The following is a 492,676-nucleotide window of genomic DNA, read 5'->3' as shown; positions in this document are numbered from 1 at the left end:
ATGAATCATTTGCCCAAACAATATTGTACCCAGCATTTTTACCAAAAGCGAGTTAGAGTTGGGATAGCATTATATCTGACCTCCTTTATCTACTGGTTAAATTGTTTCTATCTTGCATTATTTTTGGTACTGTTGTCAAACCTCAAAACATTGTAACTTATCATTCTGGGATATGCACCAAATGTTGTCGTAATGAGTGGAGAGCAACAGTGTTTGAATAAAGGAAGGAAATTTAAGTTAATATTTATGAGGTAAAGGACAAAATATGCAAGGTGTTGAAAGATAGCAGGTGCCCTATACACTCTTAACCAATGCACCCCGAAGGAATTATCCAAATGAAATGGAAATCGCTAGATGTGATATACATTTACAGAAAAACAAATTATTACAATTTCAGAAAAATTGAATGATATATTCAAGAGAAGACTTTCGCAAATTGAGCAAGTCAGTAATGCATTGGTCCACCACTGCCTCTCATGCAAACAGTTATTTGCCATGGCATTGATTGATACCTGATGGATATGTGCCAAATCCTGTCCAATTGGTATTTTAGAACGTCAAAATCTTGAGCTGGTAGGAGGGCCCTGCCATTACCACTCCAAACTTTCTGTAAGCATGAAGACTAGTAGTAGAAAATCACCGTGTGTGGCAGACTGTATCTTGCTGAAATGTAAGCCCAGGGTGGATTGATATGAAGGGCAACAAAATGGCATAGAATATCGTCGACTAACTGCTGTGCTTTAAGGGTGTCACGGATGGCAACCATAGCAGTCCTGCTGAGAAATGAAGTGGCACTCCAGACCATCACTCCTGGTTGTTGGGCTGTATGATGGGTGACAGTCAGGTAGGTATCACACTGCTAGCCAGGGTGTCTCCAGACAAGTCTTTGCTGGTCGTCAGGGCTCAGTTCGAAGCAGGAGTCATCACCGAAGACAATTCTTGTCTGGAGACATCCCAGACAGTGGTGGGATACCTGCCTGACTGTTGCTTGCCATATGGCTCATGAACCAGGAGTCTAGGGTGCCATTGAATTTCTTATCAGGGCCCCTTTGGCTGTCATCCACAGCACTCTTACAGCACAGTGGTTGTTGTTGTTGTTGTTGTTGTTGTTGTGGTCTTCAGTCCTGAGACTGGTTTGATGCAGCTCTCCATGCTACTCTATCATGTGCAAGCTTCTTCATCTCCCAGTACCTACTGCAACCTACATCCTTCTGAATCTGCTTAGTGTATTCATCTCTTGGTCTCCCTCTACGATTTTTACCCTCCACGCTGCCCTCCAATGCTAAATTTGTGATCCCTTGATGCCTCAAAACATGTCCTACCAACCGATCCCTTCTTCTAGTCAAGTTGTGCCACAAACTTCTCTTCTCCCCAATCCTATTCAGTACCTCCTCATTAGTTACGTGATCTACCCACCTTATGTTCAGCATTCTTCTGTAGCACCACATTTCGAAAGCTTCTATTCTCTTCTTGTCCAAACTAGTTATCGTCCATGTTTCACTTCCATACATGGCTACACTCCATACAAATACTTTCAGAAACGACTTCCTGACACTTAAATCTATACTCGATGTTAACAAATTTCTCTTCTTCAGAAACGATTTCCTTGCCATTGCCAGTCTACATTTTATATCCTCTCTACTTCGACCATCATCAGTTATTTTACTCCCTAAATAGCAAAACTCCTTTATTACTTTAAGTGTGTCATTTCCTAATCTAATTCCCTCAGCATCACCAGATTTAATTTGACTACATTCCATTATCCTCATTTTGCTTTTGTTGATGTTATTCTTATATCCTCCTTTCAAGACACTGTCCATTCCGTTCAACTGCTCTTCCAAGTCCTTTGCTGTCTCTGATAGAATTACAATGTCATCGGTGAACCTCAAAGTTTTTACTTCTTCTCCATGAATTTTAATACCTACTCCGAATTTTTCTTTTGTTTCCTTTACTGCTAGCTCAATATACAGATTGAATAACATCGGGGAGAGGCTACAACCCTGTCTCACTCCTTTCCCAACCACTGCTTCCCTTTCATGCCCCTCGACTCTTATAACTGCCATCTGGTTTCTGTACAAATTGTAAATAGCCTTCCGCTCCCTGTATTTTACCCCTGCCACCTTCAGAATTTGAAAGAGAGTATTCCAGTTAACATTGTCAAAAGCTTTCTCTAAGTCTACAAATGCTAGAAACGTAGGTTTGCCTTTTCTTAATCTTTCTTCTAAGATAAGTCGTAAGGTTAATATTGCCTCACGTGTTCCAACCTTTCTACGGAATCCAAACTGATCTTCCCCGAGGTCCGCTTCTACCAGTTTTTCCATTCGTCTGTAAAGAATTCGCGTTAGTATTTTGCAACTGTGACTTATTAAACCGATAGTTCGGTAATTTTCACATCTGTCAACACCTGCTTTCTTTGGGATTGGAATTATTATATTCTTCTTGAAGTCTGAGGGTATTTCGCCAGTCTCATACATTTTGCTCACCAGATGGTATAGTTTTGTCATGACTGGCTCTCCCAAGGCCATCAGTAGTTCTAATGGAATGTTGTCAACTCCCGGGGCCTTGTTTCGACTCAAGTCTTTCAGTGCTGTGTCAAACTCTTCACGCAGTATCTTATCTCCCATTTCGTCTTCATCTACATCTGCTTAGCCATTTTGCACTTCCTGTCGATCTCATTTTTAAGACGTTTGTATTCCTTTTTGCCTGCTTCATTTACTGCATTTTTATATTTTCTCCTTTCATCAATTAAATTCAATATTTCTTCTGTTACCCAAGGATTTCTATTAGCCCTCGTCTTTTTACCTACTTGATCGTCTGCTGCCTTCACTACTTCATCCCTCAGAGCTACCCATTCTTCTTCTACTGTATTTCTTTCCCCCATTCCTGTCAATTGTTCCCTTATGCTCTCCCTGAAACTCTCTACACAGTTTATCCAGGTCCCATCTCCTTAAATTGTCACCTTTTTGCAGTTTCTTCAGTTTCAATCTGCAGTTCATAACCAATAGATTGTGGTCAGAATCCACATCTGCCCCTGGAAGTGTCTTACAATTTAAAACCTGGTTCCTAAATCTCTGTCTTACCATTATATAATCTATCTGATACCTTTTAGTATCTCCAGGATTCTTCCAGGTATACAACCTTCTTTTATGATTCTTGAGCCAAGTGTTAGCTATGATTAAGTTACGCTCTGTGCAAAATTCTACAAGGCGGCTTCCTCTTTCATTTCTTCCCCCCAATCCATATTCACCTACTATGTTTCCTTCTCTCCCTTTTCCTACTGACGAATTCCAGTCACCCATGACTATTAAATTTTCGTCTCCCTTCACTACCTGAATAATTTCTTTTATCTCGTCATACATATCATCAATTTCTTCATCATCTGCTGAGCTAGTTGGCATATAAACTTGTACTACTGTAGTAGGCATGGGCTTTGTGTCTATCTTGGCCACAATAATGCGTTCACTATGCTGTTTGTAGTAGCTAACCCGCACTCCTATTTTTTATTCATTATTAAACCTACTCCTGCATTACCCCTGTTTGATTTTGTGTTTATAACCCTGTAATCACCTGACCAAAAGTCTTGTTCCTCCTGCCACCGAACTTCACTAATTCCCACTCTATCTAACTTTAACCTATCCATTTCCCTTTTTAGATTTTCTAATCTACCTGCCAGATTAAGCGATCTGACATTCCACGCTCCGATCCGTAGAATGCCAGTTTTCTTTCTCCTGATAACGACGTCCTCTTGAGTAGTCCCCGCCCGGAGATCCGAATGGGGGACTATTTTACCTCCGGAATATTTTACCCAAGAGGACGCCATCATCATCTAATCATACAGTAAAGCTGCATGTCCTCGGGAAAAATTACGGCTGTAGTTTCCCCTTGCTTTCAGCCGTTCGCAGTACCAGCACAGCAAGGCCGTTTTGGTTAATGTTACAAGGCCAGATCAGTCAATCATCCAGACTGTTGCCCCTGCAACTACTGAAAAGGCTGCTGCCCCTCTTCAGGAACCACATGTTTGTCTGGCCTCTCAACAGACACCCCTCCGTTGTGGTTGCACCTACGGCACGGCCATCTGTATCGCTGAGGCACGCAAGCCTCCCCACCAACGGCAAGGTCCATGGTTCATGGGGGGAGCACAGTGGTACGTTGACAATATTTGGTCTGAGGTGCCACTGAATTTCATAACAAGACCCATTTGGTTGTCAACTGCAGTGCAGTTTCAGCACAGCCTGGTATGTCAGTGATATTCTGTGTCCCATTTTGTTGTCCATCATGGCAAGCCAGCTTGGATGTACATTTAAGCAAGATAATGCCCCCCTGCACACGTCAAGAGTTTCTACTGCTTGTCGTCGTGCTTGCGAACCCTACGTTGACCAGAAAGGTCACTGGATCTCTCCCCAATTGAGTATGTTTGAAGCACTATGGGCAGACCCATCCAACCAACTTGGGATATTGACGATCTAACATGCCAATTGGGCTCTTTCTCTTGAATAAATCATCCAGTTTTTCTGAAAAACTAGTCATTTGTTTGTCAGTATATGTACAGCACATCTATCAATTTCTATCCCACTGGAATACTTCCCCTAAATATAGCAGATTTTGTGAGAGATGTTCAAAGTTGAATTTTGTTCTTTTCTAGGAAAGAATTTGTCACTGTCAGTTTTCATGTGGAAATTTATCGGCAAATTATGAGGTGCAACCTATTTGGATATTTTATGCATTTGATTACGGCAGAAACATAATTTTTGGTTTTCCAGTGCACTGAGATAACTGGTGTGAAGAGATGAACAACAGAAGAAAGTGTGTCTTGTCACAGTTGTTCACTTACATATCATTTGCCTTTAGAAATCAGTAAGGTATGCATTTGCCGAAAGACACTGTGTAATGTTTTGTGTATTACACCTCAGAGTGTGCAAATTTTTATCAACACATTAAAGAGTAATCCACACCTTGAAGACAAAAGAGGAAAGCATTTGAACAGGCCTCACAGAATCCTGGATCATGACATAGATCTAATGAAGAAACAAACCGAATTGTTTCTAAACCAAGAAAGTCACTACTTTTGGGATAAAACTGTTAGTTGCCATTTCAGTCCAGATCTGTGAAGGCGTAATTGTATGTCTTTTTCTCCAGCAGAAGTACCCTGAACTAAATTAGCTACAGTAGGTTTAGAGATATTTTCAGAAGCGATTTTAAATTAAAATTGTGTTTGCCAAGTTCTTATTGCAATAAACTTTTTATGCAGGTGGTTAGTGCAGAGCCTGCTGAAGGAAGTAAGAAAGCTGAAAAGGAAGGTACATTTCATCATTCTAGGGCTGAAACAGCATACAAAACCCTTGCTGCTGATACCAGAAAAAGCAAACCAACAGGTAATAGTAACTTTGTTGCCAACAGTTAAATTATTTTTCTGTATTTTATCAATGGTATTACTCTTGCCACAATCTTCCAGTACGTAATACTGGTAGTAACACTGCTTTCATGGGTTTTTGGCATGAAAGCATTACCAAGAGAGGCTCAGTAAAGATATTTTCATGAATGCCGAAGTATATTCTTATACATTCCAATCCACTCTATGATGGGTTCAGAATCTGATCTGAACAGTGAGTTGGGCACAATTGGCAGATAATTTCCCTTTTACAGACTCTTGATCATCCATACATACTATAATAGAAATTCCTCATTATAGGGGATACTTTCCTACCATGTGGTAGAATCATGCCTTTATAGAAAGGAACAAGAGATTCTTTCTGTGTATCACGCTGACAATTGGATTCCACTGATTGCCTATATAGAGAAGGATAAGAGATCCTTTAATGTGTGTAACACTGCCAATTGGATTCCACTGATTACCAGTGACCTGTCTGCAGCTCGTGGTCGTGCGGTAGCGTTCTCGCTTCCCACGCCCGGGTTCGATTCCCGGCGGGGTCAGGGATTTTCTCTGCCTTGTGATGACTGGGTGTTGTGTGCTGTCCTTAGGTTAGTTAGGTTTAAGTAGTTCTAAGTTCTACAGGACTGATGACCATAGATGTTAAGTCCCATAGTGCTCAGAGCCATTTTTGATTACCAGTGACAAGGACAATGAATTCCTTGTCCGCAAGACGGAACAGAGGATTTCTGGCATCACCCCCTACTACACTAAGGTAGAAGAAACAGTTATAACATTGTGCATCTGTGTGTTTATCAAAGCATTGCAAAAAAAACTGGGAGGAGAAATAGGTTGCCATATAAAACATCACTTTCCCTGTCTTGTCTGATAAACTTTTGCCAATAAAAAGTTTCAGGAAGAAAGACGTAGTCTTTATGTCTCGATATTATTCCCAGCTAAGAAATGGGATTTCTGTCAGCAACTACCAAGTTAATAACAGATTTGCATATTCATCTAGCAAAACCCATTGATTAAGGACTGAGTGTACATGTTTAGCATAATTACAACACCAGTGGAGTTGAATTTTTCAGTGTCTTTTGCTGCAGCTTGTGTAGATTTATATTGCAATAAACACTGTGTGTTGACCTGTTTTATGGTATTTTTTCAAAATAAGCTTTCTGTTTCTGAAATAAGTAACACTGTGTTTTAGCAGTACAACATTGTTTGTCCAAGAATGTTAAAATAGTCTCAAAGATAACATAAGCAATTATATAGTAATTGTTACAAAAAGAAAGAGGCAGATTGGCATTTTATGTCATATATAAAGCCCAAATAGATAAACAAAACAAGTTTTTTTTCTGTAAAATGTAAAACATTGTTCGGGCAAATGATTCAAACATAGGTGAGTACTGTACTGACCGAGCATGTTCTTTTCTGACACTGAACTCTTATTCTAAACTTCCTGCATTTGTTCAATTGTTAAAATCTGCTGGTCACAGCATTTTCATTGCAAGTAGTAAACATAAGTGCAGAGCGAGTACAGTTGGCTTTATGCAAAGCCATCTTACACAGGGTATGAATGCAATTGTGAACTGGAATGGGATAAGTTTTACAATACTTTGATGTGGCCTTTGATGTTGGGTAGTATTTCAGAGTGTGAAAGATGTGAAAAGCAAGTCAGTGCAGTGTAAGATCGCATTCTGGGCCACAGGTCAAACTGCACAGAATTTATGTTGGAAAAGGGCACTGTGAAGCTAATGCGAGGTATTTGTTGGTTTTTGCATTAAAACGTACATGCTATGAGTGTATGCTCGTTTCAAAAACCCAGCGCCCATGCGCGCGCGCGCGCGCATACATACACACACACACACACACACACACACACACACACACACACACACACACACACACAATACTTAAAAAATACGTATTTTTTGGTACAAATTAAAAAAAAAAAGTTTTAGCAAATGATACATCAGTGGTTTAAATGCAAAGGTATAGAAGGGGGAAAAACCTCTCCAGAAGTTGTACTCAAGCATTCTCTTTCTATTTCGATCAGTTTCATTGAAACAAACATTTTGAGGTGAGCTTGGAAGGTGTGGAGACAAACAGCATAGAAATTTAAACTTTCAGAATGTTAATGATGCATGCATAAATAGTATATCTGATATCTTACTGATCTGTAAATTCTAGGAACTTTTTTAGTTGCCTTGCAGGGTGTACAATTTTAACTTCTCTCTACTGCTTGAAACTTCATTTACTTATTCAAATATCTTGTGACACTGTTTAGGAGGAAGAACAGTATCTTTAAACATCTTAAGAATTCTTGAAGCAGATGCCACCTTCAGAATTTTCTCCACCTGTCTCCTGCAAAATTTAATAAACTTAATGCAACTTTTCCAACTGTTTCGATTTTTTGAAACCAGCCTGTGGGTGCAGATGTAGCTGGCAACTGCTGCTGCATAGCAGTAGTCACAGATTCGCACATACAGGGAAATGTGCTTAATTTGCCATGTATAGTGGCTGTGAACGCTAGAAAGATGATTTCGTGTACAAAATGGGCAAAAACATTCAAACTACTTTGTGTGGTAAGTAGTAAGGCAATAGCAACCCCTCACAATTTCCCTCCCGTTATTGTAAATCGTGTTCTGCAAAAGATGAAAGCTATTCTTGGAGAATTCATTGCCTTTAAACTTTTGGCTGCTGCTGACGTGTTGCTACTCGTCTAGCTTAGTGCAGCCTCATAATTGCATAATGCATTAACCTGTGCTAAGCAGCATGCATCTGGGCTTCTACCGGGGCCGGGACTATCTGAGTGGCCTTAAGATTGGTCATCTCAGAGAGAATTATTAACATAGGCATAAAAAATATTCTGACTTTGAGGGTGTTTGTGTATTAACAGTTGTTACAAGTTCACAGAAATTTAAAGGTAGCTTTTTGTTGAATAGTATCTGATGTGATTTTGGTAAACCATTTCGATAGTTACGTGTCACTTTCCCTAAACGTCAGTAGGTCACTGTTTCTTCATAGCTACAGATCAGTAATACATACTGTTCAGCATGTATTCTTCACTACAGTAAATACAGAAATAAATACATTTTATTATAGATAAGTGAATATTTTTGGACATCACATCACACAGAAAATATGCTACTGCTATGTTGTCTCTTGCAGTACTATTTAAGGGGTGATATCTGTCATTTTGGTGTAATAGAATCAACAGACTATCAGTAATTCGAAAACTGACATGCAGTGCACTGTCAACACACAATACAATATGGTTTTCTTAATGTAGATAACTGTTTACAGATTTTAGGTCTTGATTAAAGCAAACGTTGGCACAACTGCTCTCGTCTCAGCTACTTTCTGCAGAGAAAATATAGTGACAGTACCAACAGGGGAGAATGAATTGCCAAGCTTGGAAGTGGCAGGAGAAGTAAAAAAAAATGCTGAAAAGAGGAAAGGAACCAGGAATAGATGGCATTCCTGCAGAAATGCTGAAAAAGGAAGAGATATCGTACAGGAGAGAGAGTACCACCAATCTGTTAAATTTGGAGGAGAAAAGATCCTGACAGAATGGAAGCAGTCTGTCTGCTTAAGAAAGGAGATCTAATGAGATGCAGCAACATAAGAGTAATTATGTTACTGTATACAGTTTACAAGATCCTGAACGGTGGTGGTGGTGGTTGTTGGGATGTTTAAGGGGGACTAAACAGCTAAGGTCATCAGTCCCCCATTCCAAAAACAGGCGAGACATAAATGCACTAAGCAGGTAAAACCCCAAGGGGAAGGAGACACCCACCCCCCCCCCCCCCCCCCCAGGCCCTAAAAGAACACAAATGCAGTAACGAACACTACAGACACGAAGAGTACAGATGAACACCAGACAAAAGGAAACAGAAGAAAAGAAGATGGCCGGAGACTGGTTGACTGACCACGACAACAAAAAAGGGAAAGAGTCAACCAACCGACTACACACTAAAATCTGCAACCAAATATGAGAGACTTGAGGACAAGAGACACACAAAGGGAAAGGAGCAGGACCTCCCTAATTGGAACCATAAAAAGGACTACCACGGATAAAATTTAAAACGTCATCAGCCATGGAGGCATTGTCGCTTAAAACCAAAGGCAAAGTGCCCGGGAGATTAAGACTGCCGGAGGGTGCGCAGTCGGGGACACTCCAATAAAATGTGGGCGACCGTCAGCCGGGACCCACACCGACACAGAGGGGGATCCCCCTGACGCAAAAGATGGCCGTGCGTCAGGTAGGTATGGCCGATGCGGAGCCGACACAGGATAACAGAGTCCCTGCGAGAAGCCCGCAGGGAGGAGCGCCACACATCGGTCGTCTCCTTGACAGCCCGCAGTTTATTCAGGGATGTCATGCCACACCACTCAGCAGTCCACATCCCAAGCACCTTACGGCGCAACACCAGCTGCTGATCGCGAGCCGTGAGGCCAATTTCCAAAGCTGGGGCGTCGATCGCCCCTTTGGCCAGCCTGTCGACACGTTCGTTTCCCGGGATGCCAACGTGACCTGGCGTCCAAAGAAAGACCACCAAACGCCCAGAGCGGGTAATGGCGGAAACAGACTCCTGAATAGAGGACACCAGAGGAGAAGAGGTATAGCAGCGGTCGATGGCCTGGAGGCTGCTCAGGGAGTCACTGCAGATGACGATGGACGTACCTGAGCAGGAACGCATATGCTCAAGAGTGCGCAATATGGCCACCAGCTCGGCAGTAAAAATACTGCAGCCAGCCGGCAAGGAGCGCTGTTCAACATGGGCAGCGTGAGCAAAAGCGTAGGCAGTGCGACCATCAACTAGGGAACCATCAGTGTAGACAGTCTCACAGCCCAAAAATGAGGCGAGGAACGCAAGAAAACGGCGACGGAGGGCCACAGGCAGAATCGAGTCCTTGGGTCCCTGTGCCAAGTCCAGACGGACGGACGGCCGGGGCAAACACCAGGGAGGCGTAGGTGCACGGACCTGGAAGGGAGGCAGAAGAGGGAATGACCCCAGTTCGGACAGCAGGGACTGGACGCGGACAGCTATGGAAAGCCCAGACCTAGGTCGCCGTTCGGGCAGATGGAGGACCACGGCAGGGAAAAGCAGGCGATGATTGGGATGGCCAGGCGAGCAATGCTCGTGGACAGCATAGTCGGCGAGCAGTCGAAGGCGGCGAATCCACAGCGGGGGAACCCCGGCCTCCACCAGTAGACTATCCACGGGGCTCGTACAGAAAGCGCCAGTTGCAAGCCGAACCCCACAGTGGTGTATGGGGTCTAACGACTTCAACACTGAGGGTGATGCAGACCTATAGGCCAGGCTCCCATAATCAAGCCGGGACTGCACAAGGGCTCTGTACAATCGCAGCAGCGTGCAGCGATCTGCACCCCAAGACGTGTGGCTAAGGCAGCGGAGGGTGTTGAGGTGCCGCCAGCATTTTTGCTTCAGCTGAGTAACATGAGGAACCCACGTGAGCCGGGCATCAAGCACGAGTCCTAAGAAGCGGCAAGTCTCCACCACTTCAAGCAGGTGGCCGTCGAGGTAAAGTTCAGGATGAGGGTGGACCGTCCGATGCCTGCAGAAGTGCATAACTCGAGTCTTTGCTGCAGAGAACTGAAAACCGTGAGTCAGAGCCCATGATGCTGCCTTGCAAATGGCTACTTGCAGCCTGCGTTCAGCGACTCCTGTAGTCGTGGAGCTAAAGGAGATGCGGAAGTCGTCGGCATACAAAGGAGGAGACACCGACGACCCCACGGCTGCAGCCAGACCATTAATGGCCACGAGAAATAAGGAGACGCTCAACACCGAGCCCTGCGGGACCCCATTTTCCTGTATATAAGATGAACTAGAGGCGGCACCCACTCGCACCCGGAAAGAGCGGCGCAATAAAAAGGTTTGAAGAAAAGCCGGGAGCTGACCACGAAGACCCCAGTCATGTAACGTAGCAAGGATGTGATGCCTCCATGTGGTGTCATACGCCTTCCGCAGATCAAAAAATACAGCAACGAGATGCTGACGTCGGGCAAAGGCCGTACGGACAGCAGATTCCAGCTGCACCAAATTGTCCGCTGCAGACCGGCCCCGACGGAGGCCACCCTGGGATGGAGCGCGGAGACCGCGCGACTCAAGGACCCAACACAAACGCCGCCCCACCATACGTTCGAGCAATTTGCACAAAACGTTGGTGAGGGTAATGGGGCTATAGCTGTCCACCGCCAGTGGGTCCGCACCAGGCTTCAAGATGGGGACAATAACACCCTCTCGCCATTGCGATGGGAACACGCCCTCGCTCCGAATGCGGTTAAAGATGGTGAGAATGTGTCTCTGGCAGTCCCTGGAGAGATGCTTCAGCATCTGTGTGTGGATGCAGTCTGGTCCTGGTGCTGTATCAGGGCAATCGGCGAGGGCAGCGAGGAATTCCCTCTCGCTGAAAGGAACATTGTATTTTTCAGAACGACGTGTGTGGAATGATAACGGCGTCTGCTCGGCTCGCTCATTTAGATGGCGGAAGGCGGGGGGATAAGTTGCAGTCGCAGAGCTCTCAGCAAAGTGCGCAGCAAGGTGTTCAGCAATGGCGGCAGCGTCCATGCAGACAGCGCCGTCCAAGGAGATCCCAGGGACACCCATAGGGGCCTGGTATCCATAAATCCGCGGGATCCGGGACCACACGAGCGAGGGGGAGACACGAGAGCCCAAGGAGGAGACATACCTCTCCCAGCACTCCTGCTTACACCGTGCAATAAGACGACGGGCCCCGACACGGAGCCTCTTAAATGCGATGAGGGTCTCGAGAGACGGGTACCGCCTATGACGCTGGAGAGCCCGCCGGCGGTCGCGAATAGCCTCAGCAATCTCCGGAGACCACCAGGGGACAGCCTTCCTCCGAGGGAGTCCAGAAAAGCGGGGCATGGCAGCCTCGGCCGCTGAAAAGATGGACGTGGTTAAGACACGGACCACCTCGTCAATGTCACCCTGTGGGGGAGACTCAACGGTGGCAGCGGAAGTAAAAGCCGGCCAGTCAGCCCTGTGGAGAGCCCAGCGGGGCAGGCGCCCAGAAGAACGACACTGGGGCAGTGACAAATAGATGGGAAAATGGTCACTACCACACAGGTCGTCATGCACTCGCCATTGGACAGACGGTAAGAGGCTAGGGCTGCAGATGGAAAGGTCAATGGCGGAGTATGTGCCATGCGCCACACTGAAGTGAGTGAAGGCACCATCATTTAACAGCGAGAGATCGAGCTGCGACAATAAATGCTCAACAATGGCGCCTCGACCTGTTGCCACTGACCCACCCCACAGAGGGTTATGGGCGTTGAAGTCGCCCAATAGCAAGAAAGGTGGGGGCAATTGGGCTACCAGTGCAGCCAGGACATGCTGCAAGACATCTCCATCCAGTGGAAGGTAAAGACTGCAGACAGTAACAGCATGTGGCGTCCACACCCGTACAGCGACAGCCTCTAAAGGTGTCTGGAGAGGGGCAGACTCGCTGTGCAGAGTGTGAAGGACATATATACAGACGCCACCAGACATAGAGGAGGTGCTTTGATTTAACAAGCAGGGTTCAGAAAGGAAAAAATCAACTACATATAAGGCAAGAGCTATCAAAGAGCTAGGAATTTTGCAAAAATGTTCATTGTTTTGTTGTGAACTACTTAAAGTGTTTGATAATGTGAATAGGCAAGTGATAATGACTAGAACTGAAAAGGATGCAGTTTCCCAGAAAACTACTAAAACTAACACAAGCATGTATAAAATGGACAACATGCAGAGTGAAGTGAGTTGGAAAGATATAAGGGAGGTTCCAGGTGAGGACTGGAGTGTGACAGAGAGCCTATCTGTCCTCCCATCTGGTTCTTGAAAGAGCACTAAGAAAGATGATAAGCCTAGAGACTGGAATTCAGCAGGGTAAGAGGCTCAACATCCTGGCGTATGTGGCTGATGTAGTTTTAACAGCGCAGAATGAGCGAGATCTGGTTCAGATGGCAAGAGTGTTAGTAGAAGAGTCAGAGAGAGGAGACTTGAATATAGATAAGACCAAATATCCCATAGTGAGCACAGAGAATGATGGCAGACTTTCATGTGGATGGTAAAATCTTTGAAATGGTAAAGAGTTCAAATATCTTGGGGCAGTACTCAGTGAAAGAAATGAGATGGACCAGGAAAAAATGACGAGAATACAAGCAGGGAACAAGTGAAGGTTTGCACTCACAAAACTACTCTTGTCTTGACCATGAAGGTTAGGATCTACAGGACTGTAATACAACCTGTGGTTCTATAAGAGCAGAGACTTGGACTATAACCTAAAAGATAGAAAGGAAATTCCTGAGATTTGAGAATAGTATTCTGAGACAGATTTTTGGGCCAGTGAAGGATGGCAACAACTGGAGAGGTAAGAAAACTGTGAATTGCAGGAGCTGTTCTTATTACTGAACATTGTGGCTGTGATTAAAGAAAGGAGGCTTAAGTGGTACAGGGATGTATGCATTACTGAGAGGCCCAGACCACCAGACAGATGGCAGAAGAAGACATCAGAGATAACAAAGGAGGAAGACCGCAGCTGAGATGGATTGACAGAATCAGAGAGGATATGAGTACGATGGAACTAGCTGGAGAACAACACATGGAGTGAAGAAGATAGAGGAGTGTGCGAGAGAACAAAGGCCTACTGTGGTTTGGGTGGCCAACCTAGTGAGTATGTATGTTTTATGTCTCATTTTCTACTGAAACATACCTCACAATGTTTGTACCTTCGGTGGTACAGTTTGTTGTCTACACAAGAAATTTAACTCACCTTCTGTGCATTCTTCTGCAGAGCTCATGCACCTGCCCTTGTGTGATGTACAGGGTTTAGAAAGAACAACTGCCCTGTTTTGGGAATTAACACCAACAAAACTGTATGAGATAGCAAGAAATACTTTTTACTGAAATAAAGTACACAAAACACCATTTACAGCAACAATTTACATTAACAGTTTTTTAATAGTATATCACTAAAATGGTGGTATCCATTGTTGATGCACTGAGTGAGCCTCTCTAAGAAGGTTTCCATTACTCTGTGGGTCATCTCAGGGAGAATGGAACCAACCTCATTTGCTATTGCTTCCTTAAGAGCTTCTAAGGTTTTGGGGCGATACTGGACACCTTGGATTTTGGTCAGGTGAGTGTGGAGGCCATCTAATATTGCCTTGTAAGGAAATATGTTTCTCATGATTTCAAGTGAGCCACGAGATGTGTGGTATGTTGCATCATCTTGTTGAAACCAAAATTTTTCTGCTCCGTGTTCGTTAATAATGTCGTTAACTTTTGGCCATAGAAAGTTTTGCAACATTGCACAATAACAATCACTATTTATTGTAAGTGTCACACTGTCTCCCTCCAAACTACAAAGACCTGACCCACAAACTGAAACACTGTCCGACAATCTACTGATGAAGTTCTCAGGGTCCCTCCCCCCAGACCAGTATCTGAAATTTTGTGTATTTCCTGCATCCAAAACATTAAAATTGGTTTCACCTGTAAAGAGAGTGACATTCGTGCAATGCTCGTTTCGAAGAATGTCTTGGCACAATCTTATACAGTTTCAAAGTCTCTGTCACTCAATTCTTGAGTCATTAGAACCTTATAAGGGCACATCTTTAGCTATCGGTAAAGAATTCTGTGAACGTTTTGGACCAGTAAGTGTAGGTCTGTCGCATCTTTTCATGCTGAGCATAGTGGAGACTGCTGGATTGAGTGCTTAATAAAGCCACATTTTATTGTTCCTGTTGCAGTGCAAAGTTGGCCCAAAATTCCCTTTTTGAAGCAGAACTAGTTTCTCTAAAATTCTGAGCCCATGTGTAAATCATTTTATTGTTGGGTACAGAATCATGTTGATGAAGTGTAAAGTGGATGCAGAAAGAACGTTATGTCGCTATTGCCACTCCACCATTTTTAATAAACTCACCATACCGAACCATAGCTGACACTGACAATGGCACATATACAGCAGTTAACTGGTGCTATTCCCATCACTCTACACCATTCCCTTATGTAGCCGTGTGGTCTCAAAACGGTGGAGCTCTTTTTGCCACACCCTGTACAATGTTTTTCAACTAAAAATGCTTTAGAAACGTTATCTGCACTGCTTGTGCCAACAGTTTGCATAAATTATTTTCAAGTTCTAGGCTTGGCTAACTAAAGTTAGGCCCAAAGCGAAACGACCTGCTACTGACCATTGCAATGATTGCAGCAAAGCAGAGCTACAAGCATGGAGAGTGAAGCTGTACTATATTTTAGACTGTGGTGTCACAAACAAGGCTATTTAACACAAAAAGTTTTGCTATTTACGCACTGTTTATAGCAGCTACTTAACCCATTAATATCCCTCCGACTGCTGAGGAGTGCCACTGACGAGATTTCCACTTGGTGGTGATGCTTTCTCTCTTTTCTGGTTCATATTGAGATAGCACACACTAATAAAAATTCAGATCCATAAGAATGTTTCTATTACCTCCAGTGTGACATGAGGATGTTCCTGTGAAGTCATGTTGGCAAAGCTCTTAGAATTTTCCTTCGACTGAGTGTCAGCTGCATTAGCCTCATTCAACAGGAGCTCAAGTTTTGAGATCTGTCACATGTGTTATCACATGTTACATCACAATATGCAATATAACTTGCCAGGTACATGAATCCTACTGCTGAGCATTCTACATCTTCTGTCACAGCAGATGGTGCACCTCTCTCACAACCATAACTTACGTCCTCTATCTCCGTTTCCTCACCTAGCAAGACCATTGTTACACACATGTTTCTGGTGGTCCTCTTCTAGTCCCAAAGATAAACTGTTCGACAGTGGAATGTCGCAAGCAGCCTTTCGCAGAAGCAGCAAACACAGATGGATGGATGTTGATAAAACCTGCAAATACCTCTAATCTGTGAAAACAAATTTTCAAGGCAATCCAGGTTCAGCTGTTCAGTTAAAATATATGTAATGCTGAGTGACAGAAGATCAGAATGAAGTCCACATAAAAAATTAACTGATATTAGCAGACTTTTTCTGAAATGACAATAGTTGTTTTCACATCAAAAATTATGGTGGTAAAAGTAATGGGAGTTGCAATGACATCAAAAACATGAAGCCACTGTCTGTCATCTTAGTTGCTCCAAAACATTACCTTCAGTTGTTCTGATTCATTTAGAGTCACCATATGATTTCCTAGAAGAAAGCAAATGAATATTGAATGAAGAAAATTGTTGCTGTCTGCAGCAATATGCTTCATTGATTGAAATATTTAGAAGCAGGAGCTTCTTCTGGTACCTAATCCATATAGACTTCTTTGTTAATCACAGATTTTCTAGACTTGAAACGTTCAGAACATTTAATCGTGTAAAACTTGTCTGCTTTCCTCTTATGTAGTTCATTTAAGTCTTTAGATGTTTCTGCTTATTCAAAGACTGTATCTGAGTTGCATCTTGCTTGTTGTTTATTTGTAAATCAAGATTGGAACAGTCTGCTCTAAATTTTTCACACAGTAAACATAAGTCAGTTCTGGGTCACCAAAAACTTATGCTGTAATTAGTCACAAGAAAATAATAATGTACAATCACCACTTGTAACATTACTCATGGTCCATAATCTTTTTGAAGACTCAGAAATATACCAACATATCTGATGCCTACATTTTCCTTAAGAAATAACTTTATGCACAATCTCGGTTACGCTAACACATGCAGGTATCTGTTCAACTAACTATGCACATTTACGTTCAGAATTGCATCTGCTTAATACATTATGCCAGATTTGATCTCCTGCATGACGGATGAATTAATAAATAGAAACTGTAGTTGCATGGCATCCTAGTACTGTAAGGCCTATTGGTTTTTCACAAAGCTTGGTGTAAACTTAAGTACTTTGAAAACTCAAACTGAAATTCAAAAGTAAAAATCAACAGTTTATTCCTAAAACATATATAAAGAGGTCCTGGGAAATGAGGCATATATGCTACTTCTGAAAAGGTACAATAATTTAGTGTGAAACTACATGCTATTAATTAAATCTTTATTACAATACCTGATACGTGTGGTCTAGGGGTAGTGTGTTTTATTAGTAATGAAAACGGCGTCAGTCCCGGGTTTGACTCCCATCACCGCTTAAATTTTGAATAAAAATCGTCAGCAATGGCGGCCATAAGACTTCTGGCATAAGAAGTCATCCTCATTCAATCAAAGGTCTCGTTAAAGAGGGCGCATGAGCGGACAAAAGTTCAGGACACTCAAGCTTGATGTGTAATTGAAAAGGTGTCATGATCTCTCCATTTGCAAAAGATTCCAGATTAGTCCCCCATTCGGATCTCTAGGAGGGACTGCCAAGAGGGAGGTGACCATAAGAAAAAGATTGAATAACCAACTAAAGGATAACTTTCTATGAGGCTGGGACATGGAATGTCAGACGTTTGAATGTGGTAAGGAAGTTAGAAAATCTGCAAAGGGAAATGCTAAGGTTCAATCTAGATGTAGTGGGGGCCAGTGAAGTGAAATGGAAAGACAAGGATTTTTGGTCAGATGAATATAGGGTAATATCAGCAGAAGATGGTAAAACAGGAGTAGGATTCATTAAGAATAGGAAGGTAGGGCAGAGAGTTAATGTGAACAGTGCTGTGATAGGGTTTTTCTCATCAGAATCGACAGCAAGCCAACACCGACAACAGTAGTTCAGGTATACAAGCTGACATCACGAAGCAAAGATAAAGAGACAGAATGTATATGGGGATATTAAATGTATGATTCAGTATCTGAAGGGACATGAAAATCTAATAGTCATGGGGGATTGGAATGCGGTAATAGGGACAGGTGTAGAAGAAAGGGTTACAGGAGGACTAATTGAGTTCTGCCATAAATTTCAGCTTGTAATACGGAATTCTCTGTTCAAGAATCACAAGGAGCCGTACTTTGAAAAGGCCAGGAGATTCAGGAAGATTTCTGAGAGATTACATGATGGTCAGGCAGAGGTTCTGAAACCAGATACTGGATTATAAGGTGTAAGCAGGAGCAGATATAGACTCAGATCTCAATTTAGTAGTGATAGAGTAGCCTGAAGTTTAAGAGACTATTCAAGAAGAATCAATGCACAAAGAGATGGGATCTGGAAGTACTGAGGAATGAGGATATAACACTAGCATGTATGTCACTCTTCCCTAAGAACCGAACTTTTAGTCCTGTCACAGGAAAAGCCACATATAACTCTAACGTGCCATGAAACACGCTAATGTTACCCTCTGAGAGAAGAATGCTGAAGATTAGATGGGTAGATCACATAACTAATGAGGAAGTATTGAATAGGATTGGGGAGAAGAGAAGTTTGTGGCACAACTTGACCAGAAGATGGGATCGGTTGGTAGGACATGTTCTGAGGCATCAAGGGATCACCAATTTAGTATTGGAGGGCAGCGTGGAGGGTAAAAATCGTAGAGGGACACCAAGAGATGAATACACTAAGCAGATTCAGAAGGATGTAGATTGCAGTAGGTACTGGGAGATGAAGAAGCTTGCACAGGATAGAGTAGCATGGAGAGCTGCATCAAATCAGTCTCAGGACTGAAGACCACAACAACAACAACAACAAAAACATGTGTCTGATGGACAAAGGTATCAGACTATAATTTTGAATATGGTGAAATTAACAGAAAAACCAAATGGACTTTAATCTTGGGAGTCAATGAAAGTAGTAAAATCATAAATGAATAAAAAAAAGAATGGTCGCCAGCCCAATTAGGCACATTAATTTGGAAATATATGTTTAAGTATATTGAATATTGGTTATTGAAGTTACTTTCGTTGAGATTTCCCTTTGAATAGCACACAGGATACAAACTGACACAGTGAACTCTGAACTGTGTGTAGCAGCAGTTACCAATAATGCACACACCAGTAAATTATAGGGAGTAGGTTTGCACCAAGCTCATACTAATGACGGCTACACTCAGAAGCATTACTTAATCAAATACTGAAATGTTACTGCATGAAGTGAGGAACTAAATTTGGACGTGAGGGGCTTTTATATTAACTGACATGACAAAAACAAATAAAGATGAATAATATACCAAATACAATGTTTAAGATCCTCTACAAATATCCGTTTTCCTTGGCAACAGTAATAGTTCAATTTTTTCCTAATAAATGGAGAATATGATGGGGGGGTCCCATACATACAAATTAACTGGTCCATGCCCATATACATTACTGAATGTATGAAGTTAGTGAAGCAGTGGCAAAGATTGATGGCAAGCGACATGGTGGCTAACTGTACTCGTGGCTCTTGATGTTCGAATGCTGTATAAAATCTCTTCTTGGCGTCGGATTTTCAACATATTAGAGCCATTCCTTTATACCGAGAATACCAGATAATAGCCAGATCCACATCCAAGGCAAATCCTGTGTAAAGCAGCTTCCAATTGCCTCTCTTACCATGCCACGGCTAGCCACATACCGCATACTGATCACACAAAGGAGCCGCTCAGTTCAATGGTCAAAAGCACCTTTTACATTGTGCCATTCCACTTCTGTTGTGGGGGGACTTCCCTACAGCTTTTACATGTTACAAATACAAGTGCCCTAAGCATGAACCAGATTTCAATAAACATTTTATTTTTATGAGTATACACATATTATAATAATTTATCATTTTAACATATCTTTTTGCTTTTTCCAACTCTAATTTTCTTGTCACATATCAATGAATTTAAATAAATCAGAATATACACTCCATAACCATAGATACACAGTTGCATAATATAAACCTACTTCTAATCGATATAAGTGTTACAAGAAGATATGGTTCAAGTTTTCTGAGGCTGTAGGTAGTGTGATAAGGGATAGCTCAGTGGGCTGGAGTTGAGTTGGGGAGCAATGGACACCAGTTGGTCAAAGAAGATTCATCCAACTGAATCTTTCCTTGAGTTTGTATGAATTAAAACAAAACAATTTCAGTAAGGTCATGAAAGTATTGACATGAAATAAATCAGAATTCACTGTTTTGACATTAATTTGTTGATGTTTTTAATGCGTTCATCATGAAGAGGAATGGACATCTCTAAAAAAAAGCAGTCAAAGAAATTGGAAAGAAAAACAAAGGAACTAGGAAGCTAACTGTGAAGTAACCATGGATAACACATGAAATACTTCAGCTGATCGATGAAAGACGGAAGTAAAAAATGTTCAGGGAAATTCAGGAATGCAGAAATACAAATCACTTAGAAATAAAATAAAAAGGAAGCACAGGGAAATGGCTGCATGAAAAATGTAAAGAAATGGAAAAAGACATGATTGTTGAAAGGACTGAGTCAGCATATAGAAAAGTCAAAACAACCATCGGTGAAATTAAAAGCAAGAATGGTAACATTAGAGAGAGGCCTCTGTGAGGAGGAAGACTTGTCTGATGACGTGATAGAAGAAGAAACAGGAGTTTGTATAGAAGAGGCAGGGGATCCAGTATTATATTCAGAATTTAAAAGAGCTCTGGAAGACTTAAAATCAAATAAGGCAGAAGGAATAGATAACGTTCTACAATTTCTGAAATCATTGGGTAAGTGGCAACAAAACGACTATTTATGTTGGTGTTTAGAATGTGTGAGACTGGCAGTATACCATCTGACTTTCAGAAAAACATCATACACACAATTCCAAAGATTGCAAGAGCCCAAAAGTGTGAGAATTATCCCACAATGAACTTAACAGCTCACGCATCCAATTTGTTGACAAGAATAATATACAGAAGAATGGACAAGAAAATTGAGGATCTGTTAGACAATGATCATTTTGGCTTTAGGATAGGTAAAGACACCACAGAGGCAATTCTGATGGTGCAATTAAAGAAAAATCAAGATACATTCATGCCTGCAGCTCATGGTTTAGTGGCTAGCATTGCCACCTCTGGATCACAGGCTCCCGCGTTCAATTCCCAGCTGGGTTGGGGATTTTCTCTGCCCGCGGACTTGGTGTTTGTGTTGTCCTCGTCATTTCATCATCATCATTCATGACAGTGGCTAGATTTGACTGTCAAAAGAATTGGACTGTGTAAAAATTGGGACTTTGTACAGGTACTGATGACCAAATACAGGATCATCATCATCAAGATACATTCATAGTATTTGTTATCTTGGAAATAGCATTTGACAATGCAGAATGGGGCAGGATGTTCGAAATTCTAAGAAGACTAGAGGTAAGCTACAGGGAAAGATAGGTAATATACAATATCTACAAGAACCAAGAGGGATCAGTAGTAGTGGAAAACTTAGAACGAAGTGTTCAGATTAAAAAGAGTGTAATACAGGGATGTAGTCTTTCACCCCTACTATTCAATCTATATGTTGAAGAAGCAATAACAGAAATAAATGAAAGGTTCAAGAGTGGAATTAAAATTCAAGGTGAAAGGATATCAATGATAAGATTCGCTGATGACATTGCTATCCTCAGCGAAAGTGAAGAAGAATTGCAGGGTGTGCTGAATGGTATGAACAGTCTAATGAATACAGAATATTGATTGAGAGTAAATTGAAGAAAAATGAAAGTAATGAGAAGTAGCAGAAAAGAGAACAGTGAGAAACTTAACATTGGGATTGATGATCACAAAGTCGATGAAGTTAAGGAAATCTGATACCAAGGCAGCAATATAACCCATTAGGACAGGGCAAGGAGGACGTAGCAAGCAGATTAGCTCTGGCTAAACAGGGAATTCCTGGCCAAGAGAAGTCTACTCATTTCAAGCATAGGCCTTAATTTGAGGAAGAAATTTCTGAGAATGTATGTTTGGAGTACAGCATTATATGTTAGTGAAGCATGGCTTGTGGGAAAACCAGAAAAGAAGAGAATCGAAGGATTTGATATGTGGTATTATAGACAAATGTTGGAAATTAAGTGGACTGATAAGGTACAGGATGAGGAGGTTCTCCACAGAATGGGCGAGGAGAGGAATTTATGGAAAATACTAACAAGAAGTAGGGACAGGATGGAAGAACATGTGTTAAGACTTCATGGAATAACTTCCATGGTACTAGACGGAGCTGTAGAGGGTCAAAACTATAGCGGAAAACAGAGATTGGAATACATTCATCAAATAATTGAGGATGTAAGTTACAAGTGCTACTCTGAGATGAAGAGCTTGGCACAGAGAAGGGAATTTGTAATGGGCCGCATCAAACCAGTCAGAAGACTAATGACTCAAACAAAAAGAAGCATGAAAATGTTACGGAGGTTAGGCTATCATTACCAAAAATAGTGGGTTACTTAGTCATTGACGCAAGATATTTATTTTACAGGGTCTACACCAGTGCACAAAGAGCAGCCCATGGGCCGCATGTGGCCCAAATCAACAATTCGTGTGGCCCACTGATCTAAGCCACAGTTTATAATGATATGCATCTAGTAACTAATAGCCACATCCAAAAATGTCAATTAATGGTAAGAGCTTCTTAAGACTGTAGTTTTCCTGCTCAGTAACAAACAAAAATATTTGAAGAGAAAGTAATATTTTAAGGTGTACTTATTTCAGTTGATGTTGGCGAATTTGGCCATGAGCTAAGTAAAGTTGGTCCCTTACCTCAGGGGAAGATGGGATAAGTAGTGCAGCCACTGTGGAATTAAAGGATGTGCGAGGGGGTATCTTTTATAATTCATATTCCAGCACTGATAACTTGTGGGTATGTGCGACTTGTACTGATCAGCTACTATGGTATAAATTTTGACACATAATATGGATTCGTGAATGTGTGTTAAGGAAACAGTCATCGTCAAATGTGGTACATATTTGTAGCAGGCTGTGGGGACGCAAGTTCTGTAGACTTCCATCCCCAAGAACATCACTGCAAAAACAGTATCTCTGGACCTTGGGCAGTGTGTTCTGAGACACTAAGTGTATAAATTGTATATGTCTGCATAATGTGTATAAATAAATATTGTATATGTGAATTGGTAATGTTGACAGTCATTACACATCATGAACATCATGTTTGTTACCAAATTCCTACATTGGTGACCCCGAGTTATTTGACAGCCGTGCCGTGGCATTTTCGTGTGACACATTGCTCCACCTTCACCCAATGTGAGAATGCATCATCTTGTCAACATGGATCCTACACACCACTGATGGTCAACCAGCTGCAGTCAACGATAGCAAGTGTTGCGGGTGTTTATCTAATGACTTTTCACTGCTACAAGTTGGAAATTGCAATATCTCTGTGTTTAATACTCGCACAACAATGCAACCACCGTCACATCAGCAAGCACATAAGTACTACAATATTGAACTTCAATTGACCACAGTGCCTTTAATGAACACTGGAATAGTGCTATGAGTTTTTATGTGAACACTAACCTTGTCAGACTACATAATGAAGGGACAAAGACGATGACGATCGGCGGTAATGAACTATGGCACTCCCATGCCGCCTCCACCTTTCTCAAGCGCAATATGCCAATTGATACACATTCAGCTAAAATTAATACTATTCACAAGTCTCCCTATCAACCGAGTGACTCTTCCATTTTTGAGATGTCAGGCATTGACAGGCTAATGACAGACACCAACCACAGTGAGGTAACTAATGCCGAACAATCAGTGACAACAAACAAACATCAGGTCAGTACATTTGGTGGTCTCAGGGACAGATAGTGCCAGTTAACAATAATTTTGAACAGAATAGCATATTTCCAAAAACTGCTTTCACTCTCATACATCATGTGAGTGATGTCACGGCAGCTGTGCTGCGTACCATGGTACACCTCGGGTGTGATGTCATAGCCCTGTCGGCCATACCATTCCCCACACCCCAGCTTGCACCAGGATACGCTAATGTCCATTGTGTGCTAGTACGGACACACGACACAACAGTTTCACCACAACCACACATCAACAGGTATCAGGATGCCACAACAGATGCATCAACAGCACTACAATCACAAGATGGATATCAGAATTACAACCTGACTGCTACACCACCCGCACCGACAATGGAGGGCATCAAGTTCGAGCCAGACATCACCACCAAGCCTACAGTGAAGCCCATACCGTATGGGTCGACAATGTACCACAAATTTATCCAGCTGACAATGGTTACATGACACGCTGCCGGCCCTAGGGGCACAGTGCACTGACATCCTGCACTGCGAGGGCCTCCGACCGACTGACTTCACCCCACCTACTGCAACACGCGTTATGACCAAGGTGTGTGACAACATTAACATGGACTTACTCGATACACCATCTACGCCGCGCGCTATATTTCATTACATTGACACCACCTTAGCAACCACGATGGCCGCGACTTGACTAACGGAACACTGTGTACAGTGGACATATGGACAACCACCACCAGAAAACTGTCATATCAAAAAGAACTATATTTCTCTGCAGAGCACCAAGCTTATATACATCACACAGGCGATGGCACAGAAATATCATCCGCACTGCGACACTTGCCACTCCATGGGCCTGACATCACTGCCTCACTGTCTGGCTATGCCACACTCTGGACCACAGCTCCACACCATGCTGATGGGTAGAACAAACAGTGGCCATACCTCATCAGACCACCACAGTCAGTCCAAGCAGCATCATGCAACCACTGCACGGCGACAATTCAGTGGGACAACACAAAACAACCACTATGGGAACCACCCACCATCTATCAAAACTCCACCTGCTGTCCTTTCACACAGACTCACCAGAAATGTGGTTTGCTTTATGCGAATGTATGATGAGGACAGTAGGGATCGATTGTGTCCAGAGCAAGCTGTTAATACTTCTCGGTGCACAAGCAGATCTCATCAGCGATCTACTGCTAAATACTGTGACTGCACGCAAGTATGAGACAGTGAAGTCACTAATACTGCAATGATTATCACACACGCCAGAGCAACAATTGCACCCCGCCATAAATGAGACGACACTGGGCGATGACACATCATCGGTGTTATGGCGCAAACGGCTCCTGAAAATTGATAACAACCTACTAGACTGGGCACTATGGTCATTAAGGTTATTCAACCTCCCAGAGCAAATAAAGACAGCACTTCTAGTACATGCAGAGACACCAATGGAAACGTGCCTACAACTGGCCAATAGGATGCTGGCACTGACATGCCATCAGACACTGATCAGTGCTAGGACAACTATCTATGATCGCCACACCAGAGACAGGCATGTTATACAACAGACAAGGATGGCAGACAGTGCAAAACACTGTGCACAGACCCCGGGCAATCTCCTCCTCCCCCCCCCCCCCACCCCACCCCACCCCACCCCACCCCACCCCACCCCACCCCACCCCCACAACTGGACCCCAACCACTTTGCAGGCTGCGACCGCTGCAGCGCCATAACAATCACGGCACACAGACCTAGCTCCTGCAGGAAATAAACAAGCAAGGGAGATGGCCGACGCCCTGGCCATCACAACACAGCCCAGCCAAAACAAAATGACAAGTGGCTACTGTTGGTTTCACGCGCGATTCGGCACCGACACATGCCACTGCCGACAGCCATGTGGTCACCCAAACAACACTGACGGACTGGCTTAGGTGCACCAGCCCATCTCCCTACAACAAGCCACCTTTCAACTGGAGATACTACAGCACATAACATGCCACACACACAGGCAAATGGCACACAACTGTTTGTTTACGACCGCTGGCTATACCAGTACCTGCTGGTCGACAAGTGCGAGGACGTCAGCACACTGTAACCTTACCCTCCCACACATCACCATTCAAGTTGTCATTCTTTGCACAAATTTTGAAAACTTCAAGAGGAATAAGATTAAAAAATAAGATCTTCTTTAATTATCTTGATTATCTCGTTGTTGTTGTTGCTGGCTCAAAATCTTGTTGTGTCTAGGAGTACATTCTTGCTGCTGAAAATTTTGATTCAACTTTACGGGTTCTTGTTGCACTAAACAACTGATGAAGATCTACCTGTTGCTGTAATTATCTTTTTATTTTATCCCACTCTTCTATACCACTCCGACTTAACAATCTCCTTTTTTATCACACCACAAATTACATTATTAGTTACAAGATAAGCAAAATATATGCATTACATTCTACGGTACTCACAATTTCCAAAGTTTACAAATCAAATAAGTTTACAAACTTTCTGGACAGGAGAAGAATCATTACCAAATTATATCATTATTTCATAAACAAATTCAGAAACAAATTTAACAGTTAGCGTTAGATTACACAACTAATAATATGAATTTTAAGTATGCCAGAAATTTTGCAATTTCAATTATTCTTAAAAGAAGGGTAATTTTAACTGTTAGTACATATTGATTGTAACACATTAATTTCTTTTTATTCATTTTAGCCTGAAATATAATACATATTAGCTGAGATAATTTTAACCTACGCAAGAATTGATAGTATACATGGTATCGGTTATTTCTATTAAAAAAAAAAAAAAAAGGTAATGTTCGAGGAGGATGACTCATTATATCATCCTCCTCACAAAATTTGGAAACAGAGTGTTTACAATATTTTGTGACAGACTATAATGTTTGCCAAACGGTGTAGAAAATGAGGCCCAGGATGGCAGATGGATGTATAGAAGTATCTGATACATAACATATTAACAGAGAATATAAGAAAAATATTTACTATACAAATCATAATCTACACATATTTCAGGATATAGCATTCAGATCTGTGGAACATACTGACGCAATATAAATAATACAAGGTCAAAACTACAACATCACACCACTATACTATAGAAATAATTACAGAGAGAATGCAAATTACTAGTATTACATTTTTTAAGTTAAGATCTATAAAACCATACCTTCAAAAGAGAAGAGAAAAAAATTTCAGAGCCTAAGTGTATGATGAGTGAGCTGACTCGAAAAACTCGTGATGACAGGTACAGACCAGCAAAAGTGTATTCAATCATGAGTAGGAATCAAACAGCCTTATAGATCATGGTATTTACAGATATGTTGACTCATGAAAGGAAAAAATAATGGAAAAATATTAGGGCTTAATTTTACAATGTGGGGATCAATACATGAATCCAAATCACTCTAGGTACAAACCAGCAAAAAGGTTTTGACACAACAAAATGAATAAAACTTGTAATCATATCAATAAGTCCAAGTATATGAAAAGAGTAATAGTGAGAAGCATCTAGCTTCAATCAATGGTTGTATGCTCTCCTTGAGTTCATACACAGTCACGCTGAACAGGGATACCCGAAATGGAGCTAAGCATAAGTCTGTCCGCAACTCAAGATCCATTCAGGTACAATATTGCAACACTCAGGATAAATCAAGGCACACATAATCGTAGTTATCTTTGAATGATGACACAATCCAGAAGCTTGAGAACTGAAACCATAGCATGAAAGCAAACATGTTTACATCTTGTTATATTGTCCATACTAGTAAATGTCTTCCATACTAACCTACGTACACAAAGACCTAGAAAATTCATTTACAATTGATAAAAAAATACCTACTGATTTAAAGTTATGTAATGATTGGAAAGTCAACCTACCTCCCTCCCCCCCCCCCCCCCCCCCCAAAAAAAAAAAAAAAAAAAAAAAAGAATATGCCGAATAACACTGTCCTTAGCAGTCTCGGTTAACAATTCACAAATATCAGACACTACACACATTACAGTCGACAAATGCTCGAGTACGTTACCCAGCACCCACAATCTCTTGCAAAATGACTGCAACTACAGATGGTCCAGCGCACCTAAGAGCCATAGGATAACTGTACAACCACTACCATGGATACACAAGTTAGTACAGTGCCTATTATACTTGGTCACGCAGCTCTTGCTAGCAGGTTGAACAGTGACAATGTTTATGCTCTTGCGAGCAAGTCAAATAGTGATAGTGTTTCTGCTCTCACGAGTGGGTTGCCCACTGCAAAGTCTACCACCCCTGCGGATAGATCAGACAACAGGATTCTGCCCCCTGGACCATCCCTACCAAACAAAATAGTTACCATAGTTACAGAAGGCACTGTTCACAGAATTAATAGGATCACCCATCCGCCCCTGCCTAGCCCCCCACAAACTCTAGACAGCCTTTCTGCGGCGACTATCGGTACCTCAACACCAGTATGAATACAGATAGTTACCCGGTCTCGAGTATCCAAGATTTCACACACGAGTTGGCAGCGGCAATCATCTTTAGCATACTGGACTGTAAAAGAGTGTACTCACAAATACCTATGGTCCCAGCAGATGTTCACAAAATGGCCGTTATCACTTCATTTGGTTTATATGAATTCTTATTCATGCTGCGACGAAGCAAGCTGGGATCTTTTTACTTCCTCTCTTGTTTTGCCATCAGCTTGCTCTAATTCATTTTATTTTCACATTTGACTAATTACCATTAACATACACTGAGTGTAATCTGCATTTTTACAAAAGAGAAAGGTTTCCCCTCACTCTTAAGAAATACACCACCAAGTCTAGCTCTGTCCTTAGTTTTGTGTATGTCATCAATTTCCTAATTTACTTTGACTATTTCCAGTTAATACTTTTGTTATAGGGTGAAATCAGTAATTGTTTCATGACTTAAATTCTATTGTTGACTTCTAAATAAATATAATTCTGTACTAATTCTAAAAATTTGGAAGACGAAATACTAGGATTCTTAACGTATTTATTTGGCTGCATCCGAAAAGATATTAGCAAAAACAGCCCTCATTTAATTCCAAAGTAATTACCAGGTTTGTCAAAAGTATTGTTTGTGTAACTACACTTGTTAATTTCATTATTTAAACAAATAATTCAGTCTAATCTTTAAAGTAGAAGGAACTGTTAAAAAGAAGAAATTTTCCTATATATTCAGTTAGCTGAATGAGTTATGTTTTAATTGTAATTTCTGTAACTTAAACATCAAATAATGTATAGTTTCAGTGCCTATTATTCTGAGGATATATAAAGGCCTGATTTTTTGTCCCGGGACAGTCAGTCCATGGCCGATTTTCAGATGAGAAACCTGTATTGGCTAGATCAACAACACTGCATCAACTTAAACGTGAAATAAGTTTAACACAAATAGTCCGCGTGTTAAAACAATGACAGTGTCTGTTCAATAGTGTCACACATACTGTATTATTCTGCAAAAACTGTGTGGTTAGGTTTTTTATTGCTCACAGATGTTCAACGGTAAACTATTGTAGCAGTATGCTGAGGTATGTGTGCAAACTATTAATGAGGCCTTTCAAAAGTTAACCAGTAGTGAACTGGCCATGTAACTGTGTAATATTGCGGGGTTGTGAACAGTGAAAGCAACTGTGCAACTGTCAGCTACATCATTTACCGTAGTCAGCGTTGAACTTCCACCCCCATTTTTCAACCAGTATAACAACGCAGTACATTGACACTAAGGACTATTAACGAAGAAATAAAGCAGGCATATGTCACAATGCCACTTGGCTTGAAAACTGCCACACAGACTTGGCAAAGAGTCATTGATAGGTTGTTTTTCAATGTGCTACACTGTTATAACCATAAAAATACATTAGGGAAGAGGCAGCTAACATGGGCAGCCGATATGCAAACCGCGTTAAACAACGTTAAATCTCAGCTAGCCCACACTGTCACACTCGCACTACCTTCACCAGATGCTCATCTTCTCACTGCACCAGACGCGAGCGAGTGAGTGATAGGTGCTGTATTACAGCAGGAAGTGCCTGGGATGACACAACTCTCAAAGGAAGTGGTCAGCCTTTGACCACAAACTACTGGCCATGTATGAAGCGGTGCGCTACTTCTGTGACACGATTGAAGAGAGACCACTTACTATCTATACAGACCATCGACCATTAGCTGATGCAGCAAAGAATCCATCTGCAAACGCCACACCATGCAGGTTTAGGCACTTGGCCCACATCTCATAGTCCACAACAGACATTCGCCATGTGTGCAGAGTGGACAATATGGTTGCGGACGCCTGTCCTGCCTAGCAGCCATGACCACTCAACTGGATTTTGATAACCTCGCAGACACACAGGCAACAGATACGGACCTGGAACAATTCCTGTCAGATGGCAGCATGGGATTACAACTACGACAATGTCCAGTACCCGGAACCAACAAACTAATTTGTTGCAAAGTATCAACAGCGAGGAATAACCTTTCATCCCTGCCAACTATCACCAAACAATATTCGACTTTCTCCATTACTTAGCTCACCCTGGAGTGCGCCCCACTACAAAACTAGTTTCAGAGCGTTATGTGTGGCTGAATATGAAGAGTGTTGTGCCACTTGGATATGAGTGTGTATTTATTGCCAGAGGGCGAAGACAGGATGACGCAACCAGCCGCCATTAGGGAGTTTCCCTGTCATGAAGGGTCGTTTTTGCCATGCACATGTAGGTTTCGTGGGGCCACTACCTGAATCTAACGGATTTTGTTTCATCCTATCAGTCATTGACCAAACAGCTCGGTGGGTGGAGGCCACTCCGCTCATGGACATATCAGTGGAGACAGTGTCGAGACTGTTCATCGACCTATGGATAGCGAGATTTGGCTGCCCTGAGTTGCTAACAACCGATCAGGGCAGACAATTTGAATCAACCCTGTTACGGAACTGTGCTGCCTCTGCGGCAATCACCAGTTTCTTAACTCAAACTACCATCCACTGTCAAATGGCCTAGTGGAATGGGGACACCGCATGCTGAAAACAGCACTCTTGTGCCACGATAACGAATGCTCAGGGGCCCTACCCTAGGTGCTGCTGGGTATCAGAACAGCCCACAAAGAGGACCTCGATGCCTTGCTAGTGGAGATCCTACATGGCAAAACAATTATCCTCCCAGCGGAATTTGTCACACAGACAAAAAAGGCAACAAGGACCTCCAAGACCTAATATGATGGATCAGAGAACAGATATGCAGCATCAGAGTCTCACCACCATCGCATCACGCAACACCCACTGTATTCTTATAATTAAATTTTCCCCCGAGACATTTAAGTCGCTAATTTTTATTTATGATAATGATGGAAGCAGAAGAAATGATTTAAAATTTGTGCCACAGCTAGGACTCGAACCCAGGTCTTCTTGATTACTAAGGCAGAACTGCTAACCATTACACCACCGCAGCATGACAGTCAACATTGTTGCACAAACTACCCAGGCCGAGTGCCCTCCCCAACACAAACTTCAATTCATATCTTCAGCTTATTTTTCCCCTTACATTGTCACTGTTTCCAGGGCTCTCTGGCATTGGAATAGCACCCTAGCATTGGACGTGATGGGGGAAGTCATGTACCATAGGTGATCTTATAGATCTTGTGCACAAAAATCTACAGACTTGCACTCGCGTAATGCTACACACAGGCACCATCAAACCAGTACTGCACCCAGTGTACACTGGACTGTATAAAGTACTAAGATGGGGACCCAACATATTCGAAATCATGCTAGATGGCAAACCCACTACTGTGTCCACCAACAGACAGGACTTGGCAGAGACGCTGGGGAACAAACTGCCCCCTTTGACACCATGCCACAACACAAACCCCTTTTCCATGACAGTCGATCTCAAGTACTACTTTCCAGAAGATATCACAGTGTCTCTACATGACACGACAATCATGATATCTGCCACATACAAAACTGACAGGTCGGCAACAGCAAGGTGTCGCTATCGTTGTACCACTCCACACCGATACGACAGTCAGTCGATACAGCTGCACTGTTATCTGTGCTATCCAGGGTTGCATCCTACATGTGTCAGCCCCACACCACAACTCAGAATACCAGACACTGGATCAGCCTACACCCCCACCACAGGATCACGTACAACCACCGGTGGATGATCTAACGATGGCACCTCCAGTACCAACTACTCAGTCAGTAACAACATCATGAACAGGTAGACCACTGTGCTGACCAAGATATCTCAGCACTCTATGCCTTGTGGGAGGGGGGGGGGGGGGGCACCCTGCGGGGAAACAAGCTGTATGGGCTTCCATAGAATATCACTGCAAAAACAGTATCTCTCGACTTTGCGGACAGTGTTCTGAGACAGCAATTGTTTAAGTTGTATCTGTCCGTATAATGTGTATAAATACGAGGGTTGGAACTCAAATAGTGGCAACTATTTATTCACAACCGATACAAAAGAGTTACGTGTTTGCATCTGTATTGTCCTTCAAAGTAGTCACCAGCATTGTGTAGAACCCGTTGCCAGTAATGTGGAAGGCATAGTATACCGTTAGCAGAGCCCATTCTGTTGATGGTGCGAATGGAGCAGTCTAAAGTTATGGTGATTCTCATGTACGACTGTGATGGTGTTATCCTAATGCATTACGTTCTTCCACAGCGGACCGTCAACGCATAGTATTACTGTTCGTTTTTGGAGCATCACCTGCAACCAGCTTTGCCAAAGAAGCGGCGACACTTTCTGCACAATCCGCCCATCGTTTTGCATGACAATGCAAGGGTGCATACAGTGCAAGCTCTGGCTGCTCTGTTCGGTCAATGGGACTGGGTAGTACTGTACCACCCACCATACTCCCCAGACTTAAGTCCTTGTGACTTTGATTTGATTCTGAAGATGAAGGAACCACTTCGTGGCATTCGCTTCTAACTATTCCAGAGATTCGACAGGCAGTAGACCGCTCCATTCACACCATCAACAGAACAGGCTCTGCTAACAGTATACTACGCCTTCCACATCGCTGGCAATGGGTTCTACACAATGCTGGCCTACTTTGAAGGACAGTAACAGGTGCAAACATGTAACTCTTTTGTGTCGGTTGTGAATAAATAGTTGTCATTATTTAAGTTCCAACCCTCATAAATATTGTGTATGTGAATCGGTAATGTTGACAGTCATTACACATCATGAACATCGTGTTCGTTACCAAATTCCTACAAGGGAATACGATGTTATTATATTAAGGCTGATACAACAGAATTAGTAGAAGAAAAATGAAAGTCAAAACATTTAGTAAACATTTATCATTGTGTCACGTATTGCAAAATGCGTTTAAGTCCACCAGACAAAAAATTAATCTGCGCACGTCCAGATGAATCATTAAACCTTTACAGATGGCACACCATATAGCCATGTGCTGACCCGCGTGTTCACTGCCTCTACTGTTTGACCACGGTAACTTGACGATTGCACTAGTGCTGCCAGAACCGAAGAAAATCAGCACCACTTGAAAGATATTCATTTGCCTCTGAGTGCTGCCAATGTCAGGCTGCCCCTAGCCACGAAGTATGGGTTGTGTTTACTCGCAAGTAACTTCTGTAACCACTTGCTAAAGTGTTTAAATTACAACACAGTCTTACTCAAACTCACTTGTTGAAGGCACTGGAGAAAGTTTATTTCAGGCATTTTCTGCAAGTACTTGGTGCAGAAATGCAGTCTTCACTGTTGTTGCATTATTATTAATGAATAAAAATTGTGACAAAAGAGAAAAATAGAAAAAAAATGTTAGAGGAGTACATATTGATGTTACCAAGAAACACTGTTCAATTAACTAAAATCAGAGCATTTCACTTTGATTAAAAACACTGAGGATGTCATATGCAATTTTGGACCATCTCTTCTCTATTGTGTAATAAAATACTCGATAGCAGGGAACAAAAATGCGGCGGGGTATCTCACAAAGAGACTTTTAATTACTGCTCGACTTCTGCAATCGCTGTCTACCACTTTTATCATAAAAGTAACGCATTTACGTTTACGATAAAATTAAAAAATCAACGAGAATTTAAAGACTCCTATACTGCCACTTTGCTTTCCCTTCTGGTGAAAGAATTGACTGGTAAGCTCACTTCGCACTTCCTTGATAGGTGATGGCAGTTATATGTGTTTAAGGGTTCTTTTGGTACATTTGCTTCAGCCCATCAGTCTCTCTCATTTTCAACAGTGACATTTTCACATCGGTGCTTAACACACACACAACTTCCGTAAGTTTGAGAAAAATTTCTGCAAATGACAAATTCGGTAAGTACTTACAGCAACATGCAAGAAACTAGAACGAATTTTGAATCTGCAGCGGAGTGTGCGCTAATTTGAAACGTCTTGACAAACTAGAACTGTGTGCCACATTGGGACTCGAACATGGGAACCCGATATGGCACGTAGTTTAGGTTTGTCAGGAAGTTTCATGCAAGAAACTGTTTTCACTAACTTGTGAAGTTCTTAAATTTGACTAAACTAGCGGATGTAGACGGGGTGTGGGGGGTTCAGATATGGTCATTCGTAATATTCCATCGAATTCTGTGACTGCATGTATAATACGTCACACCACAGCAGGAGTTTGACAGAATGCCAGATAAATATGATTTCAGGATTACAATGTTCGAGTGGTTGCGAGACAGGCAAATGAACTGTAACGACTCAATAAGGAAGACTGAACAGATATCTAAAAAGGAAAAACAAACCAGCTGTGAAAGTGTACGTCGTGGATAAAATCGGTGAGAGCAAAGGCTATAAAATAGTCCGTTTACTGCCCTACAAATGCGATCTAAATTCAATAGAATTGGTATGGGCCAAAATAGATCATAATTTCAGAGAGAACAATGTCAGCAGTGACATGCTGAAAGAAAGATTGCAGAATCTTGTTATTTCTGCTTTCCATTCAGTGACTGCACAGGACTGGCACGGTTACTGCAGGTAAGTGCAGCAGGTGGAGAAAGAGTATTGGATACAGATGGAATGATGGAAATGGTCGTCGATTAACTTGTCATCAATACCACGCCCTCAGGCTATGATGATGATATGATGATGATGATCTTGAATCAAACACAAATGACAATGATCTTTAGTGAACATGGTTTTCACAGTTCCTTCAGGTACAGTTAATTATACTTTGTAAACATTATTGCTGTGCTGCATTTAATACATGCAATGTGCAAACAGAATCCGAAAATCAGTTTTTTTACTTTCGGTTCATAGTGTCGTTAGCTGTGCATTAATCTACTAAAAGTGTGTAAATGTAATGAAATGACATAGTGGCAAAAAGGGCAACCATGTATGGCCATGCCCATGGCCGTATGGTATGTAGAGTTGCTGCATTTATTCATGTTTCACACCGGACTGTTCGACGAGTCTGGAAGTAATGGTGTGACACTCGTAGGCACAAAACACGATGTCAGAATTGTGGTCAGAAAAAGTTTATGACTGAGAGGGAACAGAAATGCATTTCACGGGATGTAAATCAAAATCTCCTCCAAATCTGATGGGAATTGCTGCAAGAAGTGAAAGAGGGACCAACCCTACCTGTTTGTGAGCAGCCGCTACGACAGGAATGGCATGCGATGAAGATTTGGAGCTGGTCACCTAGCAAACGGCCTTGCATAGGCACGTAAGGGCAACAAAAGCAAATTTCATTGGGGTCTAAGAATACGAGGTGTGTCAATAAAGTAATGGGACTGATTTTCTTTGCAAGATGTGGCAACCCTGCAGGCTTGCGTAGGCACAATATCTTTGACCTTGGTCAATAAGCTGCTTCTAGTCCAAGCGGCACATCGATGCAACAGCTCAGTCATGAGTCGTGCTGTAATAAGTTAACACATGTTTGCGTCTCTCGTCACGGAAATGGAACTGCATAATATTGCACAATGATATGCCATTTCTTTTTGCGTTAAACTGGGTGAAAACGCGACGACAACTTACAGTAAGCTTCAGAAGGCTTTTGGAGAGGAGAGTATGTCAAGAGCTCAAGTTTTTCATTGGAATAAAATGTTTAGTGAAGGCAGAACGAATGTTGAAGATGAAGACCACAGTGGACGACCATTAACCTCACGGACGGATGTCAACTTGGCTAAAGTGCATGAACTTGTACGATCTGATCGAAGATTATCCGTGAAAATGATTGCAGAAGAACTGAACATCAATTGAGGAATGGTTCGTGTAATGATAACTGAAGATCTTGGCTTGAGAAAGATTTGTGCAAAAATGGTCCCCAAAAATCTCACACCACAACAGTGAGAAACACGGAAAAATGTGGGAGCCGATCTGTTAAAGCAAACGGAAATCAATGCAGAATTGTTGAGTAGTGTTATCACTGGTGATGAAAGTTGGTTTTTTCAGTACGATCCAGAGACAAAATGCCAAAGTTCGCAATGGTGCTCAAAGGGATCACCCAGATCGAAAAAAGCTGGCATGTCAAAGTCAAAAGTAAAATGCATGCTTGTGTGCTTCTTTGATTCCAAGGGAATTGTTCATAAAGAGTGGGTGACTCCTGGACAAACAGTTAACCAATGTTACTACAAAGAAATTTTAGAAAGACTTCATAAAAGAGTTCTTCGTGTCCATGCCAACATTGCTGATAATTGGATTCTGCATCACGATAATACGCCATCCCATACTGCTCTGTCAGTACAGCAATTTTTAACCTCAAAACAAATTTCAGTACTACCACAGCAATGGTGTGGGTTCCTGTAGTCATGTCCTAGTTCATGAACCACGGGCAATGTATGAGTGGCCAAGTAAGTGGTCCCGACAGTCGGGATACCAGTTACTTTGGAATAAAACTGGCATCTCGGACATATTCTGAGTCGTGGTCACCTTTGTGCTCATACGGCAAAGACTACCAAATCCACCGGTTAGTCCCTCAACCGTTAGGGGTAAAACCCAATGGGACTCGGGGCAAGTAAGGCTAGCAACCTGCTTCCCTGGTACTTTAAATATGATGCTGGCAACAACCAGAGCAAAATGCCTCAGACCTTTAGAGGTGACGGAGTCCCACCTCTAACTGACAAACCAGGGACTCCTAAGATACGACTTGGCAAACAAATGGTAATGAGATGGGGAGCTATTAATATCAATGGGGGCTACTCTGGGAAGAAGGTAAAGCTGGCAGAGGCTGCAAATAAGATGGGGCTGGACGTTTTAGCTGTTAGTGACATTCGGGTAAGGGGTGAGAAAGTAGAGGAAGTGGGAGAATACAAGGTCTACCTGTCAGGAGTCAAAGCAGGAATAGCACAATGGGGTGTAGGGCTTTACATCAGGAAAGAAACGGAACCCAGCGTAGTTGCAATAAGGTATGTAAACGAACAACTGATGTGGATAGATTTGACAGTGTCTAGCAAGAAAATTAGGATTGTGTCAGTATATTCGCATTGTGAAGCGACAGATCAAGATAAGATGGATAGTTTTTATGAGGCACTCAGTGATGTAGTTGTTAGAGTAAAGGACAAGGACAGTGTTCTGCTCATGGGTGATTTTAACATCAGGATTGGAAATCGAACAGAAGGGTATGAAAAGGTTATGGGTAAATTTGGAGAGGATATGGAGGCCAACAGGAACGGGAAACAACTCTTGGATTTCTGTGCCAGTATGGGCTTAGTAATCACAAACTCCTTTTTTAAACATAAGAACATTCACCGGTATACTTGGGAAGACAGGGGAACCAGATCTGTCATTGACTATATAATAACAGATTAGGAATTTAGGAAGGCTGTGAGGGACACACGTGTATTCAGGGGATTCTTTGATAACACTGATCATTATTTAATCTGCAGTGAAATTGGGATTGTGAGGCCGAAAGTGCAGGAGGTCAGGTCCATATGTAGGAGGATGAGAGTGGAGAAACTTCAGGATAAGGAAATCAGGCACAAGTACATAACAGCGATCTCAGAAAGGTACCAGTTAGTTGAATGTAGTCAATTACAGTCATTGGAAAAGGAATGGACAAGGTACAGGGACACAGTACTAGAAGTGGCTAAAGAATGTCTTGGAACAGTAGTGTGTAAAAGTAGGATGAAGCAAACAGCTTGGTGGAATGACACAGTCAAGGCAGCCTGTAAAAGGAAAAAGAAGGCGTATCAAAAATGGTTACATACTCGAACTCAGGTAGACAGAGAAAGTTATGTTGAAGAAAGAAACAAAGCCAAACAGATAATTGCAGCATCCAAGAAGAAATCTTGGGAAGACTTTGGAAACAGGTTGGAGACTACGGGTCAAGCTGCTGGAAAACCATTCTGAAGTGTAATTAGCAGTCTTCGAAAGGGAGGTAAGAAGGAAATGACAAGTATTTTGGACAGGTCAGGAAAACTGCTGGTTAATCCTGTGGATGCCTTGGGCAGATGGAGGGAATATTTTGAAGAGTTGCTCAATGTAGGTGAAAATATGATCAGTAATTTTTCAGATTTCGAGGTAGAATGGGATAGGAATGATGATAGAAACAGCATCACATTTGAGGAAGTGGAGAAAATGGTCAATAGATTGCAGTGCAATAAAGCAGCTGGGGTGGATGAAATTAAGTCGGAACTCATCAAATACAGTGGAATGTCAGGTCTTAAATGGCTACACAGAATAATTGAAATGGCCTGGGAGTCGGGACAGGTTCCATCAGACTGGACAAAAGCAGTAATCACACCAATCTTTAATCATGGAAACAGAAAAGATTGTAACAACTACAGAGGTATCTCTTTAATCAGCGTTGTGGGTAAAATCTTCTCAGGTATTGTTGAAAGGAAAGTGTGAGCATTAGCTGAGGACCAATTGGGTGAAAATCAGTGTGGGTTTAGGCCTCTTAGAGGTTGTCAGGACCAGATCTTTAGCTTACGGCAAATAATGGAGAAGTGTTATGAGTGGAACAGGGAATTGTATCTATGCTTTATAGATCTAGAAAAGACATATGACCGGGTTCCTAGGAGGAAGTTATTGTCTGTTCTACGAGATTATGGAATAGGAAGCAAACTTTTGCAAGCAATTAAAGGTCTTTACATGGATAGTCAGGCAGCAGTTAGAGGTGACGGTAAATTGAGTTCATGGTTTAGAGTAGTTTCAGGGTAAGACAAGGCTGCAACCTCTCTCCACTGTTGTTCATATTATTTGTGGATCATATGTTGAAAACAATAGACTGGCTGGGTGAGATCAAGACATGTGAACACAAAATAAGCAGTCTTGCATACGCGGATGACTTAGTTGTGATGGCAGATTCGATTGAAAGTTTGCAAAGTAATATTTCAGTGCTAGATCAGAAATGTAAGGACTATGGTATGAAGATTAGCATCTCCAAAACGAAAGTAATGTCAGTGGGAAAGAAATATAAACGGATTGAGTGCCAAATAGGAGGAACAAAGTTAGAACAGGTGGACTGTTTCAAGTACTTAGGATGCATATTCTCACAGAATGGCAACATAGTGAAAGAACTGGAAGCAAGTTGTAGCAAAGCTAATGCAGTGAGCGCTCAGCTACGATCTACTCTCTTCTGCAAGAAGGAAGTCAGTACCAAGACTAAGTTATCTGTGCACCTTTCAATCTTTCGACCAACTTTGTTGTATAGGAGCGAAAGTTGTGTGGATTCAGGTTACCTTATCAACAAGGTTGAGGTTACGGATATGAAAGTAGCTAGGATGATTGCAGGTACTAGTAGATGGGAACAATGGCAGGAGGGTGTCTACAATGAGGAAATCAAAGAAAAACTGGGAATGAACTCTATAGATGTAGCAGTCAGGGCGAACAGGCTTAGATGGTGGGGTCATGTTACACGCATGGGAGAAGCAAGGTTACCCAAGAGACTCATGAGTTCAGCAGTAGAGGGTAGGAGGAGTCGGGGCAGACCAAGGAGAAGATACCTGGATTCGGTTAAGAATGATTTTGAAGTAATAGGTTTAACATCAGAAGAGGCACCAATGTTAGCACTGAATAGGGGATCATGGAGAAATTTTATAAGGGGGCTATGCTCCAGACTGAACACTGAAAGGCATAATCAGTCTTAAATGATGATGATGATGATGATGCTGATGATGACCACAGCAACCTTATTCACCAGTCGACTTTTTTCTATTTCCAAGAGTCAAAACAGCAGTCAAGGGACACCATTTTCAAATAACACAAGACGTCTACATCTACATTTATACTCCACAAGCTACCCAACGGTGTGTGGCGGAGGGCACTTTATGTGCCACTGTCATTACCTCCCTTTCCTGTTCCCCTCACGTATTGTTCGCGGGAAGAACAACTGCCAGAAAGCCCCCGTACGCGCTCAAATCTCTCTAATTTTACATTTGTGATCTCCTTGGGAGGTATAAGTAGGGGGAAGCAATATATTCGATACCTCATCCAGAAACACACCCTCTCGAAACCTGGACAGCAAGCTACACCACAATGCAGAGCGTCTCTCTTGAAGAGTCTGCCATTTGAGGTTGCTAGTCCACAGCTCGTGGTCGTGCGGTAGCATTCTCGCTTCCCATGCCCGGGTTCCCGGGTTCGATTCCTGGCGGGGTCAGGGATTTTCTCTGCCTCGTGATGACTGGGTGTTGTGTGATGTCCTTAGGTTAGTTAGGTTTAAGTAGTTCTAAGTTCTAGGGGACTGATGACCATAGACGTTAAGTCTCTTAGTGCTCAGAGCCATTTGAACCATTTTGAGTTTGCTAAACATCTCCGTAACGCTATCACGCTTACCAAATAACCCTGTGACCAAACGCGCTGCTCTTCTTTGGATCTTCTCTATCTCTTCCGTCAACCCGACCTGGTACGGATCCCACACTGATGAGCAATACTTAAGTATAGGCCGAACGAGTGTTTTGTAAGCCACCTCCTTTGTTGATGGACTACATTTTCTAAGGACTCTCCCAATGAATCTCAACCTGGCACCCACCTTACCAACAATTAATTTTATATGATCATTCCACTTCAAATCGTTCCGTACGCATACTCCCAGATATTTTACAGAAGTAACTGCTACCAGAGTTTGTTCCGCTATCATATAATCATACAATAAAGGATCCTTCTTTCTATGTATTCGCAATACATTGCATTTGTCTGTGTTAAAGGTCAGTTGCCACTCCCTGCACCAAGTGCCTATCCGCTGCAGATCTTCCTGCATTTCGCTGCAGTTTTCTAATGCTGCAACTTCTCTGTATACCACAGCATCATCCGCGGAAAGCCGCATGGAACTTCCGACACTATCTACTAGGTCATTTATATATATTGTGAAAAGCAATGGTCCCATAACACTCCTCTGTGGTACACCAGAGGTTACTTTAATGTCTGAAGACGTCTCTCCATTGAGAACAACAAGCTGTGTTTTGTTTGCTAAAAACTCTTCAATCCAGCCACACAGGTGGTCTGATATTCTGTAGGCTCTTACTTTATCAGGCGACAGTGCGGAACTGTATCGAAAGCCTTCCAGAAGTCAAGGAAAACGGCATCTACCTGGGAGCCTGTATCTAATATTTTCTGGGTCTCATGAACAAATAAAGCGAGTTGGGTCTCACACGATCGCTGTTTCCGGAATCCATATTGATTCCTACAGAGTAGATTCTGGGTTTCCAGAAATGACATGATATGCGAGCAAAAAACATGTTCTAAAATTCTACAACAGATCGATGTCAGAGATATAGGCCTATAGTTTTGAGCATCTGCTCGACGACCCTTCTTGAAAACTGGGACTATTTGTGCTCTTTTCCAATCATTTAGAACATTCCGTTCCTCAGTACACGGCTGTTAGAAGGGGGGCAAGTTCTTTCACGTACTCTGTGTAGAATCGAATTGGTATCCCGTCAGGTCCAGTGGACTTTCCTCTGTTGAGTGATTTCAGTTGCTTTTCTATTCCTGGGACACTTATTTCGATGTCCAAAAAGTTGTGACGAGGGTCTTGGAGGATATTATAGAAGATGAGTTCCAGAAATGTTACCATCAATGGCAGAATCGCTGGAAAAAGTGTCTGCAATCAGAAGGGAACTACTTTGAAGGAGACAACACTAAACTTGACTAAAACGGTAAGCAACATTTTTTTTCACATTAGTCTCATTACTTTATTGTCGCACCGCGTATGTGAGTGGTTTCCTGAACACTCCCCTACACTATTAGGCAGCAATATCACCTGACTTGAACCGCATGGAAAATCTATGGAACCTGTTGCAATAGCAGGTAAAAAGTCGACATCTGCATCCCTGAAATTTGATGGAATTGCGCGAACAGATACTCAGTGAGTGGCTTAACCTGGATGCGTGTACGTACACAACATTATGGACTCACTTCCCAACCGAATCCAGACGGTTATCAAGTCCAGGGGCGGAATTACACGGTGTTAAATGATGCTCGTAATGATTTCTCTAGGGCCTGACTAATTTTTGTCCGGTGAGATTGTACAATTACCGGTACTGTTAGTAATCAATTAATAATCTGCTCACACAGAATAGGCAACAACAGTTCCCCAGGCAATTTCTGTGTCACAAGTTTGCGGTTGCTGGGGGTAGCAGCAGTCTGAAACAGGCAATTGTCGATCTAGTGTATTCCGAATGGTGCTGACTTTCTAATGATCAGTACCTACTATAGGAAGTCTACGGGAGCTGATAACATACTTATTCACGTAGGTTACTTAGGAGTTATTAGTTTAAATGCTAATTAATATCACCAGAACTGCCTATTGGTGACATTTACTGAATTGCAAATTGCTGCAACAGGCATTCAACAATGAATTTACGTTATTTGCTATTATTGGTCACAAGCAAGAAGAAACTTCATAGGTAACATTTCAAAGCGAGAACATGCATAAACTACAATGATAGCGACACACTGACAGTCCAATAAAACAAGAAATTAGTTTTGCATGGGGGTATCCATCCATGTAGTTCTGTTGCTGCGACATTTCAAGAATATTTCACTTTGTTGAGATCCCGAAATCATGGGAGCATTCTTTGCTTACTTTTTTCGTTATAGTACGCAACTATGGGCTAATAAAGAACGTAGAACATTAAACTTGTTGTACGTATGATTTAAGGTTGAAATTGTAAGGAATAGGAATGGGGTTCCGATAAGCAAACAGTTATTGATTTCGGTGTTCTAGCTTCTCGGCTATCGACGTAAACACAGTAAAAGAGGCGTTAAATGGATTATACTTATCTTCATGGTTATTTCCAATTTACAAACAAAACGGAAGGAAGCTACATTTATGAGAGCAAATGCGTCTACATTTATGAGAGCAAATGCGTCGTATTATTACGCATTTAAGGCCAGAAAAACGTTCGTAAATGTCTTGCTTGCACCATGTTACTAGCGTAAGCTCTGTAATATTTATTATTTAAATCAACTGCCACGTACACATGACAGAAATTACGAACAAAAAGCGGTCGTAAACAATCAATCGTAAACACACAATGCAAACAATAGTCTGCTATTGTTTTGGGGTATCGAACACGGTGGCACCAGTCCCAAAACAACGTACAGCGTAAATTCTGTAGCGCCACCTCCCCTTATTTTTACCTACGTTGCAAAAATGTAGTTTGTTGAGAATCTTTTTCTGGAGTTGCTCGTTAGTTCCGAAGCGCTCGCTAATGTCTTTATGCCGACGTCTCTGCGAGAATGCATAGCGTCAAATAAGTCATTCACAAGCTGAAAGAAGTCTACCATTTGCACTTCTTGTGGCAACAGATAACGAATTTTGCGCAGTTGTATTCGAACAAAGCTGTAAGGCTCGGTATACTTGTTGGGACTTAACTTTAACAATGAGGTGAAGCTGTGACAGTTTGGGGGCCCATTTTAATTTGTGTGTTTTATGATCGCAGATTTTCAATTGTCAATTTGATAATAACTTTCCCATCGAAAAGCTTAATGCCGTTGTCATAAAATGATGCGAAGTGATTTATACAACTGGTGGTCATATGAAAATACACATTTTTCGCCGACTCCTGTGGATGCAGGAAACGTGAACTGACGTGATCAATATACAGTTCGTTCCAGACACGTTGATTTTTCGGTCCAAGATCAGAAACGACTACAGCAACACTATAACCTACATTATGAAACGAGAAAACTATTGATTTTAGCAACGCCGCTGTCATCTGAATATCGAAATCCTAAAATATCGGCTGTTTCCATCCTGAATAAAGGCGACGAAAGACAACAATAAGCGCGTTACCAAGTGGACCTCCAACATAATTTTTCACTTCAAATGTCATACTTCCATTCAAATTCATTTCGGCACACACACACACACACACACACACACATACACAAGCGAGCGCGCGCTCAACGTCAGAAAATGTCTGTCCCTTAGCTTTCATTAAATAATAAATACACTCCTGGAAATTGAAATAAGAACCCCGTGAATTCATTGTCCCAGGAAGGGGAAACTTTATTGACACATTCCTGGGGTCAGATACATCACATGATCACACTGACAGAACCACAGGCACATAGACACAGGCAACAGAGCACGCACAATGTCGGCACTAGTACAGTGTATATCCACCTTTCGCAGCAATGCAGGCTGCTATTCTCCCATGGAGACGATCGTAGAGATGCTGGATGTAGTCCTGTGGAACGGCTTGCCATGCCATTTCCACCTGGCGCCTCAGATGGACCAGCGTTCGTGCTGGACGTGCAGACCGCCTGAGACGACGCTTCATCCAGTCCCAAACATGCTGAGTGGGGGACAGATCTGGAGATCTTGCTGGGCAGGGTAGGTGACTTACACCTTCTAGAGCACGTTGGGTGGCACGGGATACATGCGGACGTGCATTGTCCTGTTGGAACAGCAAGTTCCCTTGCCGGTCTAGGAATGGTAGAACGATGGGTTCGATGACGGTTTGGATGTACCGTGCACTATTCAGTGTCCCCTCGACGATCACCAGTGGTGTATGGCCAGTGTAGGAGATCGCTCCCCACATCATGATGCCGGGTGTTGGCCCTGTGTGCCTCGGTCGTATGCAGTCCTGATTGTGGCGCTCACCTGCACGGCGCCAAACACGCATACGACCATCATTGGCACCAAGGCAGAAGCGACTCTCATCGCTGAAGACGACACGTCTCCATTCGTCCCTCCATTCACGCCTGTCACGACACCACTGGAGGCGGGCTGCACGATGTTGGGGCGTGAGCGGAAGACGGCCTAACGGGGTGCGGGACCGTAGCCCAGCTTCATGGAGACGGTTGCGAATGGTCCTCGCCGATACCCCAGGAGCAACAGTGTCCCTAATTTGCTGGGAAGTGGCGGTGCGGTCCCCTACGGCACTGCGTAGGATCCTTCGGTCTTGGCGTGCATCCGTGGTTCGCTGCGGTCCGGTCCCAGGTCGACGGGCACGTGCACCTTCCGCCGACCACTGGCGATAACATCGATGTACTGTGAAGACCTCACGCCCCACGTGTTGAGCAATTCGGCGGTACGTCCACCCGGCCTCCCGCATGCCCACTATACGCCCTCGCTCAAAGTCCGTCAACTGCACATACGGTTCACGTCCACGCTGTCGCGGCATGCTACCAGTGTTAAAGACTGCGATGGAGCTCCGTATGCCACGGCAAACTGGCTGACACTGACGGCGGCGGTGCACAAATGCTGCGCAGCTAGCGCCATTCGACGGCCAACACCGCGGTTCCTGGTGCGTCCGCTGTGCCGTGCGTGTGATCATTGCTTGTACAGCCCTCTCGCAGTGTCCGGAGCAAGTATGGTGGGTCTGAGACACCGGTGTCAATGTGTTCTTTTTTCCATTTCCAGGAGTGTATAACACAGGCCACCCAGCGTTGCCAACCATACGATCTGGATCGTACATGTGCGACATTTTAAGATGGTGCACGAACATACAATCCCCCCTTCGGATCGCACCTCTATTTTACGATCTTTTGAAACGCTTACTATTGTTAAGATTTCATCTCATTTATTATTTTAATTTTTGTCATTTATTTAATTTTTGTAAATTTATTTCACAAATACAATTTTGAGGTCCCTACATGCCATTATGACCAGCCGTGGGATGCTCCAATTCTTACGTTGCATTAGTCACCTTAGGTTATTCCCCGAGATGAATCCTCTGGGGAATTCACCGTATTGACTGCTTTGCATCCTGTGCGGTGATCATACATAAGTGAAAGCGATTACATTTAACTTGTTCGCTCAGGTAAGGGCAGTGAGCAATTTGTGAGGTGTAAAGTAGTGCAAAACTGTGTCAATGCAAAAAGAAGACCGTGATAGTGGTCGTAGTACTCCCAACAAATCTACAGAGGACATTTTTAAATCTAAAAGGCGTAAAAAAAATATAGAGAAGTCTGGGAAACTAATCCTGAATTTATGGAGTGGACCGACAATTTTTCTATTAAATTCATAAATATTTGTGAACAATTTTCTGTGTTCTTCAGGAAAAAATGTTTAATATGAATTGTGTAGAGACTTTAAACAAAAAACAGAGGCTGGAGTAAGAATCACCAGTTACTTGATATCTGAGCGTAAGTGCCAACTGCTCAGTAACTGCTATAGCTTCGCCAAATCTGCTGTCGGCCTTTACTGTCTTTGGTCCAACCAAATTTGTCAATTATGTGGCAAAAAGTTTTGAAATATATGTTTTCAATATCCAAGTCATCCATCAAATCCCTCCCACCATATCTGTTTTTGCTTCTGAAAGCTGTGGTCATCACACAACTACAGTTTCTTGGTTCTTCGTTGCGTCTTATTCTCTCTTGTTCCTGATCTAAAAGGGTGCATTAAAAGGAAGCTGGCAGTTGCTACAACCACTTCGTCCATTTTTAAATTAGGAAGCAGGCACTGGACACGACTGAATATGGTGTTGACACAAGTTGACACCAGGCAAGAAAGTGAGGCAGTTTAAAAAAAGAAGCTGCACGAGCACAAGTCTGGTGAGCACAAGTAGTGTGGAAGCACTTGTAGATTGATGTTAAAATTGGGGCAACAATTAAGTCTTCTTATAAACTGCAACATCTCTGTTGCATCTATTCTGAGTTTCACCAATGCTGAAAGCACTTTAGTTTCTTCCCTCAACTGCAGTGCATCAATGTCGCTTGACTTGTCTCGCAAAATCTCTGCGAGGCTTCCACATTTTTCGCCCAGGCTTTTGGGGGGCATATTCTTCAGCTTGTTGAAGACGTACAGAAATCAAAATGATTGAAATGAGACGTGAACTGATTGAATCTCTCATCCAAAGATGTGGTGACTTCGTCTAAAAGGTAATACTAGAAATCAATCTTATAACATTTCGTTGGAGCCTCTATTGTCTCGCCCCTTTCGTAGTAGGGTAGGTGTCTTGGCTTCTTGCTTTGTTATTGGGAGACACTTATCCGCAGCTACACTGGATCTCCTAGCTCTAATTCTGTGGTCAATTCTTTGAAATCCATCAATACGTTTATGCCAGCGCTTTGGAGGGTCTTACTGACTACACTGATGTGAATCACTACGTCGTACCGGATTACCAGAGAAGTCAGAAAGATGTACTTTTTTATTTAATTTGTGTCATGGCTTTGTGAGCGATCACGTACCGTCTAATTCTTCTCATATGTTAAGTGCATCGGCGTGACTTTCCCTCCTAGTATGGCTCAGTGGTTTCAGTACAAAGCTTTTCAGTGTTGAAAACATGGAAACAGCATACTGCGAAAACATAGCGGCAAGATTCCATTGAGTGACTGCCACATGGTACATAGAATGCTCTCTTGTTCAAATCTAAAGTTCTTTTCTGGAGACTAGAAAGCTTTCTCTTCATAAGGGATCCCCCCGCCCTCCAAGGGGCATGGCTGGCTGGTGCGTTTGTGCTTGGCTACCACAAGGCCCCAGCTTTTGCAGCATCTTTTCCCTTCCGTGCTGCATTTCTGTCCTCTTGCTATTTCTTTCCCTCTCCATTGGGGAACATGTCTGTGGTGTTGTTGGGGATGTATTCTGCATTTTTAGTAGCTGACATCAGAACAGTCTCACCACAGTTTTTCATTCATTTTTTCTTTCTTTGTTGACTTTTTCCTATCCTTTCTCCGCTTTGGCGTTTGAGGTTCCTCTCTTTCTTCTTCCTCCCTGTGCACTCCTGAAGGCTGGCCCACACGTCTGATGTGCAACAGGTGACTGGGTAATGCATAATTCCCAGCCCCAAGTAGACAGGTAGTGTCCGCATGTATCCCCTGGTACAGGCCAGGCCCATGGAGGGCTGATTGCCTGAGGTGCTACCTTCCCAAATTGCCAATTGGCCCCTCTGTCAGGTGTTCAAGTGGTGTGATCCGAGGTGTGGACAGTCACCTAATGCGAGTGAGCGCGCCATCAGAGGCGACGGATTTTCTCGCAATGAGCCAATCATCATCTTCGCAGTCAACATCTACCAAATGTTAACAGCATGAAGCTTTCAGGTGCACCATGGTTCCTCATAGTTTCACTATTGAAGACAGTCAGTCCTTTGCAACAGTAAATCCGTTTCTTATTCAGAAAGGTGTTAATGCAATTGCTGGCCCTGTGAAATACTGTTCTTGTCTACACAATGGCACTTTGCTTTTGGACACTACTTCTGATTCTCAAGCACAACAACTGATTGCCATTTCGCTTCTACGTTGCTACTCTGTATGTGTCAAGCCCTTTAGAACTCTGAATTCTTCCTGTGATGTTATTTACACTAGGCTGCTCAATGGCCTGACTGAGGCAGAAATCCAAACATACCTCTCTGATCAGGGTGTCAGTGCAGTCCATGGGGTGATGGAAAATGTAGATGCATCCTTAGTGGCCACACACCCTCTTTCTCTCACTTTTGGTAGAGTGTTCCTTCCGACCAAGATCAAAGCGGGCTATGAAGTTATCACAGCCTGACCGTACGTTCTGAACCCAATGCACTGCTACTAGTGTCATCATTTCAACCACACTCGAATGTCCTGTTGACATCTGGTCAAATGTCTAACCTGTGGATGGGATGCTCATTGGGGCGATTGCCTGCCTCCTTCTCCCTGCTGTGTCAACTGCAAAGGCGACCATGCTGCCACCTCTCAAAATTGTCCCATGGATCTCGATCTTGATAAGCGGGCTGTCCAGGATATCCAGGTATAGGAAAAAGTGCCTTACCCTGTCACTCGCAAGTTTTTGGATAGTTGCACACCCCGCGTTCCATCATCTGGCACTTACAGTACTGTTCTTGCTTCATTTTGCGTATGTCCCTCTAGCCAACAAACATCTGAATCTTCCTCTGCCATCCGGAAAGGCTCCAAGAAGTCAAACGAAGGCAAACGTTCTTCTCCTTCGCTGACTCGGAGACCCTCATCGACTGTGTCGCCATGAGATACCCTCACCCAGCCGACCTCCACGTTGCCAGAGCACACCGCCAAGCGTTTATCTGCCCTGTAGTCTGCAGATCGACAGAGGGAGAACGCTGACGCCTCTGTAGATCTCATGGAGCAGGATCCTCCAGCCTCTGTGTCCTGCAGTGGTGAGTCTTAGAAGTCTGTCACACAGCAGCTGCCGAGGTGACACCCCATCATTTTTGCCCTCCTCCCCTTTCATGGTTATGACTCTCCTTCAGTGGAACGTTCCTGGCCTTCAATCAAGCAAACAGGATTTACAGCTGCTCTTAGAATTGCGGCGTACCCTTGTACTCTGCCTCAGGAAACAAAATTGTGTTCTCAGGACCACTTCGAGCTCTCACATTTCTTCCCAGTCTTTTTCGACCTTCTCCCTGAGGATGTCATTCCATCTCATGGGGGACAAATTCTGCTCATACGGGATGATGTTCATAGTCAACCAATATCCCCGACTACCCATCTTCAAGCTGTTGCAGTTTGCCTTACCCTTCCACACTTGACCTTTTGCCTTTGTACCATTTACATTCCTCCATTATTCGACGACACCAGGGCAGACTTCCTCCAGCTGACTGGGTAACTGCCTCACCTCTTTATGCTGCTCAATGATTTTAATGCGACCAGCCCCTTTGGAGTTCTCCCAGAACCTGTCTGAGAGGTGCCCTCTTAGCTGACCCTCTCAGTCAACTTAACCTCTTTTGCCTTAACACTGGAGCACCCACATTCCTTTGTCTCCACGCACACCTATTCCCATTTGGACCTATCCTTCTGCACTGCCCAGCTTGCTCATCATCTCGAGTGGTCCATTCTCTCTGACATACTCGAGTGATTATTTCCCAAGTGCTATCATTTTGCTGAGTCCTACCCAATCTACATGCACACCAAATACATATATAACTGTCAAACTGATTATTTTGTTATGAAAACACGTGACGGAATGACTGTGAAACCTTGACGCAAAAATCTTTACCTGTCATACCAAAAATACCATTATCGTAAAAAATCGGTCGAGCCGTTCTCAAGTGATGATCTCTCACTACTGGTTTTAATTTACGACTTTTCCGGTGGATCATCCAAAAATTTTCTTTCATACTAACCTTGTCCTGACAATAACGAACACAAATATCAATGAAATCGGTCAAGTCACCCTCAGTTGATTATCTGTCATATATACTGCAATTGATTTTTATTCATGTAGATTATGATAAGTTGGAGTGTTGTGAGCATTGCCAAATGACAAAGCTGTTTCTGTGGAGTTACTTTCTTAGGTGTAGTTATTTTCAGGCAACCAAGAATATACCGGTGACTTGTTAGAGCGTTAGTATTTCTTTTAAAGTATTTAATTGAAGAACACAGCTCCTTGCGTGTTTGCGCATATTGTTTTCAACAAAAAATGTGATAAATTTAGAGTGAACAACCTAGTTGTTTCAGTAGAATTTTAAATTTAAATAGTCGTATCTACAAGTTATCTACTTTGTTGATTGTACTACAATCCGCTCATCGTATGATTTTTGTCAATATGACGTTCTACAATACTCTGATGCGGGTGTAAGGAATTTTAATCCAGAAAAAAATGATTTCTGAAAACTGCCAGAAACCCAGTCCACATGAAATCCCGACGGCTTAATTAGTAATTCAGAAAGAAAATTCTATGGGTTTAATGACATGTGAAATAACCTCAGTGAACTGCAGGACAAGAAAAGGATTCCTCAGCTCCACGAGACCAGTGCCGGAATCATTCCTTTATTTCGACTTTGGCCGCTTCTTTCACACTTTTCTTTAACTTTTTAGTCGAAAAATGGGTCATGCGGAGACGAAGACTGCCAAATGAAGATAAATATTTTAAAAAAAAGAAACACAGTTACATTCACGTAATCATTCTCTACAGGCCAGATCGAGACATGTCCGGTGGGAGAAAAAGACTGTCTGGCAGCGAATATAGGAAAAAACAGACGTTTAAGGAAGAAGAGGAAAAGAAGTAAAAGGATGGGTAATAACGATATTTCAAGCCAAAGAGAGAAGGACCTAGCAGCATCGAGGATGGAGAGATGGATGCTGAATCACACAGTGAAGAAACTAGTGGAACTACTGGAGCTATGTCTTCATAACCACAGTTCTGACGAGAACATACATGTGTCCACTGAAGAGAGCATCAATACTGACAGTGGGATGTCCACAAGATTATCAAAAGGCGGTCAATCTACTGAAGACCTGGTTTATGAGGGAAGCTCTGAGAACGACACGTCAAGCAGAACTGAAATTAGGCGACCCGACACGGAAGATCCCAGAGGAACATCAGCTGCGGTAGACACCACCACATATGGGACTGACGACGAGCCCAAACATGAACACACAATAGACTCAGATCCCGGAAGATGGCCGGAAATTATTAATGACTGCATTCGAACAACTTTGGTCACACGTGGTCCTCCCAAACGCATTTAAGAAGCTGAAGAATGTCCTAAAAATGCGAACAACTGGCGCTTCAATCCTGTGTATTACAGCTATTCGTTGAAGAATCTAGACCAAGCAGGTAGACACTGGTTGGTGTACCCAAAGAGCAAGGATGCTTGCTGTCTTTTGCTTTTGTTGCAAACTTTTTTTGTCACCTAAAATAAAACTTGCAAAGAAACGTATACGCAACTGGCGGCACCTTGCTTTTTGTCTCGAAAGTCATGGCAAGAATGTATTGTAAAATGTAAACTTTCACTACCTGAATTGTCACAATTAATAAAATTTTCCGGGCCATTATGCCGTAGTCGAATGGATTTCACCGTAAAACCCAACGTTTTAGCCCCATCTGCGGAAGACATTTTCAAGGGGCTCGTAGCTTCTTTTAATGTCCGATTCACATCCTGGCTCGCTGCTGACTACAACAAAATTCCGCTTCCGCGCTATGGCGTGACGTCAAATGTTTTGACTTCGAGGGCGCCATTGGCCGTAGTCGACTGCCGGCGTCCGCTGTTGCTATCACCCCATGATAAAAGACAGGCGCACATCATCTTTAGCACTGGTATCCAGATTCATTCAGTTTCACGTCCTCTTCCTTCCTGTTGAAATTTTTGGGGTGTTTTACAATCTCTGTGGCCTCTCTGCATAACCTTTCATGGTATCTGCTTGTGACTGCCAATGCTTAAATCCTATCAAAATCAATGTAGTGATCTCCTGGCTGCAGAGCAGAATCTGGATCGTTTTCACAAACATCTCAATGGGATCAATCCGAAGACTCAGTTTACCAAGGAGGAGGAGCCAGGCCAGTTTTCAAGAAATATGATGGTAGCTTGGTCGACACGGTTCACTGAAAACCCATGCACACAGACCGTTACCTACACTGGGATTCGAACCACCGCCCACAACAAAAGCGAGGCATCATAAAAACGTTAGAGGATGGAGCAAGGAAAATCTGCGAGCCAGAGCTGCTTGACGCACAATTAAAATATCTCAAGCATGCATTTTTCGAGAATTGTTATTCGTTCACTGAGGTGAAAAGAGCGGTAAGGCCACCGTGAAGAAATAATAGCGATGCTCAAGCACCGCTGAAATCGAAAGTCTTCCTGCATTTCATTAAGGACTTTACTGACTGCATACGAAAATTTTTGAAAGAGCGCAACTTCGCGGTAATCTACAAACCCACCAGGAAGATACAAGATAACTTAAAATCGGCCAAGGATGAGCGGATACGATGGAAGGTTATACAGAGAGGCCATAGAGATTGTAAAACATTCAAGTGGTGAAGAAGAGATGTACCAGTCTTCCCCCATGGGATGATAGCTACAGCGGACAACGGCAGTCGACAACGGCCAATTGCGGTTGCGTATTCAAAACATATGACGTCACGCCACTGCGCGGAAGCGGAATTTTGCTGTAGTCTGTAACGAGCCAGGGTGTGAATCGGGCATTCAAAGAAGCTACGATCCTACTTGAAAGTGGGACGAAACGTTGGGTTTTAAGGTGAAATCCATTAGACCACGCATAATAGCTCGTAACATTTTACTCGTATTAATTCATGGGAAGCTTACCGAGCATTTGAATTCGCACAAAATGTGGATCGTGTTTTCTGGAGGACTGAAAAATTCACAAACTGTCGACGCCCACCATCAGAGGCTACTGAATACTGAAAGCAAACATAGTAAAAATGTTCTTCAGCGTTTAATAACGATAATAGGACCAAATTTCCTGGGTCTGCATTGTCTGTCTTTGAGAGGAAGTACAGATACCCTCTTTCGGCGTGACAACGGAAACTTCTTGAAACACGTTGAATGATTTGGAATGTTCACCGCTGTGATGATGGAACACCTGTACAGAATAAAGGAAGGGGTGAACAAGGGTCATCATTCTCTTGAAAAAGACACACAGAACGAAATAATTCATCTTATTGGGTTATCTATAACAAACAACATTTTATTATAGATGAAATCTGCGAAGTATTACAGTGTCATTCTGGATTAGTCAACAGATATTTGAGAAGTTGAACAGATGAAGTTGTGGTAGGCTTTGTCCAGGGAACACGACTCGAAGGGGTAAGACGATATCCAAATTCGCGATAATTTCCTGGGATTTCTTCCAGTGTTTTATTCTACAAGCTCCAGTTTGTTACAGGTTGTACTAAAGTTCTTGTAAGACAAAAAAATCCCTTTGTTTTAGGGAGCAAAAACAACTAGGGCCATGCGCGCCCATGTCAGAACTGTAGAACAGGAAGACAACGAGAGGAGTTAAAAACGACTACACGTTAATCCCAGTCGACGGAAGAGAAGACATCTAAAAATGGGGACGTGGAGAAAGGCCTATAAAACAGGCCATAGAGAAACGGAGGTCCTGAAACACAAATTTAATGTCCTTCGCCAAACTGCTACGACGGATAAAAAGTAGCCGGTAACTCAGACGGCAAACACAAACGAGAACATGTTGTTGTTGTGGTCTTCAGTCCTGAGATTGGTTTGATGCAGCTCTCCATGCTACTCTATCCTGTGCAAGCTTCTTCATCTCCCAGTACGTACTTCAGCGTACATCCTTCTGAATCTGCTTAGTGTATTCATCTCTTGGTCTCCCTCTACGATTTTTACCCTCCACGCTGCCCTCCAATACTAAATTGGTGATCCCTTGATGCCTCAGTACATGTCCTACCAACCGATCCCTTCTTCTTGTCAAGTTGTGTCACAAACTTCTCTTCTCCCCAATCCTATTCAATACCTCCTCATTAGTTATATGATCTACCCATCTAATCTTCAGCGTTCTTTTGTAGCACCACATTTCGAAAGCTTCTATTCTTTTCTTGTCCAAACTATTTATCGTCCATGTTTCACTTCCATACAACATAAGTGGTTAAAAAGGGGCATTCCGTCAGGAAATGGCGGACCCTCAGAGGTTGAGGGCAATGAGCACATAGTACTAGGGGAGCATCACTTGACAAATGGCGATAGCTAAAAAGAGAGTGCCCTATACGCAACCTTGTTAAAATGATCTCCTCATGGCGAGAGGGCCGAGAGGAGGTCGTCCAAGCAGTTGGGAGAGGCGTAATAACCCTGAGCTTGTTCCCATGAAGGGAGGCCCAGTGGTGATTACAAAGCGACTCCACCTGCTCGCAGATGGCAACACAGAGATCATCAGAGGGAATGTAAGAACTAGTGGACTGAGGTACGCATACTGCAGCCTTGGCAGCAGCGTCAGCGGTCTCGTATGCTGTCACACCAAGATGACCAGGAACCCCCATAAACATCACAGTGGCTTCATCTAGAGTGAGCAAGTGATGGCTTTCCTGGATCCGTTGCACTAAGGGATGAACGGTGTATAGCATACAGAGGATCTGTAGGGCACTGAGAGAGTCAGAGCAGATGAAGCAATTGAAAAGCCTGTGTCCCCGGATGTACTGCATGACCTGATAGAGGGCTGCTGTAAATCCTGAGCAGTGTTCCGGAAGTCAATACCGAAAAACGTTGCTGCCTATGATGAAGGCACATCCGACACCACGATCAGTCCGAGAGCCATCAGTGAACACGAAAGGTACTATTTTGAAGTTCCTTTTCAAACTGATGGTGATAGAGCGAGACTGGAGTAGTGTTCTTAGGAAGCGAATGAAGGCCAAGGTGAACGCTGGCCGCCACAGAAAGCCAAGGTGGTGAAGGGCTCACACCAATTGGGAAACTGGTTGAAACTGGCAGGTAGCGTGAAGTTAAGCCACCGGAGCAAGAGCCAAAAGCAAACTCCAGGAGGTAACAGACAAGAAGGACGCGCCCCATACGGGTGATCAAAGGAGTCGTAGAAGAAAGAGGCATAGGATGTGTGGCCACCCACAGCAGACAAACAGCATGCATATCTTCTGAGGAGAAAGTCACGGCAGTAGGACAGCAGTAGTTCGGCAACTTCTGCATACAGACTCTCAACCAGGCTGTGTAAAAGGTGCCAGTGTCCAAACGGATGCCACGATCATATAGTAGTGAGATGGCGTAAGAGGGATGGATGTGCATATGCATAAACGAAGCACCAATAGTCTAGTTTCGAACGGACAAGGGATCGGTTGAAACAGAGGAAGGTGGTTCCACCTGCTCCCCAGGAAATACCCCTGAGGACACATAGGACAGTGAGGGACCGCATACAGTGGGCTGCCAGGTAAGACATGTGGGAGGACTAAGAAAGTTTCCTATCGAGCATGAGTCTCAGGAATTTCCAAGTTTCAATAAATGGAGGAGCGACAGGTCCAAGACAGTGGAAGAAACCAATTGCGGCGCCAGAAATTCATACAAACTGTATTGTCAGTGGAGAAACGAAAGCAATTGTCGATGCTCCTTGAGTAAAGACGATCGAGACATCGCTGAAGACGCCGCTCAGTGAACCAAGTCCGTGGAGAACTGAAGTGGGAGCATGATCTAGCTCCCTCATCGTAAAGGTGGCAATGTAGCACTTACGATTCTGAGAAGAGAAGGGTATCGCCTGAGCCTCCTTCACTCGTTTCCTGTAGAGAAAGGCAGGGTGATAGTGGGAGAAGCTCGAAATCTCCGCAAAATGGCGGCCCAAGGTGTTGGAGATAGCAATAGGGTCCACTATGACATCGTCTGCTACTGTCAGGCCGAAAATTGGGGTATGGATCTTGGTCCCAGAGAGAGGTCGGAGGTTGACCAATATGATGGAAGGGGGAGTGGAACTGTTAAAAGAAACAGTAAATGAAGTCCAGCTAGCTTTTTTGCTATCCCGAAGAATGCGACGACACTGTGCATGCAACAGTTTATAATGAATGCAGTTTGCCATTGTAGGATGAAGCTCAAAAACGTGGAAACACACCTCCACTCGTGAATTGCATCGCGGCACGCCAAAGTTCACCAAGGGACCAGGACACGGACTGGTAAAGAGGAAGTGCGAGCAATGGAACATTCTGTGGCAGTAAGGATAAAGTTTGTAAGATATTCTACCTGGTTAACACGACTAGGGAAATGTTGTTCGTCTAATGTCGCTAGGGAGAAGAACAGCCTCCAGTCAGCCTTGATAAGCTGCCATTTGGGTGTGCATATAGGTTGGTTAGGAGTCAGCAAATTGATAGCACATGGGAAATGGTCACTCGAGTATGTGTCAGAGACAATGGATCACTCGAGATAATGAGCAAACTGGGCAGTGCAGAAGGATAGGTCCAAATGAGAATAGGTGTGCGTGGAGACAAAGGAATGTGGGTGCTCCTATGTTCAGGAAAAGGAGGTTAAGTTGACTTAGAAGGACAGCTAAGAGGGTACATCTCAGACAGGTTCTGGGAGAACTCCAAGGGGGCTAGTCGCATTAAAATGACTGATCAGTAGAGAGAGGTGAGGCAGTTATCCAGTAAGCTGGAGGAAGTCTGCCCTGGTGTCGTCGAATAATGGAGGAATGTAAATGGTACAAAGGCAACTCTTCTACGAATTCGAGATCGTTTCCCCTCGGTACAAACGCATTACTGTTTCTGCTCCGAACAGAACGACCTGAGTTAGTGCAACAGGACTGTGTTTTGACAATTCGGTGGAAATGCGCGCAATGTGGTACGTCCCCAAACTAGATACAAGTACTACAGATCCACATCCATTCAAATAAATCAGCCCACCATGCTATCATCGTTATTCTTCCCCCCACCCCCAACATAGAAAAATTACGAACTATAAAAGCTCATCCGATTTAGAAGTCTCCTAGGCACCGATGCTGATGCAATGACGCAAAGCTGCAGTGGGCCTCCAGCGCAGAGATGGATATTCTACAATGCTTCCCAGAACAGCATGGCGTGCAGCCGTCCAAGCATTCCTAATGGTATACCTCGCCCCTCACCGAATTTACACCTCAAACTGTTTCTGCTACTGCTGCTTATTAAATATACAGGCACCGCAGAGGCCACTTTTAAAGTTTGATCACCTATACTCTAGGCGAATGATCGCAAGGTCAAGTGTGGAAGGGAAAGGCAAACTGCAACAGCTTGAAGATGGTTAGTCGGGGAGATTGGTTGACTATGAACATCATCCCGTGTGAGCAGCATTAGTCCTCCATGAGATGGAATGACGTCCTCAGGGAGAAGGTCGAAAAAGACTGGGAAGAAATGCGAGAGCTCAGAGTGGTCGTGAGGACGCAATTTTGTTTCCTGAGGCAGAGTACAAGGGTACGCCGCTGTCAGGTTCCAGTACATTACCAGAAAATTAGTGCAGAAATTCTTGTAACTACTGTTCTCGCAAATTGTAACGTCAAACCAGGCAGCCTCCTCCTAATCGAGCGTCTGGCGTACAACGAGTAAAGCATTACATTCCGCCACTCCTTTCACACGCAGATACGCGGCTAAATTCTTTAGGTATACCTTCGGGAGAGTACTGCGTGTTCGACCGAACTTGGACAGTGATACGTCCACTCCATACATCGGGAGTGCGGCCTGCAAATTCGTTGGCGTGACTTGTGTCACAAGGACATTACTTTGTCGCATTGCAGACATTTCTTGCTTGAGGACTGACACCCGTGTTTGTTTTTCCTTGGATGATTTACTTTCCTCATCTATGCGCACAGAGATATCAGTCAACTTCACGTTTAGCCGCGTTTCTAATTTTTCAACCTTCGTTTCACATTCTTTAATTACCTCGTCGGGCCGTTGGTGATCTCCATCCGTATCTTTTCGGTTTCGGTCTCCAATTCGTGCCTACTTTCAGTGATATGCCGGTCAAGCTTTTGATTGCAAAGTTTTAGTTCAGCTACCAGTCTTTCAAGCCACGCTTTATTCTCCTCCCTCATGGCTGTTAACTATCCGCCTGCTTAGCTGGGTGCTAACGTGCTTGCCTCCAATGCACTGGGCCTCGGTTCGATTCCCAGTCGGGTCGGAGATTTTCTCCGCTCGTGGACTGGGTGTTGCGTTGACATCACCATTTCATCCTCATCATCGGCCGCAAGTCGCCCAATGTAGCGCCGAATGAAATAAGACTTGCACTTGAACCCGAATGGGACTTTTCTCGTGCTCTTTGAAAGTTGCTTTCCGTTAGAACGTTTAAAACAGGGTACTAGCACAAACAGGCAGCCTGGGTGGCTGACTAAAGGGATAAGAATATCTTGTAGAACAAAGTGGCAATTATATCAAAACGTTAGAAACAGTCAAAATCTAAATGCAGCAGCCCATTACAAACAGTATTGTAAGGTGCTTAAAAAAGTTATTAGGAAGGCAAAAAGTATGTGGTATGCAGATAGAATAGCTAAGTCTCAGGATAAAATTAAAACCATATGGTCAGTCGTAAAGGAAGTGGCTGGTCTGCAGAGACAGGTCGAGGATATAGAATCAGTGCGTAGTGGGGATGTCCGTGTTGCTGATAAGTCGCATATATGTACAGTACTTAATAATCACTTTCTGAATATAGCAGGTGAACTAAATAGAAACCTAGTCCCAACAGGGAATCATATAGCGCTCTTAGAAAAAAGTGTTCCGAGACTGTTACCTGAAATGCTCCTCCATGATACTGACAAGAGGGAGATTGAGTTAATAATTAAATCACTAAAGACCAAGAACTCTCATGGATATGACGGGGTATCTAGCAGAATACTGAAGTATTGTTCCACGTATATTAGCTCAGTACTTAGCCATATCTGTAACTTTTCCTTTAGCAGTGGTCGGTTTCCTGACCGATTAAAGTACTCGGTAGTGAAGCCACTTTATAAAAAGGGAGACAGGGATAATGTTGACAATTATAGACCTATTTCTATGCCATCGGTGTTTGCTAAAGTTATCGAGAGGCTTGTATATACAAGGTTACTGCAGCATTTAAATTCACATAATTTGCTGTCAAATGTACAGTTTGGTTTTAGAAATGGCTTAACAACTGAAAATGCTATATTCTCTTTTCTCTGTGAGGTTTTGGACGGATTAAATAAAAGGTTGAGAGCGTTAGGTGTTTTCTTTGATTTAACGAAGGCTTTTGACTGTGTTGACCACAAAATATTACTGCAGAAGTTGGAACATTATGGAGTAAGGGGAGTAGCTTACAATTGGTTCGCCTCCTACTTTAAGAACAGAAAGCAGAAGGTAATCCTCCGCAATATTGAGAGTGGTAATGATGTTCAGTCCCAATGGGGCACTGTTAAATGGGGCGTTCCCCAAGGGTCGGTGCTGGGGCCACTGCTGTTCCTTATTTATGTAAATGATATGCCTTCTAGTATTACAGGTGATTCAAAAATATTTCTGTTTGCTGATGACACCACCTTGGTAGTGAAGGATCTTGTGTGTAATATTGAAACATTATCAAATAATGTAGTTCATGAAGTAAGTTCGTGGCTTGTGGAAAATAATTTGATGCTAAATCACAGTAAGACTCAGTTTTTACAGTTTCTAACCCACAATTCAACAAGAACTGACATTTTAATCAGACAGAATGGGCATGTTATAAGCGAGACGGAACAGTTCAAGTTCCTAGGCGTACGGATAGATAGTAAGCTGTTGTGGAAAGCCCATGTTCAGGATCTTGTTCAGAAACTAAATGCCGCTTTATTTACCATTAGAACAGTATCTGAAATAAGTGACATTTCAACACGAAAAGTAGTATACTTCGCATATTTTCATACGCTTATGTCATATGGTATTATTTTTTGGGGTAATTCTTCTGATTCAAAAAGGGTATTTTTGGCTCAAAAACGGGCTGTTCGAGCTATGTATGGTGTAAGTTCGAAAACCTCTTGTCGACCCCTATTCAATAGTCTGGGAATTTTGACATTGCCCTCACAGTATGTATTTTCTTTAATGTCGTTTGTTGTTAGCAATATTAGCTTATTCCCAAGAGTTAGCAGCTTTCACTCAGTTAATACTAGGCAGAAATCAAATCTGCATGTGGAATGCACTTCCTTGACTCTTGTGCAGAAAGGAGTGCAGTATTCTGCTGCATCCATTTTCAATAAGCTACCACAAGAACTCAAAAATCTTAGCAGTAGCCCAAACACTTTTAAGTCTAAACTGAAGAGTTTCCTCATGGCTCACTCCTTCTATTCTGTCGAGGAGCTCCTGGAAGAGATAAAAAATTAAGCAAATTCCAGTGTTACATTCTTGATTTTCTTTATTTAAACTAACGACTTGTTTCATTTTATGTGTTTCTACAATCGTGTTATAATTTCATGTATTGACTCGTTCCATGACCATGGAGACTTCTCCTAAATGTGGTCCCACGGAACAATAAATAAATAAATAAATAAATAAATAAATAAACATCCCAGCCAACAATGCCATACGATCATTTCATTTCATGGGTGTTAACTGTGATGTGTGGTTTTCTAATATCGCGAGAATTCAATCTTATGGACACTGACTTTGTGTATCCCCCCCACAAACGTGACTCGTGTTTCCTCCCTCCCCTCCGAACATTCCTTGATTGACTTGATTGTTTCCATTTTTATCAGTCTCCCAGACCTCAGCTGCATAGAAAACTGAACTAAAAACTAAAAGCACTCCACAGAACTAACAGAGACAGTACAACACTGATGGCAAAGCTGGTAACAGCGAATAGAACAGTGGAAATCGTGGAACAGAATATTCACAACAACAAACTACACGTTCTGAAACTACATCAAAAATTGCGAGGAGGCTGTGGGAACCAAAACTGACTACACTAGCTATCGCTATATCTACTTTATATGCTCATTTGCAACGCACTTAACACTCACCAACACAATATCCATGCGCCTGACATATCAATGAGGTTAACTTATGGTAATAATGGAATAGGGATTCGTCTTGAGTCCTGGCTCGAAACTTGGAAGTTCTCACACTAACAACAACGTGAGAATTAAGTCAAATCGAACCCCAAGTTGGTCGCCAAAAATGTAATGAACTCGAGAATTGTTCTCTCTGCTGTCGGACATTTGCGAGAACAGTAGTTACAAGGATTTCTGTTGACATCTGGCCAAATGTGTAACCTGTGGACGGGATGCTCATGGGGGCGATTGTCCGCCTCCTTCTCCCCGCTGTGTCAACTGCAATAGCGACCATGCTGCCTCGTCTCGAAATTGTCCCATGGATCTTGATTTTGATAAGCGGGCTGTCCAGGATATGCACGTATAGAAAAAACTGCCTTGCCCTGTCACTCGCAAGTTACTGGATAGTCGCAAACCCTGCGTTCTATCATTTGGCACTTACAGTACTGTTATTGCTACATCTTGTGTATGTCCCTCTCCAGCCAACAAACATCTGAATCTTCCTCTGCCATCCGGAAAGGCTCCAAGAAGTCAAACGAAGGCAAACGTTCTTCTCCTTCGCTGACTCGGAGATCTTCATCGACTGTGACGCCATGAGATACCCTCGCCCAGCCGACCTCCATGTCGCCAGAGCACACCACCAACCGTTTATCTGCCCTGTAGTCTGCAGATCGACAGAGGGAGAACGCTGACGCCTCTGTAGATCTCATGGAGCAGGTCCTCCAGCCTCTGCGAGTGAGTCTTAGAAGGCTGGCGCTCAGCAGCCGCCGAGGGGACACCCCATCATTTTTGCCCTCCTACCTTTTCATCGTTATGACTCTCGTTCAGTGGAACATTCCTGGCCTTCGATCAAGCAAACAAGATTTACGGCTGCTCTTAGAATTGCAGCATACCCTTGTACTCTGCCTCAGGAAACAAAATTGCGTCCTCACGACCACTCTGAGCTCTCGTATTTCTTCCCAGTCTTTTTCGACCATCTCCCTGAGGACGTCATTCCATCTCATGGAGGACTAATGCTGCTCACACGGGATGATGTTCATAGTCAACCAATCTCCCCGACTAACCATCTTCAAGCTGTTGCAGTTTGCCTTTCCCTTCCACACTTGACCTTGCGATCATTCGCCTAGAGTATAGGTGATCAAACTTTAAAAGTGGCCTCTGCGGTGCCTGTATATTTAATAAGCAGCAGTAGCAGAAACAGTTTGAGGTGTAAATTCGGTGAGGGGCGAGGTATACCATTAGGAATGCTTGGACGGCTGCACGCCATGCTGTTCTGGGAAGCATTGTAGAATATCCATCTCTGCGCTGGAGGCCCACTGCAGCTTTGCGTCATTGCATCAGCATCGGTGCCTAGGAGACTTCTAAATCGGATGAGCTTTTATAGTTCGTAATTTTTCTATGTTGGGGGTGGGGGGAAGAATAACGATGATAGCATGGTGGGCTGATTTATTTGAATGGATGTGGATCTGTAGTACTTGTATCTAGTTTGGGGACGTACCACATTGCGCGCATTTCCACCGAATTGTCAAAACACAGTCCTGTTGCACTAACTCAGGTCGTTCTGTTCGGAGCAGAAACAGTAATGCGTTTGTACCGAGGGGAAACGATCTCGAATTCGTAGAAGAGTTCTGAGAGCGACTTCGGTCCGCTGAGGGTGCTCTGATGTAAAAGGGATGATTTCGTATTGTGCTGCATGTCATGTCTGTAGAAAGAAAGAAAAGGCTGACGGTGTTTCCCTAGGACTGGGGAGCATCGTGACTTATAGCCTGTGTCAGTGTAGGTATACTATAATTTTTTCGGGTGCTGTACAGATATAAAAGTTAACTGCACTGTTTGTGTAAAATGTGTGTATATTGTATTGTAAAGTTAGTATGGTTTATGTTATGGCATGAGTAGAGAGGATGACTGTGCCTCCTATCGTAAGATGATGTGTATGGTAGTTTTTATGATTTAATTGTCACTACAATATGGCGATCTGTGTAAAATAACCGCTGAAAGTGTCATCTGCAGAAGAAAAAAAAGGCGAACTGTGCTTCGATATTGGCGGTATCAATAATTCGGCACGTAAATTCGATAAGAGCCAGTCATAATGCTCGATTCATTCACATCCTTTGTGCTGGGATATAGGAGCCTCTATATGTGGGAATGTTTGTGTGTGTTGAAAGCAGAAAGGGTAACACGTGATGGACTGGAGTATCACGTTAGGACCGCTGGGCAGAGTGCATTCAATGTTATTCTGCACTATTTTCGTAAACAGGTTGTGTTAGGGCAAGAATTTCCGTGCATACAAGCTGAGACATGACGTAAACGCCTACACAAGTGAACGTAAAGTATTTCTGGGACACTTTTCAATTTACTAAGAGTTCAACTTGGTTATTATTTTAGATAGCAATGTGGCTTGAGTATAACCAGGGCCGGCGCAAGCCCAAGTGCCGCCCAGTGCGAGCTGCTAAATTGCCACCCACCCCATTTTTTTTCTTTTTACAAAACATTTGTGGAATTTTATTTAAACAAATCTGTAGGAAATATCAGCAATCAATCGCAATTTTTGTTTTTATGTTTCAGATCTACCCAGGTTTCGGCCACTGAGTGGCCAGTCTCAAAGGTTTTAATATGTGCTTACATCTAAACCGTCACGTTGACAGTTACATTCAGCATGACGGTACAGATGTAACCATAACTCAGAGCATTGAGAATAGCCACACTGTCCCGAAATCTATGTAGATCTGGAAAATAAAAACAAAAATTGCGACTGATTGGTGACATTCTCTACAGATTTGTACAAAACAGTTGCTGGGCACCAGCTCAAAAATGGAGTCCAACCTGATTGAAGAAATCTAGCTAATTTTAATAAGCCTTGTGAATTTACAAAAATGTTCAAATGTGTGTTAAATCTTATGGGATTTAACTGCTAAGGTTATCAGTCCCTAAGCTTACACGCTACTTAACCTAAATTATCCTAAGGACAAACACACACACCCATGCCCGAGGGAGCACTCGAACCTCCGCCGGGATCAGCCGCAGAGTCCATGACTGCAGCACCTAAGACCGCTCGGCTAATCCCGCGCGACATGAACTTACAGTTAACGTAAATAAACATTTTTCAATGGTTGTGAACAGATAATGTATTCAACTGAAAACAAAATATATTTACAACTTAACAATAATTTGGTTTGAACAACAGTATTTACAATAAGAAACAACATAGTAAATAACCAAGCCACTGATCATTATACAAAAATTAAAAAAAAAAAAAAACTAGACAAATCTAACCTTCCTGACTTTTGCTTGTGCTAACTCTTTCACACGATCTGTGTAATTTAAGTCCTCTGCAAGCTCGTGCTCAATCGATATTGTTGCAAGATCATTCAAACGAGTTTGGCTCATTGTTGATCGGAGGTATGTCTTTATCAATTTCAGTTTTGAGAAACTTCTCTTTCCACTCGCAACTGTCACTGGTAGTGTTACGAGAATTCTCAGAGCAGTGTTAACATCAGGGCAAAAATTATGTCTTCCTATAAACTTCAGTTTATATTTTGGACCTATGCTAGGTTTCAACAATGTTGAAAGCACTTTTAGTTCTACCCTCAACTCCACTGCATCAATGTTGCTCGACTCATGATCTTGCAAAATCGGTGGGAGGTTTCTACACTTGTGTCCAGGCTGTCGGGAGATGCATTCTTCAGCTCGTCGATGTCGTAGAGAAAATCAACATAATCACAATGAGATTTCAGTTGACTGAATCTCTCATCCAAAGATGTGGTTTCTATATCTAAAAGATAATAGTAGAATTCAATCTTGTAATGTTTTGTTGTGTTATCTATTGTCTCATCCCTTCCTTCATAGATAAAGTGTATTGGCTTCTTACTTCGTCGCCGGGAAATGCTTATCCCTGGTAACGTTACACCTTCTAGCTCTAATTCTGTAGACAATTCTTTGGAATCCGTCAAGAAAGACACAAACTTTTCTTCTGTTCTGCAGGGCTCAAAATATGCTTTCGTTTTTTCAAGAATTTCCACGGCCTCAGAAACATTTGTCAGTGGTCTGGAGGATCTTACTGACTACACTGATGTGAAACAGAATGTCGTACCAGATTACCAGAGAAGTGAGAAAGGTGTAAATTTTTTTTTGTTTTGATTCGCAAGTGATGTTGCTTCGTGAGCGGTCATGCCGTCGAATTCTTCTGATATCTGAACCAGTGCATCATAAACTCCTCCAATTTGAAACCTCAGGGGAGTAAGGGCATCGATGCGACTTTCCCACCTTCTATCGATCAGTGGCTTCAGCGACATGTTAGGCAGATACTTCTTCAAGACATCCCAACGTCGAACGGAGGACGAGAAGAAGTCATACAAGCGTTTCACTGTCGAAAACATGGTAACAGCGCATTTAGAAGACATAGCGTCATCCTTTACAACAAGATTCAATGAGTGACTGCTACATGGTACATAAAATGCTCTCTTGTTCATAACTGAAATTCTTTTCTGGAGACGAGACTTCTTTCCTTTCATGTTTGCTCCAATGTCGTATCCTTGCCCTCACATATTACACAATAAGATATTTTTATCTTCCAAGAACTTGAGTACGACCAGCGTCAAAGTGGAGCTTGAAGAATCGGGCACTGGAAGAAATCTCACGAAGTGCTCCCGAATTCGGACATCGTATACCCCATCCAGTCTTGTCTCCTGGACGAAACATACCACAACTGTCATCTGCTCAACTTTTGAAATATCTGGTGTGCAGTCCAGAATTATACGGTAATAGTTTGCAGATTTCATCATTAATAGAATGTTGTTGGTTATAGATATGTAAGATGAGTTATTTCATTCTGTGTTTCTTTTCCAAGGTAATGATGACCTTTCTTCTCACCTTGCTTTGTTCTGTGCAGGTGCTCCATCATCACATTGTCGAACTATCCGAATAATTCAACGAGTTTCAAGAACTTTCCGTTGTGAGGCTGAAAGAGTGTATCTGTACTTCCTCTCAAAGGCAGACATTGCCGACACAGGAAATGAATTATTGCTATTAAGCGCTCAAGAACATTTTTCCAAAGTTCGCTTTAAGTGTTCAGAAGCCTTTGATGATCGGCGTCGACAGCTCGTGACTTTTTCAGTCCTTCGGAAAACACGATCCACTTTTTATGTGAATTTAAATGCTCGGTAGACTTCCCCTGACTTTCGAGATACGAAGCAGCCTGCCGCCAGTCGCTTATACTGTTCTTTACAATTTTTACTTTAGATGGCGAAAAACGATTGCAACAAAAGCAGAACACAGCGTCCTTGCTCTTTGAGTACACCAACCAGTGTCTATCTGCTTCTTGTAAATTCTTCAAAGAATAGCTGTAGTGCACAGGGCTGAAACGCCGGTTGTCGGCGTTTTTAGGGCATTATTCAGCTTCTTTAATGCACTCGGGAGGACCTCACATGACGAAAGTTGTTCGAATGCAGTCGGTAATAATTTCCGGCCATCTTCCGGGACCTGAGTCAATTGTGTCTTCCACTTTAGGCTCGCCTTCAATCCCTTTTCCGGTGGTGAGTACCTCGGCTGAAGTTCCTCCGGTATTTTGCGAATCGGGTCGCCTAATTTCAGTTCTGCCTGATGTTTCAGTCTCGGAGCTTTCGTCACAAAGCAGGTCTTGAGTCCCGACGAGGTCTGTTGAACATGTTGTGGATGGCCCACCGTCAGCTTTGCTACTGTATGCGGTCGTCGCGGTACTGTGTTCGTCAACTTTCTGGCCATGTCCTGAAGATAAAGATGTAGCTGCAGTAGCTCCACTAGTTTCTGTACTTTCAGGATCTATTTTTCCACCCTCGCCGCTGCTAAGTCGTTCTCTCTGTGGCTTGAAATCTCGTTGTAGTGCATCCTTCTGCTTCTTATCGTCATCTTCCTTCAGCGCCCGCCTTTTCCTATATTCACTGCCAGACAGTCTTTTTCTACCGTCGAACATGTTTCGATCCAGCCTGTAAAGAACGATTACGTGAAACTAACTGTTGATGTCGGTGTACTATTTGCAACACACTTCGCAGACAATTTCCTGATATTCCACTGCACTTAAACGGAAAATTATATTACTGTAGGATACACTGTTCAGGAGATAAAGTCATAAGAACTGAGCTGCGTGAAATTGAATTTCAGGCCGAATTTCACTACAGACGCAGGTGAAACGGTCAAGGAGTGGGGCAGAAGACAATGGAGAGAAGAAGAATAAGGGGATGGAGTGACATAACAATGCAATAAATACACACGCAGGTATCGACGGGTACTAATGCTAGCGGAAATATATTAACTCACAGCACTACGGTTGTTCATTTCAAAGAACTGTCACTCATCATCTGTCATAATTTCCACGTGTCACTTCTTTCGTGTCTGATTATGGAATAAAGGGTAACAAATTAGTCATCGCCGTATCACTTCACTTTTCTTCGCTTTATTTTCTTTCTAGCTTATTTGCCGACTTGCCAATTTTTGAAGTAACAGATCATAAGAAAAATAAATTTTCCTATTCTGCAATCTTGAAATAGAAAAGTTCCAACTTATGAGTAACGTGCACGCGCAATACTAATTGTACGTCATATGAAAACGGTCGCAGGTCCGAATCCTGCCTCGGGCATGGATGTGTGTGATGTCCTTAGGTTAGTTAGGTTTAAGTAGTTCTAAGTTCTAGGGAACTGATGACCTCAGATGTTAAGTCCCATAGTGCTCATAGCTATTTGAACCATTTTGTTTTGCGCGGACGAGAGGACATTGTTGCTAAAAGAGCATACTTTCTCAGGTTTTCATCAGAATCGAGGCGACCAGTAGTTTACTAAGTTGAAACATGGATTCACGTTCATTATACAGTAAATAAATGATGGCAAAGTGATAGTGTGCGAGTAGTATTGTCAAACAAAAGTGCCGATCAGAGTTTAATTGTTGTTCATGCAGGCGGAGACAGGTGTTTCATGACTCAAAAACCAAAGCGTCTGACTATCACTCAGAAATGGATGGTAAAAATTTTTAAAAATACGTCGAAACCCAACTTATACCAGGCTTATTAGCAATGTCTTTATCTCTTGTAATTACTCACAGCGTATTTACCCATTCAGAGTATTTCTAGCCATTGTAGGTGTTGGACATGTTTGACTGTAGTAATGTTCAACCATTTTTTTCCATAATGCGGGAAGAATAAAACATTCGGAAACTGCCATTCAAGGGCTTAGCAAAATTGCTTCAGGCTTAACATGTAACCTCAGTATCGAACATTGCATTCGAATTTCCAAATTAGATTTATCATCTTCTGCAAAATTAGCTGTGAGTAAATGCACGGCACGTAACAAGCTGGCAGCGCTCCACTCATAAGAATACTTGCGTGTACGCCAGACTGATTCCCCCTCTCTGTTCCTCCGGCGTAAACACGTCGGTGCTCCCACAGTGGCAAGGAAGAAATTAGTCCTCCTCCCTCCCCTTGCTCAACAGGGACGACCGGCAGGTAGTCGAGGCGCCATGCCACAGTTCCTGAAGCCGCTCCCTCTGAGGTTTATTTTCGAATCCCCTCTTGGGCATGAATGTTGAGTTTGAAGAAAAAAAAAAAAAGTGGGGGGCGGGTGGAGGGGGAGAGAGGCGGCAGATTTGCCGCCCCTCGGAAAGTACCGCCACGTGCGGCCGCACGTGCCTTGCACCAGCCCTCAGTATAACATTGGGAACGTTGCTAGGTGCACTTGCGATGGTAAGTAGCTACACGTGGCGATGCATCAGCCATACGTCACTCATAGTCCATTAGGAATCGCTAAGGAGAAAACAGCTTGTGCTATTCTGGAATGGATTTCTGCAGCGTCTTCGCCGGACCACAGTTAGCAGGAGGGTAGCGGCAAACCCTTGAGGGCAGCCCAGCTTGGAGCGTCTGTGCTCTGTAAATAAGTCTTTACCCCACTCAATCCTGTTATCAACGGCGCCTAGGTGATCATGTATTTCGACAGGAATTTCTCTGGAGTCATGTACAAAAGGGATGTCCCTGCTTCATGTGTGCAGGCATCTGTGCATGGTTTGACAGCTGACGACCATATCAATTTGCGCTCTAGTGGACAGGGTATGTGGGGAGGGGGGGGTTGGTGCTTGCACGTGTTGATTGCATTATTTTTGCGAGTGGGCCTGTAGGCTGTGCCATGCGCTATTTGGACAGTTTATGAGTACTGAGCATGTTTGCACATAACTGTGCTGCATTATTTAGGGGCAGTTTGCAGGTCTGTACTGAAATTATTTCGGAAAATTAGAAGTTGTTTGTGTATCTGCAGACTGTGTATTGCGACCCCAAGCACATCAGGGCGATTGTTTTCTGTCAGTGTGATAAATATACTCCATCCCTAAATAAAATATTCCAAAATAAATAGACTGCACTCCTTCCTTACTCTCCCCAGGAGCCCAGCGCAGCATGAGTCATTTTAGTGCCATTTTCCCCCTACAGACCACCATCTGGGATTAGGTCACAGGAGGGATGACAGTATCCTCTGGTGGCAGTAATGTGTACTAGGTCAGTTGGAGTCTAGATCTCATGGTGGAGAAACGCTTGCAAAATAAAAACTTATGTCCATCATAGGCAGAGTCGTTTTCCCACCATTTCGCCCCACCACCTTGGATTATGTCATGCCCTGTGCACGTTAGTACACTTTAGTACATGTTAGCCCGATAACATGGGCTGGTAAGGGGATGTGGCGGTCGTTTGAGGATCGTGGTGGAGACTTTAACTAATTCCTTCCAAGTCCAGGTGGGCGTGGTATTCGCGAAAACTGATTCCAAGTCCACAGTATCGCACTCTGGTGGTGTCAATATGTACTAGGCCTCGTGGTGAACACATTGTATGCCTCCATCTTGGATAACGGTTCTTGCATTATCACCTGATGTCACAGTAGCACCCTCTGGTGTCGGTACTGTGTACTAAGTCAGTTTGAGTCCAGACCTCATGGCGAACACAGTTTGCCGCCATCTTGGATTACGTCACATATGAGAGTGCCCTCTGGTGGTGGCGATGTGTACTAAGCCAGTTGGAGTCCGGAATTCGTGGTGAACACACCTGCATGAAATTCTTAAATAAAGACTTATACCCAAGTCCTTTTCCCATGAATCCGTAGGAGGAGGTGGCAGTTAGGCGACTGAGGTTACTACAAGTGTCTTTTTCTTTTTTTTTCGAACCATTTCCTTAGCTTAACAGCAAAATCCCAAGTGACCTTCGTTTACTGCCAAAATTCAAACTTGGCGCCAGTTCGTAGGAGGAAGTGGTGGTCGAGTGACTTACATTAGTGGAGGTAGCCCACAGAATCCATTAAAAGACGCATCATTCTGTATAGAGTGCGGTCCAAAACAGATATAACACATAACACAAACATAGAATCTGTTTATGGGGGAGGGGGGCGTGGGACTTTCCCCTCCAAAATTGAAACTTCCCCCCAAAATAAGCCATTTTGAATGACGTTACAGCCGCCATCTTAGCCACATCTGGCAACAATGCTCAGAACACAGGTTGTCTCAGTAGTATTGGTCCCTTGTTCCTCGAACACCAAGTCCACAAGGGGAACAATAAAACAAAAGACACATACAGCACAATACTGAAGGGAACAAAAAAAAGGCAACAAACACTAAAAGGAACAAAGGAGGATAAGGAAACAACAGAGAGACCTAAGAAACAGTTAGAAAAGAGTAAAACAAGATTACAGCGGCTGGCTGACCACGAGAATAAAAAAAGAGAAGACAGCCACTCTGCAACACATTAAAACTTCCACCCTAAAAGCACTAGGATGGAGGACACAAAGGGACAAAGGACATGCACTGAAACTCAGATCAAACGATAAAACTCACCCTCACAAATAAAACGTAAAATTGAAGGTGGTGTTGGAGCATTGTCGCCCAACACCACAGGTACAGTGCTGGGAAAATTAAAAGTCCACCGCAGATCGGCTAAAAGTGGGCAGTCCAGCAAGAGGTGGGCGACCGTCATTTAGGAGCCACAGCGACACTGAGGTGGGTCCTCACGACAGAGGAGGTAACCGTGTGTGAGCCACGCATGGCCAATGCGGAGTTGCAAAGGACAACTGATTCCGTGCGAGAAGCCTGCAGGGAAGACTTCCATACATTTGCAGTCTTCATAATGATATGAAGTTTATTGTGTGTACTGTTATGCCACTCCATCTCCCAAAGTCGAAAAACCTTGGGGCATATGACAGAACGCAGTCAGTTTCAGAGAGGGCCATCTCCAGAAGCGGTTTCCACGTAGCCTGTTTGGGCAGCCTGTCAGCAAGTTCAGTGCCTGGGATGCCGACGTGTTCTGGGGTCCAGACAAACACCATGGAATGACTGGACCGTTCCAGGACATATATGGACTCCTGGGTGGTCGCGACCAATGGATGGAGAGGGTAGCATAGGTCGATAGCTTGTAAGCTGTTCAGGGAGTCAGTACAGAGGAGATACAACTCGCCAGAGCAGCAATGTATGTACTCAAGTGTACGAGATAAGGCTACCACATCTGCAGTGAATAATCTGCAGCCATCAGGTAAGGAATACTGTTAAATACGGCCGACGTGAACGTAGGCGAAGCCAACACTACCATCAGCCATCGAGCCATTGGTGTAAACCACTTCATAGCCCTGGAACACTTCACTTCAAGAATCGAGAGGAATTGACAGAAGAGAGCGGCAGGGTTACCAGAGTCCTTAGGGCCACGTGAAAAGTCCAGGCAGAGCTTCGACCTAGGGCTACACCATGGAGGTGTACGTGAATGGACCTCGAGGAGAGGTGCTAAAGGCAAGGACTCCAGTGCAGACAGGGGCCATTGCACACGAACCACAATCATTATCCCTGACCTGGGCCGCCTATCCGGGAGGTGAACCGCTATGGCTGGGTAGAGAAGATGGTAATTATGATGTTCAGGAGAGCTATGAATGTGTGGAACGTAACTGGCGAGCAGTTGTGCACGTCTGATCTTCAATGGAGGGACTCCAGCCTCAACCAGTACGCTGTTCACCAGACTCGTCCTAAAAGCTCCTGTCACTAGTTGAGCTCCTCAATGGTGCAATGGGTCGAGCAAACGCAACGTTGACGGCGCCGCTGAACCATAAATCACACTCCCATAGTCAAGGCTCTGTAGAGGTGCAGCAGCATGGAGCAATCTGCACCACAGTTGATGTTGCCCAAGCAGCGGAGGGCTTTGAGGTGCTGCCAATACTTCTGTTTAAGCTGACGAAAATGAGGAAGCAAAGTCAAATGAGCGTCGAAAACCAGACCTAAGAATCGATATTTCTCCACTACAGTTAGTGGATAGTCATCAAGGTAAAATGCTGGTTCTGGATGAACGCTATGACGCCGACAGAAATGCATGACACGCGTCTTCACCACTGAACACTGGAAGCCAAGGGCCAGAGCCCATGACTGCGCCTTATGGATGGCTCCCTGTACGCGCTGCTCAGCAACACCAGTACTGGTGGAGCAGTATGAAATGCAGAGGTCGTCTGAATACAGAGAAGGTGAGATGGACGGCCCTACAGCTGCTGCTAGCCCATTAATGGCCACTAAAAATATAGATACACTCAATACAGAGCCCTGCGGGACACCATTCTCCTGGACATCGGAGGCACTAACTTCAACACGGAAAGTACGGAGCGACAGAAAATTTTGGATAAAAATCGGGTGTGGGCCTCAAAGCCTCCACTCGTATAATGTGGCAAGGATATGATGTCGCCAGGTGGTGTCATACAGTTTTCGTAAATCAAAAAACACGGCAACCAGGTGTTGGCATCTGGAAAATGCTGTTCGGATGGCAGACTCGAGGGACGCAAGACTATCAGTGGTAGAATGACATTGGCGCAAGTCGCCCTGACATGAAGCCAGTAGGCCACGTGACTCCAGGACCCAACCCAACTGCCAACACACCATACGTTCCAGCAGCTTACAACATTGGTGAGGCTGATGGGCCGATAGCTATCCACATCAAGCGGGTTTTTACCGGGTTTCACACCAGATCTGGTTGAAGATGAGGAGATGTCGCTTTTAGTCAGATGAGAGATGTTTAATTATCTGACTGTGGATCTGATCTGGCCCAGGAGCTGTGTCGGGTTAATGTGTAAGCGCATTGACGAGCTCCCACTCTGTGCATGGGGCGTTATAGCATTCACTGTGGCATGTAGTGAAAAAGACGACTTTCGCTTCCAGGTGGCGTTTAAGAATGCAAAAGTCTGGGGGGCAATTCACCGACACAGAGGCTTGAGCACAGTGGCTAGCAAAGTGCTCGGCAATCACGTTTGTGTCAGTAGATAACACACCATTTATGTTGACACCGGGAACACCTGTTGGGGTCAGGTACCTGAAAACATGATTGATCTTTGTCCAGACTTGGGAAGGTGACATAGCACACAATGGTCGAGACATATCTCTCCCAACACTGCTGCTTCCGTCGTTTGATAAGTTGACAAATGCGGGCACGGAGCGGTTTAAAGGCTATTAGGAGCTCCAGGGAAGGGTGCCGCTTATGCCGCTGTAGAGCTCGCTGACGCTACTGAATTGCTTCAGAGACTTCCTGCGGTCACTAAAGGACTGTCTTTCGCCAGGGGCATGCTAAAGAGAGAGGGATCGCGCTCTCCACTGCAGTAACGGTTGTTGTAGTCACCTGCTCAACCATTACATCGATGTTACCGTGTGGAAGAGATTCAACGGTGACTGCAGAGGTGAAAGTTTCTCAGTCCACTTTGTTTAACACGCATCTGGGAAGGAGTCCTTGGGACTGACGCCAGGGCAGTGGCGGGAAGATGTGGAAGTGGTCCCTGCCACACGGGTCGTCGTGTGCTCTCCAGTGGACAGATGGGACAAGTCCCAGGCTGCAAAGTGATAAATCAATGGCTGAGTAACTGCAATGAGCCACACTGAAGTGTGTGGCAGCCCCAGTGTTTAGAAGGTAGAGGTCGAACTGAGACAGTAAAGTTTCGACATCTCTGCCTCAGCCAGTAAGAATGGTGCCACCCCACAAGGGATTATGAGTGTTAAAATCACTCAGTGCAGCCAGTGCGTTCAGGGGTACTGCACCATCCGGAGGAAGATATACGTTGCAGACAGTTATTTCTTGTGTTGTCCTTACCCTGACAGCCACAGCTTCAAGAGGGGTTTGAACGGGCACAGTTCCACTACAGACTTAGTTTAGAACATAATCGCTAACTCCACCCGAAACTCAATTATAGTCACTACGGTTCCTGTAGTATCCCTTATAGCCGCGTAGGGCAGGGGTCCACAGTGCCAGGAACCAGTTTCTCTGGAGGGCAATGCAGAAAGCAGGTGTAACGCTTAAAAGTTGCCATAACTCAGCCAGGCGGTGCATAAAACCGCCGCAATTCCACTGGAGGATAGCATCATCGTGAGACTGGGAAGACATGGAACATTCAACGAGGGACGTTATGCCTCAGGGTCACCTGCTGCCACCGACTTATTGCCTGAGCAGTCTATATCCATTGTGTCTGAGCGTCTGGTGAGATCTAGGTCCTTAGCGGACGCCAGAATCTCCACCTCATCCTCAGACACAGAGCCTGTAGGTAGCGGTGGTTTGGGTGCCACTGGAGTTTCCTTGGTCTCGCGCTGTTCCTTGGGTTTCTCAAGCTGGGCTTCTTTCATTCAGTATCTAGAACTGAGGAGGACCACGAAGCCCTATGACCAGCTACCTATGGCCGCTTCATCCACTGTTGGGTGTCCACTTTCCCACTGGTAGGAACCGGGGGAGTGACCCAAGGGACCCCTTCCTAGCAAAAGGTGTCAAAGAAGATTTATGCTTCTCTGGCTTAGAAGTGGAGACTGATGGCCCCGATGGTTGGGGGGGGGGGGGGAGGCTGCTCCCGAAGTAGGTGGCATGGGAGCAACAGGGAGGGAAGTGCCCCCACCATCAAGCGGCAGGTGTAGTCTTACAGCTCTGAGAGCTGACTGGAATTGGTGCAACAGATGGGACTATAACAGTAGTTATAGCGGCAGCATAAGAGATCATGTGCACGGGATGGAGCCTTTCAAATTTTCTTTTAGCCTCAATGTAGGTTAGTCGTTCCAGGATCTTGTATTCCGTTATTTTCCTTTCCTTCTCTAGAATCCTACAGTCCAGCGAGCAAGGTAAATGGTGCTCTCCGCAGTTGACACAGATGGGAAGCGGGGCACATGGAGTATTGGGATGGGATGGATGACCACAGTCTTGACATATGCGGCTGGAAGTACAGAGGGAAGACATGTGGCCAAACTTCCAGCACTTATAGCACCACATCAGGGGAGGGATATATGGTTTGACATCACAGCAGTAGACCATCGCCTTGACATTCTCAGGTAATGTGTCAACCTCGAAGGCCAAGATGAAGGCATCGGTGGCAACCTGATTATCCCTTGGACCGCGGTGGACACGCCAGATGAAATAGACATCTCGTTGCTCTGAGTTGGTATGCAACTAGTCATCGGACTGTAAAGGAAGATCCCTGTAGAAGATAATACCCTGGACCATATTTAAGCTCTTATGGGGCGTGATAGTAACAGCTTGTCACAAGCAAGTAATGCCTGTGACTGGGCAGAGGAAGCCATTTTTATCAAGACTGACTGACCGCATTTTGGATGTGCCTTCTACCTCCCCAAACTTGTACTCCAAATGCTCCACAAAAAACTGAGGCATCGTGGACATGAATGATTCCCCGTCAACTCTTGTACATAAGAGGTACTGGGGTGAATAATCTTCATTGCCATCCTTAGCCTGACGTTCCTCCCGTGGTGTGCCCAGGAAGGGGAATGATTTGAGGTTGTACTTTTGTATGTTGAATTGAGTACATGAATGCTTAGAGACCGCTGGTGTTTGACCACCAGCAAGAGACGTACAACACTTCATTGCATGTCATCCGCGCTGATGCCACCCACTCCGACCAGGGGCCCTTGCCACGGGCGCCACCTCGCAGGATGGTCTTTGCCAGGAGTACCGATGCCCCAGGGTGATGGGAATCTACACCTTGGCATACATGGGGAGTTAATGGTGCAGGCATCAGCAGAGCGATCCCTGTGTCATCACAGGGCTACAACCAACTGTGTACATGGCGGCCCCACCACAATGGGATGGCTACCATGCTGGATATGTGGTGCAAAGAAGTCCATGGTCATCGTCGGCGCAGAAAGCGACATTGCATAGTGCATGATGTAAAACACACACAGGAAGGTGTCCTTGCCCAAGAGATGGAGAATGAGCAGGACTGCAATGCAATGATGAGAAAGTGGGCTAAAGATCTCAATGCGCGAAGGACACAATGCACCATGTAAGGCGCCCTTCCCCAATCAGCTAGCTCTTCGGGAAAATTTTGAAGAGTGGAGGTCAAAACCTACAGGGGGCCATAACAGTGGCCAAAATGTGAGAGACTCCTTTTAGTCGCCTCTTACAACAGGCAGGAATACCTCAGGCCTGTTCTTACCCCTGGACCCATAGAGGAGGGAGGGGGGGGGTGTCACAAAACGGGGTGTACAGAGCTGTAACAAAATTTTTTATCACTTACCAGTGATATAAAACGTCTGACAGACTGCAAAGTAAAATTTGCTAACAAACTGAGAAAGTTCCTCCTTGATAACTGCTTCTATACCGTAGAAGAATTTTTATTACTGTAAAGTGTAAAATACATGTGCGTGTGTGTTTAAAAACCCTTTAGAAATCTTCAGAATGTAAATCTTACATACAAATTAATTTGTGATGTGAATGTAAAATGACTTGATCCACAACATTATGAGCTATAGTGCAAAATGATCCTTGGAACATGGAGTTTTTGTGGCATACAATGCTCAAATAATTTACAGGAATGTAGCCAGACGACATAGTTGACAACTGCCAATATCCTGTTATTTTTAAGCAACACTACATCTAGAAAGCACTGTGCAAGGGAATTTAAAACCTTTGTTTGCAGATAAAGTAAGCACTGACACCATCACACGACCAAAGATGACCAAATTTAGAAGTCAGCAACATTGTTATCAGGTAGTGAAATTAATAACACATGGGGAAGGTAGCATATAACTCTGTCCCTCAGTTTCTGACAAGGTAGAGAGCAGGATTCCACACAGAATTTACAACAAAAACCTCCATCTTAATTTTTAAGCTTACTTTCCAATTTAATTCCAATTGCTTCCTTGATAACAGTATTTCAATAGCTAAAAGTGCTTCCTAGAAGCTCAGTGTTGTAGAGAAACATTGCAATGTACATCATTTTTGTGGAGTGCCGTGAACAAAATGTTTGTTCCAACATTAGCCAAAGTTGTGCATCATATTAATTCTCCTGCCATCAATTGTACCAAGCAGTGTGCTGGCCTAACACTTGTATGTGCAAGGATCCATTCCACTCATCGAAAATTGGATTTTTTTCCTCCATGGAACCGTTTTGTCTTCATTTAATGATTACTACAAAAATTTGAGCTTTTTCTTTGCTGGATGGTGCTTCATGGTTGCAGCCTGACTGGGAAATACATTCTGTAACTGCCCGACATTTGCCCAAGTTTGAATGTCTCCGTGGCTCGAAGCCTAATATTGTACTTGATATTTTGTGATTTAAATCTCATGGAGAGAGTTTTGATAACAATGGTAAATCCATAACATGGAAAGTTTTAAGTTTTGAACCAATGCCCATGCATCTGTCAATGTTGACGTTAGTTCCGTTGAATAGGCCCTTTTTAAACTACCTCCCGATGTTGCAGAGGAGGTTAGGAGAGAGGCAGGTCGTGTATTGTCTGATGCTTGTCCAGTCAATGATAATATAACAACAGCTGAGAGAGCTGCTTTACATTCACTTAGAGCTGATCTAGATATTGCCATTTTACCTATAGGCAAGGGAAATGCTGCTGTTGTTCTGGACAAGCATAATTACATTCAAAAGATGCAGTGTTTACTGTCCAATTCAGCATGTCACATGATTAGTGCTGACCCCATAAAAAAGTGTGGAGAGAAAGACTAACAGCCTCCCGAAGTAAAGTCCCTTGTCACAAGAGACTGTCAAGAGTCTTAATTCTCATTGTGCTGTTGCCAAAGGTTATATGGCCTTCCAAAGGTCCACAAGGAAGGTTTCATCTTAGGCCAATTGCGAGTAACATTGGTACTCCAACGTATCGTGTAGCAGAACATCTTACTACTCTCGAGCCCACTAGTAGGTCAGTGCGACACATTAAAGAACTCAGCAGATTTCTTACATTGATCAGAGGGAATGCATTTGAATGACTCATTTTTGAGTAAGTCTTGATGAGATGTCTCTTCACTCATTTCTGATTCATTATCATTAATTGAGGGTGGAGTTGGTATTACACAAACGAACCTATTTTGACCTGTGACTTCCACTTTTCTATTCAATGACCAGCACTATGAACAGATAGCTGAAGTTGTTAAGTGAAACCTGTTGTCACCTATGACTGCCAAATTGTTGTTAGAAGACATTGAGAAACATGCCTTAGAGTTAGTGGCTTTGGAACCTACATGTTTTTTCCGATATGTAGATGACATTTTTGTTTCTTAGCCTCATGGCAGTGAGAATTTGAATGACTTTTTTATAACATCTGAATTCAGACATTGAAATATTTGCTTCACGATGCAAATGGAAGTGTTGGTCAAGACGAAGGTTGATGCAATGTTGGGATATGCCATTTGCAGGAAGCCTACTCACAATGACTGGTTCTATACTTGTCACCATCTGGTTCAGCGTGAAGATGTAATTCTTACCTTGGTTCACAGGGCCCAGCCATCTTGCACCGTGACGGTCTGTCAACTAAGTTACCCCATCTTGAGCTCATCTTTCATCAGAATGGTTATAATGAAAGTCAGATCACATGTGCTTTGCGCTCTCAATCACTGTGCTCGGTGAGTGATGATACTACTCAGGCGGACTTTTTGCCTTCATGCAGGGAGCATTTCCAACAAGATTGGTTTCATTTTTCAGAAAAAGATGTGAAATGTGTTTTTCAATCACCGTCTTAAGATTAGGGTCTCTTCAGGTTCTGTAAAGGGTGATCTCTGTATGTGTACAGCGGGTGTCTACCGTATTTCTTGCAGGTGTGATGTTTCATGTAGTGGTCAGACTATCAGGACTGTGGAAGACTGATGTATTGAGCATAATTGTCACATGCTTACAACAGCCAAACAAATCTGCTATTGCAGAACACTGTCTCAGCACTGGTCATCCCATGGAACATAACAACACAGAGATTCTGGCATGCACTTCCAGCTATTGGGACATTGTTCTTAAAGAAGAAGTTGAAATAAATCACTAAGTTATCTCTTAAATACAATGCAGGTTTCTGCTAAATTCTGTGTGGAATCCTGCACAAGGTGTGCTTGCTTATGTGTATGACTGATGTGTGTTTCTCTTATGCTGATGAAGACTGTGGCTGAAAGCTTTATGCAAGTGTCTTAATTGTGCCTGTCTGCAACTTAACATGTCTTCTTTATGGTAAGTAGCAATTTATCTTTATCTACATTGTTGATATACCTACCTGGAGTTTCGATTGTTTGAAACTGTCTTATGTGCTTAAACTGGATCGGTGGTGTTGGGCTGATGAAGAGAGATGAGGGATAATAAACTGGCTACACAAAAAATGTGGTTAATTTTATTGACACATAATTTCAGAACACTTATCAAAATTAGTCACATACAGGACACAGTGCACGAATTGGTCTAGGTGCATGGTTCAGTTTAATTACCACCATTACCGTCGTCGTCGCCACCGCTGCTGCAAGTCATCGTGCACATGACCCCCAAACCCAAGTGTCTCACTACTAACGGTTACCTGCATCTCTTACAGCCTGCTGAAGAGGTAGACTGGAGAACTCCTTGATTTGATCCATCCAGCTGGTCCCTGCTCTTCTCCTCTGCTTGTGCCGTCAATGTTTCCTTTCATGATTATTTTCTCTAGATTTTCTCCATCTCCTCTCACAATATGGGCAAATAACTGGAGAATATTTTGGACGACACAAGACTAAAGGTGCTTGGAGATATGACACTCAATGGACACATTTGTTGTTCTTTCAGCCCATTTTATATGCAGCATCCCGTGCCAGCACCAAAGCTCAAATGCATCACTACGCTGCTTGTCTCAGTCCTTAAGATTCCGTGTTTTGCAAGTGTAAAAGAAGATGGAAATCAAGAGTGTTTCAACAATCATAGCTACTCAACCTACAGTCACATTATCTCATCTCATCTTTGCAGCTTCCTCCGTTGTAAACGGCTGACCCAAGATGAAAGAATGCACAGTTTCCAGTTTCTTTAATTGACCTGAGAGTTCAACTTGTGCTCCTTTATCAATTATGAGTTTGGACTTGCTGACAGTGATGTCTAATCCATATGGCAGACTAATATCCTTTACTTTTGTTACTATCCCAGTAACTTCATCTTTGCTGCTGGCTGAAAGTTAAAGCGTGGTGCCATCAGGAAATTAGAGGCTGTTAATAGATCTACACCCAATTGAAATGCCTTTAGTCCAACCCTAAAGAGCTTTCCTAATGACATGTTCTGACAGGTGTTGTACATTAGGGTGGGAGGCAGGAGTGGGGAGGGGGAAATATGACAACTCTGCCTGGCACCTTTTGATATGCTGAAGAAATCAGATGTGCCAGCACTTTGTTTCACAGCTGTGAGGTGATTATTGTGGAGACCTGCTGCTATCAAGTGTGAAGGGACACCAAATTCTGCAAGCTCTTGCCACAACTTTTCCGAGAAATCACAGTCAAAGGCCAAGTCAACAAAGCAGTCAATTTAATAACAATCTGAATATCTGATGTAAAAAAAAAAAAAAAAAAAAAACTTTTAATCGTCTGATTGAACACTTTACTTATTCAAAGAAGCAGATTGGGCGTGAAATGTTTACACACTAGAAAGAAAAGGGCAAATAAAACCCACAAAGAAAGGAAAGAACCAAGGCTAGAGTTTAACTTCCTGTTGACAGTGAGGTCAAAAGGTCACAAGCTTGAAAATACGAAAGCATGGGGAATGAAATCAGCCATGTCCCTCTTCAAAGGAACAATCTCAGCATTTGCCTGGCATGATTAAGAGAATTCATGGAAAACCTAAATATGAAACCTAAATATGGATGGCCAGATGGGAATTTGAACAGTGGTCCTCCTGAATGTGAGTCTGGTATGCTAAACGACTGTGCCATCACTCTCTGTAAACATCCAAGGAAGTTTACAAATGATCAATAACCAAGTGACGAACAGTGAGAGCACAAATGCCATAAATTTTAGTTTGAAGAAGAAAAATGACACTGATAATTAAATGTAGGCTACGTGTATAAACTGTGTAACAAACACAATTTTTTTTTTGGAATTAATGTTAATTCTCAGCAAAAAGAATATCAACTGCATGTTATGCCCTTTGACCCCTGTCATCAGTGTGTAATGTCTTTTAGTTACATGCTGTTCACACATTGTATTGTATTGTATGGAACTGGGGACCTAGAAACTACTGAGTGGCTTCGTCCCCGCCATAGCCCTCAGTGATTCACAACCCCACAACAGGCTACAGCAGTCTACTCGCCCCAATGCTGCCCCACTCCAGTCCCAGGGTTTCTGTGCGGTTTGGCCCGCAGTGGACCCCCCGGAAGCATCTTGCACCAGATGAGTGTAACCCTAATGTTTGCGTGGTAGAGTAATTATGTTTTACGCGTATGTGGAGAAAGTGTTTGCACAGCAATTGCCGACATAGTGCAACTGAGGCGGAATAAGGGGAACCAGCCCACATTCGCCAAGGCAGATGGAAAACTGCCTTAAAAACCATCCACAGACTGGCTGGCACACCAAACCTCAACACTAATCCACCGATCCAATTCGTGCCGGGAACCGGCACGCCTTCCCACCCGGAAGGCAGTGCATTACACCGCATTGCTAACCAGGCGGGCCTTTTCATACATACTCTTTATTTTTAGCTATGGAATTATTCTATGATGAAAAAAGGTACAAAATACAAACACAGTGATCCAACTACAGGAAAGGCCATAAGAATAATAATAAAAAATATAACCTGGATCACTATAAAAATCTGTTCAAAATATTGGAGATTTTAACTAAACTAACGTATCAATTATGTACATTTAACAGTGACGTTGATAATTACTGCATGAACAGCTCTATCTACGGCCACAGAAACTGAAGAAAGAATGAACACTTACATAAAACTTCGAAAAGTTTTCTCTACCCACTGAATAAAATTTTATGGTAAGAATCCCAAGGAGATTAAAGAGATTACTAATAAACAAACTTATTTAAAAAGGCAATTACAAGTACCTGTTAAGCAGTATATGCTGTATAGTGAAGGATTACTCAGACAATAAGGGTTTAATCAAAAAATGTTTCCTTCCACCATGGAAAACATTACGCAAAAGCACTGCAAAAGATAACACCAACATCGTATCCTAATTCTGACATTCACATTTCACACATTATGGAGGGACGCTGACTTAGTTTTTCAAGCACAAATGGGTAGTTGCAGTATTCAAAATGTAAATGAAATACCTCTGTCATGTTGCTGCTGTTAGCTAATAGTATGTATAGTGTGTGCAGTGATTCATGCTGAGAAACGAATGAATGGTATAGCACTAACTTTTTATAACATGAAATAACTTCTTTGGAAGAAAGTAAAAAGGAAACATTGTTTTACACTATGGATAGACTGAATCAGATATTTAAGAGGATGGAGGTTCTAATCAGCATCCCACCATTCTGATTTAGATTTTCCATGGTTTCCATAAATAGAACCCAGTACGTTGTCCTCGATGGTGAGTGTTCATCGGAGGTGAGGGTATCATCTGGAGTGCCCCAGGGAAGTGTGGTAGATCCGCTGTTGTTTTCTATCTACATAAATGATCTTTTGGACAGGGTGGATAGCAATGTGCGGCTGTTGGCTGATGATGCTGTGGTGTATGGGAAGGTGTTGTCGTTGAGCGACTGTAGGAGGATACAAGATGACTTGGACAGGATTTGTGATTGGTGTAAAGAATGGCAGTTAACTCTAAATATAGATAAATATATATTAATGCAGATGAATAGGAAAAAGAATCCTGTAATGTTTGAATACTCCATTAGTAGTGTAGCGCTTGACACAGTCACGTCGATTACATATTTGGGCGTAACATTGTAGAGCGATGTGAAGTGGGACAAGCATGTAATAGCAGTTGTGGGAAAGGCGGATGGTCGTCTTTGGTTCATTGGTAGAATTTTGGGAAGCTGTGGTTTATATACAAAGGAGACAGCTTATAAAACACTAATACGACCTATTCTTGAGTACTGCTCGAGTATTTGGGATCCCTATCAGGTCGGATTGAGGGAGGACATAGAAGCAATTCAGAGGCGGGCTGCTAGATTTGTTACTGGTAGGTTTGATCATCATGCGAGTGTTACGGAAATGCTTCAGGAACTCGGGTGGGAGTCTCTACAGGAAAGGAAGCATTCTTTTCGTGAATCGCTACTGGGGAAATTTAGAGAACCAGCATTTGAGGCTGACTGCAGTACAATTTTACTGCCGCCAACTTACATTTCGTGGAAAGACCATAAAGATAAGATAAGAGAGATTAGGGCTCGTACAGAGGCATATAGGCAGTCATTTTTCCCTCGTTCTGTTTGGGAGTGGAACAGGGAGTGAAAAGATGCTAGTTGTGGTACGAGGTACCCTCCGCCACGCACTGTATGGTGGATTGCGGAGTATGTATGTAGATGTAGAATTACTTATTTAAATCTGAAATGGTTCCTAATACAAGCCCACAGTACACTAGCTGTCCCATCCTTGTCCAGAAGAGCTGTAGGTATAAAGTCTATATACTTAAATTATGTTCTTATAAAAGTGATAAATGAGGTAACAAAGCAGCTCTTCCTCCTCCTCCTCTTACTACTACTACGAGTACTCCAATACTGCTTTCCCTCTGGGTGCTCATGACAGCGTCATTGAACAATGTTGAATGCACCTGCTTTCATTATGAACGCTAAAACATGCATCAGTTTTGACTCTGTCAGATGAACCCCATATAATTTCATAGGATTTTGTAGATTAAAATCTATTAACAGATCACCTTTGTACAAGCTTAATTTGCTTGCTCTTCGTAAACATTATAACACTTTATTGTGATAAATTTACAATTTAAATACAATGTGAAAAAGACTGCTAAGATGATAGAAATCAGAATGAAGATTTTTTTGTTTCCAGTGTTGTCTGTCTTTTGTTTAGCAAATATCATTTTAATATATTTCACCAGCACCCAAATATCATAGCAAAACGATTACAATAAGAGGGCAAAGTAAACTGTTTAGCCCACTTGCCAGTTGATTTCATTTGCATAAAACATTCACCTTGCAAAAAAACAAAAGTTGTGGAAGAATAACATGCTACAGAAATACATGATTACCAAACACAATATAAGCATTAGTCCTATTATAATATTTGTCCTCTGTGCAATTTCATTTCATAAAGTGGAATAGAATCAATGTGTGATATATGAAACAACAATAATATAGGCTGACACGTTTCTGCATTTTTGCAAGCAATTGTGAATACCTAAATAAATGAAAAACAAAAAGTCGGTAATGACAAAATACAATATATGCCACAAAAAAGGTATGCAATCAAATCCTATTTGAAAATCTTGTGAAAAATGTAACATGTCTTCATAATAATGTAAATAGATAAGCTAAGCATAATTAATAAAAGAGCTGTGGTAACATATCCAACACCGATATCTTCACAGTATTTTGCTTTTCTTTTCCATGGGATCAGTATAATGTTATGCTGAGTGTGAAATACCCCAGTCTTTTTCAAGTTTAACTCTGTTTAAAGCTGAAAATTACACTGAATCACTAATCCTGTATATGATGGTACTAATAGACACAGATTAAACATTATTATCATACACCGTCTAATATTTTTCAGAAATAAAAAGAAAGGATACTGTTCAAATTTGTAATCTAAGATACGATCCTACCTTAGTGCAAATATTTTGTTGTTGTAAAGAAAACTAACAAATAAAACAATATGCACCAATAAAGTATCTTCTGACAGATTCACAAGTAGCAGAAAAAATTCTAAAATATATTATTTTCACAACACTGATTCTAGTCAACTCATAGGTATTAAACAATACTCCACATTTACAGATTTCACAATTTGGAGTAATACTTATCCAGTCAGGGACATGCTTCATTGTGTAATATGTTCAGTGGCAAAGAAATTACATCCTCTGTCAAGCGTGTTATAAGAGCCTGACGTTGATCATTATCAACTTCTTCTCTCCAAATATTGTGCATCACATTTTCTGCCTGCTCCACCACATTCCTACTGTGCACATTTGGAACACGCAATGTAAAAAGAAATAGGGCCTTTCGAACTACAGGGTTTTCTACATCACATAAGAAATGAAAAGCCATGGCCATTCTGCCAGGAAAACTCTGCAAATTGTTAACTATTACTGAACGGTGTTTCTCAATAAGAGGTTTGTAATGTTCTATAATCCAGCCATAGTCCCTAGACATATTTTCATTCTGCAACAATTCATCCGGTTTCAAAATGAGAGGAAATTCTTCATCTGATTCTAAGTATTTCATTGCAAGATTACCAATAGTATTTGCCAGGCAAAAAGGGCCCTCACCAGTGTTATTGTGGAGGAGAACAAAAATTGAAGGTTTGGTGGGATCACTTTCCACTACGTTACGTATACCGGCAGAAAGCTGAAATTCAACATCCTCTGGAATATTTTCATATCGTAACAATGCATTTTTCACTGCTGCAGCCATATTTTCTATGCCTGTATAACTATTTTCTTCAGAAGAACTTTCAAAAAAAGTTCCGTAGACTAGACAGAAACCTATTACTAACGAAAAAGCTACAGTCAAAGGCATTTTTCGGTTTCTACTGTCTTTACCTTGCACTGACTCTTTTAAGGCATTGTTTTGTTCATATTTAAGTTTCCAATCATTCTGATATTCTGGATCATAAACTTTAGGATGAAATGAGTCATTGCTCTCTCTACAAATCCTGTATTCCTCCGTGACTGCAGCACGCTGATTTATGGGTCTTCTATTCAACACAGGACTTCTCGAGGATTCGCGGTATCGATTTCTGCCACCGACTCTACGAAGTTCATAATCAGCATATGGTTCCTCATCTTCAGCTTCATACTCCTGCTAAAAAAAAAAAAAATAAAGGAAAGACAAAAAATTACACAATACACTACAGAAACAGATCAATACCCAGTGCACGAAGAGTTAAGGAAATAGGATATGCATCTCTGTACCTGGTAAAAAACCTGAACTGATCTTGAAACTTATGGAGTGCCAAAAAGTGAAAGCTCACAAATAAACAGCAAAAGTGGTGGCTGGGATTGTGGAGTTTTAAGTAATGAAAGTATAGTCAAACTTAACTGTGCAGTTTTCCAACTATGCATGCTGCATTATTTCTAAGCTGGTAGAAATCTGAAACATTTTAAGGGCACAGTATATTTGCTTCAACATCTGCTAGCTCACCTTTGTGTTCAAACAATGCTGTAACAAAAAAGCAGCCATAGCTCCTTTGTTGAACAAGAGTGAATCATGTGGAATGCAGTGTTACAGAAGCATGTAATTACAGGCACAACTAACATCAAAAGCTTCTCTGCAGCAGTTATGGAAAAAGAAACAAGAGAGGTAAAAGAGCTGGTATTCCTCTTCTCTTGCTACTTCAGCTGCTCTGCATCTTCAAACTGATTGAAAAACTTCATCAAATCCCACCTCAAAAAGAGGAAGGAGAATGTAATTTTTGTCTCACACCCTATAATAACAATAGTGAAGAACAATACTGATAGATATTAATACAAAAATACAACTTTTCTAAACAGTGAAATAACATATAATATGGTAAGTGTTAACAGTTTTGGAAACTGTGATAAATCTATTACTCCAACATTTCCCCTATTTACACAGTTTATAGTATTTAGTCCTTTTAGTTTTTATTATAGTGTACCATCAGAACACTGTCACATGGCCATTGAGCATGTCATTACATTAGGTGACTAAAACACTGGAAGTCAGAATGTTGACATTTTCAAAAAGTAATCACTGGTGTGATTATTTCCAGCACATTACAAATGTGCAGCATATGTCACATGTCAAGATGATAATATTATGAGAAGGAACGTTGTTACTCACCATATAGCGGAAATGCTGAGTTGCAGATAGGCACAGCAAAAAGGCACAATTAAAGCTTTTGGCCACTGGCCTTCATCAGCAATAGACACACATAACACTTGACCACGCGCACACGCACGCGTGCACACGCGCACACACACCACGACTGTGGTTTCTGTTGCCCGAGACTGCAGTCGTGTGCGAGAGTTGCATTTGCGCGAGTGCATGTGAGCGCAGTTGCGTACGTGTGTCTATTGTTGACGAAGGACAATGGCCGAAAGCTTTAATTGTGTGCCTTTTTGTTGTGCCTCTCTGCAACTCCGCATCTCCACTGTTTGGTGAGTAGCAACTTTCCTACTCATAACGTTGTTACATTCCATCCTGGAGTCTCCATTGTTTGACATCAAGATAATACTCAGACTTGCTCATAAACTCTTCTCTGTCAATCTGTTAGAGAAGTTAAATACAAAAGATAACACTGTAGCCTCATACTCATGAAGGAATTGTTACCGGCAGTGTATTAAGACAGAACACAAGTTCAAAAGCATTGAAATAAGTGGGTTTTGTAGAGATTAGCACACAGACATGTGCACTTGTGAATTAATGCTGAAAAATATTCCACTTTTAATGGTTACTGTGTATAGATCCCTACTGGGACATTTTTAACTGTTTGTAATGCATGTTGAATCCTTACTGTGTTGTCTCTCAGAGAGCAATAAGCAGTTAACATTATATGGTGATTACAATGTAAATTTTTGAAAGGATTCCGATAGGGAAAATTATCTAAAACCCATATTTGGACCTTATTATTTGATCTCTGTGTTAACTTTCCAACACAGGCAGATAAAGACAGTAGAACTCAAATGTTTTATTTGATGAAGCTCAAAGCAAGAAAATAACTGTATACCCAGTAATAAATTCTCTCTGGTCATGATGCACAATTAGTTAGGATAAATAAGACAGTACTTTACAGGACATATTCCCCTCGGTGGAAATCAGAATAGTTAATGATTCCATGACAAATGTCCAAACAGTTTACAGGCTGTGTGTAACCTGCGATGAAATTTATAGTAAACCAAATGCTGATATAAAATTTAATGTACTCCATAATAAATTCATATCACCATTCGAAAACAGCTTTTCTAATCAGGAATTACATTAAACAACCTTATAAAAAAGCCTTGGATTACTAGAGGAATTAAAATATGTAGTGAAAAGAAAAGAAATATAGCTCTCTTGGCAAGAGCGAGTAAAAATTAAAAAATCAGTAATTCTGACAACAGACTTCAGTCTGTATGGAATGTAGTGAAACAAGAGACAGGGTAACAGGCTAGAGTAATGTAAGTTGTACTGAGAAGAAGTTGATGTTCTGATGACCTCATTTGTCACTGCATTACGCTTGGTGAAATTAACTTACTTCACTGACGAAAATATATTTCACATACATGAATTGGCCCGAGAAAATGAGTTTGCTTTAAGGGCGAGTTTCGGCTAGCTCCTATCTTGTGCCATGAATTCAAAAACAGGGCAGCACCTCTTTCTGTTTTGGACAGCATGAATAGATCATTTTGTAAACTGCACACTACTTCTTGAGGACCACTTAACACACTTCCGAGACTAATTTTCATTGTATTATTAAAGATTGTTCTCTCCCTCTCCTCTCCTCTCCCCCCTCCCCCGCTGGTTGTGCCTTCTTCATTTACCATAAGCCGACTAAAAATAATGACTATGCAACTCATTGGAGACTACTTCAACAACGGAAGTAAGTTTTGAACGTTTTCCGCCACATATTCTTGTTTCAGTTCACAGCAACTCGGGAAATGATTTCCCGTATTTAGTTGTTATATGAACAATATAAGTTTACACAAGAATCCATTAACATCCGTAAACCTATTAGAGATAGCGCATTTCTTCCCTTGCAAATGCAAATTCAATTCATTTAGACGATTTGTAAAGTCTGTTTGAAATTCTCCCTTTTCTTCTTTTTTCTTTTTCTTTAAAAAAAGAAGAGTGAATCCTTCAGTTTACTCCAAAATTCCGCAGTACCCCGTATTACTTGATTATTTCTTTATTTGTAATCTTTAAAAGTTCTTTTTTAAGGTGGGGTGGAGTGGGGATGGTTCCAGATGAATAATGCAAACATCAATACTCCACAAGCCACCTGACAGAGCAGAGGGTACATACCCAATGCACCATCAATACAAACTGCACAATATTCTTTAAAACCACCAATTTTGTCAACACAGTTTGTGAAAATACCCACACCTTTTGTTATGAGCAATGGAATTAAAGCGAGTAACACTTTATGCACAGAAAGTCATTTATTATTATGTGAATAAAATTAGCAGCTGACTAAGATCTGTACGATCAGTACTTCGTCCACACAAAGAATAATACCAACAATTTGCAAATTAAACTGTTCAGTTTCTTTTCTTTTCTTTCTTTTTTTCTTTTTTGGTAGATCCCATTAGACTTGTGTACAAAGCAGCTGTTTTAAAGTGTTCTTCGGCATAGTCTAAACCAAATGCTTTTGCCATTGTTAGCGCACTTTTTTTTTTATGTGAGTAATGCCTGTGTGTTGCTTCATGAAGAGAAATATCAAGAAAGATTGTTTTGATTTACGGTAAGCATTTTGTACATATAGTCATTGGAGTTTTTCGTCAGAATTATTTACAAACGAGTACTTAATCTCCACCTCGTACTGGAATAATGTTTTTCAGTATTCTTTCTTTTCGCGTTGCCTCACTAGATTGCTGGTGAACAAGTGAATCAAAATATTTGGTCAGGACGTACGACATAGTGTGAGTGGAGTTGGAGGGGGAAGTGCTCAGTGGAGGGGAATGCCTCACGGGCCACGCTTTGCAAGCATACTCTATGTTTGCCAAGCGTGAGGTAATAAAGATTACTACATGACTACAGCAGAAACTGAGGGATGGTATCCATACCCATTCGCAGGATATCTTTCTAATAGCGTCTTTATGGATAATAAATATTTGTTATCCAAAGTCCCTTATCCACAGTAAGAGATTGCCTGGTAAAAATGTTAAGAAACTTAAAGTTAATAAACATGGATAACTATTCATTGAAAATGATATATAATTACAATTGTACTGGTACACTATAAAGGCGAATGACACTGATGCTTGTAGTGAGCATGTTACGATGAGTTGGAACTTTAAATATTTGTTGTTTGGTTAGCATTTTGCAGTAGTGACAACATCATTCACCTAATGGGAGGAATCAGTAGTGCAACATATCAGTTTGATGAAGTGATGTGTTGCACAAGCATTTTTCGAACTGACAAATGATGATCGCCAATATGAAAAGTTTAGGATGGATGGCCGGGCGGGATATTGCCTATGACATCACGGGGACAGGAGGAAACTTGCTACATAGTTCACCTTCAAATCAATCCATCCATCCCTCCCTACACATTGGCCCTATCATAATTTTACACCTGTTTCTTTTTTCCTCATGCATGGCAACAGCTTCCGCGCAATCAAATATTCCCACGTCACAGAACTACCCTACGGTCATCACACATTAGCAAAAATTTCTTTCTGCCTTTTCACTCCCCAGAACCACTCCCTGTTATCCATAGTTCCCTTTACAACCATCAAACTTATTCAGTCTTCTGGTCCAGACAGTATACCAATTAGGTTCCTTTCAGAGTATCTTGATGCAATATCTCCATACTTAACAATCACATACTAGCACTTGCTCGATGAAAGATCCATACCCAAAAGCTGGAAAGTTGCACAGGTCGCACCAGTATTCAAGAAAGCTAGTACGAGTAATCCACTAAACTGCAGGCCCATATCATTAACGTTGATATGCAGCAGGATTTTGGAGCATATATTGTGTTCAAACATTAAGAATTACCTCAAAGACAATAGTCTATTGACACAGACACACAGTCAACACCGATTTATAAAACATTGTTCTTGTGTAACACAACTAGCTCTTTATACACACACACACACACACACACACACACACACACACACACACACACACACACACACACAAAGTGTTGAGTGCTATTGACAAGGCATTTCAAATTGATTCTGTGTTTCCAAATTTCCAAAAGGCTTTTCACACTGTACCACACAAGCAGCTTCTAGTGAAATGCATGCTTATGGAATATCGCCTCAGTTATGTGAGTGGATCCATGATTTCTTGTCAGAGGGGCCACAGTTCACAGTAACTGATGGAAAGTCATTGAGTAAAACAGAAGTGATTTCTGGTGTTCCCAATGTAGTGTTATAGGCTGTCTGCTGTTCCTTATAAATGATTTTGGAGACAATCTGAGCACCCATCTTGGGTTGATTGCAGAGGATGTGTTGTTTCGTCTACTGAACTCATCAGAAGATAAAAACATATTGCAAAATGATTTAGAAAAGATACCTGAATGGTGCGAAAATTGGCAACTGACCATGAATAGTGAAACAATAAATAATGAAAAGTGTGAGGTCATCCACATGAGTGCTAAAAGGAATCCATTAAACTTCAGTTACACGATAAATCAGTGTAATCTAAAGACAGTAAATTCAACTAAATAATTAAGAATTACAATCACGAACAATTTAAACTGGAAACAGCACACAGAAAATGTTATGGGGAAGGTAAACCAAAGACTGCATTTTACTAGCAGAACACTTAGAAAATGTGACAGATCTACTAAAAAGACTGGCTACACTACACTTGTCCGTCCTCTTTTGGAGTACTGCTGTGCAGTCTGGTATCTTTAGCAGATAGGATTAATTGAGTACATCGAGAAAGTTCAAAGAAGAGCATCACTTTTGTATTATCACAAAATATGGGAGAGAACGTCACAGACATGATACAGGATTTGGGATACACACCATTAAAACAAAGGCATTTTTCATTGTGACGGAATCTTCTCACGAAATTTCTATCGCCAACTTTCTCCTACGAATGCAAAAATATTTTGTTGATGCTGGCCTACATAGGGAGAAATGATCATCATGATAAAATAAGGGATATCAGATATAGTTGTTCCTTTCTCCATGCACTGATCAAGAGTGGAATAATAGAGAATTATTGTGAAGGTGGTTCGATGAACCCCCTGCCAGGCACTTAAGAATGATTTACAGAGTATCCATGAAGACATAGGTTTCCTGAGCCTACCTCACATTTTCTTATTCAGAAAAGTATCCCCATACCTAGCTAAAACCCAGTCCCACATCCTGTTCTCTAAATGCTGCCCCTGAGCTGGGGACCGAGTCTTCCTGCACCCCCCCCCCCCCCCCCGCCCTCCCCCTGCCCACCATTCCATTCCATGACCATACAACGAAAATACTCTTTCCCAGATACCACCCCTCCTTTTACAATGATTACTGTACTTCAAAATTCCAGCAATGCCTCTTCCTCTCAAATCCGGTACTACAGAAACAAATCTTCATGACACAGGGATGCTAAAACAATCTCTGCTCCCTCCCCAAGATACTTTTACTGTACACTTCTAACTCCCCACACCACATCTCCCAAAGAGAGATATTTGCCCTCCAACACCTGGAAGAGCACTTCAGGTACCACCTCCATAAATGATAAAACTTACTGACATCCTACTCCTGCCTTGAAGCACCAGTACCTGTCAACACCTATCCTAACCCCACCGAACCCACTTGTCAATCCCTCATAGAACACAGACTCTGTCTTATGGACATTTTCATTTACAACATGCCCCAGAACTATCTTTCAATGTTCTACCTAGCTCAGAACCTATACAATCCCAAAACAAGGCCAGAAATTTATTCACCAAAACCCGTGTCCTACAGAAGTTTCAGTGCTATCCAACGGCCTCACTTTCACTCCCATAACCATGGACCTTGCCGATGGTGGGGAGGCTTGCGTGCCTCAGCGATACAGATGGCCGTACCGTAGGTGCAACCACAACAGAGGGGTATCTGTTGAGAGGCCAGACAAACATGTGGTTCCTGAAGAGGGGCAGCAGCCTTTACAGTAGTTGCAAGGGCAACAGTCTGGATGATTGACTGATCTGGCCTTGTAACATTAACCAAAACGGCCTTGCTGTGCTGGTACTGCGAACGGCTGAAAGCAAGGGGAAACTACAGCCGTAATTTTTCCCGAGGACATGTAGCTTTACTGTATGATTAAATGATGATGGCGTCCTCTTGGGTAAAATATTCCGGAGGTAAAATAGTCCCCCATTCGGATCTCTGGGCGGGAACTACTCAAGAGGACGTCGTTATCAGGAGAAATAACTAGTTTGGACAAGAAGAGAATAGAAGCTTTCGAAATGTGGTGCTACAGAAGAATGCTGAAGATAAGGTGGGTAGATCACGTAACTAATGAGGAGGTATTGAATAGGATTGGGGAGAAGAGAAGTTTGTGGCACAACTTGACTAGAAGAAGGGATCGGTTGGTAGGACATGTTCAGAGGCATCAAGGGATCACCAATTTAGTATTGGAGGGCAGCGTGGAGGGTAAAAATCATAGAGGGAGACCGAGACATGAATACACTAAACAGATTCAGAAGGATGTAGGTTGCAGTAGGTACTGGGAGATGAAGAAGCTTGCACAGGATAGAGTAGCATGGAGAGCTGCATCAAACCAGTCTCCGGACTGAAGACCACAACAACAACAACAACAACAACAACAACTCAAGTTCATCCTTGTCAATGACATGCTTCTCCTGATCACTACAGTGGAAACTTTTGTTTGCTACCAAGCTCTCTAACCAAAGCAATCTTAATCCCAACATTTAACCTTGTCTTCCCCAGTTCATACGCTCAACCAACTGTTTTGTTTTAGCATGCAACCCCCCCCCCCCCCCCCCCTCATACCACCTATCTACTCTTTCGCCATCTTCCACAAATTCCTATCTCCACTTGGACTTGTCTTCCTTCCCCAGGTCCATTCCCAAGAACAGAAACCTCTCAGCAGAAGAAATAACAGCCATTCACTGCCTCATGACAGGCCCTGATTTAGTCATCCTCCCTGTAGATAAATGCTGCACCACTCTTGTAACGTGCCACAGTAACTACTTGACAGAAGGCTTCTGCCCACTGTTTGACTCCTTCACATACAAGGTCTGTCACAGCAATCCTATCCCAGAGGCCAACGTAACCCCCTGCTCAAATCCTTAGGCCCATCTCAGAAGCTCTCATTGGAATCCATCTCTCTCCTCACACCAATGATCCCTCATGCACCCAAATTCTGCATGCTTCCAAAAATCCTTAAACCTAACAATCTTGTACACCACTTTCTAGCTGGTTCTGCACTTCACTGAAAGAATCTCCCCTCTCATCGAGCGACACCTCCAACGACACCTCCAACCGATTGCCTGTAGCCTAGCCTCTCACATGAAAGATAGAAACCGCTTCCTTCACTGACTGTCAAACATTCCCACGCCACCTGAGCCCATTGATGCCACTTTCCTATACACAGAGGGTTGTGACTGAAACATAAAAGAATCCTGTTTTTAGTCTAAGTACATTGAAGAGCCAAAGAAACTGGTACACCTGCCTAATATTGTGTAGGGCGGACGCAAGCACATAGAAGTGCAGCAACATGACGTCGCATGGACTTGACTAATGTCTGAAGTAGTGCTGGAGGGAATTGACACCATGAATCCTGCATGGCTGTCCATAAATCTGTAAGACCATGAGGGAGTAAAGATCTCTTCTCAACAGCATGTTGCAATACATTTCAGATATGCTCAATAATGTTCATGTTTGGGGAGTTTGGTGGCCAGTGGAGGAGGTGTTTACACTAAGAGGAATGTTCCTGGAGCCACTCTGTAGCAATTCTGGATATGTGGGGTGAAGCATTGTCCTACCGAAATTGCACAAGTCCCTCGGAACGCACAATGGACATGAATGAATGCAGGTGATCAGACATGATGCTTACATGTGTGTCAGCTGTCAGTGTAGTATCTAGACATATCAAGGGTCCCATATCACTCTAACTACACCTGCCCCGCACCATTACAGAGCCTCCACCAGCTTGAGCAGTACCCTGGTGACATGCAGGGTCCAATGATTCATGATGATGTTTTCATACCCATACGCATCCATCCGCTCGAAACAATTTGAAACGAAATTCGTCTGACCAGGCAACATGTTTCCAGTCAGCAACACTCCAAAGTCAGTGCTGAAGGGCCCAGGTGAGGCATAAAGCTTTGTGTTGTGCAGCCATCAAGGGTACACAGGTGGGTCTTTGGCCCCGAAAGCCCACTGAATGGTTTGCACACTGACATTTGTTGATGGCCCAACATTGAAATCTGCAGCAATTTGCAGAACGGTTGCACTTCTGTCACAGTGAAGAACCCTCTTCAGTTCTTGTTGGTCCCATTCAAGCAGGATCTTTTTCCAGCAGCAGCGATGTTGGAGATTTTATGTTTTACCGGATTCCTGATATTCACGGTACACTCGTGAAATGGTCTTACGGGAAAATCCCACTTCATCGCTCCCTCAGAGATGCTGTGCCTCATCGCTCATGCACTGACTATAACATCATGTTCAAACTCACTTAAATCTTGATAACCTGCCATTCTAGCAGCAGTAATTGATCTAACAACTGTGCCAGACACTTTTTGTCTTATATAGGTGTTGCTGACCACAGCACCGTACTCTGCCTGTTTACGTATCTCTGTATTTGAATATGCATGCCTATATCAGTTTCTTTGGCGCTTGAGTGTATACTCCATTGCAATGATTTAGTTAGTTACTTTTTCTTCAAGTTACTTCAAATAAATTTATGCTGATATAGATAACAATATACATTTATCCCATGAATGTATGCAATATGCTGTCTGTGTGGATATCATTGTTACACTCAAAGTAACAACTTCTCTTTGATCTGTACATTATTTTTCAAATATATATTGTTCCTTTGCAATTATCATTGTTGCCTTTTCTACAAGGCCCCTTCAACATCTGTGTGGTATTGGAAACTCCATACTGCATTTGTTGTGGGTAAAGGAATCTGCTGGCAAACTGCAACTGCTCCACGCTAAATAAGGAATACCTCAAACAAATAACAATACAACACAAACAAATTATATATGAATGCTACAATTACTCACTTATATACGACAAAGAGGGTACAGAAAACTTTGTTCCTCTGATTCTGGAGGGAAAAGTCCAGAATTTAATTATGTAAAAACTCTGTACCCTCGAACATGCCACCCCATTAAATTAGGGTTGGGAAAAACTGACCGGTTAAATCCAGTATTGATATTTTAGTTCTGAATATCTGGTATTTTTGGGTATTTCTCTGACCTCACTTATAAGGGGTCTTTTTTTTTCATTTTTGCTAATAAACGGGCAAAAATACCAGCCTATCAATTTGCCATAGCACAGTTGCTGAAATTTTTTGGTTTTAAATAAAACTTTTTTTTGAAAATGAGTTATGTTTATTTGTAAAATTTCCATTGCTTTGAAAAGTTTGATTATTAAAGAAATTGGGAAAAGCAATCAGCACTATTTTAATAACTGCTACAGTTAGAAACCAGCAACAAATAAATGACATAAGAACTGGTATAGCATTGCAGAGCTGATGTACCTGCTGACATGTGGCAAGGCCTATTAAATGGTATACATGTATGTGCAGTGTGGTCTATGGCGTAGTTCTTCCACTTTCATTCTCGGACTTCACTTGTATTGCAGGATGGTCCATCCTTAGTTTGGAAGTATTTCATAAAGCACAGAAGCAGTGAAGTACAATACTTCCTTTGCTTTAAAAGATTAAAAAGTGGAGTATGCACAAACTTGCATCATCATATAAGGAGAAAACATCCACTATGGAGAAAACGTCCACAATGTTCCTTGGAAGAGAACATATATTTTACTGCTATATCTGTAATTCTTTTGAAATGCTATGAACTTGAGATAACAACTGATCCTTTAATTTTGTGGTTGCTTCATGGTGGAAAACTGATACCCTCTAAGAGTGATGATGCAGAGAAGTCATCAACTTTAAGACATCTCAGTTTTGCTGTCATTGTGCCCATCTCCTTCATTTCTGCAATCTTTGCTGGAGACAATTAGACCAGCATCAACCACCTATTCATTGTGATCTCCTACCCCTTCCCTCAGCCTTTGTTTGAAGTCCACATTTGTTACTGGAAGCAACAGCAACAAAAAAACTGAAAATCAGTTATTTCAGAAACCGGTTATTTTGAGCAGTTTTAACACTCAGGTTAAAATGGATATAAAAAGATCCGGTGTAACAGAAAACTGTCTGTTTCAGCAATAATCATCATCCCTATTGTAAATGAATAAGTGTGCTACTGTTTCTTAATTAATCTAATTCAAATACTATAATATGAAAATTATTTTCTATATTCATACATATGTACATAATTTATATTTTTATTTCTTCTTCACTAATTAATTATCCTTCTAGTTAATGATTTGCTTCTTATACACACACTGGATGTCCCTCCTGAGAGTCGTCAGGCACATTTTCTCTGATGTTCTGACAGATATTTGCAATTTTGTTTATGCAATGTGTAGCCAGAGACACCTCAAACAAATACTGCTTATTGTGTCTTTTGTGTGATGCCCAGCACTGACAGAAAGCATCATTTCTGTCACAAACAAAATTTTTAAGGTAGCCGTGTGTCACCCATTCATGGCCAATGTGGAGCCGACAAAGAACCACAGAGTCCCTGCGAGAGGCCCGCGGGGAGGTCTCCCACACGTTTGTAGTCTCCCTAATGGCACGCAGTTTGCCGTGCGTACTGAGGTTATGCCATTCCGTCTCCCGAAGCCGCAAAATCTTGACACGTAGTACTGAACGCAAATCAGTTGCAGAGAAGCCGGTCTCCATAAGCAATTTCCGCATAGCCTGTTCGGCCAGCCTGTCGGCAAGTTTGTTGCCTGGGATTCCGATGTGTCCTGAGGTCCAGACAAACACCACTGAATTACTGGACGGTTCCAGGGCATAGATGGACTCCTGGATGGTTGCTACCAAAGGATGACAAGTGTAGCACTGGTCGATAGCTTGTAGGCTGCTCAAGGAGTCAGTACACAGAAGAAACGACTCCCAGGGCATTAACGCATGTGCTCAAGAGCACGAGATATAGCCACCAGCTTGGCAGTGAAAACACTGCAGTCATCGGGCAAGGGATGCTGTTCAATATGTCCTCCACGGACATATGCGAAGCCGACGCGATCATCAGCCATCGAGCCATCGGTGTAAACCACTTCACGGCCTTGGTACATGTCAAGAACCAAGAGGAAGTGGCAGCAGAGAGTAGCAGGGTTATCCGAGTCCTTAGGGCCATGTGAAAAGTCCAAGTGAAGCCGCGGCCTAGGTGTACACCATGGAGGTGTACGTGAATGGACCTCAAGTATAGATGGTAAAGGCAAGGACTCCAGTCTGGAAAGAAGGGATCGGACACAAACTGCAATTGGAAGCCCTGACCTGGGCCACTGATGCAGTAAATGAACTGCTGTGGGTGGGAAAAGGAAACGGTAATTCAGATGCTCAGAACTATGAATGTGTGCAACGTGACTGGTCAGCAGTTGTGCACACTTTACCTGCAATGGAGGGACTCCAGCCTCCACCAGGATGCTGGTCACCAGACTTGTCCTAAAAGCTCCTGTCACTACGCAAATGCCACAGTGGTGCACTGGGTCGAGTAAATGCAATGTAGAGGGTGCCGCCGAACCATAAACCAGACTCCCATAGTCAAGGCGGGATTGAACAAGTGGTCTGTAGAGCTGCAGCAGAGTAGAGCAATCTGCACCCCAGTTGGTGGTGCTCAGGCAGTGGAGGGCATTGAGGTGCTGCCAGCACTTCTGCTTAAGCTGACAAAGGTGAGGAAGCCAAGTCAATCGGGTGTCAAAACCCAGTGCTAAGAATCGATATGTCTCCACTACAGTGAGTGGATCATCATTAAGGTAAAGTTCTGGTTCCGGATGAACACTACGATTCTGACAAAAGTATATAACACACAACTTTGCAGCCAAAAACTAGAAACCATGGGCTAGAGCCCACGACTGCACTTTGTGGATGGCTCCCTGTAGGCACCGCTCAGCAACACCAGTACTGGTGGAGCAGTACAATATGCAGAAGTCCTCTGCATACAGAGAAGGTGAGATGTACGGTCCTACAGTTGCTGCTAGACCATTAATGGCCACTAAAAATAAAGATACACTCAATACAGAGCCCTGCGGGACCCCATTCTCCTGGATATGGGGGAACTATGGAAGGCAACAACTTTGACATGGAAAGTACGAAGAGTCAGGGAATTTTGGATAAAAATTGGGAGCGGGCCTCTGAGACCCCACTCTTATAATGCGGCAAAGATATGTTGTTGCCAGGTCAGATCATATGCTTTTCATATATTAAAAAAGATAGCAACCAGGTGTTGGCACCTGGAAAAAGCTGTTCAGATGGCAGACTTAAGGGACACAATATTATCAGTGGTAGAGCAACCCTGGCGGAAGCTGCCCTGACGTGGAGCCAGTATGCTACGTGACGCAGGAGGTGGCTACACTGGTAGCAGGGGCTGTCTGGCAGGTACTGTGCAGTTTTTTTAGGTTGGAGGGTTTTGGGAAAACACAAGAAGGGTTTCAGTCACAAAGGGTGCAGGATGAACACAGGAAGAATGTAGATACAGCAACCATTGATATAACAGTTGTAAATTATCGTAGCTGTGTTGGGAAAGTACCAGAGCTCCAAGAGCTAATAGAACGCAGTGATGCTCAAATTGTTAAAGGCATTGAAAACTGTCTGAAGCCGGAAATAAGCTCAGCCGAAATTTTTGCGAAGAACCTAACGGTGTTCTGAAAGGATAGGCTAAACACGGTTGGCGGTGGCGTGTTTGTTGCTGTTAGAAGTAGTTTAACTTGTCGTGAAATTGAAATAGATACTTCCTGTGAGTTAGCATGGGCACAGGTCATTGTTGGCAACTGGAATAAAATAATAATAGGATCCTTTTACCAACCTCCCAATTCAGATGATACAGTTGCTTAAAGGTTCAAAGAAAACTAGAGTTTGATTTCAAACACGTACCTGACTCATATGACGATAGTTGGTGGTGACTTTAATTTACCCTTCATATGTTGGCGAAAATACATGTTTAATTCTGGAGGTATATATAAAATATCATCCGAAATCATGCTAAACGCATTTTCTGAAAATTATTTTGAGCAGTAAGTTCATGAGCCCACGCAAGTAGTAAACGGTTGTGAAAACACGCTTGACCTCTTTGCAGCAAATAATCCCGAGTTAATAATGAGCATCAAAATGGATACAGGGTTACCATAGCGAAACTGAATACTGTAATCTCCAAATCTTCCAAAAATAAACAAAAAGTAAACCTATTCACAAAAGCAGATAAAAATTCACTTGACACCTTCCTGAGAGAGAATCTCTACTCATTCCAGATTAATAAGTGTAGACCAGATTTGGCTTGAATTCAAAGAAAAAGTATCTGCAGCAATTGAGATATTTATACCAAATAAATTAACAAACAATAGAGCTGATCCTCCTTGGTACACAAAACAGGTTAGAACAGTGCTGCAGAAACAAAGATGCCAAATTTAAACAGGCGCAAAATCCCCAAGATTTGCGATCTTTTACAGAAGCTTGAGTTTTAGCGCAGACTTCAATGTGAGATGCATATAACAGTTTCCACAATGAAATTTTGTCTCGAAACCTGGCAGAAAATCCAAAGAAAATCTGCTCGTATGTGAAGTATGTTAGCGGCAAGAAACAATCAATGCCTTCTTTACGCGATAGCAATGGAGATACTATTGAAGACAGTACTGCCAAAGCAGAGTTACTACACACAGCCTTTTGAAATGCCTTCACAAAAGAAGACGAAGTAAATATTCCAGAATTCGAATCAAGGACAGCTGCCAACATAAGTAATGTAGACGTTAATATACTCGGAGTAGTGAAGCAACTTAAATTACTTAATAAAAGCAAGTCTTCTGGTCCACACTGTATACCAATTAGGTTCCTTTTGGAGTACAGTGATGCATTACCTCCATACTTAACAATCATATACAACCGTTTGCTCGACAAAAGAACCATACCCAAAGACTGGAAAGTAGCACAGGTCACACCAATATTCAAGAAAGGTAGTAGGAGTAGTCCACTAAATTACATTAATGTTGATATGCAGCACGATTTTGGAACATATATTGTGTTCAAACATTATGAATTATCTTGAAGAAAACTGTCTATTGACATACAGTCAACATGGGTTTAGAAAACATCGTTCCTGTGAAACACAACTAGCTGTTTATTCACATGAAGTGTTGAGTGCTACTGACAAGGGATTTCAGACCAATTCCGTATTTTTGGATTTTGGAAGGCTTTTGACACTCTACCACACAAGCAGCTTGTAGGGAAATTGAGTGCTTATGGAACGTAGTCTCAGTTATGTGACTGGGTTTGTGATTTCCTGTCGGAGAGGTCACGGTTTGTAGTAATTGACGGAAAGGCATCGAGTAAAACAGAAATGATTTCTGGCATTTCCCAAGGTAGTGTTATAGGCACTTTCCTCTTCCTTATCTATATAAACGATTTGGGAGACAATCTGAGCAGCCATCTTAGGTTGTTTGCAGATGATGCTGTCGTTTATCGACTAATAAAGTCATCAGAAGATCAAAACAAATTGTAACATGATTTCTAAAGATATCTGAATGGTGCGAAAATTGGCAGTTAACCCTAAATGACGAAAAGTGTGAAGCCATCCCCACGAGTGCTAAAAGGAATTCGTTAAACTTCAGTTACATGATAAATCAGTCTAATCTAAAAGCCATAAATTCAACTAAATGCCTAGGAATTACAATTACGAACAACTTAAATTGGAAGGAACACACAGAAAACATTGTGGGGAAGGCTAACCAAAGGCTGCGTTTTATTGGCAAGACACTTAGAAAATGTAACAGATCTACTAAGGAGACTGCCTACACTAAGCTTGTCCATCTGCTTTTAGAATACTGCTGCGCGGTGTGGGGCCCTTACCAGATAGAATTGATGGAGTACATCGAAAAAGTTCAAAGAAGGGCAGCACATTTTGTATTATCGGGAAATTTGGGAGAGAGTGTCACAGAAATGATAAAGGATTTGGGCTGGACATCATTAAAAGAAAGGTGTTTTTCGTTGTGACGGAATCTTCTCACGAATTTCCAATCACCAACTTTCTCCTCCCAATGTGAAAATATTTTGTTGACACTGACCTACATAGGGAGAAATGATCACCACGATAAAATAAGGGAAATCAGAGCTCGTATGGAAATATATATGTGTTCCTTCTTTCTGTGCGCTATACGAGATTGGAATAATAGAGAATTGTGAAGGTGGTTCGATGAACCCTCTGCCAGGCACTTAAATGTGATTTGCAGAGTATCCATGTAGATTGGTTGGTTGATTGGGGTTGAAGGGACCAAACAGCAAGGTCATCATCAGTCCCTTGTTTCAAATGTGGTCCATTCAGACAGTTTGACATCTCAGAAAAGTCAGAACGATAAAACGGAAAAGGCTAAAAAATGTAAAAGTGCAGTTGTGTCGTCAATGGTAAAAACAAAATGTGGGAAGTCAGCAAGAGAGCAACCCCAAGGCTATTCTAGAGGCAGGAAATATCCCACCTCTGAAGCAGTAGAGGCAAGACCACCTGCTATTTAAAAGCGTTCAACCGCTAGAATGTAGAAGTGCGTATGGGAAAAGGAGACTAACCAATTCTAAAAAGTGATAAAAACAGAGTAAAAGGAAAACAAAAGAGGATCTTGGCCACGGAGGGGAGTAGGGAATCTCCCGACACAGCTTACAATGGGAGACACCCCAACCTTCACCGTGTTGCCCCAACACCAGAGTGAGATTAAAGACCTTAAAACTGAGAATAAAAACCACTTTCACATAGGAAACTGAGAACCAGTTCGACCATCCGGGAATCGTCAGCCAACATTAAAGGTAAAGTGCAGGGAAGTCTGTACTTAGTACGCAGAGCCAAAAGAAGGGGGGCATTCCACCAAAATGTGGGCTACTGACTGGAAGGCTCCACAACCACAAAGTGGGGGTGGCTCATTGGGCAAAAGAAAACCATGGGTCAGCCTGGTATGGCCAATGCGGGGACGACACAGTGTGGTCGAGTCCTTTCGGGAGAGGCGGAAGGAAGAACGCCATGGGACTGGTGTCACCTTAATTTCACGAAGTTTATTAAACAGGGAGGTAGCCTCCCAAGAGATGGCCTATGATTGTGCGAAGTGGGATTTGATGTGAAGTTGTAAATCCACTGCAGGAGGGGTTACACAGAAAGGGGGGATAAGAGACTGCTCCCTCACCCAAACGATCAGCAAGCTCATTACCTGGGATACCCACATGGCCAGGGACCTAAAGGAAGCCAATGGAACAAGCAGCATGGTGAAGATCAGCGAGATGGTTATGGATGGCCGAGACCAAGGGATGGCGAGTAAAACACCAGTCAAAGGTCAGAAGGCCCCTCATTGAGTCCATACAAAACAAAACGCAGTTGACTTGCGACTGTTGAATAAAGGTATGAGCCTGGGAAATTGCCATTAATTCCGCAGTAAACACCCCACATGTAGGAGGCAAGAGATGATTTTCCGTGCCAACAGAGGACGCGAAGTTATATCCCATATGATCAGTAGATTTAGAGCCATCAGTATAAAAAACAACAACATCCCGAAACTCCCATAAAATCTGACGAAAAAAACAAATGGAACACCATCGGGGGAATGGAATCTTTCGGACCTCGGCAGAGATCCATCAGAATTCGGGGCCGAGGGGAAAAAAAAGAGGGGGGGGGGGGGGGGAGTGGGTGTTGGGGAGGGAGCATCGATGACAGGACAAAGAAGGAAGCTGAAAATCACAGCGAAGAGACGCAAGGCGGAGCCCAACCGGTAAAGCCACCTGAGGGCGGGAAACAGGTGGGTGACGTCCATGGTATGGGAACAGGATAGAATAGGAAGGATGAGTGGGGGAGGAATGGACAGTGATTGCATAGGACACCAGAAGCTGGGACTGCCAAACAGAAAGGGGGGGGGGGGGGGGGGATCCCAGCTTCAAACAGGAGACTATCAACAGGGCTAGTGGGTAAGGCACCGGTGGCCAAACTAATACCACAATGGTGGACCGGATCCAGCAGGTGCAGTGTGGAAGGAGCAGCCGAACCATAAACTTGACAACCATAGTCCAAGCAAGGCAGCACTAAAGCCCGATAAAGGCGGAGAAGGATGGAGTGGTCTGCACCCCAAGAGGTGTGGGCAAGGAAGCTGGTTGGTTTGGAGGGAGTAAAGGGACCAGACTGCTATGGTCATCGGTCCCTTGTTCCAAATACAAAGAACACCCACAGAGAATAACAAAGAGGAACAGAAGAGATCACAGACGATACAGGACAAGAGAAACTGAGACAAGGACAAGACAAAACGAACTAAAACCACACAGAGTGTGACGGTGGTTGGCCGACCATAGAAATAAATAAGGAAAAGCCAACCACTGAGAAACACATTAAAAAAAATCAGTGTAAAATCATAGGCCAAAGGCCAGAATCAACACAAAACGATAAAATAAAACAGAAACACTCGGAGTAAATGATAAAATCCCCCTGCCCGAATAAAACGTAAAACTAAGTCAGCCATAGTGGAGTCGTCTGTTAAAAGGGCAGGGAGCGTAGCAGGCAGCGCAAATGTCTGCCTGACCACAGCTAAAAGGGGGCAGGCCAGTAAAATGTGGGCCACTGTCAAAGCTGCCCCACAGCGACATAGAGGAGGGTCCTCCCGGCGCAGTAAATAACCGTGTGTCAGCCGGGAGTGGCCAATGCGGAGCCGGCAAAGAACTACTGAGTCCCTGCGAGGGGCCCGCAGGGACAACCGCCACACAGCCGTCGTCTCCTTGACAGCACGGAGTTTATTGCGCATTGGCAGTTCGCGCCATTCATCGTCCCATAGCGCCAAGATTTTGCGGCGGAAGACTGCCCGCAAATCAGGCTCTGGGAGGCCAACGTCCAGAGATGGCTTACTGGTGGCCTCTTTCGCCAGGCGGTCAACATGTTCGTTACCCGGGATACCGACATGACCGGGGGTCCACACAAAGACCACAGAGCGGCCGCAACAGGCGAGAGTATGCAGAGACTCGTGGATAGCCATCACCAAACGAGAACGAGGGAAACACTGGTCGAGAGCTCGTAAACCGCTCAGGGAATCGCTACAGATAACGAAGGACTCACCTGAGCAGGAGCGGATATACTCTAGGGCACGAAAGATGGCGACCAGTTCAGCAGTGTAAACGCTGCAGCCATCCGGCAAGGAACGTTGTTCGGAAAGGTCCCCTAGAGTGAGCGCATATCCGACACGACCAGCAACCATCGAACCGTCAGTGTAAACAACACCAGAGCCCTGATACGTGGCCAGGATGGAATAAAAGCGGCGGCGGAAGGCCTCTGGAGGGACTGAGTCCTTAGGGCCCTGTGCCAAGTCGAGCCGAAGGCTAGGGCGACGAACACACCATGGGGGTGTATGCAAAGTAGCCCAGAAAGGAGGTGGAACAGTGAAACCCTGGAGCCCAGAGAGAAGCTCTTTGACGCGGACCGCTATTGTACAACCAGACCGGGGCCGACGTTCTGGCATACGGACGACTGACCGCGGGAACAGGAGGCGATAGTTTGGATGCCCGGGCGAGCTTAGAACATGGGCAGCATAAGTGGCCAGCAAACGTTGGCGTCAGAACCGCAGTGGAGGTACACCTGCCTCCACTAGTACGCTGTCCACAGGGCTGGTGCGGAAAGCACCAGTGGCAAGGCGTATCCCGCTGTGGAGAATCGGGTCCAGCACCCGTAACGCAGATGGGGATGCTGAGCCATAAGCCAGGCTCCCATAATCCAGACGGGACTGGATTAACGCCTGGTAGAGCCGCAACAGTGTAGAGCGGTCGGCGCCCCAGCGGGTGTTGCTCAAGCATCTCAGAGCGTTTAGATGCCGCCAACACGTCTGTTTCAGCTGCCGGATATGAGGCAGCCAAGTCAACCGGGCATCGAAAACCACCCCCAAAAACCTGTGGGTCTCCACCACAGCAAGGAGTTCGTCGGCAAGATAAAGCCGCGGCTCAGGATGGACTGTTCGGCGCCGGCAGAAATGCATAACGCAGGTCTTGGCTGCCGAAAACTGAAATCCATGCGCTACAGCCCAAGACTGTGCCTTACGGATAGCGCCCTGTAGCTGACGTTCAACAGCTGCAATGCCAGTAGAGCTGTAATAAAGGCAGAAGTCGTCAGCATACAGGGAAGCGGAGACAGAATTTCCCACGGCTGCAGCAAGCCCGTTAATGGCTATTAAAAACAGACACACACTTAAAACAGAGCCCTGTGGCACACCGTTCTCCTGGACGTCGGAGGAACTATACGAGGCCGCGACTTGCACGCGGAAGGTACGACACGACAGAAAATTGCGGATAAAAATCGGCAGAGGACCCCGAAGACCCCATCCATGGAGCGTAGAAAGAATGTGATGACGCCACGTCGTATCGTACGCCTTCCGCATGTCGAAAAAGACAGCGACCAGGTGCTGACGGCGGGAAAAGGCAGTACGGATGGCCGACTCCAGGCTCACCAGATTGTCGGCGGCGGAGCGGCCTTTACGGAACCCACCCTGAGATGGAGCCAGAAGGCCCCGAGACTCCAGTACCCAATGCAAGCGCCGGCTCACCATCCGTTCAAGCAACTTGCAAAGAACGTTGGTGAGGCTAATGGGACGGTAGCTGTCCACCTCCAGAGGGTTCTTTCCAGGTTTCAAAACGGGGATGACAACGCCTGCCCGCCATTGCGACGGAAACTCCCCCTCGACCCAAAGACGGTTGTAAAGATCGAGAAGGCGCCGCTGGCAGTCCACTGAAAGGTGTTTCAGCATCTGACAGTGGATGCCATCTGGCCCAGGAGCGGTATCAGGGCAAGCAGCGAGGGCACTGCGAAATTCCCACTCACTAAATGGAGCATTGTAAGATTCTGGGTGGTTGGTGCGAAACGAAAGGCTCCGACTTTCCATCCGCTCTTTAATGGAGCGGAAGGCCTGGGGGTAATTCGCAGAAGCGGAACTCATAGCAAAATGCTCTGCTAAGCGATTGGCAATGACGTCGGAGGCAGTACAAACTGCTCCATTCAGTGAGAGCGCAGGGACGCTGGCAGGTGGCCGATAGCCGTAGACGCGTCGAATCTTGCCCCAGACCTGCGAGGGAGTGACATGGAGGCCAATGGTGGACACATACCGCTCCCAGCACTCCTTCTTGCCTTGGCGGATAAGGAGGCGGGCCCGCGCACGCAGCCGTTTGAAGGCGATAAGGTGGTCGAGGGAGGGGTGTCGCTTGTGACGCTGGAGCGCCCGCCGGCGATCTTTACTCGCTTCAGCGATCTCAGGCGACCACCAAGGCACAGCCTTCCGCCGAGGGGACCCACAGGAATGGGGAATGGCAGATTCGGCGGCAGTAACGATGCCGGTGGTGACCGATTGAACCACCGCATCAATGTCATCGGTAGAGAGAGGCTCAAAAGCGGCAGTGGAGGAGAACAAGTCCCAGTCAGCCTTATTCATAGCCCATCTGCTAGGGCGCCCAGAAGAGTGGCGCTGTGGTAGTGACAAAAAGATCGGAAAATGGTCACTACCACACAGGTCGTCATGCACACTCCATTGGACAGACGGTAAGAGGCTATGGCTACAGATTGAAAGGTCAATGGCGGAGTAGGTGCCATGCGCCACACTGAAGTGTGTGAAGGCACCATCATTTAACAGCGAGAGATCGAGCTGCGACAATAAATGCTCAACGATGGCGCCTCGACCTGTTGCCACTGACCCACCCCACAGAGGGTTATGAGCGTTGAAGTCGCCCAATAGCAAGAAAGGTGGCGGCAATTGGGCGACCAGTGCAGCCAGGACATGCTGCGAGACATCACCATCCGGTGGAATGTAAAGACTGCAGACGGTAACAGCCTGTGGTGTCCACACGCGTACAGCGACAGCCTCTAAAGGCGTCTGGAGAGGGACAGACTCGCTGTGCAGAGTGTGAAGGACATATATGCAGACGCCACCAGACACCCTTTCATAAGCTGCTCAGTTCTTGTAATAACCCCGATAGCCACGGAGGGCGGGGGTTCGCATCGCTGGAAACCAAGTTTCCTGGAGAGCAATGCAGAAGAAAGGGCGAAGGCTGAGAAGTTGGCGGAGCTCAGCTAAATGGTGGAAAAAACCGCCGCAGTTCCACTGGAGGATGGTATTGTCCATGGCTGAGAAAGGCGTGAAAGGACTGGGAAGGCAATTTACGCCGCTTGTTCACTCACTGCCACCGATTCAGTACCCGGACGAGAGGCATCCATGGCGTCTGAGGGACCAGCGAGATGAAGGTCCTCAGCGGACGCTAGAATCTCGACTTCATCCTCAGACGCAGAGCGCGAAAGGTGCGGTGGGGTTGGTGCCACCGCAAGTTCTTTGGCCTTAGAGGTCTTTCTCTTGGACTTCTCTCGCTGAACCTTGGGTTTCACCGGCTGGGAAGGCTTCACCGATTCAGTCTCCGGGACAGAGGAGGATCGTGAAGCCCTACGCCCGGCTGCTGGTGAGGACTTATGCCACTGGTGGCCGTCATCCTTCCCGCTGGGGGAACCCTGGGAAGGGAGGGTCCCAAGGGAACTCTTACGGGCGAGAGTAGCCGAAGAAGTTAGGCGCTTCTCCGGCTGAGAAGCGGGGACGGACGTCCCCGACGGGTGGGAGGAGGTTGCTCCTGAGGTAGGTGGTGCAGGAGCAACCGGTTGGGGAGAGCCCCCCACGGGCAAGGGGGCAGAAGGAGTCGTACTGCTTATCGAGCTGGCTGGAAGTCTCGAAACTGATGGAGCTAGCACAGTTGTTGTAGCAGCTGCATACGAAGATGTCATTCTCACAGGATGGAGTCTGTCATATTTCCGTTTGGCCTCAGTATAGGTCAGCCGGTCCAGGGTCTTATATTCCATGATTTTGCGCTCTTTCTGAAAGACTTTGCAGTCAGGCGAGCAAGGTGAATGGTGCTCCCCGCAGTTGACGCAGATGGGAGGCGGGGCACATGGAGTATCGGGATGAGACGGGCGTCCGCAATCTCGACATGTGAGGCTGGAAGTGCAGCGGGAAGACAGATGGCCGAACTTCCAGCACTTGAAGCACCGCATCGGGGGAGGGATATAGGGCTTGACGTCACATCGGTAGACCATCACCTTGACCTTTTCCGGTAACGTATCACCCTCGAAGGCCAAGATGAAGGCACCGGTAGCAACCTGATTGTCCTTCGGACCCCGATGAACGCGCCGGATGAAATGAACACCTCTACGTTCTAAGTTGGCGCGCAGCTCGTCATCAGACTGCAAAAGGAGATCCCTATGGAAAATAACACCCTGGACCATATTAAACTCTTATGTGGTGTAATAGAAACGTTAACATCCCCCAACTTGTCACAAGCAAGTAACCTGCGGGACTGGGCGGAGGATGCCGTTTGTATCAGTACTGACCCAGAGCGCATTTTAGACAAGCCCTCCACCTCCCCAAACTTGTCCTCTAAATGCTCGACGAAGAACTGAGGCTTTGTGGAGAGAAAAGACTCCCCATCAGCTCGCGTGCAAACTAAGAATCGGGGCGAATAACTGTTAACTCCATCCTGCGACTTACGCTCTTCCCACGGCGTGGCCAGGGAAGGGAACGTTTTCGGATCGTACTTCTGAGCATTAAATTGAGCCCGAGAACGCTTAGAGACTGCTGGCGGCTGGCCGCCAGCGAGAGATGATGTACCACGCTTCATTGCGGGTCATCCGCCCTGATGCCACCTACTCCGACCAAGGGCCCTCCCCACGGGCGCCACCCAGCCACAGCAATAGCCACCTGGCAGGATGGCCATTGCCGGGAGTCCTGATGCCCCAGGGAGATGGGCATCTACTCCTTGGCATACGTGGGGAGTGAACGGCGCAGGCATCAGTAGAGCGATCCCTGTGTTGTCAGGGGGCTACAACCAAGAGGGTACATGGCGGCCCCACCACAACGGACTGGCTACCGTGCTGGATGTTAGGTGACATGTGGTCCATGGGCGTCGTCAGTGCAGAAAATGGCCCTGCACAGTGCTTGGCAGAAAGTGCACGCAGGGGCGCATCGATGCCCAAGAGATGGAGAGCGGGCAAGACTGCAATGCAACGACGAATAAGATGGCGAAAGTTCTCAACACAACACGGACACAATGCACCAAGTAAGGCGCCCTTCCCCAATCGGCTCGCTCTTCGGAAAAATTTTGAGATATGGAGGTCAAACCCGACAGGGGACCATCACATAAGGCCGAAACGTTTGAGACTCCTTTTAGTCGCCTCTTACGACAGGCAGGAATACCGCGGGCCTATTCTTACCCCCGAACCCGCAGGGGGGCGGGCAAGGAAGCAAAGGACATCGAGTTTACGGAAACATCCTACCTTCAGAAGTCTGGTATGAGGCAGCCAAGTGAACTTGTTGTCGAAAAGAAGACCCAGGAAACGAAACTGTGGGATCACAGGTAATCGTTGTGCATCGAGATAGAGCTCCGGATCGGGGTGGATCGTAGTACAGCGACCAAAGTAGCAACCCATGGTTTTAAAGGAGAGAATTGAAACCCGTGTAATAGGGTCCATGCAGAGGCACGCTGTATAGCTCCCTGAAGCTGCCACTCTGCAGAGGCCATAGAAGAGGAACTAACCCAAATGCAGAAAACATCCACATACGGAGCAGGAGCGACCAAAGGACCCACAGAGGCCACAAGTCCATTGATAGCAATGAGGAAAATAAGTACACTCAATACCGAACCCTGTGGGATGCCACTCTCCTGGGTCCATGGAGAACTAAAAACAGTAGCAACCTGAACCCTGAATGACCGATTGAACAGGAACTGGCGGATAAAAATCGGGAGTGGGCCCCGAAGACCCCACTGATGAAGTGTAAGTAAGATGTGATGGCGCCAAGCCGTCATAGGCCCTGCAAAGATAAAAAATACTGCAACCAAATGGCAGCACTGGGAAAAAGCCTGCCAAACTGCGGATTCGAAGCTAAGTAAATGATCGATTGGAGATCGTCCCTCTTGGAAGCCACACTGGTAAGGGGACAATAGATCCCGAGATTTGAGGACCCAATTAAGCCGATGGGCTACCATCTGTTCAAGTAACTTGCAAACAACATTTGTCAGACTAATTGGGCAACAACTTTCAACAAACAGGGGGTTCTTACCAGGCTTAAAGACAGGAACGACGATGCTATCCCTCCACTGAGAAGGGAAGTCACCCTGGAGCCAAACACGGTTAAACTCTTGGAGAAGATGTTGCCATTGTGGAGCACTGAGATGTTGAAGCAGTTGGTTATGAATGGAGTCTGGGCCAGGGGCCGTATCATGAGAAAGAAGAAAGTGTGGAAAGAAATTCCCATTCAGTAAAAGGTTCGTTGTAAGATTCTGACTGACAAGGGGTAAAACGTAAGGCGTAAGCTTTGCCCTGCTGTTTCTGGTGAAGGAAAGCAGCCGGATAGGAGGCTGATGCTGTTGCAAAATGGGTCACAAGATGTTCTGCAAGAATCAACGGGTCCGTGCAAAGGACATCCGGGAGGTGAAGGCCTGGGAGGGTGGACTGCCGATGGCAACCTTGGAGAGAGCGAAGTGTAGCCCATACCTGTGACATAGGGACAGTAGAACCGAGGGAAGAAACAAAGCGTTCCCAACACATCCGTTTGCTCTGTTTGATTAAGTAATGGGCTTTAGCGCGAAGGCGTTTAAAGGTAATAAGGTTGGCAACAGATGGGTGCCTCTTAAGGTGTTGCAAAGCTCGACGGCAATCACAGATGGCAATGGAAATGGCTGTACTCCACCACGAGACTTGCCGGCGGCGAAATGGTCCAGATGAACGTGGTACAGCAAGGCTAGCAGCGCGAACAATTGCGTCAGACACTTCACGTAGGACGTCATCAATACAACCGGACAAAGAGGGAGAAAACACAACCTGTGCAGTATATAGAGGCCAATAGGCGCATTGGAAAGACCAACGAGGTAACCTGTCCATCGGGGAGTGGGAAGGGAGCCAGAGAATCAACGGGAAATGGTCACTATCATAAAGGTCGTCGTGTGGTAACCAGTGTAATGAAGGGACAAGGGAGGGAAAAGAAAGAGAAAGATCAAGGCAGAAAAGGTACCATGACCAGCACTAAAAAGAGTAGGGGAGCCATCATTAAGAAGGCACAAGTAGTGGTCTGCAAGAAGCTGGTGTATGAGAAGACCTCGTCTAGATGGAAATGCACTGCCCCACAAGGGATGATGAGCATTAAAATCCCCGAGAAGAAGCAACGGAGGAGGAAGTTGATGAAGAAGGGCAGTTAAGGCAGCAGGTGTCAGAGTCCTGTCAGGAGGAAGATAAAGATTGCAAACCGTGACCTCAGAGTCCAAGTGGACCCTAACAGCAACCACTTCCAATGTAGTTTGAAGAGGAATCTACACGCTAGCAACGTCTGTACAGACCAACGTACAAATGCCACCAGAGGCCAGCAGGGAGCCAACCTGATTTCGGCAGAAAACACGGAACACACAGAGGGTCGGTGAATGATCATCAGTAAAATGAGATTCCTGTATAACCACACAAGCTGCAGAGTAAGACGAAATAAGGGATTTCAACTCCAGAAGATGATGGTAATATCCATTGCAATTCCATTGGACAACCACAGAACAATGATTCAAATGGGGGTTGAACAGGCTAAAGCCAGTCATGCTGCCGTGTCACCACCCGTCACCGACAAGGAGGGGGCGACATCCATCGATAACAGGTCAGAATCAGGTTGCGAAGCCGGGGATGAGACCTATGGTGACACCAGTGGCTCCTTGTCCCAGGACTTATGTTTCTTCTTCTTTTCTGTTTAAGATTGAGGATGGCTGTGTGGCATAAAGGAGCCAGCTGCAGCAAGATAGGGAACAGAAAAAGATTGGGCGACCTGGGGGCCCTTAGACCGTGATTCTCGCGGTCATTGCGTGGCAGCAGACCTTTGGCCTGGAAGGTGCATCCCGGGAGGGGCACCCTTGACCGACGGATGCCGAAGAAGTGGGACACTTCTCCAGCTGGGGAGGGGGAGTGGCGGCCGGAGGAACGGGTGTGGGAGCCGCAGGGGAGGGGAGGAGGAGAGGGGTTTGGGACTGGGGTAAGGAAGGGGGAGGAAGGGGTGAAGATGAAACTAAAGCATAACTAGACGTCATGGACACAGGGTGAAGATGTGCATACTTCTTACGAGCCTCAGTGTAGGTTAAATGATCAAGGGACTTCTACTCCTGTATCTTCTTTTCCTTCTTATATACTGGGCCATCTGATGAATGTGGAGAATCATTGCCACAACAATTAACACACACAGGAGGGGGAACACAGGAACTCCCCTCATGGAGTGGACTTCCAGTCACCACAGAGTGGGGCCTGTGAACAGCGAGAAGACGTGTCCAAAACGCAAGCACTTACAACGCCTCATAGAGGTGGGATGTACGGCTTCACGTCTCATCGATAAACCATAATCTTTACTTTCTCAGGGAGGGTAACCCCTTCAAAGGCCAGGATAAAGGCACCAGTATCAATGCGATTGTCCTTCGGACCCTTCTGAACACACCGAACAAAGTGAACACCCCGCCGTCTGAGATTGTCCCGAAGTTCCTCATCAGTTTAAAGGATGGGGTCCCTGTGAAAAATCACACCTAGATTGTCCCGAAGTTCCTCATCAGTTTAAAGGATGAGGTCCCTGTGAAAAATCACACCTAGAACCATATTTAGAGACTGGTGGGGGGTAAAGGACACAGGAATTGTGCAAAGATGGTTACAGGCACGAAGGGCTGCAGACTGGGTAGCTGAAGCAGTTTTTATCAACAATGAACCCGACCGCATCTTGCTCAGAGAGTCCACTTCGCCAAACTTGTCTTCAATGTGTTCCCAAAAAATAAAGGTTTGGTATTGGTGAAAGTATCCCCATCAGACCTGGTGCAAACCAGATAGTGGGGGAAAGGTTTCGCCCCTAGCTGACAGGCCTGATCCTCCTCCCAGGGGTAGCCATGGAAGGGAAGGCCGAAGGGGCACAAGAAGCAGCACTAAAAGAATCATTTCCACACGGAGAGACGCCCGCAGAAGAACAGCCAGAGTTCTGGACCTGTATGCATTTCATTTGCATAGCATCCGCCCTGATACCACCCACTGCGATCAGGGGCTCTCCCCACGCGCGTCACTCAGCCACAGTAAGGGCCGTCTGGCACGGCGGCCATTGCCAGGAGTTCCGATGCTCCAGGATGACAAGCAACCACTCCTAGGCTCACATGAGGTGGTCACAGCTCAGGTATCAGAAGTGTGATCCCTGCGAGTTCAGGGGGCTAAACCAAAAGGGTACATAGCGATCCCACCACATGGGATGGTTACCATGCTGTCTATGCACCTTAGCATCAGACAACGACGTGAAAGAAAAGGTGGAATGAACTAGGAGGGCACATGTCGGAGACACTAGGTAAGGTGCTCTTTCCCAAATGGCTCAAACTACGGAATAGAAATTTAGTAAAGGAGGTCAAAACCCCAGAGGGGGGCCAGAGAATGCCAAAAGGATGAGGTGATTACACAACAAAACCAAACTGCAAAACCAACATAACGAGGAGGATAGCCGGGACAACATAAACAAGGACACCAAGAAAGGGAGAGGAGAGGGTGAAGGGGAAGGAGCAAGGAGAGGGAAGGAGGGGAAGGCCAAGGAAATGCAGCCCTGGAAAGGAAGGAAGGTTGCAATAGCCCGTGCTCACCATGCACCTACTCATGAAAGAACCGTGAGCCCCCTGGGGGGTATCCATGTAGATGCAGATGTAGATGTAGACTCCAGGATCCAACCCAACCGCCAACACACCATACATGCCAGCAGCTTACAAGGAACATTGGTGAGGCCGATGGGCTGATAGCTATCCACATAAAACGGATTTTTACCGGGTTTGAGCACCAGAATGATGGTATGCTCCTGCCATTGCGATGGCTGAAGATTACGAGGAGATGTCACTTGTAGTCAGATGAGAGATGTTTAATCATCTGACCATGGATTCGATCTGGTCCAGGAGCAGTGTCAGGGCAATGTGCAAGGGCACTGAGGATCTCCCACTCTGTAAATGAGGTGTTATAGGATTCACTGTGGTATGCAGTGAAAGAGACGACTTCCCCTTACAGCCACCATTTGAGAGTGAGAAAGGCTGGGGGGTAATTCTCCGATGCAGAGGCTCGAGCTTAGTGCTCGGCAATCGCGAGTGTGTCGGTAGATAACACACCATTTATGTTAACACCGGAAACACCTGTTGGGGTCTGGTACCCAAAAACACATTTGATCCTTGCCCAGACTGGAGAAGGTAACGTATGGCACCCAATGGTCGAGACGTATCTCTCCCAACACTCCTGCTTCCTATGTTTAATAAGCTGGCAAATATGGACAATGAGCCGTTTAAAGACTACGAGATGCTGCTGTAGATCATGGCGACACTCCTTAATTGCTTCAGCAACTTCCGACGACCACCAAGGGTCTGTCTTTCGCCGGGGGCACTCTAAAGAGCGAGGGATCATGTTTTCTGCCACAGAAACAATTGTTGTAATCACCTGCTCAACCATCACATCGATGTTCCTGTACGGGAGAGATTCAATGGTGACAGCAGAGGTGAAAGTTTCACAGTCCACCTTGTTTAAAGCCCATCTGGGCAGGCATCCATGGGCCTGATACCAGGGCAGTGACAGGAAGATAGGGAAGTGGTCACTACTACACAGGTCATCATGTGATCTCTAGTGGATAGATGGGAGAAGTCGTGGGTTGCAAATTGATAAATCAATGGCCGAGTTACTACCATGAGCCACACTGAAATGGGTGGTGACCACAGTATTTAAGAGACAGAGGTCGAACTGAGACAGTAAAGTTTCAACATCTCTGCCTCGGCCAATAAGCATGGTGCCGTCCCACAAGGGGTTATGGGCATTAAAATCTCCCAAAAGTAGGAAAGGTTTACAGAGTTGATCAATCAGTGCAAGCTAATACATTCAGGGGTACTGCACCATCTGGATAAAGATATACATTGCAGACAATTATTTCCTGTGTCATCCTTATTCTGGCAGCCACAGATTCAAGAGGCGTTTGAAGGGGCACAGTTCCACTACAGACTGAGTTTAAGACATAAACGCTAACTCCACCTGACACTCAATTATAGTTGCTACAGTTTCTGTAATATCTCTTATAGTCACGGAGGGCAGGGGTCCGCATTGCCGGGAACCAGGTTTCCTGGAGGGCAATGCAGAAAGCAGGTGTAAAGCTTAACAGTAGCTGTAGCTCAGCCAGGTGGTGGAAAAAACTGCCGCATTTCCACTAGAGGATGATGTCATCTTGAGACTGGGAAGGCATGGAACATTCAATGAGGCAGTTTATGCCTCACGGTCACCTGCTGCTACTGACTTATTGCCTGAGCAGTCTATATCCATTGTGTCTGAGGGTCCGGCAAGATATAGGGACTCAGCGGATGCCAGAATCTCTACCTCATCTGCAAATGCAGAGCTTGTAGGTAGCGGTGGTGTGGATGCCACTGCAATTCCCTAGGTCTTGGGGATCTTTTTGTATTGCTCTCTCTGCTCCTCGGCTTTTCCCTTGCTGGGAGGACTTCACTGATTCAGTCTCCGGGACCAAGGATGAGCGTGAAGCCGTACGACCAGCTGCTTGGGCTCTTCAGCCACTGGCAGGTGCCATCTTTCCTACTAGCAGAAACCTGGGAAGGAAGTGACCAAAGATACCCCTTCCTAGAGAGAGGAGCCGAAGAAGACTTATGCTTCTCCAGCGCAGAAGTAGGGACTGATATCCCCAATGGTTGGGGAGATTTTGCTCCTGAAGTAGGTGGTGCAGGAGCAACAGGGAGGAAGTGCCCCCCGCCATCAAGGGGGCAGATGTAGTCTTCCGGCTCTGAGAGGTGACTGGGGTTGGCAGAGCTGATGGGGCTAGAACTGCTGTAGCAGCGGCACTAGACGATGTAAGTGTTCAAATTTTCTCTTAGCCTCAGTGTAGGTCAGTTGGTCCAGGGTTTTGTACTCCATGATTTTCCCTTCTTTTGGCAAGATCCTGCAGTCAGACGAGCAAGGCAAATGGTGCTCTCCACAGTTGACACAGATGGGAGGTGGGGCACATGGAGTATTGGGGTGTGATGGGCGTCCGCAATCTCGACATGTGACGCTGGAAGTACAGCAGGAAGACATATGGTCAAACTTCCAGCATTTAAAGCATCACATTTGGGGAAGGATATAGGGCTTTACAGTGATGTAAAGTGGTAGACCATCACCTTGACCTTCTTGGGTAATGTATTAACCTCAAAGGCCAAGATGAAGGCAACAGTGGCAACCTTATTATCAGACCCCGGTGAACATGCCAAACGAAATGTACACCTCGCTGCTCTAAATTGGCGTGTGCTCATCGTCAGACTGCAAAAGAAGGTCCCTGTGAAATATGGGCCCCTGGACCATATTTAAACTCTTATGGGGTGCGATGGTTACAGCTTGTCACAAGCGAGTAACGCCCGTGACTGGGCAGAGGATGCTGTTTTGATCAAGACTGACCCAGATCTCATTTTGGACAAGCCCTCCCCACCTCCCCAAACTTGTCTCTAAATGCTCTATAAAAATCTGAGGCTTCATCATCATGAAAGATTCCCCATCATCTCTCGAACACACAAGGCACCGGGGCGAATAAGAGCTGCTGCCGTCCTTAGCCTGACGTTCCTCTCACGGTGTGGCGAGGAAGGGGACCATGAAAGCCTCAGTCATGGAGGGTAACTACAATGTGATGGCGCCAAGCCACGTCATACACCTTATGAAGGTCAAAGGAGACCGCAACAAGATGCTGGCAGTGAGTAAAAGCCTGTCAGATGGCTGATTCCAATAGGAGTAAATGGCCATTTGGAGATTGCCCAGCCTGGAAGGCACACTGATACGGGGACGAAAGGCAGTGAGAATTGAGTACCCAACATAATCTTAAGCTGACCATCTTTCAAGCAGTTTACAAAGTACATTCATCAGGCTAATTGGGTGGTAGCTGTTGAAAGACATTGGGTTTTTCCCAGGCTTAAGGATGGGAGTAACTATACTGTTTTGCCACTGTGACAGAAAAGCACCCATGAGCCAAATGAGGTTGAAGACCCTGTGGAGCCGTTGCCTCTGGGGATTGTCCAAGTGTTGGATCATCTGGTTGTAGATGGATCCCAGACCTGGGGCAGTGTGTCATGAAGAGACAAGAGCCTGCACCAGTTCCCATTCAATGAAGGGTGTATTATAGGGCTCAACATGGTGTGGGATGAAACAGAGGGGGGTCTGTACAACTTTGCATTCCTGCTGGAGAAAGGCAGCAGGGTAGGAAGAGGACGATGATGCCATCGCAAAGTGTGTCACGAGGTGTTCTGCGAGGACCAATGGATCAGTGCACAGAGCACCTTGGAGATTCAGACAGTGGACAGTTGACTGTCGCTAGTGGCCCAGAATGCTACGGAGCTTTGACCAAACTTGTTATGAAGAGACATACGTCCCCAGGGAGGAAACACAGTGCTCCCAGCATTCCTTTTTAGTCTCCTTAATAAGGTAATAAGCCTTAGCACAGAGACACTTAAAAGTGAGGAGGTTGGTCTGTGAAAGGTGTCGCTTAAATCACTGCAGCGATCGTTGGCAGTCCTAAATAGTGACTGCGACATCCTTGGTCCACCACGGTACCAGTCAACGACAAGGGGCACCTGTGGATAGATGGATAGCAGTACCAGCAGCATGAAGAATAGTGGCAGAGATGCCTTGCATGACTACATCAATGGAATTTGAGAGGGAGGTGTCAAAGTGCACAGCAGATGTATATAAAGGCCATTTGGCCCTGCCAAATGCCCAATGCTTGGCAACAGCAGGGGAATGATAGAATTTCTGGAAAGTGGTCACTGTCACAAAGGTCATCATGGGATGACCAACGTAGGGCAGCCACAAGGGCAGGGGAGGAGATTGTGAGATCAATAGCAGAGAAGGTGCCATGAATGGCACTGAAGTGCATAGGGAAACCATAATTGAGGAGACACAAATCAAGGTCCATAATTGAGGAGACACAAATCGAGGTCCATGATAAGTTGGTCAATTAGGATACCCCTACCCACTGAAGTGACACTCCCCCATGGTGGATGCTGGGCACTGAAGTCCCCAAGGAGAAGAAAGAGGGGGGGGGGGGGGGGGGAGTGGCTGGATTAACATAGACAGTGCAACGTAAGGAAGTGACCTGCCTACCTGGAGGGAGGTAGACATTGCAAATGGTGATTATCGGAGTCATTTGCACTTGAACCATCACTTCCTAGTTGGTACATAGGGGGATCCAGTCACTAATGACATCGGAGCGAACGAAAGTACAGGCACCACCAGATGCTACCCCAGGGCCAGTACGGTTCTGACAGAATGCCCAATAACCATGAAAAGTTGGAGAGTGGTCATCATGGAAATGCATTTCTTGAAGAACAAGACAGAATGCAGAATAGGAGGAGATGAGACATTGCATTTCCGGTAGGTGACAACAGTATCCATTGCAATTCCACTGGATGATTGTGTGGTGAAAGCCCAAGATAGACAAGAAGAAGCTGAGGAGGAGGTCAGGTCACTCGGTCAGCAGTCGTCACCAACAAGGATGGGGTGATATCCATAAATAAGATGTCAGACTCAGGTTGTGATAGGGAGATGGCACCTTCAGGGGCACCTTGTCTTGGGATTTATGTTTCTTCTCCTTCTCCTTCTTTTTCTCCTCCTCCTCCTCCTCTTTCTCTTTCTGAGGTGGAGCAAGTCAGGGCAAAGGGGGAGTACAGGCTTCTGCAAGATCTGTAACTGAAAGAGAACGGGCAAAATTGTGGCGCACAGATGGTGCACCTTGTGGCCGAGTGGCAGTACGAGTCTTCAGGCCTGAGAGACACCGGGGAGAGGGGTCCCGGGAGGGGGCACTTCTTTGGCCGGGGAGGGGAAACGGCTCCCTGATGGCAGGTTGTAGGAACTGTTGGGGAGGCGGAGGGGAGAGAGGGACGGGACTGGGGTAAGGATGAGGGGGAGGGGGAAATGAAGTAACAGTGGCAAAAGTTGAAGATAGTGGCACTGGATGGAGTCTCTCATACTTTTGGTGAGCCTCAGCATAGGACAGGTCATCCAGGGACTTGTATTCATGGATCTTCATTTCTCTCTTGCAAGCTGGGCAAGCTGGTGAGTGAGGGGACTGGTGGTCAGCACAATTGACACACACAGGTGGCGGAACACCGGGGCTTCCCTCATGGAGTGGGTTGCCACAGTCACCACACAAAGGATCCACCATACAGCGAAAAAACATATGTCCAAAATGCAAGCACCAAAAGTACCGCATAGGTGGAGGAAAGTACGGCTTCACATTACATCCGTAGCACATAACCTTAACTTTCTCTGGAAGAGTACCCCCTCAAAAGCCTGAATGAAGGCGCCAGTATCGGTGCAGTTGTCTTTGCAATGCTTCTGCACACATCTAACAAAATGATGCCACACTGCCCCAGGTTAGCCTAGAGTTCCTCATCAGCTTGCAGGATCAGGCCCCTATGAAAAACTACTCCCTGGACCATGCCCAGAGATTCATAAGGAGTGGTAGACATGGGGACATTCCCAAGATGATCACAGGCATGAAGAGTTGGGTGGCAGAAGAAGCTTTAATCAACAGGGAGCCCGACCGCATCTTACTAACTGTAAGAGACTCCACTTCACCAAACTTTTCCTCTATATTTTCCACAAAAAACAATGGCTTTGTGGTGGTGAATGTGTCCCCACCTGTCCTTGTACAAATGAGGTAACAGGGAAATGGTTTCATCCCAAGATGGCGAACCTGGCCCTCCTCCCATTGTGTAGCTATGGAAGGGAAGGTTGCCGGGACATATGAAGCAGCATTCAAGGACCAGTCATGATTCGAAGAGATGGCCATATTTTTGCAGTTCGATTCACTTCATGCACCAAGCATCTGCCCTGATACCACCCACTCTGACCAGGGGCTCTCCCCATGTGCACCACCCGGGCACAGCAAGAGCCGACTGGCATGGCAGCTGTTACCAAGAGTTTTGATGCTCCAAGAAGATAAGCAACTACTCCTTGGCATACATAGAGAGAGAACAGCTCAAGGATCAGTAGTGTGATCCCTGTGTTGTCATGGGGCTTAGCCATATGGGTACGTAACAGCCCCATCACAAGGACTGGCTACACGTGCTGGTGACCTAGCAGGGTTGAAGGGGGCTACAGTGGGTAAGGGAGAGGGGAAGGAGGGGGGAGAGGAATCCACACCACGGATGCTATGGAGAAAATTCTTTCCCATATGGCTCACACTAAAAACAGGAAATTTTGAAGTGGAGGTCAAACCTCAAGTGGGGACCTAAACACCAAAAAGGATGAAAGAACAGCAAAAGGAACAAAATTGCAACCAATACAAGAAACCAGGCGTATAGCCAGGTCAACATAAATCAGAACACAGAGAGGGGGGAAGGAGGCGGCAACAGGAAGGAGCCAGGATAGGGAGCGAGGGTGAAGGAAATGCAGCCAGGGAATGAAGAATGGGCCGCAACAGCTCAGGGCCCCATGTGTGCCACTCATGAACTCACAAAAGAACTGTGAGCCCTCTGGGGGGACACTAAACAGAATTGCAGACTGAAAGCGAAGTAAATTAATCTATGGTTAGACCAAACACCAGCCATATACCAGGAGGTACAAATACCACAATGAAGACCAATTCAATGGATATGATAAAACAATTATCATCTAAATTGTCATATGAAATGTCAATTATGTGTATGAAATGACCGCTAAACATAATTAAATGTCAGATCAGTTGTCATCTAAATTGTCATCATAATTATCAACTATATGTAATGAAAGTTGTTCTCAAATAACAAGCTTAATGAAAATTGTATCAAAGATAACTTCATAGCAAATGCTATGATGACTGACATAACAAATTCATCATTACAATGCGGCACATTAACTAACGAAATTAGAGCCTTAAAAACTGCCTATCAAGCCACGTGATGTAACAAAACAGTTGTCTGGCGAACAGTCACAGTGTCTGTCCATGAGGGAAACTCATATAAATGAAAGACTGAAGTCACAATTACTGTGTGTTGTTTAGTACGCAGTTACAGATGCATTATCTCAGGGAGGCACTTTGAGAGATGCAATCAACAGGGAGTTAAACCAAATTAAAATGGTGCAAGACAAAGACTTACCACAGTGGTGGGATAGTGTCCTCACAAATCAGTGACATCCAACAGGAAATAACATTGGATAAACAGAAAGTAATTGACTCACCACCCTCCGTTGTTAGAGTAATAGATGAAAATACTAGTCCTACTGTGTATGAGGAAAGGTATGGTAATGATCTAAGTCATGTAGGCACGTCATCTAACCCTGTATTGTATGACATTTAGGCAGAGCCTCAATTGTCACCTGTTCTGCTTGACAAAAGCTTACTAGAACATAGACAATTCCAAATGTTCACTCCAGATATAAAACATATTCACCCCATTGTCTTCATTATGTGCTTTAAAGGTGTATTACTGAGATAGTCAACTGATCAACATAGAATTCAGTTCATCACAGGTTTCATTCAGGGGGCTCCTGGTACTGCACAGAATTGTCAAAATTATGCACAAAGTATTCTTAGCTAAGACTGGTCTAGGGGTGTCCAGAAAAGACTCTTAAAGGAGGTCTTTATCCAGAACCTTTTAACAGTAGACAATGTAGCCTCCACAATTACTTTGTAAAGTACCTAAATAAAACAAGCTACTGGGAGGAGCCCATATGTGACTGAGAAGTTCTAAGGATATAGAAGGCTTTCCGGTTCCCCAATAACACTACACATGACTCTAAAATAAATAAAAAAATAGCAGGTAATAGAGCCATCTTTGGCTAAGAAGAAGTTTTAATACCAATTAGCATTAAAATTCCAATTATTCATGTTTTTCAATGTGCTCCTGCTGTGGTGACTGAAAAATTAATTTTTGGATGATTAGTGTTCAATCATTTTCTTACACATTCATTTTATGAGGGATACATTACACAAGGAATCTACAGTACAAACATTTATAATTGATTTTTTATTGCAGTTCTTTTCAAGCTGTGTGATGAAAACAGTTACAGATTATCTTTCTAAACCAGTACAGTTTTTAAGGCTGGCAGCCTTGTTCTACGCTACTGCCAGTGAAGTGCCTTAATTATTTGGAATAGATTTTGCTGCAATTGATCTGGGGTTTGCAATCAAGCCAGATCCTAACTCCTTAAAACCTTCAGACTGCAATATGACTTCAAATTTTACCTCATACTGAGTGCAGACAAAACTGTGAAGCACACTGCAACATTTTATGTTGTCTGTAAGCTTAAGTGAGACATTTAATTGTCAATGAAAAATCTGCCACTTGTTGGATAACTTTTCAAATGTACACTCAATAAGACATCTCGGTCTAGTCAGATGGTAATTAAATGTGCAGATTACTGAAGATAAAGTTCTTTCAGCAAAAGACCACATCACATTCTTGGACAATCTGAATCTGCAAATTCCACCGATATGTCTTTATGCTCCCTGACAGCGGAACATCATTTTTAAAAGTTAACACTCACTCTCCTCAATAGATTCCTGTGAGATGTTGGGAATACTCCTGGCATTGGTAGTAGAGCTGCTGGGATTAATGTTTAGTTGACAGCATAATAATGAAATGTGGAAACAGAAACAATATGCTAAAAATTTTGATAACAAAGTAGTTTACTTGTGACTCTACAGAAGGATGGGGACTGTCTTCCACTCCATCAACCTCGTCCTGGTCTCCGTCAGAGCTGTTGTCAGACTGCTCAGACCAGTGTAATGGACTGGCACGCACTCCCTGCAAAGGCCTGGCATGCACCTCCTGCAAAGGCCTGGCATGCACCTCCTGCATAGGCCTGGCATGCACCTCCTGCATAGGCCTGGCATGCACCTCCTGCATAGGCCTGGCATGCACCTCCTGCATAGGCCTGGCACGTACTTCCTGCAAAGGCCACAACAGTAACTGGAGTTAGCCATAAATATGGTGTGCTGCATACAAAAAAGTGCTTTCCTTCACATCAGATTCGATAAAAATAACTCAAATTTAATGCCTATCAAACATAAAATGTCAAACACTGGAAACTCCAGGTAGGAATATCAACAATGAAGGAAAAGGCAGATTGCTTCTTACCATAAAGAAGACACATTAAGTTTCACACAGGCACAATTAAAAGACATTTACACAAACCTTTTGGCCAGTGCTATCATCAGTGACACATACATCAGAAACATTAGCAAAGTCTTAACCATATTGTGGGATACCACACTTACTGTCATTGGATTTTTAAATTTGCACAACCTGTCAGTTAAGTTCTTTTAACAACAGTAGAGTAGAAAAACTGCTACATGAGTGCCGGTACCAATCTAGAGTATCTATGTTATTGGCCCAAATATTGGTACCCAACTATAAAGTTCTTTGTGCCTACATTTTACAATAGCTGAGTCCAATAGCTTGCAATCCCCATTCCTCCTCTCTCATTACAACCACTGTTACTGAGGGTGTAAGACAGAATATTAATAATAAAAAAACTGTTACATTAAAATAGTAAATAATTGCTACGTGTATCACCTGGGGGCGGGGGTGGGTGGGAGAGGAGAGAGAAAGAGAAAGGGGGAAAGGGGCGGAGAGGGAGATAATTCAGCAATTTATAAAAACAAAAAGCTGTAGAATCTCTGATTTACAGATTGTTTTAAAAAAAAATCTGCTTAATCACAAGGGAGACAGACATTCAGTAGAAAGGGTAAGGCTCACAGTGATGCTGGGAAGAAAAACCACATTCATTTTGTCTCTATTGGTGAACTATGATTTTTTACCTCTTTAACACTGTAACTAAACATCCAGCACAGTTATGATCTTAAACATTTGCATACAAAGAGAACGCACAGAGATACTGATTGAGTCAAAGGGTACATTTGGGAGAGGCAGCTATTACACACTGTTCCTCTACACTCCACTTCTCACTGCCAGTAATGATAGTTTTCTTATCTTATGAATCAATGGCAGTAGCACTGCTATAGCTACCGGCTGCAAATCAACAACTTACTCAGTACATGGGAAAGATGCACCTTTCAAAAACTATTTCAGTTGTAATATGCAGCAACACTTTAACTACTGTAGGACACACCATATTTATGTTTGTCAAAATTTACTTATCAAAAAAATTTCTTTCGCTGTTGATAAAATGCCCACACATCCAAACTTCAGGGTCCTCCACACTGCAGATTTCAGTGAGTAAAAAATTTAGAGGTATATGTTTCCCACCATAGCAATTTTCATAGATGCTGTATATAATAAGCAAAAATATATTCACCGGAGATTTATTTACTGCGCAATACCACATTTCTGAATTTACCTTGCAGTTTTAGTGCATTAAATATGGAGTGATCATAAACCCTCATCTTATCATGCCATTCCTTTTAAAGTCCTGTAAAGTTTCTTTGTAGAGAAGATTGCCTGGAATGTATGGAGTGTTGGCATTTGGGTTGGCTCTTGAGTCACGTTGCCTACTGGCTCCATGTGAGGGCGGCTTCTGCCAGGGTTGCTCTACCACTGATGATCTTGTGTCCCTCGAGTCTGCCATCTGAACAGCCTTTTCCAGGCGCCATCACCTGGTTGTCATCTTTTTTTGATATACAAAAAAAGCGTATGATCTGACCTAGCAACAACATATCTTTGCCACATTATACGAGTGAGGTCTCAGAGGCCCGCTTCCAATTTTTATCCAAAATTTCCTGATGCTTCGTACTTTCCGTGTCCAAGATGGTGCCTCCCATAGTTCCCCCCATATCCAGGAGAATGGGGTCTCTCAGGGATCTGTATTGAGTGTATCTCCATTTTTAGTGGCCATTAATGGTGTAGCAGCAACTGCACGGCCGTACGTCTCACCTTCTCTGTATGCAGACGACTTCTGCATTTCGTACTGCTCCACCAGTACTGGTGTTGCTGAGCAGTGCCTACAGGGAGCCATCCACAATGCACAGTTATGGGCTCTAGCCCACAGTTTCCAGTTTTCGGCCGCAAATTCGTGTGTTATGCACTTCTGTCCATGTCACGTTGTTCATCTGGAACCGAAGTTTTACCTTAATGATGATCCATTCACAGTAGTGGAGACATATTGATTCTTAGGACTGATTTTTGACACCCGATTGACTTGGCTTCCTCACCTTTGTCAGCTTAAGCAGAAGTGCTGGCAGCACCTTAATACCGTCCACTGCCTGAGTACCACCAACTGGGGTGCAGATCACTCTATGCTGCTGCAGCTCTACAGAGCCCTTGTTCAATCCTGCTTTGACTAGGGGTGTCTGGTTTATGGTTCGGCAGTGCCCTCAGCATTGCGTTTACTCGACCCAGTGCACCTCTGTGGCCTTTGTCTAGCGACAGGAGCTTTTAGGACGAGTCTGGTGACCAGTATCCTGGTGTCGGCTGGAGTTCCTCCATTGCAGGTTAGGCGTACACAACTGTGGGCCAGTTACGTTGCACACATTTGTAGGTCTCCTGAGAATTTGAATTACGGTCTCCTTTCTCCACTCGCGGCAGTTCATCTCCCACATCAGTGGCCAACGTCAGGACTAACAATTGTGGTTCACGTGCGATACTTTCTGTCTGAACTGGAATCCTTCCCTTTACCACCTCCGTGGTATACACTTAGGACGCAGCTTCGTCTGGACCTTTCCCATGACCCTAAGGACACGGTTACTCCTGCTGCTCTCCACTGTAACTTCCTCTCGATTCTTGACGTTTTCCAGGGCTCTGAAGTGGTTTAAACCAATGGCTCAATGGCTGATGGCCATGTTGGCTTGGCCTACATCCACAGAGGCCATTTTGAACAGCATTCCTTTGCCCGATGGCTGCAGTATATTCACTGCAGAGCTGATGGCCATCTCTCGTGCACTTCAGCATATCCGTTCATGCCCTGGGGAATTGTTTCTTTTGCGTACTGACTCCTTGAGCAGCCTACAAGCTATCAACCAGTGCTACCCTCACCATCCTCATGTAGCGTCCATCCAGGAGTCCATCGATGCCCTGGACCGGTCCCATTGTTCAGTGGTGTTTATGTGGCACCCCAGGACACGTCGGCATCCCCGGCAATGAACAAGCTGACACGCTGACCAAACAGGCTACGCTGAAACCTCTTCTGGAGATGGGCATCTCTGAACCTGACCTGCATTCTGATGCATGCCGTAGGGTTTTTCAGCTTTGGGAGACGGAATGGCATAACAGTACACACAACAAACTGTGTGTCATTAAGGAGACTACAAATGTGTGGAAGACTTCCATGCAGGCCTCTCGCAGTGAATCAGTTGTCCTCTGCTGGCTCCACATTGGCCACACTTGGGCAACCCACAGCTAGCTCCTGCACCGTGCAGACTCGCTGAGTGTCAGTGCAGTGCACGGTTGACAGTGGCCAATATTCTGGTGCACTGTCCCACTTTGACTGCCCAGTGATGAAATCTTGGGTTACCGGACTCATTGCCACTACTTTTATCTGACAACGCCTCATTGGCTGATTTGGTCAGAACTGCAGCTCAAACACAGTTACAGTGCTATCATTAATTATTAAAGATCATCCATTGTTCAAAGTTATTGTCTACAGCAGCTGTCGAAATGTGTATCACTCTTTAATTGAAAGCACACAGAAATGGTGCAAGGTTCCCATTTGTCCTTCTCAATGATTGGGTACAAACAAAGAAAAGGAAGCCTGTCAAATACCTTGAAATGAAGGGAAGATTTTTATACTTTTTCAGAACTTCTCACATGCCCATTACAAGTGAACAAATATGATGAGCATACCAAAAGATTTTTTGGAAAAATGTGAAATGGGCAATCTTCTCTACAAAGAAACTTTACAGGACTTTAAAAGGAATGGCATGATAAGATGAGGGTTTATGATCACTCCATATTTAATGCACTAAAACTGCAAGGTAAATTCAGAAATGTGGTATTGCGCAGTAAATAAATCTCCGGTGAATATATTTTTGCTTATTATATACAGCATCTATGAAAATTGCTATGGTGGGAAACATATACCTCTAATTTTTTTACTCACTGAAATCTGCAGTGTGGAGGACCCTGAAGTTTGGATGTGTGGGCATTTTATCAACAGCGAAAGAAATTTTTTTGATAAGTAAATTTTGACAAACATAAATATGGTGTGTCCTACAGTAGTTAAAGTGTTGCTGCATATTACAACTGAAATAGTTTTTGAAAGGTGCATCTTTCCCATGTACTGAGTAAGTTGTTGATTTGCAGCCGGTAGCTATAGCAGTGCTACTGCCATTGATTCATAAGATAAGAAAACTATCATTACTGGCAGTGAGAAGTGGAGTGTAGAGGAACAGTGTGTAATAGCTGCCTCTCCCAAATGTACCCTTTGACTCAATCAGTATCTCTGTGCGTTCTCTTTGTATGCGAATGTTTAAGATCATAACTGTGCTGGATGTTTAGTTACAGTATTAACACTTTGGGTCCTGAGCCATTGCGTGCGGGTGTCTACCATAAAGACTGGCTGATTTTAACATATTTTAAACTACTAGAACTCATGTAAGGTTTCAGTTATAGCAATAAAATTACTCGTATTGAAAAACCTAGACTTTCTTGTTTAAAACCATATATAATACCTTTCTTTTGAATGAATACATACTTTTGACAAACGTTATTATTATAACATCGTTTCTGAAAAAAGGAAACATTGGTCAAAGGTATAGTCACAGTATTTTCTAGAAGGAAATTTTTTTTACTCTTCACAAAAATTGTAATTATGATGGATACAGTATGTCTTATCTACAGTAACCTCCTGTAACTATTTTAGGATGCAGTTTTGCTCTTTGTGTGGTAAATTTTGGAGCACGGCGTTTTGCACAATGCTATTTTACATTCACTACACTGGTAGCTTGTGTCTTTTCGCCACACTTTTCCAGTCAGTTTTTTTCCTCTCAGAGAACACACTACACACTGTTTTTGTTTCTGTTTCTTACCTACTTCTGTCTCAATCTTTTCCAGGAAATGATTTCCAGCTGACAGTCCAGATGGACCAGGTCGGGGTTCAAGATCTTTGCTTTGTGCAAGATCTGCACAGATAACTGTCATGAAGTGAGATGTTGTGTGGCGTTTTCCAGTAACCTTATTGTATAATATGCAGGAATTTACAATCGCCATTAGTATAACATGGAATGCCAACTTTCTCCACCAGTTCACAGTCTGATGTTCAAATGCGCTGTATGACAATCGCTGATCTAATAAGTCAACACCAAACTTGTTTTTATTGTAGTCCACTACACAGGCTGGCTTTGACTTCTCTCTTCCTCTCTGATCAGTGAAAGTGACCATCTCAGCAGTGTGCCTTGTACTTATCATATGCACATTTCTTTTGTCCTTCCAACAAAGTGCTAACATATTTCCTTTACACCTGAAAATAAGTTCACCTCATTGAAGGTTCGGATCTTTTATGGCACGAGGCAATCCCTGCCGAGATTTTCTTGTTGTTCCCACAAGAGCAGTTTTTGCAGCTTCCAGTTCTGAAGCAAGCATTGGAACTGTGTAGAATCTGTCCGTAAACAAAGTTTAGCCTTTTCCTGACAGATTTGCAAGCAATGTCTTTATCAGAGTCACTGTGTCAGACCTTTCACCCGCGTAAACAGAGAAATTCCAGATGTAACCTGTGTCAGATTCGGATAACATGTACAGTTTCATACTGTATTTATTTGGTTTTTGTGGCATGTACTGTTTGAAATACACACGACCTCAAAATTTACACATGCCTTCATCTGTAATTTTTTTGAGATGGTGTATACACACGCTGGAAATTTACACACACATTATCTAGGAGGGGTCTCACCTTGTGCGGCGGGTCAAGGCCAGTTTCTCCTTTACTCTTAGCTAAGGAATTATCACTAATGTGGAAAGTTTCTCAAAATAGAAAGAAATCTGTCACGGCTCAAGATGTTTGGACAGAAATTACATGACACAACAGGGTTCTTGGACCAGTGCTCTCGTATACGTGGTGTCACACTTACACACACATTTGGACTACAATTGCCAGAAATGTCCTTATTTCCATAAGTGTAACTCCTTTCCACTTTGATAATGAGCAGGTGGGTGAAAGGGAATTTGTGCTTCGTAATTTCCTGATGCATTGTTGAGCATACAGATTAGTTTGTTCCTTTATATGTTTCATCATACTCTCTGTCAGGAAATATGAAAAAAATTCTAGAGGTGCACTGTTCTGGTCTAAACTGACAACATTGCATAATCTGGATTGTACTGAGAATAGATCGATATCTGGTGCACAATCAGTAGTCGTCCAACTTTCCTCAGAATCGGTGTGGCGTGCAGGTCTCTGCTTCCCCTTCGCTGTAAGTCTCGCTCATTTTTCAGGCACAATATCGACGGGATAACTTGCTGCTGAAGTGCTTGGACACCTGTTATCCTCTTCTGAATCTATTAGAAGAGTATTATTTGCAAAAAAAATCATAATTACGTACTGAGAGATTTTTCAGTGAAAATCTGAACAAAAATTATACATGTTTTGTTGTCAGAATTCTTTACCTGAACTGCCAGAAACTTCTTCTTGAACATAGTCCACATCATCAGAGTCATCTACAATATCTTCCTCTGACAAATCAACGTCACTTTCTTCTAATTCACGATATAACTCACGAGCAATTTCTTTGTCCGCCAAGCCACGCTTCGCCATGTCGACGCTACTGAGACCGCGCAGGGGGGGAATCGCCGCTAACAAAACAAGACAAATAAAAAGGAAAGCACACTCTTCCACAGCATGCCCGCACCATCTAGTGACCAATACTCAAACTACAGTCCATGTAGCGCCTCCCAGACAAGCGGGAGCCATAAGAACGCACAAAGGAAGGAAGGGGAAGAACGAGAACATGCGCCCGTAAAATTACGGGCACCGGACTTTCGGGCAGGCCGCACCCGCCCATATTTTTACGGGCGTCGGCGCCTAAGTGTTAAAGAGGTACAAAATCAGAGTCCACCAATAGAGACAAAATGAGTGTGTTTTTCTTCCCAGCATCACTGTGAGCCTTACCCTTTCTACTGCATGCCTGTCTCCCTTGTGATTAACTAATTTTTTAAAACAATCTGTAAATCAGAGATTCTACAGCTTTTTGTTTTTATAAATTTCTGAATTATATCTCCGTTCTTATGGGTAATGTATGATGGCATGGTCACCATACTGGGTAAGCTTGGAATACGTGTCTCTGCCATCTTGGTGATTTCACAGGTCAAAGTATAGTACCACACATTTTGGTTATTCTGATGAAGGCACCCTTTTAGACAGACAACACGACATATGAAATACATTTACAAGACACCCTACCGCTTCACATTCAGATGAAACATATGCCATATGAACTAGTTGGTAGGCTTAACTCATGAATCTGTTAAATTTTCACCTTATTATGCCATCATCTACCTACTTCCAAAAATAAATAAAGCTGACAATGCACATTATCCCGTCGCTACTGGCTTTTAATGCTGAAATGAACATATTTCTATGTGGAAAACCCTTTGTTTGAAAATTTCCATCATTTACCCAGGACATTAACCACTTACTTGAACTCTTATTCATACATACTCCTACTGTTGACACATCACAGCATACTAACACTCCACGAGTATAATAAATGACACGAGCAGTGTGAGGGCATGCATTATTCTGTTCCAGGATGATCTTTTCAGGACATCTATTGCTCAACGCACAATGGTGTGTGGATATACCACACAGCATTTGTGGTTTGTCCATGTTCTAGAAAATCGACCAGAATCTGTTGCTGTGTTCAGTGCAGGCAGTTCACGGGTGTCTGCTAAGAGGCTTATCATGGATACCTGTGTTTCCACCTCTGAAATGTTGACCCATGTTAACACCGCTGGCACCCATGTAGATATCTCACTAGGCATGTTGAAGTCTGAAGTGAATTTTAGCAGCACATTTTCCACCTTTAACAAAGAATTCAATGACATTATGCGGTCTTAACGAAATATTGATGCCTGCCATTTCTGAAGTACTGCTAGTGGTCTTTTTATGGACACTGACATCAGAATATGGGGACATGTGGTGTAGAATTTTTAGATTACAATCCTGCAGTCGTATTTTTTATGTTGATGGAATTGGAATTTTAACAATGGGTTCTTGTGAGTTTCAGTTGGTCCTTTTAATTAACAAAGCAATACCATCCTGATGGACTGATAATATAATTAATGTGACGCACACAAGCCTCATGAAACATCCTATGGGTGACATCACTAATCACACAAAAACATTAGGAGAGAAAAAGTAATGGAACTTCCACAGGAATAGAGAGCTTTCACTTGGGATTGTTTGCATTATGAATGTCTTCAATCAAATAGTTGTTAGCACCAGATCACAGTGTGAAAATAGGGATTTTAATCATGGATGAAAATTGAACTGTTGAGTGAGCAATGCATTACCAATTTGGTGGTTTTGCCAACCCACAACAAAATTGTCATCTACCTAATATGGGCGGTCAGTTATTCGACAGCTCAGTCTGTCACCATAACTTCCACAAAATGCGTCTGTATAGTGACGTAACTGGTCAAAGCAGAACAGCTGTATCATGGTCTACAATACACTTATGATCTCAACTAGACCTACACTGATGTAGTAAAGAAAACAAATCAAATTTTCGTTCTTCCTCAATGGACAGCCGTAAGTCTAGAGAACTACACGATCCAAATCAGTGACATTGATTTGCAGTAGGATTTTAGAACCTATACTGTGTTCAAAGATTGTGAATTACCTCGAAGAAAAGATCCATTGTCTGACAGCCAGCATAGGTTCAGAAAATATCATTCTTCTGCAACACAACTAGCTCTTTATTCTCGCGAGGTAATGAGTGCTGTCAACGGATGATCTCAAATTGCTCACGTATTTGTAGATTTCCAGAAGACTTTTGATAACATTCCTCACAAGCAGCTTCTAATCAAATTGCATGCCTATGGAGTATTGTCTCAGTTATATGACTGGATTCACGATTTCCTGTCAAAAGGTCACAGTTCATTGTAACTGATGGAAAGTCATTGAGTAAAACAGAAGTAATATCTGGTGTTCCCCAAGGAAGTGTTACAGAAGCTCTGCTGTTCCTAACCTATATAAATAATTTTGAGACAGTCTGAGGAGCCCTCTTACATTGTTTTCAGATGATGGTGTCATTTATGGAGTGGTCAATCCATAAGAAGATCAAAGCCCATTGCAAAATGATTTAGACAAAATATCTGTATGATGCGAAACATGGCAATTGACACTCAATAATGAAAAGTGTGAAGTCATCCACCTGAGTATGAAGAGGAATCCATTAAATTTCAGTTGTGCAATAAATTGCACAAATCCAAAGTCTGTAAATTCAACTAAATACTTAGCGATAACAGTTATGGACAACTTGGACCGGAACGATCTCACGGGTAATGTTGTGGGGAAGGCAACCCAAATGATTGCATTTTATTGGTACAACACTTTAGAAGATGCCCCAAGTCCACTAAAGGTATCCCCACACTACACTTGTCATCCTCTGCTACAGTACTGCCGTGTGGGGATTACAGAAGCGTCCGATTCCACCCATCAGCTTTGACCCATGACATCACCAATATGGTGGAAATGACCCTTCTCAACGTCTCCAATATGGCGCCTTTAAAGTCATTACATAAATGACAACAAACACGAAAATACATACAAAACCAACCAACACATCTCTCTCCAAAAACATAGTCACACTAACGGGACCAGTGCGGGAAATTGGGGATTTTTGGGTGGGGGACAAACTAAATATAAACACGTACAGACGCACACCATGATCCCAAACCACACAAAACGATGACATAAAAACACCACAAAAAATTCCGCTACACTTACAATATCGACAGGAATCGAGCAGTTCCCTTCACCTACATAGCTCAACCGCAATTGTCAATACCACAAATTATGAGACCAACTACTTCAAAAATTATAATCACACCACAACTGTTGATACAAAAAAACCAGCACCTAAACCAACGAAAATTGGAATCTGACACTTCCCTTGACCTATATAGGTCAACAGCAGCTCATGACACCAAAACACACACCGCTACGTCACATTGGAATCAGATACTTTCCTTGATCTATATAGGTCAACAGCAACTCACGATACCAAAACACATAACTATGACACATTGCAATCTAATGCTTCCCTTGAGCTATATAGGTCAACAACAGCTCAATACCAAAACACACATAGATACAATGACAAACTGGAATCAGTCACTTCCCATGAAATATACAGCTCCGATACAACTGACGATATCAAAAAAATTGAAATCGAGTACTTCCCCTAAGATACATACATCAACCACAAGTGCTGATACCAAAACATCAACCACCAATACATGCAGTAAATAACACCGATCCAACAACACATAAAAACCCCACCCAACATCGTAACACGAACAACAGACCCTAAAAAAACTACTACTTACCATAAAAAAGTTCCAGTGCTACACACTAATCCCCAACTCGCATATTCTGCTTGCATACGCTGCATTTCACTATCACCGTCACAAGCCCAAAAAGTTGCAGAAACTTAATGATGGACAACATGTCATCTCCCATTTCAGCCCACAGACGCACTATTATACTAAGAAGTCATATCCATAACTAACAAAATAAGCCACAAATTGAATTAAACGATTTACCACGTGACAAACAGCAAACCAATAACATCAAACGACACCGTAATAACATAAACACAACGGGAACCTAATTCTTAACTCACTGACACTTTCCATTCTTCTATAGCAGTCATGACCGATAAATGCACACTTCAGGCACCGACACCCAAATGAACCCAGTACATGACATAACATGCAGACCATGTACACACCACCATAGGACACCACCGACTGCAACAAGACGACATCTGCAATAACACAACTCACTCAAACTAAAGTCTACACCATCATGACGCCACATACCACAACATCCTTACGCCTCAGACCAAAGCAGACGGGTGGAATTGGACGCCTCCATTGACCCGCTGTGTGCTATGGTATCCTTACTATGTAGGATTCAGGGAGGACATCAAAAAGGTTCAAATAAGTGCAGCTCATTTCTTATTAAGACCAAAAGGGGAAAGAGCGTCACGGACATGACATGTGAGTTGGATTGGTTATCACTAAAACAAAGGTGTTTTTTGCTGCAACAAGACCTTTTCATGTAATTTCAATCTCCAAATTTCTCCTCTGAATGGGAAAATATTTTGTTCATGTTCACTTACAGAGGTGCAGGTAATCATTGTCATAAAATATAAGACATCCGTCATTGCATGGAAAGAGTTAAGTGTTCATTTTTCTCATGTGTTGTTTGAGAGTGGAACAGTAGAGAAATAGTGTGAAAATGGTTTAATGAACCCTCTGGGGTACTAAAGTGTGAACTGCAGACTAAATGTAGATCATGCTGCCACACAGACATCTAGATTGGCCAACCTCTGCTCCCTTCACCACCCCCCTCCCCTCCCCCACAAACACCCTAAAAAAATAAAACAAGCAAAATCTTCCACAACCTGTACAAATAACTGTAGGTACTTGATCATAGACAATATTTCTTGTCATTTCAACAAGAAATGTCCTACTCATATTAATCTCCAACCATAACAAGCAAACGGCACTAATAATTCCAAACACAACAGAGAATCCATCAGCTCCAGTACACAAAATCAAAGTAACTAACTAGCAATTTGGACCAAACGCTTCCAATAACATCTGACACACACAACTCACAATGTCAAATGACTCGCTAACATAAAAAACAACTTATAAACATATACATCCAACACAAAGAGTACCACCCAAAACTGCCACCTAGAAATATGACCTGACTCAAATTGCGATGAACGTGTACGATTATCTGTGATGTTTCTTCAAACTGATTTCGAGGAATACACGTATGCAATGAATCCTCGATGTCTCACTAGGAAATGACAGTCGATGGACAGTTCTGTACAGAAACAAGCCTTGACTTGGCAGGTCCCAAATCAGATTGATAGCAACATTTATTTGGGGTCCACAAAGGGCAGGGGTCGCTTACATAAACAAATACCGTTACCAAAGAATGTTATTGTCTACTATTGCACAAGTTGCAGCATATCCTAAACCCAGTAATGTAACACAATATACAATGGTTTAGAGCATTGGTCAATTGGGGTAGAGAGTGGTGCCACAACTCCTATACAACACTGGTCCAGCATATGGTCAATCATGGATGCTCTGCATCACAATCACCTCTGAAATGACAACAAGCTCAATATGTTCAAAAAAGTATTGTAGTGACTAACCTCAAAGGCTTTACGAATGTCTACTCATGCAACAGACACAAATATGGCTGCAGCAGAGTGGATGAAACTAATCTTAAATTGAGTTGCATTCCCATGGCATAAATGGGTCAATGTTTTTAACTAAGAAATTTAATTCCCCTAAACCACACTGAGTTACACACAATTATGGGTTACTTTCTAACTTGCAACCGTATTTGTACAGCACTCTGAAAGGTTCATGCAGTATAGTTACCATATCTGAGTTCCATCAATTATGTAAATTATATCACACATCATTTTGTAATAATACATGAACATACCACCCCATAACAGTTAGATATGTGGTAATCCACTGAGACATTCAAACCTATCACCACAGTTGACTGGAATAAAAGTGTATACTGCAAGAAGTTTATGAAGAGAATGAATTACTACTCAATCAATATAATACGTGAGGAACTGGACAGACAGCAGATTTTTTAAAAAAACAGGCCTACTTATCTACAGAAGAACCGACCCAATGCATTTCATCCACATAAATTTACATTACGAACGTACTTATCTCCATTACAATTCCAAAGTGGGTTTCCTATTATCATATTCATGTTACAGACTTATCGGCTACCTAGTAACGTTATAATAGTGTCCGTGAATAAATCCAAACCAGCAAATCAGCTGTCAAATGAAATAAACTGTTATTATAAGAATATATCAGAGAATGAAAACTCTTGCAGTTTCAACGTCACGCATCAACTGAAATAATCACTGGCATTTATTAGACAACCCAGTTTCAAAATAAAATGCATTTTCTTTTGCAACGATACAACCTAATCGAGGCATTTTTCTGAAGACAGAAGTTAATTAAATCATATCGTAGTCATCCAGCACATACATTTGGCTGCATCGCGCAGCGTCGTAGAAGGCCAAATAAATAAATAATAACACACATGTCAACTTACGCGCTCAAGCTGTTCCGTACGAAAGCGATTCCGTGACATTTTACTTCTACTACTTTATGTTTACTTTCACAGGTAACACCAATCTTTCACTATTTCAAGTTTCAACATGTCACAGCACTCCACATTACGACACCAGCGAGTGACAGCCGTGAGCCGGGGAAGCACACGAACAGCTGTGTACGCATTGTGCATGTATGGCTGCGTTCCTGATTGGCTGCTGTCCATAGCTGAGACTTATGTTTTGATTGTGGCGTCGTCTGTTAGTGACTCGACATTACTTTTTCTCGCTGCTCTGGTCTAGCTTATAGTCTGTAGTATCAAATTTTGTGCTGTTTTACCCTTCTTAATCTTCATTTCATTACGTAATTTGTTATTGTGAATCATTGTGCAGGCTGCACGAGGATTTTATATTTTCCCTCAGTGTACTACCCAAAGAGATACAGAATACGGATATTCCAAAAGATAGACCTAATCTACAGGGAAAGGCCTTACAATACGGAAACAAATATAAAGACCACAATATTAAAAATAAGGTTGCAAATAGTTCAGAATAGTTATATAACTAAAAACTGGTTCAACAGCAAAACAAGTCAGGCAGAAGAAATACTTTTTTTTACGTTGTTTGCCAACTAAAAAGAAAACAAGGTATAAGGATGTACATGAAAAAACAAATTTTTCGGCAGCTATTTCATTAATTATTTATTATTGCGGCATGTGTTTCGGATTGCCTAACATAACTGACAAAAATATCACCGAAACAAGTGCAAAAAGTTTTTTCCATATTACAATGTTTCAAAAAGTACCCACAGTGAATTTCATTACTATACACAAAACTATGCTCTAAAGTTTCATCTCCTGTAATCGGACACGATGATCTCCCAGCCCGGAAGTTATAACTACGCAAAGCACCGACCTGGAAAGTCTACATTGCGTAATTAATAAGCACATTTAAATCGATAGAAATTAGTTTCATGTCACTAGTCTTGTACTTGCAGATCTCAATGCTGTGTGGGCTTCACCTCCTATGAAATAGATCAAGAAAGTTCTTTATGAACTGTACTTTCACTATTAATAAACTCTACTAATATTCCGAGATTTTGAGAAGGGAGGTCCACACACAGTCTAACATAACAGTCACGACACTCACTGCTGTAAAAGTTGTTGCCGTTTGACAGATGGAGCGACACTAGCGCTCCAAGCGGCAGGTAAGGTGAACGTCAGACGCATCGTAAGCATAATGTTTGTTTGCATCCATTTCCTACGTAATTTCCGAATTATTCGAGCTATTTTCTTGCCTCCGAGAGTTTGTGTAGTATCAGAAGGCATATATGTTTCTAAAAATGATTCTAAAATAAGCCCAAGTATGGACAAAAACCATGAATAGAGTGGCAAGATACGACACATTCGTGAAGAAACACTTGTGACATTGGACAGAATTGCAGCTTATCACGTTGATATCAAAAGAATATAAACACACAGATTCACATGTAAGATGCACAGACATGTACCTCTACATGCAAAAGCGATCGACAGCTCGTTTATCGTTCTGTAGGCCTACTGTGTTTGTTATTGTCGCCTGTTGCCACAAGTGCGACCTTCATCTTTATATTATTCTAGGTGGGACAAGCAACTGCCAAATAGTGGGAGAAATATGCTGAAAATATTGTAATGAGTTGACTACATTACATTTCACGAAAAACCAAATATTTGAATAATTTTCAAACAATCTGTCTGTAGGCACTTTCCTTGTCTCGTAATAGTTTCGCTCGAAGTCTAGCGATCTGCACATTCTGACACTTTACACGCTTTTGTAAGACACGAACAGCTGCACTTATTCTAACCACTTAATCGTCAAAGCAAGTCTGTGTTGATGATTCACACGAATCTGACACTGATACATGGAGAGTTGAACTGGCTGCTTCTGTGTCATAGGACTGTTTTACAGCTTTACATTGACTGTCGAATCTTTGTGGCAGTTTCCTCTTCATCGTCAGTTGCGGTGGCTTATTTGGACCGTCAAACAGCGTGGGTACTGCATTCCACACGAGTTTGTTATTGTCTGCGTTCATGAACTGGTTTTGTACGAAATGTAGCGAACAAAACCTAATATTATTACATAAGTTAACTGGGTCTTTCTTCATAAGGTCTTCTCGTCTGCTATTAACTAGCCATTTCCTGCTCCTAAAACGAAACATTCATCATTCATACACATGTAGTTTGCAAGTGAATCCTGACGATACAGTTTAGTAACATGATGGTATATATCTCTCAGGATCCTCAGGAAACCTAAAAAAGACAGCTGTGGTGTCTTCTTCCTGTTGCTGCTGCAATTTATTGCGGTACAAACGCTCCCGATGGTAAAAACCATTGTATAAATCAAAATAAACGTTCACTATTCGCTTTCACGATCGCAGCGAACTCACAGTTCAACCTACCGGCCGCTTGGGGCACTGCTGGCGCTGTAGGCGACAAAATCGAGGCGAAGTGTCGCGACTGTTATGTTAGACTGTGGTCCACACGTGACGATCTGCCTCAGCAAATGTCTGTGCACATCACATCTGCGGAGAAAGATCATACTGTGCAGACAGGAGATTCGCGCAGACCTGAAAGTTAGAGTTCGAGGTTTGAGAAAATTGCTCAAATCTGTGAGCTCAAATCACATCGATCCGCACAAAGGACAACACGCCAACAGGAAATCGCTGACAGTCTGGTGCACGAAACGTGTCTCAATCAGCTGTTTTATTCAGTCTAGTGTTTCTTGTCTTTGCGTACACTGTAAACTCTAAAATAGTTTACCTACTTCGAGTTCCATATATCCATATGTAAACAGTTCACAGGACACAGAATGAGTCGGTTTTTACAAATTATTGTTTAGTGCAAAATTACATTGAATTTATGAAATGAAAGATGTAAATAATACGAGGAGTAGAAACTTGTGAGTTATTTAACATATGAGCTACCACACATTTCTCCCTAGGAATATACAGATATACATAAACTGGAGTTTAAGTTATGCTGTACATAGACTAGGAATGATATTATCCATGGTGGCTAATAAATTCATCCATACTATAACAAGAACCATTTAAAAGTAACAGCCTTAGTTTTTCTGTAAATTTGAGTATGTTTCCAACCAGATTTAATGTGTGATGGAAAGGCATTACACAATTTTTTTAGATCATACTGGGTAGTAAGCTTCCTCTGGGTGTTGTAATTACGGGATCAGCTATTGATATTGAGTCAGTTGCTGTTTTAGTAGCAAAGCACACCAGGGAAGAAATATATTGTGCAGTTGCTGTATAGATATGAATATCTCCAAACATATTTCTGCTTGAGTTCCTGGGATGGCTCCTCAAATAATTCTTACAGTTCATCTCCTTGTACAGAGCACTGTTTCGTTTGCTAATGTTTAATTTCCGCAAAATTTTATACCATAAGCCAAAAGCAGATGAAAATAGCTAATTATGTTGTTTTTATTGTGCCTGTCTCCGTATTGTCAGATATAATTCTTAGGACAAATGGTGTTGTGCTTAATCTTTTGCACGTGTCTTGAATATGGTATTGTCACTTCAGTTTGCTGTCTATATGCAGATCCAAATACCTGGAGGACTTCAACACATCATGCTTATACATTTTTAGATTTATTTCATCTGCAACATTAGTGTTGGAGGAAAATTAATGTAATATTTCTTTCTAAATTGACTACAAGGTCATTAATTTCAAACCACCTTACCTCATCTACAACTGTGTTATTTACTAATTCACTTAGTATATTTCTGGAAGGATTATTAATTGATACAGTAGCTTCGTCAGCAAACATGGTAACCTTTCCATGTTCTATACATAGCGGCAAAACATTTATAAATATCAGAAAAAGCAGTGTGCCTTATATTGAACCATGAGGCACTCCAAAGGCAGTGGTGCCCCAGTTTGAAGATTCACTGTCATTGTGCATTCCTTCCATGATTATTCTCTGCTTTCTATCTCACAGATAATATTCAAGCCACTTGCCTACTATTCCACTCATTGCTAAGGTTTTGGCTTTATTCTAGAGAACGTGGTGACCAACACTGCCAAAAACTTTGGATAGCTCACAAAGTACTCCAACTGTCATCAAATCGTCATTTTTGGATCCCAAAACACTGTCAGTAAATGCATTTGGTGCATCCTCTGTTGATACCCTTTCTGAAAATCAAACTAACTATCGCTGCACATGTATTTACTAAGATGCTCAATCACATAGTGATCATCGTCAGTGCTGTAGTATACTGGTGTCAAGTTATTATCAGTAACCAAAGCTATGAAACGATCACAGTAACTTGTGGTCGTTTCATAGCTTTGGTTACTGATAGTAACTTGAAACTAGTGCCTATGAGTTTAATAAATTGTGATCGTTTCATAGCTTTGGTTACTGATAATAACTTGACACCAGTGCCTATGACTGGACTCGCATTCGGGAGGACGACGGTTCAATCCCGCGTCCGGCCATCCTGATTTAGGTTTTCCGTGATTTCCCTAAATCACTCCAGGCAAATGCCGGGATGGTTCCTCTGAAAGGGCACGGCCGACTTCCTTCCCCATCCTTCCCTAATCCGATGAGACCGATGACCACGCTGTCTGGTCTCCTTCCCCAAACCAACCAACCAACCAGTGCCTATGAGTTGTACACTACAGCACTGAAGATGATCACTATGTGATTGAAAATCGATTTTGCTGTCAATAAACCATCAATATTACGGCCAGTGCTGACCTTCCTTCTAATTTCACGTATATGGCCGTTGTGCACACAGCACTCTATGGAGTCGCCAATCAGTTTCAGGATCATCCCGTTTATTGCATCTGTTGGTTAAAATAAACATTTCTTTGGCAGGTGAACTAGTCCCCATCTCATTTTTCACATTTTCCACATGGTCTTCGTTTTGTTATTAGAGTTATTAATTTCCTCTTTTTAAAACATACTTTTGCATTTTGTATCAACTTCCTTAATATCTAGACTACATACTATGTTGCCTCATCATTTGAGCATTGTGAGACATTCGAGCTGATGCAAACACTTTCCTTTTTGTTTTACATGAGATTTTTATGCCTTAATTAATTCATGGCTTAAACATAGTGTCATGCTGATTTTATCTAAATCTTTTCTTCGGAAATACTTCCTCAAAAAGACTTTTTGTTTGATTAATGAAACGATTAAATTATTATTTAACATCTGCTGTATCATATACTTCAGATGCATCAACTAGCTGTAGTTTCTGTCTGTATGTCTTCATTGTTTCTTCGTTTATTACTCTCACTGTTTTCCAAACAGATTTTAGATTTAGCTTAAGATTGAATGAAGGGGTAGTAAGAAATACAGTATTGTGGTCTGATAGACGATTTAAGACTTGATTGACTGTCAAGCTGTTGTGGCTAGGAAGATTAAAGAAGTGATATGCATCAGTGCGTTAGGAGTTCATTGCTGAATATATATGAATTATAGGTTTTTGTGGAATGTTAAGACCAAGCATTACAATGAGCGAAATAAGAAGGCAACTGATTATAATAGGTTAATAGAGAAAAGAAGAGCAGTTGACTCTACAGCAATCAGAGAAACCGTAATTATAAAAAAAATGTTGTGGATTCAACCAAAATAATTAATTTTGCCTACTTTGCACTTAGTAATCTCTCTTATTACATAGACCTGAATAAGAGATACTTTTACTCGATGCTCTCCTATCCCATAACCTTTTGCGGCAGTGTAGATAAAATAAAAAAAAGTATTTATTCTACAGAAGAGAGCAGTCGGTCTGTTATGTTCTTAAAGGAACGTCTTGAAGCAATGTCTTCAGGGATATACCTGTGTTCAATGCATTTACTCTTGAACGGAATGTGTAGTGCAGCTGTGGCCATTTGAGCACAGTCTCTGTTGTTGCCAGATGTTCTGCCTTCCCCCTATGGTGTCATCAATGACATATTTTGCTGTTGCCAGCTTTCTTCCCCCATGCCTATGATCTCAAAGGAAAATTGCCCTGTGTATAAACTGGTGTAAATTAAAAGAATTGGTGGGAAATCAAAATAGTCCAATTCCTATGACATCACTATGGGGGTGTAGTAGATGTCCTGAATCTAAAATGGTGAGAAATTTAAAAAATCCAAAATTAGGGACTGTCCTGATGGTGGAAAATCCAAGATGGCAGACTTGGGAATATGAATACAGCCCTACAACATCTCAATTCAAGATGACTGACCTGGGGACATGAGTACAGGCTCTATGATGTCATGATTCAAGATGGATGACTTGGGAATATGAGCACAGCTCTATGATGTCATGATCCAAGATGGCTAACCAAGTTAACTGATGGAATACAAGCGCAGCCCCATGATATTACAATTCAAGACTGGAGTAAGATTGTAGCCTACATGGTTGCCAGATCACTTGCGCTAAGTACAGAATTTAAGATGGTGGAGTTGAACATAAGAGCACAGCCTGAAATGTTGTAATTTCAGTTGGCCCAAGTTTAAAATGATAATAGCGCGAAGTTTAAGTGATACCCCCCACCCCTCTGATGTTACAGCTTTCACCCTAAGTTAGGAGCTGACTTTCCATAAGTTTAAGTCCACTTGCATTGCATAGGACAGAAAGAGCTGTCTTTATTTAAGTGTATACCACATAGGGAGGGCTTCTTCTGTGGACTCTTGACTCGCCAAATGTGAAGTCCATCGCTGCCATCGTCAGCGGGACCATTGCCATTGCCATTAGCTACCTGCATTCGTGCAGTGCCAGAGTACCAAGGCTGCAGCAGTCGCTGCTCCTATGCCTTGCCACCTGCATGCATGCAGTGCCAGAGTACCAGGGTTGCAGCTGTCGCTGCCCTATGCTGTGCTGCGCTGGAATGGAACACCAAGCTGCAGCAGATCATCACTATTCTCACTTCACTGGCGTTGCATGCAGCTACACTGTGCAGTGTGATATGACATATCTCCACCTGGTCTGAGTCGCCCACCTTCCACCCTCACTCCCTCTCCCCCACCCAACTGTAGGGATTGTCAGCAGACTCCAACATCTGTCAATGTGCGTGTGAAGGCCACCATGGTTGTGTGCTGTACACATTCTACAGTAGCAGAGCTAACATGCTGCAGCCTGACTCAGTGATAGCTTCCACAGACTGTGAGCCCATAGAGACACTACCTCCACTAGCATGTGACACTGGCAGACGCCGTAAGGTGCACCAGATACTTCTGTGCCATCTACTGAACAAAATGCATACTGTATTCACATTCCTATGCATTGACTGTCATTGTGCGAAGGCAGGTCAAGGCTGCAACATGCCAGGTCTGCAGTGCTGACATAATGATTGCATAGAAATGCGCTGTTGATAGATCCAAGCCGCAGCAGTGCAAACAAAACTATCAGACATCATCTGTGCTTGGAAGTGCCAGTTTATGGATCGGGAGATCTCAGTTTTCAGTCCCCTATCAGTCAGTTGTAGGCTTTGTGTCGGTCAGCAGTTCTTTCAGCTCTGTTAATGTTTGTTCCTGTAGAGTCATGCACTGTAGCTATAAATCCTAACTTAATGTCATTTTCTTCTTTAATTAGAGCACTTTATAAATTCTGTAAGATGACTACCGAATTGTAAATATTTTTAGAGTCTGTGTAATCGATTTCTCCATAGTCTACATCAGGGTTTTCCAAACTGTCTTCTGCTGAATAACATGGTGTTTCCGCTTATTATTTTTAAACTATACTATCTCTGCGTTACTCACTATGATTTGAAATTGAAGTAATCACTGTTTAAATAAGTTTTTCTCATTTTTCAAAAATTTTATTAATATTATTAACCTTCAAAGTAAGAGGTGTCCCATCAAAGTACCTGGATCCTGAAAGTGTTCCACCAGAGGAAACATTTGGGGACCCCGGTCTTTAACCACTATAACAAACAAATTGTGATTAATATAGATTTCCACCAGTTTTAAAGCTCTGCAAACTGCTTTCTAGCTTGTATATGCACACTGTGCTATACTTATAACTCAATGCACGCATTGAAGAGCTCTGTTACTCAGTCTGCATCACGTAGAAGTATAAAACATAGGATGCATTGCAAATCCTGTTTCTTGGTGTGAATAATACCTAACAGCAGTGAGGAATTACAGATAGCAGCTTAACACTATGCTCTTTAGCCACAACACTTTATGAATTTAGTAACATAGGTTCTGAATTGTAAACATAGTTGCAATCCAACTGTGAGCTCATAGGCCAGTTGCACTATTTTGTCAATATGTCTGTCAGAGGAAGGAAGGCTACCCCCTCCCCACCCCCAAGTGGAACCCTGAAACCCTACTCTGTACTGCATAATATTATAACGACGTTATTATGACGCTCAGATACCGCAATGTACTATCGTGTCTGTGTAAAGGACTGTACTGTCCTCTCCCTGAAACCAGTTCACTATAACACTCTGTTTGTGTACTATCTCCTTCAGGAAAGCATCCCACCATACTGCTCCATCTGGCTACTATCTTTTCCAATAACACATCATACTAACCTGCTCATGAACTATCACACTGTGCTATGCCACCCAGGTACTATCCTATCCACATAGTGGGTAACTATGACACTTGAGAGGACTGATAGCCTCCTGTCCTCCCACAGACGTCTTGATGCACACAAAATAGTGCAATTGGGTTGGGAGTTTACAACTGAATTGCGAGTACAAGAAAATTTAGAAAAAGTGACCGGAAATGATGTTTGATCACTTGACTGGAGGGTCGTCAACATGGATGTATAGAGTCTATAAGAAGTTTTGACAGCTGATGTAGATCAGTGTTCTGTGATAGTTTAAAATGTCAACATGTTCTAACCGAAATTGCTTAACAGCCTCAACTTCCTGGGAGGAAGACAAGGCCAACTCAAGAACAGTTTCGTTTGTGATTATTATTTGAGAACTTGGGGAGTCTTGTTACTGTCATCTGTATTATAAACTACATAAAAAATTGGACACTTCTTATCAAGAACATTTTAAATGTGCTTATGCCCATTACAGAAACATTTTGTGACAATATTATGGTGGTTAAAAATCTGTGATGATAGAACACCAGGAAAAGGAGAGGAGGAACATTCTGTAATGTTACAGGTCGAAGTGTTGCTTGGTTGATTTGGGGGAGGGGACAAAACAGCGAGGTCATTGGTCCCAATGGGTTAGGGAAGGATGGGGAAGGAAGTCAGCCATGCCCTTTAACAGGAACCATCCCAACATTTTCCTGAAGCGATTTAAGGAAATCACGGAAAACCTAAATCAGGATTGCCGAATGTACATGCGAATCATCATCATCCAGAATGAAAATCCAGTGTGCTAACCACTGCGCTACCTCGCTTGGTAGGAGGAAATGTTTGGGGCATTTAACAGTTATCTACTTGGTGAAATCTCCAAGTTCATGTCTGTGAACATGGTGTCAAGGCAAAAAACCCATTTCTCCTACACAAGAACGACAGTGTGACAGTGAAAGGAATACTGGGAAAAATTGGCAAGGAAGCATAGGAAAGCATTTTGAGGAGATATGTAAATCCTATTGCTATATGTATAAAGTGTAATTGGTTGACACCAAAATAGATATTCTGTTGGATTAACTGCCTGGTATATTGTAGCAGCTCCATTGAGACTACTGTTACCTTATGTATCTATATTTAATGCAAGATCTTGCTGGTATTATTAACAAAATGGATGTACATGATTACCTAACATCAAACTACGACTTCTGTGTGGAAAAAGACTATCAAGGAATCAGCACTGTGATTGTGAACAACGATAAGAAAGTAGACTGTTTAATGTGGATGAACAGCAACTGTAAGGTAGTATAAAAATTTATATGTCAAATCACAAGTCCTTGAGTGAACAAAGATTTTGGTAACAATTTTATCGATTTTATAAAGTGGCCTGTTAAGCATCTATGAAAAACATTTACATCTTACATGGTCAGAGAACATGGTATCACCCCAGATCATGTAAGAAACAGATTGACCGTCCTTACGGCGGAACAGGCAACCATCGATTAACAGATGTCGCAGGCGACGCTACAATGCTAACTGACTGTCCATGTCGCGGAATTGGCAACGCTGTATCTTCGGTGACGTGAATGACGCTGCTTTGTGTTCGGCTAGAGCGCTGCGCACGAAATGCATTCGTCACACAGCTGACTGTAGCTCATGATTGGCTGTGGTTTTTCCCGAGTTTTCAATCGAAGAATGTAGATTAGCTCCTGTAATTATACAAACCAAGTTTGTTTCTACTGTAGGGATATTTCTCACAATCATATGCGAAATGTAATAAATGAAAAGTGACACACAAACATTTCTCGCAAATTACTGTTTAAATGCAGACTGGACTGCAGTCGCATAGGTTTTACACTCGCCTTCCATGCCGTCTATTTCCTCTTTGTTATACAGCTCTTCTGATATGGATTATGGTGGTAAAAAAGATCTCCACATGCAGGTTAACACTAGAAAGTTTTAAAAATCTTATCAACGTCTTTGAAATATAATCAGTTAATTTACTGACAAATATTGCACTGAGCAGTGGGTTTCGCGTGCTGACATTACCGACATAATTATTTATTTTGCATAGAGTATCTGTAGGGATTAGGTGAGTTATAACGACAATATATTTTTCACATTGAGACTGTAAATAAGTTTAAGAAACAGATTTTGCATCCTTTCTAAGTATTTTTGTAAGAGTTCTTAAGCATAATCACATTTTGCATATGATTACTGTTAGTTGTAAAGGAATATAATTTCATGTACGTACTTAACAACGATATCTTCGAAAAAAATTAATATTATGAAACTTTAAATATCGTGAGTAAAAAAATTCTGTGATGGTAAACATCTTAACTTTGCGGTCAGCACATCTACTATTGTCACAAGCAGTACTGTTTTGCTCAGATTTAACTCATTACTTCTTTCTAGTTAGATGCGGTAGAGTGATCAAGGAAAGGCAACGAAACTTATTTGTGCAGCCTAGTGGAGAATCTTTATTTGGTAATTAAATACAATATGAATAAACTACATATTTTTTATAATTTTCAGTTTTGAGACAGTTCTATTACATTTTTAGTTCAGGATTTGTCGGTCTACTTCTTCCACAGTTGATATACTCGCAGGCCCTCAGCATTACCACTCGATCCACTACCACTGTTATGTCAGAAACGGCTGTACTTCGCAGACGTCAAATGGTGGAGAGCTGCACGCATTCGGACGATGTTGCCACATATTCCACAGAACGGAGTGCCATCTAGTGGTTGGTGCCACAAGTAAGGGTGTGACGCTGTTGCCGCCTGGTGGCCGTTCCCTGACAAGGGTTGCCTGCTAGACCAAGTGATCGGGCGATCTGTTTCTTACGTGATCTGGGGTATCACCAGATTGGAAGCTATAGTTTATAACTATAGAATTGGTGGCATGTTTAATTCTGTGGAAGACTGTATAGTGTATTAAATGACACCGAACATTATTTACATTTGTTCTTCTGTACCCTGTGCAATTGCTTCTATGTGGTGAAAAGTAGTGGATAGCTTACAGAATAGCTAACTGTCTCATGTTTAATAGTATTTTGCAGTTTTTCTATAGGGCCAATTAGAATACACAAAAACTGAATGGTGAACAAGTAAACTTTTCAGGCATCCAAAACCGAGAAAAGATTATAAAATGTGTTCTGTTTGACTGCAGTTTTAATTATTTCCCTGTAAACTACGTGAAGAGTGTTATCAGAGACTAACAAAGGCAGTATAAGCGATGTACACATATGCTACATCAAGGCTGGAAAAATATTTTTTCCCAATCTAGAGCATTTTCCCTAAAATACCATGTGATATCGTTACTGTTGAATTAGTATTGGTTCTCACAGATAATGTTATTCCACAGGTCATAAGAAAAGGAACTAAAGCATTTTAGTGGAATTCAGCAACGACTTGTAATACACATGACTATGACAGCAGTAAACATATTATTGTTTTACTCACTATACATAGAATACTCAAGTGCACACAATAGAAAACTCAACCCCATAGTCATTACCAAAGAACATACGAACATAAAATCATATCATCCAGTACAAAGAAAAATCTATATTTTATATCACAGCTATTCATAATGCTTGCACTCACTCCCTATCTACTGACCACTTCAGTCTGCCACATCAACCGACCCTCCCCACTTTTGAGGGCTGTTGCTTGTCAATTCATGTGTTTAGCGTATTTATTAACATGGTGTGTTGGTCCTCTCATCTGGACTGAACTGAAAATCCCGGCGCCTGCTGGACATGGGAAGTTGACAAAGTATTTATCTGCCAGACTGCATAAACACAATTCGCTTTTCAATCTGTTCAGGGAGATGAATGTCTCTATCCTTGTCCAACATGTCGTGAGGGGAACATATCAACTGTGATTCTTCATTTCATGGTTCATCAGGACAAGTTTCGGATTATTCTACCTTAAGGTGATCAACTGTGTTATGTTTGCCATTTCTTTTTACTTATTTATGTATTTACGCTTCAAGTTCCATACGATCAAAATGAGGAGAAATTTACAAGGTCAGGGAACGTGTCAGTACATGAAATTACAACATAAAATTAATAACAGATAAAAATAAAATGTTTATGAACTCGAAAAAGTCAAGCCATAAGTTTAAGTAAATGCAGTCAACAATATAACACAAGAATCAGCTTAATTTTTCAAGGAACTGCTCAACAGAATAGGAGGAGTGACCCCTGAGGAAACTCTTCAGCTTTGATTCGAAAACGCGTGAATTACTGCTAAGAGTTTTGAATTCTCGTGATAACTTATTGAAAATGGATGCAGCAGTATACTGCACACCTTTTTGCACAAGAGTTAAGGAAGTCCGATCTAAATGCAGGTACGATTTCTGCCGAGTATTAACCAAGTGAAAGCTGCTTATTCATGGGAATAAACTAATATTGGTAACAAGAAAAGACAATAAGGAATATACATATTGAGAGGTCAATGTCAAAATACCCAGACTCATGAACAGAGGTCGACAAGAGGTTCGTGAACCCACACCACTTATTGCCTGAACTGCTAGTTTCTGAGCAAAAAATATCCTTTTAGGATGGTAAGACTTACCCCAAAATATAATACCATATGACATAAGCAAATCAAAATAACCAAAGTAGACTAATTTTCGTGTCGAATGATCACTCACTTCTGATGCCATTCGAATAGTAAAAAAGGCAGTATTAAGTCTTTGAAGAAGATCCTGAATGTGGGCTTTCCACAACAGCTTACTATCTATCTGAACACCTAGAAATTTGAACTGTTCAGTTTCACTAATCATATGCCCATTCTGTGAAATCAAAATGTCAGGTTTTGTTGAATTGTGTGTTCGAAACTGTAAAAACTGAGTCTTACTGTGATTTAGCGTTAGTTTATTTTCTACAAGCCATGAACTGAGGTCATGCACTGCACTATTTGAAACGGAGCCAATGTTGCACACAACATCCTTTACTACCAAGCTAGTGTCATTAGCAAACAGAAATATTTTAGAGTTAACTGTAATACTAGAGGGCATATCATTTATATAAATAAGGAACAAGAGTGGCCCCAACGCTGATCTCTGGGGCACCTCCTATTTGACAGTAACCTACTCAGACCCCACATCACAGCTGTTATCAACATTATGAATAATAATCTTTTGCTGCCTGTTGCTAAAGTAAGAGGTGAACCAATTATGAGCTACTCCCGTATTCTGTAATGGTCCAACTTCTGGAGCAATATTTTGTAATCAACACAATCAACCACCTTAGTAAATCAGAAAAATATGCCTAACCTTCGAAACCTTTTGTTTAACCCATCCAGTACCCCACAGCGAAAAGAAAAGATAGCATTTTCAGTTGTTAAACGACTTCTAATGCCGACCTGTACATTTGATAGCAAATTATGTGATATAAAATGATCAGTTGTTCTTACTCACACAGCCTTTTCAATAACTTTAGCAAACACTGATGGCATAGAAATAGGTCTAAAGTTGTGTTCACTATCCGTTTCATCCTTTTTATAAAGCTGCTTTACTACTGAGCAGTTTAATCGTTCAGCAAACTGACCATTCCTAAAGGATAAATTTCAAATATGGCTAAGTATGGGATTAACAAATGCAGCACAGCACTTTAACATTCTGCTAGGCGCTCCGTCATATCAATCATAGTCTTTAATCTTCAGTGCTTAAATTATTGACTCAATCTCCCCCTTGTCTGTATCACAGAGGAGTATTTCAGACATCAATCTTGGAAAGGCATTTGCCAAGAGAGTTATATGATTCCCTGTAGAAACAAAATTTTTATTTAATTCACCTGCAATGCTTACAAAATGATTGTTAAATACTGTACATATATCTGACTTATCAGTAACATGGTCATGCTCTGAGGAAGGCTGTTGAAAGCCGAAACGTCAGCTTTAGTTCATTATTGTTGTTAGTTTTTAGCAATGAGGCGGCATAATACCCAGAAGAATTTTAATCACTAAGAAATATTTTTATTATGAACTGATTTTATATTGTCGATCTTGTGCTGCAGTCCAGACACTTCTTTCACAACTGACGATATAGTTTTAATTTTATCCTGTGAATTAGCAATTCTATTTGCATACACATATTCTTTGCCTTCCTAATAACATTTTAAGCACCTTACAATAGTGTTTGTAATGGGCTACTGTAGCTTGATTGTGGCCACTTCAAACATTTTCATATAGTTACCACTTTGTTCTACATGATATCCTTTCAACTACAAATGTTCTATCACCCCTGTCAGAGATCTTAAAGGGTGCTGTATATGGAGGGGAAAGAGAGGGTATAGCAGTGTCGTCTCTTGTCCATACAAACCCGCATTTGAACAAGTCATTATGGAAGAAAATTTACCTGCCGCTGTGTCGTAATGGATTGGTAGATTTGAGGAGTTGTATACGACTTTCTAGGTGTATAAAGATATGATATATTCCCTTACCGATAGATTGAAAGGGCAGAGAGAGTTGAAAAAAATTCAACCAGTATTTTCAGTTGCTCTCCATAGACTAGTTGGGCAGAATTACTGTGTAGAGGCTTAGAAGTACTACCAGTAGTGTTGTCGTCCAGGATTCTGCATGGCAAGTCAAAGCAGCTTTCAGGGTGTGTTACATAAGCTCTAACCTCCCGTTGCGTTGCTAGCGGGATTGTAGCTCATAATGAGTACATGTTTGCATCTGCATAATCTCAAGAGCTCCTCGAAAAGTTGGCATGCACTTGTCAGCACTGATAATCTGAGGAATGTCAAACCTGGAGAACAAAGCAGAAATCAAGACATGGGTGACAGACACTGCTGTAATATCTGGCACTGGAACAGCCTCAGACCACCGCCTGAATCTATCTACCATGGTAACTACAAAGCAAAAGCCTTCTAAAGGGGAAATATCCAAATGCAAGTGTGAGAATCTCCCTGAAGGGGACGAGAAGTCCTCTGCCAGACCAAAATTATGGCAAGAGATTTTACAACCTTGGCATTGTGTGTAAATCATGGGCAATCTTTCTGTATTCCCAGCCAAACAGTTCTGTGTGACACTAACTTAGCAGTAGTTCTTATCACTGGTGACGCGTTTTGCTCTGGTATGTGAATAAAGTAACAAAATTTGTAAAACAAAGTTGTCAAATGAATGTAATTTCTCTCTTATTGAGCAATGGAGCAACAGTCATTGTTGATGGTCCCACACGTTCCTCCTACTGCACATACACATCTAAAAAAAATTGCAATGTTTTCAGAATAAAACCGGATTATGAAGTTATTACTATTTACGATCCATAGTAATTTAACACCACTATCAGTTCAATGGGACCTGTATCTGACAGAAGCGCGAGCAGCGTAAACTGACGAATATGTCGTCAGGCAGAAAATCGTGGAACTTTACACCCACTTCGAAATTGACTAGTAAGTGAATGGGAAGCAGTGAGGTGGGGAGTTGCCATAGATCAACTTAAGTCCACACTGGTTTAAGCCGGTTCGTCGACACTGTTGTCTGTGTTTGGTATGTCTTCGTCTGCCATTGGAATTGACATGTATGCTGTTCTACAATCGATGATGCTGAAAAGTTTTGCTCCAGAAAGCCACTGGAGAAATCGTCCGCATTGAGGTAGTGACAGTGACTGCCTTGGCGCCAAGTACCGCTCTTTTTAGGAACTAGTTCAATTGGGGAGGCCCAAAGCACTGTCTAATGGCTTAACCATGCAAACTCGAAAAAGTTTGTCTACTGCAGCTTTAGTCATGTTAATTTTGTGGAGAGCTACATGACGGGGGTGGCAATGGATAGCAAGACTTGGTGTGGTTATAATGTCGTTGATCGTACTGTCCTACACAGCACAGTTTGTACATGATCTATTGAGGGAGCATGGAGAGAGTCCAGGAAGCAAGGCACGACGTGATTCACCATCGCTGTAACGTCACATGGTATTGTCTCAGGAGAGCACTTGATTGAGGGTTGTGACGCTTCACTAACCTGAGAAGTGTCCATAGTAATGGCACCAAGGTGGTGATTGCTGTTGTGATGATGAAGGTCATCGATATGTTGCTGAGCCATCTGTAATGATGCAGTGGCATCCACAATTCGTCTCCGTAGTTGTTCCTTGTTGAGGCCTGTGACCTCATTGGCATGATGTAATGATGAGTACTCGGCTGCCTGTAAGTGTAACTTTAGATCGGGTGGTGTGTCGAGTGGTTGCAGTATGACTGAGGCTGTTACTTGCCAGCAGGTAGTGTATCACTGACCACACAACAGATCGGTTGCTGGCTGTCCTGTCATACACTACTGAAATCTGGTAGCAGCTGGCAGTGCCAGACATATCGGCTCTCGGGACTGATTCAAATGCCCCTGCCATTAGGAATGTCCAGTGTATTTGTGTATTTGTGCCAAGGTCGAGCATGATGTGTGTGGTCCCAGTAACTGCAATTACAGTGTCATAGCCGCACACAGTAGCAGCAGCGAGGGCGACAGTGTAACAGGCGGTAGAGTGCTCACATAGGCTTCGGTATTGATGAGAAAACACGTGTGCAGTGCAGGCGCCTGTCATAGACGAATAGTTAGTGACCATCTGCCTGTTGAAACGCTGTATCAGAGCGCTTTCGTTGTGGTGTGCAAAGGCGTCTTGTTAATAAAGAGCAGCTCGATGCACCTATGTCAGGTCGCTGTACTTGTTTGGGCAGGTGCAAGATGTCTTCTGTGCTGTGCATACTGTCGAATCTAGTGTAAAAACCAGCAGTAGTGTAATTGTGTGTTGAACGTGGATACAGGTGGTCCACTTGGTTGGTGCGGCTTTTGTTTATAGACATCGGTGGCCAGCTGGGAGGGCGACAACCTTGGCTATAATGGTAGGCGACTGTTGTCTGCCAGAGCTGTGCTCTGGGTGGCAGAGGCCAGGGGCACAGCGTAGTTCAGGATGGACCGACCATCATTGGGTGGTCTGTGTTTGAATGGAATTTCGCCACAGTTCGGCCGGGATCGTGCAAAATCGGTTTTGGTGCAGGCATAGCGTTGTTTGTTGTTGATTACAATGCGGTATTATAATAGTGCCTGCATACTGTCAGCGAGTCGAAGTTTAAGCTGCAGCGTTGCCTCCTCAAGCACTAGCTGTTTGGATATTCTCTGGCAGTTTTAGTGGCGAAATTGACTATAGTGTGTAATAAGATCATATCTCCTAGGCGGCGCCAGAGCGAAGATGGCATGCTGTTGCCCAAAGTTAGTGTCTTGGCAGTTTCGTATTTGTGAGAAGCGGAAACATCCAAAAGCAAGTCACTAGTACGGTCCAAACTGTGTTCGAGTTGGTGGTGGACGGTATGATGGATGTCAGTAGTCTGATTGCAAGGCACCATCGCGAGATGGGCATGGAATGATGTGGGAGACAAGGGAGCATGGGTATGTGAGACAAGGATAGGAAATGTTGCTTGAGGTTGGGCGGCGAGTGATGAGGGAGATCATGATGCAGTGCAGGTGGCGTTAGCGTCACGTGGCAATGTGCATAGAATTTGGGCCACTATTTAAAGAGTGGTTGCATGTGTGAGTGAAGCTCCAGGGCTGACACGATAGATACAACTTTCCCAATGCAGAAGTCTGATATCGGGGAAATGGCATGTAAGAGTGCACATGAGATTATGGTAACATAAAGAAGGAAGGTGCAGTCCATTTATTATCGAGCGACATTGTCTGGTGGCGCAGCTAACACAGGTGTGACATCACTTGAACTGGGAGGCGTGTGTGAAATCTTATGGGACTTAACTGCTAAGGTCATCAGTCCCAAAGCTTACACACTACTTAACCTAAATTATCCTAAGGACAAACACACACACTCGAACCTCCGCCGGAACCAGCCGCACAGTCCATGACTGCAGCGCTTTAGACCGCTCGGCTAATCCCGCGCAGCGAACTGGAAGGCAGCAGTATCTGACATCACCAAGCCGAGGTCATGAAAAACACAAACTCGGAGTCCATAGTTGGTTTTGGTGCTGGGTGTGGATGATGCAAATGCGGAGCATGCACTGTGCCGGAAACGAGTCGTTTGTGATGCCTGGAGTGGACAGGATATGAGAGATGTCTGCTTTCTTGTGTGAAACTCACGTACAGTAGTAGTAATTTGCAGTGCCGTACAGGACTGAGTCAACTGTCTAGGAGTGTCCCGAGTATTTGTGTTTCTGTGCCAAAGTCAAGCATGATGGGTGCGGTCCCAGCAACTGTAATTACAGTGTCTTAACGGCACACAGCTGCAGGAGTGATGGCGACAGTGTAGCAGGCGGTATAAGTAGTAGAACAAAGTTCGTGCAGCCCCACTCTCCATTGTTGCCAAATTTATTCAAGATGGCGTATGAATGATGGCGGCGATAGATACGGCAATGTCACAATGACATCACTGAGAATTCCATCAGGACAATGCAACACACACCAGCTACCTCCACTAACCTAAGAAAATGATGGGAAAAAAGGTCAGTTGGGCTACCTCCACTAACCTAAGTCATCCGACGACCACTTCTTCCTTGGAAGTGGCGGGAAAAGGACTCAGCCTGCGCTGAATGGGATGGATGTAAGTCTTTATTTTCAGTCCTTATTTAAACAATTTGAGGCAGTAGCTCCATCCAATGTGTTCACCATGAGGTCTGAAGTCCAACTGACCTAGTACACAGTACCACCATCAGAGGGCAATGTGATCCCTTCTGTTAGTAATCCAAGATTGCGGTCTGGGGGTGGGGGGGGATGGCGGGAAAAGGCCTCAGCCTGTGCTGGGCTGCTGGATAGAATGGATGTAAGTCTTTATTTTGCAGGCAGCCTTTGTTTAAATATTTAGAGGTAGTACCTCCATCCAGTGTGTCCACCATGAGGTCCGGAGTCCAACTGACCTAGTACGCAGTACTACCATCAGAGGGCTCTGTCGTCCCTTGCGTGACGTAATTCAAGATGGTGGTCTGGGGGAAAATGGCGGTAAAGCACAAGGCCTGTGCTGGGCTGCTGGAGAGAGGAAGGCGTGTACTTTATTTTTTTTGGAACAATTTATTTAGGGATAGATTTGACATAGTGTATTTATTATGCTGATACAAAACACTCGTTCTGACGCACTTGGGGTCACACTACACAGCACACAGAGCTTCAGACTACTTGTGAATCACCGAAATAATGCAGTACACTGATGTACACACACACAAGAAACTCGAAAATTACCGAAATAATGCATTGCACACACTAAAGTACTGCAAACTACTCGTAGATATCCGAAATAATACATACCCTACAGACCTGCAAACTATTCGTAGATAATGCATGTAAAACGCTGCTGCTGACAGCACGTGAAAGTCGCTTCTACAGTCAGAATTTTTCGAGTGTTATACTGGTGTCACATCGCTATGCAAAGAAATGCCAAGTCACGCTCTAGACACGAGCACATGTTCACCGCTGCTGGCTCGATACCCCTTTCTACCTGCAGTCCAGTGAAGATCTAATTGGCGAGCGAGTCACCCTCGCAGATGCTGCAGACATCTGTTCCTTTGCTTCCCAGAATAGCACGGGCTGCTGCTTTCTTCCTAGTGATCCTAATGGGACATGCGAGCTGTGTCTGGCCGTGCACGCAAGCTTACCTGCCCATCGTGGCTGATGCATTGCCGCAAAATGCGTGCATGGTGACTCACCATCTACAAGGTTCTCAATGTTATACTGATGTCACATGGCTACGTAAAATAAGACCCAAATCCACCTCTTCGAAATTGTATAGTATTCCCATAAATAGTTAACGATCACTTCTGTAGGAGCCTTCGTGATGTCCCAGCCTGTCTGCTAGGAAATTCTTACCCTAACAGAAACTGCTCACGAAAAAATATCGCAGAATAACGCCAAATACATTCTTCCTCACAGTCCTAAAATGGCACCCTGTCCATCACGTGTTACCCTTCCTGCTTTCAACATACGCAAAAGTTCTCACCTATGTTCCGGCACAAAGGATGTCTTGCGAATGCATGGAGCATTATGATTGGCTCTTATTGAATTTATCCGCTGAATTACTGATGCTGCTGGTGTGTAAGCACTGTATTTTTTTTCTTTATGTAGATGAGACTTTCAGTGGCAAAAAAACTGTTTTGTACAGATCACTATATTGCAGCAATAATTAAATCCTGCAAAGTGGTCTATAGATCGTCAAATATGGAAAGACTCTTACTCAATTACACCGCTCTGCCACTGTGGACTCGAGTTGAATATTAGAGCGTGAAACCGATCTCCAATGCAGCAATGTACCACAATGTACTCTGTGTTGATGTAGAAAACATACAATTCGTATCCTGTGCCATACAAAATCGCCCCTCTTACATCATTTGTACAGCTACCAGGCGCCAGACACTTGTACATATACCGCGAAGACAGACAGCATAAGCACATTGACCATTGATACACTCCTCGCTGCACTAGCTATTTCCCTGCGAGATCGGGCGCTCATCCCCTCCCAAAGCATGACCAGAGCACCCTCAGTAGACCGAAGTCACTCTCAGAACTGTTGTGCAATGATCCGGACCTACTTGCTTGCCTGTTTTCTACACACATCTCCAGACTCTGGGATTACAAGAACATATGTAATTTCGAATGTTTTGCCAGAATATCATGCCATTTTCGCGGTACTTCTCGATATGAAGCACATAGAATATCGCTTGCATCATGGAACATAATTCCGAAGATATAGACTGGAAACTATTTCTCTAGAAATCCGAAACTTTAGTGAGGTGGAGCGTGGTTTAAACCACTGAGTAACTAGAAATTTGTCCCATTTGCGAAGACATTTACGTGAAAATTCGAAAAAAAAGAGGAAACTGATATTACCACTCGCGAATAGCAATGTCGGTGATATAACAGATTCCAAATCATTTCTTTAATTTACAAAGTCAACTAAAGTGTTTCTCATGTCTAGAGAGCCATCAAACGTGTCTTCCACCTGTCTTTCACCTGCTAGATGCACGCACCACAATCGATGTTCTCTCAAAAAATAAAGGCGCTAAATACGAAGAAGCAGATAACCAGACAATTTATATGTGAGAGAATAATGGTCCAGTGCAAACAAACTTCCATACTGAATCTTCACAAATTTCCACGCGATCACGAAAGCTGCCCAACATATACTAAGTATTAGTTCGCTATTCGGCCGTCTAGTGGACGACACAGTTAAGTCAGCTACATTCCTACTCTCCCACAGGCCTTTCCATTGGGACAGCTCCTGCCGTTAACGGGAAACGTGAATCATTTCCGCCACAGGTCACCAGCGCTGCATGTCAGGCAAGCATAGACAGAATCATCATTGTAGCAAAACCAGTCAGATATATGTTTGATAGCTATACTTACAATTAAACATTACAATTGCGATCTCAGTTGAATAGAATTCAACAATGACTGAAATAATGGAAATACACACTGCTGATGGCTGTGACTCTGGAAATAGAAATATCTGTACCATTCTTATGACTTGGCATACTCTTCCCTTTGCTATCACAGTTTCCCCATCAGATCCATACCTGCCTTATGACTGGCCATAGTCATTTCATTTGCACATGTTGGAATACAAACACATACTTTATAATCCTGATGCTCAAGGCGAACCTGTCACACATCCCCTACTACTAAGTATAATACTTCATCAATGACTGACTTCTGGCGATACAAAATAATACTGAGAGAAAATCAGCGATGGGTCTGCGACGACAAACTGCCACTCAAGCATGTGTCGTAGGCCTAAGTTTAACACTAATGTGGTACGACCTTATGTAGCTATTCTAGAACCTTTGGCTGCAAAGAGGTGGTAACCATCACACTTACGAGGTGGCACAAGGGCAGACGGGTAGACTGACACATCTGCGCCCGTGTTTACTAAGAACTGTAATTTCGTACCTTGGTCTGTGATAAACAATCGAGGGCTGCCGTTCAGAGCGTCAGTGGCCATCATCACTGAGCTCCTGTTGCATTACCCTGCTCACAAGGTGGGCTACACTTTCGTGCCTCGGATCCAAATCGGCAGTGGTACCAACATACTTTCGTAGCCGCAGGTGAGCGACTGTGTTTTCTGGGCGAGCGGTAGCGACGAAATCGGAGACTGTTGTTCTGAGTTCGCAGTGCAGCGACTTGTGTGGAAAGTTCAGTGATCTGAGCTTGTAGCACAGCAAAGTTGCTGTCCGTCTGTGGTTATGGGATAACTGTTGCAACGCACACAGATGGATACATTTCAGCTATTCTATCGGTAGTTTGCGCTAGTGCATCTAGATCGCTAGTGCACACAGAATCTTTTGCGTGTCAGGAGCTAGGCGTGATAGCCAAATGTTTCGGCGCTTATTGCGTTGTCAGCCAACATAAGTAATCGGCGCAGCAGGTGCGATGGTGTGCGATTGCCCAACTCTTCGGTACGAAGTAGTTTTTCCAGTCTTTTCTCCTCAGACTGCAAAAGTCGTGTGATTAGGGCGCTCTTAATCGCCGAATATCGGTCCACGCTCGGCGGTGACGAAAGAATACCCTGCACCTCCATTTCTTCGCTGAGTGCTACATAACTATATTTTGTATGGTCTGCGGTAACTTGTGCTAGGACCAATTGGCTTTCCAACTGCGCAAACCAGAGCATAGGGTTTTGCTGCCAGAACAGCGGTGGTTTTACTGTGACAGACTGTAGCGCACCAATCATACTCACGGCGCCCATCCTAGTGCAAAAGGTCTCTCCAGATGCATGCATGTAAAGGTGTTTAGCACACCGTATCGGTGTATAGTAGATATAAGAGTGTTGTGATGATATAACAGGTAGTTAAGAAGAAACATGTGTTTTTATGCATGATGGAGCTCCAGATGGACGTAGTTGAAGCATTTTACATATGGTAAATCAACTATGCTATCAGTTCTGAAGTATTGTTCTGGTACTTGGTGTCCATACCAGGATGATATCGGAAAGAGAGAAATGATTGTGGAACATAAACACATACCAAAGGTTATGCAGTTCTGCACTTAAACACGCTATAATGCTAGAGATGTGCGGTTTCCCACCTATTATTCGTGTGGAATGCAATGGTGTTAATATTCCAATATAAGAAATATATTTTCAGTAGACGACGTATATTCTCCCTGGAAGTTTCCCTACGATAAACTATGGTGACAAACTGAATTTGCACTCCAAATACAACGTCGATCCTTTGTAACACAAACATTATATAGGTATTGATAGGTGTATGACGCCTGCTGTTTACGAAGTTCAAGCCCGATTACGGTTCACAAATTGTGATGTGTTCAAAACAGTCCTATAAAATGATCATTGGCACCTGAAAATGCATGCGAAGAAATGGTGACATATGGGGAGGAAATAAACACCATGATCAGTAGCCAGAGGAGATGAAACAGTCTTATCACAATTTACCATGGCCTCTGGTAACTTCCACACAGCAGTCATCGTCCGACGTTCGGTTGTATTGCTCATATTCAGGATAATATTGCCGTATCACCGTGATGCCACATCTTTAGAATATCCCATCTTTCCACTATTAAGGTGCGTATATGTAACATAAGTCTACTATCCTCCTCCAGACACGCAATTTGACTGATTTCGCTCACTACTCGTTTCACGATATTTTTCACTTTTTTTGTATATTCTCAGTCAACGTCCGTAATTTTACGAGTTTTTCGCGACTTAACATATTTCATCATATTTCCCTCAATGTTTACGTATTTCATATCAGTTTTTCGTGATTAAGCCAGATTTTCCTCAAATTTCACCGATTTTATGTGATTTTTCATATTTTTCCACTGTTTTCCATATGCGTATGGCCATATTGCTGACACACATCTGCTGTTTGATTTTCTACGAGAATATTTGCGTATCTTGTATATGAACCTACTAAAAAATCCCAGACTTGACATCTCCCTAATGATCCACATTCCTGCGTTTTGGATAGGACAATCGAGAAAAGTATAGTAACAGCCGCTTCTTTCCTATGAAACCGAAAACTCGATTTATGTCTCAGATGTGACAGAGAAATGTAGTACTTCACACACATTTTCGTTCGTGTAGAGGAGGGTGTTGAAACAGGTTTTCCATCAATGAACATGATTCACCACACATACGTTGGAAGCCCTCTGCTAACAGTGGTGTGGAGACGTTTACTGTTGACGATTGCAGGTAGATAGCGCTCTAAGTCACACACAGAATACGCAATTGTATACAAATCGATTGCTAGTTATACCACAAAACTGGGTGCACCCCATGAGAAAACGGAAAAAATGGTTAATTGCGTGATAAATGACTTGCAGCAACATCTCCCTTTCTCTCTAGAATGCACTTCAATCTACCATTAAATCACACCTCATTACAACCCCCTTTCAACCGATCACTTCATCTACCTTCTGTCATCCTTCAACGCAGATCCATCTCAATTTAGCGACAGATGGTTTTCTTTTCCAGGAAAGCGTCAGAGACAGCAGTCAACTTGCATGTATCACTATTACCTCAGTAGACATACAGTAGAATGTTGTTAAACCATTTCTGCCTAGCGTAACATATATGTCACTATATGTCACAGAACAGCCTGTCATTGTTTTCTCTCGTTGCCAACAATGCCTGCGTTTGGAGTGGCTATTGTATGGCTTTCGTCCGCAGCTCGTGGTCGTGCGGTAGCGTTCTCGCTTCCCGCGACCGGGTTCTCGGGTTCGATTCCCGGCGGGGTCAGGGGTTTTCTCTGTCTCGTGATGACTGGGTGTTGTGTGATGTCCTTAGGTTAGTTAGGTTTAAGTAGTTCTAAGTTCTAGTGGACTGATGACCATAGATGTTAGGTCCCATAGTGCTCAGAGCCATTTTTTGTTGTTGTATGGCTTTCAGATAAGGAGGCTTTGTTGTTCATGTTTAGGTAGGTTTCAGTCAGTTGCAAGCATTAAGTGGTCACCGACTGGTGCTTCAATTACGGAAGACTTTTCTAAGTGAGATTATGTCTTGGAATGAGAAGTAAGTATCATTTTTTATCGCAAATTATAATACAATTTGTTTAAATTCTTATTTTTGTGGCTGCAAATACAGTTTTAATTTTGTGTTGTATATATGTCAGCCGGCCGAAGTGGCCGAGCGGTTAAAGGCGCTACAGTCTGGAACCGCACGACCGCGACGGTCGCAGGTTCGAATCCTGCCTCGGGTATGGATGTGTGTGATGTCTTTAGGTTAGTTAGGTTTAAGTAGTTCTAAGTTCTAGGGGACTTATGACCACAGCAGTTGAGTCCCATAGTGCTCAGAGCCATTTGAACCATATATATGTCACGCTAGGCAAAACAGTGCAAATAACGATTCGTTTTCTTTAGAGGTCTATCTCTCCATGAGATCCTGGCTATTCTTGAAGGAGAGGAAGAAGATGCAACAGATATATTTATTGAATCTCCTGAAGCTAATGTGGATTCGGGTGAAGATTCTGGGGAAGAAGATGGGTTAGGAAACGTCGATAATCTTGGACCAAGCCAACTCCAGGCTGGTGCAGAAATGGTTTTAGCAAGTAAAAACAGGTTAAGTAGTGAATCGGAGATTAATTTCTCTCCTGATGATAAACCAGATGAACAGGAAAAGTAACAGATCTTAAAAACTGTAATCAGAGATTGGAAAAAAGACGATCTGCGTAGTATTAGTTCTGTACTTCATGAGAGTGCTTATAGTAAATACAGGAACTTGTCTCCAGTTCATTGCTTCGAATTATTTTGGAACGACGAAGTAATTGAATTTCTTCTCACTGAATCAACGAAGTATGCATTGTTCAAGAACTGCTCAGATCCAAAAATAACATATAAAAAGATAAAAGGTTTTCTAGGAATCCTAATACTTTCTGGTTATAATCCTTTACCTAGCAGAAGACATTACTGGGATTCTGGATTGGACATGAGAAATGACATGGTCCACAGCACAATGAGAAGGGACAGGTTTGAAACAATTGTGAGATTCATTTACTCATGTGACAACACAAAAATAGATGCTAATAACAGAATGTGGAAACTTCGTCCATTAATAAATATGCTAAGAAAAAAGTTTGCTCTCCACTCTCAGCCTGAGCAAGATTTGTCTTACGATGAGAGCATGAGAAAGTATTTTGGCGGACATGGATGTCAACAGTATTTGAAAGGTAAGCCCATTAGATTTGGGTACAAAGCATGGTGTCTAAACACAACCATGGGTTATCTAGTGGACTTTCAAATATACCAAGGAGGTGATCCTCAGAGGAATGAAAAATATGAGAAAGTATTTGGAAAATGTGCTGCTCCTTTGATTCAGATGATCGATTCTCTTCCTGAAAAGAACAAACATCTTCCCTACAGGTTTTATTTTGACAACGTGTTTACATCACAAACATTGTTGATTTACCTGAAGCAACGAGATTTTGGTGCAACTGGGACTATTCGTGAAAATCGTCTGCCTAAAGTGTGTCATCTCATACTCTCTAACACTATGTCCAAAAGGAATATGAGAGGAGATTTTGATTACAAGAGCAGCAAGGAAAGTGGAATAATCGTTGCCAGATGGCTAGGTAATTGTACAGTAACAATTGCTTCCATAAGCTTTGGTATCAGTCCAGTCAGCACCGTTGCCCGATACTCTAGACAAGAGAAGTAAAGAATACTTGTACCTCGACCTAATGTAATTGGAGAAGACAACAAAAATATGGGAGGAACTGACCGAATGGATGAAAATGTAACGTTATATAGAGTGAGTGTCAGAGGAAAGAAATGGTGGTGGCCAATTTTTACATGGCTTCTAGATATCTATATACATAATGGGTGGCTTGTTCATAGAAAGACTGGTATAAATATGCCTCAGCTGCACTTCCGGCGCTACATTGTGAAATGTTAGCTGACTTCCAATGCTGCAGTACCAAGAGGTCCTGGACGCCCTGCAGGTTATTCAAACCAAGGCAGAGTGCTGCCTGATATTAGATATGATGAAACAAATCATCTGGTAGCCATGGTGCCACAGAAAAAAAGAAGACACTGTGCGGCGGAAAACTGCAAAGGAACCCCAAGACCAATGTGCTCCAAATGTGATATTGGTTTGTGCATAGAATGTTTTGTGTCATATCACAGAAAGTGAGTACTGTCGCCTGAACTTGTTGTAAATCACATACAGTGTATTATTTTACTTGCTGTCGTATATTCTGCCTAAAATGTATGTTCTGCCTAGTGTGACATATATGTTACGCCCTTTTTTGTTTCAATTATTGATTATTTTTTGTTTTGATTGTTGTATTGCTTTTCTTTGATGACAATAAGCACATAAATATCTAATTTGTAGAAATCAGAAGAAAAAAAATAGTTCAGGCAGAAATAGGTTAACAACGGTTCTGTAAGGTATTTGCTAGCTGACACCGCATGGTTGTCATTGATGGAGACTACAGAGAAGCACATTGTAAATACTGATTGTTAGGGTTTAAAACACCTAAACAGTCGTGCACAGGATCGAACACGCGGTCCATTCTGTACTTGTATACTGCAGTCACCAAAGCGGATAATAATTGAAGAGCCAAAGGAACTGGTACATCTGCCTAATATCGTGTAGGGTCCCCCACAAGCATGCAGAAGTGCCACAACACGACATGGCAAGGACTTGACTAATGTCCGAAGTACTGTTAGAGGGAATTGATGTCATGAATCCTGCAGGGCTGTCCACAAATCCGTAATAGTACGAGGGGGTAGAGATCTCCTCTGAACAGCATGTTGCAAGGCATCCCAGATACGCTCAATAACGTTCATGTCTGGGGAGTCTGGTGACCAGCGGAAGTTTTTGAGCTCAGAAGAGTGTTCCTGGAGCCACTCTGTAGCAATTCTGTGGGGCGTCGCATTGTCTGCTGGAATTGCCCAAGTCCGTCGGAATGCACAATTGACATGAATGGATGCAGGTGAACAAATAAGATGCTTACGTACAAGTCACCTGTCAGGGTCGTATCTAGATTTATCCGCAGATTAACCACAACAAAGAGGGCACCGACAGAGCGATTCAACGGGTAGATGGTCCCCGACTATTCGCCTATGACAGGCGCCTGCACTGCACACGTATTTTCTCATCAATACCAGAGCCTATGTAAGCACTCTACCGCCTGCTACACTGCCGCATCCCTGCTGCAGCTGTGGGCGGCTATGACACTGTAAGTGCAGTTGCTGGGACCGCACACATCGTGCTCGACCTTGGTACAGATACGCAAATCCCCTGGACATTCCTAGTGGCAGGGACACTTGAATCAGTCCTGGGAGCCGATATGTCCGGCACTACCAGCTGCTAACAGATTTCAATCGCGTGCTCCTATTACGACGGGACAGCCAGCAACCGATCTGTGGTGTCGTCAATGCTATACTACCTGCTGGCACAGTAACACCCTCGGTCAGACTACAACCACTCGGCACACCACTCGACCTAAAGCTACAAAGCGTAGCACTTTTCAACCAGCTACACGTACAGGCAGCCGAGTACTCATCATTACATCATGACAAGAAGTTCACGTGACTCAACAAGGAACAACTACGGAGACGAATTGTGAACGCCACCCCATCACTACAGGTACTTCAACAACATCTTGATGACCTTCATCAACACGTCAGCAATCACTACCTTGGTGCCATTGCTATACAATATGAGGATCCAATCGACATGGAACACCTAGACATCTGCTAGCGTGTCGCTGTGAAAGATGGGTTTAATGTAGACATCAGTCACCCTCAACAACAGTTTGGAAACGCCCTACAATGCCGCAAACTCTTCCAATTTCTGTAGTCGCGATGTCTTCCACATTTTGGTATTTTGTATATGGCGAGGCATTTGGTTACTTGAAGGGAGTTCGAAAGTAAGGAGGCATCCTGTGATAGAGGTAGATCTTAGCACTCCATCATGAGCCAAAAATGAGTCTAATATTTTAGTGATCTGATATGATCTAACAGATGTGAAGCTTATTAAAAGAGATTTTTTTCTACCTGACGAGAAAATACTTATATGAAATGAAGCCTTTGCCATACTTATGTAGGATTTTCACGACAATGATACTTTAGCGATTTGAAAACGTGTGTATGACCCTGTTTCTTCTGTCTTTGAAAATAACTTGTATCTAGGGGAGAAGTCTACACTTCGAATGACAAATTCGAGGTGTATTGTCAAGAACATCGCTGTCTCGCATTGAATAATGGCGATTTATTGAACTTATAAGGAGACGACATTCTTCAAGCAATCCTTCACCGGGTGTACTTGATTGTGAAAGGTGTCGAACACTGGGCGTCGTCACTTTAGTGGTTTAAGTGGATATAACTTGTTTCCTGAAGTGTAGCACCAAACCCTTGTTTTGTGTTGTGCAGTGACAGGTGCTCAAGGCGTAGGCCGGTCGATGCAGGATCAGCCCGACACTGCTGAAGGAAGTTGTCTGAATCTTATTCTGCTGCCACGTCAGCCCAGTTAACGACGGAAAATGACACACAGTTGCGCGACAAGCAGTCAGCCACGACGTTATCCTGTCCTGCGACGTGCCGCATGTCTGTGGAACACTGGACAATGAACTCTACTCACCGATTTTGATGTGGTGAGTTGAGTCGGTAACGTTTTGGATATGGAAGTCAGATGATAAACGGGCATTCCTAGGACAAATATATTATACTAGAACTGACATGTGACTACATTTTCATGCAATTTGGTTGCATAGATCCTGAGAAATCAGTACCCAGAACAACCACCTCTGGCCGTAATAACGGCCGTGATACGCCTGGGCATTGAGTCAAACAGAGCTTGAAGGCGTGTACAGGTACAGCTGCCCCTGCAGCTTCAACACTATACCACAGTTCATCAAGAGTAGTGACTGGCGTATTGTGACGAGCCACTTGCTCAGCCACCATTGACCAGACGTTTTCATTTGGTGAGAGATCTGGTGAATGTGCTGGCCAGGACAGCAGTCGAATATTTTCTGTATCCAGAAAGGCCCGTACAGGACCTGCAACATGCGGTCGTGCATTATCCTGCTGAAATGTAGAGTTTCGCAGGGATCGAATGAAGGGTAGAGCCACGGGTCGTAACACATCTGAAATGTAACGTCCACTGTTCAAAGTGCCGTCAATGCGAACAAGAGGTGACCGAGACGTGTAACCAATGGTACCCCATACCATCACGCTGGGTGATACGCCAGTATGGCGATGACGAATACACGCTTCCAATGTGCGTTCACCGCGATGTCGCCAAACACAGATGCGACCATCATGATGCTGCAAACAGACCCTGGATTCATCCGAAAAAATGACGTTTTCCCATTTGTGCTCCCAGGTTCGTCGTTGAGTACACCATCGCAGGCGCTCCTGTCTGTGATGCTGCGTCAAGGGTAACCGCAGCCATGGCCTCCGAGCTGATAGTCCATGCTGCTGCAAATGTTGTCGACCTGTTCGTGCAGATGGTTGTTGTCTTGCAAACGTCCCCATCTGTTCACTCAGGGATCGAGACGTGGCTGCACGATCCGTTACAGCCATGCGGATAAGATGCCTGTCTTCTCGACTGCTAGTGATACGAGGCCGTTGGGATGCAACACGGCGTTCCGTGTTACCCTCCTGAACCCACCGATTCCATATTCTGATAACAGTCATTGGATCTCGACCAATGCGAGCAGCAATGTCGCGATACGATAAACCGCAAACGCGATAGGCTACAATCCGACCTTTATCAAAGTCGGAAACGTGATGTTCCGCATTTCTGCTCCTTACACGAGACATCACAACAACGTTTCACCAGGCAACGCCGGTCAAATGCTGTTTGTGTATGAGAAATCGGTTGGAAACTTTCCTCATGTCAACACGTTGTAGGTGTCGCCACCGGCGTCAACCTTGTGTGAATGCTCTGAAAAGCTAATCATTTGCATACACAGCATCTTCTTCCTGTCGGTTAAATTTTGCGTCTGTAGCACGTCATCTTCGTGGTGTAGCAATTTAAATGGCCAGTAGTGTAGTTCTAAGTTCTTGGGGACTGATGAACTCAGATGTCACGTCCCATAGTGCTCAGAGCCTTTTGAACCATTTTTTTCGAACCTGCGACCGTAGCAGCAGCCGTTCAAGGGCTGAAGCGCCTAGAATCGCTCGGTCACAGCGGCCGGCTCACGTGTGCAGTCCAACACTTTTGGCAATACAGAAATTTTCTTTCGCGGTTTAGCATTTTCGTCATATAATTCCCGAGCAGTCGACATTTCCGCAGAACACAATCCTTATATCTAAGAAATTTTTGCTTCAAGTATCTTGCAGGTCTCTCGCAACTGTGAATGCTCGATTGTGTTAAGCGATTAAGTGTAATGCACATGTGTGTTCTTCGCATTGAGATGGTAGCGATCTCGAATAGCGTATAACTGGCGCAGAAGATGCGCGTAGCCCAGAAATCTTCGCGCAACCGATAGCAGCGGAGTCACGTAGTACAAGTTCCAACGCATTAGTGAGATGGGAGACCTCGTGATGACTGGGTGTTGTGTGATGTCCTTGGGTTAGTTAGGTTTAAGTAGTTCTAAGTTCTAGGAAACTGATGCCCATAGATGTTAAGTCCCATAGTGCTCAGAGCCATTTGAACCATTTTTTTGAGATGGGAGAGAGAAGTATTTGCACTAAGCAATGATGCACTAAATCTGGTACAGTTGAAAAATGTCGAAGAAAATCAGCTCCTAAAATTGGCCCAGTCACATCGGCAACGACAAACGTTAATGTAGGGCAGAAGTTGTCACCCAGTTGTAGATTCAAATGGCTCTGAGCACTATGGGACTTAACATCTGATGCCATCAGTCCTCTAGAACTTAGAACTACTTGAACCTAACTAACCTAATGTGATCACACACATCCATGCCCGAGACAGGATTCGAACCTGCGACCGCAGATGTCGCGCGGTTCCAGACTGAAGTGCCTAGAACCGCTCTGCCACGACGGCCGGCCCAGCTGTAGAGTCAGTGATTTGTTCCCATATGTTCTGATTGCAGAATTGTTGGCAGGACAAAGGAACTTATTCATTTTTGCAATAACCACTCACCATTCTCCGATAAACGCTGATTTCTGAACCAGTGTCTACTAGGAAAAGTGCACCAGACGTACTTTGGTAAGTAATCGAGTGGAGTCCGTAACAGATGATGCCATTGCATTCTTTCTGCCTTTTAGGCACTGTAAAGAATCCCGATAAGTGCATACGCGTGTGACGTCCTTAGGTTAGTTAGGTTTAAGTAGTTCTAAGTTCTAGGGGACTGATGACCATAGATGTTAAGTCCCATAGTGCTCAGAGCCATTTGAACCAAGTGCATACGCCTACTGGTATCCGTAGCTCCTATTTGTGTTCATGCAGGGTCTTGTGCACTGCCTCACTGCAATAGAAAAACTCCTGTTATACCAACACCACTGCCCCCATCACTGGTTGTTCTTGCCCCTCGTTATCTGCATTCCTCTATAGCCTAGTATTTAGTTTGGTTAGTTCGTTCATCAACTATCCCATAGATGGCTCTGTCTGTGGATCTTGCGTAAGTGTGTGCGTCGGGGCTCCCTGTTGTAGGCAAGTCTTCCGGTCCAGATGATGTACCAATCATGTTCCTTTCAGAGTATGCAGCCACAATAGCGTCTTTCTGCAATCATATACAACCGCTCACTTGACTAAAGGTCTGTTCCTAAAGACTGGAAAGTAGCTCAGGTCACGCCAATATTCATGAAAGGAAATAGGAGTAACCCATTGAATCACAGACCCATATCACTGACCTCAATTTGCAGCAGGTTTTTGGAGCATATACTGTACTCGAACATTATGAATCACCTTGAAGAAAATGACTTATTACTTATTGATAAATAACCAACACGGGTTCAGAAAATATCGTTCTTGTGCAACGCAGCTAGCTCTTTATTCCCATGAAGCAATGAGTGCTGTCGACAAGGGATCTCAGATCGATTCCATATTCCTAGATTACCAGAAGGCTTTTTATACCGTTCCTCACAAGCGACTATTAATCATATTGCGTGCGTATGGAGTATCGTCTCAGTTGTGTGACTGTGTTCGGGATTTCCTCTCAGAGAGGTCACAGTTCGTGGTGATAGACAGTAAATCATCGAGTAGAACAGAAGTGATATCTGGCGCTCCGCAAGGTAGTGTCATAGGCCCTCTGCTGTTCCTGATTTACATAAATGATCTAGATGATAATCTGAGCAGCTCCCTTATACTGTATGCAGATGACGCTGTAATTTACCGTGTAGTAAAATCATCAGACGATCAATTCCAGTTACAAAATGATCTAGAGAGAATTTCTGTATGGCGCGAAAAGTGGCAATTGGCACTAAACAAAGAAAAGTGCGAGGTTATCCACGTGCGTACTTACGGAAATCCAATAAATTTTGGGTATACGATAAATCGCATGAATCTAAGGGCTGTCAATTCGACTAAATACCTAGGAATTACAAGTATGAGCAACTTAAATTGGAAAGACCACATAGATAATATTGTGGGGAAGGCGAAACAAAGACTGCGCTTTGTTGGCAGAACACTTAGAAGATGCGACAAACCTACTAAAGAGACAGCCTACGTTACACTTGTCTGTCCTCTGCTGGAATATTGCTGCGCGGTGTGGGATCCTTACCGGGTAGGATAGACGGAGGACATAGAAAAAGTCCAAAGAAGGGCAGCTCGTTTCGTGTTATCGCGCAGTAGGGGTGAGTGTCACTAATATGATACGCGGGTTGGGGTGGCAGTCACTGAAAGAAAGGCGGTTTCCTTTGCGGCGAGATCTATTTATGAAATTTCAATCACCAACTTTCTCTTCCGAATTCGAAAATATTTTGTTGACACTCACCTATGTAGGGATAAATGATCATCATAATAAAAAAGGAGAAATTAGAGCTCGAACGGAAAGATATAGGTGTTTCTTTTTCCCACACGCCACTCGAGAGTGGAATGGTAGAGAAGTGCTATGAAAATGGTTCGATGAACCGTCTGCCAGGCACTTAAGTGTGAATTGCAGAGCAATCATATAGATGTAGATGTAGCTGTAGTAATAATGCGCTGCCTGGGGCCTCCCGCCATAACCTCATTCACAGCGGCGCAAGTTGTATTATCCATGCATGCAATTGTGATCCCATCTGCTCTGTGTGACAATTCGTCAAGGGAGAGATCCATAAAAGCACAAAGAGCAGCCCTCACGTTTTGTGGCAGTCTCTGAAGCCAGAAAAATTTTGAAGACTTCTGACAGCAGTTCGTTACCCACCATTGCATATAACGGTCAAAGTACTTGAGTTAGAGAATCACTGGCACGTGCTTTACTCTCAATGTTTTGTAACCTTGATTCCGGCAGTAGCACAAAATCCTGGAGTACAGCTTCTTTAAATTTTATGTATACAGGGTGGTCCATTGATCGTGACCGGGCCAAATATCTCACGAAATAAGCGTCAAACGAAAAAATAAAAAGGGCGAAACTTGTCTAGCTTGAAGGGGGGAACCAGATGGCGCTATGTTTGGCCCGCTAAATGGTGCTGCCATACGTCATACGGATACCAACAGCGTTTTTTAAAATAGGAACCCCCATTTTTACTACATATTCTTGTAGTACGTAAAGAAATATGAATGTTTTAGTTGAAGCACTTTTTTCGTTTTGTGATGGATGGCGCTTTAATAGACACAAACAATGGCTCACAAGTTTAGACGAACAGTTGGTAACAGGTAGGTTTTTAAATTAAAATACAGAACGTAGGTACGTTTGAACATTTTATTTCGGTTGTTCCAGTGTGATACATGTACCTTTGTGAACTTATAATTTCTGAGTATGCATGCTGTTACAGCGTGATTACCTGTAAATACCACATTAATGCAATAAATGCTCAAAATGATGTCCGTCAACCTCAATGCATTTGGCAATACGTGTAACGACATTTCTCTCAACAGCGAGTAGTTCGCCTTCGGTAATGTTCGCACATGCATTGACAATGCGCTGACGCATGTTGTCAGGCGTTGTCGGTGGATAATGATAGCAAATATCCTTCAACTTTCCCCACAAAAAGAAATCCGGGGACGTCAGATCCGGTGAACGTGCTTCGACGAGCAATCCACGTGTCGTCAAATATGCTATTCAATACCGCTTCAACCGCACGCGAGCTGTGCCGGACATCCATCATGTTGGAAGTACATCGCCATTCTGTCATGCAGTGAAACATCTTGTAGTAACATCGGTAGAACATTACGAAGGGAATCAGCATACATTGCACCATTTTGATTGTCATCGATAAAATGGGGGCCAATTATCCTTCCTCCCATAATGCCGCACCATACATTAACCCGCCAAGGTCGCTGATGTTCCACTCGTCGCAGCCATCGGTGATTTTCCGTTGCCCAATAGTGCATATTATGCCGGTTTACGTTACCGCTGTTGGTGAATGACGCTTCGTCGCTAAATAGAACACGTGCAAAAAATATGTCATCGTCCCGTAATTTCTCTTATGCCTAGTGGCCGAACTGTACACGACGTTCAAAGTCGTCGCCATGCAATTCCTGGTGCATAGAAATATGGTACGGGTGCAATCGATGTTGATATAGCATTCTCAACACCGACGTTTTTGAGATTCCCGATTCTGGCGCAATTTGTCTGCTACTGATGTGCGGATTAGCCGCGACAGCAGCTAAAACACCTACTTGGGCATCATCATTTGTTGCAGGTCGTGGTTGACGTTTCACATGTGGCTGAACACTTCCTGTATCCTTAAATAACGTAACTATCCGGCGAACGGTCCGGACACTTGGATGATGTCGTCCAGGATACCGAGCAGCATACATAGCACACGCCAGTTGGGCAATTTGATCACAATCGCCATACATTAACACGATATCGACCTTTTCCGCAATTGGTAAACGGTCCATTTTAACACGGGTAATGTATCACGAAGCAAATACCGTCCGCACTGGCGGAATGTTACGTGATACCACGTACTTATACGTTTGTGACTATTACAGCGCCATCTTTCACAAAACGAAAAAAGTGGTCCAACTAAAACATTCATATTTCTTTAAGTACTACACGAATATGTAATAAGAAATGGGGGTTCCTATTTAAAAAAACACAGTTGATATCCGTTTGACCCATGGCAGCGCCATCAAGCGGGCCAACCATAGCGCCATCTGGTTTCCCCCTTCAAGCTAGACGAGTTTCGTTCTTTGTAGTTTTTTCGTTTGCTGCTTATTTCATGAGATATTTGGCCCGGTCACTATCAATGGATCACCCTGTATAGATGAAGCAGCGTGTGAAAATCTGTACCAAGATCGGGACTCAAACCTGGGTCTTCTGCTTAATAAGCAGGAGCATTAGCCAATAAGCCACCTTGGCACAGCGGGTCACACAACTGCACGGATTACCCTGGCACAGCTCCCTCCTCGATCCAAATTCTCACCGCTGCCCCAGTCCCCTTTAAATTCCCCGTTACAGATGAACAGCTTTAAATACAGCATAAGCCTGTCAATGTAAAACCTCGTCTAATTGTTCTCTCAAATTTAACTTCAACTGTGATATAATCAATGTAAACTGTTCCTTATCAGATACGAGTCCATGTAACAGATAGCTGGCCTCTACTGGTGTTGGCTAAAGTTGCGCTCAGGTAGGCCAGAAAGGAGGAAATTTTATGGTGTAGTTGTTGTTGCCTTTGCTTAAGTCTGTGTTGATACACAGAGCAGTTGTCTGCAGCATAGTGTTGCTGGCAGATGGCGGGTTATGGCCATTGTTATGTTGGAATCCATGATGCTGCATGCCAAATTGAAGAGAATGATCCTTATTGCTCAGTATGAGGTCACCGCTTTAGGGGAATTTACCATCCACTTGTAACATACATGACTGTGGTAGTAGTCAACACTTCATTGAATTTATTCATTATATGTAGAACACTCGTCCAATGCGTACAACAGAGAACCCAACGCCACAGACATTACCAAAAAACATAAGAACCTGTCAGATCGACCAGTTCAAAGATAAATTTAGTTTTTATATCACAGCTATTCATGAATCAATGCTTGCACTCAGTCTATACCGACTGTTCCTTTTAGTCAGCCACAATACCAAACAGGCTTAATCTGGTCTCGTTAAAGAAATTACTCCTTCAAGTGCAGTTAATATGTTTTGTGCAGGAAAAGATAATGAAATGGAAGGGTTTGCGGCCAATAAACGAAAACGCGAATGTTGGACGAAAGCAACTGCCACTGGGAAAAGAACAAGCCATTGAAGATCTGCAAGCAAGACTTACAAATTACTTTAGACACCATAAATGAAAAAAAACCTGGATAAGGTAAGTTACTGAAAATGGCCACACACTGGTGTATTTGCAGAAAATGGTGGATTTGAGGGTGTTTTCTACTTTAGAGGATATACGAAAAATCTGTTTATAAACTTCCACTCGCATTTGGATCTGCTTAAAAAGGTTGATTATATTGTATCAAAAAATGGTAGACTGGACGAATCTAGAAACCGAAGAGGCTTTTGCAGCGTTTAAAACTGATGAAATAAATAAATCTGACGACTGTTCATTTGCTAAAGTGGTGAACTGAAAGTTCTGTATGTGAATTCCACAAAAATGTATAGGAGAAGAGCTTTCAATTGACACCTGAGAAGATGTGGAATGCTTAAACATTAGTGTAAAGCAGGGAATAAAACAGCCGAAATTAAAATTCCCAAAAGCTCTCGGTTAGAGGAATTGAAAGAAGGAATGGAGCTAACTGTTAAGGCCATACAAGAGGTAGTTTATAGGAACAAAATTGGGTATCTAAAAATTCGAGGCCTTCTTTGTTTTTATCGTATAACTGACTGTAGAAAGACTTAAATGATTTGGATGTAGACTTTAATAGTATGTTAAAAAGTAAGGTGGTTGCTGTTAAAGAATTGTTTTCTATGTGTAATGCATAAGTAAAAATTAATAAAGATTTTGCAGAGGAATGTTTGCTTTCTTCATTACCCTACGAAAATCCCAAAATGATATTTTACTTAGAATTCAGTAGCTACTTTATCAATTTTATAAAGTGCTCTGAGTGTGTCTTCTTGTCTAAAGAACATTGTTTTTCCAGACTGGAAGCTACAGTGCGAATTACAGCTATACATCTACAACCAGTACTTACAATGTACTGCATGTTAGATGATGTAGTGTGGTGTTAGCTATAGAACGGTGATTTTAAATGTGTCTTCCACCAGTGCCATGGTTTTAGGATGGCTTCAGTGTTCTAATGTGAAGTGGTTACTTAGATCTAAACTTAGAAAGCTAGAAATAGCGTTGCTTACTTATAGCTAGCCAGACCTATGCATTCCACCTCACGTGCAGTGGCTGAAGGCGATTACTCTGGTCGAGCAGCCTGTCCTGACATCAGCTTAGGCGGCTGTGGTTGATAGTTGAAAAGGTGACACATCTTGGCATGGTTGCACTTGTTACAGCACTTGGAGCACATGTTACAGTGATTGCGCTATCTACTTCTGACGTATGCGTATTTGAAATAAAACACCCAAATAAATAAAACAGTATCGCAATTCTCACCATCTCACCATCCAACAACACACAGTGGCGGTAACACTGTAAATTTTTAAATGAAAGCGATAACTAGCAGATAACTTAGCGTTTCCCAGGTATTTATTGATAGCTGTGCGTCAATGCCCATACCACCAACACCACTACTTAAAGAGAAGGCAGCGGCGCATTCAGTATCACGTCACCCCAAGGTACCAGGCATGATGAGGTGCTGCACTGACCAAATCGAGGCACACGTCTTGCAACCTTTCTCAAACGATTTTACAGGCTCTATTCGGTATGAAAACTTGATTTCTATGTCACTTGTAGCTTTACATGTCAACTTCATGGTGAAAGCCCCATCATTTCTTTAACGGTCATAGTTATTGTGATATTTCCTACATAAATAACAAATTCGAATACGTTACAGGGAAAGATAGTGGTCCACTGTCAGAGGTATCGGAGTGGTTCTCACATATAACTTTCGACTCTGTCGTCTCTGGACCAGGGTCCCTTACCTCAAAGTGATGTACAGGGCGATTACAAATGATTGAAGCGATTTCATAAATTCACTGTAGCTCCATTCATTGCCATATGGTCACGACACACTACAGATACGTAGAAAAACTCATAGTTTTGTTCGGCTGAAGCCGCACTTCAGGTTTCTGCCGCCAGAGCGCTCGAGAGCGCAGTGAAACAAAATGGCGACAGGAGCCGAGAAAGCGTATGTCGTACTTGAAATGCACTCACATCAGTCAGTCATAACAGTGCAACGACACTTCAGGACGAAGTTCAACAAAGATCCACCAACTGCTAACTCCATTCGGCGATGGTATGCGCAGTTTAAAGCTTCTGGATGCCTCTATAAGGCGAAATCAACGGGTCGGCCTGCAGTGAGCGAAGAAATGGTTGAACGCGTGCGGGCAAGTTTCACGCATAGTGATGTGAAAGATTCAGTGTTTAAACCTCCTCTACCAAGAAACGTGCCAGAACTGCGAGCTCGCATCAACGATGCTTTCGAACTCATCGATGGGGACATGCTGCGCCGAGTGTGGGAGGAACTTGATTATCGGCTTGATGTCTGCCGAATCACTAAAGGGGCACATATCGAACATTTGTGAATGCCTAAAAAAACTTTTTGAGTTTTTGTATGTGTGTGCAAAGCATTGTGAAAATATCTCAAATAATAAAGTTATTGTAGAGCTGTGAAATCGCTTCAATCATTTGTAATAACCCTGTATTTACCCTTCTCCACCATCCCTGAGTGTTTGTAAGTTTACCATGGAATCGCCCTGTATAACGATTACATTAAAAGAGAAAATTTTTTTTTAAAAATGTAGAGACATAATTTCACTTACTAGCCTGTGGCTTGAGATAGAAAAGTCAAAGATAAAACACAAAAATACAGTAACAGATTGCTCATAAAGAAACTAAATTATGAAATATTAGTCACAACAAAAGTTACTAGAAAATTTGCAAGCCGTTGCTTGCTTTAATCATAAATACATGTTGAAGTTAAGCTAAATGTTATTATCTTTACATAACGCAGTATATTACCTTAGCTGTAACCTTCAAATCGTGTGCTACTCACGTGAAGCGTCTAAGTGAATTAGTGAATTTACTCATAGCAATTTTTATTTATTTATTTATTTATTCATCTGTGGAAGAATATATATTGTATGGATGTCGTCAGTTTATAATACATTAGCATACATTTACATTTACAATGAAACAGATTTCTCATATATTGTGTAGTTTTTATAACTAGTCATACACACATTTATAATTACCTCATATTTTGGTGATGTCATATGTTGCTATTAATCTACGTCTATGTTAAATATTCTTTTACAGTATAACAACTTTTACTTACTAAGAAGGTTTTAAGCTTTTGTCTGAAAGTGAGGGGCTCATTTATTTCTTTAATTTCCTGTGGTAATTTGTTATACAGTTTTATCCCATTATAAAATATACAGTTTTTTGCGTCTTTGCCTTGTTCTTTCTATCTAGATGGAGGTGGTGACAAGATCTCGTTTCATGGTCATGTATTAGGCTGTTTGTGCTATACATGTTGAGATTTTTCTTAATGAACATTATGTTCTGAAAGATATACTCACAAGAAACAGTTAGAATGCCTAGCTTTCTAAATAATTCTAGACAGTGGGCCCTGTTGTTGCTGTTTGTTACTATCCATATGGCTCTTTTTTGTACTTTGAACACAGTTTGTATGTTACTGGCACTTGTTCCCTAAAACATGATCCCATAGCTGAGGACTGAATGTAGAATCCATAATATGTTATTTTAAGATAGGTATTATTGCATACCGGTGCAAGGATTCTAAGAGCATAGCATGCTGTGGACAATTTCTTTGCCAAAAGGTTGACATGGTTTGTCCATTTCAGTTGGCTGTCTACATTCATCCCTAAGAATTTGGTACTTGTTACACATTCTAATTCATTATTATTAACTTTTATTCTAGTGGCATTGTGTTTTTTGTTCAATTGGAAGTTAATATAGTTAGTTTCCTTTACATTTAGGGTTACTTTATTTTTTAATGACCAGTTGTGGACATCATTGAGAGCCTCGTTTGGTCTTTCTGACAGTTGTGTTGGATTTTCACCTGTTATTAGTATGTTGCTGTCATCAGCAAAAAGTATTTTTTCTCCATGTCTGATACTTTGAGGGAAGTCATTAATGTATATAAGAAACAATATTGGGCCTCGAACTTCCTGGCAGATTAAAACTGTGTGCCTGACCGAGACTCGAACTCGGGACCTTTGCCTTTCGTGGGCAAGTGCTCTACAAACTGAGCTACCCAAGCACGACTCACGCCCCGTCCTCACGGCTTTGCTTCTGCCAGTACCTCGTCTCCTACCTTCCAAACTTTACAGAAGCTCTCCTGCGAACCTAACAGAACTAGCACTCCTGAAAGAAAGGACATTGCGGAGACATGGCTTAGCCACAGCCTGGGGGATGTTTCCAGAATGAGATTTTCACTCTGCAGCGGAGTGTGCGCTGATATGAAACTTCCTGGCAGATTAAAACTGTGTGCCCGACCGAGACTCGAACTCGGGACCTTTGCCTTTCGCGGGCAAGTGCTCTACCAACTGAGCTACCGAAGCACGACTCACGCCCGGTACTCACAGCTTTACTTCTGCCAGTACCTCGTCTCCTACCTTCCAAACTTTACAGAAGCTCTCCTGCGAACCTAGCAGAACTAGCACTCCTGAAAGAAAGGATATTGCGGAGACATGGCTTAGTCACAGCCTGGGGGATGTTTCCAGAATGAGATTTTCACTCTGCAGCGGAGTGTGCACTGATATGAAACTTCCTGGCAGATTAAAACTGTGTGCCCGACCAGACTCGAACTCGGGACCTTTGCCTTTCGCGGGCAAGTGCTCTACCATTCGAGCTATCCAAGCACGACTCACGCCCTGTCCTCACAGCTCTACTTCTAGCAGAAAATGGTATTGATTACAGAATCGCTAGATAATGCCCAAGAACAAACAAGAGAACTTCAAAAACAAGCAGCCGAAGTAGCACTACAAATATCCTTTGAAAAAAGAAAGTTCATGACAAACGTCTGTGATGCTCCTCAAAATAATGCAGTTGACAACAATACAATACACAAAACAGATTCCATTAAATAACTAGGTGAGTTGATCACGTACAACGCAAAAGAAAAGACAGCTGTAGAAACTAGAGTGCAGAAAATGGAAAGCGTGTTTCATATGACCAAAAACGTTTATAACAAAAGAATCCTTGTTCTGGAAAACGAAATTAAGACACTACCAAACAGTGGCCAGACCTGAAGCTCCATATGCGGCAGAAACACTTAATCTAACAAGAAATGGAGATCTTGAGAAACTAGAGAAGGTCTAAAGCAGAATTTTAAGGAAAATTCTGGGAGCTAAAAGAAACGATACAGGTTAAGACCAAACAGAGAGTTATACTTGAAAACTGAAAAACTAACAGATGTAATGAGGAAGAGAAGACTACAGTTTATTGGGCATATATTCAGAATGGATAACAACAGACTAAGCAAGCGGATATTCACTTTACTACAAAATCAAACCCGCATGGCTCATAGAGACTGAAAAGGACATGGAAAACGCTGGAATTACAATTGACAATAGAAAACAGAACACATTTCAGAAAGGCAGTTCAAAAAGCAGAATTTCAGGAGAGAAAGAAAACATCTAGACAAAAGTGGATTCAAGAAGGAAGGGAACAGCACTCTAAAAGGATGAAGGAAATTTGTAAACTAAGGAAATCTAATACAGTGAAGAGTAGCCAAAGCTGTTTCATCGTACCCTCCAAATGGGTTATTTGAAATAAGAAGAAGACTAGGGAGGTGTAAGCACGGCCATGGTTTGGCAAAGAACATCTACCTAGGTGGGACCACAGCTGCCATTTACGGAGTGATCTAATCTTTCCAGACCGACCATTTCCAGTTTCCGGAAGAAGACTGTTAAGTTTCCCAGTCAGTCATGCCCATGAAATATATGCTTTTGCCACTCACTAAAAGAACCGGACGACTTCCTTGCGTCAGAGGGAGTTACAGTCCTACCTCCACTAGATGTTATGCCAGCCACTCTGAGTTTTATGACCTCCACACAGTTTGCACAAAAGCTCAGTTTGCAGCAGTATGACTTTCTCCACTCACTTTCAGCCATCTGGCCATCTTCCATGAGGAACTGGCACTTGACACAGGTAAAATGTTTTGTGAACCAGAGCCCTTCTGTCCAAGCCTAAGCGGAAGGAGGAGAGAACTTCAGCCAGAAGTCCCCCTGCAGGTAGGAACTACTGAATATTGTTTCCCAGAATCACTCACGCAGCCAGGTCACTGCGCTCAGCATTTATGGCACCCGATTCATCTCGCTCCCTGTTCTTGATCGATTCTGCTTTGGCCCCCTGGGTACAAGCTCTTTACAGGTTACACATGCAGTTATGAGAACATTCTGCCTGCAATTTTCTCATGTAAAGAAAGTCTTTAACCGCAAATAGCAAATGTTGTACTGGGGAACATCGATATCACGACATGAAATATGGAAGTCAATCCTGACTGACAATGTGGTCAAAGTGAGAGAGTGGCATGCCACCTCTCACTACCTCCTCGTTATTCAGTAATTTCTGCATGGGGAGTGTCACACTTCAAAGAAGAGGTTATGGGACATGGAGCAGTAGAAATTATGACACTTTCACTGATCTTCGAGAATGATATACTGCACCGTGACTGTTTTGCCAAACAAACATATATATATATATATATATATATATATATATATATATATATATATATATATATATATATATATATATCACCCTGTCTTGACCTCATTAAATCAGGTGTCAAACACACACACACACACACACACACACACACACACACACACACACTGCTGGCATGCCTGCAACTGCAAATGTTATGTGATTTTCTGGGTGTTAAAATTGTTCCTGTGGACTCTCAGGGCTTTACATACACCCCAGGTTCTAAATACAATGATTGAACGGTTAAAAGTTCGTACAGACATTTAACTAACCCATTCACACAGGGGCTGAGGTCAGAGATGATTGGTTTCCCTAACCACAGACAGTATCATTGAGCATTGAGCATTCTCTGCCTCAGAGATTTTGTTACACCTGCTCAAGCATTAACAGCGATTCAGTCCTCCATAGAGACAAATTCTGGCCAAGCATTCAGTAATTCTAGTCATATCAAGTGGATGCTCTTGTGACATGTGTCCTGTGTTAAACTTATTTCATAATAAGAGGTCTTTCTGTTCTTTTATTACAACAGTGTAAATCGTGTTAGCACAAAGAAGCAACATTTAAATGACATGTGAAACATAGTGATACTTTACACAAATGGCAAAGACAAAATAAAAACATGAGTCAACTTCAAAAAGTGGTTTGAATATTAGTGCATTCGTTGTGTGTGACCTTTTGTCAGTCTTAAATTGACATTGATCTTGTCCCCCATTACGTATCTGAAAATGGTGTTGTACCTCATGACAAACGTAACAGGATAGAAAAGTGAAAAATTGCATGTAACCTAATGAAATAAATACAGCAAGGCACACAAAAGTAAGAGTATAAAAACACATTTGATGTCTCATACTGCTCCCTTCTCAAGGGTCTTTAGGGATTCCAAAAATTAAATTTACATTAGTCACATGAATAAACACAGCACTACACTCATGAGGTGTGTAACAGGTTGAATATAGCATTTATGTGGGATGAACTGGTGCTAAGGAAAGAGTTACCCCTTTACTTAACACCATTAGAGGGACAGCAGCAACAGATAGGCATCTGGAATACTGACAGTGAAGAGATGGGGCAGCTGTTGACAGACTGTTGCTTTTTTTTGAGGACAGTCCTCCAGCAGTAGTTGTCAGTGTCGTGGCAAGTGTCTGGAGACATCAGTCGCTTGGTTCCATCCCGCCTTTCTTGTTGGCAGTGGCGTTACATTCAGGTCTGGCCCATCGAGACTCTTGTGTCAAACAGCGGTCACCCTACGTGGTCGTGTGATGTCAGGAGCAAGCCTCTGTTACCTGCTGGCTGCAGGTGAGGCTCCTCTGCTGATTCTTTCAGCCGCAGTGCTGTGAATATCTTTCCCCCTCTGTTGGCACTTGTGAAAGGGACGACCAAGATTCAGTGTGCGCCTCTATCGCCTGTGAGCCGCCCCAATGTCATCACTTCGGCTGGCTGCTTGTCCTGTCCCCTCGAGGGGGGGGGGGGGGGGGGTTGGGTCGCCTGTAACTGACAGCTGTCGGTGCGACCATGTGGTGACGTCATATCAGCTTGGCGCTCATCTCAGGTGGCAGCCATGCAGTGACGTCACACTGACAGCTGCCTGTGCTGTAGCTCGCCCGTCAGGCAAGGTCACACTACATCGTGCCAACAGTGCCATGTTTTCTACAATGAAGGCTTACAAAAATACTACATACATAGAAAATCATAAGAAAAATATGACCTGTCTGTAGTCGAAACTTTACAATACGATTAATGCAAAGAATTGTCATACCTTACTGCATCCTTTTATTTAAACAATGTTACTACTAAGGTTTCTTAAAAAAGTTGCAATCCTTTACAGAATTTTTTGATTTTAATAACATTCAATAATTAATTGTTTGTCTAAAAAAATAAATTAATCATTTTCTAGCGGTGGAGTCGAGTTACTGTCGTGTATGTAAAGTGTTTTGTTGGTTTCCCAACACCATTTGTGCATCCAAATGGGCTAAGCCAGCACAGCTTCCACATTCATACTTCAAGCACTCTCACACTATGCAGCACTTAATTCTTATTATATCCTACCCATTACCAAGCTAGATACCTCTAACCCTTTCTACTTTACGATAATCAGGACTTGAAGATTCTCCTGATGCCATCTTATTGGATGATGACGCTGATGTGGCCATCTGGCGTAGAATCTGGATCGAATACCGTTCACTGCCATCCGTACACTCCTTACTTTGCTGTCAGGATAGATCAGGCTGTGACGGGAACTCACTTTTTCCCTCGCAAACTGACCTACAACATTCAAAAATCGACGTACAGGTATTATCAAATAACACTTGCTGCAAAGACATAAAATACCGGCTTTTATAATTTGTAATGGATAAGGATATGTGATTATCTTCCGTGTTTATCTGGTCCCATTCACTATTTCCTTCCCATTCATCTAAAAACGTTGTAAGGTGGCATCATTCTGAGCCACATTACAACTACCACTCCGGAAAGAAGACCCTTTGATAGTATAAACATCGAGACAGGAAACCATTAACGATACTGACATCGGCTAGGGATCTTAATTTGTAGCAGAATATCTGCACGTTGGGCGATAGTGAAGCGGACGGAGACAGCAGGCTGGCAGGAGAACGGGAAAGACACAAGCGAGGCAGGCAGGCGTGAGAGCTGAAGACAACAGCGAACGTAAGCTCCTGGAAACCCCAGGCGGGTGGACCTCGGCTTAGCGGGAGCCACGTGGCCGAGGCCAAGGAGAAGACACAGGGGCTCCTCACTAAACGCGTGGCGGCGTGTAGGTGGTTTTCCCAACGGCCAGAGCGGAAGCTTCTGGAACAGTCTGGAAACTTCTAGAAGCTTTGGTCGATTGCGAAACTGAGATTGGTCAGCGCTCAGAAACGAACGCCTTCCAGCAACATGGTAGGCCACACACATTAAAGAGGGGAAGAAAAAAAGAACAGGAGCTCCGAAATAGCGTTGCGACTAGGAAACACTTGTTCCTGGAGCGTCGAGGAGAGAGGTTGGTCCTGGCGAGGTGTGCGACCTCGTTCTGGTACAGAGTTCTTGTAGCGAGAGCCTGAGGATCGTTTGGTGTTCCACGGCAGCCGTGGAGGTGTCTACGGAAGCTTTTGGTGAGGTAGAATTTATGTTATCTCGCTGAGGCGAGAACCTTTGCAGGTCCTTAGCAGGTCAGCAACTGGAAGTAGTTAATTCCATAAATTATCTGGGAGTACGCATAGGAGTGATTTAAAATGGAATGATCATACAAAGTTGATCGTCGGTAAAGCAGATGCCAGACTGCGATTCATTGGAAGAATCCTAAGGAAATGCAATCCGAAAACAAAGGAAGTAGGTTACAGTACGCTTGTTCGCCCACTGCTTGAATAATGCTCAACAGTGTGCGATCCGTACCAGATACGGTTGATAGAAGATATAGAGAAGATCCAACGGAGAGCAGCGCCCTTCATTACAGGATCATTTAGTAATTGTGAAAGCGTTACGGAGATGATAGATAAACTCCAGTGGAAGACTCTGCAGGAGAGACGCTCAATAGCTCGGTACGGGCTTTTGTTAAAGTTTCGAGAACATACCTCCACCGAAGAGTCAAGCAGTATATTGCTCCCTCCTACGTATATCTCGCGAAGAGACCATGAGGATAAAATCAGAGAGATTAGAGCCCACACAGAAGCATACCGACAATCCTTCTTTCCACGAACAATACGAGACTGGAATAGAAGGGAGAACCGATAGAGGTACTCAGGGTACCCTCCGCCACACACCGTCAGGTGGCTTGCGGAGTATGGATGTAGATGTAGATGTAGATAAGCGTTAGATCACTGTAGTGGTCGTGCATTCGCAACGGCGGTTAGGGAAGTAAAGTAAATTGCTCATCACGTGTCTTTTTCGTTCTATGCTGAGGCTTCAAGTTGCTAGTCGCGAGTGTAGTTCTAAATATAATTGCAATTGCCATAGCTGATGTCAGTATTCAGCGCTTGAATTAACGACCGCGAATATATCACAGGACAGTGCCAGACAGAGCGATTACCAAATGTGAATAGGCAGAACTAAAATGTTGCTCTCACTGTGTAATCTTGTATAGAGTAAATTGCAAAAGAGTAAAGAATTTAACACTACTGAGTGTATCATTTCATAGCTAGTACTTTCCTTTGTCATTTTATTGTCTCCTTATTTGTGTATTTCATGTTTGCAACCACCTGGTGGAGGCAGTGTTTGTAGGTCAGCACATCTGAACATTCTAGCATATACTGAGGATATGGTAAGAAACCAATCAGATTTGCATACGACTAGTTAACGTCACGTATAGAGCAAAGGATAAGCTTACCCTTCTGGAGAGCGTATAAGTGTCAAGGCGACAAATTAGCGTTATAAAATCCGTTGTGCAAAATTTTTCACTTATACGTTCGACTCGCAGGCATACCCATCAGCAGAAAAGAGCAAAACAGAAGCGGTAGCTTACAACGTACTACTGTACGACCGTGACTTGCACTCCATACGCTAACGCCACTTGATACAAAACTTCGCCGATGACACGCTTCTGTCGTTGGCGATCTGACATTGAAAAACCACAAGGCAAATATCATCGCACTACTGGTGACAATCAATAAATGATAACCACAGACGAAAAAGTACCACCAGCGAAAAATAACGCACCATAGGCGACTATCGATAAGTCTGACCACACTCAAAAACCACCAACTAGAACACATCGCTCCACTGGAGAAAAAAAAAAAAAAAAAAACGGCAACGTGCCTCTGGTAGGGACAACCCATACACACCTCGCAAGATATCACTCTCGGTATCTTTAGTCCGATCACAATCACTACAAAATCCACTAGCGGTTCAGAAAACAACTTCTGTGTCACCAATATCCCCTCCTCGCTATGAACTGTGAAACAGACCGGGTATTCGCCCGAATGGTAAAACCAAACCATTACTAAATTCCACATGAATTCTGAGAAGAATTTTGTCTCCAAGGTTTGTACAATTGTTTCTGAATCAAAAATGCAATTTTCATGCTGTTCCAACACATCCCTTTGCTGTGACGTGACAATCTACTAATACAGCAATGCTCAAGAGTTAAACGAACTAGTTTTATCATAAACCCAAGAGCTTTCCGCCGAGAAAGCGGCACATTCCTGTCCACAACATAATTTTCTGTCCGTGAAACATGAGAGGATATCAGTACGTCTCAAATTTGCGGTAAATTATGAAAGTGCAAATGATGTACGGACAACCACGAACGCCTAACTCATTTGTCAGATGCCATACGAGAAGATCTTATCCGCTAATTCTAATATTAAATCACCCAAAAAGCGTAAGGGCAAACAAATGAAGAACAATGCATTAAATGACTACGTAAATGAATGGAAACAAATGATTCTTATCACTAACTTAATGACCGATATTCTGTGCGGCTTCGTTTTGGCCTGAACCAGCAGCGGCTGACTGTCAGTTCTTACACGGACTACTGCTGCGGTTTCTGTTTGAGGGGTTAGGTGGTCTGATTTCTCCTACATCATTCTGGCGATCTCGTTGCAGACTTCGCCTCCCAATCCCTCCATTATTCCTTGTTTGCCCTGAGACCCAGACCGTCTGCATGAACTGGTTAGGATTTTACATTTCCCTCCTGTTGCTATTTCTGTTTTCTTGAAAGTTATCACCATACGTCCTCCGTCTGCTTCTGTCATTCCACTGAGACTCATTATTAAATCTTTGGCCTTGATAATGGTTTCTTGTCGCCCTGTTTCTATAAAAGTTTTGCCTGTCATTATTTCCATCAGATGCATGCACCTTGCGAATTTTGTTCATTATGTCTCCTTCGGTCCCTCGCGTTTTGTGATTCCTTGTCAAAGTCTACCTCTCTTAACATATGTCCACACGATGCCTCTTTCGTCATGCGCAAACGCAGATGCACACCTATGAAAGGGTAAGCAAAAAAATTGTGGAAAAAGCACATGTACGCATGGGCATTCTCGTGTCCACACGGTGCCACATTGCGGAACTAGTCTGCTATGAATCCCCTTCTCTGCTTGGGAGCTTGTGTTGCGTTTATTGCGATGAAAAGACTATGAGGTATATAAACAACAGAGGTACGGGAAATACAAAGTGATGACAACGTTTTGTGTGCAAATTTCAGAAGGAGGCCACAACGAGATTTTAGATTTTAGATTCTTGGGAAACTGTAGCGATAAGGTTGGCTGGTTGATTCTGGAGAGGGGACCAAACAGCGAGGTCATCGGTTCCATTAGATAAGGGAAGGATGGGGAAGGAAGTCGGCAGCGCCATTTCGAAGGAACCATCGCTGCATTTGCCTGAAGCAATTTAGGGAAATCACGGATAACCTAAACAAGGATGGAGGGATGTTTCCAGAATGAGATTTTCACTCTGCAGCGGAGTGTGCGCTGATATGAAACTTCCTGGCAGATTAAAACTGTGTGCCCGACCGAGACTCGAACTCGGGACCTTTGCCTTTCGCGGGCAAGTGCTCTACCAATTGAGCTACCGAAGCACGACTCACGGCCGGTACCCCCAGGCTATGGCTAAGCCATGTCTCCGCAATATCCTTTCTTTCAGGAGTGCTAGTTCTGCAAGGTTTGCAGGAGAGCTTCTGTAAAGGTTGGAAGGTAGGAGACGAGGTACTGGCAGAAGTAAAGCTGTGAGTTGGGGGCGTGAGTCGTGCTTCGGTAGCTCAGTTGGTAGAGCACTTGCCCGCGAAAGGCAAAGGTCCCGAGTTCGAGTCTCGGTCGGGCACACAGTTTTAATCTGCCAGGAAGTTTCAAGGATGGAGGGGTTTGAACCGTCGTCCTCCCGAATACGACAGCGATAAGGCAGGCAATAAAATTTTGTTAGCTAAGAACTGGCGACTTACATACTCATTCGAATTATTTATTTCTCATTTAAAAACAAAGTATTTCAGTTCTATCAAATTTGTAACTTGTGGTGAACCATGGACCTTGCCGTTGGTGGGGGGTCTTGCGTGCCTCAACGATACAGATAGCCATATTGTAGGTGTAACCACAATGGAGGGGTATCTTTTGAGAGGCCAAACAAACGTGTGGTTCCTGAAGAGGGGCAGCAGCCTTTTCAGTAGTTGCAGGGGCAACAGTCTGGATGATTGACTGATCTGGCCTTGTAACACTAACTAAAACGGCCTTGCTGTGCTGGTACTGCGAACGGCTGAAAGCAAGGGGAGACTACAGCCGTAATTTTTCTCGAGGGCATGCAGCTTTACTGTATGGATAATTGAAGATGGCGTCCTCTTGGGGAAAATATTCCGGAGGTAAAATAGTCCCCCATTCGGATCTCCGGGCAGGGACTACTCAGGAGGACGTCGTTATCAGGAGAAAGAAAACTGGCGTTCTGTGGATCGGATCGTGGAATGTCAGATCCCTTAATTGGGCATGTAGGTTAGAAAATTTAAAAAGAGAAATGGATTGGTTAAAGTTAGATATATTGGGAATTAGTGAAGTTCGGTGCCAGGAGGAACAATACGCCTGGTCAGGTGAATAAAGGCTTATAAATACAAAATCAAATAGGAGTAATGCAGGGGTAGGTTTCATAATGAATAAGAATGCGGATAAACTGCTATAAACAGCATAGTGAACGTTTTATTGTGGCCAAGATAGATACGACGCCCACGCCTACCACAGTAGTACAAATTTATGTGCCAACTAGCTCCGCAGATGTTGAAGATATTGATGAAATGTATAATGAGATAAAAGAAATTATTCAGATAGTAAAGGGAGACGAAAATTTAATAGTCATGGGTGACTGAAATTCGATAGTAGGAAAAGGAAGAGAAGGTAACGTAGTAGGTGAATATGGAATGGGGGTAAGGAATGAAAGAGGAAGCCGCCTGGTAGAATTATGCACAGAGCATAACTTAATCATAGCTAACACTTGGTTCAAGAACCATGAAAGAAGGTTGTATACATGGAAGAAGCCTGGAGATACTGACAGGTTTCAGGTAGATTATACAATGGAAAGACAGAGATTTACGAACCAGGTTTTAAATTGTAAGACATTTCCAGGGGCAGATGTGGACTCTGACCACAATCTATTGGTTATGAACTGTAGATTAAAACTGAAGAAACTGCAAAAAGGTGGGAATTTAAGGAGATGGAACGCGGATAAACTGACAGAACCAGAGGTTGTACAGAGTTTCAAGCAGAGCATTAGGGAACTATTGACAAGAATGGGGGAAGAAATGCAGTAGAAGAAGAATGGGTAGACTTGAGAGATGAAATAGTGAAGGCAGCAGAGGATAAAGTAGGTAAAAAGACGAGGCCTGGTAGAAGTACTTGGGTAACAGAAGAAATATTGAATATAATTGATGAAAGGAGAAAATATAAAAATGCAGTAAATGAAATAGGCAAAAAGGATTACAAACGTCCAAAAAAAAAAAAAAAAAAAAAAGATGGACAGGAAGTGTAAAATGGCTAAGCAGGGATGGCTAGAGGACAAATGTAAGGATGTAGAGGAATATATCACTAGAGGTAAGATAGATACTGCCTACAGGAAAATTAAAGAGACCTTTGGAGAAAAGAGAACCACTTGTATGAATATCAAGAGCTCAGATGGAAACCCAGTTCTAAGCAAAGAAGGGAAAGCAGAAAGGTGGAAGGAGTATATAGAGCGTCTATACAAGGGTGATGTACTTGACAACAATATTATGGAAATGGAATAGGATGTAGATGAAGATGAAATGGGAGATACGATACTGCGTGAAGAGTTCGACAGAGCACTGAAAGACCTGAGTCAAAACATTGCCTCGAGAGTAGACAACATTCCATTAGAACTACTGATAGCCTTGAGAGAGCCAGCCCTGACAAAACTCTACCATCTGGTGGGCAAGACGTATGGGATAGGTGAAATACCCTCAGACTTCAAGACGAACATAATAATTCCAATCCCAGAGAAAGCAGGTGTTGACAGATGTGAAAATTACCGAACTATCAGTTTAATAAGTCACGGCTGCGAAATACTAACATGAATTCTGTTATATCCTAGCCAGTAATGCCAACCGAGCCCGCTGCCAAAAGGTTGGCAGCATCAAAGTCCGGACGCCGTCCGCATAAGCAGCGCCAGCGATACAGGAAATCGCCGCAAGTCTGCGCGCGCCACCGCTGGCTTCTGGCTTCTTAAGCGCTGGAGTCGCGAGCGCTAGGACAGTTCTTTATTCGCCGCTCAGTTGTATACTCGCCACCGAATTGTGTACTTTCTAGTCAGTTGTGTGTTCATCGCAGCAGAGTTGTTGTTTGTCGTCAGCCGACGCTGACCTAGCCGCTCCGACTCGAACTAGACATATCTCTAGACACGGAGTTCACTATTGTTTCTGTATCTTCATCAATAAAGATAAGTACCGACTTTTATTTAATCAGAGTGTTTGGGTTTTCATCTTTCTGTTCACTGTTCCAGCGGACCGGTCGGCCCGCTATTAAAAGTGTGGCGGTGACTTCGTAAGCCGTTTCTACCGCGAATTGTTTGTCGCTACGAACACCGCCACAAAACTGGCGACGAGGACTTCCGAACTCGTGTGCAGGGCTGGTTCAACTTGTTTCTGGTTATACTAATTATAGCGATAAACTTTTGGGGGCTGGTTTAATTTGTGTTCACTATGTCTGCCGAATTACAACAGTTGATCTTGTTACAGAGTCAGCAAATACAAAGTCTGGTGGAAGCAATCGCCAAACAAGCGGCTAATCCTCAAACACAAAAGGAACAAGCACAGGCAGCACCACATTTCCGTGCTTTTGATGCATCAAGAGAAGAATGGCGAGAATATTTCGCGCAGTTGCAGGCGCACATGACAGTCTACAAAATCACAGGTACTGAGCGGCAGCTTTATTTAATTTCCACTGCAGGCGTGGAAATCTATCGACTACTTTGTAAGTTGTTCCCGGAATCCCAGCCAGAAGCTTTAGACTATGACGTTGTTGTTAACAAGCTTGCTGAGTATTTCGAGTCGCGAGTTCATGTGGCAGCAGCCAGATTCAAGTTCTTCAGATTAAAGAAACTGCCACATCAATCTAATAAACAGTGGTTAACAGATTTACGGGGCCTCACCCGTCAGTGCCGATTTAATTGTGTGTGTGGAGCTTCCTACAGTGATGTCATGCTACGAGACGCTATTACTCAAAACATTGCAGATTCTCGTATTCGTGCTGCTATCTTAAAGTTGCCTGGCCCGTCATTAGAGACTGTGATGAACATCATTGAAGCCCAAGATACTTTTGACTATGCTGAGTGTGAGTTAGATCAGCCATGTATTTCTCAAATTGCCTGTGCTAAGCAAGTTATGTCACGCCCGCGGCCCCACCGGCAGAGTCAGACTGTAAACACTAGCCGGCCGCGTCATGTTACACATTCGTCAGCCGCGTGTGCAAAATGCAAGAGTTAAGTCTTGCCCTAAGTGTGTTCTTGCTCATCCTCGTGAACGTTGCCCGTTAAGAAACGCGATTTGTCACTTTTGTCAAAGGAAAGGACACATCCAGACTGTTTGTTTGCGTAAACGCAAGAACAATTCTAGTGCTGCCCAGCCCATGGATATTCATGTTCTTCAAAGCCAGCCCGCCCAGAAGGTCGCGTTTAAAGACTCTTCCACGGTTCGTGTGGGTAATAAACTTGTTCGCAATAAGCCACCCACCCAGCCCTCTGCTATGCGACCCAAACGTAATTCAAACGCTGTAAAAAGTAATGTACAGACTGCAAGTGAAGCGGGAGTTGTTGTTCCACCTGCCCAACCCACGAGTTGTCGTAAGCAGCGAACACGCGCTAAACGCGCTGATTTTGTGTCTTCCGCCACCACTGCACCGATCCAGAGACAGTGTAATAAACTATTTGTGAAGCTACGCATCCAGGATAAGACCTTCAATTTTCAATTAGACACTGGTGCGTCTGTGACTCTCATAAATAGTGCTACGTATGCGGCTATCGGCCGCCCTAAACTTTCAGCGGCAAAACATTCTTTGGCTACTTATAGTGGAGAACAAATTCCTGTGTTAGGTGTATGTAGCGTGCCAGCCACATTCCGTGGCAATACAAAAACAGTTTCATTCACAGTGCTCCGCGCTACAGACAGTGTAAACATTTTCGGATTAGACTGTTTTGACTTGTTTGGCCTGTCTATCCAAGACAATGTGTTGCAAATTAATTCTGTTGTTGTTCCTCAAGACAGCATAACCGATTTGTGTAAACAATACAGTGACATATTTAAACACGAACTAGGTTGTGCTGCGAACTTTGCCGCTCATATTACGTTAAAAGATAATGCTCAGCCTCGATTTTGTCGTGCTCGTCCAGTGCCTCACGCCCTCCAGGCACCTGTAGAAGATGAACTTCGTCGTTGGCAAAACAACGGTGTTATTCAACCCGTTTCAGCGAGCCAGTGGGCTTCTCCCTTAGTTATTCTAAAGAAACCGTCTGGCAAGTTACGTTTGTGTGCTGATTTTAAGTCGACAGTTAATCCTCAGACTGTCTTTGATTCTTTTCCTTTGCCTAGACCGGACGAGCTGATGGATAAGTTAGGGGAAGCTCGTTTCTTTTCCAAAATTGATCTCCGTGAAGCATATTTGCAATTGCCCCTCGACGAGCAATCACAACAGTATTTTGTCATAAACACGTCGTTGGGGTTGTTCCGTTTTCTGCGTTTGCCTTTTGGTTGTGCGTCAGCTCCAGCTGTTTTTCAGCGTTTTTTGTCACAACTTCTGGCTAATGTGCCATCGTGTTCCAACTATTTAGACGACATTGTTGTGTCCGGTCGGACGCCTGCTGAACATTTCCGTAATTTGGAGTGTTTGTTTAAAGTGTTGTCTCAGGCAGGCCTACGTTGCAACATCGATAAATGTTCATTTTTCCTTACGGAGATGGAGTATCTGGGACATGTTATTAATGCTCAAGGCATTCATCCCTCCCAGTCACATTTAGCAGCTATTCGTGATTTGCCCGCCCCTCGCAATCTGCATGAATTGCAAGCAGTTCTTGGCAAATTGACGTATTATATTAGGGTTATACCTAATGCATCACAGATTGCTGCACCGTTGCATCGTCTCCGCTGTAAGAATGTTCCGTTTGTGTGGTCAGCTGATTGCCAATCAGCCTTTCAGCAGCTTAAAGAGGCTTTATTGAATGATCGTTGTCTGGTCCATTACGACCCTAACAAACCTCTGGTGTTAGCTTGTGATGCCTCTTCTTTCGGCCTCGGTGCTGTGTTGTCTCACCGAGTCGGTAACACCGAACGTCCTATTGCGTTCGCATCTAAATTGCTAAACAAAGCTCAGTGTAATTATAGCCAATTGGATAAGGAAGCGTTGGCTATTGTGTTCGGTGTCACAAAATTCCATCACTACCTCTATGGTAGACCATTCTATTAAGTAACAGATCACAAGCCGCTGACGTCACTGTTTCATCCGTCTAAACCAGTTCCTCAGCGGACAGCTCAGAGACTACAACGTTGGGCTCTTTTGTTATCACAATACCAGTATGAGATACTGTATCGCCCTACAGCTCAGCATGCAAACGCTGACGCGCTTTCTCGATTGCCGATTGCTGCGGATGATGTCTTCGATTCCTCTGAAGACTCTTGCCATCAGATTGACGCCGATGAGCATCAATCCCTCCGGGATTTTCCGATTGATTATCGTCAGGTGGCACGTGAGACAGCTACGGATCCTCATCTGAGTTTACTATTACGTTTTGTTCAACGTGGTTGGCCGTCCAAGGCAAAGGACATATCGGATCCTGTGGTTCGTCGCTATTATCCGCAACGTCATCTGTTGTCTGTTTCGCACGGAGTTTTGCTGTTACGCACCGAGAATGACCAGCTTCGTGTAGTGGTTCCCCAAGTGCTCCAATCCAAGGTCCTCGACTTGTTGCATCAAGGTCATTGGGGAGTGGTCCGCACCAAGCAGCTTGCCCGCCGTCATTGTACATGGATCGGCATTGATAAGCAGATTACGCAGATGTCTACAGATTGTTCGCCGTGTGCCGAACACCAAGCTGCTCCGCCTCAACGCTATTTTGAGTGGGCACGCCCTGCCGGTCCCTGGCAGCGAGTACATATTGATTTCGCTGGTCCATATTGGCTTTCTCGTTGGCTCATCGTGATAGATGCATTTAGTAATTTTCCGTTTGTTGTGCCCCTGCAGTCTACAACGTCTGCACAAACTATACAGGCGTTGACTTCAATTTTTTGTACTGCGGGTCTTCCAGAAGTTTTAGTGTCTGACAATGGTCCACAATTTACCTCTGCTGAATTTCAAAGTTTTTGTTGTGCCAATGGCATTCGCCATGTTCTTACTCCGCCGTTCCACCCTCAATCGAATGGTGCAGCGGAACGTTTTGTACGCACATTCAAGGATCATATGGACCGCCTTCGTGCTACGCACTCTCGTCAGCAGGCCCTCATCACGTTCCTGTCGTCGTACCGGACCACGCCACGCGACGGCCCTTCGCCTGCGGAGCTTCTCCACGGCCGTCGTCATCGCACCCTACTACGGTTGTTGCACCCCCCGGATCGACCCGCCGCTTCTGAGCATCGCACGCGTTTTCAGCGCAACGACGCCGTTTTTTTTTTCAGAGTTTATCACGGTCGCCGTCGTTGGGAACGTGGTACCGTGATAAGTGTCCAGGGTCGCGGTTTTTATACTGTTCAAGGTGCTACTGGGGTGCACAGGAGGCATCAGAACCAGTTGCGCCGCGCTGGCCGCCCGGATTCTGCCGCTCGTTCTTTGTCCACAGATTTGGTCCGCGGCGGGTTCCAGCCGCGCCTTCCGACTTCGCTGCCGCCCCCAGGGCAGCAGCAGCAGCCGTCGCCGCTACCACGCCGACAGCCCGTCCCGTTGATGCCTCCCGCGCAGCTTCATCCGGGAGTGCCCCAGGTGGTCGCTCCGGCGCCTGTGGTCCCTCTTCAGTCGCCACCGCCTTCGGAGCTGATGGACGTCGACCCCTCAGCCGGGCCGCCTTCCCAAGCGGTGGCTGTGCAGCCTGTCCTGCAGCCGCTTTCCTTGGGCACCCCCAAGGAGTCTGACACCGCAGCGCCTTGTCCGTCGCCCACTCAGCAGCCGTCGACGCAGCGTCAGGAGACGCTGCCTCTTTTCGTGGGTCCCGACGCCCCGTCGCGTCCAGTAGCAGAAGCTGCGCCCGTGGTCACAGGCGTGCACCCTGACCTCGGTTTTCAGTCGGTGTTTCCCGAGGCCCCGCGCGGCCAATGCTGGGGTGCGGACCGGGGACTGCCACCGACACCAGTCTCCGCCCCGGTCTCTTCTGCTACGCCTGCGGCCCGACCCCTCCCCCGCCGTCGACGCTCGCCACGTCATTATTCAACGACGGTGCGGCGATTTGGGGGGAGGAGTGTTATATCCTAGCCAGTAATGCCAACCGAGCCCGCTGCCAAAAGGTTGGCAGCATCAAAGTCCGGACGCCGTCCGCATAAGCAGCGCCAGCGATACAGGAAATCGCCGCAAGTCTGCGCGCGCCACCGCTGGCTTCTGGCTTCTTAAGCGCTGGAGTCGCGAGCGCTAGGAGAGTTCTGTATTCGCCGCTCAGTTGTATACTCGCCACCGAATTGTGTACTTTCTAGTCAGTTGTGTGTTCATCGCAGCAGAGTTGTTGTCGTCAGCCGACGCTGACCTAGCCGCTCCGATTTGAACTAGACATATCTCTAGACACGGAGTTCACTATTGTTACTGTATCTTCATCAATAAAGATAAGTACCGACTTTTATTTAATCAGAGTGTTTGGGTTTTCATCTTTCTGTTCACTGTTCCAGCGGACCGGTCGGCCCGCTATTAAAAGTGTGGCGGTGACTTCGTAAGCCGTTTCTACCGCGAATTGTTTGTCGCTACGAACACCGCCACAAAAAATTCTTTACAGACGAATGGAAAAATTGGTAGAAGCCGACCTCGGGGAAGATCAGTTTGGATTCCGTAGAAATGTTGGAACACGTGAGGCAATACAGATCCTACGACTTACATTAGAAGACAGATTAAGGAAAGGCATACCTACGTTTCTAGCATTTGTAGACTTAGAGAAAGCTTTTGACAATGTTGACTGAAATACTCTCTTTCAAATTTGAAGGTGGCAGGGGTAAAATACAGGGAGCGAAAGGTTATTTACAATTTGTACAGAAACCACATGGCAGTTATAAGAGTCGAGAGACATGAAAGGGAAGCAGTGGTTGGGAAGGGAGTGAGACAGGATTGTAGCCTGTCCCCGATGTTATTCAATCTGTATATTGTGCAAGCAGTAAAGGAATCAAAGAAAAATTCGGAATAGGAATTAAAATCCATGGAGAAGAAATAAAAACTTTGAGGTTCGCCGATGATATTGTAATTCTGTCAGAGACAGCACAGGACCTGGAAGAGCAGTTGAACGGAAAGGACAGTGTCTTGAAAGGAGGATATAAGATGAACATTAACAAAAGCCAAACGAGCATAATGGAATGTAGTCGAATGAAATCGGGTGATGCTGAGGGAATTAGATTAGGAAATGAGACACTTAAAGTAGTAAAGGAGTTTTGCTATTTGGGGAGCAAAATAACTGATGATGGTAGAAGTAGAGAGGATATAAAATGTAGACTGGCAATGGCAAGGAAAGCGTTTCTGAAGAAGAGAAATTTGTTAACATCGAGTATAGATTTAAGTGTCAGGAAGTCGTTTCTGAAAGTATTTGTATGGAGTGTAGCCATGTATGGAAGTGAAACTTGGACGATACATAATTTAGACAAGAAGAGAATAGAAGTTTTCGAAATGTGGTGCTACAGAAGAATGCTGAAGATTAGATGGGCAGATCACATAACTAATGAGGAGGTACTGAATAGAATTAGGGAGAAGAGAAATTTGTGGCACAACTTGACTAGAAGAAGGGATCGGTTGGTAGGACATGATCTGAGGCATCAAGGGATCACCAGTTTAATATTGGAAGGCAGAGTGGAGGGTAAAAATCGTAGAGGGAGACCAAGAGACGAATACACTAAGCAGATTCAGAAGGACGTAGGTTGCAGTAGGTACTGGGAGATGAAGAAGTTTGCACAGGATAGAGTAGCATGGAGAACTGCATCAAACCAGTCTCTGGACTGAAGACCATAACAACAACAACAATGTGGAATATTTGTAATTCATTATTTGCGTGTTTTATATCACTTTACAGTGGAGGTTGGTTGGTTGTTTGGGGAAGAGACCAAACAGCGAGGTCATCGGTCTCATCGGATTAGGGAAGGAAGTTGGCCGAGCCCTTTCAAATGCCATCCCGGCATTTGCCTGGAGCGATTTAGGGAAATCACGGAAAACCTAAATCAGGATGGCCGGACGCGGGATTGAACCGTCGTCCTCCCGAATGCGAGTCCAGTGTGATAACCACTGCGCCACCTCGCTCGGTACAGTGGAGGAAATGCTTGTAATTGTTAACATGATTTGTTCCTATATAATATTAAATTTGTATCTATTAGCATGTATAAGTACTGTTCTCATGTATAATTATAATTTGTTCCACATCCATGTAATTCTTTTGCCTACTGGATCAACGGAAGACGAATAAATAAATAAAAATAAATATCATTATTCCTGAAAGTGAGAAGTTTTGGGTGTTCTGTGACCAGTAGGTATTTAGGAGTGCTTCTCTGAATTCCTCGTAGCTGCGACAGTTTGGTGAAATGCTACGCAGGCACTCTGCTATTGAACCTTCCAGGTGTCCATAGACAAATTCATATTTGTATACTAGTGGCCATGACTCGGATAATTCCCTATTATACTCAGTAATCCATGATTTGGGGTGTAATGAATTTTGATTTTCTTTGTACACTTGAAATACTGAACTCAGAGAAAATGTCTTACGTAGAAGTATTCATAATTTTACGCCACTGGACTTTCTCTAACTTCTGGCGCGCGTGCGCTCAAGATTTCATGCCCGACCGATCCCTGAATGCTGTTGTACCCTCGCCTCGTGTCATCAGAATCATGCAGTAATGTTTCTGTACGGCTGAGATGCGCGCAATTGTGGTCGGCTAGGTACTTGCTGCACTACGTGCCACTGAATGCAAGTTCTCCACTGAGCGCCGTACCCAAGCGGGCGCTCCTGCCATACATCGGCCTGTGCAGGGGATGTGGCTACGGGTTGAGTTGCAAAATTTTGTCTTTGACATTCTTGGTGGTCGATGAACTCACACCGATGTGCTGTTGCTTCTGGCTGAATGTCTACACGAGCGACGCTTCCTCACATTTGCCTCATCTCATCCGCCAACTCATTCTGCTAGGTCGTGAGACGTGTTTGCTCGTCTTTGATTTATTTCTTCCTCCGTCTTTCCAACTATTCTCTGTCCCTGTTTTTTAAGAGCAGAAATAACCTCCTTGACTGCGCTCACTTCGACCTTTGCCAGCGCTGCCTAATCTCACGCAATTTGGTCAGTTTTTCGCTTATCTCGTGCCACTAATCTGGCTGTCCTAGCGTCACGTTTGGACTCTACCGCTATTTCTCGCGTCTCGTCTGACGTTTCTTTGATGTCTTCGACCTGTGATTTTCACTCTGAACTACAATCCTGACCTCATTTACGTTTTCGACAAGCTCACCAGCCCTCCTTTGAATTTCTTTAACTTCTTTCATGACTGCCTCCGGTCTCTTTTCCTCCTTGTCTTGTCGCTTCTGAATTTCCCTAATTTCATTAGTAAAGATCTCCTGTCTTTGGTCTTCTTCCTGTCGTTGTCTCTTCTCTGCCTCTTGAATAAACTGGATGATCGATACTAATTGCGTACTTCCAGTAACGTACCCTGGATTAGATGCACGCGACTCAAATGCTCTATGACGCCTTGCCCGCAGTATCGGACTGCTACTTTCCCTGACTGCACCTCTTTCCATATTTACGGAACCTACGTGAACTGACACCTCGCCATCGTTTTCGCTTTCATTTCCTGAGTGAACTAAACTATCATTATCGGAGTATTTTGCATCTGACATTTGTGTCCCGTTTGCTGAGTGATTTAAATGAGCTTTTTCCGCCGTCCTATCTTGTTCTGCTTCAATGACTGGCTCGTATTCCATTTTGGACGACGTTAGTGCGCAACCTTTCTCATTCTACAAAAGGGCTTTGCTTCTCGCAGGCATTCAAATCGATTCCTAATTCCGCAAGTTTCCGATTGTAAAGCATCACGAGCCACAGCTCTTCTCTGAACGTCTTTTAAATAATGTACACATTTATGCCTAAGCCCATGAAACGAAATCTTATCTACAATATCGTACACATCCTCATAGTGAAATTTCTTCCTCAGAAGCTTGCACAACGCTGTTAGTAACGATGCAACATCAGACAACAAGTGACACTGACAACACCATGAGAAAAAAATAAAATAAAATGACAATAACAGTACATGCAGTAAAATAAAATGGTTACAGCATACTACAAATTGCTGAGATATAACGCATAGCATCAAACTCGAGTCTAAATGTTCCCATTGCACCATAGTCTCACTCTGAAAAAAGAAAGACAAACATGCGCCTGTTTCGCAAGATAACGCATGTAGTGTCCCTTTTGCAATGTTCACCCTTATCGAGGTGAAACATAAATAAAAATGACTGTATGTGATCGAAAATGAACTGCAAACATCGATTTATCCGCGAAAGGTAATAACACTAACTGTAAAAATATACAATATAGATCGATAGATGCAGAAAAGACATTATTTTTTTTGTGTATGAGATTATAATGTGTAAGTAATTAAAAGAAGTATTATCATCTCTGTAAGAGTATAAAACACAATGCAATGTTCATTCTTCTGTCTAGTCTGTTTTGTTCTGTTCGTTCTGGTGTAAGCTGGAATAAGGTACGCAAGCTATTGTGCTGCGCTAGCATTTGTTTCTGTCGTAACGTAATTGCAAATATTTAATGGAGTAAACTGTGTCCTAGTGAGAATATATTAGTATAAAGTGATCTCCGTGTGTTATTTCAAGAACCTACGCCACATTTATCTTATGAAAAGAATATTTAATGAAAATTATTTAGCATGTTTCCAGCTGCTGCGGAGCGAGTAACAGTGATCTCTGATTGTTAACAATTAGCCGCCATTACGCGGTACATTTAAAAATATTTTTTCACAGCACAATGTCTGATAGCCGGAGCGGAAGAAATTATGTAAAAATATTCAGTGAGATTAATTGAAGTAATCCAGTGAAATAATTTTATTAAAACTTGTCTATTTTCTGTGATAGTGAACTGGAGCTGAGTAATACTACGCTATTGCATTTACAGTAATTTGTAGGGAGCCTGGCGCTCGATAAAACCAGATATAATACGTAATTGGCAACCTACGAAATTCATTATTTTGCTTATTATATCTCATTTGTATTTTTTTGAAAGCTAAAAGTAAAAACTAACTCCACTAAAAATCAGTAACAGATCACGATAAATCAAAGGACAAACAAATTTACTAGGAGAGTGTTTCCTCAAAATAAATAGTTACATTATTTTTTTAAGAGATATAATACGCACTAAATACCTCACAATAGTACCATGTTCAAGAACCTGGCCACGTGATGCCAATTGCAAGCCGTCCTTTGCTTTAATCATAAATATATGTCTGAGTGCAGCTAAATGTTATTATCTTTACGTACCGAAAACTATTACCTTGGCAGTAACTTTCAAACCGTGTGCAACTCATATGACTCTTCTAAGTGAATTAGTGAATTTACTCATAGCAATTTTGTTGCCCTATACGTGTAATCACAATCAGAAGTCGAATTAATAATCAAATTAACTAATTTAATAAACTTGAACCTTCAATTGCTGGTGTACCTATTTACCACCACAATCAAATAAAAGCCGGCGGGGGTGACCGAGCGGTTCTTGGCGCTGCAGTCTGGAACCGCGCGACCGATACGGTCGCAGGTTCGAATGCTGCCTCGGGCATGGATGTGTGTGATGTCCTTTGGTTAGTTAGGTTTAATTAGTTCTAAGTTCTAGGCAACTGATGACCTCAGAAGCTAAGGCGCACAGAGCTCAGAGCCATTTGAACCAATCAAATAAAAATAGTGAATAGCAGAGGGAGTTGAATCAGAACAATGACATATTTGAGTTTACAAAAAAAAAAGGGGTGCAGGTTTTATTAAACGTTTAGCAACTACAACTTTCTGCGGAACCGGCTGATAAATCTTACACAAAAATGACAAACACAAATCAGTTAAGGAATGTCGTTTCATTGGCAAAGCATACATTGGGCTGGAAGCGATACAAATTCTCCCGTGAATTAGTCCCTTTTACAACGCAATCTCACTTTGTTTACGTGAATCCACTGTAGGTGATGTTCAGATGTGTGTGAAATCTTACGGGACTTAACTGCTAAGGTCATCAGTACCTAAACTTACACACTACTTAACCTAAATTATCCTACGGACAAACACACACACCCATGCCCGCGGGAGGACTCGAACCTCCGCCGGGACCAGCCGCACAGTCCACGACTGCAGCGCCCCAGGCCGCTCGGCTAATCCCGCGCGGCAATCCACTGTAGGGTCCACCTCTATTCATATAGAATCAACTACGATCATCTATACCATAAACTATGGTTCACCTGAGGACAGGGAGCTGTGAATAACATTTTTTTAACAACCCTACACCGGTGTAGCAGTAGTTTACCCTTTCACCTTGATTCAGGCAGGAGCAGAAAACAGCGCACTGTGGGTGAGGAGCGGTATACTGCGTCAGCTGTAATGTCCTAACATGTCCACGATAATAAGCAAACTAAGTGGTCTGGCGTTCTGATTATCAGAACGCGGGAAACTTCCCTGTCAGAGGCCTGAAATACTGGGAGATTTCAGTGTGAGGTGCACCCCTTCGCTGGTCTGGCCATACCAGTTTGATTCACAGATAATAATACGCTGATTGCTACAACTGTCAGACGTCAGAGAGCCAACTCAAGATGAATAAGTTCACCCTCATTGCACATGATATGGCTGAAATGATATCCAGCTCTACTGCTGGTACACTTGGAAACTGCCACAGACTCGTAGTCCAGCAGAAGATACAGACCATAAGACTCACCCACTAAGGGAAGACCTGAAGTTCTCCACCAGGGGATGACCAGAAGACGAACTCGTCTGAATCCTCACAACCGCTTTCCACCAATTCTCGGCATGGGAGCCGAATTAGCAAAAAGAAACTGCCATCAAATTCCAGAAATCAACAGAACTATACTCAGCTCATTGAATCTCACCTCTTGACTGTTCTGTTGCCCTGGTACTAATCCAGACACTGCATTGGCATTTCCACACTTAGGAGCAAGCCTCTACCTTGTGTATACTGAGGAGCCAATTAGCACCCCCAATCGCTGTTGTATGAAAAAAGAAGTTGTTAGACTAGGGAAGTGTTGTTCTCACGGTAAGCATGGCCACGTCTTGGCAGAAAAAAACTACCTAGTCGGGGCCACAGCCCTCGTTTATGGAGTGATCTTTACGCGCCGACCATTTCCAATTTCTGAAAGAAGGCTTTTAAGTTTCCCAGACAGTCATCCCCATGAAATATATGTTTCTGTCGCTCATTAAAAGAACTTGACGACTTCTGAGCGCCAATGGGAGAGGGGGAGCTTACAGTCCTGCCTCCACTATACATGTACACCAGCCAGTCACTCTGTTTGTATCGTCCCAGCTTCTAACATGAGAATGCATGGAGTTTTATGACCTTCCCATCATTTGCACAAAAGGTCAGTTTACAGCTGTCTCTCTTAAACGGCTTTCTCCACCCAGTTTCAACCACCTGGCCGTCTTCCACGATGGACTGGTGCCTATCCCAGGTAGAATGTTTTGTGAGCCCACGCCCCTCTGTCTGGCCTTAAGCAGAGGGAAAAGAGAGCTTCGGTCAGAAGTCCCTCTGATGGTAAGAATCATTGAACACAGTTTCCCAGAATCATTCATACGCCCAGATCACTGCGCTCAGCATTTATGGCACCCAATTCATCTCGCTCTGTGTTCTTGATCGCTTCTGCTACTGCCCCCTGGGTACAAGCTTTCCACAGGTTGCATATGCAGTTACAAGCTCATTCTGCCCACAGTTCCCTCATGCAGAACTGGGGAAAACCGAGATCATTACATAAAATGTGGATGTTAATCTGACTGACAGTGTTGTTAAAGTAGAGAGTAGCATGCCACCTTTCACTTCATTAGGTAGGCAATACACTTTATTCCACAAGAATCGCACTTCCAGGGTGTGTCTTACGCTTCACTATCATCCCAGCCTGAGCGTGCAACATGTGCTCAAGATCTGCACATGAAGAACTGATACCACAATTCTTCCTCTCCATGCTCTCCTTAAATAATGCAGTCTTTGTCATCTTCTTCCAACATTATTCCACTATTGGAGCTGTCATCCTCCATAGAAGGAATCTCTTGTGACGACACATCAGATTATGAGCTGTCCAGTTGATGCTTTTTAATTTTCTTTACTTTTTTAGTTGTATTCGATATTTTAGAGCACTTGCATTTCTTTGAAGCTAATGTCTCGGCTGTCCTTTTCAATCTCTCCTGCCTTTCCAGTTCTCAAAATGGCTCTGAGCACTATGGGACTCAACTGCTGAGGTCATTAGTCCCCTACAACTTAGAATTAGTTAAACCTGACTAACCTAAGGACATCACAAACATCCATGCCCGAGGCAGGATTCGAACCTGCGACCGTAGCGGTCTTGCGGTTCCAGACTGCAGCGCCTTTAACCGCACGGCCACTTCGGCCGGCTCTTTCCAGTTCTAGCAATTAATTTTCTTACTTCGTTTTCTTAAGAATTTTTTTTTTACATGACGTCCAGAAATGTGGTAAGAAGGCAGTTTCTTCCAGGGTTCTTGGTTATTTTCTTGCTAGCCATCACAAGTGGAGGAAGGGCTGATCAAGTAGGGTGCTGAAGAGAAAGTGTCGAGGAATTTGATGACTGTGGAAGAATAGTTGAGGAAATGGTAGGTTATGTAGGCAGAGTTGCTGACTTGATGAGGTCTAGAGGAAGGGCTGAGGAAATGAGGTACTGACTAATGGCAAAAGAGTCCTCATGATTGTTTTCAAAATCAGTAGTGTATGAGGCTTGAAATTCATCTATAAAAATATTGCTGTCTAGAGGCTCAATGCCAGTAGTTCTGAACGTGTTCACAACAATCTGGCTAGTGTTCACTGTAAGGTATGCTTTGCCAAATAATCGAGTTACCTCTCAGATTTTAACCATGACTCGTGGGAAAGACACTAAATAATCTTGGCACCCTTGACTACAGGTAGTCCTCAGCGGACAACAGAAAGACATAACAAGTGGATGCAACCTTTGACTCGTATCTGGTGGAAATCCTAGTAGTTATAGCCCACTATTTCTTTCAAAGTCAGTGGACTATATAGTGCCATGTGACTGTCCATTGTAAGTAGGACTGGATTTTATTTGCTTGGGTGACCATGACTGGTAAATTGTTCTAAGCTCTTCAGAAAATTTTGAGCAATAATCCACCCCTATTCATAAGCCCCCAGTGGCACACGAAGTGCTTCATTTACAAAAATCAGGGTTCATCCTTACCCTGGGAAAGACGAGAAAAGGTGGAATTTAAGTCTCAGTTGGACTTATGTCGCATAAAGCCATGACTGTTACTCCTCATTTAGTAGAACCAACTTTAATGAAAGAATGGGAACCAATGGGTGAAAACTCTTTAGGAGTTTACGTTGACATGGTGGAAAACTCTGTTTCATCTTTGTTGCAGATATTCTGAGCTCTGGAAAAATGTTTCAATCGAAGTTCTTGTAGAGGTTCAAAAAATTTCCTGCATTAACTCTATTTGAAGACAATGGGTCGAGCTACCAAAGTTGTCTCTGAATTTCTCCGAGATAGTTCGCAGATGTTCCGAAAGTACTTCATGAAGTCTTTTCCGGCGTCTACCTTATCTTTACAGAACTGATGGCTCAATCATAGTTTTTCTGTGTGTGAAAAATACAATTTCCTAAACTGTTTATTTGTTATCCTGATGCTCCATATCAGTTACATATCGTCTCGGCTCTTCCGTTTGGTGGTCAGTAAAAGTGTGTTTAAATCTGCCTAAATTCCGAGAATACTTCTAAAAGAAATAAAAGTTTTATCCATATATTTAGGATGCATTACTTTTTGACGCATTTATTCAAAAATGTTTTACTAAAATAGTTCACTTACGACTTCCTTGCTGGATCCACATCTCTGTTTCAAATATCTCTGCAATGTTGGCTCTGGTACATAATGTTGCAGCATTTACACTTGAGATTTTACACAGACGAGCCAAAACATTATGACCACCTGCCTAATAGCTTGTTTGTGCGTCTTTTGAACGAAACACATCACTGATTCTGTGTATCAGATATCGGACAGTTTGTTGGTAAGTTAGATGTCCACGCAGAGGTCATGTAATTTGCGTAAATAACGGGCGCCGATTTGCGTACATGGCGATGACACTCGTTGGGGACCCAGATAGGTTCTATAGGTCAGGCGAATTTGGTCGCCGAGACATCAACGTGAGTTCACTATAATGCTCTCAAACGGCTGTAGCATGGTCCTGACTCCAAGACAAGAACAATTATACTGCTGAAACACGATATCGCCATCGGGGAAGACATTAAGTATGAAGGGATGCAGGTAGTTCACAGCTGTCAGTGTGGCTCCAATTGCTACCACAGGTAGTGCAAGATCATGAGAGTGTCTCCCATAGCGTTATACTGCTCCCACCAGCCTGCGTCCGTGGCGCGCTGCACATTTCGAGTCGCCGTTCACCCAATGACGGTGTTTGTGGAGACGACCAGCGACCTAGTGCAGCGAAAATGTTTTTCACCCAAAGAGCCGACACATTTCCACTGATCGACGGTCGAATCCAACAGCTGCAGTCATTGTCTCTTTATCCCCTGCTCCCTTGTCACATTTTCTGTTATGAGTGGTGGATGGATGAGTGTGAGAATGCAGTCGAGACCAGGAGGAAAGCATGGATGAAATGGCAATCCTGTAAAAAGCAAGAAGACTGGTCGAAATTCCAGAATGCAAGAAAAATTGCTAGTAAAATTATCAGAAATGCCAAGAGAGGTTGATGGAACGAGAAACTTGAAGAAACAAACACAGCCTTCAAGAAACACAGATCGCGTATCTTTTTCAGATAAATGAAGAGCAGAATTAAAAGGCTTCGAGGCAGAAGAACAATTCGTAATAGGACAAGACGGCACAATAAAAATTAGCGAGAATGAGGTGTGCGAGGAAATGGCTAGGTATTTTAGGGACTTGCTCAACGCAGAAGCACCGACAGTAACGTGGACACACTTACGCTCTAGGGACGAAAGTCAGGACAGTCTAGACAATGTACCCACCAGGGCAGAAGTAGCAGAGGCAATTAAAAACAACAAGGCATCCGGCAATGATGGTATCTGTGCTGAAGAGATCAAGTGGGGTGGGCCTGAGATAGAAAGAAGTATGTACAATATAATAATGGATATCTGGAGAAATAAGAAGTAATCCATACACTCTAAATAAGCCGTTATAATACCACTACACAAGAAAGGGGACAAGAAAGTACTGGATAACCAGAGGGGCATCTCTCTCTTAAACATAGGGTACAAGGTTTTGTCGAGAATCTTGCTGAACAGAGTTGAAGAACAACTGGGGTCGACAATAGGAGAGTACCAGTCTGGCTTTAAAAAATGGAGGAATTGTACAGAAAAGACATTTGGAATAAAAAGGATAATAGAACACATAGGAAAGGAAAAAAGACAATAGTGACGTTTGTGGACTTTCAAAAGGCCTACGATTCAGTTGACAGAAGTACTCTCTCTGGTTGATGTGTTAGAAGATAGAGAACTGGATGCTACAACACACGCAATAATAAAGTAAACGTTAAGCAGTACGCTGTCAGACAGCTTCGAAATAAAAACAGGAGTCCGCCAAGGGGCGGGCTGTCACCAATTTCATTTAACCTGGTTTTGGACGAAGTACTGAGACAATGGAGACAACTGAATAGCAACATGAAGATCAAAGGTGTGCAAGTAGGGTACAAGGTCAAACATAATGCAACAGTGGACTGCCTGGCATTCACAGACGATATGGCGCTCTTAAATGAGACAGAAGAAGAGGCAAAGAGAGCACCAAAAACTCTAGCCGAAACAGCAGGAAAGGTCGGACTGAAGACTGGATATAAGGAGACCAAGACATTGAACACTGAGTTTGACTGGAAGATAGATGACCAAGTGGTTGAGAAAGTCAACGGTATTCGCTATTTGGGGGGAAAAGATAACTGGTGGCATACAGAGCAACAGTAGCACAGTAGACAGGGCACAGCTTTTGCAGAAACTTCGGTATGCGGTGAAAACAACATATGGCAAGAAAAATGTCATGGAATGCCAAATTCAGACATTACACAGCAACTGTAACAAATGCTGCTTTGTATGCATCAGAAACGATCACACTCGGCAAGAGAGCTTGTATAGAGCTGGAGAAAGAGGAGCGGAAAATTCTGAGAGACATATGGAGCACCAAAAAACATGGGAATATCTGCATACACAGAACACGACAGGAACAGTTTGAAAATATTAAACACATATCGAGCGAGATATGGAGGAGGAGGTTACGATTTGTTGGGCACATCATGAGGATGGACGAGGAGAGATTGCCTAAGAAGATATGGAATGCAACATGTCATACGGAAAACAACTGAGTGAAGGAAGTCAGAGATGACTGGAAGGCTGTAGGAATAAAAGAAAGGAATCTGCAGGCAATAGTACAGGTCATGGAGAAGTATAAAGGGTTGGTGGTTGGTCACAGGTGGCCGGACACCAAAATCAAAGTTGTCATAACAGAAGAAGAAAGAAACAGAAGAAGCGAAAGAATGAAGAGGTACTGGGAAGAAAAAAGACGTGCAAAACAAGCCACACGTGATCCTGAAGGGTCCTAACGAAGCAAAAGAAGAAGAAGAAACCTAAAACGCCGCGCGGGATTAGTCATGGACCGTGCGGCTGATCCCGGCAGAGGTTCGAGTCCTCCCTCGGGCATGGGTAAAAATGGAAATGCCGTGTGGCTAGGGCCTCCCGTCGGGTAGACCGTTCGCCGGGTGCAAGTCTTTCGATTTGACGCCACTTCGGCGACTTGCGCGTCGATGGGGATGAAATGATGATGATTAGGACAACACAACACCCAGTCCCTCAGCGGAGAAAATCTCCGACCCAGCCGGGAATCGAACCCGGGCCCTTTGGATTGACAGTCTGTCGCGCTGACCACTCAGCTACCGGGGGCGGACTCGGGCATGGGTGTGTGTGTTCGTCCTTTGGATAATTTAGGTTAAGTAGTGTGTAAGCTTAGGGACTGATGACCTTAGCAGTTAAGTCCCATAAGATTTCACACACATTTGAACACTTTTGAAACCAAAAACATTAATAGAGGAACAGCCATACATTAGGATTTAAAATAAAAAGATAATAACTGCAACTAAAATTCAGTTTGAAAACCAATTCTTAAATAACAGCAAAAGCTATTAAGAAAAAATGGCAAGTAGAAAGTAATTCGGATAAGATGACGAACTAGCAAGCTTCTTGTCACCCCAGGTGTCAACCTACTTAGCTATGCCACTGCTGTAAAGGTACTACAAAGTTGAAGTACGCGGGCAACTACGTTTCTTGTGGGCAAAAAATTTAAATTGAACATCTATTCAGCGTGAAATCTGGCGATATATGGACCAAAATGCAATGTCGCGTCCATCCACTGTGAAATGGTGACAACTATTTGACTGAGGCCGCACAGACATGTGTGACGCTGCTTGCGAAGCTCAGATTTTGCACTATGAAATTTCTTTCTTTACGGCAAGCTGCAAGGAAATCTGTGGAGAAAGACATTTTTTAACGATGAGAATATTCACACAGCAGTTCTCGAATGGCAGATTTCTTTCGTTGAGTTATTGAACGATTGGTAGAACGTTCCGGGCGTTGCGTACAGATACTGTATTTAGTGACTACGTTGAAAGATAGTGTCATGAATCTGCTTCACTATGGCGTGTAGAGCAGCATTCGTTAAAAATAACTTGGAGTGCCATAATAATATGCAACTACATAAAGGAGGCCGCGTGAGAGAGAGAGAGAGAGAGAGAGAGAGAGAGAGAGAGAGAGAAAGATCACTGTTAACATATTTTTTCCTCTGTAATCTTCTTTGTCGGACTACATTCAGTAGGCCTAACCTTGAAATGTAGCATAAGTATCGAACAAATATTTGTCACAAATTTCTGATGCAAGAATGAATAGCCAATAGATTTCATTATCTTCAGAAAACTCGTTCTTCCGTTGCATAAAGTTTTTCGGCTGCAGCTCGAACCCACGTGGCCGAGAGAGGATGCAGGCGACTTGCATTTGGGAGTAGCGAGGCTCATTTCCTCCTCTAAGACAATGTGATATAGTTTTTGCTAAATCGCGTCAGACGAATGGTGGAATGGTTGCTCGTTCAACAATAGCTTCAACAGTGCGTCACCTGGTTCCTTCTCTTCTTCGCTTCTAATATTAGTAAAGAGTATGCAGTCTTATATGCTTGAGTACCTACTTCCCATTCCGGCAATAATCACAGGAATTGTGGCAACTAAGTTAATTTTTATACAATGGATCTTTCTGCTTCATAGTATTTCCGGAAGTGTTGCGCGTGATAAAAGTTTTCGCGATCAGCGGGTATTCTTATCCAGTGCTTTCGGCGATGTATCTAAAGATAAGACAAGTCTGTATCGACGTACCGCGTGGATTACAGCAACGCTTGCAACACAAATTACACCATGTGAAGTCACGGAAGAACACCTATATAAAAACGATTCTCACGTTGTGAAGGTCAGTTTACGTCCTGCCTCGCACACCGCTGGCGCTACAGGACAGACAACGACATCTGGTGAGTACTGCGGCAGGTTTGCAATGATTACTAGCTCTACGACAGATTTATTGGCATATCGGGGTCATAACGTTCACTTTGCTAGCTGCTGTACTTGGGAGCATATTGTAGTGTATCAAATTGTCGAAACCAGGACGAAAGTTTTACTTTTTAAGGCAAACCAGAAAATTTCGTAATGTTATGAAACTACGGTATATTAATTCATATGTATGTAACACATATATTTGTGGAATGATGCGTCTTGGGTCTTCAACATGGAACATAAAATATACTCTGCAGTCTTCAGTGACGAACACAGCTGTTCTTTTCTTTTAAAAAATCCGCGCATCACAAACAAATGAGTGGCCAGAATGTTCACAGTTCCAGAATTAATTCCATGTAATAAGTAAAATGACGCAATAATAAAAAGGTCTGAACTTTTCAGGAGGATCAAGCCAGTTTGCTTTTCCAGGCCTTTGTACAGCAAAGCCATCAGAGAGAGAATAAGCTCCATAAACAAATTGATTCTTTCTTTTTAAAGAGCCATTCTGACATTCGCATTTAGAGCGAGGTAAACCACAGAGAACCTAAGGCGTATTCATTACTTAAGAACCGTTGCCGGTAACGTACCGGTTATTTTTCTCATACCTTCGAGATCGACACACAGCGAGAGTAATAGCGGAATTGGGGAAATGAATAAGGTCGAATAACTGCCGTCACACTTTCAGGGATTATAGAGATCTTAACGCTTCTGTTCGCCACAGCTTCGACGGAGCGTTGAGTTTCTATAAAAAGAAAAGAGCTATTTTTACTGTTATCCATTATTATTCCGTGTAGTGAACGACGAATTCCAGCCTCCTCTGAAATTATTAGTGTTCATGTCCACTAAGAAAATCTTGTACTCCACCAGTAACTACCTAAAATCTTCTGAATTATTAGGTAGCTTCGTTCCTTTCAATATTCTCCTTATCAAAAATTCGTCTCTGTTGCAGGGATATTCATCATAACTACGTACCGGTAACACTATATTGTGTTCAAAGTCACTTTAGGTGACAGCAAATAGTGGGATGCAGTTCTCATCGAAGGTACTGCACGCATTCAACCAATACTACAAACAGTGGCGAATGTCGAGGGGGTGGGGAGTAGCTGTGGGATTGTAGCTGTCCCCCCCCCCCCCCCCCTCTCGCAGAATTACACCTGTTTTTTCTCTCTCTGTCTCAAACAAATTAACGCACATGCCATTGCGTACTTCAGAGAATTTGAAGCCCCAATGATACATACTTTCTTAGCCCAAGCCCCCCCCCCCCCCCTCCCCTCAAGATTCGACTCTAACCACGAGACCTGTAACTGTAGCTGCCAACACTCCTCTGCGACTAAACTGTCATCTGACACTTGTTCTTGCAGGGAGTTGTTGTGTAAGATCCATTCAGAGAAATGTTCATCCCTAGTTTGACAAAAGGAAGTTAACAAGTTAATAAAAAGAATTATTGCCTGCTTAGTTTGGTTTATTTTTGTTTGCACATAGATTGCAGTTTACTTTCATATTAGACATGCTCAATTACAATTGTTATACAGAATAAACAAAACTGCTTACAAATTTACCTTTTCCAAGACAAAACAACTTTTAAAAAAGTACTAATAGTGATAACAGATAATCAGCAGTTACCAGATATTGTAGATGTAGCAAAAACACATGTGAAACAAATTTTCTTGGTAACAAAATAGTGACAAACACTAATAGTCTACATTAATTTACCCCTGAGATTGCTGGCTGAAGGAAAATAGATGAAGTTATGCATGTATACAGTTCTGCTGAAAAAATACTAAGACATTTATACTTAATTGGAAAAACTATTTTTAAATCATATTTGCACTAATACGTAGCATAAGAAACACAGTTCCCCACTTGGTCTCTACACTATCTTCTGTATTTTCAGCATGCACTTGGTCTTTCATTTTTCTCTCCTCAGGAAGTTAGTTTTCACCTGAAGAAGAAGTGTTATACACTATTTCCAGCTTTAATTTTATGTTTATTCTGTGAATTACTTGCAAGTATTACTTCACCTTATAGCAACCCCTAGAGATAAGATGCTCCTTCAAAGTACTCATTGCCTTTATGCTCTTTATGCTATGTGACAGTCTGTCATAAAATAAGCTTCTTGCATTTGTAGGGTCCCTATCTTATCATTTTCAAACTTTTGCTGCAGATATGGAATTTTATCTAGTTCTTGTGTTGTGGTTATGAAAACTGCAGGATCCCTACGGTGGTAGTTTCACTGTGCCACTGATGACATTCTTTTGAAGTTTTAAAATTCTCTGAATATGTACATCTGCTCATCTGCTGCTTCTCCCCACAGCGCAATGTGTGTGGGAAATAAGACCATAGGACTTTTTAACTGAGATTTGTGTATCCACCATTTACAATATTTTCTTCATTAATATTTGTACTTATTTTAGAACATATTTCATCGATGTGGTTTCCACTGCCAGAGATTTGTCCACATTGCTCCTAGAAACTTATTAGAGTAACTTCTTCTAGATCTTCATACCAAATGTCCAGAATAAAATCCTCTAAGCAGACAGTTCCATTTGTTACAAATTTTGTAGATTTTGTTTTCTTCCTGTTGATCAACAGATTATTTTCTCAATGATATGTTTGTATTATTTACATATTCTCACTGGCTCTCTTCTCCAAATTCTTTACTAAGTCACTACATACTAGTAAGGTTGTGCCATTGATATACATAAATGCTTTTTGGTTTACCACTGTTGGCAAGCCATTTTCATAGAAGACATAGAGCAGAAGTCCTAGTGCTGAACCATGAGCTACTCTATGTTTTACCTACAGAAAATCAGAGCAGCCTTTTTTCTCAGTGTTTCCAGCTTAATGTTTTATTTCAACACACAACTATCTGTTTTCAACAAAGGATTTTGTATAGTATCCTTGGCTTATTCTCTTATGCCATAGAAGTGCTGTTTCTCTAGAAAAATTCTCTGACATACCCAATCAAAAGCTTAGGAAAGGTCTAAGTATGCACCATAAACTTTTTTCCTCTGATCATCCAGGGCCTTAATAACGACTGTCATGAACATTGCTGCTGCAATCTTCGTGGGCCTCCCCTTTCTGAACCCATGTTGTGCATTATTTAAGATATTTTGTCTCTTTATGAAGCTTATCTTTCACTAATTAATCACTGTTTATAGTACATATTAGACAGAACAATTGTGATAGTTACTGGCCTATGATTTCCTGGCTCTCATCTCTCCTCTCCTTTAAATACTGACACTACCTTGCTCCTTGTTAAATATTTTAGGAACACTTCTTTCATTTGCCAAATTTATCTAGAATGTCAAAGGCTCTGCAGGATATATAGCACATTGTTTAACCATTGCTGTTGATATGTCATCCAAATCCTCTCTATTTTTATTTCCAGTGCTTCAATTATTTTGATACATACAGTTCATCTGTAAGGGAAGCCACCGACTTGGGGTTTTCTGTGCTCATTGGTATTCTGTGCTCATTGGTACTGCTATGTTTTGTTTTAGAAGTTGCTCCCTTGTGACTATGATGCTGTCTGAAGCTACACTCTAAGAGAAAAAAAAAAAGATGATGCACCACAAAGAAATCATTCAAATGGTACACAATTGATAGATGTGATTTACATGTACAGACAGTCAAATGATTCCAATTTCAGAAAAAAATAGACGTTTTATCCAAGAGAAGGAGCTTCACAAACTGAGCAAATCACTAATATGTTGGTGCACCTCTGGCCCTAGTGCAAGCAGTTATTCAGTCTCTGGCCCAAATTCAAGCAGTTATTCAGCTTTGCACTGATTGACAGAGTTGTTGAATGTCCTCATGAGGGATATTGTGGCAAATTCTGTCCAATTGATGTGTTAGATAATCAAAATTCTGAGCTGGTTGGAGAGTCCTGCCCACAGTGATCCAAACATTCTAGCCAAGTAATAGAAACACTCACTGTGTGCAGGCGGGAATTATCTTGCTGAAATGTAACTCCAGGACGGCTTGCCATCATGGGCAACAAAAAGAGGCATAGAATATTGTCAACATACCACTGTGATGTAAGGGTGCTGCAGATGATGACTAAAGGGGGCCTGGTATGAAAAAAAAAAAAAAAAAAAAAAAATGGCACCCCAGGTCATCACTTCTGGTTGTCAGGCCATATGGCAGACAACAATCAGGTTGGTATCCCACCAGTGTCCACAGTGTCTCCAGACATGTCTTCAGCCTGTAATCTCATTGACTGAAGTAGTCCTGCTTCGAATTGAGCCCCAATGACAGGGAAGGCATGTGTGGCGAACAGCAGTGGGACACCATACGGTCCAACAACCATGAGTAATGGCCTGGCGTGCCATTTGTTTCATAGCAGAACCTCTTTAGTTGTCATCTGCGGCACCCTTTCAGAACAGTGGCACATCGATGGCACTCTGAGCCATCCTGAGCATACATTTCAGCAAGATAATGCCCTCCTGTAGAAAGCAATAGTTTCCATTGCTTGGCTTCATGTTTGCCAAACCTTACTGTGGCCAACAAGGTTCCTAGATCTCTCCCAAATTGAGAACATTTGGAGCATTATGGGGAGTACATCTCATCTACCAATTTTCATCCCATTTGGATAATTCCTTTGTAGTGTGTATGTATGATTTTTTTGTCGTAGAGTGTATCACACTCCTGTTATAGAGCTGTCACTTCTTGTCCATTGCATGTTAACATCATATTTATATCTTTTAAGACATATGGCTCTTTTCTGTTCTCATTTACATAATTCCAGACTGTTTTAGAGTTGTTAGAAGTTTGTATTTTTAGTTTTTGGTGGCTAGCCTTTGCCTCTCTTATCATCCAGGTGCATGCTTTCTTCTAGCACCTGTACGCCTCATGACTTGCATGTCCTTTACCTTTCTGGCGAATGTCGTAAAGCACAATCAGTTCGTCTCTTGCTTTTTCATTTTAATAGTCATAAATTTCTTGTTTGTTTTATCACCAGTAGTTCTGTGTACTTCAGGACTAGTTACATTTATGAGGCATCTTAATATGTCACAGAAAGTTTCCCAGCTGTGTCACAGAAAGTTTCCCAGCTCTTTTTTACACTGTCCTCTATAAAAGCATCATCTCATTTTTATGGTTTTAGCAAAATTTTCAGCCTTTTCTAATGTAAATGAAAATTCTGCTTGAAAATTCACAAGAAAATGTGTGAGAAAGAAGAGGAAGCTGGAAAGCAATTGAAAACAATGTATGGATAAGGGGAACATCATGATAGATTCATTTGCTGAGTTTCCAGTACATCATCATGTTTATGACTACTATTGCAAAGAGGATCATTCAGTATTCAACAAATAACCAGTTAGAATTAAGGAAGCAGATCTGTTTCTAGGTAGCTGCACATTGATATTTTCAGCTGTGCATAACCTGGATTTTCACTACGATTCTGTGGTTGTAAGCTGTTGTTGGAAAGAGAAACTGTAGCTGAATGGGTATGCCAATTTGTGAGGCAGATGTGAATGTTGATGAAGAAGTGTGACTATGAAATGTGGAACAGTTCTAACCATATTCTAAAGAAGAAACGGACAGATGATGCAACTAGAGGAACATGACAATATTTTCTGTCAAGGGAAGCAGACTTATCTTTTGCAGTCAGAAACCTCACAAATTTTCTGTAAAAGTGTCACACACAAGAGTCATACAGAGGTGATGAATGTGAGCAACCTGTGTAGATGGCAGCTAAATGAACCAAGCCCACTGTTCCCATGTAAACCATGTTGGCAATAAGCATATGTTCATTTATGATGGTTGGTCATGGGTTGAAGACAGGAAAAAGAGGGGTAGGTTAAACTATGTACCTCTCCTGGTTAATTCTTAAATCATCTTTCTTGTTTGTTTTTACAATCAGTTTTTCACCATCCTCTGTGCCTGCATTCTTGCTGGGGGCCCATCTTGTTGGCTCTTGGAAAGATGCTGCTGTTCCTGCTTTTTAAATAAAAAAAGATAGGAGATTATCATGAACAATCATGATATGTTTATTAAGAGGTTCTTATACACATTAATACCAAATATATGAGCACCGTCAATGATTATTGATGGTGCTCCTAACCATTCTGATGACAGGCCACCTCCCATGGTAAAGTGCTAGGGGAGGTGACTGATTTGCTTCAGATTCACAAGGTTGAACTATGTGACAATCTTAGAAAGGTGAAGCTTTTTGAATTAATACCTCTCCATAAACCATGGTTATGCAGATAGATTCTATTAACTGGCAAAAACATATGTGCATTTGAAAGCTCCTCAGTTGAATTAAGAGAACAAAATATTGTCATTATATCAATGTACAGAATTCCAGGTGTAGCAGTAACAAATTTATTTTTACCACAGTTAATGGGTCTTTTACAGAAAGTCAGTAGTGACAAAAAGAAAAGGGTTTTAATAGCCGTTGATTTCAATATAAATTTATCAAGTGAAACCAGTGACTCAATACAGTTTATGGACCTAATCCAAAAGTTTGGGTCCAGGTGAACTTCACAGAATTCACAAGAAAAAATGACAGTACAGAAACCTGTATTGATAATATTCTAACAAATTATAAATTCAATGACGCAAGGAAGCTATGTGTAATTTAGGATTTTTGGACCATTCTGCTTTGTTTACTGAAATTACTAATACAAATGAACAAAGTACTCGAAAAACTTGCAACAAAAGACATTTTGCTGTTAAAAATGTAAAATTGTTCTTCTCTAAATTAGAAGAGATGGAGTGACAAGCCCAAGATGAGATTCCAATCTCCGTACATTTCAACAAATTTTTTGAAAATTTTTTCCATGTATTTAATGAAATATTTCCACTTAGAGTGTGTCAGACGAAAGTGTTTACTAAGCTAAATTGGCTCACTGCTGGAATAAAAATATCCAGTAAAAAAAAAAAAAAAACTGCGGAAGGAACTGAAATACAACAAATACCCTGTTTTCATTAACTATGTTAAACAGTGTAAAAGCATAGTGAAATCAGCAACAGAAATTGTTAACAATAAAAACATCTCTGCTCATGGAAACAAATCAAACGCAGCATGGTCCATCGTAAAATCAGAACTGGGCATTAGAACTGGGTGGGGAGTAAAACTGTAACAAACCTTGATTAGATGGCAGAGTCATTCAAAATTTTTTTATATATGCATCTAAATCAGATGTAAATGTACAAGCTTACACAGAAAATGTACATTTAAGACACAAGGCAGAAGAATACTTTAACAAATTTCAGAAAATTTCGATTAAAGAAAACCATATTACAGCTAAAGAACAAACATTCCCAATCTCTATTCTCCTGATTTTTTCAAAAATATTTGAAAAAGTGGTGGTAACACAAATTAAAAAAGTTATTGAGAAATCAAACATAATTTCAGATAATCAATATGGCTTTCAAAAAGACAAGAGTACAATATAGGCCATTAATGAGTTTGTGAAAAAAATCAGCTCCACCTTAAACAAGTTGAGAAAAGTTGCAGGGCTATTCTGTGACTGCAAAAAAGCATTTGATTGTGTAAACCATCACTTGCTCCTGTATAAAATGGAAAGACACAGAATTGGGGGTTGTGTTTTAAAGTGGTTTAGGTCATACCTCATGAACAGAAAACAAAGGGTTGTTATATTGTCGAGTAAAGTAAATTCCTTCCCTGAATTGATGATTGTGTCACAAGGCATTCCACAAGGCTCAATTGTGGGCCCAATTTTGTTTTTACTTTGTGTAAATGATGTACCCCTGAACATAAATTCACACTGTTTCCTTCAGCTGTCACAAAACTATTAGACAGTTTGGAAAACTGGTTCCAACTAAATGGGCTAAAACTGAATATTGGGAAAACACATTTGCTGCAGTTTAAAACTAAAAACTCGAAGGTAAAAGAATTCCATATTAGTCGTAGAAACCAAGAACTGAAAGAAGCAGACTGTGTTAAATTTTTAACCCCACATTAGGACCAAAATCTGTACTGGTCTTCACACGTAAAGTATTTAGCAAGTAAATTTAACAGTCTGACATCTGCAATGAAGATTCTGTCATATTCAACTAGCATGGAGATAAGAAAAATAGTTTACCACAGCTACTTTGATTCAGTTATAAAGTAAGGCATTATTTTTTGGGGAGGAACAAGCAAAATGACTAGAATCTTAAAATTACAAAAATCAATTGTTAGAAATATTCCTAATAAAAAACCATAAGTATCCTTTCTCCCACTGTTAAGAAATTAAAAAATATTGAGTGCTCCATGTTTGTACATTTATAAATTGATTATTTTTGTATACAGTAACTCCAAGTTATTCATAGACAATAACTTTCAAACATCAATACAGTACTAGGAACAATGAGAATTTCATGCTTCCCACTCATAGATTAAAGCTGTTTGTACTGACCATAGAATACATGGGCATGAAAATTTACAACATACTTAAAAAGAAACAAATCCTCAGTATGGAGATGGGCAACTAAAGCAAAAACTACAACAATTGTTAGTACAGAAATGATATTATTCCCAAGAAGAATTTCTTAATGATAATATGACGATCTGAACATGAAGGCAAGTGGCTGTAATGTTTTGTTTATTAAACTTAGAAGTTTTATGTCTAATAAATGACTGTAATAATTATTCTCTCTTTTTACAGTAATACTGTTATTAGGCTACACACAATCTCTGTAAATTATAAATTAATTATTATTGTTTCTGTAATACGCATAAATTGTAATTGCAGTATTGACAAGCCCCCTGTAGAACTCTTGTGATTTAACTCTGTATGTTATGGGAGAATAAAAATTCTCATTCTGAGCCATTAGTCTGCCACCTTATCACTGCCACTTAAACCCAACTGAAATGATATGGACCTAAATCTAAGGTTACATTGCTAAGGGTAATACTAATAGAAAGGTAGTCTATCTACAGTCATATGACTCATCAATGAACCTGATGGGAAGTCATCTCTGCAGTTTGGAAGAAAGCCACGAGTAATAAGCAATGCATCATGGAAAAATAATGGCAGCATTAATCTATTTTAAGAATAAGTATGTAGGCTTCCATGGCCAGTGTAATTTTGAATAAAATAATTTTAGGTATTATGCCACATCTTTGTAAAACACTAAAGCAACTGAATTGCTGACATTTTGACTGACTTTGCAGCGGTCCTCTTCAACACAATTGACTGCTGGAGATTGGTGAATGTCTGCACCTGTATAGTCTATTTCAGTTATTTGATGGTTGCTAGCATCACATATTTGGGATTCATTGGACAATTTGAAGAAGGGATGGCCATGTTACATGCTTCTCTGGATGTGGAGATTTAAAAAACATCTAGGAACAAAGTAGGACACCATAGCTACAGGAAAATGATGCACACTGAAAGGTACCAGCATGCTGATCTGCACCACCATTCTGCACAGAAGATTGCTGCTTATGTGCACTGACAGCCCATGATTACCTGATTAGTGATGCTAACAAAATAGAACATGAACTCAGCAAGCTCAAGACAACATTCCTTGCAAACAGATATAGAAACAGAAACATAAAATGAGCTACAAGGTACAGCAAAGACAAAATAGACAAAGGTACGGAAGAAACTCTTCCTGTTGTGTGCTTACCTTATGTGAGAGGTGTGAGTGACCGCATAGGCAAGGTTGTGCCTCGTGGAGGAATCAGACTTGTATTTCAGAGTGGCTGCAAGATCTGGGATCTGTTGAGGCCCACAGATGATCCAACAGGTGCTCTGCATGTATCTACAAACTTCAGTGTGAATGTGGCGAAGTCTATGTTGGTGAAACTGGGACACCCATTAGCACTTGCATTTGAGAGCATGAGCATTATGTATGACTGGGGCAGAACAACAAGTTGACTATAGCAGAACACAACCAGGGATATGGCCATTCTATCGATTTTCAAGCTCGTGTGCTTGCTCATAACAGAAAATAAAAGAGGCTACTGAAACAATTAAATGCTCAAACAACATGAACAGGGAGGATGGTTACAAGTTACCTGCAGTCTGGCTTTCAGTGACTGCAGCCTGGCAGACTGAGTGAGTTCACCAACCAGTAGTACCACTTGGCCTGGGTTTAAGAGCATAAAAAGTGGCCATGAGAGATCTGCCGCGTGTCTTTAATGCTTTGCAGCAGGAAAACAATACCCCCTGCATACAAGCTGCCAGTTTGTTATTGCCAACCAGTCACCTATGAGAGTTGCCTACCAATCACCTACTAGAGTAGCACACACAGTATCCTGCTCATTTGCAGCTGCCTACCAGTTGTCTACTAGAGTGGTCTTCCAATCACCTACCAGAGTAACACAGGCAGTAGACTACTGTGCTGTTATGCCCCTCCACGACACCTCTCTTCAGATTGTCAAATGACATCCTGGATATTTGATGTCAGTAGCCATCAGATAACCAAAATAGACAGTCTGTAGGAGAAGACATTCACCAGTATCCAGCAGTTAACTGACCTCTAATACCCTAAATTATTTTTATTCAATCTTTTAGGAACATTTAGTAGAGAAAATGATCACATAATTAAACAACTTTTCATTGTGACTTAAAACATCTATTATAGGGATGAGAATAATGTCAATAGAGTTTCCATTGTCACAAAAAAAGTGTAGGTAAATCCAGCAGAATGTTTGGAAAGTGCGGCTTACATACCTGCATAGCAAAATTATATTTTCATAATCTCCTTTACTAGGTCCCTTCCAAATAATACAAATTTCTCAACAGAGGGAAGAATAACAAGAATAACCACCCAAGCCCTGAAGAAAGAACATGGTTTGATCACTCTCTGTGCAAGCAAAATCTTCAACATTGTTGTGATGAAACACAGTGAATACCTGATTGACATCATCTACCAACTGTCTAACTCTTCTACCCACAAACTTGCCCTGGTGATCCCATCTCAGAAGTCCAGCATAACCTCTAATTCCTCCTCAAATCCTTAGACCAACCTAGAACCTCTTTCCTGAATCCATTTCTATCCTCAGTTCATTACCCCTTCTCACCCATCTTCTACATACTTTACAAAATTCATAAACCTAACCATCCTGGTAACCCACAGTGTAGGTTTTTATTGCACTCCCATTGAAATAATAATGGCCTCCACTTACCAACACCTCCAAACTCATATCCTGCAAATTAATTAATATACCATATAAAATACCCAAACTACTTCCTTCATCATCTCTTAATCGTCTTCTTCCCACCATTACTACATGGATCCCTACTTTTCACATTTGATGCCATATCCCTATACACCAGCATCGTTATGAACATGACCATGTCATTGTTGAACATTGCCTCTGCTGACATCTTACTGACTTCAGATCCATCCTGTAATTCTTCACGCACCTGACCAACTACTTCCTTGCCCAAAACTGCTTCTCATTTCAGGAGAAGATAACGCACAAATCCCTGAACACTCATGTGATATCCTCCAACCTGATATGTGTATGTACTGTGTAGAGGAAACATTCATAGACACTCAAGATCCCAAACTCCTCAATTGATTCAGATTCATTGGTGGATTTGACCCTGAGCCAACACATTCTGTGCTTATTCCTTCACAGCCTTGACACTTTTCTCTAATATATTTTCTCTTGTCCTCCTCAGCCCAGCATGCCACCTTCCTGGTCACTGACCTCCACCTTCCTGATGGATCCATAAGAATCTCTGTTCAAAACAAGCCCAAAAAGCTTAACAATGTTTTCAGTCTTGTTTATGTGCCCATGCACTCAATGTCTCAACTGTATGGTGGGTTGTCTTTATTCCTTCTATTTCTTGTTTGAAATCAGAAAATATGTGTCTTCGTCACCAAATTAGATCTAATGGTAACAAACAGACCTGACCTCTTTGAGGATATCCATATCAAAACTGGTGTCAATGACCATAAGGCAGTTGTAGCAACAGTGATTACTTGATCCATAAAGGGCAGCTAAAATAAGTAGGAACATTTACATATTATGCTAAATATGCCATTGTGTCACATCTAGAAGAAGAACGCAAAAAATTAACAGTGAGCAGGAGCATGTAGATGAATTATGGCTCAATGTCAGTATTAAAATAATAGATAGGTACTTAGAAGAACAGTTCCTGATGGTAGGGACACTGTATGACATACATTCTCTCCAGAACATTTCTACAGAAACAGCAACTACTACACAACAGGTGTGATAGGTCTAAAGAGGTCCTTGACGTGCAGTGTGTGGAGGGTGTAGTTCAGAGGACAGAGGTGGTTTTGTGAAGTTTTGGTTTTGCCATTTCTTCTACATCTTCGTGACGAGTTTTTTGTGAACAGTTCCATCTTCCATGATGAGAACAACTGTATTAAAGATCTACATGTATATGTTCCTGAATCAAAAAATGGAAAATCCAAGATGTAATGTGACAATATTATGAAGAGGAAAGTTGCCACTCACCATAGACCTTACTGGCTGAAAGATTTATTTATTTGTGACAGTATTTTTGTTGTGCCTATCTGCAACTCAGCATCTCTTCCATATGGTGAGTGGCAACGTTCCTTTTCAGAATATTGTTCATACATTATTGGTTTGACAAATGCCTTGACTGGCTCACTAAATCATCCAATCTTCATTCCACAGGAAATTTTTGGGACTGTTTGCATCAGTGGGTAAATGTAGAAATCATCATCCTTGCAATGTGGTAGATCTTTGAGTTCTAATAATCATTGAATGCCAGAATGAATTTTTCACGCAGCAATGAAGGGTGTACTTATATGAAACATACTGCCAAATTAAAACTGTGTGCCAGACTGAGACTTGAACTGGGGATCCTTGCCCTTCACGGGAATGTGCTCTACTGATTGAGCTACCCAAGGACAACTCATGGCCCATCCTCACAGCTTTACTTTTGCTGATATCTCATCTCCTATCTTCAGAACTAAACTATGTCTCTGCATTATCCATTCTTTCAGGAATGCTAGTCCTGCAAATTATGCTGGGGAACTTCTGTGAAGTTTGTGGAAGATAGCAGATGAGATAATGGCAAAGTAAAGCTGTGAAGACAGGTCATGAGTCATACCTGGGTAGCTCAGTTGGTACAGCACTTTCTTGCCGAAGCCAAAAGTCATGAGTTCAAATAGCAGTCTGGTGCACAGTTTCAATCAGCCAGTAAGTTTCATACAGTGCTTACTTTGCTGCAAAGTGAAATTTCATTTTGGAAATATCCCCCAGGCTGTAGCTAAGCCATATACTACACTATCCCTTCTTCCAGGAGTGCTGATCCCACAAGCTACGCACGAGGATGTTTTGGAAGATAGGAGATGTACTGGTAGAATTAAAGCTGTGAAGATGGGTGATGAGTCAGCAGAGTACTTGCACGCAAAAGGCAAACATCCTGATTTCGAGTCTCAGTTTTAATCTGCCAGGAAGTTTCAATCAGTGAGTGGTCTGAGCTGGATATGGTGTATGTGGTATGCATTACTGTAAGACCTTCGGTACATACACCATCAGATTATTTGACTTGTTGCTCTAACGAAGTAGGCGAGTGTCAGCAATACATCTCGTGGTCTTATCGTGGCGTGTTTATCTTCTGCCGTTAGGTCAGACGATAGAAATGCCACTTGCACGCTTAGAGTAGCAGATTGACGGTGACCAACTTTAAACAGAACTTGATTAATTTTCACACACATTTATTAAAATAATAAAAATCATAACCCTTACTTAACTTGATTCAGGATGCTATTTACAATTGACAAGAAGTTCCTTTGGTCTTGGTACGTTAATCTTATTCCACATATCTCTGATACTTGACAAAGTGTCTGTACATTTATCTTCATGGCTATGTACAGGAATATGATAATCTTCTTAGGTGCAGACTGAAACTTGATTATAGACTGGTACAGTCTAATGCAGACTAATGTAGACTAATGGAGACTAATGCAGACTGACTAATCGGAGGTCTGTACACTCGTTATAATACCTCGCGCGTTTGTGTATCACTGCGTGAATGTGATCCGCAAAGAGAAAAGGTTCTACGTTAGCAGCAATCTTATTGGCTGCGTTACATATTAATATGCGGATTGGCGTAAGCAGAATTTGGTCCGTCTCTAAGACAGCGCCATCTCGTAGTGCGGAGACGGATGAGTGCTGCACCTGCGCTGTTGTGCTTAGCGGGGCGCGCTCTAGTGGGGAAGATGTGTACGCACTGACTACGCAGAACTATGTACACAACAGTGTAACAATAGATCCTCTAATACTCTTCCTCACCAAACCAAGGCTGTTATGACACAGTATGACCATGTTTCTCCTGGGGGTCACTATTTTGTTTGTTTGGTAAACTAGCATGATCTGTTCAAACAAAGATCATGTAACTCAAATAACATGGCTTGAGAATCCTATGCATGAGTGACATAGGGCTGTGCAAGATTTGGGATTTTAACATTATCACTACACTAGCATGCAAAGATTAGAGCTAAAAGAATAACAAACTGGAATTCTGCAACTGGCTATTGCATCAATGCAGTAAACAGCAATATTTACTGATGAGTGTACTTTGGACTGATGAAGCTATGTATACCAGGAAAGATATTGTGAACATGTACAAGACACATTTCTAGGCATCAGAAAACCATTCTTTAGACTGTGAATAAGGATTTCAAATCTGAAGATCCATTAAAATATGGGCTGGAATTTTGAAAGACTCAAAAACTGGTCCGGTTTGTATTTGCTTCACGAGACTGAATTATATTCACTTCTGTGTTCTCCTTAGAGATGATCTTTCTGTTCTATCATTTACCCTCATATCATGGATGTGTCATGTGACATTGTTTAAGTAATGGAAGGTGACTGAAGGATCAGTTGTGATATTGCTGTTTCTTGTTCAGCAAGATCTTATGATTTACCTCCATGGGAGTTCTTCTGTGGGATCCAATCTAACCTCAGGAACGCACAGACAAAATGAACACAACACATTGTTAATCTAGGAATAACTTGTACAAGACACTTGCCACAGAGTGGCTACACTATTAGTCCAATAATCCCACTCAAAAGTCAACATGTAACTGAGGACGAGGCTGGTCGGACCAGACTCTACAACCTGCTGGCTGGCCAGTAGAGTGCATGGAGGAGGGGCTCTGTGAACATCCATGAGTGGTGACCTCTGACTGGTCTATTACCTGCTCACTTCTGTGGTGTGCCTTACAATTGTGCACTCAGATCTCGGCTGTGGGATATATGTGGGTCACTATTCACCTCCTCCCTCGAGGAGAATAATGTCACTAATTTCACAGGCGAAGTGTGGATGGCTGCAATATTGAGTTGGTGTCCGCGCCCATGGAAGCCTTGGAGTTGAGAGGAGAGAACAACTCCTGGTCACCGGAGGCCTTAGAATGTGGGTGAAAGAGGCCTTTGCAAGGAGTGCACTGATGCCTCCCTGTCAGAGCCTGTAATGACAGGACTGTCAATGGACAGTCCAAGCCAGGATCCCTGGTGACGTTTGGTGGCAGTGTGGAAGGTGGAGGTGACTCCACTGCAGGATGAGGTTGCACAGGAGACATTGAACCAGTGAAGGGCTTCTCCAGTGGCTGGAGGGGCACTAGAGCTGTTGCCGGATGCTGTGAAGTCATAGGATCAACAAGTGAAGGTGCTTATGAGGGAGAAGAGGAGGCTGGAACACTGGTGGGTAGGTGGCACAAGTGACCAGGTCACTGATGAAGGTGGTTTTGTGGCCAGGGCAGGAGGGTGGGTGCCCACCTGGATTTGCAGCTGATTTTGATGGCACCGGACCTCCAGGTCTCCAGTCTGGAGGGTGTAGATGCGGCAGCAGTTCTGACACATGACAACTGCCAATAATCAGCAGGGGCACCAACTGAGACCACGCACCCAAATTATCATCGCTGGTGGAAAACTTAGTACAGCAGAACACCAGGATACAGGTTAGCTGGCTGTTTTTCAAGGAGTTCTATGCGGGATGGTGAAGTGGCCATGTACATAGAAAACAATATTCCATTTGAGTCCACAGACATATCACAGCACTGCACTGAACAGATACTTGAATGTTGTTGCAGGGGCAGTTGCATTTAATGAAACTAAACTTCTAATTTTTGTTGGTTATAGATCTACTAACTCTGACTTCAGAGCATTCCTGCTCAAACTAGAGAGGGTTCTTGATTCACTTTATAGGAAGTACCAGAAATTAGTTATATGTGGTGACTTCAGTATTAATTTTGTATATGATTGTGCAAGAAAAAGGATGTTGGTAGATCTCCTAAATTCATATGAACTGATGCAGATTGTGTTTTTTCCAAATAGGGTGCAGGGGAACAGTAGCACAGCCATGAACAATATTTTTATTCATTCTTCATTACTAGATGGGCATTCTGTTAATAAAAGGCTTTTGCACTCAAACAAGTGTCAGATACAATTACAAACTATGTAGGGAAATTAATCCAATGGCACTCGAGAGTTTTTGAAAACTTGTCAAGGAACAAGAGTGGCGGGATGTTTATAGCACTGATAACATAGATGACAAATACAATGTTTTTCTTAACACATTTCTCATGCTCTTTGAGAGTTGCTTTCCATTAGAACATTCTAAACAGGGTACTAACAGAAGAAAACAACCTGGGTGGCTGACTAGTGGGCTAAGGATATCATGTAGAACAAAGAGGGAATTATATCAAAATGTTAGAAGTAGTCACAATCAAGCTATGGTTGCCCATTACAAACAGTACTGTAAGGTGCTTAAAATGTTATTAGGAAGGCAAAGAGTATGTGGTGCACAAATATAATAGCTAATTCACAGGATAAAATTAAAACCATATGGTCAGTTGTAAAGGAAGAGTTTGGTCAGTAGCACAAAGTCGATGATATAAAGTCAGTTTGTAGTAAAAATATTTCTGTTACCGATAAATCAAATATATGTGCAGTATTTAACAATGATTTGCTGAGCATTGCTGCTGAATTAAATAAACATTTAGTTTCTACAGAGAATCATGTAACTCTCTTGGAAAATGCCTTTCCGAGACTGATGTATGAAATATTCCTCTGTGATACTGACAGGGGAGAGATTGAGTCAATAATTAAATCACTGAAGACTAAAGACTCTCACGAATATGGTGGAGTGCCTAGAAGATTATTAAAGTACTGTGCTGCACATGTTATCCCCGTACTCAGCCATATTTATAATTTTTCCTTTAGGAATGGTCAGTTTAAAGTACTCAGTAGTAAAGATGCTTTACAAATAGGGAGAAAGGGATAATGAAGGCAATTTCAGACCTGTTTCTATGCCATCAGTGTTTGCTAAAGTTTTTGAAATGGCTGTGTATGTAAGGATAATTGATCATTTTATATCACGTAATTTGCTATCAAATGTACAGTTCGGCTTTAGAAGTTATTTAACAACTGAAAATGCTATATTCTCTATTCTCTGTGGGGTTCTGGTAGGTTAAACAAAAGGTTTTGAACTCCAGGAATATTTTTTGATTTGACTAAGGCATTTGATCGTGTTGATTACAAAATATTGCTCCAGAAGTTGGACCATTATGGTATATGAGGAGTAGCTCACAATTGGTTCACCTCTTACTTTAACAGGCAGCAAGAGGTAATTATTCACAGTGTTGAGAGTGGCTGTAATGTGAGGTCTGAGTGGGGTATGGCCAAATAGGGGGTGCCCCAGGGATCAGTGTTGGAGCCACTACTGTTCCTTATTTATATACATGATATGCCCTCCAGTATTACGGCTAACTCTAAAATATATCTGTTTGCTGATGACGCTAGCTTGGTAGTAAAGGATGCTGTGCGCAACATTGGCTCAGTTTCAAACAGTGCAGTTCATGACATAAGTTCACAGATTGTAGAAAGTAAACTAATGCTAAATCACAGTAAGAGTCAGTTTTTATAGTTTATAACTCATAATTCAACAAAACCTGACGTTTTAATTTTGTAGAATGGGCATATGATTAGTGAAACTGAACAGTTCAGATTTCTAGGTGTTCATATAGATAGTAAACTGTTGTGGAAAGCCCACATTCAGGATCTTCTTCAAAGACTTTATGCTGCCTTTTTTACTATTTGAACTGTATCTGAAGTGAGTGATTGTTCAACAAGAAAATTAGTCTACTTCGCTCACTTTCATTCCCTTATGTTGCATGGTATTACATTTTGAGTAACTCTTCATCTTCTAAAAGGATATTTTTGGCTCAGAAATGGGCAGTTCAGGCAACAGGTGGTGTAAATTTGTGAACCTCTTGTCGACTCCTGTTCACATGTCTGGGTATTTTGACATTGGTCACTCAAAATTTACTGTCATTTCTTGTTAGCAATATCAGCTTATTCCCAAGAAGAGGCAGCTTTCACTCAGTTAATACTCGGCAGAAATCCAACCTGCATTTGGACTGGACTTCCTTAATTCCTGTGCAGAAAGATGTGCCATATATTGCTGCATCCATTTTCAATAAGCTACCACAAGAATTCAAAAATCTTAGCAGTAATCCACGCACTTTCAAATTGAAGCTGAAGAGTTTCCTCATGGGTCACTCCTTCTATTCTGTCAAGGATTCCTCAAAAAATTAAACTGATTCTTATATTATATTGTTGATTGCATTTACTGAAGCTTATGGCTTGACTTTTTTTGGGTTCATAAACATTTTATTTTCATCTGTTATTACTTTTATGTTGTAATTTCATGTACTGACACATTCTATGACCTTGGAGATTTGCTCCTCAATTTGGTCCTACAGAACTCGACATGTAAATAAATAAAAGATACGATAGTGCGTGAGATCCCTGACAGAAGAGATTGAACATTGTTCTCATGTAGCACTCATGAAGAAGCTCTGCAGGACTATCGAAACCACTAGGAGTCATCCGGGTGGCTGTTAGAAAAAACTGTTACACCTCTTTGGTGGGGAAGTCCTGCAAATATTTTTTCATCTGGGTCTTAAATATATGAATCATGCACTTGGCTTCCTCATTAGATTGGGGGCCAAAGGGAGGGGAGCGAACATGGCAAATGCCTGACCCTCACACAGAAATGATAAAACACCTGGGACAGTAACTAAGGTCTGTCGTCAGAAATGGGAGTAACCAGGAGACACTCCTCAGAAAATTTTTTTTTGAGAGAGCCTGAATAGTGACTTCAGTTTTGGCTGAGTAGCACATAACCATGTATGGAAAATCCAAAAATGCATCAATGATAATCAGCCAGAACACATTCAGAAACAGACCACAAAAATTCACATGGCTGCATTCCCAGAGCTGGATTGCTGGAGACCATGGGGAGAAGGAAGCCTTGGAAGCCACCTGTCAACTAGCACTTAGGCGACATGTTACAACCAAATACTTCACCTCCTGGTCAATGATGGGCTGATACACATCTTTGAGCCAAGGTTTCAATGTGACAAACCCCAGTGACTCTCAAGTAACAGCTGTAAGACCTCCGACTGCAAATTGCCAGGAATAACCACTGTGGGAGCTGTGTCATCTGTGGAGCAGAAGAGCACCCCTTCTAAGACTGAGAGATGGTGTAAGACAAAGTAGTTATGAAGTGTATCGGAAGTATTGCATGGAAAATGAGAAGACCAACCCTGCTGAACGAGGTGGACTGTCTGCTTGAGAACAGGCCATGGTGACTCAGGCACTATGATCAGAAACCCATTGACCACATGGTGGGAGAAGATATCAAAATGAAAACACATGAGCTCCTCTTGATCAAACTGAGGGTCTGGGCCAACAGGCAGCCAGGATAAAGTGTCCCCATTGGAATGGTGCCCAGTGTGGTGAAAATGAATGACATATTTATATTTGGGGAGGAACAATTCCCACCAATGCGGCCTTATCAGGGACCCAGGCAGATGGACTAAATAAGGAAACTAACAGCTTGTGGTCCATAATGAGTTGGAATTTGGTGCCATACAACAAAACCTGAAATTTGGTGACTGCTTACTCAATTGTCAGAGCCTCCTTCTCGATCTAAGAGTAGTGGACCTGTGCTGGACTGAGAGTTTTGGATTCAAACCCCGGTGGTCACTCCAAGACATCTGCATTCGAATGGGTGAGTACTGTTCCCATGCTGTACTGTGAGGTGTCTGTAGTCAGAACCAATGGTTTGTCAGGATCAAAAATAGCTAGACATGGTGCCGACCTGAGATGTACAGAAGGGTGAAGGCCTGGTCTCACACCAGAGACCAGACAAAGGAAGCACACTTGAGGACAAGGAGATAAAGAGGACATGTAATGTTGTATGCCCCAGGCATGAACCAATAGTAATAGGCAATTTTACTGATGAAAGCCTGCAGTTCTTACAATGACTAGGGACATAGCAGGTCTGCAATGGTCCTGACAGGACCCTCCATGGAGATGATGTTTTGCCACAATGTGGTGTGGTCCAGATGGTCAATAGATGGTTGGAAAAACTTGGACGTATGCACATTGCAATTCAGACTCATGGCCTAGAGTTCTTGAACAAAAGGGCCTGGAGATTGTGCATACAGTTGCTCATAGTAGGACTGGTAATGACAATGATCCAGATAGTTGAAACAGTATGGAATATTGGGCATGATCTGTTCCAGAGAGCACTGAAAAATTGTAAGAGCATTTTCCATCCCGAACATCAACTGCTGGTATTGATATACAAGATGAAAGGCATATTAAGAAACATGATATAGTTGGATTCCTCATCTGGGGGTAACTGGTGTTATGCTTGGGAAAGATCAAGTCTGGAGAAGAATTGACCCCTGCTATGCATGTGAACAGTTCATCTGGATTTTGCGATGGGCATGTGTCAACAACGGACTGTGAATTCACTGTGATCTTAAAATGGCCACAAATTTGCAATTTACCAGAAGGTTTCTTTATAATGACAAGGGGTGTGGCCCATTCACTAGAGGAAGACAAGCCAGTCCAGCTTCTCTTGAGTTGGGAATGTAGGGCTATAGGAATCTACCTAACAAAAAAAAAAAATCTAGTATGTGCTGACTGCTTCAAGGTCGTGTGTGCTAGGCCTTCTGCAAAGATACACTAAAATTCTGAGCACAGAGATTCCAATAATAAATAGGAGACTTCGGCAGAGACCAACGGCATGCAGTCCATGACTGAAAAGCCAAAAGCCTGAAAAGTGTCAAACCCCAAAGGGTTTGCTGAACTATCATCATGGATGTCAATAAAGGTAACAGACCAAGACACTGATTTATAAGTGGCCATCAAATGGGTAAGCATGGGGAGTTACTGTTTACCATATTCCTTGAGGCACCTGTTTACTGGTGACAGCGGTGGAGAGCTGAGATCTGAATATGTTTGGACATTAAGCAGGGAAACTACTGTGCCAGTGTCTACACACAGGTGCAGCTTTCATGAGAGAACCAAAACCTCAATAAAAAGATTGTTGGAAACCTGATTGGGAACTGGTCCTGACGACAAAAATTCTTGAATATCCAAGTCCATATGTTGCATTTTGAGCAGTTTAGTGGCAGACTACTGCAATGTGGCCTTTTTTTTTAATATTTACCACAGTTGGCCCAATAATGGGCACACAGTGATCAGTCATATTGGGAGTATCAAGACACATGTAATGGCAACAGGGAGTAGCAGCTGGAACGCTGTTTACAAATTGTGTGGAAGCTACTGGAATGGCTGGTTTACTTCTGGTATGTCGTCCTTGGTAAATGCAGTGGATGCAGCTGGTCCACCCTGTACTGCTACGACATTGCACCAGGCTTCCAGCTGCTGACTAGTGGCGTCTGAGACATCATACAGCAGGGCAGTTAACAAAACCTCATTGAGGGAAGGATTCTCTAATTGTAGGGCCCATTGCCAGACCTCCTTATCTGGGGCAGAGCACTGATGGCATCATGAACCATGACATTTACATATGAGACTTGGCCACGACAAAATGGCACTTGCTGGTAAGGCCACGGATGATGTCGCAGCTCAGGCATGATACAACTGATGGGGGTGCTTCTTGTATTGGAGAATTCAACCTTAGCTGCCATGACAGCAATAATAGGAAGACAACTACAAACATAAATTGTCAAACGACAATGAGGAAGGTTCCTGCAATGGGGCCAACTGCCGCAACACCTGATACGTGTTGGGAGAAATCCACAACAGAAACGGTGCACAACATATCTCCACAGCCATAATGTGCAAGGCATGGAAATGTTGCTGCAGGCAGTGTTTGCACACTTCCCAATCCAACCCCCACCTCAAACAGCGGGAGAGGAGGGGGAAACTGTTCGCACACTTCCCAATCTTCCCCCACCTCATACAGTGGGAGTGGAGGGGGAAACAAAGCCAGAGATGAAGCTTTAGGGAGCAATGCTGGCAAAGCCTGTTGCATGACTGTGATCAGATTCTTCTGTTATTGGACCAATGTCTGAAGCAGAGACTCCATGTCACAACATGATGCGAAAAGCAACCTCACAATGAAAAAGACATGAAAATACAACTCTCCTTGTCAACAGTGTGCTCTAACCACAAGAACTCACAGACAATAATGGACACAACACCTTGTACGAGAAGGCACAAGCCATGTGTTGCTACATTACAAGTCCAATAATCCTATTCAGAATGTCAACATGTAACTGACAGCAAGGCTGGCCAGGCCTAACTCCGTAAGCTGTCGGCCAGCCAATAGAGTGGACAGAGGAGAAGCTGTGTGTGCATCTATGAGTGGTGGTATCTGATGGTTCTAGCATTGTCAACTTCTGTGGTGTGCCTTACAACTGTGCACTCGGATCTCAGGTGTGGGATCTATGTGGGTCACTATAGGATCACAAGAAGCTATTGTATATGATGGAAAGCAGTTAACATGATGATTAAGTTGATGGGTCTCCTCCATGCAGCCATGACTACAAATGGCATTAACAAGTAGCAGAACGTCCACATTCAGAATACCAAAGCCAAACAGGCTTTGACAGGGAAACCATTTTGAAAAATGATCATGAATTTGAAGTAATTAAACAATGGAAACTCCTGGTAGGAATATCAACTGTGCAGGAAAAGATAGATTGCTACTTACCCTAAAGATATCACATTAAGTTTTAGACATTCCACATAAGCTTTCAGCCACAGCCTTCATCAAAAATAGAGAAACACACACCATTCATTCACACTAACAAGCATACCTCATGCACACTTGTCCGCCAACTCCGGCAGCTTGGGCCAGAATGCTACTATCAAGTGGGGTGGAAGCAGCAATCTGCAGGGGATGGGGCAAGAGAAGGGGAAGGGATAGTAGTGTGCAGGGACTAGAATGCCAACAGGCACAGCATCAGGAGGTTGCGGGGAAGGGAGGTGGGGAAACTGGAATGAAAAAGAAAAGCAAGGAAATATGGGCAGGTGTGTTGGTAGAGGGTGGCAAACGAAGAGCATGGGAGACGAGAATGGGAAGGAGGTGATAGCATAGTGGGAGAAGGAAACTGTTGGGCGGACAGTAGGTGGAGATGGTAAGTTACCATAGATTGGAAGCGGAGAATGTGTTGTAAGGATAACTTCCATCTGCACTGTTCAGAAAAGCTGGTGTGGAGGGGAGGATCAAGATGACTTGGGTAGCAATGCAGCCATTGAAATCGAGCATTCTATCTTGAGTTGCCTGTCGTGCCACAGGGTGTTCTACTGTGCTCTTGATCAATCACAGTTTGGCGGACAGTCATACCAATATAAAAAGCTGTGCAATGATTGCAATAGAGCTGGTAAATGACATGGCTACTTTCAGAGGTGGCACAGCCCCTGATGGGGTAGGGTAAATCTGTGACAGGACAGGAATAGGAAGTGCTGGGTGGGTGGATTGGGGAGTTCTTGCACATGGATCTTCCATGGGATAGAAGCCTTGCGGCAAGGGATTGGGATTGGGAGTGACATAGGGATGGACTAGGATGTGTGGAGAGTAGTTGTGGGTTAGGATAAACTTAGTAAAGTGTATGAGGATTGAGTTAGTGGGTTTGGAGTCTGAAGGACATTGGGAAAGGGAATGTTCCACAGTGGTAAGACCATAGGCACAATGTGTGTTGGTGGATAGGGAGGTGGTGGCAACAGTGATGAGCAGGGACTCAGGAGGTAAAGGGCTGGGGATGATGGAGTATTAGTGAAGGAAGTGGTTAGTATCTGTGATGTGGGAGGCTAGATTATGGGCAGTTTATTGGAGGTGTCAGTCAATGAGTTCAGAAATTCTTTCAGTGGGGATGCAATAATCAGTCACAGTGGGGCGTCCAGGATTGTTGGGTTTGTGGACTTTGGGAACCAGGCAGAAGGCGGGTATGTGGAGTATCATAGAGATGAGGAGAGAAATGGACACAACATCCTAGTCCATCCCTATGCCACTCCCAATTGCAACCCCTTGCAGCAAAGTTCATATTCCTGTGGGAGATCCCGCTAGATGGTGAGTGGCAACTTGCCTTTGTATAATATTATTGTAACGAAAATAAAATGAAGTTTTATTTCACATAGCTTGGTGAAGGGATAGTAAATGAAAGTATTTTTTGTATATCAAGAGCTAAAGAAAGACTCAGATGATGAGCTAATGATAGGTAGTTAAATGACATGACTATGTAAGCATAGATCAGATGTGGTTTAAATTCAAAGAAATAGTAATGACGGCAACCAACAGATATATATCAAATAAATTAATAAGAGATTGTGCTGGTCCTCCATGGTATGAAAACCAGGTCAGAGCACTATTACAGAAGCAACAAAGGAAGCATGCCAAATTTAAAAGAATGCAAAATCCCCAAGACTGGAAATGTTTTACAGAAGTTCAAAATTTAGTGCAAATTTCAGTGCAAGATGTTTTAATAGTTTCCACAGTGAAACTCTGTCTCAAAATCTGGTGAAAAATCCAAAGAGGTTCTGGTTGAATGTAAAGCACACTAGTGGCAAGACACAATCAATACCTTCACTGCATGATAACAATGGTCGTGTTATTGATGACAGTGCCAGTAAAGCAATATTATTAAACACAGTTTTATGAAATTCCTCCACAAAAGAAGACAAAGAAAATACTATAGAATTCAAATCCAGAACAACTGCCAATATGAGTAACGTAGAAGCATATATCCTTGGTGCAGCAAGTCTTCCAGTCCAGATTGTGTACCAGTCAGGTTCCTTTCGGAGTATGCTGATGCAATAGCTCCTTACTTAGCAACCATATAGAACCAGTCACCCATAGAAAGTTCCATACCCAAAGACTGGGAAGTTGTACAAGCCACACCAATATCCAAGAAAAGAAATAGGCGTAATCCGCTGAATTACAGACCCACGTCACTAATGTTGATTTTCAGTAAAATTTTGGAACTGATGCTATGCTCAAACATTATGAATCATCTCAAAGAAAACAATTTATTGCCAAGTAGCCAACACAGTTTGAGAAAATATTGTTCTTGTGAAACAGAACTATTCTCTATCGTCACGAAGTAATGAGAGCTATTGACAGAGAACATAAAATTGATTCCATATTTTTGGAGTATCATCTCAGTTGTGTGACTAAATTTGTGATTTCATCTCAGAAAGGTCACAGTTCATAATAAATGAAGGAAATTCATTGAGTTAAAGAGAAGTAATATCTGATGTTTCCCAAGAAAGCGTTATAGGACTTCTGTTGTCCTGATCTACTTAAATGATTTTGGTGACAGTCTGAGCAACCTTCTTAGACTGTTTGCAGATGATGCTGTCATTTACCATGTTGTAAAGTTATTTGATGATCAAAACGAATTGCAAAATGATTTAGACAAGATACCTGTATGGTGCAAGAAATGGCAATTGGCTCTAAATCATGAAAAGTGTGAAGTCATCCACATGACCACTAAAAAGAATCCACTAAATTTCAGTTACATGATAAGTCACATAAATCTAAAGTGTGTAAACACAACTAAATACTTAGGTATTACAATTATGAATAACTTAAATTGGAATGATCACGTTGATAATGTTGTGGGGAAATCAAATCAAAGACTGCAAATTATTGGTAGAACATTTAGAAACTGTAATGGGTGTGCTCAAGAGGCTGCTTATGCTATGCTTGTCTGCCCTTTTCTGGAGTCTTGGCATACAGTGTGGGATCCACATAAGATAAGACTGACAGAGTAAAGCAAAAAAGTTCAAAGAAAGGAAGCTCATTTTGTATTATCACAAAATAGGGGAGACAGTGCCACAGGTATGATATGTGAATTGGCAGTCATAAATTTCAATCACTAACTGTCTCCCCAGAGTATGAAAATGTTTTGTTAGCACACACCTACATAGGGAGAATTGGTCATCATAATAAAATAAGAGAAACAGAGAGCACACGGAAAGATTAAAGTGTTCTTTTTTCCAGTGCCCTGGTTGAGAGTGGGACGGTAGAGAAGTAGCTTGAAGGTGGTTCAATGAACCCTCTGCCAGGCACTTAATTGTGAACAGCAGAGTAATCATGTAGATGTGTATGTAGTTGTAGAAAATATGCAGGTGCAACAAGGATTACTATTGCTGAAAGAATGTAATGCAAAGGGAGGTTTGGAGAAAGTCTTTGTGCAACATTACTTTCTTTGCAGGTCACTCAGTCTTCTGCTGTCACTGGAATGCCCATGCAGGCCTTCTCATAAATCAGAAATTTTATTGCAGTTCTTTTGTTGTTGGTAGTAGGTTCCAAATGAAGGGTTTCATGTAATAGTCTTCCACAATTGCATTGCAGCTTTAATACTTATTCTAACAGTCAATAATAGTTGATGACAAATGTATAATGAAAATAACTAACAAGAATGTACTTGGGAAGCAAACTTGCTGAAGTTACTCAGCCATAGGAAGTGAAAATACCAATGTGGAATGTGACAGATGTAATCAGTATATTTGGAGCCTTTTGTTTGTGTTAATTTTTCTGACAGAAGACATGTGGAACATATCTTGAAGAAAATTAAAATGTGTTTGATAAGAGCAAAGCAGTCATTAATCTGTAAGTGGATTTGGTTACCACAGTGCTTTAGTTGACATGGTGTTATTAGCAATAGTGTGCCTTTGCCTTCCTCTGATCTGAGAAATAGTTGACCCTGCCACTTACAGATGGAATTACAGTATTGATTGACTGTTCTGTTGGTTCTTTGTAGAATATTTTATACATTATGAATTAATTGTAGATATTACATCAGTGTTGTGAGTGTTTTATTCATAATGGAATTGCAGTGTGCAGTAGAATTCAGATGTCAGTGCAGCTTGGTATTCTTGGCATACAGAAGCCATTTGTTGAGGTGAAAGTATGAAGAAGGCAGAAAATATGGAGCAAATGGAGGTTTAATCACAAAGGTTTTGATTTATAGTGTGATATTTAACCATTAAACACTAAGACTATTAAATCAGGATTACCTGATACACCATGTACTCAATAACACTCTATGCTTTCCTTCTTTCTATTTGCTGTCTTTTATCAGTAATCCACTATTACTACATTGGGCCATTCTTTCATCTGCATATTGGAGTAAACTAATGGATTTTACAAGCACTGTATTATTCTTTTACACCAGCAGAGGAGTAAATAGATAAAAATAATCTATAAAACTTTTTATATTTTTTAGTCTTCATTAGCAGTTTCCTTTGCTCAAAATATTATCAGAAATTTAGTTCCCATTTCTGTAAAAGACATGTAGAATTTTAGATATACATTCCTGGAAATTGAAATAAGAACACCGTGAATTCATTGTCCCAGGAAGGGGAAACTTTATTGACACATTCCTGGGGTCAGATACATCACATGATCACACTGACAGAACCACAGGCACATAGACACAGGCAACAGAGCATGCACAATGTCGGCACTAGTACAGTGTATATCCACCTTTCGCAGCAATGCAGGCTGCTATTCTCCCATGGAGACGATCGTAGAGATGCTGGATGTAGTCCTGTGGAACGGCTTGCCATGCCATTTCCACCTGGCGCCTCAGTTGGACCAGCATTCGTGCTGGACGTGCAGACCGTGTGAGACGATGCTTAATCCGGTCCCAAACATGCTCAATGGGGGACAGATCCGGAGATCTTGCTGGCCAGGGTAGTTGACTTACACCTGCTAGAGCACGTTGGGTGGCACGGGATACATGCGGACGTGCATTGTCCTGTTGGAACAGCAAGTTCCCTTGCCGGTCTAGGAATGGTAGAAGGATGGGTTCGATGACGGTTTGGATGTACTGTGCACTATTCAGTGTCCCCTCGACGATCACCAGTGGTGTACGGCCAGTGTAGGAGATCGCTCCCCACACCATGATGCCGGGTGTTGGCCCTGTGTGCCTCGGTCGTATGCAGTCCTGATTGTGGCGCTCACCTGCACGGCGCCAAACACACATACGACCATCATTGGCACCAAGGCAGAAGCGACTCTCATCGCTGAAGACGACACGTCTCCATTCGTCCCTCCATACACGCCTGTCGCGACACCACTGGAGGCGGGCTGCACGATGTTGGGGTGTGAGCGGAAGACGGCCTAACGGTGTGCGGGACCGTAGCCCAGCTTCATGGAGACGGTTGCGAATGGTCCTCGCCGATACCCCAGGAGCAACAGTGTCCCTAATTTGCTGGGAAGTGGTGGTGCGGTCCCCTACGGCACTGCGTAGGATCCTACGGTCTTGGCGTGCATCCGTGTGTTGCTGCGGTCCGGTCCCAGGTCGACGGGCACGTGCACCTTCCGCCGACCACTGGCGACAACATCGATGTACTGTGGAGACCTCACGCCCCACGTGTTGAGCAATTCGGCGGTACGTCCACCCGGCCTCCCGCATGCCCACTATACGCCCTCGCTCAAAGTCCGTCAACTGCACATACGGTTCACGTCCACGCTGTCGCGGCATGCTACCAGTGTTAAAGACTGCGATGGAGCTCCGTATGCCACGGCAAACTGGCTGACACTGACGGCGGCGGTGCACAAATGCTGCGCAGCTAGCGCCATTCGACGGCCAACACCGCGGTTCCTGGTGTGTCCGCTGTGCCGTGCGTGTGATCATTGCTTGTACAGCCCTCTGGCAGTGTCCAGAGCAAGTATGGTGGGTCTGACACACCGGTGTCAATGTGTTCTTTTTTCCATTTCCAGGAGTGTAGTTATCTGATATATTGTCTTCATTTTTTATTTTAATTTGTTACTGTATCAAGTGTGACAATTATTTATTTGAAGTGAGGACAAAGCATCTAAGAATGCATACCGTCCATTTGGATAGTTGACTGTAATCCAGTTTGTAGTATCGCTATGGTAAATGACCTTAATTTTATATTTAACATTGCAGCAAAACCATATAAACAGCTTTACAAATAGGAACTTCTACTATGGAGTTTGTAGAGGTTGTTATGCAGAAATAACTTTATTTTTTCAAATTAAATTTATTCCAATTTAGAATCTTTACATCACAGTGTAATAAAATCTGAAAATGTGTTAGTAAGTTTCTTAATGCAAAAATTTGTCTGTGTGAATTCAAACATGAAATGAAACTTTAATTATTTCAAAGTAAGCTGTTGGTCATTAAAAAGCAAAGGTAAGATGCTCTCATACTCATAATTATCATTGTCATTAAAGATAATGAACATCCAGCTAATTGTAGAAACCTGCAGAATATTGGTAGCATGAAATAAGTATTTTGCCATTTATCAGATGCAAACAAATAAAAATCACTGCAAGATAAGTAATTATTGACTAACTTCATTGTGAAAAGGAAAGTTGCTACTCACCATATAGAGAAGGCACTACAAAAGCACTGTCACAAAAAATAGCTTTAGGCCAGTAAGGCCTTCATCAGAACTAGACAGCCAACACACATATACACACTCACGCAAATGCAACTCACACACACATGACTGTAGTCTTGGCAACTGAGGCCACACTGCGAGCAGCAGCACTGGTGCATGATGTAAGTGGTGACTGGGTGGGAGTAAGGAGGAGGCTGGGGCGGGGAGGGGGAGGAATAATAGGGTAGGGTTGGCAGACAGTGACGTGCTGTTGGAGAGCACACAGGGACGAGGTGGAAAGAGGGCAGGACAGCTATGTCAGGAGGTTAGGTTGACGAAGGGAGCAGAGAGGTGGAGAGGGGGATAGCGGAAAGGGAGAGAATCAAAAGGACTGAGTGCGATGGAGGAATGAAGGCTGTGTAGTGCTGGAATGCTGGAATGGGAACAGAGAAGGGGCTGGATGGCAGAGGGCAATGACTAATGAAGGGAATATACAACATATTCTAAGGAAAGTTCCCACCTGCACAATTCAGAAAAGCTGGTGCTAGTGGGAAGGATCAATATCACAGCAGTCTGTGAAGCAGTTATTGAAATGAAGGATATCATGTTTGGCAGCATGTTCAGCAACAGGGTGGTCCACTTGTTTCTTGGCCACAGTTTGTCAGTGGCCATTCAAGTGAACAGACAGCTTGTTGGTTGTCATGCCCCATAGAATGCACAGTGGTTGCAGCTTAGCTTGTAGATCACATGACTGGTTTCACAGGTAGCCCTGCCTTTGATGGGATAGGTGATATTTGTGACCGGACTGGAGTAGGTGGTGGTGGGAGGATGTAGTGGGCGGGCCTTGTGTCTAGGTCTGTTCCAGGAGTATGAGACAAGAGGTAAGGGATTGTCTAGGGATGTATGAGTATATTGTGTAGATTCAGTGGATGGCAGAATAGCACTGTGGGTTGGGTGGAAAGGATAGTAGGTAGGAAATTTCTCAATTCGGGGCATGATGAGAGGTAGCCAAAACCATGGCAGAAAATGTAATTCAGTCGCTCCTTGCAATATATCCTACATTACCATAACCTTCCTGGCCTCAGCCTTTGTTAGTCAGTGTCCTCTCCCATCCAGCCCCTTCCCTGTTCCCTTTCCAGCACTACACGGCCCTCATTCCTCCATTGCACCCAGTCTTTTTAATTATCTCCTTTTCTGCTACCCCCCTCACCCCCTGCCCACCTCTCTGCCCCTCCATCAACCTCCTGATTGCATGTAGCTGCCCTACCCTCTTTCCACCTCGTCCCTGTGCTCTCCCCAACAGCACGTCACTGTCCACCACCCCTACACTATTATCCCTCCCCCTCCCCACCCCAGCCTCCTCCTTACCCCCACCCGGTCACCACACCCATCATGCACCAGTGCTGCTGCTCTCAGTGTGGCGTCAGTTGCCTGAGCCTGCAGTCATGTGTGTGTGTGTGTGAGTTGTGTTTGCGTGAGTGTGTATGTGTGTGTTTGCCATCTAATTCTGATGAAACCATTACTGGCCGAAAGCCATTATTTGTGACAGTGTTTTTTTTTTGTACCTATCTACAACACCATTATTTGTGACAGTGTTTTTTTTGTACCTATCTACGACTCAGCATCTCCGCTATATGATGAGAAGCCAACTTTCCATATCACAATATTGTTACATTCCATCCTGGATTTTCCATTTTTTGATTACTGACAAACTTCACATTCTTCAGATGTGAACCCACAAAGAGTAAATAAAATGTTCAGCTTACATCATTGGAAAGCGACAGTGGTATCCTTCATATCCTTCTTCAAATGAATGGTCACAGACAAAGAATGTAAACTGTAGCTTGTTATGCTTTTGTAGAGCATACAGGGGAATATCGATCCCTGGTTCAATACTAGGCAGTTTAGATTCATTCTTCCAGAACTAGTACCTCATGAATTTCACTTGACTAACTACTCACATGAACAATATTCATTTGATTATTTGTTTACATAATTACAGTGTCTGAACTCAATTTAATTAATTTATGATAATTGTTTGATTGTACTCAAGTTTGCACAAACATTATTGAGTTACAAGAATGATTTACATTTTTAAGAAACTGACACAGCAGATTATTTCATAGCTTGATTCACTTTATGATCCTCCTGTCTTATGCATGTGATATTGTGCCAATTATATACAGATATAAAAACTAATTACAGTAAATTTGAAAGTGTCCAATTTTTGTATTTTAGGCACATTTTGTCTTAAAACACAAAATGGGGGCAATGGAAGATGATTGGCGTTTGAGACAGGCAGTATACAATGGAGATATCAAGGTGAGCAGATAAAAGCGTCTTGTTCACTGGTCATCATAAGAAGAGCTGCACCCAGAAGTACCTGACTGATCCACTGCAAACTGGGTGGATATGTTGCACACCATCAGCTATGACAGTGGTTACTTTTGTATGGTTGGCCGTGCACTCAGGGACCTTTGGTGGGGCCATGAGGTCATACCTGTAGTTTATATAAGGGGACCCAAGTGGCGATACCAGCCAGTATGACAGCTGTTAGAATCACTAGCGTATCACCTGAATCTGCACTATGCCAAAACAACATGTTAGACAGCAGACTGTTCAGCTACATAAGTTCAAGAGAGGCTGGATTGTGGTGTTGCAGGGGGGTAGATGGTCCCATCACTGTATTGTGCACCACATTTGACATACAGGCACCCCCATTGCATGTTGCTGGCAGCAGTGGATGAAGGAAAGCACACATGCACACATTGTAGGTTCTGGACAACTGACATGCATCACATGGAAGGATGGGTTAATGGATTGTCCACTGCACATGTGCAGATCCAGCGCAATGATAGAACCCATTCAGTGAGCTCACCTGCCTTCTATGGAACATCCTCAAAGTGCTAGTACGAGGGCTATTCAGAAAGTAGAGAACGTTTTGGCATTTAAAAAAAAAACTAAGTACAAGAAATACATTTTATTATATACATTTGAAAGAGAGATGGACATACTACTTTTCCACATAGTCACCAAACACATTGAGGCACTTATCATAGTGGTGGACAAGCTATGAAAGACCTTCGTCATAAAATTCTGCCGCCTGAGGCTTTAGCCAGTCAGACACGCCTGCCTGCAGTTCCGCGTCATCATCAAAGCATTGCATTGCAAGCCAGTTCTTCATCTTGGGAAACAAGTGGAAGTCGCTTGGTGCAAGATCAGGGCTGTAGGGCGGATGAGGGAAAATTTCCCATTTGAATGAATTAAGGAGTTCCTTTGTGCAGTTTGCCATGTGAGGTCGGACATTGTTGTGCAAAAGCAAAATTTTGGATGTCAGGTTACCTCGGCGTTTCCTTTTAACTGCTCTTCTAAGGCTGTGCAAAGTTTGACAGTACCAGGTAGAATTTATGGTTGCTCCACGTTCGAGAAAATCAATAAGAAGCATACCTTGCCTGTCCCAAAACACTGTCACCATCAACTTCCATGCTGACAAGGTTTTTGGGGGGACCTTGTGTGCCTCCGTTCCATGGACTGTAATTTTGTCTCACAATTGATGTGTTTCAACCAAGCCTCATCACCTGTTATGATTTGATCCAGTAATGAATCACCTTGTTTGTGGTAGGCCTCCAGAAATGTCAACATTGCCCCCATTCGCTGTTCTTTATGGTGCTCTGTAAGTAATTTGGGCGCCCATCATGAACAAACTTTTGGAAATGAAAGCGAAAGCTCCGTTATTGTGAACTGGCGGTTTTCACGAATCATTTCATCAACTTTAGTGACAAGATCGTCAGTCACAATGCTAGGGCATCCACTGTTCTCTTCATCATGAACATTGGTTCAGCCATTTTTGAACCAAATGCACCATTTTCAGATGGAACATTCACTCATTACGTTGTTTCGATACACTTCACACAGTTCACGATAAACTTCTATAGGTTTTAGGTTTTTTGTGAACAAAAACTGCGCCTCACAACTGGCGTGATTTTCGATTGGGGTGCACATTTCAAATTCGAATATTGAAAAAACCAGATGTGCAGAGACATTCCCGCTGTCATGGATGGATGCTGACTGAGCTGCCAAGCATGCACTTACCAAAATAAATGCTATCAGTGCTTACCTAGTGGTGTCACACGGAAACGTTCCCTACTTTCTGAATAGCCCTCATACCATCGGCAGGCAATCGCATCGGGCAAGGCTTGCCTCACGCTGACTGTTACAACAGTTGCCCACTCACATCCCCTAAGACATTGTGCCTGACTCACTTGGTGTCAGTAGTGATTGACATGGAGCCCTGCAAGTTGACAGTGGGTCATCTTTAGTGACAAGTTCCACATCTGCCTTGGAGGTGGTGACCATTGGGTCTGTTTCTGGAGGCACAGTGGAGAGTGCCACAAGGAGCAGTTTGTGGTCTCCCAGTACACATCCCACCAGTCTGGTCTGATGGTCTTAGGAGGGATATCTAGTGATGCCGATTCACTATTAGTATTCCTAACTGGCCCTGTGACAGCTGCACAATATATGGAGGAGGTCCTGCAACAGATAGCTTTGGCATTTGTGAATGTCCATGACCATGGTCTATTTCAACAGAACACCACTCAACTTCATACCACTGCCATCTCCTAAACATGCCTTGCAGCTGTGGGTTCACGCCATAGCCAATTGCATTGCCTGATCTCTCCCAGAGTGAGAATTTGTCAGGTACCATGTCGCATGCCATGAGGCCTCCAACTCCACCCGCCAATCTGCAGGAACTACACACTCAGGTGCAACCAGCACGGGATAGAGCATCACAGGACTACCATGTGAGACCTGTACAACTCCAAGCTGTGACATCTGGACCCTTATATTCACAACCACGAGGGTCCGATGTTATACTAACACCAACATTTTGTAGCCATGTAGTGCAATAAATATTGGTCCTTCAAAGATGAAAGTGGAATCATTTTGTGTGTGAGGTACCATCTACCTGCATGCCAGTGATTGCAATCTGCCTTGCTTTTCTGAGTGCAGCTCTTTTTATGATGATCATTGTAATTAAAGTACAGCATTTGCAAGATTAAATTTAGTGAAATGACTCAGTTGACTGTTTTTAAAATATAACTTTGAATATTGTCAATTGCTGAGAAACTGGTGTCTTCAATTTTCTATTTTATTACTGATGACTGTTGTCATTTCAGAAATTTGGCACTTACTTTAATTTCCTTACTTACAGCCAGTGGCTGTTCCAGACTATAATTTTGTTTGTTTTTAGACTCTGAGGGAAATGATTTCCAATGGTGCTGATCCAAGAATTAAAGATAATGAAGGTACATCCATTTTAATGGATGGAGCACGCTTTGGACATTTGGAAATGGTTAAGTTCTTGGTAGAGGAGGTTTGCATTCCACTGGAAGAATGTGATAAGAATGGAAACACAACCCTCTTGATTGCTTCATTACCAACATACTCAAATCTTGAGGTAAGTTCTGGAAAAAAAACTTTTTTAGTTATTCATATTTCATTTTGTCTAGTCAGGTATTCTTTCAGCATTCAGTAAATTATTCCCCATTCCCCTTGCTCATTTCAAAGCTAGTTATAATGGTGCGAAGCTATTTGAATTTGATATATTACCCATGATGGAGAGAAAATGTCTTATTACTTCGGCAAAAGAAATAGTTAGGTGTGGCACCTTGTGAGGTGCCTATTTGAAGCCTTTATTCTGCTCTAAGTGTCTTATTGAAGAAAGTTCATTGAATAACAGTGTTATGGGAAATAATGCAGTAATATACATCACACAACTTTTAAATAACATGACTTTTTCCACATTTATTGCCACTTTCGGCAATATGATAACCATTTTTGGTCTTCATATTAAAGATTGGTTACAGGCAGTCACTTTCACAATCCTACAAAACAGTATGACAGTGGAAAGTTAAACACAGTGAACTTTAGCATATGAATTCTTACCACCTAATATCATGGCATTGGCTTCAGTTTATACTGGCAGTGAACACATCACACTTCTTGATAAAATAGTACAAATAAATGTATGTCTAATTCAAAGCAATAGGTGGCCAAAGTCTGAATTATTCACACATTGTCTCAAGGAAAAAGCTCTTAAAATTAATACTAGTCACTAGTTCAATTTGATATGTTAACTACGTCACACAGATACACTGAGCTTGTGAATACAGGCTACAGACATGCACTTATTTTGTGAACTTGTTACATAGATGTTACTGCTAAGATTTTGGAACACAGACTTTCAAGGAGACATTAGCATGTTAAGAGTGGTGTGTGAACTTTCACGACTTGTAACATAGTTCTGGCCTGAGTGCTTACTTCACATGGACTCAGAATATTTTGGAGTGAGATAGGCCTTATAAAGAAAAAGAAAGGCAGTAAGAGCGGTAGCTAATGCAAACAGGAGAGAGCCTTGTAGAGAAATCTTCAGAAAATTTGAAATACTAACCATCTACTCTATGTACATTCCGCACGCAATAATGTTTGTGAAACAAACTTCAGAATATAATGTAACAAACGCATATAGGTAAAATACAAGTGGAAGAGAAAATTTTCGCAGAATTACAAGTAAAGAAAAGGCTGCAGACTGTAATCCACATTCAACTGGAATCCTCTTTTATAATAGACTCCCATCTGGCATCAAGACAGTTAATTTAAACACTTTAAAGAATAAACTTCAACATTTATTAATAAAAAAAACCTTATTCAGAGGAAGTTGTAATATCTCTTTGCAAAACAGTATGTATAGCATAAGTTTGTTTTTGCAACACAAAAATGATAATTTCTGATCTTCACACACTTTATCAATGTATGCATTTATATTTCAAGCTGTAAAGTCTCTGTGCACAACAGTGTATATAGCATAATTTCTGACCTTCACTATTTATATCAGTGTGTGCACATATGTACATTAACCAAACCCTTGTGTATGTGAACTAAGATCTATGACAATATCTGGAAACTGATTGTTATAAGGACAGTAAACAAACAAATAAACAAATAATTTTAATTAAGTAGCTAAGGATATCATTTACTCTAGAACAATTGGAACAATAAAGTTATAATGTCACACTTGGGAATCTAGCAGTCATAACAGCATAAAAGGCAACAGTAGTTTTGGATATTTTTGCCATTTGATTGCAGTCATTTCTTAAGATAATTACTTTTAGGAAAACTGAAATAGCTCACTGTAAAGAGTGGATTCAGGGTTTTGTTATAAGTGGTTACTTTTAATTAATAGGGTTTACAGAAAGACTAAATATACCATTTAAATCAGTGGATCAAAAAATTACCATCTATTTCAACCTGACTGTGAAATTTTATTTGAGTTGCAGCTGCACATGGCTGGTAAAACAACATTTAATAATAGGAGTTCAGTTTGAACTTTGATTTACACAACCACCACACTAGATTCAGAAACAGGTTCATTGTAGATCTTGGTTCCTTGTCTATGACACTGATTGGAGTTGTTCAAATATTAGGCAAGACACTGGGAATCCCCACAAAACTAAAAGAGAATTAAAATGGTATATCACTAATTCTCCATTACAAGTTTTCTGATTATCAAGGTTCATGAATGGAAAATTACTGTTAGTTGCATGAAAATTAACAATGTTCATTGTAGTCAGGTCTCTGTTCTTGCAGCATTCTTGGTGTTCTTACTTGTTAGATAAATATCAATATGACCCTGTAAATATTAAGCTAGCCGCAGAAGATAAACAGCAGATGTTTACGTAAATAAAGCTGCATTATTTTTTTGAAGTAGTGGCCTTCCTGCTAATTTTGGCTGTTAATATTACCTTATGTAAATAAAAGGAATATACAGTACTTTAATGATAGTTACCCTCTATATCAGTGTATATATAAGTGATTAAATGTATATTTCTGAGAATTTCTGGAAGCTTAACAGTGTCGTGCATAATGTACTCCAACAGTTATGAACTACATGTGCATATTCTATAAATTTTAGTAGTAGTGTCTTGTTAAGAAAATAATTTCCCCAATAAAAGTTACAGTTCTTTTAAGTGTGAGACATGAAAAGACATCTGGCAAAACAGGTCTCTGGAAATTACTTAGAACAGATAGTTCAGAAGTCCAATCAAGATGAACATATATTTCATTTAATGACAAAAACTTACATTGAAATCTTTGACTGGAAACTGGTATATGTTACCATGAGGTGATTGTTGCAGTGATCACCAAAGTACGAAGGGCAACTGAAATAAGTGGAAAGATTTACACATTCAGTAAACTAGACGAGGGGCTGTAGTGTCATATCTCAAGCATGAATACTAAATATTAGCTTTGGACTGAAGCAAGCAGAGGAAATGTGGCTCAACTTTGAAACAATAGTTGAGAGCATGCAGTGGATAAATACATACCTAGTAGAACAGTATGTGATGAGAGAGACCCTACATAGTATACAGTCTCTGCGAAGAAACTTCTAAAGTAACAATGGCTATTGCACATAAAGCATTGCTTAAGACTATAGGTAGAGATACGTGTAAAGAATGGAAAGTCCAGGATGGAGTAACAACAATATGAAAAGGATAGAGTGCTACTCATCACATAGAGGAGGCATTGAATCACAGACAGATACAGTGAAAAGACAGCTAAACTTTAAGCTTTTGGGAAAAAAGTCCTTCATCAGAAGCATAAAAAAATGTAACAGGTACACACAACTATTGTCTATAGCTGCTCAGCTCCATCTGCAGGCTGTGCCTATGTCTGACATGAGCAGCAATCCAAGGTGGGTGGTGAGGGTAAGGCGGAGGCGTGGGACCGAGAGGGGGAGGTATAGCAAGGTAGGAGTAGGGGAGCAAGTGGGGCATGGTGGGGACAGGATGGGGCTGCTACCTGCAGAATCTGGAGTGCATGCTGCACAGTATTCCTGTCAATCTTGTCCACGCTCCCAACAAACCGTAATTACCCTCCCAATATTGTCCAGAAATAAATCATTCATCACATCTGCAGCGATGAGCAATCTGTCTCCAAATATGTCAAAGGTTTCACTGAGGCCCTCACAGACTGAAATTACCTTCCCAACATTGTACATAAACAGATCTCCCATACCTTGGCTTTCCATTCACCTACCCCTCCCACAAGCCCATAGTCTGCCTACAAAGGAGCACTCTTCTCGTGACTCATATCACCCAAAACAATCACATTCTCTGCAGTGGTTTCAACTACTTCTCATCATGCCCTGAAATGTGGAATATCCTACCCACTATTCTCCCCACCCCTTCCTCAGTGATATTCTGCCACCCACTGAACCTAAACAATATCATTGTCCATTACTATTCCACCCCTGCTCCCCACCCCTTGCCTCATTGTTCCGATCCCTGCAAGAGATCTAGATGCAAAACCTGTCCCATACATCCTCCCGGCACCACTTACTCCAGTATGAACAGAGGCATCTCCTGTTCCATTGGGGCTACCTGTGAAAGCAGCCATGTGAGCTACAAACTAATCTTCAGCCACTGTGCTACTCTCTACTTGGACACATGAATGTCCATGTTTATATGAATGTCCATCACCAAACTGTGACTAAGACTCAGCTGGACCATCCACTTACTGAACATGTTGTTCAACACCAAGTGCTTCACTTCAGTTACTGCTGCACAGCCTGCACCATCTGAATTCATCCTACCAACACTTCACGAGTCTATATCCTCCAACTTATTCCCAACTCCCACTTCAGCACTGTCCACACAAACAAGTTAGAAGAAAACAAGAAGAGTAGCGTAACTGATCGACACTTTGTCCTTCTGTTTTAGAATTATAGAACATCTTTTGAGCTCAACATTAATAAGGTATTTCATACTGAATCACCTGTGTCATGCTGACCAACAAGGATTCTAAATGAATCACCAGATCACACTTTTCTCTCATGACATTTTAAAAGTGATGGGTCAAGGTAAGAAAGTGGGTGTAGTATTTTTGACATCTGAAAAGTACCACATCAACATTTATTGACTGGGCTGAGGACTATTTTGTAGCAAGAACACAGCAAGTTACAGATTAGATTAGATTAGATTAATACTAGTTCCATGGATCATGAATACGATATTTCGTAATGATATGGAACGAGTCAAATTTTCCAATACATGACATAATTAAGTTAATTTAACAACATAATTAAGTTAATATAACAACTTTTTTATTTAAAAAATTTTTTTTAAATAATTTTTTTGTTTGGTTTTTTTCTTTTTTTCTTAATTTATATCTAAAAATTCCTCTATGGAGTAGAAGGAGTTGTCATTCAGAAATTCTTTTAATTTCTTCTTAAACACTTGTTGGTTATCTGTCAGACTTTTGATACTATTTGGTAAGTGACCAAAGACTTAAGTGGCAGTATAATTCACCCCTTTCTGTGCCAAAGTTAGATTTAATCTTGAATAGTGAAGATCATCCTTTCTCCTACTATTGTAGTTATGCACACTGCTATTACTTTTGAATTGGGTTTGGTTGTTAATAGCAAATTTCATAAGAGAGTATATATACTGAGAAGCTACTGTGAATATCCCTAGATCCTTAAATAAATGTCTGCAGGATGATCTTGGGTGGACTCCAGCTATTATTCTGATTACATGCTTTTGTGCAATAAATACTTTATTCTTCAGTGATGAATTACCCCAAAATATGATGCCATATGCAAGCAATGAATGAAAATAGGCATAGTAAGCTAATTTACTAAGATGTTTATCACCAAAATTTGCAATGACCCTTATTGCATAAGTAGCTGAACTCAAACGTTTCAGCAGATCATCAATGTGTTTCTTCCAATTTAATCTCTCATCAATGGACACACCTAAAAATTTTAAATATTCTACCTTAGCTATATGCTTCTGATTAAGGTCTATATTTATTAATGGTGTCATACCATTTACTGTACGGAACTGTATGTACTGTGTCTTATCAAAATTCAGTGAGATCCATTTACAAGGAACCATTTAGTAATTTTCTGAAAGACATTATTGACAATTTTACCAGTTAATTCTTGTTTGTCAGGTGTGATTACTATACTTGTATCATCAGCAAAGAGAACTGACTTTGCCTCTTCATGAATATAGAATGGCAAGTCATTAATATACCGTATTTACTCGAATCTAAGCCGCACTCGAATCTAAGCCGCACCTGAAAAATGAGACTCGAAATCAAGGAAAAAAATTTTTCCCGAATCTAAGCCGCACCTGAAATTTGAGACTCGAAAATCAAGGGGAGAGAAAAGTTTTAGGTCGCATCTCCAAATCGAAACAAAGTTCGCCTAGTTGTGATATGAGACACAATGTAGGTCGAATGAATGACGATACAGCTGCAGTAGTTTGGTTCGAGTCGTAAGCTTAGCAGTTACGGTTTACCAGGTAGCCATTGCTATGCGTCACGCACTCCGTCCGTATTTATACGGATATCCTTCCTTTTTCACGTGCTTCGTCTGGTTTGAATTGATTGCTTATTTTTCTTTGATCTGATAAGTGCCGTTCTCTTTGTTATAGGTGTTTACGTCACTCTAAGCTGAAAATGCATTACTGTACTGTGTCATGCATTGTTTGTCGCATTCTGATAGTGCGTGTTTACGGCCTGTCACCGCTCGCAGCGTGGCTTGCTTTTGTGCACGCTACCACCGCTTACAAATAAAAAATAGAGAGGAGTCGTCTCATTAGCGAAACATTTGTTGTTACTTACACTACTTCTTTCTTTGATAATGATCAACAAGTACCAAATAATAGACTGCGTATGATAGATGATGTTCTGAACGAAATTTTAGCGAAAATTTTTCTCCGTTTGAAAATCTTTGCAGGCGCCTCTTTAGTTCATTACATTCTGCTCAGAAATTAGAGTCATCTTAGATTTAAAAATCTAGTCAGTTGCCGTGCTTCATTTCTGACTGTATCACTATCAGGCATAAGAATAATATGAATATAAACATGACATGATACGTATATTCTTCCGCGTTTGCTGTTGTCTCACTCTAGTTTCGTAGTTTATTAGGCAGACAGGATTTAAATGAGATAGTAGCAAACACGAAACAATACATGGCAAAATGTTTATATTCGTATTAATCTTATGGTGAAGAGAATACTACATGTGATTCACAATTCATAAAAGCTCCTATTAGCAACCATCTCTTCTCACAGGTAGGAAAAAATTCAGAACGTAGAGTTGGCCATATTGACAAACATCCCAAACAGTCTTGCCAGTCGGATTTTCGTAGTACATTGAAATGCTGCTACATTCGAAGATCAACAATACAGAATTTGTATTTACTTCGTTGGATAATGTACCAAAACACAGTGGTCGAAACTCTGGGCGGAGGAAAAAGGCTCGTCTTCCACTTTTTTTTTTTTAATTTATTTACTGACTCAGAGATTTTGGTACCAGTATTTATCTTTGTGCCCTACAAAGCATGCCTGTGTGGCACTACATATATTCGACGGCAGAAGTTAGTTGTGGCGGCACCCACCAACATTTTTCAGAACTCCCACTTGCTTTGCACTCGATTCTAAGCCGCAGGCGGTTTTTTGGATTACAAAAACCGGAAAAAAAGTGCGGCTTAGATTCGAGTAAATACGGTATATTAAGAACAACAAAGGACTCAAGACCGACCCTTGTGGAACCCCATTCTTGATAGTTCCCCAGTTTGAGGAACGTGTTGATCTTTGCATATTATGAGAACTGCTTATTTCAACTTTCTGCACTGTTCCAGTTAGGTATGAATTAAACCATTTGTGCACTGTCCCACTCATGCCACAATACTTGAGCTTGTCTAGCAGAATTTCATGATTTACACAATCAAAAGCCTTTGACAGATCACAAAAAATACCAATGGGTGGTGTTTGGCTATTCAGATCATTCCAAATTTTATTGGTGAAAGCATATACGGCATTTTCTGTTGAAAAACCTTTCTGGAAACCAAACTGACATTTTGCTAGTACTTCATTTTTACAGATATGTGAAGCCACTCTTGAATACATTACTTTCTCAAAAATTTTGGATAAAGCTGTTAAAAGGAGATTGGACGATAATTGTTGACATCAGATCTGTCCCCTTTTTTATGCAATGGTATAACAATAGCATATTTCAGTCTATCAGGGAAAATGCCCTGTTCCAGAGAGCTATTACACAGGTGGCTGAGAATCTTACTTATCTGTTGAGAACAAGCTTTTAGTATTTTGCTGGAAATGCCATCAATTCCATGTGAGTTTTTGCTTTTAAGCAAGTTTATTATTTTCCTAATTTCAGAGGGAGAAGTGGGTAAGACTTCAAATGTATCAAATTGCATAGGTATGGCCTCTGCCATTAACAGCCTAGCATCTTCTAATGAACACCTGGATCCTACTATATCCACAACATTTAGAAAATGATTATTAAAAATATTTTCAACTTCTGACTTTTTGTTCGTAAAGTTTTCATTCAATTTGATGGTAATACTGTCTTCCTGTGCTCTTGGTTGACCTGTTTCTTTTTTAATAATATTCCAAATTGTTTTAATTTTATTATCAGAGTTGCTGATTTCAGACATGATACACATACTTCTGGATTTTTTAATAACTTTTCTTAATATAACACAGTAGTTTTTATAATTTTTGATAGTTTCTGGGTCACTAATCTTTCTTGCTGTCAGATACATTTCCCTTTTCTGGTTACAAGATATTTTTATACCCTTAGTAAGTCATGGTTTGTTACATGGTTTCTTATGAGTATATTTAACTATTTTCTTGGGGAAGCAGTTTTCAAATGCATTTACAAAAGTGTCATGAAATAAATTATATTTTAAATTGGCATCAGGTTTGCGGTACACCTCATCCCAGTCTAACTGCTGAAGGCTTTCCCTGAAATTTGCAAGTGTTAAATCGTTGACTGAACGTACTACTTTGGAGGACTGTTTAGTACTGTTGAATGGAGCTATCTCATATATTGTAACTAGCTGTGCACAATTATCAGAAAGACCATTCTCAACAGGCTGAGCATTTATCTGGTTAAACTTATCTTGGTCTATAAAGAAGTTATCTATCAGTGAGCTGCTATCCTTTACCACCCGAGTAGGAGAATCAATAATGGGTGTCAAATTGAAAGAACCGAGTAATACATCAAGGTCATTTTTCCTATTACCCTCTTTCAGAGAATCTACATTGAAGTCTCCACAAATAATAATTTGCTTCCCCCTGTCTGACAGATAGCACAACAAGGAGTCCAAATTTTTCAGAAATAGATGAAAATTTCCTGATGGGGACCTATATACAGTTACATTTGATGGAAAGTCACTGACAGATGCAGATGTGCCTTCAGGTGGAGTTTGTTGAGTCTATTGCTGTTCATGTTGTATATTAATGGCTTGCAGAAAATGTCAGCAGTAGCCTCAAACTTTTTGAACATGATTGTCACATATAATGAAGAGATCTTGATAAGATTTTAAAGTGGTGCAACGATTGGCAATTTCTGTTAAGTGTTCAGAAATATAATATTGATGTATCAAAATTGGCTTCAACAGCTTATACAAATACCTGAGTGTGGCATTATTATATGGCTTCAATAGCAAGTTCAGTAGATGGCAGACTTTCATTCACTGCAGGATACTAGCAAAATGCAGTCAGTCTACACACTGATGTTGTACACAAAACACTTATGCGTTTCATCCTAGAATATTGCTCCTGTATGTCGGGTTCATACCAGATGAGACTGACAGATAATACTGATTGTACACAGTGAAGGACAATAAGAATATAACAGGTTTGTTTGTATCATGGAAGAGCAATTGATAAATTCTGCAAAACTGGAACTAACACATGCTTGAAGGCAGTTGACAACTATCCCATGAAGTCCTACTTACTAAGTTTCAAATACTAGCATTAAGTGAAGAATGTAGGAATGTACTGCAGCCCTTTGTGTACATTGCCACTGTGGAGACTACAAAGAAAATGTCAGACCAATTACAGTGTGCACAGAAGCATTTAAAACAATCATTCTTCCTGTGCTCCATACACAAACAGAAGTGGAAAATATATATAATTTGTGAATGTTTTCTTCATAATAGGATCTACAAAACACAATAAATTAATGGGCAAATAAATAAATGATAAGCAATGTTGTGTGTGGTCAGATCATTGGACCCAGCTGTATGAAGCACTACCCCACTTTAGTTCTTCTTGCACTTGGATTTCAACAAGCCATTGTGATAAGTGTCTACTTTACCATAACTGTCCGGTTAAACACTCAGCTACTGAGGTTTCTGAACTATTAAGCTTTTGGACAAAGTCCTTTACACACACACACACACACACACACACACACACACACACACACACAAAACTTACGTACACATGGCCAAGCATTGGGTGAGGAGGGTGGGGGGGGGGGGGGGGGGGAGCAGGGTAGGGATTGGGGAAGATGCAGGAGGCTGTTCTTGGGGAGGGAGGGAGGGGGGAGGTAGAGAAGAGGGAGGGGGAGAGGAGAGAAATAGAGGGAAGGAGAAAAGAGCAGAAGGAGTGTTTGTGGAACAGAAGACATGTGTGGTGCTGGAGTGGAAGCAGGGAAGGGGACGATAGATAGGTGGAGGACAGGGATTAGTGAAGGGTGAGGCCAGGGGTTAGTGAAGGGTGAGGTCAGGGGTTAAGGGAATGAACGATATGTTGTAGGGAGGGTTCCTGTCTGTACAGTTCAGAAAATCAGGTGCTGGTAGGAAGAATCCAGTTGGTGCAGGCCATGAAGTAGTCTTTAAAGTGAAGCACATTGTTTTGGGCAGCATTTTCAGTAATTGGATGGTCCAGATGCCTCTTGATTACAATTTGTCAGTGACCACTTAAGCAGACCCAATCTGTCATACCCAAGCTGGGAGAGTGCAGTAGTTGCAGCTTAGTTTGTAGATCACACAGGGATAGGACATGCTTGTGGAAGGAATGGATAGGTGGTAGTTGGAGGATGTATGGGGCAGGCTTTGCCTCTAGGTCGGTTGCAGGATATGAACCATGAGGCAAGGGGTTGGGAGCAGGGTTGGAATGGTGGTGGATAAGGGTATTGCATTGTTCTCCTTTGTGGCCAGACAGTGGGTGTGTTGGAGGTGGTGTGTGACAGGAGAGACAAGGCACAGGAGATCTGTTTTTGACAATGTTGAGAAGGTATTTCAGTCTGTGAAGGCCTTGATGAGACCCTTGGGATATTTGGAGAGGGACTACTCATCACTATAGATGTGATGACCACAGGTGATGAGATTATATGGAAGGCACTCCTTGGTGTGGAATGGACGTCAGCTGTTGAAATGGAGATATCTTTGGTGGTTGGTAGGTTTGAAATGGGTGGAGATACTGTTGTAGCCCTCCTTGAGGTAGAGGTCAGTATTGGGGAAGGTTGCTTGTTGGGTTGAGAAGGACCCAGCTTGGCAAATAGGGAAGTTGTCGAGGTTCTGAAGGAATGTGGATAGAGTCTCCTCACTCTCATTCCAGATCATGTAGATTTCATCAGTGAACCTGAAACACATGAGGATTTTGGGATTCTGGGTTGTTAGTAAGGGTTCCCCTAGACAGCCCATGAATCATTTGGCATAGAATGGTGGCATGTTGGTGCCCATTGCTGTAACACAGCAATTCATAAATAACACAGATTTGTTTGAAGGTGATGCGTGCAAGGAGACTTAGTATGTGGATGAGGACTTAGTTGGCCATGGTGACCATGAATGATGTCCAGTTACCTCAAGGTTGGGTACATCATTTCCTTTCTTCACAACCAATCTGCCAGTTGCCAATAATGCCTCCACTTCAACTGCTGCCACTCATTCTGTAGCAAGAAATCCCTTCCATAGAGCCTAGCCACCTATGATCATGGCATCTGTAGTGATGAGCAGTCTGTCTTCAAATATGCCAAGAGTCTCACTCAGCCTTCACAGACTGAAATTATGCTCTCAACTTTGTTTGGAAACAGATAACCTGCACCTTGTCTCTCCAGTCACCTACCGTCTCCCAAATACCCACTGTCCAGACACAAAGGAGCACTCCTCTCATGATAAAGTACCACCAGGACTGCAGCAGTGGAATCACATTCTCCACTAGGGTTTTGAGTTACCTCTTGACATGCCCTGCAATGCAGAAATGCCTCCCCACTATCCCCCCACCCCTCCCACAGTAGTACGCCCGCCAAACCCAATGCAATATCCTTGTCCATGCCTATTCCACTCTTGCTCCCACTCCGTTACCTCATGGCTCATATCCCTGCAAGAGACCTAGATGTAAATTCTGTCCCTACACCCTCACACTACCACTTATTCCAGTACCATCACAGGCATCTCTTACCCAGCAGAGGGATGGCTATCTGTGTAAGCAGCCGTTTGATCTGCAGACTAAGCTGCAATCACTTGCCCTTTCTAAGTGGGCATGACCACTAACAAGCTGTCTGTCCACTTGAATGGCCACCACCAAACTCTGGCCAAGAAACAGCTGGACCACCCAGTTGCTGAACATGACGCCCAATATGATGTGCTTCACTTAAATGACTGTTTCACAGCCTACACCACCTGGATTCTTCCTACCATTACAAGGTTTTTTTACTGTGGAAGTGAGAACTCCCCCTACATCATATCTTTTGTTCCCAAAGCCCTCCTGGCTTCAACCTTCACTAGTCCCTGCCCTCCTTCCCTGCTCCCACACAGCATCACACACACCTTCCATACCACCAATGCTCTAGTCAGTCTTTTCTTTGTCTGTGCTTCTCTCCTCTCCTCCTACCCCCCCCCCCCCCCCCCCCCACCCCCACAGTCATCACAGCCTTTTGTCAATGTACCTATCAGCACTATCATGTCCCCACCATGTCCCTGCATTCCCACACAGGCACCAGAGCATCTTCCCCCACCTGTACCCTGCTATCCCTTCACCTTCTTACTCCATGCCTCCTCCTTATTCCTACTACCCACCTAGCAGATAGCTTTCCACATCAGACTCATTTGTAAGAGGACTCCAGTGCTTGGAGAGAGTCATCATGTGTGTATGAGTTCTGCTTGTGTGAATGTGTGAGTGTTTTCTATTTTGGAAGAAGGACTTTGTGTGTAAGCTTAATATTTTTGCAGTCTTTTCCATTGCACCTGTCTGCAATTCAACACTTCTGCTATGTGTTGAGAAGCAATCTACCTTTTACATATTGTTGTCATTCCATTCAGGACTTTCTATTATTTGATGTTCAATTTTTTTTATCCTCACAGTAATCTTAGCATCAGGAAGAGAAGGTAATAGTGCATCAGGAGTTGATAATTTATTTCTTAATCCAAATTTAATGAAGTAGATGTGATCCACATAATAAATAGTTCTTTTGACCACAATAGTCAAGCAGTATTAACAAAATATGCATGTCAAACAGCTTTAACTGGTAAGGGAACGATTTAATTACATAGAATGATAAATGCTGAACCTTTTACACTATCCAGAGTGAATTTACAGTATGAACAATGGGAAGATTTAACAGAACACAACAATAGAGGAGAAATTTATTTCCAAAAATATGCTTGCAATATTATGAATCCAGTTTTTCCTTGCAACAAATCTGAGACAATTACAATAGAAGCCAAGTGCTGTTACATAAATTACTTATCCAGGACAATGGGAAGCTCTTCAAAATGTATTATGTTTCATGATAGACATGTGCAAGTCTCCTAATAAATGGCCCAAACACTTCCATACCATACACAGCCAGGAGAATAATAGAGAAGGCGTACAGCTGGTTCACTGCAAACTCACATTAACACTTAATCTTATCAGTACTCATATTATGCAGTTCCATGCAAGCAAAGACTAATTACAAACACCAGAAGTAGAGATCAATGGGCACATACAAGGTAAAGCACTATGTATGAAGTTCCTGGGCATTCAAGTGGATAGTAAACTGAAGTGGCACCAGCACATTGTTAATGTAACCAAATTCTGCTAGCTTTGCACTTAGAAAGAAACATCTCTAATTTTGTTAATCAGCAAACGATATTGTTAGCATTTTTTAAATTCAACTTTATCCTATGCTATAACCTTTAGGGACAGTATAACTTAGATCAAAAAATATTTATTGTAGGGGGTGTGCAGTAAGTATATTTTGTGAAGCTGGTAAACAAACACCTGAAGTGCAGTGTGAAGTGAAGAGTAGTGCTATGCACACAACACACAAGTGATCACTCCATGCAGTAATTACCTTTGACATCTCATGGATTTATGTTTGCTCTCTATTCTATGTCTAAAAAAACAGTGAATGAGTTAACAAAATAGTTTCAAATGTTGCAATGAAGTGGACTTATTAAGCCTGCAACAGTTGGTGACCCAACATGATATTTGAAAGTCACTGTCACTTCACAGCATCCTGTGTCAAGTTAGGTAAGGAACATCCACATCAGCCTTATTGTGAATCTATCACATTATTTTCACCATAAATACATGATGTCATATCCTCTACCAACTGAAGACATGCTTACAGGTGCAGTAATCAAACAGATGATGGTAAAAATGCCATCTTATTGGCAATAGAATCCTGTCTTTTGGCTCGTGCAGTTAGAAAGCCAATTTGTGTTAGCACACATAACCACGGATGGCACAAAGTTTAGTAATGTTGTTGCAGCACTCAACAAAGATAGGGCCATGGAACTGGGAAACATTCTGACTAACCACCAAGCACTGATAGCTACACAACTATCAACAACAACCAGATTGCCACCCTCTCACAATCTGAGACAAAGAGATTGGAGAAGCTACTCTGCACTGAAGAGCCACAGGATTGTACTCATCACGCTACTGTGCTGCCTGCATACATTAGTGAGAAATGCTCTTAACGAAGACATCCTGCAGAATGTCTGTTTATTGAGGCTGCCACCTGACATGTGGAAAATATTAACAGTGTGCACTGGCCATCTTGATGTGCTTACACAAACTGTGGTTTGCATAGCAGAGCCTATCCGTCCTTGTGTGTTGCCATAGTTTGCCTATAGCCTCAGGCAAATAATACCCTCACTGCAATATAAGCACAGATTGCTAAGCTTAATGCACAATTTTCTGCCTTGGGATCTTAGAGTACCAACCATCAATCCCGTCAACACCACACTCCAGGAAAGTACAGCCGGTCACCCTTGTCAGCAAGAGCCTGCTGGTACCACTTACAGTTTGGTTCCAGGGTGTGGAAGTGCAGTCCATTGTGCAGATACTGAACAAGTAGTTAGTGATGGTGGCCACTCTCTCTCCAGATGGCAACCATCAACTGTTTGTAAGAGAGCATAATACAAAGGCACACTTTCTGGTAAACACAGGTGCTGACATGTCAGTTTATCCATCTGCCCATCTGCCAAGCTCAACTGTGATGACTGCCACTTTTTTGCTGCCATCGGTTCCACAATCTCAACATACACTCCTGGAAATGGAAAAAAGAACACATTGACACCGGTGTGTCAGACCCACCATACTTGCTCCGGACACTGCGAGAGGGCTGTACAAGCAGTGATCACACGCATGGCACAGTGGACACACCAGGAACCGCGGTGTTGGCCGTCGAATGGCGCTAGCTGCGCAGCATTTGTGCACCGCCGCCGTCAGTTTCAGCCAGTTTGCCGTGGCATACGGAGCTCCATCGCAGTCTTTAACACTGGTAGCATGCCGCGACAGCGTGGATGTGAACCGTATGTGCAGTTGACGGACTTTGAGCGAGGGCGTATAGTGGGCATGCGGGAGGCCGGGTGGACGTACCGCCGAATTGCTCAACACGTGGGGCGTGAGGTCTCCACAGTACATCGATGTTGTCGCCAGTGGTCGGCGGAAGGTGCACGTGCCCGTCGGCCTGGGACCGGACCGCAGCGACGCACGGATGCACGCCAAGACCGTAGGATCCTACGCAGTGCCGTAGGGGACCGCACCGCCACTTCCCAGCAAATTAGGGACACTGTTGCTCCTGGGGTATCGGCGAGGACCATTCGCAACCGTCTCCATGAAGCTGGGCTACGGTCCCGCACACCGTTAGGCCATCTTCCGCTCACGCCCCAACATCGTGCAGCCCGTCTCCAGTGGTGTCGCGACAGGCGTGAATGGAGGGACGAATGGAGACGTGTCGTCTTCAGCGATGAGAGTCGCTTCTGCCTTGGTGCCAATGATGGTCGTATGCGTGTTTGGCGCCGTGCAGGTGAGCGCCACAATCAGGACTGCATACGACCGAGGCACACAGGGCCAACACCCGGCATCATGGTGTGGGGAGCGATCTCCTACACTGGCCGTACACCACTGGTGATCGTCGAGGGGACACTGAATAGTGCACGGTACATCCAAACCGTCATCGAACCCATCCTTCTACCATTCCTAGACCGGCAAGGGAACTTGCTGTTCCAACAGGACAATGCACGTCCGCATGTATCCCGTGCCACCCAACGTGCTCTAGAAGGTGTAAGTCAACTACCCTGGCCAGCAAGATCTCCGGATCTGTCCCCCATTGAGCATGTTTGGGACTGGATGAAGCGTCGTCTCACGCGGTCTGCACGTCCAGCACGAACGCTGGTCCAACTGAGGCGCCAGGTGGAAATGGCATGGCAAGCCGTTCCACAGGACTACATCCAGCATCTCTACAATCGTCTCCATGGGAGAATAGCAGCCTGCATTGCTGCGAAAGGTGGATATACACTGTACTAGTGCCGACATTGTGCATGCTCTGTTGCCTGTGTCTATGTGCCTGTGGTTCTGTCAGTGTGATCATGTGATGTATCTGACCCCAGGAATGTGTCAATAAAGTTTCCCCTTCCTGGGACAATGAATTCACGGTGTTCTTATTTCAATTTCCAGGAGTGTATGTTGAGTCAAGCTAATGTTAAACATAGACCTGTGATGCAAATTCAAGTGACAATTCTTCTTAGCAAACATAATGCACCTCATACTCAGAGCAAACTTCCTATTGGTCTATGGGCTCCTACCTACCTCTGTCACTGATGCCTCCTTGATACCACTATCAATCTGATAAACCAAGGGTGAGTATGTCATGCGGATGACACTGCAGTGTGGATGATAATCAGTGACTCTCTCTTAATAGAGATCTTCAAGCAGACCCTGGAGTTCACACACCAGATGCCCATGCTAGCACCTGTGTAGCACTCAACTGTACAATATTTATTAATCACACCAGGACCACCACTTCCTGTTTGATCATTCCACCTGACACTGGAGAAACTGAAGGTAGCAAAGCAGGATTTCTTGTTTGTGCCCACACAGGGAATATGGCACCCTTCGGGCAGTAGTTGGGCATCTCCACTGCATGCGGTAACAAAGAAGAATAATGGATACTGCCCATGTGGAGATTACAGATAGCTCAAAGTCAGAACCATCCCTCACTGGTGTAAAGTTGTAGTGGCCTCTTATCAGTTAGAGGGCCCACACAACAAACAAACAAGGGGGGGGGGGGGGGGGCTGCTGGCCTCCTTTGAAGAGCTCGGATCAAAACATTGCCAGTGGATGTAAACAACAACAGACTTTCCACATAAACGTGGAACTACTCCATGAAAAGCCATGAGACAGAGATCCACCAATTAGAACTAATGTGACTATGTGCAGCACTCCACCAAATTGGCGTTATAAGCATGCCAGCAGAGTCAGAACGGCAGTGTGTACCTACAGCTAGGACAGCTCCGGCAAATACCTACACTGGCTCTGCCATAGTAGACACTTGCTGTAGCCTTCAGTAGAAAGTTGTATCTTTGTAATTGTGTAGAGTAGTGTTTTGGTTATTATTTTATTTTCACTGTCTTGTCTTATTATCCAGGTCTGCCACCACAAGAATTGTTGTGCCTCTTGTTGTTCTTGCATTTGGAATTTAGTGCATGCCAAGAAGGCATTTTAGTTATGATAAGGTGTGTTCAAACTTGATCATTAGTTCTTTCCTGCTGACCGCAGGACACTACATATCCAATATTGCAGATGTAAGATTTTACATTCAACGTCCTTGCTAAGTGCATTCTAACTATCCTGGTTTTACTATGTGCATTTTACCAAATACTTGTGGAACCAGACAACATTGCTAAGAGTGCTGTCTGCACACCATTTGGATTGTTTGAATTCACTGGAATGCCTTTTGAGCTTTGGAATGCTGCCCAAATGTTCCAACAATTAATGATTGACATTACAAATAACCTAGATTTTTTTAAATGTGTACATTAATGATGTTTTGGTCATGTCAGGCTCTGAGGCAGAACACCTGTCATACTTACGGCAAATTTTCACTCATCTTCATGCACATAGTCTGCTTATGAACCCGTCAAAGTGCATTTTTGGAGCAGCAGAGGTTCAATTCCTAGGCTACACTATCAATGCTCAAGGCCACAGCAGAAAGTCAAACTTTTAGTTAATTTTGTCCATCCTAAGACAGTTAGAGAACTATGACAATTTCTTTGCATCACCAATTTCTATTGTTCTTTGTTCCGACCATGTCCTCCTGGCTGCACCATTGAATGAATTCTTGCATGGTGCACAGAGGCCAAAGGGCAAACTGCCATGGAATAATGAGGCCAAGTTGGCATTTACAATGTGAAGACTGCCATCACAGAAGCTACTCTGTTAGCACACCCAGTTCCACAGGCATCTCTCACCCTAATGGTTGACATATTGCCACTGCTATCTGTGCTCTGCAACAGCAAGTACGGGGACACTGGCAGCCCTTGTCCTTTCTCAAACAAAATTTATCACCATCACAGCATAATTGGGTCCACATATCATTGTGAACTGTACATGGCATGTGCCTCCGGTATGGAGATTTGCCATTATGTTTCAGGGACGGCAATTCATCCTTGTCACAGACCACAAGCCTCTGACATACACTTTTTGCCAGTGTCCAGAGAAAGCATCACCATATGAGCTGAACCATCTAGACAATATCAGGCAGTTCGCCACCCTCATATTTCTTTTTGAGGGAGACCTGACCTGAATGTGCCAGGAGACGCTCTCTGTCAGATCAAAGCGATCACTGACATAGCTGATTTTGAAGCTCTTGCTGCAGTGAAACAAGCACTCTGTGAGCTGCAAGACTTTTGGATACAACTACCAGGCCTACTGTTACATCATTCTACAGTACCTTTGCCAAACATGCTGCTGTATTGTGACATCGCAATTACCAAACGGTGACCATTTGTGACTGCTGACTTTTGGCAGCAGGCAGTCACTGCCTTACATGACCTGTTGCACCCTGGAGTAGGGGCACTATGAACATGGTGAAGTGAGCTTCTGTTTGGCCAACATGTACAAAGAGTGTAAGGAATGTGTCCACCAATGTATGGCCTGTAAATGGTAAAAAGTTGGGCGACATGACAGGGCACCTCTTGGCATGTTCATTCTACTGAAATAAAGATTTGAGCATGTGCATCTGGACATTGCTGGACTGCGCCCACAGTCAGAAGGGTATACCTGCTGTCTTACAGCCGTTGATCATTTCAAATGCTGTGTGGAGGTGTTGCCTATGGCTGACATTACTGCCAAAACCATCATGATCACATTCTTCTGCTGATGGACCGCCCATTTTGGTATACTACTAAAAGTTACAGCGGACCAAGGAAGACAATTCAAGTCATATCTGTTCAAAGGCCTCACCATTGTTTTGGATATGAAGCATATTGGAACCACAGCTAACCACTTGGCACTGAATGGCATAACTGAGTGAATGCACCAGAAATTGAAAGTGTCTCTTTGGTGTCATTAATTGCAATGGTTGACAGAGAGATAGCCATTGTCCTCATGCGCCTCCGTGTGTCACTGAAAGATGATCCGAAAGCCATGAGTGAAGGCCATGTATATGGATAGCCTATAGAAGTGCCCAACAAGTTCTTCAATACATGTCAAATGATCACTCTGAACTGTCAAACTTCATACACATGCCATGTGCACAAATCCAGCAGCTATGTCCCATTGCTCCAAAAGACAGCAGACCTGTGACCCCTTTGTTTCTGATGAGCTGCTGAGATGTGATTATGTTTTTTTGTGGCATGATGCAGTGCATAAGCCACTGCAGCCATCTTACAATGGACCATATCATAACACAACAAAAAAAGTTTTGCATCACCTCGGTTCTGAGAGTTCTGGAACCTGTACAGAAAATTGGAATAGAGATCAACATAAACATCATTTCTGCCTTTTTATTGCTAATGAAAACCACACATTGCGTGTTGTATCACCATACAGTGAGACCTTCAGATTTCGTGGTACAGATTGCTGTACACACCGGTACCTCTAATACTCAGTAGCATGTCCTCTTGCATTGATGCATGTCTGTACTGATTGTGGCATACTCTCCACAAGTTCATCAAGGCACTGTTGGTCCAGATTGTCCCACTCCTCAAAGGTGATTCGACATACATCTCTCAGAGTGGTTGGTGGGTAACGTCGTTCATAAACAGCCCTTTTCAATCAATCCCGTGCATGTTTGATAAGGTTCACGTCTGGAGAACATGCTGGTCATTCTAGTTGAATGATGTCATTATCCTGAAGGAAGTCATTCACAAGATGTGCGTGATGGGGGTGCAAATTGTTATCCATGAAGACGAATGCCTCGCCAATATACTGTCAATATGGTTGCACTATCATTCGGAGGATGGCATTCATGTATCATACACCCGTTACGGTGCCTTGCATGACCGCTAGCAGCTTAAGTTGTTCCCACGTAATGCCACCCCAAAACAGTAGGTAACCTCCACCTTACTGCACTCACTGAACAGTGTGTCTGAGGTGTTCAGCCTGACTGGGTTGCCTCCAAACACGTCTCCGACAATTGTCTGGTTGAAGGCATATGCAACACTCACTGGCGAAGAGAATCTGATGCCAATCCTGAGCAGTCCATTCAGCATGTTGTTGAGCCCATCTGTACCACACTGCATGGTGTCATGGTTGGAAAGATGGATCTTGCTATGGACGTCGGGAGTGAAGTTGTGCATTATGCAGCCTATTGTGCCCAGTTTAAGTCGTAACTTGATGCCCTGTGACTGCATGAAAAAGCAATATTCAACATGGTAGTGTTGCTGTCAGGATTTCTCCGAGCTGTAATCTGTAGGTAGTGGTCATCTACTGCAGTAGTAGCCCTTGGGCAGCCTAAGCTAGGCATGTCGTCGACAGTGCCTGTCTCTCTGTATCTTCTCCATGTCTGAGCAACATCGCTTTGTTCACTATGAGGTGCCTGGGCACTTCCCTTGTTGAGAGGCTTTCCTGGCACAAAGTATCAATGTAGACACAATCAAAATGCGGTACTGAAAGTCTAGGCATGGTTGAGCTACAGAAATCGTGTGTCGTGTACCTCCTTCCTGGTGGAATGACTGGAACTGATCGGCTGTTGGACCCTCTCTGTCTAATAGGTGCTGCTCATGCATGGTTGTTTACATCTTTGGGTGGGTTTAGTGACATCTCTGAACAGTCAAAGGAACTGTGTCTGTGATACAATATCCACAGTCAACATGTCTTCAGGAGTTCTGGGAACTGGGGTGATGCAAAACTTTTTTTTGATGTGTGAATTATTGGTAGAGAGAAAAATGTGTTCAATGTCAACATGATGGGTACACCAAACACCATTACCACCAACAGGCTCACATCAGCTTTCAGAACTCCCTACACTGGTACAGACTCATCCACAGACACTCCAACCATGGACTCTACAAAAACACCAGCTGCTCTGCGGCTCACCATGGATAAGCTGCAGTAGATGTTGGAGGCTACCTCTGATGACTCAGCAACAGCCTGCACAAGATATGTTGTGACCTCATCCAGATGAAATGTCTGATTTAAAAGGAAATATTGTTGACATTAAAGGGTTGGAGGTGAAGTGCAATGTCAAGTGATTATCTTTGACACAATCTCTCTTTGATTTTTGCTTGTTCTTGTCTTATAATCATTCTGTTGTTTGATTGTCCATCTAAAAAATTTTCAAATGAGTTATGGGATAAAATAGAATAGAATAGAGTAGAATAATTTTATTGTCATTAGTTCATTAAGGCAATAGACAATGTCATACATGTAATACAATATAATTCATGTTGCAATACAATAGGTTTGTTATTACAGTGTAATATTACAATTGATGAAGTCCTATAAAGTCATATTTATAACACAATATAATTCCTGTTGCAAAAGAGCAATATATTTGTTATTACAGTATAATATTACAATTGACAAGGTAATACATATAATACAATATAATTCATGTTGCAATAGAACAATAAGTTTGTTATTACAGGGTAATATTACGGTTGGTGAAATTCTACAAAGTCATACTTACATTACTATATAATTCCTGTTGCAAAAGAGTAATCAATTTGTTATTGCAGTATAATATTACAATTGTTGAAATCCTTTATGTCTTAGAATGGGTGGGCAACTAACCGGTCATACAGTGCTTGTTTGAATGGTTTCTCTGGTAAATCTTGCATAACTAGTGGAAGTTTATTAAATAATTTGTGTCACATTAGTTCATAACTGTTCAGTGATTTTGAGAGTCTGTGAAATGGAGTATAAATAAATCTATTAATCCTAGTGTTGTAGCAATGTATATTTTCTCTGCATTTAGCTTTGGGTAGCTACTTTTTTGTGTAGATTAAGACATAGTATACATATAGGTTTACTACTGTCATAATTTTTTGCTCAGAAAACAGTGTGCCTTATATGATGAGCTTGTAATTACCCTAATAGCTTTCTTCTGCAGCAGAAGGATGTCACGCACACAACTGGAGTTTCCCTGCAAAATGATACCATAGGTTATTATGCTTTGGAAGAATGAGAGATAGGATATTCTAACATAATTTTTAGGTACAAAATCCATTAGTCGCCTTAACAGATAGATTGCCCTAGACAACTTACCACTAAGATACTTGACATGTTGACCCCAAGATAATTTGTCATCCAAATATAGCCCTAACAGCTTAATGTAACTGGGATCATCAGATGGTAGCTTGTATTTTGGACTAAATACTATCTGCTGAGTTTTATTTTCACTAAGCAAAAATCCATTTGCTTTAAACCAGTATGATGCTTGAGCAATTGTCTCTGTAACACAAGTTTTAAGGCCTGTTGGGCTCATTACTGCTGTTCAGAAAAGTTGTATCATCTGCATATAGTACAGTTTTTGATTTAATACATGACGACAGGTTGTTAATCATTATTAGGAACAGGAAAGGGCCCAGTACAGATCTCTGTGGGACACCTACCTTAACTAGTTCTACACTGGACAATTCTTTGCCAACACAGACAGCTTGCTCATGGTTTTGTAGAAATGATCGTAATAGTTTAAGGCTATTACCTCTAACACCATAGAAGATCAATTTTTCAAGTAGTAGTGTATGTTCTACACATTCAAAGACTTTGCTTAGGTCACAAAAAGTGACTTGAGCAAAGTCTTTATCCTTAAATACTTGATGGATGCATTTTACAACAGCATCTATTGCATCAATTGTTGACATGTTTTTCCTAAAACCATATTGAGATCCACTAATAATTCCTATATTATCAAAGTAATCAGATAATTGTTTGTAAATTGTGCATTCCAGAACTTTCAAAAAAGATGGGACTATGGAAATTGGCTGGTAACTTATGGCAGAGTCTTTATCCCCTCTTTTGTAAACTGGAACTGCCCTAGACAGTTTAAGCTCATCAGGAAAATATCCTTCAGCTAGACTTTTGTCTATACAATGTGTTAAGGGGTACACTATACTGCCTATGACTTTCTTCAGTATGTTACAGGATAAGTCATATATGTATAGACTGTCTGTTGATTTTAACTGTTTCACTATTCTTAATAAAAAATCTGGTGAGACTTCACAGAAACTGAAGATACTTGTAGTTGTTGATGATCTACAACTATTTTTTGACAGTAACTGTGATGAACTGATTTTGAGTTTAGCAATACTAGTTCCTACTTCTTCAACTAATTTAACAAAATAATCATTGAGTTTTTGGGGAGAGATATTAATTGTAACATTTCTGTCATCTTGAGCGACACTATTTATTAGCTTCCAAGCAGCTTTGCGCTTGTTGGTGGATTTCTCAATACTTCTGAGATTGTGTGCTTTTTTGGCTTCTACGATCACTTTTTTATATTCATTCCTACATGTAGCATTGGCTAGTTTAGCTTGATTAGTCTTCAATCTACAATAAACATTGTGCAACAACATAACTTGGTTTTTCAAAGTGATCAGATTTTCTGTATACCACATATTTTGTCTTTTTGGAACTTTGGTTTTCAGGACTCAATCAGTTAAGCCTACTTCAAATTTCTTTGTTGGAATGCAATTATTAAAGTGTGCCAAAAATACTTTCAAAAACCTATCAAATAATATATTTTCTGGCAAATTGTTACTTAAAGTATAGGGTGTGTCTCCATAACACTGGCCAAACCAGTCTCTGTCAGCAAGGGAATTATAAAATCTATGAATTTTTTCATCTGAGACAGGTCTGGTGATCACAATTTTTGGGACAGGCTTAGTTATACTAGTCTTATCAGGAGGGAACCTACTTCTATAATTTAAGGTTACAGAACTATGATCAGAAAATGCAAACTCTGACACATCACATGATTCATCTGTTGTTTTAAAATTCACAAAAATATTGTCAAGACAGGTCTCTTGTAGGCCTGTTATTGACACAGTGTAAGTTGGATTATCTTAGTAGTTTTTGAAGTTCAGTGACACTACAGTTATGTGTTGTTACATCAAATTCAGAATTCAGATCACCACCTATTACAATATCACAAGTTATCCATCTAGTTTTGCCAAGTACATGTAACAGCTGGTCCAGTTTCTCTAGACATACACTGATGATGCCCTTAGGTGATCTGTACAGGGATATTACCAATAACTTAAAACTGTCGAAAACTACACCAGCTGCTTCCAAGTTCAGTTTGCCACACAAAAAATCTAGATCAAATCTATTGATTGAACATCTAAGTGACTTGTTAACATAGATTTGCTACACAACCTCTTAAATGCAATTTTCTGCAGTAGCTATTGGCTATATTATAATTATCAAATTTAACAAATGTTAGGTCACTCTCAGTAGCCCAGTGCTCACTCAGACACAAAATATCAAACCCATTTTCTGTTCAAAGATTATTGACAATAAGTTACTTATCCCTCACTCCCTGAATGTTAAGATAGTATATTTTAAGATCAAGCTTGTCTTTCCTCACAGATGTACCATTATGGTGAGGGGCTATTAAATCTCCTGCACTATCTACCTTATGAGCTTCTTCTCCTTGCTGACTTTGAGTAAAAAATCATTTAGACGGAGAGGAGGAACTGTTTTTCGCTTACCCACAACACTTGACACTGCTACTGCTTGTTGAACTCTCTTCCCTTCTTCATGTTCATGTCTTGATCTCGATGACTGGGTTCCTCTTGTGGGTAGTTCAGATGTTGCTGCAGAATGGATACTTGTAGCACTTAATGGAGCAATAGTTTTTGTAGCTGAGTATGCTACCGCCCTTGCTGTTTCTGTTTTCTCTGTTCCTTACTGTGTTGTTCCAACTGTTGTAGCTGTTAATATACCTGCTTCTCACCCAACACGTTCCTCTGTAATCAATGTTTCTTCAAGTTGTGTTACTGCAACAGCTGAAGTAGTTGGCAGGCATGATATATTGCAGCTCTCCTTCACCATCGGCAATGGGATTGGATTACATTTTTAACTTCTAGTAGAAACACTTTACACTAATGCCTTGATCTTGTGGCTGAGTAGCAGTTTGCCCCATTTATTTAAATGCATTCCATGTGTAGTGAAGTGCTTTCTCTCCAGGTCATCAATATTAAGGAAAACACATTTGTAGTGGCCTTGCAGATCTTTTTGTACATCCTGTTTGCTTTTTGGATCTCTCTGTTCACACAAGACGATTCAGTAAGATCATACATGTGTGGTATGCCTACCTTGGTCACGTTTTGATTCACTAAGGTACATAGCGCATTTCTTAACAAACTGTTTGCCGCTATTAGTTCATTCTTATACACATATTTTGTGCTGCCCATTATTACTCTACATTCACTTTGGGACATGCAGTTATAGTTTTTACAGTCTTTTAAAACTTCTGTCAGACCCACTCCATGTTTCACAACACTTGTAACAGAGAGATCTTGCTGGAGGCAAAGAATACCCGCAACTCCTCTTCCGTGGCTGTCAGCAAGCAAAACTGTAGGCCTATTAAAGTTTATTTTTGTCATTTTATTTGCATCGTCATGGCAGTTACGTTTTTCTGACATTTTGCGTTTACTACCCACCAATTCAGATAAATAATCTTGGTACAAGTTGCCAGAATCGTCATTATTAACTTCACAATCTGTAATGAGGCACCGAAATCTGTTTCTTAACGGAACTTTAAAATCGTTTGAAGCAGATTTAGGTTTTGCACACTTCTTTGGTTCATTTTGCTCCTGAAATTGTCTGAGTTCTTCAAGTGGTGGATCAGATAGGCTTTTAACCATTTTTTCCAACAACTGAACATGTTCTCTTGTTGCTTTTAGTTCATTCTGCTGTGTTTCTAATACTATAAGTTCACGATTTGCATGGTACATTTCAGTTGCGGCCAAACGTCCATTACAGTTTGTTCCACAAGCACATGAAAGGTTTTCTTGATTTATTTTCGTGAAGCAATCTGAGTGATACCATGTATGCATCACCGAGCATGTTCTAATACCACTTGACACAATTTTGTCACATAATATGCACCTTAAAGACGCTAAACACTCGCAATTTACGGAGTGATTTACTACCACATCTACACTCACCGCCACCTTAACTATAGTTTCAAATGTTGCAATAAAGTGAATTTATTAAACCTACAACACATCTTACAGTAATATCTTTAGTGATCTAGGGATTCTTACAATTATTCTGACAATACTTTGTAATGGTATCTATGTCTACACTTTGCAACCACTATGAAGTGGATTTGTAGTTAATGACAAGAGTGAATTAATTATGAACTGTGTAATTCAAAACCACAATGCTAGACGGGGGGGGGGGGGGGGGGGGGGGGGGAACCTTCCATGTAGACCACACTTTACTGTGTAGGGTTAGAAAGGAATTTTACATTTTTGTTGCTATAGTTTATAATAGGTTACCAGCAAACATCAGGCAGGAGATTGTAAATTCCCATTCCTAAAATTTATCAGACGATTTGGACTCAGGAAAATAAATTTCACATGACTTTAATGTTTATATTAAACATGCGTTTACTCTGCCAGTATACAAACAGCTGATTATGTTCTTTGTAAACTTCTAAACGCTTTGTTCCAAGTATTAAATAAAAACAGCAGCTGAGTAAAGTTAGTGTAGCAATGTCTTTTTTCAGTCCTGCTGTTTTTATCCTAATATGCATAGAAATGACGAAAGTTGTCAGTGCGAGTAGGTCAGTAGAGTTAATAATTTGTTGTTTGTATACTTTAAAGTTATAGTTTGCAGTGGTTGCTTCTGTCTGTTAATGTATAACTAGACTTCTTACTGATCCCTGAAGATTCTTAACTTCATGGTGGGATTTACAGAACATAATTTGTGAATGAATGAATGAATGAATGAATTTTCTTCTTTTTGTATTCATCATCTGAGTTCACATAGTTGTTATCGTGAAGTAACTTGGCGCAAAGGTGGCAGAGAAATGGGTGGGTATGGCTTGGCCATATGGAACAGTCTTCATTCCATTTGGACAACACTGGAAACTAACAACAACAATTCATTCTCTCACAGAAATGGCCATCCATTTGTACATATTTTGTTAACATTACCATATATTGCAGCAATTTCTCGAGTGAAGGTATTTTCCTGAAACTGAATGTGGCTGTGGACCCAAGCTTGAAAAATATAATTATTACAACAATACTGATGGCATCTTTACTGAAATTACAAATCTCTAGAATATGGCTAATATTGCATTGGTCAAGATTGTGGAAGTGAATAAGCCTTGTATCGTTTCAGAGAAAACTGGCTGAGATGATAGGAAAATCTTTAAGGGGGTGGGGGTGGGGGGACACTGAAACTCATTATTGGAGTACCTCTTTTTTAGGCTAAGATCAGTCTCCAATGATTCAACATAGAATTAAATTAAGCTTAATGAGAAGCACAGACAGGAAGATTCTAGACATGTTAAAATATCACAAGATTTTCATAAAATTACAATAAAGGACAATGTTAATATGTCATAAAGTTCTCATAAATGCACAGTGAAAAATAAGATTCTAAAAGATTTAGAAACTGAGGGTGGAGTGGATGTACTATACCTGTTTGAATATTATGTAGTCACAAATGTGGAAAAGGTAAATGTATGTGGATACAGGCCTTCAACATGTGTAAGTAGAGACACTATGGAGAGGGGAGGAGTCGCCATATATGTTAAAATTTATCATAGTGTGAAAAATTTAGAAAATAAAAAAAAATTTTGAGTAGAGCAACATAGAGAAGCATATGAACGTGATCTTAAACTAAATAATGGTACTTTTATAATTGTAGCTGTGTATAGGTCCCCATTAGAAAATATTCAGCTATTTTTGAAAAACTTGCATTCTTTGTTGTGATATCTGTCAGAGGGAGGGGAGTAAATTATTGTTTGTGGGGATTTAAATGTAGATTTTCTGAAAGGTTCTGATGGAAACCTTGACCTTGAAGTGTTACTTGCTTTTTTAATTTGACACCAATTTGGTTTTCCTACTCAGGCAGTACAGGAAAGCAGCGCACTGATAAATAATGTTTTTATAGACAAAGATACATTTAATCAAACAAAAACTTTTCCTGTTAAGAATGGTCAGTCTGGTCATGATGCAAAGCTAGTTACGGCATATGAAATAGTTCCATACAGAAATGTGAAACAGTCCTTCAAAATAGTGCGTTCAGTTAATGATATAACAATTGGAAATTTTAAGGAAAGCTCTGGTGTCACCGCCACGGCCGCGGTCCATTAGTATACGCCGGACCCGTGTGTCACCACTGTCAGTGATTGCAGACCGAGCGCCGCCACACGGCAGGTCTAGAGAGACTTACTAGCACTCACCCCAGTTGTACAGCCGACTTAGCCAAAGATGGATCACGGACAACTACGCTCTCATTTGCCGAGACGATAGTTAGCATAGCCTTCAGCTATGTCAATTGCTACGACCTAGCAAGGCGCCATAGCATTTGATAATTAATATTGTGAAGCTTGTACAGCAATGAGAGATGTTCTGCAATTGTAGATTAAAGTTAAGTATTCCAACAGCTACGTACTTTATTTGCTAGACTCAAATCCTTTAACTGTTCCAGACCTCACGCCAATCTGCGTGAGCTTAGAAGCGTGCATTTCGGCCTCCTCTAGCAACACAGTGTTGGCTCTTCTGCCAACACTTCAAAAGCTTGCAACAGTTAGACTGGGATGAGGTTATAACACTATCACTGCACCATTTTGCTATGTCAGCATCTACATAATATGCAAGTTTGTTATTTGCATACAGTATAATGTTACCCTCTGGGAGGATTTTTACAAATTTAACCATGAAATGCCTAAAGGATTTTTGCTTATCAGACTTGAAATTAAAGTTATGTAAAACAACAGAAAGTGTCAGATCAAATTTAGATAATTTTTTTAACTAATTAAATTTATTCAAATGAAAAGGAATATGGTCACCAGCCTAAGTAGGCATAGAAATGTGAAACATTTCTTTTAAAGGAAAGTAAATAGTTTTGGTGGAAAAACACCACCTGCATCTATATCTACATCTACATCCATACTCCACAAGCCACCTGACAGTGTGTGGCAAAAGGTACTTTGAGTACCTCTGTTGGTTCTCCCTTCTATTCCAGTCTCCTTTCCTACGAAAGTGCAATGAATGCTATCACAAGCAGAAAAATGTTATAGTGGATAAAAGCAGTTATTGTGAGATATTCAAGATCTCACAAACACAAATGACACTTTAACACTCATCAACAGTAAATACTTTGCCAAACCTGAATTATTTCATCATCACAGCAATTGCAATTCATTACTAAACTAGAAATGGACATGGGCCTAGTCTTATTTCATCAGACATTTCCTACACAGCACAAATTTAATTAAAATTCACTTGCATTAAGATTCACAATTCCTCAGTAAGAAATGTTGTAACTGTTTTTGTGAACAAGGACACTCATAGTAGATTTACCTTCAGTAATAAAAACACTAAGTAGGGGGCTTCCAATCTGATATTACACTTTTTATCACACAATGTGCACAAAACTCAACATAAACTTTAAAAGCAGTTGGTATATTGATTAATCTAGTAACTTAAGCATTTTGAACAACTTTCAGTGGGGAAAGCCCTTAATATTGACTGCTATTATAAAACTAACTGGACACACTTTCTGAAGCAAATTAAAATCAGTAAACTTTGGTAACACTCTTTCATAAATTTGACTCACCTTATATGCCTTTTCAACAGTTAATGCAGTAAATAGTTTTGCCAGATACTGAATTTCAAATCTACTTTTGAAAACATTTACTTTAACTAACTTCAACATAACTTGTTAACTGTTTGTCATCAGCACAATCATTGATAGCCAGCATTTAAGCAAATAATCATTAAAACCACAAAAACTTTAAACTGAAGCAGTTCAATTACTACGGAGGCTTTCATGAAAGCAAAACTTACTTCCTCCTTCAACTTCAACAAAATCTGCAGTAATTTTAGGCAACTTTTTGCACTCAATTTCAAGCAAAAGTAATCAAACACTTGTTTTTGATTATCAGTTCTCATACTCAGGGCACTTCGAAATCATTGTTCAAAAGGAGAGGATCCTAAGAGGTATCATGATAGGAAACAATTCAAATTAGGTACATGAATTTAACATGAATTAGCTTATATTTTCACGTACTAGATGTGCCTTTCCTCCTCTCTGATGAAGTGGTTGTGCAAGGCTGGTGGCAAGTACATAAAAACAGGTGGACTTTCCATTGGAAGTGATGTGCTCTGTTATTTTCTTCTTGGTGATGATCATCAGCTTTTATGGTATTTTCCAGCAACAGAGCAATGTATTAGAGCCATTCATCCACCCGAGGCTTCTCCATAAAATCTCCAAGCACTGAACGCCTCACTCAGCACCTGCACAATGCACCTTCAAATTACTAGCTGCCGACTGTTTGGTTGCTAGTCTCTGACTGTATTGTTCCACCTTTTCCCTTGCACCAACCTCATTTTGCATGTGCTAACTCACTTTCATTCCAGAGGGGAAGCTTACCAAGTTTTCATTTATACAATTAAAAAGTTCTAAGTGTTAATAAGCATATACATAGTTGTATATCAATACCTTTCACAAAATCCTTTCATTTACACATATTAGTAAATCAACAAAAAAATACATATAATCAAAGTCTTCCTCCTCCAAATGATGAAAAGTATTTAACAGTCAAGAGAAAATACAGTGAATATCATTCTACATTTTAACAGCATATCAAAGATTACGTACTGAAGAAAACATACTTTATATAAGGCATAATTAATCAGAAAAAAATATTTAGGATCTTAACTGTGGTGTTACAAGGTGTAGGGGGAACTTGATGCTAATTTAAAATTTAACGTATTTTGTGATACCTTTGTGAGTACATCTGAAAACAGTTTCTCTAAGAAAAACATAATTATAAGAAACCATCTAAAAGACCATGGCTTAATAAAGGGATACAAATATCTTATAAACAGGAAAGGGAAATGTATCTTATAGCTATAAAGAATAATGATACAGAAACAGTCAAACACTAAAAAAACTACTACACTGTATTAAGAAAAGTTATTAAAAAGTCCAGAAGTATGTACATTATGTCTGAGATTAGCACCTCTGATAACAAAATTAAACAATTTGGAATATTGTTATAAGGGAAACAGGGCAACCGAGAGCGCACAAAGACTGTATTTCTATCAAACTCAGTGAAAATAATAGGGAAACATTCCACGCGGGAAAAATATATTTAAAAACAAAGATGATGTGACTTACCATACGAAAGCGCCGGCAGGTCGATAGAAACACAAACAGACACATACATACACACAAAATTCTAGCTTTTGCAACCAACGGTTGCTTCGTCAGGAAAGAGGGAAGGAGAGGGAAAGACGAAAGGATGTGGGTTTTAAAGGAGAGGGTAAGGAGTCATTCCAATCCCGGGAGCGGAAAGACTTACCTTGTGGGGAAAAAAGGACGGGTATACACTCGCACACACACACATATCCATCCACACATATACAGACACAAGCAGACATATGTGTAGCAAGAGTATCAGTTTCTCCAGAAGCTCCACAAACAGATCTTCATTGTGTTTTTTTGGGAGGGAGGGGGGGGGGGGGGGAGGGTTGGGTACTGATGCTATTATAATTTACTGGTTTGGCAACGTTATGGCTGCAGCTTCAGATTTTGCTTCTATGCACAATCCACTTACATCTATAACTTCATAGATTAGGTTCACACTATTTTTAACATACACAGATACACCACCATGCTTAATACTTGTTCTACAGTAGCTGCTTGCCAATTCATATCCAAATGGTACACTTAATTTTAATTCCTCATTGCTAAGCCAGTGTTAATTTATTGAAATAACAGTGCAGTTTAGATTTTCAAGCCAATACTGAAGTTCATTAACTTTGTTTTTAAGAGACTGCACATTAATATGTAAGAACATTATCTAAACCAATTTATTCTGTTCATTAGTAATTTTCTATTATTGTAAAATATATTGCACAGAGAGACTAACTTAAAATATTATGTGAAAATATTTTTAATAGTACACTCCTATTTTCAGTTTATTGGTTGATTGCTATCACTTTTGACATATTATGTTATGATTAGAACAGTCACCTTAGGTTTAATTCAATTATAAATATTATTGGAAAAACGGAATCACAACTTAACAAAAATTTTGTCCAGAATCTTATAGTTTGTTTGTGTTATAGTTATTTTTTAGATAAAAATATCATGTGACCTCTACCTAATTCATAAGTGAAACAGTACTTTTTGCATACAGGTTTTGCAGTACCTGGTCTCATCTGGAGCTGATCTCCAGGCTAGAAATTTTATGGGTGAGACGGCACTGCACCTTGCTTCTCGCTCTCAGTCCCTAGAAACTTTTAAAATTCTGCAGCAGTCAGGTATTCCAATTGACTCTCAGGACCTCCAAGGAAAAACTGTTCTTCATCATGCTGCTGAACTTGGGGATGCTCAAATGGTGAAATATCTACTAGATCAGAAATGTCTCCCTGTTGACTGCAGAGACAAGTATGGTCAGACTCCATTAATGTTAACAGCAGAGTTTCCAAGAAGTGAGGTGTGTATGTTGATGATACTATTATTGCTGCAGGTCACTTCTCATACGGAATAAACAATATATATCAACAGCTGCTTTGTATTTGCTAACTTATGGTACTAACTATAGCATGCTCCAGTGACTTTTTGTCATTTCCAAGGTCTGAGGCTTTAGATTTTCATATTAAGTTTTGGTGATGCAAGGTTCTGCATTTTTAACAAAGTGTTTATTTCCCTGAAAAGTGAAGAAACAGCTAAGTAGGCCCACACTGTTAAAATATTAAGCAAGTTGAAGTAATAACAATATATATATATATATATATAATGGAAGGAAACATTCCACGTGGGAAAAATTATATTAAATACAAAGATGAGGTGACTTACCGAACAAAAACGCTGGCAGGTCGATAGACACACAAACAAACACAAACATACACACAAAATTCAAGCTTTCGCAACAAATTGTTGCCTCATCAGGAAAGAGGGAAGGAGAGGGGAAGACGAAAGGAAGTGGGTTTTAAAGGAGAGGGTAAGGAGTCATTCCAATCCCGGGAGCGGAAAGACTTACCTTAGGGGGAAAAAAGGACAGGTATACACTCGCACACACGCACATATCCATCCACACATACAGACACAAGCAGACATATTTAAAGACAAAGAGTTTGGGCAGAGATGTCAGTCGAGGCAGAAGTGTAGAGGCAAAGAAGTTGTTGAAAGACAGGTGAGGTATGAGTGGCGGCAACTTGAAATTAGCGGAGATTGAGGCCTGGCGGATGACGAGAAGAGAGGATATACTGAAGGGCAAGTTCCCATCTCCGGAGTTCGGATAGGTTGGTGTTGGTGGGAAGTATCCAGATAACCCGGACGGTGTAACACTGTGCCAAGATGTGCTGGCCGTGCACCAAGGCATGTTTAGCCACAGGGTGATCCTCATTACCAACAAACACTGTCTGCCTGTGTCCATTCATGCGAATGGACAGTTTGTTGCTGGTCATTCCCACATAGAATGCGTCACAGTGTAGACAGGTCAGTTGGTAAATCACGTGGGTGCTTTCACACGTGGCTCTGCCTTTGATCGTGTACACCTTCCGGGTTACAGGACTGGAGTAGGTAGTGGTGGGAGGGTGCATGGGACAGGTTATACACCGGGGGCGGTTACAAGGATAGGAGCCAGAGGGTAGGGAAGGTGGTTTGGGGATTTCATAGGGATGAACTAACAGGTTACGAAGGTTAGGTGGACGGCGGAAAGACACTCTTGGCGGAGTGGGGAGGATTTCATGAAGGATGGATCTCATTTCAGGGCAGGATTTGAGGAAGTCGTATCCCTGCTGGAGAGCCACATTCAGAGTCTGGTCCAGTCCCGGAAAGTATCCTGTCACAAGTGGGGCACTTTTGTGGTTCTTCTGTGGGGGATTCTGGGTTTGAGGGGACGAGGAAGTGGCTCTGGTTATTTGCTTCTGTACCAGGTCGGGAGGGTAGTTGCGGGATGCGAAAGCTGTTTTCAGGTTGTTGGTGTAATGATTCAGGGATTCCGGACTGGAGCAGATTCGTTTGCCACGAAGACCTAGGCTGTAGGGAAGGGACCGTTTGATGTGGAATGGGTGGCAGCTGTCATAATGGAGGTACTGTTGCTTGTTGGTGGGTTTGATGTGGACAGACGTGTGAAGTTGGCCATTGGACAGGTGGAGGTCAACGTCAAGGAAAGTGGCATGGGATTTGGAGTAGGACCAGGTGAAACTGATGGAGCCAAAGGAGTTGAGGTTGGAGAGGAAATTCTGGAGTTCTTCTTCACTGTGAGTCCAGATCATGAAGATGTCATCAATAAATCTGTACCAAACTTTGGGTTGGCAGACTTGGGTAACCAAGAAGGCTTCCTCTAAGCGACCCATGAATAGGTTGGCGTACGAGGGGGCCATCCTGGTACCCATGGCTGTTCCCTTTAATTGTTGGTATGTCTGGCCTTCAAAAGTGAAGAAGTTGTGGGTCAGGATGAAGCTGGCTAAGGTGATGAGGAAAGAGGTTTTAGGTAGGGTGGCAGGTGATCGGCGTGAAAGGAAATGCTCCATCGCAGCGAGGCCCTGGACGTGCGGAATATTTGTGTATAAGGACGTGGCATCAATGGTTACAAGGATGGTTTCCGGGGGTAACAGATTGGGTAAGGATTCCAGGCGTTCAAGGAAGTGGTTGGTGTCCTTGATGAAGGATGGGAGACTGCATGTAATGGGTTGAAGGTGTTGATCTACGTAGGCAGAGATACGTTCTGTGGGGGCTTGGTAACCAGCTACAATGGGGCGGCCGGGATGATTGGGTTTGTGGATTTTAGGAAGAAGGTAGAAGGTAGGGGTGCGGGGTGTCGGTGGGGTCAGGAGGTTGATGGAGTCAGGTGAAAGGTTTTGCAGGGGGCCTAAGGTTCTGAGGATTCCTTGAAGCTCCGCCTGGACATCGGGAATGGGGTTACCTTGGCAAACTTTGTATGTGGTGTTGTCTGAAAGCTGACGCAGTCCCTCAGCCACATACTCCCGACGATCAAGTACCACGGTCGTGGAACCCTTGTCTGCCGGAAGAATGATGATGGATCGGTCAGCCTTCAGATCACGGATAGCCTGGGCTTCAGCAGTGGTGATGTTGGGTGTAGGATTAAGGTTTTTTAAGAAGGATTGAGATGCAAGGCTGGAAGTCAGATATTCCTGGAAGGTTTGGAGAGGGTGATTTTGAGGAAGAGGAGGTGGGTCCCGCTGTGACGGAGGACGGAACTGTTCCAGGCAGGGTTCAATTTGGATGGTGTCTTGAGGAGTCGGATCATTAGGAGTAGGATTAGGATCATTTTTCTTCGTGGCAAAGTGATACTTCCAGCAGAGAGTACGAGTGTAGGACAGTAAATCTTTGATGAGGGCTGTTTGGTTGAATCTGGGAGTGGGGCTGAAGGTGAGGCCTTTGGATAGGACAGAGGTTTCGGATTGGGAGAGAGGTTTGGAGGAAAGGTTAACTACTGAATTAGGGTGTTGTGGTTCCAGATTGTGTTGATCGGAATTTTGAGGTTTTGGAGGGAGTGGAGCTGGAAGTGGGAGATTGAGTAGATGGGAGAGACTGGGTTTGTGTGCAATGAGAGGAGGTTGAGGTTTGCTGGAAAGGTTGTGAAGGGTGAGTGAGTTGCCTTTCCGGAGGTGGGAAACCAGGAGATTGGATAGTTTTTTGAGGTGGAGGGTGGCATGCTGTTCTAATTTACGGTTGGCCTGTAGGAGGATGCTCTGGACAGCCGGTGTGGATGTGGGAGAGGAAAGATTAAGGACTTTTATTAAGGATAGGAGTTGACGGGTGTGTTCATTGGCTGAGTTGATGTGTAGGTGAAGGATTAGGTGGGTGAGGGCAATGGATTGTTCAGTTTGGAACTGGTATAGGGACTGATGGAAGGAAGGGTTGCAGCCAGAGATGGGAACTTTAAGTGTAAGGCCTTTGGGGGTGATGCCAAATGTCAGACAAGCCTGAGAAAATAGAATATGGGAGTGTAATCTGGCTAGGGCGAAGGCATGTTTGCGGAGGGAATGTAAATAAAACTTAATGGGGTCATTGTGGGGGTGTTGTGAGGGTGACATGGTATTAGAAGGTGGAAAGTGTTAACATGAGGTGAAATGAAAATGAAAATAAAAATATATGGGGAGAGATAAAGGTGAACCGGAAAGAAACAGGAGATCTGGAATGAAAAAAGGCGAAAAGGTGTTGGTTACAGCTGGGCTATGTTGGACTTGGGTTGGTAGATAACGATGTGCAAAAAGGTTAGGTGGTTGTTGCCGCCAAAACACGTTAAAGGACGCAGAAATTCGGGAAAATTTCGAAAAAACTGCGTGTAGTATATTAAAAGGAGTGGTATTGTGGTGGCAGATTATGAAAATGAGACTAACAATTGTCTGACGAAGAAATAATCGCGTTAAAACCTGTGGGAAGCGGCTAAAAATGATCAGTGGTGTGGGAAAAACGGAGATGGAAATAAAGCGAAAGTTATTAGAACTGGCCGAAATGGTTGTTTAAAAGGTGAAAGGAGCTGTTTGTGAACTAGAAAACGGTGGATATTATAGCGGCGGTAGTGCTGAAAGCGGCAAAAAATTTTTTTGGTTATGGTTTGGAAGTGGGTTACGTGAAATGACTGGAACTGATCGGCTGTTGGACCCCCTCCGTCTAATAGGTGCTGTTCATGCATAGTTGTTTACATCTTTGGGTGGGTTTAGTGACATCTCTGAGCAGTCAAAGGGACTGTGTCTGTGGTACAATTCCACTGTCAATGTCTGTCTTCAGGAGTTCTGGAAACTAGGGTGATGCAAAACTTTTTTGATGTGTGTATATGCTTCTCCATATGGATTTTGTTTGAATATTTTCCCTGAAAATTGCTCTTCCAGTGATGGAAGTGTTTTAAACTTTTTTTTGCAACAACAGTAGTCATCATATTATAAGGTGTTTTGATGGGGGACAAAGGAGGGAACAGAGGAGAAAAGTTTACATGTTCATTAAAATGGAAATAAAATATCTTATTTGTATAAAAAGAAAAAAATTCCTCGAGGAGACAGTACTTGCCTTCTAGAAGCTATATTATAATTACTATTGGTAAACACAAATAAAAGTAGAAAACGATTTTATACAGTTTGTACCTTCCAGAGAGAGGAAAGAGGGATAAGATGGTCCCTCAGACACTAGGTTGGAAGCAACCTTCCTAGTGTGGTACCAAAGGAAGACAAGGATGAAGAAGGAGGAGGCATTAGAGAGAGAAAGCAGTCAAAAATATACAGTGTACAATGAGGTGCTCCCTGCCAACTACAGTTCAGAGATAACAGAAGTCCAATATAGAGACTGGGAAACATGAAGATAAAACACATAAAAGATCACAAAAGTGAAGCTGAGTAACTAAATAACAAAGTACTGCAAAAACATTATAAATGTACATAATTATATGCTAAACAAATGCTGCAAATAAAACTGGGGAATACATTAATGAGACTGAGTATGAGTAGGTGGTAGAATGTAAGGAAATGTTGGAGGAAAATTTTTTCAGTACTGGAGTTCAGGGAAACTGGTACCAGGTAGAAAGATCTCTTTCTCATCTATAATCAGTGTGCTCTTTGGTCTGTGCTACCTGAGGTGGTTATTTGTAAATACTTTAGGAGTAAAAGAGACCACTCACCAAAAAGGTAGAAGCATTGAGTCATTGACAGGTGCACACAAGAAAAGGAGAAAACATGCTAGCTTTCAGAGTAATCCATTTTTGGGCTAGAAAACCAACAGGCACGTAAAACACAGAAATACACACATATCTGTGCCTCTACATGGCACTGGTTGGATGCGCAATGACAGTGCTGCATTTTGGCAGGTGGACTAGATTGGTATGGGGTATGTGTTTGGCGAGGCATCCAACCGGCACCATGTAGGGACTTAGGTGTGTGTGTGTGTGTGTGTGTGTGTGTGTGTGTTTGTGTGTGTGTGTGTGTGTGTTTATGTTCTACCAGAACTTTCCTACAAAATTGTATCAAGGTGATTACTTGTTGGTCTGTGTGCAGCATCTACATTATTTTTTATCATTCCTACATCCTGAGTGTTGCTGTTCACTTCCAACATTTTGACATCTTCCTCATTTCTTTATTAATCTCACTAACTGATCTCTTATTCATACCTATGTCTGTTGTACACTTTTCAGTCCTATTCTTTCTACTGCTTTTGTTGCACCTGGTTTAAGGTAATTTCATTAGTTTTCCACTCCTTTATGACTTGTTATTCATTTTGTTTTCATATGGTTTCCATGGCAGTCTTGAGATTTTGGTCCATTCAACTTGTGTAGGTTCAGACATTTCAACTACATACTTCTTAAATAAGTCTTGCATTCACTGACTGTTTTCCTGAAACTAGTGTTTTAACAAAATGTAGTCCATTTGATATCTTCCATAATTCTATTGCATAATTCATGATGACTTCTTACACAATGTGTTCTTGAAATGTGTTTTGAGAATGATGGACTTTTGTGCAGCACTTAATTCATTTAATCTTACTATTCTATTATTTTATGCATAGAGGGCAACTTTTCTGTATGTTTTCTGTTACCTTCGTTCAATAATGGCTGGAATCTTATCTTCTGTTATGATTACATTTTCATCACCACTAAAATATTTTGTGAGTTCATTAATGCAGTCATAGGATTCTTCAGTTTCACTATCATCCACATCTTTAGTATTCAAATACGCTTGTATATTTACAATGTCTGTTGGATACCCATTCAATTTTACCATCAGTGCTCTGTCATTTTTCTGCAGATAATCCTTTAACCTATTCGTTATTGTTGCCACTCCTTTCCAGAATGAATGTTTACTCTGCTGTGGAGTGTGAGTTGAGTTGAAACTTACTGATAGATTAAAAATGTGTGCTGTATCAGGATTCAAACCTGGAAACTTTGCCTTTCATGGGAAAATGGTCTACCAACTGAGCTATCCAGGCAAAGTTCACAACTGTCCCCCATTCCCCCTCACAGTTTAACTTCCACCATTTCCTCTCTCTAATTTTCCAAAGTTCACAGAAGTTCTCCTGCATACCTTGCAGAATTTGAACTACTGGAAGAGAGAGTGTATTGTGGAGAAATGTCGTGGGGATTGGTAGAAGGATTTTAATTCTACTGTTGAATGTGTGTTGATCTGAAACTTACTGGCATATTAAAAAGTGTGGTGCTCTGTGACTCAAACCCAGAAGCTTTGCCTTTTGTGGGAAAACACTCTGTCAACTGAGTTATTGAAACTGTATCATCATGTGACCAAGTAAGAACAATCCCTTGATCTCCAACTCCTAAGAACTGCCTTTTCTGCCTATTTTATGTATCTGATTCATAAAATATCAGTCGATATCCTTTTAATTTATACTTTAAAATTTTCTAATTTCCTTCACTGATTTAGCACTCTAATATTTCATGGGCTCATTCTAATAAGGTTTGTCTTTTTGGTTGGTGGCACATAATGTGCAGTCCTCATTCAGAGATCCAAACAGGTGACTATTTTTCCTCTAGGATATTTTATCCAGAGGAAACTGCAATAACATTGTTAGTTGTGACCTGCATATAATGGAGCAAGGTAAGCTGGTTGCATTCTGTTGCCTCAGTCTAAAACAGTACGGGTTGGTGATTGGAAAGGTAACTCCAAACCTCAGTGAGGGGAGAGAATACCATACAGGAACCATATGGAAACAAAAATTGGTACGCCACTTGGAGCTAATATTCCATGCTAAAAATAAAATGAGGCAAGGGACTTATGAAAGATTAGAATTAAAACTTCTGAAGAAATTGTATTCTGTGGGTGGGAACATAAGACATTGTCATCATCTTTTAAAGGCTATGCCTTGCCACTGCAACAATATTTGTTACTTTCCTGCTGAGTGTTTCAGTTCAGCACACTGTTTAAGTTTAAGTCCATCCATCACAGAATCTACATGATTCATTCACCATCTTCCTTTTCCTTTCTTATCTAAAACCTTTCATTCGAATATGGTGGTCAAGAACGCATTGTGACAAATCATGCCACCAGTGAACTTTGTTTTCCTCTTTTCTATGGTATTGATCAGTATCACTCTTTTATCTATTTCCTTGAGGACTTCTCTTCTCACTTTCTCTCTCCAGCTTATTATCAGCATCCTTCTCCATTTCTGCATTTCCACTGTATCCAGGAACTAAATACCCTCTTTCATTAGAAACCATGTGTCACTGCAATATATCAAAACACTTTAGACAAATGATTCTATAAATTCTTTCACAATCTTAATTTTTATCTGCCTACTGGGATGAAGCTGTTCCTTGTTACTGAAAGCTGTTTACTGAGGACAATTCTCCTTTTGATTTACATGGTGCAACTATTGTCTTGACTGACAATGCTTCCTAAGTAGCACAACTGACTGCATTATTGTATGATTTCAGCATCTATTTGGATATTTATTTGTTTCTCTTGGATTTTTTGACAGTTATTACTTTGGTTTTTGAAGTTTTGACTTTCAGTTATACTTTCTTTAGTGCTGATAAAAAGAACTCACAGGATTTTGTTTTAATTCCTGCTCAAAATCTGCAGCTAATGCAGTGTCATCTGTAAACTTTTACAATGGATTTCTTGTCAGTTATTTGATAATGCTGATCTCTTGTGTAAATTTGCATATGGCCTCAACAGTGAACATATTGAATAAATATGCAGGTAGTGTGCAACCTTGTCCCATTCCCTGCTAAGGAATGGTTAACACACACTTGATAAAAGTATGTGTTTTCTAAAGAAGAGTGGATATGAAACAATAATGAGTAATAAGCAAGCTCAGGAGGAGTACACTAGAAAAAAAAGGAAATGCGTAGATGAAAGTGAGAAGAAGCTGCTGCTGCTTATAATCAAGTGAATGGAGCCAGAAGCACTTACCCTTTGAGAGTGAACCCAAATGGCCTGAGTTGTAAGTTTGTTATCCATAGTGCTGGTTTTGTGTTATAAAACATGCCCAATGACTTGGTATTATTAGTTTCTAACACAAAAAGTTTGTGAAAATTTGTTCCTCTCGACAGTTTCTAGCCCACCCCTTGATCTGTTAGATACAGTAATCATAGTGAATACTGACAGAAGAAGTGGGCAGATAAATAATGCAAAATGATTAATAATTGCTACTTGAATAATTAAAAAAATTAATTGCAAAGAAATTGGAAGATACACATATCCTAGGTAAACTTTAACTGGTACTAATATCAACAGACCTTCAATGTCAATACATTTAAGATCACTATTCATCATTTAAATTATGTACTTCTTCACATTAATTCCATTGTGTGTAGTCCTGATTATAATGATGTGGATTGCTCCTCTGCTGCTTATGCAAATTCCTCTTGTCTGCTCTGAGCCTCCTGATGCAGGATACTTGGCACAGGCAAAATGATAAACAGACACGTGTGGTCGATGTGAATGTATGAATAAAACTTTGCTTTCCTAATAACTTTTTCTAACACTTTTAATGCACACTTGAAATACATATTTTTAAACAATACTTGTATGACAGATCTTGCCGTATGTCCACCAGTACCACTTATAAAAATGAACAGGTGAAGATACAGAAATTAATCGATTGAAGAGCGTATCTCTTCTATTTTTTGTATCAAAACATTATCTCTGCCACAAAGCTTGTTACTTTACCTTTGGCTTAGTGTATATATATATAATAGAAGGAAACATTCCACGTGGGAAAAATTATATATAAAAACAAAGATGAGGTGACTTACCGAACGAAAGCGCTGGCAGGTCGATAGACACACAAACAAACACAAACATACACACAAAATTCAAGCTTTCGCAACAAACTGTTGCCTCATCAGGAAAGAGGGAAGGAGAGGGGAAGACGAAAGGAAGTGGGTTTTAAGGGAGAGGGTAAGGAGTCATTCCAATCCCGGGAGCGGAAAGACTTACCTTTGGGGGAAAAAAAGGACAGGTATACACTCGCACACACGCACATATCCATCCACACATACAGCCACAAGCAGACGTATTTAAATATGTCTGCTTGTGGCTGTATGTGTGGATGGATATGTGCGTGTGTGCGAGTGTATACCTGTCCTTTTTTCCCCCAAAGGTAAGTCTTTCCGCTCCCGGGATTGGAATGACTCCTTACCCTCTCCCTTAAAACCCACTTCCTTTCGTCTTCCCCTCTCCTTCCCTCTTTCCTGATGAGGCAACAGTTTGTTGCGAAAGCTTGAATTTTGTGTGTATGTTTGTGTTTGTTTGTGTATCTATCGACCTGCCAGCGCTTTCGTTCGGTAAGTCACCTCATCTTTGTTTTTTTTATAGATATATATGTCTGCTTGTGTCTGTATGTGTGGATGGATATGTGCGTGTGTGCGAGTGTATACCTGTCCTTTTTTCCCCCTAAGGTAAGTCTTTCCGCTCCCGGGATTGGAATGACTCCTTACCCTCTCCCTTAAAACCCACTTCCTTTCGTCTTCCCCTCTCCTTCCCTCTTTCCTGATGAGGCAACAGTTTGTTGCGAAAGCTTGAATTTTGTGTGTATGTTTGTGTTTGTTTGTGTGTCTATCGACCTGCCAGCGCTTTTGTTCGGTAAGTCACCTCATCTTTGTTTTTATATATAATTTTTCCCACGTGGAATGTTTCCTTTTATATATATATATATATATATATATATATATATATATATATATATATATATATATATATATATATATATATATATATATATAGCTTATGTATATAAAAGGAAAATAATGAAGAAAGAAAAAATAATATGATCCATTATAATTGCCCCCCACTGTGCCCTGACGTCATATGGTAGTGCACAGTGTCTGAGCTTATTTCCCTTTGTGAGGGTTGATAACCCTGGCATGGGCATAGCCTTTATTTTTGGCCTTTGGATTTATTCTGTATCATTATCAATGTATACATGGGCATGTCAGCTTCTTTTAACATATCCACATAGGTTTTCTCTCCTCACAAAGTACTTGTTCTAACCGCATAGTACCATTGTTGTCCATCAGTATCTGCACAGCATTTAGCTTGCGAAACATGAAGGCACAGCTCAGTGTCCATTCCCATCACAGTTCGTGCCCACATGTTCGATATGTGGTGAGAGTGCCCATTTTGTGCGTTTACAGTAGCTTTCACTGCACAAATTCATGAAGCTCGTGTGTTCAATGTGGTGACAACTGGTTTCCATATCAGCAGCCTGAGGAATTTATTTCACCTCATCACTCTCACTTATTCAGTGGGGACACCAGCCGTACATCTGACATCTGTTGACAACGTAAGTTTCTTGCCACTTTTACAACATTTTCAAACACAGAAAATTCATGTTACACAAAGTATTGCCATCTTTAGCTTATCATGCACACATCCATGTATATCACATGCACACTTAACACTTTTCAGCCAGGTTTTGTATAGTTTTTGCACTTTGTTTTTGAGTGTCTTTCATACAGTTGCATTCCGTAAAGTTTCTGTAGTGTCCTTTCCATATACTATACACATAAAAAAAATAATAATACAGATATAATTACAAAATACACTTATCCTATTCATTTGCTGACATGCCATTATCGTTGCTTATATACATTATAGTCTGTAACATATTCTCTTCCCTTTTTATATGTACAGGGTGGTCCATTGATCATGACCGGGCCAAATATCTCACGAAATAAGTGTCAAACGAAAAAACTGCAAAGAACGAAACTTGTCTAGCTTGAAGGGGGAAACCAGATGGCGCTATGGTTGGCCTGCTAGATGGCGCTGCCATAGGTCAAATGGATATCAACTGCATTTTTTAAAATAGGAACCCCAATTTTTTATTACATATTCATGTAGTACGTAGAGAAATATGAATGTTTTAGTTGGACCACTTTCTTCACTTTGTGATAGATGGCGCTGTAATAGTCACAAACATATGGCTCACAATTTTAGACAAACAATTGGTAACAGGTACGTTTTTTAAATTAAAGTACAGAACGTAGGTACGTTTGCACATTTTATATCAGTTGTTGAAATGTGAGACATGTACCTTTGTGAACTTATCATTTCTGAGAACGCATGCTGTTACAGTGTGATTACCTGTAAATACCACATTAATGCAATAAATGCTCAAAATGATGTCCATCAATCTCAGTGCATTTGGCACTCTCAACAACGAGTAGTTCGCCTTCCGTAATGTTTGCACGTGCATTGACAATGCGCTGACACACGTTGTCAGACATTGTCGGTGGATCATGATAGCAAATATCCTTCAACTTTCCCCACTGAAAGAAATCCTTGGATGTCAGATCCGGTGAACGTGCGGGCCTTGGTATGGTGCTTCGACGACCAATCCACCTGCCATGAAATATGCTACTCAATGCCGCTTCAACTGCATGTGAGCTATGTACCGGACATCCATTATGTTGGAAGTACATCGCCATTCTGTCATGCAGTGAAACATCTTGTAGTAACATTGGTAGAACATTACGTAGGAAATCAGCATACAATGCACCATTTAGATTGCCATCGATAAAATGGGGGCCAATTATCCTTCCTCCCATAACGCCGCACCATACATTAACCCGCCAATGTCGCTGATGTTCCACTTGTCACAGCCATCAGTGATTTTCCGTTGCCCAATAGTGCATATTATGCCGGTTTACGTTACTGCTGTTGGTGAATGATGCTTCGTTGCTCAATATAATGCGTGCAAAAAATCTGTCATCGTCCCGTAATTTCCCTTGTGCCCAGTGGCAGAACTGTACACGACATTCAAAGTCATTGCCATGCAATTCCTGGTGCATAGAAATATGGTACTCATGCAATCGATGTTGTTGTAACATTCTCAACACCCACGTTTTCGAGATTCCCCAATTCTGGTGCAATTTGTCTGCTACAGATGTGCAGATTAGCCGCAACAGCAGCTAAAACACCTACTTGGGCATCATCATTTGTTGCGGGTCGTGGTTGACGTTTCGCATGTGGCTGAACACTTCCTGTTTCCGTAAATAACATAACTATCCAGCGAATGGTCCGGACACTTGGATGATGTCGGTCAGGATACCGAGAAGCATACATAGCACATGCCCGTTGGGCATTTTGATCACAACAGCCATACATCAACACGATATCAACCTTTTCCGCAATTGGTAAACGGTCCATTTTAACATGGGTAATGTATTACAAAGCAAATACCGTCCCCACTGGTGGAATGTTACATGATACCACATACTTATACGTTTGTGACTATTACACCGCCATTTATCACAAAGCGAAAAAAGTGGTCCAACTAAAACATTCATATTTCTTTATGTACTACACGAATATTTAATAAAAATGGGGGGTTCCTATTTAATAAAATGCAGTTGATGTCTGTTTGACCTATGGCAGCGCCATCTAGCGGGCCAACCATAGCGCCATCTGGTTTCCCCCTTCGAGCTAGACTAGTTTCGTTCTTTGTAGTTTTTTCGTTTGACACTTATTTCGTGAGATATTTGGCCCAGTCACTATCAATGGACCACCCTGTGTTTCCATTGCTCATCATTTTGTTTTAGTACATTTTGTTAAATTACAATTTTGTTACATTATTCGATTCCAATTATATGAGTACACATATTACTCTCATTTGGAGGTACATTCTTCATACAACATTCTTTCAATAATAGATTCCATTTTCCTTTATGGCATAAATTGACATAAATTTAATTTCAATTTACGACTTCCTGTCAGAGCCTATTTATCAGTTCCAACAAATTACAGAAGTAAAGAATACTTGTTACAAGAGATACTATGTGCTGCTGAGATAACTATGCATGTTCTCACCTCTCTGGCATTCTCCAGGAAGGATCTACTCACTACAGGGTTGAGGAAATTCCACAGAAAGGAATTTATATGCCCAGTTATACCCCATTAATAGAGCAAAATAGGTTGTTGTTTATAAACACAACTCAATGTGATGATACCAATTGTATCAAATACTTATTCAGTGTTTAAAAGGGCATCTCAGTAATTACTTGTTATGTTCATTGTATGAAGGATAATCATTACATATGCTAAGGTATATAGAGTTGTATCATCAATAAAATATGGTATGTACAATGAGTGTAAAACAGTGTTTACATAAGTAGCCAATGTGCATAAAGATGTCAATATAAATCAGGTGTTTGACACATTCATGGGTAGTCGACGCTCACAGTAGTTAGGTTTTGACCCCTTGATTATTTGGTAGTGCACAACCTTAGTTCAGAATTGTGATATGTGATGTACTGCAACTGTCTTCTTCTTCACATATTTTCATACTATCACATTCATACATATCATAAACTTATAACTACATTTATTTTGTGGTGTGGTCATCTGTTATGTTTATATGGCACCTAACATTCTACAAGCAACTTTTTCCCATATTAAGTTATGTATTCATTCACTTCAGTGTGCATTCATGCTGTCACAAAACTTATTTAATGTCATGTGTGCATCTCTACTTACCTTATAAATCTGAAAGATAATGTGTATTAGAGGCATGGTGTGACCTCTCATTCAGTTTTCCACTTATACTGTACTCACTTGTTTACCTTCAGCAAGACTTTTCTCATCCATCAAGTGTAATTGGTGTGTGCACTTTCAGTAATTAAATTTGTAAATGTTGTACATATACAGGTATAATGTATATAGTAGCATAGACTAAGTAAATATCTCGTAGTTCAGCTGCCCTTTCCTGTGTATATAATCCCTTAAATTATCTTTGTATGTGTGTATTGTGTAGATAGTCTTAGTTGTAGCATAGACTCTCCTTTAATTGTCTATGTCCCTGCTTATGCAATAGGCTTTACTAATGCTAGTGCAGCCTGTAGCTCATCAGGTTTGTTTGTTTTGGGTGCTCCAACACTACCAGCTGTGCTTGTCTGGCACGCACGTGCTTACGGTTTGTTGACTAGCTTGCTCCCCAATGCGCATATGCTGTGTCACTCTAATACCTTCTACGACGTGGCAAGTTGGGTATTCCAATGCACGCTACAGTGCACTTCACAAGTTTGTTTATTTGTTTACAACTGGGCTGTGCGCAAGTTGGAGCATTGTATTTAGAGTATCATCATCTCTAGACACATTAAAGTAAAATTCTTCCTTGTTACAGTCTCTCATCTTTTTATTTACACATTTGACGTATAAGAAAAAATACAAACAAAAATTTTCCTTATCAACTAATAACATAAATTCTGGAATGTGACTCTCCAGCATCCTAAACCTAATATTATTATACATATATCCGTATACAACTTTGAGGGTATACAGCCCATCTTCACTAATAAACATTCCCAAGTCTGTGTGTGGGTAAAGGCCCTTGTCTTTACCTGTGTTTGTTTGCACCAATCTGTATGGTCTTGGGTAGGGGATTTAGTAATTATGTATGGTCCGGTGTATAGTAATTGTCACTTATGGTTCAGTTTTCCAATTTTTGTGGATTTGGGATGTGTTCTAAGTCACACCTTTTCTCCTATTTAAAATTGTGTTGTATGTTTCAGCTTTATGTCTTAAATTCCTTTCCTCTATTTAGCCCAGCTTTCAAGGTTGATTACTGCTTGTCATATTTTATCATCCAGTGATAACATTTGGTATTGGTATCTTTGGCAAAAGTTTTTCCCACTCGTCTACTTGCTTACTATTGAACATCAGCTCATACAGTGTAAACCCAGTTGATGTATGGGGAAGGTTGCTAACAACTTATAAGAAGGGAGTGACATATTCAGTCCACTTGGTATATTTATGAGGTATATAGGTCCTCACAAGCCTGTTTTCCTCTTACCTTACTCCAGCATTTGTGTTCCTGCTGTAATTGCTCCATGTGTTTACAAATGTGGACACTATATGGTCAGAGTGTTTTGTCTTCCAACAACATAGCTCTTATTTCACCTTCCTGCTCTAAAAGATCATTGAATTCCTCTAAGCCTTGTGGTAATCAAGAAAGAGTGTAAGCTATTATATTTTGGTTTCCTTTTATGTATACTGTTACAAAATTGATTTCTTGAAGATACATACACCACTTGACTCTCTGTTGGTGTAGCAATTTACAAGTTAACAAAAGTGATAGGGACTGATGGTAACAGTATACTTTTGTGAGTTTATCCCAAAGGAAATATTCAAACATTTTAAAGAACCAATTTACAGCCAAACCCTCCACCTCCGTAACTGAATATGAATGTTCAGCTTTGGATAGATGTGGCTGGTGAAGATAATTACTTTAGGGATGGTATTTCCCTCTTCTTCTACCATTTGAAAAAGTCATGCACCCAGACCTCAAGAAAACACATTAATGTAAGAACAAAGATTCTTCTTCATGTCTGGTTGAGATAAAATATTAGTGTTTAATAAGGCTTGCTTGATGTTCTTGAAATCGGTTTGACATTACTTGTTCCATAACCAAGGTCTGTTTTCCCAGAGAAGACTGAGTAAAGCATCACTGTTCGTAAGTTGATTGGGAATGAATTTCCTGAAAAATGAAACTAGGCCTAAGTATGCCTTTAACTGCCTCTTGGTTTGAGGAACAGGGCAGTTCGTAATGGCATCAGGTTTTTTAGGATCTGGCAGTATGCCTTCTGAAGAGATTATGTGTGCTAAAAATTTTACCTTTTCTTGCCCGAAATTAGATTTCTTGAGATCTGCTATTACTCCATATTCAGAAAAGCAGCTCAATACTTGTTCAATTAATATTAAGTGTTCTACCCAAGTGGGTGTAGCAAGTAAAAGGTCATCCATGTGTACCTTACTCAAAAGTTTGGGCCCTAGTACTTTGTCCAGTGCAGAGATAAATACACCTGCACTTACGTGCAATCCAAATGGTGATACTTGAAATTCAAAGCTCCTGGCCCCATATATGAAGGCGATATGTTTTCAACTTTCTTCATGTAGTATTATTTGCCAATCTGAGGACCAGAGGTCGATTATAGTAAGAAATATAGCATCATGGAATTTCAAAAGATGTTCCTCTAAATTGTCCGGATGTGTTTGGACTGTTACAATAATCTTATTATTCTACACACATTGAGGACCAAGCGCACCTTGCCATCTGGCTTACTCACAGCCAAAACAGGACTACAATGAGGGGAAAATGATGGTTGTATTATGCCCCATTTAAGCATCCTCTTAATCTCTTTACTTGCTGCTTCCCTCTTTGTCCGTGGTGTAGGGTATGAAGCAGAACAAAAAGTTTCATGAGAATATACATCCATTTTGTACACAAAATCCTTAATGATACCTTTTTTTCCCCCTCAAACACATGTGTATACACAAGTATCAGTTCCCTAAGTTCCACTTGCTGTTCTTCAGACAATCGCTTTGATTCGCTTACCTTTGTGTTTATTGTGTTGACATTTACTTCTTCTGCTGCTGACTGTTCATTATTATATGTGTTGACAAACATAACTAAGGGATTTACCACTTGAACCTCAAAATCATGAGTAACTTCAGTTTTCTGTCTATTAGTACTTCCCCTTATTAAGTCTATTACAAATAATTGGTTATTTACAGTGAAATAACTTTGTCCCTTTCCTACATCAATTTGTACATGGTGTGTCCTAAATGTATACATACCAATTAAACAATCAACTATTAACTTCTCTACTGTCAAAAAACTGCATTGTACAGAAAACTGACCTAATTGTATGGGAATTAAGGCTTGTATTTTCACTCCTTTCTATTTCTGACAAGTGGCAGTTTGTACCTTTCAATTTTGCATTGGCAGTGTGGGTATATGCCCACATTTCTTCAGTTCTTAAAAGAACCCATGTGACATCAAATTAGTCATAGCCCCTGTGTCAAGTGCAATGGGTATGTCAAGGTCAAATATTTTGGCTTTACTAGTAGCTTGTATCCTGCTCTCTGTCAAGTTTTTCTGTGTACCCTCATTACTTTGATACAGATCATCTTTCACATCGCTACCTTGATCATATCTGATAAAGCAAGTGTTGATCAAGCTCATGGCCCCACTCTACTCCAAGGTCACAGAACAGGAGCCAACCATGACTGGTTCAGGTTTTCCAGTATTGCAGTGGCATTGGTCTCTGGGCTACGTGTAACTTCCACTGTATGGACTGTTGGTGTTTGATTACGCCAATTAGTATCCTGTGAGGCTCTTGACTTAAATTCTCTTTGCCTTTGCACAGTATTCGCCATATGTGTGTTACTGCTATCTGTGGATTATTCAGCTGTCTGCTATTGTTTTGTGTTTGCCAAGTGATTGGCTGATTATTTCTGGTCTGTGCATATTGTATGGGCTAGCCATATGCTACTTGTACATTGTAGTTGTTTTTGTTAAATTTTTGCCCATTTCTTTTATATCCATCTTTGAATTAATGGCTTTCTCCATTGCCGTTTTGATTACTGTTGTTGTTGTGGTCTTCAGTCCTTAGACTGGTTTGATGCAGCTCTCCATGCTACTCTATCCTCTGCAAGCTTCTTCATCTCACAGTACCTACTGCAACCTACATCCTTCTGAACCTGCTTAGTGTATTCATCTCTTGGTCTCCCTCTACGATTTTTACCCTCCTCACTGCCCTCCAATGCTAAATTTGTGATCCCTTGATGCCTCAGAACATGTCCTACCAACCGGTCCCTTCTTCATGTCAAGTTGTGCCACAAACTCCTCTTCTCCCCGATTCTTTTCAATACCTCCTCATTAGTTATGTGATCTACCCATCTAATCCTCAGCATTCTTCTGCAGCATCACACTTCGAAAGCTTCTATTCTCTTCTTGTCGAAACTATTTATCATCCATGTTTCACTTCCATACATGGCTACACTCCATACAAAAACTTTCAGAAATGACTTCCTGACACTTAAATCTATACTCGATGTTAACAAATTTCTCTTCTTTAGAAATGCTTTCCTTGCCATTGCCAGTCTACATTTTATATCTTCTCTACTTCGACCATCGTCAGTTACTTTGCTCCCCAAATAGCAAAACTCCTTTACTATTTTAAGTGTCTCATTTCCTAATTTAATTCCCTCATCATCACCCAACTTAATTCATCTACATTCCATTATCCTTGTTTTGCTTTTGTTGATGTTCATCTTATATCCTCCTTTCAAGACACTGTCCATTCCGTTCAACTGCTCTTCCAAGTCCTGTGCTGTCTCTGACAGAATTACAATGTCATTGGCGAACCTCAAAGTTTTTGTTTCTTCTCCATGGATTTTAATACCTACTCCGAATTTGCCATTTGTTTCCTTTACTGCTTGCTCAATATACAGATTGAATAACATCGGGGAGAGGCTACAACCCTGTCTCACTCCCTTTCCAACAACTGCTTCCCTTTCATGCCCCTCGACTCTTATAACTGCCATCTGGTTTCTGTACAAATTGTAAATAGCCTTTTGCTCCCTGTATTTTACCCCTGCCGCATTTAGAATTTGAAAGAGAGTATTCCAGTCAACATTGTCAAAAGCTTTCTCTAAGTCTACAAATGCTAGAAACATAGGTTTGCCTTTCCTTAATCTTTCTTCTAAGATAAGTAAGGTCAGTATGGCCTCACATGTTCCAACATTTCTATGGAATCCAAACTGATCTTCCCCGAGGTCGGCTTCTACCAGTTTTTCCATTCATCTGTAAAGAATTCATATTAGTACTTTGCAGCTGTGACTTATTAAACTGATAGTTCGGTAATTTTCACATCTATCAACATCTGCTTTCTTTGGGATTGGAATTATTATATTCTTCTTGAAGTCTGAGGGTATTTCACCTGTCTCATACACCTTACTCACCAGATGGTAGAGTTTTGTCACGACAAGCTCTCCCAAGGCTGCCAGTAATTCCAATGGAATGTTGTCTACTCCTGGGGCCTTGTTTTGACTCAGGTCTTTCAGTGCTCTGTCATACTCTTCACGCAGTATCGTATCTCCCATTTCATCTTCATCTACATCCTCTTCCATTTCCATAATATTGTCGTCAAGTACATCACCCTTGTATAGACCCTCTATATACTCCTTCCACCTTTATGCTTTCCCTTATTTGCTTAGAACTGGGTTTCCATTTGAGCTCTTGATATTCATACAAGTGGTTCTCTTTTCTCCAAAGGTCTCTTTAATTTTCCTGTAGGCAGTATCTATCTTACCCCTAGTGAGATAAGCCTCTGCATCCTTACATTTGTGCTCTAGCCATCCCTGCTTAGCCATTTTGCAATTTCTGTCGATCTCATTTTTGAGACGTTTGTATTCCTTTTTGCCTGCTTCATTTACTGCACTTTTGTTTTTTCTCCTTTCTTCAATCAAATTCAATATTTCTTCTGTTACCCAAGGATTTCTACTAGTCATCATCTTTTTACCTACTAGATCCTCTGCAGCCTTCACTACTTTGTCCCTCAGAGCTACCCATTCTTCTTCTACTGTATTTCTCTCACCCATTCACGACAATTGTTCCCTTATGCTCTCCCTGAAACTCTGTACAACCTCTGGTTTAGTCAGTTTATCCAGTTCCCATCTCCTTAAATTCCCACATTTATGCAGTTTCTTCAGTTGTAATCTGTAGTTCATAACCAATAGTCAGAGTCCACATCTGCCCCTGGAAATGTCGTACAATTTAAAACCGGGTTCCTAAATCTCTTTCTTATCATTATATAATCTATCTGATACCTCCAGGATTCTTCCATGTATACAACCTTCTTTTATGAATCTTGAACCAAGTGTTAGCTATGATTAAGTTATGCTCTGTGCAAAATTCTACCAGCCGGCTTCCTCTTTCATTTCTTAGACCCAATCCATATTCACCTACTATGTTTCCTTCTCTCCCTTTTCCTACTCTCGAATTCCAGTCACCCATGACTATTAAATTTTCGTCTCCCTTGACTACCTGAATAATTTCTTTTATCTCATCATACATTTCATCAATTTCTTCATCATCTGCAGAGCTAGTTGGCATATAAACTTGTACTACTGTAGTAGGCATGGGCTTCATGTCTATCTTGGCCACAATAATGCGTTCACTATGCTGTTTGTAGTAGCTTACCTGCACTCCTATTTTTTTAATTCATTATTAAATCTACTCCTGCATTACCCCTATTTGATTTTGTATTTATAACCCTGTATTCACCAGTCCAGAAGTCTTGTTCCTCCTGCCACCGAACCTCACTAATTCCCACTATATCCAACTTTAACCAATCCATTTCTATTTTTCAATTTTCTATCCTACCTGCCCAATTAAGGGATCTGACATTCCATGCTCTGATCCGTAGAACGCCAGTTTTCTTTCTCCTGATAACTACGTCCTCTTGAGTAGACCCTGCCCGGAGATCTGAATGAGAGACTATTTTACCTCTGGAATATTTTACCCAAGAGGACGCCATCATTATTTAACCATACAGTAAAGCTGCATGCCCTTGGGAAAAATTACGGCTGTAGTTTCCACTTGCTTTCAGCCGTTCGCAGTACCAGCACAGCAAGGCCGTTTTGGTTAGTGTTACAAGGCCAGATCAGTCAATCATCCAGACAGTTGCCCCTGCAACTACTGAAAAGGCTGCTGCCCCTCTTCAGGAACCACATGTTTGTCTGGCCTCTCAACAGATACCCCTCTGTTGTGGTTGCACCTACGGTACGCCATCTGTATCGCTGGGCACGTAAGTCTCCCCACCAATGGCAAGGTCCATGGTTCTTGGGGGTGGATTACCTTACCCCACACAGACCTATGGGAATGGATTACCGTTACCATTACCATAGGTCTGTGTGGGGTAAGGTTGCTATCTGTGTTGTACTATGAATCCATTGTTCACTTGTTTGTCCGTAAATCTTTGTGGCGCTATCTGTGTATTAACAGGGTTGGGTTGTACTGGTCTCTCTTCGTATACCAAATCTATCGAGTCCAGTACAGATAGAAATTATTCGGTGTCGTATTCCAGGATGGTAATGAGTTATTCCCTAATGTGGGAAGGAAGATGGCTCTTTAAAATTTTCAGCATGTCTACTTGAGTTACCGCGTTCATCCAGTATCTGGTTTTATTCAAATATTTTTCAAAAGAGCCCCTTAAGCTTCTATGTTTGCTATTGAATGGAGCTGGATAGAATACTTCACATCTGAGAGTCTCTTGTATGCCCTCAGACCAATATTTATCCAGAAAGGCTCTCTCAAACTGTTCATAGTAGTGGCAATGTCCTGCTATGTCTGTAGCCCATAGTAGAACATCACCCTGTGTGTATCCAACAACAAATCTAATTTTCTGGGCTTTGGTCCAGGTACAAGGTAAAACATTTTGATAAGACTCTGACAAAGATCATGGGGTTTGTTCTTTTCCATTCAGAGGCAAATACTGGAAATTGTCAGTGCCTAAGGAATCCCTCTTTTGCAAGTGATGTTGACAAACATGCTGTGCTATCAGTAACAGGCATGTTTTTGTTTGCTTGTGGCATAATACATGGCAACTGCACTGGCACAACAGGTACAGCCGCTGGCAAGTACTGTTGCATTCTGCAACCTTCACTATTTTCCTTAGACAGGCTAGCCATGTGTTGTGGGTAACCAGTGAAAGTATCTAACTTCTCTAAAAGCACAGGTTTTTTTTTATGTCAAATATTGTTCTCGAATGCCAGTAGTTTTAGCAATACTGCCTCATAACCTTTCCTCTGCTTCCTTTAAACCTGAATCTATTTTAGCTAGAAATTGACTTTCTTCCTCTTTTAGAGCTTCTTCTATTGTATCTACATAAATCTTGCACTTTGGTCCTATCTTTTCAGCAATGGTGGTGTCTTTATCCAGAATCCTGGATTCATCTTTTTTCCATTATTTTCTTTACATCTGCACATATCTTATCCCTCTGTTTTTGGCAAATTTGGACACTAAACTTAACTGATCTACTTTTAGACTTAACTTTTGTATTTCTGTAGGTAAGTTTTTGAATATGTCTTGCAGCTCACTGACTGCATTCGTCACCTTTTTTACTGATGCATCCACTTGGGATTGTGTCTCCTGAGTTTCAGAATATCCTTAACTAAGGTTTTGCAACTCACTTGCAAGTTGTTCCTGTTTATTGTCTGTGGATGATACTTTTTCTTTAACATATTTATATTCTGGGATATGTTGACAATTATTTCTTGTTTTAGTTCTTTACCTAGCTCTATCGACTTCCCGGATTGTTCATCAGATAATTCTGTGCATATAGTTTTGCTCATCTCACTGAACTGTTGACTAATACTATTCTTGAAATCGTTAAATGCCTGATTTTGCTGTGTAAGCTGTTGTCCTATATTTTCCTGATATTTTGTGAACTGCTGTGTAAACTGTTGTGTTATTAGTTGTATGAGGTGTATCACATTGTGTGTGTCATAGCATTTACATTGTTTTTATGAAGTGTTTCCTGTTCTTGCATTTGCAACTTTGTGAGCAAATAATCAAAGGAATTTTCACCGTTGACCGTTTCAGTTTCCCTATTTGGCAAAATGTTTCCTGGTGAAAACAGAAATTGTTCATCAAGTGTTATGAAAGTGACATCGTGATTAGTTATATTACCAGTGTCATCATTTTTTGATAGTGGGATGCCAGCCTCATTGTTTTGGTTGTCATTGGCCAGTCACGAGTTTCATGTTATCTTCAACTGTTGTCAAACTCGGATTTCCGGCATCTCGGCATATTGCATTTTGTAATGAATTTTCAACAATGCCCGTTTTCTTTCTCTCAATTGTCAATCATTTTTAACCAAATTATGAACAAAATTTAAAAAAAATGATATTTTGTCTGTATCGGTACTTTTCAATTAAAGCAGATGTTGTCACATATTCACTAATAAACCTGATTATTATCTGATACAGTCTTATAGAATTTGATGATTTATCTTGCTCCTCTTTCAGTCATAAATTATTTTTTCCTGGGAAAAAAAAACAGCTGTGCTGTCCAGTTTTTTGAATTAAATTATGATTTTTCAGATGTATAAAATATTCCAAGATGCCTCCCAATGCGGGATACAACATGTCTCCAAATGAGGACATTGTGTTCAAGTGGGTGCAGTATAAGTTGAAAAGTCAAAGCATTTTATTTGATTTTATTTCACCAAAATACATAACTTATGCAAAACTTACTTACTGATTATACACATAAGCTATTGTTTTACACTTTTGTAGAATGATAATCAATGAAACAATTTTTTTCTATCCAGTCATCAGTGAATGTTACATTTTACACAATAAAGTTTGGTTTTGCCTTTGCAACCTGGTTTCTTGCACCTGTCAAATGATTTTTTATTACTGACCACTGGAAGATGCCCAACGTTGTCCAAACAAATATCAGCCTCTGGACAAACTTCCCCATTGGCTCATTTTAAGTATTTGGAGATGGCAGTGGACTCTCACTAATGTGATGCCACCTTTTCCTGGCAGCTGGCTCATCTATTTTTGTCAGTACTTTCACCACACCTGCCCTAAAATGAAGCAAATCAAGGGTCTTATTTTTAGGATACCTAATTCTGATAGTAACAGGCTCTCCAGAACCTATAATAAAAAATGCTATTGCAAAAAGAAAAACTCATAAGAAACTTACATCTGAGTAGCCCAGATGAAAATGCCACTAAATTAATTTTATGGGCACACGGCAGTATAGATTTTTTCAACACCTACATGATGGAATATTTATCAGGTTGCAAAACCAGCTATAAACAGTCAAAATCTGTGTTCGGTTTCAAAAGCAGCTAACTGCAAGTTGTCTTTGGGTGCAAAGCCCGCTAAATGCCCAATAGGCATGGCTCTTGCCCTGCCATGTCCAGATGAAAAGCACATGAACAGACATCAGATTTACAAGACTGGGCATTCAAAGCCACCTTTCAGTCTGTTATGATTAGAATGGATATTTTAATTATTCACCTTTAGGTTGGCTGCACTGTAACAAATTCGTATGCAACAATAACATTTTTTTTTTTTTTTTTTGCTGCCAATGCAATGTTGTTTGGATGGGATGAGTGTTTCATGATTATCTCAGTGTCACTTATCATGCAGTTAGCGAGCTTTAAATCTAGAACAATGTACCATATGATATGAAACGTCGAACATTACCTCCATCATTGTCCTCTTGTTCAAAATTATCACATGAAACATTGGATAGACGGTCAGTTTCAGATGAAGTAAGGAGCTCTGTAACTTCTTCTTCTGTAAGTGTCCTTCATCCATCTTGAACTCACGGCATTGTGAAATCACCTTAAGATGACTAAAAAGACAGTGAAATAATGCCCTAAATTTCTATGCTGTTACAACCTTTCAATCACAATGTCCTCATTTAGAGACATAGATAAAGTTATAAATGTGTCACTTACCTTTCATTCTGAAAGACACCTTAAGTTTTCACCTTCAAGAATGCACCTTTCTATGCACAAATAAATTTTTTTATCTAAATTCCGAAGATATTAACTGCTGATGGGAGGTACAAAGATTACTGGTAAGCGTCCATGTGACTGTGCACATTCAATTTTGTTTTGTTGTACCATGGATTGACAGGAGATGTCAACACTGTTCTCAAATAAAGTCTCTGCTTGTAACAATATGAGGGCAACAGTCACAAATGGTTAAAACTAATGAATTTTAATGTACTAAGCATTTATTTAGTATATCCTTAAATGAGGATGCCATACTGAAAGGGTTAATGATGACTTTAAACAAATTTTCGTCTTTTCTTTAGAAATCCCCTTTCTGTAAAGGATATTAATCTGAAGAATAAGAGATTATCTGTTGCCAGAGAGACGGCGCCAAGTGCAGCCATATAAGTATACAGTGTAGCAGCTTCCTACTTTTACCGCAGACATCAGGATTCCTGATGCATCTCATTTGTAAGCAGAATTTAATTTTAATTTGCACCTTCAATGTTTTTATGATTCCCAATCTTTCAGACATCTAACAAATTCAATGGAAGTTTCATTAGTTTCTTGTAACAATGAAATGAATCATTTATCTCAGAAAGAATTTTTTCTCAACAATTGAAAGGTCTGTTCATATTTCACTCACTGCCGTCCTTTAAAGGGTCACCATTGAATAGTGGCAGAATAGGCAGGCAGATAAATAATGGAAACTGATTAATAATTGCTGCTTGAATAATTAAAAAAATTAATTGCAATGAATAATTGAAAGAAATTGGAAGGTACACATATCCGAGGTAATCTTTAACTGGTATTAATATCAGCAGATGTCAATGTAATACATTTAAGATCAATATTCATCATTTAAGTCACACACTTCTTCACATTAATTCAATTGTGCATGGTTCTGATTATAATGATGCCGATGCAGGTTTGTTCCTCCACTGCTCATGCAAATATCTCTTGTCTGCTCTGAACCTCCTGATGCATGATTCTCGGTGCGGGTGAAATGATGAACCGACATTTGTGGTTGATGTTAATATATAAATAAAACCAGGCTTTCCTAATAACTTTTCTAACAATTTTTATGTATGCTTGAAATACACATTTTTAAACAATTCTTGTATGATGGATCTCTTCATACATCCACCTGCTACCACTTACAGAAACGAACAGGTGAAGGTACAGAAATTAATCAATTGAAGAGCATATCTCTTCTCTCTTTTGTATCAAAACATTATCTCTGCCACAAAACAGCATGTTAATTTACCTTTGGCTTAGTGTGTATGTAGCTTACATGTATAAAAGGAAAAGAATAAAGAAAGAAAAAATAATATGATCCTTTATAATACTAATAAAGAAATTTTGCAAAATTCAAAAACTACTGATGTTGCACACATTTATTCAATAAATACATATTGGCATGAGCAAGAGCAGATAGAATAATCAAAATTTATTACTTTGTCATAACTTTGTGCCCAGTGATGTTGAAATTGGTGTTTGGCCATTTTCCTAGTTAATAGATTCTCCGTCTTCCTGAACATAGTTGGGCTGTAACTTGAGGTAATATTATGATGCAGGTTACTTTCTTCACATCATCTATGTAATAAATGTCAAATTTGTTTTAACACTAGGTAACACACAATATAGCTTTACAACATTTTCGGTCCATGGACTAAATGATCTAGCTCTTTAGAACAACCATGACAGACAGACAACAGCTTCTCCATCAGTGCATGCCAGACTGACTCCTATTGCTTGTTGACAATTACAAAGGTATAAGGAGTTTACTTACAAAAATATACCCATACAGTTCATGTAATCAATGTCTTTTAACCAAAGAGATAACAGCCAATTTATAGTTAATAAACAAATGCATTTTTTTAATCAGTTTCATCTTTTTGAATAATTATGGAGAGCAATGAGTATGATTATACTACTAAATTTGAATATTCGTAATGAATTTTGTGTGTATGTTTGTGTTGGTTTGTGTGTCTATCGACCTGCCAGCGCTTTCGTTTGGTAAGTCACATCATCTTTGTTTTTAGATATATTTTTCCCATGTGGAATGTTTCCCTCTATATATATATAAAAAAACAAAGATGATGAGACTTACCAAACAAAAGCGCTGGCAGGTCGATAGACACAAAAACAAACACAAACATACACCAAAATTCTAGCTTTTGTAACCAACTGTTGCTTTGTCAGGAAAGAGTGAAGGAGAGGGAAAGACGAAAGGATGTGGGTTTTAAGGGAGAGGGTAAAGAGTCATTCCAATCCCTGGAGCGCAAAGACTTACCTTAGGGGGAAAAAAGGACAGATATACACTCGCACACACACACATATCCATTCGCACATACACAGACACAAGCAGACATTTGTAAAGGCAAAGAGTTTGGGCAGAGATGTCAGTCGAGGCGGAAGTACAGAGGCAAAGATGTTGTTGAAAGACAGGTGAGGTATGAGCGGCGGCAACTTGAAATTAGCGGAGGTTGAGGCCTGGCGGATAACGAGAAGAGAGGATATACTGAAGGGCAAATTCCCATCTCCGGAGTTCTGACAGATTGGTGTTAGTGGGAAGTATCCAGATAACCCGGACGGTGTAACACTGTGCCAAGATGTGCTGGCCGTGCACCAAGGCGTGTTTAGCCACAGGGTGATCCTCATTACCAACAAGCACTGTCTCCCTGTGTCCATTCATGCGAATGGACAGATTGTTGCTGGTCATTCCCACATAGAAAGCTTCACAGTGTAGGCAGGTCAGTTGGTAAATCACGTGGGTGCTTTCACACATGGCTCTGCCTTTGATCGTGTACACCTTCCGGGTTACAGGACTGGAGTAGGTGGTGGTGGGAGGGTGCATGGGACAGATTTTACACCGGGGGCGGTTACAAGGGTAGGAGCCAGAGGGTAGGGAAGGTGGTTTGGGGATTTCATAGGGATGAACTAAGAGGTTACAAAGGTTAGGTGGACGGCGGAAAGACACTCTTGGTGGAGTGGGGAGGATTTCATGAAGGATGGATCTCATTTCAGGGCAGGATTTGAGGAAGTCGTATCCCTGCTGGAGGGTTATTTGTTTCTGTACCAAGTCTGGAGGGTAGTTGCAGGATGCGAAAGCTGTTTTCAGGTTGTTGGTGTAATGGTTCAGTGATTCCGTCTGGAGCAGATTCGTTTGCCACGAAGACCTAGGCTGTAGGGAAGGGACCGTTTGATGTGGAATGGGTGCCAGGTGTCATAATGGAGGTACTGTTGCTTGTTGGTGGGTTTGATGTGGACGGACGTGTGAAGCTGGTCATTGGACAGATGGAGGTCAACGTCAAGGAAAGTGGCATGGGATTTAGAGTAGGACCAGGTGAATCTGATGGAACCGAAGGAGTTGCGGTTGGAGAGGAAATTCTGGAGTTCTTCTTCACTGTGGGTCCAGATCATGAAGATGTCATCAATAAATCTGTACCAAACTTTGGGTTTGCAGGCCTGGGTAACGAAGAAGGCTTCCTCTAAGTGATGACATGAATAGGTTGGCGTACGAGGAGGCCATCCTGGTACCCATGGCTGTTCCCTGTAATTGTTGGTATGTCTGGCCTTCAAAAGTGAAGCAGTTCTGGGTCAGGATGAAGCTGGCTAAGGTAATGAGGAAAGAGGTTTTAGGTAGGGTGGCAGGTGATCGGCGTGAAAGGAAGTGCTACATCACAGCGAGGCCCTGGACATGCGGAATATTTCTGTATAAGGAAGTGGCATCAATGGTTACAAGGATGGTTTCCGGGGGTAACAGACTGGGTAAGGATTCTAGGCGTTCGAGAAAGTGGTTGGTGTCTTTGATGAAGGATGGGAGACTGCATGTAATGGGTTGAAGGTGTTGATCTACGTAGGCAGAGATACATTCTGTGGGGGCTTGGTAACCAGCTACAATGGGGTGGCCGGGATGATTGGGTTTGTGAATTTTAGGAAGAAGGTAGAAGGTAGGCATGCGGGGTGTCGGTGGGGTCAGGAGGTTGATGTAGTCAGGTGAAAGGTTTTGTAGGGGGACTAAGGTTCTGAGGATTCCTTGAAGCTCCACCTGGACATCAAGAATGGGATTACCTTGGCAAACATTGTATGTGGTGTTGTCTGAAAGCTGACGCAGTCCCTCAGCCACATACGACGACCAAGTACCACTGATGTGGAACCCTTGTCCGCCGGAAGAATGACGATGGAACGGTCAGCCTTCAGATAACGGATAGCTTGGACTTCAGCAGTGGTGATGTTGGGAGTAGGATTAAGGTTTTTTAAGAAGGATTGAGAGGCAAGGCTGGAAGCCAGAAATTCCTGGAAGGTTTGGAGGGGGTGATTTTGAGGAAGAGGCGGTGGGTCCCGCTGTGACGGAGGACGGAACTGTTCCAGCCGGGCCGGGTTCAATTTGGATAGTGTCTTGGGGAGTTGGATCATTAGGAGTAGGATTAGGATCATTTTTCTTCATGGCAAAGTGATATTTCCAGCAGAAAGTATGAGTGTAGGACAGTAAATCTTTGACGAGGGCTGTTTGGTTGAATCTGGGAGTGGGGCTGAAGGTGAGGCCTTTGGATAGGACAGAGGTTTCGGATTGGGAGAGAGGTTTGGAGGAAAGGTTAACTACTGAATTAGAGTGTTGTGGTTCCAGATTGTGTTGATTGGAATTTTGAGGTTTTGGAGGGAGTGGAGCTGGAAGTGGGAGATTGAGTAGATGGGAGATACTGGGTTTGTGTGCAATGAGAGGAGGTTGAGGTTTGCTGGAAAGGTTGCGAAGGGTGAGTGAGTTGCCTTTCCGGAGGTGGGAAACCAGAAGATTGGACAGTTTTTTAAGGTTGAGGGTGGCATGCTGTTCTAATTTGCGGTTGGCCTGTAGGAGGATGCTCTGAACAGCCGGTGTGGATATGGGAGAGGAAAGATTGAGGGCTTTTATTAAGGATAGGAGTTGACAGGTGTGTTCATTGGCTAAGTTGATGTAGGTGAAGGATTAGGTGCGTGAGGGCAATGGGGTTTGGGTTGTTTGGGGAACGAGACCGGACAGCGAGGTCATCGGTCTCATCAGATTAGGGAAAGACGGGGAAGGAAGTCGGCCGTGCCCTTTCAAAGGAGCCATCCCGGCATTTGCTTGGAGCGATTTAGGGAAATCACGGAAAACCTAAATCAGGATGGCCGGACGCGGGATTGAACTGTCGTCCTCCCGAATGCGGAGGGCAATGGATTGTTCAGTTCGGAACTGGTATAGGGACTGACGGAAAGAAGGGTTGCAGCCAGAGATGGGAACTTTAAGTGTGAGGCCTTTGGGGTAATGGCAAATGTCAGACAAGCCTGAGAAAATAAAATATGGGAGTGTAATCTGGCTAGGGCGAAGGCATGTTTGCGGAGCGAATGTAAATAAAACTTAATGGGGTCGTTGTGGGGGTGTTGTGAGGGTGACATGGTATTAGAAGCTGTCATAATCCCATGCCACTTTCCTTGACGTTGACCTCCATCTGTCCAATGGCCCGCTTCACACGTCCGTCCACATCAAACCCACCAACAAGCAACAGTACCTCCATTATGACAGCTGCCTCCCATTTCACATCAAACGGTCCCTTCCCTACAGCCTAGGTCTTTGTGGCAAACGAATCTGCTCCAGACCAGAATCCCTGAACTATTACACCAACAACCTGAAAACAGCTTTCACATCCCGCAACTACCCTCCCGACCTGGTACAGAAGCAAATAACCAGAGCCACTTCCTCATCCCCTCAAACCCAGAACCTCTCACAGAAGAACCACAAAAGTGCCCTACTTGTGACAGGACACTTTCCGGGACTGGATCAGATTCTGAATGTGGCTCTCCAGCAGGGATACGACTTCCTCAAATCCTGCCCTGAAATGAGATCCATCCTTCATGAAATCCTCCCCACTCCACCAAGAGTGTCTTTCCGCCGTCCACCTAACCTTCATAACCTCTTAGTTCATCCCTATGAAATCCCCAAACCACCTTTCCTACCCTCTGGCTCCTACCCTTGTAACCACCCCCGGTGTAAAACCTGTCCCATGCACCCTCCCACCACCACCTACTCCAGTCCTGTAACCCGGATGGTGTACACGATCAAAGGCAGAGCCACGTGTGAAAGCACCCACGTCATTTACCAACTGACCTGCCTACACTGTGACGCATTCTATGAGGGAATGACCAGCAACAAACTGTCTATTCACATGAATGGACACAGGCAGACAGTGTTTATTGGTAATGAGGATCACCCTGTGGCTAAATATGCCTCGGTGCACGGCCAGCACATCTTGGCACAGTGTTACACTGTCCGGGTTATCTGGATACTTCCCACTAACACCAACCTGTCAGAACTCCGGAGATGGGAACGTGTCCTTCAGTATATCCTCTCTTCTCATTATCTGCCAGGCCTCAACCTCCACTAATTTCAAGTTGCCGCCGCTCATACCTCACCTGTCTTTCAACAACATCTTTGCCTCTGTACTTCCGCCTCGACTGACATCTCTGCCCAAACTCTTTGCCTTTACAAATGTCTGCTTGTGTCTGTGTATGTGCGGATGGGTATGTGTGTGTGTGTGAGAGTGTATACCTGTCCTTTTTTCCCCCTAAGGTAAGTCTTTCCACTCCCGGGATTGGAATGACTCCTTACCCTCTCCCTTAAAACCCACATCCTTTCGTCTTTCCCTCTCCTTCCCTCTTTCCTGATGAAGCAACACTTGGTTGCGAAAGCTAGAATTTTGTGTGTATGTATGTGTTTGTTTGTGTTTCTATCAACCTGCCAGTGCTTTCGTATGGTAAGTCACATCATCTTTGTTTTTAAATACACTCCTGGAAATTGAAATAAGAACACCTTGAATTCATTGTCCCAGGAAGGGGAAACTTTATTGACACATTCCTGGGGTGAGATACATCACATGATCACACTGACAGAACCACAGGCACATAGACACAGGCAACAGAGTATGCACAATGTCGGCACTAGTACGGTGTATATCCATCTTTCGCAGCAATGCAGGCTGCTATCGTAGAGATGCTGGATGTAGTCCTGTGGAACGGCTTGCCATGCCATTTCCACCTGGCGCCTCAGTTGGACCAGCGTTCGTGCTGGACGTGCAGACCGCGTGAGACGACGCTTCATCCAGTCCCAAACATGCTCAATGGGGGACAGATCCGGAGATCTTGCTGGCCAGGGTAGTTGACTTACACCTTCTAGAGCATGTTGGGTGGCACGGGATACATGCGGACGTGCATTGTCCTGTTGGAACAGCAAGTTCCCTTGCCGGTCTAGGAATGGTAGAACGATGGTTTCGATGACGGTTTGGATGTACCGTGCACTATTCAGTGTCCCCTCGACGATCACCAGTGGTGTACGGCCAGTGTAGGAGATCGCTCCCCACACCATGATGCCGGGTGTTGGCCCTGTGTGCCTCGGTCGTATGCAGTCCTGATTGTGGCGCTCACCTGCACGGCGCCAAACACGCATACGACCATCATTGGCACCAAGGCAGAAGCGACTCTCATCGCTGAAGACGACACGTCTCCATTCGTCCCTCCATTCACGCCTGTCGCGAAACCACTGGAGGTGGGCTGCACGATGTTGGGGCGTGAGCGGAAGACGGCCTAACGGTGTGCGGGACCGTAGCCCAGCTTCATGGAGACAGTTGTGAATGGTCCTCGCCGATACCCCAGGAGCAACAGTGTCCCTAATTTGCTGGGAAGTGGCGGTGTGGTCCCCTACGGCACTGCGTAGGATCCTACGGTCTTGGCGTGCATCCGTGCGTCGCTGCGGTCCGGTCCCAGGTCGACGGGCACGTGCACCTTCCGCCGACCACTGGAGACAACATCGATGTACTGTGGAGACCTCACGCCCCACGTGTTGAGCAATTCGGCGGTACGTCCACCCGGCCTCCCGCATGCCCACTATACGCCCTCGCTCAAAGTCCATCAACTGCACATACGGTTCACGTGCACGCTGTCGCGGCATGCTACCAGTGTTAAAGACTGCGATGGAGCTCCGTATGCCACGGCAAACTGGCTGACACTGACGGCGGCGGTGCACAAATGCTGCGCAGCTAGCGCCATTCGACGGCCAACACCGTGGTTCCTGGTGTGTCCGCTGTGCCGTGCGTGTGATCATTGCTTGTACAGCCCTCTCGCAGTGTCCGGAGCAAGTATGGTGGGTCTGACACACCGGTGTCAATGTGTTCTTTTTTCCATTTCCAGGAGTGTATATATATAGAGAGGGAAACACTCCACGTGGGAAAAATATATCTAAAAATAAAGATTCTGTAACTTACAAAACGAAATTGTTGGTACGTTGATAGAAACAAACACAAAGACACACGGTTGTGGGTTTTAAGGGAGAGGATAGGGAGTCATTCCAATCCCGGGAGCGGAAAGACTTACCTTGGGGGGAAAAAGGGGCAGGTATACACTTGATACACTCGCACACACACACATATCCATCCGCACATAACAGACACAAGCAGACACATGTACAGTGTTCCTGACGGCAGAGAACAACATGTACATAGTTTTCACTTTATAAAAAAATGGTATAAACACCAAACCTTTCTTCACTTCACTTTTTCTTTTCCATGTCCTTGATATTACCTCATCTCATTGCATGTAATGTATCAGTCCTTTTCACCAGTCAGCTTGGTAGAATGTCCTTTACATGAGTGTGAACCCTTGTGACATCTCAGCTTAATAGAATTTCCTTTCCATGAATGTGAACTCTTGTTACATCTTGGCTTAAGAGAATGTCCTTTAAATCATTGTAATGTCAGCTGCAAAAAACATTACTAATTAGTTTATGGTGATGTTACCAGTTATACATTGGTTAATGGGAATAAGATTTAAGTACCTGGCATTGACTTAATTTCAGGGAGAAACAGACTAATATGAACTTTTTCTCAGAGTAAGATATACTGGTAGAAATAATAGCTCAAAATGGAAATTGTAGATGATATAAATGTTTATACAAACCCTTGTATGATTCAACAAATGAAACAATAATACTATTATTTAATCATGTACAAAAACAGTATTAATATTTGAGATATAAAATTAGTGCTGTCATCATCATATTAAGCAAAATTGTTCCTTAGGTTAATTTATTTCATAAATTACCTTCTCAGAATGCTACATGATTCATTTTCAGATATTGTTGATAGTAAGTGTCTTATTGTCAGAGCTGTTTTAACGTTTAGATGTTATCAAATGATCAAAATGGGTTCAAATGGCTCTGAGCACTATGGGACTCAACTTCTGAGGTCATTAGTCCCCTAGAACTTAGAACTAGTTAAACCTAACTAACCTAAGGACATCACAAACATCCATGCCCGAAGCAGGATTCGAACCTGCGACCGTAGCGGTCTTGCGGTTCCAGACTGCAGCGCCTTTAACCGCACGGCCACTTCGGCCGGCTATCAAATGATCAGCAACATTCTGATACTGCAAATATTCCTTTGTATTCAATCCTTCTACCACTACTTTTTCCATGCCCAAAGTTCCTCTTTTATTATAAGAATTATTCAATCTTGTTTTAAGTGTTTTTAATTAATTCCCTAACCCTGACTTTAACTTTTTCATCAACATTATCAATGTTTCCTTGACATCATTAGCATCTCTTAAATATATCACAAAGTCTACTTCAATATACACTGAAGCAACAAAGAAACTGTTATAGGCACTCATATTCGAATAAAGAAATATGTAAATGGGCAGAATACAGCACTGCAGTCAGCAATGACTGTATAATGCAAAATGTGTCTGGTGCAGCTGTTAGATTGGTTACTGCTGCTACAAAGGCAGGTTATCAAGATTTAAAAGAGTTTGAATGTGGTATTATAGTCAGCACAAGAGTGATGGGACACAGCACCTCCGAGGTGCTGAAGTGGAGATTATCCCGTACGACCATTTCATGAGTGTACCGTGAATATCAGCAATCCAGTAAAACATCAAACCTCCAACATCACTGCAGCAAAAAACAGATCCTGCGAGAATGGGACCAACGACAACTGAAGAGAATTGTTCAATGTGACGGAAGTGCAACCCTTGTACAAATTGCTGCAGATTTCAATAGTGGTGCATCAACAAGTGTCAGCACGCAAACCAATCAACAAAACACCATTTATATTGGCTTTTGGAGCTGAAGGCCAACTCATGTCCCCTTGATGATGGCATGCCAAAGCTTTACTGCTCACCTGGACTGTCATTGGTCCTTTGCTGACTGGGAACACTTTGCCTGGTCGAACGACAAGTCTCATTTCAAATTATATCTAGCAGATGGATGTGTGTGGGTATGGAGACAATCTCATGAGTCTGTGGACCCTGCATGTCAGCAGGCGACTGTTCAAGCTGGTGGAGTCTCTGTAGTGGTGTGGGGCATGTGCCGTTGGAGTGTGTGGGACCCCTGAGATGTCCAGGTAAGACTCTCACAGGTGACACTTATTGGAAGCATCCTGTCTGATCACCTGCATCCAGTCATGTCCATTTTGCATTCTGATAGTCTTGGGCAGTTCCAGCAGGACACTGTGACACCCAATGTGAGTTCAAAGGCTTGTGCTGACCACCAAACTCTCCAGACATGAACATTGTTGAGCATATGTGGGATGCCTTGCAATGAGCTGTTCAGAAGAAAGCTCCACTACCTCATATTCTTACAGATTTATGGAGAGCCCTGCAGGATTCATGGTGTCATTTCCCTTCAGCACTATTTCAGAGATTAATAGGGCCCATGCCACATCGTGTTGTGGTACTTATGCATGCTTGTGGGAGTCCCTGCACAATACTAGATATAGTTGAACTACAATCAGTTTCAGTGCATACAGACTTCAACCATTTCTTCAGAAAATATTACTGTCAATGCTTCTCTCATTCGTGTCTTCTGAAAAGAAGTTTCCTTGCTTATATAGCTTCTATTACATAACATCATTAGGACAATAATTTTAAAGTAGCTATCATACACAAAATTTCATCTTAAAGCTTTAGTTTATAATGAGATTTTAGTTCTTCATCCATAATACAAGTGCTCACTATGTGATGACAATGCACCAAGTCTGACCCACCTTCAAGATGACAAAATAAGTTTCTTATAACAGCACACATAAATGTTAGTGCTCAGATACCTTTTAACTAATTAGGATCAAAACCATTTATCAAATGTATGTTGTTAAATGGTAATTTTGATATCACTCATAAAATATTAATTTATCTTTGAAAGAGAAGATCGTTTAATTGTGTATGCATGCCTGCAAAATTGAGTGGTCAGCAAGGCTGAATGCCATGTGAAGGGCCTGAGTTTGATTTCTGTCTGGGTCAGAGACTTTCTCCACTCAGGGACTGGGTGTTGTGTTGTCCTTGTCATTTCATAATCACTGACATGGAATCATCAAAGTGGGGTCAAATAAAGAGTTGCACAAGGGGCCCGAAGTCTCCAAAAGGAGACTTTCATTTCACTCTAAGTAATCACGTAAGTTAGCAGTGAATTGTTTATAAGAGAAACGTCATTTGGGAGAGAGATAGTATGGGTAGAAAGAGATAACATTGATAGATTTAAAGATAGAGAAAGGAGATGTAGCTCAGAAAATAAACAGGAAACATTGTTACAGCAGCTTGAGGCCCTGTCCATTCTAAGCATATCAGGTTCAAATGAGTTGCACGTTGCTTTCATTGATCAAATATTAAATGCTCTGAATAACCAAACACCACCTATTGGGCTATTTTGCGATCTTTCAAAGGCTTTTGACTTTGTCAAAGATGAAATTCTTCCATACAATCTTAAGTATTGTGGTATGAGTGGGACAGTGCATGAATGATTTAATTCATATTTAACTGGAGGAATGCAGAAGTAAAGTACATATAGCTTGCAAAAATCAGCAGAGTCCTCTAAGGGGAAGTATCAAGAGTGGTGTCACATAGGATTCAGTTTTCAGTTCCTTGTTGTTCTTAATATATATTAAAGACTTGCCACTCTATATTCATGAAGAAGTGAAGCTATTTCTTTTTGCTGATGATACAAGAATTGTAATCACTCCTGAAAAACAAGAATTAGCTGAGGAAATTGTAAATAATGTCTTTCAGAAAATTATTGAGTTGGTCTCTGCAAATAGACTGCCCCTAAATGATGAGAAAAAACTGTATATAGAATTTTGTACAGCAAACGGCATAACACTATTGATAAATATAGACTTTGAACAGTAGTCTATTGTTAAGGCAGAATTTTCAAAATTTATGGCTTCATACATTGATGAGATATTGAACTGGAAGAAGCACATTGATGATCTGCCAAAATGGTTAGGTTCAGCTTGTTACGCCATTAAGGTTATTACAAATTTTGATGATAAACATATCAGTAAATTAGCCTACTATTACTATTTTCATTCACTGCTTTTGTATGGCATCATGTTTTCAGGTAATTCATCATTAAGAGAAAAAGTATTAATTGCACAAAAGCATGTGACCAGAATAATAGCTGGAGCCCACCCAAGATCACATTGCAGATATTTATTTAAGGAACTGAGGATATTCACAGTACCTTTGGAATACAGATCTTCACTTATGAAATGTGTTATTAATAACCCATCCCAGTACAAAAATAATACGAAAGTGCACAGCTACAACACTAGAAGAAAGGATGACCTTCACTTTTCTGGGTTAAATCTGATTTTGGCACAGAAAGGGGTGAACTAAGTTGCCACAAAAGTCTTCGGTCATTTACCAAATAGCATTAAAAGGCTGACAGATAGTCAACCAACATTTAAAAATAAGTTTAAAGGATTTTTGAATGACACCTCCTTCTACTCAATAGATGAATTTTTAGATATGAAATAATAACTATAAAATAATAATAATAATAATTATATTATATTGTGTAATGAAAACTTATGTTAAACTGACACATTCCACATCACTATGAAATGTTGTATTCACAATCTATGGAACAAGTATTAATGTAATGTATATTCCTCTGGGGGATTCATTTCTATCATAATACAAAGTTGACAAATTGCAAACAAATTAATCAAAATAATAGTATATGCATATATGTATGTAAATCTGACAATTTTTAAATGCATCTTTCAATATTTGATTGGCACAAAAAAATATTCAATTCTTTTTCTAATGGAAAACCTTTTTCTTCCAATTCCAAATTCATAATGAACCATCTCTATCTTTTTCCCCTCTCTAAATAATCAAATTTGTCTTACCAAACAAGTGGTCGAATGTATGCGTTAGCATACTTCACTCTATTAGAGTTATTTTCCAAGAGTTCAGTGTTTTTTACTATCCCATTAGACAGTTTTACTTCCATAATCATTTAATGCCATTAGTATTTTTCTCTATGTTATCAGGTCCACAGTAAGTATGTGATAAACTTTGAGCTCATCCCTTGATGCGAACACTCACTTCATATTTTCAACTGAAAATAGTACAGCATAAATCAGAATATAGTTCACTAACTTAATCTTCATCATTTTCCCACAACATGTATTTACTATCAACTTCCAATATATCATCATCTCAGCATCACTTTAAACACTTCATTTCTCAGAATACATAGACATGTTCCAACAGCAATCTCCTCCACATTACAAAATAAATGAAAATATTCTAACCATCCCACATGACATTATCCAAATTAGAATCATTCAGTATCTGTTCATAGCATTCCTCACTTCCATATTATGACATAGTTTTCAAATTACACTTATATGGTCTAAAAATCAATCCACTCTTTCTAGAACCAAAATTTTTCTCAAAAATATGATTACTATGAGGTAAAAAGTTATTTAACATGACATCAGGTTAATTTAGTGCATATTTAATGCAAAAGAGTCTCTGTTGATTCAGTTTTTCATAACAGTTCTGTTCAGGTGCTGACTGTAAATAATAATTCACGTTTGACATCAATCTTTTTTTTTAAGAAATGTATCCAAAATATGCATATACAATTTAAAGAGACCAAACAGCAAAGAAATCCAAAAGACAGTAAATAACATATTTTTCCCAAAGTATTTTCAACACAAATACTGAAATAATGTTCCAATAATCCTAGATTTCATCTACCATTATTCTTCTATTACACAAAAGAAACAGAGTGAGGTGGCGCAGTGGTTAGCACACTGGACTTGTATTCGGGAGGACGACGGTTCAATCCCATGTCCGGCCATCCTGATTTGGGTTTTCCGTGATATCCCTAAATCGCTCCAGGCAAATGCCAAGATGGTTCCTTTGAAAGGGCACAGCCGACTTCCTTCCCCATCCTTCCCTAATCCGATGAGACTGATGACCTCGCTGTTTGGTCTCCTCCCCCAAACAACCCAGTAGTTTTCTACACAAAACAATGTACTTGTTAATGCACATCTAATGAAACATCCTTCAGTACTGTTTCCATCAAAAATTGTAAATTATGTATGCCATTTCAGAATCAAGTTACTGTTGTTTTAAAGAATGGCAGAAGTTTATCTCACAACTCAGACAGAATAAAAAGATATACCACAACATAACTAATTACTTTATGCAAATTACTAAAAATCATAGTATGTTTCATTTTATAGTACTAATCATCCTACAACATAGTTATCACAAACAATAAGCATAATAAAGGCAAAAGCATCAGATAATTACTGTACGATATCAATCCTACCATCATATACACTCCTGGAAATGGAAAAAAGAACACATTGACACCGGTGTGTCAGACCCACCATACTTGCTCCGGACACTGCGAGAGGGCTGTACAAGCAATGATCACACGCACGGCACAGCGGACACACCAGGAACCGCGGTGTTGGCCGTCGAATGGCGCTAGCTGCGCAGCATTTGTGCACCGCCGCCGTCAGTGTCAGCCAGTTTGCCGTGGCATACGGAGCTCCATCGCAGTCTTTAACACTGGTAGCATGCCGCGACAGCGTGGACGTGAACCGTATGTGCAGTTGACGGACTTTGAGCGAGGGCGTATAGTGGGCATGCGGGAGGCCGGGTGGATGTACCGCCGAATTGCTCAACACGTGGGGCGTGAGGTCTCCACAGTACATCGATGTTGTCGCCAGTGGTCGGCGGAAGGTGCACGTGCCCGTCGACCTGGGACTGGACCGCAGCGACGCACGGATGCACGCCAAGACCGTAGGATCCTACGCAGTGCCGTAGGGGACCGCACCGCCACTTCCCAGCAAATTAGGGACACTGTTGCTCCTGGGGTATCGGCGAGGACCATTCGCAACCGTCTCCATGAAGCTGGGCTACGGTCCCGCACACCGTTAGGCCGTCTTCCGCTCACGCCCCAACATCGTGCAGCCCGCCTCCAGTGGTGTGGCGACAGGCGTGAATGGAGGGACGAATGGAGACGTGTCGTCTTCAGCGATGAGAGTCACTTCTGCCTTGGTGCCAATGATGGTCGTATGCGTGTTTGGCGCCGTGCAGGTGAGCGCCACAATCAGGACTGCATACGACCGAGGCACACAGGGCCAACACCCGGCATCATGGTGTGGGGAGCGATCTCCTACACTGGCCGTACACCACTGGTGATCGTCGAGGGGACACTGAATAGTGCACGGTACATCCAAACCGCCATCGAACCCATCGTTCTACCATTCCTAGACCGGCAAGGGAACTTGCTGTTCCAACAGGACAATGCACGTCCGCATGTATCCCGTGCCACCCAACGTGCTCTAGAAGGTGTACGTCAACTACCCTGGCCAGCAAGATCTCCGGATCTGTCCCCCATTGAGCATGTTTGGGACTGGATGAAGCGTCGTCTCACGCGGTCTGCACGTCCAGCACGAACGCTGGTCCAACTGAGGCGCCAGGTGGAAATGGCATGGCAAGCCGTTCCACAGGACTACATCCAGCATCTCTACGATCGTCTCCATGGGAGAATAGCAGCCTGCATTGCTGCGAAAGGTGGATATACACTGTACTAGTGCCGACATTGTGCATGCTCTGTTGCCTGTGTCTATGTGCCTGTGGTTCTGTCAGTGTGATCATGTGATGTATCTGACCCCAGGAATGTGTCAATAAAGTTTCCCCTTCCTGGGACAATGAATTCACGGTGTTCTTATTTCAATTTCCAGGAGTGTAGGTTCAAATATTAAGTGTTCTGTTTACACCATTAGTTTATTCACAAAGTATAGCCCAATAATTCGAGAAAATGTTCATTACCAAAAATATAAGTAAAGTCTTTTGCTTTGTCTGTATGAGACAAACATTGTTTAAATATCACTATTGCTTCTCTGTAGCTTGACTGTTAGGGGGCTTTTAATCAACACAAACTGTGGCACTATAATTTTGTGATCTACTATTGTTTATATTAATTCTTACACATTATGGTACATAACTTTTGAGAATAAATTGGACATATTTACTGTTACAACTTACAGTTTTTCTGTTTCTCAGAACAATTTGGATCAGAATCAATCAAGTGCATGTAAATTAATTCGCACATTAATATTACTACAGTGTTGCTGAAATTTGTGTGCTTAAATTATAAATTTTCATGTATATCTGAGTACTGTAAATATTACATTCACTGCCACAAGTTTGCAGGCTGCAGTTCAACAACAAAACTAACAACAAAACTGGTTTTGATTAATTGTCCACCAATTAAGCTGTCACAGACTGCAAATATTAATAGCCTTTCAGAAAAAGATTTGTTTTTGAAAATTTCACACACTTCTGCCCACACAGCTTGTTTGCTAGGTAGTCCAAACAGTCCTGAGATATTAATGTAAATGTAGGCTTCCACGGCTGTTGTCACAGTCAATAAAATTCTTCTGGGTTTCAGGCCGCATTGTCAACTATAAAATTCCAAAGTTTTGACGACTATTGCGAGACGCCTTCCTCAGGTTGTATTGAACTGAAATATGCCCTGAGGAAGGCATCTTGCAATAGTCGCCGGAACATCAGAATTATATAGTTGACAATGCGGCCTCAAACTGAGAAGAATGTTATTGACTCTGAGATATTACGTTCAAAACTACTTCATTGTAAAGTTCAGGTAATGTCATGCTGCAATGGGCACAGATTTTATTTCATCATCAGTGCAATCAGCAACAATTAAACTCTTTTTCTCTCTCTCTCTCTCTGATCATTAAGTTATCTTTCAAAACACAAAAACAGTTATGTTCTTCATTATCGTTTATTATTTTATTCAAGTTATTAACATTTTCTGTTTCATTTAATGAATTAGTTGCTTTTTTAATCTGTACATCCTGTTATTTAGGAACATTATCTATCTCTGCACCAGCATCAGCAAATGCTATATTTTTAGCTTCTCATTACTTTATTTTTCATCAAATTTGGCTGCTTAAAGGATTTCTTAGACTGTCATTCCATAGTACAAGGATACTTTCACAAAATTCTGCCATTAATTGTTCAAATGATTTTTCCTCCTCCTTAATTTTTACGTTCAAGAGTACCATGTCTTTGTACTTCTTCACTATTTCAGTAATGTTTATGATCTCAGAAACTGTCATTTTTGCTAATTGTTCTTCAGATGCACGCAAGGTAAAAAATTAAAAAGAAACTGAAAATCACTACTTAACTACACATCTCCATCTGTACAGTTGTTGTTGGTGAGGACAATACTTTAATTGTCCATCATAATTATCAACCATTGTCTGGAAAAAATTCTTTTTACTTCAGTTAACAAAATTTCATTTTCCTTAATTGCCTGCAACATACATATCATTTCAGTACATGTCTATGTTTATTTTTGCGCCTGACATTGAGACCCCAATTTCTAATTTGCCCTTGCTCTGATGAATTCTTCTCGGGTTATCAGCTGAGTGGTGGTGTTGTCTTGTCGCAACGTTTCAATGAGTTTCGTACCCATCACTTCGCCAGAAGATGATGTGTACGAAACTCACTGAAACGTTGCGACAAGACGACGCCACCACTCGGCTGATAACCTGAGAAGAATTCATCAGTGGAATACGCTGAGAAAGACTGCAATCATATATATTGCCTTGGCTCTGTTAACTGCAATACTTACAGTAATAAAGAATTTTTGCAAGCTTCACAAACCACTTATGTTGCATGCATTTGCTCATTAAATACATACTAGTATGAACAAGTGCAGATAGAATAAACCAAAGTGATTCTTCTTTCTGTGAAAGAATTTGAAAATATGTATACTGAAATAACGTTATGATGCAGGTTACTTTCTTCAAATCAGCTCTGTAATAAATGTCAAACTTGTTTTAACGCTATATAACACACAGCAGCTTTACAACTTTTTCAGTTTGCAGATTAAACACTCTAGCTCCACAGACCAATAATGACAGATGACAACAACTTACTCCATTGCTGCATAACAGAATGATTCCTACTGCTTGTTGGCAATTACAAAGACATATAAAGTTTACCTACAAAGATATACATGTAAAGTTGATATAATTGAAGTTTTAAACCAAAGAGATACAGTCTATTAATATTTTGTACACAGAAACATTTTTTATCAATTTTATCTTTTTGAATAATTATGGAGACCAATGAGCATAATTATGATACTAAATTTAAATATTACAACTTGATAGTACCTATGCAAATAAGAAAAAGAGAGTACACTCTTTAAATTGACAGATAGCTCACCTGCATGCTCTCAGAAGTTTCTTTCCTTTCAGTTAGGTCAGTTTGTTTGTGTATGGCTACAGTATTTGATTCTAGGCTATTGTACTGGGGTGATTTTAAAGCTGAGACACCTGAAAGGAGATGATATGTGCCCCACCGATTTCATATCTGGTATCCATATCTGGTATCTGCATGCTAATACTTGTCTAACATATATATCAGGTGTTTCACAAACAATTACTGCAGATTTATCCCAATGGGCAATCAGCCCCTGTGGAGTGTCTGTCAGTGTCTTGTACATCACATGCTTCATATCCCATCACAAAAAGAAATCTTAGGAATGTAATCAGGAGAACTGGTGGGCACGGTATGGGCCCACCCTCAGGACCCAACAAGTTGATAAGGCCCAATCAGTTGGTTTTGAGTTATACCAGCCCACACATTTGTGGTAAATCTCTGTTGATGGTGGAAGATATAAGTGGCCTTACTATTTTTCAACTTGCAGACGTAACCATTGTGACTGTTGACTATTCCTTTTCCTGTGAAGGCACCCTCACCAGTAAACAAAACACACATTTTGACATCAGGGATCTTTGCAATTTGGTGCTGAAACCATTGGTGGAATTCTATGTACAAGGGGAAGTCACCAGTTGGATAGGTCTTGTAAATTCTGATACTTGATATCATGCAGGATATTTTACGCATTGCTGTTGGGGTGTTTAGTTCCTCAGCTATGGTTTGTGTGCTAGGTGTTGGGGTTTTTGTCAATGTGCTGTAACACAGCTATCCCAAATTGAGCCATTTGCACACTGCAAGGTCTACCTGTTTCTGCTCAGAATGGTCTAAGGCAGTGTTCAGCAAACTCATTAGTGAAAAAAAGCCAAATGTCAAAAGTATAAACATTGAAATTTCTTTTAAGAGCCAAATTTTTTAAATTCAAGCTATATAGTTAGGCACACTGTTATTAACATACAAACTACAAAGCAGGCCTTTGATAAAAACATTCTCAATGTGATTGATCTTTGTTCGCTGAGGTTCACCCTTCCCAACTCTCCCATATACACTGTTCTTTTATTCTTGTTTAGATTATCTTCTTGTATTCAGTCTCTCTATACATTATGTCCAAACCATCTCAACATACCTTTCCTAGCACTTGGCACTAAATTTTCTTCCATGCCACAATATTACCTAAAATTAACTTAATAAATTTTTCTTAAAGTTTTAAGGCTTCGTTACAATATTGGTATGTTGATTAAAACTTTGTATCATAATAAACAATAAAACATGTTTTTCATCTGGTTCTATAAGTCGGGAATAGTAGTTCAGGTGTTAAAAATCAACAGATCTTACTTCTCTAGTCTTTCAAATGGCTACGTGTGCTGTTAAATATGTTGACATTTTATTTTCTCCAATAATTCTATATCAACACAAAGATGTTCAAATTTTGGGCTCCAGAATTCTTTCTTTTTTAAATCCAGCAGTTGCATTTCATAGTGGCCAATGTCAGCATCAAAGGGAGAACAATTTAATTCTGTTATGGTAACATTCAGAGGCTTTTTTTTTATCAAATCTAATGTTGCTTTTCTGTTTCTGAATTTATGAAACCTTTCAAGAAAATTTCCCTGTATATTTGAAACTGCTGTTCTGAAATATCAAATCTCAATATCAGAATTACATTGATGGCATTGTTTCAACAAACTTGGAAAGTGCAGCAATGTTTTTCTTTCAAAACCTTGAGCAAAAAGAGATAATTTGTTTTCAGATGAGAGAATTGTGTTTACTTTACCTGTAGTATACAATTAACCTGATTTAGATGAAATACAGTGTCTACAATGAGATAAAATTTTTGAATCCCCGTATTGTTTGTTAGTTCTGGATAATGAAGACACTTTTCAAGGAGAAATACTACAATGGGGCCATAGAATTTTTCCATTCAAAAGCAGTATTAATAATAATAATAATAATAATAATACCACATACATTAAGACATTAATCCACTGAGAGATGAGACGATCAATTACAGTTGCACAGAACACAGTCGGCCACTATAGGATCCACAACCACACCCATTCTTGCACTTCCTCATTAAACTGAAACTGACTTTCATAAATATTTGAAACTCACATGGTGAAAGATCCAGTCTGCATGGGGGATGTTGCAGTGTTCCTCCACCAAATTGCTGAAGTGTAGCTTTCAGCTGATTGGCAGTATGGGTGTGGGTATTATTGTGCAACAGGATGATTCTGTCCAACAGAATTCTGACAATCTGAGGGCAAACAGCAAATCAAACAGTGGAAACACCCTACATCTCCCCCAGCAAAGAAATCCAAAGCTGACCTAAAAGCTCCAGTAAGGTCATCCTGTTGCACAAAAACACCTGCCCCGACACTGCCAACCCTGCAAAGGCTACGCTTCGGCAGTTTGCTTGGGAAACACTACAACATCCTTTGTACAGCCCGAATCTTTGTCTGTGTGATTTTCACATCTATGGCAACCTGAGGAAAGGCCTGCATGGACTTCGGTTTCAGTTGGATGAAGAAGGGCAAGAGTGGGGTGACTGTCGATCCATCAGACGGCAACTGCATTCTATGGAACAGGTATTGATTGTCTCGTCTCTAAGTGGATAAATGTCTAACACATGTGGTGATTACTTTTGAATGGAAACATTCCATCGTCCTACTGTGGTGGGTGTTCAGTTTTCATTTGATGCTCCTTATATCAATGCGGAAGTGAAACCTTTAAAAAAAATTCTCATAACCAACCTATCTTATTATATAGGTAAAGACTTGCATACTCATTTTCCATTTTAACAGTTTTTTTTAAAATTTTCAATTATTAAGAGCTTTAGCTATAATGGAGCAGAAATCTAAATCTGTAATTGGATAACTTTAAAAATTTCTTCTGGAATTGTCTGCCCACAATGTCGTTTTTTATGAATCATGTGATGGTAAGTAAATATCTAATAATTGATTTTTTCTTTCAAAATTGTAACATACCCATTTCTTGCACTGATCATGCTTTTTTTCTCATCTGTGGAAACTGACAATGAGACAGTTTCATAGACTGGAATATGATCTTTTTAAATGCACTCAATTACAGCATTTTCTGCTTCCTCTCCACATGTTTAACTTTTGAGTGACAATAACCCTATAAGTTGTTCAACACCTGCAGGTGAAACAAACTGTACAAAAAGTGGAATTTGCACTGCATCATTTATGTCACAAGAGCTGTCAACTGTATGAAGTGAAACCAATTTAAGATCTTCAACTTGTTAGTTGATTATATTGAAAGACGTTTTCACTGTTGTATCTGTCACTGTTTTAGCAAACAATGCTAACTCCTTAACTTTCTTTAGAATACCTGATTTGTTCTTAAAATCCTGAAATTGTTCTTTGGATGCATTAATAAACAACTTTTTATGTCACCACCTGTATATGGTTTTCTGTTTTAGAAATCTCTTGAGTATTCTCAAAACTTTGCACTATTAATAATGTTGGAAGAATGTAGTATTTAAATATTGGAAGATTATAGTAATTAAATAGAGAAATCGATTTTTCAACTCTTCTGAAGTTCCTCATCAGCTTGTTTTCCTTGCGTCGCTAACAGGATAGGTAGTACTAAATGACACATTTTTGGCTGTAACATGATGTACCAAATTTGATTTATTGTTACGAGCAAGTTTTTCTTGACAAATAAGACAGGTGGGAAGGCCATTTAAGTTTTTAATTAACACAGAAGTCCTGGTTCATTCTGCTTTAAATTCAAGGTTTTCATTTTCCAGTTTTGTTTACTTCTCTTTTGTAGCCATGTCTAAAAGAGGTCCTAACAATGTTTCATTTTATAGTAATAAAGCCACCAACACAAAATAATTAGAAATTGATGTCAAAAATACCTGTAGGATTTGCTGCTGGTTGGACAAATATAGGTGACTTCATGCTTCAAGTAGGTACATTCATCACCTGCGCAGAATTTGGGGGAAGGGGGGGGGGGATGACTATTAGCACTAATAATTACACAGTGAGACTCTTGACTGACTGACTGACTGGTTCAGTCAATTCATGTGTGAATCATGTGTACCTCTCCCACATGCTAAGGCCAACTGAAATTTTGTGCACTCTAAATGTGCAGAACGGCAACAACTGCAGAGGAAAGTGATGCTGATGGGGGAGCCTTGGAGAGGAGACAAATTGCTTTGGACAGAGGCAGGTGAAATTTCCAGTCATAAGTATGCAGATTTTGAAATAAAATTCCAGTGTTTGAACATGGGCAACGAAGATTCAGTGACGCAATACTTGCACGCCCACACATGGTATTTTGTGGAAGAGTCACACTATAGGGGTCAAAGAACTGCATGTGGCTCATGAGCTATGATTTTCCAACCACTGTTTCATAAAGGCAACCATCAACTATTTAAATCTGGCATCATTCTGCATACAGGTGCCATGCTCATCAACTGTTGCATCATGCCTAGCCATAAATGAGATACTGTTAGCTAACTTGTTTAGATTGGAATCAGTTATCAAACACCTGTAAAGATCAGTAAAAACTTTAAACTAAACACAGCATAACATAAACAATAACAATGTAATTGTTTATCCTAGGATGTGGACTTTGCTAACAGTAATGAAAACTTAACTTTCCTAGTAGTAAAATGTAAACATGTTGCAAAATAGATTCCAAATTTTTACTCTCGACTTTTTGAAATATTACAATGTTTTCTTGCATGACCACATTGACAGATAAGTTTTGCAATCCTAAAGAGAAGTCCATATATATTGTACTTCAATATAGACTCAGTCTTACAATAGGTACATAAAGTGGCAGACATAACTCTTTCTACAATATGGCTGACTCAGAACAGAATATCCACCGCACTTCACCAAAGATATTAATACGGCAAAGAAGCATTTCAAAGCATTTACAAAGATATAAGCATAAGCTGTGACGTGTATTGCATGCAATAGGAAATAGGAATTTATGTGTTATTGTGAAATAATATTTGCATAACTTTCATAATTATGTTTTTATTTGTTTTTGCTAAAATTGAACATAAAAGTATCAGGATGACTAACTATCCAGAGTTTTCATGTTCTTGCATTCTGAGCATATAAAATAAAAATATCAAGTCCTCTTACAAAAACTGAGTATTGCACAAATTTGACCAAAAGTGGCATCATATTATTCATAGGAAAAGATGATACTGAAAGATTCAGTTTACTCTCTTGAGTATATTTTGTAGAATTGTACAAGTTCGACAGTATGTAACACCATTATGAAAGATGTCCTTTGTGACTCCATTTTTATTTTGCCTCTGGAACCTCCATTACTTCGTTACTGTTTATTTTATCTCCACAGCCCAGTTCTATCTTTTATCTGCTGACATGATCATGGATTCTATCATTTTTTCTCATAATTCCCTATTCCTCTTGTACCCTCAATTCCCTTTTTTACTTCTCCTTAATTCTTCAAATATCCTTTCCTTACTTCTGTTCTCTTTCTACCTTATTGTTCCTTAAACTTCCTTTCTCACCTCTTCACTGCATCTTTTATTATTTCCCAGAACATCCTTCTGTTCATCTTAATTTTGGCATTACATTTACATCTACATCTACATAGTCACTCTGCAAATCACACTTGAGTGCCTGACAGGGCCTTCATCACACCACCTTTTGATTTTTTGTGGCTTTTCCTGTTTAGTTTGAGTATATTGAAGAACAGGCAAATAATAATAATTAATGATAATAGTATGTGATCAGTTTATACAAACTTTGCATGCTTGACAATGGCTTTTTGCATAAGGCCCGTTCATTGTAAATTGACCATGATTTTTCTGAAAATAACAGACTTCATAATTTGAATAATTCCAAAGCTTTGGTTCATACTGGACCTTGATGTAATTTGTAGCACAGGACCTTTAGCCTTGCCAAGACGCTGTTTATCTGGAACAAAAGCTTGCAACATAAATGAAACACAAGCTTAATTAATACCAATGTAGTCACAAAATATTAAACCATATAGACACTTACATTAATTCTGTTGCTGTGTGCAACTATGAGTATGCCTAGTGAAATTGCGTCTCCTACAATGATGGCAGTGTACCAAATAATTATCTGCAGCAATGGCAGAAAGGAGTCTGGTCAAGATGACTTCCAGAACAAAAAGGGTGCTGTCTTGTAGATTGCAGATTGTATTTTATTGGTCCTGTTCTCTACATAGCAGCTTATGCATAAGACATTGGACAAGTTTTTATTGGTCCTGTTCTCTACATAGCAGCTTATGCATAAGACATTGGACAAGTCAAGTTATAAATATACAGGCTGAAAGTAATTTCAAGGCATACATATTCAAGCTTACAATAATACACTTTACACGTAAGTATTTATATAACACATTTCATAAATTTAAATATTCTTCAATGGAGTAAAAGCAGTGATGCTGTAAATATTACTTTAGAGATTTTCCAAATATATTGACCTCAGTGCTAGCTTTTATGTTTTCAGGAAGTTTGTTATAAAGCTTAACTCCCATGTGAAAAGTTCCTTTTTGGCACAGTGCTGTGCTGATTTGAGTCATATGTAAGGTTCTGTTCTGTCTGGTAAAGTGCTCATGTATGTCACAGTTTTTCTGTAGTCTCCGGTCCTTGCCTATTACATTTAATTTAAAGAACAAAAGGGTTTCCATAATGTATACACACGGTAATGGGGGAATACCAGATTTCTTAAACAGGGGTTTACAAGAGTCTCTAGGCTTGCACCCATACAAGATTCTAATGGCCCTTTTTTGTAGTTTAAAAGTGCTATTAGCTGTTTTAGAGTTTCCCCAGAAGGTGACCCCATATCTAAGACGAGAATGAAAGTATGCATGATATGCATTCAATACTGTTTTCTCACTACAGCATGATTTTAATGAACAAAGAAGATAACATGTTTTGCTCAGTTCTGCATTGAGATATTCAATATGCTTATGCCATCTGATGTTACTCTGCAGCCAAAGTCCTAAGAATTTGGTTTCAGTACTATTACCAACTGGTTCGTCATTGATAAAGACTGATGGGATAAACATGTCCTTGTTAGGAACATTGTGGAATTTTAGAGCAACGGTTTTCTTACTGTTTATTACAAGCTGATTACTCTGTGCCCAGCTGCTAAGTTGTTTCGTGACCATGTTTACTGTCTGCTGTAACTGTTCATCGTCGTCTCCTTTTAGTAGAATCGTGGTGTCATCTGCAAATATGATTGTTTTGTGTGCATCAATATTTAAGCGTAGATCATTTATGTACAGAAGAAACAGAGGGGATCCCAATATGGATCCTTGGGGTACACCACATTTTATTTGTTTATAGTCAGATAAGTGATTAGATACAGTTTTTAGTTCAATATTTGTGTGCTTGACGCACACTGCCTGCATACGATTTGTCAGGCAAGTCAACTGAACTGCATAATTATTCTAATGTTTCAGTGGTTGCATGCCACAATCGATACGACTGCTTATACTAATTAATATTTTATGTAATTCTATATTTATATTCTGAACTTGTATCTATGTGTTTGCTATATATCCATGCCCATCCTGCAAATGTGCCTTTAAAACCTTCATGATAATTCTCTATCATTCCATTCTCAAACAACATGTGAAAAAAATGAGCACTTAATTCTTTCTGTGAGAACTCTGAGTCCCTTATCTTATTATGATGATTGTTTCTTCCTGTGTAGGTCAGCATCAACAAAGTATTTTCACATTTGGAGGAGAAAGTTGGTGATTGCAGTTTCATAAGGAGAGGATGGACAAGTGTAGTGTAGGCAGTCTCTTTAGTGGCTCTGCTGTATTTACTAAGTGTTCAGCCAATAAAATGCAGTCTTTTTTTGGCCTTCCCCACAACATTTACTATATGTTCTTCCGAATTTAAGTTGTTCATAATTGAAATTACTAAGTTTTTAGTTGAATTTGTGGCCTTTAGATTTGATTGATTTATCATGTTCCTTTTACCACTTGTGTGGATGACCTCACACTTTTCATTATTTAGTATCAATTGCAAATTTTTGCACCATATATCTTATCTAAATCTTTTTGCAATTACTTTTAATCTTCTGATGACTTTACTAGACTATAAATGACAGTCACCATCTGCAAACAACCTAATATGGCTGCTCAGATTGTTTCCTAAATTGTTTATATAGATAATAAAGAACAGAGGGCCTATAACACTACGTTGGGGAATGCCAGAAATCACTTCTAATATAACAATGAGAAAAATCATTTTTTGACAAAATAATTTAATTGGATGGATAAAAAATCTACTCAGCAAGTAGTGGCAGACCACATACATAAAAGAAGGTTTAATTATGAAGCTTTCAGAGCCAGCAGCTCCTTCTTCAGGCAGAAGGATTGAAGGGGAAGGAGGAGTGGTCTGGGAAAAGGGGTAGATTTTGGGAAATTCACCAAGAACCCTGGGTCACGGGAGACCTACTGCACTGAATGAGAAGGAAAGACTGACTGTTAGTGACTGCCCTGGACAAGATTTGAAAACCTGAGAGCTTAAAGTTGGAAGGCAGAGTACTGCTTAAACGTCGTACATGAATTAATAAGAGTGAAAAGCTAAGTGCATTGTATGTACAGAGGTGGGCGGGGGCAGTGAAAAATATACAGGTAAGACAATTGGCTCCTTCTTCACACAGAAGATCTATTTTTCACTGCCCCCTTCCCACCTCGGTTATGCACAGTGCACTTAGCTTTTCAATCTTGTTAACTCATGCATGATGTTGAAGCAGTACTGTCTTGCTTATTACCCTATCTTCCATCTTTAAGCTCTCAGTTTTCAAATCTCGTCTGATGCAGTCCCCAACAATTGTCATTCCTTCGCATCGTGTGCGGTAAATCTCCCCTGACTGGTAGTTCTGGGTGACTTTCCCAAAATCTTCTCCTTTTCCTAGACCTCTCCAGTCCCTTTCCTTCACCCCTCTTCCTTCTCCTTCAACCCTTCTGCCTGAAGAAGGAGCCACTGGCTCTGAGAGCTTGCCTAATTACAATGTTCATTTATGTGTGTTTTCTGCCGCTGCTTAGTGAGTAGATTTTTTTATCCATACAGAAATAATTTCTGTTTTACTTGATGACATTCCATCAGTTACTATGAACTGTGACCTCTCTGACAGAAATTCATGAATCCAGTCACATATCTGATGCGATATTTGATTTGCACGCAATTTGATTATAAGCCACTTGTGAGGTGTGGTGTCAAAAGCTTCCTAGAATACTAAAAATATTGAATCAATTTGAAATCCATTGTCGATAGCCATCAAAACTTCGTGTGAGAAAAGAGTTAATTGTGTCTCATAAGAACAATGCTTTCTAAATTGCAACAACTTTACTTAATACTTATCACATCATCTGGAACCCACAAAGTGAAAAAAAATTCAGCCTCAAGAATCTAACCGTAGAGGTGACGAACTGCAGCCAACAACAAGAAAATGGACATAAGAAAAAAAGTTATTTATTTATTTGTCCAAGCATCATTTTAGTACTTTGGGCCAGTTTTTCATGTTTTCACTTGCATATTAATTAATAAAAAATATAATAAATGGATTATCAATGTCAACATTGAGTTTTAACCAATTAACAAAGTACAAAGAAGTAACTGTATCAACTTTTTTTGAAGAAATTATCTATTTTTATTTTTAATGTAGCCCCTGCTTGGGGCTACTTTGGACCACTCACTTATTTTAATACAAACCGAATACAAATCAAATGTTGCACGATTGTAACCCCTTACACAATGATCAGGTAATGAAATGACAATACAAAATAGCAAATAAAATTATTTACTTCTTGAAATGCCTATAAAGAAAACTAAATTTTGGATTTTATGTGAAGAACATGGAAAACCTGTATTTTTGTTCTACAGACTTTTTTAATGCTAATTTCTTATACCAAATCAAAACCAGCAATCCCAGGAATATTAAAGTGTCCTTGTTTTTTGAACATGTCATCCACTCATAAACAAGAATATCATTTTCTTCAGACCACTTCCAGGACTTTTTGGTCTTGCTCATACAGTCTAATGTAGGGCCTAACACTCTCCCATCAGGTAGTTTTGTTATTGAACCTGGATAGTGCTTTCCTTCATACATGACAATAACAAAGTCACATTCTTTCATGTTACTTTTGAATGACTCTAGGTCCGGTGCCAGTGGTGCTTCCTTGATAGGCTTGATGGTACGAAATTCTACATCAAAATCTACAGATTCACTTTTGGTTAAAGAAGGGTGTGAGCCACCGCCAGAAGCATTGTCATCATGAAGATTGTAAGAACTAGAGTTATCTTGTTCTACAGACTTTTTTAATGCTAATTTCTTATACTAAATCAAAACCAGCAATCCCAGGAATATTAAAGTGTCCTTGTTTCTTGAACATGTCATCCACTCATAAACAAGAATATCATTTTCTTCAGACCACTTCCAGGACTTTTTGGTCTTGCTCATACAGTCTAATGTAGGGCCTAACACTCCCCCATCAGGTAGTTTTGTTATTGAACCTGGATAGTGCTTTCCTTCATACATGACAATAACAAAGTCATATTCTTTCAAGTTACTTTTGAATGACTCTAGGTCCGGTGCCGGTGGTGCTTCCTTGATAGGCTTGATGGTACGAAATTCTACATCAAAATCTACAGATTCACTTTCGGTTAAAGAAAGGTGTGAGCCACCACCAGAAGCATTGTCATCATGAAGATTGTAAGAACTAGAGTTATCTGATTCACTTGCTGGTTCTTACTTTATTTGATGGTCCCTTTTTTTCGCCTTAGGTGTAGAAGTTGATGTGCCTTCAAAGTCCATTTCCTTTTCACTCGACTCATCAAACAACTCTGAACAAAAACTTTTTCCAGCTGGAACATCCAACTTCTTACGTTTCTTATTTGACCTAGTACATTTTGTCATATCCTTCCTTTTTCTGCAAAGTGTTGCAGGAAACATGCTACAATTACACTTTTCATAGGGCTGTTTACCATGTTGGGGCAAGCACCCCAGTACTTTGGTTCTGTCAAAAGGCATGATACCTGTTTTTTTAAATCCAGATATCATATTTTCCTTCTTCTCTGGATTAGATTAGAGATTAGATTAGATTTACTTTCATTCCAATTGATCCGTAGTGAGGAGGTCCTCCCGGATGTAGAACATGTCAGAAAAACAATAATACATGACAAATACTTGCAACTGAAACAAAAAAGGTAATTTACCTTCCACATGTCCCAAGTGGAATGATTGTCATTTTTAAATGAACTCTATATGAAAGAATTATTTTTACAAACACTAATGCACTGAATTTAAAATAAAATAAAAAAGTTTTTTATTTATAAATGTGATAGAACTACTATAATACTTATTTACAATGAAAACATTACTGCACTGAAATGGTGCAGAAGTTAGATTGTACTCTTACACACACACACACACACACACACACACACACACACACACTTATTTACAATGAACACATTACTGCACTGAAATTGTGCAGAAGTTATATATAAATCAGTTGGTTCTACTGAGAAATTCATCAATGGAGCAGAAGGAGTTGGCCACCAATAAATCCTTTAGGCTTCTCTTAAACTGAATTTCATTGGTTGTTAAACTTTTTATGGGTGCTGGAAAGTTATTGAAAACGTGTGTTGCTGAATAATGCACACCTTTTTGTACAAGAGTAACTGACTTTAAATCCTTGTGAAGATTATTCTTATTTATATTGATTCTATAAATTGAGCTGTTGGTTTGAAAAAGTGATATATTTTTAAGGAAGAAATATATTGGGAAGCAGTAGTTAGTATCTCTAGTTCCCTAAACAGGCTTCTGCAGGACTTTCTTGAGTTCACACCACATGTAACTCTTACTGCCCGTTTTTGTGCCCAGAAAACTTTAGCTTGGCTTGATGAATTACCCCAAAAATAATCCCATATGACATTATGGAATAAAAGTAAGCATAGTATGCCAGCTTTTTCATTTTTTATCCCCTATGTCTGACACAATTCGCATTGCAAATAGAGATTTGTTAAGACGCATCAGCAGCTGTGTGGTGTGCTCCTCCCAGTTGAATTTATTATGAAGCTGTAATCCCAAGAATTTAACACTGTCCACTTATTCTATCTGCTTGTCATAGTATGTTAGGCATATACACGTGGGACACCCCTTACAAATTCTGAACTGTATGTAGTGTGTTTTTTCAAAGTTTAGTGACAAAGAATTGGCTAGGAACCAGTGATTAATCTCCATAAATATTTTATTAACCAATCTTTCTAAGACTACACTTGGTTTGCTATCTGTTGCAATGTTTGTATCATCAGCAAACAAAACGAACTTGGCATCTGGTAATGTTACTGGTGAAGGGTCATTGATATACACAAGAAAAAGTAAGGGCCCTAAAATGGAACCTTGTGGGACCTCACATGTAATTAGTTCCCAGTTGGATGATGCCTGAAAGCGAAATACATGTCTCTTTCCTAATAACACCCTTTGTTTCCTGCCAGAGATATAAGATTTGAACCATTTTGCAGCATTTCCTGTTACAACATGATATTCTAATGTACTTAAAAGGATATTGTGATTTACACAGTCAAATGCATTTGAAAGATCACAAAATATACCAGTTACCTGCAATTTTTTGACTAATGAATTAAGCACATTTTCACTGTAAGTGTAGATAGCCTTCTCAATATCAGAACCCTTTAGAAATCCTAACTGCAACTTTGACAGTACGTTATTTGAGATAAGATTGTTATAAAGCTGATTGTACATTACTTTTTCTAAAATTTTTGAGAATGCAGGCAAAAGTGAAATTGGATGGAAATTGATGCTGTTTCTTTATCTCCCTTCTTAAACAATGGCTTAACTTCAGCATATTTCAACCATTTAGGAAATATTCCACTGATAAATGACTGCTTACCCAGATAGTTTATTATGTTACTTAACTCAGAATTACATTATTTAATTTACTTTGTTGATATTTCATCATACCCACTAGATGTTTTTGATTTTAAAGATTTTATGTCGAACATTATTTCTGCTGAGGTAGTTAGGATCAAATTCATATTATGGAAGTTACTTGAATTGTCTGGTCTGAGGTATTCCATAGCAGCATCTACAGAACCTGACAACCCCATCTTTTCAGTAACAGTTATAAAATGTTTGTTAAAAAGTTCTGCAACACTACACACATCTGCCACCAATGTATCATTTACTCTTAATGCTATTTGTCCCTCTCCACGTCTGGTTCTACCTGTCTCCTCCTTCACTATATCCTATATTGTCTTTATTTTGTCATCTGATATGACTATCTTTTCATTGTAGTATATTTGCTTTGATGTCCACATTACAGTCTTTAATATTTTGCAGTATTTCTTGTAATGTGCTGTAGTATCAACATCACAACTGTTTCGAATTGACAGATACAGTTTTCGTTTTGCTTTACAAGATATCCCTATTCTTTGAGTAATCCATAGCTTCTTTGTAGACTCTACATCTACATCCATACTCTGCTAGCCACCTGACAGTGTGTGGCGGCGGGTACATTGAGTACCTCTGTCAGTTCTCCCTTCTATAACCAGTCTCGTATTGTTCGTGGAAAGAAGGATTGTTGGTATGCCTCTGTGTGGTCTCTAATCTCTCTGATTTTATCCTCATGGTCTCTTTGTGAGATATACATAGGAGGGAGCAATATACTGCTTGACTCCTCGGTGAAGATATGTTCTCGAAACTTCAACAAAAGCCCGTACCGAGCTACTGAGCGTCTCTCCTGCAGAGTCTTCCACTGGAGTTTATCTATCATCTCCGTAACGCTTTCACAATTACTAAATGATCCTGTAATGAAGTGCGCTGCTCTCCGTTGGATCTTCTCTATCTCTTCTATCAACCCTATCTTGTACGGATCCCACACTGCTGAGCAGTACTTAAGCAGTGGGCGGACAAGTGTACTGTAACCTACTTCCTTTGTTTTCGGATTGCATTTCCTTAGGATTCTTCCAATGAATCTCAGTCTGGCATCTGTTTTACCGACGATCAACTTGATATGATCATTCAATTTAAATCATTCCTAATGTATACTCCCTGATAATTTATGGAATTAACTGCTTCCAGTTACTGACCTGCTGTATTGTAGCTGAATGATAAAGGATCTTTCTTTCTATGTATTCGCAGCACATTACACTTGTCTACTCTACTTTAACCTTGGTTAGTTTTGGGGGAAAACAGTGTTCAAATAAGGTAATCACTTTATTAGCAAAACTGTTATATTTTTCATTCATGCCATGAGCACTGTAAACATCAGTCCAGTGAATGTCTCTGAGGAGTGTCCTAAAATAATCTATTTTTGGCTTATTGATTACCCTCTTGAACTCAGATTTAACAGATTTTATATCCTGTTCTGCATTAACATTTAACTGAAGGAACTGCATCTCATGGTCTGAGAGGCCATTGACTATTGATTTTGTAATATAACTTTGTTCATTGGACTTTTCTATAAAGATATTATCAATGGCTGTTTGTGAGCAATTGGCTACCCTAGTGGGGAATTTTACAGTCGAAATTAAGTTGAATGATAGTGTTACTAACTCAAATAAGTTCTTATTGATAGAGTATATCAGGAAATCTATATTGAAATCACCAGCAACCACTATTTCTTTGTTTTTGGTTGTTAAATGGGCCAGTACAGCTTCAAGGTGGTTTATGAACAGATTAAAGTTACCTGCAGGTGCTCGATATACACTTAATATTATGAAGCATTTTTTGTGAAATTCTACTTCTGTTGCACATGCTTCCATATGCTGTTCTAGGCAAAATTTATGAATGTCTTTGTCCTTAAATTAATGACAGTTCCTGATGAATGTCTCAACTCTTCCTTTCTCCATTTCTGCTCTACAAAAATGAGATGCTAACCTAAACCCTGTGACACTTAAAAGTTCTATACCAGTGGTCAGATGATGTTCAGAGAGGCAGATTATGTCATCTGGGTTTGAAGACTCTAATTCATCTATGCAGATAATTAATTCATTGATTTTATTTCTCAGTCCTCAAATATTTTGATGCAATAAAGATAGCTGACATTTCACAGTGACTGAGCTAAAATTGGGTAGAGTTGAAATATTTGCTGAGTGTTGAAAATTCTTATCCAACAGCTGTTTAGGCTGATGTAATAAGCTAGACTTATGTTTTTGGTTTTTTCTCAAACTGAAGGTTTGTCTCGGTCCTAACCTCTCTTAAAATTTGGTTTCTTTCTGTCCTCCCTACCCCAAAAAAGGGTCTTTTCTGAACCCTATAACCACTGGTATTTTATCACTCATGACAGTGCCTCCCCCCTTTAACTTTCCTGCTATTTTCCCAGCCAGTTTATCCTTCCATTTCCTGTTGGTGTGAAAGCCATGCCTAGTATAATCCCACCTATTGAGAGAATCAACAGGAACCACACCAATGTGTGACCCTGCACCCGACATAAGCAGCTGTTCCAATTCCAAATTAACTCTCTTGACAGAAGAGTTCAAATGAGGTCGGTCATGGCGCCCAAGAACAGATACAAACTCAACACTAGTATGCTTTGATGCTGATGCAATCTTTTCCAGGTCACATTCTGTACTCTACCTAGGATCTCTGTCAATACTATTACCTGCCCCACCCACTATAACTGCAGTGTCTTCCATAGTGAAATCTTTGCAAAGTGATCCTAAATCTTCTTGTCACCTGCTCCAGACAAGCACTAGGTTTAAAAAAAATTGGTGATGTGGTATTCTGATCCTAGTTCATCCTGCAAAAGTTTGCCAATACCTCTTCCATGGAAACTACCTAACAACAACACTTTCTTTCTCTTTACTGATTTCCCTACATTCTTACTTTTAAATTTGCTGCTGAAAGTTTGTTCTGCCCTGTCTACACCTGCAACTGCTTGAGGCTCACCAGCTTCTAACTGAAGCAACAGGTCAAATCTATTTTCCACATTCATCACGAAGCTGTCAGAAAAAGCTCTAGGCCTTTTCCTCCTGTTGCCTGTTGACACTTCCCACCTTTCTTTACACTTCTCCCTCCTTAACTTTTCAAGATTCTCCCTGGCGTTGTCTAACTCAGGCTGAAGGGTGACAATTTTCCCCTCCCATTCTAGTATCTTCTTATCTCTACTACATATCCTACAAAACCACTGATGAGTCTCATTTACTTTCCCTACTCCCACGCCACTACAGTCAGCCACATGGAGGACACTACAGCACCCGTCACACCAAAGCCCCGACCTAACAATTCTATGACAAGTCAAGCACTTTTCACTCATGATAAACGTAATAATTTATTAAGAATAAGTCAGTTAAATTACAGATAAACACGAAAATATGGTTCCACAGATTTGGCCTATTCGCAACTGAGTGTAAACAAAAATAACAGTGCACAGTTTCTGAAAGAACAACTTAAAGTTTACGCTACTTTCCAGAAATGTGAGTTAAATAATGAAGGGGTATGCTACAGTTAAATTGCTGGAGAGAGCAAAGAACAACTAAACGAAATTCTATAGATTTGATGCGGCAAAACATAAACAGAAAATTCGACTGTATGATCTTTTTGCATTTCCTGCTATATTATGTAAATAAAAATGAAACCTTTAATGGTACACTTAAAAGGCACTGTATTTGTATTGTACTGTATTTTAACCAGGGACCTAGAAACGACGGAGAGGCTCCGTCCCCGCCACAGCCACAGTGTCCACAACCCACGACAACTACCACAGTCCACTTCACCACTCCGCCGCCCTACACCGAACCCAGGGTTATTGTGTGGTTCAACCCCCAGTGGACCCCCAGGGAACGTCTCACACCAGACGAGTGTAGCCCCTATATTTGCATGTTATAGTAATGGTGGTGTACGCGTACGTGGAGAACTTGTTTGCACAGCAATCGCCGACATAGTGTAACTGAGGCAGAATAAGGGGAACCAGTCCGCATTCGCTGAGGCAGATGGAAAACCACCTAAAAACCACCCACAGACTGGCTGGTTCACCGGACCTCGCCACAAATCCGCCGGGCGGATTCGTGCCGGGGACCAGGCGCTTCTTCCCACCCGTAAAGACGTGCTTTAGACGCACCACCAACTGAGCGGGCCCTTAAAAGGCACACTAATATACCTATTTACCATGTAATCAGTACTAAACTATATGTTTTTGTAATCTAAAATGACTTATCTTTACGATAACACTAAAACTTGGGCTAGTCGCCTGGCTGCAGGGCTGCAGGCTGCTACATACAAACAATCAACCAGCTGTTTTAGCAGTTTAGGAAACTGATCCTTGGGCAAGCCTGTCATTGACTTGTTTTTTTTTTCCTTCCACAAAGTCAATATCTTATGCCACTCCCTTTTCATAGGCCACAGTGGGTGACATCCAGCAGTTGGGTGATATGTGTCGAGTTCGGTGGCAGACACACAAACTTCACATCATTATCCTCACAAGGTTTTACAATTTCTAATTTGATATGGGAACTTAAGTAGTCCCAAAACACAACCTTGACACCAGGCAGCTTTTTCAACTGAGGAAGTAAGGTGCTCATAAACCACTCTTTGAATGTCCTCGAATCAAACCACGCACTTTTTGTTTTGTTGTACCTGCATCCCACAGGACCACCTTCAGTCTATGTAGACCATAAGTGCTCAGACTTAGACACCACATAGGGTGGTAACATCCCTCAACAGCCACTTCCACAAAACTTTAAAGAAATACAAGACTTCATTGGTTACATTTTGCGTTCAACATACTTCTGCCCCCTTTTACAAATGATCTTGCTTGCTCCAGGGTCATCTCGCAGGTTCGTCTCATCATAATTCCATATGTTCTCATCTGGAATGTTACTGAGAATAGTTTGTATGTTGTGAAAATAAACATTGACTACCATTTCATCAATAGCAGCCCTTACTTGTTTAATGTTGCTTGCTGTACACATCGTTAACTCAGGGTGACATTTTCTAAATGATGCTGCCCAATGGGGACCTGGAAAGTTGTTTTTAAAACTCTTTACTATACATCCCTGTTATTTATTATTGTGCTTCTAGGTACATTTTAATACTGACTTGCACTTCGTTGTGTTCTTAATCCACTTTGTATGCCCTTCAAACAACCTTCCAAGGTCTCAGCATTATAATCAATGTACTTCCTTGAACCTGGCTTTCTCTGCAATCAGAAATTCGAACAAAAAGAACCAAAATAATATTGCACAACAGTAACATATACAACAATGTTAGTAAAACTATTTTTGTTTTTAATTTGGAAGTAAAAATCGTATTTATAAATTGATGGGGCTGCTTTAGTCCAAATTGGGCCTGGTGCAAAGTAGCCCTGAAAAACTAGTTTTTAGATGAAGTTAAGAAAAAGTTAAACATGTACTGTTTAAAAAAAGAATAAGGAAAAACAATTACACATTGGTAACAGATTATGAAAGAGAGTATTTTGACACTTACCCTATTTTTATCTTGTTACTGAATTGATCCATGATGAAAAGTTTTGAGGTAATTAGATCACACATCAAAACAAAGGTTTACAAAAACTCCAGTGTTGCCAGTGGTAAAAATTTTAAAGTACCCAAAACTATTAAAATACCCTCAAGTAGTGTATAAAATATATTTTAAACCCAAAAATACCAATATATCTTGTTTTGTTTGTTCAGCACAAAAATTTAAAATTTTTTTTATGTTGGACCAAAGTAAACCTGCAAGGACCAAACTAACTCCAGTTGACGAAACATTACTTGTGCATGTGATGTAGGACAGTGGTAAATCTAGTTAATTTAGAGTTCTGTAGTCATTTTGACTACATTGTTAACATAATCAAAATGGATAATAAAGTAGGTTGGTGTACTACATTGCTTCTACATGTGATAATAGCAGTTATTAAGTGAGATGACATGATAAGAACAACATAAACTATATTATGAATTGGCAATTAGTAAAATTTGGTAAATTTGGTTTACTTATTATGATGTTTCATAAATTCAGGCAAAGAATAGAACAGTGGTCAAACAAGAACTGTTTTAACTTTATTTTAAATGCATTTAATGTTGGTATGCATTTTACGTAAGAAGGCAGATGTTTATATAACACAGTTCCAGTATGATACACTCCTCTTTTGCATAATTTTGTATTTACTATGTTCATGTGTAGGTTTATCTTCTGCCTAGTTTCATATGTGTGTATATCATAGTTATGTCTGAAGAGACTTTCCTTTTTAAGATGCTCCCTTTTGTGAAAATCAGTATTTTGTATATATACAAACAAGGCAGTGGCAATGTTTTGAGAGTTTTAACAAGAGGTCTGCAGGAATCCTTGCATGTAGATTTTTTATCACTCTCAGAATCTTTTTCTCTATTTTAAAAGTTTTTGTGTAATTTGTGGAACTCACCCAAAAAGTTATTCCATACATAAGTAGCGACTGTGCACTACAATGGTACATTGTCAGCACTGATGAGCAGCTTGTATTCTGAGTGAGGATCCTATCAGCTTATGGTAGTGAATTCAGTCTCTTATTTAAATTGTTTAGGTGTACCTTCTCCTTCAGATCTGCCTGAATATGAATGCCTAGAAGTTTTGTATGACTGACCTTCAACACATTCTTTCCTTATCCCCCCCCCATGATCCCCTTGGACCCTGCTGTTGGTGGGGAGGCTTGTGTGCTTCAGCAATAGGGATAGCCGTACCATACGTGCAACCACAATGGAGGGGTATCTTGTGAGGTCATACAAATGTGTGGTTCCTGAAGAGGGGCAGCAGCCTTTTCAGTAGTTGCAGGGGCAACAGTCTGGATGACTGACTGATCTGGCCTTGAAACACTAATCAAAACAGCCTTGCTGTGCTGGTACTGCGAACGGCTGAAAGTAAGGGGAAACTACAGGTGTAATTTTTCCCACAGGCATGCAGCTTTACTGTATGGTTAAATAATGATGGCGTTCTCTTGGGTAAAATATTCTGGAGGTAAAATAGTCCCCCCTTTGGATCTCCTGGCGAGGACTACTCAGGAGGATGTCATTATCAGAAGAAGGAAAAATGGCGTTCTACAGATCGGAGCATGGAATGTCAGATCCCTTAATAGGGCAGGTAGTTTAGAAAATTGAGAAAGGGAAATGGATAGGTTAAAGTCAGATATAGTGGGAATTAGTGAAGTTCATTGGCAGGAGGAACAAGACTTCTGCTCAGGTGAATATAGGTTTATAAATACAAAATCAAAAAGGGGTAATGCAGGAGTAAGTTTAATAATGAATTTAAAAAATAGCAGTGCAGGTAAGCTACTACAAACAGCATAGTGAATGCATCATTGTGGCCAAGTAGACACGAAGCCCATGCCTACCACAGTAGTACTAGTTTATATGCCAACTAGCTCTGCAGATGACGAAGAGATTGATGAAATTTATGATGAGGTAAAAGAAGTTATTCAGATAGTGAAGGGAGACGAAAATTTAATAGTCATGGGTGACTCGAATTCAATGGTAGGAAAAGGAGGAGAAGGAAACATAGTAGGTGAATATGGAATGGGGGTAAGAAATGAAAGAGGAAGCTGCCTGGTAGAATTTTGCACAGAGCATAACTTAATCATAGCTAACACTTTGTTCAAGAATCATGAAAGAAGGTTGTTTACATGGAAGAGGCCTGGAGATACTGAAGGTTTAAACATAGAATATATAGTGGTAAGACAGAGATTTAGGAACCAGGTTTTAGATTGTAAGACATTTCGAGGGACGGATGTGGTCTCTGACCACAATCTATTAGTTATGAACTGTAGATTAAAACTGAAGAAACTGCAAAAAGATGGGAATTTCAGGAAATGGGATCTGGGTAAACTGACAAAACCAAAGGTTGTAGAGAGTTTCAGGGAGAACATTAGGGAACGTTTGACAGGAATGGGGGAAAGAGATACAGTAGAAGAAGAATGGGTAGTTTTGAGGGATGAAGTAGTGAAGACAGCAGAGGATAAAGTAGGTAAAAAGACAAGGGCTAGTAGAAACCCTTGGGTAACAGAAGAAATATTGAATTTAATTGATGAAAGGAGAAAATATAAAAATGTAGTAAATGAAGCAGGCAAAAAGAAATACAAATGTCTCAAAAATGATATCGACAGAAAGTGCAAAATGACTGAGCAGGGATGGCTAGAGGACAAATATAAGGATGTAGAGGCATATATCACTAAGGCTAAGATAGATAATTTATACAGGAAAATTAAAGAGACCTTTGGAGAAAAGAGAACCACCTGCATGAACATCAAGAGTTCAGATGGAAACCCAGTTCTATGCAAAGAAGGGAAAACAGAAAGGTGGAAGAAGTATATAGAGGGTATATACTAGGGCAATATATGTGAGGACAATATTATGGAAATGGAAGAGAATGTAGATGAAGATGAAATGGGAGATATGATACTGTGTGAAGAGTTTGACAGAGCACTGAAAGACCTAAGTCGAAACAAGGCCCCGGAAGTAAACTCCATTAGAACTACTGACAGCCTTGGGAGAGCCAGCCCTGACAAAACTCTACCATCTGAGGAGCAAGATGTATGAGACAGGCGAAATACCCTCAGACTTCAAGAAGAATATAATAATTTCAATCCCAAAGAAATTAAGTGTTGACAGACGTGAAAATTACCGAACTATCAGTTTAATAAGTCACAGCTGCAAAATACTAATGCGAATTCTTTACAGACAAATGGAAAAACTGGTAGAAGCTGACTTCAGGGAAGATCAGTTTGGATTCCGTAGAAATGTTGGAACATGTGGGGGAATACTGACACTACGACTTATCTTAGAAGATAGATTAAGGAAAGGCAAACCTACGTTTCTAGCATTTGTAGACTTAGAGAAAGCTTTTGACAATGTTGACTGGAATACTCTGTTTCAAATTATGAAGGTGGCAGGAGTAAAAGACAGGGAGCGAAAGGCTATTTACAATTTGTACAGAAACCAGATAGCAGTTATCCAAGTCGAGGGGCATGAAAAACAAACAGTGGTTGGGAAGGGAGTGAGACAGGGTTGTAGCCTATCCCCGATGTTATTCAATCTGTATATTGAGCAAGTAGTAGAGGAAACAAAAGAAAAATTTGGAGTAGGAATTAAAATCCATGTAGAAGAAAAAAAATCTGGGGGTTCACCGATGACATTGTAATTCTGTCAGAGACAGCAAAGGACCTGGAAGAGCAGTTGAACAGAATGTATAGTGTCTTGAAAGGAGGATATAAGATGAACATCACCAAAGGCTAAATGAAGATAATGGAATGTAGTCGAATTAAGTCAGGAAATGCTGAGGGAATTAGATTAGGAAAAGAGACACTTAAACTAGTAGATGAGTTTTGGTATTTGGGGAGCAAAATAACTGATGATGGCCAAGGTAGAGAGGATGTAAAATGTAGACTGGCAATGGCAAGGAATGTGTTCCTGAAGAAGAGTAATTTATTAACATCGAGTATAGAATTAAGTGTCAGGAAGTCGTTTTTGAAAGTATTTGTATAGAGTGTAGCCATGTATGGAAGTGAAACATGGACGATAAATAGTTTGGACAAGAAGAGAACAGAAACTTTCGAAATGTGGTGCTACAGAAGAATGCTGAAGATTAGATGGGTAGATCACATAACTAATGAGGAGGTATTCAGTAGATTAGATTAGATTAGATTAATACTAGTTCCATGGATCATGAATACGATATTTCGTAATGATGTGGAACGAGTCGAATTTTCCAATACATGACATAATTAGGTTAATTTAACAACATACTTAAGTTAATATAACAACTTTATTTTTTTGTCTTTTTTGTTTTTCTTTATTTTTTATTTTTATTTTTATTTTTTTTAATTTTTTTATATTTTTGTTTTGTTTTTTCTTTTTTTTCTTAATTTATATCTAAAACTTCCTCTATGGAGTAGAAGGAGTTGTCATTCAGAAATTCTTTTAATTTCGTCTTAAATACTTGTTGGTTATCTGTCAGACTTTTGATACTATTTGGTAAGTGACCAAAGACTTTAGTGCCAGTATAATTCACCCCTTTCTGTGCCAAAGTTAGATTTAATCTTGAATAGTGAAGATCGTCCTTTCTCCTAGTATTGTAGTTATGCACACTGCTATTACTTTTGAATTGGGTTTGGTTGTTAATAACAAATTTCATAAGAGAGTATATATACTGAGAAGCTACTGTGAATATCCCTAGATCCTTAAATAAATGTCTGCAGGATGATCTTGGGTGGACTCCAGCTATTATTCTGATTACACGCTTTTGTGCAATAAATACTTTATTCCTCAGTGATGAATTACCCCAAAATATGATGCCATATGAAAGCAATGAGTGAAAATAGGCGTAGTAAGCTAATTTACTAAGATGTTTATCACCAAAATTTGCAATGACCCTTATTGCATAAGTAGCTGAACTCAAACGTTTCAGCAGATCATCAATGTGTTTCTTCCAATTTAATCTCTCATCAATGGACATACCTAAAAATTTGGAATATTCTACCTTAGCTATATGCTTCTGATTAAGGTCTATATTTATTAATGGCGTCATACCATTCACTGTACGGAACTGTATGTACTGTGTCTTATCAAAATTCAGTGAGAGTCCGTTTACAAGGAACCACTTAGTAATTTTCTGAAAGACAGTACTGACAATTTCATCAGTTAATTCTTGTTTCTCAGGTGTGATTACTATACTTGTATAATCAGCAAAGAGAACTAACTTTGCCTCTTCATGAATGTAGAATGGCAAGTCATTAATATATAATAAGAACAACAAAGGACCCAAGACTGACTCTTGTGGAATCCCATTCTTGATAGTTCCCCCGTTTGAGGAATGTGCTGATTTTTGCATGTTACGAGAACTACTTATTTCAACTTTCTGCACTCTTCCAGTTAGGTACGAATTAAACCATTTGTGCACTGTCCCACTCATGCCACAATACTTGAGCTTGTCTAGCAGAATTTCATGATTTACACAATCAAAAGCCTTTGAGAGATCACAAAAAATCCCAATGGGTGGTGTTCGGTTATTCAGATCATTCAAAATTTGACTGGTGAAAGCATATATAGCATTTTCTGTTGAAAAACCTTTCTGGAAACCAAACTGACATTTTGTTAGTACTTCATTTTTACAGATATGTGAAGCTACTCTTGAATACATTACTTTCTCAAAAATTTTGGATAAAGCTGCTAGAAGGGAGATTGGATGGTAATTGTTGACATCATATCTATCCCCCTTTTTATGCAAAGGTATAACAATAGCATATTTCAGTCTATCAGGGAAAATGCCCTGGTCCAGAGAGCTATTGCACAGGTGGCTGAGAATCTTACTTATCTGTTGAGAACAAGCTTTTAGTATTTTGCTGGAAATGCCATCAATTCCATGTGAGTTTTTGCTTTTAAGCAAGTTTATTATTTTCCTAATTTCAGAGGGAGAAGTGGGTGAGATTTCAATTGTATCAAATTGCATAGGTATGGCCTCTTCCATGAACAGCCTAGCATCTTCTAATGAATACCTGGATCCTACTATATCCACAACATTTAGAAAATGATTATTAAAAATATTTTCAACTTCTGACTTTTTGTTCGTAAAGCTTTCATTCAATTTGATGGTAATACTGTCTTCCTCTGCTCTTGGTTGACCTGTTTCTCTTTTAATAATATTCCAAATTGTTTTAATTTTATTATCAGAGTTGCTGATTTCAGACATGATACACATACTCCTGGATTTTTTAATAACTTTTCTTAATATAACACAGTAGTTTTTATAATTTTTGATAGTTTCTGGGTCACTACTCTGTCTTGCTGTCAGATACATTTCCCTTTTCCGGTTACAAGATATTTTTATACCCTTAGTAAGCCATGGTTTGTTACAAGGTTTCTTACGAGTATATTTAACTATTTTCTTGGGGAAGCAGTTTTCAAATGCATTTACAAAAATGTCATGAAATAAATTATATTTTAAATTGGCATCAGGTTCACGGTACACCTCATCCCAGTCTAACTGCTGTAGGCTTTCCCTGAAATTTGCAATTGTTAAATCGTTGACTGAACGTACTACTTTGGAGGACTGTTTAGTATTGCTGAATGGAGCTATGTCATATATTGTAACTAGCTGTGCACCATGATCAGAAAGACCATTCTCAACAGGCTGAGCATTTATCTGGTTAAACTTATCTTGGTCTATAAAGAAGTTATCTATCAGTGAGCTGCTATCCTTTACCACCCGAGTAGGAAAATCAATAACGGGTGCCAAATTGAAAGAACCGAGTAATACTTCAAGGTCATTTTTCCTATTACCCTCTTTCAGAGAATCTACATTGAAGTCCCCACAAATAATAATTTGCTTCCCCCTGTCTGACAGATAGCACAACAAGGAGTCCAAATTTTTCAGAAATAGATGAAAATTTCCTGATGGGGACCTATATACAGTTACAATTATAAATGTGCCTTTATTTAATTTAAGCTCACAGGCACATGCTTCTATATGTTTCTCTACACAAAACTTTTTTGTTTCTATACTTTTTGCACAATGATAACTTTTGACATATATGGCAACTCCTCCTTTCTCCATATTTTCTCTCATTACATGTGCAGAGAGCTTATAACCACTTACATTTACCTTATCCATATCAGTAACAATGTGATGCTCAGACAGGCATAGTATATCTATTTCATTCTCAGCTTCTGAATCTTCTAAACAAACCAGAAGCTCATCTACTTTATTCTTTAAACTACCAATATTTTGATGAAATATACTTAGATTATTTTTAATTATACTTTTATGAGAACCTTTCCTTATTCTAACATTTGGGGAGAAGAGAAATTTGTTGCACAACTTGACTAGAAGAAGGGATCGGGTGGTAGGACATATTCTGGGGCATCAAGGAATCATCAGTTTAGTATTCGAGGGCAGCATGGAGGGTAAAAATTGCAGAGGGAGACCAAGAGATCAATACATTAAGCAGATTCAGAAGGATGTAGGTTGCAGTAGATACTGGGAGATGAAGAGGCTTGCACGGGATAGAGTAGCATGGAGAGATCTGCATCAAACCAGTCTCTGGACTGAAGACGAGAACAAGAACCATGACCTTTGACACATTCTTTCCTTCGATAGTGAAAACAGGGCTTGCAGGCTGGAGGTTATATATGGTGTGGAAGTTAACTTCCACAGTTTTTTCAGAATGTATGAGAAGCCTATTGGTCCTGAACCAGTGCATTAAGGTATGCATAACTGATATTGCAGCCTCCTGTAGAGTTTCCTCATTCTGGCATTTAATTAGAATGTTAGTGTCCTTTTCAAAGAGTACAGTGGATCCATTATATATTTTACTAGCCAAGTCATTTATATATAGCAGAAATAGGACAGGTCCCTGAACTGACCCTTGTGAGACTTCATACTTGATTTTCTCCTCATCACTGTAAAAACTAGGAATTTTTTGTGTTTCACTATCTTTGTGTTTTATTTCTGTAATCTGCTGATGGTTGTTAAGGTATGACTGAAGCCACCATTAAGACTGGCCTCTAATTCCATTATTACTTAATTTATGCAAGACAATGCCATGATCAACAATATTGAAGGCTTTACATAGATCAAAAAATAACCAAGATACGTGTTGCTTATCATCCACTGCTTTTAATACTTCATTTAAGAAGGCAAAATTTGCTGTCTGAGTTGACTTTCCAGCTATGAACCCATGTTGGGAGTCATTTATAAACCTCACTTTACTTAAGAAAACTTTTAATCTTCTAAGGAACATTTTTTCCATAATTTTGCTGAAGCCTGACAATACTGAAACTAGCCTATAATTAACTGTTTCGTGTTTTGCACTCTTCTTATTCAAAGGTGTTACTTTTGCAGTTTTTAGACTACTTGGATATACACCAGTCTCCAAAGATGGATTTACTATGTCTATTAGTGGTTCCACAATAATTTTGTGCTAACTTTGATTGTAGCATCTGGTATCTCATCAACACACACTGAATATTTATTAGGTAATTCTTTTAGGATTCTTGACAGTTCCTCAGGTGTTGCTGGATACATGAATAATGTGTTTGGATGAATGTTTTGATCAGAGTGACTGGCTGGCTCTTCTTCAAGGTGTGTATTTATTAACTGCTGTACTGTATTAGAAAAGTAATTGCTGAAAACTTCTTACGTGTCTCGAAGTTTTTGAAACAAATTAATCTTTATGAAGAGACTGAAAATTTACTTGTGATGTGTGGGTGGGTAAGATTAGGAAGCTGTACAGCTTTCAATACAGAAGAACAACGGTTGATCCAATCTTTATTATGAGCCAGTTGATGGAAAGGTATTCAGATGAGGGGAAAGATCTTGTGATGGCGTTTCTTGACTTTCAAGGGGACAGTACAGACTTCCCTCACTGATCTGATTCATTTGATAGGGTGTTTAGGGAATGACTATTACTTTAACATATGTAAACATGAAGTAGCAACTTTCAATTGTTTTTGAGAAAATCAAGTTTGAGAATTATTGATATGCTTATGCTGTAAGCTTTGTTCACGGAATTCACAGCGAAGGGAGTAAGTGCTTAGTTTCATATGGGCAAGGTCTCTGGATCAAATATCACTGCCGGTAGTTTATATTTCATTCCCACAAAATACTAACAACAGATTTATTATGACTTGTGAAAAGTATCGATATCTAGTCATTCATTACTATTTTCCTAATCTTTAATACAAAAAAAGAGAAAGTATTTTCTCAGGGAGATTGGAAATGAAAAAAGGGTATATGATAACTTATCATCAAATCAGTGTAGTCATTTTATTTATATCATTGTATCTACATTTGTTACATGTATAATGGGTAACCTATGCAGCACTGCATGAATCAGGATAATAATGGTTGTAGGAGTATGGAAAACAATAATTATTGTGACATAAAGCAGATGGAAGAACCACCAAATTTTTGCTCGTCCATGGTGTTTTTGCAGTGTGTCTATAGCAAAACAAACGTTTTTTACGTTGATAAATGGTTCTTGGATGTCACACAATTTCGTGGTGTACCATGCATATTGAATTATAGCACTGAATATTGATGCAGATAACTCACCGAAAAAAGTAGTACCAGCAGCAAGATTCAATCAAGAAACCTCATGCTTATGAAACTAAGCACTTACTCATCTGTGGACACATACAAAATATGTAAGTACACCTAAAATTTTCAAACTCGGTTTTCTCAAAAATGGTCTAGAGTTGTGTCCTCTTATTCACACATGTTGGATCCTGGTCATGCCTTATACACCGTGTCAATACGAATCAAACCTGTGAGAGCAAGTTCATATGGTCTCCTTGTTAATGGAGATATACCAATAGTTTTCCTAGAGAAAATGTGCAGGGAACTTCAGAAAGAAAGTGAGATGGAAAACATACTACAAAATATTAAAGGCAACGTATGACAAAAGCTTCAGCTGTGTCCATATTCAAGTTGGAAGAACTGATTGGTTTAACAATGTTACAGGGTTGAGACCATAAAAAAGTGGTGTCACCATTATTATTTACAGTGGTGATGGATGAAATTATCAAAGAGACATAAGAAACTCATGGAGGAAGGGAGATGGAGTTAGTGTTATTTGCTGGTGATATTGTGCGGTAGGGAACCAACAGTAAGGACATACATGCACAACTAGATATTTTAAATGAAAGAGAAATATGGCATGAAATGCAGTGTGGAGAAAAGTAAGTGTGTGGTCTACATCTACATCTACATCCATGTTCTGCAAACCAAGAGAAGTGCATGGCAGAAGGTGCATCCCATTGTACCATTTATTAGACTTTCTAACTGTTCCACTCACATATGTAATGTGGTAACAATGATTGTCGAATGCATCGGTGTGTACTATAGTTATTCTAGTCTTGTCCTTATGATCCCTTTGTGAGTGATTTGTAGGGGATTGTAGTATATTCCTAGAGTCATCACGGAAGAGTGATAATACAGTGTGTGAGGATGAAGGCAGAAATTAGTAAAAGAGTACAACAGAGAAATGCATTTTACCATGGTGTAAGGTGCTTAGTCTGGGGAATGGAGGTGTCAGTGAAGTGCAGGGAAGTGGCGTACAAGACTTACTTTACATCGGTATTGACATATGCATCAAAGATCTGGACGATGACAAGAAGAGAAGAGAGCCAGCAAAATGAAATTCCTAAGAAGTGTGAGTATGTTAGGAAAAATTAGGAAACACAGAGTGAGGAATGAAGATGTTAGAAAAATTGGACTGAGAGAAATGAAAAGAATAGATTGAAATTGTTAGGATATTTACAGAGAATGGAAGGTGGACGAATATGAAAATAAGTTATGGAGGCCTACCTTGAGGACAAGAGGAAGACCCACACAAGGGAAACCAACTTCATCAAGACCAGTTTAGGAAGAAGAAACTTGGACACAAACAAACAGTTATAGAAGACAGAAGAAGAATGGTGAAAAATTGGGGAAAGTAGAGAAGTATCATAAATTTCCCAGGCTGACCTGATACTGAATAAAGGGGATAACTGTCATAATTAATAAGTGAAAGTAATTTTGGGACTGTACCCTAAATGCTCTCTTGTCACTTATTTTGTTTTCAGTTTTTAGCTTAAAAGTTCTTCCAAACTTTTCTGTCTACTCTATCCTCATTTCCTTATGCATTTCCTCCTCCACTTATCTGAAATAATTGTGCGCTTGTAATGTATGGAAATGGATCTTGTAAGCTGCAACTATTATTCTGTTATTATTTTCCATCCAGCTCTTCTCTTCTTGTCGTTATCTTCTTCTTATTATTCTTCTTTTAATTCTAAGCATTCTTTTTCAAATTTAACAATTGGGATGCACATTAGCTAACACTTTTTCAAGATGGTTTTGCTCTGAGTCACTCTCTTTTTTGTCCTTGCTTGTCATGAGTTTTTCACATAGATTACCAATTAATATTGAATCACACAAATAACTGCCATAGCTCCTCCACTTCCCACCTGAAAACTGATTTGTTTCAATTCTAGATTTTGATACTGATCCGTACCTCCATTAAAAAACTTTACAGTCTCATTAAGTCCTGTTTGAAATTGCTCTACAGAAAAAATTAAGAGTAGTAACTTCCTGAAACATAAGATTTGTTTTCTGCTTAATATGTTTTAGTTTTATGGTGTTTTCTGTTTCACTTATCGGTTCAGTTATCATGTAAAACTTGGTTGTAATGTGAATTCTAGAATGTGTAATCTTATATTTCTTTTTATTCCAGCAAGATCCTGTGAGACATGGGGAATGGATTGACCATACAGATTATGTCAGTAAGGTTAGTATGAAACTATTAGAAACAGCCGTAAGTCATTTAGATATTGTACATATGATGTTTGTAATGAAAAGTCTATTTTAAATACCTCTGTAAATGTTTCTCAATTAAGGGAGAGGAGAAAAATAATGCACAGGGGCAAGACAGGTGCCATTATCGTTATCTCAAATAATAAATTAATTCTCATTTAGTTCTTTAAAATAGAGTGGCCACATTTTAGAAGGAACAGCAGGTCTTGCCAATCTGAAAATGGCTGGCAATGGCCAAAACTAGTAATTATTCCTTGAAACTGTCTGTGGTTGTTCAAGATGAGAAAAGTTGTCAGAAAATCAAGAAGTATGTTTATTAGAGGTGCAATTAACAACTCAGGCAATAAAATCAAATCAATATGGAATGTTTTTAGAAGGGAGACAGGAAAAGTAACCACTGGGGTAGGTAGTACTACAATTAAAGAGAATGATACCATTTTAACCAACAGTACACAAGTAGCTAATGTATTTAACAACCATTTCTTAAGTGTAGGTGAAAAAATTGGTGAGAATATTTTAAAAGAAGAAGCCAAGCATTACAAGGAAGAGTCAGTTTTGAGAAATCTTAGTCAGATTAATTTTCACCTAACAATCTCTTGTGAAATAAGGAAAATCATTAAACCTTTGAAAAAAAAAAATGTTCTGTTTGAATGGATGACATCTCTAACAAGATATTAAAACATATCAAAAAACAAAGATGATGTGACTTACCAAACGAAAGCACTGGCACGTCGATAGACACACAAACAAACACAAACATACACACAAAATTCTAGCTTTCGCAACCAACGGTTGCTTCATCAGGAAAGAGAGAAGGAGAGGGAAAGACGAAAGGATGTGGGTTTTAAGGGAGAGGGTAAGGAGTCATTCCAATCCCGGGAGCGGAAAAACTTGCCTTAGGGGGAAAAAAGGACAGCTATACACTCGTACACACACACACACACACACACACACACACACACACACACACACACACACACACACACATATCCATCCACACATATACAGGCACAAGCAGACATATTCAAAGGCAAAGAGTTTGGGCAGAGATGTCAGTCGAGGCGGAAGTGCAGAGGCAAAGATGTTGTTGAATGACAGGTGAGGTATGAGTGGCGGCAACTTGAAATAGAGATTGAGGCCTGGTGGATAACGGGAAGAGAGGATATATTGAAGAGCAAGTTCCCATCTCCAGAGTTCGGATAGCTTGGTGTTAGTGGGAAGTATCCCGATAACCCGGATGGTGTAACACTGTGCCAGTCCTTGCTTACAGAATTTTCAAAAATCATTGAGAAAGTAATGTACTCAAGAGTAGTTAGCCATCTTAACAGTAATGGGATACTTAGTAAATCATAGTTTGGATTTCAGTAGTGCTGTGCCACTGAGACAGCAATATGCAATTTCACTGCCCACATAATAGAGTCTTTAAATAACAATATGTCACCAATAGGAATTTTCTGTGACTTATCCAAAGGATTTGACTGTGTGAACCATGACATTATGTTACCGAAATTACAATTCTATAGTATAAATGGAACAGCATAAGAGTAGTTGAAGTCATGTCTACAGAACAAGAAGCAAAAAGTTTCTTTATATGGTTTAAGTGATTTAAGGAAGCTTCCCACATCATCTAACTGGGGTGAAATTACATTAGGTGCTCCACAGGGATCAATCATGGGTCCCCTTCTGTTCTTGATATATGTGAATCACCTTTCTTCTTATCTGAAACAAGAAGCTAAACTGACACTGTTTGCTGATGATACAACTGTCGCTATTAATCCAGTAAAGAAACTCCAATAGAAAATGAAACAAATAATGTCTTTGGAAAAGTTATTAATTGGTTTTGTGCAAATGGGCTTTCTCTGAAGTTTGAAAAAAACATAGTACATCCAGTTTTCTAGTGCAAGGAACATCAACAGAAGTCAGTAGCCAGCGTAGAGCATACTCAGTTTTTGGGTGTATATGTAGATGAGAATCTCAATTGGGAAATTCATATTTTGGATCTCCTAAAGCGACTTGGTTCAGCAACTTTTCCAATCAGAATAATTGCTAATTTTGAGGCCATAGAAATTAGTAATGTAACCTACTTTGCATACTTTCTCTCTCTGATGTCATACAGGATAATATTTTGGGGTAATTCAACACTTAGGCAAAAAGTATTCACTGCTCAAAAGAAAGTGGTTAGAATAATGTTTGGAGTTCATAGCTGCCCACCTTGTAGGCATCTATTAAAAGGTTAGGAATTCTTACAACAGTCCCATAGTACATTTACTCAGTAATGAAATTTGTTCTCAACAACATGGGCCAGTTTAAAAATAGCAGTGACATTCACAATTATTATACCAGAAGAAAGAAAGCCTACACTGTTCTCTACTTAACCTATCCTTGGCTCAGAAAGGTGTAAAATATGCTGCTGTGAAACTTTTCAATAAATTACCAAGTGAAATAAAATGTCTGACAGACAACAGTAATAATTTCAAAAATAAATTGAAATCATATCTCCTTGACAACTCCTTCTATACTACAGATGAATTCCTGAATAGGAATAAATAATTCCATAGGCATAATATATTAATATATGCATTTGATGCCATTTAAGGGAATGGGGTAGGTAATAATAATAATAATAATAATAAAAGCTTGATTCATATGCGTATCTATTATACACGTGACATGTTCCACAGCATATGAGACTGATCAGTGGAACACGTAACTAACGTGAAGAAATTGTTTTCAAAATAAGAGACAGTACATGTTTGTCAGTAGAGCTCTAAACTTGGTTTCATTATGTGATGCTCCTATGGTCTCTGGAAGGGTGTTTAAAACATTTCACTGTGTTGTATGCATTCCATGGAAATGTTTATGGCTTTATGTGGTGATGCTGCATTGTGAGTATTGTCTCTCCAAATTCCGGCTATACCTGGCAACAAAGACAGATGAAGTTTCATGAACATATGCTGTACTAAATTCTTCTGCTGATGATGGTGATAGTATCAAGGAAATTTTGTGAAAGTAATTAAAAACTTTTTTCATTCATTAGGAGCCCACCATCATAGCCTGGGGTGTATAGTGTCTGCAACACTTGGATTTGCTGTTCAGCAGTCTCTCTCTCTCACAGTCATTGATTCAGCCAACACTGCACCTCATTGTTCACAATAAAATCTGCTCTAATTCTTACTTTGTACATTACTATTATAAAGAGGTTAGATTGCTGCTCTCTGTATAGACATAGCAGATGGGCACAACAACAAGACTGCTATACATTTGAGCTTTCAGCCAAAAGGCTTTCTTCTAAAGTAGAAACACACACACAGATTCACACAATTACAGCTCATGCATACATGACTACTGTTTCTGGTTGCTGAGGCTGGACTGCCTACAGCAACTGTGCTCAATGGAGAAGCAATATGTGCATTTGAGGGTAAGGAGGAAGGGTGGTGTGTGTGTGTGGGGGGGGGGGGGGGGAGGGGCACAAGAGGAGGGAGGGATAGCAGGGTAGGGATGGGGGAAGACATAGTGCTGCTTGTGGAAGTGTGCAGGGACTTAGTGGAGACAGGGTAGGGCTGATAGTGCAGTTGGGAAGTTTGAGGGGGGAGAAGAGGTGGGAGATGGGGGAATGGAAAGGGAGAGAAGTTGAGAGGAAAAGACGTATGGGGAAGGAGATAGGTAGGTGAAGGACAGGGACTAGTGAAGGTTGAGGCCAGGGGGGTGATGGGAATGTAGGAAATACTGCAGGATGAATTTCCACCTGTGCTATTAACAAAAGCTGTGTTGGTTGGAAGGACCCTGATGGCATATGCTGTAAAGCAGTTATTGAAATGAAACACATTGTGCTGTGCAGCATGTTCAGCAACTGGATGGTCCAGCTGTTTCTCTGTGTCAGTTTGTCAGTGGTCATCCATGTGGATAGAATGAGAATGTCATGTAAATATAACAGAAGGGCAGCTCGAAAAAGATGCTATGGGCTGCATTTTTAGGCTGCACAGCATAAAGAAATATTCAAACAGGTGAAACAGTCTAATGACAGCCATCTTCTGAATATTCTCTGCATGGGTGAGTATTTGGTGATAAGCCTGTTTACATTCTAAGATACTAAAGACAAATGTGCCAGAGATATAGTGGGTAAAGTCCTGTATGTTGAGTATTGGGTAACTGTCAATGATAGTACATGTTTTAAGGATTCTATAACTGACATATAAGAGCATAGTATCATTGTTTTTTGTGCTAGTTTCATGAATGAAGCCCATGGGCTTCTAAAAATTCCTTGACTGTTTTTTTTTTTTTTTGCCATGCAAAGTTTATTGGATGGTGGCTGTTGTGGTCTGTGCTGAACTGGGACCCAGGTATGGTAAGCATTTGGTGCACTGTACCATTCGTGATTGCACATAGGGAGAAAGTCACACATAGAGGGGCTTTGGGAGATTGCAGATGCAGAGTGGGTATGGGAGAAATGGACTGCACATGCACAAGAAGCACGTTACCGACTTCGTTGGTATGTGAAGGTAATATAGGCAGTGGTGCTTGCTGCAAGGTGGGCAGACGTGCGGTGAGGCTGTGTGATGCCTGCATAGTGCTGTTGTTATCGATGGATGGAGTTTATCACAGGTTGTAAAGACAAAGATGTGCTGCAGCGAGCTCATTGGATGTCATTTGTATCTCCTATTGAAACATGTTGTTGTCCGTCTGGAAGTGGAGTGATTCTAAGCATTCTTCAACATAACAGAATTGCTTCTGTGGAATTTGTTTAAGTGTGGCGACACAGTCAAGGAGACAGCAGTAATGTTTATCAGTATCAATATTGTGTCATTCATTGTTAGAGATGTTCAGGCATGTGCTGCTTCTGAGGGAGATCATGGCTGATGATGCCAGAGACTTCATGGTCAGTATCATATTAGATGCCCATGCCTTTGGCTCAATCAGGTAGGAGCTTGTAATGACAGAGAAAATATGCTCTGAGGATGGGTTCAGTAACTTCTGAAATTTGAAAATTCCCTTGAGGCCATTTTGAATACAACATTCAAGGTGCATGTTTTGAAGCCATAAACAGTAATGGTCAAATTTTTCATTGCATGAAGTTGAATGGCTGTTGATCCATAGGCTGTGGTGTTGCCAGTCAGGGGTGCCCCACTAATTTCTGAGCCAGAGTTGGTCAAATAGTATTGCGTCTGAATTAGGTTGGGGATGTAGAGTCTGTTGATATTCCTTGTAGGTGGAGCATGTGCTGAATCCTCAATGCACAAAATGAGGTGACTTGTGTGGGTGTCGCAGCTCAGTGCACCTGATGCTTACCATGTGAATATTTTGGGTGGTCGCAGGACAGACAACAGTTCTGTACGGCATCACTGAATTGTGTGTGGTACCAGTTGTAGTGCAGTGCAGTACCCAGCAGAGCATCATTGCCAGTTGTTTGTTGTGTTGTCTCGACTGGACAGAGCTCACTGTTGTGGGCAGAGGCTGTGACATTGCAGTTGGCAACCGTCTAGTGAAGTTGGGTCAGCTCAGTGAGGGCAGAAAGTGGCATGCAGCAAGGAGAAAGTGGCATGCAGCAAGGCTGGTGCTGGTGGCTTTGCATGGTGGCTTTGTTACTAGCTGTGTCGCGTAACAGCAAAAATTCTGTCTGTCAATGTAAGTTTATGATCAAATAGCTCCCATTCATTGCTGATTGTGGCAACTTGAAGATGGGGTAAGAGCTTTGCTACCTACAACAGCCAGAATGTGCAATCAGGTTGACTGAAGTTTGTAGCTGCCACCATAGTTGAGACAGCTTGTTGTTCATGAAATATTCATTGTATATTACATGTTGTAATTGTTCTTCCATTGTCCTGGTAAGACATTGTAGCAGTTTGATTTTGCAGTTGAATATACCTTTTTTTCCGTTGGCACCAAGATGATGTTGCTAACCATGTCATTGAGTTCCTCCAGGTTGGTAGAAGAGTTATGAATTTAGTTGTGTGTTTATGATGTTATAGTTGGCAAGGATGCTGTCCACTTACGCAAACCATATGAAAGGCTGATCCGAAGGAAATTGTAGAAGCTTTGGCTGAAAACCAAATCGTGAAAGGTTGAAATCATTGGTTGGGTGTACCTGTTGCCATGGAGGCATGTGCGGCAATAGTGCAGTTGAACATCCCATTGCTGCATCCAAGGCGATTGGTAGCACAAGCAAACTGTGCTTGGGCAGCTATGGCAGCACTGGTTCATAATTTGGCTGACATGGCATGGTAGAATCATTGGTCATAGTAGGTGCTTGTGAATATGAAAGATGGTGAGGTAATTGGTTGGTATGTGCCACATGTGAAGGGATGATGGTGGCAAGGTTGCACAATAAGAATATTGTAGGACACCATTATTTGGCATTGACGTTGTTTCTTGATTTGTTGCACAAGCGAGTGTCACCATCATTTTTTACTAGAAAACTTCATTAAAAGGTTGGATGCAGAGCACGGGGTGACATAGCATTGCACACATGGATGAACATTGTGAATTGTGACACACAGTGGTTGCATGTTGGCTGCATTGCTGTTGTGCAGTATCCAGTCGAGGACATATATGCCACAATTTGTGGTCATTGTGGGTCACCAATGTAGTCCTGTACAATACAGGGAACAGTACGATAGGGACACAACAGTGTGTGATGGAGTAACAGCACTTTATTTTCCACAGTTGATGTGCAGTGGCAAGACATGTCCGTGTTACAACAAGGCATAGACCATAATGTCTTCCCGCATGACAGGGTCAGAAACTATACACTGTGAGGTGGGGTCACTTATCACCTGTTATTTTGCATGGAGTTCCCACAAACTTCACAAACTGTTCTTTATCACAGTCACAGCATGACTGACACATTTGGCATCAAGAAAGGGTAATATAGACCATGTGTATTGTTCCAGGAACTTTCAAGTACCTAGGCGACTTCCATTTTCAAGTTTTACCATCATTTCAGTTTAATACATATATTTTAATGTGTATATTCTTTCCCATTGCTATACGTGACATGGTTGGTAATATGAGCAATCCATATTATGAAAATGACAGTATTGTAAAAGTAGTTTTACATCCAAAATCATGAATTCAATATCGTAAAAATGAAGATAAGTTCAAACACGGCCAAAAACCAGGTGGTATCATAGGTTTCTGTAGTTGAGAGACAATCCATCAGGTCACAATTTATTACAAATTTTCATACTAAACAAATGAAATGACATAAAATATCAATCTTTGCCCCCAGAATTTGGATGGGCCAGAAAATGCTAATAAAAGTGAGCCAGCAATCTGATTTTGGACTTTTGTAAATAGTTTGAATATTTATTTTAAAAATAATTTGTAAAATCATTTTGCATGATATCTAATGTTGCATTCTGACTTTTTCAGGCTCTCAAGCTTATTATAGCCGCTGGAGCAGACCCTACAGTAAAAGATGTTGTTGGTAGAACAGCACTCCACAGAGCACTTGGATGTAAGGAGAATTTCCAGTACCTTCAGAAAATACATCCTAATTTCAAGGATGGTCTTGATAAAAAGGGACAATCAGCCATAATGAGAGCCATTTCTGCATTTCAATACCACTATGATATCCCCTACGTGATAAAACTTCTAGTGCAGGGAGGTGCAGATGTCAATTTATGTGACCGAGATGGAAAGACAGCTTTGTGCCTGGCTATAGAGAAAGATGTTTTCTGGGTGAGACTATAATTTTAAAGCACTATTTATATCATTTGGTAAGATATCCACAGGAAGAGATGAAAAGCTGTGACCGATCTCTAAGATAGAGCTTGTTTTGTTACTCTGATGTCGTTGATAGCATTTACCATAAGTCATTATATAAATGTAGTAAGTAAATACATGTTATAATAAAATGGGTATTTGTCAAGTAAAGTATGTGGAATTGTTATTATTGGATTAATGAAAGGTGAGAGATTTTATTTATTTATTTATTTATTTATTATCATCCCAATGATCACATTTGTGATATAGGATTTGTCAGGGTACATTTTAACAACTATATAATATCTTTACAAAATTTGTATCTGTGCTGAATTCATATTAATCTATCTTATGTTTAATACAATTTACAACTAATAAGTATTTTTATAACATAATTTCTGATGCACTGATGTAATTTCATTTGTCACATTAACTTAAACATATATTGTTATACAGTTGTGAAGAGATATTCACTTATGCTGTAATAACATTTTTCAAGCATGTGGTTCTTTATAACAGTTTTAAATTTATCCTCGTTTTCCAGCTCTTTGATATGTTTTGGTAGTGCATTAAAAAGTTTGATGCCTTGATTACATACATGTTACTGGCTTTGGGTCCTTGTTACAGCTTGTATGTGGAGATCTTTACATTGCCGTGTATCATAATTATGGAAGTCTGTATTGGTTTTCATTTTGTCTTGATTTCTTTTGATCACCAACAGACTTCGGTGACTATCACAAGTTGAAATTTCTTTTCTCACTCTTTGTGCCTGTTGTAAAAGTATACATTCTTCTGTTGCTTGTTTAAGCATTTTTCAGCACCAGAATATCCACAACTTTCATGAGTGTACTTCATAAGTTTGTCAATATACTATTTTGGCCAACACAGTCTCCATTGCTCTGAGTCAAAATATGTTCTTCTAAATGGAATTCACTAGTATATTTTGTAACATTGGTTAACTTTCTCATAACTCCTTTTCCCAAAGTCACTTTTCACTAGTTTCCCATTATCATCACAATTCTGGTTTCTGCAAATGTAATTACAGATGTTCTGAATTACTTTGTCATATTTAATCCCTTTCAAATACACAATCCTGTACTCTTTGTCTTTCTCTTGCTCATGTTAGTTTCATACACCCCTATTGGCACTAAGACATTGTATCTGCAATTAGATTTTCAGATCCCATTTCATAGTCAGTAGTTTTAAGAACTTGGCTGATCTTGTTAATGTGCTGTGATACAATTTGCACTCCTTATGGCCTTGTGCTTTGAAGACACAATAGTTATATGCCATGAAAAGTAGTTTCTAAATTTAGAAATGCCAAGTGTACAGCTAACAGATCCTTCTTGGTTAGTATGTAGATTCTTTCATGTTTTTGGAGGGTCCTACTCATAAAAGCAATTGTCTAGTGTTTATCTTCCCCATTCCATAATCACTAGCATCATATGATACACAAAATGATAAGAGTAACTCTGCCCTCTACGTAATGTTGCAGTTACACAGAGCACTTTTTATAGCATCAAAAGATTCCTAACATTCTTTGTCCCATGACCAAATTAAATTATTTTTTTTTATAAATTATGCAGGTATGGTGCATTTATGCTCTGAAATTAAGGTACTTCCTATAATATTCACATATTCCAAAATATGATTTCAATTGTACCTTATTTTTGGTCTCTGGAACTGAGTACTGACTTTAACCTTATCAAAATCTAGAAGTTTACCTCTCTTGGCAACACAACATCCCAAACATTTCAGGTCATAAATGACAAATTTACATTTTCTGATTTTAATGTCATCCCTCTTGATCTCAATTTGTCAAACACTCCTTTTAGTAACAAACAATGTTGACGACACTTCTGACTGCAAAGCAAAATGTCATCAACAGAAACTTAATTTAGAAGACAGTTCCTAACCTAAAACATGATGCAAAACGCTGATAAATTTAGCTACAGAAACATTTAAACCAAATAATAAATGCAATACTTGTAAAATTTACCACTGTATAAAAATGATGTGTATTTCTGAGATTCTGGAGCAAGTGGAACCTGATGGAGGTCCAGACATTAAACCTAAGCTTGACATCAATCTAATACACTCTAACTTATGTGATAACTCATTTGCATCCCCAGGATGATCAATTTCTCAAATTTGTTCAGATGTCTAAAACAAATCTAGCACATCCAGCATGTTCTCCCGCTACTACTAGAAGGTTATTATAATTGTTGCTGTTTCTCTCAAATATACCATAAATTTCTATCTTTTGCAACTCATTTTCAACAACTGTTCTCCTTGCTTTTGGTACATTATATGGTGTTATTAAAAATTGCTCGTAAGGTTTAAGTTGTAGTACACATTCAATATTCTTTAAACTTCCTACTCTATTGCTGAACACATCCCCATACTTCCATCACAAACCCTTTAACTCATTTTTTTGTTCATCATTCAGACACACATTTTTCATTGACTCCTCTTCTTCATCTTCCAGTTTCTTGACTGTTCTCTACTAAATAACATTCATCTCTCACAAATGACAAGTTGTTCACGCTTTCACAAGCATCTTTCTTTCTCTTCTTCTAGAATTGGATTATGTTTTCTTTCTTGTTTAAACATATAACTATCTTTCTCTTTCAGTTCAAGAGCTGTACAAATCTATTTCCTAAATAAAATCTTCACTGTTTCTGGAAATATCCCACCTTACTATGTATATAGCTACATCTACATTTACATCACTAATTTGCAATTCTCATTCAAGTGTCTGACAGAGGGTCCAACAACTAGTTTTCAAACTGTTTCTGTACTGTTTCATTCTCGAAGAGGACATAGTTAAAACACACTCTAAAATCTTTTTATATACACACTTATTTGCATTATTTTATTATGATGGTCATTTTCCTCTAATTGGTGGATTTCAGCAAAATATTTTTGAATTTGGAGGAGAAGGTTGGAAATTGAAATTTCATGAAAAGATGTCTCCACAACAAAAAAGTCTTCATTTTAATGATATCCACCACAGCTCTTGTATCATATCCTTGACAATCTCTTCCCTTCTTTGAATCTTTTTGATGCCCTCCATCAGTCCTATCTGATAAGAATTACGTACCACAGAGAAATATTCTTGCAAAGAACAGACAAGCGTAGTGTAGACAATCCATTTATTGGATTTTGTATTTTGTTGTACTTTATTGATCCAAGAAATCACAATATTATACAATTTGTACAATGATATTGGACCGGTCATGTATAAATTTTTACAATGTAACTGGATAGATAAAAAATCTACTCACCAAATGGCAGCCGGAGAACATACATATAAAGATATTTAAAGGTATAAATATAAACTATGATACATTAATTTTAAATAATTGATTATTTTTGTTGATACACATTTTTACAATTTTAATTTGTTATAAGAAAGTCTGTTCATTATTACAAGAAGGTAACAGACATCACGTAGTGCTTTCACTTGGTAGGTGGGTTGTAAATTCTTTTAAGAATATGATGAAATCCAATGGAAGGTGGTGGAAAAAAAGGAATAAATACAGACAACTGCTTTACATACTTTAAGGAAGCATGCATATTCACCTTATTGAATGAAGTCTCTGTGAAGTGAATGACCAGTAGAGTCTCCTCTTTATACTGTTGATCATATAAATGTGCATTTCTTAATGGATTGCTGCTGCCATGTGTGCTTACTGATGATAGTTCATGCACAGCACATTTCACCACTGCTATCTCCAGTTGCAGGGCTTTGACCCAAGTACATATTTGCTCACATCACTGCAGGATGTCATGCTTTAACTCAATCTTAATCTGCAACAAATCGTTTTCACTAAAACATTAGAGGCACTGTACTCACCCACCCTCCTTGACTCATGCTTTGCGCAACAGGATATAATTCAGTGTTGAGCAATTCATTAATTTGTAGCTCTTGTGTCCTCAACCAGGACAAAAAGTCATTCACAGATTCCTTGCACTGTTCAATAAAATTTCTTCTGAGCTTATCCTCTAGCTCCACAACTAAATTTTAAAATCAAATTGTGAGCTGTTGAACTAATGTTTCCATTGTAGTTTTCACCATTTTTAGTGAGCTCACATCACTTGATAATTGTGGTATCATGTCTGGTAAAACTTTATACACATCTTTTAATGCTGTAATTTCAGAACATATTGCCAAGAAATTCGAGGTGATCTGATTGGTATGTTCTTTCACAACCTGACCAAGCACTGATTTGATTTGATCCAATTGTTCTTTCGAAACTTTATGAAAATTCTCTTCCATCCACATCTGTAAACCATGTGCTGAATGGTCACTCTTCATCATAGTCTCTAACTTCTGATATAGCATTGTGAATGGAACTGCTATTGTAAATGTTTGCAGAACTGTTTTGATTGTGGGTGGATCCACTTGCACATCTGTCTCACTGGTGGCCACGTCTACATTTTCAATGGTTGACTCTCCCACACTGCCATTTTCAACATTTTCCTAATTTTGTATTTCATCTGCTTGATCCACATTTTGTACTCAGCCAGTTTTTGTCCTGATGCAGTTAGTAATTTTGAGAAATAATATTATTCACTTCACTTACATTTGCATACATATAAGTAATGCGGTTAGCAACACCAAAATTCTTCCTGAACTTTCAAGAAGAGGCATGCAACATTACTAGTCAAGACAACATTACGTCAACATTTTAACTTAGCATTGTACAGTAGTGGCTATCATAATGCCACGATCCCTGAGAACCTTACAATTACCATAATTAAAATTTTTAGAATTGCCAGTTAAAAAATTAATGATGTATGTGTTACATATACCCTGCTGAACCGCAAGATCCATGGCATCTGCTGGCAAGCAATAAAACAAAGACATACTTACTGTGTATTTTTGGTGTGATGACCAGAGTAATTTAGTAGTAATGCCACATAATTTTCCTTTTCTTTCAGTAAATGTAAATAAATATTCCTGATTTTGTTCCTTCCTTCTCATTGTGGTTTATATTTTTTCATGGCAACAGGTAAAAGACAGAGAAACATTTAATTTAAGAAAAAATATGCTTTGCATGAATAAGAGTTACAAAAGCAATGGCACTATGTGGTTAGCAATTTAACACAGATCAATATATGTATTCAGTCTTTTTAGACTACTCAGTCACTATTGTTTTAGATTTTTGTGCTATTGATGATTATATTTCTTCAACAAATCAGGCTCTGGTAGCTCTTGAGCACTGTCTTTGTTTGAAGTCTCATTGTCTGTAAAATACTACTGTGATTTCAATGTGAAAGATAGTAATGAATATTCAATCAAACTTTGTGAAAATAGATATGTAGGTCCAACACATTAACAATAAAGTATTTAAATGACATGACATGATAAACATTTAGTCTTTTTGCCTTCAAACAATTTGCGCACAATTTCCTGTTATATCCATCTGTAATGTATAAATTCATCAACCAATTCGGTATTGTGATATCAAAGGGTTAGATACCATAACCAGCAGACATTGGTACTTGAGAATGAATAAATTATTATACCATAAAAGTGTAAAACACAAGATTTAGCCACATTGCCTCTTTCTACATCAACAGCAAAAACAGAAATAAGCCACAGGAAGAGGAAGTGTCTGCTTCCTTAAAAAATCGTTTGTTTCTTCAAGTAAAATTAATGTATCTTTTCCATAGACATCAATTCTACCTTTCATGTAGACAGTCTCTGAATTTTCTTTAATCCTGTTAATTAAACATTTACATCATATGCTAGGTCTAATACCCTCATGCTCATAAATTATGATGGAGTATTATAATCTGGTGCAGCACTCTATAAGAGTTTGCCAAGATATGTCAGGCTGAAAAGTGAAAAGCAACATAGGAGAAGAATCAGTACATTTATTTACCATTGACAGCAGAATAGACATTGCCTTTTATATGTTATTACACACATATATAATTACAGATGTACTGTAATTACAAACCTACAGTATTGTATACATATAATCATACACATTGAAAAACAGAGTAACAGCATAAATTACAAGCCCCTCCTTGTACAATGAACGAGGGAATTTCGAAAAGTAAAGATACAATGGCTCGTAGTCCTTAAATAGAACATATATTTAGAAAACATCATTTACATCTTATCAACTGGATTATTTGTTATTTTTTGACATAATCACCCCCGTTATCCAAACATTTGTTAAGTCGGTGCACAAGCTTTTGTATCCCACGGTCATAGAAGGTTGCTGCCTGTTGTCGGAACCACATTTCAACTTCATCTTAGATCTCTTCATCGTTGTGGAATGATCTTCCACCAGGATGTGACTTAAGGTAACGGAAGACATGGAAGTCGGTGGGCGCAAGGTCCAGGCTGTATGGCAGATGGACTAATACATCCCATTTGAATTGTTTGAGTAGTGTTTTGGTTACGAGCGCTGTGTGAGGCTAAGCATTGTCATGAAGCTAGTGGACTCCACTTGTCAGCATTCCCCTGCATTTGTTTTGAATTGCCCTTCGAAGACATTTCACAGTCTGGCAATATGCAGCAGCATTAATTGTCATTCCAGGAGGCATAAATTCCAACAGAAGAATGCTTTGTCTGTCCCAAAAAACAGAATCCATGATTATCTTCGCTGAAATTGACGTTTTGCATTTCTTGGCTTTTAGTGAATTCGAATGATGCCATTGCATTGATTGTTGCTTGGATTCAGGTGTATGGTGATAAACCCATGTCTCGTCACCTGTCACAATATAATCAAGGAACTCATCACCTGCTTCAGCATAGCGTGTGAGGAAGTCGAGTGCAAAGCCCATCTTTTCTTTTTGTGTTCCTCCGAGAGTTTTGGAACCCAGTGCGCACACAATTTCCTGTACCCTAACTTGATAGTTACAACATCATAAAGAGTTGCCTTTGACACATCCGGTATGATCTGATGCAATTCTTTCAATGTGAGACGTCTATTCACACGAATTGCTTCCTCCGTTCTTCGAAGAAGGTCATCAGAGATGGCAGAGATGGCATCATAGAAGGCTGACCTGTTATTTGTTTGTCATGAACATCGGTCCTACCTTCAGAGAAATGACATCACAATTTCATTACATTTTGTTGATTCATAATGTTCCCATAAACAGAAACAATCTCTTTGTGAATATCCGCTGGTCGCTGACCTTTTCCATGAAGAAAACGTATGATGGAGTGCACTTTGCATTTCGCGGGATTCTGAATCGGCGCAGCCATCTTAAACATGACCTACTCCAACCAGAAGCAACGTTCAACTGTCGAATGACCGTGAGGAGAAAGCTAACAGTTCAAGGTTAACACCAGTGTTGCCAACTTGCTCGCCAAAACTCTTCTGTTCCTCTGGTGTACGGTGTATCTTTACTTTCCGAAATACCCTCGTATCATTACATTTGGATTCAGTTATGTGAATTTTACTTAATTGTAATGTTAGTATAGTATGGGTTTTGCAAGCTTCAGACATGTAACAGCATTCTGTGTTAACTTACTTAAAGTAATTTTTTTTAATATTAGACTAAAACACTATCTGAATAGGCTAAAAGGAGGAGCACTGGCTTTTTTTACTGTAACTGTTTTTGTCCTAATATACATGTAAACATATAAAGTACTCTAACCATAATTCCTTAACTGTCAGTGTGAGTCATTTCACACTCATCATGTGAGAGTCACTCCAAAACAAATTCACAATATTTTTTTAAACATCCAATTTATTTTCCATGTCTTTGATATTTTTAACATCCTGGAACAAAGGGCTATATAGTGGCATGGTAGAAGTCAGGAGCTGCATATTTGAGTTACTATTTAGCAGCCTTCATAGCATCTTCAAATCTTTTCCTGCTTCTCCTAGTCCCACTCAGATTGCCAGTTCAGTCACTATTATGCATTTGTCAGCCAAAATCATATTGTGAATATGCTACACATTCTCAGGAATCTGTGCAGTGCTTGGTTCGCCATCATGCAGGATTTCTTGAATATTCACCAGATAATCTGCTTGTCCAATGACTAATTGTACTGGAGTCAACAGCATCATCAATGTAAAGTTCTGCAGTCCCTTATGAATGTTTGTCACTGTCTTATTTTTACAACACAAACAAACATAACATGCAGCTGCTACCTCAATGGGAAGCTATGATAACATAACTGGGAAAACATGTTGAATTAAATTTGAATACAGGTGGGAAGAATTTTTCTATGACCTCTGTGAGTAGCAAGGATGCAGGCCAAAATTTTAAGAATGTAGGAGAAGACAGATTGCTACTTTCTGCATTCTGGCCCTAGCTGCTGGAGTTGGTGGGAGAGGTGTGCTTGCTTGTGTGTATGAATGGTGTGTGTTTCTCTTTTTCTGATAAAGGCAGTAAGCTTTTGCTTGTTAATGTATAAACTGACTGTATCCACAGTCCTGCAGGCTGTCATTCATTATGGAATTTGTATGTGAATGAACTAATAAAGAAAACCAGTATTTTATTTACACTTTACTTATATCTTTTTTAATGTTTATGATTTTTTAGGCATTGAGGGAACTAATAGAGGGTGGAGTCACTTTATCATCTTGCAGAAAGGATGAGCTTACAGACATTCTCCACATGGCTGTGTGGCGCCATCAAGATGAGGTAATTTGGTAGAAATAAGTGTTATAGATCCTAAAGTTTAGTTCATAGTAATGTGTATTAATTATGTTTAGAACAACGGTGTCTGCTTAGTAATAGATATAACATGAACAATTGGAGAAGGGCTGACTAGTTACATTTTAGTGAAGTCTGGCACATTGTGAAGGCTGCACTGCATCCAAATATCAGTGTATATAAAAGTGTGTATGATATGCACATAATTTTGAAACAAGGAAGTACAGGATATAGGCAACTAAAACTTTCAAAATACAGTCAACATAAATATATTGATAATGAAGATAAAAGCTGCACTATGCCAACTAAAGATGGGTGAAAAACTGAACCAAATCTTTGCATAAATAACAACAATGTGGGAAATGATAGATTGCTGCTTACCATAAAGAAGACACGTCAAGTTGCAGACAGGCAAGATTAAAAGACACAAAGAGTGTCTTTTAATAGTGCCTGTCAGCAACTTGACATGTTTTCTCTACGGTAAGTAGCGAACTGTCTTTTCCTACATTGCTGATATTCCTACCTGGTGTTTCTATTGTTTGATTTTTGCATAAATAAAGTTTTCTAAGTAGTTACTCATTGTTGTATTTTTCAGGTAGTTTAGTGAACTACTTTGAATATTTAGCTTTTAGAAGTTTTAAAATTTGTCTCTCTTCACTAAATGGAATCATATCTAATATGTAAAGGGTGCTGACCTGTGGAAAAATTACCTTGGATCAGTAGACAGGGAAAGAATCATCTGCGCTGATAGACTTTTGTCTACTTTATTTTGAAAAAAGGGGTTTACTTTTACAGTAATATATGACTTTAAGGTATAGACTTTTCTTGTGCTCTAGTACCACATGTCACTGATGTGATCCAGCGTGGCTAAGCTAACATTTTCATTGGTGCCAGGTAAAATATGTTAAATAATGTTGTTCCATAAAATTTTGGGTGAAATGCAGGATGTCAATAACTTACTGCTTTAATATTTCAGTGAAGAATCTTCTGGCTATCTTCAAGAAGCTATGTAAATATTCAGTCAGATCTTGATAAGATATCAATGTGGTGCAGAGATTGGCAACTTGCTCTAAATGTTCAGAAATATAAAATTCTGTACTTCACAAAATGAAAAAAACATAGTATTCTATGACTATAGTATCAGTGAGTCACTGTTGGAGTTGGATAACTCATACAAATACCTGGGTGTAACGCTTTGTAGGGATTTGAAATGGAATGATCGCATAGGTTCAGTCGTGGGTAAAGCAGGTGGTAGACTTCGGTTTACTGGTAGACTACTGGGGAAGTGTAGTCACTCTATAAAGGAGATTGCTTACAAATTACTCATGTGACTGGTTCTAGAATATTGCTCAGGTGTGTGGGACCCATACCAGATAGAACTAACAGTGGATATTGAAGGTATACAGAAAAGGGCAGCACAAATGGTCACAGCTTCGTTTAATCTGTGAGAGAATGTCACAGAGATTCTGAAGGAAGTGAACTGGAATACTTTTGAAGATAGATGTAAGTGATCCCAAGAAAGTCTGTTGACAAAGTTTCAAGAACTTGCTTTAAATGATTACTCTAGGAATCTACTACAGTCCCCTACATATTGCTTACATGGGGGCCATCAGAAAAACATTAGAATAATTTGTGCACACACAGAGCCATTCAAACAATCAATCTTTCTGTGCTCCATATGTGAATGGAACAGGAAGAAACCCTAATAACTGGTGCAATGTGATGTACCCTCTGCCATGCACCTGACAGTGGTTTGCAGAATATAGATGTAGATGTAGATGTGTGCTGGCAAAATTAGTCTAACATTATTAACAGACATTATATCTCGGCCTGTCTGTGATTGTAACTTGCATGTTAGGGCAGTATTAACTAATAATATTGTGTCTTCAGTAGTAATATTTTCCCAGAATGAACTTTGATTCTGCAGCAGAGTGTGTACTGATATGGAACTTCCTGCCAGATTAAAATTGTGTGCCAGACTGGGACTGGGACCTTTCTTGCAAAAGGCTGATGTCCCAGGTTTGAGTCCTTATCTGGCACTTACTTTTAATCCACCAGGAAGTTTTATATCAGCATACACTCCAGTACAGAGTGATACTCTAATCTGGAAATAATCCCCAGGCTGTGGCTAAGCCATCTCTCCACAGTGTTCTTTCTTCTAGGGATACTACTCCCACAAGTTATGCAGGACAATGTACATAAAATTTTGAAAACGTGAGATGAGGTAGTGGTGGAAGTAAAGCTGTGAGGATGGGACATGGATTATGCTCAGATAGCTCAGTCAATAGAGCACTTGCCCACAAAAGGCAAAGGCCCTGGGTTCATGTCCCAGTCAGTTGCACAGTACTGATTTGCAAGGAAGTTGTACAATATATTTATTTTATAATTGCTCTCCAACATGTTTTTTGAGCTATAGCTTCATTTTCAAAGACTGTATACATGTAATGGGCATTACATCTGCTTATAAGAATATATAACTGTACAGAAATGAGAGAAATAAAATCTCATAATATATTATGTGTGTTTGATCACACAACACTTGTCTTCTGCATTGTTGAAAGATTACATATTTGCATTTACATTTTGAATGATTTAACATGTTTATGGCAGTACTATATGACCCTTATGATATGTACTTAAACCATGTTACAGTGATAATTTCTATTTGCGTAGATTGAAGAAATAAAATAATTCAGTGGCTGGTGGTTCCTGCATTCATCTACATCTACATCTACATGATTACTCTGCAAGTCACATTTAAGTGCTTGGCAGAGGGTTCATCGAACCACAATCATACTATCTCTCTACCATTCCACTCCCGAACAGCGTGCGGGAAAAACGAACACCTAAACCTTTCTGTTTGGGCTCTGATTTCTCTTATTTTATTTTGGTAATCATTCCTACCTATGTAGGTTGGGCTCAACAAAATATTTTCGCATTCGGAAGAGAAAGTTGGTGACTGAAATTTCGTAAATAGATCTCGCCGCGATGAAAAACGTCTTTGCTTTAATGACTTCCATCCCAACTCGCGTATCATATCTGGCACACTCTCTCCCCTATTACATGATAATACAAAATGAGCTGCCCTTTTTTGCACCCTGAAAAAAAAATCAGGTTTGTGTACAACATATGCCTACAAACATCAAGAGCATGTACACCCTGATGTGACTGCTGATTTCAACAATAAAAAATAAGGTCTGATGCTTTTTGAAAAGCCCACATATATGGGGGGAGTCAAAAAGTAATGGGACTTTTGCAGTTTCTTGTTGCAGGGCTTGGTACACTGCTAGTAATCAGAGTTGAAGTATTGTTGTCTGCAACAATTCTATCTGATGTGTCACTGTTATTCCTGTGTTAGTCACTGTATTGTAGCAGATGGCTCCATTGTCGATCAGTGCAGAGGAGTAAATGAGGGCAGTGATTTGTTTTTTGTTTGCAGAAGGTATTAAACCTGTGGAGATGTGAACAACTGAGGCCAATTTTTAAGTCATGGTGATGGAAAACTGATGAATCACAGTTGACAAATCCCCAAGATTTTACCTATCAGTCATGGTTCAGTGTATTCTATCTTACACAACAGTCTAAATCTTCAGAAAGTATGTTCAACATGCATACCAAAAGAATTGTCAGTGCACTATAAGGCACAAAGGATGGACATCTCTTGTAAACAGTTGGCCTTTCATCAATGCGAGAGAGCTGGATTTTTACAGAAAATCTTAACTGGATGAAATGTCGGTGCATCATCATGAACTAGAAAGTAAGGCTGTTAGCAAGGTTTAGAAACACCCATCAATACCAGAAGTTAAGAAATTTAAACATCATCCATCAGCTGGTGAGATAATGCTAACACTGTTCTGGGACATGGAAGATGTGGTAGCTGTTCATTTCACTCCAAGAGGCAATACGGTGAACAGTGAGAACTATTGTGATATGTTGTGAACTAAACTGAAACCTGCAATCAGATCCAAACACTGCAGAAAACTGTGGTAAGTGTCATCCTGCAGCAAGATAACTTCTGGCCATATTCTGCAGAACAGACTGCCAAAAGAATAAAGGAGTTGGAATTTGTTTGCTGGAACACCTGCCATAAAGTCCAGACCTGGTCCCAAGCAATTTCCATATGTTTGACAATTGAAAGCTCTCAGGGGAAGAAGATTTGCAACTAATGCAGAAGTCATTGATGCAGTGCTAAATTGATTACAGGTGCAACTAAAAAACTTTTTCTCCAATGGAATCAAAAAACTTGTGAAATTCTGGAAAATTTTGTTGAAGCACAGGGAGTTTATGTAGAAAAATAATTTATGTTTCAGTTTTCCATCATTAGACTAAATATTCCTTTTCTCAATAGTCCCTTTACTTTTTGACTTTCCCATGCAGTACAGAGGGAAAGAAATCAATGCAGTTTTCCTCATTAGCTGACTCCCTCATCATCTATCTGATTTATGTGTCATAGTAAACTTTCCAGGGAACAACATTATAAAATATTACAGAGGGATTGAAAGGAATATAGCTCAATTTCCTGCTTTCCCACTAAGTTTCCACTGTCTAACAGCATTTTAAAAATGTTTTGAACTGGAAGAAGAAGTTTATTCTTCAGCATGGGATTGCTATAATGTTTGACTGACTTTGATATTGGGCAAGTTTTCGACATGGGAATAATGTTGTTTACTTTTCTAACTCTCTTTGACAAGTGCACTTAAGGCTGTAAGTTAGATTTGTAGTGTGTGTTATGCAAGCAATTTTTAGGTATTTAAATGAATTTAATATCAACAATATAGGAAAAGACAGATTGCTACTTACTGTAAAGAAGACACGTTAAACAATAGACAGGCACACTTAAAAGACACTTGTCTAGAGCTTTCAGCCACAGCCGTCATCAGTAAAAGAGAGACACACACCATTCATACACACAAGCAAGCACATCTCATGCACACACGACCGCCTCTCAGGCTGGGATGCAGCTATCACACGATATGCAAGCAGCAATCTTGAGGGGACAGGGAAGGGGAAGGGATAGCAGTGTATGGGTGGGGAGAGGGATGGATGCTGTCTCGTGGAGTGTGCAAGGGGTAAAATGCCAACAGACCTCTACCACAATAACATTATGGTACAGGTACTTGATGTAAATATTGTTATTTTTTACATTGCTGACATATTTTTTCAGACATTTTAAATGTTGAATTAACATTGTGACACTTGACAGACATTACAGATGTGGGAAATAATTAATTCAGGTATGGTGGTCACAATAATGTTTGACTGACTTTGATATCAGTTTTAGAGACAAGTTTTTGATGTGAGGATTAAATTGTTTACTCTTGCCAAGTCTCCTGTAAGTTTGAAGTTAGATTGGCATGTTTGCTTTATAATACTGAATGCAGCTCATATTTCAGTGCTTGGATATCAGTGAGACAGGATGTGTTGGAACTAGCAAAACACTCGGTCAGTGAGTTCACTCTCGTTTATGCCTGCCTGCCTGCTTGTCTTGTGATACTTGACAACACTTTAGATGTGGAATATAATAAAACTGAGATTTTGTTGTGACTTGACCAGAAATCAAACTTTGCACACGTGTAAGTGCTTCTTTATGTAATTTTTGGATAAATATTTTTGGATATGGAGCAAAAAGTTCAGAGTTGGATACTCTCAAGCATCCTGTAAAGTACTCTGAAATACTGCAAGTTACACCATTTACATAGTTTTTGGTTGAATGTGGCACAAAATAATAAAGTAAAATATATATTTCAGAGCATTTTCTTACTACTACGCACAGCCAAAAATACTGCAAGTTATATCATTTATGTACTTATTTGGATAACTTCTGTTGAATAATGATAAAAAAGAGGAAGAAAAAGAAGAAGAAAGAAATCTGACAAGTCACTAATTTATGCACCTCTGATGAAATGTATTTTTTTTAACATGGTGCAAAAAATTCAGTGCGTGCAGATACTTTTGAGCAAGATCGAGATGGATGCATTATGACTGGATTTTTCATTTTAAGAGTCCGTAAAGTACTAAGCAGTGATTCGCTGCTTCATTTTAATAGAATGCTGTGAATGACTTGAGAAGGTGTGAGGGGGATAGGGTGGGCATGCGGCAAGGGGAGCTAAAAGTGGGAGGGAGAAATGGGGCAGGGCCAGTTCCACCATGTGTAGGTCCATTAGGTCAATAACACGGGCAGTGCTGAGACACCCTCCTCTCTAAAGCCACATGAACTACTGACAAGAAACTATGCTCAAAATGTGTGAACTTTTTTAGCTTCTTGTGTATGTATGTGCAACTAATTATGGCATGAAGGATAAGATATCAGTATCCGTTTCTTGATGTTCCTTAATGAATATCTTGCTCGTAAAGTCTTGTGTTTCACGGTAAAAAATGATGTTGATATGTCCTGGGTGTGATTATTTTCAATAATATAATTTGCACACAACTTCCACTTGGTTTTCATCAGGTCTTTTATTTTATCCATTTTCCGCTAATTAAACTTCCACAGGAGATAAACAGTAACCAGATTTTCAGACAAAACCAATCAAATTTACAGCCCAGCAGCTCACACCATAATGCGTCATACAACTGACTCCTCCTTTGCTTACAGACTCCATACTACTTGTTACATACAAGTCAACAACAAAAATACATGAAGATGCAGTTCAGTCTTTTACATCCTAAGAGTCTCATACAATTAACTCCTTCTTGTTAACTTTTTTTTCAGAATAAATCATAAAAATAAGAAAAATGACAATAACTTTAAATTATAATTATGATTTAAAATTAAATTGAAAATGATTTTTTTACCTTGGACTGTGTCTATAAATTCAAGGTGAAACCTAATTTCTGAGTTAGGTCATGTTATTTCATGGATTAACTGTTTTCAACTAAAACACTTAAATTTATGTCTGTTGTGATCACAAACTATTTCTTACTTTATTTATGAAGTTTTTTCTAGGAAATATTAAAATATAACTAAGAACACCTTTGTTACAGCACTCCAGAAATTCTATAGATTGATACATCACTGTCTTCACATCACTTAAATCTGTAGGGCAACTCTTGAATACACACTTTTCATTTAAATAATTAAAAATGTATCATACTTTATAACATATCAAAGAATCTAAAAGGAAGCAGGAACCTCCATGATTTTTATTTCTTGTGCAGCTTCTTCACTTCACAGGCCATCTGGGTACCCCCTTTCAGCACAAGTTTCTCAGAACTGTGCAGATGGAAATTGTCTCTGCAACACATCCCATGCTTTCTCTATCCATCTGACCTATACCTTCACTAACCTGGACCCACTGCCTCACCTTGCCTTTTCCTTTCTCTCTTCTGTCCACACCATTCCTTCTCCATCCAGATCATGGAATGAGTTCTCCTACCACTTTTCCTCTCTGCCCCAACACCATGTGGACACTGTTCTTCCCCCACTCTCTTCTTTTTCTACCTCCTGCCCTTCTCTCTCGCTTCCCTTTCTCCCTCTTTGTCTTCAACATGCTCTTGTTCTCCCCCTACCCCCTTTGCCTCCCCCCTCCCCCCTCCCGCAGTCACACTCCCGTCTCCCTCTTTCTACATCTCTTTTTGTTATATTCTGTATACTCTATTCATCTTGTTGTGCAGGCACAAAGTCATCTGTTTAAAGATATGACCCTTTCCCTCTACCCCCTCCTTGCATCGTATCTTACCCTGTTTCCACCTCCATCAGCTCAGGCAACTGCTTTCATTAGTTGAGTATCAATAATTAGTCTTCCCCTGGCTTTGGGAGTATGCATTTGGGTGTCTGTGTGGTTGTGTGTGTGAATTCGTGTACTGTTTCTAGAGAAAGAGCTACTTTTGAAAAGACAGTGTGAATACTGTTTTCTTTTATGTGTTACTGTGCTCTTTGCATCAATGCGCTATAGGTGAGTGGTTGCCTTTCCCTCATGTTACATTTTGCTCCATACAGGAATTTCCATTATTGTCAAAATTATATTTGGAGAGAGTGAAATTAGAAACAGTTTCCCATTTCAAATATATCAGCAGCACAACTTCCAAAGACAACACTGTTAATCAGGAAATACTCAGTTGGACACAGAAAGCATCCAGTTTTTACATTCAAATCAGAAAACTTTCTATGTGACCATGAAAAATGACAAAAACAAAAACAACCATATACCTCACTACTTTGTGCCCATTGCCATTATGGTTTAGAGACATGTAACCTATGGAGAAAGACTTCATTGAATTCAAGTGACAGAAATGAGAATTACAAAAAAAGTATGAACCAAACTACTAAGAAGAACAAAATCATAAATGAGGTGAGTAGGAATGTAGCCAGCATCCAAGGCCCTCTTATTAGTTTAATAAAGAAACACAAACTGCAGTGATGTGGGTTCTACATGAGAATGGACAAGAAAAGATCAGACATAAAATATTTTGAAATTAATGTCCAACACAAAAGACTGTGCAGAATGCTGAGAAAATGCGGGATAGACACAGATCAATCACGCAGGGACAAGAGGCAATTCAAATGGAAAGATGTCCACCAACAGAAGATCTATAAAAACAGGATGAGATGGCAAGCACTTGTACACCACACTGCAGAAACTCCAGATGAGAAATGATGATGATAATGGTGATAATATAGGGTATATAAATTGCAGAGGTAGATTTAGGCTCAAATACAGTAAGCAGGCTCAAATGATTGTAGGCTGTAATAGTTATGCAGAGGTGAAGAGACTTGCCTAGGATATACTAGCATGGAGAGCTGCATCAAACCAGTATTCAGAATTACAGCCTCAGAACAACATCAACATAAGGCTTTTTCCTGTTATTATGCCAACAATAATGGAATACCCACTTGCATCCATATATGTTGTGTGTCAAGTTTCTTTGAGTTTCTAATGATGTTTTGCTGTGCCTAGCTCATCTGTAAACATAATTTTAAGGTTCTTCTGTTTCCTGTAATGATAACAATATTTAACAAGCTCTGCACATTATGATGAGAAAGTAGAAATCTGTTACATCTGTTACCCTTTCTGATGCCAAGCTGCCATTTTTAGGCTCCTCTAGTGAATTTTGCAGCTATATCTTGAATAGCTCATTAGGTCTGCCATTCAAAGACATTACTCTAACACAAAAAGTCCTCGGAAAATACTGGAAATCACAATGATTTGACAAACAGTGCTCTGATTATAATTAATGTTTCTGGAAGACTATTTTTGTTCCTGCAGTGGTTGGTAATAGGAGCCTCTGAACCTGGAATCCAAAAGTCCTAATAATTATTGGAGTGTCTAATGAGATAGGCTTTTGATTTAATTTATGATGTATTAATGTTCTTATCTTTTGTCTGTTTCTATGGGCAACTTGTAATTTCCTTTGTCACTAGAATGATGGAATCTAGGTTGTGTAATAGTAAGGCATGGGAAATCTACATGAATGTTATATTTACATCTTTTATTGGGGTAATGCATTTCAAAGTCCATAAGAAATGAGTAAGGTTATTTACTGTGAGGGAAATTAACAAATAAATCTACTGCTGGTTGCTGCACAAATGTTGGCAGGAGTGTGTGACATAAATTCTGGAAAACCTGAATTTTACAAACCCTTAAGGATAGGTGGCAACTATCCCATGAAACCCCGCATATGAAAAGTAGTCAGAGAGGGATATACTACTGCCTGCTACATACCGCTCCAATAGAGACAATGAAGACAAGATTGCACTAATTATCATGCATGTGAAGGCATTTAAGCACTCTTCTCACGCTCCATACAATAACAGTGATTTGTATAATATGGATGTAAATATAGAAAATTCCAGATAAATGTAAAGTTCTCTCTGAAGTCTTCTGTTTACTGTTATATGTGATATCAATATTGTTCAGATACGTTACTAGATTTAGATGCACTGGTTTGGGAGATTATCTCATAATGTGGCAGGATAAGAACATTTGCAAGAAATTGTGCAACTTTGGTCTGAAGGTTAGGGCAGTGGCAGGTGATTATTAGTGTCAAAACATGGCTGAAATAAGTGTTTTGATCAACTTATCAATGTCTCAATTCTATTTTTTATCTTCTTGTTATCAGGGCACCAAACAGTTTTATGTACTCAATTTTTTTAATGGACTATAAAAATTAAGGAAAGAGTACTACCTCTAATGACTGTTAATTAATTTTGAAATAATTAAATGTACCTCTGCTTGCTTCCTGCATTCATATTTAGAACTATTGTTTCTGTTAAGAAAATCTCACACTTATATTAATCCAGCAAATACTGCACATACATGATACTTAATCCAAGCCAAACATTCATCTGTTGAGCCAAAAACTGAACAAATGTCGTAATGTTGTGAGGAAATACAAGATACAAAGAAATTAAGGTTGCTACAGATTTCCAAGACGGAATTAGATCTGGAACAAAAATTTTGTGGAGAAAGGAACAAAGGTGGTTGCAGTGTGTGAGAACAAAAGAGTTCTTTGCAACGGTCTGAAATAACATGATCCATAGATTTCTGGAACAAGATGAAATGAAATAACAGTCCAGTGAGCTGATCAAGCAAACCGTAATCAACATGAGGCCAAGTTCAGAGGAACAATGTCACAGCCCTTCAAGATCAGAACTGGAACCAGGCAGCAAGATGGACTATTCTGTATGCTCTTTAGTTGCATTATTGATAAGGTGATCAGACAATGATTGTGAAAAATGTGAGGAGGGATAAATTTAGTATTTTAAAATAAATGTGTGGTTTGTCCTACAAACTACAAAATTTTCATAAAACAGCTGTCAACGTGTGACTAGTGTTCGATGCAAACCTTTGACATTATTTTGTTTCTTGTATTTGGTAACTTAACACTGACATGCAAGGGGAAACATATGTTAACACAGATTTTGAAGTGCATGTTATTTATTAATAATGCATGTGATCCCATTATTTTGTTCATTGTGTACTATGCATCTTACTTTACCCTTAGAATTATTTAAATTTAAATTTTTGTTGTTTATACAGTATTTTATGTAAAAACTAGCAAGGAAACTCAGTTGTGAAATATATTTCTAAGTCATGTGTTTATACTATTTCATTAATGTATGCTTTATGTTCCCTCCTTTTTATAGTTAGTCACAAGATTGATTGCTGCAGGAGCAAATGTCAATAGCAAAGAAAGAGGGGAAGCTGAGAAGTCAACATTACATGGGCACACAGCTCGATGTTTGGTATGCTCAGACACTTATAGCTTATAATTAATTTGGTTGAGATTAGTATTAAATGTTAATAGTGAAATTTCTTCGCAGGAAATCAATGAATTGTCATATAGAGGAGAAGGCTGGATTGATGCAGAATTTTCTGGCAATTCCCCACTGTTCAAATCTCTTGAGTCAGAGAAGGTAAAGTAATTCTTTTTTATTTATAGCAATAAATGAATGTTTACTCATTATCATGTCAGGCAAGCAAAAAAATAATTTCATTAGTTATACCTTCCATTGGTCATTGACGTATATATAAACAAAGATGAGGTGACTTACCGAACGAAAGCGCTGGCAGGTCGATAGACACACAAACAAACACAAACATACACACAAAATTCTAGCTTTCGCAACCAACGGTTGCCTCATCAGGAAAGAGGGAAGGAGAGGGAAAGATGAAAGGATGTGGGTTTTAAGGGAGAGGGTAAGGAGTCATTCCAATCCCGGGAGCGGAAAGACTTACCTTAGGGGGAAAAAAGGACAGGTATACACACGCACACACACACATATCCATCCACACATACAGACACAAGCAGACATATTTAAAGACAGAGAGTTTGGGCCGAGATGTCAGTCGAGGTGGAAGTGTAGAGGCAAAGAAGTTGTTGAAAGACAGGTGAGGTATGAGTGGCGGCAACTTGAAATTAGCGGAGATTGAGGCCTGGCGGATAACGAGAAGAGAGGATATACTGAAGGGGAAGTTCCCATCTCCGGAGTTCGGATAGGTTGGTGTTGGTGAGAAGTATCCAGATAACCCGGACGGTGTAACACTGTGCCAAGATGTGCTGGCTGTGCACCAAGGCATGTTTAGCCACAGGGTGATCCTCATTACCAACAAACACTGTCTGCCTGTGTCCATTCATGCGAATGGACAGTTTGTTGCTGGTCATTCCCACATAGAATGCATCACAGTGTAGGCAGATCAGTTGGTAAATCACGTGGGTGCTTTCACACGTGGCTCTGCCTTTGATCGTGTACACCTTCCGGGTTACAGGACTGGAGTAGGTGGTGGTGGGAGGGTGCATGGGACAGGTTTTGCACTGGGGGCGGTTACAAGGATAGGAGCCAGAGGGTAGGGAAGGTGGTTTGGGGATTTCATAGGGATGAACTAACAGGTTACGAAGGTTAGGTGGACGGCGGAAAGACACCCTTGGCAGAGTGGGGAGGATTTCATAAAGGATGGATCTCATTTCAGGATTTGAGGAAGTCGTATCCCTGCTGGAGAGCCACATTCAGAGTCTGATCCAGTCCCGGAAAGTATCCTGTCACAAGTGGGGCACTTTTGTGGTTCTTCTGTGGGGGATTCTGGGTTTGAGGGGATGAGGAAGTGGCTCTGGTTATTTGCTTCTGTACCAGGTCGGGAGGGTAGTTGCGGGATGCGAAAGCTGTTGTCAGGTTGTTGGTGTAATGATTCAGGGATTCTGGACTGGAGCAGATTCGTTTGCCACGAAGATCTAGGCTGTGGGGAAGGGACCGTTTGATGTGGAATGGGTGGCAGCTGTCATAATGGAGGTACTGTTGCTTGTTGGTGGGTTTGATGTGGACGGACGTGTGAAGTTGGCCATTGGACAGGTGGATGTCAACGTCAAGGAAAGTGGCATGGGATTTGGAGTAGGACCAGGTGAATCTGATGGAACCAAAGGAGTTGAGGTTGGAGAGGAAATTCTGGAGTTCTTCTTCACTATGAGTCCAGATCATGAAGATGTCATCAATAAATCTGTACCAAACTTTGGGTTGGCAGACCTGGGTAACCAAGAAGGCTTCCTCTAAGCGACCCATGAATAGGTTGGTGTACGAGGGGGCCATCCTGGTACCCATGGCTGTTCCCTTTAATTGTTGGTATGTCTGGCCTTCAAAAGTGAAGAAGTTGTGGGTCAGGATGAAGCTGGCTAAGGTAATGAGGAAAGAGGTTTTAGGTAGGGTGGCAGGTGGTCGGCGTGAAAGGAAATGCTCCATCGCAGCGAGGCCCTGGACGTGCAGAATATTTGTGTATAAGGAAGTGGCATCAATGGTTACAAGGATGGTTTCCGGGGGTAACAGATTGGGTAAGGATTCCAGGTGTTCGAGAAAGTGGTTGGTGTCTTTGATGAAGGATGGGAGACTGCATGTAATGGGTTGAAGGTGTTGATCTACGTAGGCAGAGATACGTTCTGTGGGGGCTTGGTAACCAGCTACAATGGGGCGGCCAGGATGTTTGGGTTTGTGGGTTTTAGGAAGAAGGTAGAAGGTAGGGGTGCGGGGTGTCGGTGGGGTCAGGAGGTTGATGGAGTCAGGTGAAAGGTTTTGCAGGGGGCCTAAGGTTCTGAGGATTCCTTGAAGCTCCGCCTGGACATCAGGAATGGGGTTACCTTGGCAAACTTTGTATGTGGTGTTGTCTGAAAGCTGACGCAGTCCCTCAGCCACATACTCCCGACGATCAAGTACCACGGTCGTGGAACCCTTGTCCGCCGGAAGAATGACGATGGATCGGTCAGCCTTCAGATCACGGATAGCCTGGGCTTCAGCAGTGGTGATGTTGAGTGTAGGATTAAGGTTTTTTAAGAAGGATTGAGATGCTGCTATATATATATTTTGTGGCGGTGTTCGTAGCGACAAACAATTCGCGGTAGAAACGGCTTACGAAGTCACCGCCACACTTTTAATAGCGGGCCGACCGGTCCGCTGGAACAGTGAACAGAAAGATGAAAACCCAAACACTCTGATTAAATAAAAGTCGGTACTTATCTTTATTATGAAGATACAGAAATACAGTAGTGAACTCCATGTCTACAGAAATCTGTCTAGTTCGAGTCGGAGCGGCTAGGTCAGCGTCGGCTGACGACAAACAACAACTCTGCTGCGATGAACACACAACTGACTAGCAAGTACACAATTCGGTGGCGAGTATACAGCTGAGCGGCGAATACAGAACTGTCATAGCGCTCGCGACTCCAGCGCTTAAGAAGCCAGAAGCCAGCGGTGGCGCGCGCAGACTTGCGGCGATTTCCTGTCTCGCTGGCGCTGCTTATGCGGACGGCATCCGGACTTTGATGCTGCCAACCTTTTGGCAGCGGGCTCAGGTGGCATTACTGGCTAGGATATAACAATATATATATATATATATATATATATATATATATATATATATATATATATATATATATATATATATATATATATATATATATATATATATATATATAAAAACAAAGATGAGATGACTTACCGAACAAAAGTGCTGGCAGGTCGATAGACACACAAACAAACACAAACATACACACAAAATTCAAGCTTTCGCAACAAACTGTTGCCTCATCAGGAAAGGTCTTTAAATATGTCTGCCTGTGTCTGTATGTGTGGATGGATATGTGCAAGTGTGCGAGTGTATACCTGTCCTTTTTTTCCCCCTAAGGTAAGTCTTTCCGCTCCCGGGATTGGAATGACTCCTTACCCTCTCCCTTAAAACCCACTTCCTTTCGTCTTCCCCTCTCCTTCCCTCTTTCCTGATGAGGCAACAGTTTGTTGCGAAAGCTTGAATTTTGTGTGTATGTTTGTGTTTGTTTGTGTGTCTATCGACCTGCCAGCGCTTTTGTTCGGTAAGTCATCTCATCTTTGTTTTTGTATATAATTTTTCCCACGTGGAATGTTTCCTTCCATTATATATATATATATATATATATAAGATTATGTGACTTACCGAACGAAAGCGCTGGCAGCTCGAAAGACACACAAACAAACACAAACATACACACAAAATTCAAGCTTTCGCAACAAACTGTTGCCTCATCAGGAAAGAGGGAAGGAGAGGGAAAGACGAAAGGATGTGGGTTTTAAGGGAGAGGGTAAGGAGTCATTCCAATCCCGGGAGTGGAAAGACTTACCTTAGGGGGAAAAAAGGACGGGTATACACTCACACACACACACATATCCATCCGCACATACACAGACACAAGCAGACATTTGTAAAGGCAAAGAGTTTGGGCAGAGATGTCAGTCGAGGCGGAAGTAAAGAGGCAAAGATGTTGTTGAAAGACAGGTGAGGTATGAGCGGCGGCAACTTGAAATTAACAGAGGTTGAGGCCTCATGCTTTACAAATGTCTGCTTGTGTCTGTGTATGTGCGGATAGGTATGTGTGTGTGTGTGCGAGTGTATACCTGTCCTTTTTTCCCCCTAAGGTAAGTCTTTCCACTCCTGGGATTGGAATGACTCCTTACCCTCTCCCTTAAAACCCAAATCCTTTCGTCTTTCCCTCTCCTTCCCTCTTTCCTGACGAAGCAACCGTTGACGTTGGTTGCAAAAGCTAGAATTTTGTGTGTATGTTTGTGTGTCTATCGACGTGCCAGCGCTTTCGTTTGGTAAGTCACATCATCTTTGTTTTTTTTTTATATATATATATATATATATATATATATATATATATATATATATATATATATATATAAAAGATGGATGAGTGTGCCAATTTCCATAATTCATTTTTGTGTATTGGAGCTGTCTGTCATTATTAAATGAGTATTTTATGCTGGAGTTATGTGTGCCTGTAATTGAAACCAATTGACAATTGGTAGTTCTTGTTCTAACCAGCCTCTTCTCCCTCCCCCCCTCTACACCCCCCCCCCCCCCCCATTTTTGTCCTACTAAGTCGAAAATTATGATTTTGTGAAATTATTTTAGCTAGCAAAATTCTTCTGTGATTTTTGTTTGCTGCATATTTTGTCATACCTTGTCTGTCAACAAATAATAGTAAAAAGATTAGAATATTCATGAATTTAAGTTAAACCCATACATAAAGCACAACACAGCAAGACCAGAAGTTCATTTACAACAATAAAATGATGAAAAACTTTTACAACTCTCCATAGACATGACTGTTGTTTTTTTTAATCCATACATGAACTTATGTGGTGGTTTTATAGTTCTCATAACTAATATATCCTGTGATAATTTTTCCTTTTCAGTTCCAATCCCATACACTATCTTGTTTTTACATTCTGCAGTCACTGTCTCCTTTAATTCCACTGTTAAATGAAACCAAGGTTGTTTTTCAACAATTTTTTCATTAATAGCCCTTTCCCTTAATGTTACTGGCATATAGAAATAGCAAATTTTCTTGTTGGAATGAAACATTTCAAAGAAATCAATATAATTCAGTACATTACCACAAAAGCCGTTCCAGTTAATTTCAAACTTAAGTAAATGTAGTCACATTCTTCTCCCAACATACAACTTGGAATTGTTTGCAGAATTTAGATCATCTTTACCTCACTGATTCTTTACAAACTGTAGATTCTGGATAAATTTATGCTTCCATTGTTGAAAACTCTCCTGTTGCTGACAAACTAAATACCTCATTTCCATTTTCCTCAGACACAAATTCATTTTTCAAAACAAGAAAACAGCTTATCTCCTCATCAGCACCAACTACTTCAATCATCAAATTCTACATAATCAGTACATGAAGTAACTCAACTGGGTCACATTTTTGTCTAATTTGTTTATTTTGTCCTGAACATTGTCAATACAAACTTTATCTCAATTGTTGTCTGCCATTAATTTGTCATTTTTGTCGGTTGTTGTCTTCAGTTAATTTTTCATTTTTTTCTTATTGCTCAGTAATCTCATTCACCACTTTAAAATTAGCTAATTCTACTTCAACATTAGTATCTGATTTACTGGGTTTTCCATCATATTCTACAAATCTGCTGCGTGTTGCTTTAATTTTGGCTAATTGTTCAGTACATCATTAACCTCTTAATTACTTTTGAAAAACATTCTCCATTTTCCATTGTAAATTATCCAGTGCCCCTGCCCCCCTAGGATGAAATTCATGTACCACATCTGTCTGTATCTACAGTCAATCACATTAAGGTTGGATGTTACCCTGGCCCCCGCATTGTTAATTCACCAGTTGGATTCATTCCAGGGTGTGCAGGTGGATGTGATAAGTAAATGATTTATTCTTGCAAACAAATTAGTTAGTACATTTTTATAAGTCTCTCGCTTTCTTTAATGTTTGATGATTGTGTGTACTTATATATTCAACTGCCTTTACCTCTGCTCCTGATTTTGGTTCATTTTTTGTCATGGTTGTTCACTCTTTACACATGAAAAAAATTAGAGAACAATAAATACAAACGCTGAAATATTTAAAATTTTATAATGCTTGTACTTATCTTCACATGTCCTAGTTTGTTGTTGCTGCCATCAGTGTTAAGTTTCTAGTCCACTGTTAATTTCATAAATTTTTCAGTACACAAGAATTCCTTCAGACCTGATTTTCTGTTATTATTCCTGTAACATCTACATTTAATTAGTACCTATTATAGTTTGTTTTATCAAAGTAGACACCATAGACACCCACTATTCTAATCTACCATTTATTGTATCAAGTCTAAAATTATGATTTAGTCAAGAAATTTTATATTACAAACCTCAAAGGCATCCTCTGTGATTTTGTTTGTTGCATACGAGGTGGAATCCAAAATTTTTGGGACTGGTGCTGCCATCTGGAAAGTAGGAGTAGTAGATCTTTGCACTGCTAGGTGGTGAGAGCTGCATATCTGATGAGTCAGTGTGTGGAGTGGTATTCAGCTGGGAGGACATGTTGTGTGTCCACAGTGATTTCCGTAATACTATGGGTTTGGTGTGTGTGGCAATTTTTCGATGGATCCATGAACAAAACAGCGCTTGTGTATCAGATTCTGTGTGAATCTCGGGAAAACTGCTACGGAGACACTTGCAATGATTCAACAAGTGTTTGGGGGACAGAGCACGGGCCGTCCCAGTGGAAGAGCCCAGGTTCTCCAAGACCCAAAAAAGGGAGACAGGTGAAGAGCAAAGTCATGAGCATGATCATCATTTTCTTTGATACCAAGCAAATTGTGCACAAAGAATTCATCCCACCCAACCAAACAGTGAATTTCATGTACTACCATGATGTTTTGCGATGGCTCCATGAAAACATGCGGTGACGACGGCCCAAACTTTGGCGTCAAGGGAACTGGCTGCTTTATCATGACAACATGCCCTGCCACACGTCCTTCTCACCAGGACCTTTTTGGCAAAAAACAACATAGCATTTGTACCCCACCCACTGTACTTGCCAGATTTGGCACCTTGTGACTTCGCGCTATTCGCAAAATTGAAACTCAAGTTGAAAGGCCATCGGTTTGACACTCTAGAGAGGATTCAAGAGCCATTGCTAGTGGTGATAAACACCCTCAAACAACAGGACTTCCAGAAAACGTTTGACCAGCAGCAGAAGCACTGGGACTGGTGTGTACGTGTCAATGGGAACTACTTTGAGGGTGATGGTGATGGTGAGCATCAGTCTGAAAGTAAAGTTTTCAACAGATGGCTGCACCAGTTCCAAAAATTTTGGGTAGCACCTCGTATTTTGTCATATTTTGAGAGCCAATAAGAGGAAAAGGTTAAAATAACCATGATTTAAAAGTGATTTTCTACTTATTTTCTGTTTGTTGTCCATTACATCTTGATGTTATTATTGGCAGTGTTTTTTGTCTGAAAGGGTGATATTCCTGCTTGCAAAATTGGTTCCTTGTTTTGTAAATATGCATGTATGCCAGTAACAGGAATGATACAGGCCTTTACTTGACATTCCACATTTTATTAACACTTCCAATATTTTCCTTCTCAGACCATGTCCTGCCAGGCGGATTATGTTACATATGTTATATTATGATATTATTCCAGTGGTTTCAACATTAGCTTTTTTCAGAAAGATTTTTGTACAATTCATTTTTAATTTAGCATTTTCAGTTATTTCAGTAACCAATATTAATACTACTGCTTCTACTACTACAACAACTACTACTAAAAAGAATAATAATAATAATAATAATAACAATAAAGATAATTTCCATTGTAACCAGTTTCACACTTCAACACAAAACATTCTTAATGATTTGAAATAGTGTCTTTTGGGTCAAAATAATGTATATATACATTTTGGGTTAACTTGTACATGAATGCCATGAAAATAATATCCTAGGTAAAAATGTAGATGTGAAAAATATTATGAAAAGGTTAGGTTGCTATTGCCTTTATAGTGGAGATGATGAGTCGCAGACAGGCACAACAAAGAGACTGCTAATGTGTGTGTTTGTGATCTAATTTTGATGAAGACCTTACTGGCTGGAAGCTATATTTGTGACAGTCTTTTTGTTGTGCCTATCATGACTCAACATCTCTGCTGTACTGTGAGAAGCAACTTTCCTTTTTGCAGTATTGTTACATTCTAGACTGGTAATCAAGTAAGCTTTTGGCCAAAAGGCCTTCTTCTGAATTAGGCAACATTCACAATCTCATTCACACAAACACAACTTTCACACACCTGCCCAATGTCTCTTGCTGCTGAGGCCAGACTGTGAGCAACAGCACACGATGGGAGAAGCAGTTTGGGTGCTGAGGGTAAGGAGGAGGTGGGGGTGGGGATGGGGGGAAAAGCAGGAAAGTGGTGGGGGATGGTAAAGTGCTGCTTGTGGGACCATACAACTGCATGAGGAGGAGAGAGGCTAGAGCAGCTAGGTATAGTCAAGAGGTTAGATGGATATTGGGGGTGGGTGGTGGGGGTGCAGAAATGGAGAGAAATAAAAAGACTGTGAGAGCATTGCTGGAATACAAAGCTGTGAAGTGCTGGCGTGGGAACAGAGAAGAGGATAGGTGGGTGAATGTCAGTGACTAATGAAGGCTGAGATCAGGAGGGTTATGGGAACACAGGGTATTGCAATATATCCTATATTCCCAGAACCCTCCTGGAATCAGCCTTAGTTTGTCACTTTCGTTCACCTACCTATCACCTTCCCGGTTCCCACTCCAGCACTACACAGCCTTCTGTTCCACCAATGTAACCCACACTCTTTTTGTTTCTCTTCTTTTTTGCCCCCCCTTCCTCCCTGCCCTCGATCTAAACTCACAACTAACTAGTCGCTCTACCCTCTCTCTACCTCATCTCTGCTTGCTCCCCAAAGCAACACTTTACTGTCCTCCACCCCTACCCTGCTATCCTCCCCCTCCCTCTCCAACCTTTTCCTTACCCCACCACCAAGATTGCTTCTCCCTTCATGTGCTGTTGCTTGCTGTCTGCTTCAGCAGCCAGAGGCAGTGGTCATATGTGGCTGAGTTTTGTTTGTGTGAATGTATGTATCTGTGCTGTCTAATTCAGAAGAATGGCTTTCAGCCAAAAGGTTACTTAATTAGCAGTCTATATGGTGAGTAACCCCCCATGAACCATGGACCTTGCCGTTGGTGGGGAGGCTGGCGTGCCTCAGCGATACAGATAGCCATACCGTAGGTGCAACCACAACGGAGGGGTATCTGTTGAGAGGCCAGACAAACGTGTGGTTCCTGAAGAGGGGCAGCAGCCTTTTCAGTAGTTGCAAGGGCAACAGTCTGGATGATTGACTGATCTGGCCTTGTAACAATAACCAAAACGGCCTTGCTGTGCTGGTACTGCGAACGACTGAATGCAAGGGGAAACTACAGCCGTAATTTTTCCCGAGGGCATGCAGCTTTATTGTATGATTACATGATGATGGCGTCCTCTTGGGTAAAATATTCCGGAGGTAAAATAGTCTCCCATTCGGATCTCCGGGCGGGGACTACTCAAGAGGATGTCGTTATCAGGAGAAAGAAAACTGGCGTTCTACGGATCGGAGCTTGGAATGTCAGATCCCTTAATCGGGCAGGTAGGTTAGAAAATTTAAAAAGGGAAATGGATAGGTTGAAGTTAGATATAGTGGGAATTAGCGAAGTTCAGTGGCAGGAGGAACAAGACTTCTGGTCAGGTGACTACAGGGTTATAAACACAAAATCAAATAGGGGTAATGCAGGAGTAGGTTTAATAATGAATAGGAAAATAGGAATGCGGGTAAGCTACTACAAACAGTATAGTGAACGCATTATTGTGGCCGAGATAGATATGAAGCCCACACCTACTACAGTAGTACAAGTTTATATGCCAACTAGCTCTGCAGATTACGAAGAAATTGAAGAAATGTATGATGAAATAAAAGAAATTATTCAGATTGTGAAGGGAGACGAAAATTTAATAGTCATGGGTGACTGGAATTCGAGTGTAGGAAAAGGTAGAGAAGGAAACATAGTAGCTGAATATGGATTGAGGGACAGAAATGAAAGAGGAAGCCGCCTGGTAGAATTTTGCATAGAGCACAACATAATCATAACTAACACTTGATTTAAGAATCATGAAAGAAGGTTGTATACATGGAAGAACCCTGGAGATACTAAAAGGTATCAGATAGATTATATAATGGTAAGACAGAGATTTAGGAACCAGGTTTTAAATTGTAAGACATTTCCAGGGGCAGATGTGGACTCTGACCACAATCTATTGGTTATGACCTGTAGATTAAAACTGAAGAAACTGCAAAAAGGTGGGAATTTAAGGAGATGGGACCTGGATAAAATAAAAGAACCAGAGGTTGTACAGAGATTCAGGGAGAGCATAAGGGAGCAATTGACAGGAATGGAGGAAATAAATACAGTAGAAGAAGAATGGGTAGCTTTGAGGGATGAAGTAGTGAAGGCAGCAGAGGATCAAGTAGGTAAAAAGACAAGGGCTAGTAGAAATCCTTGGGTAACAGAAGAAATATTGAATTTAATTGATGAAAGGAGAAAATATAAAAATGCTGTAAGTGAAACAGACAAAAAGGAATACAAACGTCTCAAAAATGAGATCGACAGGAAGTGCAAAATGGCTAAGCAGGGATGGCTAGAGGACAAATGTAAGGATGTAGAGGCCTATCTCACTAGGGGTAAGATAGATACCGCCTACAGTAAAATTAAAGAGACCTTTGGAGATAAGAGAACGACTTGTATGAATATCAAGAGCTCAGATGGAAACCCAGTTCTAAGCAAAGAAGGGAAAGCAGAAAGGTGGAAGGAGTATATAGAGGGTCTATACAAGGGCGATGTACTTGAGGACAATATTATGGAAATGGAAGAGGATGTAGATGAAGATGAAATGGGAGATACGATACTGCGTGAAGAGTTTGACAGAGCACTGAAAGACCTGAGTCGAAGCAAGGCCCCCGGAGTAGACAATATTCCATTGGAACTACTGACGGCCGTGGAAGAGCCAGTCCTGACAAAACTCTACCATCTGGTGAGCAAGATGTATGAAACGGGCGAAATACCCTCAGACTTCAAGAAGAATATAATAATTCCAATCCCAAAGAAAGCAGGTGTTGACAGATGTGAAAATTACCGAACTATCAGCTTAATAAGTCACAGCTGCAAAATACTAACACGAATTCTTTACAGACGAATGGAAAAACTAGTAGAAGCCAACCTCGGGGAAGATCAGTTTGGATTCCGTAGAAACACTGGAACACGTGAGGCAATACTGACCTTATGACTTATCTTAGAAGAAAGATTAAGGAAAGGCAAACCTACATTTCTAGCGTTTGTAGACTTAGAGAAAGCTTTTGACAATGTTGACTGGAATACTCTCTTTCAAATTCTGAAGGTGGCAGGGGTAAAATACAGGGAGCGAAAGGCTATTTACAATTTGTACAGAAACCAGATGGCAGTTATAAGAGTCGAGGGACATGAAAGGGAAGCAGTGGTTGGGAAGGGAGTAAGACAGGGTTGTAGCCTCTCCCCGATGTTGTTCAATCTGTATATTGAGCAAGCAGTAAAGGAAACAAAAGAAAAATTCGGAGTAGGTATTAAAATTCATGGAGAAGAAATAAAAACTTTGAGGTTCGCCGATGACATTGTAATTCTGTCAGAGACAGCAAAGGACTTGGAAGAGCAGTTGAATGGAATGGACAGTGTCTTGAAAGGAGGATATAAGATGAACATCAACAAAAGCAAAACAAGGATAATGGAATGTAGTCTAATTAAGTCGGGTGATGCTGAGGGAATTAGATTAGGAAATGAGGCACTTAAAGTAGTAAAGGAGTTTTGCTATTTGGGGAGCAAAATAACTGATGATGGTCGAAGTAGAGAGGATAAAAAATGTAGGCTGGCAATGGCAAGGAAAGCGTTTCTGAAGAAGAGAAATTTGTTAACATCCAGTATTGATTTAAGTGTCAGGAAGTCATTTTTGAAAGTATTCGTATGGAGTGTAGCCGTGTATGGAAGTGAAACATGGACGATAAATAGTTTGGACAAGAAGAGAATAGAAGCTTTCGAAATGTGGTGCTACAGAAGAATGCTGAAGATTAGATGGGTAGATCACATAACTAATGAGGAAGCATTGAATAGGATTGGGGAGAAGAGAAGTTTGTGGCACAACTTGACCAGAAGAAGGGATCGGTTGGTAGGACATGTTCTGAGGCATCAAGGGATCACCAATTTAGTATTGGAGGGCAGCGTGGAGGGTAAAAATCGTAGAGGGAGACCAAGAGATGAATACACTAAGCAGATGCAGAAGGATGTAGGTTGCAGTAGGTACTGGGAGATGAAAAAGCTTGCACAGGGTAGAGTAGCATGGAGAGCTGCATCAAACCAGTCTCAGGACTGAAGACCACAACAACAACATGGTGAGTAACTATCTACACTTTTCATAATATTGCCATCATTCCAACCTGGATTTTCCATTGTTTGAAGTTGTGAAAAAAAGTTATTGTAAGAAATTTTACTGGATTGTGTTGTTTACAGATGTAATGTATTGTGTTCTTCAATACAGAGTGAGAGTATCTGAAAAGAGTAGTTGCTACTCATCACACAGCGGAGATGCTGAATCCCATTTAGTAACAACAAGAAGACTGTCAGAAGTAAGCTTTTGGTCAACAAGGCCTTAATTGGAAATAAGCAACACACACACACACACACACACACACACACACACACACACACACACACACACATTCACACTCTGTAGGGACACCACCTCAAAAAATTTTCCAGTCTGTTCACTTCCTACTCCTGCCTTGGACTACCACTATCCACCATCTCTATAGCAAACTTAAAACCCCCCCAAATCCCCTCATATCTGACAAACTCTGCCTTGTGGGCCTACTACATTTACCCCATCCTCAAAAACTACCTCCCACAACCATACAGAATTCAGAACCTAAACAGATCCAAAACACACTCATGAACATTTCCTCCAGAAGCCTTAGTCCCACGGAAGTATCAAACAATTCCAAAGATCTCACCTTTTGCCCCACTCCCAGATTCAATCATGCAGAACTTGTTAAAGACCTTCTCTCCTTCAACAGGTCTCTACAGTGGTAACACTTTCTTGCCACCTTCTGATGTATTTGATATGGGCATCATGTTGCTCAGCATGTCTCCAAACACAGTGTTTTTCATTTAAATAACTGCTTCACAGTCTGTGCCACTTGGATCCTTCCCACCGACACCAGCTTTTCTTAGTTGCACAAGTGGGAGCCTTCCCTGCAATATATCGTATGTTCCTGTAACCCTCATTAGTTGTTGTCTTACCTATCTAGCCACTTCCCTGTTCTTATTCCAGCACTACACAGCTCACTATTCCATCAATCCACCCACAGCCTTTTTATTTCTCTCTTTTTCCACTACCCCATATTTAAAACACATATTTTTTGAGCCAATTTCAAATAAACAGGAATCACTAATGTAAACAAAAGGTAGTGGTGTATGTAAACCTATACTTATAAAATTGTTACAATGAAATTGTTTACTAAATTATAATTATATTGAAGTATATAAGTCCTGCGATTGGTAGGAATATTTAGGATTAACATAAGTAGGTGAAATCTGGAACAAATGATCAAGTACATTGGTCAAAGTCATTTCTTTGAAACTGAGATAGATTTGTGTTAAAACAGTATCTAAATTAAAGTCTGTGGTATTTAAATGAAAAAAAAAACAAGTGAGAGAATCAAAACTGATTACAAAATTAAAAAGTAATTAGCGAAAATGTTACAAGTGGTGTGTAAACATAGGCAGCTCCTTAGGTGTTTTGTCAATAATAAATAAAAGTCCTATTTTGCCACATTCAATGGGAGACTTGGAAACATATACATTGGCACGAACATTTTCCAAACCATGTATCTTTTGCATTGTATAAAAATAGTAAAAGTATTGTTACTATTTCATATTTGAGTATTTACACACTCCTAAAATGTTAAATGCTTGAAAGTCGATAAATGTATTTGCTCTGTAAGATCCAGTGCAACTGATGAAATATGTCATTAATTTTGAGGTAACATTGTTAATGGTAATTTTATCAAAAAACCCTTTATAACAATACTGAGGATTGTGCGGATTTCTATGTAAAGGGGCAGCCATGTTGGCATTAGATGGCAGTGTCTTTAGAGATGTTGTGCAAGATGCATGTAATTGCTTAAGTAAGATGTACATCAGTGTTGTAAGCATGTCAGTATTTTTGAGTTTTGTCAAAGTAAGATAATAATTATGACGTGATATAGAATAAAGATTCTAAAATGTAATGTTTGTATTGGTCATTCTTCGTGTTAAAACCAAGTTACAGTGGACATGAAAGAACACAGTGCTTGCAGCAGCAGCAGATAAAAACAGTTGGATGAGTAAATCCTACATAATTATAAGAATATTTAATAATAATTTCACACTACCCCTCCCTCTATCTAACTGGACAGCACCTTTCCCTATCTCCACCTTGTCCCTGTATGCTCCCAAAAGCAGAACTTTACTTTTCAACTCCCCTCCCCTCTGAACTGTGCTATCCCTCCCCCTCCCCTCCTCCTTCTAACCCTCACCAATCGTTGCTCCTCCCATAATATGCAGCTGCTTGCAGTCTGGCCTTAGCAACCACAGACTGTGCACATGTGCGTGTGTGAGTCGCACTTGTGTTTGTGTGTGTTTTGTGATTTCTGATGAAGGCCTTGCTGGCTGAAAGCTTACTTTCTGACAATCTTTTTGTTGTTCCTATGTGCGACTGTGCATCTCCGCTATGTGGTGAATAGCAGATATCTTTCTCACAATATTGTCGTATTCTATGCGGATTTTCCATTATTTGAATGAGAGTACATCATAGACCAGTTTAATTGCAAGGTTCAAAAATATGTAGGAGGAAATATAATACCTACCAAGTTCTAAATTCATTCACTAGATGATGGCTTTCTGCACCAAACTGGCTACTCAAAGTTCTTTTTCATATTTTCGTGGGATTAGTGGAATTTGACATCATTGTGTATGAAGTGTAACAAAGCTTTCCTAGTTAGACTTTTGTCAAGAGATGCACAATGGCTGGAGTGTTTTTACTGACAAGTTGACATTTTAGTATTTTCGTGTATTATGACTCATATGCAACTTTCAGATTCAAGGTACAACCTTAATTTCTTACAAAATTTATTGTCAATTAAAAAAATGGAATTATAAAATGCAAATTAGAATTTAATTGAATTCAGGAACAAAGTGGATCAAAGTAACCATAGATAAGTTCATCAATGTACTTTCTCCTCTTTTTGCAAACTCTTTGCTTATAGAACATTAGATGATGACAAGGAATTGCAAAACAATCCTTGGTGGTTGCAGATATGCATATTACTCTGAAGATCAACCTCAGCAGACGTTACAGCCAATTCACTTTGTTGAACTTTTGCAAAGGCATGCATAAGCTATTTTATAAGCTATTTTTAGGATTAGGCATTCTTTGGTTAACAGAAAGCAGAAGAAGCAATTTAACAATTTAATAAGGAATAAGGCCACCCAAAAATTTTCACAGATGAACTTGATTTTCGCTGCATAACAAAAGTCTGTTTAAGAAGATGTGGCAAAACATATTCTACTATTAAAGACAATCTTTCTGGATGAGATTGGGTGAAATAACTTGTGAAAAGGTATCCGCAGCTATTAATAATATTTGCTGAAATTATAGAAGTCCTAGAGCAGGTGTTCAAAAAAAGATTATCACAGAATACATAGACAACTAAGCATTGTATTTGCTGATGTCCCTCATGAGAATATATCCAGTTACGATGAGACACATATGAGTGACGATCCAGGGAAGAGTAAAGTTATTCGCCATTAAAGTTATAAACATCTTGAACGAATAATTAATTTCACAAATGCCAGTGTTAATGTCATGTTTTGTGGAAGTACAGCAGTTTTGTCAGTTACTGTGTATGTCATTTATAAGGTGTATATCTATGGCCCAACTAGACTGAAAATGAGACTCATGGGATGTGGTACAATAGGAAAAGATATGGGTGGATTGATTTAGCAGCATATGAAGGTGGATTTTCATTTCATCATCTACCAATTCTTAGAAATCTGACAGGTAAAATGGTTCTAATAGGCAACAGTTAATCATCATATATAGATCTGAATGTGAAGGAAATATTCTTTTTGTCTGTTTGCCAGAAAATTCATCTTGCCTTACACAAGCTCTCACTACGCCCATGTCAGACCTCTCAACATGAAATGGAGGGAAATACTGAATAAATGCAAGCAATCTGGGAAGAGAAATCCCAGCTTTATCAAAGAATCAATTTTCCATGCTTCTTGGAAACGTGGTTGAAGAATTTAAACCAACCTGCAAATTTTCTGACTGGATTCAAGAAAACACTGACTCTCCATTTGAATAGTAGGCCATATTTTAACTAAATTGTCAGGTCACAAAATGACTCCAGGCCTGAAAATTGGAAGAGGTTAATTAGTAATGCAGGTGAAAGAGAACAAATAGTACTGCTGCTTCTAATCTGTTTTGTTATCATTTTCAGTGAAATTTTTCAATGTGTGAAACATTATCAGTATACAGTGGAAACATGGGGACAAGATGTGTTCTTTTCATTTCATTTCTCTGTTAAGTACAATTTGACTCTTTATATAATTTCTAATTAATATGAATGATTAACTCTTCTTGTTTCTGATACAATAGATAGTCACTCATTTGATTGCTGCTGGTGCAGATGTGGATTTCAAGGATGACAACGGTTGTACACCACTGCTTGCAGCTATTCATAAGGAGCGTTTGAAGGTATGTTTTGTTTCTCAAACAGAGAAGAATGTAAGTAATTAATAAAGTAACAATAACTATGACATCACAATGACACAGTGCTCTTCCAGTCATTCTCCATTAAGATCTTCTGTAACATTATGCATTGCTGTAAGTTGAAGGGTTGCAGCAACAAACTAAACTGTATGAAGTAATTGCAAAAATCTCAAATAGCTCTTGACCAGTTTACTTTAAATTCTTACATAGTAATCGAATAAATATTCAGATGGTCATGGGATACATATGTTTTTAAGCAACAGTCTACAGGTGTCCTGTTAAAACTAATAGCAAGAAAGAAAATATTGTTCTGTGAAAATGTGCAGTTTCATTGTCTTTCTCCTCATACTCTGTTTCTACCATGATAGCTTAAATTGAATGGGTAAATTGGTAGGGACCATTGGTATACAAGGTATGAGAGAGACCTCTCCTGGTGCTGAGTCTGTGAGGTCCGTAAATTCAGTGAGATTATTTCACATAGTTTGATTCTGTAAATGGTGACCATCACAAATTTTTGGATGGTTGAGATTATGTAGTTACTTACCATAAATATGACATGTTGAGTTGCACAGAGGCACAATGAAAAGACACTCACGCATTTATTTTTAGCAAAGTTTTCCCCACAAAACAAAACACGCACACATTCATTCACACAAGCAAGCACAGCTCATGCACACATTACCATCGTCCCAAGCATATCGAACCAGAGCCTCAAATGGCAGTCAAGTGTATGTGTGAGGTGTGTTTGCTTCTGTGAATGAATGTGTGAGTGTTTCCTTTTCTGAAGAAGGCTTTGGTCGGAAGCTCATGCGTAAGTGTAATTTTGTTGCACACATCTACAACTAAGCGTGTCACCTTTACAGTGAGTAGCAACCTATCATTTCCTTGTACTGTTGATATTCCAACCTGAAGTTTCCATTGTCATATTGGGTAATAATATTCTAATCATAAACTGGTAAGCTTTCCTAAAATACAGGTTTTCTGTGAAAACTGAATGCAAGGAAGAAAACAAAACAGCACATTGTTGTACATTCAATTTTTTTCTTAAAATTATATATACAGACAAAAAAAATGTGTGGGAGAAACAATTTATATTATGGTTTAAATTCCTTGCCATAATACTTAAAACCAAACGTGAGAAACAAAAATGAAAGAGCACATTTTCATAGCACAGTACAGCACAGCATTTTCTTTCTCATAGTGGATTTTAAAAGAATTCCCATACATTGCTGTTTAAAAAAATGCATAGCCTTTGTCTGCCCAAATATTTATTAGTGAAGTAAAGCTCTGCATTCTGGCTCTGGTGGGTTAATCGAGGGGACTGTGGTCCTCTGCCAATTTCACCATTTGGAGTGGGGGCCATTGGGTCAGCACACTGCTCTCCTCATTATTGTTAGCTTGAATGATTTGAGTATTTTGTAAAAACTTGAAGTAAATTGGTCAAGAACTTTTTGGGATCTTTCAAATGTCTGTGACGTGTATAACTGAGGCGGAATGTGGGGACCAGCCTGGTATTCACCTAGCGGCATGTGGAAAACCACCTAAAAACCACATCTAGGCTTGCTGCCACACCGGCCGTCATCGTTAATCCGCCAGGCAGATTCGATCCAGGGCCGACACGCGTATCCGAGTCCAGGAAGCAGCACTTTAGCGCTCTCAGCTACCCTGGCGGGTTAGAGCTTTTTCATTCATATTCTATACAATTTATTGTAACTGCAATTCTACAGCTTCAAAATGTGCAAAGTCACAATAAGGAGTCAAAGTTTGTGTCCTGACACAATTCCCATAAAATAAAATAGAAAAACAAACTGAATAGTGAAAACTGATATGGAAGTTGAATAAAGGCAGAAATGTATCGTCTTTCATGAGATGTAAATGAACTATGGTGTCTCTTCAGTTTCTCCATTCTTGGAACAAATAAGGGATAAAGTTTCATAAACAACAAACTTTGATGTATTTAGAGACTTACTGGTAGCTTGAATTGAGCAAATATAGTGAAGGAATCAACTATGCCAACATTATCTTTTCAGAAATGAGAAATTTCAAAGTAATCTACCTGAATGAACACTGCCTTTCGAATACTCTGTCACAATTATAAATAAATGGGGAAATTTCAAAGGAGCCAGTATCTTTTATAGATGCAGCAGAAGTTGCTCAAACCCCTGTATACCTGTTGAAAATATGTTAGAATGTCCATGGTATGAGGACTTTAAATGAAGGACTTATATCAGAAAATGGCGGTATAAAATTAAGGAAAAGTGTTGTACATATAGGTTTGTAGTGTTGAAATAATCAAATTATTTTTAACCAAACTTCAATGTGTTTTTGAGGAACTTAAAGGCAAATGAAAGAAAAAGTGTTTATTGCTGCTGTTTTCAACATAGATGCAGCAAGTGAATCAAACATGTCAACACAAGTTATTGATCTGATTCAAGAGTCCTGTTTCAGACTAAAGTTGATTGATTTCACCAGAGCAAGTGGGAGGTCAGCAGTGTCTATGAACAACATTAAAAAATATATATACGAGGGTTGGAACTTTAATAGTGGCAACTATTGATTTACAGCTTGTACAAAATGGACACGTGTTTCATAGTTTTACTGACCTTCAAAGTAATCACCAGCATTGTGTATAACCCATTGCCAGTGATGTAGAAGTTGTAGGATACTCTCAGCAGGGCCAGTTGTGTTGACAGTTCGAGCAGCACAGTCTATTGCCTGACGAATTTGTAGCAGTTCTGAAGCGAATGCCGTGAAGTGTTTCCTTTGGAGTGCAGTAGGTGGTATAGCACTTAGCAGCCCCATCAGTCAAGCAAGTCAGTAACAACTTGCACTGAATGTGCTTGAGCATTGTCCAGCAAAATTAACAGCATAGAGACAGAAGTGATTACTGGTTACCTCCCAGGAATTCCTTACCTTCACTTGGCCTCACCATGCTTCCCCAGGTCCCTCTGTGAGAACACTAACCTTCTGCCAGAAGAAAGTACACCACACACTACCCGAAAACAGATCCTGATCAAATAATACAACCTGCAGGCAAAGGCTTCCCCATTGTCATAATGAGTCACTGTGACTACCTGTCAGGAGGCCTCTCCCAGATTTACACTGCATTCCAGTGATTCATATTAAATTTTTAACAATATTGTGACAACTTTGACACCAAGAAAGCTATGTCTAGTTGAATCCTCTGTAAAAGGTAAAGGATTCTGCTTATAAGCTCAGGATCTAGGAGATTTTTAACTTCATCACTACACTTCTCATCAAGGAAATTTGGTTTCATTTCAATTGGGGTCTTGGCTCCTTTAGCATTTTGAAGTTTGAATCTGTCAAGTAGTTGATTAATATGTTCCCCCTGAGAAATACTAATTGTTCCATCTTTGCAGTTTTCAAATTTCACTCCTAACATATGCAACATTATGCCCATGTGCTTGATTTCAAAGCTGTTTTGCAGCAGAGTTTCCACCTTTTGACTCATCTCTTCATTCTGTGCAAATATATGTCTTTCATCCACATACAGTTACTGAATACCTTTCTCTTCCTTTGCACTAAATTTGTACACACTTGGTTCTATACAATTTTGAATAAATCCTTGTTTTAGTGACTTATTTAAATGATCGTTCCAACATATGCCACTGCATTTCAGTCCATATATTGACTTGTTTAACATGCAAATCAAATTTTCTTGGTCCTTCTTAATGAAACCTTCTTCTTGGAGAATATATACATTTGCCTTTAATTTGCTATGCAAATGTACATTCTTCACATCATACTGATTAGTATGCCAATTTTTCTCAACACTAGCTGCTATCAGTAGATGATTTGTTTAAAAATTTGTTACAGGAGTTTAAATTTCATTACAGTCTACACCCCGTACTTGATTAAATCCATTTTCAAATAAACAAGCTTTAAATTTTTTTTTCTCACCAGTTGTCTTCTTTTTAAATCCCTGTATGTTCTTCACTGGAATTGCATGAGATGGTGAGTTAATTTCTTCATTCATTGCAACCATCCATTCTGCATTTTCATCAGAATTAACTACTTCATGTTGCAGTAATGGTTCGTCATTGACCTTCCCTTGCACACTGTTAATTTCTGCTTCTCTGGTTTAAGCCTACCCTTTGGAATGAAGTGTCATTGGATGACATTTGCTGGAACTCACATTTTCTCTTGTTATGTTCTTTCATGGATGGATCAATTTTGTGAGCTTCAGCTGATTCCACACGTTTCTGATTACCTTGAGTTTCCTTCAAATTTTTCTCCTGGTCTGAGAAACAACAAAATTTCTGTTTGGTGTTAGAATTTTCTTTTACATTTTAAATTCCCTCTTCAGTTCTTGCAAATGATAATGCTCCTTCATTGCATTCCTTTATGGCATCCATATCCTTTATCAATGGCCATAAATAGAATTTCCTATAAGAATGCAGTTTTTTGCTCTTGTAGGTAATTTAGAATTATTTCTTTTTTGGGGTGTTCTGGCCCACTCTCCCCCATTAACCTATTTAAAAAATGTTCGAAAATTATTATTTATATGAACTGATCCAATCCATGCAACAACTGTGTATATATTGGAATCAGAAAATGTTCAGCTATGTTAACCATGAACCTGAGAGGGGTTAGGACAGTTAATTCTCTTCTGTGATTTTACTAAAAAAATGTGCTTGATATTGCTTGTTTGTTGATGATAATTGTAGATTCTTCTCACTCTTGATTTTGGCACATTAGTCTTAGTGGATAATTCCTTTCTGCAATGTCTTCAAAAATATCTCCAGATGTTCTATCTGCATACATTAAGCAAACAATAAGTCATTGAAGGATTGTATATTGTATGTATGGAATATTCCATTGGTTCTTGGAGTAACTTAGAGAGGTTAATAACTTGAATACAACATATTGATGTTTCACAATAATATTTATTAGTTTGTTATGAACTGGCTTTCAACTTCTCAGATCATTGTCAGATAACTTAATGTTGAACAGATAGTCCCCACAACTTCAGTGATAATTCCCAGCTGTACAGAGATATGCGACATTGTACGACTATATTGATACAAAATACAAACAGGTTGTAATACCTAAAGAGACACTGAACCAATACACATTACATTACAGTATATTCAAATATTAAAACTATGTGAGTGTATAAAACAGAAATGCTCTACAAGTCAGTAATGGCACATGCTGTTATGTCATATGGACAAACTGATGAATGTGATGAACAGACCAAATAAAGGGAGGGGAAGAAAGACGTCTATGAGATGTAGGTGTGGAACAGTTATAACAAGTTTATTAGCTAATGTTAAGAGGAATAATAACTGGCTGCTACTTTAATAAGGGTTAGTAGTGGAACCGTGTTTCATCATTAAGGATCAGGTCAGGATTCTTTTAAGAATAAGAATAAGGATCTTTATTAGCCGTTCAGTATTTTCTTGTACAATGGGCTTCGTCAGTAAGTTCAATTACAGTATAAAGATGGTTATATTCTCATAACAATGTATATATAAATCATATGAAATTTAGTGTAGTACAATAGCACACATTTGGAATTTTATATATTATTAATTTTACAATAAAAAGGAAAAGATTATACAGATTTATATTAAGCAGGGAGTATTCATGTTGATGACACTATGTCATTATCATAACAAGTTTATAACACTATGTCATTATCCTAAGCTATTGATACAAATTTAGGTGCTACTACGGGCAGAGGTACCTTTCTCTATGTTAAAACAGCAAATCTGCCATATTACAATCTTTAAATTCATCAACTGAGTAAAATGCTTTACCTTTGAGCCATTGACCCAATGTTGTCTTAAATTTTCTTTTAGATACTGTTTGTACAATTTTAGGGAGCATATTAAACAGTTCGAGGCCTACTTATTTATAACTATTATGTATCTTAGACAGTCTAGAGTATGGCAGATCAATTGTGTGGTTTTGTCTTGTATTGTGGGTGTGGACAGATGACCTAAGGGGATATTGAGTTATGTTTTCTTTTACGTGTAGTAAGCAATAATAGATGTACAAACAAGGAACTGTCATGATGTTAAGTTTTTTGAAATGTTCCCTGCATGTATCCCTAGGAGATAAACCCACTATACATCGAAGAGCTTTTTTTTGCCATCTGAAAATTGATATTGAAGTGGGAGAATTTCCCCAGAGCAGAATACCATATGAAAGATGGGGGTGGATATAAGCAAAATATGAATGCAGCAGTAAGTTTTGGCTGACATTACTCCTAAGCTTATAAAGTAGGAACGTAGCACGTGCAAGTTTAGAACAGACGTATGTGATATGTTTATCCTAGCTAAGTTTCTGGTCAATCATCATCCCTAGTAGTTTAACGGACTTATTTTCTTTGTTTGATACCTTCAAATTAAAGAATATTTCCTCAGTTTTTGTTTCATTTATGAATAGGGAGTTTGCACTAAACCAATGAACCGATTTTTCAAATATTATATTATTTTTTTCTCGTACAGATTCAAGAGTCTGTCCTGAATTGATAAAAGTTGTATCATCTGCATAGAGGACTGATTTACAGGGTAAATAGTGTGACATATCGTTAACATACTCTACAAACAGGAAGGGCCCAAGTATGGAGCCCTGTGGCACACCTCTTTTTATTGTTTGTGGGTTTGACAGCTGCCCATGTACACTAACAAATTGTACTCTGTTACTTAAGTAGGATTTTAATAATTTCAAGGTGTCCTCTTCCATGCCGTAGTGTCTTAATTTCTTGATCAAAGTACTATGAGATACAGTGTCAAATGCTTTACTCAGGTCTAGGAGATTAATTTATTTTCAAAGCCATCATACATATCACTAACAATATTTTCAACTGCTTTAACTGTGGTTAGTTTAGACCTGAATCCATACTGTGAGTTACTTAACAAATTATTCCTCTCAAAATAGTGATTCATTTGTTGGTGAATACAGTCTTCGTTTATTTTAGATATTATTGGGATTAATGAGATAGGGCAATAGTTACTTGGATTTTATTTATCTCCTTTCTAAAATATGGGAATAGTTACTGCTATTTTCAAACAGTCGGGGAAAATCCTTTGCTGTAATATACGGTTAATGAGAATGGTTAGAGGGGGCAGAAGATCACTTGATATCTTCTTTATGACAAAGTTTGACAGACCATAGAAGTCCTCTGTTCTGGAACTACTTAGTTTGCCTATTGCTTTGCTAACATCATTTTCAGTTACTGTTGCCCAGCAGGATTTATGGACTACATACTTATTTGAACCTAAAAGAGTTTTAACATCAAGCATGGCGTTGAGCGGAGAGAAATCTTGTTGTAAACTGAAGTTAACAAAGTGTGAGTTTAAGATATCTGGGGCTATGGGTATAGCTAGTTGAGTTGTTTGTCTATTTATTTCACTTTTAATTACTTCCCAGGCAGCTTTACAGCTGTTTCTGGATTTAAGAATATAGTTATCATTCGCCCTACGTTTTTCCAAACTTATTTCAGATCTATAAATTTTTCTTATTCTAATGTACATCTCTTTGTACTCGTTACTGTTATGAGATCTGTCCTTAAACATTGTTGTTGTTGTTGTGGTCTTCAGTCCTGAGACTGGTTTGATGCAGCTCTCCATGCTACTCTATCCTGTGCAAGCTTTTTCATCTCCCAGTACCTACTGCAACCTACATCCTTCTGAATCTGCTTAGTGTATTCATCTCTTGGTCTCCCTCTACGATTTTTACCCTCCACGCTGCCCTCCAATACTAAATTGGTGATCCCTTGATGCCTCAGAACATGTCCTAACAACCGATCCCTTCTTCTGGTCAAGTTGTGCCACAAACGTCTCTTCTCCCCAATCCTATTCAATACTTCCTCATTAATTATGTGATCCACCCATCAAATCTTCAGCATTCTTCTGTAGCACCTTAAACACAAGAAGCATAATCCAGATGCTGTTGAGGTATGGTGTAAACCAATTATTTAGTCTCTGTGGTTTATGAGCTTGGTTATTATTCTGTCTTTTTACTAATCTGGGACAACACTCATCAAATATTCTTGCAATTTCCTCTATAAATAATTTGCTTGTGTTATTCACAAACATATGTTTGTATAAGATGTCATTCCAGTTAACTGACCTTAATCTAGTTCTAAACTCTCTTATGTTGCATTCATTCATAGGTCTAACAGTTTTGTGTTGTTCATCTGGAATGCTGACTGGACGGGTAGCTTTGAGAGATGCAAAAGTGAAGACAGCAGAGAATCAAGTAGGTAAAAAGACGAGGGCTAGTAGAAACCTATGGGTAACAGAAGAGATACTGATTTTAAATAATGAAAGGAGAAAATATAAAAATGCAGTAAATGAAGTAGGCAAAAAGGAATACAAATATCTGAAAAATGAGATCAACAGGAAGGGCAAAAGGGCCAAGCAGGACTGGCAAGAGGACAAATATAAGGATGTAGAAGCATGTATCACCAGAGGTAACATAGATACTGCCTACAGGAAAATTAAAGAGACCTTTGGAGAAAAGCAAACCACCTGTACGAATATCAAGATTTCAAATGGAAAACCAGTCCTAAGCAGAGAAGGTAAAGCAGAAAGGTGGAAGGAGTATTAGAGGGTTTATGCAAGGGTGATGTACTTAAGGGCAATATTATGGAAATGGAAGAGGGCGTAGATGAAAATGAGGTGGGAATATGATACTGCATGAAAAATCTGAAAGAGCACAGAAAGACCTAAGTTGAAACGAGGTCCCGGGAGTAGACAACATTCCATTAAAACTACTGATAACTTTGGGAGAGCCAGCCATGGCAAAACTCTTCCATCTGGTGAGCAAGTTATTTGAGACAGGTGAAATACCCTCAGACTTCAAGAAGAATATAATAATTCCAATCCCAAAGAAAGTAGGTGCTGTCAGGTGTGAAAATTACCAAACTATCAATTTAATAAGTCACAGTTGCAAAATACTAACGCGAATTCTTTACAGACGAATGGAAAAACTGGTAGATGCTAACCTCGGGGAAGATCTGTTTGGATTCTGTAGAAATGTTGGAATGTGTGAGGCAATATTGACCCAATGACTTATCTTAGAAAATAGGTTAAGGAAAGGCAAACCCACAATTCTAGCATTTATGGACTTAGAGAAATCTTTTGACAATGTTGACTGGAATACTCTGTTTCAAAATCTGAATGTGGCAGGGGTAAAATACAGGGAGCAAAAGGCTATTTACAATTTGTACAGAAACCAGATGGCAGTTATAAGAGTGGAGGGGCATGAAATGGAAGCAGTGGTTGAGAAGGGAGTGAGACAGGATTGTAGCCAATCTCCGATGTTGTTCAGTCTGTGTATTGAGCAAGCAGTAAAAGAAACAAAAGAAAAATTTGAAATAGGAATGAAAGTCCAGGGAGAAGAAATAAAAACTTTGAGGTTTGCCAATGAAAATGCAATTTTTGAAGAGACAGCAAAGGACCTGGAAGAGCAGCTGAACGTAATGTTCAGTTTTGAAAGGAGCATATAACATGAACATCAACAAAAGCAAAACAAGGGTGATGGAATGTAGTCAGATCAAATCAGGTAATATTGAGGGAATTACATTAGGAAATGAGACACTTAAAGAAGTAAAAGAGTTTTGCTATTTGGGAAGCAAAATAACTGATGATGGTTGAAGTAGAGATGATAGAAAATGTAGACAAGCCATGGCAAGGAAAGCATTTCTGAAGAAGAGAAATTTGCTAACATCAAATATAGATTTAAGTGTCAGGAAGTCTTTTCTGAAAATATTTGTATGGAGAGTAGCCATGTATGGAAGTAAAACATGGATGATGACTAGTTTGGACAAGAAGAGAATAGAAGCTTTTGAATTGCTGAAGATTAAATGGTTTGATCACATAACTAATGAGGGGGTACTGAATAGATTTGGGAAGAAGAGGAATTTTTGGCACAACTTGACTAGAAGAAGGTATCATTTGTTAGGACACCGTCTGAGGACATCAAGGGATCACAAATTTAGTACTGGAGGGATGTGTGAAGGATAAAAATCACAGAGGGAGACCAAGATATGAGTACAGTAAGCAGATTCAGAAGGATGTAGGTTGCAGTAGTTATTCAGAGATGAACAGGCTTGCTCAGAATAGAGCAGCAAAGAGAGCTTCATCAAACCAGTCTGTGGACTGAAGAGTACAACAGCAATTCTGTTAGAAGCTCAATCTTAAGTTTTGTAAGCAATGTACTCTACATATGCTACAGTTTTGTTTATAAGTCCTAGATAATTTCCCATAGATTCAGAATTCTTCAGTTTTAGTGAATATAGTTTCCATCTCAGTTATGTAGTGTGAAATATGCCGTCGTTTGGAGCATACTGTTTTCTAAGGTCTTCTCGTACTGTTTTTGGGTTTGTCAAATTTTAGTATATGCTATTACTGTTCATTACAATTGGAGAGTACAATTTTTGTTTGTGCCTTACCTCTTTATTAGCAAATGATGCATCTCCATCAGGAAACATCATGACAGGCTTGATTACAGTCCACAAATCAGAATCTGTTAAAATCATTTTCATTTGGTTTGACAAGGAAGTATAATTCACTCAGTTTAGTTTCTCAGTGCTGTATGTGTTCTCCATCATATCTGTAAATTTCATTAATTGTCTTACTGTTGTTAAGAGAACATCTTTTCCTTTCTTTGAGATTCTTTTCCTTTCTTTGAGATTCATGAACACAGCACGGTGTCAGTTAATGTTTTCCAAGTGCGTTGCACCAAAAATATACAGTTATTATTGGCAAATGTTTTCCTTTGTCACACATACAAGTTGTAGATTAGCTAACTGACACTAATACAGTTTTCTGGTTTCCTTATTAGCATGCTTGGACCCATAACCATTGTTGGAGTGGAATAAAATTGTTGTATCAAACACATTAATATGTATTTAAAAACACAGATGATGTGACTTACCGAACAAAAGTGCTGGCAGGTCGATAGACACACAAACAAACACAAACATACACATGAAATTCAAGCTTTCGCAACAAACTGTTGCCTCATCAGGAAAGAGGGAAGGAGAGGGAAAGACAAAAGGATGTGGGTTTTAAGGGAGAGGGTAAGGAGTCATTCCAATCTCGGAAGCGGAAAGACTTACCTTAGGGGGAAAAAAGGACAGGTATACACTCGCACACACACACACACACATATCCATCCCCACATACACAGACACAAGCAGCAATATCCATTGCTTCAGTTTCCTAAGAATTAGTGAGTTATTATAATTTTTAATTGGTGGATTATTTATCTTTTTTTTTTTTTTGTTGCAAATTACTGACTAAATGCTTAATTTTTTTTCAATCTTTCATTTTTTGATCATTAATAATATGTTCATTTTTATAGACTATAGTTGGTTTTTACATTTTCTTGTGTTGTCATTTAATTTCAGGATTAATGTTTTGTCATAAGAAATGAATATTTTAGGCTGAAAATATTAATGCACATTATAAAATTCCAGAGTTGTATTTCATTTCTGGAGGTGTGTAGGGCTAAATACAAGAATTGTACAAGAGAGAGAGAGAGACACACACACACAAACACAAACACATACATATTGTCTTACCTGACTATGTCATCTGGTGCTGCAGCTGAATAGTTGGAGGTTAGGGTTTTGTTGGATGGAGAGAGTAAGTGTAGAAAGGTGGCAGCACTGCGGTGGGAACAGTGGAGGAAAGAGGAGCTAATAGCTGGAATGCAGAGACTGCAAGGCATATGATAGAAATGTGGCACTGGTGATCTAGCTCACTCTGGCACTACATGAGTGTATTATATGATGAAGTGGAGGAGTAGTTAGTGAGGAGGTGCAGGAGGGAGATACAGAACTTGGAAGACAGGGAATGCAGAAAGAAAGATGTCAGTGTAGATTAATAGGGTGAAATAGGAAACATGGGGACAGAAATGGAATTGGTTGTGGGACGGGCTAGTCAAGACTGGGATAGGAGGATTACAGGATCAAAAGAATGTTTCAAAGGTAATCCCATCTATGTAATATAGAGAAGCTGGTGTATGGGAGAGGTCAGGAATGAGGATCAAAGATCCAGATGGTGTGCATTGCTAAATAGCTGTGGGTACTGAGCATGTTATGCTCAGCAGCACACTCTGCTACTGAATGGTGAACTTTGCTTTTGGCACAGTCTGGCCGTATCCATTCTTTCAACTAGATGGCTGGTTGGTGGTGATGCCTATTTATAAAGCTGCTCAAAAGTTACAGCAGGGTTCATAAATGTTGTGACTTCTTTCACAGGTATCCTTGCCTCTGATAGTGTAAGATACACCTGTGACAAAATTGGAATAGTATTTGCTGGACAGCGAACAGGACAAATCTTTTTCTTAGATGTTACACAGGGATGTAACCCATGTGGATATTTTTGAGATTGGTTGGGTAGCAGAATACAACTTTGGATGACAGGGGATGGAGAGAATATTGTAGGAATGATGATCATTTCCATACATAATGCTAAATAGTTGGTATTCAGGTGCAGGATTTGGTTAAGATGTTTGAATGTGAAGTGAAAAAGGGGGGGCGGGAGGGGGTGCTCTTTTATAGCTGGTTCATGGAGGGTGATTTTAGGATTAAGAGGATGTGTGGATGTACCCCTCTGACCACTCCATACTGTCAGTTAGCTCCAAGTAAGAACATTGTCTGAGAGCTCAACTATGTTTTAAGCTCAGTTCAGCACTTCAGCTCTACAGTGAGTAACTACCTTTACTCTTTAAATTAGATGTATTCCATACAAGACTTACCAGAATCATAACAACGTTTAAAATACTCATCCAGTTTTGTTCAATATGGTGCATGAACATAAGTTATTGTCAATTATAGCACAGTTTGTTCTTATGATTCCACATCCACAAATGTAGATGTATCTCTCTTTTGAATCTATCACTTATGTACAAGAATGCTTTATCCTGTGTGATCTGTCAAAGTATCCATCTGTAGGCGCTGGACCTTTTGCTGAAGGCTGGTGCTGATCGAAATGCAGTGGATAACTGTGGTGTGACAGCTCTTCACTTGGCTGCCAACTGTCGGAAGGTAAATCCAGTTAATCAGGCATTCTTGTCTTTCAAAGCAGTATGATACTATTGTTCTCATACAGTGCATATAACAATTATTGCTATAGTTACTGAAGTGATGTGAGAATGTTTTGTAATCAAAAAAGGACTATTTTTTCTGTAGATAAATTAGAACTTGAATTTCTGTTCAGCTGTTTCTCTACTGGACTTGTTCTAGTCTCTGTTGACACCACCAACTTCTTACTCAGTTTATTTTTATTGTCTCCATTCCCCTCCGTACTTAATGGCAACCTTTTCCTCAGAATTGTAAATGAATTAATCTCATGTATGGAAGTACTGGAACTCTTGACTTTTGAATCCACGTATTTTATATATCATAGTTCATGATTATTATGGTGAGAGCCTCTTTTTATCAGTGTTACAGACAACACATTTTGTTGTTAGTGATTAAATACTTGCTGAGTACTCAGTTTTGCCCGGGTATGTACTCATTCCAGTTTTCTATTATTGCGTCTCCTCCTTGCCCCTCCTTCTGTCCAGCTCCTCCACTCCCAAGTTTCTGTCCATTTCCTCCTGTCCCCACCTCTGTCCATCTCCTTACACCCTTCTCTCTCAGTCCAGCTCCTTGTCCTCCCACTCTCTGTCCATCTCCTTCTCCACCCTCTCTCTGTCCATTGAAATGATTAAACTGCTTGGATACAATGACGAAAAAGACATTAAGGAAGAATTGTGCCTGAAGTAAAAAAAGTGTGGACTATCTCATTCTGAGTTGGTTTACATTTTTTTACTTACGTGCACAATTCTTCCTTAATGTCTTTTTGTCATTGTTTCTAAGCAGTTTAATTGTTTCAGATCAGTTTGCATTAACCTTGATCTGCATACTGTCATTACTATTATAATTATTGTCATTAGAATAATTAATACTGTGAGTATTTTGTGTTTTGAATTATTTTTGTTTTTTGTGTAGCCCCCTTTCAGCTCTGTGACCAACACTGGAGGGTGTAATGAGGTCACTTTTAGTTTGTTTGTGGTGTCATGTTTGTATGTGGTTCCCGTTGCTCTTCCACTACCCGAATATCATTTGTCTGGTGGGATGGCCAACTGGCATGGTTCTGATGTGGGTGATTACTGTGATTTCGATTTATTCCAGGAGGTGGTCCATCTTTTGTTGCCACCAGCCTGGTTGGTTACTATGCCAGTAATTTCCATTTAAATAACAATAATAATTCACATTCTTGTTTTTATTGTGTTTGTATCTCTGCTGGAAGTTATTTTCACTCCTACACCTCTTATTATTGTTGTAGTATTGATTACGATTACAGTTAAAGTTAGAAAAATGTCCATTGTCATTCGCCCTGTTATTATTGCATGGTCTATGACCATTACAGTTCCAATCCCAAAGAAAGCAGGTGTTGACAGATGTGAAAATTACCGAACTATCAGTTTAATAAGTCACAGCTGCAAAATACTAATGTGAACTCTTTCCAGATGAATGAAAAAACTGGTAGAAGCCGACCTTGGGGAAGATCAGTTTGGATTCCGTAGAGATACGGGAACACGTGAGGCAATACTGACCCTACGACTTATCTTAGAAAATAGATTAAGGAAAGGCAAACCTACATTTCTAGCATTTGCAAACTTAGAGAAAGCTTTTGACAATGTTGATTCGAATACTCTCTTTCAAATTCTGAAGGTGGCAGGGGTAAAATACAGGGAGCAAAAAGCTATTTACAATTTTTGCAGAAACCAGATGGCACTTATAAGAGTCGAGGGGTATGAAAGGGAAGCAGTGGTTGGGAAGGGAGTGAGACAGGGTTGTAGCCTCTCCCCGATGTTATTCAATCTGTATATTGAGCAAGCAGTAAAGGAAACAAAAGAAAAATTCGGAGTAGGTATTAAAATCCATGGAGAAGAAATAAAACTTTGAGGTTTACCAATGACATTGTAAGTCTGTCAGAGACAGCAAAGGACTTGGAAGAGCAGTTGAACGGAATGGACAGTGTCTTGAAAGGAGGAAATAAGATGAACATCAACAAAAGCAATATGAGAATAACGGAATGTAGTCGAATTAAGTCAGGTGATGCTGAGGGAATTAGATTAGTAAATGAGACACTTAAAGTAGTAAAGGAGTTTTGCTATTTAGGGAGCAAAATAACTGATGAAGGTCAAAGTAGAGAGGATATAAAATGTAGACTGGCAATGGCAAGGAAAACGTTTCTGAAGAAGAGAAATTTGTTAACATCGAGTATAGATTTAAGTGTCAGGAAGTCGTTTCGGAAAGTATTTGTATGGAGTGTAGCCATGTATGGAAGTGACACATGGATGATAAATAGTTTGGACAAGAAGAGAATAGAAGCTTTCGAAATGTGGTGCTACAGAAGAATGCTGAAGATTAGATTGGTAGATCACATAACTAATGAGGAGGTGTTGAATAGGATTGGGGAGAAGAGAAGTTTGTGGCACAACTTGACTAGAAGAAGGGATCGGTTGGTAGGACATGTTCTGAGGCACCAAGGGATCACCAACTTAGTATTGGAGGGCAGCGTGGAGGGTAAAAATCATAGAGGGAGACCAAGAGATGAATACACCAAGCAGTTTCAGAAGGATGTAGGTTGCAGTGGGTACTGGGAGATGAAGAACCTTGCGCAGGATAGAGTAGCATGGAGAGCTGCATCAAACCAGTCTCAGGACTGAAGACCACAACAACAACAACAACAACATTGGTGGGTGACGAACTTCATAGCACTTGAAAGAAGCACCTCACACTCCAACCATGTGTGCATGCCGCCAGTGGCTCCAGTCTGACTCCACATGATGGGAGGGAGGGGTTGCTTGCTGCTCCACGCCAACCGACTGACTGGGCTGCTGGTCCATCCACGACTGCTGCTCTGTCAGTATTGCACTGCTGGGGCGTCTCCCACTCACTGACTTTCTTCGGACAGACAACATCCCAGAGACACTGACTCAGTCCCAACCATGTAGAGGGAACACAACCGACATCTTTGCACAGGAAGGAACCGACCAAAATACACATTGTCCATGAGATGACTGACTGAACGACCAACCAATGGTCGTCCTGACTGGTACTGGCTGTGCGGACCTCACTGGGGCTCCATGCCCGACTGCAGTGGTGCTGCATCGCGACCGCCCTGCTGAACCTTCACCCGCTGAACTGACGACATCATGGAGACACTGGCTTGGACCCAACCATGCAAAGGGAACACAACCAATGTCTCTGCACAGGCAGGAACCAACCCAAATACACATCGTCGATAAGATGACCGACCAAACAACCAACCAACAGTCATCCCCACTGGAAATGGCTGTGCCGACCTCACTGGGGTTCCATGCCCGACTGTACTGCTGGTTCCACTCCAACTCAATGTCTGCCAGGTCTTCCTTGACACACCACGACCGGGAAGTCATAGCTGTGATTACAGCACATTTATATACAAGTGGCTCTTCATCACTACCTGCTCTAGTGTGAGGCAAAACTGGAGTACCATCTAGCTTAAACAGTTTGATCTCCTCCACTTCTTTTACTTGAATTCCTCCATTACTATTTCCATGTCCATTCTGGCTATTCTCTACCCAACCATTCCTTGAGTTTCTACTGTAATTAATCCTGTTCATCATTTTTACCTGAAATTATCGCCCTGATTCATTATGGTCATCAAAACTCCTCCTACGATCTTCCACCGAGGACATCACCCTCTCCACTTGATCAGCAAAATTCAAGAAATCACTAATATTACCACTAGGGGCAGGTACTAGCAATTCTCTATCTTTCTGAGGCAACTTAGTTTCTAAACCCATAATTATTGATTCACTACCTAGCTCTTTGTCCATATATCTCAGTTTGTTTATCCAAAGCTGACAGAAACCTTTCACAATACCCTTCCTAGAGTCAAATCTCTCTCCTCCCCAAAATTCACTCAAAATTCTCTGCTGCTTCTCTTTGGACCAATATTCTTCTAGAAATGCTTTCTCAAAGCTTTGCCATGAAGTACAGCTATCAACTACCTGAGTTGCCCATCCATAAGCAATCCCTTTCAAAAAAACCTCTCACAAATGACATTTTCTCTTTGTCATTCCATGTTTCAGGCAAATCATTAAATTCCCTAATGAAATCCAGTGGATAAACTTCCTTATATGGTTCAAAATTATTAAATTTCTTGTAACTAACAAATGAAGGACTTTTTAGTACACTACATACTCTATGCTTTAGATTTTGTACCTCTACCATCTTTTTCTCTATTTCAGATAATTTTGAATCTACATTTTTATTTACTTTTACCAGTTTTTTCTCTACCACTACTGCACATGTGGTTTCCACCTCTGTTTCAAAAGGATTTTTAATTTGATTGATTTGGTTCTCAAGTTTAACTCTATTTTCAGCACAAAATTTTCTGGCTGCTTTGACTTCATCTTTACGTTGTTTTTCAGAAGCCTCCACTCTCCTACTACAGTTATCACAAAGTTCTATTTCCCTCTTATACATATTTACTACTCATAAATGTTAATTTCTCATTAGTATTCTGCTCTACTTTCTTTATCTTCTCATCACAATCTTTAACTGGCACCTGAACCTTCTTATTTAATTCTGAGAGGTTAGAGCTGACCACCTTAATCTCCTTTTTAATTTATTTCTTCAGTTCATCCTTCAAGTTAACCATGTCAGTTCTAATGCTGTCAGTTTTCTTTTTCCACCCTGCTAATGTCTTTTTTCATACTAATAATGTCTTCTTTTGTACACATACTACTCACAATTTGCCTCAACATTGCTTCCAGTTTTCCGTCTACCATAAACTGTTGCCCTCACTGACTTTCGCTACTAACTTCATCCCCCTTAAACTTAATGATTTCATCCACTTCAATATTGTTTTTGTCCATTTTGCTCACATCACCATACAATATAGATGACATTTTTATCATTCCATCTATAATAGGACTTAATTCCCATCATTCAAAGTTACATTCATGTCTGATTTAAAGCCACTATTGTTTACAGAACCAGTTCCATTTAGTTCTTTCTGTTCATTTAAAAACTTAACCTCTACAGGTTTGTTCTCAGTCACACTGTCTTGTTCTCTAAAGCCACTCATTATGTACCACTTAATATAAAATGGCTTTTGCTATGAAATTATCTCATTCTTATTCACTCTTCCTCTTCTTCTTCTGCTGCTGCTGCTGTGGTTGTCATCTCGATTCGTCGTCAGCACAGCTGCTGCAGGTACAAGTTGTAATTTTCTCGGGGAGACATCTTGTTTATGCCAGTTGGCTGTGCTGATTGGCTGCTCCTATACTCAGTGGCTGCTTCCATAGAACCCGCTCACTGATTGGCTGCTGTCCTAATGTGGCTTGAAATCCAAGTGGTGATTGGATGTTGCATTTCCTTCAAATCATTGCACTGTAAACCACTCTTGGGTTCACTGGTTCAAACTTTGTGAGTCTTAGTTTACTGTGCCCTCATACAATATTCCTCACCCACAAGGCACCATGTGTTACGTTTGCCTGCTACATTTCTTTGTTGATTGTCCTCAGTGTCGACATACTGCATTGCGATACTGGCTGAAAAATGGAGGGTAGAAGTCCACCAGTGACTGCTATAGATGATGTAGCTGACAGGTGCACAGTTGCAGTTCATAGTTCTTTACTCTCACTGTTCACAACCCCTCTCCCAATATTACACAGTTATATGTCCAGTTAATTATTGACAAATTTTGATAAGCCTCATTAATAGTTTGCAGGCATATGTCAGCATACTGCTACAATAGTTTACTACTGAACACCTGTGAGCAGTAAAACCTAACCACACAGTTCACAGTCTTTCAAATAAATTGAACAGACACTGTCATTCTTTTAACACAAGGCCTATTTGTGATACATTTATTTCACAGTTAAGTTGAAGCTTTGTTGTTGTTTTAACCAACACGATTTCTTCTCTGAAAATCGACCATGGACTGACTGTCTCAGGATGAAAAAGTGGCCCTTAAATATCATCACAATAATAGGTACCGAAACCATACATTGTTCAATGTTTAATTTACAGAAATTAAAATAAAAACATACCTCATTCAATTAACTGAATACATAAAAAAATTCCTTCTTTTTAACAGTTTCTCCTGCCATGAGGGTTATGCTGAATTATTTGTTTGATCATGAAATTAACAGATATAGTTATGCAAACAATACTTTTGACAAAACCAGTAATTACTTTGGAATTAATTAAGGGCTGTCTTTGCTAACACATTTTCAAATAGAGCCAAATAAATACTTAAAGAATGCCAGTGTTCCATCTTCCAAATGTTTATAATTAGAACAGAATTTATATTTGCTTATAACTCAACCATAGAATTTGAATTACACTGATTTCACCCTATAACAAAAGATACTAACAAGGAATAGTCAAAATAAATTAGAAAATCAATTACATACATAAAACTAAGCACAAAATTAGATCTGGTGCCATATTCTTTAAAACTGAGGGCCAACCTTTCTCTTTTATGAACATGCAGATTATACTCACAAATGGTAATAGTAATTAGCCAAGAATAAAAAAAATGAATTTTAAGGAGTCAGATGGCAAAACAAGAGAGGAATTAAAAAGATCCCAGCTTGCTTCATCACAAGGTCATTGTTGAACTTAGACAACACACACACACACACACACACACACACACACACACACACACACACACACACACACACACACATGACGATGACGACAGTCTCTGGTAGCTGAAATGAGATTGTGAGCAACAGCGCATAATGGGAGAGGCAACTGTCTGGGAGTAAGGAGGAAGATGGGCCACAGAGGGGGAGGGATGACAGGGTAGTGGAGGGGGACAGTAAAGTGATGGTGCAGCTGTGGGAGTGTGAACAGGGATGAGGTGGAGAGAGGGTCGGGCAGCTAGGTGCAGTCGGGAGGTTAGATGAGGGTGGGGGGGATTAGCAGAAAAGGAGTGAAGTAAAAAGACTGAGTGCACTGGTGGAATAGAGAACTGTGTAGTGCTGGAAGGGGAACAGGGAAGGGTCTAGATGACTAAGGACAATGACTAATGAAGACTGAGGCCAGGAATATTATGGGAATGTAGGATATAATGCAGGGAGAGTTATCACATGTGCAACTCAGAAGAGCTAAGTAGAATATTTTACATTTTGTTAAGATTTAAATGATCAATTAATTTTGGATAATTTTTTATAATGGAAGAAGATAAATAAGGGTGATATAAAAATTATGGGTCCACAAACATAAAAATAAACCAGTGGATTGACAATGAGAAAAAATGCATTATCAGTATTAGAAAATATTAAAAGGGCAAAAGATGTATCATGTTGTATGATTCATTACAGCTGTATTCACATCTACTACTCTCCAGACTCACTCATGTGTAATCATCTTAAAGCATTCACCAGCAAAAGACCCCCAAAACATCCTCTCCATGCTCTCAGTGAGACCCATGACCAGCTGCTCTAATCAGAGTCCATATACTGACAACCACATTTCATTACAAACAGCCATTTATGCTTAATATTTTAGCACACACTATTCAAGACCCTTACTTTATTTACTCCTGCCATTTCCACACTGTATTACTCAAATGATATATTTTATAATACTACTATCCACTTTTTATACAATAAACATGTAATCAGATCTCATCATAACCACCAATGTAGAATTCTAACTGTTTCTCAGCAGATGATTTGTGTTGGCACATAGCATTAATATTTATGTTTTTTGTTTAAAACAAACTTAGTTTATGCTGATGTTGATGTATGTATTATTTTTCAAGTCTCATACATTCACAGTTGTTATTTTAATAGCATTGGCAATATATTACAGTGAATTTTCAGGACTGGCACTGCCATCCAGAAAGTAGGAGTTGTAGATCTTGCACCAATAGGTGGCAAGAGCTACATATCTGATGAGTCAGCATGCAGAGTGGCACTCAACTGGGAGGATGTGTTGTGTGTCCACAGTGATTTCCGTAATACTCTGTGTTTGGTGTGTAGCAATTTTATGATGGATTTGCGAACAGAACAGTGTGTGTGTATCAAATTCTATGCAAATCTCGGGAAAAGTGCTACAGAGACCTTGCAATGATTCAACAAGTGTTTGGGGGACAGAGCATGACCCAGAGATAAAGCAACAATCATCCCAGTGAAAGAGCCCGGGCTCTCCAAGACCCAAAAAAGTGAGACCGGTGAAGAGCAAAGTCAAGAGCATGATCATCATTTTCTTTGATATCAGGGGAATTGTGCACAAAGAATACATTTCACCCAACCAAACAGTGAATTCCATATACTACTGTGACATTTTGCGATGGTTCCGTGAAAATTTGTGGCGACAACGGCCCGAACTTTCTCATCAAGGGAACTGGCTGCTGCATCATGACAACACGCCCTGTCATACATCCTTGCTTATCAGGACCTTTTTGGCAAAAAAACAACATGGCGGTTTTACCCCACCCACTGCACTCACCAGATTTGGCACTTTTCGACTCCGCTCAGTTCCCAAAACTGAAACTCAAGTTGAAAGGCTGTTGGTTTGACACTCTAGAGAGGATTAAAGAAGCATCACTGGTGGTGATAAACACCCTCAAAGAACAGTACTTCCAGAAAACGTTTGACCAGTGGCAGAAGCACTGGGACTGGTGTGTACATGTGGATCAAAACTACTTCAACTGTGTCCAAAGGTAAGGTTTTCAACAGATGGCAGCACCAGTCCTGAAAATTTTTGGTAGCACCTCGTATGCTGATAATCCAAAACATTATGACTATTGACCACCTCAATCACGGATGCTGCCTGGTGGTGTTGTGAACACGTGATGTGGTAACAAAAGTATATAAATGGATCAGGCATGGGCAGTCGATCACCCTAGTGACGATATAGGTTGCAAAGTGGAAAATCCATGGAGATAAGTGACTTTGACAAAGGCAGATTATTGTTACACAGTGCCTGTGAATGATATCTCAAAAACAGTGAAGCTGGTCAAATGTTAATGTGCTACTGTCCTGAGCACCTACGGAAAGAGAGAGAAGGACAGTGAAGATATCACTAGGCACTGACTGATTGGTTATCCATGACTCTTCACAGAACGTGGGGTTTGGAAACTTGTAAAGTAGGATAGGTGGTGATCTGTGGCATCTCTGCCAAGTGAGCACAATGCTGGTGCACACAAAAGTGTTTTGGAGCACACCATTCATCATACATTGTTGAACATGGAGCTCCGCAGCAGATCACCTCCCCGATGTGTTCACGTGTTGTGACTCAGTTACATCAATTATGATTGCAGTGGGCACATGACAATCAGAATTCGACTGTAGATCAGTGGAAATGTGTCGGCTCTTCGGGTGAATGAGATCTTTGCTACACTAAGTCAATCGTTGTCTCCACAAATACCATCATCGAGTTGAACAATGGCTTGAAATGAGCAATGCACCACAGAAGCAGACAGATGGGAGCAGTATTATGCTATGGGAGTCATTCTGCTCCACTTACATGGGACCTATGGTAGTAATCAGAGAAATGCTGACAGCTGTGAACCACCTGCAGCCCTCCATGCTTGACGTCTTGCCCGATGGCGAAATCATCTTTCACAAGTATAACTGTTCAGGTCTTGGAGCCAGAACCATACTACAGTGCTTTGAGGAGCTTTATAATGAACTCATGTTGATGCCTCAAAGACAAAATTCACCTGATGGAAATCCTGTGGAACCCACCTCGTTTCCTATCGGGTGCCATCACTGCATACACAAATCAGTGGCCCATTATTTATGCAAATTGCATGACCTGTGTGTAGATAGCTAAAGTCACATACATCCCCAAACCGACCAACAGACTGTCAGATCCCTGATACACAGAAGCAGTGATATATTTCATTCCAAAGATGGGCAAACAATCTATTAAGCAGGTGGTTTTGGCTCATCAGCATATGGGACAGTACTGTACCTATACCATAGGGGGATCTATCAGGCTAGGGGTGCTTGCTATCAAGTGTGGTACCTACTTGTGGTAATCTTTCAAAGTCTGAAAGCTTGCTGACATCAAGTTGATCAGTCAAAATGTACTCCTTGGAGTCGAAGCTGGTTTATTGGATAAGAGATTTTAGCTACATCTGCAGTGAAGTGGTCATAATAGTTGACCTTACACAGAATTCTTATAGATATTTTACTTTGATGGGTGGCTGCATGCAGTCTGATCACTGTGAAATAATTTTTCATTTGTCCAAGTGCATTACGCTGGATAGTGTGAACCCCAAATATGTGAAGGATGGTTACCTGAAAGAAAACTTGTGCAGGTTGCATTTGAGTCCTTTTGTCACCAGACTCCGCAAAAAGAGTTTGAGGTTGTGAAGGTGGCCATGTGGAGTCTCACCTGAACCAAGATATCTTCATGACGTGCAGCACAGCTTGGAATGCCTTGAAGTAATTGGTCCATAAAATGTGTAACCAAGATCTCGTTGTGGTAAGCAACACACTTGATAATACCGTGTAGTAATTGATGTACAAAATTATGGAAAATGGTAGGGGCTGGTGAGATTCCAAAACTGACTGTAATAGTAGAGGCCATATAGTGTCTTGAGCATGAGGGAAGGCAGGTGATGATGTGTCTCAGGGAATTTGAAAATATTCCTCTAGGAGCTTGATTTTACTGAATAAGGTGCCACAGTCTAATTTTGCAAAAAGTCCTTCTCGGTTCCACTTCAGCTTGTACATTTATCATCTCATAAAATGGAATGAACTTCTAAGGATTGGAGTAAGGAAGGCAAATTGTTGGCTTCAATTTATTGGGAGAGAAAGAACACTTGTGCAACCCATTCTTAACTGCTTGAGATTCTGGGATCTCCACTAGGTCAGCTTAATTTAAGACATTGAAGCAACTTAGAAGCATGGTGCTAGATTTACTACCAGTAGATTCAGTTAACATGCGAGTCTTATGGAGATGCTTTGTGAACTTGAATGAGAGTCCCTGGAAGGAAGATGATGTTCTTTTTGTGAAACACTTTTGACAAAGATTCAAGACAGGTATTTGCATCAGACTGCAGAATTACTACTGCCACCATTGTACATTTCATATAGTGCCTGCAAAGACAAGATGAGAGAAATTGGGGCTTGTACTTAGACATATGAACAGTTGTTTTTCTCTTCCTCCATTTGTGGGTGGAATAGGGAAGGAAATGACTAGTAGTGGCACATGATACCCTTGGGCATACACCATATGGTGGCTTGTGGAGTATGTAGATGAAAGTCATCATTAATCCTCATTGTACCTGTGGGCTTGGATATTGTTACCAGTGTAAAGGCCCACTGACAATGCGGTATAGCCAGTAACACATTTTCATTAGTGAGTCTGTCTAGTTCTGTTTTGAGGGCATCCTTTAGAGCCAGTGGCACCAGATGAGATTTGAAGAAACACAGGGCAGCCATGGTCTTAAGGGTGATTTGAGGTACGAAAACAGTTGTATTCCCTAAACCAGGTACGAACATTTGAACATATCTAACTCACAAAGCCTTTATGGAGGTGCAATGTCCTTCTATGACATGACATGACAAATAGATAACAGACATGAGGTGGTTTGTTTTGGTTCTGAGTAGCAGCTTGTCTGTTTGCCACAGTACTGCTACAGGCCTGTAGGCAGCTCTGGTTTATATCGGAAGGCTGGGTAGGCATGGAACCTGTGAAAGACTGCTGCAGGTTGCACACCTGGGGCTGTCAAACTTGCTGAGATCTGAATGTGACATCATGCAGGCTGTTGTGCTCAGCACAATGGGTAGCCGGGATCGTACACACCTGCACATGCACAGCATAAACCACAAAACTTACAACAGAGTTTGATACACAAACTTTGAGAGCTCAGCAAGACATTTCTTGTGATAGATGGATTGACTGTGTGCATTAGATTTCCTGTGCACATTAATGTATCTAATTTGTTATTGAGTTAAGAAAGAATTTTTAATGAACTCTATCTTTAATAGCAGACTTACTAAATGAGCTATAGCAAAGTTTGACATATCATATGAAGGCCCTCATGGAGACAATTCAGAGAGCTATTTACATATTTATATGTACTTAATTAGCCAATGAGAGATGACTGAGTCAAATGTTTAATTAAAGTCAGTATAAGTAAGTGTATAAGACAGCTACACAGTCAACATGGCAGTGTACAGTGGATAAAGTAAGCACACATCATAAACAACATCTGCATTATAAGTTTTCTGTGTTTAATTGCCAATTTTAATTAATTAGAATTTTCCATAGTTTTGCCCATAATGTGGTATTAAATATACATAAATTTGGATAGCAGCAATGTAAAAAAAAGCAGGTGATTTGCTACAAGACTTATGTGCCATTTCTGTATATATTGTAAATGTTTGATGCACAGTTAACAAAAAATAAACATTGTTGTCATGATATGAAATGTGTAATCACTTTAATTAACATTATTGGTGTACAACTTAACCAAAAATGTATTGTAATATATTATTTTAACCAGCATTTTAGTGTGTACTTCTGTCACCTCTAGCTCTAATGAGCATGTATAAATCAAAAGTTATATTTCGGACTGGTGAAATCTCCTACTAGCTGAATGACATAAATTCATGGAATTTATGGAGTTCAGTTCACTTATACGGTCACATGAACTTAGAATAATTACGTCAAGCATCAATTGGATATGTGTCCTCATGAGTAGAGCCAGTCAGAATGAAGAATAATTTCGTAATGAGTTGGACTCTGACTGTTCAGTATGAACCCCGAAATATCTTGTGTATGTTGACTAATAAATTTGTTCAGTGTCAGTTGCACTTATGTTCTTGCAAGTAGCCCTGGTTTGGTCTTAGAGCACTGTCCTCTGGTGAAATAGTTTTGCAGTGTAATTGGATTTTATCAAAGTTTATAGTCAGTCTCTAAATTCTATATGGGGCCTCAAATCACTTATAAATCTAATTAACACAAGAATTAGGTTCCAAGAGTCTGCTGTTTATTTTGTGGGGGAGTGAATAAGAAGAGACTATTTTGAACTTTAAAGTCATTGTTGGGAAACATTATTTACATGTTGCACCTGTTGTTGAATGTAACAGACATTTTATTCTGATTATGTGTATCAGGTGAAATTAATTTAATTTTTTTGTTAATAAAGCAACCTCTGTGACCACAAAATCTACTATGCAGAGACAAATCAAAGGCTTCAACCAATGGTAACGTGCATGTAATATTATCATACTGTTGCACTTCAAATTACGTGGCATGTACTGTTTCATGAACTGTAAATCCAAAATTATGGAAAGAGTCTACCCCTGAAACATTGTCCACTTTGGAGTCAGTAACCACAAAGATATTTACTAGATGAGTGACTTCATTGTAAATGAGTAAGACTGAAAGTTTTCCTAACAAGTGCACATTATATAGTCCATAGGCCCAAAGATTAGTCTTGACTGCTTGCAAGGGCAGCTACCCTAAACTTAAGTAAGTAACTGGTTTAGCATGCAAATAGAAGCACTGTTGTCAAGGGGTACTTTCAGTGAGTATTTGCTTATGAAGTACATTTGCTGGGCTGCATTCTCAGAAGTTTGCATTTCTGTAGTTTTATCACTCACTGGGTTCCCTTGCATGGGCTGGGGCACATTTGCAGTGGATCTGCTAAAACATACATGCTTTAAGAATTCCCTTTTGTATTTGTGGTACATTTCAAGCCTATGAGAGCACATAATGCATGTGTGCTGAAGGAAGCCAGGAAATGGTGCAGGCGCTGACGTGGCCCATCACTGCTGGTGTAGTTGTTGACAGGGTTGTCTGGCTTGTGGAGAAAGTGAGGGCTCTGCCAGAGGTGGCACTGTGTCCACATAACTGGTGTCAGAGAATCATTGCTGCAATGTCTTCTTCCATTGTAAGAAAAATCTGGCTATGTAGGGTGTTTCATAGGCTTGAGTTACTCACATTACTTCCAACAGAAAATGATCCATTTTCCTCACTGTATGGTTTCTTGCTTTTGAGTTGGGAATAAGACATACTATAATATCCCTGATTGGAAAGTCGCCTAGATCTGCACACAAAAACATTCAAAATTGCAATTCTGCAAGCTGTAAAATACAACTGCATTTGTTGGTGGCTATGCATCCCACACTTCACATTGTGGAAAAGCCATAAACACAGGTGGCATGGAAGACATACCTGTTGCATTTGCTAACACTTGCTGTCTGTAATATTGCTGCCACTAGCTCTTGATAGCTCCAAATAGTTTGTGTTAGTAGCTGTTGTAGCTGCTCCGTGGCTGAAGACCCACACTCATGCCTAGTCACAAAATGTTCAAAGTCCAATTTGCATGTGTCAAAAATCACTTCTGTAAAGACAATCTACCCACAAAACTAACAGGGACTTGCTCTGGTTTATACAACAAATTGTGATCCATTACAGAATGTTCCCCAAAGCAGTGCTATCTTTAAGTAAGAAGTCCAACAAGTTACTAGTACAACCAGTAGAGTCTGAAAAAGAGCAAACACCTGTAAACCAAGTCCTGAGTGAGAACCAATCTATTAAATTTACTGGCATGCAATTCCATTGTGAAAACGCTGATATAGGATCACATCTGTCTAAGACTGGCTCATATGCAGGATTCTGGAAGGTGTGGCCATATCAGATGGCACTCCTGATGGCAAACACCATCTAGCTAGTGGTGCCACAGCAGTCAACAGTAATTCTGCATCAGCTACTTGGTGACCATACTGAGGTCAGGTGGCCCTATATATCATCATGAAGCTACCACTGCAGCATTTGTACATGTAATAGTAATTTATGCTCTTCAGAAACAATGCAAAGTGTTTGACGAAATTAGCTAAATCATGAGAAGTAAAGCTGCGAGAATGGGGCGTGAGTCATGCTTGGGTACCTCAGATGGTAGAACACTTGCCTGCGAAAGACAAAGGTCCTGAGTTCGAGTCTCAGTCCGGCACACAGTTTTCATCTGCCAGGAAGTTTCATATCAGTGCACACTCTGCTGCAGAGTGAAAATCTCATTCTGGAAACATCCCCTAGGCTGTGGCTAAGCCATGTCTCCGCAATATCCTTTCTTTCAGGAGTGCTAGTTCTGCAAGGTTCGCAGGAGAGCTTCTGTTAAGTTTGGAAGGTAGGAGACGAGGTACTGGCAGAAGTAAAGCTGTGAGGACAGGGCGTGAGTCGTGCTTGGGTAGCTCAGATGGTAGAGCACTTGCCCGCGAAAGGCAAAGGTCCCGAGTTCGAGTCTCAGTCCAGCACACTGTTTTATTCTGCCAGGAAGTTTCAGCTAAATCAGGAGTCACCAAATGTGAGGATCTTATATCTGAAAGTATGAAAGTATTGGACAGTGCATTCTCTCGGTTCAGGTTGCAGAATGTGTGGACCAGGGGTGGCAGGATAATCATAAAGACAGCTGTGCAAAAGCACTCTATGAGCAATAACATAGAATTTATAAGCCTAAGCTGTGAGAGCCCAAAATGATATTTGTAAAGAAACATTTTATTTTGTAGTAGTTTCTTTGAAAATAGTTTCCAAATACCATCATTTGTTTGTGTAGGATTACTTTTAGTGCTAGCTATAATTCTTTGTTCAGTTTTCATTTTCTACACCAATACAGTCATTATTTCACTATTACTTCATATTCTCACAGAGTTTTGATTCAGATGATTAATTTACTGCCAAATTATAATTTTATTCATTAGTAACATAACCTTAAATATTCTGTTTCTCGACTGCTCTTACTGTTTCCTTTTACATTATTATTTTATTTTTGTTTTAGTATAATATGTTGCTTTAACTGTTTCCTTGTACATTATTATTTTCAGCATAATCACTTTTTATTGCAATTTGTCATACTGCCATAAACTGCTAATCTTGCTGCCATGTTCTATTGATCTCCAGAAAAATTAAGGAGCTTCAACCTTCACACTGTGTGTCAGTCAAGCTTACCTGACCTTCAAACTTCCTCTTCCGTTGACCTCTTTCTCACATTTACAACCTGCCTGTTTACAGTTCCCTATGCCCTGCCCCCCTCCATTCTGCAAGGTGCTGAGCTATGACTGACTCTGGGACAGCCATTCTCTTTACGTGCTGGTTGATAGTGGAAACAACCCGTGATAGCTGTACACTACAGCTTGTTATCACAAAAGTGCAGCCCTTACCAGCCCACCTGTTGGAGTTGCACTGCATGTTTCAGGAACTCACCTTTCATGTCATACTCCTGTCAGAAACATGGCTGAACCAAGTATCCAGTCCAATTCCATGAGCCTCGATGGTTAAATTTTTCTGAGACATGACAGATGTAACAGATGACGGGGTGGAGTGGCAGCATATATAAGTAAAAGTTTGCTCCCCAAGGCAGTGCTCACATCTAAACATGAGGACAAACAGCCCAAATACGTGTCATTGAAATTAAACTGCTCAACAGACAGTGTCTCATATGTGTAGTACACAATATGTCTAAAGCTGGACTGCTCCCTACCTTTGACTCTGCTCTATCAAGTGCTGCTCCTTCGTATGAACATGTAATTGTAACCGAAAATATCAACATATATCTTCTAAACAACAGCTTTACACTCTCTTACATTCCTGCTCAAACCTTACTCTGATTCCGCTTGAGCCCACTCACTGTGCAGCAAACACTCATATGTTGATTGCTGTATTTGCAACCAGGAATCTGACTAGTATAATTTGCATTGATCAGATTTCTGCACCTGGTTTGTCTGCTCATGATGTAATATTCATGACATACTCATTGCAAAAGAGATGAATACACTAAGCAGATTCAGAAGGATGTAGGTTGCAGTAGGTACTGGGAGATGAAGAAGCTTGCACAGGACAGAGTAGCATGGAGAGCTGCATCAAACCAGTCTCAGGACTGAAGACCACAACAACAACAACTCATTGCAATGGTCAAATAACAAACCACAAGTTGGACTTTTAGCGATTTTAAGCTCATGAATATGTCTGAGCTTACAGCTGACACTCATGATATTTCTTTGCATACAACAGCAGGAAATAACTTTGACATAAATAATGTATATCTACATTCAATAAGAGACTCAGTAATTTATATGATAAACATGCCCCTCTAAAATTAGTAAGAGGAATGAGAAAATCTGCACCATGTCTTACAGACCAGCTCAAACTCCTTATGAATATCATAGATGCAGCACACAGGACATGACACAAATGGCACCTGACATCTCACCTACAAGCAACTACACACCTGAGATATTCAATCTGTGAGGACTGCAACGCTCAGGTATGGTCACTCTCGAACTGAGGACTTCCACAAGCCGGCTGTCCCATGGAAAAATCTGCAAGGCCTATGAATAAGCAAGGCCAAATCTGCGACTATTGAAGATCTAAATGAATATTGCACCACACCAATATCTTTACTTGACCATCACACAAGGATGCAAACTGTTGATTCCCTTTATGTATAAGTGGTTGGTACAAATGAAAACTTTTCTGTAGCTGGTAAGCCCTAACACAGTCAGGAAGTCAATTGCCCAAATTCATTTGTGAGCTGCGGGACATGATAATGCTACAGTGCAAATGATGAATTTTTTCTGTGATCTACTGCATAAAATAACAGTCATTTTTAACCTTCGGTGCAGATGCACATTTCATTTGAGCTCCAGTGAGAATCTAAAATATTAACGAGCATGGAGGACATGGACAGTAACTGCAGATAGGTGGCACTGGGTAGGGAGGTGAGTCACCCAGGAAGCATACCAAGATAGTCTGATCATTTGAGATAAACTCCGTGTCTGGATGGCATAGTGGTTAATGCAACTGCCTAGTAAGCCCAATAAGCCAGTCTGGCACACAGTTTCATTCATTGCCACTGATTCCATGCAAAAACCTGATGCAGCTGATATTGTCAGTTCCTTCCCTTCCCTTTCCTTCCCTTTTCTTATCCTCCTCATTCAATTACATAATTGCTAATTATTTAATGTCAAATAAGCTTTTAGATGAATACCAGTATGGTTTCCAGCAAAATCACTACACAACAGCTGCTCTTATCAAAGTGACTGATGAACTGAAATGGGCTATGTGCTTTTTGGATTTCAGCAAAGCTTTTGAAGCTGTCGACTTGGACATTCTACCTGCTATCTCGTAAGTCAGAATTTTTCTGCAGGTGCTGTACAGAAGATTCTACTCATACATTACATCTCACCAATAGTGTATATTGACTGGAACAAAAAGATTGCAATGGAGGGATGTAGTACCAGGGGTCTACAAGGAACAGAAGGATCAGTATTTAGCCCATTAATCTTCTCATTATAATATATTATGTAAATGATGTGTCAACTATTTTCTCCCACTACAAATATTGCCTATAAGCTGATGACCTTTAGTTATATTTAAGTGCAAGTCCAACAAATCTGTTCACAGACATCCAATGTGTAAATTCTGATTTACTTGTCCTATCAGAATGTGCGAAGAATGTTGGTTTGAAACTCAAAGCATGTAAAATGCAAGCAATCTTAGTCACTCACAGTGGACTTATTGCCCCTCAGATCAGAGAATCCCGTCCTCTGTTAATCCTAAATAGCACAGGAATAACATTTTCTTCTTCTTGGGGATAATTCTGGACCATCACTTATACCGGTCTGAACACACAACTTCAGTCTGTAAGAAGCTGTCAGTGTCACTTCCCTCATTATAGAAATATAAAAAAAGTATTTCCTTTTGAGCTTATAAAGAAATGCCGATTCCCAATACTTGACTATGGTGATACTATTCTGTAATGACTCTTGTATGAAAGCTCATGCAGTCTGGAAGTGGTAATGAATGCTTGTATACAATACATATGTGATGTGTGCTTTTTCAGCCATATCACTCTACTAACAGTTATCATGGCTGAATGCCAATAAGCGAAGAGACTATCAAACTCAGTGTTTTCTCAACCATTGCACCCCCTCTTTCATCTTCAACTCTTACACTACTATCTGAACAGCATAGCAGAAATACTTGTTCTCAACAAAGTAAAATCCTCTCTGTATCATCACATAATGCTGACATGTTCTCTAAACCATTTTCTGTGTTATGAACACAGCTTTGTAATAATCTTCATCAACATATCAGAGAAATCAAATTCCTTCCTAACTTCAAAAGACAGCTAATTGTCCACCTTCAGTCACAATAGCTGTCTGTCCGATAGTCTACATAGCTCACTTTTGTCAGTGTGCTCGCTGTCAACTTTTCTCTACCCCTTAACAGCAGAGCTCTCTGTTTATATCCTTTTCTTCCCTAACAGCCACTGTCACAATCATTTCAATCTTCTTTTCTTTCTTTATCCCCTCCACTTCCGGTAGTAGTAAACATGGCTTCAAATGTGCTAAACTAAGCTATATCATTATAAATCCCATTTATGTTACTATTATTATTATTATTATTATTGTTATTATTGTTATTGTAAATGTTTTTTATTACTTTTGGCACATGTTGTTCCTGGCCAAATGCAAGAGAGTGCCTTAAGGCCCTAATCTGGCCAGGCTAAATAAGCAATAAATAAATAAATGTAATAATCTGTAATAATCGGTATTGGAATCTAAGGTGGTAAAAAAAAGGTAATGTTGAGCATACTACTACTTGTAAAGTTCATTACCACTACTGGATTCTTACTGTTGTAAGCTTTACTGTTTATGGATTGATATTTATGTTCCATGTATTGACTCATTCCACATCCAAGCAACTTCCCCAGACATGTAGGTATGCAGAACAAGGTATGCAGACCCTGTACAGTTTCTACACTTTCTTTATTATTTGGCAACATGTTTCAAGAGAGAAAGAGAGAGACAGACAGAGAGAGAGAGAGAGAGAGAGAGAGAGAGAGAGAGAGAGAGAAATTCATTATCACTCAAGACCCAAGAAAATTATATATATTTATTGTTTCATTGCAGGTACCACCTCAAGTCATAGCATTTGCTAAAGAACAGATTGAACAGGGTATGAGACTAGACATCATGGATCATCAGGGCAGGACACCTCTTCATTATGCTGCACTGACTGGAAATCACAGAGTACAATATTTTAATTTTTCACTAATTCTATTCATTTATTGGCTTGATCATAGAGTATAACATGGTTTAAAGAACTTAATGTTTAATTATGCTATCATTTTAATGTTTAGATACATTAAATATATCATGCAATTACTGAACATAATTTGAAATGATGAAGAGAAACTGGAGAACACAAATATTTGTTACTGGGATTTTGAATTTTTATTGGCTGTTTTCTGCATGGTAAAAGATTTTGCATAACAGAACACCCATCTGTTTGGTGTGAATCTTGTGTAATAGATGTGGCTGCATAAAATGTAAGTAATGGATTCATCTTGCCACAATGAATGGCTCGGGCAATGTGTTGCCTCTCAAACAGCATTTTAGATGTGTAGAACACAGGGTATCTGCCCAAGAATGTATAATATGAAGGAAAGGGGAGGATGGATTTAGTGTGCTGAAACACAATGATTGTTAATGTATATCACAATTTTGTGCTTGCACACTTTCTATGAAACACAATTAAATAAAGGTAGAAAGAAATAGAAATAGAAATTGCCATCTACAGAATACAATAACCTCATCATTTGGAGAACTATAAAAGGTGATAATCACTGCTACATAAAGAGTTTACTGTGTCACATCAGTGATATTTAATTTAGGATTGTGTATTTACAATTTTAATTGGCATCAAGTGTAAGGGAAATCAGTATCATGAAAAGACAGGTCATATTTGCTGGGTTCTGTCTTTATTAATACATAACGAATACTGAATGAAACTATCACAAAACATAAACCACTGCAACTTCCAAATATTCATTTGTAATGCTCAGAAATTTGAGGGAAAAGTTAATTAAAAACCGGAAGATAACAAGTTATACAGTTCTTTGTGATGATGGGGAAGCAACTGGAAACTATACATTATCATTAAGTAACATCAACCTACATCCCTGCAGGTAGTGCTATGTTATAATATGAAATTGTCTGATGATATGTCACCAAGACACTGAATGAAACATGTTAGGTTAGACTGAACTTAGTACAGTTCAGGTTTCTGATACTGTTTTCTTGATCTCACACCCAGTTGCTCTGATTTAATTAGTGGCATGAAACAACAGTAATCTTAGCCCAATGTTGCCCACACCAAAATTGGGTTTACGGTACAGTTTTCATCTGTGTCATTCCAGTAAAGTCAGCCAGTGCCCTTAAATAGTTGTAGGAAATCCTTTACTAGGTCTTGATCACACACAGTTTCTGAGAAATTAATGGTCCCAAATGTTCTGTGTCATTTGGACTCTAGTGCTTCACATAGGATGATTAAACAGGGTGTGGTTTCATCTCCCACACCACATATTCTGGACTTGGGGGCTTCTTGCTCTATACCGACTATATGCAGGTGTTTCCTGAAGTTCCGTTTGTCAGTCATTAGTCCTGAGTTTAATCTGCTTCGTATTCAAACTCATGATTGCAGAAATTTTATTAAAATGTGGTTCTGGCATATTAGGCTGCCTTGTTTTTGTTTTGGGATTTCAGTCCAATATTCTATGTGCTGCCTCCTGATCCAGCTACAAAATTTTAGTTTTAACACAATCTTAGTGAAGGATAAGACAATTCCTAGTCCAACAAATGGAGTCATTGCTCCTGCGGGGGCGGGCCAGCCTATCAATTTGTTCATTACCACTAATTCCTGAGTGATAAGAAATGCACAGCGAATTTACCCAGTTGCTTTCCCCTAGCCTCACAAGGGATTCATGGCATTCTGCAACAACTCTGCCTAAAATACTATGGCCAGTTTCCTTAGAGATATTGTGCTCTTTATTCTAGGCTGCAGTCCAACACACTAGTCCCAGTATCTCCACCTGTATTCAGTCTAACAGTCTTTGTCTCTAACAGTATTTGTCTCCAGAATGGTAGTGTTGTTCATTCTTCTGCTGTTCCTTACTTCGGACTGTTACACTGAAAGCTGGAAGCTGTTGTATAATCAGCTGTCATTTTCCCAACCATTCCTAAGTTTACCACATTCATTATATTAGTGCAGGATGCTGGATATCCTAAAGGTTTCCCATTTTTAGACTGTATGCCCCTGATGTTGCCTCCCCTACATCCCAAAGATGTAATGGGGGTATGTCTAGCATGGTCTTCATCCAAGTAGTCTGTATGCTCCTAATTCCACTTATTATGACTGCAGAACCACAGGTTCTTCGTCGACTTTCAAGGGCAGCGTAGTCGATGGAGACTACAGAAGAATAGCCTCCCACAAGGAAGTGTTTTGACTCAAATTCTGTTTAATATATACATGAACAACCAACCTATAGCCCCAAACACCAGGAGCATCTTATATGCTGACAACCTCGCTCTTGCCACCCAGAGCACAGATTTTTAATCAGTGGAGAACAACCTCACAAATGCCCTTGAAGATTTATCCAGATACTACAACACAACCCAGCTTAAACCAAACCCTTCAAAGACCCAAGTGTGTGCTTTTCATTTGAGAAACAAGGAAGCCACTCACAAGTTGAAAATAGTATGGTCGGGGGTCAAACTGGAAGACTACGAGACTCCAAAATACCTAGGAGTGAAACTTGACAGATCTTCAAAGCACTTTCTGCCACCATTCTAATGATACTTGCAAATTTGCAAAGTATTACTATGATTAAATCAAGTGCATATCTTTGGTAAAAACAACCTCTAGTTCATAATGCTGTCATGAATTCATCCTATGGTCAAGCTTTGGTGGTGTTGATTACCATTTTCTCATTCATTATGGTGTCTTCTGCATTTTATCAGCTCAGCATTCTCTTAATCCACCTGCATTTAGCGCCATGCTCTTCTGCAGCTCTAACCATGAATTTGAAAGTTGTATTGCCAAAAGGGCGCCTCAGTATTCAGGAAGCTGCAGACAGCAATTTTCTGAAAGTGTAGAACTTTTCTCACCTCACAAGAGGTTGGTGAATTGCTATTTCAAATGATTTGTCTGTTTGATATGCTTTTTGGTTTTCATGCAAGGGAACCTCAGTTAACCATCTTGCTCAACTGTACACATTAACAAGTTTTTCTAATGTCTTTAAAGAAAAGGAGGGCGGGTTAATTAATCTCATATCCTTAGTTTTGGTATGATCACTTCTCCCTGGCTTCAGAATAAAAGCAACCTTCTTAGTCTTCCAAGCATTAGTCTGCCCCATTAGCTAAATGGTCAGCACGTTGGAATGCCATGCACAGGGACCCAGGTTCGATTCCGGGCTGGGGTGGGAGATTTTCTCCCCTCGGGCATTGGGTGTTGTGCTGTCCTCATCATCATTTCATCCTCATTGTTGCCATGCAAGTTGCCCAATGTGGCGTCGCACTTAATAAGATTTCCACTTGTCGGCTGAACTTCCTGCTTGGGACCTCCGAGCCACTGACGCCATACAATCATTTGCATTTTCTTTCCAAGCATTAGAAATAATTTCTGCTGCTATACTGACGCTAAACAGTCTATGGAGGATTCTGATGAATACCTCTCCTGATTGGTGCAATAGAACCAGAAAAATTCCGTCTGAGCCTGGTGACTTGAGTAGCTGAAATATTTACACTTCCCACTGGATTTTCTTGAAGTTGTTACATTCTGTGACAGATTCACAGTTCTCCTGATGGTTATTTGTAAACCAGTACTTCACAGGTACTGAATCTTGGTCTGTGTCTTACGTCAGTGTGCATTGAGGGAAGTAAGTCTGGAGGAACACATGCAGCATCTCATGTACTGACCTTGTATACCCACCACCCTACTTAGTATGCCCGTAGGATTGGTTGGGAGTTTGTGTTTGGCAAGGGCCTCCCAATATTTTACACATTGTCCTTTCTTCTTGCAAAGTTGAATACTCTTTTTTATCTGCTTCCTTTGCTTTTTCAGATTATTGTTCCACCTAGATACATATCTGATGGTGCACTTTTTGGTAATTGGGTAATTTTCTAAGTATGAAATCTTGATGGCATACATCATGTCATCTGCCATTTCCTCTAAATCTACGAGATTTCTTATTGAAGTTTTGACTTCAGATGAACATGAGTTTACATTTTTCCTATGTGAGTTCCACTCTGTTGTTTAAGGGTCCTTATAGGCCAAGGTATACTTAACACCCATTTCAACCCCAAACTTAATAGACTTGTTATCTGATGAGGATGACCCCATCGGCACATGACACTGTTTGACACAACTACCCATAAAGATGGCTCCAAAAGATATTTGAGTTACTTCTTCCCTTCTTCTGTTCCTGAAGATGGTTTTCCTGCCCTTATTTGAGATCTCTAAATAGCTCTCCAATAGATATTCAAGTAGCTGTTCACTTCTGCAGTTGGTTTTGCTGTTTGCCCACATCAGGCTGTGAGCATTGGCATCACAACCAATCAGCAGTTGTTTATCAGCTGCAAAAAGCATTCTACCAGACACTTCCTAGGAAGAAGGAGCATATGCTAACAAGGGAGATAAGCTGAGGCCAATACAAATTCCCTTGTGCTCCCATCCTCATGCAGTTTCATCCTGGTGGTCACTAAGTCCTAGGAACAGAAGTTCATGATTGGCATATATGAAATACCATTCTTGACATAAATGTATCACTTTTTATAAGACATAAGTCATGGGCTATCCATTATAGAATATGTTACAGAGATTTTGATGTAAGATATTATTTTTTAAGAACAGTGTACGAAGTTGATACAAGTTACATAAAGTTGATATACTTAATCAAAATGTTTCCTTGTGGTTCAAATACCTGTGTGATTGTTTGACAGGTTATGAAACTCCTCATCAGTTTGGGAGCCAATGTCAATGCTTTAGATGTCTATGGTAAGACTCCCATTGTCATGCCAGCCATACATTCACTTAAGGACTGTAGGTTGGTAAGTGGCTGACTTATCTATTATACTTTATCTCTTTTCTACATGTGTAGTCCATAATTATTTCAATATTTTTACCAAGTCAATTTTTGTTTTATTTTATTCATCCCCATCCCTCTCATCCAGTTCATTTAGACACAGCGTTTACCTGTAAATGTGCTCTATCTCCTGTCATTCACTGAGAGTGAACTTGCATTGCATTCGGGAAACTAGTTGGAAGTGGGCATGTATTTTGATTCTTGTGATACAGTGTTAATTTGCAGTGCTGATTTCATGAATATACAATATCTAGCTATTCACATGTTACGCTGCTTGTAGGAGTATTAATTTTTATCCAGTCTGGAAATTGCCAAATGTTGTTCACTGCTAGGCAGCACTGTCTGAAGTGATGAATTCTGTAGACTTGTCACTAGCTGTTACAAATTGCCACAACTTGCAGAGTAGACACTGAGTCAGAGACAGGCACAATGAAAAAACTACTAAACATTTAAACATTGAGCCAAAAGGCCTTCTTTGTCCACACACACACTCACACACACGCACACACACACACACACACACACACACACACGCACATGGCCACTGTCTCTGGCTGCTGTGGTTTGACTGTGGACTGGAACTGCATGTGATGTGAGCTGCAATCCAGGGTGGACAACTGTGGGGGACAGGAAGAGGTATGGAGCATGGAGAAGGATTGCTGGCAGGGAAGAGGTGGGGGAAAAAGTTGTGCTGCCTGTGAGAGTGAGAGCATGTAGGGAGATCATAGGGACAGGATGGCCCGATGGGGCTACTAGGTGCAGAGTAAGGACACTCTGCTTGGGGGAGGGGGTGGGAGAGGAGCAAGGAAGGGACAGGGGAGAGGAAATAAGTAATGAAGGTGAGAAGACCAGGAGGTACGCTGGCAGAATGAAGGTATATATGGTGCTGGAGTGGGAACAAGGAAGGGGATAGGTAGATGGATGGCTGATACTAGCAAAGGCTGAGGACAGTGGTTTGTGGGAATGTAAGATATGCTGAAAGGAGATGGTTGGTTGGTTTGGGGAAGGAGACCAGACAGCGTGGTCATTGGTCTCATCGGATTAGGAAAGGATGGGGAAGGAAGTCGGCCGTGCCCTTTCAGAGGAACCATCTCGGCATTTGCCTGGAGTGATTTAGGGAAATCACGGAAAACCTAAGTCAGGATGGCCGGACGCGGGATTGAACTGTCGTCCTTCCGAATGCTGAAAGGAGAGTTCCCACTTGCACAGTTCAGAAAAGGCAGTGATGCTAGGAAAAATCTAGGTGTTGCAGGCTGTGGAGCTGTTACTGAAGTCAAGCACATCATATTGGGCAACATGTTTGGTGACTGGGTGGTCCGTTGTCATTGGGTCACAGTCTGGCAGTTGCCATTCATGTGGACAAACATCTTGTTAGGTGTCATAACCACATAGAATGGAGCACAGTGATTGCAGCTTAGTTTGTGTATCATATGGCTTCTTTCACAGGTAGCCTGGCCTTTGATGGATAGGAGATGAATGAGACAGGTCTGGAGTAGGTGATGATTGGAGGATGTGCGGGACAGCTCTTGAAGTAGAGATGGAAAAGGTTATTGCATAGATTTGGTGGGTGGCAAAATTCCACTGTGGCAGTGGTAGTGAGGATAGTGGTTATGATATTTCTCATTTCAAGGAATGACAAGAGGTAGCTGAAAACCTAACGGACAATATAATTCAGTTGCTCCGATCCTGGGTGGCTCTGAGTCACAGGAGAAGAGCTCCTTTGTGGCTGAACAGTGTGTATGCAGGAGGCAGTAGCGGCTTGGAACAACAGAGTGTGGGGGATTTGTTTCTAAAAAAAGTCTTGAGAATAATTTTGGTCTGTGAAAACCTCAGTGGGATTCTTCGTATATTTGGAGAGGGACAGCTTGTCACTATAGATGCACTGACAACTGGTACCTATGCTTTTTGGAAGAGACCATTCAAAGATAAGGGAAATTAGAGCTCATACTGAGGCATTCAGACAGTTGTTTTACCCTCACATGATCCACGAGTGGAACAGGGGGGGGGGGGGGGGAATATGGTTTTGGCACTAATTGTTCCCTCCGCCACACACCGCTTGGTGGCTAGCAGAGTATATATGTAGATGGAGATGTAGACTTCTTGGTTTGGAATGGGTGTCAGATGTCAAAGTGGAGGTATTGTTGGTGGTGTTGGTAGGTTTGATGTGCATGATGGCATAATGTAGCTACCATTGAGATGGGGGTCAGCATCGAGGAAGGTGGCTTGTTGGGTTGAGGAAGACCAGGTGAAGCAACTGGAAAAGAAGACATTGCATTTCTGGAAGAATGTGAATAGGATTCTCTCACCCTCAGTACAGATCACAAAGATGCTATCAATGAATCTGGACCAGGCAACTGGTTTATGATTCTGGATGGTTAGAAAGGATTCCTCTCAATGTCCCAGGAACAGGTTTGGATAGGATGGTGCCATGCAGGTGGCCATTGCTGTACCATGTATCGGTTTGTAGATAATGCCTTCAAAGTAGAGGTAATTGAGGATAAGGTTATAGTTGGTTAAGGTGACCAGGAAAGAGCTTGTAAGTTTGTAGTCAGTTGGGCACTGTGAAAGGTAGTGTTTAATAGCAGCAGTGCCATGTGCAAAGTGTAGAGGTAAGGTGGCATCAACAGTGATGAGCAGGGTATGGTATGGTAAAGGAGCAGGAACTGTGGAGAATTGGCAGAGGTAGGTAGGAAGGTAGACTATGGGTAATAAGTTGAAGGTATTGTTTCATGAGAGCAGAATTTCTCTCAATGACGGTACAGTAACCACTCCCAATGGGGTGTCCTGGGTGGTTGGGCTTATGGACTTTGAGAAGTATATGTTGTTTTTGTTGGTCTTCAGTCGTGACACTGGTTTGATGCAGCTCTCCATGCTACTCTATCCTGTTCAAGCTTCTTCATCTCCTAGGACTGCAGCCTACATCCTTCTGAATCTGCTTAGTGTACTCATCTCTTGGTCTCCCTCTATTACCCTCCACGCTGCCTTCCAGTACTAAATTGGTGATCTCTTGATGCCTCAGAACATGTCCTACCAACCGGCCCCTTCTTCTTGTCAAGTTGTGCCACAAACTCCTCTTCTCCCCAATTCTATTCAATACCTCCTCATTAGTTATGTATATAAGAAGTATATAGGAGGTAGGAATGTGGTTGTGGTAGGGTTGAGCAGAGAAGGAGACAGAGGGGGGGAGGAATTGGAATGGGCCCAAGAATTTGAGGTGGGTCTGAAGATCCTTCCAGATTTCTGGAATATGGTCACAGTGGCAGGGCATATAGATGGATGTATCTGACAGCTGACCATGTCCCTCTGCCAAATACAAGGTTATTACAAATGACTGAAGCGATTTCACAGCTCTACAATAACTTTATTATTTGAGATATTTTCACAATGCTTTGCACACACATACAAAAACTCAAAAAGTTTTTTTAGGCATTCACAAATGTTCGATATGTGCCCCTTTAGTGATTCAGTAGACATCAAGCCCATAATCAAGTTCCTCCCACACTCGGTGCAGCATGTCCCCATCAATGAGTTCGAAAGCATCGTTGATGCGAGCTCGCAGTTCTGGCACATTTCTTGGTAGAGGAGGTTTAAACACTGAATCTTTCACATAACCCCACAGAAAGAAATCGCATGGGGTTAAGTCGGGAGAGCGTGGAGGCCATGACATGAATTGTTGATCATGATCTCCACCACGACTGATCCATCGGTTTTCCAATCTCCTGTTTAAGAAATGCTTCTGCTTTAGCCTTTTCCGTAAGATTTTCCAAACCGTCGGCTGTGGTACGTTTAGCTCCCTGTTTGCTTTAATTGTCGACTTCTGCGGGCTACGCATGAAACTTGCCCGCACGCGTTCAACTGTTTCTTCACTCACTGCAGGCCGACCCGTTGATTTCCCCTTACATAGGCATCCAGAAGCTTTAAACTGCGCATACCATCGCGGAATGGAGTTAGCAGTTGGTGGATCTTTGTTGAACTTCGTCCTGAAGTGTTGTTGCACTGTTATGACTGACTGATGTGAGTGTATTTCAAGCACGACATTTTGTCTCACTGTGCTCTTGAGCGCTCTGGCGGCAGAAACCTGAAGTGCGGCTTCAGCCGAACAAAACTTTATGAGTTTTTCTACGTATCTGTAGTGTGTCGTGACCATATGTCAATGAATGGAGCTACAGTGAATTTATGAAATAGCTTCAATCATTTCTAATAACCCTGTAATTCCTGCAGTTCATAATAACAGTGATAGAAACGCTGTTGGCAAGTAGGATTATAAGGTCAGGATTAGTTTTTAGGTAAGCAATTGTGCCTCTTTCTGCAGATGTAAGGTTGGTTTCCATGTTGAGGGATTTCGGGAATGACAATGAGGCAAACCTCATGGTTAGGAATTTCTGGAAAGTTAACAGGGGGTATTCTGTGGGTAGTTGGGGGTGAATCACAGTAGGATGGAGGAGTGAACTGAGTCAGGCAGGGTTCAGTATTGGTTTTGGATTGAGTCTGATGCATAGGGTTTGTGGTGAAAAAGTGTTTCCACTGTATGTACTGGGAGAAGGAGAGAAGGGGTTTAGCAAGTGTAACGTGGTTAAATTTAGGAGTGGGCAAAAGGTAAGGCCTTTGGAAAGGTCTGATACTTCCGTTGGACTGAAGCTTTAGGAAGACAGGATGACTGTGTTTTGGGTCTGTTTGGGTCCTAGATTTTATGTGGTGGTTAAAGAGAGTTTCTGAGGTTGAGGTAAATGTATTAAGTCTGTAAGACATGGTTTGACGGCTGTGAGAGGATGTGGGGAGAGGCTTGGAGGCTCTTGTATAGTTGGTGAATAGCAGTTGTCCAAGGTGGCAGTAGGAGATGAACAGGTTGTAAAGATTTTTGAGGTGGCATTGTGCATGCTGCTAAGTTTCAATCTGGAAGTTGAAACTGGGGTGCTGGAATTTTGGATTTCAGAGCAGCAGAATTTTGTAGATGGAGAGGAGCTATGGGGAATGGGTTTAGGCCAAGTTTATATGGTTTTGCAGGACTGAATTGGCAAGAGCTATGGTCTGATTGAGTTTGAACAGATAGAGGTCATTGTGGAAGCAGTATTTGCAGCTGGAGATACATAATGTGATGGTCAGGCCATCTGCGGAGGATTCCATGAGGTAGGCACTAATGCAGGAACAGTGTTTGGGACTGAGTTCTGACTAAGGACCAACACCTTCAGCCTGTCACCCATTTAAGACCCTATATGAAAGACACCAACAGCTTCCTCCACTAGCTATCCGCAGTTACTGTTCCTTATCACCTGGTATCCTTCTTGTCATTGTTGATGCCACCCACCACACTACCATCCCCAATGGGCTTGCTGCTATTGAACAGTAACTTTTCCAAAGCTCAACTGGGTACAAACCAACAACTTCCTTCCTTGTCATCATGTCCAATTATATCCTCACTCATAATTCATTCTTCTTTGAAAGCATCACCTACAAACAAACCCGTGATACAGCAATTGGCACCTTTGTGGCACATTATATGCCAGTCTGTTCATGGACCATCTAGAGGAATCCTTCCTAACCACCAAGAATCCCAAACCCCTCACTTGATTCAGATTCATTGATGATGTCTTCATGATCTGAACTGAGGGTGAACATCTTCTTTCCCATTCACTTCACCTGGTCCTCATCAACACGCTAAGCCATCTTCCTCAATGTTGACCTAAATATTGATGATGGATACATTAGTACCACCATCCACGTCAAACGATCTACCACTAACAATAGCTCCACTTTAACAGCTACCACCCATTTCGTATGAAGAAGTCCCTTTCATACAGCTTAGGCACCAGTAGTCGTCACATCTATGGTACCTCTCCAAATATGTCAAGGGTCCCACTGCGGTTTTCACAAATCAAAATTATCCTCAAAACATTGTTCAGAAACAAATCTCCTGTGCTTTGTCTCTCCAGTCCCTACCACCTCCTACATACCTACTGTCCAGCCACAAAACAGCACTTCTCACATGACTCAGTTCCACCCAGGACTGGAGCAACTGAATTACATTCTCTGCCAGCGTTTTGACTACCTATTCTCATTTCCTGAAATGAGAAATATCCAAACCACTATCCTTACCATCCCTCCTACAGTGGTATTCTGCCAACCGCTGAACCTGCACAATATCCTTGTCTATCCCTACTCCAAGACCTGTCCCATACATCCCCTGACTGCCATCTGCTCCAGTCATGTCACTGTCATATCCTATCCCATCAAAGGCTGGGTTACCCGTGAATGCAACCACGTGATCTACAAACTAAGCAACAGCAGCTGTGCTGCTTTCTATGTGGGCATGACACCTAACAAGCTGTCTCTCCGCAAGAATGGCCATTGGCAGACTGTGGCCCAGAGACATCTGGACCACGCAGTTGCTGAACATGGTGCACAAGAGGGTGTCTTCACTTCAGTGACTGATTCACAGTGTGCAATACCTGGGCCCTTCCTGCCAATACCACCCTTTCCAAATTGGGCTGGTGGGAACTCTCCCTTCAGTGTATCCTTCATTCTTACAACCCCCCCCCCCCCTCCCAATCCCCCCTCACAACCTTTGCGAGTCCCAGTCCTCCACCTATCTATCCCTTGCCCTGCTCCAGCCCCTGAAATATACTTGCATTCATTCTGAAAGTGCACCTACTAGACTGTTTTTAAATGTATTTTCGCCTTTTACACATACAAAATGGAGTATCACTATATGTGGGCCCTTGCCACTGCATTTAGCTCACCGCCAATCACATGTCAATGCACTATTCAATAGAAGACTGAAACTACACGAGAACACACAATATCACACAAAAAAACTGAAAACTCAGCTGGTGGTGTTCTGTTAACAGTGAATATGTGGCAACAAAGCTATGGGGTGGGCAATTCACTATGGATTGCAGGCAGCAGGTGTGATGACCTAGAGGGGTCTAATTTTGTGATGGCCACTGTGGCCCTTTCCTTGTGCTTGTCTGCGATTCAATGACTTCTCTATGTGGTGATTAGCAATCTAGCCTTTTCATAATATTGTTGTTGTTCCATCCTGGACTGACCATTGGTTGAAACTCCCACATCTATCAGATTTATTGTGTATAACTGTTGTTTTGTTGTAGTCTCTTATGTATGAAATTATTTTGGTATTTTTCTTTACAGGTGAAACAGCTACTGATTAATGCTGGAGCTGACTTAACAGTAAGAGATAAACATGGCAAGACAGCCTTACATACATCATTTGAGAATGATAATATTGAAATCACTAAGTTTCTCATGACGAAGCATCAACAAGAGATTGGTTGCGATAATGATGGTAATAATATCCTACATTGTGCAGTCAGAGCTCGAAGAGATGCACTTGACAAAGTGAAGTATATACTGAATAAAAAACTTACTACACTTGAAGAAAAGAATGAAAATGGAGAGACAGCTCTAATGTGTGCTGTACAGTTGCCTTCACATCACAGAGAAAAGCAGACTCTTGTTCAAATACTATTGACATCAGGTGCTAGCCCCAATGCTAAAGACTCGCAAGGGAAGTCTCCTCTCCATATTGCAGCTGCAGAGGGAGATGCAAAGGTATGGCTGAGTCTCAGAAAGGCATTTGAAAATATTTTAGTGTTAGGAATAAGTTAGTTTAAAATCCTACAAATAAGTAAAGCTACCTGTTGCCTGTTAGAAAATCCCAGATATTTTACAAGTGATAGTGAAATTTAGATTTTTACTTTGATGGTACAGATATGAAGGAGCAACTAAAAAGGTGATGCAGTTATGAAAAGCATTGTGCGATAATAAACAGATATCAACTGTTCATTACAGACATAAATCCAGTATCTGTTTGGTCTAAGTGTTGATTTCTGAGAAGATTGTTCCCCAACTACCATTTCTAAATTTATAGTATCTCTAGAAACCACATAAATTTCTGTTTCAATTTTCACATCATCTATCTTAACAATGCCTGTAAAATATGCTTGTGGAGAGATGAAGTTTTTCCCAACTCCTGCCAAGACTACATCTGTTTATAGCAATTTTGAAGCATTTATAACCTCATAAACATCCTGTCTTGATAAACTGTGTTGGCTGCCACAGTCATCCAATGCCTTCATCTCTTTGGACATTTTTAAATTTAGAGTTTTTAATACTCTTCTTAACAATGCTTATGTTCATTTTCATCTTTTGGTTATTCTTTTCCTTCATGCATTCATAAGAAATATGGTCAAAGTCACTGCAACTGAAGCATCTTGTTCCCTTGTTCTTGTGGTTGCAATCACTTAACCTGTGACCACTGACACCACAATTGAAACTCTTTTTGTTTGGGTCCCAAGCTGCACTTTTAGTATTTATGTTGCTTGGATCCTTGCCATCTTTCTTATGGAGTTTAAATTATCATTGCTTAACTTTTGTTACCAGCATTTCTTTTCAGCACTGACTTCACAGCTCTTTCATAATGCCTTTTTTCCCTTAAACACTTTCACACTTCCAGTGCCATCAAGTAGTAGTTTTATGCCTGAGTCATATCCTAGCTCATCAATCACATATTGAAATAGTGAGTCATTATCAGTACCAGTACAGCTGGCAATTTCCTTCACAATGAGAAAATATTCTCGAAGAGACGCTTCCCATTTGTTCTTTCATCAAGACAACAGTTGGCGGATCTCCACAGCACTTGTTTTTATGTTAAATTCTTCCTGCAAAGCTTTCTTCAGTGCAGTTCATGATGTAAGAATCTTATTACCCAGAATAAAAAGCTTAGCCAAATCTTAAAGCAATTTTTTTTTCTTTTTTGTGAAAACAAGAATTTGCAGTGTAATGAATGACAGAGAAAATTTACATTGATCTTGTGAATGTGGTGAGAATCATGTTTCACTTTTATCACCTGTTTCTAAATCAGAAACTTTTGCCATCATCTTTTCAGGTACACTCAATCTTCTATCACTACCCATTTACATCCTCTTTTATCATCAGTATCATCACCATCATCTTCACATAGTATATTATCTTTAATTTTCACCGCAAGTCCATGAATGTTGGGTAAATAATAACAAATGTCAGTAGTAATTTCACTTTTTGTCCCAATGCCTATACACAATACACAAAATGTGATCAAACGTATCCAGACACCTGGCTGATAATGACTTTCAAGTTCATAGTGCTCTCCATCGGTAATGCTGGAATTCAATATGGTGTTGGCCCACCTTTAGCCTTGATGATAGCTTCCACTCTCACAGGTATATGTTCAATCAGCTGCTGGAAGGTTTCTTGGGGAGTGACAGCCCATTCTTTATGGAGTGTTGCACTGCGGAGAGGTATCGATGTTAGTCGGTGAGGCCCAGCATGAATGATTCAGGCCAGGACTCTGTGCAGGCCAGTCCATTACAGGGATTTTATTGTGGTGTAACCACTCCACCACAGGCCATGCATTGTGAACATGTGCTTGATTGTGTTGACAGATGCAATTGCCATTCCTGAATTGCTCTTCAACAGTGGGAAGCAAGAAGGTGCATAAAACATCAATGTAGGCCTGTGCTGTGATAGTGCCATGCAAAACAACAAGGGGTGCAAGCCCCCTCTATGAAAAACATGAGCTCACAATAACACCACCACCTCCAAATTTTGCCGTTCACACTACACACACTTGCAGATGACATTCACCAGGGATTCGCCATACCCACAGACCACCACATTGCGTACTGTGATTCGTCACTCCACACAATGTTTTTCCAGTGTTCAGTCATCCAATGTTTACGCTTCTTACACCAAGCGAGGTGTCGTTTGGCATCTACTGGTGTGATGTGTGGCTTATGAGCAGCTGCTCAACCATGAAATCCAAGCTTTCTCACCTCCTGCTTAACTGTCATAGTACTTGAAGTGGATCCTGATGCAGTTTGGAATTCCTGTGTGATAGTCTGGATAGATGTCTACCTATTACACATTACAACTCTCTCCAACTGTCGGTGGTCTCTGTAAGTCAACAGAGGAGTTTGGCCTGTACACTTTTGAGCTGTATGTGTGACTTATGAGCAGCCTCTCGACCATGAAATCCAAGTTTTCTCACATCCTGTTTAACTGTCATAGTACTTGCAGTGGATCCTGATGCAGTTTGGAATTCCTGTGTGATAGTCTGGATAGATGTCTACCTATTACACTTTACAACCCTCTCCAACTAGTCAGTGGTCTCTGTCAGTCAACAGAGGAGTTTGGCCTGTACAAGTTTGTGCTGTATGTGTCACTTCACTTTTCTACATCACTATCACATCAGAAACAGTGGACCTACGGATCTTTAGGAAAGCTCGCATACAGACTTATGACACAAGTGACACCCAATCACCTGACCATGTTCGAAGTCCGTGAGTTCTGCAGAGTGCCCCATTCTGCTCTCTCATGATGTCTAATGACTACTGAGGTCTCTGATATGAAGTACCTGGCAGTAGGTGACAGCACAATGCACCTAATGCGAGAAACATATGTTTCTGGAGGTGTCTGGATACTTTTGATCACATGATGTATTTCAGATTGCTTCTAACTCTGCTTCTGAAAAAGATACTTCAATGAATGTCTTCTTAGCTTCAGGTTCATGACAAGCTGGTATTGATTGAAAAGTAAAGCCAGAAAATTCTCTCAAGCATTTGTGATTTCTTATATCATCTAGAACTGTTCTGAAAACTGACTTATGTAGAGATTTAATGGTATTAACGAGTGCAGAAGTTGTATTTCCATTCACTTTTGCAATTTCACCTAATGTTACCATTTCTATATTTATGTATTTTTTTTGTCTGCTGTTTCTGATTTTATCACATTTAAAATTTTTCCTTATATTGCTCTGCTACTGCTGATCATTTTTAAATGTGAATCCTTGTCTTAGATCCAAAATCAACACAATTACATGTAACTACATTATTGCAGGCAAAATGGCACTCAGAGAAGTTCATCAAAAATGTCATAGGTAGGTGGCAAAACTGCACCATCACTTGTTCAGTTGACCCCTTAAAGCCCCCGAATTTGTGGGAAAAATTGATCTGATTTTCATGGAGAACCACTTATTTATCTCATACTTACAAACTTTTAATACCAAACTGTCAAAAAAAAGCAACAGAACTTAACTAACAAATGCATGTTTTAACAAATGCATGTTTTTTCAGTGAACATTATGTCTCTAGGAATACACAAAACTAGTGTCCAATTTCAGCTCCTCCAGCATGTTATTAGTCTCATTGGCAGGGAAACCCTTAAATACCTTAGTTTGAAGTAAATTGGTCAAGAACTTTTCAAGGTTTCTACAAACAATATTTGTCACTTATATATTATATAATATGTATGTATTTATACATCACATACTTAAGAAATGTGCCTATGATTGTCTATACATTTATTAGATAATTGTATAAAAATTTGAAGTATATTGGTCAAGAACTTTTTGAGATTTTCGGGAATGAAGTTAAACAACATCTTGGCTTAATATGTTACTATAGATGTACAGATTAAAATCCCCCACCATGTATTTCTGTCTGTATGTAATGGCCAACCCCAGTAACTAATGCAGGGATTTTGAAATGGCTATCATTAATAGACAGACGATGGATTGTGTATAAATGTTCAAATGTGTGAATTTCTAAGGGACCAAACTGCTAAGGACATCGGCCCCTAGACTTACACACTACTTAAACTAACTTACGCTAAAGACAGCACACACACCCATGCCCGAGGGAGGACTCGAACCTCTGGCAGGAGGGGCCGCGCAATTAGTGAGATGGCACCTCCAACCGCGCGGCTACTCTGCGTGGTGTTTGTGTATACGATAGCCAAACATATTATTAATCAAAGTCCTCCATGATGTTTCCCTGTCTGTTTGTGAAGGCTAATTTCAGGAACTAATGGAGTCCTGATATGACTTTTAGTAATAGGTGGAGAATTTCTTGAGGAAGGTTTCTTTATGCTACTACATATTTTGGACAATTTGTCCGGCTGTAGATATTTAGTGCTACCAAAGTGAGGCCGTGGCAGGCTGCTGGTATTATAATAATTAGTATCTTTATGACATTTTGTTTTATTGCCCTTTAATTGGAATCACTTTTTTTTCCTTCTTTCCACATTCAGATGATTGGTGGAATATGATATGTGTAATGGAATATAAAAACAATAATGCTTGTTCATAAGGAAATTCCTGTGTACCAAATGTTACTGATGTGCAGGTGTGTCCTAAAAACAAGTTAAGACCTCTCACTTGTTAAATCTTCCAAATAAGAAAATTATTTTTTTAAGATGTGTTTTGTGTATGCTTGGAACTTACAAAACTTACTGTGTGGAGGTTGTTGCCCTATGAAATTGACAAAGCGTAGAAAAGATAAACAGCAGCTGGAAATGAAGGAAATTGTGTTTGGAGGAGAGTCACCAGACCCTGACATTATCTCTCTCCATCTCTGTAACCTTCACTGTCCCTCTGCACTTTTGTTTTGGCATTGCTTTCAGCAGCACCATACCTTGCCCCCTGCCTTGTTATTTGCCGTACTTCCGCACGCAACTACATGTTCTATACTGACATGATGTTTCTGTTCTCTTTTTGTTCCTCCCTCTTCCCACTTCACCCCACTTCTATTTCCCCATCAGCCATTCAGCACATGCAAAATTACTACCTGCACAGGCCAGGCTGCAGGATTTTGAGACAATTTGTGTGTGTGTGTGTGTGTGTGTGTGTGTGTGTGTGTGTGTGTGTGTCATAGCTGTGAAAAAGGACTTTGATATATGTGATTTATCATTCTTTCCATGTGTTGCTAAGTACCTTTTCTATTTCCACTCATAGACATGTTATATTACTTCCTGGGTTTTCCATTGGTGTAACCTTTTTTCCCTACAAGTTGATTGAACATAGTCATATGCTAGATCTGTGTTACCTTTTATTAAGTAATATAGCACGATTTGCATAATGCTTACACTTTATAATATTTACACTTTATTTTTTTTAATGTCATTTGTTTTAATGTCATTTTCATGTTATTTGTTTTTTTACTACATAAATATGAAGTAGAATTACAATTGATGCATTTGGGACTCGCTTGTAAGATATTTGTAACAAAAGAACAATTATTGATTGAGATTTGCTATTCACTTGAACAGAACAACATGATCTCTTCACATTAATTCTAACAGTGACAAGGCTAATTTTTCATAACAATCACCACATTACAAACATTTCAAAGGAAATTTTTTTCAGACCATGGAAGCTCTGATTGCTGCTGGAGCGCATGTAGCAGATAGAGATTTAAATGGTCGGATGCCTCTGCACTGGGCAGCTCAGTCCTACAGTGCTGAGGCAGTCGAATTACTACTGAATGAGAGAAATGAGCAGCATGAAATGGTGATCAATCAACAGGACAATGGTGGGCAGAACCCATTGATGCTTGCTGTCAAAGAAAAACAGTCTGTAAAGTTATTGCTAAAAGAAGGTGCCAATGTTAATATGCAGGATTGTGATGGAAGAACAGCACTCCAAGCAGCAATTGAGTGCAAAAATTTTGATGTAAGTAATTATGTCACATTTTTTCTAAACATGCTTACTTGCTTTAAACCACTGTGCAACACAACACATTGTTTTCTCATTATGGATACACTGAGTCATTTAATCTTGCATCCTTGTTTATATAAATTTTTTGTGATGCTCATTATTACATGGATGTTAATTTGTTCAGTATTTGAGTAAATATTAGAGAGCATACTTGTAGACAGAATATTTCATTGTGAATAATACAAATAAGGATTTATGAAAGTGGGATATATTTTGCTGATAGCATAATATTTGACAAGAACAGTTCATCTAAATCTCAGTGACTTACATAGAATCTGGAAGTTACACACTGAATTTATTTGTCTGAACTTAATTTTATTATTTTCAGTATTAAATGAGAATCTGTGTCATTGTAATTACCTGGATGTAATCACACTTGGAAAAAATATTTATCTGACATTTAAAACATAGGAGTTCCAGAATATTAAGTTAGGGAGAGAGAGAATGTGAGAAAGAGGACCTACTCACTCATGGTCTTAACAGCAATAACCAAAGCAAGACATAGCTAACAAGACAAAAGAATAACATTGATTTTTTTGTCACCAGTCTCCTGACTGGTTGATTATTGAAAGAAAATGCCTATCCTAACCTTGAATCAGGAAGATGTTTAGAGTATCCATTATTCCCCGTTCACCAGCATAGCATATTTCAAGACTTGCAGTAATAAAATTCGAGCATTTGTTAGTGAAGATCAGTGGTTGGAATAGTCCTCAGCAGCTTTAACAGTTTGTGCGCTTAAACTAACATTTGTGAATTTCATCTTATAATTAGTTTTGTAGATTTATTAGTATTAGTTAGCAGTTTTAAAGTTATGGTATATTAATAATTTTTACTTATGGACCGTCTGACAGCAACTGAATAAAACACAATTTTAGTGCCATACGCGTTTCGCCTTTATTTTCTGCAAGGCATCATCAGTGGCCTGGAATATGTACATATGTTAGCTATTTTATTTACATTTTTGTCATTGTGCCTATAGGTTATAAACAATTCTGGTGGTTGGTATTTCCTATTAAGTAGTAATGTTTTGAACTGTACTTACAGGTTGCGTGGACAATTTCCTACATATTACGCTCCTGTTGCATTTTTGGTGTTGTTCTTCTTCTTATGAACGCCAATTTGCGGTTTTTTTCCCCATTCCACAACACTATGCACTGAACGCTTGTTTTAAAGCAATGTTTTGGTTTCTGTTGCCGACTGTCAAATGTTTTTGCCAAAGATCGAATGTTATTGCCAAACTTATGAGTGTAACTATTGAAGTATCTGTGGTCTGTTCGTGTATGCATTTGTGTGTGTGTGTGTGTGTGTGTGTGTGTGTGTGTGTGTGTGTGTGTGTGTGTGTCTGTCTCCAGATGATGTGGGGAAGAGTTTTCTTTTTTTTATTATTTTTTGTTTTATGTTATCATTTCCTTTACTAAGTGTAGTAGGGAGCCTGTGCTGATGTGTGTTTGTTCATTTATCACATGTTTGTTTTCTGCTATGGCTTTCTGGATGTGGAAGTTTTCTTGCATTTGTATAAGATGTTTGTCATGGTTGCTTATTCTCATTATTTTCATTTCTTGTTCCATGTTTGTAGGATGATGGTTGTAGTGTTTTAAATGCTCTGCAAATGTGGAATGGTTTGTTTCATACTTCCAACATCTGATACGTTCTTTGTATCTTGTTTGAAAATTCCTGCATGTCATCCTTATGTATACTGCATCACAACTTTGACATTCAAGTTTATATATTCCTGATTGTTGGAATTTGTCTCTCTTGGTAGCTGGCTGGCTTAGGTGTGATTGAAGGGTTTGCCCAGGCTTATATGCTATTTTGAAGCCCTGTCTCTTTAGGATGTTTGCAACTCTGTGTGTTAGTTTATGTGTGTAGGTCATGGTGTACCATCTGGTTCTTTTCTGTGTGGTGTTGTCATTGTGTGTGTTTGTAAGTTTTCAGCTTGTGAGTTCTTTAGTATTGTGGAACTGTTGTGTTTGTTTTTTATTTGTGTTTTTATTTTTTGATTTAGCTTGTGTACCACATGTGTGTCATACCCGTTGTTCCTAGCTATTTGTATGATTGTACTCATTTCTTGTTCATAGTTTCTCTTGCTGAGTGGGATTCTGTTTAATCTATGTAACATGTGTCTTAGTGCTGCAAGTTTCTGGCTGTGGGGGTGGTTGGATGTGGAATGTATTATTGTGTCTGTGGATGTTGGTTTTCTAAAGATGTTAAATGTATGTTTACCATTTTCTTTTTTAATTGTAATGTCAAGAAAATTTATTTGATTTTCTTTTTCTTTTTCAAGTGTGAATTTTATGTTCTGATGAACTTTGTTTATTTCTGAATGGAGTTCGTCTATTTTTTCACTTGGCTCATCTAACAGACAAATAATGTCATCCACGTATCTGTACCAATATATGATTCTGAAACTTTCATTTGTGGTTATCTTATCAAATATCTGATTTTCTAGGTGACTGATGAAAATGTTTGCTAGTGTTCCTGATATTGGGGATCCCATGGGCAGTCCATCAGTTTGTAGATAATATTCTTTCTCAAACTGAAAGTAGTTTTGTTCAGTTGTCAGTATGAGCATATCTGTTATTTCTTTTATTGCATCTGTGGTGAGGTTGCTGTGGGATGAGAGATTTTGTTCTATGATTTCTATTGTTTCTGTGATAGGGATGGAGGTATACATATTTTCTATATCGAATGAAATCAGTGATGCTGTGTGTGGTACCTGTAAGTTCTGTATGTTTTATATTAGGTTTTCTGTGTTTATCACTGTTCTGTTGTTTTCTACTTTATAGTGTTTTGAAACTAACTTTTGGAGGTGTTTGGCTATGTGGTATGTTGGGGCTTTCTTGAAGTTGATAATAGCTCTCATTGGCATTCCGTCTTTATGTACTTTCGGTTGACTGCGGAGTGTCGGTGCTTGTAGGTTTTTCTGTGTTAAGTAGTATTTCTGTTTGTCTGTGAGTGTGTGTTCAATGTTTTTCAGTGTTCGTTTCACATTTTCCTGGAATCGTGTAGTTGGATCTGACTTCAGTTTTTGTATGGCATTGGTGTTTATGTATTCTTTGGTTTTTGTGATGTATTGCTCTTTATCCATGAGTACTGTTACATTTCCCTTGTCTGCTCTTGTTATTAATACATTATTGTCTGTTAACTTTTGTTTTAACCTTTTCATAGTAGCTGCTTCTGTTTGGTTGTTATTATTGTGTGTCTGCTGTGTTTGTTTTATTATGCCTTTCTTCTTTTACTAGTTCTCTTGTCAGTCCTATGTTTATTTCACAATTATTTTGTTGTTCTTCACGTGTAAGGATGTGTTCGGTTTCTACTGTGAGATTTTCTATGTATTGATTGTTCACTTTGCTATTGGTGCAGTGTTTCAAACCTTTTTCCAAGAGCATTTTTTCCTTTTCGTGTAGTTCAGTCTCTGTTAGGTTAACTAAGCATGGATGGAATGTGTGTTCGTGTTCACGTGGTTTCACATTTAAAATGTAAATGTGTTTTTGCGTCTTTTTTACTGTTAGTTTCATTATCTTCTGTTTATGTTTGGTTTGTAAATGTTTCATTGCTGTGTATGTGTTGTGTTCAGTTTTTTCTACTAGTGCCATGAAAACTGCGGTGTTTCCTACGTTTTTTGCCAATTCTAGATGAGTCTCATATACCGTAATATTACACGCAACTGAGGAAGACAGGACTATAAAAGTTGAAGTTTTAAAGTTGTCTATTTTTTAACTTATTGTGCTATTCTGCCTCTTGAATACAACTTCCAGTGCCGCTTCATTGTGAATAACTTGTGAGATAAGTCATGCACCAATTTTGAAACATCTGTTTATCAAATTGAGGACTAAACTTTCCACAACACTGAACTGTTTAAAATATTAGAATATATTAAAATATTAGAAATTTGTTTGTGCAAATATGTAACTTCACTGACTTCTCTAAACACTATCACATATTAAGATACTCAAAAAATTAAAAGCCTGTAAAGCGTAACTGCAAGCGTTAACTGGAATTTATATCCCTAGCTTTAAATACTTTTGTCACATTAAAGGTATTCCTTTGTTTTTGAATGTTAGTTAATTTCTAATTTTCTGCCTGATGTCTGCCATCAACATGTTAAAGATAATAGCACAGACTATAAAGCTCTATTATGAACCTTACAGACAGGGTCTGTATTACTTTTAGTTCTAAAACAAGCTGGAAAGAACCCACTTAATTTTTCAATTTGTTTTCTGGATTGAAAACAGTTTGATTAATCATTTCATTTGTGTAGCGTTTAACTTACTCATAGTATGTTCCTATGAACTACATTGAATATAATAGAGGGAAACATTCCACATGGGAAAAATATATCTAAAAACAAAGATGATGTGACTTACCAAATGAAAGCACTGGCAGGTCGATAGACACACAAACAAACTCAAACATACACAAAAAATTCTAGCTTTCGCAACCAACGGTTGCTTCATCAGGAAAGAGGGAAGGGGAGGGAAAGACGAAAGGATGTGGGTTTTAAGGGAGAGGATAAGGAGTCATTCCAATCCCGGGAGCAGAAAGACTTACCTTAGGGGGAAAAAAGGACAGGTATACACTCGCATACACACACATATCCATCCGCACATACACAGACACAAGCAGACCAAATGTCTGCATCACTCACTCGCCCACGCCCACACACACACACACACACACACACACACACACACACACACACACACATCCACACATATACAGACACAGGCAGACATATATGTCTACCTGTGTCTTATTTCTGCAGCCTCTTTAATTACAGAATTTCAGTATGCATAAGTATGTTTCTCACTAAAACTATTTGTCCACACAACTGTTCTTCATTTAGGTAGTTTTTCTCTATAAGCGGATACATTTTTTCAGTGAGTTGTTCCTCTGTCTTTACTATGTTGCTCAACCCATCAGTTAAGATGATTTCACCGGATTGTGAATCAATGTATGTTAGAACACTCAAGAATATTCTAGCATACCCAAAAATTATTTGTAAATGTTCAAGAATATTCGTAAGCTCAAGAACATTGTGCAGTGATCTGGAATTTTTCTCTTGAAAAATAGATTAATATAAAAGAAACAGAAGATATCCTGGTGGTCACCCCAATGTGATGCAGACCATGTGAAACTCTCATATCTCCACAACCACTATGGTGAGGTGAAGAAACTGAAAGCTAAAGATCTGGCACCTTTCACTTTTTTATATACTACTTTCTATCAGTTCAGATGTTGACTGTTGAAGATGGCGGCTAGTGTAAAAATTCGTTGTGCGTCTCCGAGAAAAAGTGTGAATTTTGCTGTGAAAAAGAAAAATTGTGACAGTTGTAAGGATGAAATTACAAAGCTCAGTGAACGGGTGTCTAGTTTACAATTTATTATCAGTTCCTTGAAGATGGATACCAAGAAACTTAAAGAAGAAAAAAGTGAACGGAACATGAAAAACTCATGCCATGAAAGTACGAATATGTCAGAGAATTGGACGGAAGTGAAGTACAAAAGATGCAAACAGATAATACAAGATACAGAAAACGGCGAAAGAAACATAAATGTAGTGAATGAAAATTACTTTCAAGCTCTTTCGACTACAGATTGTGACAGTGGAGTTAACAGTGCGAGTGTACCATGTGGAAAACCAAACAACTTTGTGAATGAGGTAAAACATGGAATATTTCAGCAGCAGATAAGTAAAAGATCATATGCGAAAGTGCTCATGAAAAATCTTCCACCGTTAAGCTGTTCTACTGAGACAATATCGACATGTGTTAGCAAAAATGACATAATAAATAGGGCCAAACAAGACTTCGCTTACTGCAAAGGTAGGCAGAAAACAGGTAATCTCGGAACAGCAAGTACCGGTAAAATTGAACTGTATGCCGACAGCCAAGGACGAAATATATCTGCTGAATTTCGGCGTACATGTAGTCAGAACTTTAATTTTAACTGTACAGTAAACCCAGGAGCAAAATTCAGTGCTGCTACGTCAATGAGTCAAGAAAAAATTTCCTCATTGAGCAAAAAGGACTTTTTCATCTTCCTGGCGGGATCAAATGATGTCGCTAGGAATGAAGAAAACAATCTCTTAATCTCGCTAAAAAGAAAACTGTATGAGCTGAGAGGAACAAATGTTCTTGTTTTTTCAGTGCCACACCGTTATGACTTGATAGAATGGCCCTGTGTAAATAAAGAAATTGAAACTGCAAATAAAGAGATGCAAAATATTTGCAAGCGGTTTGAAAATGTAACATTTGTGAACATCAGCAATTTAGGGAAAAGATTTCACACAACACACAGTTCTCATCTAAATGTACTTGGAAAAAATGTAATAGTAACAAAAATTTTAGAACTAGTAAATAAAATCTAAAATGTGCAGTGTGATGATAGAAAAGTCATACCTCTCATGGACAGGAAGTGTGTGTTACCTGTAGACTCAAATCTGAAATCTGCTGTCAGTGAAGCTACACCTCTCCAAGACAAATGTGAAATTTTATTAATGCAAGTGAACACTCCAAATGTTAATAATTCACAGAAAGGCACAGCAGTTGTGGAACAACAAACACCAGAAATAAGTGAAACAGCAGCAGCACCATCTTTATCATCAGAAGCAGCAGCAACAGCAACAAGAACAGCAGCAGCAGTAGCAGAACCAACAACAACTGGAGCAGCAACACAGCAATGCTTAAGGAGGAGCCAAAGGAAAAATACATCTGTGTCATTCAGTGATAATTTTTTATGGTCTCAAGCCAAGAAGAAAATAAAAATGTGAAGAACCAGCCTGTTAACTCACAGATAAGTCACAACAACATCCTATTTTTAAACATTTAGGGTCTTGAAAGTAAAGTTGAAATTCTGGAGGAGTCATTGCCACAGAATAAGTATTCTTTCTTATGTCTATCAGAACATTGGCTTAAACCAAAACAAATACAATACTATGTACCAGAAGGTTATAAACATGGAAACAGTTTTTGCAGATCTCAGTACCATAATGGTGGTACTGTTATCTATGTTTCAAATGAAATAGAGTGTATTTATTTTATTTATTTTTTTAATTTGGTATGCGTATTCCATAGATCCGTACATGCGAGTGATTCGCCTGGATGTGGAACGTGTCAAGACAATTGTACAAATATAATTAATGCTACAGAATAGTAATATAATACAATGATATAGATATTAATAAGTATCACTTTTTCTCATTTACAAGCTGTCATTTAACTAGTATAGCAATTCTCAATATAACATTATAACCATAACATTAACACTATAACATTAACATAATATTGTATCGTCCATCTAATAACTAAGAGACTAAATACATCTATTATTAAGGGAGGGCATTACTTCTGGAAAAGAATTCATCTCAGGAGTACAGTGGATGGTCAAGCAGGTATTTTTTTAACATACCTTCGAACAGCGTTTCATTTTCTCTTGTGCATTTAATATAATTAGGCAATGCATTAAAAGTCTTTATAGCAGCATACTTTACTCCCTTCTGTACAAGTGTTAAATTTTTTAGTTCAACATGTAGATCATCTTTACCTCTAGTATTGTAGTTATGGTATGAACAATTTGTTTCATACTGAGCATAGTCTTTATTAACTACATTCATCAGAGAGTATATGTACTGACATGTTGTGGTCAGAATACCTAACTGTGTAAATAGTTTTCTACATGAGGTTTGTGGAGGAACCCCACACATGATTCTGACTGCTCTCTTCTGAGCAGTTAAGATTTTTTTTGAGGCTGGTGAGTTACCCCAGAATATTATGCCGTAACTCATTAATGAGTGAAAGTACCCAAAGTAAGCTGATTTTAAAATGTTGATGTCCCCAAAATGAATAATGATTCTTAGAGCAAAAGTTGCTGATGAAAGCCTTTTTAGAGTAAGGGGCACATGCTGTTCCCAGTTGAGCCTACTGTCAATGTGAACCCCCAGGAATTTAGTGGAGTACACCTGTTCTAGTTCCTGATTGTCATGAGCAATTACTATATTATCTAGAGTTTTATTTTTTGTGTGGAACTGTATAAAATTAGTTTTTTTAATGTTAACTGAAAGAGAATTAATTGAAAACCAAGCTGTAACTTCTCTGAGTATATCATTGACATCAGTCTCCAGATCAGCAGTAGAATTACCATCTATGACAATGCTTGTATCATCAGCAAACATTGTGAATTCACAATTTTTACTAATGGACAGGGGTAAATCATTAACATATATTAAAAACAGCAAGGGTCCATGACAGATCGCTGGGGAACTCCATGCTGAATTTTGCCCCATTCATAATCCACTAGATTAGAAGATCCTTTGTTGCAGCCATTTAGAACCACCTTTTGTTTCCTGTCTTCAAGATATGATTTTAGCCGTTTACCTATAGACCCTTTGATTCCATAATGATAGGCCTTCTCCAAGAGTATCTTGTGGTTTACACAATCAAAGGCTTTGGAAATATCACAGAAGACACCAACTGGTGACTTCTTACTATTAATAGACTCCAAGACATCATTTGTGAGTGAATATATGGCACGCTCTGTGGAAACCCCTTTTTGAAAACCAAACTGTCTGTGGTTAATAATATTAAGTTTATCAAAATGTGCCACAATCCTGTTATACACTGCCTTTTCAAGAACCTTTGGAAATGTTGTTAAGAGAGAGACAGGATGATAATTTTTGACATCTGTAGCATCGCCAGACTTGAAAAGAGGTCTCACAATGGTGTATTTCATTCTCTCTGGAACAACTCCCTCAAAAAAGACGTGTTGCAAATGTGAGCAAGTACTACACTTACATCATTACTGCAGGCTTTCAACAGTTTACTGGAGATGTTATCTATACCTGAAGATCCTTTACTTTTCAATGAGTGAATTATTTTTTTTATTTCATTAACAGTTATGGGTGTTACATTTATATCATTAAAACATTGTGGGAGGTTAAGTTTCAGAATATCTGCAGCTTCCCTTAGGTCACCACTGCAACCTATTTGAGAGGTGACATTTAGAAAGTGGTTGTTAAATGTGTCTGCTACCTGTTTACTATCAGATTTCCAAATCGTTAATTTTTAGGACAGCAATTTTTTCATTGTCAGATGGTGCAGTACCTGTTTCCCTCTTTATTACATTCCAAATTGTTCTAATTTTATTGTTTGAACAGTTAATTTCAGATTGTATGCACATACTTTTAGATTTTTTAATGACTTTAGTTAAGATTTTGCAGTATGGCCTATAATATTTCATCTGGAGGGGATTATTGGATTGTCTGGATATTATATACAGTTCTCTTTTTCTCTGGCATGATATTTTTATACCCTTGGTGAGCCATGGTTTTTTGCTTGATTGCCTGTTCTGTAGTCTACAGACCTTTTTTGGAAAGACATTTTCAAATATACCTGATAATTCATCAGTAAATAAATTATATTTTGTATTAACATCATTTGCAAGATAAACATACCTCCAGTCAGTCTCCTGAATGCATAATTTGAATTTCTGGATAGTTTCCTCATTCATGTTTCTAATGGTTTTCCACTGTGCACTAGCTTTGTTCTGATTTGTATTAAAGTTGTCAATTGTGAGTATTTGTCCGTCATGATCAGAGAGACCATTTATGACTTTTTCAACTTTGATGTGATTAGTTTTACTCATATCTACAAAGATATTGTCTATTAGAGTGCTGGAAGTGGCAGTAGTTCTTGTGGGAAAACTGACAGTGGAGACAAGGTTGTAGGTATGCATTAAATTTGCTAACTCTGTCTTAGAAGATGAGCTTTCTAGGAAATCTATATTAAAATCTCCAGTCACCATAATGTCCCTATTTTTTCTTGTGAGATACGATAGCACAGAATCTAATTGTTTCATGAATACTTTAAAATTACCAGATGGAGCCCTGTATACTGCTATGATTACCAGTTTCTTGTTAGCTTCTACTATTTCTGTGACACATGCCTCAAAGTCTTTCTCTACACAATATTTATCTACATCTATTGTATTAAAGGACAGGCTGTTTTTCACATAAATAACTGCCCCACCTTTGCACATATGCTTTCTACAAAATGAGGTAGCTAAAACATAGTTTGGTATATTGAGCATTTCGATGCCAAAAGTGACATGGTGTTCTGTCAGACAGAGAATATGAGCACAATTTGCGCCTGTTGGTTCATCAATATTTACAATAAATTGGTCTAACTTACAGAGCAGGCTTTGAATATTTTGGTGAAAAATTTTGAGCTTGTTTTTAATTACATGATTGGTTGTGGTGCTGCCACTGTTGGGACTGAGTTTTATTTCTTTTGACATACCAGTATTACAGGAACAGTTTTCTGCAGGGAAGAGGGAGCTGTTGTGCTGGTAACACCCACATTTGTTGTTATTAACTACATTACTTACATTCTGATTGGAACCTTCCCCCTTCTGCCCCAGTACCATAAAAAATCCCCATTTGCAGCTGAGGACTTTCTTGATCTCAGGCACATCTGATGTGGAGCAGCTGCAGTCACTACTATGCTCCTTTTTGCCATAGAGGTTGGATCTCCTGTTGGTGAGGTTTCTACACTGCCAGCTTGTACACTTGATCCTGTGGGGGTTGGTGTTGCTGTTTCTGCTACTGATGACTGTTCTTCCTCCTTAAATGCTGCTGCTTCACACGTTGGTAGTGGACGAACGTTTCCCACTTGAGTTGTAACTGCTGGTGCTGTCTTGCTTTTGTATAAAAGACCTGTTTGTGTTGATTCACATACAGGTGCAGCTGCATATGAAGTCTTCCCTTCAGCGGTTGCATTAGGTTTGAAGGAGTATTTTGACGACACTGTCTGTATTTCTTCCAATGGTACAGTTTCAGTGGGCACAGGTGCTTTTAGAATGATTGGAGGAGTGGTGTTTTCAAATAGTTTGAATGTTTCTGCTAATAGTGCTTCAGCGAGTACACATTTTCCTAGCCGGTTCCTGTGCATTCCATGCCGAGTAAAATGGTTTCTCTCTTCGGAATCACTGTCCAAAAACTTCACGTCCTTGAATGCTTTGAATACCTTTTGAAACATTCTGTTTGTGAATTTGATTTCATTATTTACACATGAACTGTTCATTAGGTCATGTCTATGTGGGATGCCAACGGCGATTGTTTTTCTTGGCGAGATTCTTTCCAGTGCATTTCGCAATGCTGTGATTGCATTTTTCGACTCATTTTTATGAGCACTAGATCTTAGTTGGTCATGTGTAGAGAAACACTTTGAAATTACTGGGATCATATGTGATATAATGAAATTTATCATAGTATGTATCTACCATTCCCCTGACTCAGATGATAAAACTTTTTTAGATAATTTAGACAGTGTACTCTGCTACATAACGAAATGGAAACAGTATGTAACTGTAATTGGGGGAGACTTTAATTCAAGCCTTGATGTAACATGTAACAAACCCAGTGTAAATAAGTTACTGAATATGCTAAGGCAGTACAACTTCCATCATGTAAACTCAGAACCAACAAGACTACAAGCGTGCTTGGATAATGCATTTGTCAACTGAGCTCGTGATATGTACTCCACCAAGGTAAAGGAATTTGTTTTCTCAGACCACTCCATGTTAACAGTAGAGTTAAGACATTTTATAAAAGGGGATGAGAGCAAGGCTGCACGAAAGTTAACAAAATCTAATACCTTAATATTAGCAAAACACAATCTCATAAAACTAACACACCAGCTGAGCATAACAAACTGGGACAAATTATTTCAAAACTGTGATTCCAGTGCCCAAACAGTTTATGAAACATTCCACAATTACTTAACAGGTACTTTAAAAGCCCATCTTGTTCACAAGAAATATCATAAAACAAGAAAGGGTAAATTTTGGTACACCAAAGAACTGGAGAATCTAAAAAATAAGCTACTACTGTTGAAGCACCTTACCAAAGTAAACAATTCTAATGAAATTAAGGATCTTAAAAAAAATCACTAAGAAACTGTATACGAAAGAGTTGCAATTGGCGAAACAAAGATACAACACAAATCTCATAAAAAATAGTAAAAACCAATGCAAACACAGCCTGGTCAGTAATTAATACTGTTAAAGGTAAAGTCAGAAACTTTGACAAGACAGTCCCAATACCAGCAGATACATTCAATAAATATTTTGTAAGCTGTGCTGATGATATCAGAAAGTTGATCAGTAAACCCAATGTAACATGTATAGATTATCTTAAGAGAGCAAACCTAAATCATAGTAGGGCCAGATCATCATCGAAACGCTTTAAAGAGGTACGCCAACATGAAGTTCTTAAAATAGTCAAAGAAATGAAAAATTCATACAGTACAGATATTTTTAATATGTCAAACAATCTATTGAAAGAAATCATACATTACATTGCAGCACCATTAACATATTTTATAAACCTGTGTCTCATAGAAGGGTTTTTTCCTGATCCTCTCAAACTATCCAAGGTAGCTCCAGTCCTTAAGAAGGGTGTCAAATCAGATCCTGCAAACTACAGACCAATTTCACTAATTCCAGAACTAGGTAAAGTGTTTGAAGGCATAATATATAAGCAGATGTATGAATACCTAGAACTAAATGGTATGTTAAGTGCATCACAGTTTGGTTACAGGTCAGCTATAGATGCCATAGAGCTCTTAGTCAGAGACATTCTAGTAGCATTTGAGGACCATGTGCGCACACAGGTAACCTTATATGATCTGAGCAAAGCTTTTGACTGTGTTGACCACTCACTTTTGCTCTCTAAACTTGAGTACTATGGAATATGTGATAAAACTTTAAAACTCATCAAATCATACCTCAATAAAAAGGAAACAGGTGGTGAGTTCAGGAAGTCATCTGTCAAACATACTTGAGGTTCAACACGGAGTGCCACAGGGATCTAAATTGGGACCACTTCTTTTCCTTGTACACATAAATGACTTACCAGGAAATATAGATGTAAAGGCATATATGTATGCAGATGACACAACTTTTCTATCTGTAAACCATGTACTTGATAACCTTGTAAGTGTTATGAAATTGGCAAAAGAAAATGCAACATCATGGTTTAATGCCAATGGTCTGCTATTAAATGAGGAAAAGACCCAAAATATGTGGTTCAGTCTATCAAAGACTACAAAAATAGAAAAACAAAGGGTAAAGTTTTTAGGTATCGTACTTGACAACAGTCTCACATGGAACTCTCATGTTGATCACATAGTGGTTACTTTGTCAAGAGTTATATATTTGTTGAAGAGACTGATGTGTTGTGTGACATTTGAGTACGTAAGGACAGCGTACTCTGCTTTTTTTTCAATCTGTTTTAAGGTATGGGTTAATACTCTGGAGAAACAGCAGAAAAAGAAATGAAATTATGTTGATCCAGAAGAAAGCAATCAGAGTAATGGCTAAGGTAGATAATAGAACACATTGTAAACCATTGTTTATTAAATATAGAATTTTAACAGTTATTAATTTATATATTCTTGACAGTGTTAACTACATACTTGCTGAACTACCTAATTTAAGTGTAACAAATCAAAGGCATGACTACTATACAAACCTGTACTTCTCTGCTGTTGCCACAAAATAGATAGCTAAAACTAACAACAGTCATAAGTATATGGCAGTTAAAATATATAACAAATTGTCTAAAAATGGGTCAATCAAGCCTGACAAATTATTTAAAGAAAATGTTCATAACTTCTTGTTAACTAATCCATTCTATTCATTAGAAGAATTTTTAGAAATGTCCAATATCAACTTAAATATGTAAAAATTTATTTTGTAAAATCAATAGGTTAAGTGAACTGACGAAGTCTATTGCATGTAATAATGCTGAATCACCAATAAAGAATCTGAATCTATGATGATTCTAGTCTAAATAATTCATCAAAAGGTGCTTATGCTGTGTTTTCAGTACCTAAGCCAATGATTTAAGAGTTTGGTTTAAGTAAATATTTTCATAAATGCAATCCACAGCATTCCCAAATTTCATCTATAACTTCAAATAAGTATAATACATGGTATTTTGAAAATCGATTATTGTCTGACACAATCACAAAAATTTCATTTTGAAATTTCTGTTTGTGGTTGTAACCAGCAGTATTCGGTCCAGATGCTTCACATCCACTGCTGTAGAAATCACATTGTTATCTATGTACATTTGACCACAGGAGGCTTCAAACTTAATTCAGCCAATGCTTTTTGTCTTTGTATCGCCATGTTGAGAAGTAGCACAGACTGGATGCTTACAAACTGATAGGAGAGTTGTGGAACAGGCTGACAGCTGGTACACAGCTTACATGTATCCCTGAATCTTATAAAGACTCATATTTGGCAAGTGCAAAAACATTAAAATGAGCTCCATTTATGAACTCCCTAACCTATCAGGATGGAAAATAAATGGAGATGTCCTCAGCATATGAGTTAGTTAATCAAAGGCTCAGGTCTGCCTCTTTTGTGCTTAAAAATCTCTTTCAGACCAGCTGACTGGATTGATAGTATATTTTGCAAACTTGTGCTCAACAGTGTGGTGTAGCATAGGTTTTTTTTTTTTTTTTTGGCTCCGTCATTTTGGTTTTGTTTTGGGGAAGGAGACCAGACAGCGAGGTCATCGGTCTCATCGGATTAGGGAAGGACGGGGAAGTAAGTCGGCCGTGCCCTTTGAAAGGAACCATCCCGGCATTTGCCTGGAGCAATTTAGGGAAATCACGGAAAACCTAAATCGGGATGGCCGGACGCGGGATTGAACCGTCGTCCTCCCGAATACGAGTCCAGTGTCTAACCACTGCGCCACCTCGCTCGGTGTAACATAGGTATATGGGATGTTGCTGAGGTGAAAAAAGTATTTGTTCATCAGAATTATGTTCACTTGACACATAAACACCCTTTGGGAAAATTTTCCGGGTCCTTGGAAATCTTACATTTATGTGCCAATTCATTTTCTTCCTGTTAGTATTTGTGGCTAATAATACGAGTAAATTTAAATTGAATTGTGGAATTCACAACCACGGTAGTGTAAGTAAAATAATTCGATTGTGCACCCTCATGTAAAGTTCAGAAAGGAGTTTCATAATCAAATGCAATAGTCTGTGACAGGTTGCCAGTAGACATCAGGGAACAAATTGAAAATCATCAACTGTTCAAAAACAAAGTAAAAGAATGCTTTATTAGCCACTCCTCCTGCGATTTATCAGAATATTGAAACACAGGATTGTAAGACCTGCTTTACTGTAATGTGTTTATTAAAATAATCTTAGCTTTGCCAGTATATAGGCAGCTGAAAGTGTTCTGTATGAAGTTACATAAATAATTTGTTTAAAGTACGAGAGAAAACCAGCAACTGTGCAGTTTCAGAAGAGGAGCAGTAGCTGTTTATGTCTGAATATACATAAACTAATTGTTGGGTTCAAATTAATGATATGAATATAATAGAGGGAAACATTCCATGTGGGAAAAATATATCTAAAATCAAAGATGATGAGACTTACCAAACAAAAGTGCTGGCAGGTCGATAGACACACAAACAAACACAAACATACACACAAAATTCTAGCTTTCGCAACCAACAGTTGCTTTGTCAGGAAAGAGGGAAGGAGAGAGAAGACGAAAGGATGTGGGTTTTAAGGGAGAGGGTAAGGAGTCATTCCAATCCCGGGAGCGGAAAGACTTACCTTAGGGGGAAAAAAGGACGGGTATACACTCACACACACACACATATCCATCCGCACATACACAGACACAAGCAGACATTTGTAAAGGCAAAGAGTTTGGGCAGAGATGTCAGTCGAGGCAGAAGTAAAGAGGCAAAGATGTTGTTGAAAGACAGGTGAGGTATGAGCGGCGGCAACTTTAAATTAACAGAGGTTGAGGCCTGGCGGATAACGAGAAGAGAGGATATACTGAAGGGCAAGTCCCCATCTCCGGAGTTCTGACAGGTTGGTGTTAGTAGGAAGTATCCAGATAACCTGGACAGTGTAACACTGTGCCAAGATGTGCTGGCCGTGCACCAAGGCATGTTTAGCCACTGGGTGATCCTCATTACCAACAAACACTGTCTGCCTGTGTCCATTCATGCGAATGGACAGTTTGTTGCTGGTCATTCCCACATAGAAAGCTTCACAGTGTAGGCAGGTTAGTTGGTAAATCGCGTGGGTGCTTTCACACGTGGCTCTGCCTTTGATCGTGTACACCTTCCGGGTTACAGGACTGGAGTAGGTGGTGGTGGGAGGGTGCATGGGAAAAGTTTTACACCGGGGGCAGTTACAAGGGTAGGAGCCAGAGGGTACGGAAGGTGGTTTGGGGATTTCATAGGGATGAACCAAGAGGTTACGAAGGTTAGGTGGACGGTGGAAAGACACTCTTGGTGGAGTGGGGAGGATTTCATGAAGGATGGATCTCATTTCAAGGCAGGATTTGAGGAAGTCGTATCCCTGCTGGAGAGCCACATTCAGAGTCTGATCCAGTCCCGGAAAGTATCCTGTCACAAGTGGGGCACTTTTGTGGTTCTTCTGTGGGAGGTTCTGGGTTTGAGGGGATGAGGAAGTGGCTCTGGTTATTTGCTTCTGTACCAGGTCGGGAGGGTAGTTGCGGGATGTGAAAGCTGTTTTCAGGTTGTTGGTGTAATGGTTCAGGGATTCCGGACTGGAGCAGATTCGTTTGCCACGAAGACCTAGGCTGTAGTGAAGGGACCGTTTGATGTGGAATGGGTGGCAGCTGTCATAATGGAGGTACTGTTGCTTGTTGGTGGGTTTGATGTGGACGGACATGTGAAGCTGGCCATTGGACAGATGGAGGTCAACGTCAAGGAAAATCGCATGGGATTTGGAGTAGGACCAGGTGAATCTGATGGAACCAAAGGAGTTGAGGTTGGAGAGGAAATTCTGGAGTTCTTCTTCACTGTGAGTCCAGATCATGAAGATGTCATCAATAAATCTGTACCAAACTTTGGGTTGGCAGGCCTGGGTAACCAAGAAGGCTTCCTCTAAGTGACCCATGAATAGGTTGGCGTACGAGGGGGCCATCCTGGTACCCATGGCTGTTCCCTTTAATTGTTGGTATGTCTGGCCTTCAAAAGTGAAGAAGTTGTGGGTCAGGATGAAGCTGGCTAAGGTAATGAGGAAAGAGGTTTTAGGTAGGGTGGCAGGTGATCGGCGTGAAAGGAAGTGCTCCATCGCAGCGAGGCCCTGCACGTGCGGAATATTTGTGTATAAAGAAGTGGCATCAATGGTTACAAGGATGGTTTCCGGGGGTAACAGACTGGGTAAGGGTTGAAGGTGTATTTCTGCCTAGGTAGATCAACACCTTCAACCCATTACATGCAGTCTCCCATCCTTCATCAAAGACACCAACCATTTTCTCGAACGCCTGGAATCCTTACCCAGTCTGTTACCCCTGGAAACCATCCTTGTAACCATTGATGCCATTTCTTTATACACAAATATTCTGCACGTGCAGGGCCTCGCTGCGATGGAGCACTTCCTTTCACGCCGATCACCTGCCACCCTACCTAAAACCTCTTTCCTCATTACCTTAGCCAGTTTCATCCTGACCCACAACTTCTTCACTTTTGAAGGCCAGACATACCAACAATTAAAGGGAACAGCCATGGTTACCAGGATGGTCCCCTCGTACGCCAACCTATTCATGGGTCGCTTAGAGGAAGCCTTCTTGGTTACCCAGACCTGCCAACCCAAAGTTTGGTACAGATTTATTGATGACATCTTCATGATCTGGACTCACAGTGAAGAAGAACTCCAAAATTTCCTCTCCAACCTCAACTCCTTTCGTTCCATCAGATTCACCTGGTCCTACTCCAAATCCCATGCCACTTTCCTTGACATTGACCTCCATCTGTCCAATGGCCAGCTTCACACGTCCATCCACGTCAAACCCACCAACAAGCGACAGTACCTCCATTATGACAGCTGCCACCCATTCCACATCAAACGGTCCCTTCACTACAGCCTAGGTCTTCGTGGCAAACGAATCTGCTCCAGTCCGGAATCCCTGAACCATTACACCAACAACCTGAAAACAGCTTTCACATCCCGCAACTACCCTCCCGACCTGGTACAGAAGCAAATAACCAGAGCCACTTCCTCATCCCCTCAAACCCAGAACCTCCCACAGAAGAACCACAAAAGTGCCCCACTTGTGACAGGATACTTTCCGGGACTGGATCAGACTCTGAATGTGGCTCTCCAGCAGGGATACGACTTCCTCAAATCCTGCCCTGAAATGAGATCCACTCTTCATGAAATCCTCCCCACTCCACCAAGAGTGTCTTTCCGCCGTCCACCTAACCTTCGTAACCTCTTGGTTCATCCCTATGAAATCCCCAAACCACCTTCCCTACCCTCTGGCTCCTACCCTTGTAACTGCCCCCGGTGTAAAACCTGTCCCATGCACCCTCCCACCGCCACCTACTCCAGTCCTGTAACCCGGAAGGTGTACACGATGAAAGGCAGAGCCACGTGTGAAAGCACCCACGTGATTTACCAACTAACCTGCCTACAATGTGAAGTTTTCTATGTGGGAATGACCAGCAACAAACTGTCCATTCGCATGAATGGACACAGGCAGACAGTGTTTGTTGGTAATGAGGATCACCCTGTGGCTAAACATGCCTTGGTGCATGGCCAGCACATCTTGGAACAGTGTTACACCGTCCGGGTTATCTGGATACTTCTCACTAACACCAACCTTTCAGAACTCCGGAGATGGGAACTTGCCCTTCAGTATATCCTCTCTTCTCGTTATCCGCCAGGCCTCAACCTCCGCTAATTTCAAGTTGCCACTGCTCATACCTCACCTGTCTTTCAACAACATCTTTGCCTCTTTACTTCCGCCTCGACTGACATCTCTGCCCAAACTCTTTGCCTTTACAAATGTCTGCTTGTGTCTGTGTATGTGCGGATGGATATGTGTGTGTGTGTGTGTGAGTGTATACCCGTCCTTTTTTCCCCCTAAGGTAAGTCTTTCCGCTCCCGGGATTGGAATGACTCCTTACCCTCTCTCTTAAAACCCACATCCTTTCGTCTTTCCCTCTCCTTCCCTCTTTCCTGATGAAGCAACCGTTGGTTGCGAAAGCTAGAATTTTGTGTGTATGTTTGTGTTTGTTTGTGTGTCTATCGACCTGCCAGTGATTTTGTTTGGTAAGTCTCATCATCTTTGTTTTTAGATATACATAAACTAACATATATAAGATAAGCTACAAGTGATTCCCCAATTTTCAGTGTGAGTAGATATCACTAATCATAATTTGTTGTTAATACACTTTACAGATGTAGCCTGAGTAGTTACTTCTACATGTTACTGTATAACTGTTATTGCTCCACATCCATGAAGGGAAACTTTTATGGTGGGATCTATGAAATACAATGTGTACATGAATGAATGAACCTGGATTTGTTACACATTCCTTCGTGATGGGTTGCAGGCACAGAAATGTACATTCTAATTAATCATAGAGAAACCCTAGCAAAAATCAGATATATAATGTACACAGTGGTTTTATATCAGAAACAACAATTTGTTATTCTTTAAAAACTAATATATTTTATCAGCTCATACAATTCATATGATGCAAAGGAATAAAAATGTAACTTGGCTCTCTGATGTAGGCAATGAAGCTACTGCTGGTTGCAGGAGCAGATTTCTTACCTGCTCAGAGGGAGTATCATGTTAGAGCAATCCATTTGGCTGTTGCAGCGGGGGATACTAAGGTATGCTAATACAAATTATATATATATGTATCTTATGTTACCATAGAGCTGCTTTTTGAAACAAAAAAGTCCTGTCCTGCAACAGTGACTCCAGAAGCCTACGTTTCCTTTTCATTGTTTTAATATGACTTCTGTTTTGTGAAGCTTTCATAGTACGTCAGGTGTTATATACATATTTTATGAAATTGTAAAGTTCTTGATAGAAATTGTGATAAAAAATGAGGATTGGCAACTGTTATCTTTTGCCTGACTAATGTAATGGTGTTTGACTTACAGCTAGTTTTCCAGGTTAAATACACACACAAACACACACACGCAAGCGGCCCCACACACACACACACACACACACACACACACACACACACTCACACACATACACACACATACACATACACACAAATACACCCATTCACAGCTGAAAAGACACTAAATTTTAGTTGTTCACAAGGTGACTGATATGGTTTGATGGAAAAGGAGAGTGCGAAAAGTGGATAGAGGTAAGATATGCAAGGTAAGAATGAGATGGATAAATAATGGGAATCAGGGGGCAGCTGACTCTCAGCAGCATCCATATACCCAGCTGCCAACATCTGGAGCCCTGAATCATGCCTGTGTTTACCAATGTCAGGTCTGTGACTGCATCAGAAATTACTTCTTGAATGGCCCCTGTAATGGCCCAAGCTGTGATAGAATAACAGAAGCTATGGTAGTGGTGGGTCTGCAGAAGGATGTGATGGGTGAGTGTAGAAGGCAGGTCTTGCAACTGAAACATCCATGAGCGACTGACTTGCAGGAAGCTGGAATAGAATCAGAGGTAGCTTATTTGTAATTCCATTGTTTTCTGGATTACCAAAAAACCTGTGACCTTGTGAATCAGTCCCAGACCAGTGCTGCTCTTATAACCATGCCTGAGAAACCTTGGTCACATCCTTTGATTACCTTTTTGTGTCTTGAGATGAGAAATATCCTCTGTTAAATCTTATCCTCGTGCTTAAAGTGGTTTTGTGTCACCCACTCAACCTACTGAACATCGTCAGCCATCCATGCAACATTCCTGTCCTCAATCATGCATCCCACAGGTGGACAACGAAGGTTATCCTATACGGCCTCCCACCAAATACTGTGATTCAGTCACTGGCATATTCTGTTATATGAGAGAAAAGGCTACATGTGAAAGCAACCAGCTGTGCTACAATAACTACCCAGTTGGTTATGTGCATGTTACAACTAATCTTCCGCATACCCATAGGTCTGGTCTCTAGTACATAGTGGCTATTGCAAACTTGACCACTTGGTTGCTTAATATTCTGCACACCACAATGCCATTGACTTTCTCAACTGTGTTTGTACTTAAACCATTTGGGTCCCCTCCACCCAATACCAGAACCTTCTGGACTATGCAGGTGACTAATATTGTGGCAAACCCTCTGACCTATATCTCTCATTGTCCCCCTTTCCCCCTGTACTGTTACCCTTTCATCTCATTATTTTCTACCCCATCACTTCTGTGTCTAGACTGTTAACCCTTTTCTCTTTCTCGCTTTTTCTCCTGTCCCCTCTCTCCCTCCCACACATACACACACACACACACACACACACACACACACACTTACCGATGTGCACACATCACCTAATTTCTCCCTCTCCCTCTCTTTTAATGATTGTTGTCTTGTCCAGTCATCATTCTGGACTGTTACTAAGAGTGCCCTTCTGCTCTTTCCTGTCTCCTATTACTTCCGATGCCCTGCAAGTGGTCAAGCTATCTTCTCTCTCCACAATACTGAACGTCCCTGGTCAACCACTCATTAACATTTAGTAACAATGTGGCTTCATTTATGTAGATCTGTGTTTGTGTGTATGTGCTTAAATTGGTAAAAGAACCATAGGTCGAAAGCTAGTGAAATATGCTGCACTATTATGAGTTTATGTGTGCCATGCATTAATTAAATATAGATGACTGGTTGCTTATTCTTATGTTATATTCATATCGGGTCTCCAGGTCATCTGGACACAATATGTTGGTGGTCCACCTGGCCGCCATCTTCAGGGGAGTAGGCCATTACACTACCTCAGAAAAAAAGTGAAATCAAACACGTCACAGTGGCTCCTGTATACACCAACCGTGGGTCCACCATGCATGTGCAAAAATAACTGCCTTCTAACGACAGGCACAACAGTGTACCAGTGATGAAAGCTCGTGAAAACAATAAATCGATATCAAACACTATTAACAGTTTTTGAAGACTGAGACAATGACCGTTGTTTCATAATGTCAAACAGAACAGGGTTCTAACTCTTACTTAAAGGATATTCCTTATCTCTATTTATAATATTGTCAGTTAGCCAGATTTCAAAGGCTTCTTTCAGTACACAGTCCCAACACTGCGACGCAGAGGCAACCACTTGTGTCTCATCATACAACATTTTATGTCCTTCCATAAGACAATGTTCCAGAACCACAGATTTTTCTGGCTGAAATAAATGTGTGTGGTGATGATGCCCCATGTAATGATCCTGGACCACACGAGTTGTTTATCTAATATAGACTTTCCCGCAGTGGCAGGGAATCTTGTAGACTCCAGGCTTTCTCAAACTTAAATCGTCTTTGACTGAGCCTAACAGGTCTATGGTCTTAGCTGGTACACAGAATACACTTTTAATATTAATTTTCTTTAAAACTCTATGTATTTTTGAAGATATACTCCCTACAAAAGGTAGGGAGTTCATTATCGCCCATAGTCGCCAATTTGTTTATGGAAGATTTTGATGACATGGTGCTGACGATCACATTCTTAAAACCAACTAGCTTCTGGAGATATGTTGACGATACATTTGTAGTGTGGCCATGTGAGAGTGATGCTCTACATTATTTCCTACATCATTTTAATTACCTGCATCCCAATATTAAGTCCATGATGGAAGTTGAAAAGGATGGAAAACTTCCATTTTTAAATGTCTTGGTCTATGGGGGGAATGATGGGACATTAGGACATAGTGCTAATCATATATATCCATGTATAAGGACCGATATCTTCATGCATCAAGTGGTCATCCATCGTACCAATGCAACGGGGTCCTACATACATTGGTGAAAAGAGCTTACGCCATCTCAGATGCAGATAGTTTGACACAAGAACTGGACCATCTAAAAGCTGTGTTCAAGTAGAATGGTTACACTGACAATCAGATGCATCATGCTGTAAGATTTTACCTTTGCAGGAACCAACAGAATATACAAGCAAATTGGTGGCTTTCCTACCTTTTGTGGAGAGCATAGTTTGAAAAATAGGCAGAATTTTAAAGAAATTTAATATTAAAAGTGTATTCCATCCGCCAGCTAAGACCAGAGCACTGGTAGGCTCAGTCAAGGCTGATTTAGGTTTGACAAAGCCCGGAGTCTACAAGATTCCCTGCCATTGTGGGAAAGTCTATATTGGACAAACAATTCGTACAGTCCAGGATGATTGTGTGGAGCATCATCATCACGCATGTTTATTTCAGCCAGAAAAATCTGCCGTGGTGGAACATTGTCTTACACAAGGACATAAAATATTGTACGATGAGACACAAGTGGTTGCCCCAGCATCACAGTATTGTGACTGTGCAGTGAAGGAAGCCATTGAAATCTGGCTATCTGACAATGTTATAAACAGAGATAAGGGGTATCCTTTAAGTAAGAGTTGGAATCCTGTTCTGCTTGACGTTAAGAAACAACAGTCCTTATCTCGGTCTTCTAAAACTATCGGTTGTGTTTGATATGGATTTTTCGTTCCTGCGGCTTTCAACACCAGTGTGCTGTTGTGCATGTCATTAGAGCACAGTTATTTTTGTGCACGCGTGGTGGACCCACGGTCAGTGTATAAAGGAGCTGCTGTGGCATGTCTGATTTCTTTTCTGGCGAGATAGTGTGACGACCTACCCACCAGAAGATGACGACCAAGTGGTCCGCTGGAATATTGTGTCCAGATGATGAGATGTTCCAGCTGGAGCCCCCAAAATGAATTCAATGAGTTATTATGCTCGAAAAGTTTATAGAGCCACATGCTCATCCTTATATTTATTTTTATACTCTATATTTGCATCTATATTACACAAGTCACTTTATGATATATGGTTGTTGGGGAGGGGGTTACCTTATATACCACTCTCACTTTCGCTATTTCTTTGTTCCAATCACAGATGGTGTGTGGGAATAATGATTGCTGTTGCTGGTAAGCCTCTGTGTGGACTCGAATCTCTGTAATTGTTTAGAACTTTCAGTTCATAATTTTCTAAACTACTCCACCCCCCCCCCCCCCCACCCCTACCCCAGCATCACATTCCCTAATTCAATCACACCTTTATTCTTGTTTTATTTGTGTCTTTTTTATAACCTCCTCCAAAGACAACTATTCATTCAATTCAATTCGCTTTCCATTTGCCATTTCTGATAAAATTCTTGTTACATCAGCAAACAGTGAAGTTTTTATTTCTTCTCCCATAATATGTATTCATTTTTAAAATTTCTCTTTGGTCTTCTTTACTGAATTGTGAATGCAACTAACTGAATAACAACACTGTCTAGATTAGATTAGATTAGATTAATACTAGTTCCATGGATCATGAATACGATATTTCGTAATGATGTGGAACGAGTCGAATTTTCTAATACATGACATAATTAGGTTACTTTAACAACATACTTAAGTTAATATAAGAACTTTATTTTTTTGTGTTTTTTGTTTTTCTTTTTATTTTTTTTATTTTTTAAATATTTTTTTTTCTTAATTTATATCTAAAAATTCCTCTATGGAGTAGAAGGAGTTGTCATTCAGAAATTCTTTTAATTTCTTCTTAAATACTTGTTGGTAATCTGTCAGACTTTTGATACTATTTGGTAAGTGACTAAAGACTTTAGTGCCAGTATAATTCACCCCTTTCTGTGCCAAAGTTAGATTTAATCTTGAATAGTGAAGATCATCCTTTCTCCTAGTATTGTAGTTATGCACACTGCTATTACTTTTGAATTGGGTTTGGTTGTTAATAACAAATTTTATAAGAGAGTATATATACTGAGAAGCTACTGTGAATATCCCTAGATCCTTAAATAAATGTCTGCAGGATGATCTTGGGTGGACTCCAGCTATTATTCTGATTACACGCTTTTGTGCAATAAATACTTTATTCCTCAGTGATGAATTACCCCAAAATATGATGCCATATGAAAGCAATGAGTGAAAATAGGCATAGTAAGCTAATTTACTAAGATGTTTATCACCAAAATTTGCAATGACCCTTATTGCATAAGTAGCTGAACTCAAACGTTTCAGCAGATCATCAATGTGTTTCTTCCAATTTAATCTCTCATCAATGGACACACCTAAAAATTTATAATATTCTACCTTAGCTATATGCTTCTGATTAAGGTCTATATTTATTAATGGCGTTATACCATTCCCTGTACGGAACTGTATGTACTGTGTCTTATCAAAATTCAGTGAGAGTCCGTTTACAAGGAACCACTTAGTAATTTTCTGAAAGACGGTATTGACAATTTCATCAGTTAATTCTTGTTTGTCAGGTGTGATTACTATACTTGTATCATCAGCAAAGAGAACTAACTTTGCCTCTTCATGAATATAGAATGGCAAGTCATTAATATATAATAAGAACAACAAAGGACCCAAGACTGACCCTTGTGGAACCCCATGCTTGATAGTTCCCCAGTTTGAGGAATGTGCTGATCTTTGCATGTTACGAGAACTACTTATTTCAACTTTCTGCACTCTTCCAGTTAGGTACGAATTAAACCATTTGTGCACTGTCCCACTCATGCCAGAATACTTGAGCTTGTCTAGCAGAATTTCATGATTTACACAATCAAAAGCCTTTGAGAGATCACAAAAAATCCCAATGGGTGGTGTTCGGTTATTCAGATCATTCAAAATTTGACTGGTGAAAGCATATATGGCATTTTCTGTTGAAAAACCTTTCTGGAAACCAAACTGACATTTTGTTAGTACTTCATTTTTACAGATATGTGAAGCTACTCTTGAATACATTAGTTTCTCAAAAATTTTGGATAAAGCTGTTAGAAGGGAGATTGGACGGTAATTGTTGACATCAGATATATCCCCCTTTTTATGCAAAGGTATAACAATAGCATATTTCAGTCTATCAGGGAAAATGCCCTGTTCCAGAGAGCTATTACACAGGTGGCTGAGAATCTTACTTATCTGTTGAGAACAAGCTTTTAGTATTTTGCTGGAAATGCCATCAATTCCATGTGAGTTTTTGCTTTTAAGCAAGTTTATTATTTTCCTAATTTCAGAGGGAGAAGTGGGTGAGATTTCAATTGTATCAAATTGCATAGGTATGGCCTCTTCCATTAACAGCCTAGCATCTTCTAATGAACACCTGGATCCTACTATATCCTCAACATTTAGAAAATGATTATTAAAAATATTTTCAACTTCTGACTTTTTGTTCGTAAAGTTTTCATTCAATTTGATGGTAATACTGTCTTCCTCTGCTCTTGGTTGGCCTGTTTCTCTTTTAATAATATTCCAAATTGTTTTAATTTTATTATCAGAGTTGCTGATTTCAGACATGATACACATACTCCTGGATTTTTTAATAACTTTTCTTAATATAACACAGTAGTTTTTATAATTTTTGATAGTTTCTGGGTCACTACTCTTTCTTGCTGTCAGATACATTTCCCTTTTCCGGTTACAAGATATTTTTATACCCTTAGTAAGCCATGGTTTGTTACAAGGTTTCTTACGAGTATATTTAACTATTTTCTTGGGGAAGCAGTTTTCAAATGCATTTACAAAAATGTCATGAAATAAATTATAATTTAAATTGGCATCAGGTTCACGGTACACCTCATCCCAGTCTAACGGCTGTAGGCTTTCCCTGAAATTTGCAATTGTTAAATCGTTGACTGAACGTACTACTTTGGAGGACTGTTTAGTATTGCTGAATGGAGCTATGTCATATATTGTAACTAGCTGTGCACCATGATCAGAAAGACCATTCTCAACAGGCTGAGCATTTATCTGGTTAAAATTATCTTGGTCTATAAAGAAGTTATCTATCAGTGAGCTGCTATCCTTTACCACCCGAGTAGGAAAATCAATAACGGGTGTCAAATTGAAAGAACCGAGTAATACTTCAAGGTCATTTTTCCTATTACCCTCTGTCAGAGAATCTAGACTGAAGTCCCCACAAATAATAATTTGCTTCCCCCTGTCTGACAGATAGCACAACAAGGAGTCCAAATTTTTCAGAAATAGATGAAAATTTCCTGATGGGGACCTATATACAGTTACAATTATAAATGTGCCTTTATTTAATTTAAGCTCACAGGCACTTGCTTCTATATGTTTCTCTACACAAAACTTTTTTGTTTCTATACTTTTTGCACAATGATAACTTTTGACATATATGGCAACTCCTCCTTTCTCCATATTTTCTCTCATTACATGTGCAGAGAGCTTATATCCACTTACATTTACCTTATCCATATCAGTAACAATGTGATGCTCAGACAGGCATAGTATATCTATTTCATTCTCAGCTTCTAAATCTTCTAAACAAACCAGAAGCTCATCTACTTTATTCTTTAAACTCCCAATATTTTGATGAAATATACTTACATTATTTTTAATTATACTTTTATGAGAACCTTTCCTTATTCTAACATTTGCAGTACTCTCCTGTCTGAGTTTCTCATTGTGCTTAGGCCTAGTTCCTATACCAGTGGTCGCATGGTGTTCAGAGAGGCAGATTATGTCAACTGGGTTGGGTGACTTTAATTCATCAATGCAATTACCTAGCACTGAGATACAACTTGGTGGAGATAAAATTTCTGGTGATTGGTGAAAATTTATAATTGATAGCTGTGATTGGTGATCAAATGTGCTAGAATTGTGCTGTTTAATTTCTTTCCTAAACTGAAGATTTGTTTCAATCCTGACCTCTCGTAGAACTTGACATCTTTCTGTCTTACCTATCCTAAAAAAGGTGCTGCTCCAACACCTGTAACCACTGGTATTTTACCATTCACGGCAGTGCCTCCCCCCCCTTAAATTTCCTGCTATTACCCCAGCCAGTTTCCCCTTCCCTTTCCTGTTGAGATGTAGGCCGTGCCTGGTATAGTCCCACCTACTGAGATAATCAACAGGAACCACACCAATATGAGCCCCCGCACCCGACCCAAGCAGCTGTTCTAACTCCAAATTAACTCTCCCGACAGAAGAGTTCAAATGAGGCCGGTCATGGCGTCTCAGGACAGATACAAATTCAACATTGGTGTGTCTCGATGCCGACGCAATCTTTACCAGGTCACACTCTATACTGTACCCAGGATCTCTGTCGATGCTGTTCCCTGGCCCTCCCACAATAACCACAGTGTCTTCCCTGGTAAATCCTTTACAGAGTGAACCTAAATCCTCTCTCACCTGATCCAGACTAGCACTTGGTTTGAAAAAATTTGTGACCTGGTATTCTGGTCCTAATTCCTCCTGCAGAAGTTGGCCTACATCTCTGGCATGAGAACTGCCTAACAACAAAACTTTCTTCCTTTTCGATGACTTTCCTACATTCTTTTTTAATTTCCTATTGAAAGTTTGTTGTGTCCTGTCTACACCTACCTCTGCTTGAGGCTCATCAGTTTCTAACTGAAGCAACAGGTCAAACTTATTTTTGACATTCACCACAAAACTGTCAGACTTAGTTCTAGGCCTGTTCTTTCTGCTACCTGTTGCCACTTCCCACCTCTCTTTGCCCTTCTCCCTCCTTAACCTGTCCAGATCTTCCCTAGCCTGATCTAGCTCAGCCTGAAGGGCAGCAATTTTCCCCTCCTGTTCCACTATCTTCCTATCTCTGCTGCAAATCCTACATAACCACTGATGAGCCTGATCCACTTTCCCAACACCCACGCCACTGCAGTCCCCCCAGTGAAAAAAACTACTACATCCGTCACACCAAACCCCGGAACTAACAATTCTATGGCAAGTCAGGCACTTCTCACTCATGGCAAAAATAATACTTTAGCTAGAATAAATCAATTAAATTACGGAAAATCAAAAAAAGACGTTACAAGACTTAAGCCTATTCACAAATGTATATAAGCAAGTTTCTGATTTAAAATTGCGCTGTTTTTCTGAGATATGTATTAAAACAATGAAGGTATACGCTATTTATTATATATTTCACTCGATGGAATGAAAAAAAGGACAATTAAACGAGATAGTTTAACTTTGATTCTCCAAAAACGTTACGAGAATTAGGCCTATAAACAAATGTATATAGGCAAGTTTCTGATATAAAGTTACGCTGTTTTTCTGAAATCTGTATTACAACAATGAAGTTATACACTATTTACGGTAGTTTACTTATTTGTTACCGAGAAACTGGTTAAATTACCGTGAAACAAGAAACAAACACGTTTACAAAATTTAAGCCTAAGCGCGACTTCGCGAAGTTACGATCTTTTCGTGTTTTCTGAAAAAATACGCAAAGAAAAGTCGAACCTTTAATGGCAAGACTAAACGATACACTAATGCACGTATTTAATTTGTTGTCGGCCTTAAACTAAATTATATTCCTGTCTAAATCACTTAACTTTCTGGAAATGGTTTCTGGCGTCACTTACTCGGCGGCCATCTTGGCTCAGATGAGGTGACTTACCTCAGTCCTTTCTCAGTTACTGCCTGCCTTACACGTCCTGTGACCCTTAGAATTGCTGTCTGCTTTCTGTACAAGATTCAGACAACCATTTGCTGCTCTATTTTTACCTCTCATGACTTAAAAATTTCAAAGACTGCATTTCATTCAATATTGTCAAAAGCTTTTTTCTAAAATTACAAATGCTATGAGTGTGAGTTTGCCTTTCTTCAACCCATCTTTCAATGTAAATAAAAGGAGTAGGGTTGTTGGTTCCTGCATTTCTCCACAATCTGCATTTAAGCATTCAGGCAGTTTTTATCTGGTAAAGGTCATGTTGGTGTTAAGTGGTGAGTAATAATATGTGAGAAGATAGTCCACAGCTTTGACTAATGGAAAGGTCACACAAAAACTTAATTTACGATGTAAATGATGTCTTGGATTATTTTACTAAAACTGCATTTTTCTCATTATTTTGAGATACCTTACAATTCCAAAACAGCACATAAAAATTTACCAAGTTAAAGAAACTGGAAGAGGTTTTACATTCTGTCAGTGCTATGGTCATTAAAGACTTTGAACAAGTTATATTGCCCACTACTGTCACTACACTATTCCATAAAATTGAAGTGTTTTAAGATTTGTGCTGATTTGTGTGGATAAGGCCTGAAGCACAACCAGCTGAAAAATTTGTCATTTGCCTGATACAAATTAATCTCTCACCCCACTTTTTGTATCTGAATGGCCGGCCGGTGTGGCCGAGCGGTTCTAGGCGCTTCAGTCTGGAACCGCGCGACCGCTACGGTCGCAGGTTCGATGTGTGTGATGTCCTGAGGTTAGTTAGGTTTAAATAGTTCTAAGTTCTTGGGGACTGATGACCTCAGATGTTAAGTCCCATAGTGCTCAGAGCCATTTTTTGTATGTGAATGAAATGTTTTTACAGGTAAATACAAAATACAAGTGCTTGAAAGGTGACACATTAACTCGCAGATTGGCACAATTAAAAGATACTTTTATATAAGCTTTCAGCCACAGCCTTTGTCAGAAAAAGAGAAACACACACCATTCATTCACACAAGCAAACACGTTCATGCACACATGACTGCCAAATCCTTCAGTTCTTGCCAGAATGAAACTATCTTGTGGGATGGAAGCAGCAATCTGGAAGGGGCACAGAAAGGGAAGGAATAGCAATGTGTGGGTGGGGGGAGAGAGGAGTGTTCTCTGGCAGAGTGTGCAGGGACTGGAATGCCAACAGGCACAGCATCAGGAGGTTGTGGGGCAGAGAGAAAGGGAAAGTGGAGTGAAAAAGGTGAGAAGTGGGGAAAGATGTGCAAGTGCATTGGCAGAGGTTGGCAAATGAAGAGGGTGAGAGATGAGTATAGGGAGGAGATGATGAGACAGAGCAGGTAAAAACTGTTGAGTGGAGGATGTGGGAACAATGTTTTACCATAGGCTGAGGCTGGGATGATTATGGGAACAGAGACTGTGTTGCAATGATAGCTGACATCTGCACAGTTCAGAGAAGCTGGTGTTGGAGGGGAAGATCTAGATGGCTTGGATAGTGAAGCAGCCATTGAAATCAAGAATGTTATGTTCAGCTGCATGTTGTGCCACAGGATGGTCTACTTTGCTCTTGGCCACAGTTTGATTGTGGCCTTTCATGCTGGTGGACAGCTGACTGGTAGCCATACCAATGTAAAAAGCTGTGCAAGGCTTTTAACAGACCTGACAAATAACATGGCTGGTTTCACAGGTGGCCCAGCCTCTGATGTGGTAGGAGAAACCTGAGACAGGACTGAAGGACTGGAACAGGGAGTGCTGGGTGCATGGATTGGTCAGGTCTTGTTGCGCCTGGATCTTCCACAGGGATATGATAATTGTGGCAGAGGTTTGGGATTGAACATGGCATAGCAATGGACTAGGATGGTTGTGGAGGTTGGGTTGGCTATGGAACACCACTTTAGGAGAGGTGGGAAGGAATTCTGTAGACGTCCCTCATTTCAGGGCTTGGTGGTATGTAATCAAAGCCCTGCTGAAGGATCTGGTTCAGTTGGTGCCATACACAACCTCAAAACAAATTCTGACCTAACCATCCTACCTGCCCACAAAGCTTGTGCCACTGTTGTTGTGAATCACAGTGACCACCTGACAGAAGGCCTCTGCCAATTATCTTACTCTTCCACCTATGAACTCTACCAGAGTGATCCCATTCCCATAGCCCAACGCAACCCCCAGTCCCTGCTTAAAGCTTTAAGTCCTTCCCAGAACCTCACCACTGAATTCATTTCCCTCCTCACCACCATGACACACCACACACCCACCTTCAACATGCTCCCCAAAAACCACAAGCCTAACAATCCTGGACATCCCATTGTGGCTGGTTAGTGTACCCCCACTGAAAAAAAACTTCAGCCCTCATTGACTAACACCACCAACCAGTCCCCTGTAATCTACTCTCATGTCAAAGATACCAACCACTTCCCTCACCAGCTCTCTAGCACCCCCACCCCTTAACCTCCTGAATCCCTACTCATCACTGTAGACACCACCTCCCTGTACATCTACATCCTTAGTGCCCTTGGTTGTAACCCTATTGAATACTACCTTCCTCAACATCCTTCAGACTTCAAACCCACTACCTCATTCATCATACACCTTACTAACTTTAACCTATCCCACATTCCTTTGAAGCGAATGTATACAAACATATCCATGGCACAGCCATGGGTCCACATGGCACCCTTGTATGCCAACCAGTTTATAGGCCATCTAGAGGAGACTTTCCTAGCCTCCCAAAACACCAAACCGCTAGTCTGCTTCAGGTTCATTGATGATATCTTCATGATCTAGAATCAGGGCTGACACCCAATCTTCATTCCTTCACAACCTCAACATGTTCTCTGCCTTCTGCTTCACCTAGCCCTTCTCAACCATGTACCACCTTCCTAGGTGTTGACCTCCTCCTCTATGATGGCTCCATGTGCACCTGCATCCACATTAAACCTGCCAGACACCAACAGTACCTGCATTTCTACTGCTGTCATCTCTTTCACACCAAAAAATCCCTCCCATACAGCCTAGCTACCCGGGGCAGCGTATTGGCAGTGACAAGAACACCCTTGCCCAATATGCTGACAATCTCACCAAGGCCTTCACAGACAGAACTATCCCTCAGATCTAGTGAGCAAACAGATCTCCCATGACATTTCCCCTTGCACCCCCAATCCTCCAACCACCCCCTATAAAGGAGTGTTCTCTTCGTCACCCAGTATCACCCCAGACTGGAACAATTAAAACTCATCCTTCACTAGGGCTTTGATTACCTATCATCATGCACTGAAATGAGGAATGTCACCAGAGGCCCTTCCCACCCATCCTAAAGTAGTGTTCCACTATGCCACTATGCCAGTCCCAGATCCAACCCCTAGCCACAAGGATCATATTCCATAGGAAGACACAGGTGCAACAAGACATGCCAAATCCATGCACCCAGCTTTTCCTGTTGCAGTCGAGGTTTATCCTGCCCCATCAGAGGCTGGGCTACCTGTGAAACCAGCCATGTCATTTGTCAGGTCTGCTGAAATCCTTACACAGCTTTTTATATTGGTATGACTGCCAACCAGCTGTCCACTACCAAACTGTGGCCAAGAGCAAAGTAAACTACCCTGTGGCACAACATGCAGCTAAACATAACATTCTTGATTTCAATGGCTGCTTCACTATCCAAGCCATCTGGATCCTCCCCTCCACCACCAGCTTTTCTGAACTGTGCAGCTGTGAGTTATCATTACAACACATTCTCTGCTCCCATAATTATCCCAGCCTCAGCCTATGATAACACACTGTTCCCACACCCTCCACCCAACAGTTTTGACCTGCTCTTTCCTATCACCTCCTCTCCATCCTCATCTCCCACCCTCTTTGTTTTCCACCCTCTGCCAACACACCCGCCCAACTTTCCCTGTTCCTTTCCATTTTCCCTCCATTTTCCCCACCTCCCCACCCTACAGCTTCCTGATGCTGCACCTGTTGGATTCCAGCCTCTGCACACTGTGCCAGACAGTGCTCCTCTTTCTCCCCACCCTTACACTGCTATCCCTTCCTCTTCTGAGCCCCTTCCAGATTGCTGCTTCCATCACACGTCATTGTTGCAGCCTGGCCTGACCTGCCGGTTTTGGAATTCACGTATGTGTGAGGTATGCTTGCTTGTGTGGATGAATGGTGTGTGTTTCTCTTTTCCTGGAAAACTGCAGTGGCTTATAACTAAGTGTAGGTGTCTTGTAATTTAATATGTGGTCTTTACAATATGTAGCAGTCTATCTTTTCCTACATTGTTGATATTCTTACCTGGAGTTTCAGTTGTCTGAAACAGAAATTCTTCCCCTTTAAGTACATTGTCAGATGTCAGAATATTTCACTAAGTACAAGATAGGTGCACTGTATAATTAAGTAAATGACAATAATAACAAATAATTACAGATTAGATCAATAGCAAGAAAAATTGTCTACATAGGTAAATATATGACAAAGACAATTAGTAATTAACAAGGTAATTGACAGTAAATAGAACAGCAATAAAATAGTTACATGAAATAAAAATGGTTATAAGATAAAGTTTTCTGTTTATTTGTAGTTTAATGAAATAAAAAACCATTTACCACACACTCAAAAAATGCTTGAGAAGAGTGAAACAATTTACTTTTCATCCATTTCACAATACTAGTTTTAAATTTATTTACTGATACTGTGTAGACATTTTCAGGCAATTTTTTGATGTAGATAAGACCAAGATATTTGTAGCTGTTATGGGTCTTTGCCAATCTATGACACGTTGATTGTATGCCCACTTCTTGTGTTATGGTGTTGGATTTTCCTCAGGTTATACTTACTTAAGTCTTCTTTAAGAAAAACAAGGCAGTTATGGATATAGGCTGCAGACTAGGTACTTTTATTATATTTAGTTTTTTTAAATAATCCCTATGTGATTCACACAGGTTAAGTCCTGAAATGCACCTGATAGCTTCATTTTGCAATTTAAACACTAAATTTAAGGCAACATAATTACGCCATAGTAGCAGTCCATAACTCAGATGGGAGTGTAAGAATGTAAAAGATGAATGTAATAGATGTACGGTATTGACACTGCTGAGCAGCTTGTACATCAGACAGATGGCATGTGCCTGTATGCCGTGTAATTTACCTCTGTGGGTATCATCATGTGTAAGTGAAATGCTTGTGGTGACTATCAACCACTCTTACAGCACATTTGTGCTTTGACTGAACAGACACTTTGGTTTAACTTAATTTTTGTTTTCGTGCACTGGTTCATTTGCATACTGTGTTTTTGTGTGTTCAATATTTGTAAATAAAATTGTCTTCAACAAGTTAATGTGTGTTGGTGCTACTATTTCCTCATCTACTGCAAGGGGAAGAAATTACCAAATGCTAATAGTTTGGCAATTTTGTTGTCATGACTGTGAGCATTCAGATTAAATACAATATCTTTTGTCTCACTATCATTTTTCTGCTGTACATTTGGCTGAGACTAAGTAATAAATATCTCCACCAATACCACTATACTATGCACATTTTTGAGGGTAGTATCACATATGCCTACAGCATTCCATCACATTGTCAATAGCTCCTCTGATTAGCTTAGTAAATTTGTGTATAGCCAATAATACCACATGGAATTTCTGTACTAATTGGCAATATTATAAAGTGTCAATTAGTATGTGATTCAGATTTGGTTTTCAAATGAAACTGATCAAGGAGATTTTTCAACTTGTACTGAATATTATAAAAAATATCACTTGTCATTTCTTTTTTATTTATTTAAATTTTTTTTGCATGTTGTCATAAAAGACAACTTTTGCTAATTTCATGTTGTTTACAAATATAGCTTAGAATTCTTTCCATGAAGATAGACATCCGTGTACAAGAAATGATTTTAGGTGTGGTGCTCTTGCTCTTATTGTATTAATTACAAGAAAATTTTTCTACATGGATCTACAGGCAAGGAATCAACAAATAGAATCAAAATATACTGATAAACATTTATTAGAAGTCAAACATGAAGTTTATTTATTTAGCCATTGGTGGACATTTTAAAATACATGGATGTTATCAGTTTAATACATTCATATTGTGGCGTAGAGCGCCATAAATATTGATATTAGTTCTGTGCGTAAGTATGCTATCTTTGAGGAGAGGGCTTTGAGCAGGATGGTGGACGCTAACGGCAGTTAGCCTCCGGACTTGTATCTGTGTAGAAGCTAAGTGTGAATAAATCTGTATCTGAGTGAATTCTAGTTGTTTACCTACAACTATTCTATATTCCCTCACTGGTGACCCCGTTTTTGTGTAATACGTGTCCGAGTTACCACCCGAAGGTTATTTACGCGCCTACCGCATCGGGTTTCTCCGCGTTCACGAGGGCCTTTGTTCAGTTCCAGACAATGGCCTTTCAGCATTCACCGCCGCCCGGATTCCAGCAACATCTCTCCAGCACTCCTGCCGTCGTAGTGGACATGCAGCAAGAATCTTCGGAATCCTTCAGCCAGAACATGCAGTGGAATTCATCGAGTGCCGCCAGTTTCTTCCAACCGCCAACGGTTGTGGACTCTGGCTTTGTTAGCTTGGACCTTTCCACATGTTCTCTACAGAGTGTTGGTCGGAACATTCCTACTCCTGTGTCGAACACACAATTCAATACAGTTCGTGGCGTTGAGCGAGGTTTTGCTACTTTGGAAAATCCAGTAGTAAATTCAAACTCGAATCAGTTCCCGCCACGTGTGTATCCTTCCACGCCGGCTAGTCAACAGGTGTTCAATGCTCGCCAAACAGCAAATATCACACCGAGTGTGCATCCTAGTGGACGTGTGTGGGATCCTTGTGTTGCTTCTAATCAAGTCAACAATTCTGTGCTGTTCAGTAATTACTCCGACATCTACAACCAGCCCCACCACTCACGGTCGAGTGAATACTGTGTGCATAACGGACATTCACCGTCGTACTTAAGCACTTGTGGCTTCTCTCCGAGCTACCACATCAATGAGAATGCACATTTTGACTACGATCCTCACACCGTTCGAGCGTCCGTCGCTTCTCAGCCGCCCCCCCGGCGTCAAGTGAATTTCGCGATTCCCACATTACGGAACGCCAATAATTCGGACTCGCAATCTTCTGCATGCTCTACTTCCGTCTGAAGTAATAGGCGCACCTCCGCAGTGACTGCAGTGCTGAATCTGCCGGAATTACCAGACTTCAAACCCGCTCACCCGGAGTTCTGGTTTGACCTGGTTGAGCAAACATTCAATGTTTGTGCTTCGGATCACGAAGCACGCTTTGCCTGCCTCATGAACCATCTTCACGACCGCGTTGATTTAATTTACGATCTGGTCAAAGCACCCCCCCTAGCAGGGAAGTATGCTGTGGCGAAACAGACGATACTGGAGTGCATCTCTAAAACCAGGAGAGAAAATGTGCGACAGCTCATCTACGAAGAGCGTCTCGGCAACAGGTCTCCGTCCCAGCTGTGGCGGTGCATCCGTCTTCTCGTCGATGAGCAAGTTATGCCTGATGACACGCTCACAGAAATCTGGACTGAAAAGCTGCCTTTGCCTGTCCAGACTGCTATCTCTGCGTATGAAGATAGGCCAGTAAATGAACGTTTACGCGTCGCCGACAGAGCATACTCCACCAGGCAATGTGAGCTCCATGCACTGCATTCTGGATGTGACCGCACTAAGACGCTTTCTGACGCCACGCCTTTGTCTGGTGCTGCTAATAACAAGTTTGTTAAACTAGCCGCCCTGCCTGCACCTTCAGCTTCCCGCAACGACAGTGCATCGGCCTCTGTGGAAGACTCTGGGGCATATACTCCGTCACCTAGCCCAACCTTACTGTTTCTTCCACGCGAGATTCGGGGAGCAAGCTCGCAAATGCCAGTCACCGTGTTCTTACCCAAACTCCAACCGCAGGTAGGCTATGGTGCCACCTCCTGCGAAGTAAACAACGGGCACCATCCCACGTTGCACTCCACTTCGGACAATAACAGTAAGTGTGGTCAAGTCTATGTTCGCAATTTACGATCAGGTGTATGTTTTCTGGTAGACACTGGCGCAGACGTCTCTTTGCTGCCAGTTCCCCTAGCAACCAATAAAGTGCAACCACACAAAGCAGTACTTCGTGCAGTGAACTTGTCTACCCTACAGTGTTCGGGTTCCACTTTGTATACAGTGAAACTTTCGCCCGAGTGCAAGCTGGAGTGGACATTTCTAGTGTCAACAATTGAAGAACCTATTCTCAGAATTGATTTTCTCAAGCACTATCAGTTGTCACTAGATTTTGTGCAAAATACTGTGTTTTACCCCCCCCCCCCCCCCCCCCCCCTTAACAAACATATTCCTTTCGCTTCGCTGAGTGACAGTTCTGCTAACACCAAACATGTGTGCTGTGCTAAGAAGTGTGTAAACCTATCCTTGGAGCTGCAATCTTGAACCAACAAGTGGCTAGTGGAGTGTGCCAAGTCTTCGAAGTTGCAGATGGAACTTACGGAAATGCTGCGGCATCTCCGTGACATACACCACGAGTTGGCCTCCACACAACAACGCCTCGTGGCACTACAAGCAGATGACTCGTCGGCTACAGACAAGGTCAGTCCATGCCAATCTGGTGTTCCCGTGCCCGCGCACGTTAACGACAATGTTGTGAACTCTGTGAACTGTGTCAGCACCCCCTTTTGTAATGATAGTGTATGCCCGAGTGCTCATGCTCCTTGCGTTCCGAATGGACAATTTACTTGCCAAGCTCGTGGCAATGAACTATGGCCATCTGCTGTTCGGCCACGCCCACTTGGGCCTACAGCGCTCGTAGCGGCATGGCCCGCTACCAAGAACCAGTGTACCAACCTCGCCCATGTTAACACGCGTGCAGCCTTTACGCAGCCTACGAGCGGTTGGCACACCTGTACTTCCGTGCCCTCAGCGCCACAGCTTTGCCCGTCCGCCACTGCCTGCTCCGCTTCACGGACATCTGACTGTCGTGCCGCGCCACATATTGCAGTAGTCACTAATGGCACAGTTCATCGGTTACGTCTAACCGATGGGCCGCCCATATCGCAACACCCACGCCGCCTCAAGCTGGAATTTATCAAAATTGCAAAAGAACAAAGGGAATAATTGAACCTTCTTCCGGTTGCTGGGCTAGTCCTATCCTGTTTGACCAAAAGAAAGGCGGTACTTGGCGTATGGTCGGAGACTATAGGCATTTAAATGCCCGCACTATCATTGATAAATATCTGGTCCCACACATTGCAGACTTCAACCATGCGCTAGCAGGTGCAAAGTACTTCTCTGTTTTGGACTGTAAGCACGCATTTCACCAGATTCCTATGGCTCCGGAGGATATTGAAAAGACTGCCGTAACCACTCTCTTTGGGCTGTTCCAATACAAATTTATGCCGTTTGGGTTGAAAAACGCCCCCCAAACATGGCCGCGTTTCATCAATCAAACTTTATCCCATCTACACTTTTGTTTCGTATACATGGACGACATATTGGTTTTTGCTTCTACTTTGGAACAGAGTGAGGAGCGTGTTCAAGTCGTGACAGATATTTTAGCAGCCACTGGTACTGAACTGAACAATAAAAAGACTCAATTGCACCAGTCATCTGTCACATTCCTAAGTTATGTTGTGTCATCGGACGGTCTGACACCACCGCAGGACAAGATCAAGCTTATTCTCGAGATGCTATGCCCACAGACCTATAGGGAATTACGCAGGTTCATTGGAACAGTTAATTATTACCGAAAACATTTGCCAGCCGCTTCTGCAGTGCAGGCTCCTCTCACAGATGCTCTCGCTGGCCCACAAACTTCTGGCACCCGCCAAGTACCATGGACACCAGACATGGACAAGGCATTTAACGAACTCAAACAGCTGTTGGCCTCCGCTGTCACTATTGCTCACCCACGTGCAGACGCCACAATGTTTATCACTACTGACACTAGTGACAATGCTATCGGCGCAGTACTGAGTCAGACATACAATGATGTTACGACCCCCCTGCAGTTTTTCCCAAAAAAGCTAAACAACGTGCAGAAGAAACACTCAGCATTCGACAGAGAATTACTTGCAGTTTACGAGGCCATAAGACACTTCAGAACTGATGTTGAGGGACGAGATTTCTATGTGCTCACTGATCACAAGCCGTTGGTTCCTGCCATAAAAAATCCTGCGGCTGATCCGCCCCCACGACGCTTTCGTCACATCGATTACATCTTGCAATTTACAAATGACATTCGCTACATCCGAGGAGCGGACAATGTGGTCGCTGATTTTCTCTCGCGTGTTGGTGCTGTCACAACCTTAATTGACTTAACGGACCTACCTCGGTTGCAATCGGCAGACCCCGATACCATGCAGTTAATTTCAGACCACAGCTCCTCTCTCCAACCGGTACGCTCTACTTTCCCTGGCATATCTGACTTAGTGTGGTGTGATGAATCGACTGGTACATTGCGGCCATTCATTTCTAAGCCCCTTCAACACCAGGTCTTTGACAAACTACACACATTAGCACACGCCGGTGTCAAAGCTTCCACCCGTCTGGTAGCTGAACGGTTTGTCTGGAGAGACATGCGCCGTGACTGTAAGTTTTGGGCAAGGGCATACATGGTGTGTCAACAGAACAAAGTTTCCAGGCACATTTCTCCACCCCTTGGCTGTTTTGCCCAACCGCCAGGCCGGTTTCACCATGTTCATGTCGAACTCGTAGGCCCTTTGCCCCCCTCCGAGGGTTTCCGTTACTTGTTTACAGCTATTGACAGGATGACTCGGTGGGCTGAGGCTGTGCCTATTCCAAACATTACCTCTGAGACAGTAAGTTGAGCATTCTTAGATTCGTGGATCTCTAGATTTGGCTCACCTGTTTACCTCACCACTGATCAGGGGCGACAATTTGAGTCTTCAGTTTTCTCTGACCTATGTAAAATGTGTGGTATTGTCAAAATTCATACTTCTGCATACCACCCCCAGAGCAATGGGCTTGTCGAGCGATGGCATCGCACCTTAAAGTCTGCCCTGCGTTGTCATGACTCACTATGGACAGAGGCACTGCCCTTCGTGCTTCTTGGCCTTCGTGCGACTTTCAAGGAAGACCTCAAGAGTTCCATAGCCGAGTTTGTGTATGGCCAACCTCTGGTTTTGCCTGGAGAATTAGTCACTCCGACCCCACTTCCATGGCCCTCTGAACTCCCTTCACTTCTTGAGCGGGTGCAGTTGCACTGCAGCAAATTTCAGCCGCCACCTCCGGCTGCTCATACACATCCGTGCGTGTACGTACCGCGCACGCTAGACTCTTGTGAGTACGTGTTTCTCAGAGACGACTCAGTCAAAGCCCCGCTTCAGTCGCCCTACACAGGTCCTTACAAGGTTGTCAAACGCTCTGAGAATAACATGGATCTCCTCATAAAAGACTCTGTAACCACGGTCTCACTCAACCGAGTGAAACCAGCTTTCATTGAGCCTCAGGTGAACCTCCCTGATTCTGCCCCTACTTCTCCCACTCCTGCTTTGAGCGGCCATCCATTTTCCCACACCATGCATTCGGGTATTGATTCTCCACAGCGTGCTTCTCTGCCGAGCACTGCTCCTTCTTCGTGTTCATCTAATTCGAGTGGCCAATCTTTTCGGGGCTTCACTTCTCACAGCCCTCACAGTCGAACTGCCAACCACTGGGATTCTACCATTGTGTTACCATCTTCGTATGACAGCTCTTTGTCACCCTGTTCAATCCACGCTGGCTCCTCGTTGCCTTCGGTCACGCTCCCTTGTCTGTCAGCTGATCGCCCGAGGTTGTCTCCTGCACAGTCCAGTGCACCTGCCACCCCCCCCCCCCCCCCCTTAGCAGATGCTTCCCCCTGCCATGGCTTTCCCACACCTCCCTGCCTCCCTACCATTGCTCGTACAGGTGCCATCCAAGAATTCGCAACACATGTGCACGCTGATGACATACATAAATTATCTGTTGTCGTAGATGGTGATACGGTGTGTGTGGTACTCGCGTGTGACAATATTGAGGAAGGAGGTGCAGAATCTCGTGTGGTGCGCCGCTTTAAATTGAGCAGAAGTGCTGCGTTGGCAATTTGCGTGCCTTTGTTAGGCCTTCTGGCAAGGTGATTCTCCGCCTGCCAGCTGATGAAGTGCTACACCCCCACTCCAGGACGGGACGTCGTCTTTAGCCACCGGCGTCGCTTGCTGACTTCACCGCCGACGTACCGGGTTTCGCCCCCCGGTCTCCGGTCTCCTACCAGTCGACCGCTTCCGCTTGACGCAGTGACGCAGAAGAACTGTGCGTTACCTTCCTAACTTCTCACCCCCCCCCCCCCCATTCACATTGACGTACTCCATACTGTGCAGCGGTGGGGGGGGGGGGGGGGGGTGCTATGTGGCGTAGAGCGCCATAAATATCGATATTTGTTCTGTGCGCAAGTGTGCTATCTTTGAGGAGAGGGCTTTGAGCAGGATGTTGGACGCTAATGGCAGTTAGCCTCCGGACTTGTATCTGTGTAGAAGCTAAGTGTGAATAAATCTGTATCTGAGTGAATTCTAGTTGTTTACCTACAACTATTCTATATTCCCTCAATATATTTATATAGTTTGTTGTTACATGTAGTTAAACATTGTGACATATAAGTTATTTACAATCATATTTGTTCCTTATCAAAATACTGTGAAACAAAAGCTATTTACAATCATTTTGTGCTAAGGAATTCACTTATAGTGTAAAAGCAGTGTTCCTGCAAAAACAATTTAAGATTTTTCCTAAAGTGGTACATGTTATCTGCTTCTTTTATTTTCTGTGGCAGTTTATTATACAGTTTTACACCTTCATACAAGAAGCTATTTTGAGTTTTATGTTTATTCTTCCTGTCTAGGTGAAGACTTGTTCTTGTACAATAGTTATGAAAACTGCTATTTGTGCTATAATTTTCTATATTTTTTTAATGTACACTATGGTTTGGAATATAAATTCACAAGGAACAGTTAGAATTTCTAACATTTTGAAAAGTTCTCTGCTGTGGGCCCACTTACTGCTTTTTGTTATAATTCTTACTGCTCTCTTTTGCATTTTAAATACTGTTTGTAAATTCTGAGCACTGTTTCCTCAGAAAATAATACCATAACTGATTACTGAATGAACATAACTAAAGTATAAAATTCTCAAACATTCACTACTGCATGTAGTGCATAACAAGTTGTGGATATCTTTTTTGAGAGTTTCATAGCATGTTCATTCCACTTCATTTGGCTGTCAATGTGCAACCCTAAGAATTTTGTTGTAGGTACATTGTCTATGGAGATGTTATCTCATTTTAAATTTAAGGGACTCTATTTTGTGTTCATTCTAAAGCATATTGTATATGTTTTCTTTACATTGAGAGTTACTTTGTTTTCCTGAGACCATTTGTGAACATCCCTCAGCATGTCAGTAGAATTTTCCAACATTTGTGCTGATGTCTTACTGGTGATTACTATGTTGCTGTCATCCGCAAACAATATCTTCTCTCCACGGCTGTTGCACTTTGTTTTTTTACACACTGAATATTTTGGTGGAGTACTGTGATATTTCAATAATCTTAGCAATACTACATGTACAAATTTGTAACTAGCTGTACGTATTGTTTCTAGAACTAATTTTTTTCATACTTTATGTTACACTGTAAACAGATACTGGAGCACCTGATTTCCATGGGAATGGACCTTTTAGACTGCTGGTGGGACCCTGAACACAAGACAACTCTGCTACATGTTGCAGCTGAAACCAGTGTGGAAATGTTGAAGCAGGTATTGAATGTAGGAAAAAGTGTAGACACCTTTGATAATGAAGGGTACTCTGCCTTTCATCGTGCAGTTCTGTCTGGAAATTGTGCGATCATCAAATATTTTTTAGAAGAGATACAAACTCCTGTGGATCAAAGAGATGCAAAAGGGAGGACATCCCTCATTCTAGTGGCTGCAAGTGACAATTGGCTCCTAATGGAATCAGCAGTTCCAGACATTTTGCTTCATGCAGGTGCTGATGCTAGTGCACAAGACAATGAAAATATAACTGCTTATGATCTGGCACTTCAGAGCAGGAATCAAAAATATGCAGATCTTTTAGAAATGGCGCAACACCTTTGTTAATTTCACTGAACAGTGTAAAGCTGGTGGTGCATAATTGCATCTATGTAATGTTTATGTGACTTCTTAACAACTGGCTAATGGCTTCATATTGACAGGGTACTTAGAGAGTTGTTACATGGTACAAAGTGCACATTTCAAGATTACAGGATATCAAAAATGCAATCTATAGTCTATAAGTGATATAAATTAATTGTATTTGAGCGAAAACAAACCATTGTTCTCCTGATGCACCTTTGTTCATTGGACACTACCAGTAATCCAAATGAAGCCAAGTTTTTTCTCTTCTATTAAAACTAATACAATGGATTAAATTCATCCAAAATCATAAACTTGGTAATTTCACCGTGGTTTTGTACCCAGACGGTTAACATATCATCAGGTCTATGTTTGCTTCCTCTGTGTGTGCAGTTAATTTTTATAACTAAACGCATCTTATGGAGGCATTTGTTCCAAATTCATAGAAGTCTGAGTAGTCTATTTATCATAATGAATAACAGTGATGCTAACCTAGCTGTGATCATTTATAATGTCAGTCATATCCAGTGAGGCAAGCTCATTCTTCAAGCAA

General features: G+C 41.0%; 2 protein-coding genes across 6 annotated transcripts; one reads left to right on the top strand and one right to left on the bottom strand.

The window, feature by feature from the left end:
* Positions 1-84,550: 84,550 nt before the first annotated feature.
* Positions 84,551-138,430, bottom strand: LOC124774933. 5 transcript variants are annotated; one of them, XM_047249643.1, is made up of 4 exons: positions 138,001-138,430; positions 124,611-124,661; positions 124,404-124,538; positions 84,551-86,627 (listed from the first exon to the last, which is right to left on the bottom strand). In XM_047249643.1, exons 1-4 carry the CDS (start codon positions 138,037-138,039, stop codon positions 85,632-85,634), a joined length of 1,221 nt encoding a protein of 406 aa, XP_047105599.1. In that variant the 5' UTR covers positions 138,040-138,430; the 3' UTR covers positions 84,551-85,631. The 5 variants fall into 5 exon arrangements, with proteins under 5 accessions (XP_047105599.1, XP_047105617.1, XP_047105609.1 ...); XM_047249661.1 differs by having other exon boundaries at positions 124,635-124,661; positions 138,001-138,429; XM_047249653.1 differs by having other exon boundaries at positions 124,404-124,575; positions 124,648-124,661; positions 138,001-138,429.
* Positions 138,431-211,050: 72,620 nt separating this feature from the next.
* On the top strand, positions 211,051-492,371 carry LOC124798157 (serine/threonine-protein phosphatase 6 regulatory ankyrin repeat subunit C-like). Its single transcript, XM_047261442.1, has 17 exons — positions 211,051-211,100; positions 242,966-243,049; positions 245,979-246,185; positions 278,669-278,968; positions 352,517-352,570; positions 359,965-360,273; positions 368,818-368,919; positions 380,018-380,116; positions 380,195-380,287; positions 396,964-397,062; positions 410,018-410,110; positions 430,006-430,125; positions 434,875-434,982; positions 442,164-442,583; positions 448,213-448,518; positions 468,156-468,257; positions 491,650-492,371. The coding sequence occupies exons 2-17, from the start codon at positions 242,990-242,992 to the stop codon at positions 492,106-492,108; spliced, it is 2,931 nt and encodes a 976-aa protein (XP_047117398.1). The 5' UTR covers positions 211,051-211,100; positions 242,966-242,989; the 3' UTR covers positions 492,109-492,371.
* The last annotated feature ends 305 nt before the right edge of the window (positions 492,372-492,676 follow it).

This window comes from Schistocerca piceifrons, chromosome 1, assembly GCF_021461385.2.
Source record: "Schistocerca piceifrons isolate TAMUIC-IGC-003096 chromosome 1, iqSchPice1.1, whole genome shotgun sequence".
Lineage (NCBI taxonomy): Eukaryota > Metazoa > Arthropoda > Insecta > Orthoptera > Acrididae > Schistocerca > Schistocerca piceifrons.
The sequence above is the reverse complement of the archived record's forward strand: the minus strand, read 5'-3'. Positions and strand labels throughout refer to the sequence as shown.

What these genes read in the sequence shown, in the direction of transcription:
- LOC124798157 (XM_047261442.1), top strand. Translation starts at nt 242,990, where the DNA reads ATGGGGGCAATGGAAGATGATTGGCGTTTGAGACAGGCAGTATACAAT. An exon ending in TATACAATGGAGATATCAAG is followed by an intron (nt 243,050 to 245,978) that starts GTGAGCAGATAA and finishes GTTTGTTTTTAG; the next exon opens with ACTCTGAGGGAAATGATTTC. An exon ending in TGGCTGCCAACTGTCGGAAG is followed by an intron (nt 410,111 to 430,005) that starts GTAAATCCAGTT and finishes GTTTCATTGCAG; the next exon opens with GTACCACCTCAAGTCATAGC.
- LOC124774933 (XM_047249625.1), bottom strand. Translation starts at nt 138,039, where the DNA reads ATGTCACGGAATCGCTTTCGTACGGAACAGCTTGAGCGC. An exon ending in GTACGGAACAGCTTGAGCGC is followed by an intron (nt 124,662 to 138,000) that starts GTAAGTTGACAT and finishes TGGCCTTTGCAG; the next exon opens with GAAGTACGTGCCAGGCCTAT. An exon ending in ATCCTTCTGTAGAGTCACAA is followed by an intron (nt 86,628 to 124,403) that starts GTAAACTACTTT and finishes TTTTTTTTTTAG; the next exon opens with CAGGAGTATGAAGCTGAAGA.